The 576,716-nt window shown below is 41.8% G+C and overlaps 1 protein-coding gene across 4 annotated transcripts; it reads right to left on the reverse strand.

Moving 5' to 3' along the window:
• Window positions 1–114,284: 114,284 nt before the first annotated feature.
• Window positions 114,285–355,508, reverse strand: COBL (cordon-bleu WH2 repeat protein). Of its 4 annotated transcripts, XM_050937663.1 has the most exons (17): window positions 355,230–355,507; window positions 354,593–354,795; window positions 284,819–285,025; window positions 272,858–273,065; window positions 271,416–271,644; window positions 266,755–266,799; window positions 261,727–261,821; window positions 256,808–256,891; window positions 224,106–224,300; window positions 186,480–186,609; window positions 182,557–182,730; window positions 149,894–150,203; window positions 128,398–128,501; window positions 125,030–127,065; window positions 124,240–124,359; window positions 121,892–122,146; window positions 114,285–115,547 (listed from the first exon to the last, which is right to left on the reverse strand). In XM_050937663.1, exons 2-17 carry the CDS (start codon window positions 354,631–354,633, stop codon window positions 115,530–115,532), a joined length of 4,251 nt encoding a protein of 1,416 aa, XP_050793620.1. In that variant the 5' UTR covers window positions 354,634–354,795; window positions 355,230–355,507; the 3' UTR covers window positions 114,285–115,529. The 4 variants fall into 4 exon arrangements, with proteins under 4 accessions (XP_050793620.1, XP_050793621.1, XP_050793622.1 ...); XM_050937664.1 differs by lacking the exon at window positions 266,755–266,799 and having other exon boundaries at window positions 355,230–355,508; XM_050937665.1 differs by lacking the exons at window positions 256,808–256,891; window positions 266,755–266,799.
• Between the last annotated feature and the right edge of the window lie 221,208 nt (window positions 355,509–576,716).

The raw sequence follows: 576,716 nt of genomic DNA on the forward strand, positions 1-576,716 counted from the left end.
TCCTCCCAAATCCCACCCAGGCTACCTTGTCAGTTCTCTCCCTCCTTTTATAATCAGTTAATAAAGAATACATGGTTTTTAAATGATAGTGACTTTATTTCCTTAGAAAGCAAGCTGTGATCAAAGGAGGAGGGTGGGTTGCTTACAGGGAATGAGTCAATCAAGGGGGTGGGTTTTCATCAAGGAGAAACAAACACAACAGTTACACCGTAGCCTGGCCAGCCATGAAACTGGTTTTCAAAGCTTCTCTGATGCGCACTGCTTCCTGGTGTGCTCTTCTAATCGCCCTGGTGTCTGGCTGCACGTAATCAGCGGCCAGGTGATTTGCCTCAGCCTCCCATCCCGCCATAAATGTCTCCCTCTTACTCTCACAGAGATTGTGGAGCACACAGCAAGCAGCAATAACAATGGGTATATTGGTTTGGCTGAGGTCTGAACAAGTCAGTAATGTGCGCTAGCGTGCCTTTAAACGTCCAAATGCACATTCTACCACCATTCTTCACTTTCTCAGCCTGTAGTTGAACAGCTCCTCACTACTGTCCAGGCTGCCTGTGTATGGGCTTCATGAGCCATGGCATTAAGGGATAGGCTGGGTCCCCAAGGATAACTACAGGCATTTCAACATCCCCAACCGTTATTTTCTGGTCTGGGAAGTAATTCTCTTGCTGTGGCCGTTTAAACAGAGTGTTCCTGAAGACACGAGCATCATGAACCCTTCCTGGCCATCCCACGTTGATGTTGGTGAAATGTCCCTTGTGATCCACCAGTGCTTGCACCATCATTGAAAAGTACCCCTTGCGGTTTAGGTACTGGCTTCCCTGGTGCTCCGGTGCCAAGATAGGGATATGGGTTCTATCTATCGCCCCACCACAGTTAGGGAATCCCATTGCAGCAAAGTCCTCCACTATGACCTGCACATTTCCCAGAGTCACAACCTTTGGTAGCAGCAGCTTAGTGATTGCTTTGGCTACTTGCATCACAGCAGCCCCCACAGTAGATTTGCCCACTCCAAATTGATTCCTGACTGACTGATAGCTGTCTGGTATTGCAAGCTTCCACAGGGCTATCGCCACTCGCTTCTCAACTGTGAGGGCTGCTCTTATCTTGGTATTCTGGCGCTTCAAGGCAAGGGAAAGCAAGTCACAAAATTCCATGAAAGTGCCCTTATGCATGCGAAAGTTTTGCAGCCACTGGGAATCGTCCCATACCTGCAATACTATGCAGTCCCACCAGTCTGTACTTGTTTCCTGGGCCCAAAATTGGCATTCCATGCCCCATTAACAGCATGATCTCCAAAGCGCCGGGGCCCACGGTTTGAGATAAATCTGTGTCCATGTCCTCATCGCTCTCGTCGCTGTGCTGGCATAGCCGCCTCCTCCTCTCTTGGTGTTTCAGATCCTGGTTCAGCATAAACTGCATGAGAATGCGCGAGGTGTTTACAAGTTCATGGCTGCTGTCTTGAGCTGAGTGGGCTCCAGGCTTGCTGTGGTATGGCGTCTGCACAGTTTACTCAGGAAAAAAGGCGCGAAATCGTTGTCTGCCATTGCTTTCACAGAGGGAGGAGTGAGGTTGTACCCAGAACCACCTGCGACAGCGCTGGAACTATGGGATAGCTACCCACAGTGCAATGCTCTGGAAGTCGACACTAGCCTCGGTACATGGACGCACACCATCGAATTAATGTGCTTAGTGTGGCAGCGTGCACTCGACTTTATACAATCTGTTTCCAAAAATTGGTTTCTGTAAAATCAGAATAATCCCGTAGTGTAGACATACCCTAAGAGAGCAGCGTGCATTACAGATATTAATCCTTATCTAAAGAGGGGGAAACTAAAACACAAAGGGGTAAAATGATTTGTCCAACATCACAAAGCAAGTCAGAATTATATCTCATGAATTCCTGGTTTCCAAATTATTCTCTCTCTTCAGCCAGAGTATCACCAAATATTTCAGATTGACTATTAAAAATAAATAATAGTGTTAGAAATACACCAATGTTACATACAATACAAAAGGTATGTCAGGGGTCTTTCTTGAACCACCATTTCTGGAGTTTAACTGGATTTCTTCCAATAAGTGTGCTCTCACTATATAACCCTGCTGATCCATCAGTTTATCATGAATTAACTTTAATATTTTACAAGTGTGAGAACATGTCTATTTGCTATTACACATGATTTTTAAAGGATTAAAATGCATACACTGTGTGTCATTATGTTACATTTTACAGACAATAAAATAACTTGAATTGGAGCCAAATTTGTTGATAGAAGATTCCTTTACAAGTGCTTATGACAAAGAAAAAGAGTGTCTAGTTGAATGGTTATGAAATGGGTGTCTGAGCATAAATTTCCTTATATAAAAATAAACCATTTTACTAGAAGATTGTTGAAGTGTTCATCTATATAATATTTATTTGTCTCATCATGGCAGTAAAACAAAAAACCAAAAACACTAGTGTGTGAGGAATATTTCCTGTACATTCTGGCAAGTATAAATAGTAGACAAGACATGTTTAGTTTCCTGGACTACAGCTGTGTTGTTTGAAACTAAACTATACTGTCATAAAACAATTAAAATGGTTAACTATAGCTGTAGAACTAGATCCTTGTAGCTGAATGGAAGAGCAGATTTATGAGATAGTTAGCTTCTTTTCCCTGAACTAACAAATCTCGGAAAAAGTCACAGTATACTATATCATGGAAATAATGTAAAACAGCCTTCAAGATAACATACACCAACTGTAGAGTTCTTGTCACCTTCAGAAGCATCTAGTTCAAGATAACCCAATATTTTCCAGGAAAATAAATTGTACTCTACTTAAGGAAAACGTGCAAGAATTGGTGGTGACAATGCCATTTTGTCTGTGTATCCACTCAAAGACAGTCACAGAAGTAGGTGTAAATTACAGAGACTCAAGTTCTTAAAACTTTTCTGTGCAAATAAATTGATCAGGGGCATTACACCAGAGATGAATTTGTCCTAAGAATATCACGGTCTTCTCTTCCTCATAATAGTTAATATAAGTGATAGATAAGAGCCCACACTTAATTCTGGTATAACTTCATTGACTTCAGTGGAGTAAATTCTGATTTACTCTAGTGAAATGAGATCGGAATCGGGCTTCTCTGTACTTGAAATTTCTTGCCGGCAGAAGCATGGTTAGATTAGGGCATAGGCACTATCGGCCCATACCTAGGGCCCCAGTCTAATGGATAGGGCCCTACCAAATTCACAGTCCATTTTGGTCAATCTCATGGTCATAGGATTTTTTAAATCATAAATTTCATTATTTCATCTATTTAAAGCTGAAATGTCACAGTGTTGTAATTGTAGGAGTCTTGACCCAAAAAGGAGTTGGGGGGGAGTTTGCAAGGTTATTGTGTGTGGGGGGTGGTATTGCTACTCTTATTTCTGCGCTGCTACTGGTAGCAATGCTGCCTTCAGAGCTGGGCAGCTGGAGAGCAGCAGCTGCTGCTGGCCAGGATCCCAGTTCTGAAGGCAGAGCCGCCTCCAGCAGCAGCACAGAAGTAAGGATTCCATGGTATGATATTGCCACACTTACTTCTGAGCTGCTGCCTGCAGAGCTGGACCCTCAGTCAGCAGTTGCCACTCTCCAGCTGCCCAGCTCTGAAGGCAGCAGAGCAGAAGTAAGGGCGGCATGGTATGGTATTGCCACTCTTACTTCTGTGCTGCTGCTGGCAGGGTGCTACTTTCAAAGCTGGGTGCCTGGCCAACAGGCGTCACTCTCTGGCCGCCCAGCTCTGAAGGCAGCACAGAAGTAAAGGTGGCAATACCATGACTCCCCTAAAATAACCTTGTGACCCTGCTGCAACTCTCTTTTGGGTCAGGACCCCCAATTTGAGAAACACTGGTCTCCTCTGTGAAATCTGGGTATAGTATAGGGTAAAAGCACACAAAAAAACAGATTTCATGCAGAGGTGGACCAGATTTCATGATCCGTGGTGCGTTTTTCATGGCCACGAATTTGGTAGGGCCCTACTCATGGAGTCATGTGGTTACATTGGAGTCTTGTCTTTCATTTTAAAATAAAGTATGTTTCTAGGCCTTATGGATGCAAAAAATCCTGAAAATGTGAACTCAGTGTAACTGATGCAGTGATGTCTTCAGGCTGTCCTGTCTGCAGACTCCTGCAACAATAGCTCTGAGAAATGTGAATTACCCCATATATGGGGAGTTAATCTCAACACTCACTCCTCTTGGAGCCCCACCAACACCACCCCACCAGAGGACAATTAAGTACAGCAGGCCCAATCCACCCATCTAAACAGATACATCTTCCTTGCCTGTTGGTCTTAGTATTCAGGGATCCCTGGCTGTCACCCTAGCTGCTCCTGTGGGGAGAATGTCCCCTGCTGTCATTTCTGGGTAGAAACTATCCTGTCTTTCTGGGGATGGTAGGCCTTCCACAGCCATACAGAGTAAGGTTCAGAGCTATAGTGTGGACCCTGTCTTGCAGTGTGCCTAGGGCACTAGTTTGCCTTATGATTTATATTATCGTAGCACCTAGGACCCCAGGGAGAAGACTCCATTTACTTTGACAACTGTTGAAATTATTATGTCATGGTAGGATAAGCTTAAATATTGCGGGTCCCATTCTTATTCTAGAGAAGCTTTGATTCAATGGGAGGTTTGCTGAGTAAGCACTGCCGGACCGGGTCCTAAAAATATAAGTGAAATACAGATGTTCTGCACTTGCTTAGCATGGGAATAAAACCTTGATACTTAAATAGAAGAACACATGGTGTCAAATTCTCCCTCTGTGTAATGTCACTGGACTCTCAGTTTGCTCTGCACAGATGTTTAGCAACATTAAATGACTGTTCCTCATTCAGATCTTACCCTGTGACACATTTTATCCTTCAGCATTCAGTCATTTTTGAGTTGTGTACAAAAAAAGTCAATAGTACTTTCAAAGCAGAGAAAAATGAAAAAAAAAATGTTCCTCTCTCCTTTCACTCAAAAACAGATGAAGATGTTTTCCTTAAAATTCATCTTTATTCTGAGACCAAGGAGTAAAACAGGAGTAACTCCACTGAAGACAATGGAGTTACATCAGTGTACAGTCTGTGCAGGAGAGGTTGAAATCAAATCAGACAGTTCAGTCCCAAATGGCACATTCTTGAGAAAGTTATATGAAAGAGGATGCTGAATATCAACTTTATGACAAATGGTGTAATTAAAGATTTCAGCAGTTGAAAAACATCAACATAGTCATATTAGCCGATGAACGTACTATGGAAAAATTGGTGAGGAACCTTTAAAATGGGCTCTGCTTGGCACAAAGAAACTTTGGACGGACAAGAAGTCTAACACAGTGGTTCTCAAACTTATTTGATCACGCCCCCCTTCTTTGTGTCTGTAGTAGTTTATCTCCCCCCACCCCCAAGTACATATATCGAAAACATCAACATGCAACTCTCACTAAATATTAAAAACAGTAAGGCATTGATTCAAACAGAGCCAGTGATCCATTGTAATAAGAATAAAAGCAAAACTGCAATTGTGATGCATGCTTACAATTAAATGCGTACATTGCGTTGTAGCAAACGGATTAACGCAGCAACTTTGTATAATGCTCTGCAAGCTTAACAGAAATCTGTCAAAATGCACAGCATCATCTAGAGTTAAATGCATAGCGCCATCTAAGGACCTGATATATCTGGAGGAATCAGCATTGCTAGTTATTCATTGCTGCGGGTAATATGTGCACAGGACTTTTTTCCCCCTAAAGTTTCTCACACCCCCCCCAGAGTACATTCCAGGCCCCCCACTTACAGAACCTCTGTTCTAACAGATTATAATTTCCATGAATATTAATGTCATATCTGGAAAAAATATTCTTTTACTAGAATTGGTTGATGCATTTAGAATTTTTTTAATAATAAAAAATGGCCTTTCCTGAAGTGTTTTTGCTATTCATTTTTTTTACAATATTCAAAATGGAAAAAAAATAGCCTTTTTTTGTGTCCCCCACCTCCTTTCTCCTTTCTCCCCTTCTTTCCTTTCCTTCTTTACATGTTTTCCATTTTGCCACTAAATGCAATAGAACAAAGGCAGTCCCAGGTGGTTTTATTTTGTGTTATTTTGTTTTTTCACTTTTTCTTTTTGCTTTCTCTAGAACTTCTAGAAGCTTTCTCCACTTTACTGTACACTCAAGTTAGCAAAAGCAAAAATGAAAAAGAAAGAACAAAATTTATTCTATCCATTTAGTGGTGAAATGAGGTGGGAGATAAAAGGAAAAACTGGTTAATTTTGAAAATATTTTAAAAGTTCACATTTTTTTAACAGATAAATTCTGCTTCCATTTCAAAACTCACCTAACGAAAGTGACTGAATTTTTCCAAAACTTTTCACTAATTCTTTTTCATCATTCACCTAGCTCTACACTTTTTACCTTATCCTGCAGAATATTTTATCGACTACATTAAATAGTAAAGCTTAGATATTTCCGCTTCTGCCAAGTTGCACCAATGAAGTCCTTTTTTAAGATCAGATGAGCATTTGCAAGGATTTTTTTAAGTAGGTATTTGTTACTTTCTGTCACATAAATATATTTAAAATAGAATATATTCATTGCTGAGGGTATATCATAGATGTTTCATTGTAGACTGTAAAGATTCATTTTCTGTGGCTAGTTAATTTGCATCTCTCTTTTTACATTTCCTTAAAAGGCTGCACAGATTATAGTAGCTGGGGACACACTGTAATTGGAGATAGCATTATAAGCCCTAGCAGAAGATATTTGTTCCTTCCTGCTGGTATGAGGTAGAACAGTTATACAAGTCTGTAAAAAGGAGAATGGCATTCTTAAAGGGGGAAGGGGATTGTACAAAAAGAAAGCACATGAGAAAAACCTTTTGAATCCATTTGGCCCACAGCTGTATGAGAGCGCAACATCTAGTCCAAGTTTTATCCTTACAATTAACACTTCAATGAATTCAGTGTTAATTAGGACATTATTTCATCATCATCATCATTCAGAAACTGATAAAGGAGAAAATGGCATATTTTTGAGGATCCAAGAGGATTTAATGTATATTGACATAAAATATAAGGTTTTCACTATTTCCAAAGGCTGTGTCTATTGAGCCACAAAAAGGATTTCTGGAAGCACAAAAGCTGGAGCAAGGTGCCAGATAATGCTAGATGTAAGAAGGCAGTAAAAAAAAAAAAAAAAAGCACGTCCCTCCCTCCGTCTGCCATAAGCTTAGAGTCAGCTCAAGTTATACACTATTTCTCACATTCATCAATAGAAACTAGGATTTATCCATAAACATATAAGCCTTATTCATGGCCACATGTCCGGAATAAGGGGCAGCACAATGTAATATCCAGATGCAGCCCAGGAGGGAGACTGTGACTCTGAGAGTGAAATCCTGGCAGAATTAAAGTCAATGGCAATACGCCCTGTAGTGAGGCGGCCTGGCTCCCAGGCGCTCTGGAGAACGAAGAGCCCAGCTGGAAGCCGGACTGGAAGGAGCTACGGAGCCCTGAGGCCGCCCCGCAAAGGGTCAAGCGCCGATCCGTAAGTATAAAGGCAGGCCCTCTGAGCTCAGTAAGGCATCAGCCGTCAGAGGGGCCGGACGTCTGCGACCGAGCTCCTGCCGAGGAGGACTGGCCGAGACCGCCCCGCTCCAGCTACCCCGACGAGGAGCCGAGCCTACCTTTCGCCATCTACCCCAAGGACCCGCTGAGCCCGCCCGCGGACACTCACCCTGAGGAGCCAATGGTGGTTGACCCCTCTGCTGACACTGCGACTACTCAGGTACTCGATGAGGGGGAGCGTGGAAGTGGCCTGGGGGTAGCCGACCCCAGTCTGGCTGCGGCACTGCCAGAACCAATGTCAGTGTGTTGCGGCTTGGACCCCACTGACAGCGGAGACTCCACGCCGCTGCTAGGGCCCCGGGCTGGGACGCAGTGGAGTGGGAGGGCCTACGTCCCCCCTGCCACTCTTCCAAGGGTGGCAGCCTCCCCCTTTCCCTGGCCTGAGGAGGCCGAAATCAGACTATTGTTGCTCAGCTCTGCCTGAAGACCTGAGCCTACTAACTCTGTATTTGCTGCTCAGCCCTGCCTGAGGTCCTGAGCTTACTAACTCTGTATTTGTTGCCCCACCCTGACCTAGGGCTGGAATTCAGACTATTGCTGCTCAGCCTTGCTTAAAGGTCTGAGCCTCTTTGACTTTGCTGTGTTTGCTGCCCCGCCCTGACCCAAGGGCTGGGCCTAGAACTGGGATTGCTCAGCCCTGCTTAAAGGCCTGACCCCATTTGACTTTGCTGTGTTTGCTACTCCGCCCGAACCCAGGGCCTGGGTTTTCCAGGCTGAACTGCTTGCTCGGTGTAGTGAGGCGGCCTGGCTCCCAGGCGCCCAGAGAACGAAGAGCCCCCTCTCTCGACAGCAGACTCCCTTATACGCCCATTGACTTCAGTACAGTCAGAATTTCACCCTGAGTCTCTCTCCCAGTTCTCCTGCTTCTCCAGAAAGGGAACAAACAATGCTGTACCCAGTGCAGAGTAAATTTCTATGTTGGTCTGCATGTTGTGAAAGCAGAGCCAAGGCTACATCTGATCTCCACCTTCTTCCATCCCCTCCCACCCATGTGCACAAGGTGGGACAGGAGGTACGTTTACACTGCAGTCAGGAGTGTGACTTGCAGGAACACTGGTACACAGCTGGCAATCACTTGTGTGCCAAAAACGTCAATGGTGCAATAAGCTTGTCAGTAATGGACACAAGCTGAATGTACAGCCAGACCACCTTAAGGACCTAGCCAGAGATCTGTCTGGGTGGCACTTGACTTGCAAGCATGCCACATCCCTTTGGGATTTGCCATGATGGTGCTGAATGTACCTACACTTTCTTTCATCTAGCTGGCTTGCTAAAAATATCAGAGAAGATGTGGTGCCACATGCTTCAGCCCAGGCTGCACAAGCTAGTACATACCCAGGGGGGCAATGCAGGCTCGCAGAGCCTGCACTGCGATGTGCTCACTGATATTTTTAGTGAGCTAACTCAATTAATGCTAGCGTGGCTACATCTACACGAGCTGCAAATTGCATTCCTGGTTGCAGTACAGCTGTACCCACAGTGCAGAGGTTGCTTCTTCTCCCACACTACTGCCCTTGATGCAGGTAGCCAATGCAGAAGTGTAATGGATGCTTGTCGCCTTGCTAGCATGATAGCACAGTTTGGACCCAGCTGCTCCTCAGCATCTATCAGGGGTTGAAGAGACCCCCATCCTCTCCAACTGCAAGTTGGGGATAGGTCAGTTGTTCAGATATAACCCAAGTCTTAATCCAGTCTTATCTCCTCTGTTTCCCACAGCAGTGCATCACAAGAGAGTATTATGGTCCTGTGGGCCTAATAATTTCAGTACCTCACTCAGTGACACAGAGAAAGGGAACAGAGAGATAGTAGTACTGCTTAATGGGCTGACAGAGCTCATGGTCCCCACCTTTGAAAAGCTTCATAACTACTTGGTGTTGAACAGGTGTGTTCTTAAAAATGTGCCTTAAGCACTTGGCCAAGCTGAATAGGTCAGCCTGGTGTAGAACCAGCATATGTGGCCATGTGTGACTTGGAAAGCCACTCTCTTATCTACTCGGTAAGATTCTCTAGAACCTCTAACATTCTAGGCCCAGTCAACTCTTTCCTCATCCATTCTTCTCTCAAAATATTATAGTGGCAAGTTACTTTATATTATGGTAGTGGCTACAGGGATCCAACAGGACCAGGGCCCTGTTGTGCCAGGTACTTTTTTAAACAGAGGCTTGGGTTCGAGTTGAGCAACTGCCCTACCACACAGGCATGGCTTCTGCACCCAAAGAATTTACATTCTAAGGCAACAAGTGACATGTTCATTCTGGTCTTACCCTGAGTGGTTTTGAGGATTTTTGATTCCCTGGTTCTTGTCCTCTGGTTATTGTCTGTGAAGCATTTGAATTGACCTTTGTTTCACCTATGCTTCTGTGATGAGATCATTTAGAAAGTATCATATTAAAAAAAAAAAAAAGCACTTAAGTCTGTGAACCCGAATGGAGTGAAGATACAGCAAGGATATTTATGGCAAATCAATGTATCCATCTAATTGCTGTCTTCCAAATTTAAAGGATTTATTTTTACCGTAGAAGGAATACTATTGGTAGTTTGTTCCTCCTTGAGAGCTACAGTACTTGAAACCAATAGCTGGTTTTGTCATACAGTGAAAAAGTGAGAGAAGATTCACCACAAAGCCGCTGGAATCAAGCCAAAAGCAGATGGTAACTCAAAAAGCAATCCTCTTTCTTCTGTAGAAGTAATATTAATACTTTGCACTTCTGTAGTGGTACCCATCTAAGGATCTCAGTATGTTTTACACACATTAATGAACATAGCCTCACACCACTCTTGTAGCTAGGTGAGTATAATTATCTGAGGCATATACATGTTAATGAGAAAATTTTTCTCTCTCTCTCTCTCTCTCTCTCTCTCTCTCTCACCTGAACATTTTTCATTCTGGTAGGGGGATGGGGTCCATAAACTCAGTAGCAAAGAGTTCTTCAGTCCCCACACTGTAGTAGGCAGTCCCCACTAATGAGCCCTTCTAGAGTGTCACTTCCAAAGATAATAGCTATCATATCTGAATAAAACGCTTTGAACGTTAACAACAACAGGTAATACTGCCCAACACTAAGAAATAGTAACTGTCCAACCTGTGGAAAACAAACAAGGGCCATAGATTAAATGTAAAAACAGTTTTCTACTAGGTCTCCCTAAAAAAGGAAACAAACAATTCAACACTATTTAAAATTAACCTCCCATAAGCGGGAGATGAAAAGTACAGTACCCACTCCACCCCTACCAGAATGGAAAAAAATTATGAGAGACAAATTTTCTCATTCTCACTGTGGGGGATGGGTCCCTAAATTCCGTAGTGATTGAATTTTTGTAGCAGTACTCTCCCCTGCACCCTCACTATCAATTGTTGGGTGGGCTAAGAGAGAGCTATGGCTTGCAGAACCCTCCTCCTGAAGGCTGCTTCACCCGACGGAAGTCTATCAGTTTTATAGAATTTTGTGAACATATGCAGGGATGCCCAAGTTGGTACCTTGCAAATTTGTTCATATGATGCACTGGATCTGTCGCCTCATGAAGCTGCCATTCCCCTCATGGAATTGGATGGGAGAGTTTTCTCCTTGGCTTTATATGTCTCAGAAGTATATCTCACCTAGTGTATCTTGCTATGGAGGCCCTCTGTCCCCTAACCCTGTGGTGCATTAGCTCTCTTAATAAAGATCTTAATTGCCCTCCAGACATCTAAAGTGTGCCATACTCGTTCTTTTGGATGGGCTGGATTTAGGCAAAAGGAGATGGACAAAAATCTCCTGGGACTGGTGAAAGGAAGATAAAAGTTCTGCCCTGTCATTATGGAAAACACAATTTGAGGAAGTTGCATAGAGGACTCCCAACCCAGAGACTCTTCGGACAGATGTTATTGCCACTGTAAAGTGAATTTAGCTGTCTGGAAATTTGGAGACACTTTGGCCATCGGTTTGAAAGGTAGATCCAAGAGTGCATTCAGTACTAGGGAAAGATCCCACGGGGTTACTCTGTGACTGGGAGGATGTCTGATTAGGGAACGAGCTTTGTGGAATTTTTTGACATGGGGATAAGGAAGATCAATCCCTGGCTTCCAGAATAGAGTCTATAACAGATGCTTGAGTCTAAGTGTGTTGTACTGTAGCCTCATAGACAGACCTGCCTGAAAGAATTCTAGGAGCAATTTGACCAAACTGATTCTGCCATGCATCCTTTTGGCATGCACCAGGAATAAAATATTCTCCATATTCATGTTTACTAAGCATTGGTGGAAAACTTTCTGGACTTCAATAATGTTGAGATCCCCTTCTTGGAGTATCCTAGTTTATTTTAATGTGACTTCTCAATAACCAGCCAGTCAGGTTCAGAGATACCAGGTTGTGGTGGAACATAGGGCCTGAAATCGTACATCTAGAGTATATTGGAGAGGTAATAGAAGGTTCTCGAGGTAGCAAGGACTGAGAGTCCTCTTGTTAGGCCTCTGCCTGCAGCAACAGGGAGACTTACTGGTGTTTAACTGAGTGTCAGCTCTCTCATGACACCAGCCTGTTAGCCACCCAAACAATCTCCTCTGGGCTATGCCAGCCCTTAGTTTGTCTTGCAGGTTAACAATAGGTGTTATCACCCCTGAGCTCCTTTGAAACATTCCCCTGTAGTGTCTAGCTCCTTATCCACCAAACACTCACAGAAGTACCAGGTCTGTTGTCTCCAAAGGAACAGTATATGCACCAGCTTGAATGATTAAACTCAGCATCAGCTCCTTGTATAATACCACAGCACTGAAATATATTTATAGTGAAAAAAATGATACATTTATGATCAAAGATTTGAAATTCAAGAAAAAAAAATGAGCACAGTTAATTAAAACAAAAGGGTTAAATATAAAACAAAATCACAACACAATTTTTAGAGATGAAAAGTAACAGGCTAACCTTCTGTCTAAAGAAGTGTACCTCACCCCCAAGCCCTTTGCATCATGTTAACCAAGTCTGGCTGAGGTCCTGTTTTCATTAATACAAACGTGCTGCCAGTTTACTTGTTAGGTGCAGGACATCTACTTATATCCCCAAAGTTCATCCTCTGTCCTCAGGGACTGTAAAACCCCCTGTGGCTTGCTTTTCCTGGGTCCTGCTTTGTCCTCACTGAATTCTCTTCCCGCTGTTGATTTCATACGTAAATGGGACTTCCACTGTGTTGGCTTACAATGCTTAATTTATATGCTGACAAAGATAGGTGAATAAACATATTTTGTCTGGTAGAAAACCTGTTTGTCAGCTCTGCCTTAATACTAACTTTAGGAACATATTTTTGGCATACGTATGTAAGTCCTCACATAGTATCTATACACGCATTTCACAACCATGCATCTGAGGAAGTGGGTATTCACCCACAAAAGCTCATGCTCCAAAACGTCTGTTAGTCTATAAGGTGCCACAGGATTCTTTGCTGCTTTTACAACCAATATTGATGACCAGCATAACCCTGGCTTTCCTTTAAGACCTACATGATATTCTTTGGTGAACCAGAATGTACATCCTAGGATCAGGATATTCTTGTAAGCTCCTTGCCAATCAGCACTGAGGGGTTCTTGGGTCACATAGGGGTCTCAGACATCTCCATGAAGTTTGAAAATCAGGGACATTTGGGCCAGTGTGGTATAATCAGAGATGTTGTAGCCTATTGTCTCTGTATGTGTTGGATAGTGCATGTTATCACAGGAAAAGGAGGGAATGCATGTAGAAGAGCCCTTGCCCATACCTGGGTAATGATCTTTTTTCTTGGCCTAAAAGTTGTTCATTTTGGCATTGGAGCTGGATACAGAGATCCCATGTTGGTTTCTCAGACATCAGGACTATGTGGTCAACTCCTTCTGGTAAGACACCACTGCCTCTGTCTGCAATTTTGTGGCTTAGCAAATTTGCCATAGCAATCAGTTTTCTTTTGACAGGCATGGCGCAGACTGACAGAACACTTCTCTAGTCCGACCTGAAGAAGGTTGTGGCTTCTGTTTGTAACAAGCTCAAACAGGTGTCCCCCCATCCCCAGGTGTCTGTTTATGTATGCCATGGCAGTAGCGTTGTCTGTGAATACAAGTATGTGTCTGGAGTTACGGTAGGGAGGAGTGCTTGAAGAGCTAAGTGAATCACTCTCAGTTCCAAACGTCTTATGATGTAGTGAGATTCCATCTGTGACCAATGATTTTGTACCATGTGTTGAGTTGCATAAGTTCCCCATCCCTCCAAGCTGGCATCCATCATTATGATGTCTGTCTGCAGTTCTGCCAATTGGCTACTGTCCATGAATCTTGTCAAATTTAACCACCATCTGAGGGATCTTTTTTACTGTGAAGGGAAATCTTACAGTGTGAGTTGGAATTGCGAACGTGATTAGGGAAATTCAGCAGGTAGTACTGTAAACCCTTGAGATGAACCTTTGCCCAGATAAGTAGGTGTATGCAGGACATGAGCATGCCTATTAAACGTAGCAAGTCGTTCCTGTAGAAGTGTGGACTGTGAAGGATCTTGTAAGCTTGCTCCAGAAACTGTACTTGCATGTCGCTGGAGAGGAAGGCTGTCTGGACTGAAGTGTCCAGCCAAGCCCCCAGCTGTTCCATTGTATAGGGACTAGCTGGCTTTTCTCCAGACTGATTATAAACCCATGCCATTGAAGGGCGTGTACTGTCAGTTGCATGTCTCTGGCTGACTTCAGGGCATAGGGAGGGGATTCTTATCAGAATGTCATTGAGAAAAGGGTACACATGTATCCCTTTTGGATGTTAGGATGCCACTGTTAGCACCTGCCCCTTGTGAATACCAGGAAGACAATGGCAATGCAAAAAGGAAGTGCTCTGTACTGCATGTGTGGAGTGCTTTATACAAATTGTGAATGGAAAAGATGGGAATGTGAGATATGCCTCCTTCAGGTCCACAGAGCTTAGGAAATCCCCAAGTGATAGTGGACACAGTAGACATGGTCTCCATTTTGAACATGCAGGACCTGATCTCTCTTGTTGAGAGTCTTTAAATCCAGTACTGCCCTGTCCTCTCCATTTCTTTGGACAGATTCTATTGCCCTTCTTTGGCGAAGGTGTTCAATTTGCTGGAATATAGTCTCCCTTTTGGATAGGTTGAAGGAGAGGGGAGAAATCTGGAATGGTGGGATCCCTTTGAATTCTGTTCCTGGAGAAGGAGTCATCTCTGGGGTTATTGGACCTGGCGTTACCCCATCTATTCTTAAAGAATCTGTTGTCTCTCCTACCATATTTCTCTGAGGCTCCCTAAGCCCAAAAGGACAGTCTAGGGTGTAAAACTAACTTAAAAATCTCTCTTCTGAGCTTTATGATCATTAGCAGAGGAGAGATATTTTTTGGTTTTGTCCTGTGCTCCAGAAGAGGCTTTTTATAACTGGTTCCTCAAAAAGTTTCTCTCCTGAATATCAGTTTGCTACCAAACCCCTGATTTGCAGAAACACCCTACTTTTATGTTCATAGCATAGATGTCATCTAGCTACCACATTGGATTTGATCAATCTGGTAAAGAATCTGAAAGCATTGAGCAAACCATCTGGAACTAGCGCAGATGTTAGGAAATTTTTCTTTATAGAGGATCCAAATCCCTTGGCTTTTTGGGGGGATGTCACGTCAGAGAGCAGCGACTCAGTATAAGTGAGTCCTGCTCTGGTGAAAAAAATGGCTACTGCTGACAGTCTGAGGGCTCATTCCACCCTTTGATCAGAGATATCTTTGGGAAGGAAGTTCCCTTCAGCCAGGAGGACAGTGTCCTTGACAAGATTGCATCAATCTGTCCTTGGCAGAGTATGCCCTCATACATTCATGCCACTCCTACCCAGCTCCATCTCCTTAAGAAAAATAGCAGAGCTTTATTAACATTACTCCACTTTCCCCATACTTTCACTAACCCCCCTACTATATTCCATGTCCCTGAAGCCTCTAAATTCTTCATAATGAACCTATCTTTCCTGGGAACGCTCCCTACATTCCCATATCAGGTGATCAACTTGTTCTTTAACCTTACATGTGTTACATAACCCAGCTTTGTGTCTACTGACTAAATATAAATTGTTATTCAGACCACAGGGAGCAGTTAACAGACTAAACAGGAGTACTTCACTGATCCTTTCATGACATTGGAGTAGCAGGTTATCCTCTGTTTTGGGGCATACTTCATAGAATCTTCTTCCTCTTTATCCTTGGTTCATAATGTTTAAATTCCTGTTTACTCAAAGGAGTCTTTATATCAATTCCTCCATTTTTAAAGCATTTTTTGCTTCGTTATCTGTCTCTTCATTGCCAGATATCCCAGCATGTGCCGGAATCCATGCTAGTACTATGGTCATGCTGGAGCATACTAACTCTGTTGTCAAAAACAATATTTCATTGCACCCACACTATGTGTTTTTTTTTATATTTAGATCCAGCCATTTATATTCAAGAACAGTGACTCCATTTACCATATATAAACTCATAAACTTTATCTGTCATATAGGACAACTCTTTCCCTTTATTTTTTAATACAATTCTAAATCCTCATCCAAAGACACATTTTTTCAGGTATAATTGACTGTCCCATAACTATAGATTTAAATCTCTTCTAGTCCTTCCTTTTCACTTAACTCCTTCACCCACATTTTAACCCTAAAACCCTAAGGAAGTTCATTGTGTCGGGCTACAATTCATCCACTTAATTTCCAACATTCCTCATATATTTTTCCAGTATTGTTATCTGCACTATTTCCCTTGATTTTAGCCCAAAATGTCAGCTCTAACATTTTCTTTCTTAAATAGAGAGGCATTTCACCTGTAGCTACCTGCATGATATACAGTGGCATTGGAAGAAATGTAACACATGCAGTACATAGCCCTTGATCTTGAATTGATGCTAACTTTCTAAGCTCTGGTCCAGATGCAAAAGTGCAGGCTTGACACGCATACTCCATGACTGATTTTATTAACACTCTATCTAGCATCATCAGTACTTTCTTATCTGCTTCCCAATTAATCCCAGCAGTACTTTTAAACAGATTAATCCTGCCTTAACATTTATTTGTAATACTTCCAGTATGGCCCTGCCAAGTAAGTTAATTATCAAACAATACATCCACATATAAAACTGTTAACTATATGCACCTGCTTTCCATAAAGATATAAATTGCCCATATCTCTAATTTTTCTCCCACTGAAGATCATTTCCTCTGTTTTAGCAATTGAAAATTTAAATACCCAAGCAGGTCTAAGACCTCTCTGAGTGTTTCATTGATTCTCTCTCTCCAGCCAGACTTATTCTCCAGTGTTTAACCCACAGAGCACAATCATCCACAAATAGGGTAATACCTATTCCTGCCCTCAGACTTTCTGGGAAATCGTTTATCATAATGTTAAATAAAGAAGGGCTGACAACACCCCCTGGAGGAGTGCCATTGGCAATACTATAGATACCTGATAAGAATTTCCCTACTCTAACCTGTATGGTACTCGTACTCAAAAAAATCACTTATCCTTCAGAACATTCGTCCTTTCAATCCTACCATTGTCTATTTATACAACAAACAATCCCTCCCCTAGGGTATCATATGCTTTTTCAATATCCAAAAACCCAGTTATCATATACTCTTCATTACTCATACTATTTTGTATTTCTGTTTCTAATCTTACAATATGATCAGATGTGCCTCTCCCCTTCTTAAAACAGTTTTGCACATTTTGCACCCTACTGATTGGAGTTCCCTTCTTTTAACTCCTCCTCCTCCAGTCCTGGCACGATTTGCAGGGGTAGAGGGGCAAGGTTACTCAAGCCCATAGCAGCTCCTCAACCCCTTCCATGCTGTTGCATATTTGTATACCCCATCACACAGGGACTGAACCAGAGAGCTCATCACACAAGCCTCTACAACTTGAGCTAGAACATGTCTACACTAGGAGTGCTTTGTCGGTGTAGGTATACCAGAGCACTGTAATGGCAAAGTGCACTTTACTGCTGTAGCTTATACTATACCTTATACCACCATCATCCCAAGACAAACAATCCATACTGGCAAAACTGCCAGTATAACTGTGTCTACACTTGAGCTTTTGCCATCAAAGGTATGTTGGTCAGGGATCACACTTCTTCACACCCCTGACTGACATAGCTCTGCTGGCAGAAGTCTGTAGTTGGCAAACTGAGTTGAACTGGTCATGGAAGGGGATATTTAACATACACTGTTCTGGTGGTTATGCTGGTGCCATTTTTAAAATCTCCACTTTTTTGTGATCCCTTGATGGTTATGCTGTACAGAAAAATTTGATTTACAGAAGGAATGAGTCAGGATGGGAAGAGGCGGGGTTGGGGCAGGGAAGGGGCTCTGGGGTAGGGGTGGAGTGGGGGCTGGGCAGGGGCGGAGCAGGGGTGAGAAAAGGCGGGGCAGGGGATGGAGCAGCACGCAGCTGCATAGAGCACCAGGAAATGTGGTTCCCCAAATTTCCTGGTGCCCTACACAACTGCATACTTTGTGTATGGCTAGGGACAGCTCCAGTTCCTGCCCCATACAGCATACAATCTAAGTAGTTCAAGTATTGGATAAATGCAATTTTGTATCATGCCAGTATATCAAATCCCTCTGTCAAACTCCCCATTCACCAGTGAGTTTTGTGATGGTTACTTAGGGCTAGGTCCTTGGAGATCTACTGAACTCAATGGCATTATGCTGATCAGCAATGGTTCAGGATCTGGCCCTTCAACTATATCAATAACTTTTAGTTCTATTTCTCTCTGTTTCCATTTCTCTCTGTTTCCAACTATCTCACTTACTATTATGAGAATGTTATGGCCAAATACAGCAAAGAGCAACTATTGGCAGACTTATGTCTCCCTTACGCCCGCTAAAACTTTCCATGAATGCCAGTAGGAGTCTGAGGTATGGAAGTATAGCAGGATTGGGCCTGTACGAGGAGGTTGTCATTTATAAATATTGACTTGACTGTTTATTTCATGTAGTTGCTTGTAAAATTCTTTTAGGCTGAAGCAGAAGGCACAGTGCAGATGGCAAGGATATTTTTCACAGTTTTCATGGTGGATAACAATATACTTGACATTTTGCTCATTAAATGTGAGCTCTGGTATGTAAGTAAATATGCCAGGCATCTGTGCTCTAAAATTACCAATATGAAAACGAACAACTCAAATGTTTCAGTCAATGAATATACAGCACAGAATCAACATTCAGCAATTTTATGGCTGTTGTGTGCAAGGAAAGCCCTGATTATAATATTGCAGGGAAAGTTCCTATACTGGCAGACAGTTGGGCATATTGATCTAATACTCCCCTGCCCTCTATATTTTATATTGTATAGGCCTGATCCAAAGGTCACTGAAGTCAGTGGAAAGACTCCTATTGGCTTCAATGAGCAGTGCCTCACACCCAATGAATCTATGTTTTTAGTGGAAATAACACCTGCACTGCTGATCCTGGCAAGATAAAGCCATGGAGAAAAGAAAGGGAGATGACCAGGATAGGGGAGGAAAGAATGGGAGAAAGCCAACATAGGCAAAGATGGAGGAACAGATGAGCTAGACTGCAGAAGTTTGGGGAGGGAAAGAGAAGGGTCATTGGGGAGGAAATGGGATATGGGTAGGGTTGGACAAGAAGAAATAGCAAAATGTTTGAGCAGCAGTAGTAGTGGGTGAAAAAGGGCAGAGAAAAGAGAATGGATAGTGGAAAATGTGGGGAAGAATACATCAAAAAAAGAACAATGGGAAAGGAAAAAGTGCTCCAGTTTAGGAAAAAAGAAAAGTATGCTTTCACAAAGAAAGAAAAGATAGGGGAATATAATGCACATGGAAAGAAGAGGCAGAAAGAAAAGACACCTGGTAGTGAATGTTATTTATTCGTGTTCTAGATTTTCTAGAGATACTAGTTTGAGTTGGCTGCATTACTCAGCAGCAGTAAAATTAAAAAAGTAACTAGAGAAAAAGACAAATAAGGTGTTTTGCTTCAGGATTTCATTCCAACCTGATCAAATCCAAGCCCTTCTCCAAGTCAAGATTATGGAGGCACAGGTAGCAGCTCTATATTTAATGTTCGACTGACATTTGGACTTAAAGCCAGACTAAAATGCTTCTTGTTCCTGGTTAAATTAATTTATTTTGTTTCCATATATGGTACAATTTCTACTCAGAGAACAACTAATTTTTATTTATTATTTTCTTTTATTAAAAGAGTTCTGATAAAAGAGTGACATTTCATGTAAAATTAAAAAAAAAAAAAGATTTTTAAGCTGTTAGTATTCAATTCAAAATACCAGTTCCTGGGTTCAGCTTGTCATAACCTTGTAGTGACACATAAAAAGGAAAGATTTAACAGCCAAAAGGAAATGAAAACCCTGGTGCATTCCTAACCCTAGTGCTGATAGTGCTTCATGACACTAAAGGGCTTGACCCTATATGCCCATTGACCCCAGTGATAAAAGTCTCATAGATTTCAGTGGAAACAGGATTAGGTAACGATGCGAAGAGTGGAAAACAGATTGGCATTTACTCAAAGAGGCACATGTCAGAACTTCTTCCTGATATTGCTCCCTACAAGACCTTTTTATCCCTGGCCCTATTTACTTCTTTCTCAGAGAGCAGCTCAAACATATTTATGCCCTGTGTCCACCTGTTTCAAGTGGATTTGTACTCAGCATGGCTAAGCCATGCTTCCACTGCCTCTGCCTGTGTTATCGTGTCTACACTACTATTTATATCCATACTATCTCGATGAGAACTAGCACACATGTGTACATGAGTGGGGAATTACACCCCCAGCTCACAGTACAGTAGATTAATACAATAAAGATTGTAAGGCACTCAGACACTACACCAATGGGGGCCAAATACTAATAAATAAAATAAAACATAATAATAAATAATAAAAATACTTGGTTCTTATAAGAATACCTTAGGTAGATGGACCTGGTCTGTCTATAGTAGCCAGTGGTGTAGGTAGAATACCAGACTTGATGGACGAGTGGTCAGGATACCAGGGTGAGTCAACTGTATAGCTCTGCATATTGATCTGTGCAAGGTTCTAGAACCTGTCATCTTGTTCAATCATCTTATCAGAGGGGAAAACAGGAAAGGAGGTAGTTGCAAAAGTGAAGAAGTGCTGGGAAAGAAATAATAAACAATCTAGCAATAAATTTAACAGAAAACTGGTTTGATACCTTACATACTAAACCAAACAATAACTCAATCATACATTCATGAATATGACAAGGAAGCATTTCCTTACACAATACTGAAAACCAGAAAGATGCTAATTTTGTTGTACTTTTAAAAAACATAATAAAAATCGATACACCACATTGAACTTAATAGGAGTTTTTCCATTAACTTCAGGAGTTTTGGATCAGGTCCCATGAAAATTGGAGCACATACAAATCTTTATGATATCAAAGCAAGTATTGTGCTAATTCAGAGCTATTTTGGAGATTAGTATGGGCTCAGTTGTGCATTCCTTTGCACCTAAAACTCTTACTGAAGTTATTGAGAGCTTTGGGTGTGCAAGAAATGCAGGGCTGGGTTCTATATTTGTAAAGAATTTACTTTATGCCACTGCTGCTTCATTGAGTAATGTCTTGCTCCTCAAATAGCCCCAAGGGGCTCCAGATTTGATGGCCACCCCATTAGGACTACTTCAGGGGTAGGGGGACTATTCAGCATGAGGGAAGGTGGCAGAATCTAGCTGCCTGAAAGTTTGCAAACACTGTCCTTTTTCCCGCAAATGTCCATAACCAGTTTAGTATTATAAAGGTCTATTCCACCCATAGATACTCTCTCAGGCCATAAATCCTACTTAAAGTGAAGAATTGGAAGTCCACATGCTTAATATTAATATATTCTTTTGCTAACATCAGACTGTTCAGTGCATAAGATATTTACTCCAGACAGATAACAATGAGATATTTCCAATTATTTAGATATATATTTTATAATTTAGAAGAAGCTGTGAGTAGTAAGATGCTGCATCTGCTTTGCATTTGTTAAAAATAGAGAAATCCTAGATATTTTAAAAGAACTGCAAAGGTTTTGCTGTTACCAACTGGCTTGTAAGATTCCTAAAGAGGAAAGCTGTTTTAAAAATACAGTTAGCATTGAATTTAAAAAAAAAAATTGTAGCATTAATCACCTCCCTAAGATCTTGAGAAATCAGAGCCACAGACTTCCTGTTGTCCCTGATAGAGTATGTGACATTATGACTACCATAAACAGTGGATGGAAAGAGCAACTCCATTCTAACCCCATCAGCCAGCCACCATTTGATGCAGTTTAAGGCCCTTGACTTTGTATGGCCTTGACCTGGCTAAAGGATACTGCAGGACTGAATTTTATGTATCTGGTTCCAGGGAGATATTTGATGCAGCAGACAACAAGGGAGGATTGTTAAGAAAGGGGTGTAGCTTTGTTTACACGCAAAATAAAGACTAGATGTTTCCAAAATTAATCTGATAGTATCGTTACTTGTATGCAAGCTCTGTGTGCAGCCATACTAATTATTATAATAATAGAGCCTGTGTAACATGCTAGGTGCTTCAGATAAATTAACAATATTTAATACAAAACTCATAATCAATGTCATCCTTGTAGGACTGCGAGTGCTCTACAATAGAATGAGGCCAGCAGACAGGCCTCGGGATAAAAACTCCAGAGTAAACCCACTGTATTCCTAACCCACTTCCTCTCTGCATGACTGATAACAAATTTGCTAGCAGGGGAAAGGGCCCAAGGGTGTGAGTGAAAGCTTTACAAACACACCATTAATTACAATGTAATAAAGAGATGAATTACTCATTGGGGTGGAGTAAGAAAAAGCCGTGGGAACATAAAAGTTTCTGTGGGGGTGATAGTGTGGGAGGAGAGTAAGAAGCTGAGGTGGCCAGGTGTGGATGAAGCATGCCGAGGACAATAGCAAATCAGAGTCCACAGATCAATATATTGTCCGATTATAAGATTTATGGGTCAATAGCCATACATTGTCACTGGTTTTTTATTGGCTTCATAAAATTATATTTAATTATATGTTTATTTCTCAATTATGCAAATCCCTGCACTTGAGAAGCTGAAGGGTTCTGCTTTAGATAATGATTGAACTGTGGTTTCTCCAATAGGTGTACAGCATTCCAATCCCTGCGCTCTGCCTAGGGCATGCTAGTGTTTCACAAGGGCTGTGCTGCTATAGCATTATAGTAGTACCTGGAGACTCCAGCTAAGAACAGAGCTCTGGTGTTCTCGGTATACAGACACATAGTGAGAGACTGTCCCTGAACTAAAAGAGTGGGTGGGAGAACACTGGCACAGAGACGTGATGGCCCTGATCCTCACAGATATTGAAATCGATGGAAGTTAGGAGCCTAAATACCTGGCCACCTTAGTGTCTCACCCTGTTATCACAGATGGCCACTGCTCCTTTCAGTCTACTCCCACTCCCTCAATGATCCTGAGGAATCCAAGACACACAATGAGCCATTTCTTCCTACTTATTTTAAATGCTCCCATTCCTGCCTGTGTCTGAGCATCGGTAATAGTGGTGTTGGAGAAAAGGCCAACCTCACTCCTGCTCATTCAGATTTCAAACTGTTTTGCATGTCAAACATACTGTTTTTTGAGTTGAAGAGAGAGACAGTAGGGGGAGCTATAAAATAAACAGAGCTGGATTTTGGCTGGCCCCATTGTGGATGTGCACATGGATGAGAAGAGTGCAAGAAACCTCTGGACACTTTGTCGTCAGCACCACTGGCCACAATGCCAGTGCTGTGCTCTTCAAAATGGCACCCCAAAATGTGTGAGAAGAAGGCATGTCCATGGACCCACCTCCTCACTGCTGCATCAGTGGATATAGCCGGTCCGCTGCTAAGGAAGCTCTGTGAAACATTGTGCACGATTAGTAGTCAAGGACAAAAAATATTTATAAACTCCTACTGAAACAGTATAGAGTGGTTAAAAAATACTTTCTCACAGAGCCCCCTCAATGCCCTCCAGTTCCATGAGCTTCTCAGGGAGGGCCCTTAGAACAAGTCTTCTGTCCATACAGAAGAGACTGGTCCTCATACCTCAAGCCACAGAAGGTAATGATCAGTTCATGACATGGGAATAATATCTAACCCTCCAATCTCATCCTGACCCAAAACCAAATCTGGAGTATGGATTGAGCCTTCACTCACCTGAGATAACTCCATAAGGTGACCATGAAGTCTTGAGCCAATCCAAAAGTCTTATCACCTCTGTGGAAGCCAAATTCAATAAGCAAAATCATCCTCGGTGCCTCCCAGACCACAGCAGAGAGAAACTTCATCAACTCATGCAGGGACTTTGCACTACAACAAAGCAATCTATGCTAGCATTAACTGCATTTTAACATTATTATATTGTGTGGTCCAACGGATAAAGAACTTAATTGGGTGTTTAAGGGCCTGGTTTTAGTCCTGGCTCTATCTGCTAGGTGACTTTGGGCAAGTCACTTTGGCCTAGATCCTCAAAGACATTTAGGCTCCTAACTTCCATTGTTTTCAATACTGGTGAAGATTGGGGCCTTCACCTCTGTGTGCCTATGTTCCCCCCTAGGTGCTACTATACTACTTTATCCACACAGCCCTTCTGAAACAGTAGCAGGAAGAGTCCATGTGGGTAGCACTGTTACTCAGAAGCCTATTTAGCACTGGTTTTCAAACTGCTTGTCTATTACTCTTCTACAGCTTGGCCACGAGTAAAGGCTGGTGACACATATTCCAGGAATTATTCTAGATAGCCTGGATCCTTAAAGAGATTGGGCCCCACATGAGGGGAACACTTTTGTTATAGAGTCAGTTCTCCAGGCAGCGTAGAGATGCTACACTTCCAGTACACACCTCATGAAGACTTTGGTTCCCCAATGACACAATTCCTGCTTGGGAGCAGAGATAAAGCAGCCCAGGACAGGGCAATGACAGGCTGCAGCTACACAGAGCAACAGGATACACCTCTGCCTCATATAACACAACCCGATATAACACAAATTCGGATGTAACGTGGTAAAGCAGCACTCCGGGGGGGCGGGGGGGGGCGGGCGCGCGCGTGCCAAAGCAAATTTGATATAACGCAGTTTCAGCTATAACGTGGTAAGATTTTTTGGCCCCCTAGGACAGCGTTATATCGGGTAAAGGTGTATTTTGTTACCTCATTGCTATACACGGTCCCTGTTCAGAATAAAGGGTTTACCAGGACATTGTGAGATCTTGGCAGTGAGATACTGTATGGTACCAGGAGTGTAAGGCACAGCATGCCAGCAGACCCTGTGAGAGATCAGACCGAAATGGCTGATACAGAGCTTGTGCACCTCAGAGTAACTCCCCCACCAACTCTAAGAATCAGGGGAAGTGCTGAATGTGCCTGGAAACAGTCCGAACAGCAATCTGAGCTGTATATGAAAGCCACTGGGCAGGGCCGGTGCAACCCATTAGGTGACCTAGACGGTTGCCTAGAGCGCTAACATTTTGGGGGCAGCGACCACAGGGCCTGGATGTTTGACTGCCACTGTCATCTTCGGTATTTCGGGGGCGGGACCTTCCACCGCCTCCGTCGGAGGCGCCATTTTGGGGGCGGGAACTTCTGCCGCCTAGGGCGCCAAAAAGGCTGCTGGCGCTCCTGCCACTGGGGCAAACAAAGTGGAGTTTGAGCAAAAGATTTTTTTTGTGCTTAATACTAGCAGACACGTGTACAATGCAGTCTATAAAGATAGGGAAAAAGAAGAAAACGTTGCAGAAATAATGAAAATGTTTAAGGATCATTGTGTCTCTAGAAAAAAAAGTTACTTATGAAAGGTGTGTGTTCAGGATGAGAAGACAATTAAAGGGAAACAAAAGAGGAGTTTTCACATGCTTTAAACTAAAAGGTCAATCCTGTGAATATGGAACATTAAAGACTCTCTCATTAAAAAACAGATTGTCCTGGGATGTAACAATGAAAAAAAAGTCTGTGAACAGTAACTAAGGAAGATGGATCTGATACTAGAAAGGGCAATATATATATATATGCTAAGCAGCAGAACAAACAGAAACACAAATAAAAAGCCTAGGGAAAGGCTCTAGTATATGACTGAGAGTACCTTAGTTAAATCAGCAAGGGAAAATTTCACAGAAACTATATTGACCAAGTACAGAAACATGGAAAGCAGGAATAATGCCAGTGATGTGGCAACCAGCATAAATATAGGAAATGCTCAGTATTCGGGCAAGTATGTAGAATCTATAATACACCCCACTATTATGCTAAAATGTGAAGAGAAATCAAGAAAGTGCATGTAATAAGTGCAGACAGGAATTCCTTAAGTGAAGAGAGAGCTGATCTTAAACAGAATAATGGCAGAGGCTGAAAACTTAAAGATTGGCAAATTAAAATGTGCAGAAATGGCACATAGGTGACATATAAGATAGACACTGGGGCACAGGTACATGTGATGACAGAAACTGAAATAGAGAGATGTAAGGAGCACATAGAAATGGCAGAGTCAAAAAGAACCTGTGAAAGACTATAGTGGAGGAACAATTCCAGTGTTGGGAGACTGCACACTGACACTTAAATACAAAGGGAAAACAATAAAACAAGAGTTTGTGGTAGTACACAGAGGCAAGCAACCAGTCTTGGGTCTACACACGTATGAGGTGAGTGGTCTTGCTAAGAGGATGTCTGACATAGAGAGACAGAAAGACAACACAGAACCAGATATGAAAGTATAATAGCAACATTTCAAGATATATTCACAGGAAATGAGGGCCTCTTAGTAACATACATGATGTAGTTATGAGAAGATGCAGAACCTGTGGTACATGCTACATGAAAAGTTCCACTAGTCTTAGAGGGTAGAAGAAGAGTTGCAACACATGACAGCAAATGGTGTCATTTGGAGAATAGAAGAACCAACAGACTGGGTTTACTCCTTAGTAATTGAAAAGAGGTAAAGAGGGGGACTATGGTTGTGTATGGTCCCCAAGGAGTTGAACAAAAGCATAAAAAGAGAACACTACCACTTGCCAACAAGAAGTAAATTATCTGAGATGGCAGAAGCCAAATTCTTCAGCAAATTAGATGTACTGGCAGGATTTTGGCAGATCCCCTTGAACACTGAGAGCTCCACGATCTGTACTTTCAGCACAGCATTTGGCAGCTACTACTGCTTCTTCAGACTGTCTATTCAGAATACATTTGGCTCCAGAATTATGTCACTGTACAATGAGCCAAATGCTAGAGAGTCTAGCAGGTGTGAGAGTGTACATAATAAGACCAAATGTCAATTTCAAACAGAAATAACATACTGGGGAGAGAGACAGACCGCAAAGGGAATCTTGTCCGATGAATCAAAGTTTCAGGCAATACTGAACATGCCGAGATCTGAAGATAAAAAGGGAAGTCAAAGGCTGCTAAGTATGCTGATCAGCTCACACAACTCATCTAAGAAGACATCTTCTCCACAAGGTCACAGAATTGGCACTAATGCCAGAGCATGAAGAGAGTTCAATGATTCAAAGCACATTCTGACATCAGCTCTGGTGCTGCAATTTTTTGACCCACTATAAGAGATAATACTCTCCACAGATGCCTTCAAAGGAAGGCTGGGAGCAGGGCCGGCTCCAGGCACCAGTCCAGCAAGCAAGTGCTTGGGGAGGCCAATGGTGAGCGTCAGCATGTCCGGCTCTTTGGTGGCAATTCGCCGGCGGGTCCCTCACTCCATCTCGGAGTGAAGGACCAGCTGCTGAATTGCTGCCGAAGACAGAAGTGGCAGTGGTAGAGCTGCTGCTGAAGTCCCACAGATCATGACTGCAGCTTTTTTTTTTTTTTTTTCTGTTTGGGGCGGCAAAAGCCCTGGAGCCAGCCCTGGCTGGGAGCAGTACTATTCCAGTGTTATGGAACAGATGGGTTGTCACTCTTAAATGCATCTACACATAGGTGCCGACTTCCCCACTTTCCAGTGGGTGCTCGACCCTCACTCTGCCCCCAGCTCTGCCTCCACTCCACCCCTTCCATGAGGCCCTGTCCCTGCCCCCCCTTCCCACCCCTGCCCCACCTCATTCCAATCCCTTCCCTAAAGTCCCTGCCCCAACTACGCCCCCTCCCTGCCCCTATTATAACTCCTTCCCCAAATCCCCAGCTCCGCCTCTTCCCCCACGCCTCACCTGAGTGCGCCACGTTCCCGCTCCTCCCTCTCCTTCCCGGAGCATGCTAACGCCAGGGGAAGAGCTGGGAGGTAGGCAGAGGAGTGGAGACGCAGCACTCTCAGGGGAGGGGGAGGAGGTGGGGTGGGAGGTGAGGGGAGCTTGGCTGCCAATGAGTGCGGAGCACCCACTAATTTTTTCCCATGGGTGCTCCGGCCCCGGAGCACCCACGGAGCCAGCGCCTATGCATCTACATGCAGAGCAGATGTACGCACAAATTGAAAAAAAGACACTAGGTTTGGAGCATGAGATTTCAAGACTTTCTCTAGGGTTGTAGCTTCAAAGCAGAAACTGATCACAAACCACTGATTGCAATACACAGAAAAAGGACTTGGAGAAGTACCACCAAAGATACAGTAACTACTTTTGAAAATACAAAAAAAAAAAGTTCCAATCTGAACATCGCTTAGTAATTGCAGACAGACTCTCAAGAACATGTGCTCATTCTGACAGTACACAGCCCTATGATCTGGAACAAGCAGTAAACATATGTGAACATGATAAAAGCATCATGTGCAGTGTCTCCAGGTATAGGAGATGAACTGGAGACAGAAACAGCTAAATGTGAAGTGCTGCAAGCAGTGATACAAACTATAAGTAATGGTGGGGACGGGGGGGAAACCAACCCTTCCACCTGCCTATTTCCACTATAAAAATGAGCTTTCAGTGGTCTCAGCAATGCTCTCAAATGTAGATTGAGGTTCTCACAATAATGACAAGGAAAATATTGGAACAAATACACTCAGGATGCCTGGGAATGACCAAATCAAAAAGGAGAGCTAGAGAAGTTGTATGCTTGCCACAGATGAATAGTGACATTAAAGAAATGGTGAGCAGGTGTGGAAGTGCTCCAGGAAGTGCAGACTTCACTTCTTCATGCAGGCTTTGGTTTTCTGGGACACATTTCCTGCTGTGGGCAGAAATAAAGAGGCCTAGGACAGGGCAGTCTCAGGCTGCAGCTACACAGAGTCGTAGGAAGTTTTGGTACTTCATTTCTGTACGTAGTTCTGTTCATAATAATGTGTTTATCTGTACATCAGCGTGACATACAAAAACACTCATCTCCACCTGGTTTGTGGATCAACTTCAGGTTTAGGTAGGAGATAGGTGAGTGGGCACCTGCCTGAGACAGCAGTGCACATGCTCAAGGCATAAATTTAGGTGCCTAGGGTACTTTTACAGCAAAAATGTAGGTGCTGAGTGAATTTAGCTGCCTAACTGGTTAGGTGGCAGCCGAGCAGGTTTTGTGGATCTCAGTAGCACATAATCTGGGATTTAGGCACCTAAATTCCCTTTGTAGATCTGGGCTGATGTGTTTTAGAGAAGAGTCACACAGGGCCTCCCAGAGGGGGGGCAAGTGGGGCAATTTGCCCCACGCCCTGGGCCCCGCAGGGGTCCTTGGAGCAGGGTCCTTCACTTACTCTGGGGGTCCCAGAGAACTCTCGCAGGGCCTGGGCCCCCCGAGCTTCTTCCACTCTGGGTCTTCAGCGGCAATTCGGCGGCGGGGACCCCCACTGCCGAAGACCCCAGGCCCCCTGAATCCTCTGGGCGGCCCTGAAGTCACAAGACATATTTCTATATCCTTGACTGACATCATGCAGGGCTTATCACTCAGTGGAATATATTAAAAGGCTCTGTAACACTTTAAGCATCAACGTAACCAGTTTCCTTAGAGGTTTCCAGTCAGAATTCACTTTTATTATTTATTTTCCTCTGCATAGAAGGAAAATGTTTTCAGGGTGCAGCACTGTGAAATTTAGTACATGATAGACTTTAGCAAACTAATCTTCCATTTATTATTGTAGTATGTGACCGTGTTTGCCACTTGACTTGTTCTAGTTATCTATTTTCAGTGTCGTTGAACAGAGTAGTGCTGCAAAGTGACCTTCTAAAGACCTCTTGATGTACTATTGTATGTGGCACAATGATTAGGCACTTTAATAAATTATGGGTCCTATAAAATCAATTCTGATATATTTGTGTCATTCGGAGACACCCCCGACAGGTTTTTTTGGGTTTATCTGAATAACTGAGGGGGTCTACTTTACACTGCCCAGAACTAAATTAGTACACGGATGAGTTCTTCCTGTTCTCAGTATCTAGCTCTTAATTTCACATGCTGCGAGAAGACAGACCTTTCCAGTCAACCTCAGCGAGAAAGGGGATAAGGGGAAGGAAGATAGGAGATGAAGAGAATAAGAGTACCAGTTCTTGGAAGTCATGATATCATATACACAGGAGACAGGAATGGCTTGGAGCTCCATGTTTCCCTTTCTGTGAGAGGAGGATAGCCTGTACCTACACTAGGAGATCATTCTTCTTGAGTAGCATGCTCCTCCTTCCTTCTGAGGAAGCCCTACTGTTGGTTCCCAGGATTGTGACGTGAGGGGGTGAGGAGGCATCTGGGCCCTTCGCACAGGTTTGGCGTGGGGTCAGAACCTGGGACACAGTGTGACTTAATAAAGGTGTGTCAACTTGTGATATTGTCCCTCCATGTTGTTGAATGCACAGTAAGGGAGTTACATGGTAGCTAGTATAGAAGGAGCACTCTGAAGAATGTCTCCGGCAGGACCTATGCTATTCAGGGACTGGTGGGAGATGGCGGAGTGGGGCAGTAGAGCAGAGGCAAGGAGAACCCATATGGATATTTCCCCGGGCTCTCCATGTGTGAGTTAAAACGTGTTCGCTGACAGACGAATGTGTAGGAAACTCTATGAATTTTCTTTCTACTACATAGATTACCACCTCACAAGGCAGAATAAGGCCTTTAATTGGATTAGATTAAATCTCCTTGCCAATGCAAAATTTCTCCCCACAAATCCTCCAGTGACATATAAAGAGTATGAGCCCAATCTTTCTCCCATTACATTCAAAAGGAGAGTTATCTTTGACTTAAGTGGGAGTTACATCAGATACTAAATGCAGAAAATAGTGGGCCCAATCCTCAGCTGGTATAACCTGATATAGCTGCATTGACTTTATTATATTTTTAAACAATCTGTTATTCAAGAAAACAAATCATGGTTGTGTTTGTCTATTGTATAGGTCTTTTATTCAGTTCTCTTTTACTAGCCACCATAGATCACACAGAGGGCATTGTTAGTTACACTTTGCAAGAGAGAAGAAACCATTAAATTATGGTTAGGGAAAATAAAACTCTTACCCTGAGGCAGTATGAGGCACGCAATTCTTCAGTACTGCAACGCAGCATGCACAAGGATGCTTTTTAACTGGATTCTGGGCCATATAAATACTTGTGATTCTCTATCCTAAATTACGCCTGTGTCCAATATCTTGGATTTTCATATAATTTGAACATAAAACTGTCACAGTGTAGATTTCAGGTTTAAATTATGTAGAGCTGATATTTTATTGCATAGAATTTGTTTCACATCTCGGTGGAAACCTGACAGCTGCATGGCTATGTTGCATAAATCCAAAGGGGCATAGAAAATGTAAAGCAGAGGAAATGCTCCAGCAGAACCAGCTATATACACTTTGTTCTCTAATTATTTTTTAATCTTGAAAAAATTGCATGTGTCAGTCAAAGGTGACCTTAGGCACTTTTAAAATGTATGCAACATCAGCATGATAATAATAATTTCTAAGGGACAGATCTGGTTATGCTTTTGAAGAGAAAAGCAAGAGAGCAAAAGGAGCTTACTTATTCCCTTGTGTAAGCCACTTACACACAAGTAGCAGCACAGGTTGGGGAGATAGTAGTACCCAGTTGTGGCTGTTCTCTCTCTCATACACATGTTGACAGGGAATGGAGATGAGTGGACCGTTGACTCCATCTACCAGTGTAGCTGAGCCAGCATAGATTGGAAAAGAAGTGGTGTGAGGTAAAGAGCTGGTGCAGATTCCTTCTTTCATGGAGCAAGTGGGGAGAAGAGACTGAATTGTGACTCGGCAAGTTACAATGTGGACTGAGGTCTGCTCCTGGGGCAGCATAATTATGTGCTGCCCCTTACATATAGTGGATTGAAAGGTTACAGTCTAGCCCAGTGGTTTTCAACCTCTTTTCATTTGCAGACCCCTAAAAAAATTCAAATGGAGGTGCGGACCCTTTGGAAATCTTAGACATAGTCTGCGGGACCGCAGGACTCTGTGGACCACAGGTTGAAAACCACTGATCTAGCCCTTAAGATAAACTCTTCTCTTGAATAGTTATTGATGCAAACTTACTTTCTTTTAGTGGGATGTACTGTACTTTGTGTCTTCCACTTCCGGCTTTTGAGCTGGCAATATCATGGTCAACACAGAGTTCGACAGGGTATTACTTATGTGGTGTGAAGGGCTTTGCACTGGGGTAATTTTCACCTCTTTACATCTGTGTCCTTTGTAAAGTGAAGAGCAGCTGACAAAATTCTACAAGATTAGGCTAAATAGGGCTCTGCAAAAACGTTTTGCAGATCTTTATATAGAAAAATGGTCACATCAAAAAGACCCATCACACAGTTGTGTGCTTCTTTTGGAATTCTGAGGCTAATATTGGAGAACCACCTCTTTTCTAGACTCAAGTGTGGCGATTACCTCCTTGCTTCCTCGATAACTCTACTTCTATAGAGCATCTGTTAGACACCAATTTGCCCTCCAAAAGCTCACCAAGGGATTGAATGGCTCTACTGTTTTATGGGAGTGTGGTCTGAAGATAAGACTGTAAGCCAAACTCAGCCCAGCTCCAACTCCGCCTCCCTCTGTGGACTTTGAAAAATTACGTCAAAGATTTTTTTTTCAATTGGGTGCCAAAAGGAAAGCAACTAAATCCACATTTAAGAATCTACATTACATAAGTGGCTTGAATTTTAGAAGGGATGAGCACCTGCACGTCTCATTTATTTCAGTGAATGATTCAGGTGTTCACTGCCTCCATAAAGCTGGTGATTTATTTAGGGGTCTAAATATGAATTTTGGTGTCTAAATTTGGGCACTAAGGGCTAGATTCACAAAAGAACTTAGATGCCTAGATCCCAGAATCAGGCCCCTCTGGGGTTCACAAAGCCAACAATCAGCTGTCCCCCAGATCCTGTAGGCACAGTACAAGTTCCATAGGCATCTACGTTTCTGCTTCTGTGCATGCGTACTGCAGTCCTGCACCAGGTTGCTGGATGCCTGAGCCCCACAACAATGCATGAACTAGGGGAAGACAGTCATTCCTCTGCCTAGCTAATCTAAGGGGCCCAGTCCAGTAAGTGTGCTCAGAGCTTGCCTACCACATTTGGTACTTGAAAGATAGGTGTGGTGATGTGCAGCATCACCATGCTTCAGTTTCTTATCTAGCTCTTAACCAAAACAAAAATTGGCTTCAGTGTCTGCGCCTCCATTTCTCCATCTGTAAAATGGGGATATTAATATTTACCTAGACCACAGGGTCAGCATTTTAAATCAGCATTAACATAGTTAACATTGGTAAAGCATTTTGAAGCTATGAAATGTTGTATGCTGTAAAATGATAACAAACACTCCCTTAGTATCCAACCACTTCACAATCAACAGATTTTATCCTTGAAACACTCCTCTGAAGTAAGGAAATATTATCCCCATTTTACAGATTGGGAACTGAGGCCAGGGTAGATTAAATGACCTGTAAAAGGTCTCACAAGTTGACTGTAGCTGAGCTAGAAATTGAACTCATGCTTCTTGAGTCCCAGTCCAGTGCCCTGTCTATTACTTCTTATACCAAACCAGACTTCTACTGAAGTTGATCATTCTACTCACATGCTTAAGGTTAAGCAGATGCTTAAGTGCTCTGCCGGATTGGGGAGCTCAATACAAACCTGAGAACAGACTGCAGCACTTTGCAACATGTGATTTCCCTCTGAGTGAAGTACAAACCTTTTGGTTTTGGCTGATCTTGTTACTAGACTCATATTTTACTCAGAGACATGCTACAAGTAAACAGAATGCTGCAGCCCCCACTGCAAAACTGCTGCAGCACGTACTGGTCTAGTGTACAATATTGCCAGACTGTATGCCATTCTTGATTGCAACCTTACTAAACAGACTCATTGAAATGGAAGCAGATACTATGTACCTCTTATTGCGTTTCCTGCTCATACACATGTGGATGAGCTATTTGGACAGTGCACTTTAAGCCAAGATTGTTTATTTCTCCTACAATGCTTATCTCAGTCAGTTACTATTCTTGTACATGTTGTGTCTGGTAAAGAAAAAGCTAGGCAGCTTGCCCTGGGTAGCTGGGACAATGCACATGGAGGCAGTACTTAATTTGTAATGAAAGAGGTGCAGGGGCTCAAGCAATGATTAATTTTAAATTTTAAACTTGTTATTACTTTGAATGTGTGGCAGTATTATTGTCATTACCAATGTATTATATTATTAAGGAACATTGTTAATAGAAATCAACAAATTATATTTTTGAAATGGATGGAACATATGTAACCAAACTTAAAAATATATATATATATATATAAAATTTTTCATTACCCTAATCCTGCAGTGCTTGGGAGAGCTGGTACCGGATATAACCTTGTGCTTTACTTCTCCAGAAAAGTCCATAAAATAGCCATATTTGCCTGACTATCCTCCTGTTTTCTCTCCTTGCTTCTTGTGTCATCGGCTCCTTTGCATCCTCTGCATCATCCGGGCACTCGGCTCTGAAAGCTGCGCAGAAATAAGGGTAGCATGGTATGGTGCATTGCCACCCTTACTTCTGTGCTGCTGCTGGCGGCGGCGCTGCCTTCAGACCTGAGCACCTGGAGAGCAGTGGCTGCTGGCTGGGCACCCAGCTCTAAAGGCAGCACCACCACCAGCAGCACAGAAGTAAGGATGGCATGGTATGGTAACAAGACCCATGGAATCCCAGTCCTGCTGCAGAGCTCTACTACCCCTACTCCCTCCTCCATCTTTTCCATACCCCTCCCCCCTGGGTTTTGCGTGGTGGGTGGCTGCCTCACTTGCCACACCCTGATAATGGCCCTCCTGGATACAACTGTGTTGAGAATTTTAAGAAAAACACATTTCAGAGCAAAAATAGAGATTTTTAAAAACACTTTCATAACTGATGCAGCAAGCCTGGAGGTGCTGGAGCTATGAACTGCCAAGCCTAGAGGTACTCAGCCCTGGCACAAATTAAGCACAGCTTAATAATAATATTGAGAGTAGCTAGAAGTGAATGAACCCTCAGTTACACAAATAGGCTGTTAAAAGCTTTGTCAACATACCAAATCCTAAGAATTTGGGCTTCTATAGAAATATCCTCAGTTAATCCTTTCCACTCGCCCTAGGATACCCCCAACCATCTCTTAGTTGTCTTTTGAGGATCTATTGGCCTGACTCTTTCCTGCCCTTGCAAATACCCTGCTCTCCCACTCCTTCAGTTTCACTGGGCATTTGCTTTCCTCATTCTCTACTTACCCCTCTCCCATTTCAAAGTCCCACAAGCATTTTGAGGGGAAAGAAATCATCCTGACCCTCTACCAGCTTTTACTGCACCAAGGCAGCCCCTTGCACATTGTTACTGGAGAAGAAACACTAGCTTATCTCACTATAGTATCCCTAGTGCAAAGCTGCACCTAAGTGCTTCCCTGCTTCTGCATCCCTATACCTCCTCCTCTGCCTCTCCGCAGGGGCCTGCAACCTATCTGATTGTGGATATGGGTTTGCACATTGCACCTTCTTCAGGGAAGGTACAGAAGGCATGCTTCCCTGCACACTGGGGAACTGCAGAATGTTTGAACCTTTGTTCTGTGGATTTAAAAGTGGATCCCTGTGTCTTCATATATGAAATCCACATTCAGGCAGATAGAAAGCCACTCAAGCCTCATCTACAGCTACTGTAAATCAGCACAGCTCTGTTGACTTTACTGGAGATATACCAGTGCACACAAGCTGAGGATCTGGGCTCTTATGTTTTGAATGGCTTTTGGAAAGAGCACTATACACCCAGTGCACCTGTAGTTCTACCAGATATAAAGGGAAAACAAGTGTGTAAATAAAAACAAAAAAAGCCCCTCCTCACTTAGCTTTCATTTTATACAGTGCATATACTTACAGCAAAATGCCTTTGTGATACAGAAACCCTCACTAAAGAAACAGCTTTGGAAAGATTACCTTAGGGGTTTTTTTTATGCACCCTATTTTTAAACAAAATAGGGTGCATAGCTTAAAAATTCTCCAACCACTTTTACCTCTCTCTCTCTCTCTTTTTTTTGTTAGAGTGTATGTGCATTTCTTTTCAAAGTGAGCTAATAAACCTAAGAAAACTGATGATACTGGTGCTTGGACAGCCATCAGAGAAAAGGAATAAAGGTATTAGTGCAGGAAGAGAATTGAAACACTTCCAGAACTCCATTAACAGGATGAGAAAGTGGTTTCAGAGATGAGCTTCTATATTAGGAAAGCTTTACTTATTTCCTCTGAGATTCTGCCAGTCTCAAGAGGAGAGAGAGGTTGGGGAAGAGACAGCAAGATGGACATGAATAGGTGGATGATGTAGGGAAGAAAGGTTTTGATTCTTCATTATATGGAGAAAATTGTTGAAATTAGATAGTCTGTTCTTGAGGTAGATGGGGCTTAATCCTGTCCCACTGAGTTTTGCCTTTGACTTCAGGACTGGGACCATGAATCATCAGTAATGTACAGGGATTTAAACAAAAAGAGGAAATGGAACATAACTTAAACCTAATACACACACAGTAAGACAGAGGTGCAATTACATAAACAGAGCTGTGAAGCAGGAGTGAACATGCATGAGTCCTGCAACCAGTTTGAGGAATCAATAGAACAGTAAAAAGTCAGTGGGGCTATATTCCCTGAGTAACGGTGCCTCTATAGCAGGAACAAATAGAAATGAACATTAAAGGGACAGCACCAAATTAAAAGTATAGATTTCTGTTGGTAAAATATATTGTCACAAACATCTACATTTACTGAGATTGAAAAAGTTTAGGGGAAAATCTTTACTTTTTCCAGTTTACTATGTACATTGGACAGCTCTTTTGTGTCTTGCAACTTGTAAGAGAAAAGCATTTTGAAAGATAAGAAAATATGATTGCAAGGCCACAAAAAATATCAAGGAGACACAGGGGCTGGGTGGTACCTAAAACTACTTTAAATTCATTTAAAAAAAGATTATATTTCAACTTGGTGTCATTTGAGGATAGATAGATAGATAGATATTCAAGTGTCCTTACACAAAAGCAAGAAGCACGGGGAAGAAACAAGAACAAAGTGAATTAATACTGTAATAAGCCAGAGGGACTATGATTTTCTGGGTAATCAAAAGATGGCGATGTAATTAACTCCTAGGCAACATGAGAACCAATATTTGCAGTCAACCTGATTCTCAGCTGCCCTGGACCTTGAATGTTACCCTGAGTGTTAAGGAAGCAGGCCCAGAGAGAGACTATTCTGATTCAGTAGGATTCTACCCCCAATTTGCACTAGTCTAAATAACTGTGTGAAGTAAAAGGCAGCGAGAATCAGGCCTAATGTTTACATAAAAAGGAAAGGAGAGAAAAGAGAAAAAGTGTGGAAGGTGGTAGCTCTGTGTTTGTATGCATAATAAAATACCTAAGAAGGAAAAACAATCAAGAGTATATTGCAGGTGGTCTCTGATGCCATCCAACCATTAGGATGGAGAGATTCTCAGCAGGTAGCTCCTTTGTTGGTGTAGCTCCTATATCTGGTCCTAGATCTCTGGGAGTAGCAACCTCAGACAATCCTGATGAGGATCAATGGAGGAGGTGGATCTGTACCGACGGTGACCTCATCTGAGCGTTTCACATATAATACAATAAAAACATCTCTCTAAAATAAACAAACAAAAATTAAGACAAAGGGAGAAGGTAATAAATATGGGTCTGTGTTCATACTGAAAATAAGCCAGGAGAGATGGTATGACATGGATATTAAGGGCAGCTAGTTCTAGGGCCCAGCTCAGCAAAAGTGCAATTGTGCCACATCCCTTAAGGGAAGTTCTGCCCTAAACACAGTACAAGTTTACCAGTTCTGCTTCAGGGCAGATGTCTGAGGAATTCATTTGATATCGTCTAGAATAAAGAGTCCAGTAGCTTCTTCATGTACCATCTCAGTTATTCATCTCCTGGGGGGCTGGGGGCGCTATAAATATCTGGTACAATGTGAAATGAAATTGATGGAGATATCCTATCTCCTAGAACTGGAAGAGACCTTGAAAGGTTATTGAGTCCAGCCCCCTGCCTTCACTAGCAGGACCAAATACTGATTTTGCCCCAGATCCCTAAGTGGCCCCCTTAAGGATTGAACTCACAACCCTGGGTTTAGCAGGGCAATGCTCAAACCACTGAGCTATCACCACCTCCTATGTGGCTCTTCTCTTTTTTTTATTTTGAATCCTCACACAATAACTTCTTAGATCTAATTCAAACTGCTTTAATGTTTCCAGCCCTCAGCAAACTCACCTCAGAATCAAAGGTCTCATTCTCTCCCCCGCCCAACCGACAGCTTAGTTCCTAAACAACTGGAGAGCTAAGAGTTCCAACTTTCCCAGGACTATATATAGTTTATTATAAGCTTTCTGTGAAGAAACTATGTAGCACAACATAGAAGTGATACTCCCCATGGCATTGGGAACAGCTGTTGGACCCTAAACTTGACATTTTAGTCATTATCTTTTTTTTATAGTCCAGTTTGGTCCTCAAATTCCATCAGGAAGAGGCTATCAAGGTAGTGTGTCAGCTTTTAGATGCTTTTCCCAGAGTTTCCCCCTCCTATCTTCTTCAGGGGCCTATTTCATTTGTATCCATCAGGAAAGCCTTCCCCATCCTTTCTCTGCAATCATAACTCAGTCTTATGCTGACTGATCTTTGTTTTCAAGCATTATTCACAAGCATGTTCTTTCGATGTTCAATAAAAAATCATTTTCTCCTCACCCTTCCTCTAGCTAAAAGAGAGTGCAAATCACGGGCCTTTTGGACTGTGCAGCAGGAGAAAGATGCCTCCAAAAGCCTCTAGTTCCAAGAAGAGATAGAGATTGTCACAGATGGTTTCCTTCAACAGAGTTCTACTTACCTCTTTATTTTTCACCTTGTCTTGATTCATATCCAGTAGGAATTTATGTGCTTACAGAATGACTCAGCAGAAAAGAAAAACAGCCACAGAGAAGCAGTCTTTTCTTTCAGGGATAAGATATATAACAAGAAAGTAAATTACGCGAACATAAGAAGAAAAAGAACCGAAACTTCCCCTTATGGGAGGTTTAACACAGTCCTGTGACCACAGGTCTAGAAGCCTAGCATCCTGTAAGCATTCTCTCCCACAAACAGTCAACATATAGCTCTTTGGAGCACCTGGGAAAGAGGAAGAGGGAAAGTTAACCCATTATTCACTGGGAACCAGGTGGTGGTGCCCTTTCCTCACCCCAATCACATGATTTTACACAAATGGGTTGTCAAAAGAATCCTTTGTTTTATTAAAAAATGTATTGCTTCCTTGTATCTTTGTGCATTATGGACCCAAACCTGCTCTTATTAAAATGCATGAGACAGCGTATAGCAGCTTGGCTTTTATGTAGTTTACATAAACAAACCTAAAGGCTCCCTTATATCTAAGCAGTACAGTTTGAGCCAACTGCTGACTTCATTTCATCTAGACTGTCTTCTGCTGGATAGAGAGCAATATGAAAGATTCTCTTCATTAATTTATTGGAGTAGCTTAAAATGATACGGTGCAGAGAGCTCATGGAAAGTGAAAATGTAGTCGTCTTGTTGGTGAACTCTGTCTTACCATATAAGCAAGATGATGATGAACAACAGAAAGTTGAATCACATTTATAACCAAGCAGAACCTTCCTACTGTCCAATTTATTTCAAAGCCTCCATTTTTCAAGTCTGCATGTGTATTCTGCATTTAGGAGACGTAAAAATTGATTATCCTTTTTATTAGCTGTGCAAAGCTATGAAGACACTACTGACCAGATCATGGGCTGCAGCAGGCTGATGAGCGTGTGATATAAAGGTGGCTTTAAAGCCCATCCTCCCTCCTACACTAGTTCACTGCTACAAAGCTGCTTTAAACTGTGCTGGCTATCCCCAGCCCCAAAGGGATTGCTTTGCAGAGATTGCCAGGGCACAGGGACACTCTACTCATGTAAATACTAAATAAGGAAGTGTTATTTACTCCTTCTAAAAACACAAGAACTTGGGGTCACCAAATGAAATGAATAGGGAGCAGGTTTAAAACAAACAAAAGGAAGAATTTCTTCACACAACACACAGCCAACCTGTGGAACTCTTTGCCAGAGGACGTCGTGAAGGCCAAGACGATAACAGGGTTCAGAAAAGAACTAGATAAATTCATGGAGGCTAGGTCCATCAATGGCTATTAGCCAGGATGGGCAGAGATGGTGTCCCTAGCCTCCATTTGCCAGAAGCTGGGAATGGTCAACAGGGGATGGATCACTTGATTACCGGCTCTGTTCATTGTCTCTATGCACATGGCATTGGCCACTGTCAGAAGACAGGATACTGGGCTAGATGGACTTTTGGTCTGACCCAGTATGGCCATTCTTCCTGCATTATATGATGTATATATTGAAGCCAGTTCATCCCTGCTGTAATTGGCGGCCAGGTCAGTGTTACTATGTCAACTGATAAAACCAAGTTTTACAATACTTAGACCAGCAGTTTGATCTGGGTTGTATTCTTCGTTTCAAACTGTCAACAGAATTGACAGCTCACCGATTCCACAATTGCTGTTGTGTTTGAAATGGCTCAGTTTGTTTTCCAAAAGGAGGCTAAGCTGATAGTTCTGATTGTTACAAATCAAAACAGGAGTTTTCTAAACTTCTCAAGTTGAACACAGAAGTCACTAATTGAGAACTGAGAAGTCACTACCTCATTATCTCTAGCTTGCTTGCATATATATACCTGCCCCTGGATATTTCCACTACATGCATCTGATGAAATAGGTATTCACCTATGAAAGCTCATGCTCCAAAACCTCTGTTAGTCTATAAGGTGCCACAGGATTCTTTGCTGCTTTTACAGATCCAGACTAACACGGCTACCCCTCTGATACTTGACAGTCTTTCTAGTGTCATTTCTTCATCTTTTTGTTTGATTTTGAAAGATGAAAATATAAAAAGTTGCTGTTTGCAATAACTCACTTCAAATTATGAATTTCCAGTAATTTCTTCTCTTTGAAGATGTTGCATACAACAAACAGGTATACAACCCAATCCTGGAAGACTTTATGAAACTAAATGCAGCAGAGTATTTTCATTGTATTCAATAGGGTTAGTCATGGACTGTTCTTGTGTTCACACGCTTAAATGCTTTGAAGGATCAGTATTATAGCCATTGGGCTTGCATTCACTAGAAGATTGTGTTGTGTTTGAACACAACAATGAAAAGTAGCTGATGCTGACCATGTTTGGCTGGTGAGTGTAGACCAGGACAAAAAAAAAAAGAAAAAAAAATCACATGTAGTGTTGTGATAGCTGATTTGGAATAAATCTGGGTCTCACCATTGGTTGGGTAATTGGGAATAGATATTTTGAAGTTAAAAAGGAAACCACATAAAACACACTAATGAGAATCAGATGAACTTGAGTCTGATATCACAAACCCTTTCTTGAAAGCAGCCCTGAAGGTTCTGAAGGAGAGGTGTGATGCATAGGAAGAGGAAAGGCATTCCAGGCATAAAGGCAGCATAAAAAAAAAAAGCAGAAATGCATGAGTTGAAGAATGGGAGCAACAAGAAGAGTAAGGCAAGGGTAGAAAATATGGTGTAAAATGGGAAGCAGGGAGAAACAAAGGCAGAGATGTGCGTAGTGACAGAATTGTGCAGAACCTCAAAGTAAAGACAAGGAATTTGACCTGCATGGAGTGGGAGCCAGTGACAAGAGTCAAGTAGTGACATTCTGATTAGAACCTATTGAATAGATCAAAAAGAGGTGAGAATCATGGAACTGAAGAGGAGGAGATAACTTAGTCCAAAAAGGAGAAAAACCATGGCATGAAACTAAACTTTGGAGAGGATGCAAAGCTAGTGGCCAGACTCTTCCACACAAAAGAATGCATCAAATGCAAAGACCATCAGGTAGCTCTGTTGCAGCTCTGCAGCTTGGAAGGAGTACCTCAATACAAAGAACATTTTCTCAAGCTTGACACAGGATTTGGCCCTGTGTACTGACCTTCTGGAATCTCTTTGTTTTCTCTGTTTTCAGCCAGGCCTCTACCTCAGGCACTGCAAGAAAGGGATTATTGTGAAAAGTGATCAACATCACTGCCTGACATCACTGTGGATCCATCTTCTCCAAGGTATCCAAAGATAGCTTCTTAGCATCTTTATTAAAGGGGCCTAGGGGCCTAGAAATTGTATGGCAGGCCATGAATGCTCAGAAAATTGGGGTTGGGATGCAGGAGGAGATGAGAGCTCTGGTTGGGGGTGCGGGCTTGGGTGAGGCTGGGAATGAGGGGTTTGGGGTGCAGAAGGATGCTCCGAGCTGTGATCAAAGGGTTCAGAGGGCAAGAGGGAGATCAGGACTGGGGCAGGGGGCTGGGGCATGGCGAGAGACTCAGGGGTACAGGATCCGGCTGGCGCTTACCTCGAGTGGCTCCCAGAAGCAGTGTCCATGTCCCTACTCTGGCTCCTACATGGGAGCCGCGGCCAGGCAGCTCTGTGCACTGCCCCGTCTGCAGGAGCCACCCCGCAGCTCCCATTGGCCACAATTCCCAGCCAATGGGAGCTGCGGGGGCAGTGCTTGGGATGGAGGCAATGTACAGAATGGAGCCCCCTAGCTGCCCCTACACGTAGAAGCCAGAGCGGGGCCATGCCGCTGCTTCCTGAAGCAGCATGGAGAGGCCCCTGACCCTGTTCCCCAGCTGGAGCTGCAGAGTGGGGCCATGCCGCTGCTTCTGGGAGCCACAAGTGGCCCCCGACCCTGCTCCCTGGTTGGCGCGCAGGAGCAGAGCAAGCCCCAGCCCCTGCTCCCCAACGGGAGCTCATTGGCCGGCTTAAAATGGCTGGTGGGCAGGATCTGGCCCACAGGCCATAGTTTTCCCACCCCTGCATTAAAGGATATGTTCATCCTCCAGGCACCAACAGCAGTAAAGAATCATAGAATTATAGGACTGGAAGGGACTGTAGCAGGGTGCTGCTGCAAGGGCACCTAATTAGCCCCTGCTCAGCCAGCCCCAATCAGGGGAAATAGATTGGGGCTGGGGAGAAATCTGGTGCCTGGCCTCTGGAACTGGCTGCACCTGTGGGCCTGCAGGTTGAAGGGCCATAAAGGCTGGCTGACAGCCAGAGAAAGGGGGCAATGGCCAGAGAAAGGGCAGTTTCCAGGCTGGGGTAGACTCCCTGTAAAAGAGGAGACAGTAAGACCTGTACAGCTCTGTAAATAGTATCACTGGTGGTGGGAACTTTGTGTGAATAAAAGCCACGGGTGCTGCATCAAGAAGAGGCTTGCAGTGCTTTATTGGGACAGCAAAGAGCTTCAGCAAGGGGGTAGGGCGAGGATAGGACCTGGTTACAGGGACCTTAAGAGGTCATCTAGTCCAGTCCCCTCCACTCATGGTAGGAGGACTAAGTATTATTGTCAGGACTGATGTATTAAAGAATATTCACAATAAAAATAAAGAAAGAAAATGAGCTCCTTTAAAAAGGTCAAAACACCTACTTACATTTGATGAATTACTTGCAGGTGCAATTGTGAGGCGCTTCCAAGTCCTTTCAAAAGGAGAATGAAATACTCCACTGCCTTGCCTCTTGGGGAGCCATTACACAGGTACAAGAGATTCATGCCAAGGGAGTTTTGGGGAATCACTTCCCAAGCAATGGTCAGAACTTTTAGCTAATCTAACCCAACCTGCCATGAACTAGATGCACTATATCTACAAAGTGAAGGTCTGTTAACTAGGTATCTTTAGAGATACTAGGAAAACACACAGATTAATGTAATGAGCATGCATGGCCTATACTGCTCCTTACTAAGAAAAGGGATTTTGCTATCGACCTCCATGGAAGCAAAAGCAGGTCTACAATTAGGGCTGGAGCACTTATACATGCTATAGATATTCTGATCCTAACCAAATACTAACAAAAATGACTTGCAAAGTTATTGATCTCTAAATGCTTTCCCAGTTGTTAAAACTGAATGAGAGTATTCAGTATGTTGAGTCTAGTTCTTCACTCACACACACCAGGCTAAGCCAGGAGTAATTCCACTGAAGTGAATTACCATGTGCTGGTGTAAAACTCATGTTATCTGAGTGGAAAATCAAGCCCGCAATATTTTACTTCTGCATTGCTCTACTCTAAATGAGAAACTAAAGCAAAAATTTTAGCTATCCAAGAGAGGAGTTGTGAAACATCTACCATATTTTAATATGTAATCACACACTGTTGTCATAAATAGGATTTGAAATAATTATAAATACATCATTTTAACTATGACTCATCCTTAGGTTGTCTCCCTAAGTAGACTGCACATTTAATAATTAATGCCTTATATTTTAGCATCACTTATCACATTAGATATTATCCCATGTTCAGTCCATTCACTGGGAGCAAAATATATTGCTACTACACAGCAAAAACCAGACTACAGCCAGAATGGTATCCATATGAGAATATGACCATGAATTCCCTTGTCATACAATCCATGCAATGCCACCAAGTCATTTTTGCATCAAACACATAACTTCTTTTTGAGCAATAGCATATCTTATGGAAAGACATCCAGTCTCAATGTAAAGACTGCAAGTGATACAGAATCCACCACTTCCCTAAGTAAGTTGCTCCAATGCTTAGTTACCCTCATTGTTACTAATTTGTGCCTTATTTCTAGTCTGACTGTGTCCAGCTTCAGCTTCCTGCCAGGGATCATGTTATACCTTTTTTTTCCTCCTACTGGATTAAAGAGATGTTTACAGTTAGAAAGGTCTTCCCCAGGTATAGGCCATGATCAAATCACCTTTTAACCTTTTCTTGGATAAACTAAATAGATTGAATTCCTTCATTCTTTCACTAGAAGATGTTTTCCAAACTCTGAATCACTCTTGTTGCTCTTTTATGAACCATTTCCAATGTTGTTTTTGAAATGTGGACACCAGAATTGGATCCAGTATTCTAGTAATGATCTCACTAATACATTTTACAGAGGTAATGTCTCCTTCCCACTCTTACTTGGTATTCCCCTGCTTATGCATCCAACAATTGCTTTTGCTCTCTTAGTACCAAGTGTAATGCTGTAACTCACATTAAAGGTTTATCTACTGTACTATTATCCCATAGTCCTTTTCAGTGTCACTGAATTCCGAGATACTCCCAGCTTGTAAGTATGATCTATATTCTTTGTACCTAGATGTATGGTTGCATTTGCCTGTGTTAAAATGCATGCTACTCAAAAGAGCACACCTTACCAAATGAGGAGGCTGAGATAGCAGCCAGTGGCAGAAGCAGAGATAGTCTTGAATCTTTACACTGCATATCTGAAGCATGGGTAATAAGGCACTCCAGGAATGATAGACACTATATGCAATCTGTTTGCAGCATCCATGGCGTACTTCTGGGACAGTAATATACCCAGGTGAATTGAGGAAGAAATGCAAGGCAGAGGCAGGGAAGCAACGTACCGAGGTGAGCCAGCAAAGCTAAACTTTGTCAGGGCCTAAAGCCATAGTGGCAGGTCTGGACTTTATGGAGCCTTCATCTCTGTGTGCAGTCTAGACTCTCACAGAGGTGAAGATGCTGCCATCACTCAGCACAGCTAGGCTTTCTGCTGGATGACCTAACTGACAAATTACCACCAGCTGCACAGCACAGTTTGTAGACTCTTTGCTAACAATTTCTGATTTTGTGTCTTTCAGACATCAGAAAGGGCCTGCTGACTTCTGGATGGCACTAATACAGAGGGGAGTGAGTACAACACATTCGGCATACTTGAGAATCTGCCTGAAGCTAGCATGCCATACAGCACTGGAATCAGAACACAACATTCTCTGGGCAAGTACATTGCCAAGTATTGCCCATCTGAATTTCCAAAATATCCACAGATTTTTAGATGCAAAAATCAACATGTTCTGTGAACACTTCCACAGTGAACTTGTAATGAATGTATTCACCTTCCTGACTACAGGGAGTAAGAAAACAACGTAATGTGGGCCTGAATGGCTACAGTGAGACATATAGGACACATTTAAGTACTGTACAACATGGAATACACATGCTCTTCATAGGTAGCCTCTCCTCTCATCTCATTCACAGTCATTTCTTCTATCAGAAGAGAGTGAAAATCCCTGACTGACCAGAGATCATCTATTGAAATGGACTTGGAATACTCATACTGGAAATCTCTACCATGGTATTTTAAACATCCATCCATTTGGAAAAATGATTGAAAATCAAGAACAGTACATTCAGAGCATTCAAGTTGGCATTAGCATTACTATTTCCCTCAGCATACACTATGCTGTTCAGTCACAAATACTGGAGATTCCCAGGGCAACCAAGTTTTGTTTTCAGTACACCATGGTCATCTTTAAAAGCTTTTCATTTGCTTAATTATTCATTAATTATTATTATTATTATTGTGCCTTCAAGCCCCAGTCACAATCCAGGACGCCATTGTGCTAGGCACTGTACAAACACAACAAAAAGACAGTCCCTACCCCAAAGAGCTTAATACAAGACACCACAGATGGATACACACAGGTTGATGGAGGACTACAAAGAGACACTAATGGTTAGCATAATAGCCAGTGGTTTCAGCATTACTTCAATATTTGCGTTATTGCCTAGAAATTCCATATATTAAGTGTAGGGAAGACAGGGAGTATTACAAATACTGAAGTGACATTATCTAGTTATCTAAGACAAAACTAGAATGTATTTGAGGGAATCACTCTATGCTATGAATGAAAATCTATTTTTAATTACAGATTTTGAAATTCATTTTTAAGAACTAAAACATCAAAGCTAATATGAAAAAAAACATTTAGAAATAAATACCTATTAAAGTCACACTTTATACTGAGGATATGTTTACAAATAGTTTATATAGGGTTAATGGATGTTAAAAGCAAGTACAGACATGAGTAATGTGTGTTATAGATGGTTATAAGCACTTCATTAGAATTTACACCATGGATATAAGCAAGATATTGACTTGGACTCTAACAATTGATTAAACATTAAAAACATGCGTATATCATATATTAACCAGTCAGAAACTATAAATACACCCTTAATATAAATGTGATCCTTATTAAAATGAACAAAATATTACAGTTTTGCATGCCTTATAGATGTTCATAATTTAAAAATGAAGATAAGTATGACTATGAATATAAATATCTTTTAGATGAAAAAAATGCCTTTTACCTTTGGAATATTTACTTTTACACCTTTGTGCTGACTACAAGTTCTCTATGTACTTGTTCAAGCACCTGAACTCATCCACTGAAATCCAAGGTAGAATTACAAGGATATGTGAATACATATTTCCCTTTCCCCTCTTTGCCACAGTAACATATCTAAGCAAGAGTGGCACTATACCTACAAAATAAGAATAATACCAAATGGACACACACCCAGACTGTAGGGATAAGTCTATAGCTCATAAGTTTTCATATTTGATTTAGAGGACTATCCAGGGCTACTGCACTAGTCTAGTTCCAGTGGTCCTAGTCATTTGTATTATTCTCTAGCCCAAACTAAAATGATTATAATTCAGATTTTTATAATTTTCAACACAAATGTAAGCAATAAAACAAAACAAAAAACCTATCACCTTATATGCCCACCCCCCACACACAATTAATTCTGATGCTTCTCCCACTCAACCCTCCAACTGATTGCAGGACCCAACAGCTTTTAGGTGATTTGCCTGGCAGGTCATCCTGCTAACCTGCCAGGCCCAGCTCCTTTCTCTTCTCCCATAACCCTTCCAATGACCCTTCTACTAAATCATGGCGGGGGGGAGGATAGGGGGCAGATCTTCACCCTCCTAATTAGGAGATAATAGTTATCATAATCAATCATCATCAGAGGTTTTTTTTAACCACTACCACCTCCCCAAAACACCCCTGCCTGGGGAACAAGAAGAGTAGGGAGTTATTGCAGAGCCAGCAGAGAGCAGCTGCTCCCCAACAGGCTCTGAGGACAGGGGCTGAATGCTGCAGGCGCACACAAGCCCTGTGCTCACAGGAGTGAGGATGGGAGGAAGAGAAGAGGGTTGTTCCTGCCAGGTGGGTTGAGGGATCAGGTTGTCACTTGGCACACACAGCACCTCTGATTGGCTGCTGTTCCCCAGGAGAGAGGGAGATTGGGGAAAGGCAGTCAATTAGCTGGGGATTTCCCCACAGACTAGGTTTCCCCACAAACCTGCAGGAAGGTCTGAAATCCCTTTGTCTACAGGAAACCCAGTAGGGTTATTTTTGTTTACTTATATTTTATTTATTTATTTATTTCAAAATTAAAGGGCAAGCAGAAAGCAAAAGAGAGAGAAAGTATAAAAATCACAAAGATAGAGGGAGTTCAGTTCTGACAATTAAAGTACCAAAACCTCCATTGTCCACCTGTAGATAGGTGCCATCGCAGGGAACCCCTGGTGACCTAGGAGGCACTACCGGCACCCGGCCTCAGTTTTCCTTCAAGTTCTAAAAATAATTCACATGGACCTACTGTCTTTAAAACAATGTTCCCCCTCTCTTAGGGACTAGTTTGTTGTATATCACTCAGCTCCCCAAAAGACTCCTTTCTACTCACCCCTCAGGTTTAGGTTCAAAGTCCTTGTCAGGACTATGGATCGATGTCCTGGCCTCTCCAGCCCATAGCTCACTTCTCAAATTTAAGATCTCACAGTCCTCTTTCTTGGGGCTGTGTTTCCATCTGATCTCTCCTGCTAAGCACTTCCCCAGGCTGGGCTTGGAGTCTTTTTTATTTTTTTGATTTCCCTGCCTACTCATCTATTCCATCTCTTAATCTTCCCCAGGTGGGTCTAATAACTCCAAACAGCAGTCTGTGCTGGGTGGAGAGAGAGAGATAGAGAGAACATTGCCCAATGTACTCTACAAGGCTCATGGTCCCAGGATGGCCCCATACCTTCCCTCTCCCAGACATTGACTGCTCCCCTAGACCCTATTCCTCTCTACCATTGAGTGTTTCAGTTATTTTCTGGCCTTCATCTGCTTCCTTGGACACATGGAAGAGGGTAAATGGGCCTCTCACAGTACTCACTCTGGCCCCATTGCACCAATAATCAAGAATGTACATTATAAACATGTCTAGATACACAATACACCTCTACCTCGATATAATGCTGTCCTCGGGAGCCAAAAATCTTACCACATTATAGGTGAAACCGCGTTATATTGAACTTGCTTTGATCTGTTAATCTGCCAGAGCATGCAGCCTCGCCTCCCCAGAGCACTGCTTTATGGCGTTATATCCAAATTAGTGTTATATCGGGTCGTGTTATAGCGGGGTAGACGTGTATTTCAGTAATGATGATTCTGTGTGACAGATTCAGTAAATAGGTATAAGAAACTATATTACAGTCTTTCTTTCAGCATACTGTATAGATTCAATCCTCCTGCTTGCTGAACTAATCTCAGTTTTGTGTTGGTGCTATGTGCATACGTCAAATGTATTGGAAGGGAAACCCAGCAGGGTTGGCTAATCGGCTGTTTGTTAACCCAGCCCTACTCTAATGTGTTAGGGCAGAGGGCATCCACTGGTGGGAGGCATCCACCAAATGCTAAGATACACTACACTTTGCACAAGAAAAGCAGCTCAAAAAATAGTATCCTTATATAAACTCAGCTTGTTCTAGTTTTTCTAGTCTTTTTGAAATAGGTTTGCATTCCACATTTGAATTTGTCCTTCGATGTATAGAGAGGTCCCAGAACTGCAATGAATCTCCTCCACAGACCATGGACTGTCTAGAATGGTTGCTGCAGGCCCTCTATTCAACCTGTGTGAGGGCTTTGGGCCACTTAAGTATGCGTCCAGTACCTTCACCCCCAAACAGCTCAAAATCCAGCTTTGTTTGATCCTCTTCTAGATTTAGCAGTTGTGCAGGCTACGCTTTTGTCACAGCCAGTGCTTCTGCTAAACCCAAGCTAATGAAATATAAAGAAAAGGTTGGTCATTTCTCTCACCATGCACCATCCTTCCATTTGTTTGTTATTTTTCTGGATGGAATCCACATTCTTGTTCCGGCGACAGTCATTCATGGGTTACCTTGCTATAACTTAGCTCAGCTAACAGGGGCAACAGAAGTCTGTGACAGCTGCTTGGCTAGAGACCATGAAAACCAGAAATGTCCCTGTTTTCAAGGTCTGTATCAGTTTCTAAACTGTTCAAGATGTACTTTATTCAAAATTATAAGACAGATATTGCTACCTTTTCATTTACAAATTTTTTTAACTCCACTATTCCTTCCACCATTTCTCTTTGTCTCTCTCCCTCCCCTTGTACACAAAATCACTCCATCTTCATTAAATCATGCCTCAAAGGTGGCAGAATTTGACTGAGAATTTCTTATTATTTGTTTTTATATCTTTAGCTATTTAGTCTTCAGAACTCCTTCTCAGCTTTTCTGTGTACTTACACTTTTACGTACCATAATCTGTAACTCTTTCTGTTGCCTTTGACAAAGAGTTGTCCATCAACAGTATTCCTTAATAAGTTTACCTGTATTTTATGCCCCTCTTGTACCAAATTTTTACAAATCTATATATATTCTGCAATATGTTGACTATCTAAATATCTCAGAGAACTGAGTGTCTGTAGATCAGACAGAAGAAAATATGTGTGATTTTGTCTGAGTAAAGAAAGAGTTGTGGAGGCAAGTAGCAGTTCTGAGTGAAAATTTTATTAGCGTTAACTCTTAGGTTAAAATGTTAACATTGTTTAAATACATTTTAAAATAATCCATGACCTTTCAAATGATATTCCAGGCTCCAGTAAAAGAAACTCCAGCGCACGTGACAAGCAGTGACATGCCAAAACAGTTGCAAGAGAAAAATGTGTGTCTAGTGTACCATTCATTTGGTATGTTAGGATGAATGTATTTCCTGCCAGAAATGCCATCCATGCACACTGGTATCCAAAGTGTGGCAAACAAAATTCTCTAATACACATGTGAAAATGAAAGCAAAAGCATGTACAAGAAGAGCCCTTCAGATGCATACATTCACAGAGAGTGAGAGAGTGTATATAATAATTTTTGCTATAGACTGTGAGATTTACAGCTTTGCAACGCCTTCCAAACCCTCTTTGGAAAAAATTCACAATGTTTTTTCCATCAGACCAGTTCACCTTTGTTTCCAAGCCAAAAAAAACAACAACAAAAAACAGGTAGGGAAAAATGGTTGAACCACACTGTAAACTTGTAGGCAAGTGACGAGTTTGTCCAGGTACATATATGTTTGTGATGGTTTGTCGGTGTGCCAGAACCTAAAGCAGGGCTAGGGACTGTTCAGATGAGCCTGAGCCACAAAGTGGGTATGTGCAGAAGTTATAATACATAAAATCAGCCATTTCATATGAGTTCATATAAAAGTTAACATATCCTACCCAAGTCCAATACATACCACATGTGATTCTTATGTAGGGTCAGACTTTGCTTCTCTTGCTCATGCTGAGTAGTATCATACTCAGAATTCCCCACTGAAATCAGCAGGCTACACACAACATACATATTACATCACATAAATAAAAGTAGCAAAAATTGGCTCATTGCATTCACATAAAGGCTAACTTGTAACTTAGACTACAAACCCCTACAAGGGAGTAGAAATCACTGAAACCTCATCTGAGGGCTATCCGGACCTAGGATCTGGGAATGCAGGAGTATTTCATCCTGGGGCAGGTGGGCATGGAATAGGCAGACCCTTACCTCCACCTTTCTACATGCCAGCTGGTGCAGCTAAACCCAAATTGGGCGGGCATAATTTGCAGCTGGTCTAGGCCAACAGCAAATTACTTCCTACGCATGACAAGACAGTAGCAGGTGAGGAATTGGGATTCAGGCATTCTCTGGTTGCTCCTGCGTTAATGCAAGTTATGTTAGCTTCACTCCTCAGGGTTGGGCCTAAATACACAATCTAACGTATAAAACTATGGGGCCTATTTCCATCACCCTGTAATTCAGTAATACCTTCTTGCATGAGTGAGGTACTACTCCATGTAAGGGTGGCAAATCTGGGCCATACATTTATGTTTCATGTGGGAGCAGCTGAAGTACAAGGGTGTCCAGATCCAAAGTTTGGGTTAAGGTCCAGCACTAATGGTCATATTGGAAGGGGCGAGGACTATCAAGGAGGGAAGACAGAGTCCTTTGAGAGCCCAAAGCAGATAAATGTCAGCAGTGTGTGCTACTGACTCTTTCGTATCACTCCCTCTTTTACCTCAGAGCCAATGTAATATTTCTTGCTAATGCAGACCAAGAAAAAATAAATGGGGTAACTTAGTTTGAAAGGGAAGTCATTGTTTACTTCACTTCTGCAGCACTCTCAGTCTTCATACTGAGTGACAGCTTAAGACAGCGTTGGTTTCCGTATGATAATTATTTTTGAAAGATTACCTGCTCTTTTGGTTTGATTTCAGTAAGAATGGAGTAGCCATTTTATCTTGTTTATACATACACAAATACATGGACATTCTCCCATCCACCTGTAGAAAGATGACATTTATCCATTAAAAGAAGTGCTAACATAAAAATCATCCATAACAGAAAATATAGGCAGATATTGGGAACACAAATTGTAATAAGCTTTTAAGTTAATGTTGTACACAGATTAGTGCTCCATAAGAGTATTACGTGTGTGTAATATCTTCGTTTTCAAATGGATTTTTTTATGTATGTTTGGACTAGTCCACCTTTACAAGATTTTTTTTTTGCTAAAAGGAAAAAAAAGCAGCTGAAATCCTTATTTCTGCATTGATTGTGCTGAATGACTTTCTGGGAGTCCTTTAAAGTGGAATATTTTAAGAGATTAATAGGAGGAAGTGCCAAGCTCCTAAATCTGTCTCTTCTTCACCCTCCCCCACTCCTTTTTTTTAAGACACCATTTGATAGGCAATTATTTGTATTAGCTTCCTGTGTAACAGAACTGCATACTAAGCATTACCAACTGACCACCTCATTAATTATGCTAAAAAACACAGCTGGTTCTCACTAGCTGATGAAATAAAGCACAATAGCGTACTAGCCTATGACTCTGCTTGCTAGAGTCAAAGAAAGACAGAAAAAAAGTTTGACCTCTACTCTAGTTCAAAGTTTTACACACACACACACACACACACACACACACACACACACACACACACACTGCTGACATTGAATCAGGAGAGTTTTCCCTTGCAAAACTACAACATTAGTGTATGATACCATAAGGGAAAAATTATAGCTTGAGCAGTAGTGACAACTTTAATTAAGTTTGCTAAAGTCCTTTCAAAACACTTCTTTTCTGTTATTGATGGAATTCAGAGAACCTACTTTTATCTGTGATATGCGCTGCCTTTAAAAAGAACTTCACCGCATCTGACAATCAGTATTTATTCAATAACTAACAGCTATGCATTCAAACAAAACAAAAAAGGATATCTATAATGGCACCATCTGGTGGTACTCAATAATGTTACAACATTTTTAAAATTAGGGATAGATTCTGCCACTCCTACTTACTTTCAGTAGTACCTTACTCCTCAAGTAGTCCCTTCAATTTAAATGGGACTTCTTATAGAGTAAGATACTTCTCCACATTGGTAAGGACTATAATTAGTTATACATTACAACCCCATGGGAGGGAGGTCTTTATTATCCACATTTTACAGATGAGGAAACTGAGGCTCAGAGGCCTTATGAGTTACCTAAATTCACAGCAAATAGAAATAGAACTCAGGAGTTTTGCCTTTCAGTCTCTTGCCCTAATTACTGAACACCTTACCTCTGTAGAACTATTCTTCAAAAAGTGTTTTAACCTCCTGTGAAAAGTAGAAATGAGTTTCTCTCTCTTTTTAAACATCAGTGAAAGAAGAGGAGACCCTTGTTTCCCTCACTTTTGCATAGAAGTATCCTATCTCTCAGAGGCAAATCATTTGATATTTTAGGGCTTGATTTTTGTCAACCTCACTCATGCTGCTAGTACAGCCTTCCATGGGATTTCTTCCAGAGCAAGGTACTACTCAAACTAAGGAAAGATAGCACAACTGGGCTCTTACACATTATTAATGATCTTTTAAAGAATTCTAAAACACAGCAATATCCTGCTATCTAGAACATCCACATGAAGAAAACCATACATCAGAATAGAACATGTTAATATGAATGATACTAGAGTTCTTTAAGTGAAAGAAGAACATTTCTGGACCTGGCTTTTAAATGTCTCTAAGATTAAGAGGACAGTTTTCCTTTTTGGCCTTCTGCCATTCTGTTAGCAATGTCTCAGTGAGCAGTGTTTATATTTCACATTGTTAAGGATAATCCTGAAGACATATACAATATACCATGCCTGCAGCTGGATCACTGGGAAAATGGAGGAGAATGAAAGTGTCGAGGAGGCTGAGGTCCAGCACTTTTATTTCAAGCTTTTCTTTCCCCTTCAGCCAACTTAATCAGCAAAGTCATAAATTAAAGGTTTATTCCTAGACATCACATGACTTACTCAGAAATCATCATAATCACAAGTTTCTTATTTATTGGTTCCACTTGTATTGGAAAAAAATGCTCAAGGAATTGTTTGCTGTATCAGTACTTAGTCACCATTTGTGGACTTTCCAGATAAGTATTGTAATATGGTCTGCTTTCTTATCATCCATTATCTGAAGTTAGACACAACTGAACTAGATTATTGCTGCTATGTTTTATTTGTTTATATTTTTCAGCAAGAAAGCCACAGAGCAGATGCATAAAACTCAACTCCATATATTTCCTTCTTCCTTCCAAACCATACAAACCCCCATTGGGTCAAAGATTAAATAAGTTTATTTTGATATGTTTATTCAGGAATTTGGGCAGTAAATGTGACACTGAGCATTTGGAAAAAGACTATTTCTTCCTTTCATTCCCCATTGCAGTATAATACAACACTGGAAAGTGCTCTTGATTAATTTCCTAAATGACTTTGGTAAACTGAGACAGTGGTTCATTTTATTAATATAACTTTGTTATGGGAGAAAAAATGAAGTCCCTAGAGAGGCTTGTATGCTCTGGCAGATAGATACTTCATAGCTTTCCACTCTCTTTTAAGGTTAAGTTCAGCCATACATACACTCACAAACAGGGTCTATATAATTTTACCAGCTTAGCTGTCCTCAAAATGTGTTGTAAAATAATATTTTTGTACCAAAAATCAGATGAAGTTCTGCCCTTCTTTGGTTTGTGACTCATTCATGGACCCTTTCATGATTTCTGCAAATCCTTTCATTATTAGGAAGAATTTCCTAAAGAGCATGGGTGAATATTTTTCTGCCTATGTGTACTTGCAAGTTGTTACTGTGATTATTCACTATTTTTGGAGTGATTGGAGTGATATTTCTGATCCCTGATGAGAGGATTGAAATAGTGCAACATGAGAACAATGAATAACAGCAAATAGTATATGTTTATTAAAAACTGAGAAATTATGGATTTTCACAAGCATTTTTGTAAATACCCAACAGTCATCTGAATACACTGAAATGAATAACATTGACCCCAGAAATTACAGTGAATTACAGTCATTAATTCACAAATCAAGTCTTCATTATTCAGCCAACTCTTGTTATAGCCATCAACTGCCTTTAACTACCTCTCCTGCATTCTGCCCACTGATGCAACTTCTTATAACAGATCAAAGCTCTGACCAGCTTTGAACAGCTGCCATAGTTTAAAAATAAAATAAAACAAAACAAAACAAAAACACAAATGCTGCCCAGAAAATATTTCCTTCTTACCGCTGAATTGTGGAATCCCTGGTTTCCAACCAGTCATACTGGTCTGAGTCCCAGGACAAGCACCATTCAGTCATGGACCAGAGATAATTATGAGCTCCAATATAACATGATCCACTAGAGCCATAAATGAGAACTATATACTTTCAGAAAGCCAGGAATCTCTCTCCTAACAGCCTAGGGAATTTGTTTCTAGTCCTGATAAATTAAAGATAGCAGACTATGTATGGAAAAGCTACTTCAGGAAGTTTTAAAAATTTATTACATATAATTTTTCTCTTCCTCCAAAGTCTGTACAGTTGCATTCATGGCACTGAAGCAGCCTAACTTCATTACAAGTAGAGTGAACTGAAAAATAATACTAATACCAATAAAAAGCCCTGAAACATTACTAATATTGGTATTTTTCTTCTGTGAAATAGTTGCTTTGTAGAGAATACATGATGATGTGGAAAGATAGACAGGTTTTATTGACATTTGCTTGAGACAACCTGCATAACTCACTCATGGTTTTGCTAATGATGATAATGTGGCCATCTCAAAGTCATGCAAGTAAAACTTTTACAGCACAACAGCTTGTGTCATCTATGGGCCAAAACCTCATCCCACTGAAAAGAATCAATTTTTATCTAATGAGTTGAAAAGGATGATAATATGTCTTTTGCCCCACAGCTACTGGAAAGCATCGGGAACCCTGAAAATTGTTTTTCTGTGGCTTCTGGAGTTTCACACCCAGACCAGATAAGTTTTGATTTGGGGCCCGCTCACTTACACAAAGATGGCCCTAGGTATACACAGGGTTTTCATATATACAATTCTATATAAAGGCAGAGAGGCTTGACTAAAATAAGGATCAACCTGAATCTTAGCCCAAAACTCAAAGGGAAAAAAAAACATTTACTCATTTGTTTAAGATAAACACATTCGCTGCAGTTCTTCAGTTCAGCAAGGGCAGGAAGCAGAAGTACTGAAACACCCTGGGCAAAGGCTATTCTTGTAAATATCCTACTTTTGCTGAAACTGGGAAGGACTCAAAACCTCACAAGAAAGCCTGGACTCTTGAGACTTCCAGTCTGAGTTTGAAACTTCTGGAGACTTATCCACAATGAACGAAAACACCAAGGGCCAAATTCAGAGCCAGGCTGGGAAATCTACAAGAACAGCCTTTATCATGGTATTTCTACTGCTTCCTGTCCTGACTGAAATCAGGAAGTGTAGAGAATGTGTTTCTTTAAACAAGGTTTTCTCAACCACATAAAGGTTCTGGTTTTGTCTGCTTTGAGTCTAAAGGTCAAGAGCCAGGCAGCAAAGTTAATGGGATTGTGTGGGATGTAAGTTACTTATGGAATTTGACCCATTGTTCCTCTAATGTCTCTACTACTGTGATTTAGCCAAGAGGCCTCAAGTCCATTTCCATTTCTACTGCAGAATGAAGCAAGTTGCTTAAACTCTTTATTCCTCAATTTTTTCACATCTTAAAATGGAATAATAACCCTTTCCTATGTTACCGGGATATATTCAATTGATTGTTGACAAGTGCCTTGAGATCATCTGGCATAAAGCACCATAAAGGTGATGAGTATTATTCTAATACTCTGTCACTGAAGAATATCGTAACATGTTGTATTTCAGCTGTGCCAGAAGGAAGGACTGTACTGACAAAATCAAATTGCCATGTGATTTTCTTATAATGTTCAATTCGGCATACACTCGATCACTCTATTAACATCAAGCTGAACTGTAATAAGATATACCAGAACATTAGTATAATAAAACTATTATAGCTCATTTCTATGTCACTGACGTTAATATTTAATGGACAGTGAGACAGGTGCCCCATTTTATGAGGCAATAATATGTTTCCTGACTGGATAAACTATGAATGCTGAAGGGCTGAACAGTTTGTCCCTAGAAGGAAACCAGATTATTGCTGAGGGAAATGGGATGTCCAATGTTGTCCTGATTTAGAAAAAGGCAAAACCTCTTTTACTTCTCCCATGCTGCCTGCCACTGTTTATTGCTGTGTTTAGCTGTTGGCTTCCTTGCTATGTTGGCTCAGAAACCAACCAGGGAGACTTCAGTTCCTTAACAGTGGAGCAATGCATGGCTTACAGAACTGGAGGAGAAAGGGAAAAGTTTTTTATGGTAGTTCGCATTTCTTAAAATCAGACTTAAACCACAGACTGGGGGAGGGATGATAGAGTGAAGATAGTTTATTTTTGTTAATTAAAAAGAGATAGTTGGACTCTAAAGGGCAGATTCTCAGCTGGTCACCATGGCCTGACAATAAGGCTATGTCTATACTACACACCTTTTAGCGACATGGCTGTGTTGCTACAGCCGTGTTGCTAAAAGGCGCACAGTATAGCTGTTGTTTATTGGCTGTCCTGCTGACAAAAAACTTCCACCCCCAATGAGTGGCATTACCATTGTCAGCGGGAGAGCACTCCTGCCAACAAAGAGTTGTTCACACCAGCACTTGTCATCAGCAAAACTTTTGTCTTTCGGAGTGTGTGTGTGTTTTTAATACCTCTGAAAGACAAAAGTTTTGTCATTCAGTTACCAGTGTAGACATAACCTCAGTCAATAAAGCCCATACTCCAGTGCTGGGATGTGACTCTCAGAGGACAGCCTGGCCACATGAAGGAGACTCAAAGGCTGCCACAGCATGAACTGCAAAAACACCAAGATGACCCTGTGATGTAAAACCTGACCTGACTTCCATTAGCAGGGTCCCTTTTATCTTCTAGTCATGGAACTTACACCTTGCAGAGGAATTATCCTTCAGAATCTCAGCATTTATTTAAAAAAAAAAAAGGAGAGCCCCTACAGTTGCAGAGAATACTCTCTGGTCACTTTTTTGAGGTTACCTCTGCAGAATTGTGGGCATGAGTCTGCAGAGAGCCTGACACAATAGCTCTAACAGCTGTGAATTCCTGCTCCAAGTATCTCATGCACCCAATGATTCTGCAGCAGTGAAACCTGACATTTTTACGACATGCTACAGAAGTCAACATTTTGATGCAGCTAGGTGCTTCACATTTAGTTCTTGGGCTGTCACTTGCTCTCCAGCTTTCCCAACAAGGGAGAGCTGATTAGAATACAGTGCATGCTTCCTGGACTATTCCGGGAAGTAAGGGCTTAGGGAAGCTAGAGCCGGAGTCCTGCCTGTGGGCAGGGAGAGAGGTGAAGTATAAGCTAGGTAACCATGATGGAGGGGGATAGGAACGAAGGCTATTTACTTAGATTTTGATTTCTCTGAGGCAAAGGGTTGTTTTTTTGTTCTCTGTTTGTACAGTACCTAGCACAGTGGCATTCCTAGAAGTTACTGCAATACAAATAAGAAAATAATATTTCCTGGAAAACAATATACTAATGTCACCACAGAATTTAGATGCTCCCAACAGAGTTTAGAGGTTGTTGCCATGGAATTTGTTCCAATTTTGCCATGGGATACACAGGACCTTCTCCATGATGTAGGTAGCAGCCAAGAAGTGCTCTACCCTCTAGGAACACACCAGTAAGTGAAAGGAGAAGGGCAACCACTCCATCCTGTGGCCAGGCCCTCTCTTGCCCATTACATTCTGACACTGGAGCCTGGGCTCCATAGAATTACTGCCAGGCTGTGAGGACATATTTATCAATGCACCAATGTAAGCAGGTTGAGTTCTGGGTTCTCTAGCCTTTTCAGTGAGAACCCAGACCAGTAGCCAAACCCCAGCAGGTTTACCTGGCCCAACGTAAAATGGAGATTATGGAAAGAAAGGGACTAGCTAGGCAACCATGACTGAACGAGTCACATTACCGGGGAGTGATGTGGTTCAGCACAGATGGGTCCTTTTATTGAGAAATAATAATACCACAGCAGCTCTGCTGGAATTTTCATTCATAGCATAGTTACCTTATTATTTAAAGGGACATCTGTGGGTGGTCCCAGCAGGAAACAAGGCAACCGGGTCTAAGTGTCTCTGTGGGTGGCCCAAACAGGAGGCGGGATAGCCAGGTCTTCAGATTCAAGCTTCCATCTCTCGGGGAAGAAGGTTTTGTGGGTGAAGAAGGAAAGAGAAACATTGCTGAATGGTGGGGAAACAGGAGACATGGGGGAGAGGCAGGACAAACAGAAAGTAGATTGAGAAAATAAAAATAAGGATGAAGTCATAACTGTAGATCCTTCCCAAAGTTCAGGGGTGGTCGGACCCAGGATTTCTACATTATGCCTTTCATCCAAACAGTAATGAGTTATGCATAACTGAAATAAAGCATAACTTTTTAACGGTGAGTGTAATTATATTTTGGAGCAAATTAACAAGGGTTGTGGTGGATTCTCCATCACTGGCATTTTTTTTAAAAAAAAGATGTGCTCTAGTTCAAACAGGTATCAGTTCTGGGACGTTCTCAGCTGTGTTATACAGGAGGTCAGACTAGATGATCACAATGGTTCTTGTTGTGCAACCTTTCTGTGCCTCAGTTTACTCATTAGTAAATAGTGTAATTGTACCGGGCTACTGCACCTCAGGGAATTGTGATGCTTCTAGATTCAGAGATTTTAAAGCCAGTAAGTCGTTGGCAGCACCAGAAATAAAAGAAAAGGGTGCCCTGGTTTCCTAAAGGGTTACCATGACCTGGGATGGATCTGAAAGTGAGCTCCCGGTCTTTATCAAATATTCAATATGGCCAGTGTGACAAAGCCTCTAACAACCAAATTCATACCACTTGCATTCTTGTGGTACAAGTGGTCCAGACAAAAACGTTGGCATATGAAAGGCAAATGTCTGATACCTTAAAACCAAGCTGCTCTACTGGGGCCCTTTAGCCATGGGAGGCAACTTACCTGTGAAAAGAAAAAAACTCCAAATGAAACCCTCTCAACATGGGAGAAAATGGTTTAGAGCACTAAGCAGCAGCAGTAATTTTATGGAGCTCTGGAGAGACAAGTGGAAACTGCATATATACTTCTGAGAACCAGCTGGATGGCATGGTATCCCATGAAGGGGGGAAATGGCTGCCAGTCCACAGACTTGTCAGACCTTGCCAACTGGGGACCTAGATCATGGTGTAAGGTGACATGCTGGACCTTTGCTCTTTTTCAGCTTGCACTTAAAGGGTGGGAGTAGTTAGCAGTTTTAAGGAGTAGCTAGTGCAGCCTACGTATTGTCCTGCCAGGGACTCTTCCACATGGTCGGAGGGCTGTTTAACCCTAGACCAAGAGTTCACCTGCCTGAAGCCTTGGCCAATAGGATTCTCAGTATCCAGCATCTGGTTGTCTCCTCAGTCATGGAGAATAACCCAAAAGGTGAATCTCTAGCTGAAAATTCAGACTTGTGAAAGAAAGAACTAACAAAACTTTGCAAGTTGCTACTCTAGGTAAAAGTATAGAATAGGCCAAGGTGATGGTCCAAAGAAACATCAATATACTGTGCATGCAGGAGACCAGTTATTCAGGAACTGTAACCCAAGAGCTGGGTGTGGCCTGTAAGTGGCGTTACATAGGTTGTGGTGGAAGGAGAAATGGTGTAGGAGTGGTGGATTGTGAAAACTTTGTAAAACTATTTGGGAAATCATCAGGGTGAATGACAGTTTAATAGCCGTCCATATACAAATGAAGATATGTGAGTGTTTTGTGGTATAGGTATATGCCCCACAACAAGGCTGCTCTGAGGAAGAGATGAGGCAGAGCCTGCAGAACCTAGCAGATATGGTTGGATTTGACAAATTACTGCTAATTCAGGGAGATTTCAGTGCTCATACTGGCTCAAGTGGATCAGGCATTGAGCAGATACTGGGATGGTATCTATTGGGATCTCAGAACTTAAAGGGTGCTGCACTGCTTGACATGTATTTAAGCAATCAGTGGACGATTGCTAACACTTTAAGAAGAGAGTATCAGATGGGTAGCCGTGTTAGTCTGAATCTGTAAAAGCAGCAAAGAATCCTGTGGCACCTTATAGACTAACAGATGTTTTGGAGCATGAGCTTTCGTGGGTGAATACCCACTTCTTCAGATGCATGCATCTGATTGGTTGTCATGCATCTGATGAAGTGGGTATTCACCCACGAAAGCTCATGCTCCAAAACGTCTGTTAGTCTATAAGGTGCCACAGGATTCTTTGCTGCTTTTAAGAAGAGAGAAAGTCATCTTTACATATACTGAAGCAAGCATGCAAATAGATTTCTTGCTAATGCCGGTGAACCAGAGGGAATAGTTAATTATTATAAGGTTATCCCAAGCAAAATGGCCACACTCCAACACAAACCGTGGTTGTGACTAGCAAATGAACCCAGCATGAGATTTGTTCCAACAAGACACGCACCAGAATGGGGAGACTGCTCAGCACAACTACAAAGAAGTTTAAGGAGCTGGTCACAAGATTTGAGCCAAGCGAGAGACAAATTGTAACAGCAGAAAAGGAGTAGTGTTGCTTCAAAAATGTATTGACCCAAGAAGCTGAGATGCTCTGTGAACATGCTAAGCAGGGTAGAATGGTGTTGTAACACAGAGGTTCATTCATGTAGTTTGGAAAGAGAAGACAATCCCCAGAAAATAGAAAAAGTCTATACTGGTACTGATACACAAAACAAAAAGGTGACATAAACAACTGTTCAAAGTACTGAGGAATTAAGCTGCTATCTCACTGCATGAAACTGTTAGAAAGCCTCATAGATAGTTGTATTTGTTGAATAGTAGACTCCATTTTAGAAAAATAGCAGTTTGGTTTTAGAAAAGGAGAAGGGACACCAGATGGTATGTTCATCACTAGATGGTGAAAAAAAATGTTGGAGGGGAATGTTGAGCATGTTTGGGCTTTCCTTGAATTGGAAAAACATTCAACAGAGTGCCTAGGCAAGTGCTGGTGTCTCTGCTTCGATTCTGCAGGGTACCAGAGAACTTTGTCCAGGAGGTGATGGTCTTGTCTGAACAGTTCTATGATAAGAGTTTGGGCGGCTGTCAGTTTAATGGAGGCTTCTGAGTTGAAGGTTAGGCTCTACCACGGCATGTTGCTATTTATTATTGTGATGAACTTCATTAATAAGCAAATACAAATGGAAGGTGGTACAAAGTTGATCTATGCCGATAACATTACACTAATCGCTAATAGCAAGGCAGATTTGGTCTAGGCAATCAATGCCTGGAACAGAGAATTAACAAAAGTATGGCCTCGACTTGAGTAAAGAAAAGACTGAGGAAAATTACTATACAACGTACAGAGCAGTGGAGAATCAATGCCACAGCCTCTTCATGCATAAAAAAAGTTGGGAGCATATTCTCAAGTTACTTAAAATTCCTGTTTATAAATTGGCAATGAATTGAAGTGTGTCCCTTATGAGCATCAGTTCTATTTAATGGTATTTTATGTCACTTTGAAATGGAAAATGGATTTTAGCTTCTAGGGAAGTTTTTACTGGCTCCAGTTCTACTGCATTTTATGTGGTTAGATGATGAATAGTAACTATGGGATGTCAGGCAGCAGAACACACTTATGTCATGCTGAAGATAGGAGTGCCCTAGATCAGTGGTTCTCGAGCAGGGGTCTGTGGTCCCCTGGGGGACAATGAGCAGATTTCAGGGGGGCCACCAAGCAGAGCCAGAATTAGACTCATTGGGGCCCAGGGCAGAAAGCCAAAGCCGCACCGCATGGGGATGAAGCTTGGGGCCCTGAGCCCTGCCACCTGGGGTTGAAGTTGAAGCCTGAGCAACTTAGCTTTGCAGGGGGCTCCCATGGCATGGGGCCCCAGACAGTTGCCCTGCTTGCTGTCCCCTAATGCTAGTCCTGGCTTTTATATGCAGAAAACCAGTTGTTATGGCACAGGTGGGCCATGGAGTTTTTATAGCATTTTGGGAGAGGGGTCTCACAAAGAAAAAGGTTGAGAACTCTTGCCCTAGATCAGAATTTTTAGATTTCAGACAGTTTATAAACTCTCTAGTCATTCCTTTTATTTAAATCTTTATCAACGCAGTTCAAACACGTCCTTTTTGTGAGCAGCTGGTCACAGAATATGTCAGCAATTTATAACTCAGCCTCCCTCTCTCCCTCTTTCTCTCTTTGCTTTATATTGAGGTGTAACTTGCGGTAGCCTGGGTAATTCAATTCTCATCCAACAGAAGCTCCAAAAAGGTGAAGTCTGGTTCCAGTCCATTAAGTTTCAATGGGCTACCACCTTATTTACTTACTTACTTTTGGGCTGCTGTACAAAAGCGCCTCTTAAATTCCATGTCTTCATTTCATTTCCAGTTCTGTCTCGCTTTTGAAGAGTGCTATTTTCCACCCAAGTGCAGATTGAAAAAAAAAAGAAAGAAAAGAAAAGAAATAGAAAAGAAAAAGGAAACCCCCACAGAACTACAATACTAAAGAAAGGAGAATGCTCTCAGTGCAAAAGCAGTTAGTAATTAAATTGTTTCTCTTTGATAAAAGGTGTCTAAGCTGTTCTGGCAGGATACATTAGTTTTATATGCTGGATTATGGAGATGTTTGTGCAGATTTTCTTTACGTTGCAGAATTGATGAAAGAGTATTTAAATACAGCAACTGTTAGCAGACATTCCCCTTTTATTAGGTGCATCTGAAAGCCTTTCAGACCATGGCAGACTGCACTTTCCTACACTATTAGTTAGCACCAGCAGTGTAGTCAAATGCTTATTGTACATAACTTAAGGACCTGACTCCATAAGGCGCTGAGTGCCCTCAATTCCCAACAGAATCCCATGGGAGTGGATTACACTCAGCACCTTTCAGGATCAGGCCCTTAGGTAGGTTGAATATTTAACTATGAACAGCAGTAACTTTTTAATCTGAAATTCAAGTGACCTTTAAGATAGGAATCAGTTCTTATCACATGGAAAGTTTGCGCCTTGTCCCACTGAAATCAGTCTCCACAGGCCTCTGATTTTCCATAGCCACAAAGGCTAGTGGCAATCCTCAGCTCTGCATCCTTTTCTTCAGCAGCCATGGACACACCAATAAGCACTTCATATTGTCCAACTCTGCCCAGGTACAATAGGACTTTTAGAATGGTATCGGGATATGGCAAAAGGAGCATAAGCACCATGGTATTGTGGGAACTCAATGCTCAGTCAAATGCAGAATCTGAGTTCAGATCCTGAGCTTGGTTTCTAAGCCAATAAGTAGCCCCTGGAAGGGAGGGAAGCTGCTCATGTTGATCTTTAGGGACTCTCCCGGGCTGACATAAAGAGCGACATTAGTAGGTTCCAGAGGCTATCATATCCATCCTTCCTCTTTTAGAGAGAAGGTCACAATGACATGGAGCATTGGATGGGGAAGTAATGAACCTCCTGATGTGCCCTCACTCAACTAAAGGAGGTTCAAAGCCATCACCCTTCCTACTTGCCCCAGTTCCTGTTTTGCTCCTTTTCTGTGCTGCTTGCCTTAGGTCTGGTGTAGCATGGTTCATTCTCTGAAGCATCTGGAGCTGGTGCTTCAGAGATCAGGATGCTAAGGGCTTTTCACACTGCTGCTGCTGCCAGCATGAAAAAAGGGGAGCAGCTTCGCAAGGAAACAGTACAGGAACCCAGAGGTGGTGGGAGGAAAGGAGAGCCATCATGCAGTGTCTGTGGTGTAGAGGTACATACACATATATATGTGTGTGTTTATTTGGGATCGATTTTGTCAAGCTCACTGTAGCTACACAAGGGGAATGTGAAAGGAGCCTTCTCTCACTCTGAGGCCAGGCACAATCATAGTCCTCGTGTTTTCCCACTGATGGTAGCAGCAATTGTATTTGGCAGCCTGGTTGCATCTTACCAAACTTCAGCCTTACAATAAATCCTGGTGAAGATGGACTAGCGATCTGAGTGCAGGTGAGGTGAGCAACGGTGCATGATAAATTCAGTTTGTCACATGATTCTTCAGTTTAATTTACCAATCAGTATTTCAATACACACACACAAAATGGACCAGATCCTCAGATGATGTAACCCGGCATATGTAACTCTATTGAAGCCTCTAGCTGAGGATCTGGCTCCACGTTTTGGCAGTAACTCAGTATTATTTTTTTCAAGTCTGACTCAGTTCTATTGTCTCATCGATGTCAGAACAGCTCACAAGTTTTTAAAAATTCATGGCATTCTCTTCCCTTCTACGGCCTTTCTTAATATTCCAAGTGTTTTGAATTCTCCACAAATGGCCTTTAAGACAGTTGCAGCCAAGGGTGTAGAGCAGGGTATATAGGCTATGACTGTGTTTTATTTTTGGCAGCAGGACTATGCCCACATTTTAGCAGCTGTGAATGCTGGCATATGCTAGGGAAGAAAAGGTTTACATTGCATAGATTCCAATAGACGGCTTTAGAACAACTGATTTTGAAGCAGTTGGGCTGATAAACCACCATGATTGATCCCTGATGAGGGGTGATGTTTGAAGACAATTGTCAAATCTTCTGTTTTAGCTTCAGGGAAACTGATTCTTAAAACCCTCAAACTCTTATTCTTCTGGTCCTTCTCTGTCATGCTCCTAGTCACAGGCAAAGGACAATGCCACATTTTAGAGATACATTCTTATTGCTTATTTTTGGCAGAGTTATAGCAGCTTTTTATTAAAAGCTTGAGAACCTCTGCAGTGTGGCTAGTGCTGTCAAGCCCATTTTTAATGCAAGAGCTTGGATAATCAGAGAGGTACAGTATAACAGGATAGAGTGCTGATGGAGAGATGATTTGTGGTTTGTTTTCATTAAAGTCAATGTCCCTAGTCCACTGCTAGACAATGGATGATTAATTTCTGTCACTTTTTGGCTTGTCAATTGTCCTGTAAAACATTTTGCCAACATCAGTGACCCAACCAGAGATATGATGCAGTAATTAGTAATCAAATTAGTAATCAAAACCCTGATCATCTTATTTAATGACTGCAGTCGTGACAGCTACAGCAAGAGAGCTCACCCTTTGTAGGCATTAGTTTCTTAATGACGTAATACAAATCATACTTTAAAGCATTCCTGCATTTGTAATAAATTAAACACAATTCAATAAATTAAACATTGTTCAGAGTGACATGCTGCAAATGTGGAGGGACACTCAGCCTATGTCAGAAACAGGTTGGAAATCCTAAGGTTATATGTAAAGCTATGCTTTTGATTACTCTTGACTGTAGTGCTGTGTGAGAGTTATTGTAACACCTCCTGTCCTAATCTGACCTGCAAAGCATCATCTCAGGCCAATGTGGTTTGGATTCTCCACATTATTCAAGCTCTCTCCATTGTACGACTGGCAATAGATCACGTCCTGAAATCACAGCCCACAACAAATAGAGGTGGGACAGTACGTCTCCAAGAAATGCATATAAGTCAATTGCTGCAACACCATTATTGTAGAATACGGATGTAACCGGTAACTGGCAGCATTACAGTGTGCTGCATGTGACTCATTCTGTACATCAGAGAATTCCTCTTTTGAGACCGAAAAAGGGAATCTACGATTCACTATTTTTTTTTCTAATACAGATCCTGATTCTCTCTTCTACCATTGTCCCTTTATTCCATGCCCAGTGGTAAAAATGGGGCAGAATTGGCCCCCAGGGAATACACCTGTGATCAGTGGGTTCCCTGGCTAGGGTAAAGCTAACAGAACAGCTCCATGCTGGCCCCCACCTGGCCCCTGGTATAGAGGGGCATGTCAAAAGGAGTGTGGTTCATTGTCAGAGAGCTCCTGCAGTCCAGCTCTTCTCAGTTGGCAAATGGCTTTCTGAGAGTCAGTATAGCCAGAATGAACATTAGAGTAGCCTCAGCTCCTCCCTAATTTATGCTGAAGGCCCCAGCACAGCCAAGAATTTGAGAGGAGTAAAAGTAGGGTAATGCCACTTTCATCTCTGCACCCACACAGTTCCCTTGATGAGCACAGCAGTGAAGAAACAGGGAAATGGGGCCATAATGTAGTAGCATCTCAGCCTTCTTTACACATACTACTGGCTACAAGGAATGGTGTAGCGCTCGCCAGCCATTTCAGCCTGCTACAGAAAGTCAGACTCAAAGAGTCGGACAGACTCCAAGTGAATCCAGTTATCCTGCCTGACTGTTATGAAGGTGCTTGCCTGAGGAGATTAATCATACTTTGTTGCATGAAGGTTGCAACACTTGTGCTCAGCTGGATCTCTGAATGAAGCCACCTTCACCCCAAGTCCCTGTGAAGTATTTTCTGAGCTCCATCAATTGAAGCTTTCTTGTTCATTGCAGCTGCCACTCTGGGACCCAAGGAAGATGTCTCTGAGACAGACAGAGAATGGCATATTTGGGAATTTGAAAATGGACCCATAACTACATAAATAACTAATTGGGCCTTGTTAGCCTGCCCTGCTTTTCAAGTGGGCTACTGCATGTTGTATCAGTTGCAGTGAAACAACATGAGATTTTTCTGGTCAGCCCCAGATATGTTGCATAATAATAGTCAAGCTTGGAAGTGATGACAGTAGACAGTTTCCTGCTACCTATAGATGGAAGAAGGCTTTTTGAGTCACTTCCACTGTAGTGGAGTCTAAGAGCAGCAGCAGTGTTTGACAGTTGGGTGACAGCTACCATCACTTGACAATGCATTTATAGTTCATGCTACATTTTCAATGCACTTTTCTCTGCTAATCAGGATTACCACTATTTTGCTCAGATTGAGCCAAGTCAGTTGTTTTAAAGAGCTATGTCCCTGGGACCTCTGCCTTGCAGCAGGGTGGTGGGGTAGGGGCTTCTGCCCAGCAGGGAAGAGTGTCTTGGGGCTTCAGCTCTCTGAGGTGTGCCTGCAGCCCTGAGCCCTGATAGGTGCCTCCTCCGGGGCTGAAGTCCCAAGCCTCGGCAGGTGTGCCCTGGGTCTCGAAACTTCTGAAGATTGTTGTATGCAGCTCGGAGGGTCAGTAAGTTTGGCCACCCCTGTCATATAGACTTGAAAAGAAAGGAACAGACTCTACCAGTGAAGGCCTTCAAAGAGGATGAAGAGCACCCTTTGGAAAGACTGCAACCAGTTTAACAGAACTCCATCTACCCTCACCACGTGGGTAAATCAGCTCCCTTGGTTCACAGTGCCAATAGTCTAGCAGTATTTGTATGGGCATTTCACCTTTGTGAAAGCCAGAAGATTGTCTTTCAGTGCAACCAGACCAGTGCCCGGTCTGGACTCTGACTGAAAGGAATTCAGGAAGAAGTCAGATACTGTAGCAGATTCCAGTAACCTTCTACATGGAAGAGACCGTTGAGAAAAGATTTTCGTGGGTGAGTTCACTGATATTGAATGGGTGTTTTTTGTTTTGTTTTTGAGCACAGACTAGACCATAGCATGTTTAAAGGCTATTTGTAGCTTGTTCTATTCAAGTCACAAGGGCATAGCTCCTACAGCGTGGGTTTGTGTGTGATGTATTATATCACATCTATCTAGACTGTAAACTCTTTGAGGAAGAGCTGTCTTTATCTTTGTGTCTTGGGCAGCACTCAGCACATCGTCAGAAGCAAGCATATAAATAAATTATGCCTATGTTTATACTTACGAGTGTACAAATGTCTAATTCTAATATGGACTGAACATTGAATAACTGAAAAGGGGATGATGCCAAAATCCAAGCTAGAAGATAAGTAATGGATAAAACACTAAATAATTCAGCCACATTCATTATATCTTATGATTTTGTGCTAGTACTATAAAATACATTCATCTTTGTTACCCCTCTGAACATAAATTATATTACTTTTCTTCTTATAGTTTGGTTGATAACTTGCTATAATCATAACATGTTGTTTAAAAAAGGACTGTAGATGTTTTACCAAAAATAAATGGTACAAGTGCGACAGGAGTTGTGTATACCCTTATTCATAATTAAATGTTGTTATTCCCATAGTCTATAAATATAATTGGGCAGTTCAATGAATTCCAAAGAGAACAACTTTAAAATATATAAAATGACTGTGTTTGTTTCTAAAAATTAAAGTGAACTAATGTACACTGGAAAGGTTAAAGTCTGAACACTTTTTTCTCCATACTGTTGCGGATTAAGATAAGTAAACTTGCATTATGATCACATTGCCCTCTTTTTAAGACAAGTTTGCTGATACTGACAAAATGTTAATTTTTAAAATACAGATTACATCAATGAAAAAGGAGTCAAACAGTTGATAGACACCTTAGGCCAGATCCTTAGCTAGTGTAAATCTGTGTGAATCAATGGACCGACACTGGATTTACACAAATTGAGGATCAAGCCTATTAATCATGCTCTGTTCATCCTGCCTGAATTCTCTCCAGAACAGAAGCATGGATGAGGGATTTCTGATACTGGAGGAGATATGGAAGGAGAATATCTGCTTTTAGCTATTTATCTTCAAAGAGACATATAAAAAACTATATGGACAAAACCAAACATCAGCATATTTGCCAAAACGTGGCTGGATACTGTGGAAGAATACTCACCACCCTTTGTGATTGGCTATGGCATAGCAGGCTTTTGTCTTCTAGCACTGCTTCCCAATGGTTGCTCCAATCCTGCAGTGGTCTGTCTTTTCTTGTGACCTGGCCAGAGTTTCCTCATCTGAAGACCTCCCAGAGTTCTTTCCTTAGAAGTCCAATTCTCACATTACTATCAAGACTCACCAGTAGTGACTGCTCCATGTCTTTCCTGGGCTTCAGACAGACTTCTCTAATCCCAGGGCCAACTATGCCCCTGGGCCTCCTCCTTAATCTGCCTGGTCTCTCTATTCTTTAGTTCCAGAGAGTGATTGCAGCATTTCTCCTTGCAGCCCCTTTGTGCTCCAGACTTTTCTTTATAGTCATCACTTAGCTCTTTCCCCAGCTGGGCTCATGTACCCTATCACAATACCTATTTTGGCATAGCTCGTGGATATTTTAGGTACCTATGTCTACATGTAGAAGGCATTTAACCAAATAGAGTGGCAATTTCTGAGTCAGAGATAGCTAAATTTGGCCAAGGGAAAGTTTTGATTATTGGCTAGTGCACATGTAACTCACACATCTCCTGGGTGTTGTGTTCTGTCCCATTTAGTGGCAACAAGACCACTTAGAGAGAGTTAATGAGTCTGCTCTACAGCCTTAGCTCACACACTCAGGGCCAGCTCCAGGTTTTCTGCCACCCCAAGTGGCAGGGGAAAAAAAAAAGCTGATCGGCAGCACTTCAATCGCTCCGCTCCATTCTTCAGCAGCGGGTCCTTCACTCCCTCTCTTCTTCTTCTTTGGCAGCAGCTCAGAGAGACTGAGGGACCTGGCGCTGAACTTCTGCCGAAGACCCGGACGTGCCACCCCTTTGTATTGGCTGTCCCAAAAACCTGCTTCCTCAGCTGGTGCCTGGAACTGTCCCTGCATGCACTAAGCTCCTGAGGCCCCAGGTTCAATCCTGCCCATTGATGACTGGGGTCTGTCGGTGTTACACACATATTTAAAGTTATTGCAAAGCCTGACATTCTATTCAGTCCCTTAAGACTCAGTCTTGGTAAATAAATCTGGGGAAGTACCAGGCAAGGATGTCTCCTCTTCCTGATGATATATCAATTGATAATCAACCCAGCACAAGATATCATCAAAATGTGCTGATAAGTAAGATAAGTAACAAAGAACAAAAGGTCACATTTACAGTATATGCTGATGAATGACTAGATTGTACTACACAGCCTAAACAGGATATCCCTACATTAGTAGAAATCAGTGGTGTAATCAAAGGTAAATGCAAGTAAGTTTGCCCACTTCTCATTGAAGAATATAGAGTTTAGGTTAGGTTAGTTTACCTACTTTTCTTTTTTACCACCATGCCACCATTAGAATCATAGAATAATTTAACGCATGATTAAGACACAAACTCACATTTGAGGTTTTACTTTGCAGGAAAGCCACACACTACCCACCTGAATTAACTCTAAAAGAATTTAAATACTTTGGAATTAAGGTTCCCTAAAACTGGAAACAAATCCCAATATTAAACATCAATCCTCCAGTCCAGACACTTAGGGTTGATTTAGATATGTGGATAAACCAGCATGAGGGGTATAGTAACCAACAGGAAAGCTAACTATTTCTTCCTTGTTTATTGTGCCTACCTCAAGTGCATTCACTGTCCCCCTATTTGGCTCAGTCAAAAAAGACAATTATAAAAGTCTCAAAGATTTTTAAGTATAAGAGTTAAGAGGCCTCAAACTCCATCTATATAGAGGTATATTTTGGGGCCTTGCTAATGTAATATCTATCTGGTTGACTAATGTCACATATTGGCTGCCACTGGGTCCGGAGAGAACAGCATACATATGACACATTAAGGGTCCAATGTTGCAATGTCTACACTACGACTTTAGGTCGAATTTAGCAGCGTTACCTCGATTTAATCCTGCACCCATCCACACAACGAAGCCCTTTTTTTCGACTTCAAGGGCTCTTAACTTCTATTTCTTTACTCCACCCCCGACGAGAGGATTAGCACTGAAATGGGCCTTGCTGGGTCGAATTTGGGGTAGTGTGGACACAATTTGATGGTATTGGCTTCCAGGAGCTATCCCAGAGTGCTCCATTGTGACCGCTCTGGACAGCGCTCTCAACTCAGATGCAGTGGCCAGGTAGACAGAAAAAGGCCCGAGAACTTTTGAATCTCATTTCCTGTTTGGCCAGCATGGCAAGGTGCAGGTGAGTGCAGATCTGATCAGCAGAGGTGACCATGATGGAGTCCCAGAATCGCAAAAGAGCTCCAGCATAGAGGGGAAGTACAGGATCTGATCACTGTGTGGGGAGACAAATCGTGCTATCAGACCGCCGTTCCAGTAAATGAAATGCTAAAACATTTGAAAAAAATCTCCAAGGGCATGAAGGACAGAGGCTATACAGGGACTTTCAGCAGTGCCGTGTGAAACTTAAGGAGTCAGGCAAGCCTACCAAAAAAACAGAGAGGCAAACAGCCCCTCCAGGTCACAGCCCCAAACATGCCACTTCTATGATGAGCTGCATGCCATTCCAGGGGGTGCAGCCACCGATACCCCAACCCTGTGCTTTGACTCCATCAGTGGAGTAGGATGCAACACGGAAGCAGGTTTTAGAGATGAGGAAGATGATGAGAAGGAGGTTGAAGATAGCTCACAGCAAATAAGTGGAGAAACCGGTTTCCCTAACAGCCAGGATCTGTTTCTCACCCTGGACCTGGAGCCAGTAACCCCCGAACCCACCCAAGGCATGCTCACAAACCCTGAAAGCAGAGAAGGGAGCTCTGGTGAGTGTACCTTTGTAAATATTAGACATGGTTTAAAAGCAAGAGTGTTTAATGGTTAATTTGCCCTGGCATTCACGGCCAGCACAGCTACTGGAAAAGTCTGTTAACGTGTCTGGGGATGGAGCAGAAATCCTCCAGGGACATCTCCATAAAACTCTCCTGGATGAACTCCCAAAACCTTTGCAAAAGATTTCTGGGGAGGGCAGCCATATTCCATCCTCCATAATAGGGTTAGTTGGGTTTGTGCTGCACGTTAACCCGGAAACCACAGACCTTCCTTTTAAATTGCCAACCCATTTTAAATGGCCAACCCAACGGCCACTTGGTACAGAAATGTGGGCTCTGCTGTTTGAAACCATTCCCACATGTTATGAAGGTTAAAGAAGTCAAAAGACTGTGGCTTACCATGGCTGCCTGCAAGCCGAATTCTGTTGCCAAGCCCTGGGTGAGTGAGCTCTCACACCAAACTGGCAGGCCCTCAATAAGAGGCAAAATGCGACCTTGTAATGAAAGCACATGTGCTGTGCAATGTTAATAGCAAGATTTACCGTGAAAGAGTGTACCCACTCTTCTATAAAATGTGTCTTTTTAACTACCATTCTCCCTTTTTTCTCCTCCACCAGCTGTATATGTTTCTCCTTCCCAGAGGCTAGCAAAGATTAGAAGGTGAAAAAAAACACACTCAGGATGAAATGTTCTCTGAGTTCATGTTGTCCTACCACACTGACAGAGCACAGCAGAATGCATGGAGGCAGACAGTTTTAGAATGCAGGAAAGCACAATATGAATGCGAGGAGAGGTGATGGGCTGAAGATGATAGGTGGTATCAGCTTGCTGACAGAAGGCAGGAGTCAGTGCTCAAGCTGCTGGAGAATCAAACTCATATGCTCCAGCATATGGTTGAGCTGCAGGAAAAGCAGCAGGAGCACAGACTGCTGCTACAGCCCCTGTGTAACCAACCACCCTCCTCCCCAAATTCCATAGCTTCCTCACCCAGATGCCCAAGAACGCAGTGGGGGGGCCTCTGGCCACCCAGCCACTCCACCCCTGAGGATTGCCCAAGCAACAGAAGGCTGGCCTTCAATAAGTTTTAGAGTTTTTAAAGTTTTAAAGTGCAGTGTGGCCTTGTCCTTCCCTCCTCCCCCACCCCTCCTGGACTACCTTGGCAGTTATCCTCCTATTTGTATGATGAATTAATGAAGAATGCATGAATGTGAAGCAACAATGACTTTATTTCCTCTGTACATGGTGATTAAAGGGGGGAGGGGAGGGTGGTTGACTCACACAGAAGTAGAGTGAACCAAGGGGGGGGGGGTCATCAAGGAGAAACAAACAGAACTTTCATACTGTACCCTGGCCAGTCACAAAACTGTTTTTTAAAGCTTCTCTGTTGTGCACTGCACCCTCCTGTACTCTTCTAACCACCCTGGTGTCTGGCTGTGTGTAATCAGCAGCCAGGCAATTTGCCTCAACCTCCCACCCCGCCATAAACGTCTCCCCCATTACTCTCACAGATATTGTGGAGCACACAGCAAGCAGTAATAACAATGGGAATATTGGTTTCGCTGAGGTCTAGCTGAATCAGTAAACTGTGCCAGCATCCCTTTAAACGTCCAAATGCACATTCTACCACCATTCTGCACTTGCTCAGCTTATTGAACAGCTCCTGACTATTGTCCAGGCTGCCTATGTATGGCTTCATGAGCCATGGCATTAAGGGGTAGGCTGGGTCCCCAATGATAACTATAGGCATTTCAACATCCTCAATGGTTATTTTCTGGTCTGGGAAGAAAGTCCCTTCCTGCAGCTTTTGAAGCAGACCAGTGTTCCTGAAGATGCAAGCGTCACGTACCTTTCCCGGCCATTCCACGCTGATGTTGGTGAAATGTCCCTTGTGATCCACCAGTGCTTGCAGCATCATTGAAAAGTACTCCTTGCGCTTTATGTACTCACTGGCTTGGTGCTCCAGTGCCAAGATAGGGATATGGGTTCCGTCTATCACCTCACCACAGTTAGAGAATCCCACTGCAGCAAAGTCATCTACTATGGCCTACACATTTCCCACAGTCACTACCCTTGATATCAGCAGCTCTTTGATTGCGTTGGTTACTTATATCTCAGGAGCCCCCACAGTAGATTCGTCCACTTCAAATTGATGCCCTACTAACTGGTAGTTGTCTGGCGTTGCAAGCTTCCACAGGGCTATCGCCACTCGCTTCTCAATTGTAAGGGCTACTCTCATCTTGGTATTCTGGTGCTTCAGGGCAGGGGAAAGCAAGTCACAAAGTTCCGTGAAAGTGCCCTTATGCATGCGAAAGTTTCACAGCCACTAGGAATCGTCCCAGACCTGCAATGCTATACGGTCCCACCAGTCTGTGCTTGTTTCCCAGGCCCAGAATCGGTGTTCCACGGCATGAACCTGCCCAATTAACACCATGATGTGCACATTGCCGGGGCCCATACTTTGTGATAAGTCTATGTCCATGTCTATGTCCTCATTAGTCTCGTCAGAGCACTGCTATTGCCTCCTTGCCTGGTTTTGCTTTTGCAGGTTCTGGTTCTGCATATAACTGCAGGATAATGCGCGTGGTGTTTACAGTGCTCATAATTGCCTCGGTGATCTGAGTGGGTTCCATGTTTCCAGTGCTATGGTGTCTGCGCTGAAAAAAGGCACGAAACGATTGTCTGCCATTGCTCTGATGGAGGGAGGGGCAACTGATGACATGGCTTACAGGGAATTAAAATCAACAAAGGAGGTGGCTTTGCATCACAGAGAAACACAAACAACTGTCACACAGAATGACCCCCTCAAGGATTGAACTCAAAACCCTGGGTTTAGCAGGCTGTTGATTTCATGGAAGGAGGGGGGAGCAAATGAATACCAAAAAAAAATCTGATCTATTTCTTGTTTTGATCCACTCCATCTATCTTACACATATTAGGCTGGCAGCAGATGGTTCAGTACAACCGCTAGCCATCATCATCTCCTGGCTGCTCACTAGAAGATGGTGCAGTACCACTGCCGGCAGGACTGAGTCTCCAGGAGACGAAACTTAAAAAGGGAAGGACCTGGCTGAGTCACTCACATGTCTGCCCAGGTGCCCCTGACCGACCTCATTGAGGTTGGCTAAAAGAGCACCCAGGAGTATGACAATGATGGCTACCAGTCGTAATGCACCATCTGCTGCCAAAAGGCAATCAGCTGCTGCTGGGTAGCAATGCAGTCCCACATCTGCCAGCCCCCAGGAGACATACGGTGACGGTCAGCTGAGCAGGTTCCGTGCTTGCCGTGGTATGGCGTCTGCACAGGTAATCCAGGAAAAAGGTGCGAAATGATTGTCTGCCTTTGCTTTCATGGAGGGAGGGAGGGAGAGGGAGGCCTGATGACATGTATCCAGAACCACCCACGACACTGTTTTTGCCCCATCGGGCATTGGGATCTCAACTCAGAATTCCAATGGGCAGGGGAGACTGCGGGATAGCTACCCACAGCGCAACACTCTGGAAGTTGACGCTAGCCTCGGTACAGTGGACGCAGTCCGCCAACTTAATGCACTTAGAGTATTTTGTGTGAGGACACACACAATCGACTGTTTAAAAATGATTTCTAAAATACCCACTTTTATAAATTCGACCTAATTTCATAGTGTAGACATACCTCCTGCAAGGTACTGATCCTGTAGGAAGTATCAATGAGGAGGCACTTAGGGCTAGATCCTGCAAATGGATGCATTCAGACAGATCCCTGAAGCCTGGTCTACTTCAGTGCAGGATGTGTCCACATGCCATAAATGTCATTATTGGGGGCTTTAGGGAGTAAATCTACTATTTTCTAGCTTTGAACTGTTCCTTTCCAGAATAAGAACTGACCCCAGAGTGACTATAGCAACCTGTCTGTATCCCTCCATTTGGAGAAAACTCAGCCTTCCAGTATCGTATATATAGGGTAGGCATAAAGTACAAGCCTACAGAGGTTTAAAACTATTACTAATTTAAGTTTACTGAAAAGATTAAAAGCACAGTGACATCATAGCCTTTGCAGAACTTGAAATAATTTAAATTAACTCCCAAACCTGCAGGCCTTTTACTATGATAGGGCAATAGGAATTTGGGGATTAAAAAACACAAACTTTAGAAAAAAAACAGAGGAACAGGTCCCATAAAGTGACTACTGTCAGTGGGCCTTCTCTCTCGAGAAAGAGAGGTGTGTGTACACACTGTAACAAATCTGTGACCATCTAGGAACTTCATAGTTATCCTTCAGCAGAACAGCTTGGCCACTCAAATCTTTATGGTGACAGTGAGGGCCTAAAGATTCCTTTAACTCTTACTAGCAGAGGGTCTATGACCGAGATGAGCAATTTGATTCCACACAAGTAGAGGGCAGTGTTACACATACACACTAGCCCAGGGGTCAGCAACCTTTCAGAAGTGGGGTGCCGAGTCTTCATTTATTCACTCTAATTTAAGGTTTTGCGTGCTATTTTAACCTTTTTAGGTCTCTTTCTATAAGTCTATAATATATAACTAAACTAGTGTTGTATGTAAAGTAAATAAGGTTTCAGAATGTTTAAGTAGCTTAATTTAAAATTAAATTAAAACGCAGAGCCCCCTGGACTGGTGCCACTGAAAATCAGTGTGGGTGCTGCCTTCGGCACCCTTGCCGTAGGTTGCCTACCCCTGCACTAGCCTGTTCATTACAATATCTATCATTCTTCTATCTAACTTGCAAAACCTCAGCTTCCACTCCCGCCTCTCAAATTTGCGTCTGAAATTTCCCAGTGGGCAAACAGCATACAATCTCTATTGTCAGAGAAGTAATGGAACAATTCCTGAAAGTGTGAATTTATGTTATGTTGTGTTTAGCCCATTTTCATACTGTTTCCCATTCTTGGAACAGTCTCCCTTCTTCATGATCCAAACAACCCCCCTAGTTCCATTTAAATGGCTCCTTAAAACACATTTCTGTGAAGCCTCCAGCAATAGATGACTGGATATGACAAAAAACAGTGTTTGCAAACAACCATTTCAGTTCAGGACTGTCTTTTTGTTCACACAAATGTCTGTTCTTCATACCAGACAGGACATTTAACCAGGCATTAACGTGCAAACGAGAATTCGTTATTCACTTTTTATGAGTTGCTGTTCTTTATTCTTCTCTTAAAAGTTTTAGCCATCCAGTCTTTGCTACAAGGGAACAAAAACAAGATTGTGTCATTCGGCTGAGCAAATCACATGCCACAAATGAAGAATAGCAAATTGTCAAAGTGAAAAGCTTGCTAACAAGCTAGAGGATGAAATCAGGATCAATTTCCAGACAAACTAGGGATACATTTTGGATAATTGATTTGCAATGAATAATTCAACAAGCAACAGAATGTTTTGTTTAAATTGTGCCGATTTTGAGCCTGAATGGTCTCTGTATGATGTGTGGTATTATGTGACTTGTCTTCCTATGTTAGATTGTATGTTCCATTTGCCAAGGACTTCCTCTTTGCAGAGTATAGGTTGTCATCAGTGCTATACTAATAAATAATTACTATGTATCAACAATTAAAAAAGGGCAATGGAGAGAAAGGAACTGATCCGGAGAAACCTACAAAAGTCAGTTCTGTTGTTGGAGAGGAGAGCTTTCTGTACTCCATCCCCTCACAGCACACACCAGGCTCCACTTTGGTTACCCAAAATCTGCTAAAGAGAGAGGGAGTTGGGAACCTCTGTAAAGGAAACAGCTAGTAAAACCACAGCCCCAAGCTTTTATTCTCATCTTGAATGAATTTCTGGAATTCCTTCCACAGAAAAATAGCAGTGGATTTATGGACTTTATTTAGCAGGCCAAATTAAACAGTCTTGGGATGGATGCCCAGTTGTCTGTGTGAGAGCAGAGTTTCATTGTCAAGTGCCATAAATTCTATCTGTGATCCTCTGAAGTTGTGTAGATTTGATCCATTACATCATTTACCACCACAATCACATTGTACCTTTGGTCTCAAGGATCTATTTTTCTTCCGCTTTCTTGATATCTTGAGTCACCAAATGAAGGTTGGATCACGCTGACCTAACTATCCTGTCAAGGACTAAGTAGATGTGAGCAGCCATCACATCCTGAGAAGAATCCAGCTGAATAAAGTCATCAGAACTATTTGGCATCATTTGTGTTACAATAATCAAGAAAAGCTGATAAAGATGCATGTGGGGATTCAGAAATGTTATTTAAAAAAAAACAAAACAAAAATCTCTTGTTAAACATTCTAGTCATTAAAATCAAGTTTGTACTCAAATATGTACCTGACCAAATGTTTAAAAATAGACTTTTGCCTTATGCATACAAATTACGTCTGTGCATGAGCTAACTGCTGATAGGGTGTTGCATACACAAAAGAAAATGTTTGTGCCTGCATACTTCCCATGGAGAGCTTGGTTCAAGGTTTCAGCAGCAGGCACCTAATATACTACAGTGGAGGTTGTTCGTAACTCTGAAACGTTCATAACTCTGAATGAAACATTATGGTTGTTCTTCCAAAAGTTTGCAATTGAACATTGACTTAATACAGCCTTGAAACTTTACTATACAGAAGAAAAATGCTGCTTTTAACCATCTTAATTTAAATGAAACAAGCAGGGACAATTTCCTTACCTTGTCAATTTTTTTTTAAACTTTCCCTCCTCCCTCCCCCCGCCCAGTAATTTACATTTAGCACAGTACTGTACTGTAGCTACCTTTTTTTTTTTTTTGGTGGGGCAGGGGTGCAGAGAGGGGCAGTGTCTCTGCTGCTGCCTGATTGCATACTTCTGGTTCCAAATGAGGTGTGTGGTTGACTGGTCAGTTCATAACTCTGAGGTTCTCCTGTACAACGAAAGCACTGTGTTGCAACAGTTCTCAGCATGAATTGATGACCACCCTGTCCTTCCTATACTGCTAAATGGGAGGGTGTGGGGTGAGTCTCAACTAGATCAGGGTGCTGGTATGGAAAACAGGGTCATGGTATGGAAATGGCTGAGAACAACTGATGCATTGCCTCAGTGCAAAATTATGAGGCAAGTAATTTAGACAGGTATCAGTGACCTTTCAGTTCCTTTGCTTAAATGTAAGACGAAAACAAAAGAAGTCTTCACCTTATTTTTCTTTATGGAGAACAGGCTTTCTTTACACTATGAATATACTGTGTAACAGAGCATTGCTTTATTAACAAATCCTGCCAAATGCTAACTGATGAGGCATAACCCTTACCTAACAGATTAATAAACATTTCCTAAGATGACACACTCAGCATTCTAATGCATTTATTTCTAGGGAAGCAGCTGGTCCAAGCCAGTGTGGACAGTATTAGTGGTCTTATGTTCTTTAAAAGACACATTAAGACTGAATTCAATCTCTCTCTGGGGTAGGGGTGCTCAGCCTGTCCAGGATCTGTCAGATGCAGCCATAAATGGAAGAAAGAACATCTTTAGATAGTCAGTAATTTGATTGTTCCTTCAGGGAAAGATAAATGGTCTATACACAGAGAGGTGGCCATGTTAAGACTATTAAGAAGCGAGCAGTATGGCCTGACGTTGTTTCTAGCCTCCTTTGTCCACAGCATCTACACCCTTGTGCTGTGACACAAATATTGATCCTGCGGCCTGAAGAGGATTCAAATTCTAGAGCCAAATCCAGTAGCACACCCTCCATCCTTACCCAGATGGTATCCCAGGGACAAGTCAAGGCCGAGTCCAAAGAAAGTTAAATGAACCTCCCCAGAACCATGTGAATCCAATGTAATTTCAACAGGCATGCTCAGGAGCTGAATGGTAGAGCAGCTGCACAGTGGGAAAGACTTTCCTTCAGTGCCTGGCACTGGGCTTTCAGTGACAGGGGTAACAGGGCTGGGGAGTATAAAGGAGGGGCATATGAAGAAACATGTATTTGTCTTAACTTGGAAGCTAGGTTCAAGTGCATTGATGAGCTGGCTTCAGTCTTCCTGGGCTGGAAACTGCTCACTGCAAACACAGGGCCTGGTGGAAAGGAGAGCTTAAGGAACAAATGAACATTAGTGAGGAAGTAGAGGGTTGGGGATGGAGTGGGGTGGGGTGGGGTGGGGAGGGCGAGAGAAGACATAATTGTTGCTCAAGTAGAATCTTTTAGAAGAAAACATCATGAAGCCAATAATGAACTCTTTTAGAGAGAGCCCTCCTAACACTGGTGTATGGCTTTTTGCACCCTGTGTCTCTCTAGTGGCAAAAGGGGGGGAAAAAGTCAGATAAGTACTAACAAGTAGCAATGGGCCCAAGCTATGGAGTTTCAGATTCAAGTCTCCATTAAGCTATGCTTAGATTAAGTGTTTTGGTGCGGCCCATTATGTGGATACAAAGTTGCAGATCTGAATTTCTATTTGCATATTCCCAAAGGGAAAGATTAGTTGGACACAAAGTTGCAGTCTAGGCCTCTCTCTATTACTGAGTATGGATAAGGCTAAGCCTTAGCATTAGAAAACACAAAATGTCTTTGTAGAGCTCCCTCTGTGCCATAATGTTAGCTTGTGCTCTCCGAGGAAGCCTGCCAGAGAGGCAGAGAAGAACATTCTTTAGAGAGACTGTATCTGAAAGCCTTGATTCAATTTATATCCATCTTGACTCTAACATTGTCTCTAAGCATATGTCTACACTGCCATGAAAGTCTGAGCCCAAACCCCACTTCAGTCTACTCACAAATTTCTCAGAAGTGGGCTCAATCCTAGGACTCTGCAGGTCTGGAGGGTTCAAGCCGAAATGAAGCCAGGACCCAAGGTTCGAGCCCTATTGCTTTGCAGTGCAGACACAAAGCCCCCTGACTTGAATCCTGGAGGTCTGCCAAAAGTATCCCCAGGGCCGGCTCCAGGAATCAGCTCAGCAAGCAGGTGCTTGGGGTGGCCAAGTGGAAGGGGCAGCAGGTCAGGCTTTTTGGCAGCAATTCGGCAGCGGGGTCCCTTGGTCCCTCTCGGAGGGAAGGACCAGCTGCTGAATTGCCGCCGAAGAAGAAAGCGGCGCAGTGGAGCAGGCACCGATTGCAACTTTTTTTTTTTTGGCCGCTTAGGGTAGCAAAAATCCTGGAGCCGGCCCTGAGTATCCCACAATCCCATTCCCACAATCACATGGGCCATCTTCCTTTGTCCTCTCTATCCCAAGAATCTCCAGTTGACTCCAGGAAAATGGAAGCAATTTTGCTTGGCATACAGCAGCAACTCAGTGGTCAGCTGTACGCCATTATTAACCCTTCTATTGTTTTCTGAACACCAAGCTTCAAGCATCCAATTAGACAGCTTTCCGTGTTTGCAATGGAGACAGACCAGAGCAAGCTTTTTGCAAAGCACATGGCTTCATAGTCACAGGAGCACAGCTCAAATTTGGTGACTCTCTAGGGCAAGGCCAGCAAAACAGTGGACTTCATTAAAAAGTACCAGGAATGATCACACATAGCAGCAAATGGTGATGAAGTTGGCAGGACGGCAAATTTACCAGGCCAGTGAACAGTGCAGGGAGTGGATTAAGTGGCTCATGACTATGTACAGGAAAAGCTGGGACCAGATCCACATCTCAGGCAACTCACAAACATCATGCCTGTTTTATGAGGAGTTTGACCTGGTGCTGCATATGGAGCCAACTGTGGTGCTGGAGCCAAAATCCAGCATGGGGAGTGATGGGAGCCAGCAGCAGGTGCCAAGCAAGGATAGTAAATTGACTGTTGATGCAATTGACCCCAAAGGAGGCTTTATTGCAGGAACAGCAGCACCACCCCCACCTGGGCTCACACTTGTAGGATGTCTTCGTGAGGAGCAGCCTGCTGCAGAGCCTGAAGCAGATACAAAAAGGGACAGAAGCCACCGTGAGCCTGATACGTTTCTGGATCCATTGTAATGGATATTAATACAGGAAAGGGTAGAATTTCTGTTCTATGAACCAATGCAAAAGTTATTAGCAGCTCCGGCTAGTAGTGTGTATCCACTAATGGCAGATTGTACGCTGGCCCCTTGGTGTGTCCCCCCTCCGTGCTTCTTTCCACCGCCCAGCATTCAAAATGGCAACCAGGAAATGCAGACAGTGAAAACACCTTGACAGTGTATTTTTATTTGAGACAGTGATGATTTTTGTTAGGGCCACTCCTGTTTCTTGAACAGAACAACTCTACATTCCCATGCCTGTAAGTATGCTGCTATGTAACTACTTAACAGTGTAACAAACTGCCTAGAAGCAGGTTTCACAGGGGTAGCCATGTTAGTCTGTATCAGCAAAAGAACGAGGAGTCCTTGTGGCACCTTAGAGACTAACAAGTTTATTTGAGCATAAGCTTTCAAGGGCTAAAACCCACTTCATCGGATGCATGCAGTGGAAAATACAGTCAGAAAATTGTGTGTACATATATGGGGAAATAGGACAGCCTGGCCAGTGGTTCGCCGAGTTGCATTCCATCATGCCTTGGGAAGACTTACCTTCATCACACCATCCATCACTGCGCTGTGGGACACTTACCTTCAAGGATCCTAACATCTCCAGTGCTGTGCCTGTCCTGGGAGTGTGAGTATGCGAGTGTGAGTGTGACACCTCCACCTTTCTTTTGCACTTATCTATCAGTATAATAAATGTGCTGCTTTCTGCAAAACTCTGGTGGATCATTAGTCCTCCCTAAGCTTACTAGCTGGCCTAATTTTGGGTAACAATGTTAGCACAGGGGAGTCCACAAGCCATAAAGAAATAAAAGAAATAAACCTCACCCTGTCTTCCTAGACATTTCCTGATCTACATACATATCTGCAGTTTCAAATGAGTAGTTTCCAGGTATGATCTGACGATTTTTCGTACCTGGCTCAAAGCTTTTTACAGCGTAGGTCCAGCCCTGTCTTTTCTCTCCAGGAGACATCACAGACAGACAAAGGGGATGTTTTTTCTCCACTTTTTAAAAGTTCTAGCCCTTCCATTAGCTCTTTTGGTCATGTGCCCACTCTCTTCCTTTTACCTATGGACTTTTAAACTCTTTACAGATAAAGAAAGTAGAGAACAGCTACTAAAAGGGATTTTGTAGCTAACTGGATGGCTGGGTGTTCATAAAAGGGAGCTACTCCCCCCCCATTTTTCATTTATCACAGGATCTAACCAGCTTGAACTTAAAATTTCTTATGTGTCAAACAAAGCAACATATTTAACCAAGCTATAAAGCAATTGGTCAGACGGAGTGAACAAAATAGGTACAACACCAATACAATAATCTTAGTGCAGGGTTTGTTTTGAGAATATCAGCCTGATTTACTAAGAAAATCATCTCACATCCACCAGGCAATTTAACCATTATATAAATACTAAAATAACAATCCTGAACACTAGCGTTATAGCAGGGTTTTCAGCCACTACTATAGTGTTTTTAAGAGTGCTGTCCCTTGGATGACTATCACCAAACACTTTTGAATGACGGAAGATTATATACTGTACATAAGAAATGCCATACTGTATCAAACGAAAGGTCCATTGAAATCCAGTGCCCTGGCTCAAACAGTGACCAATACCAGATGCCTCAGAGCAAGGTGCAAGAAATTCCATAGAGGACGATTTGGAATCACCTGCCGAGAAAGTTGCTTCTGTACCCCTGGACCATTAGTAGTTAGTTATGACCCAAAGCATGAAGGTTTATATCCCTTATAAGTTTGTTATCCCATCCACTGCAACTAGGGATGTTCTTATTTTTCATGTCTTACTGCTTTTTGGAATCCTGTTAAATGCTTGGCCTCAATAATATATTGGAGCAGTGAATTCTACAGCTTAGATACAGGTTATTGTTATGGGCTTGTCATTTACTGAGCTCATGGGCAGAGATACTTCTGCAGAACTGTTCCTTTGCTCCCCCTCTTCAGGGCCCCTTAGGAACTCCCCATAGCGTTTCTCAAGATCACCACAAACCATTGCCTGGGGCTGGGTTAGCAGCTGAAAGCAGTGCAGAATAGTCCTTTATGTCACAAACATGAAAACCCATCATAGCTACACAATACTTCATACTCATCTGCCACTCTTCTACCACACACAGAGCTCTCATTCTGCTTCCGACTCTGCTTCACAAAGCCACCAGTTCTGTCCTTCCCAGCAGAAGCTCAGCACTCTGGCTTCCTTCTCCCTGTCAACAAGCTCCCTGTTCTGAGGGTGAAGGCAGCAACTATACTGCCCTCCTTGAGGAGAGCTCCCCACCTCAGTTGGTTCCCCTCCAATCCCTCCCCCATCCTACCCTACAGGGCTCCTGGTCCCAGGCCTTCAAAGAGACAGTATCCTGGTTATCATAGCCAGCTACTAAATCCCCAGGACTGCTTCCTCTCTTCCTCCACGGCCATTTCTGTGGCTTTGCTTTATTCCAACTTCCCTGGAACAGGGTCTTCCGTCCCTCTTTGGTCTTAAAGAGCTAGTATACCCCATTACAGTTATTTGTAAAGTATTTCCTTTGATTAGTTTTATGTATTTTGTCTTTTTAGTTTAATTGCGTGTCTCCTTGTTCCTATATTATGAAAAAGCTCCCAAACTGCCTCCTCTAAACTCATTATTTTCTCTCTCTCTCTCTGTCATGTCACCACTTATTTTTCTCCTCTCTGAAGAATTGCCTTATATTTCTCTCTCTCTCTCTCTCGCGTATATACATATACACACACGCACACACACACACGTATTCTCATTTGAACATTAGTACCAGAGGTATTTTATTCACTAGCTTTTGTCTGTCATTTATTAGTGACGACATCTATGTTATGAAAATGCCTCATCCAAGCAAGGAACATCGTTAGGGTGAATGCATGGTTTTGATAAACAACAATAAAAATTACAAAACAACAACTAAAGATCCCTAGATAGGAAGAGAATATATATGCAGCCAGCTCATGGCTATCTGCTCCAGCACTGTCTGCCAGAGCTGTCATGATGGGAAAATATATTGTTCCACCATGGATTATCCCTGACAGTACTTAACAAAAATAGTATTTGTCTTCAGATTCCTCTCCGTCCCACATGCTCTAGCAGGAGCTCAGTTTCCATCCCAGCTGCTGCTCCCTCCTTTTCTTCTTCTCCTAGCCCCACTCAGCCACAGAATGCCTCCTCCCCACCCTCAAGACCTGACTGCAGTGATAGCTGATGCCCAAGATGACTGGACACAAGCTGCCTCCTTCCGCCCCACTCTCCTACCCTCCCCTTCAGGTTGATCAGATTTTCAAATTGGAAGAATGAGAACACTCTCAGGGTATGGGTGTCACTGATGGGGAATTGTTTGGATGGATCATAGATGGGAAACTTGTGGGGTCAGAAGAAGAAAGCGGCATCCTCTTCCCCTTCCAGAAGGGAATATGGGAACATTTTGCAGTGAAGGGCAGGGGAAGAAGAGGGTATTTATCCCAGTGACCCCTTTACTTTCCTCTGCTAGGTCCAAGCTCTCCCCCTCCAGTCTAGCTCTTCTTATTCTCTTATAGTCCTCTAGGGACTCTTCCCTGCCCCTCCCCCAACCACTCTCTTCCATCCTCAAGCCCAGCTGACTCCATTTCCCCTAGACCTCAACTCTGCCAATCCAAACCATCCTCTCCAATTTCAGAGCTTCACCAAGCGTTCTCAGCTCTTCCCATACTAACACTTATGTGCACAGAAATCCCTGCCCCCCACACCTATCCCCTAAGCTTTTCCTACTTGATGTATGTAGAACTCAGAACCACTCCTCAGCTCTGACCCTTCTCCCACTGGACACCCCAAGCTCGCGCCTATACACACAACCCTCCAGCATCAGAAAATCCACCCTCAGCCTCTGTACTCTTCCCTTTTCTGGTTAACATTCACCATCACCAAGCTTAGCAGCTGCCCCACCTATGTCACAACATTACCCTTCTTGTGGCTGTGCTTGAAGAAGACAGAGCAGAGAAGGACTATGGTTACAGAGAGTCCTGTACTGTGAATTACACCTGTACTCCGTGCTCTGTCTCTCTTTCCCTCTGCTGCTTGCAGTCTATATGCATCAATTCCAGTCCACCAGGAGTACTCTAGTGGTAGCTAGGTGTATTGCTGCCTCTCTGAATTCAGCAATTCCAATCCAACCAAAGAGTCCTCTACAATATATCAGCTATGCTTAATATTAAGGTACAGCAAACATTCTTTAGCACTATAAAACTGCAACTGTTTAGGCACTTGCTACTAAATGGGCCAAATTTTGTCCTGATTTACAACCTGTGCAGTGCCATTAAGGTCAAGGGGAGTCAGTGTTGGCAGGTTGATAGCACCATTGGAAAAAAAAAATCACACCACTTTTTGATAGGTGTGGATCTAGGGGTCTCACCTTAGGCACTCAGGTTTGAAAAAGCTTGGCCCAAAGGGACTTGCCTGAAGTCAGAGTCATGTCAATGGAACAGGAGTTCCTAGCTCCCAGTTCTGTGATCATACCATCTCTTCGTTGGAAAGTATGGATATTACAGACAAAGTGGAGTGGGTGGAAACATCCCATCCTTCATTATTCCTTACGGCATTTGAGTACTATTAGATTTGCACTTTCAGAAGCACTATGATTCACTGAATAATTTAAAAACCTCTGTATTTGTTGATGTTGGTATGCAGTCACTTGAACGTAAAACACTATACTCCCTTGGTAACAGAAAACACCCAGGGATACTGGCTTAAAGATGTGCCTGGGATACTAAGTAGTCTGAGGTGATTGTTGTCTCATGATGCTATTCTGAGTCTCAATATTTGGTGTCTCTCTTAAAGATCCAGCTCCTGGAGTCAAGTGATGATGTTTGAATCTCAGTTTTCATTTCAGGAAAAGTAAATTTCTATCCCTCATGGCGATGGAGAAAAATCTGAAAATGTGAACTGAGTGCACCTTAATGACTTAAGCTAGAAGGCAAAAAAACAACAAAATATTTTTTAAAAACTGTCAACATTTTTAAGCCAAACTCAATTTTTAAATACCTTGGTCAGGCAATGTTGGGTATACCTTGACCTCTCACTTAGGGTATGTCTACATTGGATTAAAACAGCCATGGCTGGCTCAGGTCAGCTGACTCTAGCTCATGGGGCTTGGGTTGCAGGGCTATAGAACTGCAGTGCAGACATTCAGGCCCAGGCTAGAGACTGGGCTTTGAGACACTACAAAGGGGGAGAGTACCAGAATCCAGATTAAGCCTGAACATCTACACTGCAATCTTATAGCCCTGGAACCTAGGCCCAAGTCAGCTGACATGGGCCAGCCACAGGTATTTCATTGCAGTGTAAATATAGCCTGTGGGTAAATGTACACTGTAAATTAAAGTGTGATTGTAGTGCAGGTTGGCATATCAGCTCTAGCTTTATTCTAGCTAGCACAGGTAACAATAGCAGTGAGGACATGATGGCATAGGCCTTTGTGCAGGCTAGCCACTTGAGTACATACCCTCGGTCCCTGACACACTTGAACTGGGGAACTAGCTCATGCAGAAGCCCGTGCCACCACCTCTGCATTGCTATTTTTAGTCACGCTAGCTAGAGATCTACTACCGCTAAATATCACATCTTAATTTGCAGTGTCCCAAAACACTCCCCTGACCTACCTGAACCAAGCAAGGAAAAAAAAATAATGTGGAGTTTGAGCTTCTCCTAGCAAACTTGAATGAATACTGGAGACCTGTTCTGGAGAGGACTTTGTAGTAAAGGGTACTTATCTTTTTCTTTTTAAAAAAGAATAGCAGGAAACCAGCGAGGAGGGGAGTTGGGAAAGTTCTAAGCAGAAGCTTTAAAATAAAGAAGAAAGATAGAAAGGCTTTGGCCATAATACTATATGCCTTAGTCTGATAAAGTTTCTTGTTCAGTGTTAGAAGATAGTGGCTGTCATTGTGATTGTCACATGAGACTTTGGGTAAATTAAGCCTTTCTGAGCAATGTCAAATTCATCATGACAAGTAGTACAGGAAGGGGTTCAGGCCTGTAGTGTGGTCAGGCCAGGCTCAGGGAGGCTCTGTGTGGTGACAGAGGCCGTGTTTGTTCTGGAAGCTAGAGAGGAAGAACTACGGAGTCTGTCTCAGCTGAAGTCTCTAGAAACACATGACAGACGTTAGTCATGATGATTAGTGCACTACAGGAAGGAGTTCAGATAATACCATGATGAGCATGGTATAAGAATTGATATTAGGTACTATAAGGGTTACTGGAGGCCCATCTCTAGTTCTGAGACTATCCAGACAGCCAAAAGAGATGTTCTATGATGAGTGTAAGATCAATCTTTTTCTAGGTAGTAGCAACAAGTTAACAACAGCAAGAAAAGGAAAGGCTCCATGTCTGTGAAGAAAAGAAGTTCCTCAAAAACTCAGGCATTCTGTGTCTTAATATCCCCAGCCAACCTTCATATCACTTGGAACAATGTAGGGGTGTGTGTGTGTGAGAGAGACTTATTTAATTCCCCCAAGGAGGTCACAGAGTTTATCATGGCCAAAGGCTTACAGCCTGGTACTCATTCTACAGAAAATAGCAGGGACTGTTTTAGAAAATGATGTATCCTTTCTCCTTCTCTCAGGACTTTGCTTCTGCCTAATCAGATAAGAATGCTATCTAAAATCAGTATATTTAAAGGTGACCTACAAAAGAAAAAAATAGATTAGTGCCCAGTTTTGCTTCTTTAAGGTCTATAAATAAAGCATGAAAGAGGGTCACTACCTCCTCCCTGAACCTCTACCACCTTGTACTTGTTTTATCTTAGAAATTCAAGTCTTCTCTATTTTGTTTTTTGTTGAATGACTCTGACTTAGATTTTCAAGAGTGCTCAGTGCTGGCCTAATTCTGCTCCCACTGTATAGGCTACTGGGGAACCAGGACACTTAACATCACAGAAACCATCAGGCAAGTGAAACCTGATTAAACAGGGAGAGGAACAGTTTCTTATTCACATTTGTTTTGTTTATTCCTATTTGACTCAAATGGTTGGGAAAATAGCTTCTTAAGTCATCACCTGCTCCTTTGATAAAGGATTGAGAAAACTCCCACTCCACATCTCTGAATTATCCCAGAAATCCTCCACTAAAAGCAATGATAAAACATTCCCAATATTCCTAAACAAAAAATAAACACACACCAGTAGACAGCAACTCCTCCCCATCACACAGTTTTTAAAAAAAAAAAAGAATAAAACCATCTGTCAAGCCTTTTTCAAACATTTAAAAGCCAATCAAAAAGGGCACAAAGCTATGGTTTTTTTTTTAAATTTCAGCTTCAACTCTTGGCTGCAGACATCACAGCTTCTGAGACTGGACTAAATGTAATGCTATTTTTTTTTTATCAGATCCAGAAGGCCACCTAGAAACCACTGCTTATTCGGCATGGAACTGCTCACCAGCAGGATAGGGTAAATCAACAAGAGCATTTCACACCCATGCTCCACAATGGCTTCCTAGCCAGTTTCAGGCCCATTTCAGAATCCTGGATCTTGGCTTCATAGTTGAAAAGGGGCTAAGGCAGTGCTAGCCTTAGTGGTCCAGGAGCCAAATTAGTGATCATAATTACCCAACAGCCACAGTCATGTGGATTCATTGTTTCTAATTATACACATATTTTACACACACACCCCAAAATGACTGACAAGTATTTTATCAAGTACAATTGGTTAACATCATAAAAGCATCCTGATTTGTTAATAATTTAGATTGGTTAATAATTAAATCACAGAGAGTTTTAATACGTGCTGCAAAGAGCCGCAGGAGACGCATTAAAGAGCCATATGTGGCTTGTGAGCCTCAGTCTGAGTATCAGTGGGCTAAGGCATAGGGGTCAGTGATGCCACCTCTTGTTCAACACCCACTCCATCAGTTGGTTCTGATGGGGACATTGAGGCTAATGGTTCAAACTTTATGGGGACAGAGAGATCTTAATGGCAGGTCCTCAGCTGTAGAATTCACTGCAGCTGAGGAGAAAGTTCAGCCAGAGTCTTTCTACCTCTACAGCCTTATTGTTAATTTTCAGTAGCACCCACTATAGGTGAGGCTCTTCCCAAACTCTTAAATAGGGAGGTCTCTGCTCTGAGGAGCTCACAGTCTGATGCAGGGCTAGATTAATCTTTTGTGAGCCCTGGTACCTGGACCGTGGCCCCACCCCCATGCTGAGGCTCTGTGCACAGCTCAGCCCAGGAGAGCAAGTGGAGAGGAGCAAATAGAGGGGAGGTGGGGGGGAGTGAGTGAGTGAGGGGCATGACCTCAGGGCAAAAGGCTGAGCAGGGGTGGGGCCTCGGGGCAGAGTGCAGGCAGCTTGGGGCCACAACCTGGGCATTGACGGTGGGCCTGGTGCCCTAGTGCCATTGTAAACCCAGTACTGGTCTAATGCAAACAGGTAGACTGTGATCAGGGGACAGGGAAATCACAATAGCAATTTATGTAGAGTTTATTTACAGATAAAGCACAATGCAAGGTGCTTTTTGACAAGCCTTCTTCTAAGATCAGTGAGACAAATTGTGGATCCCACTACAACTGCTCTGCTGTCCAAAGTAACTATACTGATTGTTTAGTCAGCCAGGAGAAAGCGGGGGGATCCACCAGAGCTGGGGGAATCCCTGAGTTGATTAGTGCTCCCATGCTAATGCTGGGCTGTGTCCAGATGAAAGGAAATGTGACCTGGACATCGCTATTCTCCATTGGTTGTCAGATGCTAAAGTTACCTCATATGGCCATATGCAGTAGGGAGTAATTACTCTAAAGAATAGCCCAGTTCCTAGCTGGCCCCAAGACTGTGAGTGTGAATATGGCTTAAAGCCACCGCTGATCAACCCTCTTTCTGAGCTGTGCCAAAAACAGCTTCTTTTGAAGCCCAAGATTGGAGCCTGAGTTACCAAAGAGGCCCCAGACATGTGCTCTAGGGAATATATTACATGGGTCTGATTTCTCTGAATGGGAAACCCCACTTGGATGGTTTTAATTTGAGAGTCATCTTGGCTTATATCAAAACCAGTGATGGGGGGATTTTTCCAGAAAGGTAAAATTTGGTTGTTGCTTGGAGAGACTGCCATTAGCTGTGACAGGGGAAAATAAACCCACTCCTGAGTGTGTCATATCCTGCCCATACCCCAAGCAAGCCAACCCCATCCTCTCAGTATGAAATATTCTGTTGGCTTCCCCCTCCAGGATTCACTCAAGCATCAGGAAACATCTCCAGAAAGCCTGGGCCACACAGGCAGCTGGAAAACCTGGCCACTCTTAGGAGGAAGAAAGCCAGGACCAGTCATTTTGCAGGAGGGGCTGGGGAGCTAGTGCTGCCCTGGCAACTGACCTGATTGCTCGCCAAGAACAGCAGGGGAAAGTGGGAAGAAAGCTCCCAAGGAAAACCTAGCTTCTTAGCAGATTGTTAGCTCAAGAAGGGAGGGGCTAGACAAGAGTGCTGGAAAGCAGGGATGAGGTCAGGCTGGGAGGGTAATTGAGATTCAAGGTCTGGCTAACGGAGATATTTACCGATGCTTGAGTGACATTTGCAGGCGAGAGGGGGAGCTGTGGAATGTTATATGCTGGGAAGGGAAGCATGTGAGAGTGGACGCAGTTGCCAGCATTTTTTAAATGTTTCTAATGACAGCTCTCCATTAGCCTGGGTTCTGGGGACAGCAGGCTCCCAACCGACAAGGGGCTACATCTGCATTCTGGAGAATGACAGATTATCTTTGGCCATGACTCTTAATTACGCAGGCTTCTAAAGGCTGAGGGTTCAGGTAAGCATCCCAAAGTTAGAGCCTATAGAGCCCTTAGGTGAACCTGTGGAGGTCTCTTATTCTTCAGCCCCTAAACAACCCCTCCTTCCTCAACTGACTCCCATTACCTACAGCTGTATTTGTCTGGGAGGAGGCCTGGTGAGCTGCAGCTCACCACATCTTCAGAACAGGACATAAGGCATGTCCCTCATCTGGCATGTTCAGGGCAGGATGACAAGTCTTCCCCATCCACACAGGCACCACAACAAGTCTCTTCTCCCTTTTGACCTCTTCAGGGGGCATATCCCTTACTTCCTCATATCCATGGGAGGGATGTGTGTATGAGAGAGAACTTTCATGGTCTCTTCACTGTGGTTAATTTAGATACCAGACACAAAGTTTATTTATTTAAGTTTTTAGAATAAAACTGTGTGTCTCTATTCCATAAATTAATCACCACATAAACAAAGACTTGCCCATAAATAGAGGAAAAACAATGGGAACATGAAGAGAGAATGCAATATCTTGGCTCAATAGAGCTCTGTGCTTAACTTCTCCCTCTATGGAAATCTTTTTTGTTAGCCTGTGTGTTAACTTTATTCAAGTCCATAGACTCCAAGCTTGTGTTATTAAAGATTGTATTGTTTCTTTGTTACTTGCAGCAGTAACAATATATCTGAGGTGAGGGGGAGGAAGGGAAACCCTATTTCCATCATGAATTATCTTCTGGAGTAGTCTCTGTGGCCCTGAGGATTGCTATGGTCCAGCTACTGCTTGTGGTCTTAGGGGAGAAATCAAAATCTGAAATGCCCCCAGTTCGTCTCCAAGCAGTGGCTCCATGGCTGTTTCACAATCACTGGGCCCCACTCTTCAACTTACTACCACATGTGGTATTGGCACTGATAGAGTGATGCTGGGGATGAGGTGCATTGTGGGGAGGGGGCCCTTCAGCTGAATGACAGGAGAGGAAATGGTGAAGGGGTAAAGTGACCTGCAGAGACACTGGAGCCAGAGGATAGTTCCAAACTAAGCTGTTATTGAGGGACAATGAGCCTATCGGAGGTGGAGACATCTTCCCAGGGCAATTGGCAAGCAAAGGGCAAGGAGGGGAGGCACAGCCTACTGAGCTTCTCCCAAAGTGCCTCTGAACTCACAGAGGACACTTTTGTCCCCGTTCCTTCCCCCCGCCCCATCTCCAGTCTCTTCTTAGTCTCATAGAAGCTCGATGTAGCTGTCGTAGCCCTGATCTCCACAGAGGAGCGGGACAGAATCTAATGTTGGCAAATCTGGGAGATATGGAGCCAGTAGGTTAATTTCAGTGAGCCCTCCTCTAACTTCAGCAATTCTGCAGGTTCTGACCATGCAGCTCTGCATGCTCTGTGCCCATGTTGGCAGCAGACTAACCATCCTCAGAACTGGTGAGGCCATTGCAGAAGCACTCTGGAGTAAGGCAGAAATACATCCATTAATCCTGTTTAAGAGAGATACAGGATTTGGTCTGGTGTGTTGGCACATTTTTTTCTAGCACTGTCTTATGCCTGAATCATGTAGGCTTATTTGTGGATTTATAGGCAAACTTGTCTTTTGGCCAAAATGATAATACCAAGATGCCACTAGTGTGTATTGCATTTTGACTGCCAAATTTGTGAACATCCCTTTCAGAAACCACTCTCTGGTTAAGAGGCTCATCCTGCTCTAGCGAAAGTCAGAGTCTATCATTGAACTAGACAAGGGAAGCATCAGGTCCAAACATGTATACCTAAGTCAATGGTTTCTAAGATTTTCATGCAATAATACTTAGCGCTTTTCAAACATTACTAATTAACCCTCACAACCTCTTGATGATTAAGTAACTACTATTATCTAAGGCAGCGAGGTTCAGTGAGTTGCCCAAATGTTTTTTGTGTGTATTACAGTAGCATCTAGAAGCTTCAAAGCAGCATTAGGGCATTGCTGTGCTAAGTGCTGTCCAAAATTCAGTAGTATAGAAGCACTCTTTGCCTCAAACAGTTTACATTCCAAATATGTGGAAGGTGAAGGGTAAGAGAAAGGGGTACAATGTATAAGCAGAAGAATGGGAACTGAGGCACATAAAGTAACTTGCCTCACATCACACATTAAGTTTGTGGCAGTGCCAAGAATTTAACCCAGAACTCCGGAGTCCCAGGACAGCTTCTTAACCACAAGCTCAGAGGAAATCCACATCAGTAATTGCTTTGGGACTTTTTAGGTCCTAATCCCAAGCTCAGATCACATTCCTGTTTACCAGCCATTACCCTAACTCACGCTGGAACTTGGGGTGCTCCTCTTGAGTGAAGGGAGAAACTCCATTGTGGATTGCAATACAAAACAAACAGCAGACAGTAACTGTGCACTGGGGCTCAGCACACCAGGGAATCTTCTATTAGTCTTACTGTAGCCCTCTCGGAGACCAGTTGTGCACCAGGACCTCCTTCTGTGAGGCACTGTACAAACAAAACAAAAAGACAGTACCTGGCCCAAGGAGCTTACAATTTAAGTATAAGATAAGAGACAACACCTACAGACAGACTGACGGGAGTACAAGGAAATAATGGGATAATATTGGTCAGTGTGACATGGGGTCCACTCACCACAAGTGGAACCTCCTTCTGGTCAGTCTAGGGGAATCAGCTTTCACCAGGTAAAAGGCCTCCTTCTGCTTCTCACTGCAGCTGCCATTGCCATTCTTTCTCTGCGACTCCATTTTTGTGACTTGGCCCTCTGGCCAGGCCAGGGCATGGGTTTGCCCCTTTGGGAGTATCAAAGTCTTTCCTCTCTGTGTCTCAAGCAGTCTTCCCATTCACTGCCCGATAGTGCCACTCCCTCAGTAGTTGTCTGAGAAAGCCAGGACTCCAGGGTTAAGGACTCTCTAGTCAGCAGCCAACATCTGTTCCCCCCTGTCTGTCCCTGAGCCTTTTCCTTACCATCTCCCTGGGTTTGGCAGCTTCACAACACCCTCCTCCCAGGAAGTAACTATAGGCTACTTGCCTCTGTCGTCCCAAACACACCTCCCAGGGAATAACTACAGACTACCTCTGGAGAGCAAGGCTACTCTCAGCTACTGGGCTTTACACAGGTCCCTTGTGTTCTGTCCAGCTGAGGCTCATTTAATCAGTCCCTGCTCCTTGGTTCCTCCTCCAGGTGCAGTCTGGGGAGTTAATTGGCACCGTTAGCCACCTTAACCCTTCCAGGGTTTGTCTGAGGTGGACACTCCATCACACAGCATGACAGGCAGTATTCTCTGCACACTAGCAGCCTCACCATTGCCAAATTGAACATAGATAGGTGAGCCTAGAGTGCCAGTCACATACAGGGAAGTAGCAGCATAGGCACACATCCCTGTGGTTTGGAACTACTGCTTTAGCAGATCCCTGAACAACCTTGGGAAAGTTTGTAGTCCCTGTGACTAACCTGTCTCCCCTTTGACATGAATCGGTTACATTTGTTCAGCTGATATGAACCTCATAAATGCTTTTTTTCCCTTGCCACATTGCCCACCCATTAGCTTATAAAAATGAAATGAAATACCATGCTGGAATATAATGATTAAAATATGAGACTGCACTTTTTATCTTGAAATGAAATATGGAGGCAAAGCAGACAGAAGCACAGCCTTTTGTGTTTGGTTGGGTGCATGTATTATTTATGATGTGGAATGAGTGAATGATTGCCTTGAATTTTGATAGGTGAGAGAAATGCAGTGTTATTAGTACTTTTAATGCACTGCTACAGGAAAAAGATTTCCTTTAAGCCTCTGATCTGAGAAGAGCAGGATTATGGCACATTTCACATGTATAAATTATAACTGAATATGCAGAGCTTATTTAGCAACACTGAGCTATCTTTACCTATGTGTAAACTCCATTACATTTAGTAGGTTACATCAGGGATGAATCTGCCCCGTATTTGTCAATTAAAACTGCAAACAATGGCAAACTGGTTCTTGGCAGAGTGGTGACCTTCACCCCAGCAACTTAGTTTCAAGGGCCACAGAGCTTTGCGGCTGAATAATAGACTCGTGTCTGTAGAAGACTTGAGTCATAAAAATCAGGCTTCTGTTCTGACATTGTGATTTTCCCACAATAGCCATCAGGAGAGGAGATGAATTAATCCCTCTTCTGAGTGCCAAAATGACCTTTGAATTATTAAAGTTAAAGAGACAAAGCTATACATTCTTATACAACTGCAAGAGACTGGGTCAGGAGTCTGGATGCTGTTATCAATAACACTATATTCTTAAGGAGATGATTCATCATCAAAGACTAGCAAAAGATGATCGTGTCGGGGCATGTGTTTAAAAGCCATTTGGACCCTATTTTCAAAGCTTGTTACCCCTTTTAACTTGAAAACCAAGAACCTGATTCCATTTTCAGTGTAACTAAAGGTCAATAGACAATATCCTTCCTTTTCTTACCACATATGAGTCCTAACAGCAGTTGTGCGACTATTTTCCAACCACTGCTATGCACAAGACTCCCATTTTCCTGCTGCATCTATCCATTTAGTGAATTCTGTTTATTCTCCTCATTAACTTTATATACAGTACGTATAAAAAGCGACTGAATACCCATAAAGATACTCACACACACATACGTGCTATAGTGACATCAATTTAAATCTAATTAATGTTTGGAAAGCATTTTAAGATGAAAAGCTTTGTATACATACTGATTATCATGATTATTCAAATTCTATTTTTCCTTATCCTATCATAAATGTAAGAGACAATGTCAACAGACCAGAATGTTCTCACAAGGTAATGGTCCCCTGCTCCTATAGAAGTGCTAAGGCAAACTGGAGGCATTTATGGAAAAACACTGCTGAGGCAAAGGAAAGATGCTCATTTTCAAAGCAGAAGACATTGATTCAGTGACAATGTTTCATCACAGCAGCTTTATTCTTATTGTAAAAAATAGATGGATGTAGATTTAGTCATTTTATATCTCATAGCTGTAGATGTATGAAGGGTGGCACTTGCTCACTATAATATATTAGAGAATCTATTCCAATCTACTTAGTCTCTCTGTTGTATCTAGGTACTCATAAAACCTTTAGCCAGAGAACAATTTATATGTAACCCTTCTGCCAGGTGAAGCCAGCAGCAAACAGGGCCAGGTTCAGTATCTACGGGTTCCTTTTCAACAATACAACAGAGAACCAGCTAGAGCCCCTATCCAGTAACCTGGGAAAATTACACATCACCTCTGTGTGCCTCTGCAATACTTCTCCAATTGCAAGCACGGAGTCTTTTAATAAAAGGAGGGAAGTCACCCAACAATTAGGAAAAATGTCACAAGCAGAATTCATAATCATAAAACTCTGAGCAGGACACCCACCCCAGAGCGAGTGGGGAAGTGCCTTCTGCCTCATGTTCTTGAGTTCTACAACCAACAGTTCCTTTTTTGTGCCCCCACCCCACTCACAGTGGTTGTCCTTGGTTAGTGAGGACCCAGGGTTCAGAGGTGCATCTGTATGAGTTCACCTCCCACCTGGGGAAAAAGGCACCTTGCTTGCTCTGCCATCTGCACACTTGCTCTGGCTGGCGACCCTGCCAGCCATGGTTCCTCGTTGCTGGTCGCCTGGCCAGCCACAGTTCCTCTTTGCTTGCCACCTCGCCAGCCACTCATTCGTGGTTGACTGTCAGTCACCTTTTACTGCTACCTATATCTCTGCTGTGACCTCTGTGCATCAGTCTCTTAGTAATTTTCAGCTCTTTGCAGGCTAGGCAGAAACACTTCCCCACCACAAGTGATTTCAGCTCTCATTTGAGCACTTTAACAAAAAGCTCCTAATGAAGCCTATTTAACTCTATCTTTGAACAGTGGGGAGGAATGGGTTAAACCAGACCGGGAACCCTTGGGGAGAGTCCACAACTCCTGGCTAAAACACCAATCCCCACCCCTCTTACTTTCACAGGGCTCTGGCATTTGAGCCCCTAGCTTTGTGAGGGCCTTTCAGCTGAGGGTGATCCCTTAATTGGGACAAGCTCAGCACAGTTTTGCTCTGCTTTAGTCATACAATGAAGATAACTTTTCATACCCCTGCATTCAATATTTAAAAATTTCATTCAAGTTAATGTTAAAATTATATAATACACAGCTTGAGAAAAGAGTGTCTGTACATCTGGGTACAGTGCTTAGATTATCCACAAATACAAAGTTTGATTTTAAAAGTCATATGATACATATAGCACATAATCAGCAATAACCCAAATTTAGGTGAATAAATTTAACAATACAGTTTAGATATTAGCATCCAAGAATTTGGGTACATCACTCATAAAAAGGTATAAAGATATTTGGCTGTGGAAACCAAAATATATCAATGAGTAAAGATTGTCCCTCACTAATGGAGAATTTAGGGTAGGTTGTCCATTTAGAAAATATAATCCATCACGGAAGTATTTCAGTTACTTTCCTTACTGCACTTCTCATCAGCACTCCAGCTCATCCCTCCTGGTATTGCCGATGTCTGGTGATGTGTTCTAGATAGATGTCCCTTAACCACCTGATGGTGTCCAACACCATAAGTTGCTGCATCAGCCAAGTGTAGCACTGACAGATTCCAGATTCTCTCAATGCTTGCTTATTACTGGGGTCCCCTGCGTCCAGAGTTCGACAATCAGTGCATGTGTCTGAACCTGGTAATCCTTAGCTCTCAAAGTGTCGGCCAGAGGGGCATATTTCTCCACTTTTCAAGCTTAGGCATCACGGAAAACGAGGGTCTTATTCTTGAAGGGCACTGTAACATCCACCATCAAGATCTTCTTCCAGTCCTCATTGGTGATGATAATGTCTGGTCGTAGTTCACTGTCAGTTCTGGGGATGGCAGAGTTCACAGCCTCCTTCCCTACGGGTGGTGGGATGGCTCTGACTCGGCGATCTTGGGTGGCTTTGTGTTGCTGCTGCCAGGTTCTGAAATGGGGCTTGCAGCTACACAAGATATGGGGTAGAGCCTTGTTGGAATAGCCGCATTTCCTACATCACTTGTCCCATGGTGGATGACTCTGCTCAGTGAACCTCCAGTCTGCAAATTGGGTGAAGCTGCCTCTGGGAGGAAGTGGTTGCTGGCGTCCCACTTGCATATCACCTCAAATGCCTTGCCCTGGTCTGGCTTCTGCTTCAGGTTTTCCACATACTGGCAGCGGATAGCATCCTTCAGGGTCCTCTTCAGCATGCTTCTAGCTTTCAGAGTGATGATTGTGTGGCCCGTGTACTTCACCTGTGGCACCAGGACTCCCACCAGGACTCAAACCACATCCAGTAGCAGCCAAAAACACTTCTCCAGTCGTCACGTAGCATTGCGAGCACGAGTTCAGAGTGAAGCAAAGTCTCCCATGTTGGATGGGGTCCTGGTGATTTTCTTTCTGATGGCATCCTGTAGAGCACTCTCTGTGATGTTTCTCACCATGGCATCCAGGCATGTCAGAGGACATAAGGCATGAATGATCACAGCAACATTGCACAGATTACCCATTCGAGGGACGTTGGTGCCGCCCTGCCTGTGTGAGATGTACACAGGTTCATTGCTGGCTCTCTGGGGAAGAAACATGCACTTCTTCATGAGCTGCCTGATGGCGTTCTCTGCCTTGTTCAGAGGTACCTTTGCCACAGCCAGTCCCCTCAGGATGAATGAGATATGGGGGATCATGAAGGTGTTCAAGGTGTTGATCTTCTGCCACGGTGTCAGTAGGGAGGAGTCGATCCTGGCCCCATCTCGTGATCTCTGCGATGGTATCCTTAGGTGTCAGCTGGATGTGGAAACCCTTGGGCCTACTGAGATGTTGGTATGCTTGCCCATCCTCGAGGAAGATCATGGGCAACATAGACTAGTAGAGTTGAACTCTTCCAGTTTGAGATGTTCTTTGCACGTGATTCATTGAGACTTACATTTCTTCTGTGTCTCAAAAGGCAGGTCACAGAGGGCAAACCGGAAGGCTATCCACTTGCTATGGATTCTCTTGAGGTGTCTGCCGAGACTGTCAATGTACTGGAATCCTCAGACCAGATAGCAAAAGTATGTCCGAAGGGAGGGGATACTGGAGACAGATGCATTCATTCTCCTTTTCTTCTCCCTCTGTTGGATGGGCTTCAGTCATATCAGCTGATTCTCTAGATGCTTCTAGTTGATCTGGGAGAGTAGTATGGAGGTTTGGCTGTGCAGGCATCTAGTGAGGTGTTGAGGTCCCCCTGGGCGGTTTCTGAGGAGAGGCTGGTGTTTCCGGTTGGAGTACCCTCCAGAACAGCAGGACAATGACCAGCTTCAGGATCCTGGGCAGTAGACAAGACGGAAGAAGTTCTCCTTGTAGCTTCCTTATCCTGAAGAGTGGACAAGATGATGTTTCTCCTGGCAGTGATGTCCTGGAAGATCATTCTTGATGTGCAAGATCTCCCTGAAGCAGTGTCTCCAAGGGTTTTCTTCATAGAGGTGCTGCTTTTCCAATTGATATTGCTCATCTGTGTTGTTCTGGAAGCATTAAGGGTCTAATTAGAGGCTGTTCCCCCACAGGCATTCCATGGAGCAGCAGTTCGAGCAGCAGTTGAAGGTTTCTGTGGAATCGACAAGGGAGCGATCATCTTCTCGGTCTGTTCTGGAGTCTCCAAAGGAACATGAAGATTTTCTTTTGAAGCAGTAGCAGTAGAATCCATCTTCAAAACAGTAGTTTTCTTCAGGAAAGCAAGCTGAATGTTCTAGAAGGTGTATTTTGTGCCTTTGTAATTAAACTGATAAGAACAGAGACTACACTTGATCTTAGCTGAGAAGCCTATATGGGACTACTTGAGATGTAAAATACTATCCAATATGACTTAAACAACCAGGGTCTGAATGAACTAGCCCCTGACAGTTAGTTCAGGATGGGGAGAGACTTCAGAAGCAAACTGTGTTTACATTAACATATCTACTCTCCGTAGAGTCTAGCAGACAGAAGTCGTGTAGCTCCAAGCGATCAGCTTTGGCTGGTGTTGGGTTACAAAGACAAATGAACCCTAAGATAAGTCTCTGAAGAAGGGACCTTCTGGGGTAAGAGACAATAGTCTGTAACTGCATAAAAAAAGAGGAGTGGGGACAAGCTTTTATCCTTCACCTAGGAAACAAGCTGACAGCATGCTTGTCTCATGAAAAAGGGATCACAACCTGCCTGTCTGGAAGGTGCTGGTGAGCAATACTTTAGACATGAGAGTATCTTGTTAATTAAGTCTAGGTTCTAGAATGTGTGTTATGATTTTATGATATATGTAACCATTTGTCTCCAGTACTTTTACGGGCTATTAATCAAGTCTCCATATTTTGTTAAATAAACTTTCACTTGTTTAAACTATCAACCTATCTAAGTGCTGTGTGTTACGTGCAGCAGTGATCTGAGGTGTAACTGGTAAATTATGGGTGTAGCGAATCTGTGAACACTGCAAGTGTCCACTGGACCAGAGACTGGACACTCCAGGGCGACACTTGGAGCACTTGGGGGTTGGAGCATGCCTATTGCTATCCGGTAGAGAGAAAGCAGGGCCTGCATAGGCCTAGAAGGGAGTGCTTGTGTTGTTTGTGGCAGGTGGAGTTTGGGAGCTGGTCGCTGGCAGACGCAGACAAGACTCCCTCAAACTAAGGGGAGGTGATAGTGAGATCTGTCAGAATCTGGGGTACTCCCAGGAAGCCTCCTAATAGTGATACTGATGCTTATTTATAATGGTAAAGTTATTCCTGCCCAAGAAATGGAATAAGCTATTTGAGTATCAGGCACCTTTATACCAGTATAACTGTGTTCCCACTAGGGGATGTACAGGTATAACTATTTCGGTTAAAAAGTCCCACCCTTCACTGAAGTAGTTATCATGATATCTATGTGTAGAGACAGCCTGAGTATGGGTTGCAAATTCAGGCCCATTTTTCCGAAATACTGTTTTACAGTATTGTAATGAGAAAGCTGGTTTTTGACTGGCTGGAATTCTTTTCAACATGAATCAGTAAATAAGCGTCAAACATCCAGTAATTGAATTGGCTGGCAGAGGCTTCATTTTATATAAGAGAAATATTCTGAAGAAAAAAAAAGCTAATGTCTTTTCCACCTACTTTAGTGGGGCATGTTATGTTTTCCTACACATAAAGAGTGATCAGATGCCTTCAGTCTGAATGATAGAGTGAGAGAAAGCAATTAAACAAAAAAAGAATAAATGTAAAGTCTCCATGATAGTGCACAGTTTGGGTGCCTCCTTTGTAACACATGCTACATCAATGGTCTCAGAAAATGGCAGTGGCCTTTGGAGGCAGCAAAATCCCAAAAGTTTAGAAGTGCAGAATGCAGAAAACAAAATCATTACAGTTACTTAGCTACATACAACATGGGTTTTCTTGCTGGTACTCTTTTTTCTGTTTTCTTCCCCCTTGAAATGATTAAAATGGTTAGAGAACAGTGAAACATGCTGATAGATAGTGAAACACGCAAAGCTTAGAAAGCAATTTTGGAGTTCACATGTGCTCAGATTGATTATGCAGTAACCTGATGGTATCAAACTTTTCATTTTCCAAAGCTGGGGTAAAAAAAAACACTTTAATATAACTTCTGGCAGATTGTCCTTTTCCAGATGCAACCTTGTCTAAACAATAGAACAAATGTCACAAACTGGAGCACCATGTTTTTCCCCATTCCCTATACTGCACACACTGCTGCTTCTGTTAGCTAGCTGCATTAGCCATAATAACACTAATGTATTTGTGATCTTCATCTTAAAAGATTCCAAAGTGTTGTGCAATTTTTGAGCCCCATGCTTCCCTCCATTTCGCACCACAAAGGGGAATGGGGGAGGTGGGAGGGATTCAAGAAAGAATAAGAAGGCCTCAGAACTCATAGAGGAGTTCGATGGGAATACCCTATCCCTCCCCAGGGCCCAAAAACCTTCACTCTGCAGAGCTGGGACTCCATGGGGCTCAGAAGGGCCAGAGCTTTTGTTCTGCGCAACTATGTCCCCTTCAGCCATCAGAGTAAATCCCAGGGAGAATGCACATAGTAGCAAACTCTGGTTAAACCAGCATTAATTCCTCTCCATGAACAAAGTGTAGGTAAACCAGTTGCTCACGTGGGAGCCACAGTGCCAGAAGAAGGCCAGGAAGCTTTGTGTAGAGGGGCTGACCCGCTAATATAATCTCTCCCTTGGTTCCTATATGACCTCCTCCTTCTTGTAGCTGAATGCAATCCAAGTATTTAAAAACAGAAACAAAAATAACCTTTATCTGAAGCCTGGCTCAGTGTCAGCTGGGATGGAGCATAGTTTCTCCATGAAGGTTATAGCATTGTAGGATTTCCAAGCATTGGTCTGTGCACTTTGGTGCCGCACCCCCACAAAGAATCTCCAAGCCGTTTGAAGGGAGAAAGCCAAGAAATCACAGTGAGGTGATTCTCATGGAATTTCCTGCTTACTTTGCCCCTTCTGCGGTTCCCCCCACCCATACAAGAACAAGTAGAGTCACATATAGAGGAATCCTTCCTTCACCACTAAAGCACAGCCATGAGCATGGTAGAACACAGCAGATATTTAAAGGCCTGATCCAGTGCCCATTGGAGTCTTTTGAAAGCTCCCATTGACTTCAATGGGCATTTCCCACCCCCCCCATTAAAGCAATGAGAGCATGAGGGTAACAACTTTATTGTTATTTAACAATTACATAACTAACACAACAGAAACCAGTCTGCTACTGTCCAAAGCCTGCAACTCACTGTCTGTCCTTGCAGTTCAGGGCCCTGCTTTCCAAAATGGAGGGTACCCTCTTTGATCTCCACAGCTGTACCCAATATCTTTACAGAACAGCTGCTCCACACAGGCATTAGGTCAAGCCCTAAGTATGAACAACACCCCATTGCAAAAGTTTGAGACAGGAAATATCCCATTGCAATAAGGTGTTTTGAAACGATCCAGTTGTATAATACAATTTATTTGCCTCATCTATTTCATTTAAAAATCTGTTCTTCAACCCAAAGAGGTCCAGATACCAAGTTTTGAAATATATATATATATTTTAAATCCAGGTTTACTGATTTCCTTAGTTGTCTTGCTGGCAGGTTCTGCTGTTGGAGTTTCAGCTGGATTGCAGCTGTGGAAAAGAATGTGAGACAGCACTGGGAGATTCTCAGCTGAAAAGTCATCTCGCCCTTCTAGGAACTAGGGTTTCTTTGACTTACCTTTGATTATAAAGAATTTGTTGCCTGCCATACAATGTATGTGCGGGAATTATCTTATATAGTTTTGTCCCTTGAGATGCTTGTTCCAGGCTTCCCTTTGGTTAAAGAAAACCGAGTTCCTTCCAGGAAAACATACAGCAAAGGATCTGGTTTAAATTACTTTACAAGCCGTATTGAAAGCGGGCCCTGAGTAATGAAACATGAGATCAGCCTCCTGAGGAAAAACAAGAAATCCTCACACTTTGTTCCCAATTTGGGAACATACAGCACGTTGCTATCTTGGGTTTGAGTTTGTGAAATATATTTAGAGCCAGCACAAATCTTCTTACTACACAGAGCGAGGTTCTGCATCTTGCTGGAGACCACACAAACCTAAGAATGGTTCTGATTCAATGCAGAAAAGAAAGAAAGAAACAAAGAAAGTACAGGCTGTCCCCAAACCATTTCAGAGATTTTGCATTTGTTGTGTGCTCACCATGTTTTTACTTGTTATAGAATCAAGATTAAAATCCAGTCTCTACACTGTGAATTTTTTAAAATAGTTTTTAACCTTGTGTTGACAAATCTTTTCCATGAGAATAGGACTTGTATTGGGTCAGTTGACAGTAGCTTTGCTAGTCTGAAATAGTCCTCATCACACCCAAAGCAAAGTCTGTAACACAGGACCTGCTTTTTATAGAAAGAGCCTCAGTGATGTAGATCATTTAAACATTTGAATACTTAAAAAAACATCTGTGTCCTATCAAGAAAATAGCTTAGGAAAACCATGGAACTGAATACCTACTTTTTGTGAATGCGGCTCCCTCTCCTTCTTGCATTTTGTAACAAACCTGTGGATACCTATTTTGGGAACTTTATGGTTAATACTATACTACACATTATGGCCACAGCAACTGCAAGGAAAGAACAAGATTCTTTTTCTCCAAAACTTTAAAAGACAAATTCTTTTGACACTCTCCATTAGCTGCTAGTAGTACAGGGACCAGGACATACTGAGTACTTCTGCTTCCATCCTCTAAAGGATAAAAGAATACATAAATATTGGTCAGGTCAATACACCATAAACTCCTTGCTTCATCATTGTTTAAATCCATATCTCAAACATTCAGATTCTAATCATTCCCGGGGGGCCAATTTAGCTCCCAGCCATCTCATCCTAGCATCAACAAGAAGAGCAAAAGGAGAACTAGATAAATAAATGCAAATATTCAATAAGAAATCTATCCTATGCCATTTTTTCCCTCTGAGAATGTAAATGTCTTTTGAAGCATGACACTTGAAAACAAGCCATCCTGTCATGAAGAAGTAATGGGCCATATTCACCAATATGCTCTGGCTGCTTTCTGCAGGATCAGATCCACATAACTCCAGATCCAAGAGGTTTTTGAGTGACAGTCTAATCACATCTGATTACAAAAGGCTTGTTAATGGTGTTATTTTTTCCTAGAATTCCTTAAGTGTCTCAGGCCTTCTTCCTTTAGTAACTAGCTGTAATACTAGGACTGTTGTGATCATCTGAGGCATTCGATCTAATGGCCCTCTGATTCGGGGCAGGGGCAGCATCTGAGCAGCTCAGTGATGGGCCCTGGAATTCACTTCTCATCTTGAGTCACATGAGCCTGGACTAGATGATTTTCAGGACACAGTGTCAGACTTGCACTTTGGTCTTGTGATTAAAGCAGCGGACAGGGACTCAGGAGGGGTGGGTTCAGATCTTGGCTCTGCCACAGAGTTAACTCCAGGATCAATACCTTATATTGTACACTCTTAGGGCAGGGACTGCCTGTTACGATGTGCTTGTACAGCAGCAAGCTCAACAGATCTTTGATGGGCCATCAAGGGCATGTTTGCACAGTCTACTGCAGCAAACTTCCCGGCACAGATTTGGGTTTGCAAAGCTCATGCTAGCGCTCTAAAAGTAGTTGTGCAGCTCAGGTTCTGAACCCCGCCCTGACCTCCAAGGCTACAGAGCCCACACCTCAACTTTGAAGTGCTGTCTACACAGCTCTTTTTAGAGTGCTAGTCTTAGCCCTGCTAACCCCAGTCTGTCGATCCAAGCTGTGTGTGTGTTTTTTGGGGGGGGGGGACTCGCTGCTGTGGGCTGCGTAGACATACGCTTAGGTGCTACTGTAACAATAACCTTTTTGCCTAGGCTTTCTCTGAGGGAGAAGAATGAGTATGGCTTAGGGAGGCAGAGCTGGATGCCATAATGGTGATGTGTATTTATAATCAGGAAGGTGTTACTCTGTTGAAAGCCTGCTTTAAATTTAGTAGCTGTATTCGCATTTGTAAATTTTGGTGGTTCTGCTGGGAATGTGTCTAGTTTAAATACTTGATGCTGGAAATGCATTTAGCTAAAAAGATGAAAGGAATACATAGTATCTGTTTGGGAGGATTTAAAAACAGAGTTGGAAGCAGCAGTTTGGTACAGTTTAGCTTGAGAACTGCTGGCTAGCTGAACAGCTGCTTTTGCTGGAGTTCTGAAACAGATGCTACACCTGGGGATTGTCAGTTTTCCTGCTGCACTCTCTGTGTTCGATGTTCTCACGTGAATGATGTGCACGCTGGGAAGCAGCATGGTTCAGCACATAGGGGGTTAATTATAAATCAAGAGATCTGGCTTCCAGTTCTGTCTCTGCCACTGACTTATTGTGACACCTTGGGCAAGTCTCTGTGCTTCTGTTTCCTCCCATACCGATAGTCTATTTTGTTGTAAAAGTCTTTGGGGCAGGGATTGTCTATGTGTTTGTACTGCACCTCGCACAAGGAGGCCCTGATCTCAATTGGGTGCTATAGGCACAACTTACCATAAGACAAATTAATAATAATAATAATATACAGGAAAAGAAACAAGGAAAGAGAGCTCTTGCCTTTTTGTCAACTCAGCTCTCTCACCAAATAAAGAATTAACCCATTCCAGAAATCTAATCTCTTCTTGACTGCTTGGATGGCAGAGTAATATGAATAAAACATGCTATTCACTACTTTTAAAAGTATTTACATAAAATATATTGCTATATTTTACTGCTTTTTCATGTTATACAAGCCCACCTTTAGGGGGTAAGATTTACAGCAGGCTAAGATTTATTGACCTAGTTCAGCATGGAAATGGTTGCTAAGATTGACTTGTCAGCAGTTTTTCATTTAATTGCTCTTTGATCCTTCAGCCTTGAAGATATTTGCATTTTCAGCTTAGCATCTCTCGGCAACACTTGTAGAATACAGCAGCAGCAGCTGAGACCCAGAGCCCTACAACCTGTTAATTGCTCCATTTCTAGACGTTTCCTGATGTTGAATTACAATAAAGTTTCAACCTCTCTCTTCTCCTATAAGTATGCTTTCTGGTGGGAATAATATTCCTATTTGTTTTCATTCCCTAATATTTTAATCCTAGTTGGATCACAGAAAATATACAGTCTTAAAGGGACATTTTTCAACTGGAACCCAAAAATGGATACATCCGTGTGGCCAAACTGCCTTTCTTTGCTCAAGTAAGTGCACAGGAGAGATCTGCACAGTGGGGGAACAAAACCTACCACTGCTAAACATGGTTGTGGGACAATGGCTTGTCCCCTTAATATAAAATAGGTCTCTATTTAAGATGACTCATTTTAATGGTCTTTAGGTAGAGGATGAGGGAAAAAAAATAACACACCACATCCTTCTCTGTTTACAAAAGCAGCATTAATCAACAGGTGCTCCTCAGGGCAAAAGTGGCTACTTGAATAATAGGCAGGACCATTAAAGGAAAGCAGAGTGAGAAAAGAGAATCAACAGCTCCAGGAATAAGAGAACAGCCCTGGTTCATGAATGAAACCTTGAGTAATTCTATGAAATACCAGAGGTAGGAAGCTTTAACGTATAATCTGTGGCTTATTAAGAAATTTCACACAAACGCTGACCCGAGCAGCAGCAAAGCAGTACTCTTAAATGGGGTGGGATAACTGTTGCTAAAAGATGAATACAGAAATAAAAACAATACTTTCTACAGCACCTTCCATCTGAACACTGCCTTGGACAGTTTCCCACTTGAATTCTAGTCTGAAGGCTTGGGACAATAAGAGTGGGTCTGGTGCCAGGAGGAAAAGCGTGACTGTCCTTTGACAAAATGGACTGAATCCTCCGAACTGGCATGTGCAGAAACCCAGTACTGGCCAGTGTACAGGCACCATGCACTGCTGAGGTCAGGGGTATAAAGGACGCCACTCCATGAATCAGGCAGATCAAAAGGAAGAGGTGCTAACCAGGGAGATGCTTGGCATCTTTCTGGGGTCTCTGGATCTCTCTGAGGAATCCTTGGATCCAGATGTAGCAGCAGAGCTGGTAGCCAAACTGGTTAGGCAGGAGGGGGTCCTCTGCATAAGAACTTTGCAGTGTAACATGTACCAATGGAGGCTCATTTTACAGGCTTGTGTGCAGGGAGAAGAGTTTTCCCAGTTTCCTGGTTCATATGAATGTCAGCATCAGCATTTTTAAAAGGGTAGATATAGCCTCACGTGTGGACACAAACATCCTTCTCTCCCCCTGACATCTACCATTACCCCTCCCGCCACCTCCTAAGCAAAGTGCAGGCGGCTGAGCCCACTCCCCCAAACCACCTAGTTCACTTCCTCTGTCATACCCCAAAGTCAGAATCACCCTCAGTAACCCCACACCCTGCTTTGGCTATATGGGCCACTGTTCCCAGCCAGAGTGCACATGCCCGCTCTGCATGTACAATAGCTGTCTGAATCACACCATGTACATGGATTCAAAATGACTGACAAGTGAGAGGGAAAACAAGTGATACAACAAAATCGGTGGTAATGCCAAGAATAGAAGCCAACAGTCTTGACTTCCAATCCTGGCCTCTAAGCTCAGGAAAGCAGAGACCCAAACCTGCTCTATGGAAGACTCCTTTTTCTTTGAACTGGCACATTATGACCAATGTAAAACAAATCCCATTCATATTTGCACTGTGTCCACTGCATTCATATTACAGGAAGTGTGGGCGACAATGGTGCATATGGTGATTTCCCACAATCTTATTCTTTTGCTAGGATTTTCTGTCTCACAGCTCCTGGGTCATAAAGCATCTAGCAGTCGTTGGCACCTGAATAGTGTCTGTTTCCCCCCAATCACGTGCAACAGCACCAGCATCTCAGTTTGTCTAAACAGAAAATTTTCAGGACTGTGGGCATAACAGTACCAGTATCAGGAGCATAAAAAGGTCAGAAAAGAGATGTGGCATATGTAAGCTTTTAATTCAACCCATACAAATCAAACAGAGGCCAGGTGGAAAAATAGGAGAAAAAAGAAGCTGGAGTTTCAAGGCAACCTGCTGCCTTCAGATTTGGCTGAAGACTACAGTAATTTCTGGAGTTGGATTTGACTCTGCCTCTACCAGTGTTTGAGTAGTCGTTCTGAATACATATACCCTGATTTCTTACTGGTTCCTATTTTGCCAGGTTCAGAAGCTACAGTTAATTTTGCAGAAAGGTTTCCATGATAATCTCCCGTTCTTAGCTGTACATAATAACTTCATGAAAAGTTTTCTTTGGGGGATGTAACATCCTGTGATTTGTCCTCACCTGAAGGCTTTTCTTGAATTTCTTGAGTGAAAAATATACACTTTCACCTTTAAATATTTCTAATTGCTCTTTTTTGCTAAAAGAGTTAGACTTAGCAAAAGTTTCAAACTTGAAAATTTGCTTCTAAATAGTCCTTAAGGAGGGCTTTTGCTAGGTTTTGTAATAAGAGAAGTTTAACAACAAAACACAAGATAAAAGACAATATAAGCAATTGATGTTTTGCTGAACATGCTCAGTAAAAGCTTCTGGTAAGATTTCTTTTCTGACACCCATATTGCTCCCTGCCAGCCTGATAAGTCCAAGAGCTGCTGCAGTGACAATTTGCATGAGGTTCATGGTATAATTTTCCATTGCAGTACACACAGGAAAACCTTTCCAAACAACGAGTTCCTTAAAGTGACACCATCAACTTTAAACCTAGTCAATTAGGAGGGAAAAAAACAGTTCAGGTATTATGTCTGCTCATATGTTTAAAATAATAAGAAAATGTTGTGAACTACAAAAATTGGTAGATGGATACAGGGAGCAAAACTTCTGCTACATAAACAGCATCGAGTACCTTGTCAGTGCTTAAATAAATACCAAATAACAATATTCAGTTAATAATAAATAATACCTTTTTTCCCTCTTTAGGAAGGTAGTCATGCCAGTGGAAACCAATGCACTTTGCTAAGAAGTGAGACACACAGTAACCTTTTCCAGCCAAATGAAGACAGCAGGAGTGAAGGGTACTCACAATTCTATTAACTGCAATGAAGTGAGAACTTCTGAGCCTAGTGGTGATCATTCACATGCTGACCCTAACCACTCTCTTTTTCTTCAAAAGAAGATATTAAATACAAACATTGCTAAGGCAACAATAGTGTTATACAGTTTTTTTTTAAATCAAGAAATGCAAAAATTAAGGTTGCTATAGCAACATCAATTTAAGCACATTGTACATGTATATGTTATGGCCCACACTTAGCAACACATACATACACATATATAACAAAAATATATTAAACAAGAACAATAGGAATAAAAATAAATTGTATATTAAGTTGTTAAAAACCTTAAGTATCAGAGGCAAATCATCCTGGTGCAAATAATCACTTATTGAAAAATCAGTGGAAATTTTCGGTGAGTATTGTGAGCAAGTTTAGGTCCTTATTATATTAATAAATAACCTATACACATGCAATTTGTTCAAGTTAATGTTGTTGAATAAATCTATTCTTAAAGTTGCTGCAACAAAGGGGCAGACGCTGAGGTCTTACTCTTTATACAGTCATTCAGACAAACATCCACTGCAGGCAAAATTTTGTCCTGATTATTATTTATTAGTATTATTTTTTACATTCAGGTGATAAGCATGTGTTTAACTCTAAAGCAGCTAGTGGAGTGTTTCATTCTGTTCTAGAAAGATTACCACATGAATTGCCTGTGGTAGGTGCATCTATTTCCTAAGCTTGAAAATTCATCTGTGTTGCAGTGACAAGCTGATGCTGGCCACATTTTTGCCTTTGATCAATGTGGTGTAAAGTGTGCAAATCACATCTGTGGGGTGAAGAAGGTGAATTCTTCCCTGCTTGAAACCCAGGCGACTGATGTACACTTCAAAAGATATTTTTGTCCAGTGCTGTGTAGCCAATATTTGCAGCCTACTACTGAACATGGAAAAAAAAGAATCCCAGAAAAAACAAAGCTATATTACCTAAGTCAAATATTTTGTGCATATAACCAGAATTATTAAAAATTAAAAATGGAAAGACACCATTAAGAACTGTTTTCATGATCAAGTGATAATCTGAGCTGAGGATATAGTTATAAAGCAGTGTAAAAAGTGTAGCCTTGGGACCCGAATCGCTCCTACTTTACACCAGGTGTAGTCACTTACACCTATGCAAAGTGTAGACACTACCATATCTGAATTCTCCATTCCCTTATGCTCGGGTAGTGTTTTCACTCTCTCTTTGAACAGGTATAAATAATGATGATAGGGCAGGGGATGCAGGGAGTTGGAGGGGGGTAGTAATCAGGCCCCATGGAATTGCCTTGTAAAATTGATATGAGGTGAATACGTTTGTATACAATTCAACGAGATGTGGAAGAATCAGTCGATGAAAAACCTCCCTGATCACACACATTAAGTATGCATATTCAGAATAAATTCCATGCTAGCAATGACTATTTCCCATGTTCTTTTCTTCACCACTTGCCATGTGCTGCTCCTCTCCTCAGGCCAAATTCTGGTTAAGTGCATGCTAGAAAAATCTTGGCCAGCAGATGTATGATGGAGCAGTTGATGGTCTGTATTTTGGCCCTTCCAGGAGCGCACCCACTTTGCTGGCTTTCCACAACAGGAGCCATGTAGGGACACTAGAAGGACTAACCGAGAGGTAAGTGGGTATCTTCCGCAGGGTTATGCATGTATGCTCCCTTATCTGGTCATGGTCTCTAGGAAACAGTGTCCCACAGAGATGAATCCTACTTTTAGTGGGAAGAGATTGTATAAGGGGGCCATACACTTAGTATTGGCTTGAATATAGGAGCAAATTAACTCTCCCATTAGTTGGGTTCATTATGGCCTATTTTCAGGCAGCCACCAGAATTTGTCTCCTCATGTAAGTAGAAGCTGTAGTTGTAGTGAAGAGAGGAACAGGCATAGTGTACTCATTTTCCAGCAATGATGGTGCAAGAAGTTGGACTCCCCACTGGCCTCAAGGCAGCTTTTAACTTGCTCTGTGACCCCTGAAGTGGACTTTCGATCATCTTTTCTGTGTCACAGTGAATTTGTCATTTTGTACCACAGATGTTCTTACTCTTATAATTGTTTTATGCTTTGGATTTTGATAATTGGAGGTTTCTTCAAGGATAACTTTTAAAAAATTTAGCACTGTATCATTAGTGCCAGCCTCATGGCTGAGGATGGTTGTATGGCCTGAATCTTAAGGCATATAATTTACAGTATATCATTCTCTTGGGATCCAATTTTGCAGCCCTTGTTCCACTGAGTAGCATTTACTCATGCATGTAGTCTCATTGAATTCAATAGTAGTCACATAAGCACCAAGGGGTACAGAATCGGTGAGCACTAAGGAGATTCACTCTCATACCAAGAGAACAATATACTCCTGTGAGCCCAGTCTTGCAAGTCCTGCAACTCCTTATCTATAGGAGCTGCACTTGTCTTCAGTGGAATTATTCGTATGAGTAAGATTTACTACTTTGAGTAACAATTGTCAGGCTTAGTTCCAATGTATGTAAATTCATTTTTATGGTGGTACCTTTAGTTTTCTGCTGTAGGATAAATTGGTAAGATTCTACAAGACAACTACTATGTAACTAGGCCAGGGATCGGCAACCTTTCAGAAGTAGCGTGCCGAATCTTCATTTATTCACTCCAATTTAAGGTTTCACTTGCCAGTAATACATTTTAACGTTTTTATAAGGTCTCTTTCTATAAGTCTGTAATATATAACTAAACTATTGTTGTAAAGTAAAGTAAAGTAAATAAGGTTTTTAAAATGTTTAAGAAGCTTCATTTAAAATTAAATTAAAATGCAGAGCCCCCTAGACCAGCGGCCAGGACCTGGGCAGTGTGAATGCCACTGAAAATCAGCTTGCGTACCACCTTTGGCAGCCGTGCCATTAGGTTGTCTACCCTGAACTAGACCAACCAGCTCATACAAAAGGGTGATCTTAACTGATTATAGAACAACAAGTGGCTTTGTGACTATACATAATTCCATAATGAGGATATAATCTTTCTCCATAAGTGTTGCACTAGTATCAGGATGTATATTGATTTGGTTCCATTTGTCAGTTTTTAATAGCATTCCCATCAGATCAGACATGAGACTTTCTGGTTTGAAACAGTTTACGTGAAGACTCTGAGAACTGGAACACGACTTGCTGCTGTATTACCTTTTCATCCCTCTCAAGTTCCCAGTTTGTTCTGAAACTGTAAAGAGCAAGGCAAAGATTCTTGCAAATCTTGTACAATTTTTTTAATTGTGGCACTAACAGATGAATATTTTACAATATGTAACACACAGTCGTATTAAGAACAGATGGCTAAACAGTCCTGCTCTTTTTTAACATTAGCAACACTACACAGCTATGTTTTTAAATTCCAGCTCTGAAACCCTCCCCCCTAAATATATCCATTCTGGGCTGTGTACAGTGCTAAAATTATTATAAAAAAATTAAAATATACAAATTCTCACTTCCTCAGATTCACTACAATATAGTAAATATGAAAAATGTTGATTGATCTGTCCTTCTGAAGTTATCATTTCAATTTAACGAAATATTTTCAAACTATACGTTAACTACCAAAGTAGTTAATATTTGTAAAATAAGCTGCTATAAATAATGGGGAGACAACACTAGAGCCATCATGAATTAAAAACAAGGGGCCAGATTATGTGCAATTTACACCAGCTCAGGGTCTGACCCATAGACTTGGTCCTGCTCTTTCATATGTGAGTGGGCACACCTCCATTTCAGAGGGCAGGAATGAGTCCCAGATCCTGAAAGACTAAGCAGTGTTTTGAAACGTTACATTAGAGACTGTAAAGGTCTTTTTTATTTCACATCCAACAACACTTTCACAGTGTCATGAATGGGTTCAGTATATCTCATGTTCACTGTTAATTACCTGCTTGGTGAGAGTTCTAGAGATATAAAACTCACCTAATTATATAACATAACAGCATATGGCAATTTAGGCAATTCAGAATCTGCCATAACTGATTTCTTGTGATTAATATTGATGGATCTTTATTCTACTTGCTTTTTTTCTTATTGGTTCTAGCTATTTTGTGCAAATCAAAGAGTAAGAAACAAGTATATTGTTTGAAACATTTGCATATTTTAAACAACTTAAGACTGAATGAATGTTATTGTTCATACATATAGCAAAAATCTTTATTTCCCCCGTATACACCATTAAGTGTTAATGCAGGACTATACAGTGTTTATATTTTTATTAAATCCGCCAACAATAGTTTATTGGCAATCTTAAATATTTAGAGGCAAAACACACGTCCTTGGCACAGAAACTGAGCAGCAAAGCATCACATTTTCCCCTTAGAACCATTACGCAGGTACACTCAATTGCAACTTATTTTGGCCCGTAGACAGGAGAATAAACAAAACTTCTTGATGTTCTTTGCCACTTCAGTCCTTGAATGATGATTATGTGTGTGTGTGAAGTTAGATTTTCCAATTACCTATTCTTTAGACATGATTCAAACTAGGAGAGGGACCTATAATAAAAGAAAAGAACATGATCATTCAATATGTTGTTAAACCTCCAACTGCTGACTTTACTAGCCAAACATTCTCCTGTGGGGTTATTTTATTGTTATTTTTATATCACCATTCTTTACTACCAAATAATTTGCACTCAGTGAATTTAGTGTCTTTTCTTTCTTGCAGACTGTGGACAGACAGATCAAAATTTCTTTCTGTTATGTGATTGGTCACATAAATTACCTGGTGGTTTGTTTTTGTGTGTGTGTTCCCTGGTGAGAGGAAGGGGAAATGCATAGGCCTGGATTCAGGAAAGCACTTAAGCACATACTTAACTTCACCCCCATTCATGAAAACACCTAAGAATGTGCTTAATTTAAGCTTAACTTTACACACGTGCTTAAGTGCACATGCTTACGTGTCCTTCCAAAATAGGGATGCTTTCCTGAGTCAAGGCCAGAATGAGGAGAAGAACTTGAAAAGCCAGTGGGCTTTGACTCACTCAGGAGGAGAGAGGATTTTAGGATCACATAAAAGTAAAATAGATTAGCAAATTTTTGATAATTTTAAACCTTTTCCTTTCTTGGCCATAAAGGCGTTGGCAGAAACACAGTTCCTTGAAAAATTAGTCTGATTAGTCTGCATGATTTATTAGCTAGGAGAGGAGTTGAAATTTATTTTTGTCTTTTCACATTCACACAAAGTAACAGTGCGCAAGGGAATGCTTCTAATTGTGAAGGGAAATAGTCAGATCACTGTCTGGCTCATTAAGCCTGTGCGCCAGAGCTTGGCCAAACGCTTTTGAGGGAAATTTCTGCCCCACTTCCGTGCTAAGCACCCAGCACGCTATTTCAGAATTTAATTTGTCCCATTCGATCAAACTACACTCACCTAGACAGCAAGTGTGAAAAATTGGGACAGCTGGTGAGGGGTAATAGCAGCCTATATAAGAAAAAGACCCAAAAATCGGGACTGTCCCTATATAATCGGGACATCTGGTCACCCTACACTCTCCAGATATGCAACCCACCTCCTCCACCTGAATGCCAGCACTCCCCTCTCCCCCCCACTCTATCCAATATAAAATGCATGGATGTAACTCCCAACGAATGGGATTTGTATAGATGTGAGAACAAAATTTGCCCAGTGGTAGTTGCAACTGTGTAACTGAGAGGAGAATTGGGTCTATCCTATATTTCCATTTTATCAGGCAGACATTGGCTGCCATTGTGCTCGCAACTAAATGTATAATGGGTCATTCGCATACGGAATAACTGTGATTCCTTGTATAATGATAGTAAATCAATGTGCAAATTACACACATATACACATGCAGAGGTATACATAATTTCAGAAATCTGACCCATATATTCTCATACTATTTCTGAGATAAAAGGAAATGAAAGTAAACATAAATAAAAGGAAATAGTATAGCCAGACTTATATAAAAGCCACATGATACAATATTTTGAATACATAATATCACTATTGAAAATAAGGCCAAATGGATGCAGCTCCATTAGTAGAGTTTTGTCTCTTAATACCACCAGAGAATTTGGGCCTAGATAGGCAGTAAATCTTTTATTCTTCCCTATATCATCCCATTCATCCTCTTGCCTTAGTGCTTCTGTCTGATACTATCCAGTCACCACTGCTTTCAGAGAAAGCCAGGAATTAAATATCTTATGTGCTCTTGTCCAGTCTGTTAGTAGCTAAGAACCCGGGCCACTGAAACCCACAGCAGCCAAAGCAAAGGGAGATCAGATAAGGGCTTCTGTTGATGATTAACTGCCCTTAGGCTATGGTGACTCATAAAACCCCCTTACATACTCACATATACTATCTAACATAATGACCATGCACCGCTCACAGGTGGTCCCCAGCAACACACCTGCAACTGGATACACGATAGGCCTTATCTGTGGCTTGCCGTCAGACCTTGGAAGTGTGAACACCACACCATGTTCCTGGATAGGCCACTATTTCATTAATACTGAAACTAAAGACCTTCTCTTTATGTTCATGGTCCCCACCTCTTTCAAGTTCATGGTCCCCACCTCTCCCCATGAGCTTCCACTTCTCTCTGGGATGGGATCCTGTGATCCAACCACTCTTAAAATGTGTCTTTGGGTTACACCCTCCTGGCTGCCAACCATGATATAGAGCTGGCCCAACAATCCTGGCCCCTGAAAGTGTTTTTCATTGAGAGTCTCTGGACAGTAACAGTATGCAGTGATACAAATGCCACTTCAAAACAAAGTACGATTTATTTGCCAAGAGGTACAGAGCATTCAGATAAATGGATTAAAAACAACAACATAGTGTCTTGCCTACAATTGCCATTCCCCTCAAATGATCAGTGTCTTTTGATCTCTAGGAACTCAGCCCTGGCAAAACAGCTGTGTAACCCAGGTTGGAGCCAAGGAGTTTCCTATTCACAGCTATTAATTTGGCCATTGTTTGAGTGTTTGTTGGGCTGTTCCTTATCTAGGCCATTGTGTTGCCTTTCCTGCCTGGTTCCTGAGACAGCTTCATGTGGTCTAACACCATGGCAAGTAACCCATCACAAACGAAAATACAAATGCATGGATGTTATTCCTAAATAGAACAGTTTCTCCCAACTATGCACTAACTAAATTACTTCACCATCAGAAGCTCTTGGTTCCAGAAAACTTCAAGAGGACAATGGAAGAGAAATCCACACAACTGAAAGACCACTTGTTGACAATCTGTAACCAACATCTAATAGAAAACATTGACAAAGGAGTTTCAAAATGAGCCCTGCCCTTATGCCTCCCACACATGCCACTGTGGTTCTCTGATGAATGATGCAAAATGAAGCAAGACAGAAGTCTGCAGTGCCTGTGGCACAAAATTCCCTCACATCCGCTGTCCATGAACAACTCAAGGCTCACCAGCAAGGCTCATGCTGCAGCCATAAAGGAAGCAAAACATGACTCTCCCTCAAACATACAACCAGCCAAATAATGGCCAGCAGAACTATTCCATGCTATGAACCTGCTAATCAACCCACAGTGCCTATCTCCATGCAATGTAGAGATATATAAACACAAAAGCCTAAATCCTATCCACCCTGAATAGTTCTCATCTTGCTTTGCAATAAAATCAATCAAATCAGAGTGGGCCTCACTGAGACAGGGATACCACCTAGGAAACATCTCCCATCCTATCTGCCATAGGATGAACCATTCTCCCAAATAGAAACTCTGGAGGATTCAAAGAAGTTTCAGCCCACCGACTACATATCTGAACGCCTATCCAACTACTGACTACTTTTCAGCCCTCTCTTTTTCTGGAGGACATTGAAAGGGTGGTGGCATCCTGCCTTCAGCAGTACTCATCCTCAGTTTATATCCTGAGTGCCTCACCTTTTAGATCCAGAGGAGGGCACAACAAAAAAACAATCAGGCTAATGTTGGTGCATGACCTTCTGGCACTGGACAGGAAACAAACCTCTCTGCTAATAGTGTTAGAGCTCTCTCTGACCTCTGACACCATCATTCTTACAGTGCTAACAATTTGCATGCCAGAAACTGTAGGCGCAAATGCAGCAGCATTGAGCTGGATGCACTCATTCCTAGTAGACAAAACTCAGAGAGCTGTGATGCAGAGTCCTGCAAGGCTCAATACTCCTTTCTTCTCCACTTTAATTTGTACAGCGGACTGTCTGGAGAAATTATGAGGTGCCCCAGATTCATCTATCACCAGTATGCAGAAAACATGTATTCCCCTCCACCAATGCAGCCTCTGCCTAGGTGACCTAATGCCAGAAAGAAATGAGCATTTGGCTCTAGCTTAACCCAGGAAAGACAGGAGTAACATTTGTAGAAACTGGGGGAAACACTTTGAGGAATTTGTCAGTACTCTAACATTGCCAATGAGGGCATTGGGCGCCAGATTGTCAAAATGATGTGGAGCTCTAGGGCCACACAAGACTTATTATTCAATTGCTCCTTTTCATCTTGGCAAAAGCCATAGGTGAGGTCCTCTTTGGTCTCCTCCATGTTAGAACTACAGGAAACTCATCTACCCTCAGAATGTAACCACCAGGACAAAGATGAAATTGCCACAGTAGTTACCTGCATGCCTTCTAAACAACAAAGGCCAACGTAAATGTATCACATCTGCCTTCATGGACTCCTCTGGCTCTCCATTCACTACAGAATAGGTTTCAAAGTCCTGATCCTGATCTATAAAGCTTTAGAGGATGGGGGCCCTGACTAGTTCTGAGATCACCACCACCACCAGCCCTTGCACCCTGCAAGAAAGCTAACCTCCACAGGGATAATGTAACTGGAGGGATCTATGTTTAGACTATTAGACACATTGGGAAGACCTGGGACTCTGAAGCAGGACCATGGCTATTGAACTCCTTGCTGGAAGAGTTCAGACTGAACCCAATCTTGATCGCATCAATGTGTAAAACCCATTGTTGCTAGAAAGCATTTCTTCAGGAATAACATGGATAAATAAACAAACAATAATACATAAAATATATCAGAAGATCTAAATCAACATTTTTCTGTAACCGAGTGGAACAGAGAGAGAAAGCACCATTTGTTCTGAAGTCTTTTGCTTCTTCATAACGTTGTTAGATGTTTACACCGGGGTCGGCAACCTCTGGCACGCAGCTCGCCAAGACCCTGGCGGGCCGGGCCAGTTTGTTTACCTGTCGCATTGGCAACTTTGGCCGACCATGGCTCCCACTGGCCGCAGTTCGCTGTCCCAGGCCAATGGGGGTGGCGGGAAGACGTGGTCAGCACATCCCTCGGCCCACATTGCTTCCTGCCACCCCCATTGGCCTGGGGCAGCGAACTGCGGCCAGTGGGAGCCGCGATCTGCCAAACCTGCCGACCCAGCAGGTAAACAAGCTGGCCCGGCCCGCTAGGGTGCTTACCCTGGCGAGCCGTGTGCCAGAGGTTGCCGACCCCTGGTTTACATCAAAGTGATAGGTGCCTTATACATACCTAAGAGAGCATATTATGTGTAATTTTACACATACAAAAATAACTGCACAAATTGGTTTATTTTAACATGCTGAAATTGGACCCTTAGAGGTTCCCTGAAACACTACTTGTTCGTGTAATGAGTAATAACACTGTAAGAGTTGTACTTTATATGAAATTAGATCTTTTATAGCTATAGTATCAATTGGTTGTTAATATTGCTCAGTTTGTTTTATAAAGGGAAAATGGACAAGGCTAAATGATATTTATGTGTTTATGGTTTGCATCAGTGGAGTCCCAAGGTGGGAAAACTCCATCTGTGCTTGCAAATACCCAAAAGTCCATGGACTAAAGTCCATTCTCAGTTACTGAGTGAATTCTGGAATAAAGCCACTGAAGCCAATGGGCCTGAATCTGTTCTCATCATCATTTGTGTTAATTGGGAGTAACTCAGTTTGATAATAGAATCTGGCTCAAAGAGTTTAATACAGTGACTCCAAAATACATCACTGTAACTCAGAGCAGCAATATTTGGCCCCTTGGGAGTTGCATTTGTACAACTAAAACCAGAATGAAACCCACAGGGCCTGAAACTTATCTCATATGAACTTTGTACGGGTATAATTCTATTAACTTCAGAGGAGTTATTCCTGACTCACACCAGAGTATGAAAGTCTGGAAATCACCATGTGCGCTGTGTGCACATACTTGCATACTGGGTGGCTCAGTTTCATTTTCTTCACAAGGTTTATGTAGAACCATAATTTAGGAGAGATACGGAATTTATTAGTAAAAATCTGGCATATCATAAAAGGGACACTGTCAAGAATATTAGGCCTCACAATCTGATCTACAGTCAGCCTTGAGGGTGGCTGACTGGGTGAATGCACTGGGTCCCAAAATTGATGATATGCTATTGGAATTAAAGATGAATATTTATCCCTAAATTGCTTAGGTGCAAGTTTTTTGGAAAGGGCTAGAGGAAAGGTAGATGCGCCTAATTCTGGCTTATTCTAGGTCCTGTTTGTTCAGAGGTCAACTGGAATTATTATTTGTTTGTCAGAATATAATGGAAGAGGTCATCCAAATTCTATGATTTTTTAAAATTAATGTTCTTAATGTTCCTCTTCAAAAGAAAAATATGTATGCAAATTTTATTCTCACACGAAGAAAACCACACGTGAGGTGATGTGTTCCAATGTCCAAAGACTTGAGATGCAGCACTAATCTTTCCATTGCAGTTAAAGAAAACATGGTATGTATCTCTTTAAGTTGGCAAAAAGAAAAAAAAAACACCATAGCTAGCACAACTTGCAAACTGCTCCCAGGGCAGCACTGCAACCTCAGCTTGTTTCAGCGAAAAGGCTGAAATTATCGATGAGCATGTTTACCTTTCTTAACCTTGCTGCTCCAGCGCCAGAGCGAATAGCCTCCATTAGGGCCTCTCTTGCCTCCCCAGGGTTACTTGTAGCAGTGACAGGAAATTTAGGAGCTGTCATTGACTTGTGGCTGGGAGGAGGTGGTGGCGGTGGCAGGACAGGTGGAGGGGGGATCCAAAGTTGCTCTGCCTGACAGGCTTCTTTATTTTGCAAGGACAGTTCTGCATTTCTAAAGCTCTGCAGCTCTTCAGAGGCTGATGATGAGATCTACCAACGAGACAGTTGAACGTGAATAGTTAATATCTGGCATAACATTAAATTGTTATTATTTGACACGATGCACACTTTTATTTCACCACTCCCAACTTCAGTTTGCTCAACTGATATAAAACACATAGAACTTTTGTTTGCTCATTGGTTTAAACATCTGTTACTACTCTCTCACATCACTCAACTGGGCTGATTACCAGGACCAAGGACTTGGCATTGACTGTGTCTCAGAAACTCTATCTTTACTTACTGTGAACTCTAGCATCCTGTAACTCTTCTTTTAGTGTAAGGTAAAAGGCTGACAGCTGGACTTGGTGTGAGTTTGGGTTACTTTGGAATTCCTTAACCTAAAACTGCTACATGGATTATATGTGCAGAAACCTGCTCTAACATAAACAACCTGGTGGGGAGCTTGCTTGTGCTTTTTTCAACAGCCTTTTGTCTTAAACAATATGCCTAATACCTATTAATAACTATGATAATGTCATAAATGTCAAGAATTTATTTATCCTCCAAGTGTTTGGCAAACATTAACAAATTTATCCTCACAGGACAAATGTGGGCATACAAAGTAAATATTATTATCCCTATTTCATAGATGGGGAAATTGAGGCAGAGAATGGCATGTGAATTATCTAAGGCCAAAGAGGAAGCAAATAGCAGAACAGGAACTCAGGAGACCTTATACTCCATTCCTGGGTGGAGGGATAGCTCAGTGGTTTGCTCATTAGCCTACTAAACCTAAGGTTGTGAGCTCAATCCTTAAGGGGGACATTTAGGAAACTGGGGCCAAAATCTGTTTGGGGATTGGTCCTGCTCTGAGCAGAAGGCTGGACTAGATGACCTCCTGAGGTCCCTTCCAACCTGATATTCTGTACTCTGTTCACTACAATACATATGCATTGCATTAATTAGCACAGGCCACATTGTGTGAAAAAGTGATGGATGGTTCCTTAAAAATAATGCAAAAAGCCACTCTTCTTTACTGGAGAAAAGAATTTGAAAGTGTCTCTCTGATACAACAATTTATTTTCAGAACTTCCTTCACACGGATTCTCAGCTATGCCCAAGCAGTACACTGTGCAGTTCAGTAGCATGTGTGCGTGCAAGCATGGCCTTTGCCTTTGCCAGTCCTGAAATGGCTGTGTGCCAGGCTGCTCTTTCTCTGCCTCTGGTAACATACTGTGTTGTGGGATGTCAGTATCAGAGGAAGCTGTCTATTCTATCTGCCCCAAGAGTAATGAGGCATTCACAGTTGCTTTGAGGATAATGGAGTAACATAGGGAAGAACAGGGACATTATGTGGTTGGTAGACATCCAGTGATCCCCAGCTGTGTGGATAGTTGGTAATGGTTTGAGTCACTGCATCAGGGAGATGGGACACTTCTTGCCCAATACACTTCCTTGGCTGGGCTAGTGAACTGTGAAGGTTCATATTAGAGCAATTCAGACCCTGGCTATTAAAAATAAGAGATGTCTTAATGGTTAGATACATTCTTCCAACACAAGGCGTCATCTAGCTGTGGGGAAATAAGTCAATTTTTAGTTAGTTGCATACAGTTGCAGGTATACATTGCATGCATCTAACTAATAACCATAAACAGAGTGTGCATGTGGAAATCAAGTATTTGCACGCATATATGTCTAGTAGGTAGATTTGTGAGGTATGTTGACACATAAGTTAGGTGGGGTGCAAACTCCATATTCCTACCATGAACAGCTTATCCGTAATATCTAATCTTGTGCAAATGTCAAACTGAAGATTGTTGGGTTAAGTATCTGGAGCGTGCAGTCCCATATTAAACTAATTTGGGTTTACCTTGATTTAATGTTAGCCATCACATTAAAAACGTTTTGCTCTCAGCTACAAGTGTACAACTCTAGTGAACTCAATGAAGTTCTATAGCTGAGTGCAGAATTTGGCCCATCATGTAAACATTACAGTCCTGTCCTGTGTTGTCATAATTTTTTCTAAGGTCTTCTTGTTGCAATACAAATTATTTTGCATCACTCTAGGTCACCGTGCACCCAGCACATTCAGTAGGAACAACCAATGAGAAGAGCACTGATCCTATTTATCTATTTCTTACCTTTTTTAGTCCTGAGGTGCCACTGTGGCCTCTGATTGCTGCCAGCAGGGCTGAATGTTCATTCTCTGGCTCAGCATATGAGGATTTTTTCTGACTTCCATTTATCATGCTGTCTGAACTCTAGAGTATGAACAAAATAGACACCATCAAGTTGTTACTAGATATTTGCTTAAAGGTAGTTTGAAAACACTTTATTAAAATTGTTCGGAGCACACATCTGTATTTTAAGCTCTGTGGGTCAGGCAGCTTTGCTTCCTTTGGGCCTGATTCTGCAGCCCTTATTCATAATGCATACTACTTACTCAAGCAAGTGGTCCCACTGAGTTAAAAAGGAATGCAGAATCAAGCCCTCTGTGTACTGTGCAGAACACCAAGCACAGTATCAGCAGTTAACAAATAATAAATCTTGATGATATAAAGTAACTGTATATCTTTCATTGACATGTAGCTAAATGTTTCCTATATACTGCAGATTCCAATGTTTATATAACTTTCAGGAATACAGGTTAGGCTTTTAGGTTAACCTCAATTACTCCTCTCTTTATACTGTACAGCTGTATTCCTCTGGTTATTCTAACTAGTGCAAGTGGCTATGCTGTTTCATAACAATATACACTACGTGCGGAATAATCAGTGGCCTGGTTCTGAACTTTGCTACCATAAATTTTTTAAATACTACGTGTACTATGGCTCATCAACAAGAGTACCAATTATAAAATAGGCTGCTGTCTACTCCAGTGAATACAGGCTTTCTCCAGTTTCCATGGCCTAAATTAAGTCTCCACTTTACCTTTCGGAGTTTTTCCTTTCCTCCTGCAGTCTGAATGGCTTCCATTAAAGTGCTGTGCAGAGATGTATCTTTTGGAACTGGTTTCTGGACAATGGGTTTAAACTTCTTCTTTGGCCCAAAGATATTGGTCTGTACCGTGACATCAGATTTATTTATACTGTCAGGCTTCTCATCCCTTTGAGAAATGATGTGATTATTCACAGGCGTAATATTTCGTTCCGACAATGCTTCTGAAGAATTAGTTTGTATATTGTTAGCAGGATGCCATTTAGTGGGCCTCAACAATGAGCTGGAAGAGGATGTAGGTGCTGGGAGATCAGGTGATGTGAACAATGAGGAAGAATTAGTATGGTCCGTCTTCTCACATTTCTGATCAGAGAAAGGATGTGTGTTTTTATCAACTATACTATGTTTGCTGTTAAAACGGTGATCGCCTTCTGCAGTCCTGTTATCCTTTGAAGAAGGTTTAGCTGGTACACTGATACTTCGTTTATAGAAACCTACAGGGGTTGTCTGATTCAGTAACCTGATGTTCATTGCTTTGTTTTTCACAGCAGAATTATCACCAGACGTCAACCTGCTATTTGATGCTGTGTGACTGCAAGTAAAAATATTTGAATAAGAGTCTCTCATTTCTGCTGGTTTTATTTCCATAGGGCTGTTTTTGGCCACAATAATGCATCCTTTGGGGAAAGGTTCTGTTCCAGTTTTTATCAATTTTTCTTCATGATTATTCTCCTCTTTATCATGCTTCTCTATCAAATCAGTCTTAAACGTAAGTGGATCTAGGCGTTTTGCAATGGCAGAGGCAACATAATGGCTTGAAGTTCTTTTATAAGGCTTTAGAAATGGGAACTCTGTCTTATCCTTGGTAACTGTTCGGGACACTGATGTTTTTACCTGAGACTGTGTGGCTGGCACAGGTGGTTTGAGTCTTTCGAGATCCAAATGCCTTTCAGTCACATTTGAAGTAACTGGTTGTGATGGTATAGATTTTGGATCTGTTAGAGAGACAGGTTTGCTTTCAGATTTTGAATTAAAGGGTTTGGCGCTCACATTGACAATTGACTTTTTAGAATTATGTTCCATAGAACTGTCAGATTGTTTTCCTGAAGAGTTTGACCTCCAGAATTCCTTTACTCTCCCAATAAGAGGTTCCTCAGTTTCACTGGAAGAAATATCTGACATGTTCTTCTTATCAGCATTTGGAATCATCAGGTTGCCTAGGTCATCTATCTTAATGGCACCAGTGGAGAAGGAATTACCTCTATCGAAGTATTTTATTTCAGGTTTTGGAGGGACAACTTTAAAGGTTGTCAGACCTACTTTAGGTTCATAGCTTGTTACAGAACTAGGGGCACGATGACCCCACAGAGGTGGTGACAGGATATCTTCTTTCTCTTCAGTTGTTTTGGTTGATGAGGGCTTGAATTCCAATGCTGTTTTCATTTTGTTCAAGAATCTTTCCTGACTATTTTGTTCACTAAATGGATTTGTTTTCTCTCTTGCTATGTGGATTTGAGTCTTAGGCTTGAGGTGAGAAGAAATTAGCATGGGTTTGCATTCCTCAGAACTAACACCATTTTTATAGGTGTTTTCCAGTCCCAGGTTGTTTTCATTTCTCTTTTCAAATGAGGATGTAAGAGATTCAAACATCTCTTGCCTCTGTTCTACGGGCAGGGGTTTAGATATGTCATCAGAGGACTGTTGGTGAATTAAGTCCATGGATATACTCTGAGATCCACCATCTACATGTTTTTTATCAAAAGACCCTGTACTGTTATTATCTGTAAAGTTCCCTAAATTAATGGAATCAGCTGAGATATCTTCATCATCTGCATTAGGGAGTAATACATTCTCTTCATCTTCAATTGGACCTACTGCGTTAATATCCAGAATCTCATCTATAATTGTTACTGGAACAACAAAGGCAGCATCTTGAGCAGTGTCTGCATCGCTGAAATGCGGGCTGGATGTCCCATTTGTGTGGTTTGATACAGAGTCATTATCTGCTTCATAATGTATATCTTCCATTGCTGCAAACATATAAACAAAAACTTTCACAAATTGGTCAGATACGTGCAACATCACTGTCAATTACTCAAAGATGGTTTAGACAATCAACAAATCAGGATTTTGATCACACTTACATAACTTATGACATACCTGTTCACAAGTTTCCATACGTGTTCCTGTGGTAAGAAAAAGCAGTATCTGCATACATTTTACTGTCTGGTTGATGATTACCATCAGCCTATTGCGTGTACACACCTCTTGATGTGGCCAATGGAAATCTCAAATGTGTAGTTGAGGGTAGAATTTAGTCTATTGTTTATACCTTAACTTTCACTAGCGTCTCAGTGACAAATACTTCACCGCAATGTTCCAAAGGAGCATTTCAGAAAAATGGCAAACATCTCTCAGTTATGATTTTCAAACCGGGTTAATAAAAACAATCTGTCTGAGGGACTACCTCAAGCAAGCCAACAAAGAAACTGAACTTACATTTCTTTTTCTACCATCCCACCCTCCCATCATCATCCAGGAATGTAACAATTTCACTGTGAAAGGAGCTATTGGGGTTTATTTCTTCTTTCAATTACTTTGGTGTAAATCAAGAGTGACTACACTCAACTTAATGGCCTTGCAAAGGTATAAACTTCCCATAAATGAGATCATAATCAGGCCCACTGCATTCTAAGATGCTGCAAAATTATGAGGTTTAAAGAAGGGTTCACATCATTTTGCACCAAATAAATAATTGTGTGATATTTTGATTTATCACAGGTGGTTAGGAAGCAGGGTATTTCTTTGTGATGACATTTAGTCTCTTTTTATCTATTCTGGTCAGCATTTTAGAGTTCTAACTTTAAACTACATTTAGGAATGCAATTGAAACATCACACAGAAAACATTCCCCCTTCTCCATTTGATCCTGACGAAATATACGCAGTTTGCGTGGTGTAAAATGATAGGATCCGGCTACAAAGTTGCAAACTACATATGGTACATTGATCACGAACATAGTGCCAAATTCTCTACTTCCATAGAAGTCCGTGAAAATATGCCAGCAGAAAATGTGGCCCATAAAGTGCTACCTTTCTGGTAGCAGGCACTCATATACAGTGATGTCCATATAAATAACTGGATAAATAGATAATAGCAGTCTAAGGATACTGATTTGATCTAGCAGCAAAACAATATGGGTTGGAGTAGCAGAAATGTATAGTGTGGATCAAATTTTGCTCACAGATATATGTGTAGCTCCCAGTGACTTCCATGAGAATCTTGCACATGCACAGGGCAGAAACTGACTCTGTATATTTTTGCCATGCCTTGCAACTTCTGTAGCTGACACAGTTCCCTACCTTCTAAATCTTCATCCAGTTCAGCCAAAGTCTGTTGGAGTCGTGCAACAATGAATACATCCTCATTGTCATTCTTAGCTGCAGTCGTTTCTTCATCTCTGCTACTAATTGAAAGAGAAAAATGGTGGGGTTATTTTTGCATTGTCACTCTGAAATCCATTCTCATTTCAACCCCTTTGGTTTCATTGTAGATGTGCAGCACACACTCCCAAAGAACAAAATCCATGCAGAGCTACAGGCACACACCATACTGATACAACCATGTCTCTTATTAAAGTATCTTTGCACTATGGGATCTTTGTGGTTTCTCAGTGTGCTGGTGATCAAAAGATTAGGATTAATAAAGCTTTTCACAAAGAAATGGCTTGGTTTCACTGTGAAGTCTGTACAAAGGAGAGTGCCCAAATGGAAACTGTTTGCATATCTGTGTCATTTTAAAGCAGGCTGCTACATGTATTGTGCACACAATGTACATACATATGAATTGCAATTAAAAATAAATACAATTAAGGTCTGTTAAACATCCATTTTTCATTCTGAGGGGAGGAAAAAGGAGTAATTAATCTCTTTGGAGACAGTTCTAATTATATTTATTATAAGCCTGATTATTCTCTCAAATATAACAGTGTAATCAACAGTAACACCCCTGGTTTCAATGAAGTTATGCAATGGTTTAAAATCAGTGTGAAATTGGAATCAGTTCTCATATTTTCTTCAATTGTCTTTTTTTTTTTTTTTAAATATCAGTGATATTTGTGTGACAAGATCTTTGTTCCTTAGAGGTGGAATCCTGACCCCACTGAAGTCAATGGGAATGTTGCCACTGACATCAGTGGACCCAGGATTTCATCCTAGCACAGGTGTGTCCAACCTGTGGCCCTGGAGCCACATGTGGCTCTTCAGAAGTTAATATGCGGCTCCTTGTATAGGCACTGACTCCGGGGCTGGAGCTACAGGTGCCAACTTTCCAATGGGCCAGGGGGTGCTCACTGCTCAAAGTCTGGCTCTGCCACAGACCCCACACCCTCCCCTGAGCCTGCCATGCCCTCACTCCTCCCTCCACCTCCAGAGTCTCCTGCACGCCAGGAAACGGGTGATCAGGAGGGGCGGGGGGGAGGGGGAGGCACTGATTGGCAGGGCTGCCGGTGGGTGGGAGGCACTGGGAGTGGGAGTGGAGGGAGCTGATGGGGGGCTGCTGATGTATTACTGTGGCTTTTTGACAAGGTACATTGGTAAATTCTGGCTTGTTCTCAGGTTGGTCACCCCTGGCCTAGGAGTTTGTTTATTCCTTCTTATTCCTCACTTTAAGTCATAACTTGCTAGTCTGTGACATCCCAGTTAGGATTTGCCCTTGTGCTTAGCCTACCGACAAAATAATTTCCCGCTCCAGCCACTCTCAAATCTTTTCATGAGCTTCCGTTTGCCTGTCAAACTTCTTATCCTCTCCCAGGCACCGTACAACTAGCTCCTGTCCATATCTTCTCTGTTTCCATTTGCTCCCCCCACCCGCTACCTACGCTCCTCCAAAGCCTCTTTCCTGTATGTTCAATTTATACTATTCTCCTCTTCCATCCTTGTGCCATCTTCCAGGCTCCAGTCTTATTCTTGAAACTCTTTCCCTGTCCTTCTGTCCCTAATGCTGTGAACCTTCTCACTCAAATCCATCCTTGAACATGCTTCCTTCTGGGAGGCCTTCTTATATTAAAAATACAATAAAATATACTGCTTCAAGTAAAACTGTTCAGCAAATCATATAAGTCTGAATGTTACTATCTGTGTTTGAGTCAGACTGCAGGGGCCCAATCCTGCAGAGTACTGCTAAGTGCCAAGCAACCTCAACTGCAGTTATAATTAATAGGCACTCAGCACTTCCTCAAAACAGGCCTTCTAAGTTTCAGCGGGGTCTAAATTAGCTGTTATCACTCAAGAGAGAGATTTGGATGTCACCGTGGATAGTTCTCTGAAAAGTTCAGCTCAGTGTGCAGCTGTGGTCAAGAAGGACAACAGAACGTTAGGAACCATTCAGAAGTGGTAGAAAATAAGACGTAAAATATTATAATGCCACTATATAAATCCACACCTCTAATACTGTGCCCAGTTGTGGTCACTCCTTCTCAAAAAGAATACAGTGAAACGGAAAAGGGAGAAGGGCAACAAAGAAGATTAAGAGTATGGAACAGCTTCCATACAACAATAGACGAAAACAATTAGGACTCTTCAGCTTAGAAAAGAGAGGACTAAGGCGGGGATGTGATAGAGGTCTATAATATCATAAATGGTGCAGGAAAAGTTAATAGAGAAGTGTTATTTACCCTTTTACACAATACAAAAGCCAAGAGTCACCCAATGAAATTAACAGATAGCAGGTTTAATACAAACTAGTGTGAAAAAGTATTTCCTCAACTAACTTGTGGAACTCATTGCCAGGTGATGTTGTGAAGGCCAAAAGTATAACTGAGTTTTTAAAAAGAACTGCATAAGTTCATGGAGGGTAGATCCATCAATGGTCAGAGATGCAACATCATGTGACTACCAGAATTTGGGAGTGGAAGACAGGGGTTGATCACTCCATAATTGCCTTGTTCTGTATATATTCCATGAAGCTCTGATATGGGCCCAAACGAGACAGGATACTGGGCAAGATGGATCATGGTCTGACCCTAAGCTCTTATGTCCTTATGAGAATCTACCTGAAGCCATTTTGTTTTTGTTTTTTGAACTTGGGCTGCAAAAAGTCCTTTTGCTATTGCCCTTTGAAATAGACCTCTGAATTATTTTTTGGGGTTGTTCTCCTGTTTCTGTTGTTGACTTAATTAACTTATTACAACACATTTTACTTTCTATGCCATTTTGTTATATAAGTTTCCCCTACTGACTGCAGAATGAACTGAATAAAAATATCACATCCATAGAATCAATGTCTTTTAAAGTTCACCTCTACTTTCTCTCTTCACTGTGTCAGCATTCCTGCAGCTCTGTGCTGAAATGCACAGATGAATTCCTTGAGCCTGACTCTCCTCTCACTTACACCAGCATAAATCAGAAGTAACTCCCCTGAAGTTATATAAGTAAATTGGTATAAGTGAGATCAGAATCAAGCCCCCAGTCTATGCCAATACATAAATAAGCCCCAGAACATTTTTCAGATGTTTGCCATTGCCAGAGACACCAGCTCAGCAAAGCATTTGACCATGTGCTGAATAATAATCAAGTTAAAACGTAGCACTTTAACACCTGCTTAACTTTAAGCAAGCAGGAATGTAAGTCCATCTGAAAGCAATGTTTAAGTGCCGTGCTGAATTGGGATCAAATCCAATAATCAAAATCTATTGTTTAAATACAGACAGAAAGAATTGACAAACCAAATGTTACATAGGAAACAGATTGCAAACAGTATATATACATTGCTTGAATAACACAATGGGCCAGATCTTAGGAAGTGCTGATCATCCACCTAAGCCAGTGTGAGCCGAAGATGCTCAACACCACCTGGGATCAGGCCCTACATGTGTTACTCATCAGTCACATTGCAATGCTTATGTTAACTTGAGTTTTCTTGTCAACAGACCTACGGAAAGGCAAGGGAGCAAGAAAAGACAGGTTCATCCTCATCTGATCTACAGGCTGAAGAAGTGAAGGTTCCAGTGCAGAAGCCAGAGGATGCAAGGTCTCAATCTTACAAAAAACATGAAGTAAATGGAATTAATTATTGGAGAAAAGTTACCGAACTATCTAAGCTCTTTGCTGGACCAGGCCTAAGCAAGGAGCTGTCATCCACATGCAGTGCAGAGTTCTATTATGTGTGGGTTCTCATACTGTGCTCATCACCGTAGTATCTATGCAAATTCCAGCAGTGCACTAAACCTCATGCTTAATACCTGTCATGTGCTATTTGTTCTCTCATCCTCTTGACCCCAAAGTCGAAACTATTTCTTCCCGTTTTATGTATAATTCCTCCTCCGACTCCAAAAACCTCATTACTCCTGGGGGAATTCTAGGCCGCTGTGCAATGCAGAATTTTGCAGAAATTAATGTTGTGCAGACAGAATTTCCTTTCCCCCACAGAAATGGGCTGCAGTGCTGCTGGCAGCCTTTAGGGGCCACTGGACCCGGCAGAGCCCAGCTCACACCCCTAAGAGACACTGTAGAGGGGAGGGGGAGGGAGCAAAAGGGTTCCTGGCAGCTGCAGTTCCCAGCATGCCCTGAGGGAAAGAGAGGGCGGTACACAGGAAAGTCTGTGCAAGCCGGGGACCAAGCATCAGACTGTTTTTCCCTCTGGATCCCTGTGCTCGGGGGAGGGGGAAGAGAGAGGCTGGTGTCTGGGCTGTGGGGGCACAGCTGGGCTCTGAGGGGAAAGGGGTGCAGGTATCTGGGCAAGGGGGGAGCCCCATGGCTTGGCTTCGGGAGGATGCGGATATCTGGGCTGGGGGAGGGGGCTTAGATATATTGGCTGGGGGTAGGGACCACCGCTGGGCTCTGTGGGGGAGGGATTGTGGGTGTCTGGCCCACTGGCTAGGCTCAGGGGAGGGGGGAAGGGGACAGAGAAACAGGAACTGGTTTGTCATAGGGGGTTTCTTTAACTCTTTACTCCTGGTGGAATTTTTGTGTATGTCTGTATTGTTACAGACATACGTGCTTACAGGTATTTTGAAATAAATTACCAGAATAATTGAAACTGACGTGATTATGTAGTGGTATTTTGAAAAATAAAATCCGCAGAATTTTGCAGAATTTTAAAATATTGTACACAGATTTTTTTTTTCAGGGCACAGAATTTTTAATTTTTTGTTGCAGAGTGCCCCTGGGAGTAACTTATGTTTTATTCTCACAGTGTTCAGTCTCCTAAAATACATAGGAAAGTGGCATTACAGACAAAGTCTAGAGGATTGTGCTCAGGGGCTAGGAACCAGAAAGTCTTGAGGTACAATTCTAGCTATAGTATGGACTCACTGTGTGGTCTCAGGGATGTTGAGTAGAATCCAATCCATCTCTCACTGAAATCAGTAAGAGCCTTTCCAAGATGCTGGATTTGGCCCTTACAGCTACATTATTACTTCCCCTTAATAGGCACAGAATGGGCAGGGATTTCTTCCCAATTTCTCTGTGCACTTGTGCAGTGACAGAGTATTGTCTGCTTCCTAATCTCTGTGCCTCAATTTCCCTAGCTGTAAAACTGAGATAACAATACCTAGCTCATAGGAGTGTTACAAAGAAAATTAGTTGCTTGTACAGTGCTTTGGAAATGAAAATACTGTATTATTATTATTTTTCTCTTAAGTATAAGTCTTTAGGGAAGGTGCAATTTTTTGTGCATTTCTTAATTCTAACAAGATTAATTCTCCTCCCCACAAAAAACCTTCCAGTGTCCATATACAAATATTAGGGCTTTTCTTGAAATTATCATGGTTTCAAAATACAAGTGTGTGTGTCTTGTGTGAGGGGAAGATTTAGGGGTTTCCAGTAGCTCACGTGACATATACATATGCTTAAAACTACTTTTCACATGACAGTCTTTAGCAAAAGAAAACAAAAGAGCCTTTAATTTCTTTTTAAACCCTCCCTCCCTACCCTTTAGCTTTTTCTTTTGTTGACAGTTCTGTTTTGGCTAGAATCCAAGACAAACATAAGATTTATTCTGATATTGTGTTTTACATGCTGGATAAACATTAGCAATGGCATTTTCTCACACGCTATTTTTCATTCGGGAAAGAACATGATAAACTTTAGGTTGCTTTTCTCATACAATAAGAGGTGCTGAAAATTATAGCACTGCTGAGTTTTTAGCCAAGGTAGAAAGAGCAAATGTGCGCAGCTCCAGGACGCTGATCACTATATTCCTTATGTAGATTAGCAGAAATCCATGCAAGAGCAAAGGATGGGGTGCAGCAACTGCTCACCTACTGACTTTAATGTTCCACTGAGCTGAGGTCCCAACATATAATTATTCCTCTGCAGTCACTCAGCTGGAGACAAAATGAAAGTTACAGCAGCATTTTGTCAAATTAGCACCACAGAAAAAGGACTTTTATGAGAAAGTTTAATTCAAAGGGGGAAGAGAAAAAGCTCAGCAACATCTAGTCATAAATACTGCTTTTCTTTTTAAACAGTTAAAGGCACTATACTTGCAGTCAGAGATGCTGCCATTATAGTATATTTAGAGCGACTTCTTTGGGTTTTAGCACATGATCAAATTAACCCAATTCTGAATTAAGAGCATTTCCAAAGAGTTATGGAAAGCTTGATATATAGTATCAGATGTGGATGGCTGCAAAACAAGCATAGTGTAGCTGAAAAACACAATGGGTAACACAGGGCTATGTGAACTGCCTTAAGTAGACAGAACAGTCATGCTGATTTTCTGCCCCCATCCAGTAATATCAAAAGACCCAGGTTAGCGGTTCCCAGATGTCCATTCTTGGCACAGGGCTCATCTATGCTAAATAATCATGGGCCCTATCTTGAAAGGTGCTGAGCACTGACGACTTCCACTGAGGGGCCTACATGAATAGGTGTTGAGAGCACTTGGCACCTCACAAGAGGCAGTCAGTAGCTTGGAGGAACCAGCCTGACCTTTGGTGTAACAGGATGATCCAAGGATTAAAACAACGGACAGGGACTCAAGAGACATAGCTTCAATTCCCTTTTCTTCCACAGACTTCCTTGTGTGGTGTTTGGCAAAACACTTTCTTTCTCTGTGCCTCAATTGTTCATCTGTAAAATGGGACTAATGATCCTTCCCAATCTCACAGAAGTGACGTGAGAAGAAATGCTTGGAGTACTATGGGAATGGAGCTACGTAACAAGATAGATATTGAATGAGTTTAAGCTGCCCTGAGAACATGTTTTTGAAAGAACATCCTTGTGAATAAGGCTTTCTATTTAAATTAAATCAGAGTGGGGAGTGGGGACCCCAGACAACCTCCATGTATTGTATTGCCATTTGGACTGGACTTTGTAATTAATGTAGCTAAATATCAGAGGGGTAGCCGTGTTAGTCTGGATCTGTAAAAGCAGCAAAGAATCCTGTGGCACCTTATAGACTAACAGACGTTTTGGAGCATGAGCTTTCGTGGGTGAATACCCACTTCTTCAGATGCATGTGGTGGAAATTTCCAGGGGCAGTATATATATGCTAGCAAGCAAGCTAGAGATAACGAGGTCAGTTCAATCAGGGAGGATGAGGCCCTGTTCTAGCAGTTGAGGTGTGAAAACCAAGAGAGGAGAAACTGGTTCTGTAGTTGGCAAGCCATTCACAGTCTTTGTTCAATCCTGAGCTGATGGTGTCAAATTTGCAGATGAACTGAAGCTCAGCAGTTTCTCTTTGAAGTCTGGTCCTGAAGTTTTTTTGCTGCAGGATGGCCACCTTAAGGTCTGCAATAGCGTGGCCAGGGAGGTTGAAGTGCTCCCCTACAGGTTTTTGTATATTGCCATTCCTAATGTCTGATTTGTGTCCATTTATCCTTTTCCGTAGAGACTGTCCAGTTTGGCCAAGGTACATAGCAGAGGGGCATTGCTGGCATATGATGGCGTATATTACATTGGTGGATGTGCAGGTGAATGAACCAGTGATGGTGTGGCTGATCTGGTTAGGTCCTGTGATGGTGTCGCTGGTGTAGATATGTTGGCAGAGTTGGCATCGAGGTTTGTTGCATGGATTGGTTCCTGAGCTAGAGTTATTATGGTGCGGTGTGCAGTTACTGGTGAGAATATGTTTCACAGACAACCTGCCAACCTGAAACATATTCTCACCAGTAACTGCACACCGCACCATAATAACTCTAGCTCAGGAACCAATCCATGCAACAAACCTCGATGCCAACTCTGCCAACATATCTACACCAGCGACACCATCACAGGACCTAACCAGATCAGCCACACCATCACTGGTTCATTCACCTGCACATCCACCAATGTAATATACGCCATCATATGCCAGCAATGCCCCTCTGCTATGTACATTGGCCAAACTGGACAGTCTCTACGGAAAAGGATAAATGGACACAAATCAGACATTAGGAATGGCAATATACAAAAACCTGTAGGGGAGCACTTCAACCTCCCTGGCCACGCTATTGCAGACCTTAAGGTGGCCATCCTGCAGCAAAAAAACTTCAGGACCAGACTTCAAAGAGAAACTGCTGAGCTTCAGTTCATCTGCAAATTTGACACCATCAGCTCAGGATTGAACAAAGACTGTGAATGGCTTGCCAACTACAGAACCAGTTTCTCCTCTCTTGGTTTTCACACCTCAACTGCTAGAACAGGGCCTCATCCTCCCTGATTGAACTGACCTCGTTATCTCTAGCTTGCTTGCTAGCATATATATACTGCCCCTGGAAATTTCCACCACATGCATCTGAAGAAGTGGGTATTCACCCACGAAAGCTCATGCTCCAAAACGTCTGTTAGTCTATAAGGTGCCACAGGATTCTTTGCTGCTGTAGCTAAATGTTTTTCAATGGTGGGAGTAGCTGTTTTCCAAATTAGCCAACAGGCCTCCAAAACCTTTGAAAGCATTGTTTTCCTTTTCATCTTGTCAGAGGTGAAGGGGCTTTTTGATTTGCCATTTGAAAGAGAACGCAAAGGCTTAAAAACAGCACAGTTAGGCAACCACACTCCCAGAGGGCAGCCTACAGTTTGACACCTCCAATTCCAACCCCTTCCCTCCGCCAAAAAAAGTTAGAAAATGATCTCCTTTCCCCTCAAGTCTACTCCCTCCTTTCTGAGGTGCAAGTGAACTTCGGTGTGAAAACTTTTAATGTTCCAGCTTCATATGACCAAAACCTGCAAACAGTGCCAAATTGTATGCTGTTACTGTACTGGAAAGTACATTCCATTTGGGACCGGTTAGATAATAAACTCATCATTTGTCTTTATTGCAAGGTTTCTGAAAGTGACAGGCAAATAGAAGAAAAGAAAAAACAATAGGTCTGTATTCAGCCATTGTGTGAATGCCACATATCCCTGCCTTTTGTGTTGTTAAAGGAGAATAAAAGGCAAGCAGCACTCCCTTTTTGGACACTGGAGAGTTTGGTTATCAGGTTTATTGGAGTGTATTATATTTATAGGAGGGTAAAAGTGTGCACAAAGGTTGAATGCATCCATTTCCCATTCTCAAAGAGTAACTGGCTTGTCAAGACTAGGATATATGGGCCCAGTTCTGCCCTCAGATATACAAGCATTACCACCAATTGATTTTAATGGGAACTGCATGAATATGAGAGAAAAATTGGGTTGCTTCTTTGTAGCAAAAATAATGTGCATTTCTACTATAGGTCTCTTCATTGTTCACTGGCCAAAAAACACCACACTGAAATTAAAAATGTTGCTGTTTAATATATATTACTGCTTTGCATTTCTTAAGGCCTCCCATCTAATATTATCTGAGTGCTTTACATACAAACATTAATGAATTAACCCACAATATACCACTCTGGAATGTAGAAATATTACCCCTGTTTTAAAGATGGGGAAACTGAGGTACTGTCAGGTTATAGTACTTGTCTCAGGTTGAGCACCAAAAATCTGAGCCAGAATCTTGATCTCCTAACTCCCAGCACTGCAGCTTTATCAATACTACACTTCCTTACATGTAAAAGATTCTGCAATTCCACAAGCACAAGACACTTCGTTTATATATACATTTAATTAAAAGGCTGGCTTGGATTGTTACTCTAATGACTGTGAAGGTCTATTACTTTAGAATAATAGTTTCATCATCATCTTTCCTCTATGTGCATCAGCTAGCAAAGAAATGCATGAACATGTACAGATTTTTAAGATTTTTTTATGGGGGGGGGACAAAGGGAGGGGGAAGCCAGAGATAGAGAAGGAAAGGATGGAAATAACCATATTTGTAGAATCTGAGGGTTGTAAACCTCTCAAACATTTGCAGGGTTCATAAAAGTAATTTCCATTCCCCCAAATTCTCCCATTTTAACCTATTTCTTCCCTATAAACACAATTCAGATAATGTAAAATGTCCTTTTTACCTCGCTATAATAAAACCCATCCTATGTATTATGGACAGTACAGTCCAACATGACATTCTCATAAAAAAACTAGGGAAAATGAGAGCTAGATTAAATTAGTACAGTATAAGGTGGGTGAAAAACTGGCTAAAAGATCATTCTCAAAGAGTAATTATCAACGGATCACTATAAAATGGTGAGAGTGTGCAGAAACGTATCTAGTGAGGTTTCACGGGGTCAATCCCTGCATCCGGTACTATTCAATATTTTCATTAATGACTTAGATAATGGAGTGAAGAGCATGTTTATAAAATTTGAAGATGATACCAATCTGGGAGGAGTTGCTAGCACTTTGGAGGATAGGATTAGAATTCCAAAAAAAAATGACAAATTGGAGAAATGGCCTGAAATCAACAAGATGAAATTTAATAAAGACAAGTGCAAAGTACTATATTTAGGAATTTTAAAAAATCAGGCACACAGCTACAAAATGGGGAATAACTGTCTAGGCAGTACTACTGCTGAAAAGGATCTGAGAGTTATAGTGGATCACCAATTGAATATGAACAATATGATGCAGTTACAAAAACGGTTAATATCATTCTGGGATATATTAATAGGTTGTATTGAAGACACATGATGTAATTTTCCTGCCTTACTCAGCACTGTGGGTAGGAGCCTCGGCTGGAGTACTGTGTCCAGGTCTGTGTGCCACAATTTAAGAAAGATGTGGACAAATTGGACAGAATCTATAGGAAAGCAATTAAAATGATAAAAGCTTTAGAAAACCTGACCTATGAGAAAAGGTTAAAAAAAACTGGGCATGTTTCGTCTTGAGAAAAGAAGACTTAGGGACGACCTGATAACAGTCTTCAAATATCCGAGGGCTGTTTATAAAGACCAATGATCAGTTGGCCTCCATATCCACCAAAGATAGAACAAGAAGTAATGTGCTTAGTGTGCAGCAAAAAAGATATTATGAAACACTGTCTAAGTATAAAGATATTTAAACTCTGGAATAGGCTTCTAAGGGTGGCTGTGGAATCCACAACATAGATTTTTAAGAAGAGGCTGGAGAAACACCTGTCGGGGTGGTCTAGGTTTACTTGATCCTGCCCCAGGGCAGTTGGGCAGGACTAGATGATCTCTTCAGGCCCCTTCCAGCCCTATATTTTCATCAGTTTATAAAAACTCTCCCCTGTCCCAATGCTAGGCTGTCACAAGTGGCATAGATGTTCTATGTGGGATATTCATTTTTCATTAGAATTTCTCTGTTCCTCTCTGCTCTTCCTCCACTAGTTCCTCTATATTTGTTTTTCATTCTGACCACTTTCTGCTTGAATTTCATCATTACATTCCCTCCCTCTTCTCTCAGTTCCCATTTTCCCTAAGGAACACAAAGCTTGTATCATTCAAGTTTAAATGGGCTGAAAATTAGGCACAAGTTCATTCACCCCTACTCTTTTATCATCAGCCCATCAAAAAAACAAATAGCTCTGTAACAGAACAACAAGTTCTCAGGTTGGTAACAAAAAGATGCTTCTCCTGCTCACAATAGCCTCAGCTACTCAGATGAGAGTCAAGCATTACAAACTCTCCAAGAAAGAGGAAATAGGCTCCTTAATTAGAATCCAGGTCATTAATTGATCCCAATAGATTTTTTTCATGCCCTCAATCAGCTTCACCTGGAGGAATCTGCCTCCACTCATGTAGTAAACAGATGGTTAAGGGTTAATGTCTCTTTTACCTGTAAAGGGTTAAGAAGCTCAGTAAACTTGGCTGACACCTGACCAGAGGACCAATAGGGGAACAAGATACTTTCAAATCTTGGTTGAGGGAATTCTTTGTTTGTGCTATTTGTTTGGTTCATTGTTCGCTCTTGGGGCTAAGAGGGACCAGACATACACCCCGGCTTTCCCAATCTATCTGAATCAGTCTTTCATGTTTCAAAATAGTAAGTAATAGCCAGGCAAGGCGGATTAGTTTTATGTTTGTTTCCTCAACTTGTAAATGTGTGTTTTTGTGGGAAGGATTTTTACCTCTGTTTGCTGTAACTTTGAATCTCAGGCTGGGGGGAGGGGGTGTCCCTCTAGTCTATATGAATCTGAGTACTCTGTAAAGCATTTTCCATCCTGATTTTACAGAGATAATTTTTATCTTTTCTTTCTTTAATTAAAAGCTTTCTTTTTAAGAACCTGATTGATTTTTCCTTGTTTTAGAATCCAAGGGATTGAGTCTAAACTCACCAGGGATTGGTGGGGGGAAAAGAGGGGTGATAGTTAATTCCTCCTTGTTTTAAGATCCAAGGAGTTTGGATTGATGTGAAGCCTCTCAAGGCAACCCAGGGAGGGGAAAGTTTGGGGGGAAAAAGGAGGGGGATGGTTAATTTCTCCTTGTTATAAGACCCAAGGGGTTTGGATTTGTGTTCCCCAGGGAAGGTTTTGGGGGAACCGAAAGTGTGCCAGACACTATATTCTGGCTGGTGGCAGCATTACCAGATCTAAGCTAGGAATTAAGCTTAGAAGGGCCCGTGCAGGTCCCCCACATTTGTACTTTAAAGTTCAAAGTGGGGGAAAAAACCTTGACAACTCATTACTGCTGAAACTATCTCAGGCAAGGGAAAAATCCCCTTCCCATAGCCCATGGACAGATATTAACACATGGCTCAGCACTGTGTTGGGTTTACATGTCTGGTCACAGGCAAAGAATGCTGCATTTTTTGGCTTTGTAATCTGCACATTCCTCTACTTTATAATTTACAAATCTCTAGCTGGTTATTATTAATTATTATTATTTTTATAGGTGGGGCTGGTAGCACTGCCTGTTATTAAGGTTGCCTGACTTTTCCATTGTAAGACCCTGTTTTCAGTTGCATACATCTCTGTGAAACTTTAACTGTTTGGGTTGCAATTTTCAAGGCTGGGTGTTTGTCTTTGGCATTTTTGGGGAATTCAGCTGTTTCTGAAAATGAAGCAAGGGAAAAATATGCTGTTTTGCCATGCTAAAAAATCCTTGAGATCTCTTTGGAGCAAGGACTTGAAATTTCGAAGTGAGTGGCCTTTCTTAAGGGATGTGCCTTTTGCATTCCTGTGAAAATCCGCCCAAGTGATAAGTTTTTGAAAAATCACAGTTTGCATATGCTCAACAGCAGCTAAAATCTCTGAATTCTGCCCTCACCGAGCATGCTTGAGCCTCTCAGCTCCTAGTGATGATCTAGAGTATGCACCAAAGCCATTCCCACAGTGAGACTGAGTATGATCCAACCCAGGGTTACATGGGAGAACCCGGACCTTTCCTGTAATGGCTGCTCCCCCTGCCCCTCTGGACAAGAGTGGGGCCAGGCACTGGAAGTCAGACCAGGGAGCGTCTGTTCTGTGCTCTCAATGGCCACACTACTTGCGCCCAGGCACTGTGAGGGAGGAAGTAATCTGATTCAAATGCAGAGGGGATAAACGTGGGACACGGGGGAAAGAACAAAGAGTCTGGTGAGACTGGGGCTGGAGAAGGGAGAGAAACTGGGACAGGGAGTTGGAGTGGGGGATCCTGGGACTAATTTGGTGGGAAAGCTGGGACAGGAGCCACAGAGGAAGAGGCTAATTGGTTGGGAGCTGTGGGGAAAAGAATGGGACTGGAAACTGGTGAGAGACCAAGAAAGGGGACTGTAAGTCATTTGGCTGATGGAGGGGGAATCGAGTTTGGACACAGCTTGGAGGGAGGCTGCGACTAGGAACCAGTGAAGGGAGATGGAAGGGATGAGACAGATCTGACAAGGAGCTAGGGTGCAGAGGGAGAACTGGGACAAAGAGCTAGGGAGTGGGTGAGGGAGATTGGATGAGGAGCCTGGGGATGAAGACTGTGACTGGGAACTAGTGAGGTGAGGGAAAGAGTTTGGATGAGAAGCCAGGAAAGAGAAACCGGGACTGACTGGACAAGGAGACTGGGGACAAGGAGCTGGGCGTGAGGGTGAGGAACTGGGACTGGCTGGGTGAATAGAGTCAGGGGAGACCGAGTTGTGGAATAAATTGAGACTCAGACAGTGAGTCTGGAGAGAGATCGGGACTGGCTGGCCAAGGAGACTGAGACTAAGACAAGAAGCCAAGTGTGCAAAAGAGGCAAAGCAGGGACAGGTTGGAGAGGGTGGGGCAGAAGGGGTCAGGCTTACAGGAAATAGGCAGAACAGTCTGTCCTCACTAGACATACTGCCTTCCAGAGCCTGGAATGGAAGCCAAGATTCCCAAGTCTCCCCTTTTCTTTGCTGTCAGCAAATATGTGCAAAAGTGAAACCCACTGGGAAAGTGTGTCTCTCATCCCCTTCTAGTGTTTGTCTATATACAGGATGGCAACCTACTAGTGCTATCATTTACTTTGTTAGCTAAAGTCTGTGCGGTGGATCTTCAGGTTCTAACCCTCTAATCACCCATGTGGGTATCAATATGATGTCACATTTTCTTTTTTCATTTTGCTTTTTTAAAATCTAGGAAAATATACACACAAATCTATGTTAGAAGAAGTTTATTAAGGTTGCTAAGTCACTCACTCAAAAATTAGGAAATGTCAGAATTAAAGTTGCCCAGGCAACCTTAATTCAGCTCCCTTGTGCATATGAAGTAGATGCAGTCTTTAATTACATGATCACATACTATTTTTTCCTACAGTACCCCACCTCATTTAGTGCACAAGATGGTCCAGTTCTAGATCTGGAGCAGGGTTTTGTAATTAAGGAGGCTGTTATCTGTAGGACCCCTGCCTCATTTGTTGTTAAAGCTGGAAGATTGTAGTGAACAAGGCAGGAGCCTGCAGGAAGAGAAATAGGAGGTCTTATGCTAAATGCGGCCTTGGAGAACTCTGTTCTTGCCTGTGTCACAGGGTTCCTGAGAAATGCTAAACAAGTCACTTAAATCAAATTTGTCATTTTCTGGGTGCCCAATTTATGGTTCTGGGGCCTGATTTGCAGAAGTGCTGAACAGTGCAGGGCAAATAAATGATTTTTCAGTTTGGGGGCTCAACCAAAATATATGGAAAAAATGGGTTTGATTTGAACCCATATCAATTTTTTTTGAATTTTTTTGTCAAATTGAAAATTTGAAAAATATTTCTTTTGAATAGACCAAAAATATTTTGGTCAACCGAAACCAATTTTTTTTCCAAGCTTTTTGGTTCAATTTGGACATTTTTGGGTGGTTTTCACGTGTGTGTGTGTGTGTGTGTGTGTGTGTGTGTGTGTGTGTGTGTTTGTGTGTCCTAAAAAATTGGTCAGATTTCAAAATAGAATGCTGTTTCAAAATCAAAAAGCCAAAATGAAATTGTTCAAAACAGTCAAAGAAAAATGTTTGGACTTTTTTGATTTTTCCCCATAGTTCTTTGGCTGAAACTATTAGTCAAATTTGACCCAAATCTGCAAATTGTTTTGGAGCCCCCCAAAAGCATTTTTCAGCAAAAACGTTATTTGCTAAAAACATTTCACCCAGCTCTAGTGTTGAGCACTCAGAATTGCAACTTCAAGGTCAGCAGGAGCTATATTTGAACATATTAAATTCTATATACTGCTAAGTACCCTGAAAAATCAGGTCCTAGGAGTCTGAAATGGGAACCCAAAATTAGTGGACACTTTTGACCTTAATCTCTCTGTGTCTCATTTTCCCATGTATAAAATGATGGTAATGCCAACCCCACACCTCACAGTGGGAGGCTGTGAAAATAAATTAATTAGTGTTCAGGAAGTACTTGGATACAAGAATGATGAGCATCATAGGTAAGCTCATGAGGAAATTAATAATTCTGACTTCAGAGCAGAGTTTGAATAGTGTGCAGTAAAGCAGGCATGGGGCCCCAAACTGAGCAAAGAGGATAAAACAAAATATTGAATAGCTGCTCATTAAATGAGCACTATCCATCCTGTGCACAGAATAAGGCTGGAGTCCTGCAGAAAAAATAATATGTGATCAGGTGATTAAAGACTACGTCATAATACAAAAGCACAAGGGGGCCAAATGAAGGTTGCACTGGCAGAGCCTAACTTTTGACTGCTTGATTTTACAACCTGAATAATGCTCTTTTAACACAGCATTTTGTGTGTAATTATTTATACAGTTCCACACAGTAGGTGTGCATGATGCTTTGCAGATATATAAAACTGACCAATCCTTGCCCCAAGGAGCTGGCATGCTGACACCAAACAAAGAATGGGAAAAGAGAGGGTATGGGAGGACAGGAGTAACAACTGTGAGAGATCATAAGATGTGTTTATTGCTATGTATGCAACATTTTAACTTCTCTGCGGTTTACTTATTATTCATGTAATACTATATATTAAAATTTTGTGAGCAGGTATGTGATAAGATGCTAACCAAAATAAGTCAGTTGCAAAGAGGGATATTAAGGAAGAGAGTTAGGCTGAAAGAGTGTTCAGGGTCAATGCTTAATGATGCTTACAGTCATTTTTTCTATTATGCTAGACTCTGAGGCCCCCAACTGAAACCAGGAGAACGTTGTGCTAGGCACTGTGAAAACACTTAGGCATAGATGTACCCTCTAGCTCTGCTTGAGATGCTACCTAAAAATAGCAGTGAGGCCAGGGTAGTATGGTGGCAGCTTGGGCTAGCCAACTGCGTACAACTGCCCAGACCCCTGGGTCTAGCCTGAGCCGGCACTCGTGCTACACTGGCTGCACTCCTATTTTAAGTATACTAGCTCAAGCAGAGCTAGCACAGGTATGTCTACGTGAGCTGGGAATCACATCTCCCAGCTTCAGTGTAGCCATACCCATAGCAAGAAACAAGCTTTGCCCCTAAGAGCTTACAATTAAAAGAGACAAATCATGAGAAGGAAACCAGAGGGAAAAGAAAGGTGAAGTGACTTGCCCAAAGTCACACAGCAAGTTGATGCAGAGGCCAGAATAGACTGAATTCCCAGTCTAGTGCTCTACTTAACCCCAAAACAGACATGAAATTACATTTTTGAAAATTAGGGACCCGGCAAGCTGCTCATTGTGCATGGGCAAAGCCCTATGAAGGCAATAGGACTCCAGCATGGGCACCTGGCAGAGCTGGGTGAAATTTTTTGTCCAAAACCTTTTTCCTGCCAAAAATGCAGATTTGGTGACACTAAAACATTTCACAAATTTGTGTCAGTATCAGTGAGCTATTCCTTTTGAAAAAGAACAAAGCTGATAAAAAGAAAGAAACATTTTGTTCAGACATTTTTGAAAATAAAGGTTTGGTTCAAAACCACTTTTTATTTAGAAATGTCCTTTGAAAACATGTTAAAACGCTTGAAATCAAAACAAAATGTTTTGTTTGACCCCCTATCTTTTTTTTCCTATTCACCAGAAATTTCAAAAGACTTCATTTTTGGGTTGATCCAAAAATTTATCCTCCTCCCCCTTCCAATTTTTTGGAATTGCCAGGGAAACAAAAAATCTATTATTTGCACAGCTCTGGTCATCTGCTGGAGCAGCTCGCAGGATTTGGGGTCTTACTTTGAAATCTCTCTGCCCTGCATATTATGCGTAGTACCCTATAAGACCTTCTATTTGAGAAAACTTCGTTGGAGACACAATTGCTGTAGTCATTGTCAGTTCTGAAAGTGTGAAGATAGCTGTACATGTCATTTCATATCTGACAATAGATTTATGCTTGTAAACACATATGTCTACTGCATACTAAGAGCCAGATTTTGCCTTTGAATGCACACATGGTTTTTACTGACTTACATAGCATCTGATGGGCAGACTCGGATTGTAATTCTCTCCTGTGATTTTCAAAGGCTGGCATGCATTTCAGTTGCACTTTCTCAGAGTTTAGTCATACATCCCTTATGATAATAAATAAATAAACTTTTAATTTTTAAAGCCACCCATGCCTAAAGGCCCCTGGAAGCCTTAACGAAATGAATTAAAAAATATAATTTGCCAAAAGTAGGCAACATCGCAGAATACCCCCTGGAGCATGAGCTAAGCATTATGTGGGACTCATTAGCTTATGTAAACACTTTGGACCTGATTTTCACTTACTCATAGGCTCTCTACTGCACTGGCAGTGCAGACGGGCCTTAAAGTGAGTGAATTTAATTTACTCCCACTTCCAGAACAGTGTAAAGTGACTTCGGTGCAAATGAGACTCAGACCTTTTCTTTCTGTAATAGGTCTGTTTTCCTAGAAATTACTTATTTTGTAAGTAACTAAAGCCTAGCGTTTAGTCAACTTTATAATGATTAGTAAAAATAATACAAAATGTTTAGAATCTCCTGTAACAGCCTTTACAATCAGTTTTCAAATACTGGGCCAAACTAGTCCCTGGTGTAACTGTACTGGGCTCAATGGAGTTCAGAACCAGAGATGACTCTGTCCCATTCTTGCTAACTGGTGCACTTTCATATAACACGAAACTAATCGGCTCCTGGATTATTAAAGTGAATTAAAAAAAATGGCATTTTACACCACATATTACTTGTTCTTTATGGCAATTACACGCTTTCCAGTTTATTTTATTTTATTTTATTTTAAAGTTGAGCTAGATCCTAATATCTGGAACTGGTAGAAATGTAGCAAGAATTCATGAACTTCATGCATTGTTTTCTACTGGAGCTCCAATGCTCAAGGAACAGAAATATAAGAAAGTATAACTTACTGTAAATGTTCATACAAAACTCTACTTTGACTTCACCAGGAGTTCAGCTCCCAGATGGAGGAAAGGGGATTGTGTAGAAGGCTGATTTCTACAGTCCCTGTTCATCTAAGGAACTACATAAAATCCCAAAGTCTTCACCTGACTTTACTACATAGGCAGTGGATCTGCTATGACACAGAAGGCTTGAAAATGACATGCTGTAAATTTGCCTGCAGTGCTCAAAACTGACTCAAATTCAGATCACGAACCTAAGATTTTAATACAAACATGTATTTAAAAAATAAAACAAACTTATTTATTTTCTTTCCTAAGGAGTAGTTTTTTGAAGACTTAAGGAGTTGACCTCAAGGGCAGTAAAAATGGCATTGTTTTCAATACTAGTTTGTTTGCAAACAGGTTAAGAGCGGAGTTGGAATTCACATACTGTAGGAGAGAACACATCAGTTTAAAAGATTTTGCTATCGGCATCTCTGGTACCGCAGCATCAGCTGCTGTTGCCGTAGTACTAAAACCTATTACAGATTTTAGGCTCCCACAGGGCCCTAACGTTGATCTGAAGTGATTTCATACTCACAGGAAGTGAATTAAAAAAAATAAAAGGTAATATATGCAAAAAACACCCACAATGTGCTAATTCAACATGAGGACTGAGATTTTTACATGGACAAAAGTTAGCAAATTTTAAGTGATATTTCCCACATGATCCATAACTTACACCTCTTTCTTATGTATAACATTTCCTAAAATTTTCTATAATCATAACTTTATTGTCATCTTTATGTGGATCAGAGGCAAAGCTGAATCCAAAACGAGAGATGTTTTTGCCTTACAGTGAAGTGAAAATTAAGGCAGATGTTGACTTTCAAGCTGTGGTATGTGGTGTTTTAATGGCATGCGATAGGTCTTTCACTTTATTGGGAAGCATGAAACATGCCATCAAATGCTGCAAAATACTTTGCACTGATTAGGAATGCTATATTAGTGGGCTATGCTGTGGTGTATTTTGTGCTTCAAAGTCACAATTCTGATATGAAATTTGGGGATGAGTAAGGAGTGTTTGTGGTAGTGAAGACTGTAGTTACTTTAGGGCAGTGTATACAACAGCCTAGATATGCATATTTTATCTAATCAGTTTGATCCTTGCTGTTTCAAGTGAAGATGGCTTATGCCTCTCATGAGGCCTGATACAAAGCTTACTGAAATCAGTGGGACTCTTTCCACTGACTTCAATGGTGTTTGGATCAAGTGTTTAGTGCTAATCATACTTATTATGCTAGTCTATGTCATCCTCCATAAAGAAATTATTAGGGGATCTATAGTGGATTATACAGCAAGGAAAAGCCACATGGAAGACAGAGTTAAAAAGACATCTGTAGGGGTCTTGACATCAATCGGAACAGGATGAGGCCCAGAGTCAGATTTAGGGATTAAATATTGACTGCAGGTCAATTTATCCCCTACTTCAAGTTTTGCCTCAGAAATGTGTGGAAGGAGATAATTAGGGCAATGCTACATGCTCTTTTGAAGGTACAGTAGATTAGATACTAAACAGAGGGAGCACAGGCTTTGTGTCGAACAAGTAGTAACAGGTTTTTTCCCCCCTTGAATCTTGCAGTATCACACAGAGTAGGTGCCCTTCTGTGCGTCATTTTGGATCACCTCCTTGCTGGTGGCGTAGCTCCCTTTGATTTCCGGTTTACATCAGCAGAGCACAAAGAACTGATTTTTCTTTCATAGATTCATAGATTCTAGGGTCAGAAGGGACCAATGTGATCATCTAGTCCGACCTCCTGCACAAAGCAGGCCACAGAACCCTACCCATCTACTTCTATAACAAATCCCTAACCTATGCCTGAGTTATTGAAGTCTTCAAATTGTGGTCTGAAGACCTCAAGCTGCAGAGAATCCACCAGCAAGTGACCCATGCCCCACACTGCAGGGGAAGGCGAAAAACCTCCAGGGCCTCTGCCAATCTTCCCTGGAGGAAAATTCCTTCCCGACCCCAAATATGGCGATCAGCTAAACCCTGAGCATGTGGGCAAAACTCACCAGCCAGCACTCAGGAAAGAATTCTCTGCAGTAACTCAGATCCCATCGCATCCAACATCCCATCACCAACCACTGGGCATACTTATCTGGCGATAATCAAAGATCAATTGCCAAAATTAGGCTCTCCCATCATACCATCCCTTCCATAAACTTATCAAGCTTAATCTTAAAGCCAGATATGTCTTTTGCCCCCACTACTCCCCTTGGAAGGCTGTTCCAGAACTTCACTCCTCTAATGGTTAGAAACCTTCATTTAATTTCAAGTCTAAACTTCCTAGTGTCCAGTTTATACCCATTCTTTCCAGTTCCACCATTGGCTCACTATGTGACTTTTGGCAAATAAATAGAAAAGTCAGTTTCACTTGTGTCTGCAATCAGTTTCCAAGTTCTCATGTATGAGCTGAGTGCTGCGATATTTGGGCTGAAGAAACTGCAGGAAAATATTTATTTGTCTAAAAAACATTATTTCCTTGGTTGGCAGTGTTGCTGTAAATATGCTGATCTGCAATAAAATTACAGCCCTTCCCTCATACATTATCGCTGCTGCAGAATTAACCAGACTATGACACATAATTATTTCAGCCTTCACGGAGAAATCAGCCCTGAAGAGCAGCAGAATTTTGCAAGAAATTACAAATTAAAACAAAAAAGTTACTTCTGCCAGTTGTTACAAGCACATGATCTTAGGGCGTTTTGGCACTAAATATTTTCATTAGGATGAGCCCTTAGGTGTTTATTTGGCATTGGGTTATGAAATAGCAACAAAAAGTAGAAGCTGGCTTTGCTAAATGCTTTCCTATAAGAAAGGCAAATGAGGTTTTTTTAGACTATTTTACAAGTGGGACTTACCTCTGGTGAGCATTTCCAGAATCGTTGCTATCGCAGGAGGTATTCCTCACAGAGCACAACTCTGCTGCGTAAGTTCCATCCCTTTCAGTATTGTCCTCCTGACCATTCACTGGCTTGTCTTTCAGTTTCATATTGTCATTTTGTGAATCCAAAGATACGACATCAGATGGAGAACTCACAACACCTGAGTCTTCAGTGGTGTCTTCTGATGCAAAACAGCTGCTTACTGATGTTGTCTCCTCTACCTCTGATAGTTCCAAAACCATACCATCCACAACACAAATATTATCATCTACAAGCTGCAGGCTCTCTGAATGAAATACAGTAAAGATAGTTAGCTAAAAATCACTGCTCATGCTTAGATAACTGAAAGAACATAGAGTGAAATCCTGGATCCACTGAAGTTAATGGGAGTTTTGCCACTGACTTCAATGGGTCCTGGTTTTCACCCTTGACATAAATACTAGCTTGACTGGAAATGAATGGAAATGCCACCAGAAACACCAGACCAGAAACAGAAGACATTTGATAAAGATGACCTGCAAAAGGACAAAAAAATGGGGACTTTGCCTATCTTTGCTTCCTGAAAGGTGGTTCTCTTCCTGAATACCCCCTTCAACATTATTTTCCTTACCATTTTTCCTTTAGAAATGTCAGCAAACTCAAGTCTGTCTCTGTTTACTCTGAAGAACTTCTTGGAGAATTATAGGAGTGGAAGCTTTCTGCTCCTTCAAACAAAGGGGCAGAGCTATGTTAATCTTTAACAAAGAGAACTATATTATTATTAATTATTATTATTATTATTAAGAACAGAAAACCCCAACATTTCAGTTTTATAAAGAAGCAACAGGGAACACACACAATAGTTTTCCTTTTGCAAGTCAAACTTTAATCTTGTAAAACATGTAAATAATGAGACTTTTAACAGACACAGTATAACTGTTAACTCAGTACTTCAATTAATTTCCTGTGCTTTTTTCCCCTTCTTTAAGTGAAATATACAATTTTTGATTCCCCCAAAGATATATACAAATTTGGGCTCCATCCTGCAATTTATTCATGTAAGGGGAACTCCCACTGATGTCAACAGTTTTGATGATGGATTGGGGGCAGATTCGAGTCCCAAACAGATTTATTTCAACAAAAGGAATTATTATTATATTTATAGACATTAGATAAAAATGTCTGCTATGACTTGATCCTACAGACATTTATAATTGTGCTGAACTTTAATTATGTGAATACTCTCACTGGTGCCAATGGGTCTACAATGATGGATAAGATCAAGCACATGCTTAAGTGTTTCCAGGATCAGAGCCCAAGACTTACAAATAATATACGATCCGCAAATCAGTAAGAAGAATACAGACAAAAAATTATTGAATTTGTTTTGTTACATTTTGAGCTGCAGTATATTATTCCTGAGGGTTTTAAATATCTATTAGTCAACTGGGCACCACTTTGTGTAAGGAAAAAAAGATGTATCATCAAAATGGAGCTTTAAATAAAATATTTATTTTAAAAAGATTTATCTTAGCAATGAAGCTTCAAATAGCATTTAAATCAAATCAAACCAAAATTCTCCTTGGTTGAGTTACGCAATGTGATTAAATACTGAAATTGATCTCTGACAGCAGAAACAATAAAATCCATAGGGTTACAAGTCATGATTAAAGCTATAAGTGCTGTCAAAACGTATTTATGATTGAGGCTGCTGCAAAAACTCTACTGCAAGTTTGAGGGGGATGTTACTCAGTTTTGTTGACCTTATTTTCTATGATGCTAGCTCTCATTTTTCACATTTAATCAAAGATTTTATTCTATTTAAAAATCCTGTTAAAATAGTCTTAAAAATAAATAAGAAGCAGTACATTGATTATGGTATGGTCATGATATAGGAAAGTGTTTAGAAGAGCATCAACACATGCACAGATCTGAGAATAACCACAGTACATAATCACCAACACTGAGAAAGGATAACATGACCAGAAAACACACAATAAACAAACACCACCATACTGTTTGTGCTGCTTGGTTTTCAATTACTTTTAAAAATACAATTATTAAAGCTATAGTAAGAGAAGAACAGATCACAGTGGAATACATTATAGTGAAGTAAGAAAGCAATTTAAAGAATGAAGCAATGCACAATGCAATATACCTTGATGCATGAAGTTCTGTATGTTACAATAAAATGACTACATCTATTGCCACAAACATGCCATAAATAAGTCCAATATGCTGTTGCCAGAGCTGTGCATGCTCAGTTTGCTGCTCTAGCACAGCTGGCTGGAGTGATCCCTGCAATATGTGTCTGCCTGTGGAATTCTCCCCTTCCTCCTGTATCTCCCAGCACCCCTACCTTTCCTCCCCCCCCAGCAAATGTCTCCTGATGTGGAGAAATGGGTCTGAGATCTCCACTTGCCAATATCATCCAGCAAGTTGCCCAGTTACAGGAAATGTCTTGAGATCCCCAAAGCTCCTACGCCATACACTGAAAAACAAAATAAATACTCCTCCTCCAAACCGCTAAGCCCAAGTGAGAATTGAAACCAGTGTGTAAGCCTTTGACTCCTACAGGCACACGTTTCAATGTGAGGGCTTCCCCATGGTCATTAAACTGCAGTTCTGTTCTGAAAAGTGACAGTGTAAAATGGCACCTTCCTATTCAACAAGGAAGGAGTAAGGATATGATTGAAGTTGCTTCTAAAAGAAAAAAACCCAGATGCTTGTTCCTTTCTTCCTCTTATCACACCACTCCCAACAAAACAGCAAATATACGGCCACATCCTGACATCCTTACTCAGTGGAAACTGCCACTCAAGTCACAATTATAGACTGAGTAAGGACTTCAGGATTTGGTCCATAGATAATAATTACTACAGATAAATTAACGTTGCTGAAACACTGCTGCACTCTGGAAGGCTGTCTATACTAATAACTATACTACGGGGCCAAACTCCGCCCTCAGTGACATCCAGCTTCTCCACGAACTTCATTTGGATTGTACCAGTCTAACATAGTGTAGAGTTAGGCCTGCAGTTGATAAATAAGCACTAATATTTCATACTGTGTGCCATGTCTTCTCTACCTGCAGTTAGATGGTGCCCAGCAATACACAGTACAGTTTCTCACCTACCAGAATATGGACTCTGGAAAGCCCAAATGTGTCTTGCAACACAGATCTGCCCTGCCTAGCAATAAAATGCCCTGCCACTGCACAATTAGGTCAGTCATAAGTTACAAACTTTTTGTTTTGTTGTTGTTTTTTTGTTTTGTTTTTAAGAATGTTTCCTGTGATCATCTAGAGGCAAAGAGGAGAGTAGCTCATCAGTCAGGAATGTGAGCTCTTGCTTAACACAAAAGGAACCTTGTCACTCTAATCTCAATACCCTGTAAGTAATTAAGATAACACTAAACTCTGAGCTGAGGAGAATCAGATAGTATACATATAAATGAATGTATTTTGATATTGCATGTATATGTACATACACATCATACACACATACAATATATAAAATACATACAGTGTCAACATATGGTACAGACATCACTTTCAGTTCTATCCTGCCTGATTTACATTTGCCACAATTTCAAACTGATTATTACATTTAATATTTTATGAGGGACAGGGGACATAACCTATTCCTAGTTACATTGATGTAAGCCTAGAGTATCTCCACTGCATTCAAATGAGGTCAGAATCAGGCTCCAAGACTTTAAAACAAGCATACTCTAAGAGTATGAGCCTGCACTCACTGAAGCCAATCAAAAAACTCTCTCAATGGATTCAGGATAAGCTGCTTTATTTTCCAAATTACGTCTTCTGTTTTTATGACATTGCTGGTTTACTGCCATATTCAGCCATGATAGAAACAGCAAATCAAAATGCATTTTAAAAGAGGAAATTGTTGCTTTAACCCCTGTCTAGTGAATAATCAAGGGCTCTGTAATAGATTTACAAATGAAACGTTCCTTTAATTCTTCTCAGTATTTGCTCTCTGTGCTAACAGGGCAACCATTATTTTCAGATTTCTTTCAACTGCTTGTTTCACTGCCAAATTTTCTCTTTTCACAGGGTGAAATCATTTTGCTGTACTCCAAGTGGTTTATTACAGTATTTTTGTGAATAATAATAATAAAAAATTACCATATGTTAAACAACACTGAATTCTTACAATGGCCCAAATATTACAACATCCTTATTTTAGTGACAGTGCTCAAAACCTCTAGACAATTGCTCTAAGTATTAGCAATAGCTATAAAAAGCTGGACATGGGTCACACAAAGAAGCAATATTTGAAAAAAATTCAGTAGTATATCGTCAAGAAAGAAAAGGTACCTTTATAAGAGGCATGGCAGGTGACACAGCAAAAAAATAGTCTATAATTCATTTTTATAATGATTACAAGAGATTATGAAAATAGGTAATACAAGGATCACTGTAGCAATCTTCATACAAGATAGATATTTTCTAGAAAAATTATTTTGTTTTTAACAATGGACTAAAAACTTAATGCAAATATAATTGGGAAACCAATAGCTCTCACTAAGCAGAATTAGCAAAAAGGACAAAATGGATCAAATTCTCCCTTGAGTTATGCCAGTCCAGGCCCATTTACTTCAGACAGGTTGCCTAACGTAACTGAGGGGAGAATTCAGCCGATGGGTATCTCTACACTCTACACTTTGAGTGACGGATGTGATTCCCAGCTTGAGTCGTCATACCCAGAATAGCTCTGATTGCGGCAGTGTGAACTGCAGAAGGGGCTAGCTGCCCTGAATATGTACCTGTCTGAGATGCTAGGCACATACTGGGGGGGTGGGCAAACCCCTCCCACCACTCTTGCTGCCAGAGTTGTGCTCTATTTTTAACATGCTAACTCAGTCAGAGATAGCATTGGTATGTCTCCTCAAGCTGGGAATCAAGCCCTCAGCTTGAAGTGTAGATATACGTGTGTGTGTGTGTGTGTGTGTGTGTAACTGAAAGCCTTGCAGAACTCAATCAATTTGACAGCTCTTCTCAGTAACCACAATATATATTTATAGTCATTCATATGGGCATCAGCGGAAGGAACCTAGATTTAGCTCTGAGGCTTTAGCTCTCCTTGTGGTTCCTCTGCAAGGCCCGGGGGCCATGGGCCAGGAGAAGGTACAGATGGTTGCCCTTCGCTAGGGTGACCAGACAGCAAGTGTGAAAAATTGGGACATGTGGTGGTGGTAGGGGAGTCCCCAAAATCGGGACTGTCCCTATAAAATCAGAGCATCTGGGCACCCTACTCTTCGCAGTGCAGTCCCCCTTCCTACTCCAGAGCATCCTAGTGTAGTATAATGCTGGCCTACTCAAGATTAGTCTGCATGTTGTGCATGGTCATCTCCGCATGCTTTGAGAGCGGGGGCTAAGGGACACCAGCCAGAATCAGAGCCCCTGGGAGTGCAGCTTCTGCAGCTGCAATTATAATCTAGCGGCCTCCACATGAAAGGCTTTAACCTCTGCAGAGTGTCATTCTTCTGTACCAGAAATGGACTGGTTACAGAGTTTGCTTACATGCACCAGATGTGTTCATCAAGATCCTTTGATGCTATGCCAGGTATGACTGAGGTTCATTTAAATAAAGTATTTTACACATTGCAACCTAGTGGCTGAACAGTACAATACAGTTTAGCATTCCATTACATCTTCCTCTTTAAGTTCTACAATCCTATCATTTACAATATGTACATTATCACACGGTCTTTGAAGTTTAATCTGTTAAGCATATCTGAACTGTACTGGTTTTCTAATTACACAACCCCAACATGTAACAACTTGGTCATCTAGCTGTCCATTAGCTGCAACAGCTGGTTCTGGTCATCAGTTTGGAATCCTTGAGTCTTCTTGTTTTGCATCTGTCATCTGAACAGTTCGCTCTGTTGATTGTTCCTTCTGAGGAACAAACTATAGACGTTAAAGGTTTCCGTTGAAGGCTCAACCACATATTGCCTGGGCACTGGATTCTTTTTCTTTACGACAGCTGTAATATATTCCACTGTGATCTGTTCTTCTCTTACCATAGCTTTAATAATTGTATTTCTTTACGACAGCTTTACGACATCCTTCTCCACCCAATTTGACATGAACACAGTCACAGAGTTCTAGATCTGTTAGTTCTCTGAGTGATGTTGTAAAAGTGTTCATAAGCTTTAGTCTTTTTGTCCAATTCGGCTACTCTCTTCATGTCTGGCCAGTTTGGAGATAGATTCTTTTCCAAAGTTGGAACAGTAGTTCTGAATTGTCTTCCCATCAGCAGTTGTGCTGGACTATATGTAGTAACCGCTACTGGTATTGATCTGTAGCTTAGAAGAGCAAGGAATGGATCTTCATGCTATAGGATTTTCTTGGCTGTCTGTACAACTCTCTCAGCCTCTCCATTTGCCTGCGGCTAATGTGGGCTGCTAGTAATATGATCAAAATTATATTTTCTTCAGAAGAACTTAAATTCTGCTGCAGTGAATTGGGATCCATTGTCTGTCACTGGTTGTCCTGGAATACCAAAAATGAGGAAAACTGTCTTTCAAGTACATTATTTCTATATATATATGGGAAAATAGTCCACGATGACCAGGTAATGATGCCCACTGAATTCACATAAAACTGCAGCTAGTCTCTTCCAACATCTGTCTGGCAGAGACATTTTTATTAAAGGTTCTTTGTGTTGTGTTGGTCCGTTCGTTCTTCAATGTTCACATGCAGATACTTATTCATTATGTCCTTGCTGATGCCCAGCCACCACACTCACTGGTTGGGCCATTTACGATATCTAGTTAATCCTTGATATCTTTCATGGATGAGGTTTAAGATTTCTCCTCTCATTTCATTTGGAATTACAAGGTAATTGCTTTTAATAATGAGTCCTTTGACTTGCTTAATTGCCCACACACTGCAAAGCAATCTCTTGTCCCTTTCTTAGCCCTGGTCTTCGCTATGAGTTTAGGTCGAATTTAGCAGCGTTAGATTGATTTAACCCTGCACCTGTCCACACAATGAAGCCATTTTTGTCGACTTAAAGGGTTCTTAAAATTGAATTCTGTACTCTTCCCTGATGGGATTAGTGCTGAAATCGACCCTCCTGGTTCGAATTTGGGGTAGTGTTGACGCAATTTGATGGTATTGGCCTCTGGGAGCTATCCCAGAGTGCTCCATGGTGACCACTCTGGACAGCACTCTCAACTCAGATGCATTGGCCAGGTAGACAGGAAAAGCCCTGCAACCTTTTGAATTTCATTTCCTGTTTGGCCAGCGTAGCGAGCTGATCAGCACAGGAGGCCATGCAGAGCTCATCAGCACAGGTGACCATGAAGTCCCAGAATGGCAAAAAAGCTCCAGCATGGACCAAAAGGGAGGTACTGCACTGATCGCTGTATGGGGAGATGAATCCGTGCTATCTGAACTCCGTTCCAAAAGATGAAATGCCGGAATATTTGAAAGAATCTCCAAGGTCATGAAGGATAGAGGTTATAACAGGGACCCGCAGCAGTGCCGCGTGAAGCCTACCAAAGAACAAGAGAGGCAGATGGACGTTCCGGGTCAAAGCCCCAGACATGCCGCTTCTATGATGAGCTGCATGCCATTCTAGGGGGTGCCCATACAACTAAGCCACTTCTGTGATTCCCTCCTCCCCCACCCCTCCCGTTCTAACTTGGCAGTTATCCGCCCATTTGTGTGATGAATTAATAAAGAATGCATGAATTTGAAACAACAATGACTTTATTGCCTCTGCAAGCGGAGATCAAATGGGGGAGGGGAGGGCGGTTGGCTTACAGGGAAGTACAGTGAACCAAGGGGGTGGGTTTTCATCAAGGTGAAACAAACAGAAATTTCACACCGTAGCCCTGCCAGTCATGAAACTGGTTTTCAAAGCTTCTCTGATGCACAGCATTCACTGCTGTGCTCTTCTAACTGCCCTGGTGTCTGGCTGCGCGTAATCAGTGGCCAGGCAATTTGCCTCAACCTCCCACCCCGCCATAAACACCTCCCCCTCACTCTCACAGCTATTGTGGAGCACACAGCAAGCAGTAATAACGATGGGAATATTGGTTTTGCTGAGGTCTAACCAAGTCAGTAAACTGCACTAGCGAGCTTTGAAACAGCCAAAGGCACATTCTACCACCATCCTGCACTTGCTCAGCCTATAGCTGAACTGCTCCTTACTACTGTCCAGGCTTCATGAGCTATGGGAGCAAGGGGTAAGCTGGAGTAGGTGCAACTGCAGGGTGCTGCCGACTGGTAGAGCAGCCTGAGGCAGAAGCCTTCAGCTGGCATGATATTCCAGGCAGGACTGAATCTCCATTAGACAAAACGTAAAGAAGAGAATGACCTGGAGTCATTCCCATTTTAGTCCAGGTGCCCCCGACCAACCTAACCAAGGTCGACCAGGAGAACTCACGGGATAACGACGACAGCTAGCCCCATCTGCCGTCCGCAAGGCAAGGCAAGGCAAGGGGATGCTGCTGTGTAGCACTGCATCTGACAGCAGCACCGCAGCACTGCATCTGACCGCAGCACCCAGGAGACATATGGTGACAGTGAGCTGAGTGGGCTCCATGCTTACCATGGTATGTCGTCTGCACGGGTAACCCAGCAAAAAAGGCGAGAAACTATTTTTTGCTGTTGCTTTCACGGAGGGAGGAAGGGGGGGTGGGGGCTGATGAGATGTACCAGAACCACCCGCCACCATGTTTTTGCCCCATCAGGCATTGGGAGCTCAACCCAGAATTCCAATGGGCGGCGGAGACTGTCGGAACTGTGGGATAGCTATCACAGTGAAATGCTCCAAAAGTCGACGCTAGCCTCAATACTATGGACGCACACCGCTGACTTAATGGGGACACACACAACCGACTGTATGAAATTGATTTCTAAAAAATCAGCTTCTATTAAAATTGATCGAATTTCGTAGTGTAGACATACCCTTTAGATACTTGGGCCAGCCACCCCAATGTAACTTAGAACTTCCTGAAGTTGAGTGTCTGTGAGGTTGCTTTTTGAAGGTGGCGTGGTGTCTTTACTGACAATGCTCTGCATGCTTCCATATGATTCATAACACCTTTATGTCATCTTAGAGTTCACAAGTAACTGAGTGTGATGTTGGGCTCCATGTGAATGTCTGCTTCTATCAGATTTTTCCCAGGAACATATTTAACAATTGGGTTAAATGGAATTAACCATACCAATAGACGTTGGCATTTCAGTGGTGCTTGATCTAGTTTTCCATTGATGAGGGTTACAAGCAGTTTATGGTCTGTTATCAGTGAAAATTAATCCAGTCCACAGAGATATCTGCAAAAGTTCTCACAGGCCCATACTCTTATCAGGCACACCTTTTCAATCTGTGCATACTGTTTTTCTGCTACCATGAGTGTGCAAGAACAAAATGCAACTGGCTTCCACTCAGAGCCATGTTGTTGCAACAACACACCACTTACGCCATAGCTGCTTGCATCCGCACCGACCCTGGTGGATTTGTTCACATTATAGTACTTGAGAACTGCAGCTGTTGAGATCATTTCTTTTATCTTTTCGAAGGCAATTTCTTGATTTGGCCCTCATAATCGAGAAGTGCTGGAATTTAACAGTTCATTCAGTGGTTTTGTCACTGTAGAATTGTCTTGTAGGTATTGACCAAGGTAATTTACCATCCTCAGTATATGTCTCTATCTGGTACATTAGTTGGTGCATTCAATTCTCAAATTGCTTTTACATTCTCTGGGTTACGTTCCCATCTTTGTTTATTGTTTTTCTCAAAAACTCAATTTGGGGTAAGTGGAAAATGCATTTTTCCTTGATTAGCTTCAGTCCAGAAGGTCTGATCAGGACTAGGACTTCATTGACGGTCTTGAGTTTTCTTCCATCTAAGATCACACATGAAAACTACCACAGTATGCCAACATTTTTATGGCTGTCTTAGAACAACACTTCCTCAACTCTCATCCCCTAATGCCCCTACTCTACTTGCACTACACTGATGGCATCTTCATCATCTGGACCTATGGAAAAGAAGCCCTTGAGGAATTCCACCAGGATTTCAACAATTTCCATCCCACCATCAACCTCAGCCTAGACCAGTCCACACAAGAAATCCACTTCCTGGACACTACAGTGCTAATAAGCGACGGTCACATAAACACCACCCTATGCCGGAAACCTATTGACCGCTATACTTACCTACATGCCTCCAGTTTCATCCAGACCACATCACACGATCCATTGTCTACAGCCAACCTCTAAGATACAACCACATTTTCTCCAATCTCTCAGACAGAGACAAACACCTACAAGATCTCTATCGAGCATTCTTAAAACTACAATACCCACCTGCTGAAGTGAAGAAACAAACTGACAGAGCCAGAAGAGTACCTAGAATTCACTTACTACAGAACAGGCCCAACAAAGAAAGTAACAGAACGCCACTAGCTGTCACCTTCAGCCCTCAACTAAAACCTCTCCAGCGCATCATCAAGGATCTACAACCTATCCTGAAGGATGATCCCTCACTTTCATAGACTTTGGGAGACAGGCCAGTCCTCGCTTACAGACAGCCCCCCAATCTGAAGCAAATACTCACCAGCAACCACACACCAAAAACACTTACCCAGGAACCTATCCTTGCTAGAAAGCCCATTGCCAATTCTGTCCACATATCTATTCAAGGGACACCATCATAGGACCTAAACACATCAACCACAGTATCAGAGGCTCGTTCACCTGCACATCTACCAATGTGATATATGCCATCATGTGCCAGCAATGCCCCTCTGCCATGTACATTGGCCAAACCAGACAGACAGTCTCTACACAAAAGAATAAATGGACACAAATCAGACGTCAAGAATTATAACATTCAAAAACCAGTTGGAGAACACTTCAACCTCCCTGGACAATCAATTCCAGACCTAAAAGTCGCAATTCTTCAACAAAAAAACTTCACAAACAGACTTAAATGAGAAACTGAAGAACTGGAATTAATTTGCAAACCGGACACCATTAAATTGGGCTTGAATAAAGACCAGGAGTGGATGGGTCATTACACAAACTAAAAAAACTACTTCCCCATGCTAATTCCCCTCCTTACTGTTACTCAAATCTTTTTGTCAACTGTTTGAAATGAGCCATTCTGATTATCACTACAAAAGTTTTTTTTCCACCTGCTGATAATAGCCCACCTTAATTGATTTTTCTGGTTAGAGTTGGTATGGCAATCCCCATCTTTTCATATATATATCTTCCATGAAAACTTATGCCCCAATAAATTTGTTAGTCTCTCAGGTGTCACAAGTATTCCTCGTTCTTTTTGCTGATACAGACTAACAAAACTACCACTCTGAAACTCCGTTTGTGTTTGTTAACAGTTATGCTTTCTTTCGAAAATTTCAGGTGTATTGGTAATCCCAAAAAGTAATCTCTGAAAAAGATGTGATAAATTTAGTCAGTTGAGCACTGTCTTTGGCTAAAGGCATTTGCCAGAATCCACTCAAGGCATTCACTTTGGATAATATAATAGTGCCTTTCACTCTGGGGAGAAAATATTTTTCTCTCTCAACTGCTTCATTAAGTCTTTTAAGATCCACAAAGATTCATATTTTTCCATTTTTCTTGATAACTGTTACCACTGGGGCACACCATGCTGGTGGCTCAGAGATTTTCTCACTTATGCCAATCTGCTCCATTCTCTTTAACTCAGTTTCCACTTTATGAGGTATTGACATAGTAATCCTGCAAGGTGTGTGTACCTGTAAGATTCAGCATCGTCTCTTAAGATTATTTGTTCTGGATTGCCTTTCAAAAATCCAGTATTACCAAATAGTCACCATTGAGTTTTTCTACATTTCTCATTAGGCCCATCATGGCTGCCTCACTGAGGCTGAGAAGGCTGTTGGTCTGTGGCCATTTGATCACACACACTCTGAATGTATAGCTTTTTTCTTTGTAAGCTGATTCTGTGGTGAACGGGCCCATGCAGTTCAGAATACCTCCAGGGTTAGTCAGAGCTATGTCAGGTGACTTCAGCTCTGGGAGGGATTGAAGGTGATTGTGAGATGACTGTGACATCAGCTCCTGAGTCATTTTTAAAGTAAACAGTCTTGCCATGAATATTCAGTTTCATTCTCCAGTCAGGCTCTATCTCATCACAAGAAACAGATCCCAGAAACTATGGCTCTTGAAGATCTATAGTATGAGTGGAATCCCTGACTGCTTTGGTGCGCCAAACAGCTGAAAATTGTCCATATTTCATGCATTTATTATACTCTATGCCTCTGGTTGGACATGTATCATCTCTTGGGACATGACTTTTTCCACACAGTGTGCAAGTAGGCTGGAATTTGTCCCTGTTAGCCTGTAATTTCTTTCTGCTTGCCTCAGGGATTTTATGATAATGACTTTTAACACTCATGTGTCTCTTTACAGTTTACAGTTTCTAAGCTACTTTCAGGTTTTTCAAGTTTGTCAAGGTTTTGCTGCCTCATCAGCTCAGACTCCTTTGCTCTCTGTATAGCTGTGGCTAGGGTTAAATCTCTCTTCAGTTGTAGCTGTTGTGAAAGGTTTTTATTTGTTAATCCAATATCAAGCTTCAGTCTTATATTTTCATATTTTGCATTCCCAAAATCATAGTTTTCAGCCAATATATGGAGAACTCATAAAACATTCAGCATTTTCTCCTGGTTCTGGAATTCTCTGATGGAAACATACTCTTCCATAAACCATAATTCTCTGAGGTATACAGTATGCTTCAAACATAGCCAGAATCCTTTCATAGTCATCTTTGTGACTGTCTTCAATAAAGTCATACGATTTAAAGATTTTGTTCTTCTTGTTTTCCTAAAGCATACATTAAAGAAGATACCTGTATATCACAGTTTTCTTTGTGGAATTTGTTTGCAGTTTGAAATCTTGCAAAATACTACTTCCAGTCGTCCATTGTGAAGGTTTGTCAAAGGTGATGTTCTCTGGGGCATTCAAGAGCGGCACGTTGATGAGACCCTCCAACCTTTGTTGCTTTGTTCCTTCCGTTTGCAACCTTCGTTGGTGTCTTCCTTCTGTTTCTTAGTTTACTCCTGACATCATGTCATGTACTTCTGTGCCAGATATGGACTGGCTACAAAGCTTACTTATCATACCAAACGTGTTCATCATAAAATCCTTTAATGTTCTGCCTGGTACGACTGAGGTTAGATTAAATAAAGTAGTTTTCACACTATGCCACCTAGTGGCTGAACAGGATAATACAGTTTAACCTTCCATTACAGCTCTGCCCCAGGAAACAAGTGGGTTTATAGTGCTGAAGCCTCAGTTGGTTTCACGGGATGAAGAATGGGGGCTATCTTTGCCACAGATGTGGCACATGCAGGGAAAGTCCACAGGGTTAATCCTGGGTTGCAGCTACAGTTCTAGTGTAATGGAATCAGTTACACCATTCCAATTCAATGGTGGTGTGTGTCAGATAGCCACAAATGCAGATACACAGGTAATAGGAGAAAGACTCTCCAACCATAACAGAATTCCCACCCCTCCATTCTCTTGTGTCTACAGCAGCCCGGGAGATATAGTAGTCCCTGAACAGATCTGGTCACTGCTATTCAGGGAAACTGGAGAGCAGCACAAGATGAAGAAAGTCAGTTGGCTTTATGCAAAATAGACACAAGCAGTTTCTAACTAATGGGCAGAATAAATTGGCAGAGAAAAATGGCACTTAGGGAAAAAAAATCTCACTTCCATGGCACATACTACTGTGAAATTCCTCCAAATCTATGGTAGCACAAGACTTAGCATTTGCCTACAAAATGACCCTTTCCAAGTCCAAACATTATTGGCTGAATATTGGAGGAGCTCACCTTAATAAACAATAATCTGCTTCAGATTGTTTAGCCACTTTCCCCCGTTTCCTACATCTCCTGTCTGCACAAATCCTCAATGGTTTTTGGACACTACACACATTCACATTTCCTATGCAAATAGGTTCTATAAGGAAAATCTCTCCATATTGCACAAAAGTGAACCTACTACAGATCCACCATCTCTGTGCCAGGAAAGCATGAAAAAGGACAAGTCTCACCTGGACAGCAGCAGAAAGGCAGACACAGAGTATTAAGTCACTGGATGCTCTCCTTGTACACACTTTGCACTTGCGATTACAGCAGTCTCAAGGTTGCTTTAATTTGTGCCAGCCGCTTAGACCAACTGACCTCAAACAGGAGAATCAGTGCAGTATAGATTTATTTCACTAACAATGCCCACTTTGCAGGTTACACCTCAGCTTTCACAGCATAGCTGCAACTACAACCACTTCATACAGACCAAGCTGCCTACACAAAATACATTACAATGGAGAATCAAGTGTTGGGAACTTCAGAAGTTTTCCATCTCTTTTTCTGGATTTTCATGCACAGGGGACAATCAAGCCCTGTGTATCTACATTTTATTTTGCATGTAATTACATGTGGAAAATCGTGATCACATGATTAAAAAAAATTGTGATTAATCACAATCACACTGTTAAACAATAATGGAATACCATTTTAAAAAATATTTTGTATGCTTTCTACATTTTCAAATATATTGATTTCAGTTATGCAGAATACAGTGTACAGTGCTTATTTTATATTATTATTTTTTATTACAAATATTTGCACTGTGAAAAACAAAAATAGTAGTATTTGTCAATTCCCCAATACAAGTACTGTACTGCAATCTCTTTATCATGAAAGTTGAACTTAAAAAAGTAGAATTATATACAAAAATAACTGCGTTCAAAAATAAAACAATGTAAAACTCTAGAGCCTACAAGTCTCTCAGTCTTAATTGTTCAGCCAATTGCTCAAACTAGTTTGTTTACATTTTCAGGAGATAATGCTGCCTGCTTCTTATTTACAGTATCACCTGAAAGTGAGAACAGGCGTTCACATGGCACTGCTGTAGCCAGCATCACAAGATATTTATGTGCCAGATGCACTAAAGATTCACATGTCCCTTCATGCTTCAACCACCATTCCAGAGGACGTGTCCATGCTAATGATGGGTTCTGTTCTATAACCATCCAAAGCAGTGCAGCCCAAAGTAAGTTCATTTTCATTATCTGAGTCAGATGCCACCAGCAGAAGGTTGATTTTCTTTATTGGCTGTTCGGGTTTTGTAGTTTCCACATTGGAGCGTTGCTCTTTTAAGACTTCTGAAAAGCATGTTCTACACTCAATCCCTCTCAGATTTTGGAAGATACTTCAGATTCTTAAACCTGGGTCAAGTGATGTAGCTATCTTTAGAAATCTCACATTGGTACTTCTCTGTGTTTTGTCAAATGAAAGTGAAAGTGTTTTTAAAATGAACAACATGTTCTGGGTCATCATCCAAGACTGCGATAACATGAAATATATAGCAGAATGTGGGTAAACAAAGTAAGAGACATACAATTCTCTCCCAAGGAGTTCAGTCACAAATTCAATTAATGTATTTTTTTTAATGTGCATCATCAGCATGGAAGCATGTCCTCTGGAATGGTGGCCAAAGCATGAAGGGGCATACGAATGTTTAGCATAACTGGTACGTAAATATCTTGCAATGCCAGCTACAAAAGCGCCATGCAAATGCCTGTTCTCACTTTCAGGTGACATTGTAAATAAGAAGCACACAGCATTATCTCCCGTACATGTAAAGAAACATGTTTGTCTTAGCAACTGGCTAAACAAGAAGTAGGACTGAGTGGACTTGTAGGCTCTAAAGGTTTACATTGTTTTGTTTTCGAGTGCAGTCACGTAACAAAAAAAAAATCGACATTTGTAAGTTGTTCTTACACAATAAAGAAATTGCACTACAGTTCTTGTCTGAGGTGAACTGAAAAATACTGTTTCTTTTGTTTCTCATTTGTGCAGTGCAAATATTTGTAATGAAAAATAATATAAAGTGAACACTGTACACTTTGTATTCTGTGTTGTAATTGAAATCAATATATTTGAAAATGTAGAAAAACAACCAAAAAATTTAATTAATTTCAGTTGGTATTCTATTGTTCAACAGTGCAATTAAAACTGCGATGAATCATGATTAATTTTTTTGAGTTAATCATGTGAATTAACAGCAATTAATCAACAGTCCTAGCGGAAATTATTATTATATGGCTAAATTTCCACTATAAAATGGTACTCTAAAATGTATTTACCAGGTCTGTGAGCAGTCTTAGAGGAAACAATAGAAGTTCCAATTGAAAGTAGTTATTTTTCCTTCTCATTTCTTATATTTATTTTCACCACAAGCCATCAAAGAGAAAAAAGGCAGATTTAACAGGAAATGGAGAATTAATCAACATGAGCAAAATCACCTCTTTCTCTTGCTTTGATCCTCTCTCACCTCAACTATTGTAGCCTCTTTCTCTCTGGTCTCCCACCTTTCCACAGTTCAACTGATCTAAAGTGCCATTTTTTCCCATTCACTCACAACCCATACCTATGACTCTGAGTCCATTTGCTGGTTCCCTGACTTTTATTGCACCGAGATACAGTTCCTTGACTTCACCCTCAGTGCAGAGTAGCTCTGACTTGAGGGATCTCTCTATACGCAGAGACCCCATCCCTCCTCTCCTGCTCTGTAGACAGTAACAGGTGGGAGATGCCCTGGGGCTGAGAAGTACATGGAGTAGCTACTCACACTGGGTACCTTGCCTGCCTTACCTGGCCCTATGTAGGATGGGGTTTAAGCTATAATATTCAACAGATTATGAAAAGGAAGGAGACAACACAGATCAGGATAACATGGGAATACAGTCAAGAATATTTAGCAGATTTCTTCAGACTTCCACTTTATAAATCATCCCAAGTAGTTCTAGTAGTATGCAGATTGATAAAGGGATTCCAGCAAGTCTCAGTGAGACAGAAGGAAAACTAGATCTAAAAACAGAAACTGCCCTATATAATAAGGGTTGGTTGAGAAATATGCTGCTAGCCACATTTTGCTGGCAACTGTTAGACTTGAGTGGTAGTTTTTGGCAAACTGCATCCTTTACAGAGGTGGTCTGCTGCAATCCAAGCATGCTTCAGGATCTGAACAAATGGACTGTGAAGGTGATTTTCAGTAGCCACCTTGGAGAACAAAGACTTAAGCATGTATAAAATTGCATGAAAAACACATGCAGTATCGTGGTTAAAAGTAAAAACGATTAATGCACCTCTGCTACAAACCGACATTTTATTAGGTGATTTTAAAAACCACAGAAAAGAGCCCATTTTCTAAACCTTTTTCTTTTAAACTTCACCATGAGTTCCCCTGTGCATTCTGGTTTATTCAATTCATCCTTTTTCTTACTGATGTTTTCCATTGCTAAGAATTCCATAAAATCCCTATGACAGATTCATATTTCCAGGATAATCCAGAGAAAGAACATAAAACACATTTGTGCTGTACTTACGCCTTCCTTCCCAACGGACTAGCTGCCAGCAAAGTCAGCAAGAGGAGACAAATATTTTGTACAGTTGAAAAAAGCTGAGGAAATTCTCTTCTCATGGGCCTGATTCTCCTCACTATTACAATAGTGTAACTCCATTCACTTAAAAATAAAGTTACTACTGATTTGCACTGATCTAACTGTAAGAAACGGACTCACTTATGCTTAACTCTTATAGAAGTCAGTGGGAATTGCACTCAACTGTCTGAGGACAGGTTTTGGACATCAGTTTTGTATTTATGCAGTCAAATCCTGTTCGCCTCACCCATATAAATAGTACTCTTGCAGCAAATGGGACTGCTGCATGAATAAGGCAACTAATATTTAGCCCCCTGTCAGCAATATGAATTATTTTATGGGTAATAATAATCACAGGGAGTCCAGAAGTTGCCATCAGCCCATGGTAAGCCATCACTAACATTTTTCACCTGTGCTAATGGTTGAAAGTAAAACCCAGACTGGAGCTGTGCCTAACGGGAAGGAATTTTATCATTCTGTCCATTTTTTTGTGTCAAACTTTCTATTTATCTCATACAGACATAGCCCATTACAAATTGTGACATCATTCTCTAGCTCCACAGTCAGCTCTTTCATTGTTTCCCCTTCTTTATTTCTATACACACATAGAATAGTATTTATAACCATCCAAAGTCAACAGTTAGAACATCCAGAAAATTAAATGTTTCACACAGAACTCCCATGTCAAATTAGTCAGGTGACCCAAAAAAACTTCACTTCATTGGCCAGAAACATATACCTCAGCTAAAACCACCAATAACAAGTATGCTCATAGAAGAGTTTCAACAGCTAACTTCCAAATATAGCTCTATTTTATGCATTTTTTCAGACATTTCCATGGCCTAAAGACTCTGAGATCTACTCTGGTCTCTTTTGATTTATGTGAATTTACCTTCTTTTCCTCTTGTACCTTCTGAGTCATAGTACAGGCCTGCTTGTTTTCCTGTTCAGGTGCAGTTCGACTAGTGGTTTATTTTTGGCTATTATAAGAATATTTTAAATATAGGGAAGACAATTCTTTTTGTTAAGCATGTGTGTGATCCTTCTAGATCTTAATGCACAGTATACACTGTAAGGATCTGATCTTGCATTACTCATACTTCGACAGCTGGCTCTTTGGGGCAGGGTCTGTCTTTGTGTTGTGTTTGTACAGCACCTAGCACAATGGAGTCTGGTCCATGACTGGGGCTCCTAGGTTCTACTGTAAGTCAAATAATAAATAAAAATCACATATGTGCTACACAGTGTGGCACCCGATTTAGCGTTCATGAATGCTTTGCTGGATCAAGGCTATATCTGGAGTTTGAGGTTTTCGTGTACATGTTTCCCCATAAAAGACAGGCTGGCTCAAGGAAATGGTTTAGTGACATGAAGCTTTGCAATTGAGCTAGTGGTCTTAGACCAAGTTAGGGATGGCTGAGAAATATCATTTCCCTCATCCCAAGCCCTGGGGAATTTCAAAAAGATTTTGGTGAAAAATGTTTGACAAAGGAGGGCAAGGACAGAGGAACAAAAGAGGGAGAGAAAGGGGGAAAATACCAAAACCCCAACTCATTTGGTTGTGTGTTTTTTTAAACAAAAAGATTTCATTTTCAGTGTTTTTCCCCCATCCCTTTCTCTCCCAACACCCCTATTTCTCCCTTTCCCCTTCTCTTTTCAGATGCCATTTTTTGGTTCTGTTTTACTTTCAAACCTTTTTTTTTCCTGACAAAAAGCTATTTTCTTTCCATTTGGGTGGAAGGGAGAAAATAGAGATCCACTGATCCTGATAAAAATCACCTTCATGACTGGAAATCTTGCTTACAGTTTCAGCAAAGAGGCCATGCACTGAATAAGAGTGACCTCTTCAGAAGATTTAGGCATGCTGGTGAGATGGTAATTAGTTATCAGTGTCTGTGCTGTACTCAGAGTAAGAGCTTTAGTGTCCAGTGCAATCAGTATGGTAACTTTTCCACAAGTACTAAATTCACTCAGAAGGAAAACACATCATAGGCACGTGTACTGTATGCTATTGACATCATATTGTCAAAGCTGTGTATTACAAACAGATTTTTATTTCATGCACAATGAAAGTGAAGAGAAGTTACTTTATTTCTTTTTCTGGAGAATATTTTGAGAGTGTGGGAAAGTGAATGTGATTGGTGATTTCATCTGAGGAATATCTGAATCACATTTTTTAGCTTTGGTGTGCATAGCACAGGAAAGTTGCCAGGTACAGAAGAAGCTGGGCATGTCCACAAGGGAGTGGAGCAAACAAGCAAATTACAGCATATGAATTCTTTTTAACCAAATGTTTTCATCTGGAAAACTTGGGTACTTAAATGAAAGCTACCCCCAAGGTTCTTTTACGCACATGGCCAATGCTTAATCAGCAGATTGCTCTAGTTTTTCACAGACTCTCATCTTGAATAGTTTTCAATGGATTAAGTTTTTCTCCAAAAACACACTTGCAGCTTTTCTCTTTTGAGAGGCAAGTGGGACAGGTTTTTCCAGTACCCTGTCAAAAGGGAACTGTATGGCTCCAGATGGTTGATTTACATGGCTGTAGGACTGTTAGTGAACCAAAACCAGAGAGGTTTAAATATAAGCCTAACATACCTCGCTCAAAATAATCAATATATTCTTGCATTTTGTCACAAAGCTTCCAGTTCCTACCTTCGATAAGGCCTTGAAGTGACACAGGCTGGCCTTTTCAGAGGCTTCATTAAACCATGTTGGTGCAGAGAGCATCTGTGTTCCTGGAGCAATTCTACTAGCTTTTATATTCAGTAAAACTCCCAGAATTCTCTCTCTCAAAGGGGCCATACTCTTTATTTCATCCAGCATATACAAACTAAACTCAAATAAAGAAAATATTGGTTTTGGATTTAAAGTTATGTCAATAGATGACTGCCTGTTACATTTGCTACACTCAGGTCCTGATTGTGACATACATATCTCATAAGTAGAGTTGGCTGAATATTTTTTCCCCTCAACAAAATTTTTTTGGGGTTAAAAAAGCCTTTATAAGATATAAATATTTTTCCTCAAAAATTTCCATTTTTCTTATAATCCCAGAATGATTTTTCCCCTTTTCTCCCTTTCGTTTCTTTATCCTTTTTTGGTGGCAAAATAGAAGATGAGGAAAAAGGAATAAAAGGAAAGAAAGAAGGAAGAAATCTCAAAACCTAAACATTTTCAAACCAAACTCTTTCAATCAAATATTTGAAATAAAAATGATTGTTTTTAGAAATCCGTGGAATTTTTTTTTTTTAATTTTCAGTTTCTTAGTTTTCATACACACAATTTTTCTACCAGTTCTATTCTTAACGAACTATTCTGGCAACCATGAAAGGGAAAATGATTGTGCCAACCATAGCTCTCCTACTCCTCATGATCATCTTGTTATGTTATGTCCATCCACCCCTCATTTTAGGTTTTGTCCTCCACTACGTCCCACCTTTAGCTTATGGTACAATAGGTTGGGAAGTATGCCCTTAATACAAGCCAAGAACCAACTACTGCATTCCCAAAAGGAGCTGACACAACAATCTCTGCCTCTGACCTCAATCCCTTGCTCCCCAATACTCTAAACCCAGAAATGAATGTACATAGGCAGAATTCTCTAGTTTTTAGAATGGAAAATAAGAAAGAATACAGAAAGAGAGCATTTTAGCCAGTATTTACAGATAGAGAAGCTGTCTGTCCTATCACATAAGATAAGAAGTGAGCATCTGAGGAGGGGCAAGCGCTAGGCTATGGGAATTATGAGCGACCTGAGGCAGAGAATCAGAGAACTCCCAATCACTCACTACTGGGAGCCTTCACTCCCAAGATCCCTTTTAAAGCACGATGGGCCTGAGCTATACATTTCAGATTTGTATTTCAAACATCAACCTTTGAGATTTTGGTTTGGCCCATTATAGATGAAAGAGGCCCTGAAATTCAGATCCAGCTTGAGATTCCAAAAGAATACACACACACACAAACAACATGGGAGAGGTGCTCAGTGCAGTTCTGCTAGTGATAGAGTACAAGAGTATTTATATTTGGGTGTGTGAGAGAGCCTCCAAATTCAAATGGCAATTAGGCATGTTTTCAGTGCTTTCCAATCAGTAAGGGTTTGCTAAGGAGGCAGGTAAGAGTACATTTTCCTTATTTTGAGAAGGGAGGGGCAAGCCTTAAAAATATAGAGTTCAGTTCATAGGATAAGCACTCGTACAATTTTAGCTGCATTGTCCTAGTGTGTGGGACTTGGCTGAAAATCTCACAAGAACAGAGTTCCATGAAAGAGTCCTGGTACTTCCTGCTTCCAGTTAGTCTGGAAAGTCTGAAATGTACGTTTGTTCCACACTTCATAAATTAGTCACACAGCCAGAGTCAGAGAGTCAAATTCAGCTTTGGCAAAAGCATGCAAAATTTCATAGAGTACAATGGAATTGTGCCTTCCTATGCCAGGGCTGATTTTGACCCAGATCCTCCAGAGTCATATCTATTATCTTTAATGCCATAGTAGTGGAACAGATGTACAAATAATGAAATATACAGGCACCATTAGGAAGGGTGGCTATATTTTCCTAAGCCTGTTTCATTCTCTGCAGAATTTTCTTAAACTGTGGGAAAGTGAGAGGATTTGTGATTAAATTTTAGGAACTGCTGACTGGATTAGAGTGTTTAGAACAGGATAGGTTGCTATGTCATCGTTTACATTCAAGGTGCTATACGCGATTCATTAGTGTTTGTACATACTTGGGAGATGTAAAGTTCTGTATGGACTTAAGTATTGTTATGGGCCTGATGCTAAGCACTTTCAACACCCACTGACATTGCAGGATCATTCCCCTTATTATATCAGCAGAGTATACTGAAAGCAAGTGGTAAGCAATCTCTTCCTGGGTTGTGGATATACAGACAGAGGACAATATCTTCCAAACAGTGAGCAGGGGATGTGTACACTAACTCGTTTCTAGAGGAGTTACTGGAATAGGAAGGGTATTGTGCACATTTTCTTGTATAGTGTTTCTCCAATACCAAATTATGTCACTAGTAGTAATTTTCAATGGTGTATTTATGTAGCCACACAGGTGTTCTTGCGCTGCTACATGAGACATTTGCATAAGAAGTGTGTAAACTGTGGCAGTAGGTTTGACTCTCTGTCCTGGAGCGGGGAGTTCACAGCTTTGTGATAAGCTTAGAAAACAGTAGTAACAACATGGAATAAGTTATGTTCTATCTTTTAAAATAACATGTATTTTAGTATGGAAACTTAAATGGTACCTATTGCATGTACTAAATATACGTTGAGAGTCATGGAAGTGATCTGAAGCCAAGTCAGAAAGAAAGCACTGCTTTCTTATATACACAAACACAGGGACTGAACCTTATTTACAGTAAGGCCCTTTTATACTGCTCTGACAGTGTAAAAGGTCCTTAATGAGCTCTTCAATCTAGCAGAGAAAGGCATACCAGGATTCAATGGCTGGAAGCTGAAGCTAGACAAATTCAGACTGGAAATAAGGTGTAAATTTTTGACAGTGAGGGTAAATTAACCACTGGAACAATTTACCAAAGGTCATGGTGGATTCTTCACCACTGGTCATTTTTAAATCAAGACTGCCAGTTTTTCTAAAAGATCTGCTCTAGGAATTATTGTGGGGAAGTTCTATGGCCTGTGTTAATACAGGAGGTCAGGCTAAATGATTACAATGGTTCCTTCCGACCTTGGAATCTATGAAGAGCAGGTGTCAATGTAATTAATGGGCACATCAGAATCAGGCCCACAGATTTCATTTTACATTCTCACCGCCCTCCCCATATATGGGGAGGTGATAGGCATTTGATAAATGGCATGGGCATATGTTACATAAATAAATATATCATATGCCTGTGCAATTTATCACAAACTAGGCCGAGATATCACATACCCAGTAATCCAGCTCCTCTGGTACTTATTCTAACTTTCCAAACCCATGACCAGCTTCAAACAGTTGACAAAATAAATAAAATCAAGTATCAATCTACCAGAAAGAGGTTTCCTCCTCCTTCTTGCAAATATGAAACTGGAATTTTCTCCCCAAATTACACCTGCTTGAGGCCTGGGATGAGTAAGATTCAGTTCTGGACTGGCGATAGATTTTCTACACATAACAATACAATGAATGTAAGGATTGGTATCTTGTAGCCCTACCACTGAAAAGGGATAATTTCTAGCTTCTCAAAGGGAAACACAGCTATCATTTCAATCTTTACAAAGGTCTACGAGAATGGACCTTAAAACTATGACATTATGCATAAAATATATTTCAGTGGTTTATAAAACCTGTTATTTTTTTCTCTTCCTTTGATCCTTGAGCAAATGGACTGATGGTTCACAGATTCATAGAATATAAAGCCAGATGGGATCACTGTGATCATCCTATCTGACTTCCTGCATAACACAGGCCACAGAACTTCCCTGAATTAATTCCTCTTTGAACTAGAATCTATCTTTTAGACAAAAACAACCAATTTAATTTAAAAACTAAAAATTGACAATGACGGAGAATCCACCACAACCTTTGGTAACTTTTCCAGTGGTTAATTACCCTCTCTGGTAACAAAGACACCAGCTTTTACAAGTGGAAGGATACTACAATAATCTCTAAAGACATTTGAAAAGTTCTGTAAAACTCATGCTGATAAAAATCTTTCCACCACAGCACATCATCATGTATCACAACTCTCTTGAACACTAGGCTGAAAATGTGTCCTATTCCTGTGCAGTTGTGCTTGCAGATCACAGGGAAGCCCCTGCACCCTCTTCGATACTTAGAGTACAGGGCAATGCAGAATTTGGTTAGCTATCATATGTATAGTAACACATGTAGTTAACAAGGGCTGCCCAGAATGGGGGGCAAGTGGGGCAATTTGCCCCAGGCCCCTGGCCCCACAGGGGCCCCCATGAGAGTTTTTCAGGGCCCCTGGAGCGGTGTCCTTCTCTTGCTCTGAGGACCCCGAAAAACTCTCATGGGGCTCAGGCCCCCGGAGCTTCTTCCGCTCCAGGTCCTCGGTGGCAATTCGGCGGCGGGGAGTCCTTCTGCTCCGGGACCCACCGCCGAAGTGCTGGGTCTTCGGCGGCAATTCAGAGGCAGGGGCTCCCCGCCGCCGAAGACCCCAGGCGGCCCTGTAGGTAACACACATATACACACATTCTAACAATTTGGTGCTGTAACAAGTCCTCTGCCCGCCACTCTTCCTGGGGCCCACTGGTGGCCCCAATAAAACACAGAGAGGCCTCTAGTTCTTCAGCACCCATGCCTTTATTTACACCAGGTTCTCCCACCTCCAGCAATATACTATATACAGCTTGCAGGCCTTACAGTCTCCTCCTCCACACAGAGTCTGCCCTCAGCCTGGAGACTGACCTTCCCCTGGCCATTCCCCCCTCTTCGGGCTACCAGCCAGCCTTTATAGCCCTTCAACCCTCAGGTCTGCAGGTGCAGCCAGTTCTAAAGGCCAGGCACCAAACCTCTCCCCAGCCCCAATCTATTTCTCCTGATTGGGGCTAGCTGAGCAGGGGCTAATTAGGTGCCTTTGCACCAGCACCCTGCTACAGGTGCCCTGACATAATCATTACAGTAACATCACGTACAAAATATGTTTTTCATACTTTCTCTATAAGAATTTATAGAAGATGTCTAGAAAGAGTCTTTCCTTTACCTTTGAAAATGACCCCCCACCGAGTAAACTATTTCTCATTGTTATGGAATTTTGAAAACATGGACATTGTGGTATAACTTAATGTTTATTTTTTTAAATCAACTTTTTATCTTCTTCATTAGGTGCTCCCTCTGGTGGTTACAGTAACACCGGACAATTCCTATGGTGGTTCACCAAAGCCTAATCTGGAGTAGTAATGAATGCCTACAACTCTACTGAATGCAATACAGGTTGAATGGTACTTGGCATATCTCAAAACTGGATCCATCATGATTTAAGCATCTCCCTATGGTCATTTTGGCACTGACTTTTCATATGTATTGGAATTCAAATAATTGAGTTATCTTGTGATTTATAAACTATCCACATATTTCTCCCCTCCTTCCGTCAAATGAGTCATTACATTTTCAATCACAGTTCTTTTTACCATCCCAAATTATCTGGTGCTGAAGGAAAATATCTGGCCAACTCTATTTGGTGGAGAAACAAAATGCTGAGCAAATTAAATTCACATCATTTCCCACTCATTTTTCAGCTTAGTATGAGTTGACAAACACACTTTGTTGGAATTCAATAGTCCTTATAGTCAATTTGGTATTAGCTTTCCCATGTAATTCTCATTATGTTTCTACTGCCCTCATGGAATAATATGGGCAGTAAAACCAACCAATGTACACTTCCACCAATGCTAACCTGAGACACTACCCTAGTGAATAAAGGGCCTGCTCCTGCTCCCAGTGAAGTCAATTGGCAAGGTCCCATTAATGTCAATGGTTCAAGATAAAGGCCAAAGTAGCTGTCATATGTTTCAAAGACACTGGGCTAAATTCTTGTTTTTAGCCAAAACTTTTTTACTGTTGAAAACATTTTGGTTTTTGGAAGCTTGGCTGGAAACAGAAAAGCTTTTAGTCAAAAAACCAGAAGTCTTCCACTGGAGATTTTTGTTTTTCAGGGTTCCAATTCTCGAACCTGAAAAACCCCTGATTTTTTTTGAAGGATGCATACACTTTCCAGGAAAAATTTTCTTTAGTTTAAAACCTAATTTTCCATTGAACAAAAATGTTTTTGACCAATCCTACTTAAAACATACCAGGTGCAACTCACGACTGCATTACTCTGGTTTTATACCAGTGGAACTCCAGGGATTTTAATGTAGTTACAAGCAGTATAAAACTGCAATAATGGAGACTGATTAGCCCAACATTTTGTGAACATTTACAAAGTTTTAAAGAATGGAGAATTACAGTGAAACCTGCACAAAAGCCTCTTTTCTTAAGAGACTTCCCCAAAATACCTTACAATACATTGAGTAAAATTTTGCTCTATTTTTTTTTAAAGATGACTCTGCAGTATGTGTTGATTCCTTGAGTGGGTTCTTAAAACAAGTGTAACTGAACACATAATAGTCACTTTATCTTTAAGACCTGTCAAAACTCTTTCTCAACATATTCCACCCCCTTTGTAGGAATACTCTGCTTTCTTTCTCCTCTTTTTGCATACCTGGAAAGGATCCAAAAGGCATAAGATTTTGCTCAGGGTAGAATAAGAATTTTGTGTGATGTAAGTAAGAGTCACATTCTGCATCATACTCATTTAAATAACAAACATCTTAAATACCTGTTACCCATGAAGGCAGAATAGGGTTTTGGGTGCGTACGCTGTTTCAGCTCATAAAACCCATAGTTATGATCCAGAATGAGTGCAAAAATATGCTGCGGAGCCGTTTGCACGAACAAGCGTCCTCAATGCAAAGAGTTTTAGGTGGGTGTGATCCTACCAATAGTTCATATTTTAACTATAATCATCTGCATATTCCTTTTGTAAATGAAAAATGAAGACCTGCAGAATCAGATTTATCTCGAGCAAACAATGTTTTGAATCTTGTTACAGAAATATGACAAATACTTTAGTTTCCATAGTGTGTTTGTAGAATCAAGAAGAAATTAATCAAAGTAAGCATTAGTTTGAAAAGTAAAAGTAAAGGCTATAAATTAATGTACTTGGTACTTATCCTCAGTTTTCTGTTTAGGCCCATTATAGGTCCGACAGACCTTTAACGTTTCTATTTTTAACTCAGTAACTTGATCAGTGGCCAAGATATGAAAGAAATCTTGGACTTTAGGTCATGCTCACTTTCAGGTCTATCCAGATGGCACAAAGTAGCTGCAATAAGGGAAAACATAAAATGCTTGGGAAAATGCAGACTGCAAAAGGCCTAGCCTTATAGAAAAATAAGCAATTGTACTAGAACCTTTTCAATAAATTTGTAAAACAGATTGCATGTAAGGAAAAAAAATGTGAAACACCAAATCAAATTAAATATTGACCCAAAGCAACAAGAATAATTTGTAACGAAACAGACATATGAATTGGGAATCTTTTTGATGGTGATACGTATCTGTATAACGCAGGCTTCAGTTCTGGAGAATACACTTAACGAATGAGTGTGAAACAAAGCCAAACGTAATCAACATTAATTAAATGAAGGTGTGCAAGTTCAAAAGAAAGGAAGCCAAGGTTTCAGTCAGATAAAAGGAGCTCTTCTAGCAGGGAAGGAAGAAAGGCAATGGAAGAGTCAGGGTAGCAGAGGCAACGGGAGGCATCAGAGGTATGAAGGTCATAGAATGAAGCAAGTTCTGTCAGACGTGCTTGGTGTGTGAAGGGAATGATGCACAACAATAAACTGTTGGGAAAAAAGTAAATGATAAAACATATAAACATAAGTGAAGGCAAAAATGAAAGAATGGCTAGCATGCAAACTAAGGTTCAGGGTTAGTTTTTTAAAAGAGCCAAATCCCTCTGAAATTCAATGGCATTTGGGTATGTAACTCGCATAGCCTCCTTTGAAAATCCGAGCCTGGATTTGTGGGGCCAAATTCATCATTGAAAAAGCAGGCTCAATTCCTCTGTAGTCAATGTAATAACATGCATAGATGCTCAAGGTGCACGTGACCTCTGTTTTTCTGGAGTGAACTTTAATGCCAAAGAAGGTGCTAGGTTGACAGTCTGGGAGTTTGAAGTTCTTTATTTAGTCACAGGCCAGGCATGGCAGGAGGACTGGCCAGACAAGCTTCCTTACACTACCCTTTCAGTGCACCTTAACTACGTTCTAGGGACCATCTCTAAGTAGTAAGAGGGTACTTCACTCTCTAGGCTCACATAAATCTTAGCATCTTATGCTGAGAAAAAAACCTGGGACATTGATTATTTGCAACTGTTGTGATGTGTGTGTGATGTCAACACCTCCCTGACTGGTCAAACAGCCCACAGAGTAGCCCATTCATTTCAGAGCTAATTTACATGTACTCAAACCTTTTAATCGCTTCCCCACTATGAATGTCTCCTGTTATTTTTATTTAAAATTAATAAATTTCAGTCTTTAGAAACTGTCCTTAAAGGGCGGACAATACCAGATACCTCCACCTTAAGTTACTGAATGGAGGTGCTGAAGGTCTTTGTAGAACTGTTCACTCTCACATCTGTTGTCATTTATGGTTATATGAACTCTGCCACACAAGGTTTTCATTAAAAAAACAACACACGGGATGGGAGGAAAGAGGTACCTTATCAACTCCCTGTTCTCCTCAAACAGAATTGAATTACCAGTCAGCTACAAATATACATCTTGGTATATTATCCATCTAATAAAACTGGAAAATAGGCTTGCAACCCTTTCCCCCCAATTTTATGGTAATGGAGGATATTTGACCATTGTATGGTACTTTATTTTTGCATACAATGCAAATTTTGAGTCAAATTAGGATTTCAGTTTACGGGCTAGGTGCCTATAGTTAGTTACATTTTAGAAATTTAATACTGAACCTGGCCCTTGTTGCTGCTGGCTTCACTTGGCAGAAGGGTTACAACTACATCAATTAATCATCCTTACTCAGTAAAAACTCTTATTGACTTCACTGGTATGCCAGACTGCGTAAGAGGGAAGAATGGATTTCAGGATCTGACTCAATAAGAAGGTGAAATATTTATCCATTTTAAACTAACTTTTAGTTCTCTATTGTATTTTTATTTTGTGGTCCATAACATGACAAAATAAAAAGATACCATATAAAGGACACAGGAGTAAGGCTGCTATTCAAATGGCTTGCTTCAAACCATTTAAAGAAAACATACTGTAGCATCAGCTCTAAGTATAGCATCCTCTACATGGCATAATAGATAGCTTGTTAACAGTTCATTCATTAAGAACATACAAATTATGGGGCAAAATCAAACTCTATGCAACAGATGTAACAGAGTCTCCATTTGTGAACTACAGTCAAAACTCAACCAAACTCAGAATAACAGGTCACAAAACAGCCAGATTAATAAGTTAAGGGAGGAAAAAGGATCCCACAAATATAACATTTCAAGACATGCGTACAAAACATATATCTATGTCTAGTGGTGCAAATATTAAAAAGAAAGCTCAGTTAATGACAATAAGATTAAAGAGCAAAAATCGTGTAGAACAATTGTACTGTTGTTTGCGGAAAACACTCTTACCATTGAGGCAGAAAAGCTCAAATATCTCACGAAAGGCCCTATTCATGAATGACTTACGCTCCACATAAGTTTGGGAAACTGTGAAGAGTGATTTCCCCCCAACCCCCATAACGCCTACGAAATGGCTATTCTTCAATACAGGCTTCTTGGAGCACAATGTGACAATTGTCTGGTTGGCAGGGGGGAATAAAGAAAGGGATGTATTGCCTGATAAAGAGGTGGCAGAGAATAAGGGATAGGAATGTCACTTGCCACAAATGATCACAGAGTTTGAGCTCTGAAACAGCAATCATGAGAAGACAGATTGAGGTGGTAATTTGCCTGGTCAACAGTAGGATATGATCTTCACCAGCATGAATTCTTTTGTCATTTAAGAACAAACATACTTTCCATTAATATCAGACATCAATAATTTATTCTTCCCCCCACATTTTTAATGAGAAAACACTTTTATTGTCTAAATCTAAATCTATGCTCTTTGAATCATCTGTGTAGGTCCTATCTGCAGTGTACAAAGCATTCTCAGGCAACAGGACATCATTGCAAACTCATGTGTGGTTCTAACCCACCCAACCACCTAATCTTCTCATTTCCTGTCTTTAAGGCCAACTTTCTCAAGCTTAGGTGCTTAATTTTAGGCACTTAAATAAAAGTGTCCTGACCTTCAAAGGCTCTGAGCACCCACAACTTTCACTGAAGTGACACTGAGACGCCTACACTTGAAAATTTGGACCTAGGACTCTGGTACATATAGCAGTTTTTAGTGACCTTTTAAATGAGTATTTCCATTTTGGAAAAAGCTGATTTTCTTCATTTTTGCAACATGTGCAAAGCCCCCCTGGGCTGTAGTGTCTATTAACATGCCAGGGCAGCCACAGTAAAGGATGTCAAGAAAGCATGGGTGAAATCCTGGCTCCATTGAAGTCAATGGCAAAATTCCTATTCACCCCATTGCTTATGAATTCAGAAGTGGCAGTATCAGAAGACAAAGCAGGAACACAGAGCAGAAATGTACTTCCTCTCACTCAATGCTGTGAAAAGCTCTCTGCTCCACCAATGGAAAGGATAGTTTATTTGTTGAAATTTACAGAGTTATTTAATATCACCATCAGAAAAGGGGGATTTCCTCGTAAAATCGCTGAGATCTGTGTTTTTGTGAATGGCCTACAAGACATCACCATTTACTTCTATTCAGGTTCTTATTCTGCATCTCTCACTGTGGCATCTGAGCAACTTTTTAGTGCACACTAAACAATGTGGTGCCTTCTTTCTCCTTTTCTCCCCCCAAGAATAAAGTTGTGCGGGAACTGCAGAAATTGATCAAGAGCATATAAAGTATGTATATGTATATTTCTAGGGGAGTACAGAGTATAAATATTAAGGTGCCAGAGGTGCAGATTTGCCCAGGTCCAATATTGAATAAAAGTCCTTAAAAGAGGTACTAAGCTCTGCTTCCTTGATTTGGATGAGCTGAGGATACTAAAAGCTCATGTAATGTTTCCATGTAAAAGCTTAAATCAAAGACATTTAGCTGGGATATCACATTTGTTTAAGAACAAAATGATCCAGCGGATAAAAATCAGAGGAGAATTGATTAAAATGCATTTGATTACCAGAGTGGGCAGAGGAGGATTGCAAAATATCGTGAAGACAGGAAGTCTGTTAAAGCACAAATACTGGTTAAAACAAGTCCAGAACAGATCTTTAAAAAGAGAACCACTGTGTACAAGCTGATGGTATCAAACCAAAAATCGAATTACAACAAGAATTTTGTTCCTACTTTACTAGGAATAAAATAGGTTAATCCACATTAACAGTTGTGTTTTCTAGTAGCAGAAATCCTTGACATACTGCCTTTTTCCTCCTTCCCCCCCTGTATAAAACATGACATTCTACATCTCTTTACCTAAGATTTGAACAATAATGCATTGGGTTTAGCTAGTGGGCAACTACTCCCGCTCCACATTTATACATTAGGCGGAGATAGGGTTGCTAGCCCTCCAGGATTGGCCCTCCAGGAATTAATTAATCTTTAATTAAAGATTATGTCATGTAATTAAATCTCCAGGAATACGTCCAACCAAAATTGGCAACCTTAAGTGGAGAGCTACTTAGAGTATAATCTTTGCAATGAAAGCTTCCCAGAAAAGGCTCTCAGTAGGATTAGCAGAGATACATAACCCTTTATGTGGTTACCAAACAGGCTCTGATGCTGCAAGTTACTGCATCTGAGTGGACACTGCACCTGTGTAGAACCCTGCTGACTTTTGTGTGTGTGTGTGTGTGTGTGTGTGTGTGTGTGAGAAGGGGGGCTTACCTACGTGGAGTCATTTGCAGGATCTGAGTCTTAGATCATGTACCAAGATTTGAAAACAGTCAAGTCTATATGATAACTCCGAAAATACAACCACGTTTCACACAAATAAGGAAGAGTGGTACAACTATCACATTGCACTGTCTGATAAGATTTCCCAAGGGAGAGAGTGCACCCAGGGCTAGTCAGGAGGCATTGGAAGATGTAGATATTAAGGTGAGTAGGCCCTTAACAGTACATGGTGGGTGTGATTGATTTTCTTGAAAGGGGATTTCAGCTTGCAAAAGCTTGGGAAATACTAGTCTGATAGATTACAGTGGTTGCTCAATAGTTTATTGCACCTCTATGTTTTTGGATGGAGGGGGAGAATGCTCATGCAGAAACAAATCAAATACTAAACCACACATTTCTCCTTTGCAATGCATGAAAAGGCATGATGTGATAGTCATATTTACACATCTCCATGTAGGAGCTAAGCAGCTGTAGCAATATTATCTATAAGCAAATGTTTCATTCACCCCATATTAATTAATCATTTGGATATAATGCATTGAGCATTTCTAAAGAAGAGGCTGGAAAAGAAAACCATGTACTTCTGGAGAACAGAGAGGAAAGTCTGGAAAAGCTATCCTTGACAATAACCACTAAAAGAAATGAAAAACAAATACATAGATTTTTAAACATACGTTTAGGTACCAGGTTTGTTGGTGCTGCAACATCTGGTGCTTCACTGTAATAGTCAGTTGGATCCATAATGTCTGTATCAGGAGGAGGGTAAGGTGGGGGTGGGGGAATCACTAACTGGGGCGGACCACGTGTGTTGCCTCTAGGAGGCTTTTGTGGCACCTGTCGTCCATTACCTACAGGAGGATCAATTAGCTAGTTACTTTATTGTCAAGTCAATTATTTGTATGTTTCTTTTAAAACACACAGAAGTGTGTGTATTCACTTGCTCCCCCCAACCATCCACTCTGTCTGGGTCTGATTCTGCTCTCACTCACACCAATGTAAACCAGGAGAAAGTTGACTGATACATGCTGGTGTTAAATTTAGCTAAATGAGATAAGAATCAGTCCCAATATATACATGTAAGGCACAATCTATACACATTAATCAGCATAAATCTTAACTGCTGTTTTGGCAGATAGTAAAACACACTAATTTAAAAACACTATACTGAAAATATCTTCCTGAAGGTGGGTTTTTTTTTAAATGTGTTTCTCCCTTAGACACGTAGACTTTAAAGTCAGAAGGAACTATCATGATCATCTAGTCTGACCTCCTGCACACTGCAGGCCTCAGAACCTCACCCTCCCACTCGTGTAATAGACCCCTAACCTCTGGCTGAGTTACTGAACTCCTCAAATCATGATTTAAAGACTTCAAGTTACAGAGAATCCACCATTTACACTAGTTTAAACCAGCAAGTGACCCATGCCCCATGATGCAGAGGAACGTGAAAACCCTCAGGGTCTCTTGGTCCCTTGGTCTGACACAGCCCCACATCTGTTGACCTATAGGATACTATGCAAAACTATTTCCCTAACTCTTTGAGGAGGTAGGGGAATGGTGAACGTTGGTATTTCTGAATGGATGTGCTATTTGGGCTTTCCTTTTCTTTTTATAGTTTTTTCTTTTTGGCTTTGACAGTGGGCAGAAGCTGCTGGTTTTGTTGCTGTTTGTATGATGGAGTTTCCAAACTGTGTCCGAAATGCTTCGAACCTCACAACAGTACTTAATTCAGTATCATGCATACTAAATGGGATAAATGGGTGTCCTTTACATTATTAGACATATTAATAAATACCAGCAGTGTCACATCTTGCTTGCAAATGACTGTGGGTAAACTCTGGAGATGTTTGGTCTTGATAGAAGCCAGATCTCTCTCTCTTCTTTTGGAGTAAGACAAAGAGACGTGATAATTCATAGGTTTGAAGAACACGTTCTCCATTAGTGATAGTGCTGGAGTCATACTCGGCTACCACTAACATTCTCTTGAAATCCCGCAGGCCCCTGTGCCTTCTGACCGTATCTCAAACTTTCTTCTGTGTTTATGGGAAGGCTCCAGCTTAACCAAACCTTAAGTGGAATTAGTGAACGACTAGGAATAGCTCTGAGCTATCAATCAGCCAACTTCACCCAAGCCTCCCCAAAGGATTTAATTTTGGCACTGTGGGATGAATAAATCTTTAGATTTCTTCTTACAAAGCCTACAAAGTGTGGTTGTGCATGCATTAGTGCAGCAGTATAGTCGGAGGAAGAAGGTTGGAAAAGATTTGACTGAATAGGGTTTTCATAGGCTACATCCAGCTGATAAAGGTTCATGGAACAATTCAATGTCCATAAGTATGCTGAACTCCAGTGACATTTTTGACTGCTTTAAGAGAATTAGGCACAGCACTTTGGGGTCACTATAAGTGATTTGTAAAAGCAGCAAAGAATCTGTGGCACCTTATAGACTAACAGATGTTTTGGATGCATGTGCATCTGAAGAAGTGGGTATTCACCCACGAAAGCTCATGCTCCAAAACATCTGTTATTCTATAAGGTGCCACAGGATTCTTTGCTGCTTTTACAGATCCAGACTAACATGGCTACCGCGCTGATACTATAAGTGATTTGGTGTTAAATATTTGATCTGACCCGTTTGCCAGTTTAAGAGGTTTTTGTCCATGATTTTTACATTCCGATTAGTATGGTCAGGGTGGGAGGAGGTATTTTAATCTGTCCCATCATGCTGCTGTCTATTTCCTGTAGTAATTTTTCTCTATACAGTCTTGCTTTGTTCGCTCTTTTCTTTTTGCTTCCTGACACATCTGTGCTGTCTCATGGTTTCATAGTTAGTGCCCCAAAGAGAAGCTGTTTTACCAAGCTTCCCTCATTATAACATTGTGTGTCTATAATTATATTAATCTAAGACTGCAGCAGAAAATGAAAAATATAAAGGAGATTATTATGCAACATATCCTTAAATCAGCAAAGCTCCAGTAAAGTCAACTGAACTGTGCCGATTTACAACTAAGATTCTGGCCAAAAGACACCTGTCTATATAGCTGTGGATAGAAATGAGTGCGTCTGTTCTGTTTTATTTCATCTGTAACATTTCAAGCAGTGACATAAAATAAAGTTAACATTAACATAAAGTTAACATTAACATAAAGTTAAAACACCAAATGTTATCAGTAATGACTTGTGGTTTTCAAGGAGAGGCATTGGGAATGACAGACTGTGACATCCGCAATAGTTAACAGGCAGCCAATTTTCTGAAAACGCTTGTGTTATATTGCACAGCGATAGCATTCTCCTTTGAGAGTTTAAATAAGAGATGTCAATGGAGTCAAATATGTTACAGGATAATGGACTCCTGCTGCTCCATAAATGCTGACGCATTAAATGTGAGGCATTTACTGAAAATAAATGTTGAAACAAAGCTAAGAGGTTTCTTTCTAAACTGTGAAGCATTTGTAATGTTAGCAATTATACATGACAGGGTGTTCATTTATGGTATCATATATGCAGTCTTCAGTGCTATGTGAAAATGCTGAGGTCGAAGGTGCAATCTGGAGTGTACCAAGTGTACTGTAGCACATTTTAAATGATTCCCTTAATGTACTGGATAATGAGTTCCAACGCAAGAGGTTATTAACTCATATCTTTCAGAAATCAGTTTCTTATCTAAGGGAATAATCTTGCAGTCCTCACATAGACAAAACTCCCAGTGACCTGAAATATCTGGAGGGCTTTTTCTCAGTCTCTCTTTCTATCTGTGTATGAGTAAATGATTTATATTGCATAAAACTGAAAACTATAAATTTTCTTTATTTTCTTGAGGCATGTATGAAATTTATTGCAGAACCTATCCGTTCTTTTCTTGCACTGATTAGCTAAAGATTCTATTAATGCAGATTCATCTCAAACAGGACCGAAGACAAGAACAAAACTTTATGGAACATACTCCACTGACATAAAACCATCATGGGACAATGGAAAAAAAAGTGTATTCAATGGTAGCAAGGGTGATGGCTTTGAAAACAATGGGGCAGCCCTTCGGCTGGTGCAAATTATGATAGGTTCATTGAAGAGAATGGAGCTATAACAACTGAAGTGTAAGAACATAAGAATGGCAAAAAACAAAACAAAACAAAAAAAACCTGTGTGGTGCTATGTCAATTTACATTAGCTGAGAATCTCCCTCTCTCCACAGAAGTCACCCCTTGGGTCCAAACTCCATTCAACTGGGGCAGGGGAATGGGCCGGGAGGGCATCTTCAGAAGGGCATAGTGTTGGCCTAACTCTGTTTCCATTGAACTCAATGATGAAACTGACTTAAATGGGAGGAGAGGTTGAGCAAAATAAGAGCGGGATTTTCCAAAGCACGTTTAAGTGTCATGCAAAAACATTCTATTCACCCAAGCAGTATTATTCACCTTTCAAAACTCTGTGAACCTCAAACACTTAATTACCAGACTTTCATTCTTTAGGATAAATATTTTTCCAGATTACATAGTTTCCAATGCAAGGGGCCATTTTAGGGAATCTTCAAATAGCAAGCAGTGCCACATAAAGCACATGCATTCAATTCGAGGAAGAAGAGAAGAGAAGCGCTTACCCACTGTGCTCTTCCTCTTGTCTTCCTTTTCTTCTGTTCTGTTTGGCATGACAGGAACAGGAGGAGTCGGTGGTGGAGGGGCACGTCTCTTTTTTTTCTGTAAATCATTCTGTGTTGCCCCTTGTGGAACCTAACAAAAAACAAATGGAAAAAATCCACATGGTGAGGGATGTAATGTTAGGTTTCCTGCATTATCAGTAAAAGAAATGCACAGCAGATCACAGAATTTGTTTTTTACATAAATGTACTTCAGCTCAGAATACTGCCATGACGCTTTGTAATGAAAGTCAGTCCTAAACTGAAAGGACACTAAAAGGTAAGATTGGAAGAGAAGGGATGATATAGCGACTCAGTAGAAGGAGTTCCAGTCTGCAAAAGTGAAAGGCAGGTGTACAAGTATGTGTATTTGTTGATTTTGGGAATTAATGGGCCAAATATTCTGAGATGCATGCTCCTGAAAGGCGTGTGCATAAAATACCCAATCCAAAGTTCACTGATATCTTTCTATTGGCATCTATAGCCTTTGGATTATGGCTAACTACTCGACGTTGTTCATGTAGGGCCTGATTAGCTCTCATTTTCACTGATTTTCTTCTCAAACTAGTGTAAATCAGGAGCAATCCCAGTGAAGCCAATGGAGTTACACTGGTATAAGTCGGAAAAGAATCAGACCCACAAGTCCTATGTTATGTGGCCAAGCGCCTACGTTGGAATGTTGTACTTTTTAAGCGAGCTTTTGAAAATTTGGCTGTATGAGGTGCTGAGACTTCAAATAAAGGCAAAATGCTGAAGTTGGTCAGTCATGACTTAAAAGCTTATTAGATCCTTTTACAAAAAACAAATGAACAAACAAAACCAAGTGACTAGAGTGTTGTTGGATGGCACAAAGTTTTCTGCAGTTTATTGGAATACGGTTGTGTGTGTGCGCATGGCTTTATGTTATTGACGACCCTGAAAAATTTACTGGAAACAGGTTAGGCTGTTATATGTTCTCCATTTTGAATCTTTAAGTGATAGAGTGTTTGTGAGGTACTAATAGCATGAGGCTGAGACAAACTTAATATAGACAGCAGCTGTGGAAGCCTCCCATACATGCAGCTCTGCCTATGCACCTCCATCATCACTTGCAATACAGCTGCTATTCCTGTCCTGAAACTCTACTGAGCAGAAACTACCAAACATGCTGAGGCGGAAAAAAAAGGTTATGATTTTTCCAGAAGCATTAATGAACATGTATATTTATTGTGGAGGATGACAATATAGCAAACAATATCTTCACAACGCTAAAGGCTACTATCAAAGTTTCAGCTGAGCAAACGCATGTGAAAGCATCTTTCATAAGCATTCAGTGCATCATGACAATATCTGGGATACATGACTGAGTCCCTAACAAGGTCTATGAAAGAGTAGTACCCAATTTAAACCAATCTTCTTCCACAGTGCCAGCAAAATCCTTCCATGTCAGCGCAATCATTACTGTACTTTATGGTAAAGATCACGTGGTAAAAATATGAAATCTCGATGCACGTGGAACCAGACAAATAAATGCTAGTGAAAACATCTCCTAACACCACAAACTTTGGTGTCTGGAAAGACCAGTCCCAGGAATAGTGCATGGAAAATTAGTAGAAGGAAAAAAATTCTCTACATTAGTACTTTGTCTGGGGATCATTTTCCTGATCCTTCTAGCAATTTTATTGCAGTGGAACATTATACTATTAATTTTAAAGTTCAAGAAATTTTGCATTTCCCCCTTTGTCTACCATATTTAAATCTGGTTTCTAGATGCTAAGAAAAGTTTATATAAGCCAGGGAAGACTGGTAACAAATTGCATAGTTAAGAAGGATCTGCACAATAGCACATGCTGTTATGCAATGGGAATCTGAGTGTTTTTTTTTTCAAACTATATTTAAAAATCTGTGAGCCAAACCCTGCAGACCTTAGGGCTCAATTCAGCAAAGCGCCCAAGCTCATGTTTAAAGTTAAGCATGTAGTTAAGTGCTTTGTTGAACTGGGGCCTTAGTTCCTACTCTTTTTTTTTCGCGGGGGGGGGGGGAAGAGAGGGAGCGGAGAGCGAGGGGAAGACAACACATTAAAGTAAAAAGAAGTTTTTCCTGGAACACTCTTTGTGACTGGGGCTGTGGTGGAGGAGGTGCTGACAAAGCAAGTTCTACATCTGGGTGTAATGAAAGACATGCCAGGAGATGTTAAAAGGGCCATAGGGCAATGATGAAAAGGGCCCAGTTTTCCTAACTGCTGGTGCCTCAACTCAGCCTAAAATGTAAAAATGGTGCTGGACTCTGGCTGCTTGGAACATCAGCAAAAATGAAGATTCTTCAGTTAGAATTGAATTAGCAATGTTGATGATGATGTATGACTCAGAGCTTAGACACATCTATTGAATGAGGAGTGAGAGAGTTTTTATTTCGCTAGTGTTCTGAACATAACCCGCGTTTTTGGATGATTGCCATAAGCCCTGCTGAGAAATACACTGCTGGGGTTTTTGTTCACAATTTGATAGTATAGATAATTACATCAAGGAAATATTTGGAAGCCTTGCATTTATTAAATGCTACATTTTTATGAGAAAATTAGTAATAAATTGCCTACTAGGCAGCAGTTAAGTGATGAATCACACAAATAAATCCAAAACATTAAAATAACAAATAGATACCAGACATATAGCTATATTAGATACAAACTACATTGTTATATAAATTAGATATATTAGATATAAACTAGATTGACTGATTTACAAAAATTTTAAACTTGGAACTAACAAGAAGTTTGCAGTTCGCCTGTCAGCTCACTGATCACTTTGCACATGAGTTTTATCCCCATGTCCCACCTTCAATTTCTTTTAGTCTTTTTATATTGTGAACTATTTCAGAGAAGCACCATATTTTCCTGAGAGTTTGTACAGTTCCATCTGGAATGCTACCACTGCATAAAGAAATCACCACTACCAAAGAGCCTGAGCCAGAGAACTCCTGTCCTTGGTTCCAACCTAACTGAACGTGGGCAGTGAGAGACCACCTTATTCCATCGTTACTGCCAGCCAATGACTGGTTATCACAGAAGTAGTGAAGGCCTAGCTTATAAAGGGATCTGTCTACCAATACTACATTATTAATGACAGGTTTCAGAGTGGCAGCCGTGTTAGTCTGTATCCGCAAAAGGAACGAGAGTACTTGTGGCACCTTAGAGACTAACAAATTTATTTGGGCATTAGCTTTCGTGGGCTACAGCTCACTTCATCGGATGCATGTTCTTCGGAACATTCCATTCTATGCATCCGAAGAAGTGGGCTGTAGCCCACGAAAGCTTATGCTCAAATAAATTTGTTAGTTTCTAAGGTGCCACAAGTACTTCTATTCTTTTTATATTATTAATAAAACTGAGGCAAATATTTCTCTCCACCTGGGAAGTAAATGAATAATACTTTTAAAAGAATCAAGCATTGCAAATAAGCAAAAGGTATACATATGTTAGAGAAGAGTCTGTGCTCGACCAACTCAGCATTTGAATGTAAAACTGTTGCTGAAGCTTGAAACAGGTTCCAAATACAGGTTACTTGCCACCAAGGTAATTTGTTGAATGAAGACTTAGGTGCAGTAGGCTAGTTTTCCTCTGTATTTATAAGAAATTCATTCACAGTTGATGAAGCTATTTTGAGCTCTGAACATATACCTTTTAATTCTAAAGAAAATAAAAATGGAGTTAATAACTATTGCATTGTGTGGGTGTGAGAGCACATGACTGTGTGCAGTGGTCCTTTATTTGGAAAGTATTATACCCTGTATGCGCAGTGCGCCTGACTTGCATTCAGTTGACAAATAGCTATTTCATGACAAATAGAAACACACAGGATCTAGAAGAGTTGTAATGAGTGGCTGTGAGGCATCACAGTAAATGTATCCTAGCTTGGAAAATATAGGTTGGAATTTTGGTGGAATAAGAAGGCCCTAAACTAACTGGTGTTACTGCTAAAGTGGCTACTGTATCTTTTTCAACATCTGCTATTCTGCAGTCCTCAAATTCCAAGCGTCCAGCATGGCACCTCCCAGTACAAGGCAATTTCCATCATCAAAACAGAAAAGTGACAATTCATCAAGATAAAACAAAAAATAAAAAAAGTTAAAAATAAATTCTTGCACTTACAGTAGCAAATTTACCATCTCTTTGCACTAATGTCAACTGAGTTACAGCTGAGGTACATTTACCACATTAGCACTTTTCATCCAACAATCTCATTTTTATAAAGCAAATGTTCAGACTTCAAGTTACAGCTGTATCATCATAAGAAAGAGCATAACCATAAGAGAGAGTGGTAAATTTGAAACATATATTGCCTGGGACATATATTTACCAGTAACTCCATTATATTACATACAGTAAATATGTGCATATATACACTTCTATCTAAAGTTTAAGGTATGGTGAAGTTAGCTATAATTAGAGGCCAAGATTTTCAAAAGTGACTAGTCATTTTGAGGACTCAATTTTTGGGTGCCTAATGCTGGACATTTTAAAGTGGTCTGATTTATAGAGACACTCAGCACTTAGAGGTGTCGAATTGGGCAACCAAAAACAGAGGCAGCAAAATTCACTTGTCACTTTGGAAAATCAATGGAGTTATTCCAGATTTACACAAGGGTCACTGAGGTTAGAACCTGTCTCTAAAGAGCTCATTTCTAATGTTCTTCATCATGAACTGACTGCAATTGATAGAAATTCAATATAAGGCCAATATCAAAGAAAGTCCTTGTAAGCTGATATCTCTGATGGTTTTGAAGGGGCTAACGTACAGCAGACAGTCCAATCTTTAAAGGAATGTGGGAAACTCTGTGTCCACTCTAGTATGCTCAACATGCTTTTGTTTTGCTGAAGGAGGAGCTAGACTGAGGACCACTAATGTTACATTTTCTTGTCCATGTCTGTTGTGTTTGTAGAGGAATTAAGCAGCAATCAGGCATTTAGAAGGAAATAAGTTACTTTATTCGTGCATCCGACGAAGTGGGTATTCACCCACGAAAGCTCATGCTCCAATATGTCTGTTAGTCTATAAGGTGCCACAGGACTCTTTGCTGCTTTTACAGATCCAGACTAACACGGCTACCCCTCTGATACTTTATTCATTATGGCATTTTAGATCACTGCTAAGAGAAAATAAATGATCTCTGTAACTCCATCTTTCATGATACTATCTTACAAAAAAGGGTCAAAAATTAAAAGTGGGACTGAGACCTGAAATTCAAATCTGAATCTGAAAAGTCCCCAAATTCAGTAAGGTGTGGATCTGAGGATTCAACTTGGACAATATTAAGATATCCAGGAAGGCAGGATATGGATTTAAACTTTCTCAGCAGGGTGGCTGGATGCAGGGTTTCTGTTTGGGATCATTTTTAATTATCACCTATTCCACAAGATGTTCTACCGGCATGTAACAGCTTCCCTGTTCACTCTGCATTCCCGCAGGCAAAGCAGCCATTTCCACTGCTTTGGAGAAAACTGGACAGACTGGTGGAAGAGAGATAAAAGACTAGAAGCCTTGAGAACCAAAGAGGAGAGTAGCATAATAGAATTTTCCTCTGTAAATGATAAAGATCCTTTGGCACTTGGTGAAGAAGAACTCGCATGTGAAAGGCATTAGCTTGGTGCGACAAATTCCTCAAAGATGTATTACTTCCTACTCTTCGAAGAGGAAAGACTCCTCTGCAGATAGCAGCTTATTTTCAGCTTGCATACTTATTTACCAGTGATACTTGCTTTCAGGGCTGAGCTTAGACAGATGTGTAGAGACACAAACAACCTGAATATTACAGAAAAAGGAAAGAAAATATCAAATGCACCAATCACTTCAATAATGAAGGCTTAGTCAACTACATAAAAATATTGCTTCTCTTATCCTGTTGGCTAAGTGTGATGTACTCACAAACACATCATAAAGAAAATGAAAAGCTTGTTTAAAACTAGCAATGCTATACGTATATAAAAAGTGTCTAGTTCAAGACTGGGTCATAAAAATTGTTAAAAGTGGTTCTTTAATGTCAACTTTGGTAAATCTATCTAGGAAGCTAAACATAAATGGCAAAAAACACAAAGAACATTGTGTTTCTTTTTCGCAATCGTATATACCAAAACAATAGAACTTGAAATTAATTTGTTATGGCTGGCTGCTTCTTTTATAAAGAAATCAAGCCTTAACAATATTATCTGAAGTAATTTCCCATCCAAACTTTGTTATAAGAGCCCCTTACTGAGTGCAATAGATTATTTTGCTGTTCTCAGCACTTGTGTTTCGCTTTTGTGACATTTTTAAGAAAGCTTGATGAGATGATTAGGTGAGTTTCTGGTTATGCAACAAATAAATAAAGAGCAATGTTAACTTCAGGATATGTTTTTAAAATGTTCTTTGAGTACGGGCTACTGTAAAACTGAACTAAAATAGTCCTTTGTGACCTAAATCTGACAAATACTGTTCACTCCTTCTGCCTCCTTTATTGGTGAGACCACACAAGATGCAAAAGGCGATTTTCTATTAAATTCATGTCACTGGCTCATGTATTACTTTGGAAAATATTTACAGTATTACAGACAAAGCATCTGACGAACATGGTGAGGGCATTTTAATTTTGTGGGAGTTCAAAACTTGAATTACATTTTTGGCCCAGAGATGAGATTTTGGTAGATATTAAAAACTAAAAGTGTATTACAAACAACGCCAAGAAAAAATGATGTGTCAAAGTGGTTGGGAATGGAGTCCTATCTGGCTAAAATCTGAGAGTTTCATTCAATAGCATTCTAGTGAGCACATTATGGACATTAGCAATTGACAGGAACAGATTATGTAGATATGGTACAGAGTGACATATCCAGATAGAATATGACCCGAAAGGGATAGTGAACTTTTTCACATGAAATAAACAACAACATAAAGTTCAAATGTCAGAAGATCATCAAGTAAGCTTTCAACTCCAGCATTAGCTCTGTCCCTGCCTACAGGCCAGGCACTCCCATTATGCTTGTCAATTTTTCACCATCACTCTTTCCAATATATCCCCAATATTCCTGCCAACACTCATTATGCTGGTCTGGCGAATACCAGCCACTCCGTATTCACAGGCCAAAGACCTGACTCTTTCCAAACCTATCCTCAGTGAACCATTGAGCATGAGAAAGGTGTCAGTAAGATGGGTGCCCAGAACATTGAGTATTGATCAGAACAGAACACAACCTGACTTTTCCAGGGAACTTCTGAGGTGCTTTCAAGTAAACCCAAAAAATTCACCAGCAGGATTGTAACTCAGGATGAGACATGGGTTTCCCATCCAGCCTATTCACCAGATTTGGCTCCCTCAGTCTTCTACCTGCTCCCTAAGTTGAAGGAAAAACTATTGTGAGAAGAGTTTCAGTGATGATGAGATGATCGCAGCAGCCCGTGGGTTTCTAGACATACAGGACAAGGATGTCTACAAGATAGACATAGTCAAGCTGCAGCTGTACTGGACCAAGCACACTGATATCAAAGGGGACTTATTGAAAAATAAACAAACAACTGAATGCAAATTATGCTTTTTCCTTTGTCTAGAAACTTTCTGAATGCCACTTGTAGTCTGAACACACACATACAAGTTATCATCTTTAGGTCAATGTGTGACCAAGACCTTGCAGGCAAGCACTCGCTGGTGAGATGTTCTTGTCTTCCAGCTCTCACTCCCTCTCCTTTCCCCCTTTTCTGTAATGTTTCCTCCTTTTTTCTTTGTTCTTTTATTGACTGCTCTCACCTTTGCTATTTTTTCAGTTTTTAATTGTTTGTGTAGTGTACTACCCACCGTACTAGAGAAGGTCCAGCAGGTGTTTGATAGATAACTATTTTTTGTATTTTACAGATTCATGTACTTGGACAAAAAGAAGAATGCACCTTTACTAAATCATGTACTGACTATGGGCCACATTCTGCCACCCTTACTTATGCTGAGCCATACCTGACAGAGTTGCCATATTCTCTGATTTCAGCCAGCCAGACTTTGATACTCTTATTTGCATGTATTTCTATCAACCTACTTGGGACAGTGGGAGTGGCTTTTTAAGTGGAGTCAGGGGCCAGCCTACCTGTGACAGACTCCTGTAAGGGAGAATGAGCTAACTCAGCCCTACCTGGAGGCAACTCAATCCTTATGTAATTGATTGGCAGTTGTTTAGCTAATGACTTTAATAAAAGATTACTAGGACTCAGCCAGGCTCAGGGAGAGAGGTAGTGTCTGAAGAGAGCAGCTCCCAAGAGAACTCATTAGAGCAAGGAGCTGGGATGCTGTGCTCCCAGAGAGAACAGCTCCCTAGAGAGGACAGCAACAGAAGAAAAGTGGCTGCAGATGAGAGCTGCCATGGATTAAGGTAGAGACTGAACTGGAAAAGACAACTGCAAGCCCCAATGAGGAAGGCTGTGCACCTTTAGCCCTGCCAAGAGGGACTGTGACTAAGAAACTCAGGCCCCCAGGAGGAGGGGCATAGAATGTCAGGGTTGGAAGAGACCTCAGGAGGTCATCTAGTCCAACCCCCTGCTCAAAGCAGGATCAATCCCCTAACAGATTTTTGCTCCAGATCCCTAAATGGCTGCCTCAAGGACTGAACTCTCAACCTTGGGTTTAGGAGGCCAATGCTCAAACCACTGAGCTATTGCTCCCCCTCATGCAACTTCAAACTCAGGGGGAGACATTTTTTATATCTAATTTATTTACATTTAATAAAGCAAAACCCAAACAGGGGAATACACTTTTGGAATTCCTAGGAGACCCTGAGGCAGGGGAAACTGATGAACACAGTGCCTGTAGTGCTCCTGAACTACAAGGAGTAAGATCCTACAGAGTGTAGGAGGAGTGGCAGATCCTGGCCTGGTGAAAACCTTCATAGTTAATATTCTAACTAGGCAAACAATTATACCACCAGGGAATACATATCAGACCACCCTGTCTTTCTTCTCCCTCATAAGGAACACCAGCAGATCTTGAAATAGGAAGAATGAATTTACAGGAAGCCCTGCTCGACAACTTTACTGATACTTCTGTACCATTGTGTGAATTTTATATGGTAGAATGGTGGATTTTTTTTAATTTGTAAGGTTTTCACTGTGATTTTGTATGTCACTTACTGCAGATGAGAAGAAAATGTTTTGAACCAAGCAGAAGCCATTTTAAAGATATCAAAAGCACAGAGACAAATTTTTAAGCTGCAGAAAGGAGATATAAATCTGTCTGTTCAGCTTGGTGATATAAAAGCGGCTCCATGCATTTTCACAGAACAGCAGACCTTTCACCCTGCCTAAATCTAACAGCCAAAGGAAGTTCCAGTTTGACATTAATATGTCCTTTACACTATTTACTCACATGTCTAATACATCCAGGACAGGTCATGCGTTATTAGACTTTCCTTTGGCATACATTGACCGAGAAACCAGATTTTGGGAGCCTCTCAAAGAAATAGCACTGAGTAATTTTATGAGGGCTGATCACACTAAGTTAAACTGCATAGTGTTTCTGGCCAATGCTGAATTCCTTCCTTCGCACTCCATAGAATAATGTGACTAGAAATTGAATTTATGTGAGTGAATTCCATATGTACTATAAGCATAAAGTCAATATGGTCTGATGTTTCTTTGAGTAACTCCCAGAATATGATCAGTGTGTTACAGGAGATCATTTCAGTGGTGAGATATTTTAGTAGCGTTCTCTGATCCCTAATGTAACACAACAAAAATCATTACCTTGTGGGTCTATTGAGATATTCAGAAACATGGCACATGGAAAGAGTTTTAGGCTGACTTTTGAACAGGATATTCTATAAAGTAGTTGTAATTTACTATGGACAGTTATCCATAGATTTAATGCGGATTCTACTCTGATCGATGCCAGTACAGTCCCTTTGAATGGGCACTGGCCCTACACTACTGAACATTTTTATGAATGACCTGGAAGAAAACACCAAATTATCACCGATACAGTTTCCAGATGACCCAAAAACTGTGGGAGTGGTAAAATAACAAAAAGGACAGGTCACTGATATAGAGTGATCTGGATCTCTGGGTAAACCAGGTCCAAGCAACTGAGATGAGTTAATGGAAATGTATACATCTCAGAACAAAAAATATAGGCCTTATTTACAGAATGGGGGACTCGCACGTGGATGACATCTTGAACCAACATGTAAGAAAATCAAGCTTGCCTGCGAAGACTTCTCCAGCCATCCAAAGAAGACAGATACTTGAAAGAACATTCTAAGAACATCCTCTAAGTCTGGATAGGCTTCTGAAGTCAATGGGCAAGGATCCACTGGTGATGGGTCATATCAGCATTAATGATATTGTGCCATGGGATATCTTGCAGACAGTAGATGACTTTAGGGAATTTGAAAGTGTGCTGAGATCCTTCTTGTCCCAGGAGTGAAGGAAAAAAAAAGGAAGAATATTCTGGAAGTGAACCATTGGCTAAGTAAGTGGTGTGGGGTGGATGGCTTTGTTTTTTTGGAACATCGGTCCACCTTCTATGAGCAGAGGGGCATATATAGTTTATACAGCCTCCACCTCAGTAGATGGGGGACCAATATCCTCAGGGACAGGCTGGCTAAAGTAGTCAGGAGAGAGTTAAACTAATAGCACAATGGGAGGATAAAAAGAGGGAAGACTGAGCACTCAGCAAAAAATCAAGACATTTTGAGAACAAAATCAAGTAACCATAAGACATGAAGAGAAAAAATTATTTAATTGCCTATACACTAATGCTAGGAGCCTAGGTAACAAACAAGAAAAATTTGAATTGCTCATTTATGAGCATAAATTCAATCTAGTTGGTATTATTGAAACCTGGTGGGATGATTTGCACAACTGGATTGTTAAAATATCAATGGTTATAACGTATTTAAGAAGGACTGAGTAGGCAAAAGTGGAAAGGAAATAGAACTCTGTTTGAAAAATGGCATTATCTGGTTCTGAGTCACTGATAACTGGGAAGAAAATGGTCTTGAATGCTTATGGATCAATGTCCTAACAGATGAAGCACAAGATGAGATATTATCTGGTGTCTGCTACAGACCACAAAATCACAATGGAGAACAGAACAACTGCCTCCTTATTCACCTATCTATAATGTGTAGGGGGGAAAAAACCCTGTGTAATCACAAGGGACTTCAATGAGAGTGACATATGCTGAAAGTCTCATGCTGCCAGTACTAAAGCATCCTTGGAATTTCTAAACATCATAGATGACGATTTCCTAACTCAGAATGCATTGCAGCTGACATGAGGAAATTCTGTATTAGACCTTGTCCTAACAGATAAAGGAGGAATGGATCACATAACTAAACATTAATGGTAGCTTAGGTACATGTAATCATGACAGGATCACATTTATAATGTGCAAGGAGAATAAAGTCCAAACCAGATGGGGTGTGTGTATGTATGTGGTTTGGACTTTATTCTGCTTGCACATTATAAATGTGATCCTATCATGATTACATGTACCTATGCTACCATTAATTTTTAGTTATATATATAAAAATACATACACACACACTCTCTCTCTCTCGGTGCTTCAATAGGGCCAATTTCACAAAACTGACAATAATTATGAGCCAAATCTGAGTAATGGAAGAATATAATCAGAAAAATGTGAATGATAATTGGGAATCATTTAAGAACACCTACTAGATGCCCAAAATGCCACAACCCCACAACTGAAGGAGAACGCTATGCTAGTTAATAAACTGATTTGATTTATAGGGGAAGAGAAGGCAACTATAAAAAATAAAAACATAAGATATAATAAATGGAAGAAAAGGGACGTTGATAGTAATGAATATAAATCAGAAGTTAGGAATTGTAGAAAATTGATACAGGAAGCAAAAGGTACATAAGGAGAAGTCTATGCCCAGCAGAGATAAGGCGTTTTTAAAAACATATTTGGAATACAATAATCCTGTTAATAGTATGGAAATGATAGTATAATCAATACTAATGTAAAATAGGCAGAAGTGTTCAGTAACTATTTCCATTCTGTATTTGTGGAAAAAATTATATAGTCTCATTGTATGGTGATAACAGTCTTTTCATTCAATTAGTTACTTTGGAGGATATTAAATAGAAGCTACTAAAATCAGAAATTTTTAAACAGCAGGTCCAGATAACTTGCATCCAAGAGTTTTAAAAGAGCTGGCCAAGAAGCTGACTGGACTTTAATACTGATTTTCAATAACTCTTGGAACACTGGGGAGGTTCTAGAAGATTAGAAGAAAGCTCATGTTGTGCCAATTGTTTAAAAGGGTAAATGGGATGACCCATGCAGTTATATGACTGTCAGCCTGACATCAGTCCTGGGCAAGATGATGGAGCAGTTAATATGGGACTCAGTTAATAGAAAAAATAAAGGATGGTAATGTATTGGGATTCTGTCTTACTTGGCTTCCCAAGAACTCATTTGATCAAACTCAAGCGTAGGGAGTGGAAACCACACATCTACATTTACACAGCAAACTTTTTAATAGACATATTTAAACATTACATTACATTTACTATACGTAGCATTACATGTTCTGGGATTGGCTTGGTTACTTTATAGGAACCAACACCTTTACAGCATGCTTTGCCATGCACTGTCCACACACAAGTTACTTTTTAACCTCATCATATGTTTCAGGCTTATTTTGTCCGTTGTAAATAGTTCCTGGGGTGTTCCCTCTTATCTTAGCTAGCACAAACATTCTGGGCTTGGCTACACTTGAGAGTTACAGCGCTGGTGGTGGCTTTACAGCGCAGTAACTTACTCCTCGTCCACACTGGCAAAGCACATACAGCACTGTATTTCTCTGGCTACAGCACTGGCTGTACTCCACCTTGGCCTGGGGAATAACGCCTATAGCTCGCTCTTGCAGTGCTCGGGTGCCAGTGTAAATAGTGATTAATCTTACTACGCTGTAACTGACCTCTGGAACCTTCCCATAATGCTTTTTAAGTAAAGATAACACTCTTTGTTTTGTTGTGATGCCTCTCTTTGTTTTGTTGTGAACTCGGGGCTTCCGGAGCTGCTTATCTAAAAAACAAACACAGCTACTGTTTGCTCAAGCAGAGGCAGGCAGAGGGATCCTTTTGGAATGTTTGCTTGAGGAGAGAAGCAGCCCGGAGGGGGGCGGGGGGGGTCCATTTTGAGGCAGCTGCTTATCTGGTCTGAAGGCTATTTGTATTTAGTGAATGAGAGAGGGGTAGGGGAAGGGGTCGAAACTTTTAAAATGATTGAAGGTTGGTGCTGTGTATCTTCCAGTCCTTAGAACTTGCAAAGCAGGGAGCTGACACAGTGTCAGCTTCATAAATCCACGCTCTCTTCTGTATCCCACATGCTCCCTGTCACACTCCACCCTACCCCCTTCTTTTGAAAAGCACGTTGCAGCCACTTGAACGCTGGGATAGCTGCCCATAATGCATCACTCCCAACACTGCTGCAAATGCTGCAAATGTGGCCACACTGCAGCCCTGGTAGCTGTCAGTGTGGCCACACTGCAGCGCTTTCCCTACACAGCTGTACAAAGACAGCTTTAACTCCCAGCGCTGTACAGCTGCAAGTGTAGCCAAACCCTCTGTCTCTTAGCTTACTGACACATTTACCTATCTTAGTTAGCACAAACTTTGTTTCAAGCCTGCTGATTAATTTACCTTCCTAGTCCTGAATCCCCAAAATGGATCCTGCCTCACCCATGCCCAATTACTCATGTCAAGCCAGTCATACATAATGTAATTGATGCAAATCAACATCTGTTATGGAAAATAGATTCTGTCAAACTAAAATGATTTTTTTAATGAGATTACAAGTTTAGAAGATAAAGGTAATAGTGTTGATGAAACATGCATAGACTTCAATACGGCATTTGACTTGGTACTGCACATTTTCATTAAAAAAACTACAACAATGTAAAACTAACAGGGCAGACATTAAATAGAATAAAAACTGACTAAATGGTAGGTCACAAAATTTAAGGGTAAATGGAGCATTATAATGAACTGGATACGTTTCCAGTGGGGTCCCACAGGGATCAGTTCTTGGCCCTATGCTATTTAACATTTTTATCAATGACCTGGAAGAAAACAAAATGATCACTGATAAAATTTACAGATGACAAAATTTGGGGTAGTGGTAAATAATGAAGAGGTCAGTTCACTGATTCAGAGAGAGCTGGATTGCTCGGTAAACTGGGTGCAAGCAATCAATATGCTTTATGTTTTAATACGGCTAAATGTATACATTTAGGAATAAAGATTATAGGCCATACTTACAAAACAAAGGACACTATCCTGGGAAGCAGTGACTCGGAAGAGATTTGGAAGTTGTAGCGGATAATCAGCTGAAGATGAGCTCCCAGTGAGATGCTGGGGCCAAAAGAGTTAATGCAATTCTGGGATGCAAAGAATCATAGCCCTGGAGAGGTCATCGAATCCAGTCCCCTGCACTCAAGGCAGGACTAAGTATTATAGACCATCCCTGACAAGTGTTTGTCCAACTCGCTCTTAAAAATCCCCAATGATGGAGATTCCACCACATCCCTAGGCAATTTATTCCAGTGCTTAACCACTCTGATAGTTAGTAAGTTCTTCCTAATGTCCAACCTAAACTGCCCTTGCTGCAATTTAAGACCATTGCTTCTCATCCTATCCTCAGAGATTAAGAACAAATTTTCTCCCTCCTCCTTGTAACAACTTTTTATGTACTTGAAAACTGTTATAATATCCCCTCTCAGTCTTCTCTTCTCCAGACTAAACAAACCCATTTTTTTCAATCTTCCCTCATAGGTCATGTTTTCTAGACCTTTAATCATTTTTGTTGCTCTTTTCTGGACTTTCTCCAATTTGTCCACATCTTTCCTGAAATGTGGCACCCAGAACTGGACACAATACTCCAGTTGAGGCCTAATCAGCACGGAGTAGAGTAGAAGAATTACTTCTTGTGTCTTGCTTACCAGGGCTGGCTCCAGGCACCAGCTCAGCAAGCAGGTGCTTGGGGCGGCCAAGGAGAAGGAGCGGCACATTGGGCTCTTCGGCGGCAATTTGGCAGCGGGTCCCTCGGTCCCTCTTGGAGGGAAGGACCTGCTGCTGAATTGCCGCCGAAGAAGAAAGCGGCGCGGTGGAGCTGCCGCTGATCGCGGCTTCTTTTTTTCCTGCCACTTGGGGCAGCAAAAACTCTGGAGCCAGCCCTGTTCCTTACAATACTCCTGCGAATACATCTCAGAATGGTGTTTGCTTTTTTTGCAACAGCGTTACACTGTTGACTCGTATTTAGCTTGTGATCCACTATGACCCCCAGATCCCTTTCCACAGTGCTACTTCCTAGGCAGTCATTTCCCATTTTGTATGTGTGCAACTGATTGTTCCTTCCTAAGTCAAGTACTTTACATTTGTTCTTATTGAATTTCATTCTATTTACTTCAGACCATTTCTCCAGTTTGTCCAGATCATTTTGAATTTTAATCCTATCTTCCAAAGCACTTGCAACCCTTCCCAGCTTGGTATCATCCGCAAACTTTATAAGTGTACTCTTTATGTCATTATCTACATCATTGATGAAGATATTGAACAGAACTAGATGCAGAACCGATCCCTGCAGGACCTCACTCGTTATGCCCTTCCAGCATGACTGTGAACCACTGGTAACTACCGTATATACTTGTTCATAAGCTGAATATTTTTGGTAAAAATGTGACACATCAACGAGTGGGGACGGCTTATAAATGGGTGTACACCAAAATCTTATGATTTTAAACTCTATGGAATCATTGAATTGAATATCTAATACATTGTCATTTTGATTACCTGGAGCATCTGCAGGCATGGAGCCCCTCAGCTCCTGTAGCCTCAGTTTCCTGTTCCCAGCCAATGGGAGCTGTAGGAAGTGGTGCGCCGTTTCCCGCAGCTCCCACTGCTGGGAATGGCGAACTGCAGTCACAGGGAGCTGAGGGGCTCCATGCCTGCAGACGCTCTAGGTAAACAAAACGTCCCGCCAGTAGCTTACCCTGACAGGCTGGGAGCCAAAGTTTGCCGACCCATTTATTGATGTCAATACTGCAGCCTTTTAAAGTTGCAAAGGCTTTGTTAGGTGGACTAGATTGGCTTTAAATGGACCTCATAAGTCTCGAGCCAATATGAAAATATAACGTGAAGAATTAATAGAATCTCTAATAAAATTGAAATAGTCTGTTATCCCTACAGACATGCCAATCTACAGGGCTGCTTTGAAATAAACAAAGAACAATAATAATTTGACAGTGATAAAGCAGGTAACATTCCAATATAAAGTCCTACAAAATCTATAACTATAATAATAATAATAATCTATTTTGATCTTAGTATTTAAAATGAATGGTGAAATCAAAAGAAAAAGGTCTTCTGATCATGCAGCATTCAAACTTAAAGTTGTTGAATATAAAGCAGCAAACAATAATTGCCCTGCTGTTCGTGAATTCTGTGTCAATGAGAAGCAAGTAAGAGAATGGAGAAAAAAATAAAACATTAAAAGACATGCTAAGAAGCAAGAAAAAATGTCCAACGAAGTGCACTTCATTTCCTGAGCTAGAGAAAGATCTCAATAATTGGGCTGTTGAATGTCAACAAAATGGGTACATTGTCATTAGGACTGGAATTCGTCTGCATGCTCTGCAAATGTTGATAGACGAAAAATACAAGTCAGTAAAGCCATCAATGTTTGTTGCATCAGCAGGTTGGTGTACTCGCTTCATGAATCGTCATGGTCCTGTCTTCGTCAGCGAACAAAGCTGCCTAGAAATCTGGAAGAAAAAACTGAATCTTTCCAAAGGTTTATTATAAAATATCAAAAGGAATATGCATTTGAACTGTCACAAATAGGAAATATGGATGAAACACCAACATTCAATCTCCCGAGCAACAGAATAGTAACTGGTGTTGGATAAAAAAAAAAGAACAGTTTTAATTAAAATCACTGGCCATGAAAAAATCCATTTTACAGTGGTTTTATCATGTTTGGCAAATGGATCAACGCTCCCTCCTGTTGTTATTTTTAAAAGAAAAACCTTGCCTAAAAACATGAAATTTCCTGCTGGTGTCATCGTACGTGCACACGAAAAGGGATGCATGGATGGATGAAAGTGGAACTATTGAATGGCTGGAAAAAGTGTGGAATAAGAGACCAAGAGCACTTTTCAAGAAACCTACTATGCTCGTTTGGGTCATGTTCAGGGCACACAAGACGGATGAGGTGAAAAATGTGGCCAAAAATATGAAAATTACTTTGGCTGTGTCATAAACGGATAGTTAAGAGTTAATGGAACAGAAGTACTTCATATCTCTTTTGCCTGTAAAGGATTAACAAGATCAGTGAGCCTGGCTGTCACCTGACCAGAGGACCAATCAGGGGACAAGATACTTTCAAATCTTGAGGGAGGGAAGTTTGTGTGTGTGCTGTTAGTTTTTGGTTGTTGTTCTGTCTGGGTTCTGAGAGTGACCAGACGTGCAACCAGGTTTCTCTCCAATCTCTCCAATACAGTCTCTTATATGTCCAGAATAGTAAGTACTAGGTAGATAAAGCAAGTTAGGCTTACGTTTGTTCTCTTTGTTTGCAAATGTGTATTTGGCTGGAAGGAGTTCAAATTTGTATTTTGCTGAAAGGATTTTAATTTGTACTTGTATACTTAGGCTGGGAGGGTATTCCCAGTGTCTATAGCGGAAAGACCCTATAACATATTTCATCTTAAATTAACAAAGATAATTTTTACTGTTTTTTCTTTCTTTAATTAAAAGCTTTTCTTGTTTAAGAACCTGATTGTTTTTTTATTCTGGTGAGATCCCAGGGGACAAGGTCTGGATTCACCAGGGAACTGGTGAGGAGAAAGGAGGGAAGGAGGAGAGAAAGGTTAATTTCTCTCTGTATTAGGATTACTTTCTCTCTCAGGGAGAGTCTGGGATGGGGAGAGAGAAGGAGGGGGGAAGGTGGATTTTCCTCTCTGTTTTAAGACTCAAGAAGTTTGAATCACAGTGATCTTCCAGGGTAACCCAGGGAGGGGAAGCCTGGAAGAGGCAACGGTGAGGGAAAGGGTTTACTTTCCTTGTGTTAAGATCCAGAGGGACTGGGTCTTGGGGGACCCCAGGCAAGGTTTTGTGGGGACCAGAGTGTACCAGGCACTGGAATTCCTGGTTGGTGGCAGTGCTACAAGTACTAAGCTGGTATTTGAGCTTAGAGGAATTCATGCTGGTACCTCATCTTTTGGACGCTAAGGTTCAGAGTGGGGAATTATACCATGACAGGCTGTAATACCTGGAGGCTTAACTTCAGTCCTACAACTGCTTGATGTCTGCCTGAACAAACCCTTTAAAGACAAACTATGCAAAATGTGGTCTGAATGGATGTGCTCAGGCATGGAGAAGTTGACAAAATGCGGGAATCTTATGAAGCCTGAAATCAATCTGTCCACCCAGTGGATCAAGGACGCGTGGGTGTCCATTCCCTTAGAAATGGTAGAAAAATCATTCAGGAAATGCTGTATCAGCAATGCACTTGATGGGTCAGAAGATGATGCCATATTTGATGATGACACAACAGAGGCTGATGATGAGAAAGAATCTGACTCTGAAGATGACGCTGCTGACATCTATGATGACAATGCAGGTGCATCTGTGACTGAAGCCGAGTTTAATGTACTGTTTGGTGAATCAGAAACTGATTCAAACTTTGAAGGATTTTAAGACTTTTTAGTCTCATATTGTTCTAAGTTACTTGTTTTAAATATCCATGTATTGATTTTAAATATTGACTGTAATTTTGAAGGTGAATATATATTTGGTCAGTTATAATTATAACAGGTTTTTCATTAGATTACATTAAAATAATTCTAGCAAAACTTTTGAGTGTTTCTTGTGATGCCAGCTTTTAAAATATATCAGGGATTGGCAAACTTTGGCTGTGGCCAGAGGAGGCACTGGTAGCACAGCTCCACTGGAGCCAAGCTGCAGGGGGCAGAGCTGGGACACTAGAATTGGTGCACAGATCCAGACTAACTCCTTGCTACGGCACAGACTTTCTGATTGAGCTTGAGTATAGCAATTAGGTTCTATGTTCTTCATTTCCCCATATCTAAAATGGGGATAATTCTTGTCTCCCAGACAGAAGTGTCAGGAGTATAAATCCATTAAACATGGTTAGCTGTTCAGATGCTATGGACACGTAAGTAGTTAGGCTCAAATCTTATTAAAATTTAAAGTGATTAAAACACCTACTCCCATTACACTCTTTTTAAAATTTCACCCTTATTTAATATTATTTTAAATACAATTCACAAAATATTGTAGAATTTGGCTATTTTATTGAAAATCTAAACCACACACTCTCTCTCTCCTCTCACACTGAAATGCATCTTGCAAGTTACCTGAAATACCAAATATAAAGTGAAGCCAATACAGATGATGTTACATCAATCTCTCAATTAGCTACAGTAACAGAAGTGGAGCTTAGTATTATACAGACTGACTAAAGGGATAAAAAAATCATTATGCTACCTTGATAATTTGATAAAAATTGAGATGACAAAAGTCATAGATGGCCTTAGTTACTGAAATTAATAGAGACTCTAAACTAATAATTGTTTATCGCAACGACATAAGAAAGCCAACTGAGGGTGAAGGGGCAAGCTCATTTTTCCATTTGTTTTTAAGGAACTCACCCAATGTCATGGTCAGAGGCAGTTAAAATTAATATGTCTAATCATTTTCAAACATTAAGTTGTTCAGCTGAATGTGTCAGACAGGAAGCTATCCACAAACAATTTGAAATGTTAAATTACTAAAATAGCTGCAGTTTCCTCCCTCTGAAAAATCTCATTATTAGCTTTGGTATTATTATTTCCACTCAAGGAAGTCACTCTACAACACCAAATATTTTCACATGCACTGAAATGTATAGACTACACAAGTCCACGGATGTTTGTTTTGGCAAGAGAACTCAATTTCCTCTGTTTCTCTGAATACAATGTAATCCTCTTCGTTTCTGTCTTCATTTAGAAAGAGGAAGAAACCCCAAACGCTCACAGATCATCTCTTGAAAAAAGCAGTTTGATTTGCTACTAAGGTGCACTCTTCTTCCTATAATATTTTAGATCGGGTGTGGGGGAGGAGAGTGATTATTACAAAAAACCCTCAAAACAAATCGATAACATTTTTTAGTTGTGCATTTTACATTTGCAGTCATTTGATTAGTTTGTGTGGACAATAATTTGGAAAACAAAAAATGTTTTTAAACGAAACAACTTTGATTCTGTGATCAGACAAGTACATAATGTGGAGGACTGTGACATTTTTTCTTCTAATAAATTATGAATGAATTTAGTAGGGACTAATTGTATTGGCTTGATCTAGGCATATAATACTATTGGGCAGATGTGTAAGGTAAGAGTGGAAGCTATGGGCATAAGGGTTATATTGCCTTTTTAGTGTTAGATTTTGGATTATGATTTTTAAAAAAAAAAAAGAACAGGAGATTGTTGGGGGAAAGAAGTTAATTTGGCATATTCTATTCTCCCTGGGAAGGACTATCCCTACCCTTCCACAGAAGAACCCAAAAAAGGGGAAAGCCACCTGGAAAATCCAGGAGATTCATCTCATGTAGTTTTCTCTCTTGTTCATCCTCTGGGGAGGAACGTTTTCAATCTTGTGCTGGGGAAAAGGAGTATGGCCTGTAAATCCTAGGTTCTAGGGGGGAAACCAGACAGCAATCCTGTGAACCTTGGGGCAGTCGTGCAGGGAGCAGCCCCTTCCTGGTGCTCCTCAGTTCCTGCCCTTCGCAGTACACCCTGGTGCTACGCTATCCATGCCTCCTTCAGCCCCTCCTCTCCCACAGGGAAGGAAGACAAAATGAGTTACTATTGCTTGGAACAACACTATGACCCAGATGGGATTCTTCACAGAAGTCTGCCAGGTTTGAAGGAGAGCAAGCCTGGCCCCACACCAGCTATATCACACCCTTCCCCCGAAACTTCCCTTTCCAGTCCGGTGAGCAATGGCCACATAGAATGTTTATGAAGGATCTGGCTTGGAACCGAGAACAAGCCTGCAATGAAGCTAAACCACCTCCCTCCATTATTCCCTGACTCCTTCCATAACATAGCTTCCTTTCCCTAGTACAAAATGAAGGAGAGCAATAAGTCTCTAGTTACAAGGTCTTTGGAAAAGAAGAAAGGGGTAACAGACCACAATAAGATCCAATCAGAAAGTTGTGACTTATTACAAAATATGGTCCTATAAGTCTCTAGTGTACAGTGCATACCAGTAGTGTAAGGATAGATAGCCTTTTCTAAAATGACGTTTTCCCACATAGCTTTGCTAGTGTACCCTACTATTGCTATTCTGGTCCTGGGCATGTCTTAGACTTCCAACAGTGTACTCTTATGCATAATTCTACAGGGTTTCTTTGTCAAGCTGCAATGTCTTTGAATGGTAGGCACCAATTGCAACTAGGATGAGACCAGCTTATTTTCTCCTGTAACCTAAATGAAGCAATCTTTACAGAGGTGAAAGACTAATGCTGTAACCACCCAAAGAGCCTGAGGAAAAGAATGTGGATTCATTTAAATGAGAAACAATTCAGAGTTCTAACCAGCTTGAGAACTCTTGACTATTGGACTGCATTCATTTTGGTATGTTTTTCTAGCTTACTTACCAGTATTTAAAATACGAGCATGCCCCTATCTAGTTTAGTCTTCCAGAAAGCCACTCTTTGGAATATTTCTTTCCTTCTAAAAATCAAAATATTTCCATCAGTGGAGTTAAGGATGAAAATTAGAGAAAAAATGGGGTTTCTTATAGAAATAAGCTTATATTCTATAAAACAGAGCAAGGACATAATCATTTCCCCCCATTTACTGGTTGCCACTGCTTTAGAGCTTTCACTGCTTAAAATTATTTTATAGTTGTTCTGTCTAATGTCCACAAATACTTTGCCCAACAGAGATTAATAATTATTTGACACATTTTCTTTCTAATGAGAGTTTAAGCTGAACATGACATCAGCATATGCCATTTGTCTGTGTGACTGGTGAGCCAGATGAAGTTTACTTTATTTACTAAATGCTGCAACCTTGCCAAATTGCAGGCTTGCACAGAACAGTATGTTCGGGTGCTGACTGTCTTGCCAGCTTTCAAGGAAGTACTTGACCGAGACCACATGTGGAGGTCAAGTGATTCTATCATGATATCACCAGATGGTAAATTATGGTATTATTCCCAAGACAGGTAGCATAGTTTGTTTTGAAACAGTTGGTAGTTGCTCCATGAACTCTCAGCCAGAAGCAATTTCACAATTGCAAAAGACTAGGAATGCTGTCGATGTTGGGGGGAATGCTTTCCCGAAGAGACTTCGTACAAATAATATGAATTCTAAGCGTCCAATCTGTATGTTTTATAGTAAATAAATAAAAGTGCTGTTTTATTAACTCCTATTTCAAATCAGAGTCCTTCCTTTCCAAGCTCACTCTGAACAAATCCTGTATTCACATATGGTTTTTGAAGGCATGGGGTGAATTCTGCACTAGAAGCATGAAAATAATAAAATGACAGTAACTACATCTTATATAGCGCTTTTCATTGGTGCATCTCAAAGCACTTAACAAAAGAGGTCACTATTATTATCCCCATTTTACATAATGTGAAAACTGAGGCACAGGGAACTGAAATTACTTGCCCAAGGTCACCCAGTAGGCAAGCGGAACCAGATATCCTGAGCCTCAATCCAGTGCTCTATTAATTAGGACATAGTCTTTGTATGTAAATTAAAACTCCATGTGTTTCTGTGATATATTGCAATCCCTCAACTTCCACAGACTTCACTGGGAGTTGAGAGCTCCCATCACATTCCAGGACTGAGTGGATTGGTGTGCTAGAACTATGTGATTGACCGGGTAGCAGCGATACATAACCAAGCTTGCAGAAGCCAATAGGAAAGCTGCCGCCTGAGGGATCTTGCAGGGCCTTCAATGCTCATCAACTTAATGTGAGATGAGGGCAGGGCACACAGCACTTTGTACAATCTAGCCCTAATTTATACCTGCTGTGCAACCTAAGCCACCACTGAATTCAGCTGATGTTGCCCATGTTTTTCTCAAATAGGTAGGTTAATTTTTTTGTTTTGGGCATATTTGGCAAATTGCACTAAACTCTTAATTTCAAAAACAAACATTTATATAGTAAAATGCTGTAAAAACCACAGGGACGAAGGACTCTCTTTCTTCCAGTTTGTATCATAAATGTCCAATGACTTTTTTAAAATCTAAAGCTAAAAAGTGGAACACAGTTTAAATAACCAATCATTTTGAAGGGAGTGTTCAAAAGGTAAGTACCTGTGTTCATTTCCCAGTACACTCAGTGGGAGTTTGGATTGAGACAGGGCTGCAAGACTCATCCACACAGGGCCAGTGCAGAGGAAGTTTTGCTCCCTATTGCACGTCTATTCAGTGATGCAGCTTGGGCCATAATCTAGCCCTAAATCTTCACTTGAACTCTCTCAATAACATCCTCATTCACCCTTGCCAAATTTCAGAAGCAAATCAATGACCCTTAATCGCCTTGGGACTGAGGAAGTTGGGATTTTTTAATTGGCTCATCATATTGGGACATTTTAACCTATTTAAAACTATGGGACAAACGAGACCAAAAAAGGTGACACAAAAGTTACTAGGGAAGGAAGCTGCCTGAATAAAATGGAAAATATTATTAGAACACTTTCTGCAATTTTGCTTTTATAAATTGGACACTTGCTGCTAGTAAATTATTCTGCAACAACCCCAGGTTGAACAGCGGGAGATGAGGAAAGGATGGGTGGAAATTTGGATTCACACTGTGGAAACTCTTTAGATTTACAAAGAAGAGAATTATGTCATATGTTCTATTCAAGTGGAATATGTACTTAACTGACACTCTTAGAAGTTGTTAAAAAAATATATTCACAAGCACTAGAGAGATTTAATATAAATCATTATGCTAGTAGCCTTTGATACTTTTATTGTAAAGAGTTACACATTTTAGCTTATGATTGAATATGCATGTAAAGGCCCAGAATTCATTAAAGTTAAGGATAATTTTTTTCTTTTTTAAAAAATTGGGCCAAATCATTCCCTCTGCTAACAGTACTGTCAACCCTCTGTACATTTCCCAATCTAAATGTGGCCACTCTCAGAAGGGCATTACATGTCTTTAGCTGCCATGGCATTTTTCTCCCTTTTATTTTAATTTGGAGCTTGCATCATTAGCAGAATCACTGTGTAGTTGTCTAGTTAAATTATGCTTTATGAGTGTGTAGCAAATGTTAAGTACTATCAGTTGATTTCATATTTACCACATAAACATTAACTTCTCAGACATGAATAGAACAAGCTTGTATCTTTGGTTATGTCTTGTTCGGCTATCTGAATGGTACATTTAAAGCACTTTAAGGAGAGAGGAACAAATAAGTTTCAAATTAGAAATTAATTATTCTGTGTTCTAATTCCATAGCCATTACCTTAGGAGAATGCCCAAAAGACGTCATTGTAAGGACCTCAGTCCTTCTTTACTTCATGCTATTGTTTTCTACAAATGAGTTCTAGTACATTTTGATAATGGATTGTGTAATGGGGTCATTATAGTCCGGTACAAATCCAGCAGAAATATTAGGCAGATAAAACTTTCAGATTTATGATTGGTTACTGTTGCAAAATTTAGTTGATTTTTTTCTTCCCACAATTTATTGGCTAATAAGGAAAAGACTGGCTTTTATAGCATAAGATTACTAGTAGCAACATTTGAAAAACCCTAGATAGTTACAATTTTGAGTTTATATTACAATTTTCAGCTTCAGAGTCATTTATCATCTAGTCATTTAGATTTTCTAGAACAAACCACTGTCCAACACTCTCACAGAACTGGTTTAATTCAGTCTAAACTCATCTCTAGTATAACTCCATTGAAGCCAGTGGAGTTTCACCAGGGATGAATTTGCCCCAATGTATTCTGACAGGTTAGAAACATCATTCTTATTTGCTAAGCACCAGCAATTAGATCTGCACTGTACAAGTTCATCATGTCCTGAATAATGCAGGTCTAGTGCCAGGCAATTTACAGCTGCGCACCTATCAAGCAAGTTGCTTAAAATTGTTTGGTGTAAAAATTCACATTGTGGATACAGTTATTCCTTAAAGGACCATTTACACTTAACACAGAGCTTCAGAGTGCAAGTGTGCAGTTTTATGCTTTGAGCAGATGACAAAAACCAAAAAAATCCCCGATAAGCAGGACTAGGAATGCAAAGGTTCCTGATACTGCATTAATGAAAGTCTTGCTGCATGGCTGCCAAGCTGCTCTGGCTTGGTGAAACTAAGAACTAATGGGTCGCTCCAGTGAAGTTAGTGGGAATGGTGCCACTGAATAGTGCCAGTGGGTGTGGGTTCAGATCCTATGAAAGGAATGTGTGGATAAGTGCCTCTGTAGCATTCTCCAACAGCATTAGACCCTATTTGAATCCTAACTTGCAGTCAGAAAGGAGAATGGGGGGCTTGAAACTTACTACCACTGTGTGCTTCACTTTACTTGCTCCTAACAGCCCCAACTCAGACTTGTAGAGGAGTGCAACAGCCCTCCCCCATCTGCAACCTTGCTGCATGCCCCACAAGGACTTGTGACAAGAGACCAAACTCTCTCCCTGAGAAAACAAGAAGAAAAAGTAGTGCAAATGTCAAACTAGGAATGAGAAGTTGAATGTGGGGAATCTCCGTTATGAGCAATTCTAGAATATCTTGTGGGCCTGGGTGCAAGTAGCTACTCTGAGTCCCTGCTGGTGCTGCTGCATTCACATTGCTAATCTTAGTGCCAGCTCAAGCCAAGCTAGCACACGTCTGTCTACCTGGGCTGGGAGGCACACTCTCCCAGTTGCAGTGTAGACATACCCATGAGGCTAGTGCCCGGGAGCCTAGTGTCAGAAAGTAGATTGAGAACAGAATGGTGCATCCTGTAGCAGGATGGCTTGGCTGCATTCTTCCTGCCCACCGAGGAGCTCAAAAAGGTGATGTGTCCTTGGGCCCCAGGGATGGACCTTATAAGCATTCAACTCCTATTACCAAAAACCACTTTAAAGCAGGGTTATAACTAAGACCACTGGGGAGATTGCCAAGAAAATTCAAGGTGATACAGGTAATAGTGCTGGTGATTAGATGGCACTCAAAGAATAAGTATTAGAATAAATTCCTCAGCAAAGTTACAGTGTTGCCAAAAGTGTCATGTTTTGGTTGAACCCCAGTTCTCAGCCTGTCAATAAGAGTACAGTAGCACTTTTATTTATTTATTTTTCTAAGAGTAAGATTTTTTTCTATTAGATGTAAATGACAATTTCAGTGACTAATGAATATTTTGGAGAAAGTGTTTTTTTGTTAAAGTTTCAACAGCCCTGGACTTTTAATTAAAATATCGATTCTCTGAGAGCTCCAACAAGTCCTACAGTAAAATCAGGGAACACAAGAGGTTGACATTCCTGATATTCCTAAAGTAATAAACAAAGGCAAAAGAAATTTTAAAAAGAAAACAAACCCCCTTCTTTATACATCATAGAGAAGAAGAAAAAAAAGAAAAAGACAAGAACTAGATTTTTAACTTTCTTTGAAAGTCATCTTTAAGAAAAGAAACCATGTGCTCTTTTCTCCTTGGGAACCAGTTTTGTTTTGCTGTCCCTAGGGGATGTATTAAAGCGGGAATCTAATCTAGAAGATGCAGGGAAAGACGTATTCTGAAAAACAGCTTTTTCCTTTTGCAGAACCTGATTCACTGCATCCTGCCTCAGAAAATGAAATGCCTTCTGGATGCTCCACAGAAAAAACATTCACAACCAGCTGAAGGAAGAAAGGAAATGTGTCATGAGACAAAGGTTGAGAAGACCTGACCCACAAAACCTCCAAGTCAAAAGAAACCTCCCTTCCTCAAGGGAGATAAAAACATATGCCTGCATTTTGATAACTTGTGATGATGTTTTTGACTTAGGGGTAACCTACAAAAGGAAGATAATTGATTGGAATCCACCCATTCCTTTTGTTGAATTAAGGGCTCCTTGGTAACATGGGATATAACTGGAATCTGTTTCCAACACTGAACTATTCATGACCTTGATCCAAAGCAGAAAATTCCGCAGAAGTACAGAATAAGGTAGAAAATGAAGGAAAAAAACACTCAAGACATAAACCCTACACTCCCATAGCATAGCAAAACAAAGACTAAACAAATATCATCACTGCTGTCTTTTGAGGAAATGTAAAATTGGCTACCAGCTTGATCCTAAAGAGACTGGAAATTCCTTCATGCTAAATATGGTTCTAAAGATTGTCCAAGGGAAACTTATGACTTGGTGTGCTGGATATAGCAGAAAACAGACTGCGTTTAACCCTACACTCTTTCAGTGTCTACATTAGTGAACAGAATAGATGTTAATTGAACAGGTGGGATAGCACTGGTGTATAGCGAATGCCAACTATGCCACGTGTCTACACTAGCCATTCCCATTCAATTGCAGTTTTGCCCCATGTCCACACTTGTCCTGTTTTATGACACCACAGCTGCACTTCCCTTTGGGCATTTCCTATACATCTTTCTGAAGCAATGGCTTCTGGGAGCCCAAGAAAACTGTGGGGAAAGAGGTCAAATCCTCCAACCCAGCCCCCATCTCCAAAGAGAAACTAGGATCAATGCTCTGCTGTTGCTCAGCAAGCAAGGCTTTTGCTGAACCTTTTGAAAAACAGTTGTGAGGCCTCAGCGGAGGCTGGAGCAAGATAGCAGCTGGTGCTCTATGAATGCCTATGGGGAATAGCAGAAGGTGCTCTCATGGTATGTCTACACTTAGAGCTGGGGATGAAATTCCCAGCTCAATGACACATACCCATGCTAGAGCTCACTGAGCAAGCCCACTAAAACAGAGTGTAGCTGTGGCTAGCCATCCCAAGTATGTACCCATCTGAGATGCTAGGCACCTACGCAGGCAGCTAGTCTCTCCCGCCACTCATGCTGCCGGAGCTACACTCTATTTTTAGCACTCTAGCTGGATCAGAGCTAGTGCGGATAAGTCTCCTTGAGCTGGGAATCACAACCCCTCTCCAAGTGTAGATGTACCCTGAGAGTATTTGTGAGGAATGGAGAACAAGACAAGTAGTAGCTGGAGATTGTGGAAATGGTTTTCTCCTCATGAGTAGCTGGCTCTATGCCGTACAACAGGATGGTGTTTATCAGCTGGAACACTGCTCCCAGTGACCACAGACTAGTGGACACAAGTCATTCTGAAGACCGGGCATCGTCAGCAGTGGCTGCATAATTTCAGACTGAGGAACAGACTTGTCTGTACCTTTTTGTCAGCTAGCCATGACCTCATAGTGCCAGTCCAGCAGGATGAGGACTCAAAGTGGAAGAGTGGCAATTGATCTGTGGAAGCCAGTTATCAGACAGGTTACCTCTGTAGTGACTGGTGCACTGTGGGAGCACTAGTGGGAAGACTGTTTGCACTGATGAGGCTATTACACCTGAGTCCCATCTACACTAACACTGGCCAGTAGAGACTGACATAGAGAAGAATGATAGAACAGTTAAATGAAGCGGGCCTAATTTTTAGAGGTGTTGTGCAAGAGGCTTCAATGGGAGCAAAGAAACGTTTGTAAATGAAGCCTTTTAATAGTTGCCTAATTATGGACTGCAGAGCCTAATTTTAGGCACCTATTTTGAAAATCCTGGCCCATGTTTTTAACTATGTAACTAGTAATTCATAAGGCAGAGATAATGCGCCAATTTTTCAAGTGGCTCCTAAATTAGTGCATGCAAAAGCAACATTTGTGCATACAAGCCAATGTGCACAAATGCCCATTGGTATGGGAAATTTGGGGAATGCAAATTTAGAGTCCACTTCTGAAAATCTGGTTCAATGTATAAAACCCTAATGCTTCCAATGGTTCTTTCTTACACATGCTAGTTCTCATTGCTGGCATACCTTATTCGCACCCACATCTCTCTCATCCCATTTTTTTCCTGTTATTCTTTTAATAACATTAAAATATTTAAAACAAAACACTTAGATCTTAATTTGTTCTGTGGTTGACAAAATTGACTTTTCTGTGTGAATAGCTCACAGCTAGCTTGCTGAGCATGCACCCAACACTAGGATAACTGTTCCATATTCACTTGAGAGGGCAGTAACTTCCAAGTCCTAATTGTAGCCATTTAAGTGCACTATTATTCAACAAGACAGAATACAAACAAAGAAATAAACAAACACACAAACAATAAAAAACAAAAAAACACCCATTGGCCCAGAGCATCCTCTACCACAGTAATATTTGTTTAAGGTGGCCTAATGTGGGGGGGAAACATTTCCTTTTGCCCCTTCCCCTAAATTGTTTTGGTTCCACAAGCATTGGCACTTTCAGAATTCAGAGGATCCTATGGCACCATAAAAGACAAGGCTCATCCACCCATGACTGCAGAGGCCCTGTGCACCAACTCTAGTGTCCCACCTCTGCTGCCTCCAGCAGCTCGGCTCCAGTGGAGCTGTGCTACCAGTGCCTCCTCTGGCCACAGCTGCAGTTGGGATCCCCTGCAATGTAGAGAGCTATGGTAGAGGAAATGAAGCCTGGAGCTATGTTTCCTTAGCAATCTGTATGGATCAGCTGAGGGGGTTGATGTGACCTTCCAACTCAGGGCCCTCCTCTGTCCCTGCCGCTGTGCAGGTCCCGGATGCCAATCCAGCAGCTGTACTTCTTCAGGGTCATAGAATGGGATGAATTTGGCCTATAGTCTCCAGTACAGGAAGGGGATACCCAGAAGGAGTACCAATAGGGAACAGTCCCCACAAGTGTGGGGCTTGGGAGATTCCTTGGGCCAGCAGTGGTGGTATCTCATTTTGTACCATAGCTGTCCTAGATTTGTGTGCAGAATAGTCACTGGTGTCCTCAGAAAACCTTGGCCCTGTCCCTGGATTGTACATATAAAAATAAAGAACATGGGCTTATCCCTCGGGTCTCATCTATCTCCAATCAGACCAGGGCCCCAGGTTGGAAGAGGCAAATGGGACTTTATGTCCCCTAATCCAAGGCTGGCCATTTTCAATGTACATTAAAACATCCTCAGAGTAGCTCTAACTTGAACCCAACTTCATTGGCCCCCAAAGTACCATTTTGGCAGCAGACAATCACTTCTGCTTTTAGTCATACCCTCAAGGTTGTGCACTAGAGGGTGGCCAAAGATCTGGCCCCATGCACTGGTATTTATTTGTACTGATTTTTTAAAAACAGAAAATGGATGCATCTGTTGTGGATAAACTGACTTTTTACAAGTTAGGGAATCCCTGTAAATGGAGTGATAAGGCCACCAAGCACTGGCTGTTTAACCAGGCAGCTCACTATATCAGCAGCATTGATATCACACACTAGTGATGATGGAACAAGGACAAGTGCAGAGTCCTGCACTTAGGACGGAAGACTCCCATTCACTCTTACAGACTAGGGACCGAATGGCTAGGAAGCAGTTCTGCAGAAAAAGACCTAGGGGTTACAGTGGATGAGAAGCTGGATATGAGTCAACAGTGTGCCCTTGTTGCCAAGAAGGCTAATGACATTTTGGGTTGTATAAGTAGGGGCATTGCCAGTAGATTTAGGGATGTGATCATTCCCCTCTGTTTGACATTGGTGAGGCCTCATCTGGAGTACTGTGTCCAGTTTTGGGCCCCACACTACAAGGAGGATGTGGAAAAATTGGAAAGAGTCCAGCGGAGGGAAACAAAAAGGATTAGGTGGCTGGAGCACATGACTTATGAGAAGAGGCTGAGGGAACTGGGATTGTTTAGTCTGCAGAAGAGAAGAATGAGGGGGGATTTGATAGCTGCTTTCAACTACTTGGAAGGGGGTTCCAAAGAGGATGGATCTAGACTGTTCTCAGTGGTACCTGATGTCAGAGCAAGGAGTAATGGTCTCAAGTTGCACTAGGGGTGGTTTAGATTGGATATTAGGAAAAACTTTTTCACTAGGAGGGTGGTGAAGCACTGGAATGGGTTACGTACGGAGGTAGTGGACTCTCCTTCCTTAGAGGTTTTTAAGGTCAGGCTTGACAAAGCCCTGGCGGGGATGATTTAGTTGGGAATTGGTCCTGCTTTGAGCAGGGGGTTGGACTAGATGACTTTCTGAGGTCCTTTCCAACCCTGTGTGACAAAGTTCCTCCTCTACCTTGGTAGGTTCTGCGCTTATTAGCAGATTTGCTCACCTCAGTGATCTCCCCCACAGTCTGGATCAACTCCTCCTGTGTCTCATCAGGAGTTGGGAGGTTTGGGGGGAACCCAGGCCCGCCCTCTACTCCGGGTTCCAGTCCAGGGCCATATGGATTTGCAGCTGTCTATAGTGCCTCCTGTAACAGCTGTATGACAGCTACACCTCCCTGGGCTACTTTCCCAAGGCCTCTTCCAAACACTTTCTTTATCCTCACCACAGAACCTTCCTCCTGGTGTCTGATAACGCTTGTACTCCTTAGTCCTCCAGCAGCACACCCTCTCAGTCTCAGCTCCTTGTGTCTCTTGCTCCCAGCTCCTCACATGCACTTCCTCTGCTCTGGCTCCTCTCTATCTGACTGGAGTGAGCTCCTTTTTAAACCCAGGTGCCCTGATTAGCCTGCCTTGATTGGTGTTCTAATCAGCCTGATTACTCCAGTGCAGCCCCTGCTCTAGTCAATCAGGGAACAGAAAACTACTCAGACAGTGACTAGTATATTTTCCCTCTACTAGACTCCTGTACCACACTGGCCTGGGTCTGTCACACCTGATATTCTATGATTCTACGATTCTAACTTCTGATAGTAGAAAATGGGCTGGAAATACCATATACTTAAAAAGCTATCTGTCTCCACCAGCTTTAAAAAAAACCTCACAGAAGTCCATGTTAGGAACGTGCCAATTGGCTTAGACAACTAAATAGTGTTCCCTCAGTATTCTCAGTATCCTTTGCACTTCTACTTCCCATTATTTATTGAAAGGTGTATGGCAACTATTGAGGTACGCTTATCTAGGTTTCTAGGAGAAAACCGGCACCTTTTTTTTTTTTTTTTAAAAGGGCAGCCACTTTACTTCCTCGTGAAAAGATTTTTACAAAGGTCTGATTTACATTTGTTTACACAATACTAATATCTCAGGACTAACCTTTCCTTTAGGGCATAAAAACAGGGGGAAATAAAACTTTCCACCAACACTGTGAATAAGTTGGTTTGCTATGACCTGGATCCTTCAAACACTTACAAATATACAACTTTATTCCACTGTAGTCAACAGGAATATTCACGTGAGTAACGTTAAGCATGCACCTGAGGAATTGAGGCCTCATATTCTGCCCCTAAGAATCTGATCCTGCTCCCATATAATTAAGAGCCAAAACTCCCATTGACTTCAGTATTGCCTGATTAAGCCGTAAGTGAGATGCAGGCAAGGAACTGAAGTACTAACGCAAAACCCACATCAATTAATCTACATCAATTCACCTCTACCAGCAGCAATCTCAAGACATTCCTGGGAACATAGGTAAAAATGGCAAAATCTGTTTAAAGCAAGGGAACACTGTGGAATATGGAGTAGACAGTGCTATTCCAATATACACCCACTCAGGAGCTGACCCTAATTTAGAATAAAATTAAAGATGCTCTGAAATGAACACTGAAATGCCAATTGCTCTGTTATGTTGCCTCATCTGTCTGTCTCCTTAAGGGAGCCATAACTGGCTAATAACAAACCTCAGATACCAACCTACAACAGATTAAAAAACAAAACAAAACAAAACATTCTTTTAAACATCCACAGCAAGAGAATCAGCATGTGGCTCCTATAGCACATTCCACAGAAATTGCATTTGTGGCTTTTGGGGTCAACACTGGGTCTAACGTGTAGATGAGAGTGGCTGAAGAGTCCCTTTTTGTTTTTGATGTTGTTTCCTGAAACCTTAGGGTTTCATGTTGAATAAAACTATCTACATACTGTAAAAAGGCTCTTAGCCAAAGCCCTCAGTGCCTTGTTTACAGTCTTCTTCTACTCTCACCTCTGTATTTTTCCCATCCCCTCACACAGAAAGCTCCTCTTACCTTAGTTTGCCAGTTCACTATTCTCCCTGCCTTCAAGTCCCTCCTAAAGGCCCATTTCTTCTGCGATGCCCACATGATATGAACCACACCAAATATTTTTTAAAAAAACTGATCTTGTGATTAAGACACTAGACAGGGATGCAAGAGCTCTGGGTTCAATTCCCAGCTCTGCCAGACTTCCTTGGCAAGTCACTCAGGGTACGTCTAACACAGCAGCTGGGAGGTGTAATCCCCAGCACGAGCAGATGTACACATGCTAGTTCTGCTTGAGCTAGCACCTAAAACAACAATGCGGTCGGGCCAGAGGCTGAGGCTAACCACCCCAAGTACTTACCCCTGAGGGTCGGGTGGTACTGTACTTGAGTGGTTACCCTGCAGTGCATTGGTTCAAGCAAAGCTAGCACGTGTACCTCTACCCATGCTGGGAATTACATCTTCCAGCTGTTGTGTAGACATACCCTCAAGTCTCTCTGTGTCTGGGTTCCCCATCTATGCAGTGGGATAACAGTACTACCTTTCTCCCATCCTTTGTTTGTCTTGTCTATTTAGACTGTACAGTTTTTGGGGCATGGACTGTATTTGCAGAGTGCTTAGCATAAGGGAACCCCAGTCATAGCTGGCTCCTCTGAATTTCCCTGTGTGTCCAATTTTCCCCAATTCTCTTCTACCGTAAGCTCTCCAAGGCATGGAGATTTTTCATTCTGCATTTAGCTCAGCACTTCGAACATTTTTGGCTCTGAGTCAATAACAAATAAAATAATATTCCCTAATTGGTAGAGCTAGTCAAAACAAAAAGGCTTGAATATTTGTCACTGAAATTTCAAAAATTCCACCACTGAACATTTCCACCATCACTTTTAACGGGATCACTAAGGTCTCTGGAGGGTGTACAGGAATTGCTGGAAAAAGGAGTTCACCTTTTGCTGAGCCCTCACAGAATGCCTTTTGCATGAATTGGCAAACTAATTTCAATGGTCTGTGAACTCAATATCAGAACTGAAGACGGGGAAGGTTCCCCTGCTTCTGAGGCAGCCTCTCTCACCCTCTATATTCCCTGCCAGGACTGGTATTTTAACCCTGGTTCACGACGACGCTTACGAAGAATATTTTTTGTGGACTTTGCATTACAATAAATTGCATCAAATGGGAGATGTCAAAAAATGTCTTGAGGGAAGAGACAACTGGATTCCCTTCTTGGGCTTTTTCCTCCCTCCCTGCTGTAAATTACTGAGTGGAAACTCTGCACAGTCTGGAATACTGCTTAATTGTGCTCTGAATATAAATGAATTCTTTCTAGTAGTGGTTTTTAAATGGGAGAGGAGAAAATACTACCTGTGAGCAAGTCTTGGGAGGCAAATGTTTGGCAGGTCATTCCAGCAGTTTTTCCCTCATAAAGGTTAACTATCATTGTATGCCCCTCTGAGATGGCAATTGAGATATGATTAAATTACACAGCAAGCAGTTATCTGACTTTCGGGAAAAAATGATTGAAGAAAATCTAAACAATTAATGAGGTATATTCCAGTCTCATGGCATATGGCTGTTACAGATTGCAATCACTGGGCACAGACATGAGAAATGCATCACTTACGATTTATCTACACTGCTATAAAAATGGAATGTCCTAGACCTTAATAGTGGGTAAAAACAGTAGGAAAGGGGGTCAGGGTAAGTTTGCTGCACCTCCAGTGCTCACTTTTCTATACAGCTTTTAGGGAAACAGATTCACTTTAAAGGTAAAAATCCTTTTAAACTTCAGAACACTACTATTCTCATTTTCTAATAATCCGCTAGCCTCACTGAAAATAAACATGTTCTCCTTTGCAGGATCTTCCTGTTAGTAACAGTTGCATATAAATAAAGTTTTCTAAACAGACATCTTATCTTTATATGGAAGGAAGTCCAATAATAAGGAATTGACGTTCTTCCCTAAAAAAAAATACATTTGTTAATTCTTTCCCATAAACTATAGAAATAAACTAACACCCTGAGATTTTTTATTCTATTTTCACAGCAAATTGGATAGTCTGCACGTAGATAAGGTTAGTACTGTTTGCGTTTCTGTATAAACAATGCTCTTGTTGCTACCTTACCATGCAACATCAAATAACTAATCTTTTTTCTCAGGTTTCAACTGCTTCATGGAATTGTTGGTTCATTTCTGCTGGATTCCTTACAGTTACGTTGGATCATCTACAGTACAGGTTGTGAACAGCTTGCCAAATAAGGCACTTCAGAAGCACATTATCCATGTTTGTTGTCTTGAACTGCACAACTGTTTTCATAGAGATGTCCTTTCCCCATCAAAAATAGGACAAAGGAGCCCTCAGATGAACTCAAACAATTGATCTGATAAACTACAGTACTTCAACTTTACTGACTTCGTTAAGTAGGCAAGACATTTCTAGTGTCCCAAATTAACACTATTATATAGAAAATATACGATCCCTATTCAATCACGTTTTCCTTCTACAAAATGTTGTTCTTTTACAGAAAAAAATTATAACAAACTTGATGTATGTTATGTCACTTTCAACAAACAACAGACATCTTTGTTCCCAGACAATCCAGAAAGCAGTACTTTTAGCAATGTGAAAACAATACTGAAATTGGGAATGTTAGTATGTAATAAGGTTTCTGTGCTCCAAAATTAAAAATGTAAATGCCATGTTAAATGAAGATAAGCTCAAAAGTGCAGCCTTTATATTGTGATTATACTTGTGTAAATGTCTTATAAAATGCCATAACATTTGTTCAGAAATCTCCATGTTTCATAAACACAGTGAATGTTTAATTTTAGGGGCATCAATGTATTTATTAACATGGAAGCCAAAAGGAATTAAAAATATACACAGTGCACCACACAGTGCACCAAACATTGCAACACAAGGTATGTTGCTGATGCAAAATGCATGGGAAGGGATGTTAGTAAAAAGCACTTATCCAAGTTCTAGATGAAATCTTAATGTTATGTCATACATATCACATTTATACCAGAAGAGCTACAATAATGGGAAATCTGGGACTCATAGGTATGAATCGTGGAATGTCTGGGGCGTGAGGGTGTGAGTGAAAGAAAGAGAATATGGAAGGGGAAGAGAATCAAAGGAAAGTGATGTCTGTGTGTGCATGGGCTAATCTACCCGAACTAACTTGAATCCATCTAGCCTGGGTAACAACAGCAGTGAAGACAGTGCAGTGAGAGCTTTGCAGCAGGATAGGGAGTCAAGTACGTACCCACAGTCAGGGCTGGGCTTGTACTACTTGCAGTGAAGCCCACTGCAATGATTTCACTGCTGTTGTTACTGGCGCTAGCTAGATTTAAGCTAGCTCAGGCAGGCTAGCCTGTGCACAGCTTCTGTTGTGTAGACATGACCTTGGTATATCAACACTGTCTATACAGCCTTCTATCTGATAAGGCATTTAAAGTACAACATTGTTATTTTCTGATCACCAGACCAGGAAGAAGTTACTTCAGTGGAAGGCAGAAAAAAGGAAGCCATTGTAAAAGACATTTAACAAGACACACAGTCACTGGGTAAACTCCTGCAATAACTACTCACATCAGCTCATTCTAATCATTAAAATTAAACTAAGAAATAAAACAACTAACAATAACATCTACTGTTCAGTCTCATTGTTTTTATGTTGCAAGATTTCCTCCTCCTTTAGGTATTTATTGTCTATTCAGGGGTCAGTTGTGGCTTTGCTGCAAGCCTCACAAATAGGGCAACAGGCACCTGTGCTGTCCTGGAAGTAAACTGGGAAACAGACTGTTATTCAGACAGACAATCTGCCTCCCATTTTGTTGGGGACATAACCAGGGCTGGCTCCAGGCACCAGCTCAGCAAGCAGGTGCTTGGGGCAGCCAAGGGGAAGGGGTGGCACCGGCACGTTGGGCTCTTTGGCGGTGGGTCCCTCTCGGAAGGAAGGACCTGCCGCCAAAGTGCTGCCGAAGAAGCAAGCAGCGCAATGGAGCTGCTGCCGATCACGATCGCGGCTTTCTCCCCTTCCCCCCCGCTGCTTGGGGGTGGCAAAAACCCTGGAACCTGCTCTGGACATAACCTGGAACAGCATATGTCTTCTAGCACACCAGTGCTGGCCTGTGCACTGGAGGCAGAACCAAGGCTCTGGATAACATCAGTTCTGGGTAATTGTATTATGGGAGAGCAGCCCTTTGCTTTTTAGGATTCAGCCCAACAAAAAATAACTTAATTGGAAGGGTGCTGACAGAGTTAGGAATGGATGTTTAGGAATGGGAGGCAGTTCTAGCAATTGAGGTGAGTGATACATTCAAAGCTCCAACAACATTCAACAAGAGTCCTCACTGAAGTTATTGAAGAGTTTCACTGGTTGCAGGATTGACTGGCTGACGAAAGCATCCAAACAGAGGGATTTATTTCTAACTCCATTATGGGTTGGTTCTAGTCAGTGCATTTAGCAACTCTGCATTTCCTTATGTCATTCTTACCTGCATTGTTGTCTTTGCCACTCCACTTGTCTCCATAATTTGCAAATGGGGTGTTGCCACTGGCGGAGGAGGTGCTCTGCGTTTTTTAATTTCTGGGTTGGCGGTCATTCCCGAAATGTTGCCAAGAGATAGTGATGGACCCAGTGTAATGGAACGTGAATTCACTGAAGGTGAATTTGGAGCTGTTGCAAAGCCCTGTAAGTAGATGTACAACTTGATCACAATCACTTTTTAAAGGCTATGGGAAGAAACACAAGAAAAACAATTACACCCATTTACCCTTAAACTCAGACAATGTTCTGAGTGATTGTGTATGATCCTCTGTCAAACTTGCCACATTACACACTGTTCAATATCTGGACATTTTTCCAAGATCAACTGACATGTAGTAACCCCGTTCAGAAGGGGGTGAAAGTTGCAACTGATGAAACGTATATTAATATTTAGAAAGAAACAGTCAACCCCCGTACAACTTGTTAGAACCCTTGCTGGGTACTAGTAAGCAAAAATGCACAAAATTAAAAAAAATTTTTTGACCATCTCTTTTCCACCATGAACTATGTGCAGCGTGTTAACATGTCAATCCCTTATGATCGCACTCAGAGTATCAAAATATCACTTAAAACTCCAGAACGAGGATTATAGTCAGCAACTCTACTCCTCAGCACAATGGAAATTTCTACTGTAAGTATAAGATCATTTGTGCAGAGACAGAGCTTTCTTGGGGGCCGATTTGAGGTGATGGAACAAACACCAACAGAAACTAAGGACCATCACAAACCTCACCACCCTCTGCTCCAAGTTCAAGGTGCACTTCTTCAACGTTTCTCTCTCAAACTCAAACACATACATAGCATCACGGACACATTATGTTTTCTGAAAAAGTAAACTACCAAAGCACTGAACTGAACACACAGTTTCCTCCCTGGGGTAGAGATAAGAGAAAAAATGAACAACACATGACAGATATTAGTCACATTCTTTAACACAGTACTGGAAGGCTGCTTAGATACTACATTGATGAGGGTGGTAAAGAACCTACATAGAATAAAATAGAATCCATTTCCTACTAGACATATGTCCACATCACAAACACTATCACAAGCTGACAATCTAAGCAACAAGGTCAAGCACGCAGAGATAATGAACTATCGTCTCACAAAGAGATGGCCCCCTCCAGCTCAGGACTGATGCACATTAGCAACCCGGGGAAGCTTGCAATGCTGCTGCCCATGCTGTATCTATTCTGTAGATAGAGAACTACTCTTCTAGGAGGGTCATTCTGGCACCTTTCACCAGCACTACACTTACACTATTTTTAATTGCTTGGCTTGACAGCACATCTTCTTCCACAACAGTTGGGATGTCACAGAGAAGAGAGCACAAAAAAGGAAGACGAAATATACACAGCAGGTTCTGAGCAGAAATCACATCAAACAAAATACTGGCATGTAGTGGCAGCTGATCCGGAAAAGGTTTCCTCTCAGTTTTTTGGTTCCCTAATTAGGCTATCCATACTTCCAGCCAAGAGTCTGTGTGTAAACATCACTGGTCAGATTCATCACTGGTGAAAATAAGTGAAACTTGGTTGCCATGGCATTATCCATCTGTGTGGAAAGCAGAATTTCTCTTCAAGATGTTGGATGATTTAATTGGGGATTGGTCCTGCTTTGAGAGGGAGCTGGACTAGATGATCTCCTTCCAACCCTGATATTCTATGATTCTATGACATGGAAACTGCAACAGCCCAATGCTAGTTTGTGTAGTTTTAAGGAGACCACCACTGAAATGAAGAGCTGGATTAGACAGGGAAAAAAAAAAACAATACAAGAAGAAACATGGTGCACATGTTTTTGACTGATCAATAAAGTTCCATGTTCTGCAGGCACCATAATAAACTATGAAAGAGAACTCAGATGCTACTTTTACAGGATTAACTGATTTGAGTCTGATCCTGCATCTACTATTCACATGGACCTAGCATGGACTTAAGTAGGAATTCTGGATGGACTGGGTGCAGGTCACTTTATTTCTATGTAGATTGCTTACTATACAGTCGACCTTCAGGCTGGACAAATATAGCTGGCACAGGAAGTCCCTGGTACTAGTATACCAATAAGTGTTCTTTCATGGACTATAACCTGCATTTACAGGGGGGTTAGATCATCATCTAGTATATCTTTTCCATCTCTGGTTTCTCTGAATGAGAAATAGGGTTTATGGTTTAGGGTTTAATAGGATTTTTCAACCTTTGTACCTATTCAACAAAAACACAGCCTATAGTATGGGCTTCTAATAAATACGGTTTTGCTGCATCTTCTAGGATTTATCTACACTGGCAATTCAATGACAAAACTTTTGTCTTTCCGAGGTGTTAACCCCGTCCTCGAAAAACAAAAAGTTTTACTGCGACAAGTGCCAATGTGAACAGCGCGTTGTTCACAGGAGCGCTCTCCTGCCAATAACGCAAACGCCGCTCGTTGTGGGTAGAAGTTCTTTGTCGGCAGGAGAGCCGATACTGATACAGCTCTGTTGCTAAAAGCGGTGTAGTGTAGACATAGCCTTAGAGGCGAACATACTTTATCCTTGGCTGTATCTGCTAGGCAGCAGCAGATAGCCTGATCTCATCTGTAATCTGCAGGGTCTCTGTGTCCTCAGATACTGTGCCTGTTGTGTCTGGATCTATATAATAGAGTATGTTTACTCCTAAGTATATGCTACCCTACAGACAGTAGAATATAAAGAAGCTTCCTTTTTTGCACTCTTAGAGGAAGACTGAAGAAAACCAGTTTTAGCACTAATTTATGTTTTCTAAGTTTTTGCTGAATGTTTCAAAAGGTTGGGGAATCTTGTTAATAGGTTCACAGAAGTTAGAGATTAAAATGACAATTCAGATCTTCAAGTCTATCTTCCCTGCAAGTGCAGAATATTATCAGCAACAGAGGACTTATCCAGTATTAAACTGGCATTGCATTTGATCCAAGGTCATACTCTCGGCAAAGGGCCACCAGAATCTTTTTGTTGAACAGAGCACTCTGGGAAGAAAATACATGAAAAAATATTTTTTTGGCTAGATTTTGTTTTAAACTAGTTAATATTTCTGAAGAGAAGTTGGGGGGGGGGAGGCGGAAACACCGCAGCATTAACATGTGCCAACACACAAATAAGCTAAAACAAAAAACTGTAAGAAAAAAATAAGTAAGGATCTACCCCAATTCATTTCTGTGTGTTTCCAAGAGCCAAGTCTAAGAATAAATCCAACTGATGCTTGAGTGGGATTTTCAAAAGCATTCACTGCTGCCCTAACTCTGCTCAGATTGAAGTCAAACTTCCATTGTCTTCAAGGGGAGTAGAGTCTGGTAAACACTGGGAACTTTTGAAAATCCCACCCTTTTCAAAAGAACTTTACACAAGTCTGGATAGAAAGATAATCTAGGGACTGATCTTGTACACCTCTACTCACTCAAGTACTCCTCACACAGGCAAGTCATCATCAGGGGCGGCTCCAGGCCCCAGCATGACAAGCGTGTGCTTGGGGCGGCATGCCGTGGGGGGCGCTGATCCTGCGGCTCCAGTGGACCTCCTGCAGGCGTGCCTGCGGAGGATCCGCTGGTCCCGCAGCTTCGGTGGAGCCGAGAGACCAGCGGACCCTCCGCAGGCACGCCTGCGGGAGGTCCACCGGAGCCGCGGGACCGGCAATTGGCAGAGCGCCCCCCGCAGCATGCTGCCGTGCTTGGGGCGGCGAAATGTCTAGAGCCACCCCTGGTCATCATTTTCATTTGTTTCTGTAGAACATATACCCTTGTATGAGGACTAATCACACGAGTAGGACTGTGTCAGGAGAAGATCCTTACTCTGGATCTGATCTATTTCCCACTAAAGTTATCAGGAGTCTTTCCATTGATTTCAATGGGAATAGGATCAGGCCCTGTGTTAGATTCCTTTAGAAACAATAGATTGGGGGCTTGATTTTCAGACAGTGTAGGTATGCAGTTACTGAGAATGTGTACACACACACACACTTGTAAAATTAACTATGTTCAAATACAATTATTTTATTTGCACACACATTTTGCCCAAATCATCTCTCACTTACTATTATTTTATGCTATTGTCACTATATTGACTCCATATAAATTATTCTTGATTTTCACCAGTGTAAGTGAAAGCAGAATCAATCTTCATAATTGCAACTGTCTGCCTAAGTTCTCAGAAAAAAACAGGCCCTTTATCCTCTATTTTTATTCCATTTAATAATATATTATTGATTTTGTGAATATGATGTGAAAAGACAATTAAATTTAGTTCCTACAACCTTTGCATTTCCTGGCATTATAAAAGCCAGTACAGCTTCAGATATCAATGAAGTACATTAATAAAGACATGTTAAAATATCTTCCAACTTTGAAAGTCGCAGACGGTGCAAGTGTGGGGCATTTATAGAGCTTTTGCTCCTAGTTCAAAACAACAGTATATATTAAAAGAAAAGAAATCTTAAATTTGTATTAGCCCACATTGTACTTTTTTCTGAATACAGCCAGGGAACTCTTTCTGTTGGCACAAGCAGATTTAAGAATGTACTTACATCCATTCCTATTCAGCAAAACACTTAAGCACATGCTAAAAGTTAAACCACTGTCAGCTGCAATGCTTATTATTATTTTAAGTGTGTGCTGCCATAGGAACTTGTGATAAACACACACACTCTTCTGTGGACATTTAATTCAGTTTATTAACAACCAGAGAAGGTTTAGGTCAGTGTCCGTCACAAAACTTTCCCTTAGTTTTTCTATCACTCTCTGATGTACCTCACAGGTTTCTGCAGTCCTAGGCAGGTGATTTTTTGGCTCACCAACCAAACTCTCTAATTGTGGTCCACCTCCTCCATTTTTTGGAAGAAATGTCTGACCTTTGAAGGGTAGGGTTTAATCTTAGGGTCCATCCCTCTCCTCAGCATATCTTATGGGCTAGCTAGCTCAAGCAGCTCCCTTCTCAGCCTGTGGGCTTCTGTGAATCCCATTCTTTGGCTGCTGACTCTCTCCATGCATCATACAGGGAGCCTAGGTACTTACTTCAGCACAGTTTATTGCATTCGGCAGCAGGGCACCTAAATGTTACGCGTTGCAATGCTGAGTTTTAGTTCCCTTTGTGAATCTAGCCCTGTGTGCCTAACTTTGGTTGACATCAGTGGGGGTTAGGTGCTTAGAAGCTTCTGAATATCTCACTAGGGGTCTAAACACTTTTATAAATCTGGCCCTAAGACACTTTTGAAAATAGGAATTGGGTTCCTAAGTCATTTAGGTGCTTTAAAAAATATTACCCTAATATATTCATAAGATTTAAATCATATTAGTTATAGATATAGTTAGGCTATAAAGCTGAAAGTCAATGAGGTTCTTTTCCCCAAACAGCTTCCTTCACCACCGTCCTTTATTAGTTTCCTTGGCTTTCTCATGACACAAAGTGGTATTTAAAGGTCAGCAGGAGACTGAATGCTGCTTGCCTGCAATAGCAATTTGGCTTCCTGTTCTCTGTCCACACTGGTCAATAATTTTTTTTCAAAAGGTCAAGTTGTTTTTTTTTTTTCCCCTTGTGGGGGTGTTACAGCCAGGCCTTTCTTCTGCAGCTTTGTGCCAAACCTCACGGATTCCAGCTATCTGTTTTGTTATGCAATTTCCTTCTGATAGTTTGTATATCAAAAACCAATCAATTGAGTTGTTTTAAGGAGTTGGAACTACTAGATGTAACAGGAACAGCTTTAAAAAAGAAAAAACCAAAAAAAACCCCAAGCCAAGATACAAAAAAAATTAAAAACAAAAAAAAATATCTCTGTATGGGAGATGCACTTTTGTGTGATCGTACTGACAATGAGTGTGAACTGAAAGATCTGGAAGGGACAGACAAATCCATCAGCCCAGTGACAACGGGAGTATTTATCGTAGTGGGAAATGTAAACCCTATTAACACAAACTCACACTGATTGGCTGAATGCCACTACAGCTGATTACTAGTAACCGTTTAGAATGCCAGGCAGGTTAAGTCAGAGACTATGGTAAAATTTAAAGTTGGATGATGCTCTCCTGGAAATGATAATAAAACTCCACATATTAGCATTAAATGTGACAACAAAGAAATTGAATCAATTAAAACATATGCTTCATAACCAAAGCATAGTAGTGTGGTCTCCAGATCACCTGGACGGACACATATACAAAAACATTCTCACTGAGACCACTGATTTTTTTTAAAATGGGTCATCTTAAATATAGTTTGCTTTTTCTAATCCCTGAAATTCCCTGATGACTTTTAACTGCAATGCACACATCCTACTTGCAATCAGAGGCTTAAGAGAACAACTGCATTTCTTTTTCTTTTTTCTTGATTTTCATATTCTCTCATTCCATTCAACTTTGGAAAGAAAGAGTCTACCCACCTAGTACAAAATTAACAGTACAAAGGCAACTATATCGCTTCCATAATAGTGCCAGCTATGGGTTGTAACGCTGTTCATTTTACACAAACAATATCTTATTGAATACACTTTGACATCCATGTTTTCAAGGTTTTATTTCAAGGTTTTGAATTAATCCTTTGGAGACTATAAGCCAAATTCCCAGCCTCCTCTGTTGTCATTTAGGTGCTAAGCTGGCAATACAATAGCTATGTTCTAAGAATTTATTTGGTGAATACCAGAACTTGTACAACTAGAATTAGAAATGCTAGAACCGGATGCAGAGAACACACAGGGATAAGGAGGGCAGGCTCTCTTGCTAAGCTCTGCTAATTCTCCTTCACACTGACCTAGTACATTCCTCCTCTTTTAGTTCTGGTTTGCAGAGGAGCAGGAATCAGGCATCCTAAATTTTGGTGGTTTTCTGTAATGTGCACAAAGAGCCCTATGGACCAGGCTGACATCACATTTAACTGGTGACCTGTTTGAACAGTATTTCCCAGTGTAAGAGAATGGATGGACTCCTCTGCTGACCTATCATATCAGCAGGTATTAAAAGCACCAAAGAATCCTGTGGCACCTTATAGACTAACAGAGGTTTTGGAGCATGAGCTTTCGTAGGTGAATACGGTATTAAGACAATCTATCAAGCTGCTGAAGTCCTACAGGCTCTATGCGGCAGGTGCCACTCACTAACCCCTTCTGCATATATGAAAGGTAGGAACACCCCTCATGAGGAGGGGATTCTAGAACACAGGAGGTCCTGGAAGCAAAACCTGGGGACAGTCAATCTCAGAGAGACAGTTTAGGTTGAGGTTTGTATAGTACTATTGTCTTTGAGTCCCCAGGAAGGGAGTAAGTAGGATGACCAGACAGCAAGTGTGAAAAATCAGGAAGGGGGTGGGGGGGTAATAGGAGCCTATATAAGAAAAAGGCCCTATAAAATTGGGACATCTGGTCACCCTAGGAGTAAGTCTGGATTTAAACACAGGGTCTGTGTGATCTGTTAAGAGTGGGACCCTAGCCTATTCCCGAAAAATACAAAATGATGTAAATTTTTACATTTAAAAATTGTGTGTGTGTGTGTCTGTGAGAGAGAGTGGAGTGAGTGAGAAGCATTCATAAGTCAATCCTTTTAGTTGAAAATCTATTTGGTATTTTAATATATTTCTATATTCCACCCCTACTCCCATTTGGGTCCAGGACCGTACAGAAAAGACACCCCTCCCCTCCTTCCCAGTACACTCTGGGGGCAGTAGAATCCAGGTCCTGCCTCCCCTTCTCCTGCCATAGTACCTTGAATAAGAACTACAGAGCAGCGAGCCAGACTCCGACCCCACAGGAGCAAAAGCAGCCAAAGCAGGGACCTCTGGACATTCCAGTCAAAACTGTAGAAAGTTCTCTGGTTTTCTCTGTCCTGGGCTGACTGGCTGTTTGCCCCAAACCTCCTCCATCACAGTCTCTGTACCTCATATTCTTTGCACAGCTGTCCCTCCACCCTGTCCTCCTTAGCCCCCTTCCCTTTTCTTGCCATTTAGCACATCCTCTCTTAAGTAAACCCACCCACATAAACAAAAACAAATAAAAACAACCCAACGAACCAAAATCGTGACACGAGCATTCTGTTTGATGTCATGACGCTGTTTGCTCTGCTTGTGTATTATAATCCTTACCTCACCCTGTATCTGTGTTGTTTATTTAGACTATAATGTGTCACTGTTCATTTGTACTGCCCCACTGGTCTGTATCCATTTGCCTTATGCTTAGACTGTAATATTTTTGGGGCAGTCACTGTCTTTTTGTTCTGTGTTTGTACAATGCTTAGCACAATGAGATCCTGGTCCATGACTGGAGCTCCTAGGCATGACCATAATACAATATCGAACACCACAAATGAGTCTACAGATTATTCATGAAGTATCTAAAGGTTGCTAAATAATGTTAAAGCTGTTAAATATTTAAGCTTCATTAGCGGGTGAAAAAAAAAGTATTTCATGGAGAATACATGTTTTGACTTACAGATACAACATTTGTGAATTCATGAAAACTAAAAAAAATAAAAAATCAAATACTGTCACATCAACCGTAAGCCCCAATATCTAGTCATTATTCACAATTTTTTCCTTCCAATATTCAATCAACGCAGTCTATTATAAATTTGATCCTAAGTCTCAAAAGATGAATTAATTGTTGTAGCAGCTATAAATTATATCAGAATACAGATTTATCAATTTATGGAACTGATTTTGACACTCAGATACACATTCTTAATTATATGCATCCCCAGATAATTTATATATTTTCCAGAATTTCCTATACGCAAGACCCTGCGATTCTTCATGAGACAAGAACTAACTGAAAATAGAAATATATAAATGCAAAACACCAGCTACTTAGCCCTAAATTTTATCTGTATATCCAAGCCCGTGGCATGTTACAATTCAATACATTTGCTCCCAGCAATCAGTCCTGTTTTAAAGTCTCACTCCTCAGGTTGTTCTGAAGTGAAACAAATCAGGGCATTTTATAAAACTTTTTTTCTGTCACTACTACCTGACAACATGCCAGTGCAACAGCAATGAGATTTCATTTGCAAAAATCTCATCCCTATAGCAAGGAAATCTTCTCACTGGCAGAAGAGGAAAGCAATCAGGATATCAAGCAAAATCTTCTTCACTTACAGCAATACAGCAGAATAGAAGTTAAACTTGATTTACATTTTTCTGTGTTCATGTAATCTCCTGTTATTTAAGTGGCAACGTGTCACTAACACATTTTATAGTTTAAGCAAAAATTTCTATAGGAACAATTAGAACCCTGCTTTTCTTGACAGGAGGCATATATAAAACACTTGGATTTTCTGGTCCCAAACTGGACATTTCAGGTCATATGTGATAGCCAACAAATGTAGACCCTATTGAATCTTGTGAATCAGAGCTGGGTAGCTTGGTGAGATGGAAGGAAATAAACCTCCCTTAATTCAAAGGTGTTAGCATTGACAGAAAAGAAGAAAAAAGCCTTCTCAATTTAATGCAGTGAATATATAATCGCTGTTAATCCCTCTTATGCATAATCTGCTCAATTCCTGTCATTAAGTGTCACAGAAAGAGTGAACAAAAGGGTTTCTCTGAAATTGAAGGTGACTAGCCACAAAGACTAGAAACAAAAGTTGATGACGGTTCTTTACAAAACAATGATTCCCAAATCATGCAGGTAGGTTCTCCGAGAAACAAACAGCAATGTACTGTTTACTCTTTCAATGTCAAGCCAATTAAATTTGCAGCCAGTACTCCTGTATCTGTCTTCAAGTTTCTCAATTCCCAGTAATAATTGTTTAACAGTTCAAAATTTGTGAGTACAATTTTTAAAAGACAAATGTAACTACACACAGGAACCTGCTATCTAATGTCTCTAGATGGGAATGTACATGTATATATGTGTTATAAAAGCAATTGTGAATTGTGTGTGTGAATATATGAAAACACCATGTTTTCTAAAACTTCATACAGCTCCAAACAACAAAACATTGCACATTAAGATTGACGCTATGTCCTAAATCATAGAAATATCAATGGGCATGATGCTAGCATTGCAGAGCTCCAACGACTCCCACTAAAGCTAAGCACTTTGTACTATCATCCAGTACGACATCACATAAATACTGACATGCTTTTTTGGATTATGAAAATCTCTACCTGTAAATATTCTCAAATTTATTTGGAATATTCTTAACTAAACATGGACAAGACAATCACAAATGCAGCATAGAAAACTATCCTGCACTGAATATTTTCTATTCCACTCAATAGTTTAATGTAAATTTTATTGTCTGGTGTTCTGGCAGGCTGTAAATCAGTGTTTCTCAAACTGGAGTCGCCGCTTGTGTAGGGAAAGCCCCTGGCGGGCCGGGCCACTTTGTTTACCTGCCCCATTGGCAGGTCCGGCCGATCGCGGCTCCCACTGGCTGCGGATCGCTGCTCCAGGCCAATGGGAGCTGCTGGAAGTGGCGCAGGCCAAGGGATGTACTGGGGCTTTCCCTACACAAGCAATGACTCTAGTATGAGAAACACTGAATTAGTGGGTGACAGTTTGGAATGCTGACAACAAGCAGTTAGAATTACGTTTGTTTGCATTTCATACAACTGTGAAATGACTGATAGTATGCTGCAGAAGTGTGCAAAGACATTTCAGTGTCTCAGCTGCTAGAATGTAGTTTTTAATAGATTGAGCTTTCAAGAAATACTAGAATCAATCTGCATATATTGCATACTACTCTATGGTGGTGACCTAGCTACACAGTCCATCTAGACCGCTAAAAGCTTACATTTCAGAAATATCTTTTTTGCATAACATTGTCAAAATGCTTCATTCTATGGAAAGAGAAAACTGTTGGGAGGTTTTGTATTGTTTTGATGAATTTGAAACACATTTCTTAGATCAATAAAGGAATTGGGGGGAGGGGAGGAAAGGGATACAATCATCATTCTCATATACTAAAGAAAAAAATAAAGGAAAAAAATCCCAAACAACCCAGTGAACCACTTAAAGATTGATTTATACTCTGTGCATGACATATTTCTGCTCTATTTTAAATTATTTGAAGACATTCATATAACATCATTTACGTGCACTATAGTGTATAGTAGTGGGACTGTGCCAAAGTGATAAAAGGTCCCTGCCCTGTAAAAGAAAAAAAAACACCCCCCCAAAACAGAGCAGATCATATATAAAGAAGAGACTTGGCTGTCGAAGCTTGAATTCTTCACATAAGTGTTGGAAGGCAGGAAGCAATTTTACAAGTTTGGAATGGAAGAGGTTGAGCGAACCTGATGTATATTGAAAGGGAGGTTATTCCAATCACATGGGGCTTTACGGTAAAAAGTTCAGAATGGGGAGTGGTCAAAGGATATAATTAAGTTGGTGCCAACAGAAGCCGGGACAGTACAACAAGCAGAAGGGGATGTTGGATAAAAAGAGGGAAGAAATAAAAATAGGAATGATGGAGAATTAGGAGGTTTAAGTGTTCACTTGATATGGAAGAAGAGTGAGAGCCGCTGCAGAGATTCAAGGAGAGGAGAGGTTCTCCTGGAAGAAGAGTGATGAGAATGAGGTGAGACACTCGGGATAAGCCTGCAGTCTAAAATGAGAAATAAAAGCACAGGCTAGTATCTTGGAAAGGAAAAGATGGAGTTTGGAAATTCTGAAGAGACAGAAATGGCCATATTTCGGTAGGGTCTGGATGATAGGGGAAAGGCCAAGATGGCTCCAAGGTTGCTAGTCTGAGTGGCAGAAAGGATAGCACTTTCAATGGTGACAGAGATGAGAGATGTTGAACTTAAGGTGGTGAAAAGTCATCTGACAAATTGTAAGTGAGAGAGGCAAAGATTCTGGATTGAACGGAAGCTAAAAAGATTGGGGAGGGGTTCGTATTCATGATTCATTAATGTAGGAATAACAGCTGAGTATGCAGTAATGAATGAGTTCATCCAGAGACACAGAAGAGTTCAGCGGAAGAAGAGGAGAAGGCCGGTGATGGAGTTGTAAGTGATCCCAATCAAGAGAAGTCTAGGAGATACTGGCAGAGCCCAGTTGAGAGGGGGAGCCAATCATGGAGAGGTTGAAAGAGTAGTCAGAGAGCCAAAAGGAAAACTAGGAGAAGTTCCAAAGTCCAAGAAAAAGTTGATGTGGAAGAGGAGACAGTGAAATATTAACAGAGTTGAAGGCTGCAAAAAGGTCAAGAGAATGAAGATAGAGAAGAGGCCATTTAGACTTGGCCAAGAGAAAGTCTTACTAAATCTGGTGAGAGCAATCGTAGCAGACTGAAGACAGCAAAAGCCAGATTATGTGAGACTGCAGAGAATATGGGCCTGATTCTTCTTTCACTTACAGCAGTATAAATCAAGAATAACTCCACTGAATAGAGTTACACTGGAGTAAAACTAATGTGAGATCAGAATTTGGCTCTGTAAATGCACCTGCAGCAGGGAACATGACGTGATGAGAATGAAAGGAAAGAGACACTCACTTAATTTCTTCTATTATTAAGCACTTATCAATCATATTACCTCCTGGAAGCTGATCAGAGTTCTTTAACACACTGAATTTTTCATGGCATTGAGAGTTATTTTCTCTAGCCTTGCTAACTCACTTAAATCAATAAATCAGTTTGATAGGTCCATAGAAGATGTGCATTTCCATTTTTGTCAGACATCTGGTTTTGCAGTTAGAAGTGCTTTTAAAAACAAATTGGCCAGAACTCCCAGCAAGCGTACATAATTCTAGTTTACAGGAACATAAGAATTGCCATACTGGATCATCTTAGATGTCCTCAGTCAAGTTATGCCAGCTGACACCAGTTCACACTCTATCTCAATGTTGTTAACTTTAAAATAAACCTACTATAATACCCACAAAGCATAAGATCAATAAGAATAATTACCAAGAAATACTAGTATTAAAAATGTTAGCATTAACTATTTTTTCTTTTAAAGAGCAATACATTCATGTTTTTTGGAGGCAGATGGAAGGGACTTCCACTCCAACCTAATTAAAAAAGTAGATTTCCAATTTTACTAGGATTTTCCTTTACGAATGCCTGGGGGAGATTTTCAAAGGCACAAGGGCCAGTCAGGAAACCAGCTCCCATCAACCTTTGATAGGTGGGATCCTAACTGTCCTTTCTGCTTCTGAAAGTTTCCTACATATTCTCTTAGCAAAAAACTACAGATGGAGACCACTGGAGAAGACCACTAGAGAACATCTTACCTGGAATCCAGGGCCAGATCTTCAGCTAATACAAATCAGTACAGAGCAGTGTTTCTCAAACTTGGGACACCGCTTGTGTAGAGAAAGCCCCTGGTGGGCCGGGCTGGTTTGCTTACCTGTTCGTTTGCAGGTCCAACAGATCGCAGCTCCCGCTGGCCGCGGTTTGCCGCTGCAGGCCAATGGGAGCTGCTGGAAGCGGCGCAGGCCAAGGGACTTACTGGTCGCCACTTCCAGCAGCCTCCATTGGCCTGCAGCGGCGAACCATGGTCAGTGGGAGCCACGATCGGCCAGACCTGCGGATGAGGCAGGTAAACAAACCGGCCCGGCCCGCCAGGGGCTTTCCCTATACAAGTGGCGACCCCATTATGAGAAACACTTGTATAGCTCTTCTGGGCGTTACTCCATATTACAGAAGCTGAGGAAATGGCTCCCAGTTTCTAGTCTCATTCCCATACAAACGCTCTGTTAATTTAGAGCTAAGATTGTGTAACAGCATTTTGCTTTTAAGTCTGTGGTAACCGTGGGAGGTAAATAAAACCATGAGATTATCAGGGCAAAATTTTTAAAAAGGGACCATTTTAAAATAATGCCTTTGCAATTAGCTAATATTTTGCTAAAAATACTATGAAAAATTCACATGCCTTCTGAACAGATACAATGTGAAACTTGGATACTAAGTTCAGTTGTTGAACTGTGCAATAGAAGGATTTATATTCTGTTTGAAGTGCAGATCTCAAAAACAAACTTTAATTATGGAGTCACTAATGGCATCCTCTATAAGAAGAGGATTCTAATGTGGTGATTCAGATGAAAATAGCCTGAAACTTCACGACTTCAATTAGCGCTTTTAAACTTTTAAAAAGTAATTAATAAATATTGTACATTGAGTTTTAACCACCTAAGGCACTTACCGCAGCCCAAAGAATTATATTTGCACCTTTCCATGCTAAGCAAGCTACAGAAGGCTGTGGATAACAGCACTCAGCAGATCATTCTGTTCAGGTGAAAGGTCAGCCTGCTGTTGAAGAAAAAACCACCACACGGGCCAGATCCTCAGCTGGCGAAGTTACTGGAGCAATGGCCGTTTATAGCAACTAAGGGTTGGCTCCAATCCAACAACAGGCAGGAGATATGAAAGAGCTGGGTGGTAGGAGATCTCTTTGGAAGAATGGATGCAAAGGCAGCAGCATAATACCCCAGTCTGTATGACACTGCCATTTCTATACAACAATTATTTCATATCCCAAAGGGCTTCAAAATGACGTACGTACAACATCAGTGAGATGCAGCCAATCAGTCCACAGCTCGTTGGACAACATTTTGACCAGCCACACCACAACGCATGCAGTCTTTCAGAAAGTTCAACAGGACCTTTAACATTATATGACAAAAAAAAAAGACCTCAGTTTTTAAGGTCTTATTTCAAAGATACCTGCATAAAAAATCACAGGGTTCAGTTCATTTACCTCAAAAGAAAGAAGGGTTAGACTAGACACCATCAAGATTTGAATTTAGGATTCCAGGAAGTATAAAGATTTTATCCCTGATACTTCACCCACCAAGCCATCTTAACACTATTAGCTAGCAGCTGTGGAGTAGTCTTTCCAGGGAAGTAGAGGCACCAACAATGATTAACATAAGCACGTAAAAACAGCCATACTAGGTCAGACCAAAAGTCCATCTAGCCCAGTATCCTGTCTTTTGACAGTGGCCAACACCAGGTGCTTCAGAGGAATGAACAGAACAGGTAATCATCAAGTGATCTGTCCTGTCGCCCATTCCCAGCTTTTGCCAAACAGAGGCAAAGGATACCATTGCCGCCCATCCTGGCTAATAGCCATTGATGGACCTATATTCCAAGAATTTATCTAGTTCTTTTCTGAACCATGTTATAGTCTTGGCCTTCATAACATCCCGTGGCAAAGAGCTCCACATAAGAACATAAGAACGGCCGTACTGGGTCAGACCAAAGGTCCATCTAGCCCAGTATCTGTCTACCGACAGTGCCCAATGCCAGGTGCCCCAGAGGGAGTGAAGCTAACAGGTAATGATCAAGTGATCTCTCTCCTGCCATCCATCTCCATCCTCTGATGAACAGAGGCTAAGGACACCATTCTTTACCCATCCTGGCTAATAGCCATTTATGGACTTAGCCACCATGAATTTATCCAGTTCCCTTTTAAACATTGCTATAGTCCCAGCCTTCACAACCTCCTCCGGTAAGGAGTTCCACAAGTTGACTATGCGCTGTGTGAAGAAGAACATCTTTTTATTTGTTTTAAACCTGCTACCTATTAATTTCATTCGGTGACCCCTAGTTCTTGTATTATGGGAATAAGTAAATAACTTTTCCTTATCCACTTTCTCCACATCACTCATGATTATATATACCTGTATCATATCCCCCCTTAGTCTCCTCTTTTCCAAACTGAAGAGGCCTAGCCTCTTTAATCTTTCCTCATATGGGACCCTCTCCAAATCCCTAATCATTTTAGTTGCCCTTTTCTGAATCTTTTCTAGTGCTAGAATACCTTTTTTGAGGTGAGGAGACCACATCTGTACACAGTATTCGAGATGTGGGCATACCATGGGGCAATAATATATTCTCAGTCTTATTCTCTATCCCCTTTTTAATGATTCCTAACATCCTGTTTGCTTTTTTGACCGCCTCTGCGCACTGCGTGGACATCTTCAGGGAACTATCCATGATGATGCCAAGATCTTTTTCCTGACTCACTATAGCTAAATTAGCCCCCATCATATTGTATGTATAGTTGGGGTTATTTTTTTCAATGTGCATTACTTTACATTTATCCACATTAAATTTCATTTGCCATTTTGTTGCCCAATCACTTAGTTTTGTGAGATCTTTTTGAAGTTCTTCACAATCTGCTTTGGTCTTAACTATCTTGAGTAGTTTAGTATCATCTGCAAACTTTGCCACCTCACTGTTTACCCCTTTCTCCAGATCATTTATGAATAAGTTGAATAGGATTGGTCCTAGGACTGACCCTTCGGGAACACCACTAGTTACCCCTCTCCATTCTGAGAATTTACCATTAATTCCTACCCTTTGTTCCCTGTCTTTTAACCAGTTCTCAATCCATGAAAGGACTTTCCCTTTTATCCCATGACAGCTTAATTTACGTAAGAGCCTTTGGTGAGGGACCTTGTCAAAGGCTTTCTGGAAATCTAAGTACACTATGCCCACTGGATTCCCCTTGTCCACATGTTGTTGACCCCTTCAAAGAACTCTAATAGATTAGTAAGACACGATTTCTCTTTACAGAAACCATGTTGACTATTGACTGTGCGCTGTATGAAGAAATGTTTCCTTTTGTTTGTTTTAAACCTGCTGCCTATTAATTTAATTTGGTGACCCCTAGTTCTTATGTTATGAGGAGTAAATAATACTTCCTTATTTACTTTCTCCACAACAGTCATGATTTTATAGACCTCTGTCGTAGACCCCCTTAGTCATCTCTTTTCAAAGATGAACAGTCCCAGTCCTATTAATCTCTCCTCATATGGAAGCTGTTCCATATCCCTAATAATTTTTGTTGCCCTTTTCTGTACCTTTTCCAATTCCAATATATCTTTTTTATATTTGAAACTTTTAAACCAGATTACAGGCTCTTTGGCAAAGGGATTTTCTCTGAATTATTTACTAGTGTTGTGGCTGGTACAATGGGGCCCTGAACCCTGACTGAGTTTGTTAGGTGCTTCTACAATACAAATACATAATAAGAACATACACAATTCTAGCAATGTTCTGTAAGGAATAATACTTCACTGTTAGATGGACAAAATACATGATCTAATAGGTTTTTCCATCTCTCATTTTAAAATACTGTGATTCCTGGGGTCAGAAACCATGGCAGGTATTTCTCCTTTGTATGGAATTAAAAATTTGGATCGCAAATGTGTGTACTTAAATGCTTAAGAAATTGTGATAATGTTAATTTCAGGTATGATAATCTCACGAGAGCAAAGGAATTCAGAGTAGAGACTTCCACTCTGCCCTTATGTCATCCCATTTGCCAGACAAAATAATCAATATTCTGAAACTTGCTGGTAAAGACTAGCTGAGCTGTAACAACTGAGCATATCAGGGTGAGTTAAGGGTAAAAAAGCAGATTTCCCTCCAAATGTTCTTCCTCTGTTAAGATTAAACCCGATCCTTATTGTTATTTTAAAACAGCTTTCAATATTGGTTTTTTATTTAAATAGTGATATCACTTGTCATTTATTATTTGTATTCTGGTGGCATCTAGAGACCTTGCTCTGGGGTCAATTTCCCATTGGTCTAGCCATTGTACAAACAAAAGGACAGCCCCTGCCACAATATAGGACATTGCTGGGTGACAAAGTGCAGCTTTTCTGGAGCTCCACCTGCTTCAGTCCTCTCTCATTTCATACACATCACTGCACACCGGTCTCTCTTTCTGTATTTACTAATAGGCAGTATCTTACTGAAACCACAAAGGGTATTCCAGGTCTAAAGGTTATTATGGTCACTTTAGGACTGACAGTCCTAACCTGTAAAAGCAGCAAAGAATCCTGTGGCACCTTATAGACTAACAGACGTTTTGGAGCATGAGCTTTCGTGGGTGAATACTCACTTTGTCAGATGCAAGTCCTAACCTGTGAATGCTCCACACTCATGACTCTTTTGGGCCTTGATCCTCTGCTGCCTTGCACCTCGTCAGGTCAGTTACACCTATGTAAGGTAGGCATGCAATGCTTTCAAGTCACAGTTCTCCACTCCCCATCACAGATGGTGGCATTTTTCACCCACTTTTTTGAACTTGCAGTCAGAGTGCTGTGCCACATGTATTTTCAGTATCAGTCCTGGGTTTAACTGACACAAACCATGGAAGTCCATGGAACCTTGTCTATATCTGGGGACCCACTGGTGCTAGCACCACTGCATCTGAAGCAGTGGAAGCTCTGGTGGGAATTTTCTCCTGCAGTTCCCATGTGTACGCACAGCCCTAGATAATAAAAGAAAAACTTACTCTTGCATCAAGTTATTTTTCATCAAAGCCACTCCTTGTTTTGCCATTGTACATAACTCCGCAAGTCTCCACTTGTTTACTGTGTTCTTCCAATGGGAAAATCTTTGTAGGTGCTTTTTAAATGATGAGAATTAACCAATATGAGCTGCTCATCTGCGTCAATAGCACACCAACAAGAAATTAATCCCCGAGGTGCTAAGATAGCCAGAAACTGCCACGGCGTTCACTGCACTGAACTGAACAGGAGGGAGCATGGGGTGGTTTTCTAGAAATTCCTAATGTAGACAATTCCTGGAAGCTCAGAAAGGGCTTTAAAATCCAAAGCCCCTGAAGTTAATGGGAGCCTTTTCATCAACTTCAGTGAGCCTTGTGTCAGGCCTCCAATGGCCACTATAAATTGACTGTGACAACGATTCCACTGTAAGCCACCGTATATTGCCAATCCCAATACAAAATCCTAAAAGCCCACTAACTGGAAGACAAAAAGCTCTTATTCTTTTAATATACGTAATCACTTCAGGTTTTACTATTTAATTCCTACTGGGGAAAGTGAAACATCTTTTAAAAATGGTCAACCACATTGGCCTTGTTAGGCAACAGAGTTGTGTTGGGGGTAGTTTGGAACCACACCAATGGGGGAGCTCCAGAGTCTGCAGGAAGAGTGAGTGCGTTATGCTGGTCAATTCTCTGTCCACAGCCAGCTCCTCAGAGAGAGAAGTGTGTGTGCAATGGCCTGCCCTAGAGGTGGGTGCAGGAGGGATGAGTCTCTGACTGGAAGACTGGATCTTGGGGTGGCAGGGAGGAAAGGAGAAGCTCCTGAGCCCTTCCCCTCTTATGTACTCTTGCAAAGACCAATTATGCAAAATATGAGCAAGCGTGGGAGAGTGTGTGTGTTGTGCTGAGAGATTTTGTTCTGATTTTACAGGTGGTGAAGGAGGGGTGTGCATGAGGTGGTGTGAGGGGCTGTTTGTCTTTGGGGTTATTGTGCTTGCTGGTTGTGTTTTTGTGTTGGGAAATTAGTGATGAGTTGTGTGAGTGGTGTTGTGCTATAAGATTTTGTGTTTATTTGTGTGAGTGGTGGATGAAGGATGCGTGCTGCTGTGAAAGCCTAAGTGTGTTTGGGGTACTTTGAGTCAAATGGATGTGGTAGTTGGGCCAAACAATTCATCATCCGTGCAGTCAGCATACAACCAACAAAACTGTTTCATGCAAAGTAGCTGTATAGTAAGGGTGGTGGTTTGGTTGATACCACAGTGGTTCAGGACTCTTGGTATAGCAGAGATACCTGCCTTCCTGCAGCTGTACACAGGTGTATTTTGTAAAGTCAAATGGCTGAGAACATAAATACTGGATGGTAACAGACAGTGAATCCCAGTGATGACTGAACCTGATATTCTAAACAAAATGAGCTCTCAACCACACTTGCAGCTGTTTCCATCACTTAACACTGATTCAACTGACATTCTATGCTTCAGAGTGACACACAGGTGACAATCCTGGAGTCTTATTATATCAGTAACACTGTTATTTCTATTTTCATTGTTGAGTTCACAACAAAGGTTAAGCTTCTTCCTTTAACAAGAGAATGGGCATAGTCCTCTTTCCTTTTTTAAGTGTGATCGACCGCCTTCATTTTAATTCAACTTTGTTAAAGGAGGCCCAATTTGAGACTCTCATTGTGTCTTCATGACTGTTGAGGAAACATCTATGGTAGATTAAAAAGTGGACTCAGTTGCAAACCCACTTTTACACCGCCCCGCAGGGGAGTGATGAAGTATAAAGCACCCCATTATTCCCCCGCATGAGGGCATGCTACTCTCCCTCTCATGCAGAACCTTGCAGCCAACATGGAAAGGTAGTCAAGAACCAAATTATTACTTTGTTTCACAATTTTGTCCCTGATCTGCTCATGGGAAAGAGCAGCAATGTGCTGTCTTTTACTCAGGGCTTGTGGTGACTCCACGATCTAGAACCATATGATATAAGCCACAGTATGATCATGTATGGAGGGCAAAAAAGTAAGGCTTCCCTAAGGCTGACTGCATAACATGAGGTAAAAAGTCCTTCCCAGAAGAGGAAAGTGTGAAATTTTACTCACCGGAATGGCAATGAGGCAACAATCCCCATATAAGCTACAGAGAGAGATCTAGAACTAGGTTAAGCAGATACATCTACAAAAAGGCAGAATTTGGCCATAGGGACACATATTTTATAAATGGATCAAGTGATTTTGAGTATTAACACACACAAATATCTTGATCTGGATTTGACAGCTTGTAGACTGATTTGCAGCTCAATGCAGTTTGTAAAATGTGACCAAACTGCGAGGGAAAACATGACTGGATACACACATGCATAATCTCGTTCTGTAGTTGTTAGAAGAAAGCAGAGGATTATTTTAAACACTGGCAAAGCTGAAAAGACTGATAACTGGTATAACCAAAACCTTTGATTCTTAACTAGTGCGGTGCTCCAGTATGTTGCTATCTGTTCATTTAATATTCAACCTGATAAAATTAGAAATTGAACATGTCAAAACCGTTAACAATCACAAGCACAATTTTTAAGAAGTGCTGGGTTTTGTCATTAGTCTAATCTGGTTGCCCATAACGACTTTTACTAATTTTTCTCCATTTGGGTACTTCTGAAAAGAGAAGTAATTTAAATTAAATACTAGTTTAAAAGCCAAGTTAATTACCTGTGCTGACTTGTGTAATCGTCAGCAGTTTTAGGTTCAGGTAATATAGTCTTTCTGATCTATACCCCTTGTACCAGAACAAGGTACTTACCTACCATTAGTTAAATTTAGATGGCACCACTATCCACTATTATTCTCCGCCCACTACTGTTTTGCTAATCTCCCATGCCAGCTGCTCAAATGTTTACATTTGAAGGGCTTTCTCTGTTTGTACAGAAACAGTCTCTGCACAGTATCTCTCATCTGTACATTTACCAGACTGAAGGCAAGAAAAGTTTGCTGCTTGATTAATAGTTTGAAATGTTTCTTACTTTCCCCCCCTCTTCCCATTGTGTCAAATACATTGCCATTAGATTTTTACAAAGCAAGCCCTCTGTTGCAATTTGTGGCCTTGATTCTGATTTTATTTATTCAACTATAAATGAAAAGTGACTCCACTGAAGTCAGTGTAGTTACACCACGTTCACATGAGTGTAAGGGAGATCAGAATCAAATCCTGTATCTGAAAGTATGTAGTGCTGTACAAAACTAAGGAACAATTGCTATAATTGGAGAAAAATCCTTACATTTTACGTTGCAAGTGGGTATAGCAGGAGACTGGGAGTCAGGAACCCGAGTTCTATTTCTGGCTCATTATGATACTGAGGCAGCAAGGCACTTAAGCAGGTGCGTAACTTTAAGCATATGATTGCAAGCTCTTTGGGGCAGGGACCGTCTTTCTGTTCTGTGTACAGCACCTAGCATAATGGGGTTCTGGCTCATGACAAGGGCTCCTAGGCACTAACACAATAAATTAACAAATAATATTATATGTCAATGGGCCTACTCGGATGCTTAAAGTTAAGATGCTGTTTAAGTGCTTTCCTGGGCCAATGCCCATGTTACTTGCCTTGACCACACCACGTTTCTTATCTCCCCTCTAGCTTCCTCATTCATAAAATGGGAATGATGCTTCCTTCCCTCACATGATTACTGTGCAATCTGAAGTTTGTGAAATGCTTTGAGATCCTTTGCTGAAAGGCTATACAAGTAGGAATCGTTGTTACGTGTAAGAAAACACATTTCAAGAACAGAAGTGAGCCTGGGTGGATCAGAATATGCTATCAAAAGCATATAGGTTCCCCTCCAGGCAATATACTGTTTTCTATTTCTCCTCCTTCCTTTCACAAAATGTTGTATAGAATGTCTTCATTTAAATTAAGGATGCTAGGAACAGGAACAAAGTCCTGAATCATTTACAAAGCTTTAGTCATTGACTCTGCTCTGTGAGGGCAAGGCCAGTGTTAGGTTTACAGGTACAAGAACAACAAAATCTAGTTTGGTGATGGTCAAGAAACTAAGAAAAAAATGTCAAATGGCTACTTCGGCTGTGAGCTATCTTATCCTAGAAAGTCCAGTCTCACACCGAGGTACAAGGGAGGTATTCACATAATTCTCATTAACATCACACTGCCCTTGATCCATGTGAACAACTCCCACTGATGTCAAAGGCAGGATTGAAGACAGTATATGGCCCAGTCAGAGTTACGTAACTCCCCTGTGCATCAAAGAGAGAACACAGCTCTAAGGCTCAATTGGACAAACATTTCTTCCTCCCACAAAGTGAAATACATTGTGTCCTGTCAGCAAATCCTCTCTCCACTGCCATGTTTGCTGAAACACACAATTTCACACATTACCAAGTAGCTCAATGCTACCAATAAACAGTGTGAAATTTATGCTCAAATCATGAGATCATTTTATGTAAAATATATAAGTTACTGCTCTCTAATATTTTTAATGATAATTGAGTCTGTGCTATCCATGCAAGTATTTGGAAAACAACCAAATGGAATTTTTGTTCAAGCTTCATTATGCTATAGCTCTTTGGATGGAAAAGAATTCATATAATCAGCAAAGGCAAAAAACTGTATTTTATCTAAATTCTGTATACTCATAATTATATTTGGGGTGCTGGAACAGCTTGTATAGTGGGGCTGCTGAGATTCCATGAACCAAACTGTAAACCCCATCAAGACAGGATATGCAGGAGCACCCCCAGCACCCGCACCTATGATTATTTTACACTAAAATAAACATGTGACTATGACTCAGAGTCTTCTACTCCAAAGATATACGCCCTTAACACTTGAAGAAAAGGAGACTGTTCATTGCATGTTAGCAATACATGGCCTATGACACACAATGAAACAGTTCTCACTACATACAGTAAAGAGCAGTAACAGACAAGTTTGTTTATTACCAGTAGTAATATTTGAGAACTTTAAACCTTTGAAGGAAAAGTTTAGATAGCCAAATATAGACAGTATCCTACATACAGAAATATGAGAAATCTTTTTTTTATGAAACTATAGATTAAATAGTAGAAAATCAATCACAAACCTTGGCCCTAAGGTACACTTGTCTTTAAAGGTGTTATTTCCAACACCCCTATACTTTTGCCAATTGCACTGAGCACTGTGTGAATGTGAATTACAAGCCTATTTTGCCATTAAGGGGTTTCTGGCAATGTCATATACCAAAGAAGCAGCACTAGAATAGATTGAGATGGCACCAGAAACTATCAAATGGAATTAATCGCTTTGCCTTTCTGTTTTTTGGTTTTATTTTTAAATAAACTATATAATAGCCAGACACATACAAATTAAGCCAAAAAGCATGGGCCTGATTTGCTGTTGCTTTACTTCAGCTTTGCACTGACTCAACATCACTGATTTCAGTGAAAAGGTGGAACAACATAATAGTGAATCAGAAACTTAGTCTTTTCCATTCCCTTTCTCTCCTTTCTCTTCTTCACCTGAAAATGCCACTGCAGGGTCTTTTCTTTAAAATGACTTTAATTAAAAATCACTGCAGGAGCAGCTTTTGCTGAAATGCTTCTGGAACAGCAGCACCCAAATGGAAAGATATTAAACCTCCTAGTGTCCAGAGGCAATCTGGCATTCTATCCATAAATTACAAGTCAGGGAACAATGAACAGGTGGACTCTGAGAGTCTACTGTGTAGGAAAGCAATGCACAGCATTGCTAACTCTATGATTTTATCCTGAGCATTGCAGTATTTGATGTTTTACTTAAAGAGCCAGGTCCTGGAGGCAAATTATTATAAAGGAATCTCACCAGTCATTAAAAAAAAAAAAGCGTCAAGCTGCCATGATTGCAGAGAAAAGCTTGAAAATGTACCATAAATGCTCAAAAATCAGAAGGTAAAAGAAAAAGAACCTCTACATTATTGTTTTTAAATCTCATGTTTTTTTAGCCATTCTTCTGATTTCCGGGGCAGGGCAGACAAATTATTTTTGAAGGCTTGGGATTGGCAACACTGTGTTATAGACAAGGCTGATAGTACTGCCTGCTACTAAGTTTGCTGTACACTTCCCAAAATAAGACCCCGTTTTCAGTCACTTATAAACTGTGTGAAACAAATTGTTTGGGTTGAAGTTTGCCATGCTGGGTGTGTGTCAGGCGGAATTATTTTGGAAAATTTCAGCCAAAACAATTCAGCTGATTCTGAGAATGAGGCCAGGGAAAAGTATGTTGTTTTGCCCATGTTAAAAGAATTATTTGAAAAGCTCTAGCACTCCATGTTTTGAAGCAAGGACTTAAAGCAGCAGAGCGGTGGCCTTTTGCTGTCCCTGTGAAAATCCACCTAAATTTGGCCAAATTACAAACTTTTGAAAAACCACAGTTTGCACATGCTCAGCAGAGACATTTAGATTTCAGCACCAAAGTTCCCAGATGATTCCATGAGTACTGGGCATGCTCCGGTCTGGGGCTGGACAGCACCTTTCCTGTAACTGCAGCTGTTGTGGGCTGTGTATTGTGTGGGTGTCTGGGTACCTGAAATGACAGAAAGGAGACCGCCTCTTCTGCACTCTCAAGGACCCTCTTGTTGGGCCCAAGAAGCCTGGTGTAGAAAGCTGCACAATTCAGCTGTAGAGGGTACAACAGCAGGACTTGCAGGAGTTTAGGACACAAAACTGAGTGTTTGGGGGGGAAAAGACTGGGAGATGACAGCACAATTGGCTATCTGCCTTGCGTAAGATCCCATCTGAAATCTGAGTTAGATGATTGGCCAGCTAGCCCATTCTGTTGCTAACACTACAATGGCCACATTTCTATTTTTGGCACACTGCCTGAGCTAGAGCTGATATGTCTAACCAAGATGGAAATGATATCTCCAGCTCCAGTGTAAACATACTCTTAGTCCTGAAAAACCCAGAAACTAGGGTACATGTGCTTGAGCTCCACCTACTGGCACCTTATCTGTTAACTAACTAACTATATACAGACACTCATAACTTTAGCAAAAAGAACAGGAGTACCTGTAGCACTGTAGAGGCTAACAAATTTATTAAGCCTAACTTGATGGGCTTGAATAGAGACTGGGAATGGCTGAGCCATTATACATATTGAATCCATTTCCCCATGTTAAGTATTTTCACACCTCTTGTCAAACTGTCTGTAATGGGCCATCTTGATTATCACTACAGAAGTTTTTTCTCTTAATTAATTAGCCTCTTAGAGTTGGTTAGGCAATTCCCACCTTTTTCATGTTCTCTGTATGTGTATATATATCTCCTTACTATATGTTCCATTCTATGCATCCAGTGAAGTGGGCTGTAGCCCACGAAAGCTTATGCTCAAATAAATTTGTTAGTCTCTAAGGTGCCACAAGTACTCCTGTTCTTTTTGCAGATACAGACTAACACGGCTGCTATTCTGAAACCTGTCATAACATTAGGTAAATGGGGACAACTCCCATCTCCTGCAGCTTTTGGAGAACATTGTCTGGCTCTTATGCTACCGGTTAGACAAACTCTGTTAAAGAAAAATTGTGTGTGTGGGGAGGGTGAGAATTTAAAGTGAATGGGAGAGTGAGAAACTGCAAAAATAAAAACAAGAAGTGTAAACAGAAACAAACAATTATTTACAACATGGTCACCATGCATCTGAAGAAGTGGGTATTCACCCACGAAAGCTCATGCTCCAAAACGTCTGTTAGTCTATAAGGTGCCACAGGATTCTTTGCTGCTTTTATGGTCACCATTATTACTGCAAGAGCTTTGCTACTGGCTGAAACAGCCACATGTCCTAGTGAAGGACAACAGAACCCTTAATGGAGGTTACAGAAGTTGCAGCATATTAAGAGCAAAAAGTATTTTTAAAAGGTTGGCAGATGTTCTGGAATTTCTTGCTTATAGGAAAAACTTCCATCCCTTGAGTTTAAAAGGTGACCACTAATGGTTACAAATGTCCACAAACTGTGGCATTAGCTATTAAATACCAGTATTGGTTACTTTTCCAAACATCAGTGCAATAGTTTTCCACTACAAATCAACCCTACTTCATATTTTAGAGTTGTACTGTGCTGTAATGTATGAATATTGATATAAACTCATACAAATACACAACAACAGACTGGCACATATAAAACATGGTAATGCACATTAATAACACTGTGGGTTTGGTTTTCAGATTGGACTTAAGCTGACCTCACTTTTTGTGCTTGTGAGTTCATATTAGCGGATGCTGTTTGTCATTTTAGACACAGAATTATCAGACTGTGCACCATAACAAAATTAGTTGGCTCAAATTATTCACAGTGGCTAACTTCAGGAATACAAAGGGAGGCCAGATTATAAAAAGCTTACTCGGTATGTGCTGAAGGAAATCTCTGAACATTATTCTTCTGAAATCATCTTCCTAAACCACAGAAACCTTGTGTGATAAGATTTTGTGCTGAAGTTTCAAAACCTCTGACAAAATGCCTGGCTGTGTTTTTATTAAGTATTTTTTTCCAAACTGATTTATAACATAAACAAATTCCACATTAGAGATATATGTGATTCAGCACTTGGGATACGTTGCTTCCTTGTGATTTATTAAACTATTAGGACCTTCCAAAATAAACATAACTAATTTAGCTCTAGTTGGTAGGAGTATCAGGTTTCATTTAGATTAGCTGTTCTTTGGAGGATAGTGACACCATGTGGCAAAAATTACTCTATACTCCCATTTCTTGCAGGCTGTTCTAAATTCCAACTGAAAGACAATAATCCTTCTGAATAGAGCAGTGGCTCTCAACCTTTCCAGACTACTGTACCCCTTTCAGGAGTCTGACTTGTCTTGTGTACCTCCAAGTTTCACCTCACTTAAAAACTACTTGCTTACAAAATCAGACATAAAAACACAGACGTGTCACAGCACACTATTACTGAAAAATTGCTTTCTCATTTGTACCATATAATTATAAACTAAATCAACTGGAATATAAATATTGTATTTACATTTCAATGTATAGTATACAGGGCAGTATAAACAAATCATTGTCTGCATGAAATTTTAGTTTCTGCGGACTTTGCTAGTGCTTTTTATGTAGCCTGTTGTAAAAGTAGACAAATATCTAGATAAATTGATGTACTCCTTGGAAGATCAGGGCATGCATACCTCTGGTTGAGAACCACTGGAATAGAAAGAGAAGTATAACAAACTGTTCCAAATGTGTTCTGACTTCTAACTACCATATTGTTTGCGTGTAAATACATACTATACACACATACATACACACATATATATATACATACACACGCACACACACTTTTCAGTAATTTGTTCACTTTACAAAACATCATATTAGGCCTATGCATGTCTGTTTTTCAGTTCTGCACAGCACAGAGCTGACAGATCCAGTACCCAAAGAGGGAAATTAAGGAAGATATTTTTGTTTCATTTAGAATAATTACTTTATTCCTATACAATCTTTTACTTTTATAATGAAGCCTTATGTTTGATGGGTGCTACAGACCACTAAGCAGAACTCTCTTCTCTTATTTTGCATACATTCTGTATCTCTATAGGATTACACTTTCCTCCTACCTTTATCTCCCCTTATTTTTACTGATGCCAGCAATACATGTCCTTTCTCGTTTATTTTGTCTGATTCCCCCCATTGTTTTAAAAAAGAGAATTTTCCCTTATCCTGTAAATGACTAACTACATGGTGGTGGTAATAATGGCTCCAAACAAATTTGTATAAACATGGCACCGAATACTGTTTGACTGCTAATATGAATATACAACCATAGGTGTTGACTCCGTGGGTGCTCTGGGGCTGGAGCACCCATGGGAAAAAATTGGTGGGTGCTCTGCACCCACCAGAAGCTCCCTGCCCCACTCCCACCTCAGCTCATCTTCGCCTCCTTCTCTGAGCACGCCACGTGCCTGCTTTTTCCCCCAGCTCCCAGTGCTTGCACCGTGAAACAAGAGTTGGGGCAGGGATTTTGGGGAAGGGGTTGGACTGGGGGCAGGGCAGGGGTGGGGAAAGGGTGGAGTTGGGGCGGGGCCAAGGACGGGGGGGGCACGAGCACCCACCAGCGCTGGGGAAAATTGGCGCCTATGTATATAACCTTTGCTTGAATAAGCTCCCACTATCTCTCATTTTGTAGAGTTGCCTTCCATTTCTCCATATTGCCTGGCTCTCATACCCCAGAATGATCATTTATTCTACAGTTCAGGATAGTAAAGAGACTGGAGACCATTGATGCAGAGAGAGGATGGATGGTCCAGGACTTGTGAGAGCTGTCTTCAATTTCCTGCTCTACTTGAGACTTCCTGTTTGACCACAGCCAACTCACTCACTTTCTCGGTGCTTCAGTTCCTCATCTGTAAAATGGGGATAATTGTACTTCCCTACTTCACAGACACATTCTGAGGATCAGCCCATTAAAGAGTGTGAGGTGCTCAGATACTATAGTAATGGGGGCAATATGAGTATTGTAGATAGAGCTCTGCTGTTCAAAGGGCATTGACCAGGAGTTTCCAAAACCCTCTTTTTTACTCGCTCACCCCTCAAAGGCATGACATTGCTATGACCTTTTCTCTGGCAGCCAATGCTGAACAAAGCTCCCTCATGGGCCCAACATTGCTTTCCCTTGTGCCACCGAGAAGGGAATCTCTGAAGAGTCATGGAAGATATTCCCTCCTTACAGATCCAGAGCATATACCAGCTTGCCTTGCCTTTATTCTGGCACCTGCTCACCCTCGTGGCTCAGCACCAAATTTGAAAGCCATGCTCTGGGGCAATGCAAAATGCCTTGAGGATGACACAGAATTGCAAATAACTCTGAAGGAATTATAGTAGAGGAAACACTTAACAGAGGACATTTTAAGAAAAATTAATATCTTCCATTTATAACACTTCTCAGCCGATAGGATCCCAACATATCTTTCTAATTTAGGGCTGATCCTGATGTCCTCACTCATATGAATTAGTACTTTACTTCAATGGGACCATTAGTGGAGTAAGCTGTTATTCTATATGATAAGGGTTTCAGTGTTTGGCCCATAAGGAGCGATATATATATGATAAATTCACTGACTACTGAAATACATCCACCTCTGCAGTGTGTTAGAGCAGCTGTTCTACAAGGCAAGACTACATGAGAAACTGGGACTTGAAATGAAAAGCAACATCGTATCTAATTAAAAATGCAGAAATTTAGATAGGTAGGTAGGTAGGTAGGTAAACAGGTAGACTGTAATTGGCTGAGCTGGAATTTGGCTAGGACACCAGAATTAATATCCTTATTCTTAAACAAAAAGTGTGTAATGGAATCTTTAATGCAAGTGATCATGAGCTTGGTTTTATGTCACATCTGAATGATGATGGTTACTCAGTGCCATAGTGGGGTGGACACTGACTCACCGGGAAAAAGTGTCATGTATGGAGTCATTAACTCTATCTTCGTAAGCACCGAGCATTTACTCTGCCATGTACTGGTCTGGAGTGGCCCTTCTTACATCTGCAGGTAACAAATAATATGCTCAACTATTATTCTTTACAAATAGTAATTAAAATAATTACTAAGCATACAATAAAGGGCAAGCTATACTTAAGAGGATTTTCACAATGTTTAGTAACCAAATCTTACTTTTTCCTAAATGTGTGTATTATCAGAGCCCCTAGTCTCTTAGTTCTGCCAGCCTGTATCGTTCATAAATCATTCATTTGAAAGGAGAGTAAATAAAAAAAAGAGTAAAGAAACCAGAGTTTGTGGTCATATATACTTTAGCAAAGCTATATATGTCTACTTTCAACTATCCTAAGACTAGATTTAGTTTTCTATCGGATGTCTGGTGTTACGTACTATGCAATGATTGAGTTAGAAAGAAATGTATTATTGGAATCTAGAGTTTAAAAGCTACAATAAAACAGTTTTAATTATTAAATTATTATTATTATTATTAATACATATTCATTAAGTCCCATTCCCATCAAATATATATACCTGAAAAATGATGAGTGACTAGCAAGAACATAAAATAGAAAAAATATAACAAAAATGCAATGTGGTTCAATACATATCAGCTCTAGAGTCTAAACATGTTGATAGCTCATTCTGTCTCCTTTACATAAAAAAAATACCTACAGTTCACTGATATTGGATGTTCATAGATATTACGGCCAGGGGGATCATTTTGATCTCTAGTTTGACCTGCTTTGTAACACAGGCTGTACAGTTTTATCAAGTAGTTCCTGTGTCAAGCCCTGGCTGAGCTACAGCATATCTTTTAGAAAAATATCTAATCTCTATTTAAAGATATCAAATTATGGAGAATCCACCACAACCCCTAAATAACTTGCTCCAATGATTAATTACCTTTAGTGTAAAACATTTGCACTCTATTTCTAGGAAGAATTTTTCTCACCTCAGCCTCCAGCAATCAGATTTTGTTATGACTTAGTGCTAGATTAAAAAGCCCCTTACTATTAGAAATATTCTCTCCATGTAAGGCCATGTAGATCATGGTAAAGTCATTTCATACCCTTCTCTTTGTCAAGTTAAGTAGTTTGAGTTTCTTTAGACTATAATGCCAGGTCTTCAGCAGGTAAAAAGATGTGTTTTTTACTTTTGTTAGTTTTCAAGTGGTGACATCCTAAAGAAGACGATACAATTCGTAGTTTTCATACGTGAACAATTTGAGTTAAGGGGTATATCACAATCTGCTAACTCATGTTAAAACTACAAACTGCCTAGGATTTTACCTTGTTTTAGTTATCACCTTTTTTTATATAGTGAAGGCACACCATAAAAGGCATGTTTTCAGACCACAAGTTATTGCAGCTCTTTTCTAAAGTTTTTCCCACTGGTTTCAGATACATGCATTAGGATGGAGGTGCAATACTGCTGAGCAGACTACTTACACTTCTCATTATATGAATTTTCTGAGGAACAACTTTCATACTTATATTTTAAGCATATCCATACATTTTTTTAGGATGAGAACCACAGCAAGTAACATAGAAAGCTAGATGCAAAAGCGTGAAGCAGTGAACAATGCCCACATTGTACTTGAAGATTAATTGCTCTTTGGAGGAAAAAAATAAAGGATTAATCACTTGACCAAAATCGTTCCAGTTATTGAACATTGGCACATTACCTCTGATTATAAGATTTGTTTGTACCTAAAGTTATATTGTTGTGATTTTAAAATAAATAGTTAATGTTTGGGGTAATTTTTAAAACAGTTCTTTTCTTCCAGTGTCATAAAGTGTGATTTGATCAGTCAAAAAGAAATGTAAGGATGTAGGCCAAGGGATAGCACAAAGTGTAAATGAAGGAACTGTGGCTATGTCTTTATTGCAAAAAAGTGTGTTTTACAGTCAGATAGTTGTCTCAATGTAAACTCCTTGTGTAGACAGGGCACAGATAGGTGTTATCCAGATGTATCTAGTTGCAGTCAACTCTATACCCTTTACCGGGGTGTACTTTGACTAGTTATATCCACACAAAAACCATCTTTGCCTCCTCTAGGACTTTACATACCCTTTTTGATGTGAAAATATGGCCTATACCCCAGCTACCCTGTAACACCATCATTACCTTTACTGTACCTGCCCTTGTGATTGAGAAAATTCTCTCTGGACTTATTGAACTACAGTTTTCAAATCTAACATCCACTCACCCCTGCCATATGTGTTCCATCCATTTCTCCTCTCTTGGCCTCTTTTTCACAACTGTCCCCATTTTGGAATTGCTCTATTATTTGTTCTGCCTCAATGATCTGACATTTTCTTCCCACCCCTTCCTCTTAGCCAAAGAGCTGCAGTTTCAGCCTGAGCATCACTTCCCCAGACACTCCTTCTCGTCTCACTAAGGAACTGTGAGAGCTCAGGCTCATGTTTCAGTCATCTGAGATGTCACCAATATCCTCTCCTAAAGATTTTGAAAAGTCCTCCAACAAAAAGGTAATTATTGTGATTAATAATTAGTTCACAGATTATAAGGCCAAAAGAGACAACAGAGAGTATCTAGTCTGATATCTGGTATAATCAGTTAGTGTCTAGGTTCTCCAACTATCTTGCCACGGTCATCTATCAGAAAGAGGACCTGATATTTCTAATTTTAAAAACAAAAGCAAAAAATCATTTATAGAAGTATTTGGAGCCACACTGATGCACCAAAAAGGAGTGCACCAGGCCACAAATGAAACTTATTATTTGCACACAGTTCAGCATTAAAGTCCTTGGGTGAAATCCTGGCTACACTGAAGTCATTAAGAGTTTTATTTGAAGACTCCATTTTGCATTTTAGGTGGTCAGAAAAGCCTGAACTGTGTGTTAAAACATCCAAGTACTGGGGCAACCACACTATAAAGCGCACTACTGCTACTTTTTTTAGTCAAGCAGCTGGAATAGCATCTGCTGATCTGAACAGTCTAAGGAGGCAGAAGCAGCAAAAGTATCTAAAAGCCATGTTAGTACTTACATCCAAGCTCCTTTCACTAGCAGTTGCAGAACTAAAACCATCCTCATCCCCATAGTTACCGGCCATCCTCAAATGATCTTCTGTCTGCAATACAAACAAGCAGCCTATACCAATGTGGGAAAACAAACAAAACAATGCGTAATTGTGCCAAATCAAAGCACTAAATCTGGGCAAGGCCAGGGCATTCAACTAGCACGGCTGCCTTGGACTTCTTTTTTTAAAAAGAAATATTGACTAGTTTGCAAGATCTCCCTAGTATAGCCAAGGCCAGAGGAACAGATGAACAGAGAGACCTAGGAACAGCAGAAAAAACAACAAATGCATGTAATTATTCAGCATGACGAAAGAAAAGAAGAGCTAGTAGAAAATGGATACTGAAGAACAAGGATCACATTGCCACTGATTCTTCTGGGTGCACAGGGGTAGGGAAGCATGCAAGGGACAAGCACAACGTCTGTCTCTGTGAGTAGGTGCTACTCATCTTCGCTGATTCCAATGAGCAGACTGGCCAAGAGATGGGTAGGGAAACACTGAGCTGTGGGCTTGCAACCCCTTCACAACAGCCTGCGGGGTAGAGCAATAAGCAGCCCTGTGATCCCTGTAGGGCCGGTGCAGCTGCATTTGGCTCCCTTATGCAGGGCTTTGTGCAAAGCATACAATCTAGCCCTAAGTGTAAAGTGTGTGCAAATCAGAATGAATCTAAATACATGGGAAGCAGAAACTCAAGCAGTGAATCAAGTCTTGAATGAAATCTTGCAGATGGAAGACAAGAGAATTGTGACTTGAGAAAGACCATTGTAAAGGATAGAAATTGCTTATCTTCAGTGTTAGCAACAGGAAAAAGCTGTAAATTGCATTTTAAAATATATTTTTCATGCTTTATTTATAAAGTGTCTAGATTCTCAGACTGTAGCCAGTGAAGACTAGAATCAGGACTGGGATTCCTTTCAGATCCTTTGGAAATCACAGCCAAGAATGTGTTTTTCTTTTGTCCCTAGTTTATGAACATTAGAGAGAGAAAGGAGTTTGGAATCCTGCATAGCTCATGAGTAATCTCATCCCCATCCCCAGTGGATGTCATAAAACCAGGAATGTAATCATAGAAATGGTGCAAGTCAAATCTGAGGAGAACCAAGTAGAATACCAAGAGCGTACAATTCACAGCAGAGATTTTTTTTAAAGTAAAAATTATGTGCATAGTAATATATTATAAACAAGTCATCCAGAGGAAGGATGGTCCTGCAGTTAAGGCTTTGGACCTCCTTTTAAGAGACCTGGGTTCAGTTCCATGGTTTGCTATATACTTTCTGCCGGGCAAGTCGTCTTGGTGCCTTAGTTCTTTACCTGTAAAGTAGGGATCATTTTATCATAGAGGATAGCAACCCCTGCTTTACCTGCTTCCCATCCCTTAAAATAACCAGTTTGCAAGTGTCACCAATAAGAATTTTCAGATGGGTCCAGAAGCTCAACTCAGGACAGATTTTCAAAAGCACTCAGCACCTAGCAGTTCCCATTGTTCTCAATGGGTGCTACAGGGTGCTAAACTCTTACAAATATCTGACCCCAACTGTGGTTGCTGAAAACTTCTGACAGCCTAATTGAGCATTTTAGAAATTTTGATCCTAGGACACTGGCCAGGTTTAAGCTAAATACCAGTGAAGTACAAGCACATATTTCTTAGTAGTAGTTAATCAAATATATTTATCAACTTCTGAGTTTACTGCTCCTGCCTTAGGACCAACTGAGAGGTTGGGCTATAGAAACATGAAACTAAGTATTCCTTTTCTACCCTGGTATTGTACAGGGGTGAACTTTGTTGTACTTTATTATCCCATTCAATTGGGAGTGAACACTGTACCCAAGGTTGCCAAAAGTTTCAGTTATAACCTGGTGTTTTCACATATTCCCAACTTTCTGAAAAATTCACCTGCAAGTTTCCTGCATAGTCTCTGTGACCAATGCAGGAAATTGAGAAAAGTTTCTTCATCAGTGTTTGAGTTCTGCAAGGAAGGAAAAAAATATTCCCTACATTTTTCCCTTTCAGAAAGTTACTGCTACATTTTCCTCCTCGGTTATGTTAAAAACGCTTGAAATCTGACAATTGTCATAAAATGTTTGCCCCAGTGAAGTTAATGGCAAAACTGTCAGCAGGGTCAGGATTTCACCCTTAATGTGTTTAATGACCTCAGTTGAAAAACAGCGGTGCCAACTCTCACAGTGTTATTGTGAGTCTCACCAATATTTGACATTTTTCATAAAAGCTCCAGGATTCATGTGATTAGGTGAGAAACTCAGCTTTAATTTAAGAAAAAAGGTTCCAGCTCTCATAGTTGTAAAGAAAAGCTTTAAAAAATTGACCCAAGTGCACCCTAAGGCTCAGAAACAAGGTGGCAAAGAGAACGAGCCCACAAATTTATTATTTTTTATATATCTCATGATTTTTAAGCCAGTCTCATGATTTTGGAATGCTTGGGTTTGGCAACACTGCAGCCGGGCAGAAATTAATAAAGTTAAAAAAATATATAAAATTGGCTGCTATGTATGCACAATATAAACTTTCCAGTATAAGTTTGCACTTACAAAAAATGTGCTGTACATATGCAAATTCTTTCTTAAACACACTCTTATCAGTGTTGGTTATTAATGACTTATGTTCTTACACTACATCACCATCCTTACCCCGTCACAATGGAATGGTTTGTTAATAAGAACGCTACATGCTTATCTAGGGTCAGATTTTCAAAAGAACCCATTAACACTGGATGCCTCCATTTTAGGTTGCTCAGTGTGGGACCTCTGGATTCTGGTGTTTCAGAGGCTGAACAGACACAGCTCCTATTAACTTAACATGGAATTATGGTAGCTATTCACTACATGCAAGTGTACACATATAGGTGGACTTATGCCCACAAGGAGTCTCCCTAACTTTTATGAGATGCTGCAGGAGCATAAGAGTTTGCCCATGCATCTCTTTGAAGGAGTGGGGTCTTAGGTGCGCTATCCTTGTAGATTAGGAGTTAGATTTTCAATTACGTAGGTACTCATGTATTGATGTATGCATACCACACCTGATTCACACACATCCAGCCCCCATATGAACTTACAAACTGGGGTATGTATGGCTGCAGAGTCTACATGTGCCCAAGCTGGGCATAAGTCAAGTCCTCTTCTAAAGCTCCTCCTAAATCTATTGATATGTAGCAGGGGTAGCCAAACTTACTGGCCCTTCAAGCTGCATACAACAATCTTCAGAAATTTGAGAGCTGCAGAACACCTGCCGGGAGCCATAGCTTAGGGCTACAGCCTCACTCCTGCTGAAGCCCCAAAGACCTCCCTTCCCGCTGAACAGAAGCCCCTGTTCCACCACCTCACTGCAAGGCAGAAGAGGTCCTGAGTTCCACCGCCGCAAGTCTAGTAGGTGGAGAATGGGGCGGTGGGGCAGGGGGCTTGGGAACTGCACTTTCATGGTAGAAAAGCTGTATATGGCTTGCAACCCACAGTTTGGCAAAACCTGCTATACAGTACCCCTCATTCAAGAGTGGATTAAGGGAGTATCCTGGGATCCATGCTTGGTCTGAGGGAGTCAATAAGAAAAAGGGAGGCTATTGAAATGGAGGGGTCTTGGGAGAGAATTTATTATGTGGAAGGAACATCAAAGAGTCCTTGCAGAGGTTGTGAGGAGAGTCTCTGCTAGAGGGGATTTAACTAGACTCAAAATTCTTGGTGCATCCTATATCCAGTTAAGGCCTTGTTCCTCCACCCAAGGAACTGAAATCCCACTGACTTCAAGAGAAGCAGGACTGGGCCCTTCATTGTAAAAGGCAACTAGAAAAGAAAGCAAATAATGTGTTGCTTTTTTTCATTTCCTTATCATGTATGAAGAAAGATTGAAAGTTTATTGCTCTTCTTCCCTTTCTTTATGTTGCACTCAGAGAAATTTTGACCTTGTCCATTCTGGTTTTCCTTGAGGCATGGATAGATGTCTGCAGAACTGGCAGGTTCATGACATCACAGATTCAAAGGAAGAAAAGTCTGAAGGCTTATCTACACTTAAAATGCCACAGGGGCACAGCTGAGTTGCACCACTGCAATGCTTCAGCATAGACACTTCCTACACTGATGGGAGGGGTTTTTCTGTCAGCACAGGTAATCCAACTCTCTGGGAGACAGTCTACATCTGTTTACACAGGGACTTAGGTCATTTTAACAACATGGCTCGGAGTGTGGATTTTCCACACCCCAACTGACACAGTTAAACCAATTTTCTAGTGAAGAGCAGGCTTGAGTTACTGAGAGTGGAAGTGACTTATTTCAAACTGCTTGTCATTGTTAATGCCTATTGAACTCAACAGCTTAACATTTAGAAGAGAATGTGTTTTGTTTAATGCTTAACACACCCAACTACTTCAATTAAGGGCTGGATTTGAGACTTCTGATTTTTCTAAAGTAAAAATGCCTAGCAGGCAGGAAAACTGCCTTTTAAAAGTGAGAAACGCATCTTTCAGGCTTCAGCAATACCAAAATAAACTCATTTTTTAATTATTGTCCAGCTCACCTTTAACTCTATTCCCAGAAGCAAAACTTCTCCAGCCTGTCAGTGCATCACAGTTTGATATTACTATAATGCATGTGGGAATTGCATTTGATTTTTGAATATTGAGGTTTTACACCTGAGACTGTTTTTTTAATCTAAAACATGGTGTTCCACTTTTCAGACCCTCTTAAGAATGCCCATTAAATATTGCTCACTCCTGCCCATGGACTTGTTGATCAAAATGGCTGTGCTTGAATGTAGTTTATACATTTGTGGATAAACAAATCCTTGAAAGAAGAAATATAAAAGGCACCCTAAATAAAGGTAGAAAGAAAACAATTCTCTAACACGATATAATATAGGCAATGGTTTGCAGAACCCTTACCTTGTTGCTTCTTTTATTAACTTTGAAAAATCCCAGAAATCCCCTCTTTTCTTTTTCTGTTGAGTCGTTGTTTATTGAAGAATTTTGACTTGTTTCTGAAAAAATTATATTGGGTTATTTTTTATGCTCTCAAAAGCACAGTTACAAACCCAGAAGTTTTAAAAACAATGATTCCAAGTTAACCCTTTACTCCCTGAAATACAAGTTGTGTGTGCATAAGGGTGATCATGAGGTAAAATAATATAATTAAGTAACAGATTCTGGATCCTCACTTGGATCAGATCCTCTCTAATTTAGGGCCTGGTCCAATGCTCTGAAGCCAATGGGAGTCTTTCCACTGACTTCAACAGGTTTTGGATGAGATCCATTGTAATCCTGAGTCTCAGGATTACGCATTACACACAAGAGTAAGGAATTGTAAGATCAGTCCGGAAGTTGTCATTAAGACACTACAACAGTAATTTAGGGCTTGTGTCCTTCTAAAACACTACAGTGGCACAGATGTGCTATCACAGCTGCACCACTGTAGCACTTCAGTGTAGACACTACCTACCCTGACAAGAGGGGTTTTCCCATTGATTAGACAATCCACCTCCCTGAGAAGCAGTTGCTAGGTCAACAGAAGACTTAGTTCAGCTCAAAAAACACTGCTCAGAGGTGTGGATTTTTCACACCATGGACCAACTCAACCTAATATTCCTAGTGTAGAACAGGAATTAGTCTTTGAAAATGCTTTTAAAGTACATATTAGGAGTCAACCCTCCCTCCTCCCCCACTGCCAACAATGCTTTTTTAAAAAAACTGATTATAGATTTTTAACAACCCATGGGCATGCTTCAAACCCATCAGAAGCCAATGCAAAGACTCCCATTGACATTAGAGAGCTATGGATCAAGCCACGTAAAAGGAAAAGTAAACCTTCCTGTGGAAGCGGAAGCTCTTTAGAGACTGATCTTGCAACCTTTACTCATACTAGTAGTGCCATTTAATAACATCTTTCTTGGTATCTCTGTGGATGTTCTAGGGCAGTGTTTCCCAAACTTGGACGCTACTTGTGTAGGGAAAGCCCCTGGCAGGCAGGGCCAGTTTGTTTACCTGCCGCATCCACGGGTCCGGCCGATAGTGTCTCCCACTGGATGTGGTTCACTGCTCCAGGCCAATGGGAGCTGCTGGAAGGGGCGGCTAGTACGTCCCTTGGCCTGCGCCACTTCCAGCAGCTCCCATTGGCCTGGAACAGTGAACCACAGCCAATGGGAGCCGCGATCGGCTGGACCTGTGGACGCGGCAGGTAAACAAACCGGCCCAGCCTGCCAGGGGCTTTCCCTACACAAGCGGCGTCCCAAGTTTGGGAAACACTGTTTTCGGGGAAAGGTGATGTAGGTGTGGCCAAGGGGCCAAACGCAGCCCAGAGAGTCCATGTCTTCCAGACTGCCGTGTCTTAGATACAGAAATCAGCCTTGAGCTGACTAGGGGATTGCATATCCCAAAATTCACTGCTCTATACTCATCTGTTTCACTGGCAGCTGGTGGTATAATGAACAATATGATGCGACCCTGCATTACGTGCCAGCAGCCAACAGGAAAGGCCATTCTGCGCTCAAGAAGCTGAATTCAATACACCAGTTGAACAACTCTGAACACTCAGTTCTGATTAATGATAGTTCCCCACCCCTCAACCATTTGCTCTGCCACTTTAAAGGCCTGATCCAATGCTCATTGAAATCAATGCAGTTGTTCTCCCATTGACTTTAGTGGGCAATTGATCAGACCCTAAATGCACTCCTCTAGCTCCTGGCAAGTTGTAACAGTCTTGATGTCTGCAGAAGTTTCAACAAACTGAGAAAATTCACAAGTTAAAAATACTTGATTGTTTTGTAACATGAAAAATAAGCAAAATGACCTTAAATTATTTTTTAACCATAAAAAACTATCTCACAAAAGGAGACTTTTGTAAAACTTTTTGCATGTCATACAAAGCATCACATTTTCGTTAGAAGGTGTTAAGTGCATACAGCAGACCAAAACACAGTAAAAGAGTAAACATGATTAACAGATTAAAAACAGAACCAAGAAGAAAATGCCCCTCCAGCTCAACAAAAATACCAGCAATAAACTAACCAATATCTTCCTATATGGACTACTAAGCATTGCCTGCATTCATTGGTCTGAAATTGCTATCCCCGTGCCTAGTGCTAGACTGTGATTCATTGTGAATAAGGGCTTCACAAGCCACCCCTTAATATTAAAAGTAAAGACTGACGGCCAAGTGGAGTTAATGGGAGCTATATGCAAATGTATGGGAGCAATTGGTCCCAAAAGTTGAAAGGGAAATACATGTTTATTAAGGAACATCTGCACTAAACACACACTATGGCCCCAGTCCTGCAATTAGATGTGCACGGGCAGATCTCTGCATCCATGAGAAGTTCCCTTGACTTCAATGGAACTCCCGTGTGGGTGCACCCGGGTCGACCCACACGGATCAGCTTTCCAAAATATGTAATATCCATGGTGAATTTACAGACTGCCAACAGCTTTATTATAAATTCCTTAAAAATTTTACACAGAGATGGGATTTCAGAGATTGTATATATTATTTCACATCAACAAAGAATTCAGGGCAAAAATTTCTTCTTAAGTCCATATGGCAGATCATGATTGACACTACGCTCTCTGAATAGGAAGACAATGCAAGTAAGGACAGAGAATGCTGAAGTCAAGGGATGAAATCATGGCCCCATTGAAGTCAACACTTTTGCTACTATTTCAATGGGGCCAGGATTTCACACAAGGTTCTCTATGAATCAGAACACTGTGCTTATAATTTTTTTAATAAATTTGAAAATAACCCCCCACTTTTTGTTTCTGAATCACGTACAGTAAACACAAAAGAACACTGAGGACTGCTTTTCTAAAGTTGGACAATTTTCGATAGACTTGCAAAATGAGTTCCTGCACCTGTTGTGCCAATATTCACATTTGTGTAACTCAAACAGCCATATGCACATGTAACTGGGTAAATGTCCAAGTATGTACATGTTTGCACACATATTTTGCAGGCACAGTTTAGAAATCAATGGCTGAAAATGTTTTAGCTTCAAAACTTTTCCCCAGGTTGTTGTAAAAAAAAAAGTTGGCATTGGTTTCTAAAGCAAAAATGCGTAATGGAAAAGCTCACAATCACAATGATGTCTACAGGTATGTCTACACAAGCTATAATCATACCCAGTGATTGCAATATAGACATCTTGTGACACTGCACCCTTATTCTTCACAGTGATATTACGAGGGTATGATTATGACATAGTTATAATGTATTTTATGCAAGATAAGTCATGTGAAATGTCACTGAAAAGGTTATGATTTGCTGAATATGATTATCCTATTTGTATGCATGTATCATTTTTTTAATCTGAAGTTATGAATATTGACGATGTAGCTATATTCCAAATGTAGTTGCACCTGGCTAACACCCACTACACAAGATGCTTGTAGTCTAGATCGCTGTGTGAGGAAGGACCTATTCAAGACAATGGGCCATTAGGAAAAAACAACAGGCCTTAGGAGAAGCTTATCTCCCACCTGGTGAGCATTCCTGAGAACGCCATAGACAGCCTCTGAGTAACGGCTGCTATGACTCTACAAAGACGTGATGTGACCACGTCTCTAGACTCCATCTTGGGATATCAGTGTTTTTCCACAGACCAGTCTGGGAACAAAGCTTTGAAACAAAGGGTTCCCACCATAAGCAAAAGCTATATAAGGTGGGGAGCGACATCATCTGGTGTGCTTCACTCCTTACTCAAGGAGACTCCTGAAAACACCTGAGGAACAAAGATTGAACTGGGGAAAGTGCTAGACCCAGACTAAAGGGATGTTTAGCCTGTGAATGGTACACCTAGGGATTCCAACCTGTAAGCAAGTGCAGCTTGCTCCTTAAGAATCTGCAGCCTACTTGTATCATCTCTTAGGGTGAGAATCTGCTATTCATAACCAATCTAATTAGTATATTAATTTTAGTTCGTGTTTTTCGTTTATTTGCTAGGTAATCTGCTTTGATCTGCTTGCTATCCCTTATAATCACTTAAAATCTATCTTTTGTAGTTAATAAACTTGTTTTTGCTTTATCTAAACCAGGGTGTGAGAATCATAACTTGGGGCAAAAGGCTGTTGCCTATTCCTCTCCACATTAAGGGAAGGGGCAAATTTTATGAGCTTATGCTGTACAGTTCCCTATGCAAAGTAAAATGAAATGACTTTGGGTTTTTACTTCAGAGGGGGTACCTGCCTTAGTAGCTTTCCCATGTAGGGGCTGATCAGAGAGCCGGCTTCTAACCGCAGCTGGATGTGTCCCTGTATGTATGCTGGGGAAAGTGCAGGCTGGAAGAGTTTGTAGCTTGTCACAGCAGTATGGTGTGAGAGGGAGCCCACGCAGGACCCTTTGATGGGTCAGGGGCCTCAGTGGTACTCCAGTTCCAAGTGGCACCCTGGGGGGAACCCATCATACATCCCCTAATACAGTGGTCTCAATTAAAATGTCATTGTTTATCCACAATTACCACACACACAGGTATCTCAGTATGTTTTTTTCCAGTTCAAAAATAAAGTACAGGTAAACTCCAATTAGTTAAATACCTCCAGGGCAAACAAAACATTCTTATTTTGCTCGGAGACATATCAGAATTTAAGATAATCTGAATTCAGATATCACATTTTAGATTACAGGCATCTACCAGGATTCCATGAATCAGTATGTGATAAGGTTTTAAAATATTAACATTTTAATGGAAACCATTCTATGACGAATGTATTTTCCCTCCTCCCACATTGGCCAGAAATGCAGGCAAGTGAAGCAGTCCATCTGTACTGAAAACAATCAATGTCTATGATATAAAACAGATAATGCAAACAACTCTGTTCCCTGTACTATTTTATGCCATGACCTTGCAATTTTGTTATGCTACCAAAGCCATGCTAAAGACAACCTGAAGGGGAAACTGATTTCCCTCAAGCATTGTTGTACAGTACCTCTATAGCTTAGAGAAGGTTCAGACTGAGTTTTTGATGGAAGAACTGGAAAAGGCAGGCAATGAGAAGACAAAAGAAACCACATTAACTTTCTGACACGTCACCCGGTAAACCACAGATACTATCCCAGGGGTCGGCAGTCTTTTAGAAGTGGTGTGCCAAGTCTTCAATTATTCACTCTAATTTAAGATTTTGTGTGCCGGTAATACATTTTAATGTTTTTTAGAAGGTCTCTCTCTAAGTCTATATATTATATAAATAAACTAGTGTTGTATTGTAAAATAAACAAGGTTTTAAAAATGTTTAAGAAGCTTCATTTAAAATTAATTTAAAATGTTGATCTTACGCTGCCGGCCCGCTCAGCCCGCTGCTGGTCTGGGGTTCTGTTCACTTAAGCCAGCAGCAGGCTGAGCGAGGCCAGCAGCCGGAGACTCGAGACTGGCAGTGGGCTGAGCGGCTCAGCCCACTGCGGCTCAGGGTTCCATCCGCTGGCTCCTGCCACCCAGGATCCCGGCTGCCGGATCCGCTCAGCCCACTGCCAGTCTGGGGTCCTGGCCCTGCCCACATACAGTGGGTACCTACCTTCTCCCTGGTTCTGGCCCATTCTCTTCCTCTCTGCACTGAAGATGGGAGTGCACTGAGCACAGGGTTAGAGGTGAACGGTCTGGCCAGGAGCTAGAATGAGGGAGGGGGCTCAGAGTTGTGGCAGGAGGTTTGAGTGTGGGGCTCTTACCTGGGCAGCTCCTATTTGATGCGAGGGGTGCAGACGGGAATATGGGAGGGGGGTGCAGGAGCTCCCATTTGGCGCTCAGGGTGGGAATGTGGGGGGTGCATGGGGTGTGGGGGGGGGCTGGGGATGCAAGAGTCAGGGCAGAGGGCTGGGGGCATGTGAGGGGGTGCAGGTGTCAGGGCGGGGGGTGGGGGCTGGGTATGTGTGGGGATGCCAGAGTCAGGGCTGGGGTCATGGGCAGCGAGGGTGGGTGAAGGAGTCAAGCAGAGGGCTGGATATGTATGTATGAGGGAGGTACAGGGCTCAAGGCAGAGGGGTGTGTGTGTGTGTGGGGGGGGGGGTCAGGGCAGAGGGCTGGGTGACTGACACCCTTAGAACTCCCAACCCCCTGGCTCCTTGTCCCCTGACTACCTCCTCCTGGGACCCCTGCCCCAACTGACCCCCAGGACCCCACCGCTTACCTGTCCCCTGACTGCCCCGACCCTTATCCACACCCCCACCCCCAGACAGACCTCCGGGACTCTCATGCCTATCCAACCGCTGCCCGCCCCCTGACAGGACCCTCAGAACTCCTGACCCATCCAACCCTCCCCCCGCTCCCTGACTGCCCCAACCCCTTTCCACAACCCTGCCTCCTGACATGATCCCCAGAACTCCTGACTCATCCAACCCCCCTAGCTACTTGTCCCCTGACCATCCCCTCCAGAGACCCCCACCTTGACTGTCCCCCCAGGACCCTCCTTGCTCCCTGTCCCCTGAATTCCCTGGACCCCTATCCATCCCCCCGACAGACCCCGGGACTCCCATGCCCTATCCAACCCCCCTCCCCCCGCTCCCTGACTGCCTCCTCCAGAGACCCCCTCAACCACCCCCATCCAACCCACTCTTCTCCCTGTCCCCTGACTGCTCCCACCCCTTATCCAACCCCCCCAGTCCCGGACCCCTTACCATGAGGCTCCAAGCAGAGCCAGATATGCTGCCCCATGGGAGTGCTCAGCCCCACCCCTTAGAGCGCTGCGTGCACAGCGGCAGGGCTACAGTTGAGCGGGGAGCGTGTTTGCGTCCCCGCGGAGCTAAACACTGGCCTGTGGGAGTGCGCAGCCCCGACCCCCAGAGCGCTGCACGCACGGCGGCAGGGCTCCAGGGGAGGGGTGAAGGCGGGGATGGGACAGCATGCCTATGTTTCTGCTCCCTGCCCCCACAGGCAGAGTGGAGGGAAGAGGAGAGCAGGCCGGGCTGGCAGGGCCGGCTCCAGGGGTCTTGTCGCCCCAAGCAGCCAAACAAAAAAAACAAGCCGCGATCGCGATCTGCAGCAATTCAGCGGGAGGTCCTTCGCTCCGAGTGGGAGTGAGAGACCCTCCGCTGAATTGCAGCCGAATACCTAAAAGTGACGCCCTGCTCCGGAGTGGCCGCCCCAAGCACCTGCTTGATAAGCTGGTGCCTGGAGCCGGCCCTGCGGGTTGGACAGCATTTTTAATGGCATGCTGAAGTCTTAGCAGGCAGCAGCGTATCATTAAAAATCAGCTTGTGTGCCATTTTTGGCACGTGTGCCATAGGTTGCCGACCCCTGTACTATCCATTACCCTTAATATTTGGTCTTCAGAAACACTATAAAGAAAGGTGCTTTTTCCCCCCTGAAACTGGACATGCAAGGCTGCTGTTAGAAGCAACAGTGCACTTATCTAAGTAGAGAGGTTTGTTGTTCTAATTCTTAATCAGGGGTAGGCAACCTATGACACGCATGCCGAAGGCGGCATGCAAGCTGATTTTCAGTGGCACTCACACTGCCAGATCCTGGCAACCAGTCCGAGAGGCTCTGCATTTTAATGTAATTTTAAATGAAGCTTCTTAAACATTTTAAAAACCTTATTTACTTTACATACAACAATAGTTTAGTTATATGTTATAGACTTATAGAAAGAGACCGTCTAAAATGTTTAAATGTATTACCGGCACGCGAAACCTTAAATTGGAGTGAATAAATGAAGACTCGGCACAGCACTTCTGAAAGGTTGCCGATCCCTGTTTTCAATCTTTATTGAAACTGCTTCAACTTCTAAGACAAACAACATAAGCAGGTGGAAGCAGAGTTTCTCTTTTAACAAAAGACTTAATAGAACTTTAGAAGTGGAGTCACTCAACTAGAATTTTCTCTTACACACAGTCTGTGTTTTAAGCACATCCAGTACCATATTTAGGGTTACAGGTGGCTCCTGATAATGAGATAAGATGCTGGAACAATCCATTTTGTCGACTTGATAATTGAGATGGGGCCCTACTCTGCAGCCCAAATGAATGGGTTACTGCCACTGGGCAGGGGAAATGATACCAGCAAAACCTTGGAAGAAATATTGTGTTTGCAGGATCACCCTGGGGAAACTCCACTAAAATTATTTCTTTTTTATTACTCAGGACTGACACCCAGACAGGTAGATATGAAAAAACAACAGAAAAGAATGAATCCTGAAGAAATACAATTGGGCTCAGATGTAATATCATTCTAATGTAATGGTTAATTGAGAAACAAAATTTAATTTCTCACATCAATCACCTACGCAGTGGGTAACATTTATATTATTACAGTCTGCTCCTATAGTTCAAATCCTGCAATTGGATCTAGCACGGGCTTCAGTAGGGCTCTTCACGGATACAAAAACGTGACCCTGATTAGGGCCAATATTGTACACAATGCACTTTGCCACTTTTCTGGTCCAAACATTAAATTAAAAGAAAAATGTTTTAAGAAGGCCCAGACTCATTATTCTAGCGAGAGGTCTCTGAAATATGCCATGTTATAAGGATGAACACTCTGTATGCTTAACATGCTGCTCCAAAGTGGTTCACTGTAAATACGTCTAAATAGAAGAGAAGTAGCACTTGAGTTGTGGCACTTTAATTTGTGGGTGTCGTTTTTGAGCCTCTCGTCATTTCAAAGGTAAGGAGATACTTAGTTTACTTAAAAGCCTAAACTCATTGAAATGTAGATCATTTCAGGGTAAAACTGCTATTTAACGGATGGATTTGAAAGAAGAGACCAAACACCAATGTATAAATAAAAAATAAGACTGCCTAGCATCATATGCGGTGGCAACATTATCTAAACAATAAACAATGGCATCAACTCTGTTAGAAGAGCTACTCAGTGAGAGAAAAATGAAAGAAACAATTTTTAATGAAGATCACTTTTGCTGGTTAAAAAAATAGCACTTGGCAGTGTCAGCCGAAGAGGTTTAAAGCATATTTAATACCTATACTTTCTGATCAAAGTGCTGTCTGAACAAACTGAAGTCCAGGTAGGTGGCATTAGAATATTGTTTAGAGGAGGAGAGAAAATGCAAGAGAACATTATTTTAAATAAAAATACCTCATTGGTTCCTCTTCATTAACAGTAAATAGCTTTGCTCATAGGAGGAACTGCTTTGGAATGTAACAGCAATTATTTCTCATAAGCCCTGGTCTATTTCTGTTCCTCTCATTTCTATCAGCTGCCATGATGATGGCATGTTAGCTCTCCCTCGTTCTCTGTGTCACAGCACAGATGGATGAGCAGCTCTGTCTGGATACAGCACCAGTGCCCTGTGTGCCCCTGTTGACAGCAGCCCTCAGGGGCAACGAGGCTCCTCCTTTTGTGTTTAGACTGAGCCAATCATCTCTTTCACAGCTGTTAGCCTCTGCTGGCATGATGCCTGGGAACAAGTCACGCTATTTACATTCTGGGGACTCCTGGATGGCAGCTGAATGCACTGTTAGCCTTGCTGCTGCTACTGGCCTTGATTATAAAACACGAGTAGCTCTGTAAAACTGACATGAATGTCATCCTTCTATTTAAGTCTGATTTTAAAGCAACAAAGATGTAAATACTGATCATGTGGCATGTGTAACCGCTGGTATATCACTAAAGCCATAGCAGATGTGGTTCATCTAGACTCACCTCTTTTCCTGTCCCAGGCATACAGTTCCTTTATCCCTAACTCGTCCAAGGACTTTGTAAGTTCCAGCTCTTCCCCAGTGACATTGTCCCTCAGGAGGATGACATGCTCTGGACTGACCTCGCACTTTTCACAAATGGCTGGGATTATGCTATGCAGAGGCACCTCAGGACTAACTCGAACCACAGCCTTGTGTGTCTTCAGGTAATTCACTACCAACCTCATGGATTTCTGAGAAAGCAAAGGAAACAGACAGACACCTTCAGGCTTTATGTGGGTATCCCCACACCGACCTCTCCGTGCTTTACAATGACACAGAGCAGGTACTGAACACTTTTGTTTTGCCTTCATCCTTCTGGTGCAAACTTCGTGACTCAAATAGGGAAACTTGCTATTGGACAAGATCTTAAAAAATCTCCAAGCAGTGATTCACAAGGACAGTTTAATAAGAGAAAACTCAGAGGCAATCATGCATTAGGAATCCTACTGTAAATAAGCACCACTATATTTGAATGACATTCAAAGCACAGACAGTAAATACCTGGTGGAAGAGTGAAAAGTAAAGTTAATCAAATGGGAGGGGGAAAAAAATCTGTTCCAAAACCAGATACTGGCCAATCAAGCTTTTAATTCAAGGAGCAGAGGGGGAAGAAATTTTGGTCCATATTCTGGGTCACACGAAGGCCCCTTTGCACTGATACACCTGCTTAAAGGGGTCAGAAATCCAAGAGATCTTGCCAAGTAAGGATTCTCGGGGGGAGAACAGCAGCTCTTACACCATGCCCCTGCTCACAGTGCCTATACAGGATACATGGCCAGGGCAAAAGAGCTGTGGCCAGAGCGCTGCTTATTTAAAACAATATCATTTTTCAGTGTGCATAAGTAACTCCCTCAGTGATATTTTAATGTGATCAGATGCATTGATTCCCATTAATGTTTATATTTCAGAGAAGCAATAAGTCTTTGGAAGACAGTTAGCTTCATATCTCTCCCAGATGGTGAAACTTTCCATTTGGTTTAAGGTTTATTGTCTCCCCCCGCCCTTTAGTTTAAGGTTTGTCGTCTTCTGATAAAGAACTTTTACTTATACAATATACTGTATGTGCAAAGTCATTACATAAAGGAAACGGGTAAAACATCTTAAAATTCACTTTATGGATTATTTTCAGTTTAAAAAAACTTTATTTCATAAATGTCCTTTCAGATTCTGAGTCATAATGATTTAACCTTATTACTACAACAGAACACTAGAATCCAGAGTCAGTATTAGTAACTTTACCAGTTTAACAGATGACTGCATAAGTCAGTACACAAGCCTCTCCTATCCTGATTTAAAGATAAAAAACAAAAGCGGGTGGAATAGGGAGAATCAGCATCACTGCTTGAAGTCATACTAGTATAATGATGGTCCCATAGCATTGTTCTAGCAGCGGGCAGTACTGACCTCAGGGATCCTAGGTGGAGGTCGTTTTGTCTTCCCTTCAGGAACTTTCTCCTTCAGAAGTACTGTCTGTACATCCAGCGCCCCAACCAAAGTATTAGGCTTATAACTCAAAGTTTCCATCCCACAAGCCTTCAACTCAAGAGTATGGTGAGCTGGATTCAAGTGGTACCGGCTGCACAAATCCACCAACAGATCCATCACGGCTTTACTGCAAAGAAAAAAGACTCTGTAATCACAGTTGCAGGCATTTTACTGCAGGGTGATAGGGCCTGAAGAACTACAGCACATTCCCACATACACACATGTGCAGCAGTGAACATCCATAGTTATGATTGAGGTTGTATATCTGTCCATTGTAATATAGATATCAGTTTGCCTCTTTGTGTATAGACAGTGGTAAGTAGCTCTCTTTTCAAATAGAATTTGCATATGATGTTTTCTCTGCCTTATTGCTGCTGTTTCAGAGAACAGAACAATCTGGAAGAACTTAAATTCATAACACCACATAAGTTCTATACGCTACTAGACATTTTCATTTAAATAAGATTATGTGTTTCTGCAACACGTAGCATAGCAGTAATTCACACAAGTTTGGCTAACAAACAAAATGCCATCTTAAAAAATGCAAGCTATTTCATTCAAAAAAAAATTAGCATAGAGACTGAAAAACATACTGACCTTCATGCACTTAATTATTGCAGTTCCAGAACACAACTATAATACTCAAGCTGTGGTATCTCATTCAAAGTATGCATTGTGTTCATCAGCACTTTTCTAGCAGCAATCACATTTCCAACAAAGTAGTAGACTTCATACAGATGATATGAAAAAGGCAAATTATGGTCAATTATTTGAGATGAATTCAACTCCAGCAGAGAGAGAATAAAGCTGATTTCAAATTCTCCAGCTAACTGCTGAGTATAGAGGAGATGGGAACTACATACAGTAAGTATTTCAGATGAAATCTGCAATGCCCAATCCTGTTTCATCCTGCTTATAAATACTCAAAACCGCCATGGAAAACATCCCCAAGCTTCAACTGTACTATTTAGGAGCCCACAGATTAAAAGATAAAAACTGTTAGAACAACTTCAAAGAGCAATTTTATCAAAACGGAAACTTGAAACATTTCCCCAAAATGTCAGCAGAATAAAAACAGAACTAAAAGAAGTCTGTGGACTAAATGTAGAATGAATAGATTCCCTTGTAGATGACAGTTTCCAGAGAGATAAGAACTCAAACTAAATGAAGTGGAAGCCCTTTGTATTAAAATTATTTTTTTCTATAGAACTTCACCATAAGCAGAGTTCACTATCACTGGAAATGCACTTTGTACATTACAATGTACTTCAATATACAAGTATATTTGCTGCATTTGCTGTAAATAGGATCCACAATGAACACCTCACTCACCATCCACAGAGAGGGTTGGCACTATACTGTCTGTATGGATGTGAAAGTTCAAAACATTTTCTGATTGTTACTGGTAACTTGTGGACTGGTTCCTACCTCACTTCATTGTTGGCCTTCAGGCAGTTATCTTGATTTTGGAGAGATCTCTCTTTGGCTCATGTTGAAAATCAACTCTTCTATCTCTTTAATAACTGGAGATATACTTATCTCCTAGAACTGGAACGGACCTCAAAAGGTCAGCGGGTACAGCACCCTGCCGGCAGAATCAAGCACTGATTTTTGCCCCAGATCCCTAAATGGCCCCCTCAAGGATTGAACTAACAACCCTGGGTTTAGCAGGCCAATGCTCAAACTACTGAGCTATCCCTCCTCCCTGTTGCTGCTTCCTGCTGGAATTGTACATGCCATGGAAGCCATGAAGTGCACTCTGCTCACAGAATACTATGTCAGGGTTGCTGTCAGCCATTTAGACTTGCCACTCTCTTCTGGATCTCTCTCATTAGGGATGTAAGATGGGATATGTGTATCTTGCTTTTGGCTGGACAGTAAAGAGTTCAAGCTCCTCCTTTGGGTTTAAAGGAAGAGTCTCTCTCTCTCTCTCACAGACTGTCATTAGTGCCAGGCTTGTGGGGAGGAGCTGACAGCTGTGGCCTGTTAGGTAGTTTGGAGGGTGAAGCTGAAAGCTGGACTCATTAAGAGGAAACCAAGAGGTCAGGACAGAGAACTCTTGGAAAGCAGAAGTTCAACTTCCTTTCATGGTGAATAGAATGGATTATGTGCACTAGAGCCAGTGGTTTCTTATTCCCTGTTATAACCTGGGCTTGGACCATCCCGCTGGACTTTGTTGAAAGGGGAACTTTAGGGATATCTTTAGGCCACCCTGCTGAGAAAGGAACAGCTTGCACTGAATTTCCGTGATACAAGATTGAATTGGAATGTGCTCTTTTTGCCTGTCCCATTGGGACCCCTGAAGAAACATTTCCTTACCATGAAGAGAAAGGGATTCCCTTTATTTGTTCCCCACTGCTTTAAAGTGCTGGTGAATCCTTTCCAAGTAGTAGCATCCATGTGACAGGGTTCTTCCCTATTTCCTCTTTATTTATTCCCACCTGCCCAATGCCTTAAGACTCAGAAGTAGGCTGACCCTTCTTCCCCATCATCTGGACCTTGCTGCTTTTTCGGGAGCTTGTTACTGTCACTTCTAGAATGACCAAAAGGGGCTTCCTCCATCTCTGCCTCTTCACCTTGTCCCCTGGAAGCCTGGTGCTCCATTCTGATGACAATTGGGTGAAGCAGGTCACTGCTTTTAAAGTCCAGTTTCAGGACTGCTCCAGCTCCAGAGCTGAGACCTCCTTTCTTTGCCCCGTCCTGCACAGGTTAATCTCTTTTACACTGACTGTCTAGCTAGGATGTACATTCTTTATTTATTCAAGCCAGAACTTGGAGGTATTAGAGGGAAGAGTCAGAAAACTAACCAAGTATATTTCCAACACTCTTTAGAGAGCTGTAAACTCTATAGCACAAAAAGGGCCCAGGAACTGCAGGGAGAAACCATGTTAAAGTTCAAACATGATTGCCCAGACAGGTATTTTTAGCAAGGGACTGTAATTTGGCTCCATATCACTCTTGTATTATTAAACAGTATGATATTCAAAACCAAAGCTGGAAAGTAAAGAAGAGAGACTGCTGTATCAGCAATATTTATCAGGCTGACAGCCCACTTAGGTACAGTGTGTGGCTCACTTCTGCCACAGGGTTCCCCTGTAAAAATCAAGGAAGAGATTTACATTTTTGTATTACTTTGAAGACAGTAAACAACAGAGTTATTCTGGGAGTGGCCTCAATTTAGTCTCAACTAGAAGCATCAAAAGTAGTTAGTTTAAATATACACTAGTACATTTCAGGGGGTGGGAGAGAGATACTCTACTGACAATAAAAACAGGTCCCTGCCCTGTGAAACTTACAAACTAAACAGGTGAATGAGGTAATATCATTTACTGCCCCAACTTCTGTTGGTAAGAGAGACCAGCTTTCAAGCTTATACGGAGTTCTTCAGGTCTGGGAAATGTCCTGAGTGTCACAGCTAAATGCAAAGTGGAACAGATTGTTCAGCTGTGTTAGGAGTTAACACATTTTTGAAGGGACCTTTTAAGGTGAAGTGGCCCATTAACACCCATCCAGTCATGGGGGGAAAAGGAAGGTGGGCGTTGGGGTGGGAACAGCTGTGTGGGTGGTGTTGTTAATAGGTTATAGATTTTTGTAATAAGTCATAAATCCAGTGTGTCTATTTAGTCCATGATTTTTTAGTGTCTAGCATGATTATGAGTTTAAGCTGCCAGGATCATCTTTTGAAAGTGTTATTCAGGTTTTGTTTGAGGATGAGAACTGATAGGTCAGATATAGAGTGAAAAGTGTTCACTCATAGGTGATAGGAAGATGATAAAAGACAAAAGCACCCTATGTCAGTTCAGTCAAGATCACTGTGATTGTCTTGTTTTACTTATACAGTTGGTGGAGCATTTAATGCACTGGATGAGGCACACTACAGGTTGTGATAGGCATATGTAGAAGCCATGAATCTTGAGGTGTGACTGCTACAATGATCAACACCCCTCACAACACACCGGAGTACATTTCCCAGATCTGAAGAAGAGCTCTGCGTAAGCTTGTCTGTCTCACCAGCTGAAGTTGATCCAATAAAAGATATTACCGCACCCACCTTGTCTCTCTAATATCCTGGGACTGCACGGCTACAACACTGCATAAACTAAACAGAGAACATACAGCAAAAAGTGGAGTGGGGAGGAGGGGTGACAGATGCCAAAAAATGTCCTTTTGCTTTGTATTTCCTTATACTTGTCTATTTTGCCCATTTACCTTTCGACTGCCTATTGTGGCTTAGGACCAGTCTTGCTCCTCTAATTTTGACCCGCATCCTATTTGCTATTTTGTACTTCAATTCTTGTTATTCAGTTTTAATCCTATTGTGGTTTTAAGTTTCCTAATTATTTGTTTTTAAACCTCTTCTACATTTAGCCCTTTATTAGTTGTAACTATTTCCTTCTGTTAACCTGGACCTGGTACCACCACTATGTACACAAACACACCCCCAGTCCCTCTCTCTTTAGAACTGCTCCTCTTTAGAAACCATTCTGTGAGATGACTTGTAAACTGTAGCTGTTATCGTTTAGGTCTTGATCCTGCATTCAGAACAGGGAGAGCAGATCCCGCATATGCCTGTGCAGAGCCCCGCTGAACTCAGTAAGACTCCATATAGGCCCAGGGCTCTGCTCTGCAAGGCTCTGAGTGTGGGATTTGGGCTTTAACTTGTACATTTTTTAGGTCAAGCATCTGTCTTTTATGGATTATCTGTGAAGTGCTAGCTTACTGTAAATCACCATAATAGATATGACTGTGGAAGCTTAGCCATCATCCGAGCTAGCTCCCTAGATGATCAAAAAGATATTCTCTGCTTCTCCTGTCCCATTAATCACCTCCCACCCTCCCTCGTCCAGATCTGGAGGTAGTTTTCCAAAGTCAAGGATATTTCAAAATTCCCTGGCTATTCTTCTGCAACACATGGCAATATTATATGCAAAGTCCATCATAACCACTCCTAATGCTGCAGATATCAAACCCCAACAGTGACAAAAAGAGGGCCAGCACATTAGCTAAAAGGTATAGAAATTGTCTCTAGTGTATTTCATGAGTATAACAATGCTGTTGACAAGGCTGGAGAAGACAGAGAAACTGGGGAAGAAGAAAGCAACTGTACACTGTACTGTTAAACCAAGGGAACAGGATAATAGAAAACGACAGCCCTCAGAAACTTCTCCACCGGGGGCACTTACTGGGCCTTTTCATGGAGGTATCATCAGGTATTATAATCATAGAAACACAGGAAGGGACCTCCAGGGGTCTTCTATTCCATTCCCCTGCACTCATGGCAGGACTAAGTATTATCTAGACTATTCCTGACAGGTGTTTGTCTAACCTGCTCCTAAAAATCTCCAATGATGGAGATTCCAAAACCTCCATAGATAATTCATTCCAGTGCTTAAACCACCGGATAGGACATTTTTCCTAATGTCCAACCTAAATCTCCCTCGCTGCAATTGCTTCTAGTCCTATCCTCAGAGGTTAAGAAGAACAATTTGTCTCCCTCCTCCTTGTAACCAGCTTTTATATACTTGAAAACTGTTATCATGTCCCCTTTCAGCCTTCTCTTCTCCAGACTAAACAAACCCAATTTTTTCAATCTTGCCTCATAAGTCACGTTTTCTAGACCTTTAATCATTTTTGTTGCTCAATTTTTTTTGTTCTCAATAACGAGGACTATCCAGGCATAAGGACCTCATCTTTGCCACACACACACACACACACACAGAGTCCCTTGCAGGAAACTAAACCTGATGCAATTTAAATTGCAAATAATCTCTGTCAATAAACACAAGCTATTAAGAGGCCGGGGATTAAAACATTAGGAAGTACAAAAGGTCAGGACAACAGAGGTGTTTGTCTCACATGAAGAAAGCTTTGGCGATTTTGCATTAGAGCAAGTTTCATGCAAATCTGAAATTCTTGGAGATATTTTCCACAAATGATTCTTTAATGATAGGACTCAGTGCTCCACCATCCTAGAACTTGTGCAACAAATCAGCAGGAGAGCTTCCAGTCAAACCTTCCACAGTCTCAATGGGGATGTATTGTAGAACTGCAATGAAAGTGTAACCGGATTTTATAGTGTATGAATCAAGCCAGTGATCATTCTTGCGGTGGTTAGTCTCAGAAGTTCACATACAAAAATGCTAGCTGGAGCACTCAACACATACTGCGGACACATAAAATCGCAATTCAGCAGCACACAGAGGTGGGCAGAGGAGTGTCAGAACTCCCTGAAATATCCCCAGACCCTCTTTCTCTCCTGATTATGCACCAGGCTGAAGTTGCTCGGTTAGATGTAGTGGGCTTAATACTCCACCACCCTGCACCTTATCTAATCACTGACACCTATACACAGTGGGTGTAAAAGGATCAAATCAGAATGGTGGCATTTTACACCCACTGTGAGGTACAAAGCTATAAAGAGTCAGGCTCAATGGATCTCTCACAAATGCATGTTCTACACTAGCAACTCAAATGGCATCACTTCTCATTTACACTTTCCTGCAAGTGAAAGGGGAATCAGCCCCAGTCCCTCCTGTAATTCACTAATCAAGATGGCTCCAACTGAGCTGCTACATTGTACTGGTGCATCAGTTGGCCAGTCACAGAAAAGACAGAGACTATGGACAGGAGATAGGGTAAGACACTGTAAGATGGGACTGGAAAGCAAAGAGAGCATCAGATAATGGGTGGAGGCTGGAAGGGGAGGAGAGAGAGAGAGACAGGAGAAGGAGAAGGAAAGGAGAAAGGGAGAAAATGGAGAGAAAGAAGGAGAAATGAACGAACAATTTTGTTTACATAATTATAATGCCTGGAAAGTATTGCAGAAGCCACAGACATCTGCAGAAGGGCCTCAGCAGAGGAGCACGGAGAAAAGGCTGCTTGACTTCGTCCCACCTGCCTTCTTCTAAGGAAGGGAGGCTCTACATCTTCCTCCCACCCCACGAAAAATGTTTTTCAAGGAGCCTCTGTGCCTTCTACACCCTGTGCAGCATTCACCTGCAGGTGGCTTGACAGATCTTTCCAGTGGTGCTGCTAAGTGAGTGTTAGGCCTGCTGCTGGCTAAATTGTAATTAATGCACACTAGGCTTGTCCAGTTGGCAACATCCCAGGGTACACAGTGCAGCTGCGATGTTCTACGGCATCCCAGACACATTGTGCTTTCTAGGGCATACTAGAGAAGCCCCCGAAAGGAACTGCAGCAGTGTAAGATCCCAGCAGAAAAAGACCAGGGTGTTGGGAGGGAGAGTCAACCAAACCGGTTTTAAATCTTACAGATGGTTCAGATTTTGTTCAATTCCATAAATGGGGAAAGTTGAAACCAGTTTTCAATTCACTCATAGGAAATACTGGGAAAAGGCGTGAACAGCAAGGTGGACTTTCTTCAGATCAATCCAGTTAAAAGTTAAACTACGGGGATAGTGATTCCTTCCTTTGCTTTCACTGACTCGGAGTGTCTGCTTCAAGCAACAAAAAGAATATTAGATCTGCAATTGCTTTATGAGTGCTCACATTTATTTGCTTTCTTCATGTCTTGTCATCTTTCCTCTTTCAGACCTGCCAGAAGCTTGTGTTGATCTGATGCAATAAAATCACACATTTAGGTTATCATTTCAGGACATGATGCAGTGGTTACACAAGAGTATAAGCACTGATTAGTTGTTTAAAAAGAGATATTCCAAGACTATTTTGGTACAGGAAGTCTGATTTCCCAAGAGGCAAACACATATTATTCTGGAGTTCACAGGGATTATTCTAAAAGGACAAAAGGCTTTGTACAATACTATTATATCACAACACCATTCATCAACAGCTCCATTCTGCCCTCAAATCTGCAGAGTGGCTTTTCCAAATTCCGAAATAAATTGTGCATTTGAGGAGCCGCTACTAGCCACAACAATAAAGAGACACTGTCAACTTTAATTGTTTTTATACTTTAAAAAATCCAATTTCTGATAAAGTGTTCTTAATAAAAAAGAATTGAAGTCAGACTATACTGCTTAAACATCATTCAAATACTTTTTATAAGGACTTCTCTGCTTTCTTGCTGATGTCTAAAAAGGTCTTTTCTGCAAGGGAGAAATTGACTATACATAAATACAGTCAAATACACAAAGTGAACAAAAATAGAGAATGTTTTTTCCTCTCTAGCTACTTTCAGTTATAATAATCTAAGGTATTACTTATAACTATAGGAGGTCCAATATTTTGAGATAAACGTGATTCTCAAGTGGACATTTTCCTTTTAAATTGCTCTTCCTCAATTACTCAGCCATCTTTCATGATGCTGATTTCCAGAGCCACATTACTTACTTTGCTGCTGGCAGATCTCAAAAGAGGAAGTGGTTTTACAGCCCTAAAAAGATAGATTTATCACAATATATAAAGGCAAATTCTGCTTGCAGATTCACTGATATAAATTCTGAATGACTTCCATTGATGTTAGTGGAGTCACTGGTGCTTTACACTCGTGTAACAGAGCAGAATGCCACCCACCCAACTCAACTGGTGGAAAACTTGATAGGACTGGTGACAATTGAGATAGCCCCTGAAGAAAAAACCGGGAAGGGAAGAGACGCAAGTGCTTGCAGGAACATGGAGATGGCCCCTCTTCTTTCGACAGACACAACTGGTACCTGCTGATAGTGAGTGGGGCACAATTTAAAGGCTTCCCCACTCTCAACAGCTTGAGTCACACCTCCACCTCACTCTCAATGGCCCCTCCTTGCAGCTCCCAGGTGTTAGCTCCGCTGGGAGAGGCAGCAGTGAAAGTAGTGGCTCTCGCTGCATCTCCCACCTATTTGCTGCTGCCTCTCCCCAAGGCTGCAGCTTACAGCTTGCCAGCCCCAGGAACTGTCACACAGGGAAGCGGCCTGGCAAGCAAACCCTGGCAGAAGTCCGGGGGGAGGCACTTGACCCCACATGTCCCCCCAACAAACATCATCTCTGCTCTATCCCTGCACTGGTCAGGCAGAGCAGGAGGGAAACTGAAGTTTGATGCTGCTTAAAATCTATCCCTGTTTCTATCCTCATTGGCTGATGTGTACTGATCAACATGCAAAGTATTTTATGATATCATCTGAAATAGGCGTAACTGGGGTAGGCATGTATGAACTGAGCTGGCTTTATTAAAATAAGAACTGGTTCAGATGTTTGTCTCAAATTATAACTGAATCCCAAATTAAAAATTTTCATACAACTTCTTCCTCCATTACATTTTTACTTTTAAAAGTCTTTTCACTTTCTTGTTTCAAGCAGGCCTGGAAATGGAAGTGCAAAAACTGAAATTGTTATTGTGAGTCTTCCAACCCAATTTTGAAGCCTCGAGAAGTTAAGATAGTTCACATAAAATTCAGAAAGAAGCTGAACTTTTAGGCGTTTCTCTCAACTACCCCTCTACCTCGATATAATGTTGTCCTTGGGAGCCAAAAAATCTTACCGCATTCTAGGTGAAACTGCGTTATATTGAACTTGCTTTGATCCACTGGAATGCGCAGCCCCCCCGGAGCACTGCTTTAACACGTTATATCTGAATTTGTGTTATATTGGGTTGCGTTATATCGAGGTAAAGGTGTACTTTCAACATCCAAAGCTCTGAAAGTTTGACCAATCCTAACCTAGAGCCAATTGCCTCAGCTGTGTGCTGATACTTCCCTATATTCATAGTCACCAATAGGTGTTCTCCACATAGATTGATGGCAATGCATTACATGGTTCATTGAGCATAATTTATTTCACACCCTTGCTGGGATACACTTCAACTTCCATAAATACTTAGCCTATGGGGAACAGTCTATCTACAGATGATGGTACATTTTCAGCCAACTTTTAAAGGCTAAAGCCAGCACTAGCAACTTTTGGTGTATTTCCAACATCCCCTGACAACCTTGGGCCCACAAACCAAATGACTGGATTCCACTGATCAATATATACAATATTAGCACTAGCCATGTAGAGATAACAAACATCCATGAAAATCAAAGGCAGGTTATGGTATAAATTCCAATGCCCTGTTCAAGTGCAAATAGCTACTAAATGTATTTTCCTTTTTCATTCACTTCCCCCTCCACCAAAAAAAAAAAAAAAAAGATCACAATAAGACCCTTTGTAATTTTAGTGCTTTTGCAAATTTGTTTTTGGAAGGAAAATATTTTTTCTTGGTCACTAGGGCCGTGATGGCTAGTATCCTTTGCATGGCATTCAGAACTTGTTAAGGTTTGCCGATGAAATATCTGTACTTTTTGGCCAATGACAGCCAATAATTCTTCATTTCCTGAATCTGTTCTGTTTTCTAGGCCTCTTCTTTAATTTTGTAATTAGGTCCAAATAGCTCTTCTCTGCTCTTTTATCATACTTGTAACCTGATGTCAGAGATAACCATTACTTTCCTTTGACCTTTCAGTTCCTTGAGTCTACTGAGGCTTTGGGCCTGATCCTGTAAACTGATATGTGTTCTGCATTTTTTAGCTGACTGGGGGTTAGGAACTGGTATATCAGCCACGGCTTGCTGGCAGAGTGTGCATCTCCCAAGGACACCAAAGTATCCCCCCACCCCCTCATCCCTCTGCCAGAGAAGTGAGCATGCATCTAGACTTTTGTTGCTGATTACAGGATGCTGTGGCAGCTTGGGGCTCCTACCTGTTCACAGGGGTTTTGCCCAGTGCTTACCAGTAAGTACTAGAATATAAATTCATGCAGGATCAGACCCTCAATTATGCGTTTCTGCTCTAACTTTGTCACTGTTGAGAAGTTTAGCTACCCAAATATAGGTGCTGCTGTGTCAAGCACTAGGAATCCTGCTGTTTTGAGCCTTTCTTGTGTAAAGTATCTGAGAGTAAATTACTGGGTCTTGATGCCAAGGCACTGCCTGCTAGGAATTCAATGTTCCTTGTTTGGGTGATCCCATTAGGTCCAGTACTGGTGCCAGCTTTCCTTCCATAGTTTAACATATTAGTATTAATTGTTGATTCTACTGCAGGTTAGAGTTTATAATGTAGGGTATTAAACAACATATTTACATGAGTATTTATTCCTGTGTTGTTCTACAGCATCCCAGACACTCTGAAGAGGCTTGTGAAGTGCTTTTAAAGTATTATTAATGGGCCAGATCCCTCCTTCCTTCTATAGCAAATCCCATTAGTGGGGGTCCAGAGGAAGAAACTACCTCAGCTCTCTCCTCAGAAATATTTCTCCCCAATCTTCATTCATTGGTGACAGAATTCTTATTCTCCTGCCTCTATTCTCTGGCTACTCACACACACCAGGAGGCTGCATTCCCCGCTTCCCTGCAGAAACCCAGCAGATCTCTGAGATATGCATGGACTCATTTCTTGGGGTTTAGTGAAGACAGAGGCCATATACATCCACACCAGCTCTGCTTCCCAGTGGCACATGCTCCTTTGTGCCCTAGCCGACTGGTTCCAATACAGCCACACTGTCAGGTCTCTCACAGACAGTGTTTCTCACCAGGATTCCTGTAATGAGGAATCCTTTAGCAGGGGGCTACAGAAATGTGCTACAGCCTAAGACACTCTTATTTGTCTCCCATAGCTCCATAGAACTGTGGGAGGACTGCCCATGTCCTCTTTCCACAGATCCCCTGAGGGGTTCTGGGGACAGGGGGTTGGGTGGGGGAAATAGCTGCAGAGTTCCTCTTCCATTTGGGATGGAGGAAATCAGCATAGCTCCAGGGGGCATAAATCGGGCCCACTGATATAATAATTTTCTCTCTAACCTAGAATCCTACAGGGAAGTGTGAAAAAAAAAAAAGAGACAAACTCCACCAGTCCTGAGAGGGGTGAGTTTACCCACCAGCATCCTATTAAAAATGCAAGATGTGGGGGAAAGGAGGTTCCAGGATGACAGAGCTGACTGGTGCCTTACCTCCCATGTACGTTGTTCTTCTGTTCCAAACCACTTGGTAAAATGACTGTGAAGTCCACTGTCCTGTTTATCAGATTTTCTTTCATGGTCACCAGGCTCTGATCAGGGATTACTCCCAGCTCTGAGAGTGATTTCTGTTCACTCTGAATTTGACTTACAGCAAGAGGTTGAATTGGTGGAGGGGGAGCTCGAGCCTTCATTTTTCTCCTTAAGAAATAAAAAGAAGTAGAGAGTTAGTGATTTCAAATACAATCCCTTGATGGGAAGGGTAAGCATGTGTTAAACGGGAAATGCTTCCTTTCCTCCCCGATCTTAGGCCATTTATAACACCTCCTACACAGGGGTGAAAGTAACTTAAAAGGACTTACTAGTAGACCAGAGTCCTGAGCAGCAGCATGGCCTCAACCAGAAGAGGCATGGCCTCAACCAGAAGAGGCGGGGCCTTTCAAGATTAAAAGGCCCTGGAGCGCTGTCTGTGGCTGGGAGCCCCAGGGCCTTTAAATAACCCTGGAGCTACCAGCTGTAGAGGCATCTGGGAGCCCCAGGGCTCAGGGATGAATTAAAGGGCCTGGGGCTCCAGCCGCCGTGGAGCTCCGGGCCCTTTAAATCACCGCAGGATCCCTGCTGCCACCACCCTGGGGCAGCAGGGCTCTGGCGGTGATTTAAAGGGCCTGGGGCTCCGCCACTGAAGGGAGGCCCCGGGCCCTTTAAAGCACTGCCGGAGCCCTGCCAGAGCTGGGGCTCCAGCAGTCGGGCTCGGGTGGGGATTTAAAGGGCTCGGTGCTCCTGCCACTGTGGGGAGCCCAGGCCCTTTAAAGCACCACTGGAGCCCTGCCACCACTGGGGTAGCCAGCCTCCTTCAAGAAGATGTACAGTTTATTGATTCATAGAAATTTAAACAAGTAGAGAGAAACAGGATTAAAACAATAAAAACTTAGATGGACATTTCTTACCCAAACCGAGCCTTCCCCTGCCAGTTTAGACAGCTTCTGCTTAATCCAGGCACACACCATGCACTGAGGCTGGGTGAGACAGTTGTCCCCTCTAACTGCTGCCTCCCTAACATTCTGACCCACCACAGTGAGTCTCCCACCTCAGCTCGCAAGCAGACCTTGAAATCTTAAACAAAGGGTCTTTTGAATGGATAGAAGTTCCTTTGTCTGACTTGGAATCCTGCAGCTGGTGCAAACTGGTTTATGCATTTCTCCAGAAGGAGTTGGCTATGGTCTCCCAATAGTGGATACACAGTATTGTCTACTTGAATACTATGCAATTAAGTTTGTCTATACTTAACATTTCTTCTGGAACTCAAAAATTAAATAGGAATAATTTTAACTCTTAACAAGCAAACTAGTCCATCAAACCCACATATATTGTATATATAATGCAGATCATTCCCACATTCTTCACAGCTGGGAGCAGAGTTAGGCCTATACTTTCTCCCCTCCACACCTTGTGCACTTTAGCAGGGCAGAGCACAATAATGCCCCAAGATATGGGAAGTGTTAGTTCTAGAGAAGCTTACTTACTAAGGCCTCAAACCTGTGAGGTGCTGAACACCCTGAACTCCCATGGAAGTCAGTGAGAGCTAAGCGTGCTCAGGCCCCATCAGGATCAAGCCCTCAAGGACTCAGAAACGAGGAGATACTCCTTAACAATGTCTCTGTTTCAATTTCTCTAAACACTCCATTGTCCATTCATCATTTGTGTAGTAAATTGAGCCAAACAAGGACATTTCTAGTACAATTCATGCAATATAACAAATAAGACAACAATACCTATAACCTAGCCTTTAACAATGCAATGTAACAATGAATGATAAACAGTTGATCTTTCTCCCTAAATGAACAACATTACTTTGCCTCTCTTGTCATTCATAGATTTTTAAAGGCCAGAAGGAACCATCAGGATCATCTAGTCTGACCTCCAGCAGGCTGAAGAATTTGATCTATTAATTCCTGCATCATACATTCTCTCCTTTCTGCCTCTCTGTATATCTACAAAATTTAATAAAATAGAGCATTAAATGGAGTTAATTGTTTCCACTTGGGTGATAAAGGTGTGCATACAAAATGCAGATATGGTAAACAGGTAACATGAAACATATCAACCTGGAATCCTAATACAAAGGCATAAGTACTGAGGCAAGTCTGGAGGAAAAATCTCACTCATGGAAGTTATTTTGGACTATTTACATAATCCACGAACAGTAACATTACATGTTCTATTATTTTGTGTATGAAAGAGGTGGATCCAAAGCCCAGTGAAGCCAATAGGAAGACTCCTATTGACTTTGGCAAGCTTGGGATCAGGCCCTAATTCAACAGAAATAACAGTGATTGTTATAACAGCATTAGTTTGGGGGTTTAGGACCTGGTCCTACTTGCATGGACTTCAATGAGAGCATCATTTAGCTCTAAATGATCTTTGGGTAAACTAATGGTCAAATTCCACAATGACATCTCATGGAAACACATTCCTAACTGGTTTCAGAGTGGTAGCCGTGTTAGTCTCTATCAGCAAAAACAACGAGAAGTACTTGTGGCACCTTAGAGACTAACAGATTTATTTGGGTACAAGTTTTTGTGGGCTAAAACCCACTTTATCAGATGCATGGAGTCATTCTTGAGGACAGTGTCTTGTTACACAGGATAGTAGTGCATCTCTAAGCATGAGAAAGGGTGGTTATGAACTGTGAGACATGACACAGCCTCTCCTGAGTAAGAAGTCATTGCACTGAATACTGGCATACCTTGGAAAAATAAGTGATGGTTCATACAGTATCATGTGAATGGTGGCTCTTTACACCAGGACAGTATAGTTCTGTGGATACACCCTGACACCAATCCATCATTCTCCAGAAACAGTTACATGGTTTTTGAGATACAGATAGAGAAGGTGCATCAACTTGCATCAAACAACAAACATCCTTAATAACAGAGAAAGTTCCACATAAAGTCAACTTTTACTTTCTCATTTGTTTAGAGGTAGCCAGGCAGACATATGATAAGTACCATATAAGTGTTAATGCAATATGAGCAGCTGACTTCATACTGTGCATATATTTAAGACAATCGGTTCTGGTGACTAGTATCCTAATGACCTAGTCTCATTAGACTCATGCCCTGCTTATGTCAGATTTTAAGATAATATAGAAGGGAAAGCAGTGCAATGTTGATCACATTAATTTACAAAAAAAACCCCACCCAAAATCCAAAAAACAAACACCCCTCCACTGATCTAGATAAATGGATTTTTTTTTGGGGGGGGGGGGAGGTGACTGGGTTCCATTTTGGGCTACCTCTCTTGCTACATAATATAGATGGAGCAGAAACCCAGAAAAGGCCCAGGACACAGCAAAAAAGGCATATCAGAGGGGTGTGAGTTAGCTAGAAAAGGGGGCAGGGAGAGAAGAGAGAGATCAGACTCTGGGAAGCTGAGTAAGACCTGGACCTTTATCATCATGGCAAATCCCAAAGGCATATAGCCTCCTTGCAGATGAAGTGCCAGAAAAGGACCATTAGCCTCAGCCAGAAGATCAACTAAGGACATAACTGGATTCAGGATAATAAGATTTAAATTAAACCAGGTACATGACACAGGAGCCCCTACATCAGCTGTACACCATCTTGGCTCACTCTTATGCTGGAGTAATCCTTCTTTGGCCAAACATACAGCCTCGGAAGCAGAAGTATGTTGGTGGTACAGTGCAAAACAGCTACCTCACACCTAATGGTCTGGTCCCCAAAGCTAGCAAAAAATCTGACTGACACCATCTGCATCTATATTGACAATTTCCATGACAAGCTTCAGGCTGAGAAATCCAATATAAATGCCTGAAAATTGTACTTTATGATGAAAATGCCCACAGAATGAGATGGTCACCAGAATGCTATGATATTACCCATGATACAGCTATAGGACAGTGCTGCTGCTTCCGGGAGCTGCTTGAGGTAACCACTGCCTGGAGCCTGCACCCCTGACGCCTTCCTGTGCCTCAACCCCTTGCCCCAACCCCTTGCCCCAGCCCTGATCCCCCTCCCACCCTCTAAACCCCTCTGTCCCAACCTGGAGCACCCTTCTGCACTCCTGATCCCTCATCTCTAGCCCCACTCCGGAGCCCGCACCCCCCACCCCTGCACCCAACCCCCTGCCCCAGCCCGGAGCCCCCTCCTGTTCCCTGAACTCCTCATTTTTGGCTCTACCCCAGAGCCCACACCTCAAGCTGGATGCCTCACCCCCTCCCGCATCCCAACCCCAATTTCGTGAGCATTCATGGCCTGCCATACAATTTCCATACCCAGATGTGGCATTCGGGCCAAAAAGTTTGCCAGCCCTGTTCTAATAAGACAATTGCACAAACATTTATAGCTACACACTGGCTCAAATACAATGATTCACATAGACATGGCTGCTAAAAAAAATCAAACAAATCCTGATTTCTTCAACTGTTCTACTGTGTGAGGTCAGTCTCTCATTCTGTATTATTGACGCAGCAAGGAAACTGGAGTGGGGAAGGAGGAAAGAGCAAGGTGAGTTTTCTGGACTCCAGAGATGTTCGGACTTTTATTGTAACTTAACTGCAGTTGCAATTCTCTGAGGAATCAATGGGAGGGGAGAGAAGACAGTGAATAGAAAGCAATAGGAAGACTGAGAAAGCGGTGACACTGAAAATGTCAAAAATTTAAGAGGAAGAAGCAATTAGAACAGAAAGCTAAGTGAAGATGGTAATGGAACTGAGAGAGAGTAAGAAAGTTAAAGGGATATTTAGTTCTGAACTAAAGTTGCATGTTATTTTTTAAACACACAATAAGACAGGAACAGACACTGGAGCTGATGACCTACTGCCAGGTCCCTCATGTAATTTATACCTAGATTTGCATGGATTTGATTTTTATTGGTAAATGTTGATTTCACCATACACGTACAAGCTGCTGAAAAAATATTTCCATTGATAACAGTAACAATTTACAGACATGCAAAATAAGACTTTATGGACAAAATGCCATGACGTAGACTTTTGAAGTAGTAGATATTTGCTATGTATATTTTGACATTTTGAAATTTATATTTTAACGGCTGATAAAGCTAACTTTTTTGTACCTCAAAGTCTATAGTAAATGTCTACAATAAATAACTGTGACTTTTCCCACTGTCAGACCCTCCCCTGAGAATTTCCTGCAACTCTGAAAATTTAAATCTAAGAAAAAATCCCACTTAAAACCAGATATTATCTGTCAACATTATAGAAAACTACAAATCAAATTCTACCAAGCCTACTTATATCTGTGCACAATGGAATGCAAAGGGAGTGCAAAATGCTATAATTTTGATTTGATCATATTTTAACCCACTTTGCAGACCTTTTGCACTGTTGTTAATGACTACACAAAGAACATAGTAGTGGAAAATCAGGTCTAATGTCTGGAGAGTAGCTGGCAGTGGGTGCATACTCAGTGACCATTACTGAATGTGTATAAAACCTGCAGCATACACTTCCCCAAAGCAGTTCTGCAGTCACTTGACTTACTGATGCACACAAGGTCATGGTTGTGACTCAAACATGCCCAGATATGACCCCTCTGGGGCGATAACCTCTGCTGACAGTCCTACAGACTTCCATCCTCTCCAAAATCAAAACTTTGCTAGGAATTCTGTTGATGCAAGAGTATATGAGCCAGAGTGGGATCCAGCTCACTCTCTCATACCTATGATGTTTTAGCAGGATAAACTGGAGTGTACAGTCATAAGAGCTTAGTTTTGTTGCTCAGAAATTAAGGTGGTATAATTTTTACATAGTCACATTTCACACCATAACCATATTTTAATGCACTTAACTTTTAAAATTAATAACAACGTACCTTTCTTTGGCCACTGGCAATTCTCCAGACTAATTTTAACTCCACATCAAAAGAGTGTTTTCACAAGAAACACCAGAACAGTCATGAGATTCTTGATAATCCCTGCTGCCAGGCTGCTGATAAAATTACAGTCAAGAACGCTTCTAGCCTAGATGAGTCAACCCGTTTGTAAGCTTATATAAGAATGGTTCATTCTATGCCCCAATACAAGATAAAATAAAAATAAGCTGTTGCTATTATTACATACAGTGCTCCACTTCTCCGTAGACATATAGCACGGTTTACGAAGGGCTGAAATTCCTTATAACGATATATTCTAAACAGAAGAAAATGGATATGGCTGGGAGATAAAGTGGTGATATAAACAAATCATCTGGCAGCATTATCCTAAATCTCAGATTTGCCTCCTTGAGATTAGATTCCTAAAGGGGAAAACCAAAAACAGCTCCTCCATAGTACAGCAAGTGGTAGCAGCACTGCAGAAATGATGAATAGTCCCTTGTGTTTCTCCACACCACCAAGACATAGCAGTGCAATGAGAACAAGCCAAAAGCCCTTTGGACCTACACCTTTCTTGGTTATTTATTAATAAAAGTGCAATATGATGCAGCCTTGACATTCCAACTCCCATGACAAAAAACAAAACAAACTAAAACAATCTGCATACCTGAAATACCACTGGTGCTAGAACTTAGACAGACCTTAGACAGTGTGTGGTGACACTGTACTGCACAGGTTGCTTTCCTCAGTGCGTGGACTAGATATCCTGATAACTGCAATGACCCTGTGCATTTAAGCATCCTGAAGAGAGAATCCCAGAGTTCTGTCTTTTCTCTAGTGCAAAGGTCACGTTAACAAGCATGAGGGTAAAAGGGCTCACTTTTGCAAAGTGTTGAGAGCCATCTATCAGGCTCTTCACAGGTTGAGGACCCACCAACATCCACAGAAGTTAAGAGCACTCATCACCGCGCAGGAAGAGCTGAGAAGTTCACTATCCTGATTTTACTAAGAGCAGAATCTGTGCCTGTCCCCTTCCCGCATACGGTATATAAGCATGCTCCCAAATATTCATTAGGAAAATCCCAGTCTTTTAAGCGTAATGAGCAAAATGCACTTTTGGCACAGAAAGCTAGCTCAGTATCTTGATGGTGGGCCTCTCAAGGATATGTATGTGGTGACCAGGGCATACGCTGACAATTTTGGAAAGGATGTGTCATTAATTTTAGTGATTTTATTCATTGTTTAGGACAATCAGAGAGTATTGTCACTGGACCTTAGTCTGATATACATAGAATGCTTCATAATCCATCAGTGTCTTCAGCATAGATGGTTTATGGTTTTACCTAATAGCATATATGTACTACTCTTGCATTAAAATAATTTAACCATTTGAAATACTTATCACAGACCCACATTCATAGATTCCAAAGCCATAAGTTACCACTGTGATCAACTAGTCTCGCCTCCTGTACAACACAGGCCACAGAACTTCCCTAAGATAATTGCTAGAGTGCTTTAAGAAAAGCATTCATCTTGATTTAAAAATCATCATTCACCCCTTGATAAATTGTTCCAATGGCTAATTACACCTCAATTAACAGAATGGTTCCCATGGAGGGAGGGCCCAGGGAAGAGTGAAGTTTGTTTTAGTTACGGTACTTTAATTCTTCATTTCCACACTTGTAAACAATAATAATAATAACAACGACCCAGTACCATAACTATGAATAACGTGGCTTTTTGAGTTTTGCTTTGGCTATAAAATTACATTTTTTGAAGCTTTCTTTCTTTAAGTTACTGATATGCATTTTCACGCTTAGCTTTTAAATGCTGCTGCGTTTTTTACGGAGAGCCCCCAAAGGTATGGTGATAATGATTCCCTGAAGGGCATGAACAGGTCCTCCTGCACAGGTGGGAAAAATTAATTTGGTTCTGGCATAGCGATGATAATTATCAGCTTACTTGTTGATCTTCTATTCGATTCTACTGATGGAAAAAAAACCGTGCAGCTTTGTGTATTTTAAATATTAGTTTTAACGCAAGAATGATTTAAATTGGAAATATTTACGGATAAGCACATTGCGGGGGGAGGAGGGAAGGGAATATCACTGTCAAGGGTGAAAGCTTAAAACAAGGGCCATCTTGGTATATATGAAAAATCTACTCAGGATTTGAGCTGAGATGTAGCATATCTAGCAGAATGTCTGGAACTCCATAGTTCTAATCCTGACTCTTCCATAGAGTCACTGTAAGCAAATCATTTAACCTCCGTGTGCATCAATTTTCCAATCTCAAAACGAGGAAAATACTTATTTATTGCACAGGTGCCATTAAAATTAATTAATGGGTCTGATTCTGTCATGGGAAAGATACTCCAAATACTCCTAAGATATGGCAGGTTCAGGCCCAATGTTTGTAAAGCACTGCATAACTGCTAAATATTATTTTTCATTTGTCCAGGACTCAGACTTCTGCACCAACATGGCATCTACATTCTTGAGTGAATGGTAAGCAGTCATTCGACAGGTATGCCAAATGATTTGCCAGTCCTCAAGTGAAAGTCTATATACCTTACTTCTATCTGTAAGCAAGTATGTGTTAGTTTCTTTGTGGCAAACTCCATCTTTCTACATTCACAGGGCCTATTATCTGCTTTGTCTTTGGCAGGTGCTTTTTTCCTCCCCAAAAATCTATTGCCCACCTTCCCCTGAACAATATTTGTCTAGTGAAGGACATTTATTTCCTGCATGAGATAACACATAGTGCTTTGTTCATGAGACAATGTGGTATTTTGAATGGAACTAGATGGCAATACAAAATGGAGAGCTCATCTCTAAAACCCTTTTCACGGTTCAATGGCCAAGGTATTTTCTTTCCATTACCATTTCCTTTATCTTTTCAAAAGCTATCTTATCTTTGCAAGGTGCCTTTTTTGTTCTATTGCTGTCTTTATTCTGATGCTTTCACAGGAAAGACAAAGCTTGAAGGTTGATCACAAAGCACAGACTTAGGACCCAACAAAAGCTTATGAGGGAGATTTTCAAAAGACACAAATGGGACTCCCATTGAAAGTCAATGAGACTTGGGCACCTATCTGCCCTTTTTGTTTTTGAAAAGCTTCCATAAAATCCAGAGTAAAGTTTACAGATTCACAGATTTTAAGTCTTGAAGGGACTAGTCTGACTTCCTGTATAACACAGACCAGAGAATTTCATCCAGTTTCTCCTGTATTGAGCCCTCACTTGAAGGACAGCGAGGCTGAAGCTCTACCCATTTGCGAGCCTTGTACAGTCAGTAGATCCTAATACGAACTAAGGAAATAAGTTACACCATATAAGCGTCTTATACCAGGAGGATCCCATCTCCACTGGGAAGTTGTACGGCTTTAACTATGTCAATTTCCAAACTAATATAGTTAAAATGACAGAAATCTGTGTGTAGACAAGCTCTAGAAGACATCAAGGATAACTTTTTTTCAGAATACTTGGTGAGCCAAATCATGACTCAGCAAGCACTCTGAACAACCTCTGCCGGCATACACCCAACAGCTCTATGGCAGGACTGCAAGCTCCCGCTCACACAACCCGTATGTGGTGAAGATCGCACTTGATGCTGGTGTTCTGTGGAATTAGATTGGTTTTGCCATAGTACAGAGGTGCACGGCAGGTGAGTAGTGAATACTATTTAATTATTTACAACATATGCTTGAGTGCATGTTAAGAAAAGAAAACACAGCCTTATGTTTTGGGGTGAGGGAGTATGGGTAAATTAGTCATTTTTAACACAATACCCCAATATTTTACTTGCCTTCCAGACACTACATGTGGTATTTAGAGTTATAATATATCAAAGCTCCCAACACCAATATTTTATTTTGAAGCTGTACCTTTTTTCTGCTTGTCAGTTTTTTCTCTTGCATTATTTTGTTACTGAAGGGCATATGTAGGGTACACTCAAAAACAGACACTCTTGTCCCTAAAAGCAGTCATATTGTACATAGTGAAAAGTTATTTTCCTCTCACTGGTTTGTTTTGTTTTTAAATTTAGTACTCATGAAAGCTGATGAATTAATAGCCCTGCAGACCAATCTCTTCTGTTTAGCCAGACAACAGGTAAAGCACAAGCAATGCCAAGGCAAGATTTCACCTTACCGTCTGGCTATCATGCTTCAACCCTCACCGGCAATAACCAACTTTAGGGGTAAGATTCTATCCTGAATATTCAATAGACAGAGGCTGAAACTGCTAATAAAGGTGCCTATAAGCAACAGTTACAACAGGATGAGTTTTGTGATGTAGATGCCCAGCCAGTAAGGATATATACTGTAATTAGACACCAGTGGCTGGCCCATGTCAGCTGACCTGGACTCCCGGGGCTCCAGGGAAGAGAATATTTAATTGCAGTGCAGACATTCTGGCCTGAGCTCTGGGACCCTTCTGCCTCGCAGGGGCCTAGCACCTGAGCTACAACACAAGCCCAAATGCCTACTCTGCAATTAAACAGACTCTTAGCCCGAGTCCAAGTCAGCTGGCATGACACAGCCACAGGTTTTTAATTGCAGTTTAGACATACCTTAAGAGCTGAATTGAGGCTACCAACTTATTTCACATACACTAACATCAAGTAATTGTCATCTGACACCTATTAAAGTGAACTGCACTGAGCCACTGAACTAGCAGTGAAAGGCATAGTATCCCATTACCGGTCTCCCTGACACATCCAGTCCCATCCCCAAACTCCACCATTGGTTTTGACTCTTGACTCTTCAGTCATCCAGTCTGGCTTTCTGCTCACACGTTAATCCATCCATGATCAAGCACTGAGCCACTGGTACCGTTTGATTTCAGGCAAACAAAAGAAACTATAAACAAAGCACAACACTGAGGAAATGTCATTGTTTGTACACATATTATTATATAAGTTATCATAGTGCCTCTCAGCCTCAGTCAGACCAGGAACCCTTTATGCTAGATGTTGTGCAAATACACCCCAAAAAGACTGTCCCTGCCCCAAAGAGTTTACAGTCTAATGGAAGAGACAACAGATGGATATAGATAGACTGATGGTGGAATACAAGTGAAAGATTCAATCCTGCAGTACATCTGAAGCATTACCTGATGCCCCGCAGTAAAGGTCAAACTGTGGCTGTCTCTGCATGGATGTGCTCAAGTAGCTAACGTTACAAATGTACAAGGGTGCTGGACAGGGAAAAGAAGCCCACCCCCATCCATCCCAAACCCATGTGAAAGACATCCACAACATTGCCACCTGCATTGCATTAGAACACAGCTAGCACTGTTAGCAATGCCTGAAAGAGTGCCTCACTGTACGCAATTTTACTATGCATTTGGGAAGAATCAGTTTAGCTGACATAATGCTGGCCATGACTTTGCAGTCAATGTGGACCTGGAAAAGTCACAAGATTGAACCCTAAAAACCCAAGCGTTAAATCACAATTAGCTGGTAACGGACATGATTTTTCTACAACATACCGCGAAGTTGTGGCAGTCTCCTGTCAGCTAATTTGATTCTACACAACTATGCCCACTTGCAGCAAATTTCTGTAGTGCAGACAAACCCAAAGTGGTGTCTCTAAATAGGTTGCAGTCATGGCTGGAGTTGTGACAACCTGACCATTAACTAGTGCTGGACACAAGAGGAGAAGTCCACAGTGCAATGTTTTATCTCAAGTGCACAGTTGCCAACTTTCATGTGGTAAATAAGCACTCCGATTTTCACAATCGGCCAAAAATCAAGCTAATCCCATTTCAAAACAAGGCCAAACCAAGACAGTCCCTAAGAACCCAAACACTCTATGTCAGTGGTTCTCAAAGCCGGTCCGCCGCTTGTTCAGGGAAAGCCCCTGGCAGGCCGATTTGTTTACCAGCCGCGTCCACAAGTTCAGCCGATCGCAGCTCCCACAGGCATTGGTTCGCCACTCCAGGCCATTGGGGGCTGTGGGAAGCGGCACGGAGCAGCTTTGAGAACCACTGCTCTATGAGATTAGATCTCCCCGGCATGCAGTCTGGGACAGTTGTGAGCCCGCTGTGCGCCTCGACTCTCTCCCCTCCTTGTCCTCCCTTGCCAGGAGCCAATCAAAAAAAAGAAGCAACAAGCTACAACAAGCAACAAGCCAATCTATAAGCCAAAAACTAGTCAACAAGCAACTCACAAGCCAATTAAGCCAAAAACAAGCCCAATTTCGGTGAGGTTTTTTTTTTTTTGTAGGTTTTACTCATGTGCATTTTCCCTAGCACCACCAAAGTCCATATGCCCTCACACTACCACATGTACATTGCACTTTCTCACCTAGTTTATCAACCAGCATACCTCAGTAACACAATTTAGTCCTTGGTTGTGAAAAAACCTCAGCTCAGTAAACTATGAGAGAGAGATTCTAAAACTGTACATTTGGAAACACAGGTTAGTTATTAATATTATCAACTGCACACTTTGACAGGATTATCACAGAATGAGAACAGTAGGCACTTCTAGTTTTATTACTTGTCAATAACTATAAAGCAATGAAATAATTATAATTATAATTTATATAATTATAACTAATTATAATTAGTTTCTACAGGCGTCAATGGCTGAGGACTGGGATAGGTAAGACTGATGCATTCCCGGAAAGTTTCACACTATTATTTTAAACCAGCGTAAGTAATAATTATACAAGTTTTCACAGGGTTTTTCCTTTTACAGCTGCTCTTCTCAAGCAGTATGTAAATATAAGAAATACAGTGTAGTTAGGCAAAGTGCTGATTAATGAACTATGTTATGGCAACTGATCTTTATAACTAAGAGGTAACTTCAATGTGTATTTGCAATTCATATGTTACTGACTGTATTTTGGATTGTGCTCTATTTCTCTACGCCACCTAGTCCTTGATCCAACAAATTAAGCACGTGAGTAATCTCACTAAGTAGACTTCATTAAGGTTACTTCTGTGCTTAAAGTTTAACATGTGCTTAAGTGCTTTGCTGGATGGGGCTCTAGAGCAGTGTTTCTCAACCTTTGGATACCAGGGACCAGCTTGCTGCCTTCCTAAACTGTGTCAGGGAGATCTCCAGAATCAGTGCCAGTCCATGGACCGGTCATTGAGAAACACTGCTCTAGAACACTGGCTTAAAAAAATCTAAGGGCCAGATGTGAACCCTTTACTCACTGTGGTGAGCAGTTAGTCACATGACTATGCTACTGCAGTCACAGTGCTCGCATGAGCAACTGCTTGGGAAAGTGATCAAAGGGCTCACAATCTGGCCCTCTAAAAATAAATAATACAATTTGAGCTACTCAAGTCTTCTTACGTTCTTGTAACATCTGCATAAGTGTGCGCAATATGCAGCGCCAGAAACATAAGGTGGAACTGGCTCAGAAAAACGAATGCCTCAATTTATTTTTAAAATGTCAAAAAATAGTGACCTTATTTCATGAAAACGGTCTCTTTAGAGAAGAAGCTTGTTTGTCATCTTCTTTAGCTATGTCTTGCTCACAAGAAAAGCAGGTTAAACTGGGCATCATGAAGAAAGAAAAAACAACAATCACAGGACCTTTACTCCATCTACTGAATTCTGCTCTGATCCTTCATGATGGCATCATTAGCAGGTTTCATATCTCAGTTTTGCAAGTTACTGAGCACTGCAGTAAGGTGATGGGTGTCCTCAACTCCCTATGATGTCAGTGGGAGATGAGGATGCTTATCACACTGCAGGATCATGCTCTTACTGCTGCTGGATATGGCAAGTGTCACACTGCAGGCTCTGATGTGCAAATGTAAGAGAACTATGCTTAGAAAGATTCATTGCTAAACCAGGGTGGCAGCAGCAAATATTAACATAAGTTAGCAAGAGCCGACAGGTCTTCTGCACTGATCTGAATAATAATTTATTTAATAAGAACACTGTCAGTACAGTTTAGCTACACTTACTGAACCTGCCTTGAAATAGGTGCTGTAAGCACTTTGCCAAATGCATTCAGTGGGAATTGAGGGTGCTTGGCTCCTTTCAGGATGAGATCTATATTCTGTGATTCTACCCAGCTGACTGTCACAAGGAACAATCTGTCCCTCCTGCTCCAAGTCACACTTGCTCCAAGAATCCCAGACACCCCAAAGCAGCAAGGAAGCAAGTTATTTGCAAATGACTGAAGAATTCTAAAAGGTGTGGCAAAAAGCAATCAGGCTTCCTTGAAGCGGTCAGCTGTGGAAAGGAAAAGAGCAATGCAGCTGGAAGATGTACTCCTGCTGTAATCTAAAGGCAACACCCTGGCTGCATTTCCCTCCTGAGCTAAGAGGACTTTTTCCCAACATAATGGTTATTGGGTGGCTCCAGGAGCAACCTGCAGCAGGTAAGTGTAACTATAGAATTGCAGCTCAAAGACCAGGAGACATTTCTTTTATTCAGCCAGAGCTGGATTGTCTTGGAGGCGACCTGGCCCTGGATGAAGGAGCTAGATGAAAAGCCCTGAGAATCACAGAGCAGCGAAGTATGGCAGATGAATACTCATTTCAGTGATCTATCTTCCACCAAGTGATTTTGCAGTTTACTGGTATTGAGTTTTGTTAATGAGAAAAGGCTTCCACCCAGGGCTGGCTCCAGGGGTTTTGCCGCCCCAAGGAGTCAAAAAAAAAAAAAAAAAAAAAAAAAAAAAAAAAAAAAGCCGCGATCGCGATCTGCGGCAATTCAGCGGGAGGTCCTTCACTCTGAGCGGGAGTGAGGAACCCTCTGCCAAATTGCTGCCGAATACCTGGATTTGCCGCCTCTCTCCGGAGTGGCCGCCCCAAGCACCTGCTTGCTAAGCTGGTGCCTGGAGCCGGCCTTGCTTCCGCCTACCTTTCTCCAGAGTAGGCTTACATGGAGGCAGCACCAGTGGCCTTCCAGTGTCCGCAGAAACCCTCAGACTGGAGAAGGGCCTGAATCAAAACTCCATCTCTAAACAAACCTACATTTGTTTTTCTCTTAACTGCATAGCTTACCCATGTGTCTAAAATATGATGAAGGAAACCACTGGCCATGAAACAACCCTTCAGTTTGAGTCATCTGAATGCAAGTCTGAACTTTGTAGCTCAGGGGCTTCTTCATAGTTAGCTGGATTGGACTCTTAAAGAGCAGATATCTCACTGTGATTTTGCAGTATGTTCTATGTTCCCCAGCAACAAATGAAATCAGAGGTGCCAGGACATAAAGATGCCTCTCTTTACTATTTAATCATCCTTTTAATCAGCATTTATAATTAATTTGTAATTCATATTCAAACAGACATTAAAAATCACACAAACCAACTTATTTAAAAATGTTAATGAAGTTGTAATAAAAATGAGCAACCTTAATACAATACTGGTTTTGTGTCAGGATCCCTCAATAATTAAATGCCAGAGCCACTAGTAGGAAATTTCCTACTTCATCTGAATTTCTATGTATTTTCTTGGTGCTGATTTGCTTAATAAAGTTTGTATAAAAAAAGGCAGAGATATCTATATTTAGCTTTCACATGGTTATTCTTTACAACTATAAATGGCACAGTAATTAATTGTTTCTTCATTAGATATAGACAGTTGAAATAAGAACATTTTTACAGATAATAAACCATTAAAGTTCAGTGTAATCTAATAAATTAATGATCAGAGTGAAAAAAGATCAGGCCAGTAAATTACAGTTTGATGAAAAACAAAGAAAATGCTATATTGACATATAATCTCCTCCCTTACACAGACTTACTGTGGCCACAAAACAGCCGATTAAAGTCACAATGATCATAAAAGCCCTTCCCATCACCACATCCAATAAGAGCAGAAATGTTCACACTTTAAAAAAAAAAAAGTCAGTGCAAATCTTTTAGTTAATTATTGTGTTTTTAACTGTACAAAGCAGAAAGGGACACGCTGGCAACTTGAGGATTTAACAGCCCCCTGAAAAGCAAACTACATGATGCTATATGGAACACGTGACTAAACATACAGCGCCACCCAAAATGTCAACAAACTATCAGAACTAAAGGGGGAAGCAAGCTTCTGAGCCAGGGGCCATTCGCTGACAATATCCTACCTCCTAGGGCTGTTAGCTTGAACAAGTCATTTGATCTGAACCACTGGAAAATTATGTGAGGATAGAGGCAGTCTCTAAGCTGGCTAGGACCTGAACCCTGATAGGGCTTTATTTATTAAAAACCAACACCTTGAACTCAGAGGTGAAATGGGCCAGTACGGATACCGGTAAGAAGTGGCCACTGGTACCAGCCCCTTTTGCCCTGTACCCCGAGGGCTGCCGATGGAGAGGGGGAGGAAAGGGGCAGCTGCCCTGGGGCCCGAGCCCTTTAAATCACCGCCAGAGCTCCGGGCGGCGCAGGCTGGGCAGTGCGGAAGGACTGGCTGGGGGAGGCTGTATTTGAATAGCCATCAGATGTTGTTACCCCATACCAGTAAGTCTTTTATCTTACTTTCACCCCTGCTTGAACTACTATTAGCAGCAGACTGCAAACCTCTGCTGAGGTGTAACATGTTACAGGCGAGACACCACTCTGAGAATGGCAACTCCATATTACATGGAAGCATTGAGAGTGATATTCAGTTGCTGCCCCATCCAGAGCAGTGACAAAGATATGGAGATCTATGGTCATGCCTGCATCCAAGAGAAGAGGTTGTCAAGAAGAGATAAAAGAAAAGCTCAGTTGACCAGAACCTCCCTGTGGCTGCATGGCTGTGTATGCTGCTAGCAGGCGAAATGCAAAGCAGTGTGCCTGCTGTGTCAGGTAGCTGCCCTCCGGGGACACTAGATGGAGGGTGGCAAAGGAAAGCACTACAGGTTTCCTCCTTCCCCTGGCTGATAAACACAAGGGATGGAATCTTGGCCTCACTGAATTCAGTAGGAGTCTTATCATTTTCTTTGATGGAGCCAGGATTTCACTCAAGATGCAGAACTGAGTTCGCAATGTTTTGATGACACTGAAACCCAAACTACCTTAGCTATCTCCTCCAGCAGGCTCTAGAACAGGTTAGTCAAGAGTGATGACAAAACAGAATCCTGTGGCATTGCACTTGAGAGAACTGTTGAGACAGATGAGCAGTCACAACACACAGCCTTCCACATCCTATCAGTTCACCTCTGACACCCTCAAAACACAATTCCATCTTCTCTTACCAGGATCCACAATTTTATCAACATCTGATGGCTATCAAATGCAGCCAACAGATCTAAAAAACCCCAGCAAAGGTATCTGGTCTTCCATCCATTGGGAAAAGATACCACCAATCCTGCCATATACAAATCTAAAACCCCACTGAAAGGGCCCAAGAGAGCATGAGGAAACCAGATAAAGCCAAAGCTACCATGCCACACCCTTCACAGTAGGGTTCTCTGACACAGGAAGGTCAGAGACATGGTGATAATTAGTCAGATTATTGGCATCCAGAGATGACTCCTTGAGCAGGGGCCTAAAAGTTGCTCATTTGAGCAGTGAAGGCACCTTTCCTTCCCATATGGAGATGATGACACTATCCACCAATAACAGTTCTAACAGCATCAGAGGGTAGCCGTGTTAGTCTGGATCTGTAAAAGCAGCAAAGAATCCTGTGGCACCTTATAGACTAACAGAGGTTTTGGAGCATGAGCTTTCGTGGGTGAATACCCACTTCCTCAGATGCATGTAATGGAAATATCCAGGGGCAGGTATATATATGTGTGCTAGCAAGCAAGCTAGAGATAACGAGGTCAGTTCAATCAGGGAGGATGAGGCCCTGTTTGAACTGACCTCGTTATCTCTAGCTTGCTTGCTAGCACACATATATATACCTGCCCCTGGATATTTCCATTACATGCATCTGAGGAAGTGGGTATTCACCCACGAAAGCTCATGCTCCAAAACCTCTGTTAGTCTATAAGGTGCCACAGGATTCTTTGCTGCTTTTACAGTTCTAACAGCCTTCCTGAATTCAACAGGAGGATTTTACTAGCCAGATAGTACGCAGAACAAAATTCTTCAAAAACATTCTCTCTGGTGTAGCTTGCTGAACCCAAACACACAAAGCCCTGGGCTAGTTAAGGCAGGAGAACACAAAGTGAAACTGCCCAAGCAGTTTGTTTCTATTGCCCAAGCTCAGGGCTCATCAAAGAGTAAATAAAAAGAGGGTGTCATAAACATATAAGTAAGAGTTAATAGAACAGAAGTGCTTCATATCTCTTTTGCCTGGAAAGGGTTAAAAAGAACAGTGAGCCTGGCTGTCACCTGACCAGAGGACCAATCAGGGGACAGGATACTTCCAAATCTTGAGGGAAGGAAGTTTGTGTGTGTGCTGTTAGAATTTGGTTCTTGTTCACTCTGGGGGCTCAGAGGGACCCAGACGTGCAACCAGGTTTCTCTCCAATCTCTCCAATACGGGCTCTTTTAAGTTGAGAATAGTGAGTACTAGGTAGATAAAGCGAGTTAGGCTTATGGTTGTTTTCTTTATTGCAAATGTGTATTTGGTTGGAAGGAGTTCAAATTGGTATTTTGCTGAAAGGATTTTAATTTGTACTTGTATACTTAGGCTGGGAGGGTATTCCCAGTGACTATAGCTGAAAGACCCTGTACTTATTCTATTTTAAATTTACAAAGATAATTTTTACTGTTTTTCTCTCTTTAATTAAAAGCTTTTCTTGTTTAAGAACCTGATTGTTTTTTTTTATTCTGGTGAGACCCTAGGGGACTGGGTCTGGATCCACCAGGGTATTGGTGAGGGGGAAGGAGGAGAGAGAGTTTAATTTCTCTCTGTGTTAGGATCACTTTCTCTCTCAGGGAGAGTTTGGGAGGGGGAGAGAGAAGGAGGGGGGGAAGGTGGATTTTCCTCTCTGTTTTAAGATTCAAGGAGTTTGAATCACACAGTGATCTTCCAGGGTAACCCAGGGAGGGGAAGCCTGGGAGAGGCAATGGTGAGGGAAAGGGTTTACTTTCCTTGTGTTCAGATCCAGAGGGACTGGGTCTTGGGGGTCCCCGAGCCATGTTTTGGGGGGACCAGAGTGTACCACAATTCCTGGTTGGTGGCAGCGCTACAGGTTCTAAGCTGGTAATTAAGTATAGAGGAATTCATGCTGGTACCCCATCTTTTGGACACTAAGGTTCAGAGTGGGGATTATACCATGACAGAGGGACTTTGACTTCACACCTGCACAAGAACTAAAACCCTCTTCCCTTCCCATCTACACAGATTATCCAGATCTTGGATTCAGTCATGTGGGATTAAGCAGGGTCAATTATCTAGTTCATCCCATACTGGAAGAATGAGTAGAGCTTTGGTTCCAGAGTAGCTGTACCAGTGCAAACTAAGTGGGGCAGAGGGTAGTAATTAATGCTAGTACAGGCTAGCAGGAATTTACCTCTCCTTAAAAGGAAGCAGGAGGAAGAGGAGGAATTATGTCTGAGAGGTGCTCTGAATCAGCTCTCCCTGGGCTGCTTCTGGGGAGGTGCAGCTCATACCAGCCCCTTTTGCTCAGAGCTGTGCCTGAAGTCTAACTGTAGCCCTTAAGGACTATGATTCCATTCAAGTTACTACTGTGGCAACTTCTTACTGATATTTAACAGAGAAGAAACAATACAGCTAAATAGGCAAATGTAAGGGGACTGTTATCCCCTTACTAACATTCAGTGGGGGTGTTTGGTTGCTAACTCCGAGTACTAAAAGGGGAGGGATCGATGGCAAATCAGGACCCTGAGACTGACAGTCCCCAGGAACAATGGCGAGAGGCCAATGCTCCAGGTCAGCCTGACTGACAGGGCGGGCAGGCTAATCAAGGAGTCAGGAGGCCAGGGGGGTCCCATCCTCTGTGTGAGCTGAAATTGCCTGGTCAGACGGAGTGGGGGCCGAGCGAAGGAGAGAGCAGGGGCCCAAGCTAAGCTGCTGGGAGCAGAGCTGCAGCCCAAAAAGCCAGAGCACAGCCCAGAGAGAGCAGACCTCCCCTGGGAGCAGAGCTGCAGCAACCAGAGCCAGAGGGGCCAGACGAGCAGCCCAGGAAGCAGGTGAGAGCTGAGAGAGAATCACAGAAGCAGCCTGCAGAGCAGACCTGCAGCATCTGGAGCCAGGGAGGCCAGAGATGCAGCCCAGAGAGCTGAAGGCAGAGCAGCAGCAGCAGCCGTGCTGAGGCAATGTGGAGCTGGGGCTGGAGCAGTCCGGAGCTGGGTGTGGTGAGCAGCTGGGGAGAGTGAGGGGGACCCTGGGCAGTGGGCCCAGCACAGGGAGACGCCTCAGCCATGAGGCTCTGCAGGTCAGACTTGGAGGGGGATCGTAACCCTGGCAGAGCAGAGGTGACACTGGGGAGAAGGGTCCCTGCCACCCAGAGCCTGAGAGTGTGTGACTACTGCTAGAGCAAGTGTCTGACCTGCAGCGTCCCTGCAGCACAGCCAGGGCCTGAGGAGGAGGCCTGGGACCTACAAGGAAGAGACTGTGAACTGCCCTGACATTCCAGAGAGACTGTTTGTAATGTTCTCTGCCACAGAGCAGGGTGATGTGTTTTCCTTTAACCTTTCCCATTTTTCCTTATTCTTTTTTAAAATTAATTGTTAATTAAATAACTTGTATTTGCTTTAAATTGTATGATGTGATCAGTGGGTCAGGGAGGTGCGCAGTGCAGAGAGTACCCTGGAGTGGGGATGCCCTAGCCCCTGTCCTAGGTGACCACAGCAGGGTTGGAGGTTGAGCCCCCCCAGGAATCCTGGGCCCAGCCTTGTTGGGGTTACGAGGACTCTGCCAGACAGGAGAGTGGAAGGGGAGTCCTCAAGGGCAGGGAGGCCTCTGGGAAAAGGAAGTGGGAGTGAGGACTCAGATCCTTTCACCAGCCCACTTCACTGGGGTAGTGCAGAAGCCAGGAAAGTTCCCCCCAATAGCGGGACCATTCCCCTGCTTACACAAAATGTGGGAAAGGGCCCAGCATTTTGTGGCACGTGAGAGGCCTCTGAAGATTGGGCCCCTTTTTGGGGAGGGGAGCAGACAGGGAAAGAAAAAGTGAGAATTTCATTTCACAACTACTCCCAAATAAAAATGAAGTAAAAGTTTAATCTTGCCCTGAAATGCTGGCATGCCAATAGTATTGGCAAAGGAAAACCAAATTAAAACATATCTGAATGGTGTCCCATACCAAATCTAATCACTTATTTTTAAATTTGGAAGGGCTTGAACAACTGAAAATATCTGGGTTGGGCTTAGAAAGAAATTCCACACATCCTTCTCATGCATCACAAGGGCAAAGCTAACTATAATACATGGCACTGAAAAGAAAAGAAAGGGGAGAGGGATAGCTCAGTGGTTTGAGCATTGGCCTGCTACACCTATGACTGTGAGCTCAATCCTTGAGGGGGCCATTTAGAGATCTAGGGCAAAATCAGTACTTGGTCCTGCTAGTGAAGGCAGGGGGCTGGACTCAATGACCTTTCAGGATCCCTTCCAGTTCCATAAGATAGGTATAGTTCCATATTATAAGGGAAAAAAATGTAAAACAATAAAGAAAAATTGTAAACAGTTGCCTAACCCTTATGATGTAAATGAACAAATATGCACTTAGCATAGCCTGTTTTTAGTTTCTGCTGCAGGTCGGGTCAAGATACCATTATAAATGGGAATCAACTGTGTACATAATAGAAATATTTTTGTAATAAATAACTTTGGTGTGATAGCTAGATAAGGGAAACGTAAGTCTGACCCTGATCTCATTTCTCTCCTGTGTGAATTAGCAGTCACTACATTGAAGTCAATAGACTTACACTCACACAAGTCTATTTTAAGCTTATGTAAAATGGGTGTAAGTAAGGAGAAACAGGCTATGGATTTCAGTCATACATGTGAATGACAAGAAACTTCTACATCTCTATAATATATCTTTATTTCTCATGCTACAAAAGGGTGTACTGTCAGAAGTTATTTTGTTTGTGAATGTTTGATTTTGGTTTCATTTTGTGTTGTGATACAATAGATTATATACCCCAACTAAAGTTTAATTGATACACAGTTTCTACTTTGGTCAATCTGAAAAAAGCATTGCCATATAGCCACAATTTTCGTACTGAAATATTTCCAGAATAAATATAAAATATGACGTTCTTTGCAGTATATAAACAACATCTGGGGGGACTGCAGGGATCAAGAGAGTTAACAAGATAAAGGCTTTCATCTCTATATTGCCATTTCAAATTCAGTCCAGATCAGTCATGGACAAAAATTGTTACCATCTCATGGCTGTACTGGTCCCATGTGAAATGAGTCAATGGGCTCCAGTCCAATTTCCAATGGACAAGTACCCACATCACAAAAACAACCGCTCTTGCCACTAATTGAAACCATTCTCTGCAGTGGCTAAGGACTGACTGGGCAGAGACTGAACTACCCCCTCACAGAGGTCTCTCGAGGCATTGAATTGGGCTGGGGAGGAGCAATGGTCCAGTGGTTAGGGTGCTAACCTGGGCTACAAGAGATCGAGTTCAATTCACTGCTCAGCCAGACTTCCTGTCTGACCTGTACAAGTCACTTAGGCCAAATCCTCAAAAGGTATTTGAGGAGCTGGGCCTTAATCAACCTGTGCCTCACTTCTCCACCTGCAAAACAGGGATAAAAGAAACTTCCCTACCTCACAGGAGTGTTGTGAGCCTAAATATATTCAAGATGGTGAGGTGTTCAGATGCTATGGTGATGAAGGCCAGATTAGATAGAAAGGAATAGGTAGGGCACACTGGTGGGTCATTGTGGGAAAGTTAGCATATGCTGTAGCAGTGCAATCTCTATTGTTTATTTTTAACTGTGTTACCAAGGTGCCTCAACCAAGATCAGGGCACCATCGTGCTAGCACTGTACATACACATAGTTAATGGAGACAGTCCTTGTTTTTAAGATAAGAGCGACAAAAGGTAGGAGAGGAAATAGAAGCACAGACATACCTCTGCCCAAGGTTACATAGCCAACAATGGCCACAACTAGGAACATAAACCAGGTTTTCTGATTCCCTGTCCTGTGACCTTATCCACTAGATCATAGTCTCATGTATTGTCTTTCAGTACTTTTTACTAATATTGACCTGTCCATATGAAATCTAGTCAATTAAAAAAAGGAGTTAAATTTTAAATCCTCCATTTGTCCATTAATTTCTCTGCCAAACTGTGTTGTCCCTATTTTAAAAAATGCATTCCTTCCCTTGTTTTTACCTAAAAAGACCGACACAAATAACAAGTGGAACAGGCAAGATGACTATACAGAATGCCATCAAATTCACAGAGTGAGAACATTAGAAAGAATAAAGACTCCCCCCATCACCACCCCAGCTCAGTTATAGCAATCTGAAGTGCTATCGTAGCAATAGCTAGGACAATATTTTTAGACAAAATTTTGGCTTAAGTTGAAAGCATCCTTTACAAACAAACAAAAACAAACAATAAATCATCTACAGTGAACAGAATAAAAGAAATATAAAAACATCCCAACCCAACCGCCCCCAGCCACACACCAAATCTAACCAAGTCTATCTATCACTAAGCTAGTGTCACAAGCCAGCTCACAAAGGGCATAACTTCATCACACAATAAAACAAGACAAGACAACTGCTGCTTCCAACTACAAAAACACAATATAGGGATGCAGTACCAGGCCTCAGGGCAAATGGACAAGGTTATCTGGCCAACATTTAACCCACTCACCCACATTCCTATATATAAATTTTCCTTAATTTATCAAATAAAGTTGTAAGCCTCCAAAACAAACACTGTGTTAAAATGTTAAAATCCTCACAAGGATAACCATCAGCAATAATACTACAAAGAGACAGATTCTGATCCTCTTAATAAAAAATATTAAAAAAAAATTCTAAAAGTTTTTCTTCACCCAAAAAAAACGGGGTTAATTGTGAAACAAGGTACTTCTCAGCATGGGTAAAAGTATCAGAATCTGTCCCAATGCCAGAGCTCTTGTGCTCACATAGACACACACACCAGGCACTATCCCTACTTTCTTTCTAACAGATTTGATCTTGTGAGCCAGAAGAGGATTGTGATGGATCAGAATCCAGGTTGAGTCAGAGTGAGATTCTTGTCCATTTCAAATCGCTATACACTTCTTAGCATGGGCACACTTGAGATAATCTAATTCTATTTGTCTTTTTAAATGACTAATACTTATTAACCTCAGTGGCTTTTGAATATTTTTTTAGGACTTTAAGAATATTAGATTTCAACCTGTTGTTTTGGATGAAAAAATAAAAGACTATTCATTCATTCACTTATATCACACAGAGACAAAGCTCTGTTAGCAATAATAAGTATTTTTCATGAAAGCACAATCCAAAGAGATTTGCATCCATAGTCTTTTAAATGAATTTATATCAACACACTCTTTGGTAAAGCAAAACCGTGAACTTTAATATATATTTACCACCAGGGGGAGCTTCTACAGCCTCTGGAACAGTGGTTCTCAACCTTTCCATACTACTGTACCCCTTTCAGGAGTCTGATTTGTTTTGCATACCCCAAGTTTCACCTCACTTAAAAACTACTTGCTTACAAAATTAGATATAAAATACAAAAAAAAGTGTCACAGCACACTATTGCTGAGAAATTGCTGACTCTCATTTTTAACATATAATTATAAAACAAATTGATTGGAATATAAATATTGTACTTATATTTCAGTATGATACTTGAGCCTGTTTTTCACTTCTGAGCCTTATCTGAAGTGTAAGCCCCAAGTAGCAGGGCTGAAGCATATAACTGAGATTCTCAGGAGCCCCTATGGCATGGAACCTGAAGTAATTGCCCTGCTTGCCACACCCTAATGCCAGCCCTGCACTTGAGCTCCCCCCCAAAAAACCTGTCCCGTGACCCTCATTGGGGGCTGCAACCCCCAGGTTGAGAAACACTGATCTAGAATAGTTGAGTACCCCTTGGAAGGCCTGTGAATACCCCTAGGTGTACAAGGGTTCCCCTAGTTGAGAACCACTGCTCTAGAAAAGAACAGAAACGTAACCAAACACAAGTTTAGCTTAAGGGCTACAGAGTTGAAACCTTGTAGATTCCCTATTTCATCCTAAGCTTTGTGAGCAATCAAAACTTGCTTATATTTTGTTTCCCCTACCAAAGAGAGCTAGTGAAAGAGAGCAGTTAGACACAGCATGATTAAGGCTGATAAAAATTAAGTGATTAAAACTTAAAGGGGTCTCCTCTCACCTTGATATAGCAGTGTAACTTGCATAGATGCTAAGGGAAGTTACTTGCTTGGATCAAAGGGAGAGTGAGGGCACTTTAGTTATCTATCTCATACAGAGAAAAAAGCAGGCAATCAAAACAGACTACCCTACAGGATTTAAACTCAGAGACCCACATCCTCAGCATATAGTGATTTCAACAGAGCTACCTCAATTTACCCCATTGGAGGATTGGTCCCACATGCTTCTCACCAACACAGATAGACAATCCATCCAGTAGGCTACAAAGCCTGAGTTTAGAGTCAAAAATTTCCAAGTGTTAAATCGACCCTACGAGTGAGATCCTCTATTGTTCCATGAATTCAAGAAAAACACATTGAGAACCATGCATAAACATTAAGAGTATGTATAAGCTATAGTTTTTTAAAAGGAATTTCCTAGTTGATACCAGATACATAAAAATCACAAAAATACGATTAAGTTTTTACAGTGAGAGAAATGTGAAGAAACTGGAATTTGATACTTCTAAAGTTATCCAGGACCGTTCTCAATAATGAGCCCATTTAGTTTTATTATATTATTATTTAAGAGTGCTGGACACAAATGCAATGGTTTGGTTCTTGTGACATTGCTCTGGTTCCAGATCAGGGTCCTGGCTACCATGCAGATAGAAGTAACAGCAAAGCTTTTGTTCTCACTTAGCTAGACTCAGTATCCTGACTTCCTATGAAAAATCATATCCACTACTATTTACCTAATAGGCTATATTTTCTCCATGTATAATGTAAATACAAGAGTCTCAGGTATACAAGGGCCTATCTTTACCAATTTAAAATCAAACCAGTCTAACATAATATTGACTGGCTATCAACTGGCTAAACATTGCTGTCTGGAGTCTAATGTGGTACTGTTTCCAGAGTCTGACTAACACTACTTGCTCTACTAGCATTAGACACTCAAACTACTACAAGTATCCAATGTCAAAGCACTTGGAATCTTTCACAGTAGTAATGCACTGGAGCTGAGACAAGGAGGAGTAGATAGAGTGGAGGTGAGAGGTGAGTTACAAGGTAGAGTTGGACTAGGGAAAGGGGCAGAAGAGTGAAAAGAAGGTAAGAGATAACAGGGAAGGCGAGGAAAAAGCAAAACAGAAGAGACAAGAAAAAGAAGGGGCAGAGACATGTGACCTGCCATAAACCAAATCTCTTGTCGGTTACAGAAAAGAAATGTTGCATACAGAACAGACTTGTCAAGTACAGGGAAGCAGCAGGATTGATGGAGGGAAAATTCTGACCCGAGCTGTAGAAATATAGTCAGAGACATGAATCTTACTTTTAAAATGTTGAACCTCACCCCTATTCCTCCCACAATATATAAATATAGTAGGGGGGAATAGGGGTGAGGGTCAACATTTTAAAATTATATATATATATATATATATATATATATATATATGGGGGGGAACATTGTCTTACATCAGCACATTTCTAAAATGAACTATGGAAATAAAGAAAGGCAGGGCCCAAATACATACTACTACTTTGAGGAGTCACTTGTCAATAATGACAGCAAAGACCCCAGGGGAAGTGAGTAAATCAGCATTGCTCCCATTTTACAAATAGGGAAACTGAACCTCAGGGAGGAGGCAGTTATATGGCAAGGCCACACTGTAAATCTTTCACTGAGCTGGGATGAGAACAGTGATGTCCTTCTTCGCTCCCAACCTTTTTCACAAGCCATTAGATTTTGCTGCTTCCCTCTTGTAGCAGAACCAGCAGTGGGAACTTTCTGAACATTATCCAGCATGAGCAGTGTGCCACATTCACTGATGCTATACAGCTTGTCTCTCATATCTCAAAATGGTGCTTAATTGATTTTGAACCTTTTTTTTTTTAAACAGAAGTGACACTCTATCCAGACTTAACTGAATCACTGCTAAAATGCCGTGTTTTAAAGCTGAAAAGAATCCGCAGAGACCTGCAAGAGACCCACTGTATCTCCTTTTCTAGTAATTTCCTAAAAGCTAACCTTCAGTATCACAAGTAAGTCATTGTGTGCAAGAAAAGACCACTGTCTCTGCTACTGCTGCATACACAATAACTATTCTGCAGTATCCAATACTGGAGTGGAAACTCCTCACTACCAATGTAATGTGATTATGCATTATGGAGAATGCCCATTTAGTGCTACAGACCATAAAAAAATGACTAGTGAAAAAACAACACCCCACCATATTTAGAATACTGTGTAAATTTATTCTATATATAGATACAGTGGGAGATTGATTTATAGGTCACCATGCAAATTTAATGTATTTCAAAGACTGTTAAAAATCATACAACAGGGGATCTGCATAAATCCCAATGTCATGAAACAGAAGGCACATCTGCAGTGGAGTATATATATTTTGAGGCACAACTAGATATAGAATGTCTGTGTCACTCAGGGCCACCCAGAGGATTCAGGGGGCCTAGGGCAAAGCGGGGGAGTTGCGGCACTTGTACTCACCCGGTGGTGATCCAGGTCTTCGGCAGCATTTCGGCAGCGGGGGCCCTTCAGTCGCTCCACGTCTTCAGCAGCACTGAAGGGCCCTCCGCCGCCAAAATTCTGCCAAAGTCCCGGACTACCGCCGGGCCCGGGCTCATGGGGCCCCTGTGGGGCCTGGAGCAAATTGCCCCACTTGCCCCTCCCCCCCCGCCTCTGAGCAGGCCTGGTGTTACTGCACTGATCTTTCTTCAAGTTACTGGTCTTGGACAAGAGATGCTGTGAATAGATCTTCTTGAAGAGCTATCCCTAGGCTTCACCGTAATGACAGGTGGTCAGATGCCCTCAATGAAGGCTGGGGTAAGCATTCCAGAAAGTTTCCTGAAGTGTCTCTCTTCCTACCATCATTGCTTTTGTTGCTGTGGATTAAGTTTGAGCTAACTGTTCTATTTATTCTAGGCACTGGCATATCTCAGAGATGCCAGAGGCTGCATTGGTGAAGAAGATGGTTGACATTGAAATCCCATCGTGTTTCCTGATCTCTCCACTTGGAGTCATGTGTGTGTTAAAGAAGAGTGACAATATTGAACTCTGAAGACCTTCACATAGTAAGGCGGACACATGCTCATTGCGATTGCCTGTGTATGAGGTCAGACTGAACCCTGAATAGTGCTGTTCAACCCATTCCCCCAGCAGAAGCTTTGAGCTAAAATAATCAAAAAGGGGCTGAAATACGGAGCAGTAGAAGCATGGAGATTTGACCTCTGTCCATGGCAAGAAATAGGTTTTGAACAGATTGCTGCAGTGGTGTATATCAGTTCATTTGGTGTATTTTAATGTAGGATGTGTTTAGTTCAAGTCTTAGCCAAAATGTTATCTATGGCTGAGGTAATATTAGAAGATCCTTATCCAGGTACTACAGTATTTGCTTTAAGAGGAAATAAAAATGCAGTCTGCAACAATAACAGCCAGACCAAGTGGTTCTTTTTCAGGTGCCCAGACAGTGAACATAGGGGGCGGGGAATGCGCAGAGACCATTCCCGCTTTGCATATCCCATGCAACTGCACGGTAACTTGCACCAATACAATAATTTACAGAATCACGGCAAAACAGATTGACCTCCAAAATGCATCCCCATTAAAATGTTTCTGATTTCAGGTCATTGTGCATATACCCCAAAAGAGCCAATGACCCTTTCCTACAGGCATGATAACCTCAAGACTGTCAGGATGATCTATTCCCAAATGGGAGTTCCTCACTCCTTTCCATCAACAGACTGGCCTGAGACCAAATCCAGAGCTGGCAACCACTTCAGAATATGTTTATAGAGCCTTAACCTCCATTTAGCCATGATCTTCACCATAATGCACATCTTTTATCTTTTGCTGCCAAAATATGACATCAGGAGGGATGGAAGACAGTTCATTTCTCAGCAGCTACCACAAATATCCTAAATATATATATTTTCCTTTCTGACTCTCTGAGAGGGAGATGTCTGACCTAGAATATAATGAAAGGGCATTTGATTCAAATTTTATATCCAATGTTTTTTCTTACTTGGTTTGTTTATCTTCTTCCAAAAGAAAGTCAACATCAGCTAATCTGATTGGGCAAACTTACTATATTGCAGAGTCATCAGCATAGACTGGACAACAAATTGTCCCATCTAGTTTTGTGGCAAAGGTTGAAAAGTATCTAGTGGTAACTTTCTATATGGATCTTCCTCTTGTCAGTAAAAACCATGACAGATGTCAGACTCTTCAGAGTCCAATGCTTCAGTCACCCTGTCCATATGCTTACCCCATGTTTTTTAAATCAATTGAGGACCCTTCTGGATCTTCAAGGCATAGTTTACATAATGGGTCAAATTTTCCAAAAGGGCACCCTGCATTTGCAGACAAAGGGGCTTGCATTTTTGCATCTGCAGCAGAGCTGTGGGCACAAATTAGCATGCTTCTACTTCTACCCTTCTGCTTGCCATGCAAATTATATAGTTAAGGGTGCGAGTGTTCAGACTTCAGACCACAACTGAAATGCATCTGCAAAAGTATAAGCGCAAGTTGTGCCCACAAGAGAGCAGGCCAAGCCTCAGCCCTTCTGAAAATCTACCCCACAGCGTCATGCATTTATCATCAATAGGCTCTCATAAAAACTTAAGGGAAAAAATTCCCCCTCCCAGATGACTTCAGTAGGGTGAGAACACCTTTCACCTTAAAAACCTCATATACCCAAGCCTGAAACCTCTCTTCCCCTTCCTACACCAAGCTCAGAGCCCAGCAGGATCTGGAACCTCTAATCAACACCCCGCCTCCAGGCTCCAAATCCTTCCTTGCTCCAAGATAATTCCCCCAAGGCTTATAACTCATCCCCGTCCCCCAAACTCTAGGTTCAGAAATCCCTCCTCCAAGCCAGAACCCTTCTCCTGCCCATTTCAGTAAGTCCACAGCTCCCACCTTTGTCCCCCAGATTCTTGACATTAACTCCAGCTCAGAAACCCTGAAAGACCGTCTGCCCAACTCAACCTGCCAGCTCAGAAATCCTCTACCTGTTGCCAGGCCTGTAGAAGCAGGAGCAGAGGCAGCAGGGCTAGACTGTGGCTCCAGGCAGCAATTCCCTTCCTTTTGGGAAGCTAAATTGAATTAGTCCAATTGTATTGCAGGCAGTGGGCTGGAGAAGTTCTGCCCTCATCAGGAACCTCCTAGGGGCAGTTAGGTGGTACTGCGCATTGCAACTCGGCAGCCACACCATACACACTACACAGTGTCTAGTATAGGCTGATCGCTTAGCTACCCCACAAGACTCTAGTGACCAGCTGCCTCTGATGCAATACCCTTCGCTGTATCACAGAAAAGAAAAATGGAGAAAGCCTAGTAGATCCCATCTCCAGGCCAGTACAGAAATGTTCCTCCCAATGCTTTAGTACTTTTAAATATCACAAGCACAGGAACTTACCCCACTTCTCTTAGGACTGTCAATAAGTCAGTGGGATTTGAGGGTGTTTAGCAGCCCACAGAAACCAATCAGCAGCCCTCAGTCCTTCAGCCTCTCTCCAGAGCCTGGTACCAAGGATGTCAGTTATGGGCCTTTTTGCAACATGGAGATCTGTCCACCATGAAATGACCTGAGTCCATCAAATATATTTTATAGGCTATCAACCATCATACATGAACAATAAGATAACTACTGATCTAAGTTGGAGATACAGGTGTAACCTTTGATGTGAAAGTCTTCATATTTCCCTACAGATTCCCTGAACGATTCCATCCCACTGAAATACTCTCAGCAGAGCATATGGATGTGTTGAAAGCTTATTAGTCAAGTTGCCTGGAGCCTCATTTTGCCACCCTTTCTTGTGTTGAGTAGTAGGTAGTTATGTGAGCAGTCCCACTGAAGCTGATGTGACTGCTCAGATACATACTGCTCCATGTGAGTTATGGAGGCAGTACAAAGCCCTTAAATAGGATCTGTTGAGTGTTTTGAGAATGTCATAAACAGATAGTTAAGGGTTAATGTCTCTTTTACCTGTAAAGGGTTAAGAAGCTCAGTAAACCTGGCTGACACCTGACCAGAGGACCAATAGTGGGACAAGATACTTTCAAATCTTGGTGGAGGGAAGTCTTTGTTTGTGCTTTTTGTTTTGTTCGCTGTTCACTCTTGGGACTAAGAGGGACCAGACGTACATCCAGGCTCTCCAAATCTTTCTGAATCAGTCTTTCATGTTTCAAACTTGTAAGTAATTAGCCAGGCAAGGCATGTTAGTCTTATGTTTGTTTTCTCAACTTGTAAATGTTTCTTTTTGCTGGAAGGATTTTACCTCTGTTTGCTGTAACTTTGAACCTAAGGCTAGCACAGGGGGACCCTCTGGTCTATAGGAATCTGATTACCCTGTAAAGCATTTTCCATCCTGATTTTACAGAGATAATTTTTACTTTTTCTTTCTTTAATTAAAAGCTTTCTTTTTAAGAACCTGATTGATTTTTCCTTGTTTTAAGATCCAAGGGGATTGGATCTGGACTCACCAGGGAACTGGTAAAGTACCTCAAGGCAACCCATGGAGGGGACGAAGTTTTGGGGGGACAGAGAGTGCCCCAGACACTGGAAATCTGGGTGGTGGCAGTGTATACCAGATCTAAGCTAGTAATTAAGCTTAGAAGTGTCCATGCAGGTCCCCACATATGTACCCGTAAGTTCAGAGTGGGGAAAAAGCCTTGACAGAGAATCTGCTCCAACTGTGTCCAAGTATTAAGAGTAGGACTCAGTGTCTTGAGCATCAAGATTCTTTGGCCTAGGTTCAGGTCAAGTATTGTAGACTCTACACCTCCTTGGCCAAAGGAACTGGATGATATTTATTCTCTTCTTCAGTCCAGGGTGGCAGAACTAAAAACAGAAACATGTTTTATTATGAATGTATAGGTTTTGTGTTGTTACAATCAAGCTGTTTTTACAGTCCAAGTCTAATCATTCACGTTTGTCAACATAGTAGCAGTTTCAATACATAGATATTAAAACAAAAACAAAAAAGATTTTATAAAGAATTCCTGAAGTTATTTAAAACAACATAGTCATTCTGAAGCACCTCAAGGGTTAAATCAGTTTTCCTAACTGAAAACTCTACTAGAATAAACCAGCAGTGTTAAATGCTCAGACCCTCTATTCCTGAGCAACTAAGTTTAAATCCAGGTTACCACCACTCAAATAGGAGGTTTTAGGGAAAATAGGGGAGGGGAAGTCAGTTATGCAAAGAAGGCATTAAAAAAACCCACAACACCTCGCTCTGCAGCCAGTGGAGCACAGAAATCTATGCTGATCATAATATAGGAATGCACCAATGCCTTATCCTCACAACCTAATTGAAAACAGTATCCTGGAAACATTCCCTTTTCCAGTTTTTTCTTCAGAGATCCTCTACACACCAAGTGAAGCACTCGGCCCAATTTTGCTTAATCTTACTTTTAGCTGCTCCTCCTTGGATAGCCATGTGGCCTTGACAAAGTCAGTTCACCTCAGTTTTCCCACCTGTAAACTAAGATAGCAATACTCACCCTGCTTTGCAAAATGCTTTGAGATCTAGAGACAATTAAAAAAACCCAACATATTTGTCACATACTTGCCTGAGCCAGTGAGTGTCTTACAAAGCCAGATCACCTTAATTTTACAGCAGTAAATTGATATTCAACTCAGAGCTACCTGGAGTTTAGATTCCATAAAACAAAAGAGTCCTTTTCAAGTGCAACCAAAAAAATGGAGACAGGGATAGGTCCCAGGACCAGGTGAGATTTGTTGGATTATCACACAGGAGCTCTTTCCTCCCATCTCAGCTTCACCCAGACCTACATCCTGGAAGAAGCAGCCAGCATTTTTAATCTTGCCTTCTGGGTCCTGATTGGCTTCTGTCTGCTCCCAGCCCCTCTAGCCCCTGGAGAACCACTTCTTATGGGTTTCACTAGCATCTGATCCTGGGTGGCCTCTCTGAGCAGCACTTACAGATCTAAAACTTCACTGTTCTTTTTATCCAAAGGTCACCTTATTTGGGAGGGGTGCATCAAGGTAGTAGGGGCTCCAGCATGGGGGTAATAAATGCCTGGTACACCCTGTCATAGTTATTATTAATTGGCATTATATATTCATGCCACTCTTCTATATCATACTATATTTTAGGTTATATATGGTACACACAAGCATGTGCCATATGTCTAGAGAATCTGTCCTAAACCGCTCTGAATAGCGGCAGCTTAACTGAATGGCTGAAGCATAACCTAATGCCCCCTTATTTCATGCTGGTGAGGCAATGAAAGAAAACCTATTTCCTTAGCATGACTGGAGCTCTGCTTTGTTTTTCTTGATCCTAGATTTATATTCATAGTTGATCTTCAATGAATTTTTGGTTGCTAAACAACAGCTCCTCTGTCTGCAGTCAGTGAGGATGTGGAAGAGAAACTGCCAGAAGGAATCGTCTAACGGAGCTAAGGCTGAATTTACACAGTCTGCAGCATTCTCTGGTCAAATTCTCTTTTTTCTGGGCAGGTTCAATAGAATCCTGAAGTCAGAGCAATGTATACGATCCAAGGTAACCCGACAAGTGTGTGATTTCTTTTGATGTGTGTTCACACCCTCCTCTCTCTGAAGTTGACTTATGTATTGCAACACCTGTGTTGTCTTAGAAACACTTTGGCCAAGAATAACTCAACACACAGTAGCAGACTTTCTTTTACACCTGACTCTGGGGCACAGAGCGGCACGTCACATAGCTGACTCGTTTCGAGTCAGCACGAAAGGCCCGTTTTACAGAGATAAGAGTCAAAACAGAAACTTTAGGAGGGCATGACACAGTAACAGCCCAACTGAGCAAAAATTCTGGAAGGGGAGCCAGAGTAGTCTAAGGGACAGGGGAAAAACCTGACACACAAGGTGGGTCCTGAGGTTTCAAATCACCCTGTTACCTTTACTTTTCACATCCTCAGTCATTTAAACATAACATGGAGGAGAAAGGGGAGCTCTGTGAAAAAAGAAATGCAGCATCAGGCTGGAACCAGGCTCAAAAGTGTGTTGCAAACGACACCCATTTTGCAGAGAGGAGTAAATTGCTGCCGGTGCTGGCAGCAAAGGAACAGGCTCAGGTAGCAGGCTGATGGCTGCAGGAACTCCCACAAATATTTTCTCACCATGCCTCTTGATTGTTCAAGTGCTTCAGGCTCCTCATTTCAAGAACGACAGCAAGTGGCTCCTGTCAACCCATAACCCGTTTAAAGCCTCCCTTATGTTCTATCTGTTCTGGGGGTTTATTTTAATCCAGAGCTCTCTGCATTCGTGCAGATTTCATAAACATTACATTTTTGTCTTTTTAAAGCACTGCCTGCTTTCCAGTACTGGAATCCATTTACTGCAAAAATCTTTGCTCATTTGTTATATAAGTGCAATGTATGGTTGGGGCCTCTGGGCACTCAAATACACAAGAGTAAATAAATAACCAAATAAATATTTAATGTGCCAAATTCAACTTTGGTGTAAGCAAACACACTCCTATTAATGGGTGAAGGGTGTTGCTGCTTACTCCAGGAATAAACTTGGTCCATTACTGCCATGTCTTTGAATGTATCTCTTGGAAACAACGACCTGATACTGCACTGAGAACTATGTGGTCAAACCCCTGCATCCGTGTGGAGTCCCGTTGGTCAATGGGACTCAATTCAGGCACCAGGATCTGATTCTGCCATTCTCATTATGGGGTTGGCATCCAAATATACAAATTAACACCTATTGTAAACTACAATACCAACAAAAGTCACTTGCCTTTAAGATATGAAATGTGACTTCAATTCCCACCCCAGCCTCTATACACAACTCTGGTAGTGCATAGAGTCTGACAGGAATCACGAGGGGACTGAGGACAATTTCCTGAATGCAGGCACAGCAGAGGGCTGAAATAAGTAGCTGTATGTTGTATCCAGTAATGCCAATCTCAAGAGATCAAAAATCATGAATCAGACCCCCAAAATAATGATTGCCCCAAAAATCAATAAAGTACTTAAAAAGTATTATATTGTGGGGATTTGGTTTTTATGGTCTGTCTTTTGATTTTTGAACTCCCCCTGCGCCACACCCCCCTCACCCCAACCTCACCTCTGCTCCTCCAGGAATTCTTCACCTCCATCTCCCAGGTGGGGTTGGGGAGGCTGAAGCAGAGTCCCCTCTATCCCTTCAAGGCTTGGGGGGGCACAGCTTCATGGGCTCTTCATCACCCATCCCATCCTTTCCCAGGCTAAATTTTTTTTTTGGGGGGGGAGATGAGCTCTTTGCCAGGGGGCTGGAGTTTCTTCTCTCATTGTGAGATGAGCTCCAGCTCCCTCTGAAATCCCGTACTCACGAAAAAAATGGCAAGAGATGGCAATACTGCGTACCTCCTCACAGGCCCAAGTACAGGGCAGTGCTGAAGGCAGAGCTAGGTGCAAGAGAGGGAGTAGCCAGAGGGTATAGCTACACTACAATTAAAAACCTGTGGCTGGCCTGCGTCCGCTGACTTCGGCTCACAGGACTTGGTCTAAGGGGCTCTTTCATTGTGATAATCACATTCAGGCTAAGGGTAGGTGGTCCCAGAGCTCAGGCTGCAGCCTGAGCCTGAATGTCTATGGCACAGTTAAACAGCCCTGCAGCTTGAGCCCAGGGAGTCTGGGACAGCTTGCATGGGCCAGACGTGGGTTTTTAATTGCAGTGTAGACATACCTATCATACTCAGCATGATGGGGATTCTGGGCTGTGGGGAGATATAGCTCGCAGGTAGCCCAGGACAGGTTTCTATAAATTAGAGCTTTCTCTGGAACAGCTCTAATTTACACCCCGTGCCATTTCAGCTCCTGCAGCAGCCCAGAATCCGGAGAGCACAAAGGTGCTGTCAAGCCCCCTTTGCCTCCCATCTCTATAAACTATGCCTTCTGTGTTGTAGCATCTCTCAGGTGGCACAGCACAGAATCAATCCCACAGTTTTTAATTAAACACCTAATTAGAGCAAATGGCAACTTAAGACAGGGAGTTTGTTGTTGGAGGTGGCCCTTTTCTGCATATTATATAGTGTTAACGGCAGAAAACTGTGTCTGAAACATGAGATAATGCTGTGTAAGAAGACCATTATACTCTTCCTCACATACTAATGATTATATATGTGCACAAAGTAAAGCCTAGCAAAGATTTAGCCATGCTTGTCTGGATCAGGGGTTCTCAACTTTTTTCTTTCTGAAGCCCATCCCAACAGGCTATAAAAACTCCACGGCCCGCAACAACTGTTTTTCTGCATATAAAAGCCAGGGCTGACATTAGGGGTAGCAAACAGGGCTATTGTCCAGGCCCCATGCCACAGGGGGCTCCGCGAAGCTAAATTGCTCAGGCTTCTGCTTCAGCCCTGGGTGGCAGGCCTCAGGACCCCAGGCTTCAGTCCCATGCAGTCAGGCTACAGCTTTCTACCCTGGGCCCCAGCAAGTCTAACGCTGGCCCTGCTTGGCAGACCCCCTGAAACCTGCTCGTGACCCCCAGGGGGTCCCAGACCCCTGGTTGAGAACCACGGGTCTGGATGATATGGCAGCTATATATATACACATACATATATAGCAACTGGATTTCTGTTGCTTCCAATTTAGAAACTGAGATTAGGGAAGCAAATAGCAACACAGTAAAATGCCACCCTGCTGGCACACCCTTTCCATCAGTAATAAAAAAAAAGTGAAAATTTCTGCTCTGTTATTCAGTGAACTTGTATTCATACAAATGAATTTGGATCTAAACTTTTTAATCCTCCCATTTATATTTTTTCACTTACAAAATGATTAAATAATCAATCTATTGTGGATCTATTTTAGGAATTTATTTGTATACATTGAATTAAACTGCCTGACTTCAGGCACAAGCTGAATAAAAAGATCGTGTTGTGTTGAGAAATATAAACAGGAGGAGACTATCAGAAAAAAGTTAATCACAAATCCCACACATGACACTAAAGTTGCTAGGACATTTCCAGTAAACGTGCATAAGCCAGGTTTAATTGCTTATCATGGAATTTGAAGTGCCCATCAAATGTGTGTTTTAAAGGCCTAATTTTGAAAGCACCGAGCAACCTTAATTAGTATTGGGAGCTGAAGGCATTTGCCAGGCTGTACAATCGAGCTGTAAAGCATTCTCTTGCACCCCATAATCTCCAAAGCAGAGTTCTACTATGAGAAATGCATAACTCTTTCATTTATATTAATTACATAAATTTAAACAGCTATGTAAAATATATATAAAAGTTGGAAGATCACAATAAGGTTTGAATTAAAGATTCACATTACTGAACAACCTAATGACCATGTCACATACATTGGGGTAGTGCCATCAACTTTAATGGAAATAACTCTGGTTTACACTGGTGTAAATGAGAGAAGAATGAAACTTATGGTGTCTATATGCACACAACGGACAACATTCTGCCCTGCAAATTAATGGGGCTGATCCTGTGCTGCGATTGCACTTAATAGCTCATCCATCATGTTTTTCCCCCCATAGGCTGTGAAAACAGGAAGTTCTAAGAAATCATATGTCCTAATACAGACACATCTTGATCTGATTCTGAAGCTCTTTGAATTGCGCCATCTGAATAAAAATTTTTTATGAGAAGGTAGGTGTAACCATTAAAAGTGTGAAAGCAGTAACTGCATTGGAGGTTTTGAGGTGCTATTACCTGGAAACTGATTTGATCTAATGGAAATTCAGAACGTCAGGTCATAAGAATACACTGCATAGCACAGGCCAAGAGATCATGCCTCGTGTCTTTATATTTGACATTAAACATTCCAAGTAAAAATACAGACGTGTTCCTCCTAGAATCATCCAATACTTAAATAGCTACACCCACATCACTGGTGCAGGATCAGTCTCCAGTAGCTATAGCATTAATATTATATGCACACAATAATTATTAGAGGTATTGAAAGTGGAGGAAGAGGAGACTCCAACAGCACTGCAGAGGCAGATTTTGTTTTGCACAGTGCACAGAAATGTGTAAAAAAGACACAGTCAAAACAAGAATGTACATAGGAGTGACACTGAACTAATACAATAGTTAAACTGTAGAACAGTGTTCAGGAATACCCCCAAAATGCTAGAGCAATCAGGGTCACCCTAAGGTACCTGGTGCACAAGTGACAAGTGCTCAGGTTGAAATTATTGGAGGAGAGTCTTCACTTAACACCACAATGGCTAAAAACCCTGATATGTTTCACTTGTGAATCAAGGTAACTTGCTTAAATAAGCCTTTCACTTCCATTATTCGCTTCTCCACCTAACCTCCTTCAGAGCGTCTATGTGCAGCATGTTAGCCATGCTGCAGAAAACCGTCACTTCCCAGTCTGAATATTAGATCAAGGTATATTTCCCTGCTACTGTATTTTTCCATTTGAGGTGCATTAAAATCAGGCATAGGTGGAAAGAAAAAGAGACTCCACTCAGAGAAGCACCTCAATCATACTCCAGCCATGACTTTAAAACTCACTCTCACTAACTCAGGCCTTGTATATATTACAAAGTTTTGTCAACAAAAGCTGCCTTTTGCTGACAAAACAAAACCACCTCAACAAGAGGCATAAACCTTTTTTGCAGAAAGGTTAAAGCGACAAAGCATCTGTGCCGCCCCACCACCCCCTTTCAAAGCTTTGGGAAATATCTGACAGCTGAGCGCCATGCTCCCTTTGGGGAACAAAGAGCAAATCACTAACGTGGAATGCTCCTGTTCTGCCCTGCACTAGGAACACAGGGGCAGGCAGACTAGTGCTGCAGGAAGCAGGGGTCAGAAGGGTACTGCTGTGCTGCTTTGACGTTCTTCAGCACTGAGAGCTCACAGAGCTGCTCAGGATGCCACTCCCGGCAGCTGAGGAGACTGCGGGAGAACTCAGAGGGAATCGCAGAACCAGAGGCAGGAAGAGCGGGCTGCTTCGGGAGAGACTGCTGTGCCGAACAGAGCCAGGGGGTGATGTGGGAAGGTTTTCCCCTCCCCTGACCTCAGGATAGGTAATTCAGCCTGCTGAGCCTTCCCTGCCCCCCACACCAGACATGCCACTTTCCTCTCCCTCCCCCCGCTACTCCTGGGGGAATTCTGCACCACTGCACAATGCAGAAATTAACATTGTGCACACAGAATTTCCTTTCCCCCACAGAAAGAGACTGCAGCGCTGTTGGCTGCCGCTAGCAGCCTCTGGACCTGGCAGAGCCCAGCTCAGGCATAGAAGCGGGGAGGGAGAGGCAGCTAAAGGGTTCCTGGCAGCTGCAGTTCCCCACAGACCACGAGGGAAGAAGAGGGTGGTGCGCAGGAAACTCTGTGCAAGCCAGGGACTGAGCATCAGGCTGTTTCTCCCTATGGATCCCTGGGAGGGGAGGGGGTATGGGTATCTGGGCAAGGGGGGCACCGCGAGTGGGCTCTAGGGAAGAGATAGTGCAGTGTATTTGGGCCCCTGAGCTCTGGGGGCAGGGAGTGTGAGTATCTGGGCTAGCGGGGCCCCTGCGGTTGGGCTCTGGGTGGGGAGGGGTTGTGGGTGTCTGGCCCCCTGGCTAGGCTCTGAGGAGGAGAAGGGGGCAGAGAAACAGGAACTGGTTTGTCATAGGGGGTTTCTTTAACTCTCTACTCCTAGGGGAATTTTTGCGTGTGTCTATATTGTTACAGACATACTTGCTTACAGGTATTTTGAAATAAATTACCAAAATAATTGAAACTCACGTGATTATGTACTGTTATTTTGACAAATAACACTTGCAGAATTTTAAAAATATTGTGTGCAGAATGCCCCCAGGAGTACCCCTCTACACTTCAGTTGAAAAAGGGGCTGACAATCTACTAGGATCCCCCTGGAACAAAGGGAATGAGAAACCTACATCATGTGATGCTGTACCTACCCTATGGTGCCCGCCCTCAGTTACTTTGCAAACCCTTCCCAGAGCACCCTGCAGCCAATTGCACAGTGGGATAGCTACCACAGTGCACTGCTCTCTGTGTGGATACAAGAGCTGCTAGTGTGGATGCACTCTGCAGACACAAGGAGCTAGTGTGGACATGCAACAGTGGTTTGATTAAAGTGCTTTAATTAAAGCGGCATAACTTTTGCCGACAAAATTTCATAGTGTAGACAGTGTAACTCATCCCCATTTTACAAAGATTGGATTAGAACTAAGTAACATGTATATATGTAAGTAATCAGGTAGCATTTTGCACCTGTTCATGATGAATGGGATCTAAATTTACCCCATACATTTAATGTTAATTTAAATAACAAAGCAAAATATAAACCTCAACCAAAACTTTTCTCTGACTTGTTTTTTCCCTGTAGGATCCCTTTGCCTTTGACCTTAGTTTTCCTCTTAGGATGGAGGTAAGAGAATCTAGTCTGGCTGCCAGGGTGATCAGCAGAATTAATTTTCATCTCTGCAATGTCATAGGGTCTGACACACTATTACAAATATGCATTTCTGTACTGACTTTTTAGGTGTTCTAAATGCATACTATTATGTTGTATCATGAAGAGACTACGGAATAGTGATGATATACAATTACAGTAAAAAGTCAGCATTTATCCACTATTATCAGCTATGTTCATCTTAGGCCTCATGCAGCCGTGCTCCATTCTTATAAAATGGTTCAATGGATAAACCAAAACACTCAAATATAAACATCTCCTCACAACAACTGAGTGATGCTGAAACCCACTGTGCGCATCCTATTTAGTTTCAACATTAGAGGGATGAGATGACTTACATGTGAGTATATTTGAGCATTAATTGGCTTGAAAGTGTGGTTTCCATGCCAATTAAAGACTGCACAAATATTCCTTCTTGCCCTCATGTCAGAGTCTGTGAGTAATGCATTAAGACAGAGGATGCTTTTTAAGGGCTACAGTCTACTACTGTTGCTTGTGTTGAAGTGAACTGAAGACAGTGAGAGCTTTGTGCTAAAACAGAGGAGTAGAACGTGACCTAAATATCCTAGGGAACTTTGCTTTAGCCAATGAATAACATTTAGAAAGGGTGCAGGATTGGAACCTCGTTGAGGTATGATAGCCTACAGCATCTAAGCAAATGCTGTTATTTTGTTTGAACTTTAATGGCTAAATGCTGCCCTTATGTAAGTGCACATATAACTCCCATTGACTGCAGAATTTAATCCTTGTGTTACATTTTTAAAAAATGTGTTAATAGATACTTGCTATCTACCATCATCAAAACTCTTTTATTTTCCCAAACAAAACACAATATTGACTTCGAGTTAAGGTACCTGAAGCAATTACTCTCACCCTGATGCAAAATACATAACTGCAGTATTAGCATTTAAAACCCATGCATTAGAAAGACTGGAAGTGACAAGCCAATTCTGAAAATTGGCACTTTCTTATCAAACAGATCTAGTCCCCTCTGTGTTCAGAATTGCCTTTACTGACTCCAGTGACAAAAATAAATGTCACTTTACATTCCTGGTGCACAGACTTAAGTGGTGGACAGAGCTTGTTTTGGCCACCTGCACAGGGGTGAACTTCACCCAGGCTGTATGTGTTTCTAAAGGTCCAAAGTAGTGAAGCTTTCCTCCTGTACATCTCCTAAAATGCGCAGAAAAGACACTCTGGGTATGATCCAGGGAGATACTTAGGTGCCCACATCCTGTTTTTAGGCATCACTACAATCCACAAAACCCCCACTCTGCTGCCCGCGAACTCCATAGGCACCTAACCTCACTTGGTGCCTAATATTTTCCAGTAAAAGGTTCCCAGACATCTAAGTTTTTGCCTCTAGACATGCACAATGCCACCTCCCTCCAGGTGTCCAGACACTCATTTCATGGCTTAAGTCCCAGAGAAATTCACAACCCAAGGGAAGACAAGTGTTTGACTGCCTTAGCCACTACTGGGGGCCTGATCTGGTAGGCATGCTCAGGGGCTGTATACCAGATTGGACCCCTCTAGTGAGTTCTCACAAAGCAGCCAGGAGTGGGACCTCCCATACAGCCTTTAGCTCAGTGGTTCAGATAACTTACCCAGGATATTAGAGATCTCAGTTCAAGTCCCCTTCCTCCTCTGGTGGAGAAGGGATATGACCAGACATCTGCCACCTCTTATGAGTGCTCCTAACTAGTGGGCTATGGGATACTCTGTTGTGGGGCTCTCTCTGGTTGAAGTTGTTAAACTATAATTGAATTAAATATTAATTGGGTCAGAAAAAGCATTATATTGACTTTGCAGCCCAGGAGTTAAGGCACTTACCTGAGCGGTGGCAGGTCCCTGTTCAAATCCCTTCTCCCCCTCAGGATGGTGGGGGGGACTGGAGCTGGGGGTCTCCAACATCCCAGATGAATACCCTAGCCACTAGGTTAAAGGTTATAAAGGAGAGCCTCCTCTTTCCCCTCTCTAGCCATTTTGTTTCAAGCCCTGCATGCCACTTAGGCAGAGGAGCACCTATGTTCCCCCAGTCTGTGGCTTACAAGCAGTGATAGGCACCTATCTCTGAGAAGAGGTGAGGCTTAGAACACACTGCTGTTGTCAGCAGTGCCCACTGGCTAGCTTAGGTGACTCCCCACCTCGCACGCTGGCTGTGTGGAGAGCAGGCCAAGATGCTCACCTCTCCTCATTTATTGTTTAGGAGGCTACATGCCTAACTCAAGCTTTGAAGATTGCAATGTTGTTCCTCTTATATTCTTTTTTTTTTAGGCACCTAAAGGTTAGGTACTGTGACACTCAGTGTTATGAAGCCTAAGTCCCATCATAAATCCCACCCTCAGTTACTCCACATCTTAAAGAGATGCACAGAATCAGAATCCTTCCCACCAGGGACAGTAGATGGGAACCCCCAAACTGTGGACTTCCTACAATCAGCAGGAGAGGATCTTATTCCTCGGAATGGTGGGAGGGACAACAACCAGTGAAAACCCTGCCCTAGTGAGCTTCTAAATGGTGTGAGCTGGAGCCCTGTTTCTGCAAAGCTTTGAGGGCTGCCAGCCAGGCACTTTTTTTTTTAACCCCACTTAAATAGGGTTGCCAATTTTGGTTGGAAGTATTCTTGGAGGTTTCATCACATGACATAATCTTTAATTAAAGATTAACCTTTTATTCCTGGAGATGCCAGGATAATCCTGGAGGGTTGGCAATCCTACACATAAAAGAGCTGACAACTACAGTTTTAAATACTGGCATGTATTTGATGTGTTAAATTTTAAGATCATACCCGTTGACCATTTTTGTTAACTACCAATTTTTGTTGTATAAACAAAAAGATTAGTGAGTAATAAATGCATTAACTTTAATAACTTAATCTGACCTCTGCATGAGATTTTGGTAGTGCATCTACTGATATTTTCATTGTTTATAAAACAACAACAACAAAGCACTGGTAAGACAGAGAGGGTCAAGAAAACATTAAACACCAGGCCTGAACTTTCAGGAGGAAGTCCTGTTTTACTCCTTAGCTATTTACTGGGGATGTTTGCACTGACACAGGCACACTTACACAGTTGCACCATCCCCTCTGGTTAATCCTGGTCCAAGTCACTTTTTATACCAGTGCACAGCATCTACATCAGGAGGTTGCATTGCTGCAGCTTATACTTACACAAGTGCAAAAATCCCCAGTGTAGACAAGCCCTTACCTTTCAGAAAATTAATCCTGTACTCTAGGAATAAGTGGTGTAATATTTGTTAGGACAACAACGGTTTTCTACTGCATGGCTAATAAAGAGATTTGGGGCCTGATCTAGCTCCCATTGATTTCAGTGTCCAAATTCCCATTAACCTCACTGGTGGTGGACCGAACTTTATTTTAGTATAACATTTAAATACAATCCTAACTCTGGGGTTAGGAGCTATGCCTCTACAATAGCTATTTGATTTTCCTTTGATTTTTCATGGTGGATCAGTTTTTACATAATTTTATAACTAAAGAATTGCATATGTTCTTATTTCACACATATTCATTATATCAGCATCTTTACTTTCAAAAATTCATCAATTAATAAGATATACAGAGGAAAAAGTTCATGCACTAATAAAAATAGTCTATATTTTCAATGAAAGAGAATATACCAGATACAAATAACCCCTCCCCACCAACCAGTCCCATGGCTTTCCTTTGAGTCATCACTAAAGAGCAACTACATGCTAAAAATTCTCAATAACCTACACACCCACACAACATGCGTCCAAAGAAGATCATTTCCCAGCAAACATTTGTGGAGTTATTACTAACGATCCAGCTGCTAATTTAGCATCTGCTGTTCCTCTCAAGTTACCAACAAGTCCCCTCCCTATGTAGCAACCTGACTCTGAATGGGTAGTACTCACGCAAAGGTTTGCCTCTTTAAAATACACTGATATATTTAGAATGAGTACACCACTTTATATGCAAAACAGTAAGAATATTTCAGATTAATTGAAAGACTTCAGATAAATAAAGTCAGCCTAATGAAAAAAATAGACATGCCAAACAAATAACTCTTCTTGATCTGGTAACTTCAAGAAGGATTATGGAAAGGAGCAGGGGGACAGAGGGAGCTTTTTCCTATAAAAAGGAGCATTTTTAAAAGTACACTTTGCTGTAGGAAATTCAATTTCTCTTTTTAAAAGGTATGACTTACTATAGTATACTTAAACTGGAATTTCCTTTTTATAAAAAGAAAATATACAAGGTTTGCAATATAAAATATATTTTTATAAAGACAAAATATACAAGATTTTCACAAGTACATACTTTATTAAGACTGGACCAGCATATTAGAATATGCACTTCCTCAAACAAAACTGCCTCTGATAAATAAAAAGCCTGACCCTTCTCTTCCTAAAAACAATGACAGTTTTGCACGTGAACAGGTTTTCTGTTTTCTCTGTTCTGTGGTGTGGGTATTTTTGAGTGACTATGACTGAACTTCAGTCATGACTGATCTAACAGTGTGTAGCTAATTGACTTTCTTTAGTCAAACTTTATTTTACCTTGTCTCAAATTTAACAATTATCTAATGCACTGACTTCCTAAAATCGTATAGCTTAGTTCATTGGCATGTGTTTACAATGCATCATATTTTTAAAGGAAAAAATCATTTTTACTATAAAAAAAATCAGTCCTTTGATACATATTCAGATGTCTCAAGGAATTTAACCTGTACCATATAATATTCTACTGTTATATATACACATTTATATGCAACTGTAATAGCTATATATAAACATGACAATTTATGTTGTGTGAATTATATACTACAGACAGATATAAATATACAAACATTCCTAGACATAATGAATGAACTGGCGCCAATGCCAGCATAGCCCTCTTAGTGAAGATCAGAACTATAACTAACAAGAAGCCAAACCATAGTTTATAATTAGTTATAACAAATATATATAAGGCATACATCACTGGGTACATGTAAATGGCTTAGATTAAGAAGAACAGGGGTCAAATTGAGTGAAGAGAAATGTAGTGATGCACGTTCTATCCACAATCGCAAACTGCAGCCTTACAGTGTTCATATTAGCAGTTTTAATAGAAACATCCAGATACTATAGATTGTGAGACAAATCATTAGTATACTTAAGGCTTATCTACATGAAAATTTAGTGTGCAGCAAGTTGGGGTATGAATCTACTCTGCACTAGCCTGCCATGACTAACTATCCATGTGAACCCTGCTGACATGCATCAATATGTTAATGTGCTTTGATTTAGTCCTCTTTGAAATGGGATTATATCAAAGCATATTAATAAACTATTAATGGTCATCAGCAGGGTCCACACTGATAGTTAGTCCACGACATGGTAGATTTACTCCCAGTTAGCCAGAAATTAAATGTTCATGTAGACAAGCCCTGGGAAGAACAGAGTAATTTATTTGCTCGTGAGCACATATCTAATTCCCTTGATGCCATGCAAAACGCACGTAAAAAGGCTTTCTACAGAGAACCAAGGAGGGGTTGAGGGAAAAGTTATGCCCCATTGGCTCAGTAGGATGGCATGAAACAGCTGCATAGCTGCAACTAGGGATTCTGGGAGTTTAGGCTAGTGGATTTGCACAGCAGTGCACTTATAAGCCACCATTCTGCACTGCCCTTGCCAGACCTTGAACTCCCTCTCTGCACAGATTCCCTGGCAGAAAGGAATCACTGTGGTTCTACTGGGTTTAGGACTTTCCATGACCACGGCTGCAGTGGGACAGCATTGGGGCCTTCAAGCTAATATTGTAATGTATTTGCAGACCCAGCATTGCATTCAGTTGTGTCCAGAATGAGAGTTTTGCAAAGATAATGGTTAGAAATAAACTTTGAAAACTTAGGCCTGGTCTCGACTACAGAGTTAGGTCAGCATAAGGCAGCTTAGGTCAACCTAACTCTGTAAGTTTCTACATTACAACACTGCTCCTACTGATGTAAGTAGCCCACTGCATTGACTTAACTCCACCTCCATGAGAGGCATAGCACTTTGGTCAATGTAGTTAGGATGACACAGTGTCTGGGTAGACACTACGTTACTTACATCAGCATGTTGGCTGTCAGCCTCAGGGGTGGAGTAGAGGCTCCAACAGTGAGTCCTATGTGCATAGCTGAGGTTGTCAGCCCTAGGGCTGCTGAGCTCCAACTGTCACTGCCACACAATGCCCCACTTCAGTGGGTGGAAGCATTCCTGGTGAGGACGCGCACTGCTGACAGAAGAAGCAGAATGTGGACATGAACCACCGCTTTAATTATTGTGGTGGTTGTAGGTTGACTTAACTTAATTTTGTAGTGTAAACAAGCCTTTAAACTCTGCAAATAGTGATAGGACCAAAGGAGAAATGCTGGTACCGTCAACCACTTTAAACTGGTTCATATCCAACCCCTGAGAGCAGGAGCGGCGCCAGGGTTTTTGGCGCCCTAGGCGTGGGTCCTTCCGTGCTCCCGGTCTTCGAGGCACTTCGGCGGCAGGTACCGGAGCTAGTGAAGAACCAGCCGCAGAATTGCTGCTGAAGACCCGAAGCATGGAAGGACCCCCCGCCGCTGAATTGCCGCCGAGATCGGCAAAATGCCGCCCCTCCCGAAATCCTGGCGCCCTAGGCAACCGCCTAGGCTGCTTAAATAGAAGCGCCGGCCCTGCCTGAGAGGCAATAATTTTCCCCCTCCCTCCAAAGTAGAATGAGCAAATAAATACATTCTCCTTCTCCACTGCCAGGCCACAAATCTGAAACTTGTAAGAGTGAACAGAAACTGAACGAAGTATAACCTCTCCTGCCTAGGGTTAGTTATCTTTTATCCCAGTGATCTTTTCTTGAATGAATTATGTTTATACTTGGTGATGGGTAGTATATTTTCACATAGTTTTAATAAAAAGATAAATGCCTGAATTCTAGCATATAAGAGTTTGGCAGACACCACTGCCAAATCACAGCAACAAAAGCTATGTGCCATAAGCATTGTGCCAGAGAAGCCTACATAAGATTTCAGGTGATTGGGAGTCTGCACCAAATGCCTACATGGCTGCATTCTACCAGGCAGCAAGCAGTACCTGTAAATCTCCCCCTCACTCTATGTCCTCTGCATGTGTTCTGAGGAACAGATCAGCACTTGACAAATATTGCTAAACTTGCATTTAGATGCATACACTGCAAATATCACAATCAGCATTGTATAGCGTCTGTCAAATGATCCTCTCCATGTGTTCCTGTCCCACTCAGCCACTTGCTGGGAGATGTAACTGGAGCTCAGAAATACTTCTGGAAGGAGGGGCAGACTAGTATGTAGTATGACAGGATGGAAACTCTGGCTTCATAAGTAAGGTCCCCTAAGGTATCTGCATGTTTCTTTATATATATTTCATGACTTTTGTATGCGTAACTGTGTAACCTCAACCTTGCATTAGCAGCTTTATGCCTGGAATTTTAATACACACGTGTTCTTCCCCCCAGCACAGGTTGTGATTTTTCAAAGGCTCCAAAAGGAGTAGGGCACCCATCTCCCTTTGAATTTCAACAGGATTGGGGGACCTAAGTCCCTTTTCGTGCCTTTGAAAATCCCAACCATAAAATGCACAGGAACACTGAAGGCAGCTCCATGGCAGACCAGTGTCGGATGAAGCATAAAGAATCATAGAAGATTAGGTTTGGAAGAGACCTCAGGAGGTCATCAAGTCCAACCCCCAAGACAGCAAAGTGACAGACCACCATCATAATAAAACCACCTAGGTCTTATCTAGCACTTTTCATCAGGAGATCTCAAAGTGCTTCACAAAGGAAATCAGTATTATCATCATCCCTGTTTTACAGATGGGGAAACCAAGGTACAGAGAGGGCAAGCAACTTGCCCAAGGTCACCCAGCAGGACCATGGCAGTGCCAGAAAATAGATCCCAGCTCTCCCTAGCCATATACTAGTGTGTTGTCCACTAGGCCACATTGTCTCTCCAGGTTTGTTTCCGAAGTTTTGCTTTTGCACCAAGATCTAGGCACCAAATCTTGGTCCTGAGCACAGAACTCAAGAAGGCACAGGGATTATAGTGGGAATCAAGGGGAAAAAATCTTTCAGATCAAAATCAACAGATAGGCCTTTCTACAGCTAGTACTGTAGATTCTACACAAGGTGCAGGGTTTTGGCTGGCAGAGCTGCACAGTTCCAGACCTACTGCTCACATCTCCACTTTGCTTTCCAACCTCTCTTCCAACGTTGTGAAAAGACCTGCTGCAGAGCTGTAGAGCATGCAAGGAGTCCAGAGTCCAGCTCATGAACTGTCTGCATCCTGACCTCTTTAGAGAGGCATACACACATATTGTATTCTAAAGCATTGCCTCCTATCTTCTAACCATGAGAGGGAGGGCACAGAACACCAAGAAAGCCCATTAGCGAGACTCTATGCCCTTTATATATTACAGTGATGATTACAATAGAAAATGATTGAATGGATTAAGAGAGAGATCTTCAAAAGGCACAAATAGAACTTGGGCCCCTAACTCCCTTGTGTAAATCTCCTCCTAATACATATTTTGGAACATACACCTTTGGGTGTTTAAAAATAAGAATAATGTTAATTAATTTTTTTAAAGTGGATCTACCATTTACTGTTTTCTTTCTACGTATGTGTGTGGCAACCTTTTTTTTGGTGGTGGTGGGGGAAGAGCACAGAGAACAGAGAAAACATCCCTTCATAATTTAGCTTCATCCTTAAATAATTCTCAGAGAAAGAAATTTAATCCAGGAAAACCCCTGGTGCAGATTGAAATCACTTGGGTTTTTTGTCTTTAGATGTATAATACTTCTGAAAGATTTATAGCCACTCAGATATTGTAGTGCACATCTAGCCAGGTGCTAAACACAGCCTGAGGGGACTGTTTGCAAGCTGACCTTATGCAGTTTGTTTTTCAAAGTAACTCTGCCATACCCTGATTAAACCACTTTCTGACCTAGATGATGACAAAATTCAGTCTCCATGTTCATTACCATCTGTTCAGAGATGGAAAAGCGTTAGAGCAGTGGTGAGCAGCCTGCAACCCACAGGCCACATGCGACCCATCAGGATAATCTGATTGGAGGCCACGAGACATTTTGCTGACATTGACTGTCCGCAAGCATGCCCTCCTCTTCCCTCTACAGCTCCCAGTGACCGCGTTTCTCTGTTCCTGGCGAATTGGAGCTGCGGGTAGCGGCAGCCAGCATGTCCTTGCAGCCCGCTGCTTCCCATAGCTCCCATTGGCTGAGAACGGTGAACTGCGGCCACTGGGAGCTGCAGGGGGCAAGAACACCCCAAGAACTTTAGAAAAGCTCAGCTCCAGATCATGAACTTCATGACTCAGGTCTATCTCTAGCAAAGACAAACGTGAAAAGGTAAGAAACTTGAGAGAAATATATGGTCATATACACCTTTCTTATCTCCAGGTTGATCTGTTTACATGGGCCCACCCAGCAAATCCTATGCAATTAGGTCTTGATCTAACAGAACGCTTAAGCACATGATGAACTTTAAGCACATGTGCAGTCCCACTGATGTTAAAGAGACTAATTATGTGAGTGAAGGTTGCAGAATCAGGCCCCATATTATAGATGTTCCTAATGCTTTAACTTTCTGGAACAGAGATAACTCACAGACTACCATAAGATTTCATAAATGGTTGGGGGGAAAAAAAAAAACAGACAACAAATTTTAAAATCAGAAAATCCTCTTGTGTAGCAAGTTAGAATACAAATAATTGGCAATACTTTGTAAGCACCTTTTCATTCTAAGTTACTCTTTATGAAAAACAAACAACATGGGGAATTTACAATGCTTTTCATAGCAAGAAACCCAAGATATATGTGTAAACAAGTTTTGTACTCAAGGCAGTTTTATATTTGTAAACTACTTCCCAGTAGGCATGGCTCATATTTTCTCCTATTAAAAATATCTAACCACCAGTGTTCAAGGAGTAACATTTTATTCCAAAATAGCTATGGCTAAATTGAGAATTTTTTACCATAAACAGTGATAAAAACAGGCAGGGTTTTCAATTACAGGTGGCCTAAAGTCACAAAACAATTTGCACGCTTTTAAAAAATTTTATTGGTATCTGGTCATGATGCTAACAGCACTAAGAGAAGGAACAACCTACCCTTCTTCCTCAAAGACTATGTCTTTACTGCCAAAAATGGTGTGCTTTTACAGCAAGGCAACTAATCAACATTCACCTATCTCACTTGTAAATGCTAATGGAGGCAAGGCACTGAAGTTTTACCATGATGTAGCTACTTGAGGTCAACCACAGGTGGAGTTATAGTTCTGAGTCTGACATTGCAGTAAGAACCACCTGTGCCTTGTCTCCAATAGCATTTAACAGTGAGCCAACTGATGCATGCATGTTAGCTATCGCTCTGTAAAAAATAGGCTGTCGATTAATTTCAGTTGACTCATGATTAACTCAAAAAAAGTTATCATGATTACATAAGAATGGCCATATTGGGTCAGACCAAAGGTCTATCCAGCCCATTATCCTGTCTATCAACAATGACCAATGCCAGGTGTCCCAGAGGGAGTGAACCCAACAGGCAACGATCAAGTGATCTCTCTCCTGCCATCCATCTCCATCCTCTGACAAACAGAGGCTAGGGACACCATTCCTTACTCATTCTGGCTAATAGCCATTAATGGACTTAACCTCCATGAATTTATCTAGTTCTCTTTTAAACCCTGTTATAGTCCTAGCCTTCACAACCTCCTCAGGTAAGGAGTTCCACAGGTTGACTGTGCGCTGTGTGAAGAACTTCCTTTCATTTGTTTTAAACCTGCTGCCCATTAATTTCATTTGGTAGCCCTTAGTTCTTATATTATATGAACAAGCAAATAACTTTTCCTTATTCACTTTCTCCACACCACTCATGATTTTATATACACCTCTATCATATCCCCCCTTAGTCTCCTCTTTTCCAAGCTGAAAAGTCCTACCCTCTTTAATCTCTCCTCATATGGGACCCGTTCCAAACCCCTAATCATTTTAGTTGCCCTTCTCTGAACCTTTTCTAATGTCAGTATATCTTTTCTGAGATAAGACCACATCTGTATTGTGATACAGCATGGCCAGAGGGCAGCAGGAGAGGGTTAGAAGGAAGCCTTATTCCCTGTAAGGGGAGGAAAGTTTGCTATAGATTAACTAGAGCACCTGATGCCAATTAGAGCACCTGCAGTCAGTCACATGATAAAAACCCATGCTTCAGCCAGACAGTGTGGGAGTAGAGGTAGAAAGAATTGGTGTTGGAGCAGAGGACAGTTTGGAGAAGTGCTGCGGTGGGCTAAGAAGTCCTAGACCCTAGACAAGGGGCACCTGGCCTGTGTAGAGGGAGGGCAGGAAGCCCCCCACAAGCTGAAGGGCAAGAGAGGGAAGTAGCCCAGGGGAAGGAACTGTCAGTTCAAGTGGTTCACCACTATCCTTAGGGGCCCCTGGGTTGGGACCTGGAGTAGAGGGTGTGCCTAGGTCCCTCCCTCTCCACTCCCCTCCTCTAGGACACTAGTGAGGCAATTCATATTCCAATTCAGGGGCAAGAAATGGCACCCTGAACCCCTGCCAAAGAAGAAAAAGTGTGAAACCCATCATAATAGTGCTGGCAATATGTCACACTATGTAGTATTCAAATGTGGGCATACCATGGATTTATATAAGGGCAATAAGATATTCTCCATCTTATTCTCTATCCCTTTTTGAATGATTCCTAACATCCTGTTTGCTTTTTTTAACTGCTCCTGAACACACTGTTGATATCTTCAGAGAACTATCCACGATGACTCCAAGATCTCTTTCCTGATTAGTTGTAGCTAAATTAGCCCCCATCATATTGTATGTAGAGTTGGGGTTATTTTTTTCGAATGTGCATTACTTTACATTTATCCACATTATATTTCATTTGCCATTTTGTTGCCCAGTCACTTAGTTTTGTGAGATCTTTTTGAAGTTCTTCACAGTCTGCTTTGGTCTTAACTATCTTGAGCAGTTTAGTATCGTCTGCAAACTTTGCTACCTCACTGTTTAGCCCTTTCTCCAGATCATTTATGAATAAGTTGAATAGGATTGGTCCTAGGACTGACTCTTCGGGAACACCACTAGTTACCTCTCTCCATTCTGAAAATGTACGGTTTATTCCTACCCTTTGTTCCCTGTCTTTTAACCAGTTCTCAATCCATGAAAGGATTTTACCTCTTATCCCATGACAACTTAATTTAAGTAAGAGCCTTGGTGAGGGACCTTGTCAAGGCTTTCTGGAAATCTAAGTACATTATGTCCACTGGATCCCCCTTGTCCACATGTTTGTTGACCCCTTCAAAGAACTCTAATAGATTAGTAAGACATGATTTCCCTTTACAGAAACCATATTGACTTTTGCCCAACAATTTAAGATGTTCTATGTGTCTGACAATTTTATTCTTTACTATTGTTTCAACTAATTTGCCTGGTACTGACGTTAGACTTACTAGTCTGTAATTGCCAGGATCACCTCTAGAGCCCTTTTTAAATATTGGCATCACATTAGCTATCTTCCAGTCATTGGGTACAGAAGCCAATTTAAAAGACAGGGTACAAACCATAGTAAAAATAATTAATCGCGATTAATCACAATTTTAAATCACACTGTTAAATCATAGAATATCAGTTGAAATTTATTAAACATTTGGATGTTCTTCTACATTTTCATATATATTGTATTGTGTTGTGTTGTAATTGAAATCAAAATGTATATTTTTTATTACAAATATTTGCACTGTAAAAATTAAACAAAATAAATAGTATTTTTCAATTCACCTCATACAAGTACTGTAGTGAAATCTCTCTATGGTGAAAGTGCAACTTACATATTAAGGGGTTGTTTGTTACATAACTGCACTCAAAAACAAAACAATGTAAAACTTTGGCACCTACATGTCCACTCACTCCTACTGCCTGTTCAGCCAATGGCTGAGACAAACAAGTTTGTTTACATTTACAGGAGATAATGCTGCCTGCTTCTTATTTACAATGTCACCAGAAAGTTAGAACAAGCATTTGCATGGCAGTTGTGTAGCCGGCACTGCAAGGTATTTATGTGCTAGATATGCTAAACATTCACATGCCCATTCATGCTTCGGCCACCACTCCAGAGGATATGCTTCCATGCTGATGACGCTTGTTAAAAAAAAATACATTAATTAAAATGTGTGACTGAACTCCTTGGGGGAAAATTGTATGTCCCCTGCTCTGTTTTACCTGCATTCTGCCATATATTTCATGTTAGAGCAGTTTGGGATGATGACCCAGAACATATTGTTCATTTTAAGAACACTTTCACTGCAGATTTGACAAAATGCACAGAAGGTACCAATGTGAGATTTCTAAAGATAGCTACAGCACTTGACTCAAGGTTGAAGAATCTGAAGTGCCTTCCAAAATCTGAGAGGGATGACGTGTGGAGCATGCTTTCAGAAGTCTTAAAAAAACAACACTCCAATGCGGAAACTACAGAACCCAAACCACCAAAAAAGAAAATAAACCTTCCGCTGGTGGCATCTGACTCAAATAATGAAAATGAACATGTGTCGGTCCGCACTGCTTTGGATTGTTATCGAGCGGAACTTGTTATCAGCATGGACGCATGTCCCCTGGAATGGTAGTTGAAGCATGAAGGGACATATGAATCTTTAGCACATCTGGCACGTAAATATCTTGTGACGCTGGCTACAAAAGAGCCATGAGAACATCTGTTCTCACTTTCAGGTGACATTGTAAACAAGCACCAGGCAGCATTATCTCCTTAAAATGTAAACAAACTAGTTTGTTTGAGTGACGGGCTGAACAAGAAGTAGGATTGAGTGGACTTGCAGGCTCTAAATCTTTACACAGTTTTACTTTTGAGTGTAGGTTTTTTGTACATAATTCTACATTTGTAAATTCAACTTTCATGATAAAGAGATTGCAGTACAGTACTTGTGTTAGGTGAACTGAAAAATACTACACCTCTACCCTGATATACCGGAACTCGATATAAGGCGGGTTTGCATACAAGGCGGTAAAGCTCTGACATGCTGTTTTGAGCAGCCTGTAAGGGTGCCGGGCCAGGTCGGGGCTGAGGGGTTCAATAAGGGGCAGAGGGTCTCTGGGGCGGTCAGAGGCTCCCCCCCCCAGGGTCTGGGGGGCAGGAGCTGTTTGAGGGCACTTTTGGGGGCCCCGCAGTCCCAGAGTGGCCTGGGGGATTAGCAGGGGGCCACTTTTGGGGGCCCCGCTCTGCTTCCCTTGCCCCGTGTCACTTGGGGGAGGGGGCTTGGGGAAGGGATCCCCCCCGTACTCACCAGCAGTGGCGGAAGCGGAGCAGCCTGGCCCCAGCCCCCTCCACTCTGCCAGCTCTCAGCTGCAGCGCTCCACTTCCTGCTGCAGGTGAGTGTGGAGGGCATCCTTTCCCCAACCTCCCTGCACTCACCGGTAGCGGGAAGCGGAGCAGCCCAGCTGCAGCCAGCTCCACTCCGTCAGCTCCCAGCCGTGGCGCTCTACTTACTGCCGGTGAGTGCAGGACCTTTCCCCAGCCACTCCCCAGCAACATGGCTGGGACCAGGGCAAGGAAAGCAGAGCGGGCTGGGGCCACGTCGCTCTGCTTCCAGCCACAGGTGACTGTGGAGGGGCATCCTTTCCCCAACCTCCCCACACTCACCGGCAGCGGGAAGCGGAGTGCCGCGGCTGTGAGGTGGTGGAGTGGAGCAGGCTGAGGCCGGGCTACTCTGCTTCTGCTTCTACCAATGTATTATACAGTTCTAATATGGTGTTTAATTTTGCTATTCCAAATATTGTTGAGTATGATTTATCAGATGGTCTAGAAATGCTTGAAATTGGGTGCAGGGAGAGGGGTTATAATTCAGATCACTGGGATTACTATCAAATTTACTCCTAAAGTACATGATGGTTGAGTCTAAAATTCAAAGATTTCTGGATTTAAGAACCCCTTTTAAGATTGTCAGCATTTAACCATAGGAAAGGCAATGTATAGCTTTCATTTTATTTTTCTAATAAGTCTGGTCCTGCATTCTTTACTCAGGCATCTTTGTTATTGATTTCTAATTGGATATCTTTGAGTTAAAACTGACATATGAAGGCTGGGTTCAGTCTGAAGTTACTAACTTCGCATTCATGCATGTGCAGTAGGCATATTTTCTGGTTTTTAAAGACTAAAAACCAAAGTAAGTTAAAATGTGTGTTGTTTGGAAAAATCTGGCTCCTCCTCTGCAGACACAGTGGGCCCTTAGGTCACAGAACGTCTCTCAAGCCCTGCACAGCACAAACCAGTTTCATGGAGGCAAGGCAGCAGGGGTTGCACTTCACAGCAGGGGAGGTGGTCATCTTCCCAATGGGGGGCTGAGGTGAGCCTTAGCCCCCGTCACCACAGGGCCCCGCCCCCTGCTCCTCCTCTTCCCCCTGAGGATTCATCCTTGACCAGGCCAGAAGTCAGACCCTGGCCATGGTAAGTGTGGCACAGGGAGCCTGGGCTTCTGTGAGAAGCCCCAGACCCTCCACCTGCCCTGGATGGCGTGCTCCACGGGTGGGGACACAGGCTCCTCTCTTCTACACAGGTCCTGCAGCCCCCCCCCCAAATTGTTCAGGGTCCATGGGCATGGGGCCTGTGGGCTTGTGTGTTAATGCATCACTGCATGAAGGCTACCTGTACAGCTGAGCATGAGGAGGAAGGGATTTAGGGTGGATGCTCTTGCATCAAGAAAAAATCCATCTCTATGGGGTTTATGGGCCAGAAGAGAGGTAAGAAACATATTTTCTTCCTTCCAAGAAGCTAACAAGGAAGAACACACACAAGCATACAACCAGAGACACTTGTGCACTTACAGACAGAGAGCGGGAGAGAGAAAGAGAAGACTATATATGGCCAGAGGGTCACAAAATCATCCCCATGTGGTATCCTAGTATGATATTAGGGCAATACATTATGGCTTTCTGCAATGTCATTGGATAACCAAGGAGCTCTCATCAAGTCATCAAGTTCTAGCAGCATTGATAGCAAATAAAATAATCAGGAATTTCGGGAACAACTCCAAGAAAAATATAGCCTGAAAAAGAGTGTGCTTCAGGGCCACTACCTTCAACTAGCAGACTGCAGAGCAATAGAGAGAGAAATACAAAGAGATGGAGAAGGATAATTGGCAAAATCCTTTCCGTGAACTAAAACTCTGGTAGCGGGGTGAGAAGGTTTGATCTGTTTACAATATTTGTACAAAAAATCCTGATTAGAAGCATTCATCTTAAGTATTATAACTTACCAGTAGGAGTCATTTACCTAGGTTCTTGTGATGTTAGATCCTAAAGTTTGGTAGCCTTATCTAGCAGAAAGTCTTATTACATTTATCAGAACAGCACAGTGTGTTTTGAAGAAGCAATAGTAGCATTGAGAGAGCTATGATGATGTTGAAATAGGAGCTATGCTCCGAGGGACCAGGAATAACTTCTCCGGTACCCATAAATGCATAGGGTGGGTATCAAGTGCCAAAAGAAGTTACTCCAAAAAAAAAAAAAAGTGTCCGCAGTTGCACCAAGATATTTTTTTCTCGGCATTCAGAGCCTCTACCATTTCATGTACATGTAAAGCACACAAACAAGATGAAAGCAGATAAGAGGACAACATAGAAAAAAGTAAAATGATTTCTTCTTCATATTGGGCTGAAGTTACTTACTGACTTTGCAGACTAATTTCATCAAGCTGTGAGAGCCATCATGAAAGGGAAAGTATATGTCTGGTCCACAGTGAATACAGAATGTGCCATTCAATCATAAGCATAGTTGGAGAGGGCAGGTTGATGGGATGTTGCACCCCCCAGCTGTAAGCCAGGGGCATGAAATTTGCCCCCCCACGTGTGGCCCCATTGGCCTGACTGGATCTGTCCCCCCAAATACAGAAGTTAAACTACATCTATGCATTCAATCCTGGCTCCATTTAGTTAGTGTTTTTGCTGCATATGCGCAATAATCCCCGCAGTCAAAAATGTAGTCAGGAAAACCACTAAGTGCAGAAGTAAGAGCAAAAATTAAACAACTTTTGTGTGTGTGTGTGTTTCTCACTTCTCCCTGCATACTCAGGAGGGTAGAGAGGGACAGGAGAGGAGAATAAGAGCAAGTACTTACTATACCCCCAAACATAACTTCAACAAACTCTCAAGAGAGAGTTCAAAAACTTTTACATTTAAAACTTCACTAAAAGATAGTAAAAATGGTTTGAGATAATTTTTAAAGATCTTTGAATAGGATTTGCTTTCGTATTATCTGCCATGAACAGGTTGTATTGGCCTCAAGCTATGCTGAGAAGTTATGGCAAGCTCATGTCAAGGGATGTGTGCGTTGGGAAGAGGGGAACGCTTTTGAAGCAAAGGCCAGTGTAGATAGGTAGTTTAACTAGATGATCAATCTGCATTTTTTCAAATTCACACCAATGCTATGACTACTGCTGGTTCCAATATTTTGAGAATTTCATGTGTGGGCGCTCCATCCAGCTTCCCTGCTCCACTGAGGAAGCCAAATTCCTGCCTTTGGCCCTCCTTCCCCATGTCAGGTCACCCAAGAATTAAACAATCTCAGGGACTCAAAAAGTAAGGGTGACTCCAGACATGGAGAGGAAAGAGGTTTGGCAGACAAGTGGGAATCATAGAGGCCTATAGTGAAAATGGAGGTCCATGAATTATGAATGTATATTGACAGCAAGACCTCAAAAAAAAAAAAGAATTCTGTTGTATGCCGGTTGATGCCTGACCATTTGTCTCAAAGACTCTGTATGCTGATTTTTGAGATGCACTTACATTAAGCTATATAAATAGAAAATTAATTGCAGCACTCGGTAAATTTATTAAAGCCATGCTTGGTGATTGGGACAGGAAACCTCACCAGCAATCAATGAATATTGTGCAGACAAAATCCCCATGCACTGTGAAAACGTGCCCTGGTATTTACTTGTTCTTCCTAAGGCAAGATTTAACTGTAATTACTGCAAGAAAGTGTACCATGCATAGCAGTTCTACCTTTCTAATTCAGATTCAAAGCCATATTACAATAAGGGGTGATTTGATTAACAAGTATGTATATATTAATCAACAGATTACCAATTAACACACAACTGAAGAAATAAAAGTATGGAGAATGCAGCATTCTAAGTGGATTTTTAGCAGCCCTTTGCTTACAGATAAAGGCTCACTTATTTGGACTAATTAAGTATTATGTTGGTCACTACTGATGAACTTTACAGGTGATTATTGTTAGAAAATTGACTATGTGACAATGTCACCTTCTAATTTAACATGTGTGCCCCCTGTGTGACACTGAATCTTATCTATTTACTGAGAAAAACAAGTTCCTACTCTGATTAGCATAACAGAACTACAACAATTCAGAAAGACCAGGCTGGATTCTCTTCATCCTCATACATCATTAGTAAAATTATCATCTCAAGCCTGATTGTTGAATATTTGCTATGGCTGGTGATGCAACAGTTTCACCTTCTTATCCCAGGTTGAACAAAGATGGCTGACAGTTAGAATTGTTTTTTTTCTTTTATTGACATGTAAACAGAACAGTGTTAGTCCGGAAGTTATTGAGAGAAAGAGAGAGAATAAATAGGGAACTGTCATAGTGTCATTTTTTTGCAGTCATTTTCAAACTGCAAGTAATATGGTTCAAAAGTACACACAGAAACCCAAAGCACATTAAAGGGTGGAATAATGCAACATTAATCCATTGATAAGACAACCTTATTTCTGGTGCACAAGTACTAAATGTGGATATCAGATACTGAGGGTCACAGATGTCTCAGCACTCCCTTGACATGCAATCTTTCTGACTCATTTTTTGGCACATGCTAAATCTCTGGCTAAATTCTGCCACTGTAATGCTGAAACTATGACAATATACTGTTCACAGGATCACTTACTTAGTGATAAGCAGTCTGGCTCACTGGTCACCTACCTCACATCTCTGAAAACATTCTTTACGTTAAGAAAATTAATGTTATTCACTGAAAGATTAATGCACTATTCACGTTTATTTACTGTAGGAGCATGCATACTGAAAGACAGGAGAGGACATTTGATAATAGCTCGAATTTCTATTATCTGGAGATCAGACTACTTTGAAGAGCTCCTTAAAATCCTGAAATTGTCTAGAAAAATGTTGATTTAATATCGCTTTGTGATTCTCATCCGCCAGCTGGCTTGACCCACCAAGACAGAAAATAAGCTTCTGGAGCGTTCTGAATGTCCCAGCATAGGGGGTTAAAAATGTAAAAGCTGTCCATTTTCATAGAGATCTAGATGGCAGACCAATGGAGAAAACTGCACCACAGCATGGCATCAGATATGTCAAAAAATAAGTTTGTTGGAATCAACAAGAGTGTGTTAAAAATCTAGCTCAGTGGAAGCTTTGTTAGGGCACTGAAGTGGGAGTCAGGAAATCTGGGTTCCGTTCCTAGCTTAGACACAGACATCTTGTGCAACTTAGGGCAAGTCATTTAATTTGTTCAGTTTCCCATCTGTAGGTGGGGTGATCAGTTCCCTGCCTCACAGAAGTGCTCTGAGGAGGCAATCATTAATTTTTATGAGGTGCTCAGGCCTTTTAAATACCTAGATAAAGACCTTCCCGAAATGCCAGAAATGTTGGGAAGATTGTGTACAAGCATTCAGATAACTGCAACTCATGTGATGGCAATAACTCTGGCCATAACTACTAATGCACTGTGAACTTTGAAATTCCATGCCAGAAGAAGCACTATACATCTCTGTTAAGAAATGGAAAGCCATTAAGGGATGAGTCTGGGGATGCATTTGCCCACCAGCACCTCTCGTGGCTGTGGCTGGTGTCATAGAAAGTCTGCATCAGTATCCACACCTCTCCACCTACAGTTGTTTGACCAGGGCCGGCTCCAGCCTTTTTGCCGCCCCAAGCAGCGAAGAAAAAAATAAAAAAATAAAGCCACGATCAGCGGCACTTCGGCGGCAACTCTACCGTGCCGCTTCACTCTTCGGCAGCACTTCAGCGGCCAGTCCTTCCCTCCGAGAGGGACTCACCACCAAATTGCAGCCGAAGATCCAGACGTGCCTCCCCTTTCCATTGGCCGCCCCAAGCACCTGCTTCCTGCACTGATTCCTGAAGCCAGCCCTGTGTTTGACCCTGTGCCAGGTGGTTCTCCTCTTATAAGTCCAGCCCAGTGCTTAATTTGTGCTAGGGCTTAACAGGGCTGAGCCCCAGTACCTGTAGGCTTGGCAGTTCATAGCCCCAGCACTTCTGGGCTTGCCACATCAGTTATGAATGTAAAAAAAAAAAAAACTTTGCTTGAGCCCCGGCATTTTTTTCCATTAGAAATTAAACACTGCTGCAGCCCTCTGGCTGGGTTGTTTATAGTCTCTAACCTTCCATGACAATAAAGAGTCTGACAGACTAGGAGTCCAATGACTTGGGGGGAGGGATAGCTCAGGGGTTTGAGCATTTGGCCTACTAAACCCAGGGTTGTGAGTTCAATCCTTGAGGGGGCCATTAAGGGAACTGGGGTAAAAATCTGGGGATTGGTCCTGCTTGGAGCAGGGGGTTGGACTAGATGACCTCCTGAGGTCCCTTCCAACCCTAATATTCTATGACTCTAGCAATTGTCACTTATAACAACCTCCACAAAGTCCTGCCCCTTTTGCTCTGAGGGATTCTCATAATTTTTAGATTTCAAGGCCAGGAGGGACCACTGTGATCATCAGGTCTGACATCCTGTGTAGCACAGGCCGTAGAACTTTCCCCAACATTATTCCTTTTGAAGTAGAGCATATCTTTTAAAAAGACAACCAATCTTGATTTTAAAATTGCCATTGATGGGGAACCCACAACAAACCCTGGTAAAAACCATTGTGAACAGATAATTACTCTCACTGCTAAAAATGTACACCTAATTTCCAGTCTGAATTTGTCTAGCTTTAATTTCCAGCCATTGTGTTATATTTTTCTTTTCTAGGTCAAAGAGTTTGTTCCCTATTGCAGTAAGGTGGCTTGCCCCTTTACAGATAGGACTAGCCAATGCTGATTATTAAAAATTGGATTAGATCAGGTAATTCCCTATGAAAGGCAGCAGGTATCTGTAGGGAAAAGGGAAATTCAGAAAATGTCAGGACGTCAAAAAAGGCTTCTTCAAGGAAGACTTTGATACCAAGCTGTTTGGAAGCCAAAGCCAGAACCCTAAGGCTTCAGCCAGGTAGGAGCTGGGAGTGACCTGATAGGAGGGTAAAAACCCTGGACTCTCTTTTGGGACTTTGAAGTTTATTTTTGAGTTTTTCACATAAATGAAGCTCCGACCCCCAAGAAGGGATGGTGAGTGGACGAGAAAAGCCTGTGTGAAGTTTGTTTAAGAAGCCCTTTGAGGGAAAAACTGTTAGCATGAAACCCCTGGTCATAAAGGGTTACAAGGAAGACAGCAGACTCCATTACACCCATCTAGGTACTGCTAGACTGTGTTCATGTCTCTCCTTAACCTTCTCTTTGATAAGCTAAATAGATTGAGCTCCTTGAGCCTATCATCATAAGGCAGGTTTTTTAATTCTTTAATTGTTCTCCTTGCTCCTTTCTGAACCCTCTCCAATCTATCAGCATCCTTGTTGAACTGCTGACACCAGAACTGGACACAATGTTCCAGCAGCAGTTACAACAGAGCCAGATACAAATGCAAAAATAACCTCTCAGCTCCTGTTTGTGATTCCAAGGATCATATCAGCCATTTTTACTGCCTCCTTTGCTGGTGATGGCAGGGAAACCCAGGCTCACTCGCTCCTCTGATTACCAGCCTAGTAACCCTACTTCAGTAGCTGCGACCAGTTCCTCACAATCTCTTGCTGCTTCTTACCTTGCCTCTCTTGTAGGCCTCCTCCAGACTCAAGTACTGTGATTCTCCCTCTCTGGAAGTCCAAACTCTGGAGTATTCCAGCTAGTTTGAGCAGCTGAAGGAATCTTCTCTCTGTAGATCCTCAGTTTTTCTAGCAGTCACCTATCTCTTCTGATCTGCAGACTTCTTATCCCTCAGCTGTTTCTGGCCCAGTAATTAGCCACAGCTGGAGAGATAGCTAGCCTGCTTATAAACCCTAAGTGGCCATGGTAGTCTGGGCCTATACTCCCCATGACAGGATGTCAAGGAGTTGCTAGCCCCAAATCTGAATTTGCTGTCCTTCTAGTACAGTAATATAATGGATGCCATCTTCAAAATATGTCTTTTCATTGTGTCCCATGATGCATGCTATGTCAATTCATACCTCATAGACTATTTTAAATTACAAGTATTTTAAAATGTTATTTCCATGTTGTTGGACTATCCCACTGGTGCTGATTGCCTGGTGGGGGGAAAAACGTAAAACAGATCATAACACAATGCCAGCGTAACTAATCCCTGTGCAATCAAGTACTTTCCTAAAACTGAACTGGAGCAGCTCTGAAGATACAGGAACAAAATCCAGGAGAAACCAAACAGAAACTACATGGAAGGGATATGGAGGACAAACAAGGATGCAGACCACTCAAGAGATGGCAGGGCAGGGTAGGGTTAACTGGGACTAACAGGACCCCAGGAGGCAAAGCAGAATGGGAGGAAAGGGAATGCAAAATATACAGGGGAAAAGAGGATGATGAGGGGGAGAGAGAAAGATAAAGAATAAGGGAGAATGGAATGAGAGCATGAAAACAATGGAAGAGATGGTAAAATGGAATATGAGAGAAGGAATAGATCAGAAACGGAAGCTTTGGAAAATGGTTGAGAGAATAAGAAAAATAGCATATGTTCTACTGTATTTTTCTGACAATTTTGTTGTATAACCAATTTATTTTTAAATGAGTATATAATACATAGTTTATTTTTACAATGATCTTTAACAATGTTGATGCATCAGTCATAATGAACTGAACAATATTTTATTTTCATTTTATGTCAGTATTTATACAAAATGTTAACTGTAACAGGATTGTTTTTGTTGTAAGCAATGGGCTTGATTCTTTTCCCACTTGACACAGTTTTATGTTGATGTAACTCTGTCGACATCAATGGAATGACTTCTGATCTAGACCCCTGAATCAGGCTTTATGTCTGCAATGATGCTAGGACATATTTTATGGGGAATTTTCAGCTTTAAGATACATATACGCAACTCCCACTGAATTCCATGGGAGTTGTGTGTGTTTGAGGGTGGAATTTGGCTCTATGTGGTTATTACTATTTGTAATATGAGGGATGATGCCCAGAGTAGGCATGTTTGCATAAGAGTTGCCGGAGGCAGGGAATGTTTAAAATATTTACCATAATATTTGTTTGCATTTCTAATCATACTCTGTCCTCCTTGCACATCAATTATTCTACACATTAGACAAGAGTCTTATATAAGTACAATGAAGGTGCTGTGTAGGCAGCGTATCAAGCTTTCCAGTTCTACTTTTTGATTTAAAGATAAAAACACTTCAGGGCTTTTGTATACCTCAAATCTTTTGACACCTGAATATTATGATTCAATAAAGTGTCCAAGTGGAGGCAAAGATATAGTGCAGAGTAATGTCCTATACACAGCAGGTCTTCTCAGTCCTTTAAACACATGGCTTAGGGAGTTAAATAGTAAAGACAGATAAATACACAGTAAAACATTTTTTAGAAGTTAGCTGTGCAATTCCATGATGTATGTCATTTAACATTAATTACACAGACAAAGAGCCTAAGTAGAATTATACTGAAAGTCAAAACAAGACTTAAAAACTTGGTCTATTTTTTACTCAGAGACTTGTTTTCCTGAGGCCTGAATGTAACTGCTAGTAATGATATATGATCTTTATCTGTCTAGGTACTTATAGGTTCCCTTCAGTGTAGTGTTTAAGTAACTCCCAAATGTATATTTGTATTTACCTTCACAAAGCCCCTGTGAGGTAGGGAAATATTATCCTGTTTTACACAGGGGAAACTGAGGCACAGAGCTTAAGGCCCTGATTCAAGAAAGCACTTAAGTGCCCTGCTGAATAAGCAGACTTCCTGAATTAGGGCTGAAGGGTCTTGTCCAAGGTCACACAGGAAGTCAGTAGGGGCTTGACCTGGCAAGACACTGAACACTTGCAACTCCCAATGGCTATAGTCGGAAGTGAGGATGCTTAGCACCTTGCAAGACTGAGCCCATAAAACGTAGGAATTGAGCCCAGATCTCATAAGCCCTCAGTTCAGTGCTTTAACTATATGACCATCCTTTCACCTAGGACTCAATGCTGAATTCCTTGAGCACCCAGAACTCCCTCTGAAATGCAAGAGCAGAGACCTGCCCCTACTCCCATTGAAACCACGAGGAAGAGCAGCAGGCCCCACGCTGCTAGTGAACAATGTTTTAAACTGATGTATTTCTTGATTCAAACATCTGCTATGAACTAAGTTCTGCTCCTGGTTGTTTATGTTCATCTCCCACTTATGTCAAGAGAAATGGATCTGTGCAACCAATGGCAGAATTTAGCCCACAATGAAGAGTTTAAGTTATGTTTGCTGTATTTATTATTACATTATCTAAGAATTTAACATACAATCAGATTCTTGTCCTTTCAAATGCACACATTCAAGGTAAGGTGCAATTAAAACTTTTAAGACTTGGTCCTACACAGGGACCATGGACAAATTAAGTCCCAACAAGATCCTCCCATCAGGGCTTCAGTGGGACATAAGTAAAGCATACGCTTTGTGCTGGCCCTCTGCAGAGAAGTGAATTTCACTCATGTTGGCATTACTACATAGTATAAAAATCAGCTTCCTCATCTGAAAATGTATATTTAAATATAACATTACTAATTGTTATATAGAACATCCATCTATTAACTGGTAATTATAATATTTCTTAGCTAGTTAATTCTAAAAATATTATCCAGAACTGACAAATACTTGGAGGTGGAGGGGACTGCAAGACTTTCATCAGATTGTTGTTTATCTCACTTTTAAAAACAACACAACACTAGCACACTCCTAAGTGAGTAATTCTCCCAGAAACTGTGTCATGTATTACTTTTAGTTAGGGCCCTACCAAATTCACAGTCCATTTTGGTCAATTTCATGGTTATAGGATTTTAAAAATCATAAATTCCATGATTTTAGCTATTTAAATCTGAAATTTCATGGTCTTGTAATTGTAGGGGTCCTGACCCAAAGAGAAGCATGGGGGGTTGAAAGGTTATTGTAGGGGGGTGGCAGTACTGCTATCCATACTTCTGTGCTGCTGCTGGTAACGGTGCAACCTTCAGAGTTGGGCAGCCAGAGAGTGGCAGCTGCTGGCTGAGCCTAGCTCCGAAGGCAGAGCCACTGCCAGCAGCAGCACAGAAGGATGGCATGGTATGGTATTGGCACTCTTACTTCTGTGCTGCTGCCTTCAGAGCTGGGCCCTCAGTCAGCAGCTGCCACTCTCTGGCCACCCAGCTTTGAAGGCAGCAGTACAGAAGGGTGGCATGCTATGGTACTGCCACCCTTATTTCTGTGCTGCTGCAGCCTTTAGAGATGGGTGCCTAGCCAACACCTCTGGCTGCCCAGCTCTGAAGACAGTGCAGAAGAAAGGGTGGCAATACATGACCACTCCTAAAATAACCTTGTGACCCCTCCCCAAACCGCTCTAGGGTCAGGATCCCTAGTTTGAGAAACGCTGGTCTCACCAATAAAATTTGTATAGTATAGGGTAAAAGCACACAAAAGAACAGATTTCACAGAGGGAGACCAGAGTTCACTGTCCTTGATGTGTTTTTAATGGCCATTAATTTGGTAGGGCCATACTTATAGTAAATTTATCTGGAGGAAATGCATAGTAAAACTGTTCTACTGTGGACCACATGATGCGTTAATTTTGCTCACCAGTTTAACAAAGGAAGCTAGTAATAGTGCTATTAATGATTTAACCAGAGACAAAAGACACTGCTGCTTAAATTTTGTTAAAAATTGCAAAGTAAAGGTCATTTTAACCTCTTGCTGTTATTTAACTATGTCAATTACTAGTGAAATCAGAAACATTTCTAGAGGGATTTTTTTTCTCAGACAGGTAACTTATTTATTTTATAGTCCTTTCATGAGAAAAACAGTACTTCCACAGACCCATGTATATATTTCCATATCCACCTGAAAGTTTCAAATGCTAATTTATTTACTTGATACCGGCAAGCCAACAAAGGCAGTCTAAACAAGCCTCTTCCCCTATTTTCACATTTAATGGAAGGAAAAATTTAATAAAGAACCAAATTAAGATATTAATCAGTATCAGATACTAAAGTTAGAAATTCAATAGTGTACTAATCTACATCTGCAGTGGATGGCATATGCATGCATCAGGTTGTGTAAAATTCCAAATCAAGATGATGGTATACAACTGCTGAGCTGAATGCTGATGAAATAGACTACCTGGCCCCACTAAAGTTTATGGGACTTTTGTTATCAACTTCACCAGGAGAAGGATGAGACCTAAATTCTGTACAATAAGACATTCCAAGCACATCTCACCTTTGAAACAAATTCTACTGTCATGTTAGTGTAAATCTGGAATAATTCCACTGCAGTTTATGGAGATACTCTAAGATTTATACTCATATACATGAGATCAGACTCTGGTCCATATACTCCAGTGGGATTACTCCAGTTTTACTATACTCAGCTAAAACTGGATGGAGAACTTGGGGTTTATTTGGAAGTATCCATAATAACTTAATATATGTGCAGGCATTCTATCAGTTACGATCTTGGAGATAGGCACATAATATGCACTCCCAAAACAAGGTTGTGAAACTGCTTAAAGTATCCATTACAGAGACAAGGTGGGTGAGGCAATACCTTTTATTCTGTTGGTGAGAGAGAGACAAACATACAGAGCAATCCACCTGTAGACTTTTCATTATAGTCACAATTCAGACACAAACCTATTCTTCAAAACATATATTCAAATTCACACCTCAGTTCCCATTCCTCAGCACTTTTAAAACTAATTTATGTTAATGTCTCAAATCCTTAAAAATACAGGAGAGAGATGTCAGATTTACTAGTTTCTTAAAATAAATTATAATTTTAAAAGATACTATTCAGATACAGTCAGATACTCAAAGAGGTTACTGTTAAAAAGAAAACTATCTTTAACATGAATTAAACCTCAAATCAACAACTACCACCAAGCTGACATTTCATCCTACAGGCCAAAGAAATACTGTACCTACACTATTTTTATTAGTACAGCACAAAGGAATACCTTTGGAGGCAATTTTCCTGCATCCACCACTCCCTGCATAGATCTGAAAACCAATCATAACACTACAAGAACTAGCAAATGTAAACAAGTGGACAAGTTAGGAAAATGAAACATTCTATTAACAAAAGCACTGTTACACTTCAATCCTCTGCTTTATTCCAACTAAAAAGGAGAGAAATCAGAGACTTGTTTTCTTAGTTTAATTTAAGGTATAAATACCAGAATTACTGATTTTTCATTTCAATATTATTTATGCTGAACTAAAATTAAATGGATTTTGAAAGAATCACGTTCTTTACCAAGTCTTGGAAAATGGTGTGAAGTAGAGCTATAAATTATGAGAGAAAAGAGAGTGACTTTTAAATGCTTGGTAAGTTTTTACTCCAATAAATAATGTCCCACATCTTCATGTTATTGGTTTTATTAATTACCAACTGGACTAATAGTCACCACTTTGACATCCAGCATTAACTTATTCTTTAAGGTTCCCAATTATATGGGTTACGTTGGGGTTGGTTACTTTGGGACAAAGTAGAAATAAGTTTCTTTCACAAAAGAGCCACCTGAAAGCCTGGGAACTGCAGCAGCAGTGGGTGGTAGCAGCAGGGAAGAGCATTACTGTCTCAGGAGCCTCCTAATGCCAGCCTAGAATGGAAGTTGAAATGCAGTAGGCCTTTTCCCCACAACAGCTAGAGTCATGGCACCTTCCTTCTCTGCTCTAATTTCAGAACACCAGCACTTGCTCCTCTTCACTTGTGATTCTAGAACCTCATCACATTATCCCAGTCTGTTCTCATTCTAGAATGTCAACACCTTCTCCCCTTGGCAACTACATGCCAACTCCAGAACCCCAGCACCTCCTGCATTGTGCCTGCAACTATCTTCCCCATTGCCGTGACATATGGGGAAAGGACAGATGAAACGGAGGTAACAGGGACAAGGCAAAACGTAACTACACATGCTGTATTTGTGCCTGTGGGCACACCCAAGGGAATGCTGGACACAGTTATCAAAACTGTAAACATTTTGCTAGGAATGGTTTTCAACCAAGTGCTGGGGCTTTGTGCCATTACCTCCTCAGTTGCAGGAGGGTTATATACATGTCCTACTCAATTTTAAGCTACTTTCTTTCTAAGGACAGAAGAACTGAAAAATAGTCTGAAATTCCTCAATAATCATTCTCCTTCTCCCTATGATGTCTCCTGTCTCTCCTCTGTTACTACCCTTTACCCTCTTCTATCCTTACATCCTTCCCATAGTTCCTTCCCTTTTTCCCTTTTGCACAACTTTTCTCTCCCTTCCAGGTTAACTTCCTCTTTTATCCTGTCAGTTCAAAGCAGTTTCCCCTTCTTTTCCCCCACCCCCATCTTCACGACTCTCTCCTCGGGGTTGCCTTCCTGCTCTCCGTGTTGGTGCCTGTCCCTCAGGGATTGGCCTCTGCCCCTCGGGGCTCCTCTCTTGGCAGCAGCTCAGCACCATGACATGCCACCTTCCCCTGCTCCACTCTCCACCCCTCTCCCTGCCAGCTACCCTTTATTCTCCCACCCTTCTCCTTCTGAGCAGCAGGCACCACCTCCTCCCGCTGCTGTGAACAGCTGACGGGGGGGGAGGAGGGCTGAAAAGGGGTAGACGGTCTTGGCCAGATCAGGACTGTTGACAGCTATGAGCTTAGGCTCCCTAGCTCAGATCAAGCCAGTTACCTGGGAAACCTCCCCAGCAGCAGCAGCAGCAGGAGGAGAGAGAGAGAGAAACCACATGCCCAGAGCAACTCAAGCTCTGCTTCCCCTGGCTGCTGCCATCCCCAGAGGGCTGCGGGAATGCTGCAAACAGAGGAAGAGGGTCACCCCTGGTTTGTGGGAGGCGGGGGCCTGGGGTGAGGTAAATGATTATTATGAGAATAGCACCCAGGGTCCCCAGGCTAGGAGGGGGCCCCGTTGTGCTGGGCGCTGTACAAACGCATTGTAGGAAACCTTCCTGGAGCTTACCAAAATAAAATCAATCAATACATCACCCCAGGCTAGTCATTAAAGCCACAAAGCACCCCCCCCCCCAGTGGGTTGCAGGTCTCTTACCCGCTGGGAGGTTTATTGGTCCCAGACGCGAGAGTCTCCATGGATGGCTCACTCCTTTCCACTGAATCAAAGACTTGATACAATTCCAGTTTGGGAGTGGGAGGTGAGGTGGGAGGGGGAAATGATGGGCTGATGCCTTTCTCCTCCTCCTCCTTTCATTCACACTGTCCTCCCTTCTGGCTGAGCCATCCTCCCCTGGCTATCTGGGAGAGGAGAGAGTAAAGTTACTGTTCCCTGCCTGGCATCCGCAGAGCAAATAAGGCAGCGGGCAGGGATGACTCCTCTCAGCCAGGCACCACGGCCGAGCTGGGGGCACAGGCAAGGAAGGAAAAGGAAACAGCCGCCGCCGCCGCCGCCCGGGGGCCCCCGGCACCTACCGCTGCCAGCCCCGCCCGCCCACAGCCTTCAAGGTGGCGGGCGCCCCGCAGGGTGCAGAGCGGGGATGCACCGGGAGACGGGCGATGCTCCACCCGCCGTCCCTGGGACAGTACGTGCCCCGCGCGCGGCCAGCCAAGCAGGCACAAAACACCCGCACATTGCAAACACCCCGCACCCCGCGCTGCACACAGAAACGACGCGCTGCGAAACCTCCTCCCCACCTTACTCCGCTGGGCAGTGCCAGCTCCGAGCCACTCACCTGAAGGCTGGGAGGGCCGAGCCTAGTCCCGGCTCCGCGCTGTCACACGGGCATGGCCGCTGCGCTACAGGGGCAGCCCCCTTGCCTGGCGAAACGGACCCGTTTTGAAGCGCGGCTCCAGCTCCTGGCTCATCGATCCGAGCCGGTGCTGAAGTTTAGGCGAGGGGAGGCGGAGGCGCGCTGCGAACCCGTTTCCATGTGACTGCTCGGGACAAATACAAACACAGCGACGGAGCCTTTTCTGGGGCAGGGAGAGTGACACTGCCATGCACGCCGCTCTGCTCGCACAGCCCGCCCGCCCCATAGATCACCCTGAAAGGGCAACGCCAATCCAACTCCTCTTACACAACCCAGCCCCGCACCAGGCCAGCAGCCCGCCAGAGGGAGGAGGGGGCAGGAGACAGGGCAAGCAAAGCGCCTTGTACAATGAGCCACAGCGGCGTATTCCAGATCGTATCACAGCACAGACCGCAGGCACCGAGGGGACAATGGCGCTGTCCGTCTCAAGGGTAAAAACACCTGTGGCCAGGAGCCGGGGCTTTCAAGGGGGTTGTCCAGGACTGTGGCATTTGCTCCATGGGGAACTAAAAAGAGCCATGAACCTCACACCATGTATTGGTCCAAATGCAAAACTCCCTTCTTCGTCTCCCATATGGCAATGGAAAGTATATGGGGTGGGGGAAAGGTTGTTTTTTTTTTTTTACTGAAAATTAACAAACAAAACCATAAATGTTCCTTGTGGGGGTGGGAATGGAATTTGCCAGCCTAATTGAAGGTAGAGGGGAATACAGAAAGATTAGATTACATTACTTTAGATTAGATTAGACAGAGAGCCTTTAAGGTGTCAGCTGTACTGAAGAAAATATTTCCAAGGTATAGCACAGAACTCTCCTGGAACAGTTTAGTCAAGCAGTATAGTCAAGACAGATTATAGTGGACCCCCAGGTCTCCTATAGTTAAAAAGATTAGGACCAACTTTCTGTTTACAGCTCAAATCTTCTATGTCTTTTAAATCCTCACAGGTACTTAGATTGCTTTGAAACTTGGTGTGCCTCATGGGAGTGCTGGCTAGGGTTAGTGATCCAAATTTGACCACGAGATTCCTGAGATAGCCATGATCACAAGTCATGCTACAGCTGTGGACTTTCCAGCGCTGCAGGGCAGTTTGGGAACTGTTTAGAATGGCTCTGTCCCTTCCAGATTGCGAGGGTGAACTAGGTTTTCACTGGGTTCCCAATCAGTGTTTTCTGCAGTGTAGATGACACCTTAAGATAGTACTCAACTAAAAATAGTTCCCCTCATTCAAATTGCCCCAGACTAACAGCTTAGGCAAGCAAGAGTTGTGCTTGCCTCTGTTATGAGGCCAACGTTATGTTGCCACTGTGTGTGCGTCACTGTGCTTTTAGGTGTTATTGGACTATCGGACGAGAATATCTGCTCCCTTCCACCCACTCCATTTGCTCCATTTTCTTCCTTCAATGACTGGTGATGGTAGGAAAGCGGCAGGGGGAGTATTGATGGACAGTTCAGCCCGCCAGGTTGGGCAGAGACCAGAGAATAGGAACATGCAGGTTCACTCGCTTTAAAGCAAGAAATTTAACCAAGTCAATCTGATAAGTGGGACAAGGGAAATGAGGCTCTCCCTGGCCCTGCTTTTTCACTCAGCAGCACCTCTGACAGCTCCAGAGGCGTCTCTTTCTGGAGCCCTGGGAAGAAGCCACTAAAATTCACTCCATATTGAGCTCTCCTCTCATATACACCTACCTATCAGAGTGTATCTGGCTCAGGTTAGCATCCAGCATGGAATTATTCACCAGACACTGCTGCTAGCACAAAATAATGAGGCAGTTCCTCCGCGCGCGCGCACACACACACACACACACACACACTGAGAGAGACCTGGCAGCTCCTAGTCAGCAGCAACACAGAAAAGATATCGTTGTTTGCAAGAAAGCTACCATCCTTTCCCCAGGCATAGGATAAACTCTGGCAAACATTTCAAACATGGATTAATTTGCTAATGACAGCGAAGGTAGAGGTGTGCACCTCCTCTGTTCTGTGCTACAAGTGCCTTTCACTGAATTTCCCTGCACCATACTGTACTTCATTAGTACCAAGAATTTGCGGAAAGGATCATAATGCTCACCTACAATGTAAACAAAATGCAATTAATATAAACAAAATTCAAATAACTTAATATAGTATAATACACCTGTATAATCATTCATGATTTCATCTCCTCTTTCCTTACATATCTGCAGTTCACTCCACTTAGCTCCCAGTGCTCCAAACTGCAGAAGCTAAAGAATGCAGCTTGTGCTTGCTCACACATACACGGTGTGATTACATCTCCACCATTCACAATCCACCTTACTGGCTCCTACATTCATTTCATGATCCTGTTCAAAATTGCCTTCTTTTGTCCAGATTCTGCTTAGAGTTACACAAGTGCAACTTCTGTTCCAATTCATGGGATTTGCATCTGTGTAACGTGAGAGTAGAATTTAGATACCCTGCTTTAAAACTCTCCATGGCTTGTAGTAGTCTGCTCCACACACCTTCTCTCTTTCGCTACTCCACCTGCTTGTTAAGCACCTGCCTTCTCTGTCCCCTCGCATAATCAGCCCACTGCTGAGAGAGCCTCTCCCCTGTAGCTTCTGTTCCATGAAACAGCCTTCCTATGTTTCTACCTTACATTGTACGTCTTACAACATACCTTAATTGATACCTTAAATTTCTCTCCTATTATTGGCCTTATCCTTTTATGTTCTAATTTATTCACCACCTAATGTTGTCACATAAGAGTTTTCTGTGATTTATACCTCATTCTTATTCTCAGTATTTTAATATAGAATTATTTAAAAACTTTTGTGATGTAATTGGTAAGAAAGATGTTACACACAATAGTATTGTTCTATACACACACAATATTGGTCTATTGTCATAGTAATTGAGTTTAAGGCCAGAAGGAACAACCATATCATCTAATGAGACCTCCTGTATATCATAGGCCATCAACACCACTCAGCATTCGGATACTAAACCCTACAAACAAAATTAGACCACAGTATTACAGCCCACAGGAGAGTGAACTATTATGTGCCACAGGCAGAGAATAGGAGGAACTGAGGCGGGGTTGGCAACCTTTGGCATGCAGCCCACCCATCAGGGTAATCTGCTGGTGGGCTGTGAGACATTTTGTTTACGTTGACTGTGCAAAGGCACATCCCCCCACACTCTCCGCAGCTCCCAGTAGCCGCAGTTTGCCGTTCCCGGCCAATGGGAGCTGCGGGAAGCGGCAGGCCTCAGGGATGTGCAAGCCGCCACTTCCCACAGCTTCACTTGGCTGTGACCGGCAAACCATGGCCACTGAGAGATGCAGGGGGCTGTGCCTGCAGACGGTCAACATAAACAGATAATCATCAGCCCATCAGCAGATTACCCTGATAGGCCGTGTGCAGAAGGTTGCTGCTCCTGGACTGAGGTTTACCACAGCAGAATGGAAGTCTGTATAACATTAGAATTATTATTATTCTAACGTATCTTCAAACATGCTCGAAGCAATAACAGAGTAATCTATTACTGTATATGTGACCAAAGAATCTGGGTTATGGCTGGATGAGGGTCTGATCCTGAAATGTGCTGAGCGCCTTCCACTCCCATTGGCTCCAAAAGAGCATTTAGCACTTTGCAAGATCCTCTGAAATAGACCCAGTGCTCTGAAAGGGCAAAGGGGGCAGCATTTTCAGTGGGCATTGTAATTCCCACAGTACAAATGGCAGTGTGTTAATCAAGGCCGCTTTTAGGCACTGGGCTGTCATTCTCAGAAGGACTGACTGAGCAGCTGCAAATCCTGTACAATTATTTGAGTTTAGGAATGCTTCACTGCTCCCAAGACGGGGTTTTTAATCTCTCCCTAGCTGTATAGTCTCCAGTGCCATGCAATTCAACTGAAAGGATCCTTCATAAAAATCCTTAGAAAAAAATATTAAAAGTGTTTGGGCAATGGCTTCTTTTCAGTCAAAGGTCTTAGGTCTTTTAAAAAAAAGTGAAAAAATAAGCAACCATTACTATGGACTGGTTGTTGGTGCCAGTGCCGGCGCAACCCATTAGGCAATCTAGGCAGTCATCTAGGGCTCTAAAATTTGGGGGGCGGTGACCGCGGCGGCCAGATCTTCGGCCACCTCGGTTTCGGTGGTATTTTGGGGGCGGGACCTTCCACCACCTCTGTCGGGGGCGACATTTCGGGGGCAGGAACTTCCACTGCCTCTGTCGAGGGCGGTATTTCGGGGGCAGGACCTTCCCCTGCCTAGGGTGCCAAAAAAGTTGGCGGCGCTTCTGGTTGGTGCAATATCTTTTTAAAGTGAGTTGATGCTCTGTTACACACATTTTTAAAAATCCTTAAATTGCTATATTTTTATCTTGTTTCATACTAAATAAAATACTACTGAATCAATCTTTTGAAACTATTTAATAATACATTCTGCTCAGAAGAAAACTGGTCCACCATGTTTTAGGGTTTAGCAAATTTTAGTAGCTCGAAGTTATACACACCTAATATATGAAATGTATAGTGCAAAATTAGCTGAACATGTGAGGAATCTAGTCAGACAGGTCAGAAGTTAAGATAGTTTTCAGCAACTAAATTGGTTTCTCTAGATCAGGAGGAGAGGTCAAGATTAGGTCAGGATTATCTAACCTTTGTTAGCTAACCATGTGCTTTTCCCTAGTGTAGACACAGGTTAACAAACCGTTTACCTAGATTTAGCTGGCTGAGGTCCACCCTTGAACCTTAACCCAGGGTGGACCTTGACAAGTTAAATCAAGGTAAAAGATGTTAACCTGCATCTACAATAGGGAAAGATTGCACATAGATCAGGGTTAGTTAATATGTTACTAACTTGGTGGCTGCTCAGTCAGAATTTTTGTCTACCACCTTAAATATCTCTGCTTGAATTTTGTCAACCCTAGGAACTTTCCTCCATTTGAAACCTTTGGTGGCTGCTTTAATTTCATCAGGTGTTATTAGTCCCTCTTCTTTTTCTAATTTAGCATTTGCATTTCTCTTGAACCTGCATGATTGTTGGCTCTGGACAGTTTTAATGCAGAATGGAAATGTCTCTTCCATTGTCTGGCTTGTTCATGCATTTTCAAAATCTGTCCATGAGAGTCCCCTATGGGCATCACCTGTGATGGCCTGGTTCTTCCTGAGAGACCTTTCAGTATTCTATAGAGCTGCCTTAAGTCTCTCCTCCCTGCTGCTGCTTCTACCTCTGCAGCCTTGTCCTGAACCCAGATATTTCTATCTTGCCTGAATCTCTAATTTATGTCTTTGTCCTTTTCTCTGTATTTTACATCTGATTCTAAAAGTTCTGCGTCTTTCTCGCACTCTTCCATTTTTGGCTTCAGAGCTTTCCACTCATCAGTTGCTGCCCATGTTCCAGATGTAATCCATACATCTTTCTTCCACTCTCTTCGGTGGCCAACTACTTCCTCTGCTATTGTCTTCTTCTGGTTTGACCATTTGTCTTTCATACTTTCATTAGCCTGGTCTGGTTAAAAACTGGAATCCGGTCTGTGTTTCTTTGTTTGTGATGAAATGGGTGAAAAAACAAGTGCCACAAGACTGGAAAGATGGCCTCATCGTGGCGTTGCCGATAAAAGGGTGATCTTATTCAGCATATAAATTGGAGAGGTATTGTACTGCTATCAATCACAGGCAAATAATTGACTAAATAGAATGAAGAAAGCAGGGGATGAAATATTACAAGAACAGACTTGGCTCCATCCAGGTAGACAAGGTTGTGAACAGATATTCACTCTTCAAAAGGATCATAGAAAAGCTACTGCTTGACAAAACCCTGTCTTATTCAGCATTATTGACTTTAAGAAAATGTTCAATGGTGTCCTCAGAGAGATCTTGTGGAATGTTACTAGGAGCTATGAAATGCCAGACAAGCTATCAACATAATAAGGAGATTATATGATGGAAGTAGAAGTACAGTAAGATAGGATACAGGCCTGGGTCCGTGGTTCGGTATTGTGTCTGGAGTTAGACAAGGCTGTGTGTTATCACCTCCTCTTTGCATTAGCAACAAAAGGTATTGTGGACAGAGTAAAATGGATTAAGCAAGATGAGCTACACAACCTTGACTTTGCAAAAGACATTGCTTTACAAGTAGGACGTGGAGTGGAATGATTGTCTTTATATCAGAGGTAGAACAGGAAACAGAACAGTTGGATAGAAAGTAAATGCAGAGAAAATCAAGATTATGAAGGTAAGAAACCAGACAACAGATACAAAGCTGTATGCGGATGGAAAATAAATCAAATAGGTAGAAGTGTTCTGCTATCTAGGGTGTGTGATGACATCTGAATGTGGCTTTCATAAAGATTTCATATGAGATTAGGAAAAGCAAACATCGCTTTTGAAGGTGGAATGGCATCTGGTTAATCTCTGAGGGAGGCCATGCCTCCTCATTGACACGCACCTGTGAGGGTGATATAAAAAGGGGAATTAGCTGCTCCCAGTGTTCAGGTCCTCAGGACAGGCAGAGCAGTAAAGCTGTCTATGAGCCTTGGCCCGCAGTCAGGGCAAGGTAGCTAATAGAGTAGGGCAGGGGTTGGCAACCTCTGGTATGTGGCTCGCCAGGGTAAGCACTATGGCAGGCTGGGCCATTCTGTTTACCTGCCACATCAGCAGGTTTGGCCGACTATGGCTCCCACTGGCCGTGGTTCACCATCCCATGCCAATGGGGGTGACGGGAAGCGGTGCGGGCGATGGATGTGCTGGCCACGGCTTCCCACCACCCCATTGGCCTGGGACAGCAAACTGCGGCCAGTGGGAGCTGTGATCTGCCAAACCTGCCAACCCAGCAGGTAAACAAACTGGCCCAGCCTGCCAGGGTGCTTACCCTGGCTAGCCACATGCCAGAGGTTGCAACCCCTGGTGTAGGGAGCTCTGGCCTGCTGGCAAGGCAGAGCAACAAAGTCTGGAAGCCCCAGGCCCTCACGGCAGGGCAGCAAATAGTCTAGGGGATTGTGGCAGGAGTGAGCACCAACAAAGTCTAGGGGGTTCTGTCAGTCTCAGAGGGAGGCCACACCTCCATGTTACATGAGGTCTCTGTGCCAAACTGATCCGATTATACCACGTAACTGTACTGAGCATACTACTATATGGAGCAGAGACCTGGCCAATAAAATGAGATTGGAGGCTTCTCATCACAGATGGCTGAGAAGATACTCCACATTTCATGGAAAGACAAAACAACAAATCCGAGAATAAAGAAGCTGACAGAGCAGACACATTAGAAAATATCATCAAAGAACGGTGGTATAGAAGATGGGAAATAGGCTATGCAAGCATTGAATTGCATACCTGAGGGAGGAAGAAGAAAGTGAGGATGGCCAAAAAAGAACTGGCAGAAGATAGTGACAGAGGATATAGAATGCATTGGCATCACCTGGAAAGAAGTATAACAAATACTGAGCAACTATAATCATTGGAGGCACTGGACAACCCACTGTGTCAGTGGCACAGAAGAGATTAAGACAGGGGTAGGCAACCTATGGCACACGTGCTGAAGGCGGCACGCGAGCTGATTTTCAGTGGCACTCACACTGCCCGGGTCCTGGCCACCAGTCCGAGGGGCTCTGCATTTTAATTTAATTTTAACTTAAGCTTCTTAAACATTTTAAAAACCTCATTTACTTTACATACAACAATAGTTTAGTTATATATTATAGACTTATGGAAAGAGACCTTCTAAAAACATTAAAATGTATTACCGGCACGCGAAACCTTAAATTAGAGTGAATACATGAAGACTCGGCACACCACTTCTGAAAGGTTGCCGACTCCTGGATTAAGAACTACCTCACTAATCTTATCTAACCTCTTTTTCTACTCTAGGCAAATCCAATGTACACAATCTTGAATGTTATTCCATAACATAGATGAGATCCTGATCTCAGTTCACAACTGCAGCTTTCTTGGCTCTATAACTCTGTGTCAATGGGAGTTTTGATTGAATAATGAATGTAGGCTCAAGTCCATAAAAAGCAAAGATTTTTTTAAATGAATAGGACTGAAAAATCCACAGGGATCATAACACTTTCAGTAGTTTTACTGAAACCATCTCCTTCAGCCCCAGACTCACTTTGCTGTAAATTTTCAGCCAGAGGTATGGGAGTTTAACTCCACGATTCTTATTGATTTTAATGGGAGCCTATAATAACCACAAAGGAATAATATACATTTTAGGGAAGACCTATCAAAATAGCAAACAAAACTGAGAATGAGGCAAAGTTGTATTTTTGGAAAATATCAAGCCAGAGTTAATTATGTCCCATTAGTCTCAAATATCAACTGTAAGAAAGCAGTAAAGAGAATGAATTTACTTTAGAGAGGCAGTGTGGTCTAGTAGATAAGACACAACTAGGTGTTTGGACACCTGAGTTCTATTCCTGGCTCTGCCAATAACCTGCCATGTGATTTTGGGCAAATTTACCTTCCACTGTTTGTTTTATTATTATTTGTATTGTGGTAGCATCCAGGACTTCCGGTCATGAAGCAGGACCCCATTGTACTAGGTGCTGTACAAACAGAGAACAAAGAGACTGCTTCTGCCCCCAAGGAGTTTGCAATCTAAATTCTATTTAGATCCCAATCTCTTTGTGATAGGGACTTTCTGTTATTATCTGTTTTAACAGTGTTTAGTATAATGAGGCTCTGATCTCAGTTGGGATCTCTAGGAGCAGCTGTAATACAAATAAATACTAATTCTAAAATATGCCAACTAGCCTTGTCAATGAGCACAATGATATGGCTACATTTACAGCAAGGCATTATATGGTTACAACATGGCCTAATCTGTACTAGCAATGATTTGTCAATGACTATTACTGTACTGTTCAACCAAATAGGTTTGCTTATTAGTACACAATGGCAAATTCTACCTGAATCTATGCTGGTGTGAAAGGTAGGAGAGGACCAGGGGGCTTCTTCTTTCTCCTGTCCCACTGTAACCCATGCAGATGTCTACAAGGATGTTGACCTAGTGTTTGGGCTAGGTGGTGGTCCATGCCTCCAAGACAGCTGGAAGTAGAAGCTGGGGAAAGTGTACATTATTCCTTTCTGCACCAGCAGCTAGAGGTTGCTGTTAAGCATGCTGCCCCCAGATCCATGGACTTTTTCTGCCTTTGAAAGGAAGAACAGTTCAAGGAATCTCCACTTGGCCACTACACATTGGCTCCGCACCTCAACATAGACCAGGGAGACAATGCCACAGTTTAGAACATGCAGTCCATGGTGAGTAGAAGTCATGTGACTCAGAGTTTGCACAACAGACAGACATTTTATGAGACTGCAGGCTTGATCCACCAGAGATTTTGATGGGAGTTTTGCCTGAGTAAGGACTTCAGGATTGGACTCTGCCTGCAGTGCAGGAAGTCTTATGTTGATGCACTCTAAAGGGAAAACTTAAAAAATAGGCTGTTGTCATAACATTTTTTCCCAGATCTGGACTTTAGCGTCCAAAATATGGGTGTTAGCATGAAAACCTCCAAGCTTAGGTACCAGCTTGACCTGATAACGCTGCCACCAGCCAGGGATTTATACAGTGCCTAGCTCACTGTGGTCTCCCCAAAACCTTCCCTGGGGGACCCCAGACTCAGATTCCTTGAGTCTTACAACAAAGGGGAATAAACCATTTCCCTTCCCCCTCCTCCCCTCCAGGTGTTCCCTCCCTGGGTTCCTGGAGAGATATACAGAAGCAAGCTCTGTGAATCTAAACAGAGGGACTCCACCCTCCCTGTTTCCAGTCCTGGAAACACAAGTACAGAGAGAGCTAATCTCTCTTCCCCCCTCACCCAGAGGGTTTGCAAAGTCAGGCTTAGTAAATCTAACACAAAGAGATTTTTCCCCTGACTTCTTCCTCCCACCAATTCCCTGGTGAGCTGCAGACTCAATTCCCTGGAGTCCCCACTAAAGAAAAACTCCAACAGGTCTTAAAAAGAAAGTTTTATATAAAAAGAGTGAAAAAGGACATAATATATAGTCTCTGTATCAAGGTGGCAATATACAGGGTCAATTGCTTAAAGGGAAAAAATGAATAAACAGCCTTATCCAAAAAGAATACAATTCAAAACACTCCAGCAACTACACACATGTAAATACAAAAGAAAACAATATAAACCTATTGTCTTACTATCTTTGTACTTACAACTTGGAAACAGAAGATTAGAAAGGCAGGAGATAGAAAAATCACTCTCAGAGCCGAGAGGGCACAGACACAAGACAAAGAACAAAAGACTCAGACCCCAAAACTTCCCTCCACCCAGATTTGAAAAAGTCTTGTTTCCTGATTGGTCCTCTGGTCAGGTGTTTCAGGTTACTCCTTTCCAGGTGAAAGAGACATTAACCCTTAGCTATCTGTTTATGACAGCTGTAAATAGAATAAAAAAGAATTTCTGTAAACTCAGCTGTCTGTAGATTAAAAACAGTGTATTTTAAAAGGGGTTATAAGTAGACAGTGAAGACACTGAGTAGCTCAGGCTGAAGCCGATATTTCTCTATAATGTATGGACACAGTCCTATGATCATAAGAATTGCAGGCTCCTCAGGACTTTTAAAAATATATATGTTAATTAATGTTTACAGGGATTATTTTTGTTTGTTTTACCTCCAATTTATGGATTGGTAGGGTAGTTAACATCAAACCACACATTTTGGATTGGAACCTTCCATACCCAATCATATTGTTCCCTCTGGCCTATTGATTTTGTGCTCAGCTGTGTCTTATGTGCATTAGCCCATGCTGGAGAGCCACGCTGCCCTAGAGAAACTTAAGAAGAGACCCCAGCGAGGCATAGTGAATGTGTGCTTGGGCGGTTGGGAGTCTTCCCTCCCACACTATACAGGAGCAGTAGAACTACTTTGTGACTACTGCTACAATCCTGGAATAGATGCAGTAGTCCCTGTGGCTGCTGTGCTCTTAAACTATGCAGGTACCGACCAGTGGACCCACACAGCCACAGATCTGTCAGCACCACCCCCAAATTACTGCTTTGTGCTGGGACATAGCCCCCACAGAGCACAGCTCCATGCCTTATGTGGAACATGCACTGTTGTGTTAATTTAAATGGAATAAATGGGCCGAAAGTGTTGTTATAACCCAGTCACTGTCCAACACTGAAGAGTTTTAAACAAGGTCTGGGGTTTAGTATACAGAAACATCAACCTGCTTAGTACCATGGCAAACACCACTAAAAATCATTATAACCTTTCATTAAAGGTAAAGAAAAGAAGGGGAAAACAGTTAAAGCATTTGAAATGTATAGCACTGAATACTGCTTTCGTTTTAACATCATCTCTTGTTCCCTTTCCTTTAGCTGGAAAGAGTTTTTAGAAGGCAAAAAGCCCTTGTTTCACTATCTCTTAGATGGTCTCAAACGTGGAAATAATTGGCTTTTTGGAGAAAAGAGAAGTAGTAGTTCAGATGGCCTGGAGCTGTTGTTGTTAAAGTCCATTCCCGTTTCATCCCAGGTGGTGCTGGAGCCAACAGCTGGGGCCAGTAGATGTGGAGATGTCATCTGGGTCCCTCTCCCTGGTCTGGTCAGGACATCTCTCAGGATCAGGATGATAAAGGGCTCAGGGTCCCAGGAGATAGTGGGTTTGGCAGCCATGATAATGAAACTCACTCCACTCACCACTTTTTCTCCCAAAATCTCTTTCTTTTAAGGACCCAGAAAGGGAATAGTGGGTGGGATAGCCCATCCCCTCATTATTTTGTCTACCAATTAGGCCTAGGTTTCTACATACCAATTTTGGTTCACTGATTTCTGGTTCCATACTTTTCTTGTTTACCTGGCACAATCTTAACACAATCCTTAAGTTATATTAGTAGGCTATTTTGTTTGGACTAATTCAGTCAGTCATTCTGTCTTGCTTTTACACTTTTTCCCATCAACATTTTTTATTATATGTTACTGCAACTCTTATGAACTTTCACATACTTTTCACAGTTGAGCTCACAATTAGGGTAAATTTGGAGGCCCAGTTATCACAACAGTTTTTTCTCTCTCTGAAGCATGAGCTCTTTGTGTGGTCTCCCTTGAATTCTCCTTCTTCCCTTACATACCACCCCCCACCCCTGCACACACACATTTCTGCAGCTAAACCACAGCTGTTGCCAGGATACCAGACTAGGTGAACTACTGGCCGGATCCAATATGCCCGTTCCTATGTTTCCTGGTTCTGCGGTGTTAAGGTCCTTTTGTGCCTGTAAAAGTGACGGTGTTGGGGGTAAGATTCTCCCCACAATGAGCAGCTGAGAGATGTACAACTCATGCCCACCCGCTCTGTTATGCATTTATTTATGGCATGGGCAGTACAAGAGAATGCAGTAAAAGGTGTAAGTTATCTCCCTTTCTTTGGATGCTGTGCATTGGTACTACAGGACTGAAAAATCCCTAAGTGTATGCCATGCTTTTCCAGCCTGAGCTCCCCCACCCCGCTTTAAGCTAAGCTATGTACAATAATCCCCACTGCCCCCTTCAAGAACGGATATCTCTTACAATGCTAAGCATAGAGACTTACCCACAACCACGCCTCATGGCAGTGTTGTTTGCTCCTTACTCACATCATTGTCAGATTTTTCCCGTCACTAAGCAGCATTTCAGACATGAGCAGCTGCTGTTCCGAAATACATATTCCCTAAGAACTTGTAGAAACACTGCCTGATCACTGTGCAGTGTTTGCTTAGGATTCCCTTCCGTGTCCTGTAACTTCCAGAACATTCAACCAGGCAGGCATCTGACTGCAAGGGACACAGTGAACTTTATCCTAAATGTGCCATCTGTATAGCTGGCTCTCCATTGTTTCAGGAAGTCAACCTGTCCTGGAGCAGGGATAAAGGTTTAATGAAATGTTGCTCAGTGAGCCATGCCGCACTTTCCCAATTGCTCAACTTGAGGCAAGTCTGTGTTTTCAGATCTAAGCCTAGAACCAAGTGCAGAAAGAACATTCCAGTTACTGCTTGGGAAAGCCATGAACATTGCTAAACGAACTATCTACATATAACACACACCAAATTTTCTTTATGCAAATCATGACTATGTATGTGCATGCATGTGGCTTTGCCATGTGACCTGCCTTCTTCTCTACTCCATCTCTGTGTTGTAATCTATAAGTAATGTACTGGATTGTAAGTAGGTTGTGGGAGGCCTGACCTTGATCGAGAACTGCTCACGTTGCAGATAATTATGACCAGGAGGAAACACATGCTTTTAATCAGTACTGTATTATTCACCAGCATAATTCCTCATAGTACAGGGTTCCGCCCTCAAGCCTTTGCTTATATTTACTTTTTGTAATGGATCCATTTGGTCTCTTTGGATTCGTATAGAGATGGGCTCAAACTAAGCCTCTCAATCCTAGTTATCATGAACTTCAGGGAAGATGAGATCCAAAATTACCAACTTCTCCCTAAATCTATAAAAGGCTACACAAGCCTCCTCTTTCCCTGCATGTTAAGAGCAGTTCATCTCAGAGGGCAGCTCAGAACTTTGCAACTTGGGCCCATATCTAATTGTATGGTGTCACAATCTGCTCTTGCTAATACAGAGTCCTAAATAAAACAAAGCCTCTGTCTATATAGAATATCAGCATAAAGTCAGCAGCCAGAGCATGAATAATGACTGAGTTCCTATGCTAATTTCTCATTTGACTTTAAAATGAAGTGTCTATGTTGGACACTTAGGGTATGTCTATGCTGAAGTGTATTCCCCAGGTTAGAAGAACTTGAGGTAGCTGCCCCTCAGTTTGTTAACCTAGGACTTGGGCACCTAGATTCATATATAACCCCACATTAGGAACTGTTGAACCCAGAGTCCCAATCTGGGGCTCCAGCATCTATACTGCATTATGCAGGCCTAAGTCCAACAACCTGCATCCCAGAATTCCTGGTGCTATTCCAAAATGTGGCCACTCTAGCCTTTTGTCCATAGTGCAGTGTGGGAAAAAGCTTGACTGTCCATAGAACACTAAACTGGAAGAAGTGGTAGATACGCTGGAGGGTAGGGATAAGATGCAGAGGACAAATTAGAGGATTGGGCCAAAAGAAACCTGATGATGTTCAACAAGGACAAGTGCAGAGTCCTGAAAGTAGGACGGAAGAATCCCATGCACTGCTACAGAGTATGGACCGAATGGCTAGGCAGTAGTTCTGCAGAAAAGGACCTAGGGGTTGCAATGGACAAGAAGCTGGATATGAGTCGACAGTGTGCCCTTGTTGCCAAGAAGTCTAATGGCATTTTGGGCTGTATAAGTAGGGGCATTGCCAGCAGATTGAGGGACGTGATCATTCCCCTCTATTCAACATTGGTGAGGCCTCATCTGGAGTACTGTGTCCAGTTTTGGGCCCCACAATACAAGAAGGATGTGGAAAAATTGGAAAGAGTCCAGCGGAGGGCAACAAAAATGATTAGGTGGCTGGAGCACATGACTTATGAGGAGAGGCTGAGGGAACTGGGCTTATTTAGTCTGCAGAAAAGAAGAATGAGGGGGGATTTGATAGCTGCTTTCAGGTACCTGAAAGAGGACTTGAAAGGTTCCAAAGAGGATGGATCTAGACTGTTCTCAGTGGTAGCAGATGACAGAACAAGGAGTAATGGTCTCAAGTTGCAGTGGGGAGGTCTAGGTTGGATATTAGGAAAAACTTTTTCACTAGGAGGACGGTGAAGTACTGGAATGGGTTACCTAGAGAGGTGGTGGAATCTCTTTCCTTAGAGGTTTTTAAGGTTAGGCTTGACAAAGCCCTGGCTGGGATGATTTAGTTGGGGATTGGTCCTGCTTTGAGTAGGGGGTTGGACTAGATGACCTCCTGAGGTCCCTTCCAACCCCAATCTTCTATGATTCTATGAAAGAAAGTCAGCCTGTGGGATTTTGGTGGACTCTCAGAGCAGAAGTCCAGTGAGGTTGTGTCTATACAGCAAACCAATAGAGCTTGAACCCTGGGTCCTAACTTGACGCAGGCTTGGACCCTCCATGCCTGCGGGGTCCTAGGAACCTGGGTTCAAGACCTAAATTAGCATAGTTTGTGTGTATACAGGAGGGGGGTTAGGCCTGAGCCTGAGTTCAAACCCTGGACTCGTATTGCAGTCTAGACATACTCTTAGTAATAGAGTTTCCATTTAAAAGGGACTTTATCTGTAGTCGTGTGTGTATATATAGCTAGACTATATTATTAAGATTGTATTCACAGACAGTCCGTTAGTTAAAAAAACAAACAAAAAGGCTGTTTCTGAGACAAGGCACAATGTTATTACAAGGTCTCAACAGCTTTGTAGCTCCCCGTGCTGATTGCAAAATGAGAAAACATTGCATTAAGATAGTCGCTATTTAAAAATCTAAATTTCAATAACATTTTTCATCAAAATTCAGAAAGTTTCAACCTCCTCTAGTTTCTAATATCGTAAGGTGCCATTTTGAAACTTTAAGATGGATAAAGAATTGCAATACTAATCTTCATAGCTATAATTTATGGGCCCAATTCTGATTTCACAGTGGTATTACCTAGATGTAGCTACCTAAACTTCAGTGTAGTTAATCATGATTTACATAAAAGTAAATGGAAACAGAATCAGGTCCCCAATCTTATCAAAACTGTTATGCTACTGATACATACATATTTAGGCAAATATAGCTGAACCAATACTTCAACTGAATCACTTCAACTGCATTCTTCTATCGTTATGGCCTTATGATAAACAGCACTAATGAGCATACACAGATCTAAATGAATGCAAAAATTCATTAAAATTAGATTTAACGTACTCTGTGTATCTTGCTTCTTCAATAAAAAAAAACAAAAAAGAAAAGGAAGATTCTTTGTCATGCTATCTATAGCTTACTCCATAAACTGAGCACCCATTAAAATATATTTGATGTTAAAATGATTAAATCTGTGCAAACCCACAAAGGGTCTGATTCTGTAGGGGTAAATCTGTTGAAATCAATAGAGTTATTCTGGTATGAGAGAAGAATCAGGCCTCAAAAGAAAAGAGATTCAATGGTTGCTATTGACAGGGCAATACCCAGAGAAAGCTTATGATGTCTGAAAGTTGGCAGATAAAATTAAGACAAAGTTCTGTTCCCAGAGCCAGGTTACAGCAATGAGTAAGGTCACACTGTCTCCGTATTTTTCTGCTTTTCCTCCCCTGAGGAGCCTCCACTGGCAATACCCCAGATTCCTCATCAAGTACAGATAGTGTGGTACTACCCGCTTTTGAGGTTGGCTCTACTCATCACTTTGACCTGGCATGTTCACATTTTCAAGGGGGTTTTTCTTCTTCAAAGTCCTGAGCCAGATCATTCAGAGCTCGTAGCCAGGCAAGCTATTGTAGTCTTAATTGCACCCACACTAATTTGACAGCCAGTCGGCTGGAATTCAAAATCAAGGCACATAATCATCCTATCTGGTTTTATTTCTAGGCATAATGAAATGTCTTGCCTCTCAAAAAGCTCTACATCTATTTAAAAGGGCTTTAGAGCTTAACATTAAATATGTGAGAAAGCAACAATAGGCTAGGCTAACGCAGCTAAACATTGATAATCTCTTCTTTTCTAAAAGATGCATCATTCATGAATACATTTTATTCTAGGGGGCTGTAGGGGGAGGTAAGGGAAATGGAAGTCTTCCAAAAATGTCACAGTCTGGAACCAATCAGGGTGACCTTAGGTAGACACTAAGAAGGTGGTTGCCTAGAGATCTTCATTCCAGAGTGCACCACCACCACACCACTTGGACATGTGCACTCAAGACTTCTTTCTTCAAGGATTCTGCTCATTTGTTGCACCTCTGTTAATTGTACACAATTGGGCAAAAACAGAGACATTTTCGAGGAAAATAATATTCAGATAAGGGATTGGTAACTTGGTGAGCTGGGGAGAGGGGCGGAAACAAGGCATGGTAGGAGAAGAGCTTCATGGGCCCAATCCAAAGGCCATTGTAATGAATGGAAGGGTTTGCATGGGACCCTGTCTTTGGCTAGGATACCACAACGCCTTCCAGTCCAGGCCACACGGGCCATGGTTTTTACACAAATACATCTTGATTCCATAGGCTTTTTCTGTAGAGTTGAAGGGCTTTTGAAATTATTCATGTATTACGGTCATTATGCCTTTATCGTTCATGCTGGCATGTTCCACAGTATCACAAAACTGCATTTATCTTACCAGGAACATACAAAAACCCTACCATTTACAACCCACCGAAAGACATCCCAGATCAAGAAGCAAATGCCTAAAAGAGAGAAATCCAAAATCCTTTTAATATCCCTACTTTCTGCTAGGTGGATGAGCTGTTTGAACTTTGGAATCCATTTTCCGTTGTCTCAGGCTTTTGCTCCATCAGCAGTTTTATTACCCCTTTAACAGAATACAGTCCTCACACTATACTTCCACGTTATGTGATAGGGGTGGGGTAACAAATTATGACACAGTTAATCAGAAACAGGGGATTTTAATTTCATATGGAATCATCTGCATTTATTCAAAGAATGTACAGAATGAAAAACAGCACACATTCAGCATATTCATTAATAGCCCAAAGCAACTGTTTAGAGTTAATTTGAAAAACAAAATATTGTACATCTCTAATTTATAAATAAAGGAAATTAAGTTCCAGCTGACATGCTTAGTAGGATAACCTGACTGGGGGGAGAGAGAGGTCAAATTGTGACTCTGCTCCAAGCCCTGGGAATGGGACAGTGCATTTTTGCACTGTCCTGGGAGCACACCAGGAAGCAGATTGTGATACAGAGTCACAATTTGCCTACCAGTTCCTCCTCTACTCTAGGATCAGAGACATACCATGCACCAGCTCTATACCTGGCACAATGTTCACCCCCCAGCATATTGGCACAGTTGTGCTGGCCAGAGTTTTAGGGTGGAAGCAAGCCAAGGCTCCACTCATTGTCCTCCTGCTCACCTGCATAGGATCGCAAGGGGAAATACAGCAGCTCTGCAGAGATTGCTCCACCCCCCAATCAACTACTGACAGTATAGGTAGCTGGCACAGGAGAGGAAAGGAGTTCCTTCCATCCCCTCTATCCACGTGTACAAGTGCACAGCATAGGCCACAATCTGGCACTTTGATAAACTGATGTTTACGCACCGAGATGAAGAATAATTCCAGGTTATGAGTAAGTAAATAACTAACACCAATTACGAATCCATCATGGAGTAGACCATAATCACTCAGCTTCAATTGATTTATTCTTTTTATAGCATAAAACAGAAAATCCAATCTTCAAATATATTCAAAATGAATGCCTAACATGAATAGGAGTGTTTTCAGTATTTCTCAGTGTTTTAACTGAAAAACTCCCATTGATTTTCATAGTAAACATTGAACAAAAATCCTGTGTATATCTTTGAAAATCAACCCCAATAATTAATTCAATGCCTCCCTTCCAAATGAGATATTAATAGTAAAACTGGACTGCCACCCATTCCTCTTTAAAAAAAGAGCCCAAGTTTTCAAAAGTGCATGCACATTTTGCATATTCCATACATGTCCATGCCCAAAGCTCATGCAGACATTGAGGATTTGCATGCACAGACGTATGCATGTGCTGATCTGCTGTACAGATAAGCAACCCCTTTGTGGCCCAAGCCAGATTGTGGATGAAGGTTACTTGCCTAACAGTTTGATCAGCATTGTGATCGCTTTCTGAGGGCATGTGACTGGGTTACCTGTGGGGTAGTGAATGTATGTATACAGACCGTGCACTGGTGGAGACATTGCTATGCTCTCTCTCCACATGCATTTGCAGTGACTTTGAAGTAAACTGCTGTCAGAGGTGTCTGCTGATTTGAATTCTGCTATGAGAGAACTATAGTTCATATGGATCAGATGCTCTTGCCCTCACACAGGGGTGTGCAAGGCCACTATCTGCAAACATCTTTGGCTTTGCTGTCGTGGCCTGACCATGCAATTGCCTCCTTGTGCTTGCAGATGGTTGTTCTGCTCTTGAGGTAGAGTATCATAAGGGACCTACCCATGCTGGAGGCTCTTGCTGCATGTGGAATGCAGAGTAACAACTTCTTCTGATGCTCACACCCTGTTCTCACTCACTCTCCACCCCTTTTCCAACTTGTACAGCCTATAGCAGACTCTCCAGGTATACGTGCTGTTGTCTGGGATATGGAGGCTGCTTACTCACCCGCTTAACCGGTTCATCCTCCCTTATACAGTTCCCAAAATGTGTGATATGCTTATTCACCAGAAGCTGCCTTACTGTTACATGCCCTTTTTCTCCCATATATCCCAGCATGTAATAAGAACTTTAAATGAAAGATTTTCCAAACTGAAACCTTAATAACCCCTCAAACAGGAAGCCCAGCTCATTAGAGCTGAACCCACTCTGTGTACTGCATAGGGAAACCTTACAAAAGTCCTTGTCAAGCTCAGCTAGTACCCAATACAATAAGGAAGGTGTGTGGATCTCAATCCTCCTACTACAGAATGATAGATATCCTGTGAGCATAATCCTTCTCTTCTTTCTGCTAAGACTTAGTAAAAGAGGTTAAAGTCACAGCATAGAAGGGCAATTGGACACACCATCTTCCATTCTTTTACACAAGAATGTGACTCTTAAGAGAAGAATGTAATCCCCAGTATTCTGTCTTAACTCTGAATCATCTGTTTTACTGTGTTTGAAGTCAGATCCTGGCTCAGGATATTATAAAGGAGGTTAATAATTTGTACAATAGTTTCCATTCCCTCAGTGTTGTTTATAACAGTGGATCTTGACAATGACATTTGTTACCTTGCCTCTTTCTGCCTTCATACTATTAATTAAGATAAAATGTGTATCACAGATATTTTTCAGACAGATATAATACAAGTAACATTTTTAGATACTTTACTCATAGAATTTTTTATCTAGGGATCTCAAGGCATGTTTACTTCACTGGGAGTTGCAGGTGCTCATCACCTCTGAAAATCAAGTCACTTATGTGAGTGTTTAAATTGAGGCACCCAGGTTTGAACATTTGAGCCTACGTGAGTTACTAAGGGTCACAAAGGAAGTACAAGGTAGAACCAGAACTAGAACCCCAGAGTCCTGATTCTGAGTCCCCTGCTATACACACAAAATAGGAGTTCAAATACTGGCTCAACAAACTTGGTAAGCCACCCTTTATTTCAGATATACCACAGTAGCTCATAGCTGTACACAAAAGCACTGCAGTAATATTGGTGTGAGATGCAGAGTTTGGAGATGTAGAATACACAGAATCAAAAGGCCTTCAAAATAATGAACATGATTTCCAGAACTGTACCATTACACTAGTGATGCTGTTGAACCAGAAAGCCAACACAAAAGCTCAGCAACATTTCAAATATCGGGGTGGGGAAGGAATCATCGATTGCCAAAGTGATAAGGAGAAAAATCAGTAAAGACAGAAGTGTTATTGCGAAAGCAAGCTTTAAAACATCTGTATGTAGAAAATCTGTGATGCTCCACTAGAACACAATTCTGGCAGCTCTCCCTGAGGCTGAATTTAGAGGGCAGAGCCAAGAAGAACTGATTCCCCAAATCTGATTCCAGAACTTTTCACACCCTCCCTTCCTGAAGGGGTGGGCATGCAGCAGCATTGCCCTGTTGAAACACAGGATAAGGGAGGGATTCCCAAGATCTGATCTCAATGTGTTTAACCCTCAGAAGGCTCCATTGTGCTCCAGCTGAAGTCAACTGGCCTTTTGTTTTTTACTTCAATGGGAGCAGGTCCCAGAGGATGAATCAGATGATGCTGGTCCGAGAAGGAACCTTGTGGGAAGTAAGCAATGAAAAATCCTACTAATACCTCCACATAGGTAAAGGACTAACAGAAAACATAAAGAACACTGTGGTGAATTCTGTTAAATGAAGATTTCATTTCTGGTGTGAGAGAGAGGTGCAATGATGAAGTAATGAAGGGATTTTGAATTACACAGGTAGTTTTACAACATAAAGAGTTTGGGTGAAATTCTGGCTCCATTGACGTTAATGGGAATTTTGCCTTTGACTTCAATTGGATCAGGATTTCTCTCTCTCTCTCTCTCTCTCTCCACTCCCTGCTCCCCATGGAACAGGGGCATTAAAGTTGCAATGTGGAGCACTCAAAAGTTAGGTGGCCTGTGCAAACTTAATTCAGCCCTTCATGCATATACATCATGATACAGCCAATGATTACATGATCACATACTAGTTTCCAACACTGCTGCCTCATTCAGTGCACAGGATGGAGGAGTTCTGGAGATGAACCAGGTTTGCATAGTGAAGGAGACTCTTGTGTGTAGGACCCCTGGCTCATTTGTTGCAGAAGTTAGAAAGTGAGTAGTGAATGAGGCAGTGGAATGCAGGAAGAGGAAGGATGGGCTCATGGTTGAGGCAGTTGAATGCTGCACTAGATAATTGGATTCTATCCCTTCCTCTGTTACAGAGTTCCTGTGTGATGCTAGGCAAGTCATGTAGGATGTGTCTAAACTGCAATACAACATCTGTGAGTGGCCTGTGTCAGCAGATTCGGGCTCTTGAGGCTTGGGCTGCAGGGCTATACAACTGCAATGTAGACATTAGGGCCTGGGCTAGAGCCCGGGACCCTTTGAGGTGGGGGAAGGTCCTAGCGCCAGTCTCTAGCCTGAGCCAGAACATCTACACTGCAATTTATAGTTCTGCAGCCAAACCCCATGAGTCTGAGTGAGCTTATACAGGCCAGTGACCGGTGTTTTATTGCAGTGATGACATTTCCTTAAACAAAACTTTTCACAGGTGCTGACTGACTATGTGCACCTGATATCCTGGGTGCCCAATTCGCCAGCCTGGGGTCTGCTTTGCAGAAGTGCTGAACACTCACTGCTGCAACTGACGTTTGCTGCAACTGGAACTGTGCTTTAAAAATACAAAGCTCTATATCATGCTAAGTACTCCAAAAATCAGGTTCTAGGCATCTCAATTTGGGTGCCCAATATAGGAGGACACTTTTGGCCTTAATCTCTCTATGCCTCAACGCCCCATTTGTAAAATAGGGATAATATCACCCCTTTACCTCATAGAGTGTTACATATACATTAACAAATACATTAATGAATGTTTGTGAAGCACACTGATATTATAGTGATGAGTATCATGGAAAAAGCCACAAGAAAATTAATAAATTTATGTTCACAGCAAGGCTTCAATAGTGTGCAGTAAATAAGGCATAGGGCCACCCACTGAGCAATGAGGATAAAATAGAGTATTGAATACTGATTCGCTATGTGTCCGCCATCCATTCTATGCACTGAATGAGGCTGCGGTTCTCTGGAAAAAATAGTATGTGATCGTGTAACTGATGATTGAATCATAATGCATATGCATAAGGGGGCAGAATTAAAATTGCACCTTAATTCTGGCATTTCCTAACTTTTGAGTGCTTGACTGTGTGTGTACACACACACACACACTATATATGTATGTGTGTATATATATAGTGAGAGAGAGAGAGAGAGAGAGAATATATATGCAGATAGCAAAAGACACTTTCTGCTGCTTCATTTCCACTTGTGAATGGTTTAGAAATCAAATCTCCTCATTTAATTAAGGGAAACAGTTATCACTCTATCTCATGCCCTTGCCAAAGGTTTGGCCTCTGCAATTATGTGGCTCATCTCATCAACATCTGCAGGAGATGTTAGCTTGCTTGTGCCAACTGTATATAAATGAGCAACAAAAGTGCCTTTGTACTAGACGTTTGTCTGGTTTTGTAGCACTACAGCTGCCAGAAAATGCTAGATTTTTAATATAAACAATATGAGCCTGTTTCTTCCTTCACACACACTTAGGAATATCACAATGTATCTGGAAACTTGTACAGTGGGTGCAGTAAAAACATTATTGTTAAACCTTTTCCCCAGTAGCTGCTGCCAGTGTGAGTGTGGAATTCCCATTGCACGGTCAGAGAACAGCTTCTCAAACCAAGCAGGGAGGGGAGACTCAGGGTATGTCTACACTACGGGATTATTCCTATTTTATATAAACCGGTTTTGTAAAACAGATTGTATAAAGTTGAGTGCACACGGCCACACTAATCATATTAATTCGGCGGGGTGCATCCATGTACTGAGGCTAGCGTCGATTTCCGGAGCATTGCACTGTGGGTAGCTATCCCATAGTTCCCGCAGTCTCCTCCGCCCATTGGAATTCTGGGTTGAGATCCCAATGCATGATGGTGCAAAAACAGTGTCTCACGTGATTCTGGGTAAATGTCATCACTCATTCCTTCCTCCATGAAAGCAATGGCAGACAATCATTTCGCGCCCTTTTTCCCTGGATTGCCTTGGCAGACGCCATAGCATGGCAACCATGGAGCCCGTTTTGCCTTTTGTCACTGTCACCGTATGTGTACTGGATGCCGCTGACAGAGACGGTACTGCAGTGCTACACAGCAGCATTCATTTGCCATTGCAAGGTGGCAGAGATGGTTACCAGTCGTTCTGTACCGTCTGCTGCTTTCATGGGTGCTCCTGGCTGGCCTTAGCTAAGGTTGGCCGGGGGCACAAAGACAAAAATGAGAATGAATCCCTGAGTCAATCCCTCCTTTATGGTTTATCTAAAAATAGAGTCAGTCCTGCCTAGAATATGGGGCAAATGTACTAGAGAACCAGTGTATCAGAAAACCAGAGAGCACAGCCGCTCCATGTCAGATCCCGCAGAAATGATGAGCTGCATGCCATTCACGGGGGATGCCCCTGCAACAACCCCACCCGTTGATTCCCTTCTCCCCCAACCTTTCTGGGCTACCATAGCAGTGTCCCCCATTTGTGTGATGAAGTAATAAAGAATGCAGGAATAAGAAACACTGACTTTTTAGTGAGATAAAATGAGGGGGAGGCAGCCTCCAGCAGCTATGATAGTCCAAGCAGTACAGAATCTTTTTTTTAGACATGAAAGCGGGAGGGCTGATGGAACATAGCCCCCAGTTGCTATGATGAGGACAGTTACCAGCCGTTCTGTACCATCTACCAGGAATGACCGGGAGTCATTCCTATTTTTACCTAGGCGCCCCCGGTCGACCTCACCTGAGGCCAGCCAGGAGCACTCACGGGCTGCTGCTGCTGATGATGGATAACAGTCATATTGTACCATCTGCCATAGGGGAGGGGAGGGCAGAGGAGAGGATGCTGCTATTCATTGCTGCAGCACCGTGTCTACCAGCAGCATGCAGTAGACATAGGGTGACATATAAAAAAAGTCAAGAAAAGATTTTTTTCCCTTTTCTTTCACGGCGGGGAAGGGGGGTTAAATTGACGACATATATCCTGAAACACCCCGGACAATGTGTTTGACCCTACAGGCATTGGGAGCTCAGCCAAGAATGCAAATGATTTTCGGAGACTGCGGGGACTGTGGGATAGCTGGAGTCCTCAGTACCCCCTCCCTCCCTCCATGAGCATCCATTTGATTCTTTGGCTTTCCATTACGCCTGTCACACAGCACTGTGCTGTGGCCTCTGTCTATCATAGCCTGGAGATTTTTTCAAATGCTTTCTCATTTCGTCTTCTGTAACGGAGCTGTGATAGAACAGATTTGTCTCCCCATACAGTGATCAGATCCAGTATCTCCCATATGGCCCATGCTGGAGCTCTTTTTGGATTTGGGACTGCATCGCCACCTGTGCTGATCAGAGCTCCACGCTGGGCAAACAGGAAATGAAATTCAAAAGTTTGCGGGGCTTTTCCTGTTTACCTGGTCAGTGCATCCGAGTTCAGATTGCTGTCCAGAGCAGTGCACTGTGGTATACCGCCCGGAGGCCAATACCGTCGATTTGCGGCCACACTAACCCTAATCCGATATGGTAAAACCGATTTCAGCGCTACTCTTCTTGTCGGGGAGGAGTACAGAAACCAGTTTAAAGAGCCCTTTATATCAATATAAAGGGCCTCGTTGTGTGGATGGGTGCAGCGTTAAATCAGCTTAACGCTGCTAAAATCGGTTTAAAAGCATAGTGGAGATCAGACCTCAGACAATACCAGCAAAGAGTCCTGAAGTTTTGGAGCACATAATACCGATTCAATCCCTCTACGCACCTCAGGCAAGGCTGTGCAATATATAGACTTGGGACCACGATATGAAAGAACAAAATGGGAGACACCAAATGCAATGGGAACCCAGAGATGAATAATTGTGTAACCAAGTTGATAAAGGAGAGATGGAAAACTGGAGCCATTTTCTTCTCTCTTGCTTAAGACAGGAGGGAACTGTGCAAGTGGTTTCCTCACACTATATGCTAGAAAAAGCCTTTCCATCATAAAATGAGGGAGTAAAATCCTGCCTAACCCTGGGAGAAAGGAAGGAGACAGGAAGGAGAGCTGCTCAGTGTCATCTTGTCAGCATAAAGCCCAGCCCTGTGATGTAGCTGATGAGGTCAGTGCTTTACCTGAGTGGAGGATGAACACTAGGCTGACTTTCCAGAGGGGACTCCGCAGTTTGGTAGGAAGGGAGAAGTGTGGATGTGTGTCCCATTTCATAGCCATTGGGACACATATGGGGAACTCAGAAAGAGATAGACAGGGAATGTGGACAAGGGGGATCCTGTGGACATAGTGTATTTAGATTTTCAGAAAGCCTTTGACAAGGTTCCTCACCAAAGGCTCTTAAGTAAAGTAAGCAGTCATCGGATGAGAGAGAAAGTTCTGTCATGGACTGGAAACTGGTTAAAAGATAGGAACCAAAGGGTAGGAATAAATGGTCAGTTTTCAGAATGGAGAGAGGCAAATAGTAATGTCCCCTATGAATCTGTACTGGACCTCGTCCTATTTAACATATTCATAAATGATCTGGAAAAAGTGGTAAACAGTGAAGTGATACAAGCTACTCAAGATAGTTAAGTCCCAGGCAGACTGCGAAGAGCTACAAAAGGATCTCTCAAAACTGGGTGGCTGGGCAACAAAATGGCAGATGAAATTCAATGTTGATAAATGCAAAGTAATGCACATTGGAAAACAAAATCTCAATTATACATATAAAATGATGGGGTATAAAATAGCTGTTACCACTCAAGAAAGATCTTGGAGTCATCATGGATAGTTCTTTGAAAACATCCACCCAATGTGCAGCAGCTATCAAAAAAGCAAACGATGTTGGGAATAATTAAGAAAGGGAAAGATAATAAGACAGAAAATGTCATACTGCCTCTATATAAATCCATGGTACGCTCACATCTTGAATGTTGCATGCAGATATGGTTGCCCCATCCCAAAAGAGATATATTGGAATTGAAAAAGGTTCAGAAAAGGGCAAAAAAAAAGGATGAGGGGTATGGAATGGCTTCCGTCTGAAGAGAGATTAATAAGACTGGGAAGTTCCAGCTTGGAAAAGAGACGACTAAGGGGGGAGAAAGAGATGAAACAAGTCTATAAAATCATGACTGGTGTGGAGAAAATAAATAAGGAAGTGTTATTTACTCCTCAAAACACAAGAATTAGGGGTCACCAAATGAAATTAATAAGCAGCAGGTTTAAAACATACATAAGGAAGTATTTTTTCCACACAATGCGCAATCAACCTGTGGAACTCCTTGCCAGAGAACGTTGTGAAGGCTAAGACTATAACAGGGTTCAAAAAAGAACTAGATAAGTTCATGGAGGATAGGCCCATCAATGGCTACTAGCCAGGATGGATAGGGATGATGTTCCTAGCCTGTTTTCCATCGGGTTAGCTGAGGCCAAGTACCTTGGGTATATAGTGGGGAGAGGCATGGTGAAGCCCCAGCTCAACAAGTTAGAAGCTATACAGAAGTGGACCCCACCACTCTGGAAAAACAAGTCAGAGCATTCCTGGGACTAGTGGGTACTATAGGTGGTTCATTCCCCACTTCGCCACCAAGGCATGCCCATTAACAGACCTAACCAAGGCTCAGGGCCCAGACATACTAAAATGGTCTGCTGCAGTCAAAGCCGCTTTTGAGGATCTGAGGACGGCCCTCTGCACAGACCCCTTACTAGTAGCCCCAGACTGGGGGAAGGAGTTTATCCTACAAACAGAAGCCTCTGAAGTAGGACTGGGGGCGGTGCTTTCACAAATGGTCAGAGATGACGAACACCCCGTCCTCTTCCTCAGTAGGAAGCTCCTACCTAGGGAACAGAAATATGCCATAGTGGAGAAGGAATGCCTGGCAGTAAAATGGGCCGTAGAAAGCCTCTGCTACTATCTACTTGGACAGAGGTTTACCCTTGTCACAGACCATGCCCCTTTGCAGTGGATGCACCAAAACAAGGACAAAAACGTGAGAGTAACAAGATGGTTTCTGTCACTTCAACCCTTCCACTTCACAGTACGACATAGGTCTGGAACCTAACATGGCAATGCGGATGGCCTGTCAAGGGTGCACTGTTTTCCAACCTAAGTAGCCCAACCCTGTAGTGCTGAGCAGGGGCAGGGGATATATGGCAAACCCAGGACAAATGGCTACAAAGGGAGGGGTAGTAATTAGTCCCAGGAGGTTAAAAGGCCTCTTCCTATCCACTGAGGAGAGAGAGCCATGGGGAAATAAAGTTCAGCTGGAAAAGGAGTTACCAGGGAACTAATTAGGTTCAGCTGACCCTAACTGCTGGAGACCTTTTTAAACCCTCCCTGGCGTGGAAGTAGGGGGGGAGAGTGAGAGAAGCAGCCAGCAAGTTAGGTGCAGCAAGGCAGGCTGCATTCTGTCCCCAGAAGGGGAGAAAATCAGCACAAGGGACTGACTGAGGGAAGGATCAGCCAGACTATGTGCTACCTGGAAGGATTTGCTTTGCCCAAGCTGGTGTCTCCAAGGCTAAAAAGGAGTGAGCCTGCTGAGGAGAAACAGGTACTTTGCCACAATATGCATTACACCTATAATTTAAACACCTAAAACAAATTAAAAATAATGGAGGGTTAAACAAAATTAACACACTATATTAGTACTTGAAGTAATTTTTAAGATCAGATGGCATTTACACTGAGCCTCCTTCACCTTGCTCTGTAAAGGGGCAGTAAAGTGGGTAAATGTGCCAAAGCAGCATAACTGGGCCACAGTGTAAATGAGAATGTTTTATATTTTATTGCTCACACCTCTTGAGCACTAGCCCATACACACTCAATGAAGAATTCATGGGAGTTTATTCAGTATTGGCACATTACTGTTAAACATTAAGTCACAGGAATGTGGAGATTATTCAACCTTTTCATGTGCTGTTTGATCTGGTTATTAATTTATAGGGATACTTCAGTACTGATCTATCTGACAGTCTAATGTGAGTAAACAAACTGTAATAACAGAAGTGTTTTAATGACTGAGTGAAAGCAGTTTTTGTTTTGTCACAAATAAGGCCCTACCAAATTCACAGTCCATTTTGGTCAATTTCACAGTCATAGGATTTTAAAAGTAGTAAATTTCATGATTTCAGCTATTTAAATTGTTCTAATTATAAGGGTTCTGACCCATAAAGGAGTTGTGTTTGGGGTCGCAAGGTTATCGTATGAGGGGGTGGGGGTTGCAGTACTGTTACCCTTACTTCTGTGCTGCTTCTGGCGGCGGTGCTGCCTTCAGAGCTGGGCACCTGGAGAGCGATGGCTGCAGGCTGGGATCCCAGCTCTGAAGGCAGAGCCACTGCCAGCAGCAGCGCAGAAGTAAGGATGCTATGGTATGATATTGTCACCCTTACATCTATGTAGCTGCCTGCAGAGCTGGGTCCCCAGTCAGCAGCTGCCACTCTCTGGTTGCCCAGCTCTGAAGACAGCAGTGCAGAAGTAAGGGTGGCATGGTATGGTATTGCCACCTTTATTTCTGTGCTGCTGCTAGCGGGGCTCTGCCTTCAGAGCTGGGTGCCCGGCTGACAGCCGCCACTCTCCAGCCACCCAGATTGAAGGAAGCGCAGAAGTAAGGCTGGCAATACTGTGACCCACCTAAAATAACCTGCAACTCCTCTGCGGGTCAGGACCCCCAATTTGAGAAATGCTGGTCTCCTATGAAATCTGTATAGTATAGAGTAAAAGCACACATAAAAACCAGATTTCATGGGGGGAGACCAGATTTCACTGTCTGTGATGTATTTTTCATGGCTGTGAATAAAGTCCCCTAGTCATAAAGGTCCCTAAAGTCTTTGTCACTCAAACATTGCAGGATGGTGCTAGTGTATAAGAGCCAAAAAGCGAAAGTGATTAAAAAAGCAAATTTGACTTGAAGATGAAATTGACTAGTACATTTTAATTGCCCAAGATAAAGGAAAAAGCAAAAAAAAGAGTAGCATAAATGAGGAAAAGTTAGTTCATTATACATGAAATAATCTGAAAATATCTAGGATACAACTAGTAATTCAAAGGACATTTGCTATTTTAAAATGTAAACCTTCTGGCCAGAAGGTCCAGAGAACAAAAAAAACAACAACACACTCTCTCTATTTCTTCTATTGGCGACGAGAAAATGCCGCCAGAGAGAGCTTCATTTGTGTAGGCCACCATTCCTCTAGTGACATTTGGGAAGTCTACATGTTCTGTGTAATCTAAAGCAGTGGTTCTCAACCTGGGGTATGCATAGGTCTTCCAGGGGTACATCAAGTCATCTAGATATTTGCTTAGCTTTACAACAGGCTACATAAAAAGCTGAAAAGACTTTCCAATGCAGATAAGACCCAAGAGTGTCCACACAGGGTCACACTAATAAAACTTACCCATGTACACAAGTCCCTAATGTAAATCAGGCCCAAATGCTGCTTTTCTTATTCTGATAGAATTCCTTGTTCAGTGTTAGAAGAAAATACCTCTTTGTGCAATTCTTTACTATTGTCACATGACATGTGAGACATTAATCTTTTTTTATTGTATCAAGATTATAAAAAGAGAAAAAGAATATGCTACAATTCAGCGCTCCAAAAGACTCAGTTTCGCAAATGAAACCTAAAAAGGAGGCATAATTTGGTTAGAATAAACAAAGTAAAACTCACACACACCCCTCAGAAATATTTAACCTGGTCAGTGAATCTCAGTGTATTGTTTCTAAACTATCTTTTATACCTCTCCCCATGCTCCCTGCAAGAGCCATATCTAACAATGAATGATTATAGATGTGTCTCAAAGACTCAATAAATTGAATTCTCCAACGAGGGTGCACTAAGGCAGGTTTGAAGCTCAGAAGAGGTGAAGATTCATAGACATGTATTAGAATGAAGAACACACAGATTAGATCCAAAGAAAAAGAAAAAAGCAGCTCCATAAAATCTCAGGAAGTATAACAAAGGTTCAACTGCACAACTAAATACACTTTTTCTAGAAAGGATAAAATCTCTCTAAATCTGTAGGATTTGTTTGAAAAAAAATTCAATAGTACAGTAATTAACTACATAGAGTAAATCCTCTCTTCAACCCACAGGGCAGATTTCAGATAATCAGCTCAAATGAAGGATTATCTTGCCTACTATGCGGAAATATTGATCAGCTTGATATTTCTGTCATCTGAACAACAATTCACGTTAGCTGCTCACCCTTGTCCCAGTGAGGCAAATACCTCTCCAAAAAGAGGACAGTTGCGGCCAAAAGAGGGTTTGGGTTTTTTTAGTCCAGCCTATGACTAATTCACATTCTTCAGTCCTCACACAGAGATGGGATTCGAATATAATCAAACTGCAGCGGCCTCAGGAAATGTGGGCTCACTAGACAGATGGATGGAACATACCTCATATCTGCTAATGTAATGTTCCTAATGCAAACATAAGCACTTAAGAACAGAACATGGATTTGAGACACTCTGGAAGATTTTTAGCTCTGTAAATATGTTGGCATCTTGTGACAGATATCAACCTCCAGGCATATGTTTCATGTCATTTAAAAAGAAATGCTATCCATTTTTCTTCTGACCAAGAAGCTGAAGTGTCAAGAGATAAGAACCACCTCTCTTCAGGGATAAACTCAAATGTATATGAAAATTCAATGAGATTTTTTTTTAAATTTCAGACTTCTAGGATGAACTAAATGGACAGTGTTGTGTTTCATTGATTGCCGTTGAGAAGCAAAGCTGGGAAAGTAACAGAAATACTTCTCCGATAGGTTGTCCCTCAGTAAATACAACCCATCTTAAATTCTCAATTACTGAGGGACAATCTACACTCATTGCTTTCCACAACTAATATTACTATAACCTTTTATGAATAATGTACAGTACCTGAATATCTGAATGCTAATGCTTTAACTGTATCACTGAATTTATTAACCTTAATTTGGGATATTGAAGATTATGTATTATATGTATTTTATGACTTTAAACCAAATTTTGTATTTTTGGCTAATTTAAGCATTATGCTCAGATGTACAGACACTCATTTTTTAACCTGTGTATTAGATAATTTTAACATTAGCTTTAATAATTTTTTTAATCTGTTCTTTTTTAAGTGCCTCACACAATGATTGGTCCTTAGTCATTATTGTAATAAACATGAATAATTACATTCATTAACAAATAAGAAATTTCTACTCCAATACAACAGAATACTACAGCATTCTGTGGCACCTTGCATATGTCAGTGGAGCAAAAGGTATCTATGCACCTGCTTTTTGGCATATGTAATTTCAGTCAGAAAGGAGGCTTGTTATCTGCTTGTTACTCATTGATATCCCTGGGAGATGCCACAGAATGCTTCAGTGCTTTTTATGCCATCTTTTGGACCACACTTCTTGGTGACAGTAAAATAGATTTGATAGATGGTCCAGCACAGGGATTACAAACATGATCAACAGCCTTTGTGTGATATGAACCATGCCCATTGTCTGGGATAATTCATTGTGGAATGATCTTCTAGACTTCCTTTTGAAAATCTGTCCCCCCTCAACAAACATAAATGTGTTTCTGGTTATGTTGATCTCATTTAGGATGATAATCTGTGTACCTTCAAGTTGGAGAACAACTAAGGCTCTTGTTTGATGCCTGACAGCCAGATCACGGTTCTCTGCACAAACAATAGTTGCTTCTAGTTGTGGTTAGAACAGTGACTGTAAAATATGGAACCTTCTTACACACAAGGATCAGATTTGTTGAGTATTATAACTCCAATCTTCTCTGACATTATGAATAATAATTATTATATTGTGGTAGCACTTAGAAGGCAACCAGGTCAAGGCCCATTGTGCAAGGGGCTGCAAAAACATATAGCAAATGCCAGTCCCCCTCCAAAGAGTTTACAGGTAATGAAGTTAATCTTCTACAGCTTTTTCCTCTCATCAGTAATGCAGAGGCAGCACAATTATGAGAATGTGAACTGGATGCGGTGTCATCCCAGGTATCATCATGAGAATTCTTAACTTAGTTCTAGTTCCAGGAACTGGTGTAAGCACATGAAAGATTTTGCTCACAGACTCTATATTGCTGAATTAGGAGGAAAAAGACAAGCTTCACTTTCAGAATCTAGGGTGAGTTTGCTGGGATGGTATTTTACAAGCAAAAAAAGATCTGGAAGCTATCAAGACAGTAAGACACGTGACTATGCCATTATCACACTCACTTTTCAGAGCACAGCCACACTTTCAGTCTAGATTTAGATTTTATATTCACTGAATATGGACTACATATGGACAGTCCATCCATGCCCGTATCTGCAGAGAGAACTCTGTGTTGAGGCAAATTATTTTTGATTGATTTCCATTTCCCTGCTTGTACAAAGAGATAGGCATATCTATGGGCAAGTCTCCTCCCTGCCAGCTATAATATAACCCATATGGAGGAATGAAAAAACCATGACTGATATATCAAGTCTCAAGTGCCCACAGGAAGAATTTATCCTAGAGATCCAGTCTTTAATGTCTAATGAGACCAAGCTTCCCACAGTTGTCAGCTGGGGAAATTTTGCATATCCTTGTAACAGACCTATATTAATTTCTTCCTTCAGTAATACATACAGCCCAGAAATGCTGAACGTGAAGAAACAACTCTCTTACTCTGGCTGTAGTCTAGACTGGAAAGGTAAGCTTTCCTACACCCTTAAAGAGATGAAAATGGGAAACATTGTCGATATTGGCATCTCTTAAGTGATCAGTGGGCTTCCTGCCCTACCTCCTGTATTATCTAATTCTCTGGGGAAGAAAATAAATAGGTATTCCCCTCCTGGGACAGAAACCATAAAATATCATAACTGCAGGAGAAAAAGGGTGCAACAAAACCAATATTGGGTATTTTTAATGGAGCGGTTTCCCTGAAATTTTGAAGTTGTGGACTCTGAGAATTCATTTTAGGGCTAACTGTGTGTATTGTAAGTACCTGCAAGGGAGCTCCAGCTTAAGTACCTCAGCTGTGGTAGTATGGCAAAGAGGGAGAGGCGTATGTAGGCAAGTCCCAAACCATTTAAGGCCTTATAGATCAGAGCCAACATCTTAAACATCAGCTAGAAATCAATAGCCAGACAGTGTAGATCACAAAGCATTAGCATCATGTACTCACAGTAAGAGGCTCAGCAGAACAAGATGTCTAGTGCAACAAGTTCTGCACCAGCTTCAGAGCTGACAGAAGTGTACGTCTTATGAATTACAACAAAACAGTGTAATCTGAAATGACAAAGGCATGGATTGTGGTAATGAGGCCCATATCAGAAAGAAACAGTCAATCTCCTAAAACCTTTTTCTCTTTTAGTCACTGCTGCTACATAATCATCTAACAGCATCTGAGAATCGAGCTAGACCCTCATGAGACAAATGGTGAACACCTGCCCTCAATCAGGAGCACCAATAAAATCCTCTGTTAGCCTCCTCCAACCTAGCAACCTCAGCATTCATGTTGCACTCCCCATCAGTACCTGGCCCAAGCCAGGAAAGCTAATGATCCAATTGGTGGTAAATCATGGTCACTTGCCACCTAAGCCACAGTGTGCACATGCTAAGAAGAAGATCTCAGTCTTCCCTGGACTGAGACCCTGCCAGTTCCCTAGCAGTTATTACTATATCCTGAGAAAGACATTCTCGAGTAGCCAGACTTCTGAGCTGGACAAAAATGGGGAGAGAGAGCTGAATGTCATCCACATATTGAAAACATTTCAACTGTATTCCTTACTATCTTTCCAATGGCAACATAGATACATGAATATGGAGGGGTAATAAGCTGGAACTTTGTGGAAACTCATATGGGAGGAGTGGTTTGGGCAAATTTCTCAAATACTACCCCAACTCTCTCCACGATCGAAGAACAGAGACACCTCAAAACAGTCCTGTCCACTCCTGCTGTAGGGCAATGCTGACATTCCACAGTCAAATGATGGGGCCACCTGTGCCCTTCTAGCAACAGGAACTGTACCAGGGTATCAGAGGGCAGAACTGGGCCAGATGCACTTCTTTAGTTGATAAATGTTGCTTTTTCCCCACAGATATAATACTATCAAACAAGGTTCACAACAGTCAAATAAGAGGGTTGCGAAATAGTCATACAATGGAGTTAGCATTGCCCTACTTTCATTACCTTGATAGACTGGGTCACTCTTATCGTAGCAGCATTAGCCGTGTTTCCACCTGTTTCATTCCCCTTGCAGCTTTCTTAAGTCTGTACATGTGGAACTTCAAGACAGAAACACCCCAAATAGATTGAACACAACTACAGATTGTAGCCGTATTAAAACTCATTCAGGCCATGTCTACACCATACCATAGTGTGGACCATGGGAGCATGAATTGCAGAGTGCACCAAAGTGTTGCACTGTAACTGCCCTGTACGGACACTGCTGCCGTGAACTAAAAGTTGCCTAGTGTGTATTAATGTAGTCTTGTCTGAAAAGGATTACGTTAGCGCACTGCAGCGCAATGCAAACAAGCCCTCAGAGAATATGATTTCCTGGCTGCAGGATTAGAGTCCTGGTGATAACTTATAGTCCATCACTCTGCATACAGAGCGAGCGTGGGAAGGGAGCAGGAATTTAATGAATGTGATATCAATTAGCTAGGAGTAGGAGGGCAAGGTCCACCGTGGTCTTATCCTATAACAATGCCTGTGACCTGGCAACAGCTATAAGTTCATGGCTGACTCTGTTGATCTTGCCAAAAAGAAAATGGTCACATACACTTCGCCTTTGTCAAGTAACTGGGACCTGCCACTGAATGAAAGCAATTCCTAGGGAATGTCAATACTATGTAAGTAAAAGCATGTCTGCTGTATGATTGGCCTGTGTGGTTGACAACACTGTTCAAGGGATTGATCCTGAGAGGAGCTGAATGGCATTTGAGACTGGTACTGAGTGCCCTCAGCTCCTGCTGAAATTAATGGGAATCTCACTCAGCACTAGTTAATAAGTGATCAACTCCTTGTGGAACACTACAGTATCAGACCATAAAGCAGCTAATTCCCAAACTGGACAGAAAATAAATGATTATCTTTGAGAAAGAGAGAGGGACAAAAAATGCCCCATTGGCAAGAAGTCACTTATATCATAGAATCATAGAACTGGAAGGGACCTCGAGAGATCATCTAGTTCAGTCCCCTGCACTCAAGGCAGGACTAAGTACTATCTAGACCAGTGGTTTTCAACCTTTTTTCATTTGTGGACCCCTAAAAAATTTCAGATGGTGGTGTGGACCCATTTGGAAATCTTAGACATAGTCTGTGGATCAAAGGTTGAAAACCACTGTTCTATGGGAACAATAATGTTTTGAGGACCCTTTAGACATAGTCTGTGGAGCCTCAGGGCTCTGCAGATCACAGGTTGAAAATCATTGATCTAGACCATCCCTCACAGGTGTTTGTCCAATCTGCTCTTAAAAATCCCCAGTGATGGAGATTCCACAACCTCCCTAGGCAATTAAGCACTCTGACAGGTAGGAAGTTTTTGCTAATGTCCAACCTAAACCACCCTTGCTGCAATTTAAGCCCATTGCTTCTTGTCCTTTCCTCAGAGGTTAAGAAGAACATTTTTTCTCCCTCCTCCTTGTAACAACCTTTTATGTACTTGAAAATTGTTATCATGTCCCCTCTCTGTCTTCTCTTCTCCAGACTAAACAAATCCAATTTTTTCAATCTTCCCTCATAGGTCATGTTTTCTAGACCTTTAATCATTTTTGTTGCTCTTCTCCGGACTTTCTCCAATTTGTCCACATCTTCCTTGAAATGTGGTGGCCAGAACTGGACACAATACTCCAGTTGAGGCCTAATCAGCGTGAAGTAGCGCGGAAGAATTACTTCTCGTGTCTTGCTTACAATACTTCTGCTAATACATCCCAGAATGATGTTTGCTTTTTTTGCAGCAGCGTTATATCAATACTGAACAAAACATGCTCCTCCCTACCTTCCCAAACAATCCTCTCAGACCTTTAGAACTCCAATGATGTGAGACTGTTGAGGAAAGATACTTCAGACAGGGCCTGGAGTAAACTTCTAGGCCAAAGATACTTTAATGGACTTGGAAGAGGGAAGAAAGTTCCTGTGAATCCACAACACACATTCTACACTACCTCTTAAGTCAATTAAACATACTTCTCTCAGGAGTGTGAAAAAGACACCCCGCCCTGAGTGACGCAAGTTAGTGACCTACGTGCTGTCCACACCCGCGCTATGTTTGCCGGAGATGCTTTCCCACCAGCATAGCTTCTGCCTCTCACAGAGGTGACATAATTATGCCAACGGGAGAGTGCTCTTGTTGGCATACAGCATTTTCACCAGACACGTTGCAGCTGTGCTGATGCAGTGCTTCTAGTATAGACTTACCCATAGCAACACTGGGCCTTGTTAAGATGTGCAGGGGATACCTCCCAGGGACATGTACAATTAAACCCTGTCTTCTGTGGCTACAGAAATATCAATGGCTTAGTGGAGGTGGCTTTCCAGTAAATGTAGAACAGAATTGTTCTGGGTCCATCTTTTAGGCCAGAGAATAGCTAATAAGAGTGGTCTTTTGAGAGGTGTTACAGGAAGCGGTGTTGGACTTGGCATTCTTTTTTCTGAATGAGAGCCAAGTCTTAGATTGTATAAAACTGTACTTCTGAGTCTGAATAGCACTCAGGAAAATAGAGCTGTGCTTCTGAATAGGACTCCTTGGGAGTTTACTAGAAAATAATTAATAATGATTGAGAGTTCTTTGAGGCAGGGACCATCTGTATGTGCTTGTGCTGTGCCTAGCATATTGAGGCTGGGCCTCTAGGAATTAAGGTAATAAAATAATAAAAGTCATAATTTTCCCTGTCATGATGTTAAGTGGATCTGCATTTTTGTGCTGTCTTTCAGATAAACCCTAAAATTTATCCTCACCCCCTCTTGTAATTAAAGCACCCAGGACACTGGAGTGAAGTCAACCTTGGTATCATAGCAAAATTCCAGTGCACGTAATTATTACACTCCATCTAATTAAATTTCCCGAACAGTTTCAGAGTCTTTGGTCACTGTTTTAATACACTGCATAGTGTTGCTTTGCATTATAATACAGTTGCCAGGTTCCACAGCAGAGGCTGCTGTATTTCAGTAGTGGGTGAAGTGATTGCTATGCATGGCTGTATTTGTAAAGCACTTTGGTAAGAAAAGTGCTATGTAAACAAAACATTTCCAACTATAAACCATAATCCACCTTACTAGTAGTTCTATGAAATTGAGTCCACATTGTATGCAAAACTGTACAACATGGATATGTTTTCATTGCTTCAAAAGCATTATTTGTTTAGGTATAATATTCCCTTACAACTTGGCATTTATAATTTACTTATTACAAAACAGCATCTTTCACACAACTTTCAAAAAAGTGAGAGCTGCTTGGATTATGCATGACTTAGTCTGTACAAACAAATATAAAACAAACAAAGTGTCAAGGAGGAATTTATATCTGCCCTAGGCAGTTACTCCTTATTAGAATTTCTTCAGTTTGGTATCTTACTCTTTGTAATATATTTAATTGTTGGAATCCATTCTAGTTTTTCCAAATAAAAGGGCCTATTTACTCAGCCCTTACTCATATTGAGTACAGTACCTTACTATGCAAGTAGCCACACTGTAGTCAATGGGGCAGATTTTAATACCTTTACTCCCACTGGCTTCAAAGGGATTACTTGTACAGTAAGGTGTTACTTATTGTCAGTAAATGTATCAAAATCTCAGTGGGACTAGATATCATGATCACAAAGGTAGTTTTCCCAGGTTGAGTCTCATCCATTGCACTCTGGGTGTGCTGACCTCTGTGATTTCCCCAAATGAGGGAAATCAATTGCATGAAAGAAAGGGGCAGATTCAGGCCCAAAGTAATGATAAAAGGGCTTGATTGGATGATCCTACTCACATTGAATAGCACCTTACTGCACGAGTAGTCCTACTGACATCCAGCGCATAGGCCACCAACACTCACTGACAACCCCACCGATCAGCTACTCCTCCTACCCCCAGCGCCTGCCACCCACCAGTGATCAGCAGTTCAGCAGCATGAGGGAGGTGCTGGAGGAAGGGGTAGGAGCAGGGGCAGAAAGAGGCGGAGCGAGGGTGGAGTAGGGGAAGAGGCTGAACAGAGTGGGAAGAGGGGGTGCAGGGGTCGGAAGAGGCAGGGTGGGTGTGGGGCCTTGAGGGAAGAGGTAGAGAGGAGGCAGGGCCTGGGGGTCAAGCATCCCCAGGGAAACCAGAAAGTCAGTGTCTCTGATCAGGGAACTACTCACAGAGCAATACAGAGAGTTTGTTTGCCTCTTCAGGAAAGAACACTGATATTAAGTCTTAGACACTCACAATTTAAACTAGAAATTAGTTTGAACCAAAACCCCAAACCCTTTGAACTTTGAGAGAGATGGGAGACTTGGATCCACATTTAGATCTGGATTTCAGTCAACCTCTCTCTTTAGTATGGGCTGAACAAAAACCCTGAACCCAAACACTCATGATGAAGGCTGAGGGGTTCAACATCCAGAAATGGATCCTAACTCTGAGGCTCAAGCCCATCCCTAATACAGACATGTCACTGTAAAACACATTCAGGCTTTACTGTTTTCATGCCACACAATCCTTTGTCTCCAAAACAAGTTGGTTATAATCCACAGGAAGTATTTTCTTCATTCCCTTTGGTTTCATCATTCAAGGTTTGAAAAGCAGGAGAGGGACTGGAATATTATGTACATTATAATATTAGCCCTCTTACTCCAACATGAACACATGTTTAGGGCCCCCATCACCACAGCTTCCAAGTACCTCACAAGAATGATGAACTTGTCCTCACATCACCTCTGAAGTCGGAAAGCATTATTGTCTCCATTGTACAGATGAATACACTGAGGCAGAGGAAGGCCTTGTTTATACTGTGGATTTTTTTGCACTGGTAAGACTCCTAGAGTAAGTCACACTAGTGCAAGCCCCATTTATATATTGGGATAGCATGTCTGTATTAGGGGTTTGCACAGTGTAACTGCAGTGGAGCAAATTTCCCTAATGTAGACAAACCTCATGTGATTTGCCCAAGGTTTCACAGGAAGTCTGTGGCAGAACCAGGAATGAATTCAGATCTCCTGAGTCCCAGATCAGGGTCTTAACCTCAATATGTCCCTTCCTCTCTCTCTTGGCATAATGGCAACACATTGCATTTCACTACGCAAAAGGTCATTTAAATTGTCATTTGCTGTGCTTTTACTTTCTCCCATTGTGGCAAGACTTTTGAAAACTGTAAGATCGATTTTTAAACCTCATTAAAATACACATGGCAAAGAACAACACCCATCCGTGCTATTGTTAGGTTGCAATTTCCAGTACATGAACCACATTTGAAAGTTATAAATTCTTGATAACCACTATCCAGTACCTGGAGACTTCAAAGAAGAAAGGGCTTGATAACACAGCACAGTTAAAATCAAACAGGGCAAAAAAACAGCTGGACAGGTACTGCATTGACCTTGATGTAACAACAGTTTTTGTTCAGGGTGTTATCATCTTGGCCTCAGGCTAAGCCATGGAAGTAACCTCTTGAACTTAGAGCCCTTTTGGCTAGAGAGCTCATCGGATAAAAGTTTAATTGTCTGCCTGTCAGCGTGTTGAGTCTTTCTTTATCACTTCTGCACTGTCAGTGTTTAATGTTACATATATCCAAGGAAAGGGTCTATTAAATGTTACTGAGAACTCTAATTTAAAGAGTAGCCTCTGGTTAACTAAAGGGTAAAACAGAGAGAACCTGCTTAGGTTTTACTTCTTTTAGGGGCTGACCCTTGCTGTCTGTTTATACCTAACATTCCTCGGCTTTTCTTTGGCCAATCATGTCTTGCAACAAGGATTGGATAACTGCAGCAGATGGATCTGAACTTACTGAGGCAATGCATGGTTCTTCAGGATGCAACACAGTGTAAGCCATGAAAAGACATTTGCTAATGCTCATGGGACAATCACTTAAGACACTACCATCCCTCAGTCTATTTAGGATGGGAGCTATCTCAGACACCACTGTGCAGTAACTGCTGATAAAATGATTGTTTTGATAGGAACCACTCTACAGCATAACTAAAGAAATCTCAGTTGGAAAAGGTTAAGACAACTACACACTTGTTTGTGTCACTCTGGAAGTAAGACAAATCTGGTGGTAACACTGCTGTATTAATATGTTATTCAGTTCAGATCTCATGTTGCTGTAATTTCCCCTCTTTGACTCTCACACAGGCTACCTTTATTAGGATTTACCAATTCTTCCTTTCTCATGTCTCTATAACTTAGGTTGAGTTAGTGTTCCCTTATGGCAACAATCTCCTGTCAGTACAGGTTACATAAGGTGTCCCTTAAAATGTGCAAGCAAAGATGTTTTGTGATTTACTGCACAAATATTTCAGACAAGGCTTCACTTTGTTCTTCCTTCTATAAAAAATATTTGTGCACAAATGCATACACACAGTGACAGGCCACAAAGAAGAGAACAAATAGGCAGTGTGGTTAATTGCCAGTCATGTGGGCTGGTGTTATATGTAAATATTTTCCCAGATCTTTGCTTCACTAGTCAAATCAGCTGCATACGTTTCCTCCTATGCTCTTCTGTTGGACACCAAAGTTTGATCAGCTATTGGTGCTGGGTCAGATGCTAGGAAACGGGGGCTATGACACACACTGCTATATTTCCACCAAGAGGAAGAGAAGGGAGGTACTGTCAAATTTCAAATGACCAGATGGAAAAGAGAAACATTTTGATTATCATTATTAGCTGCTGCCATGGACTGTCAAATTCAGTGAGACTATAACTGTTTCCCAATATGGGACACTTGCCTTCACCCCTAGAGTGAAAAGGCAATTTGCTCAGAATAGTTTAGTCACTGAAATGTTAATCAGTAGAACTCCTCACTCTTTCTCATTTATTTTCAGTCAGCTCCTGAGCTGCATGTTGTGGGGCAAGGAACGGAAACAGAACATACAATGCAGCTGCATGCTATACCACACAGGCTGCCAGCCAGCTCACAAAAGCCTTTTTGTCTACAGGAGCTATCTGAAGATGTCAGATGCTCATGTCCCAATAGACTACTGTAATAATGCAGCTTGCACTCCGGAATGATAGTGTGGGTTATAAACAAGCCAGCAGAAACTTCCTAACAAAGATGGGGTAAACCATCAGATTTTTGGGCCAGATCCTCAGCTGATGTAAATAGGTGTAGCTTTATTGATGTCCATAAAGCTTTGCTGATTTACACCAGATGAAGATTTGGCCTATTTATGGTGATTAATTCATTATTGATTTTTCATACAGAAAGATACAAAAAGTACAGAAAGGTAAATGACTTACAGTTTGTATGTTTCTAAATACCACAGGCGTCAGGGGGATCTCTAACAAAACCCTGCAATTACACAATTTTTCAAAGCTACAAGACCAGACAATACAAACTCTTTCAGTATTACAGAGCCATAACATATTAGAGTCAGGGTAACAGCAATAAAATAGGAGAAGATATATGAATATGGAGTGGAGGGAAGGATTTTTTTTAACTGTATGGAATGTGTGTCTGTGTGTGCGTGCGCGATGTTGATTGTGACTGGGATGCTAGTTTGCGTGTTTAAGGAGTTGCTTATGAATCACTGGACAAACATTAGAAAATGTTCTATTTAGATACATTTTCTGGTTTCCTGTTAGTTCTTTTGTATGACATAGTGGGTTAGATCCTCCTCCCCCATGACACAAAGGAGCTTGTATGCCGCTGTAACAAGCTATCAGTGAATCCTCTTTCATCTAAGGGGAATCCCCACGTGGCAAAGTGTCAGTGCAATGGCTCTTCTCCACCTTTCTCTTGATCCCCGGAATAGGGCATGTATCAAGAACTTGGCTGTGGAAAGGGAACATGGCTGAAGTCCTGCTACACTCTGGCAGTCCCCACCTGCTGTGATGGCTTCTTGCTGCAGCCAGATGTAACTCTGAGCAGCCCTGAGGCTACTGTAAGTTGTGCTGAGACCCAAACTGACTGTTGGTCAGCCACAGAATTGGAAGGATATATAAAGTTGCTATCAAGCTATGTTTGTCTCCCTGCCCCCAGCCACAGGCGCTCTGGACGCAGCACTGGGGTGGCCAGGGATTGCCCGTGGTGTGGTGGTGGTGTTTTTTTTTTTAAAGAGAGCTCATTTGTTCTTTCTGCTTAATTCTCACTTGACATGATCATCATGTTATCTTTGTAACATCATAATCATATCTGCTGCAGATGACAGAGATTGCTCCAAAAAGGCTTGATGATGTCACATGGGAATTAGGCAGAAGGAATAGATTATTCCTTAGACAGGCACCCTTTCCCCCTGCAAATGTCCTCAATAGTAAAGAACAAAGGAAGGAAATTACACAAAATATGATATATAGAAGAAGTATGATTTCCCAAGATAAGATTCTTCAAAGTCTTCTATGAGGTGTGAGTGGGCATTATGTTTTGATCTTGGAGCTCTAGCACAACAAAACTCCCACTGATGTAAGATTGGGTCATAAGGCATTAATGAATGCACTGCTGTACAGTATGCAAGGAATTAGAACAGCAAAGACCATGGCTGTGCTGCAGCTGCTCTATCTTTGGGATGAAACTTATGCTTTTTATATATGGGATTTCCTCAGTATTTTTTATGTAAAAAATAATTGCAGTGCTTTAAAAGGACAGCATTTCAGCTACAAATGAAACCCTTAAAGCTATTTCAGGTTAAAATAAGCAACATTAAAGCAGAGCACCTACTACCGCTGAAGATTCCATAAAGTTTTTATGTGATGCATGAGGATACTAAGCAAGAAGAGTGAATATTTCAAACAAATATGGTGACTTTTAAGTGCAAGAGAAAGCAAAACACTGCAGAAGGCAATGGAAGAAGGAACTTAAAGGGTCTATGTTAAAATTCTATGTCCTCAGTCTTTTGCAAGATCATCAGCATAGATGAAGTTTCAGACCAAAACTTGGATCTTGGACAGAAGCTGCTTACCTCTTCCACGGATCCAAAGAATAACTTTTCAGTAAGAAGCTAGAGGAAAGAAACACACCTGACCCTTATCTAACATATGCAAATGTTATATTTCGAAGGCAAAGGTCTAATCTTCACAGTCTTATAGGTAGTTATCTTCATGTGCAAATTCCAGGAACAATTACCAGTTTAGTTAGCTGCTGTAATATCAGCCTAGAAAGATTTAAAGAGCTATTGACACCTAATGAAAGATATTCTACAGTGAAAAAAATCTGTGGTTTTATAGAAAACGCTTTCTGAATTTCTCTAATTCTTTAGTACTGCTCTACAGACAAATGCATAGCAACAGGATCTTTGTTTAAGTTTTCATCTCATTTAATTTGCTCCCTTTCTTAATAAAGAGTAATAAGCCCTCTTCAAAAGGTTGTATAAACAATTAGTATTATTAATACTTAGCTCTTATATAGCACTTTTCACCAGTAGAACTCAAAGTGCTTTACAAAGGTTAGCATCAGTAACAAATTAAGCATTACAAAATGCCTGTGGGATATACAGGGGTGGCTCCAGGCCCTAGCACGCCAAGCGCGTGCTTGGGGCAGCAAGCTGCGGGGGGCGCTCTGCCGGTCACCGCTAGGGCAGCAGCCAGGCTGCCTTCAGCGACTTGCCTGCGGGAGGTCTGCCGAAGCCGCAGGACCAGCAGACCCTCCGCAGGCAAGCCGCTGAAGGCAGCCTGCCTGCTGTGCTTGGGGCAGCAAAATGCCTAGAGCCGACCCTGGGGATATAGTAGGTAGGTAATTTTATGCCCATTTTATAGACAGGGAAAGTGAGACAGAGAAAATTAAGTGACTTGCCCAAGGCCACCAAGTGTCAATAGCTGACACAGGATTAAAGCTCAGGAGTTCCTGGCTCTTTCTGCCTTTCATACATGATATCAGAGTCACACAGTTATGACATTTCAGTTATGACACATTGCTGTGATATGAAGTCACGAAGGTTGTGACTTTAGCTGGTTCAACTTTCTATATGTAAAAGAAGCAAAAAGGTTACCACTTCTACATCATGTTCCAGCCAAAGATCTCATGACTCTATCCTGCAGAGTGATGAGCAGTCCTAGGTGGTATTTTGAACCCTCAGCTTCAACTAAGGTAAATGGGAGATAAGGGCTTGTTGCACTGCTCAGGAGGCTCTGAGCACCTTGAGCCCTCAGAGAACATCACAAACAGGAATGAAATCAAGCCATACCTGTGAGGTGGGGAGAGCCTGTGTTATTTCCATTAGTATATAGAGAAATGGAGTCACAGAATGATTGAGACCAAAATGCTTCTGTGGTGACTGAAGTTAGGTACCTTTATTCATATTAGGCACCAGTGGCCTGAGGCTCAGCCGCAGTGAGCACCAGCAACTCTCATTATAATTAATGGATTTATATCAGGGAATTAATTTAATCTACTGTCTAAAGTCATTGGGAGGTTAACAAGCTACTTAAGACATTATCTGAAAAGGTTTATACCTGCCAGGATCTGATTTCAGGGCTCTATGTTTTTCCTTTAAGGGCTGAAGAGGTCACAGATACCTGAAACTGAGCAAGAATCTGCGTTCTTTTCGGTGTTCGTTGTGATGCCATTGACTCACCAGCTGTTAGAGGAGAAATAGAATGCAGAACTCAGGTACTCCAGGGAATAAGAAAAAATGGATGTTCAATTATTTTGTGTTAAAATGCATTTATCTATACAGTTTAACCCTTATGAGATGCTGCACACCTTTCATTTTCAATGAAGATCATGGAAATTGAAGGGGCTCAGCATTTTGTGGGAATGAGCTCTAGCAACATTACCAGTTGATTGATTCAGCATGGAATTTTCAAAAGTGTGTGGCATAGGGCTACCTCTGTGCCATGGAATTCAGTTGTAAAAGCCCCCATTGCCTTCAATGGGAACAGGGAAGCCAACACGGAATGCTCTTGATGAAAAAAAATATGCAGTTCAAGTTGGGTTAATTTAAAAACAAAAGCTTTTATGTTCATCTCTAAATAACCATGACTAAAAGAAAGTGAATCATGAGCCCTCCAAGCCTTAGATCATCTTAGGAAACATCACTTGAGAAAGAGATTCTTTTATTGTTAGCAAATAGTCACTGTGTGTAGAGCTAAAACTCTTGCCTCCTCAGTGCCCTGTTGTAGAATTTGGGGCTAAAACCTCAAATCAAGCAGCTAGCTAGTTTTGCTTGAGCAAGACATCTCAATGATAACATCCATTTCCAATGATCAAAGCTATCATTTTTCTTTATATTTCAAGATCATAATCACAATGGAGAAAGAAGGCAAATCTAGGATAGCAGCATATAATATTGGTGGGGAGGATGTTTAATATGAATAGGGTTACCAGATAGCAACTGAAAAAATGGGATGGAGGTGGGGGAGTAATGGGTGCCTATATAAGAAAAAAATCCCAAAAAACAGAACTGTCCCTTTAAAAATTGGAGATGTGGTCACCCTAAATATGAAGGGTCTTATTTAAGAATTAAATATTCTAATATAGAATTTTACCACAACCTTTGTGATGTGTAAAGTTTATGGACAACTTTTCTTATTGCATCTTTATTTGCAGACTGTTCTGTTATGCACTGCCAGAGTACAATTAAAAGAGTGAATTATTAACTAAGCTTACACTTCACATACATAGTGTCACGGTAGCATCAGTTACCTTCACATTGGGTTTGCGCCTTAATTAAGATAGAGAAGAGAAACGGGCTCTCTGTGTTGCTGAGACACTCTGCCTCACAACAGTAAAGAATTGGTGATAGAGGAGAGGTTTAGAAAGACATCCAAAGGTGCCAAAACTGTTGTGCTTTGTGCAATGGCTACAGAGTATATAAAATTGGCTTCTTTCCTCCCTAGGTTTTACCATAGTCAAATTCAAAAAGAGCAAGCAATTGCTTTGATGAGATGTGAATTTATGCAGACAGCAGGAAAATCCTCACTGACGCAACAATAATTTTTGTGGGGAAGAGCACATTTTATCCTTCCTCATCCACACATAATTTGTCTGCCATCTTCATGTAGCTTTTCCATAATAAGAGGACTCTCTTGGGAATAGGTCACAAGGCACAGAAAGCAAAGGTCCAGAGTGTTGACCTCATAGTGTACATGCAGGACAGATTTCAACTCTTTCCCCACCAACATGTGGAAAGGGCACAATATTGGATCTCCAGCAGGAGATTATCACCTATATACTCCCTCTGTGAGTACTGGGCTTTGAAAGGATGCTCCAAGTCAAGGTAAATATACAATCCTGGACAAGGCTGGAGGGCTCTAATTGCAGGTTCACTCTGGAACCCTTCACCCCCTTATTGCTTTAATAAGCTCTCCTATATTTCCCTTTCTGTGTCAACTTCCCCTCAGGAGACAGCTGGAGCTGGGACTCTGGGCACACACACATCTAGCAGTAACCACATATAATAAGAATGAAAGATACACATCCAGTGTTTTACTACTAAGCCGTGCGAATATGCCCCAAAGTCCTGTTTGGGTTACTATTATTGAGAAGATGTGACCTGAGAAGTATACAAACCATAGCACATTCAGGAATCTGAACCCAACCAAAAGAATTCCTTCTACCTCAAAAATAATATTCATAGAGGTCTTGATAAAAGTAGAATCTGCAATAATTAAAAGAGAAGAGTAATCGATCAAGGTAATCTAAAAATTTCCTCTGTTGTAATGCTTCAGTTTTGGGGTGCCAAACTTGAGATACTTAAAAAAAGGGGACTGTTCACAGGGCATGTGATAAGCACTTTGTGGTAACTGGGCCTCTTTAAGATGTCTTGAGTTGGGGCCCCGAGAATTAAGGCACCACAAAGTCACTTTCAGAGTTCTGCAGCCAATGTCAGACTCATTCCATAGATGGAAGCTAATCATATCTGCATAATAAACTATTTCATATGATACTTATTTCAAAGGAGCTCCTGAGAAAATCGTTTGAACAGATTATCTTATCTCTCAGGCTTTCCCCACCAGTTGATGGAATTCATGTTTTATTATTTTTAATAAGACACAGTTCATTCAAGTATTATAAATGCATGAGATTAATATACAGACTGACAAATGACAGAAATTTAGAGGGCATATGAATTAAAAAACCTTTCACTTCTAGGATGCTGGTTTGAAATAAGCTTGGGTCAGCAGTGACTGGACAGTTTCACCATTAAACTCTCAGGTCAGTTCCCAGTGGACATATTTCCCACCACAACATCGCTGAGAATGGTTTACCCATATCACTTGTTTGTGCACAGAGGGGAGAGCAAGTGTTGTGAGGCCCGTGCTTCCCCACATCCTCAGACAGGTGATCAAGGGTGAGGAATAGGTGGATTTGGGGTTAGGGGAGGAAGCAGGGACTGAATGGTGACTCATTCACAATGTGGTCCCTGATACAACTATGCGCTGCCCCTTATGCAAGGCTCATGGCAACTCAGGATCTAGCACTACAGATTTTCTATTTATTTAGGTCTGTTCTTTATATGGCTCTAATTTTCTACCACAAAACACACACAGAAATATGATACAACAGTCTCCAAAGTAGTAACTAAAAAGTTTGCTCACTATCAGGGTTTGTACTGATTAGTATAGGTTAGGGTTATAATTTTTTCAAGAGGAGAGGCTCCTTTCTGTCCATGTCACAGGTCTGAATACCTGCCCATATTTTCTCTACTTTTAACCCCCGTTATTTCAAGGCCATTCCTGACAGCCAACATCCTTCATCACTGTCATTCCAAACATATCTTGGATTCCCTATGAAGCTACCAACTGGGCCTCCATCTGCAAGGCCTAAGATTTAGAATGTGGATCTCTCCACCATCTCAACATTCCTCAGGTAACTCTGCCATGCTAGATAGAGCAGAGTTCATATATAGGTTCATATCTGCTTATGGCAGGAAATTGACAAGAAAGCCTGAGATTTTTATCATGGCTTCATTCATCACTCTCATCCATAAGAGTTTTCTTTACCATAAGACCAAAACAATAGCATAAAAGAAATGAGTTTATTAAAATTAGGAGAATTCTCTGATTTTAGGTGTCTCTGTACAACAGTAGATCTCAAGATCTGTCTTTTTGTAGCCTGCCTGAAAAGAATCTAGCCCTTCCTCTTCCATTCTATTCAGTGCTTCTTCTAAAACACCTTCAATTTTACAGGCAGACCAGAAAAATCCCACAGAAGCTTGAGTCTTGGCCAAAAACTCTAAAGTTAGACAGGTATGGGAAGGGTTTAGATTTATAAGGCAAGAGCTAGTAGATAATGGGTTCAAAGCTGGTGTCTGCAATATTTTTTCCCAAGAAGGAACCAAGTTATCTCCACAGCTATCAGTTAACTTGTTTTTCGCACCAGTTGACAGTGGAATAGTAGTGATATGCAACCCATTTCAACCTGGTGAAATGGATTCCCCAGTGACCCACAGGCCCCATGTGGCTACAAGTTTGGCAGAATTGCCTGATCTGGCCCTGTGTTTTGAAGAGACCTCGTCTGGCCTTTTTCAGCTCAGAGCCCACCCAACACATCATCTTAACCGAAGGGAAGGAGTCAACATTCTGAGACACAGCGTGATACTTCCTCTCAGTGCCAGAACATCTTGTCCCCGTGGTTAAGAGCTCCATGTAAAGATGTGCACAACAGAAGCTATTTACAGTGGCTCTAGAAAAACCTGTGGTCAATACTGGATCTTCTTGAGCACATTATCTACTGGCACATTATCTATTACAGGGGTCAGCAAACTCTAGCATGTGGCTCGCCAGGGTAAGCACCCTGGTGAGCTGGGCCAGTTTTGTTTCCCTGCTGCGTTGGCAGGTTCGGCAGACTGCAGCTCCCACTGGCCGTGGTTCGCCGTCCCAGGCCAATGGGGCGGCGGGAAGCGCCGCGGGCCAAGGGATGTGCTTGCCGTGGCTTCCTGCCTCCCGCATTAGATAACTTATTTTGAGAGCATGAAGACTGACAGCTGCTGTATAAACTTGAGGTATGAATAAGAATAAAGATTTGTCCAAGGCAAAATTTCCATCCCCATGTGCTTCAGCTGAAAGGCTGCATCTCCTGGGAAGCCTTTTAGTTTGTGTAGGGGCAGCGCCAGTATTGCCAACCACAGGAGTTCAAAAATCATGAGTCAGGCTTAAAAATTAGGCAGATGCCAAAGTTTAGGCCTTTTAATTTGCCTTCTTTTAGGGGTTTATATATTTGAGCTTCTCTGCAACCAGGAGGGCTAGAAACTTTAAGTTTTCATGTAAAAAACAAGTAGTTCTCAGGTAATTACTTGAGTCCAGAAGCTGTGACTTTATTGAAAATGTCAAATATCATAAGTGTTAGTAACAGTGCAATTCTGACTTTTTTTTTCAATAAGAAGCTTGCTTGGGTTACTAACATCCCCCAACCATTCATCTGGAAATGCCAGCAAATGCTTTGAGGCTGCATAGGGGCTTAGCAGTTCCTTGTCCTCAGGGCCCACCACCACTGAATTCTTCTGGAGAAGAGCTGAACCTGTGAAGCCTATTGGGCCTTCTGAATGTGGGTACCTTCCAGGGGAGTTCAGGGGGCAGGGAGGGGGTGACCTAGTCTGGGGAGCAGTCGCTGGACGCAGCTGGCCCCTGGGTTCTATAAAGGCTCATTGGGATTTGCTCCTCAATGAACCAATGTGCGGGAGGAAGAGGGACGCAAGGTGGAAGTTTCGCCTAGGGCGCCAAATATCCTTGCACCGGCCCTGCCTCAGGGGGTGCATGCACCCCAGGTTAAGAACCACTGCACAAAACTGATAAGATCTGCATTTTAATTTAATTTTAAATGAAGCTTCTTAAACATTTTAAAAAACTTGTTTACTTTACATACAACAATAGTTTATAGACTTATAGAGAGAGACCTTCTAAAAAAGTTAAAATGTAGTACCGGCACACAAAACCTTAAATTAAAGTGAATAAATGAAGCCTCAGCACACCACTTCTGAAAGGTTGCAGACCCCTGGAGTATACAAACATTATATGGAGAGTGAAAAAAATCCTATCCTTCCTTTTTATTTCAGTTCTTATTTGGTTTAATTTCTGGACTCAATACAAAGAGGGGCATGTTACTTGTTTAAACAAAATATTTGGAACCCCTGAATCTCTTCATGTAGATCTGGGTGGATGATACTTGACTGAAAATAGGATGCACAGCCCCAGATAGCCTAATCAGCTGTAAGCAAAGTCAGGATGAGCTCTACCCTGACATCTGGTGGTGAATTATGGTGAGTGTGGAAAAGAATTTCAGGGGCTGATTGTGTTTACATAGGCACACCCACCCTGCCTGGCATAGCCCACGGCAGCTTGGGATGGTTGCTTTGGCAGCTGTAGGATCCCCAGTTTCTTTGTTGTTGGGGCAAGAGGAGTGGAGTGTTGTCACCCTAATTGTATGGATGAGGAACTGTGAAACTGCTTTGTGACAGGGAGTCTCACCATCAACTGAGTGGCACTTGCTAGACAAGGGAGTGGGCTCCTTGTGTAAGCCAGAAGCATCAATTGCACCTCCTCTTCTCTCTGCTGTTGAATACCAGAGCTGATCTTTTATTCCCTTAAGAATCTAAAGTACAGGTTCCTGAACTGAACTCATTAAAAGCTGAAATCACTAAGAGCTGTGCTAACTAGTGGGGGAGCCTGAAGCTATATTGCGGAGTAGAGCAGCTGGTGGAGCAGAGCAGTTTGTGGGACAGTTGGAGTGCCCACAGAGCGAGCGGAGCCGAGCAGTTTGTGTGGATGGCTGGAGCGGATCACAGGATGGCTGGTGGAGCAGAGCAGCTGGCAGAGCGGAGCAGTTTGTGGGATGGTTGGAGCAGCCCACGGAGCGAGCGGAGCCAAGCAGTTTGTGGGGACAGCTGGAGCGGATCACAGGACGGCTGGTGGAGCAGAGCAGCGGGCGGAGCGGAGCCGAGCAGTTCTTTGGGAAGGCGGAAGCAGAATCCCACGGAGAGGCAGGGCAGGAAAGGTACCCCTTTCTACCCACGCTGGCAGCGGGGGGGGAAACCCCTGCAGATGGACTCTTGAACTCTGGGGCTGTGCTGACCTGGGACAGAGACTTCTGGGTTGCGGGACTTTTGGGACTGTGAGTGATCTTTGGGTTGCTGGACTCTAGGGACATTTGGGGTATTGGACTTTGGAGTCTTGGGGTGATTTTGGGGTTGCTGGACTCAAGATCCCAGGGAAGAGGACACGGCCCAATTTCCTGGGGTGGGTCTTTGCTCATGGTTTGGTCTATGAACTCTAGTTGAGGTGTTTTCCCAATTTAATGCTATGTTGTTTATCTCATGTTATTAAACATTTTCTGCTACACCGAGACTCTGTGCTTGCGAGAGGGGAAGTATTGCCTCTTCGAGGCACCCAGGGGTGTGTGTAAGATTTTCCCAGGTCACTGGGTGGGGGTTCGAGCTGGTTTTGCATTACGTTGTAGGGAAGGGACCCCTATGTATTGAACTCAGCCCTTGCTGCTATCAATTCGGCCTGGTAGAAGGGTTACACAGCTAATAATATATCTTTTCAGAAAATGAAAGAAAGCACATCAGAACAGCTATAGTGAGTGTAGTTGATGGACAATCTGTCATAAGCAAAACAAGAGGTCACTTCTAAATGTTTTTTTGTGGTTGTCAAGAGAACTCTTGCAAACAGAGCACTTGTAAAATGAGATAACAGTGCTGTATAGGAAAGAAAAAAATTATCACAGTGGTTTACAGAGATACCCAAAGGACCACTTGCAGAAATAGCACACCCAAATGCTGTTTGGGGATTGGACAGTCTTTTTGTTCTGTTTTGCACAAAGGCTAAGACAGTGGGGTCTTGATCTATGACAGTTCTCCTAGGCAATCCAAAAATACATGGGGTGGGATTACTGCCAAAAATAAAGACACACATAAAACATATAATACAGTCAAAATCTAACTACAATTTTAGTGACATTCCCTCAAGTGGACACTGTTTAAGAATCATCTCTAATTTTGACTTATCTGCTCCTGCTCTAGCTAGTTTGGATCATGTCATCCGGCCTTCCCATCAACACAGATCATCACAAATGTATCATGGTGCTCCAGACACTACACTGGCTCTTCACTGAATACCAGATCAAGTTCAAAATCCTGATCTTTAAACATTTAGTTGCTGAGGCCTCAGTTACCAGTAGATGGTATATCTCCTCTTATTCTGAGAAAGGGTTACAACAACTGTGCTCATCAGACAGCAGAACTACAACAATAAGGGTTAGACTAATGAGAACAGGGGCAGAGCTTGCTCAGTGGCTGGTACCCAGATACTGATCTCTCTTCCACAGAGCTGAGAATGACCACTTTCAACATAAGAAGTAGAACCTAACATTTTGCCATAGCATTCTCATGGTAAGTGAAGCAAATAAACAGATGAAAAACTATTGAAAGAGCTAGTGAAAAAGGAGAGACCTAAGGATTTACTTGATATAATTTCTGCAAGGTACTTGAATATGACAATGAGGTCAGAATACTTAGATTCACCATGTACATAGGCAAGGAAACAACTGGGCCATTATTTATTTATTTATTTAATAAAAATCAAACCTGAGCAATTTATTTGGCTTCAATTTTTGGGTGTTCAACTGGAACATAAAACATAAAAGTAGCCTGATTTTCATACTGGGTGCTCAACACTTTCTGAAAATTATACTCTCTTAAAGGCATCTCATACTGGGCAACCCAAAATGGAGACACTCAATATCACGTACCATTGGCTTGGGTATCTGAACCAAATGTTCACATGGCTGTCACCTCAAACATTTTCCTTGCAGGTTGTTTTTTCTGTTCCACTTTGCCTTCTCTCTGAACCATAAAACAATCCCTCTCCCCTGTATTTCTCCTGCAGATAGTGTCTTGCAAGTTACTAGGTTAAGCGCTCTTCTTTTGTAAGTGCTTCGTACTTTAAGCCTGAACCATGTGGGTAAGATTCAGCCTCAGAAAAAGTGTTGCAAATATTTACCCTTTAACTTCTATTCTGTGCTATAAAGTACACTTTCCCTTCCCACATTAAACACAAAGTAGTTTTTATACCATTTTTTTTCCATATGACAGGGTGATGGTGAGGAATCAATACTGCACCATCATTTTGCAAAGCTGTGGAAAATAGGAGTTCACCTATTTCATTTTATAAAATAAACTAATTTTCAAAGCCTTTCATTGTTAAATACCATTGGGCGTGAACATCTCATGAGTCAATGAATCAAATAAACCTCATAATGGTGGCAAAATTTTAGTCCCTATCTTCAAGTACAAGTTTCTCTGTTCAGAAACAGAACAATCCAACATAAATTACACAGACAGACCAGGCCCTTTCCCTGATCCAGTGTCTCCTGACACTGCTGCTCCTTGCAGGTTCCTCTCTGAGTGTCTTGTTGGTTTTTTATCTAAAGGCCAGATGACCTATATGCTATCACCTGATCCCCAACCTGAAACCGATCACCCAGGAGGGAGCTAAATATTCTGAGGTGGGACTGAGCCCAACTCCCCTTCAAAGGCCAACCCATCTTGTGACAATCTCAATCTCTTATATTGTTTTTAAAAATACATTGAACACTTCATTTGATTTTCAAGACAAACTGATGCTTCACAGAAATCTTTGGAAATTCTGCTCAGAAACAAATATGCATATACGGTAAATCCTGCTTTTCGTGTTGCTCTTCTCTCATCTCTTTTCTACAACCCTCTGTTTTTAGATTCATATTTAGGAGCTATGAAAAGGTTGCTGCTATAAACACAGGTGGCCAAGTTCACTGCAGTGTAATACTTCTGAAACCAGTGTGGAATGATGCCAGGGATTAATTTTGGCCATTGCTCCAACTTCAAAGGTGGCCATTGTTTACAAAACCAAGTCATCTGAAAGCCTGGAAATAGGTAAGCTTCCCAAATCACCCTTAAGTCTATCTCTGTTATCTCTGCTCATCCTCCAGTTCCTGTGAGAGAATGTCAGCAGTTGTGCCATGAATGAAACATAGGAGAGAGCCCTTGATTTGGGGTGTGAAAGCTCATCCTGTGATAGAAATACAGCTCAGATCTAAAACTGAAAAAATGGATAACTGATATTTTCAGTAAAAAAATATGAACAAATTTAAAAGAAGATTTTAATTATGTTCCTGAAATTGGTTGTCTTGACGATATACATCACTTTTGTTTAAACTTGGAGGTAACCCTACTCAAGAAATTCCATTTGCATTGTGAGACTGGACACAGCTTAAATAAAATCATTGTATTGTAATTAAAAAATTATGAAGTCGGTGCACCAATTGAGAGGGAACATCTAATGGAAGTAGTAAAAACACCCAACAAGTCTATGAAAATATTCCTATGTCCAGAGGAACTTAGAACTACCAAGAGGAGCACTTTCACCTCCTAGCTGTGGAAGAAATCCATAGCAGACTGGCTGGAATTGATTGTGTCAAATACACCTGGCTGAGGATAGTTGTGCAATTGGAATATTTGCCATACCATATTTGCCAATTTTCTGCTCTTATCTTTATGAACAAAATGGTATTAGAGTCAAAATCAGAGGGAATACTGTTACTGTATATTGGAGATGTCATGGTCTGGGGTAATCCTAGAAAGGAATTTGATTAAGGGGGTAAAGGGTGTCTGTCATTGAAATGGGATTTAAAATTAAATAAACGAAAAGCCTGGAAAATATTTAGCCAAAAAACTGTAAATAAGGTAAGATTAACTAAGAGGCTATCATGAAAATGCCACTACCTCTTAATAGACAGAAATTAAAGAATAAGAAATACCTGTATACTATTCTAAAGTAATATCACATATATGCAGAGAACTTACGGAGTGGCATAGTATACTATAGAAAGATTGGAAAGTATAGTTGTGCCACAACAATGGAGAAAGCAAAGGGATATGTTTTCAAAATATTATGGCACAATTTTAAAGGCCTTAAAGCAGTGACTGAAGGGTGAGAAATACACTTGCAAATAGTTTCACTGTCATTTTGGTGAGCTCATTAGCACTTATAGGCTTATTCCCCCCCACACTTCCAATCGCACAGTGATAATAGCTACTTGTTGAGAAAGCATGAGAGCAAAAATTGTAGCCACAAGTGGGGGAGATGACCAATAATCATTTCCCCTCTGTCATTTTGCAAGTTATGTCATCAGTTAGGATTAGGGTGACTAGATAGCAAGTGTGGAAAATCAGGACAGGGGGTGTGGGTTAATAGGAACCTATATTGAAAAAAGACCTAAAAATTGGGACTGTCCCTATAAATTTGGGACATCTGGTCACCCTAGGTAGGATCCACTTAGATTGTGCCCCAAAGAGCCTACTGACTTTTTCTGTGTGTACAGCATCTTGCAGAACAAATTCATGATCCATGACTGGATCTCCTAGGTGCTACTGCAAATACATATAATAATAAATGATTATTAATTGAAAATTCCTAACGTTGGCACTGCAGTAAAATAATAGACAGTATCTTGGTTATGTGTAGCTGTTTAAAGCCGTCAGAAATCTTAATGCTCCCTGTTGAACAGATGTGGTATGATTTTGCCCAATAACTTTAAATCCCTTGAAAAAGACAATCGTATGGTCTTTATTGCAAGGCTTTTTTTTTTTTAAATGGAGCAATCACTTGTTACAGTGCTACATGTAATTGTTCCTTAACCATATTTTAATATTCCATGTCAGTACTGGAGCCCATCATTAACTGTGGTTGCTGTCACAAAGTGTCATTGAATCCAGGATGGCTTTTCTAGTGCCATTTAAAGATAACCACCCTTTGGAGATCAGCGGTGATCACAGTCATTTGCAGATACAAAAATAATTCTTAGCAACCCTTCTGGCCTTTTACAAACAAAACTGGTCTGTCTCTACAGCTGATCAGTCACATACTATTCATGTTAGTGATACAGCTTTCTAAAATGAACAAACCCTCCATAAATAGATTTTGGAAACATCCTTCTCTCATTTTCTTTTATCTGGAAAGAAGCAAGGGGAGGTGACTTGGGAAAAAGGATGTAGAGACCCAAGCTGCCCCACTGAGTTCAGTAAGAGTTGAAGGAATTCAAGACCCTCCCAGGAGGCACTGAGACCTTTGCATCCTTAAATGATGTAACCAAAAACTGTTGGTGAAATTCACTTCTGTGCAGAAAGGACAGTACAAGCCTATTCTACTTGAGCCATATTTTGAGAAATCCATCTTTAAGAGATATATGAAGAAACAGATTGGTCCAGAGGAGTGAACGCAGGTGCTTCGAGATAGGAATACTTGAGTTATAGTTGTAGTATAACCCACTAGTGTGCTATAGGCCCAGCTGTAGAGTCTTGGCTTGTCAGTTCAAACTGTTCCAACTCACTTTTAGATCTGGAGGCACCAGTTCAATCCCTGGTATGTCAGCCAAAATGGCAGCCATCACCTAAGTTCTGACATTGGAAAGTCATGTGCAGTCTTAAGCAAATCACTTATTTCTGAGCCTCGTTCCCCCCCGCCCCCCTGAAAAAATATATAATAAATACTGACCTACTTACCTCTTGTGGAGTTGTGGGAATTGGTTAGTTAATGCTACTACATTTTGAACTACTCACTAGAACAAGGGTTGCATGACAGGAACCTAGGAGTCCCTGATAATACTGACCTCACTTGTAAAGCACTTTCAAATCTACTGATGAAAATCATTAGATAAAAATATTATTTCTGAAGCCAATATGTTGCTAAACATGCAAGAATATGAAGTAAAAGGGAGGGAGTCGAGTCAAAAAGATATAGTTCCAATGAATAAATTTCAAGCACAGTTGTCCTAAAACATCAAAAGCTTATCTAAGAACAGTCTTGGCCCATAAATCAAAGAAATTCTTCCATAATATCCACTCCAGAATATCATTTAATTCCTTCTCTCAGATCTCTTACAAACTTTAAACACCAGCCGTAACCAAACCCAGATAATATTTTTTGATGATGTCACAATATAATTTTTGGAAGCCTTCTTGATCCATCACTTACTTCATGCACTCAGCAGCCAACATCCCAGCTATCTGCATACACCATTTATCCATCTCCTGGCTGGTCTTTCTCTACTATGACAACCCACAACCATGCCTTCCATGATAACTTTCTCAAGGTTATTTCCATCTCAACACCTGATGGGACCAAAGTGTGTAAGTGTGGATTTCTGACAGCAGGGTCTGCTTCTCTTCAGTAACAACAACAAAAAACCAAGCCCTCCTACAAATCCAATCAGCTTCCTCCCCCTATCAGCTCCTATGAGCAGGAAAACTCTGTGTAGGCAAGTGGCTCCTGGAGTTTGCTCTGAACCTTGCCAAACCTGGGCTCGGACAAATCAAGCCAGGAAATGAGTTCCAAAGCCCAGAGGCCTTCACCAAAAGCACCCTGCTACCAACCCCTCCCTGATACAAAAAGAAAGACAGTCTCTCAGGTACTCAAGACCTAAACCTGGAAATCAATGTGGTACACACACTTTTTGTTCAATTATTGGAAGGGAGCTGCAAAAAAAAAAACAAAAAAGGGACATGTTTGGAGTCTAAAAGCCCTTCGACTATTAGCTAGTTAACAGCCTTTTAGCCATTTTCCCAACAGCCAGAGAGTGCATGAGAACCCTGGTGGGACCCATCATTTATATGACTCCCGTCAGACCTCTTCTTGACACAGAAAGTGTGTCCCTCAGCCTGATGCTATATTAGCACACTTCTCTGAGGCAAATCTGGAGTTTCTTGCTGCCAGCCTTTCAGTCAACATTAGACTGAGGAAAGCTGATGATCTAACTCAGTACAAACAAAGTTACTGTTAAGTGCTGAAAACAAACTTCTGGAGACATAGTGTCTACTCTGACTCAAGGTCACCACTTAGTCAACCTTGGCTGATTACTGTATGGTGTGCAGTACTGAGTAATCACGGCAATGTGATATTAACTTGGGATTCGTAGAAAAATAAAATGAATATGGTGGGGGTTTTTTTGGTTTTTTTTTTGTTTGTTGTTATTTTTTAAAGGAAAAGCTAGAAACAACAGCTGGAATTGTCAGTGTTATTACCAGATTTGCCCGTTATTTTGGGGTATGCTCATTTATTAGGGTTACTTTTCTGGGGGGAAGGGGGAGGAGTTCTGTAATTCTATCAGTGTACTGCTTGTGTCACTTGTGATCTCCTATGGAGCTCTACTTTTCCTCGCTGCATGTTCTCTCCTAATGGAGCTATCCTGCAGGACCTAGGTTCTTCAGGGCTGGGTTCTTCCAGCCCCAGAATCAGATGAACACACACACATTAACAGAGCACGTCTGAGAGGACCGGGTTAATCAGCACTCCCAAGCTGACCTCTTATATGTCCCTGGACTCAGTAGGCTGGGTCGAACAGCATCTCCAAGCTGTCACTCTCATATGCCATGGGCACCGCACCAGAATAGAGTACACCTGAGCAGGCTGGGTCGAGCAGCACTTCCAAGATGCCACCCTCACATGTCCCAGGTTCAGCACGTCTCTATCCCCACTTTCATGTTGCAATTGTTCTGGTAGTAACCTACTTGATGACCAAACCCCAGAGGGTTTTTGGATGCTGCAGGGATCTTTAGCTTAGGTACGAGGAGCATTGCTGCAGAATGAATTAGGAAGCCAAAGAAACACCCGCAAGGGGGAAGAGAGAGCGAAGCAACCAGCTTAACAATGAAAGTTATTTATTGCCAGGTAATTGCCATAGGGGAGCCAAACAAAACAGTCATAATATTAAATCTAACTTAAATTTGATTATAAAAGTCAGGTTTAGAAAACTATATCTGATCACACAAGTCAAGGTCAGAAGACTATACCGAGAGAGAGAGAGAGAGATGGGTTCTCACCAGTCCATGAAGCTTGAAACAAATCAGGGCTCCCAGGTGGTGGTGGTAGCTGAGGGTCCGGAGTGCTGGAGACAGGCAGAGTCCCTAGCACGATCAGTCAGGAGAAGATGAAGTGCCAATGGAGCTGATGCAGATTTTGGATCCAGGCATCAGAACACCTACTTGAGCGTAGGTAGGGGGTTTTGCAGAGAAACAACAGTGGCTCAAGAGAGAACGCTAGATTTGTTTATGGGTAAACTGATGGCTCAAGGGAGTATAGCAAAGTTGTTTTGTTCAGGCTAGACAATAGGAACTCACCATTCCTGGCTGTGGGCAGTGTTCCTTGGAAGGAGCTTAAAGTGCAATTAGGGATCACTATTTTGGATACCAATAAAGGGTTTATTACTGAAATTGGTCCAATAACTATTGAGATGGGTGTGTGCAGGTGTGGGTTCATTAACATCTGGAGCAGAGATCCCCCGTCATGCAGTGCTTCCCTGCCTTTCTGGTTCCAGAGTTCCATGCGGTTCTTGTCTTGGAATCTCTGTTCTCCATTCTGTATGCTAATAAAGATGCCTCCCTGTCCCATCTTCGATGCAAATGAGGCTAGGGGAGTTTCCTTAATCCTGTCACCCTTGTCCCAGGGGGTTAGGTGTGTCTTCCACTGCCTTTTCATTGCTTTTTATAAGTCTTTCTTCTGACTGGTTTTGGTTCAAGCAGAAGCTGGGGTGCGGGGAAGGTCTTTTGTGAATCAGACAGGCTGGGTTCTACACCCTATAGGGTGACTAGATATCCTGATTTTATAGGCACAGCAGGGTTTTGGGGTCTCTTTCTTATATAGGCTCCTATTATTCCCCACCCCCATCCTGATTTTTAACATTTGCTGTCTGGTCACCCTAGCGCCCTGGTTCCCCAAGAACACAGAGCTGATGAGTAATAGTGTCTACATAACGTATATAGCAAGTCCCCAATGTGCTTGTTCTTGAGCTTCATCAAGAATGAACTATTGCTCAGAAAACCTGAACTTCAAGGTCCAGTGATTGGATCTCGCAAGGGAACAACATTTTACTAGTTTCTTTATGGCTGGTAGAACTGGGGCAGAAGGGTAGCAGAGTGGTGTCTTAATGCAGGTACAAGAATGCTATAATCTTTAGCATGAAATAAAGATGCATTAGTGAAAAAATCAAGTATGGCCCTTCACAAGATGGAGCCTGCCGCTCTTTGAGCCGCCTATCAAGCGGACAGTGACCAGGAAGAGAACTGTGTGAAAGCTGACTAAAGGATATTGATTCTAAAGGGTTAAAATGAAACAGTGGCTAACAAATTTAATACTAGATGTAAGTCACAAGAAGGTACGGATGGTCTGACTATAACCTATTGACCACTTTGCAAAATGGAATTATTTCTGGGTAGATTCTGGGAAGTGAAATAGCCACGTGCCTCCTGGGGACTGATATTGACAAATGCTCCTTGAAAGAGCTAGCATTATCTTACAGGAATTCCATTATTTTGGCTACACATCATGTTCATGCTGCATCCATCACACCAGATCCTCGCAACCTGGGTGGATATGGGCTGTTTGTGGTAGCCCATAACCTTTCCAAAAAGGTCTGGAGGCATTCCCTTTCATGAGAGTGCAGCAAATCTGAAGTGACCAAATACATCCTGTAGATCAGGTCTTCTGTCCACATATTTTTCAGCTGTTGTTGTACCTGGGTCCCAGCGGTCAGTTTAGGGAAAAGAGAGTTGGCTATTTTCTGTTGCACAGTACCATACCTATCATTCCTATTCTATTGTAGTATACCCATGCCAGTGGAATAAAGATCTCTGTGCTCCTGTTCCCACTGAAATTCTGTCTGATTTCCTGTTGGACCCTGTGAGCATCACATATATCTATAGTGTCCTCAAACTGTGACGAATGAACTCAGTGACCTTGGTGATGAATTCTTCCACACCCAAACCAAATCACGTGCCTCATAGCTGTGAATTATAAGCTTTATTTTGTGCCAGATGTGTGGTTCACAATCATGCTTATTTGTCTCCCGGTCCATGACTGTATAGTGATTTGGTTGTTTCCTGAGTACAATTTAGTGCTCTCTCTTTAAAGAAGATGTAACTGATATGCCTAATCCTGCAAGATGCTGAGCTCCTATGAGATGCCAAGTATCTTCAATTTCTCACTGAAGTCAATAGGAATAGAGGGCATTTGGCACCTGACTGAATCTGGCCTAAAAACCTATTCTTTATTCAATACTCAATGAAGAAATCCAAGATTCAGAGTTTAAGGCCAGAAGAAACCATTAGGTCACCTAGTCTGACCTTCTGTATATCATAGGCCACTAAACAACACCCAGAGACCCCCACACCAAGCCAACAACTGGAATTAGTCCGACACATCACAGCCTTCAGGAGACTACACTGTTGAATGCCACAGGCAGTAAACAGCAGGGATCGAGATGTGTCAATGCCTAAGGCCCCTGCAATGGCAGGGAATTGATTGAATGAGATATTATCAAATGGAATGATCTTAAACAACTGCTTAGTTATAATTAATTCATAGCAGCCCCCTTTTTCCTCACCTTATGCATCTGTGTCTAAGAAGACTTAGTCACTATCTGTACCAAGTAGCTAGTGAGTGACACTTTCATAATGTCAATAGGAGTTGAGGGCCTATCACAATGGAGGCCCTATCTCAGCTGAGGAGTCCAGGCACTATTATAATAGTGCTAACAATAATAATAAAGTCGGTTCACAAGAGCAAGTAATTCCCTTACATTCAATGTTATTCCATGGCCTTTCCATCACAATGTCATATTTCTATCTAGTCTACCTAGAGATTTTCATTTATCACCCCATAAATATTTAATCTGCTTTGTGGCACTTAATTTGCTATCCCACTTTCACTCTTTATTATATAGGTACAGTTGATTTAACATTAAGTACTAATACTTTCTTATAAATAATTAACTGTGTGTAGATATTTAAAAGCTGTAGTGTACAATTACAGTACACATGACCATTGTGTTGTCTGACTTTTGGCAAACACCACTGGTATGTGCTGGTCAGATCTGTACAAAGTAAATTCTTTAAACAGGGAATCAGACAAGACTGGAACCAGTTTTTGAAATTCTGCTCTCTCCAAATTGTAATTGTTTGGATAAAATGGAACCTGGCTCAGAGCCCCCAGTGGCTTTGCTTTTTTAAACACTGACAAGTTTTCAGAAAAAGCCAAAACTCAACTGATCAGCTTTCATAAAACCGGAGCATGGCATCTGCAGCTCATCTTAATTTTAAACTAAAGGATTCTCCTTGAAATCAATGGGAATTAGGCACCTAAATACCTTTGAGGATCTGGACCCATTTCCCTACCTTTTGTTTCTCTCTCCTACTGTTTACAGCAGTATCAAATAAAATAAAATAAAATGAATAAATAGGTGTCTGGAAGACTTGCAACCACAGTGTATAAATTGTATTATACTGGGCTTGTGGTAGATTTTATACACACTACCTTCCTGGAAGAGTTATATGAAACAAAACACAAATCTACAGTACCCTCTAGTGTTCAATATCTACTTACAAGTTCATTAATATCCTAAGCCACCTGTAGCAGGAGACATGAAAACTTGTGGTCAGAATTACATCTCACATCAGTGTAAATCTGGAATAATTGGAACCAGTGGAGTTATACTGGTTTTAAATCAGTGTAAGTGAGAGAATCAGACCCATAGACTCATAGAAGCTAGAGACGAAAGAGATTTGAAAGGGCATCGACTTCATCTACCTGCAAATGAAAATTGTTCAGCACAGTATTTTTCTCGAGTTCCAATTTCATTTCAAATGTGCCAAGCAATGGGGCTTAAACCACTTTTCTTGGGAGACTATTTATCAGACAGATTTTTCTTACAGAGTAACATATCACTCCTCCTCTTCCCCTCAAATATTTATACACAAATAGTCACCTCTAAGTCATTGTTTACTCAACCAACATATTTAACTTTTAAAATCTTTCCTGCTAAAACAAGCCTTGCAGCCCCCAAAATAATTTCTGATGTTCCTCTGAACAACTTCTGTTTGTAAACAGCTTTGATAGGGAGAGGCCCAGGAGTGAAGCCAACAAAAATCGTTCTTCCTTGACCTACATCCTGCACAACCTCACTAAGGCTGTGGCTACACTAGAGAGCTTACAGCAGTGCAGGTGCACTGCTGTAAACTCTGTAGTGTACCTGCTCTAAGCTGATGGGAGAGAGCTCTCCTTTTGGCTTAATTAATCCGTTCGCAATGAACGGCGGTAGCTATGTTGGTGGGAGAAGCTCTCCCGCCGATATAGCACTGTCCATACTTAGATCGGCATAACTTATGTCACTCAGTACGGAGGCTTATTCACACTCCTGAGCAACATAAGTTATATTGACATAAATGGTAGTGTAGACATAGCCCAAGGTTGCATGAGGTTTAAGTGAAGGCAGAATTCGGCCTGGTCTGAGAATATGTGGATTTTTGTTAGCCTCAGCTTTTTGTCCCAGAGTAGGAATACCCCAATAGACAATGGAGAAAATGTGGCAACATAAAGATAGCACTTCTGTTTCCTAGGGGTGGTATCTGGTGAACTGGGGAGATGCAAACTTAAATTGTCTGACTATGAACTGGACTTGATTATGATACGGAGGATTATATTTGGTTCATGCTTTATATACCATTTATGAATGCAACCTTAATGTAAAAGCTTAATTAGTGATTAATAGCTGTTCAGGGATGTTCTGATACAAATAATGTTCTGATTCAAATATAGATTTATTCCTGAAAGGTGTTATAGATGATTGTCAGCCATTGTTATATGAAATCTATTGACTTGCCGGATTTACAGTTGATCCGCCATGTATTAAAACATATATTGGTTCACTGATTACTCTTCTATAAATTATTTATAAATAGAACTTTATAATAAAGTGTGACTGATATCATGCATCTTCTTGCTTTGTGTTCATTTAAAAAAAACTGATTAGCAGTTTTCTTTCTTCTGCCCTCCCTTCCTCTTTGGAAGGGTTGTTAGAACTTTTTAAAGATCTTACGTTAGGCTGAGGCCTTCGTCAATTGGGATTCAAACAGGTTACTGCTGAAGACAGAAAACTGCACTATTTATCTGCTGTAATGGCCTTTTAAAAAACGATTTGCTACAACAGTTAGCACAGCAAAGAGGAGAGGAAGAGCCAGAAGTGACAGTGATGGGTTTTCAGAGGTTTACTTGTTCTTCCATTTAGTATTCATATCTCCAATGGGACAATATTGGTGCTATTGCCCGTCATTTTCCACACCACAGACAAATTGGCTCCAGTAGTGTTACTACCTGCCTCTGCATTATCTGAGCCCAATTGCACCTGTGCAACTCCATGATTTCATCATGCACTCGGAACACAGTAAACAAGTACATCAATTAATGCACAAAGAGAAATGGATGTCAGCTCATTCCCTTAGAACTGTGCTGCTCCAGCCCGGAGTAAGTGTAAAAAGTAGTAAATAATGGTTACCAACATCAGTAATTTGGGACAGATTTTTAAAGGACTTTAGGTGCCTAAAGATGCAGTTAGGCACCTAGTGTGATATTCAAAAGCCCCTCAGTGCCTAACTCTCCTTTGTTTCAATGGGAGTTCAGTGTCCAGATGCTTTTGAAAATAGCAGTAGGCCCCTATCTGCATCTTCAGGAACCTAAAGGTCTTTGAAAAACTGGTCCTTAGTTTGCATATATTTTCATCCATAGCTCTCAAGGCACTTTACAAGAAGCAGGTAAATATCACACTCCCATTTTGAAGCTGGAGAAATTGGGTCCCAGAGAGATGAAGTGGTTGCCCAAGGTCACACAGCAGGGCAGTAGCAGAGCTGGGAACAGAACGCAGGTCTGCTGATTCATAGTGCACTGGGCCACACTGCTCTGAAGAAAGCTTCAGTGAGATTTTACAATACACTACATTAAATGAAGTATATTCACATGGTTACAACAGACTACTTCGATAATTAAAGGCAACTTTCAGGACAAGCTGAAGCATCCATACAAGGGGGAACGCATTAATAAGCTACTTCTCAGAAAGCCTCTCCCTGCACCACCATAACTTTCAGTTATGGTGAGAAACTGTTCAATATTGTATCCCCCCTCACTGAGGATTGTGCAGAATGTTCCTCACTGGTTCCTTTGAATGCGATTTCAAACTGTATTTAAACCACCTTAATTAAATATACTGTAGGTTGTATGATGTTCTTGCTGCTAGGATTGATGGCTTTGTTTTGATGCTTTGTTGCAATCCTTACATAACCTTCTGTCCTTTTGGAGACTAAGCTTTTGCTCTATGTTTGTGCAGGAATGCTAGTATCACAAAAGAGGTGAAGAAAATTAACTAGTTAACGATGAACATTATAGGAACACCAACAGAAACTGAAGAGAACATCAGACAGAATATTCTTAGTACTAAACGTTCATCCTTGCATTATGGGAAATTTTGCTTTCCTGTGTCTTGCAATGCTATCACTATTTGAACAATAAATGCGGAGCCATGCAATAAAACTCCCTTTATCCCGCATCTGAGTGCTAATACTACGCAGTTTTTATCCTATATCACTCCTTTGCTGTAGTGAAATAAACATACTCATACATTACTATAAATCAATGAGATGGCCTGTGACAGATTAGCAGTACTTTAGCATTTGATTTGTAGTTTGGACTGCTGCTCTCTCTGTTCCTCAGCAGTACTATACTTGTTCCACATCCAAATAGGATGTCATTCTCCCCAGCTTTACTGCGGTTCTTTGACTTTCTGACCTTCTATTTTAAATGCAAGGACATTGGCAGGGTGTCTCAATAACTGTGCTCCCTGCAGAGCTCTTAGGGATTAGTTGCAGTCAAGAGAGCTTAAGACCTGTGTTTCAGAGCAGTGCAATGGTGCTCAGAGTTTAATCTCTTTTTAATGAAAAGCTGATTTGCTTATCCCACTGCTCTAAAAATATAGATCTGTTTCTATAAATTGAGTTGCAATATTTTATCCTACATGATTTCTATATAGAAGTTAATATAGGGGTGAGAACACGAGGAGAAACATTTGTACTTAACCACTGATGGGCACTGAGGTTTATTCAGTGTGCAGGTAAAATAACCTAATGAAGGAACGAGAATTTAATTCTCCCAAAGTCAGAAAGATAGAACAAAACAGAGAGGAGATCGGTAGTAAAGAAAAAACTAGCACATCAGAAATAAATGGTTCTTTTACAATAGAAGCAGCAAACGAAGCTGTGATTGGTCTCAATATACACATTATAGGTATACCGCAAAGTGGTAGGCATACAAAGCTTAATACTGATGGGGTTAGATACTGATTAAACAAAAGCAGATCTCTAAAACAAGTATGTGATATAGAGGTCTTCAGCAGGGATCGCAACAACATTAAATACTTTTATATAGTGTTTTACAATCAAGATTTTCAAGGGTGATTAGTGATTTTGAATGCCACAGTTTTCATTTGTTAAATAGGAGATGAATTAAAGGAGCCTGACATATAAAAGAGTGGGGGCTCAGCCTTTTCTGTAATCAGGCCCCTTTAAGATGCCCCAATTTGGGCACAGAGACTCATTCAAAACTTTGGAAAAATCTTGGTCTACATCTTCAGAAAGCACTACAAAATAACTAATACTTATAACACCCTACTAGAGAGCAGTAGACTAGGTATATAAGAATTATTGTTCCAATTGTACAGGTGGGGAAACTGAGGTGCAGAGAGATTAAGTGATTTAATCAAGGTCTCACAATCCATCACTAGCAGCGCTGAGATTACAAACCAGGAAGACCTGGTTTACAAGCATCAAGCACAGTCTGTTAGACTACAATACCTATCTCTCTAGATAAGATTAAGATTGGGTGCTTATAATCAAGCACTGCTGCTTTGTCCAAATTTTTTCCATGAAAAAGCAAAAGCAACCTACAGGTCAGATTCTTAGTGTAGGGGTCTGATCTTGGCTCTGGGTACTGGAGGTTGTGGTTCTGTTTCTGAAAAGAGTTTTGACAGATTGTAAAACAAAGTTGTCTCTCACACTTTGCCATGCTGTCTTGTGTATGATTTATAAATACCTTTGCCCAACACACAAACAAAAGCATGTGTTGGATGAGCAGTGTGCATCTGACTGGGGTGTAAATTCAGTCTGTCTCAATTCATGACTAACGTGAAGATTTAATCATGGGAATTTTTAGTAAAAGTCGTGGACAGCTCATGGGCAGTAAACAAAAATTCATGGCCCATGACCTGTCCATGACTTCTACTATATACCCCTGACTAAATCTTGGGTCCTCTGGAAGGAGGGTTCCAGGGTTGCTGCTGGTGCTCTAGGACAGGGAGTGGCCCAGGAGTGCCACTGGGGCTCGGAGTGGGGGAAGTGGCACAGTCCAGGACCACAACTAGTGCTCGGGTGGTGGTGGTGGCCCGAGACCACCCCTGCTGCTCAGGGTGGAAGAGGGGGTGGTGCATGGGAGCCTGACACCACCGCTGGCTTCGGGGCCACCTGAGCTGCTCAGACCATCTTGGGGTCAGTCACATGGACTGCTGCAGAAGTCACAGAGGTCCTGGAAAGTCACGGAATCCGTGACCGCCATGAGAGACTCGCAGCCGTATTCATGATGAGTAGTTGAGAAAACAAAGGTGTCAATCAATCTTTGAGATAATACTTTGTGTACCATCAACAAATTCATGTTAAGGCTAAGGCTATGTTAAGGAACTAAAGATCCATTGATGAGCTGCCTTTTCTCCCCAGTCATGTGTTATGCTGAGCAGACCCTACACATGAGAAAAGCATCCAAGAGATTCTAGGGAATGAGTGGCTGAATGGATGAACAGTTTTTCTACCTATTTTTTCTAGCTCTATATCTTTCATCTCCAATGTTTCCATCTAGAAGATCTTTTCAGAGAATATTATTCTATACATTTCAACATCCCTATCCTTACAGGCCTATTTTTAATCAAACATATTTAAGATGTTTGCACACTTGGCCTAAGACCTCACTATGAAACTCAAGTTAATTAAAAACTGTTTCCACTTCTCAAAGTCTTGTAAACTAAAGAGAGACAGATTTTTTTTATATAGAACAAAGTCAAATGTGTGTGTAAATGACCCTGTTTTGTAAAGTGCCTTGTGATCTACAGATGAGAAGTGCTATGTAAGAGCTAGTTAGTATTACACCACAGTATTTTACATGTTAGTGGAAGTAGAAAACACTGATTTGTAAATTTAAAAAAGCATCACAGCACAGCATTTAGCAGACTCTCTCTAAATAATAAAATAAAAATTAATAAGGCCTTGGACAACTTTAGCTGGGATATTGCATTCAGGTCTGAGCACCTAATTTCCAAACATATATTGAACTGGTGGCAGTTCAAATAACAATAAAAATGATTAGATATTGGAGGATCTAATTCTGAGGAAAGATTAGAAGAGCTACATATTGTATATGTAGCCCAATTAACTAATGACTTAGGTATGGGGATAACCATCTAGAAATATCTGAGTGGCATGAGTGCCAAGAAAAGAGAGGAATTATCCAGGGCAAAATGAAAGAGCACAACTAAGAGCAATGCAATGAAATCAAAAGCAGAAAAATTGAGCAGCCACGATTCTGGCTTGAGAAAGGATCAGGAAGAACTGTTCAAAATTACAGCCAAACCTTTTATTTTATTTCCTGGGCTCAGGTGCCAGCATTTCCATAATATAGTGAAACAGGTATCCTCCTGCATACATTAGCCCAGACCTTACTTGGTGTAAACTGATGTAAATTCATTGAAGTGACTGAAGCTACACTGATTTATACCTCTTGCAGATTCTATCCATAATCTTTTTTTCCCTGCCTTTTTATCTCACACTGCAGAGAATCATCTGCTCTTAAATAATGAATTAAATGTTTTTATTAAGTAACATCCCTAGCACATAAAAGGTCAAGCTAAAATGCTGTTAAAATATATACTAGTTGTAATAAATATGATAGACAATGGTAATGAAACCATTTTGTACCTGTAGAAGTACTATAAGAAACATAAACCTGGCCTAAATAGTTCTTAATAACTGATTTTATTAATCTATAATTTCAAAATAATTGCTGCTGTTATATAAACTCTGATTACACTGGAGGAACAACTTAATGGTTCAGAAGTAATGTCAGAAACATACATAGAGTATTTTGAAGTTAATGGGAGTTTAGCCTGAGTAAGCACTACAGGATTTGGTACTTACTTGCCACACAAATACCTAAATTTTGCCTTTGAATAAAATTGATGTAATTTGCAGAAAAGCCAATTGGAGTAGCACATTCTCTGAGGACAGAATTTGGATAAGAGAGATTAAAGGTCTGATTTTCATCCTGCAACTAACAGTGCATGTAATGAATGGTGGGGCATAAATATTAGGAGTTATACACCCAACTACCTGATTTGTACGTATAGCCATCATTACAGGCCCAATCTTCAGAAGTGCTGAGAACCCTGAGCTCTCAAAGTGACTGGGAATTGTGGTTATTAAAGGACTCTGAAAATCTGATCCTTAGCATCTAATTTCTAATATTTATGTCCACAGTGAAGAGCAGTCACAAAAATAGAAGTGCAATTTTACAGCTGTAAATTTCCACTTGTAAAAAGAGGCATGGCCAGTCTTTGATTTTAGTTACACTGGTCCATCATGCAGATGATATTCAGGCAGACTAACCCAGCTGTTCCATACGGAGTCTCCAATAGGAAAGTATCAGAGGGATAGCCGTGTTAGTCTGAATCTGTAAAAAGCGACAGAGTCCTGTGGCATTTTATAGACTAACAGACGTAATAGGAAAGTGAATCCCCTTCCACATATAACCTTAAGTTTTTAAATTTTAATTTCCCAAATCTCATTTTTGTGATATGTTCTGCTGATTTCATCACAGAAACTAATAACTCGTTTAAGAATATTTTGTTAAAAAAATTCTCCCCGTACTTCAGGGAGAATGGAACAGGTCCCCCAGAGGAGACTGTTCTCTGCTTTTAATATCTTCTCTGCCAAGTCAAAATAGAAGAGAAAAAAAAAGTTGTGAAGTTGGTTACTCTTTTAAATAATGTTTTACCTTTTTAAAACTTAGAAATAGAGTCTAAGAGTTTCAAACGTCAGAGCCTAAAGTTAGGTTATTATAGCCAAATAACGAGCTGGTTTTGAAAAGTGCTGAGTACCCAGCAGCCCCTACTGACATGAAGGCTGAATAATTATTTGCATATAATTTGTTTTTGTTATTTGACCCAGCTCTGTTGATGGATGAATAATATTCCTTGTAAATGTTGGTATTTGTTCAAATGATTTGCAAATCAATTTTTGGACGTAGGGAGTCCAGGGGTTGGGTTGGGTTTCTTTTTTGACAAGTCCCAGCATATACACACAGATTATTTAATGTGCTTCTGAGAAAAATAAATAATAAAATGCAAATAGCCAAGCTGTTGAGGGTTAAAGGACCTACTGTTAATTATTAAATGCCTATACTTTTCTATATTTTTCCCATCTACTTACACACACTATGTATGCTGTACACTTCTCTGATGTTGTTTTTCAAGTCTTCTTTGTATACACTGGTAAAGTAGAGTATCATGTAAAGAAGGTAATGTTGACATATCTGCAGTCCCCAGCAAGGTATAAATAGAGGCTGTATTCAGGGCTGGTGCAACCATTTAGGCGACCTCGGAGGTCGCCTCGGGTGCTAGGATTTGGGAGGTGGCATTTTCTTCGGCAGTGACCATGATGGCCGGATCTTTGGCCACCCCAGTCGCCTCCGGCATTTAGGCAGAGGGAGCTGGGGCAGGGGAGCATGAGGAGGGCCGCCTGCAGCAAGTAAGTGGGGGAGTGGCACACAGGTGAACTCCCTGCCCCAGCTCACTCTGGATCCGCCTCCTCTCTGAGCATGCCATGGCTGCTTCACTTCTCCCACCTCCCGGGCTTGTGGGACCTAAGCTGATTGGCGCCGCAAGCCTGGGAGGCGGAAGAAGTGAAGCAGCGATGGCGTGCTTGGGGTGGAGGTGGAGCAGGGGTGAGCTGGGCCGGGAGGAGGGTGCCTCGGTAGAGGGTGGGGAGCTGCTGCAGGGGGGATGCCTCTGGGCGGAGCTACCATAGGGCGGGGTGCCTCACGGCGGGGGCTCGGGGAGGGCGCAAGGTGGAAGTTTCACCTACGGCGCGAAACATCCTTGCACCAGCCCTGGCTGCATTCCTTTATGTTTGAAAGATCCCAAAGGATTGTTTTGGGCGACTTGTCATCTACACCGAGAACTCTGTGTAGCTGGTGACCACAGGGCTCTATCCTGTTACTCCTCTTGTTTAACATGTATGTATAAATATTTACAGGAATTAGTGAGGGACTACAAATCACAGAGCTTTCATCAGGCTGACTGCACCGAAATGTCTTTCCATTTTGTGTGACCCAGCCAGCACAGTGAAGTGACTTACCAAATGCACTCACTAAATTAGGGATTTGATAAGAACCAGTTAGCAGGGGACTGACCCAATAAAGACTAAGGCAAGGTTGGCATACAGCTAAAAAAACGGAGAGAGATGGCAGTGTTCATATCTGGGAATGAGCCTGCCTTTTGTTACCTGGGTTCTTACTTAGGTGTAGTGAGAAATTATTGGCTGATTTCTGCATCTGGGATGGAAAGTATGACACTGGTTTGTAGGTGCATGTGTCCTTACACTTGTCCATATGCTGTATTCTAAAGGGGAGTGCACATTTGAAACATGAATTGGTGCAAAATATAACAGTTTACTTATTAAGTGGTTCTTCAAGCAAAGGACACAAAATTTACCTCATTGCTTAGGAAACTGCACTACTTCTAGTAGGGGTCCAGGTGGAGTTCAGATATTGATTTTAACTGAGGTGGCCATTTACCCTCCAACAGTAATGTCCCTTTGAGAGAAAATGTTAGGCACTTTTAAGCATAAGTCTACTGGAAACTTCTATTAAATCACTTGCTCCAACACTAATAGAATAGTTGCAAAGTTCCAAGGTCATTTTGCTTCAAATGGTATCCACATACTAATCAGGAGGTCCTTGCTCACAGCAGTTGGAAAAGAATTAAGAGCATCCCTAAGGCTCAGCTAACTGCGTCAGCATGGAGCCTCTTCCTCCAAGCTCTCAGGAAAACCTGCTTTCCCTCAACAAACCCTCTCTATCCTGAGGTGTACCCTATAGAGTAGTGACTCTCAACCTTTCCAGACTACTGTACCGCTTTCAGGAGTCTGTTTTGTATTTTGTACCCTAAGTTTCACCTCACTTAAAATACTTGCTCACAAAATCAGACATGAAAATACAGAAGTGTCACAGCACACTGTTACTTTCTCATTGTTATCATATAAATCAGTTGAAACATAAATATTGTACTTACATTTCAGGGTAGAGTAGAATTATAGAATCATAGAATATTAGGGTTGGAAGAGACCTCAGGAGATCATCTAGTCCAATCCCCTGCTCAGAGCAGGACCAACACCAGCTAAATCATCCAAGCCAAGGCTTTGTCAAGCCGGGCATTAAAAACCTCTAAGGATGTAGATTCCACCACCTCCCTAGGTAACCCAGTCCAGTGCTTCACCACCCTCCTATGAAATAGTGTTTCCTAATATCCAACCTAGATCACCCCCACTGCAACTTGAGACCATTGCTTCTTGTTCTGTCATCTGCCACCACTGAGAACAGCCGAGCTCCATCCTCTTTGGAACCCCCCTTCAGGTAGTTGAAGGCTGCTATCAAATTCCCCCTCATTCTTCTGTTCTGCAGACTAAATAAGCCTAGTTCCCTCAGCTTGTCCTCATAAGTTATGCGCCTCAGCCCCATAATAATTTTTGTTGCTCTGCTGGACTCTCTCCAACTTGTCCACATCCCTTCTGTAATGGGGGGTCCAAACCTGGATGCAATACTCCAGGTGTGGCCTCACCAATGCCGAAGAGAGCGGAATAATCACTTCCCTCGATCTGCTGGCAATGCTCCTACTAATACAGCCCAATATGCCATTGGCCTTCTTGGCAACAAGGGCACACTGCTAACTCATATCCAGATTCTCATCCACTGTAATCCCCAGGTCCTTTTCTGCAGAACTGTTGCTTAGCCGGTCAGTCCCCAGCCTGTAGCAGTGCATGGGATACTTCCGTCCTAAGTGCAGAACTCTGCATTTATCCTTGTTGAACCTCATCAGATTTTTTTTGGCCCAATCTTCCAATTTGTGTACGTCACTCTGGACCCTATCCCTACCTTCCAGCATATCTACCTCTCCCCCCAGTTTAGTGTCATCTGTGAAATTGCTGAGGGTGCAATTCATCACATCATCCAGATCACTGCTAAAGATGTTGAACAAAACTGGCCCCAAGACTGACCCTTGGGGCACTCTGCTAGATACTGGCTGCCAACTAGACATCACTACCCCTTGAGCCCGACATTCTAGCCAGCTTTCTATCCACCTTATAGTCCAATCATCCAATCCATACTTCTTTAACTTGCTGGAAAGAATACTGTGGGAGACCATATCAAAAGCTTAGCTAAAATCAAGATATATCACATTCAACACTTTCCCCATATCCACAGAGCCAGTTATCTCATCAAAGAAGGGAATCAGGTTGGTCAGGCATGATTACTCCTTGGTGAATCCATGCTGAATATTCCTGATCACCTTCCTCTCCACCAAGTGCTTCAAAATGGATTCCTTGATGATCTGCTCCATGATTTTGCCATGTATAGAGCAATATAAATGAATCAGCATCTGTATGAAATTTTAGCTTGTACTGGCTTTGCTAGTGCTTTTTAACGTAGCCTGTTGTAAAACTAGACAAATATCTAAATGAGCTGATATACCCTCTGGAAGACCTCTGCGTACCCTCAAAGGTGCCGCTGGTTGAGAACCACTGCTTTAGAGGACCTGTAATCAGCTGCAGCTGAAATACACCCTGCTTCCCTGTGCATATATTGTACCCTTCTTTCCTTCCATCCATCCAGAATTTGGGGATGTATAAATGCCATTCACTGACTAGAGACTTCAGCTGTGTTAAATCAAACACCACTTGCCAGGGAAGTTGGATGAGCACATTTTTCAGGTCTTGGGAAAAGGAGGGCTGCTACTCCAAGCTAAAAAAGAGTCACTTTTTAGCCAGTTCCTTCTTCAAATCAGCATTTGGAGCAAATGACGAATGCCTGCAAAATGGCTAAGTCACTATGACCAAACCTAAAATCAGCAGCTGATAGGATGGCATGGTATCATAAGATCTGGAAATCTCCCTGTTGTCCTTATCTCTAACCCTTAAGCTAGTTTCAGAAGATACATTTCTAAATAGCCATCTACCAAATCCTTTCCAACTGATATCTGAAAATATTTGGCCAATTTAATATATGTTATTCAGCAAAATAATTGTTCGATTTTCCCATCCCTGCCTTTATCTCCCAAACCATAGGCCTTTGCTTACTTAACTAAAATAATAGGTAGCTAAGCATCAGAACTACCCACTCTGTGTGTGTGTGTGTGTGTTTATATTTTAGGGCTGTCAAGCAATTAAAAAATTAATCACGATTAATTGTGTGATTAAAAATTAATCTTGATTAATCGCACTAATAATTGTGATGTTAAACAATAATAGAATACCCATTTATTTAAATATTTTGGATGTTTTCTAAGTTTTAAAATATATTGATTTCAATTCAAATACGTGTACAGTGCTCACTTTATATTTATTTTTATTATAAATATTTGCGCTGTAAAAACAAAACAAATAATATTTTTAAATTCACATAGTACAAGTACTGTAGTGCAATCTCTATCATGCAAGTTGAACTAACAAATGTAGAATTATGTACAAAAAAAAACTTCATTAAAAAATAAAACAATGTAAAACTTTATAGCCTTCAAGTCCACTCAGTCCTACTTCTGCCAATTGCTCAGACATACAAGTTTCGTTACAATTTTCAGGAGATAATGTTGCCCAGTTCTTGTTTATAGTGTCACCTGAAAGTGAGAACAGGCATTTGCATGGCACTATTGTAGCTGCTATCGCAAGATATTTACGTGCCAGATATGCTAAAGATTCATATGTCCCTTCACACTTCAACCACCATACCAGAAGACATGGGTCCATGCTCAATAATGATCCAAAGCAGCACGGACCGACACATATTCATTTTTGTCATCTGAGTCAGATGCCACTAGCAAAAGGTAGATTTTCTTTTTTGTGTTTTGGGTTCTGTAGTTTCCACATCAGAGAGTTGTTCTTTTAAGACTTCTGAAAGCATGCTTCACACCTGGTTCCTCTCAGATTTTGGATGGCACTTCAGTTTCTTAAATCTTGGGTTGAGTCCTGTAGCTATCTTTAGAAATCTCACATTGATACCTTCTTTTCATTTTGTCAAATCTGCTGTGAAAGTGTTCTTAAAATGAACATGTTCTGGGTCATCATCAGAGACTGCTCTAACATGAAATATATGACAGAATGCACGTAAAAGAACAGGAGACATACAATTCTCCCCCAAGGAGTTCAGTCACAAATTTAATTAACGCTGGCTAAAAAAGTGCCATGCGAAAGCCTGTTTTCACTTTCAGGTGACATTGTATATAAGAAGCAGAAGCATTATCCCCCATAAGTGTAAACAAACTTGTTTGTCTTAGCGGTTGGCTGCACAAGTAGTAGGACTGAGTGGACTTATAGGCACTAAAGTTTTACATTGTTTTGTTTTTGACTGTAGTTATGTAACAAAAAAAATTTGAAATTGTAAGTTACACTTTCATGATTAAGAGATTGCACTACGTACTTATGTGAGGTGAATTGAAAAATACAATTTCCTTTGTTTCCCATTTTAAGTGGAAATATTTGTAATAAAAATAATATAAAGTTAGCATTGTACACTTTGTATTCTGTGTTGTAATATAAATCAATATGTTTGAAAATGTAGAAAAAAATCCAAAAATATTTAACAAATTTCAATTGATATTCTATTGTTTAACAGTGCAATTAATCACAATTAATTTTTTAATCACAATTAGTTTGAGTTAATCGTGTGCGTTAACTGCGGTTAATCAACACTCCTAACATTATATATATATATGAATTATTTGCACAGGCCTATAGGTTCTGTTTATTAGAGCACAGTGGTACATATGCATACTGTAGTATAATTGTCAGATTTAAATGAAATAACATAAGGCTCAAAGATTCAGCTGAAAGACGCCTGTAGGCCCAAACTATAATTTATAATTGCATCGCAGGTTTAATATCTTACATTTATGCCCACTTTAAGATTTCTTTACACTGTCAGAGTGGTGTAAAAGAGCCTTAGTATAAATGAGGATCAGGCTCCTTGAAGCCATATTCAGATTTAGTATAAATGGGTATTATTCATTGCAGCACTTCATTTATACAAGTTGGCAGCAATCCATTGACCATTTATCACATCTATTCTGTTTTTTCCTCAGGTTTTCACTGTATACCATATTAAAAACAAGTGTTACAAGATATACAAAACAATGCTTAGTGAATATATTTTAATGACTTTTCAATGTCATGAATTGAAAGACAGCTTTCTTGTCAAACACCTTGGAAGAGGAAAGATTGCCTGTTACTGATCTGGTATGTGAACTGAAAGTGTATGTAGAACTACACTGTTAGAAGGGCAAATATGTTATGATAAATATTTTTTAAAAGTCCTACACATGTATGGTTTAGATAGCACTGCAGATCTTTGACACTGAGTGATGCTATTTGAAAGCACATTAGATGCAATACAAACCTCGGCTGGACAGACGGATTAAAAACTAAACTCAGTGATATACTGGTTTCTTGCCACTCTTTTGGGATGTCTGACAAAAATGCAGTGCGTCGTAGGTGAGAGTGGGAAACCAATTAATCTTATATGAGCCATACTATGCTTAATTAAGCACTTTAATATGGAACAAGGGAGAAGATAGATTGACACTCAGACTGGTGGTTGATTATATACTATTTAGTAAATGAATATAAAAATCTTGTGCATGCAACATACTATAAGGGAGTAAAGAGACAAGGCAAAATGAAATGGCTGACATTTTATTTCTGATCACCTTTTGGCAGAACTCTCCATCCTATTTCTCATCCCCTCTCTGTTTCTTCTCCCTGAAAATAGCCTGAATTATGCCCTCCCTGAGAAAAATATCCCCTTCGATCTCTTTCTGTGGCCTGTAAGTTACTTATCTGATCCCATATTGTCTCACTTTCCCTCAGAACCCTTTCATTAAGTGAGGAAAACTAACTGCATAAAGAGAAATATGGAGACAATGATAATTTCTAGATGAAATACTTCATTGATCTGGAGTTACGGTTGGGAGTACATATCACTAAACATTATGTAAAATATATTTTACATAAATACCTAAAAGGAACTATTAGAAACCCAGAAAATTTGATATGAAGGTTAAACATAAATGACTCACAGTTAAGAAACAGACCATTAATTTACATTAATTTGGAGAACATGCTACAGCCCTAACTTAGGTAAGCACATGCTTAAAGTAAAGCATGTACTCAAGTAGCCTTCCTGAGTAAAGATGCTTGCCTGAATTGGGCCCTGCATTTGTGCAGCTTGTTGATGGAATACAGAGAATGTGCACTACACAGCACTGATTTTCTAACTGATTTCATATATCTCTGTCTCCGGTACTAAATGCACTGCTTTGTCACCATTATAACCTGTGCTCTTTTCATGTAAATGCTATCATTTAATGGCCAGGGCTTGGGAAGTTAGCAAGTACAGACATTCTACTTCTGTGTCTAATGACACGCACCTAACTCTTGGGGCATGGATCCTTCTGTCTGTTACAGCTATCCCCCTATTCCATTTTGTTTCTTACAGCTGTCCCCATACTCCATTTTGTTTTTGTTCTCCTCCTGTGGCTGCCCTTCCCTGGCTGTTAAGTTGTTCACCAGGGCCACTGCCCTTCTCAAAGGGAAGGCCCCTTAAGTTGTTTAACAAGAGCCATTGCCCTTCTCAAAGGGATGGCCACTTGTGCTGCGTGCTAAACGGGACCACTGCCCTGTTCAAAGGGTTAGTCCTGTTATCACCTCGTTGAACCTGGGCTTGGTGTAGGGCAGGCAATGTCCAGAGCTGCAAGACCTATTGTGTTTTTAAGATCCTGGGCATGAGTCATAGGCCTCATGTGCTTTTGAGTCACCTATTGCACAGGACTCTGCCCAGACATGTTTCTGTGCTTAACCTGCAGTTTTTCCCTGTGCCTCCTCCCCTGTGACAGAGGGAGCCTATCAGGATTACTGGCAGGAAACTGCCTGAGTTTGCCTTTAAAAACAGACATTTTTGAAACAAACATCAGAAAGGTTCCTGCATTGCTGCCTGGTCTGATCAGCCAGGGGTTTTGGGGGGTCCTTTCTCCACTCTCGTTTTATTTTTGAGTATACCCCTGGTTTTTTAACCCCTCCCACCACGAAGAACGAATTGCTACCTGAGAGATCTCCTGATTATTGAGACTGTACCGAGCTCTCCTTGCTTCTTCTGATGTTGCTGCTGCTTCTGCCTTTGCTGCTGCCTTGGGGACTGGTAAGAATCCCTCTGTGAAACTTTCCCTACTTTTATTTTATTATTTTAGCTGCTGGCTCTGTTTCCCCAGCACACAGACTCAAGCTAAACCTTGGTCTGTGTCTTAAAACCTCTCTTAAACTCTGCGGCGCTTTGCTGCTAAAAATAAGTTTGTGCCCCTGCTAAGCTCTGCTCCCGTGGGCTTTGCCTTGGGGCTCCCTGCTTTCAGCTGTATCCATTGCTGTAGCCACCATCTCTTGGCTTCCTTGGGAGCTGGATCCTGGGCACATACCACTCTGCCCTCTGTGACTTCCCCATAGCGTAAGGTGCACCATAGGTTTTGTTTTTTTTAGTTTAATAAGCTATAGTTTGTTAAGATTGTAGAGCTTGTAAGTTCACCAGCCTTGTTATAGTTTACTGTTTTGTTGCTCCATATAGTTGCTTGTTATAGTTTTGCTTAGAATTGTGATATTTGTTGTTTTGCCTAGTCGTTGGTTAAGATAGATAAGGTTTTTGCTGCTTAAATTTGTCTTCCCGCGGTCCCGATCTCTCCCTGAACTTTCCCATGTCTGTTTTTCCCCCGCTCCAATCTCCTCCTCTGCGTGCTTCTCTGTGTCTCCCTGTTATAACCCTTTGCTGCTTTTTCCCCCGCATCTGCCTCTCTCCAAACTTCCTGACTCCTTGCTGCTCCCCCCCCGCATCTGCATCACCCTCCAAACTTCCCAAACCCCTTGCTGCTTCTCCCCCTGTATAACTTCCCAAACCCTTTGCTGCTTTGTCCCCCGCATCTGCACTCTCTCTGAACTTCCCAACTCCTTGCTGCTCCTCCCCCCCCGCGTCTGCATCACCCTCCGAACTTCCCAAACCCCTTGCTGCTTCTCCCCCTGTGAAACTTCCCAAACCCTTTGCCACTTTTTTTCCTTTGTTTTTGGTGTCTGCTTGTTGCTTAAACCTCTCTCTAGCCCTTCTTTACACCTCTCCGCTGCCCCTCCCCTACCGAAGATCACCATCACGCTGCTCCATTGTCCTTACCCTGCAGGGCTTCAGAGTCTCTCGCTGCTTTCAGCTGCACGCTCCTCTCATCAGTTGCCACTAATCATTCACTCCCCGCCCACTTCCTGTTCCTTGACCCAGCCTTTAGGTACACTCTTGCAGATTATCTGCTATCCTAGCCTCACAAATTAAGTCATTAATTTTCTTTTATACCGTTACATTGCATAATTTCACTTATCACCTATATTGTATCATTGCACTGTGATTCACATTTTACTTGTAATTATAACACCCCATTGGTTGCTTCTACTTTTCTGATATACTTTGTATTTGCATTGATACCATTGTGTTACATTGTGTATAAGGCCACTAACCACTTAATGCATTCTATCTAAGATTGTTGACCATTTTATATAGAAGCTACCATTTTATTTTGCATTTCTTTTGATACGCTTATTGACTGTACTGTATCCCATTGTGCTGAACCCCACTTACTGTACCCCACTGTTAGAACTCCCTACACTGTTCAATAAGAACTCCCCATCATTGTCTATTGTAAACACCATATACACCCTATCCCATCGTATTTCATTGTTAAATTCCCACCACTTCCTTTTTCCTTTAATAAAGAAATTTATTGGCACCCCACCTGTGTGGAAATTGCTCCCCAAGATCCCATATACCTGCAGGCAGGGACACCTTCCTGGGGAACAATTTTTTTCAGTACGTGTTTTATCTAATCAGGCATTTGAACAAAGGCTGGAGTCAGCACAACTGCCATTAAGAGCAGTGCCAGACACGTTACCAGCCTCGTGTGAGAGTAAGTGTTTACAGGATCAGACTGCCAGACTGGAAAGTGTATTTTCAGTGTCTCCTCCAAGGAAGAAGGAGGAGATTTGGGTTTAATATTGTAAATTACCCCAGTTTTAAATTATGAAGTCAATTACTATGGGCTGAATCGTCACAGCCCAACTAAACTACAGAAGGGGAGTAAGGCCACCTCTTATACCCTGGCTCAGATTAGGACTCCAACAATGGGCATGAGAGCCCTGTCACCATCCACTGACTCAATGAGAGACAGAGAGTCAGAGGAGTCTTGGTTTGAATCCTCCAACCCCGCCCCACTCACTGGTTGGAGTTTCTCACAAGGAGTGACTAGCTGGGGTGCAAAGGAGGGGATAAGATGCCCCACAAGAAGGCTGAAATAATTTACTCTCTCCTCACAGCCAGGAGAGTCAGAGTTCATCCTCTGTTCTGCTCCTAGGGCAGTACAGCTAGGTATCTGCCCAGGGATATTATAAGGGTATTTTGTAGCCCTAGATGAGCTTTTATGTGATTGAACTTGTGTTGATGTGTATAACTATAAATGTTGTTGCTGGTCAGAGCCATCCTTTCCTTTTTAACATGCAGTCCACTCTACCAGTTTTGCATCTGTAGGTCAGCAAGAGGCCTGACGCAAAAGCAATGCCGCTGCTGTCTGCCAAATGGCTCAATTTAGCAGCCAGAAAGAGAAGATGTTGGCACAGGTAGAGTTTTTTATTTCTAATCAGCATTATTGCTCAGAAAAGGAACATCAGCTTAGTGAGGTTTACAGGCATGAAGGAATAATTCTGGGAACTTGAAATCTAAATGTTAACACAGATTAACAAAGAGAGGTAAAATTTTTTCTTTTAAGCAGTGGGTTTATCTTGTAATAACTACATGTTTCAAGTCTTCTCACGTGTACTCTTCAGCTGAGGGAAGCTTGATTCACCAAGATCAATAATTCAGAGTGAGTATCCATAAAGCTCTGCAGATCCTGGGGTTAGCTGAAGAAGTGTGGTTTTATTATACCATCAAATATAAAGGTAAGGTTTTTGCAAAATGCCCATACTTTGGCTTAATATAATTTTTAAACAGTTGGTCTCTATAGCAGCATCATTCCCCATGTCTTCTCAGAATATGTGCTGAGATCAGATAGAAAAAAACAAATGGTTTTGCTACCTCAACTGACACATTATACAGTTTATCCTCAATATTAATTCTCTATCTTGAAACCTAACAAATATCACAGTAATGATGCATAGTAGGTCATCACCTACAGTTCTGTATGAGTGCCCTAGGAGCACGGTGTAGTTTGACAATCACCGGTACTATCCTCATTATTCATGTCTACAGCCTTCTGTTCCTTGGTAGGCGACAGTTTTAGTCTCTCTGTCTGTTGATTCTTCATGAGTGTCCTCTGTATTTGATTCATGTCTTCTGTGGGTGGGGACAAATCTCTTTTGCATGGACCAGAGATGAATGGTTCTGTCAGTACCAAGAAGAATCCAGGGAACAAAGCATGCTTTTCCCATTCTTGATAGGGAATATTCCTGTATGCCTGTCTAGCAGTCCTTCTGATAGCAAGAATTTATGGAAAGTTTCGAAGAAAGTAACCATCCAGTATTCTAATATACCTATTCTCGCCTGGTTCTTGGCTGAGGACAGCCAAGAAACTAAGATTTGGATTTTCAAATTTACTCAGTACCAGGGCACCTTATTCCATCTGAATCCCAGCATAAATCTATGTGCGCTGGGGGATATTGATGTACATCTGTCTAATCTGTGAAAGGATATTCTTTAGTTTTTGGAAATGGGTGAAGTCAGATTTCCCACTGTAGATTGATATTCTGATGATGGTGTTTTCCCTCCAGATGGTTACTGAGCTTTACGCTTCAGTTGCTGGTTCACCTTGCTGAAACAAGGTAGATTTTTGATTCTTGCTTTCTTCTAAAAGTGGTGGTAGAATCACTAACAGTGTTGCCTGATGTCAGGGCCTTTTATATACACCCCTGCACTTCAGACTCTTCTCTTGGGGGCATTCAAAGGGTGAAGCATGCTTCTTTCTGATCCCCACACTATTTTGGGATCTGACACACCAGGGGATATTATGAGGGAGCAATCATTGTGCAAATGAGTGTTCAGGCACTGTAATTGTATCCAACCTCTGTGTAAAGGGCATAAGAATGGGGAGGCTTTCTGTGCTCTTAATTTAATTTTATGCACACCTGGAGTAGACAGGCATAATCCAATTATTTGTCAGCTCCACTAAATTGCTACCGCACTAAGATGCCCCAGCATGCATTGGACTGCTGTCATCAGTAACACGTATGATCACCCATAGAGGAGGGAGAGAACTCCAACTTCATTCAGTCTTGTGAAGGATATGTATGCTTTCATTTTCTACCTCATATAGGATAGACAATAGGATAGTTAAGAAGAGAACTTGTCCATGCTGGGTTGTATCAATATGATACAGCCTTGTGGACAGGGAGGAAGCAGTAGATGAGATATCTCTCATCTTTTGATACTGGCTCGCATGACTTCTCATAAACAAGCTAGAGAAATAAAGCGAACAATATAAACCACAGCCTACTATAAGGTGGGTGCACAACTGGTTGGAAAACCCTACTTAGAGAGTAGTTATTAGTGGTTCACAGTCAAGCTACAAGGGCATATCTAGTGGGGTCCCATAGGGATCTGTTCTGAGTCTGTTTTTATTCAATGTCTATGATTTCGGTAATGGCACAGATAATACACTTATAAAGTTTGTGGATGATACCAAGTTGGGAGGGGTTGCAAGTGCTTTGGAGGAGAGGATTAGGATTCAAAATGATCTAGACAAAGTGAAGAAATGAACTAAAATAAATAGGATGAAATGCAATGAAGACAAATGCAAAAGTACACCACTTAGGAAGGAACCATCAACTGCAGACATACAAAATGGGGAATGACTTCCTAGGAAGGAGTATTGTGGAAAAGGATCTGGGGATTATAGTGGATCACAAAATAAAAATGAGTAAATGTAATACTGTTGCCAAAAAAAATAAATAAAAAACCCAAAAATCTCATTCTGGGATGTATTATCAAGAAAGTTGTAAGCAAGACGTGAGAAGTGATTCTTCCACTCTACTCAGCACTGATAAGGTGTCAGCTAGAGTACTATGTCCAGTTTTGGGTACCATACTTCAGGAAAGATGTGAATAGATTGGAGAAAGTCCAGATAAGAGCAATGAAAATGATTAAAGGTCTTGAAAACATGACCCATGAAGAAAGGTTGAAAAAATTGGGTTTGTTTAGTCTGGAAAAGAAGGGTGAAAGGGGACGTTGTAACGAATTTCAAGTATGCAAAAGACTGTTGTAAGTAGGAGAGTAATAAAGCATTCTTCTTAACCACGGAGAACATGACAAGAAGCAATGAGCTTAAATTGCAGCAAGGGAGATTTAGGTTAAACATTAGGAAAAACTTCCCAGTTAAAAACGGTAGTTAAAAACTGCAACAAATTACCAAGGGAGGTTGTAGAATATCTGATACCGGAAGTTTAAGAACAGGTTAGTCAAGCATCTGTCAGTCTAGATAGTACTTAGTCCTACCTCAGTGCAGGAGACTGGACTAGCTGACCTCTCAAGGTCCCTTCCAACCCTGCATTTCTACGATTGTCTGAGTCACAAGTCACTGATCATGTGGCAACAAACTCTTGGATCCAATTTACATTTAAAAAAGCAATCTAACAATTTGCTAACATGCCAGCCAATGGTACCTGAGTTGAATATTCTATTCACTGTGTTAAAACTATTCCACTGAAAAAAAAATCATGTTTGTTTATCTCTAAGGCACAGCAATTAAAAAAATTATATTTACTCCCACATTTTTGGCAGATAATTTATATCAAGGTATGCCTCTGTGGAAATTATGATTCAGTCAGGTTTAATATACAACTCGTATTGGCAGAATTTCTGTGTTTAGTTTTCAGTAGAAGACCCAGGTGACTTCTAAATGTCAGGCTGTCATCCTAAACTTCTGTATTAGCACATTTATTTCTTGACATTTATTTTCACCTATATTATAAAGGAACAATATTTTGCACTGATATAGTGCTCTTCACTTAGACTCTCAAAGGACTTTGCAAAGGTGATTAAGTATTCTTTCCATTGGACAGGGAAAGTACTTGAAGCAGAGAGAGATTAAGGCCCTGATTCTGTAAAGACTCATTGATGTGCTTAACATTATACCCTGAGCTTCAGCCCCATGTGGTGGGGCTTTGGCTTTCTGCCCTGGGCCCCAGCAAGTCTAATGCTGGCCCTATTTGGCAGCTCCCCTTAAATCTGCTTGTGGCCCCCCCCCAGGGACCCCCAGATCTCTGGTTGAGAACCACTGCTCTAACCACAACATAGCCTCCCTTAAAAGGAGATGATTTACCATTTTGACTTGTCTACATTTTGAGACCAGGACAACCTGTTCTTTTGACCAACTAATTTTAATTACTGCTAGATTGTGGAAGGCATAATCATCAATTACTTAAAACATGTTCAGAGAGGTACAAGCGAAAGAACCCTTGTGTATTGAGGGGAAGCAGTAGATGTGATATATCTTGACTTTAGTAAGACTTTTGAGTAAGGCTCAAAAACAAACAAGGGAAATAAAACCCAGATGGAGCTACTATTCAGTGGGTGCTTAACTGGTTGGAAAACCATTCCCAGAGAGTAATAAGTGGTTCACAGTCAAGCTGGAAGGACATATCAAGTGGGGTCTCACAGAGATCAGTTCTGGGTCCAGTTCTGTTCAATATCTTCATGAATGATTTAGATAATAGAGAGTACATTTATAAAGTTTGTGGATGATATCAAGCTGGGAGGGGTTGCAGGTGCTTTGGAGGAGAGGATTAAAATTCAAAATGAACTGGAGAAATGGTCTGAAGTAAACAGGATAAATTCAATAAGAACTAGTGCAAAGTACTCCACTTAAGAAGGAACAATCAGTTGCACGCATACGAAATGGGAAATGACTGCCTATGAAAGGCTGCAGAAAGGGATCTGGAGGTTATAATGGATCACAAGCTAAATATGAGTCAACCGTGTAATACTGCGGCAAAAAAGCCACCACATTATTCTGGGCTGTATTAGCAGGAGAGCTGTAAGCAAGACATGAGAAGTAATTCTTCCGCTCTACTCCGTGTTGATTAGGCCCCAGCTGGAGTATTGTTTCCAGTTCTGGGCACCACATTTCAAGAAAGCTGTGGACAAATCGGAGAAAGTCAAGAGGAGAGCAATAAAATGATTAAAGGTCAAGAAAACATGACCTATACGGTTGAAAAAGTTGGGTTTGTTTAATATGGAGAAGAGAAGACTGAGAGGGGACATAACAGTTTTCAACAGGGGGAGTGGGCTGAGAGAAAGGAGCAAGGGACGGGGTCTTTGGGGGGCAAGAGGTGGGGTGGGGGTAGGGGCTTGGGGAAAAGGGTTGAAATGAGAGTGGGGCCTTGGAGATGGAGTGGCATGGGAGGGCAGTGCCATAGTTCCAGCACCAGTGGCAACCTCACTTTTATGGAGCTTCTGTCACTCCTGCATCACATGATATAGTTTTTAATGAAATATTAATCTTTAATTCCTGGAAACTCCAGGACAATCCTGGTGGGTAGGCAACCCTACTGTCAGGGTAGTTAAGCACTGGAATAAATTGCCTAAAATGGAATGGATGTTGTGGAGATTTTTAAGAGCAGGACAGACAAACAGTCTCAGGGATGGTCTAGATCAGTGGTGGGCAACTTGCGGCCTATCAGGGTAATCCGCTGGCAGGCCACAAGACAGTCTGTTAACACTGACTGTCTGCAGGCACAGCAGCCCGCAGCCCCCAGTGGCCATGGTTCCAGCCGGTGGGGGCTGTGGGAAGCAGTGCAATCTGCAGGGATGTGCTGGCTGCCGGTTCCCTCAGCTCCCATTGGCAAGGAACAGCAAACTGCGGCTCCTGGGAGCTGCGGGTGCCCATGCCTACGGATGGTCAATGTAAACAAACTGTCTCACGGCCCACTAGTGGATTACCCTGACGGGCCACATGTGGCTCACGGGACGCAGGTTGCCCACCACAGGTCTAGATAACACTTAGTCCTACCTTGAGTGCAGGAGACTGGACTAGATGACCTCTCGAGGTCCCTTCCAGTTCTATGATTCATATTAGGCACAGGATGAAAGAAACAAGCCTGATTTACAGCACAATTAAAACACTGTCAGAGCACCCAGGTACAGCATAGCTCCAGTTTGGTAATGCAGATGGCTTTTCAGTTGTTCCCTAACCAAGATACAGCCTTGAATACTGGAAAGTGAAACTAGGTCATAAACAGGTTTCCTCACTTTTTTGGAACATTAATCTAGATGAGTTCCGAAGCAATGCCAGAAGGGTTTAAAATATTTTCTGTTAATTACTCTGTACAACACATAGTGATAATTGGGAAATAGAATGTTCGGTTAAAGTAACAAAGAAATGTAACGAATAAAAAAGGGGCTGGATAATGATGAGATTTCTGCATGATGGAATTTGAAGAAGAACCTGAGCCACTGGGTGTCACTGCCTTACCACTTTTATATATGGTACATGGTGGTCTGCAAGAACAAAAAATAATCTAAGTTCTCAAAAATGTTTCACCTGGCAATACTCGATGGCTTATTCAACAAAAAAGGTTTATTATCAGTACAACAAGTATTGAAAGGCTTTTCTACAAGAACTGATTGCAAGGAGGTACCTCATTCATCTAGACTGACTTAATTTGCTGGCAGCTTTTAAAAATGCACAATGCTATCCTGTGATGATAAGCAATCAGAAATGCTTTGAAAAAGCGGTTACGTTGTTAGTGGTGTGTATGTGGCGGGGGCGGGGGGGGAAGCTGTTTATGTTAATTGAAACTATTTGCACTTCCTTGTAGTTAGGATCAAGTCCTTAAGTAATCAGCCAATCTGACTAGGGCATAGGGGATTTGAAAGATTGAATAATGAAACAAATATAAAAATAAAAAAGGATAATTATAACTTACAGTTGCAGATTCCAGATACAATTAGAGTCTATCATTTTTAAGGGAACATATTTAAGGTAGCACAATTCAAAGGTAGACAGAGTAAATCAAATACACAGGGCCTGATCCTGCTGTCTGTGGGCAAATAAAACACCCTTTTGAAGTATGTGAGAGTTTTGGCCAAGTCAGGATTGTAGGATCAGGTCCACAATTTTACCAGGACAGTTTACATAGCTTTACATAAGCAGGCAGGAGACTGGAGTCAACATGCCTTAAATACAATACAGAAGGGACACTCCAAAAAAAGGCTAACCAATTAATTTATAACTAGATTCAGTGTTCGCCTATGTAATGTGTAGGTATATAAAATGCAGTGGTGGGCAACCTGCAGCCCATCAGGGTAATCTGATTGTGGACAGTCAACTGCAGTCACTGGGAGCTGCGGGGGAGAGCGTGCCTGCGGACGATCAATGTCAGCAAAATGTTGGAGGCAGAGGAGAGTGTTTCAGCACATGGCTTCACAGTCACAAGACCTTGTAGGCAGCGGTGTTGTGGCCGTGTTGGTCCCAATATATTAGAGAGAGAGAACGTGGGAAACATCCTCAGAGTGTCACAGCTAAATACAAGGTGGAACAGATTGTTTAGCATTAGTAGGTAACACATTTCAAGGGAACATTCAAGGTGAAGTGGCCCATTAATACCCCTCCAGTCATGGTGGGGAAAGGAAGGGAAAAGGAGAAAGGCAGCAGGTGGAGGCAGGGGAGGCTGTTAGTGGGTTACAGACCTTTGCACTAAACCATAAATCCAGTGTCTGTTTTCAGTCTATGATTTTTAGTGTCTAGAAGAGTAATAAATTCAAGCTCCTAAGCTCATCTTTTGAAAGTGTTGTGCAGGTGTCCATCATACATATCCTGGAGAAGATGGAGAAAGCCTCCCAGCCCACCTTTCCATTGCAAAGGCCACAAAACTAATTCTCTTGTTACAGGAACTCCAAGGCCACAGAGACCATGCTGAGTCACTGTCTCTTTTCTCTGAATTTCTGCATAAGGATTTGTAGAGCAAATATTTCATCCACTATGGCATGAGCATACAATCACGTTATTACAGACAGTCACGGGATCTGAGCAGCTGCTAAAAAGGTAGGACTCTTATTCTTTCAGAGGGAAAGGAAATGATAAGTGAGAAGCCTGCAATAGAGAAATATGAAACATATTGCCCACCCGGAGGGAGAAAAATTGTGTACACAGTAATAAAATGAGATTATAGAGCAATGTTTGACAGATGAGAGACTGAAAATCCACTTCTTCATATCTGGCTTCCCTATGTGAATCCTCTGCCAAACACTGAATATTGGTGTGACTTTATCACAACAATAAATTAAAAGAAAATCTGTTAAGAGATACTGATCAAACACATGAAAATACAGTCTGGTGGCACAGAAGTATCGATAAAGTACGCAGAAACAGAGAGAAAGGTAAGTTCTTCTGAATGTGAATGTGTGGCTGATCATATGACTTTGACTCAGTGTTTCACTGAGATACGGTTTTAAAAACTACATTCAAAGTCTTTAGAATACACAGTTTCTAAAAGGAAACTGCAATTTAAAAAAATGTCCAAGCTTATTTGTAAGATTGATTTAAAGATTTGTAAGATTGATTTAAAAAGTAGAGCCATGCAGGAACCAGAATTTATATTTTGCAAGAAATTTTGTAATTTTGAATTTGTTTTCGTTCCAAAAGTATTTTGTAATTTCCAGTGAACTTGAATTGTTTCAGGTCAGTTGAAACACTTCGTTTGGGCAGTCAAAATGTTTTATTTCAATATTTATTTTTATATTAACAATTCAAAACAAAGTTGTTTTGAAACAAAAAAATAAAAAAAATCAAACGCTTCTTTCTGAAAGTGTCAGAACAGAAAGTTTTCACCTTACTGATGCTTTGTGTCCTCTTCTCCCCCACTCCTCCCCATTAAATTTTGTTGAAATTGAGATTTTCTTATGGGACATTTTGGTTTTGACGAAATGGCATTATCTGATTGAAAAAAAAAACTTCTGTTAAGGAAGGGTGGTGGGGTGGGAGTTACCAACTCTATAAAAAAGGAACAACTTTTCCTAAGTTGTTTTGCAAAGATACAGAAAGAGAGGATTGTAAGGGAAAAAAGGTAGTGTGCGTGTGTGTGTGCGTGCGCGCGCGAGAGAGAGAACCATGAACTCAAGACATTTTATTGCTTTCACAGGCAAAGAAAAAAAGGGGGGAGTGTGACTGTAAAAAAAAAAAAAGAAAATGAAAATTCAAATGAATATTTGTTTCCAAATTTCTCATTGATTTTTTTCAATCATAGCTGATAATTTTCTCACAAAAAATTTGCTTCCAGCAAAATCCAATAGTTCAGCCGGAACACTTTTGGGTTGAGAAATTTCTACCACCTCTGTGCAAGAAGAACTGTGCATCACGCAGAAACAATACCTTCTAGAACAGTGGTTCTCAAAGTGGGTCTGCCACTTGTTCAGGGAAAGCCCCTGGCAGGCCGGGCTGGTTGTTTACCTGCCGCGTCCGCAGGTTTGGCTGTTTGCAGCTCCCACTGGCCATGGTTCGCTGCTCCAGGCCAATGGGGGCTTCAGGAAGCAGCACAGGCTGAGGAATGTGCTGACCGCCACTTCCCGCCACCACTATTGGCCTGGAGTGGTGAACCGCAGCCAGTGGGAGCCGCGATCGGCTGAACCAGTGGATGTGGCAGGTAAACAAACCGGTCTAGCCCGTCAGGGCCTTTCCCTGAACAAGCAGCAGACTGGTTTTGAGAACCACTGTTCTAGAAAATGAAGGGAGAAGGGATGCTGAGAAATCCTTGAAAAGGGTATATTGTGCACTTGCACTCATGCCTCACATATTGGACCAACTCTGCTGGCCTGTGTGGAGGTGAGGTAGGACTATGACCCTTCCCTCTCCTTGTCTCCTCAGAGAGTCTATTATATGTGAATTTGAGCAATCATTAAACTCATGAAAGCTCAAAGACTATAGTTGTGCCCACTGCTTGTGCAAGGCACTATAGGAGACTTTCTGGTGCCCAGTCCCCCTGGACTTGTGCATTTATGCAGGGACTGGATGCTATCAAATCTAATGTGTTCAAAGTTCTTTGAAGAAGTAAATTGCTAGGGATTATTACATTCCCTCCACCGATTTTCTGCCAGCTCTACATCATTCTGTAATCCTTAATAGCTAGACTATTATCAAAGAACCAGGCTGAACACAGAGACAAAGCGAGTTGTAACCGTAGCAACAGGAACTATATGCAAGCTCCCAGAAAAGCCCCCTTCCTTGGCTCAACTCTTCTTCTTCGCAATTGTTCTCACACAGGTTTGCATAACACATTACAACACCGAGGGGCAAACTTTCAAAGCTGTGCACAAGGCTCCTCTGCTGTGCTGTGGTTCCCCCCTTAAATGGGTCTTCACTTGTGTGTATGGCCTCAGTCACCACCGTATCTGATGTTCACTGCATTTTTGGGACAGCTTGGAAGCCTGAGTCCAACACATGCATACACATTCCCTGCATCTTGGGGATGTGGGGCAAGGATAACAGAAATGATATTTTGCATCTTTGTGCAAATTTGTGAGCATCCCCATACACAGCCCCTTGGGCAAACTATTTTTAAGGCTAGGAATAACCAGTGAACAAAAAGGCCATTACAGGTTCAGAAGGAAACATGCACAAACATGCAGACCACGTCCCTGAGCCCTCCACTATGCCCAATGATAAATCTGTATGTCTCCTGTTAAGGAACCATAGCCACACAGCATTTGAAAGGAGACCAATATCAGGTAGCCACTGCCTCTTTCTCCTGGCCACAGGCCCGATGCTGCTATCAGTTCGTATTTGTCTCCAGTGTCCTATGCAACTGGTTAGTCTGATGATTTGCTACCGTATATGTCCTTGTATATCCCATCATGCAAACATGAACAGCAGTATTTCTGTCTGAATTCAGAACTATTCTGTTTACTAGCTCCAGGTCTTAAATCTTTATTACCATGTTTCCTATTTTAAACCCAAATTCAGCAAGTTGCTTAAACATGTACCTAACTTTAAGCATGAGTAGTTCCACTGTTGCCAATGAGAATATAGCTCTGCTGAAAGTCGGGCACGTATGTAAGTACTTTGCTGAACTGGGTCTTCAACAGTTATATCAAAGAGTTAGATATTTTATTTCTTTTACATTTCATTAACCTGAGATGAAAGTATATGTCTCAAAGCTATAGTGCCGGCTATACCATTTGTTATACCAATTATTGACCATCCTCCGTGTTCTTCTGGGATGGCAGTTCCAAATAATATCAGATCAGGGCCTGTAATTTATAGTTTCATTTTTCTGATTTGTGAAAGCCACAATCTCTTGCATTCAGACAGAATTTGATAAAAGCTACACTGCAGTGGGTTTTTAGTATTTATGGGGCAATATATCCTGAAGGGTTACAGTTGCCATCATGTTGCCTAATGCATTTTTCCTTTAGACTTTGAAGGATACCATACCAATTGCTACAGATGGAATGAGTTGGCTTGGAGGAGATACCTATATAGTGACTACATGTAGATATTTATAAAAATAACTTTAAAGTGAAATGTGCTGCTTATGAAAGATGCAGACTTGACATCCCTGGAAATTGAAACTCTGCCCTAATCTCCAGGAGCGTTATCAAGCAGCAGTGTAAACTTCTCCATGCTACTTTTCCAATATTCCTCAAACCTTCCCTAGACAGACTCCTCCTACAGGTTGAAGGTTAATTCAGATTCTATGCCAATTGACTTCTTGACATCTTTGTTGAGACTGACAAGTTGCAAGGATGGTTTTTGTGGAAGCTGTCCACTAAGAAACAGACTTAGACTAGCAACACATTTCACATACATACAGTAGACCACAAACAGACCTTCAGTTACTAATGGTCTACAGACAGATTTTTAACTCTAGAGAAGCTAGACAGCTTTTGGATAGTTTTTTCATTATTCCATCTTATTTGAGGGAATTTTTAGGAACCCATTTTTTTGAATGCATAACATAGATTATGAATGCCCATCATTGAATACTTTACTCCAGCTTTTGTACAGAGCTCACAGAGTCTATGTTAAAGATTCCTGCCTGTTAGCAGGGTGTTGTTTTTTTTTAAACCATGCCTCTCATTAGTACCTTTGATTAATGAAGTACATGCTTATTTAAATCCAATGTTTGGTTTATCAGATTGCACTTGTGCTATGGCTCATCCTCATTAGCTCTGGTAATTTCAATAGGACAAACTACTGTAAGAGTGTCACAATATGTGTGTGTGTGTTTTAACTGGCCTGCATATTTAGTTTACTAAAGAGAAGGACAGAGCCAAAGCCAGGCTACCTTTTGCCCTCTGGGTCATGGAGGGCCCTAAGTGCAGGGTAGTGCATGTGACATGCTGGAAAGAAAGTCCATTGTTCTGGAAAGTCTACATCTCCTGTGCCCAGCAGATCAGTTAGCTGTCTGGGCACTGGCTATGGCAATGTGAGGTGGGTTGGGACCACTGGATCTGTGATTATATGGAAACAATTGTCAAATCTCCTATGTGGGATATGACTAATAACAGCTTTGGAGCAGGTGCACTGGTGCTGTACACTCTGGTAGGGAAACTGTCTCCTTGACACCCAGGCACCCCCAAGGAAATCTTTAAGCAGGGCCTGTCCACCGACATAGGGCTTTCCACAGAGATTCAAAACACGGCCTTCATACAATGAGTGGTGTGGTAAGTTACTCTAATTAAAATATTCTTGGTGGCTCTACACCCACTTCCATAGATCTTTGTAGTAATCAATACCATATCTGTAATGCTGCTTTGCACTTAGACTGTAGTACTTTTCACTGGCAGCTAAGAAAGCACTTTATTAACATTCATGATTTAATTCTCACAACACTTCTATGGCATAACTACTGTATATTTACAAGGAAGTTGTTTATACCGTGTGTGTGTGTGTGTGTGTGTGTGTGTGTGTGTGTGTGTGTGTATATATATATATATATCCTCAAAATATCATTTAAGGATTCTCATTCATCACACAAGTTTACTTATGAAGATCAGTTTTCAGTCTTATAGATTTAGTAGCATTTGTTTTTATCTAATATTCCTTCAATTTCAGTGCTCCAATTTTTTTCACTTTCTTAACTTGGTATGAAAAGAGGATTTTTTAAATACTGTTTATGGTGAAAAAGTCTAAATTAATTTTATTTACTCATGTTAATGAAGACTTTTTTCCAATGTGTTGCTGGATCAGCCTCTGTGTTTTCTTTTAACCAGTGTTCAAATGATATCCCCCTGTATACTGCAGGAACTGTGAAGCCTCAGATTTTGCTTCTGAGAAGTGGTAGTTTGAATTTGAATCATATATACTACCTGCTGTGCTTAGCACATCTCCAAAGTTAATGACTGCTATTTTTGCCCAATTGCTTTCTGCTTGTGGATTGTGTGGAAAGAGTTGCAAAGTGATTTTAAATATTTAAAGATACAGGAAGACAGCGTGTTACACTCAACAAAATTATTGTGTATCTGCAAGAACAGCTGCATTTTCATTACACCTGAAGGCTTGCAAATATTGGCAAATTCTTTGTTTTTTTAAAAAGAAATAGTAGCAGAAACCCTTACATTTACAATACAATTAATGACTTAAGACTATTGCAAGGTTACAAGCAAAGCATTAGCAGTAAGATGCTCTGAGCTGTGGGAAAAATTTAAGAGGTTAGTTAAAAAGAAGAGAAATCATTAAAAGACAATTTGTGGGAAGCAAGGAAATGAGAGAGAATGGGGAATAAGATGTCTAAACTGGGGAGTGGTTGGGTAATGAAAGGATTAGCTTTCATCAGACAGAAGAGATCAGAAGGTAAAAGAAAATTAGCAGATCAAAGAATAAGATGCCAAGTCCATGAACAGAAAGTGCAAACGCTAGACAGCTAAATAGGGAGATGGATGAAAAAAGCTACAGCAGGCAGCTGATAATGGAGAATGGGAACTGTAAAGCAAAGTTACAAAGGGAATAACAAAACCAGGAGAGGCTGGCTCAGGGAATTAGTATTGTATATTCAACACACAGCCAACCTGTGAAACTCTTTGCCAGAGGATGTTGTGAAGGCCAAGACTATAACAGGGTTCAAAAAAGAACTAGATAAGTTCATGGAGAATGACAACCAGGATGGGCAGGGATGTAAAACTATGCAAACCCATGCTCTTTTCTGGAGGCAAAAATTGGGACCAATTGCAAATCCACTGGTGGTGCTATGGTGGAAGCTGTTGTAGTAGAAAGGTATTACTTGTTATTACCACCTTATCAAATAAAACTAATTTGTACCATTCAATCACATTTCTCCTGCCTAAGGTTTATTACTTCGCCAAATTTCAATTTTCTAGAACCTAGATGTGTTAGCTCAAGATTTTTTCTCTCCATCTAATTGGTTTTTATTCCCCTCATATTCAAAAACAGTAGAACATTTCCTTCCCCCTCAGATTTGAACACCAAAATTCACCTTCTAGCAGAGACCAAGCCTGGGAAATTTCAGCCTCAAGTACTTAGTACTTGGCTATTGCTAGTGCTATATCTATTATAATATTGAGAGTAGTTCAGACTTGGAATCAGTGGCCCCATATGATGCCAAAGGAAGTCACAAATGAATCACTGAGGGCAACCGAGTGCTGAGAATTTTCACAATATGGTGCAGCTCTTTTGCACTGATCCACAGTGTGTGATCTAAAATATATTCAATAGGCTCAAAAATGGAGCGAGGTGAAAATTTTCCATCGAAATTTTGCAGTGAAAAATGCAGATTTGGCAACACCGAAAAATGTGTCACACATTTATGTTGGTTTTGCTAAGTTGTTGTAGTAAAAATAAATTCTGAAAAAAATTGAAACATTTTATTTTGACTTTTAAAAAAAGTTTAAAATTTTTAGTTTGAAATGATTTTTTTTTTTTACAAAATTTAATGTAATTTAGTTTTATTTGAAAATGTTCAAAATTGGTCAAAGATAAAACATCTTGATTTTGGCAAAATGAAATGTTTCATTGAGCCTGAAACATTTTTTTCCCCTTCACTCTCTGTCCAACTTTTTGAGTCACAAAAAATTTCCAAAAAAATCATTTTTTAAAAATTGCCAACTGTTTGGAAAATCTGTTATTTGCAAGCGTTACTCAGAAGTCCTCATTTCTGTGGTAGGCTGTTGTACAGACCAGTTGGGGAGGTGGTAGAGGGAAACAGCTGGAAATCCTCTGACAAGTTTTTAATATACAATGCCAAAAAGACTTGCCAATGTAGCCCATTTCTTCAGCTCTATGTTTATAACCAGGGTTAGCAACTAGCAGACAAGCAAAAGACAACTGAAATGGGCAATGAGATTTTCATTATTTGTAAGGAAATCCTTACTAATCTGTTTTTGAGATAAAAAGTCACCATAATTCATTTCCACTGCTAGAGCAGGAAAAGTGGATTATGTTACAGATCCTCAACTGCATTTCAGGTGCTTGTTAGCATTTGGAGAACATAAGTAGTCTGATGCCTCTCCTTCCCCAGTTTTGAATATTTTAATCCTTGGTTTTGTTAACACCAGTTTAGAATAGGTTAATGCGTGGATTTACAAACGTCAAGATTCTTCTGTTGAGAGTCTGCAGTTCTGCATCTTTCTCTGAAAACAACTGCCTGGAATCTCACAGATATGAAAAGTCAAGCCCAAGATGAACTATGCCTCTTCATAAAACTTTAACCTGAGTGCCACTGAAATTCCAGTTTGGTTACAAAATTGTACTAAGAACTTACTCAAACCTATCTTGGACTGCCTGCCATTTATGCCTCAAAATGTTTATTTATTATTAATTATTATTATTTTTACTTCATATTTATGATGGTTGCAGCCAGAGACCCCCAATCAGGATTAGGGTCCTATTGTGCTAGATGATATAGAAACACATACAAAGAGCAGGTCCTTGCTCTTATGCTCATAGCTATGCCTTTCTTTCGGAGGCAGCATGCCCTGCCATGGAGTATTAACTTCATCAGAAGAAAGAGGACCAAATTCTTCTGTTACCTAGGTGTCAACCTGGAGTGATTCTACTGAAGACAGAGTACACTGGTGTGAGAGGAGAATCAAACTCATGTCCATGCATCAAGGAGGTTACAATCGTAAGAGACTATAGTCTTTGGGATGGGCATTTTGAAGCTGTTAGCCTTGTTGACAAAAAATATTAATATATTATTTACTATGATAGCAGTCCTGAAAATTTATAGGAAAGATGCTACAACTATATATTCCTCCATCATTCATATTATATGTCTGAAAGACTCCATCTCCATGAACACAGTTACTTGCTAACAGAAATCTGATTAATACTGATTTAAAGTTCTTTTTACCAGTAGCTTTAGGAATACTGAAGAGGATTACCATCTTTGTTTACAAGAACACAAAATGCAAGTGCCAATGATTGATCTAGAAGTGGCACATATAGGATGGACGGATCCACTCTTCATAAGGATTGTTCTTCTGCAAGGCGTTGTCAGCAGCAACAAGGGCCAGGGTCAGCCTCTTAAAACTGACAGCCATTGATTGGCTCAAGTGCCCACCCTGCATTTCTGAGATCACTAAATATCTTCTCTGGGTACCCTTAATAAGCAGCACTTCCCCACTCAGAGGCATTGAGTCTGTGTATGAAACAAGGAGAACTTTATAAGAGGCCAAGGGAACATATCAGCAACTTGGGAAAGCACAATAGTACATCTATATGAATGATTAATGAAACACTTCCCTAGGGTAACTTAGGCAGTAGTCTATTAACTCCGTTTCCCACGCACTGGTGTGAATGTCCAACAAGCAAATAGTCCTTTACCATGTATATTTCCCTCCCTCCATCTGCCAAACCCCACTCACAGTTTGGTGTCAGTGGAGTATAATCCAAGAATTATGAGGTGCACCTAGACAGGCCGGTTTCTAATTCCTTGGGAAGTGCTGCTGGGTCCTGGGGCTCCACCATTTAATCCAGCTGCAGCCATCTCAGCAATACATAATAGCTGGGTAAGAAGGGCCTCACCGGAGTTCTGCTGCCATCTTCTGTAGCTTCAACAAAAAAACCTTTCAGTTCAACCTCCCAAAAGAGCAAGCTCTGTGTTATTTCCTGTCATAAAGTCCTCTTAACAGCCAAGATCCACAATGAAAGATATCTAGTAGCATACAGAGCTCTCAAACACCATATTTATAAAAGAGCAACAGCCATTTTTCTTTTTATCTTCACTGTTTAGTTCCACTACCCAGCCAATTCTGAGTTTGTGTACATTTAGGGTGTCTCCCAGCATGTCACTGGAGGAATTCTGGGTAGCAAACGTATGCAAACAAAGCTCTTTTTATAGTCATAATTCCCTTGTTTACCAATAGATGGGGGAAAAATTCTCCTTTCCCTCTGGAACTTCTGAACCATCTGGAGTTCTGGGTAAGTAGCTTTAAGCAGATAAACGGCTTTGTTGTCATTCTTCTCCACGTTCACCAACAAATGGGAGCAAAGAGCTCCTTACTCTCTAGAGATTCAGGCCATATGGCTTACATAACTAAGAAATGTGATTCATTTAATAGATCCAGGTCACTTAGAGCAGTGAGACACTATAGCTGTACCCCGTGGGTGGCCATTCTTCTTCCTCATCTCCCTTTTCTCTTTAGCTGCCCCTTTGAACTTGTTAAGCTTTAATTAATTGAGAGTCCTCTCATTATATGGATTTCTTGAGGCTTGGAGCACTCAATGTAAATAACAGGTTTTCATTTCTGCTTTACTTGACAATAAACACATTTTAAAAGCCTCCTGGATATAAGTTCTTTATTATTGTTATATCCAGCACACTTCCATTTTAACAAACATTTTAATATACAACTGTAGTGAGGTGGCTTGGCTCCCAGCTGCCCCAGAGAGGGATAAGCCCTTATGGACGCCAAAGTGGGCAGAGTCACTGGAGCCTGCGCCTGCCCCTCAGAGGTCACGGCGCCAGGAGCGGCGCCAGGGTTTTTGGCGCCCTAGGCGCAGGGCCGACTCTAGCCATTTCGCCGCCCCAAGCACGGTGGCACGCCACGGCGGGCGCTCTGCCGCTCGCCAGTCCCGCGGCTCCGGTGGACCTCCCACAGGCATTCCTGCGGAGGGTCCGCTGGTCTCGCGGCTCCGGTGGATCTGCTGCAGGCGTGCCTGCGGATGCTCCACCGGAGCCGCGGGACCAGTGGACCCTCCGCATGCACGTCTGCGGGAGGTCCACTGGAGCAGCCTGCCACCCCCCCCCAAAACTTGGTGCCCTAGGCGACCGCCTAGGTCACCTAAATGGAAGCGCTGGCCCTGCATGGTGCAGGGCAGGAAGTATAAAAGCCCAGCCCCAGGGCTCAGAAGCTGCCTGGTTGCTGGAGAGGCCAGATGCTGATGCCCTAGCTCTTGCTGGGGATACTCCTGCTGCCTGTGACCGACCTGAGGACTGGCCATACCTGCAGAAACTGGACGCCGACCAGCCGCTGGAAGAGCCCCTAAGCCGACTGGTACAAAGGGACCCTGAGGAGCAGCCCAGTTTACCTCTCGCTCAGTATCCCGAGGAGCCCATGATGTGGGATGCTGTGGAAGATGCTGCTGAGACAGAGGTACTGATAGAGCGAGAGGTTGGAAGTAGCCTGGGGGCAGCTGACCCTAGTCTGGCTGCAGCACACCCAGAGCCAATGTCAGTGTGTTGCGGCCAGGATCCCCACTGACACAGCAGCAGGCTGCCTGCTGCTGTTAGGGCCCCGGGCTAGGATGCAGTGAAGTGGGTGGGCTTGTGTCCCCCCTGCCACCCTACTCATGGGTGGCAGTCTCCCCCTTGCCCTGACGCTCAGGCCCAGGAGCCTGGGCTTCTTAACTTACTGAACTGTTTGCTACCCCGCCCTGACCTAGGGCCTGGGCTTACTGAACTATTTGCTCCGCCCCTGCCTGAGGGTCTGAGCCCTGTACTATTGTTTGTTGCCCTGCCCTGATTTAGGGCCTGGGCTTACTGAACTGTTTGCTCAGCCCCTGCCTGAGGGTCTGAGCCCTAAACTACTGTTTGCGGCCCCGCCCTGAACTAGGGCCTGGGCTTAGCTTACTGAACTGTTTGCTCAGGCCCTGCCTGAGGGTCTGAGTCCTGAACTATTGTTTGTTGCCCTACCCTGACCTAGAGCCTGGGCCTCCAAGATGAGACTATTGACTCAGCCCCTGCCTGAGGGCCTGAGCTCCTGGCCATTTCCTGACCACTAGGCTAATTCACCAGTGCACTGGACTCATGTAGTGAGGTGGCCTGGCTCCCAGCCACCCCAGAGAGGAGCGAACCCCAACAGCAGACGTTTACAACAACCTAATAATCTTTTGGTTTCTGCCTGGCTAAGGATGAATGAAATTTTGTCCCCAGTGAAATCAATAGCAAAACTCGCATTGATTAAAATGGGGCCAGGTTTTCACCCCTTGATGCACTCAGGTATAGCAAGTAGCAGAATCATTAGCTTAAAAATAACTTAGTGGAAGAGTCCCATTTTCAAGCCATATAGAATTATTAAAATCAAACAAACTTTTTTTAGGTATTTGTGGCCATCTGTTTTTGATAAGAACAAATTCTCTTGCAACCACCTTCTAACGGTGTTTTATAGCTTGCTTTCTTATACCCGAAAGACTGCACACATGCTTTTTAGTTCTTTATCTCTGTGTTCTTATTTAATATACAAAACATAGCACATTGACTTACAAACAAAAATATCTCTGAGAAAGATCCTGAGATTGAGAGTTCTGTTTTGATTCATATCTAGGAGAAAATGCAGATTTTACACAAACTGGCTGTAGCTGCTTTTGCTCTCAGAAGCTCCCTGTAACAGGGCAGGTGCAAGGATGTTTCGTGCCCTAGGCGAAACTTCCACCTTGCGCCCCCCCCCAGAGCCCTGTGGCAGCCCTCTGCCCTAAGGCATGTCCCCCGCAGCAACTCCCCCCCCTCCGCCCTGAGGTCTCCCCCCCCCCCACGGCAGCTCCCCTTGGCCCAGGGAGCCGTGTGGCAGCTCCCTGCTCCAGCTCACCTCTGCTCCGCCTCCTCCCCGAGCATGCCGTCACTGCTCCACTTCTCCCGCCTCCCAGGCTTGTGGCGCCAATCAGCTGTTTGGCGCCGGCAGCCTGGAAGGAAGAGAAGCAGAGCAGGGTGGCGTGCTCAGGGGAGGAGGCGGGGCAGAGGTGAGCTGGGGCGGGGAGCAGTTCCCCTGCGTGTTGCACCCCCCCTTACTTGCTGCAGGCAGCCCTACCCGTGCCCCCCTGCCCCAGGTCCCTCCGCCTAAATGCTGATGATGACTGGGGCAGCTGAAGATCTAGCCGCTGCAGTCATCGCCGAAGGACCCGAAACGACGCCCTCCAAATGCTAGTGTTCTAGGTGACCACCTAGGTCACCTAATGGGTTGCGCCGGCTCTGTGCCTGTTCGATTTGTTCTTCATTTTTAGCCAATGAGTCTTTTCATAAACACAAACCTTACAGCCAGTCTGGGTGCTATCTACTGGCAGATTCTAGCTATGTTTTAAAAACATCAATAAAAGAGTTCACATAATGCTACCTTTTTAATTAAGAATGATATTAATTTGCTGTGGTACAGCTGAACAACACTTTTCCTACTAAATATATATGTCCATGAGACAGCCTAAAGCCAAAGAAAATGTAGTTTAGGGCTGAGATTTTCAAACACTGCAAGGATCTAGATGTCCAATTCCCATTAACTTTAGTGGTATGTAAATCCATTAGGCATATTTGAAATTCTCAGCCTCGAGTCAGTGAATGCCATTAATAACTTCACAATTACTGGTTTCAGAGTGGTATTTGTTAATCTCTAAAGTGCCACAAGTACTTCTCATTCTCTTCATAATTACTGTAATATTTGTGGCAACATTACTAAGATATTCATGAGAGACAAGGTAGGTGAGATAATCTTTTATTGGACCAGTTCTATTGGTGAAAGACACAAGTCTGGAACTACACAGAGGTCCTCAGGTCTGGGAAAGGTTATCAGAGGGGCACAGCTAAATACAACATGCAAAAGATTGTTAAGGATAAGGCAAGTGGTTCCCAAACTGTGGGTCTCATCAACAGATAGGGTCACAGCAATCTGTAGAGGATGCCATTTTGCTCCATACAGCATGACCTCACATAAAAGCTGGGTGCAAGGTCATGATGCATGGAGGACACCATTTTCCTCTACAAATGGTATCCTTGGCACAGCATGACCTCACATATACCAAACATATGAGATCATGCTGTACTCTCAATGCCATTTTGCTCTACAAAATGGTGTCCTCCATATGGTGTAAGATCCCGGGAGGAAATAATTAAAACAAGATTGTGCCAGCAAAAAGTTTGGGAACAGCTGCCATATGCAGTTAACACATATTACGTGTTAATTTCCCACTCCATCTTAAATGGTCACATCAGCAGTCATAGGACAAAAGCAGTTTAGTGAGTTAGATTGTGGTAATGGGCCAAAACCAGTGTCTCTATTGAGTCCATGATTTTTAGTGTCTAGCAAAGTTATGATCCCAGGCTCATCTTCTGATGGTATTGTGCAGGTTTCTTTTGAGGAGGAGGACTGAGAGGTCAGCTATGGAATGATCATTTTGTGAAAAGTTTTTGCCCCTGGGCAGTAAGGTGTTCTTATTTTTTACCATTTTTCTGTGTGAGTTCATTCAAAAATACAGTGATATTCATGGTAGGCTACAGTCTAAACACAATTTAGATATAGGGCTACAGTTGTGTGAATAATGGATTTTTTATTTCACCAGCAACTCTGAAAAAAAATGTTTTAGGTTGACTTGAAAATTAAAAAAATTAATGTGCTTAGTGAATTGAAAAGAATTAAACAAAATGTTTTGCTTCACCTTTAAGCTTTTTCACCCAGCTCTAATCCACCAGCTGTGAAATTCCATACTAAAGTTAATTTGGTCTGCAAATGTTGTCATATTTTAAATGGTAATCTGTGTATGCACAAAGGAAACATCTTATTTGTTTTTGCAGACATAACACTATGGTACTTGCATAACATGACATCACTCTTTTTCTGGGAAAAAGAGGAAGGCAAACTCTAAGAATGACAGTAGGAAAGAGAAAATGTCTGTGTGATGCTGTCTGATTGGAACATGACCATTTATATCATTAATATTGCCTATTCAACTATTGCAACAAATCTCATACAAAGTATGTCATGTAAGGTGTCAATGGAAAAGTTATGATTTGCTAAATAAGATTATCCTGTTTGTACGCATGCTTCATCTTTGTATATAAAGTAATGAATATTAACTCTGTTCAAAATAGTTTGCTTCTGTAGTAACATCCACAAGGTAATTTGCATCCAGTCTGCCCAGCACTTTGTGAATGAACTATTCAAGCTGATGGCCCATTAAGGAACATTAACTCTTAGAATGAACCATAGAAGCAGCTCATCCCCTTCCTGTGGAGACTTTAGCTAAAATATGGGTAATGGCTCCTGCTGTGAGTTATCAAAGCATGTAAGGCTATGTGATTTGCTCATGTGACACTGGATTCCATCTTGTATCTGTACTTTTCCACAAACTGTGCTGGAGGGTTTGTTTGGGACAATGAACTTCCCTTCACATGGGAGAAGAAATAAAAAATCCTGTAAGAATCTCCATTTTGTCTCTTTCCTGCTCTGATCTCTGGACTTGCACTAAAAGGAGCATTCCAATCAATGGACTGAGGACCTTCCAATCTTTTGGAAGTTACCAGAGACTTTACCAGCCAGCAGTTTATTCTGTCACTGTTACAAACCTGATACAAGAACTCTGAAATGATTGCATGTATGTGATGTTGACCATTTTAACTCTTCTCTTTCTTTTCTCTTATAAATTAACGTTTAGATATTAGTTACTAAAGAATTGACAATAGTGTGATTATTGGATAAGATCTGAGTTATATATTGACCTGGCTGTGTGGCTGATCTCTTCAGAGCAGAAGACCCCTTTGTTTGATTAAATTGGTTTTAAATAACCACTTATCATAACGTCTAGTTTCTGGGTGATGAAACAAGGGCTGGGATGCCTAAGGAGACTGCAGTTTTGACTTTGTGTTAACCAGTGTGGTGAGACAGAAGTTTACTTTTGTTTCTGGCTTGATATATCTTATAATAAAATAACCATCAGTTTGGGGTGAATCTGCCCTATTTCTCCTGAATCTGATATCCTCAGCTGTGACCCACTGAGGCACAGTGACAGTCTGATAATAGACAATGAGGAAGCAATCTATAGCCATTTTCACTGCTGGATTGCTGCAACTAATACTTTGTTGAAAGATGATGAAAATTGCAAAGAAAATAATGGAATTCTCTTAAATATAATAACTGAAAACTTACCATTTCCCTAATGTAGGAGATCTTGAGCCACATGTTCTCTTTAAAAAGTTGTTAAAATGTTCAAGGGCAGCAGTACACAAATGCTTTCACAATGTGGATCACATCTTAATACAGATATTTTATTGTGAATGCATTGCCTCCTTTTTTGCAGATGCACTGGGCATCTCCCCTTCTGTCTGTGATCTCATAGCATCCCTGTGGCAAGTAGAGCCATTATTTACATAGAAAAAATGATACTGGGAAAGCATTCAGAGCAGGAATTCTGCACAAATGCTTAGTTGCTTGTCTTGTGGTCCTCTAGATCACCTGCTGTGCTCCAGTGTTCCAGTGATATTCTGTTGAAATGACAGGAACGTCAGTGTATTTGTAGTGTATTTGTAGTGCATTTGGCAATAAGGCAAAGGAGACAGAGAAGGGTAACAGCTGGGAGGGAGCAGGGATATTTTTGAAATAACAGACTAGAACCTCTGCTCAGCTATTCTAATTTACATCATCTGAAATTCTGTTGCATTTGGATATTTAATCCATCAATCTTTACTTCTTCAACTTTTGTCACTGAAAGCATATAAAAACACAATATGCATTCATAATGAAGAGACTTCATGTAAGTAAAACTAGGAAGACAGCCAGCGTGTTGTTCATGGACTATAGATAATCCAACATTCCAACTCAGTACTAAAGCTACCTTATATGTCTCACTTTGTGCTCAAGGTTCTAAAACCAACCCAATGGCATCATTACCATTTTGACAAAAGATGGTGACGATTGATGACAGTTTTAAAGGTATTTTAAAGTCATTGCAGAAACATGTTCTGATCAGTCATTTATCTGGGGGCTGTTTTCTCCCTCAAATGGCTATTTAGTGAAGATGAATGTTTGGTTATGGGAGCTCTTTCTCTCAAGTTTCTTATTAATGGAAAGGCCACAATCCTCTGAGAGAGCTCTAATCCTATGAGAATAGTTATGCCACAAAAAGAGAATGACATTTATAAGTAGGGTTACCATATTTCAGGTTTCCAAAAAGAGGATGGGGGGAGCTAAAAGGGGGGGCAGAGGGAGATGAAAGGGGGTACAGTTGGGGTGCTGAAGCAGTTATGACTGCAATGTGGGGTGCAACCTGGAACTAGAACCACTGAGCCTTCTGTTTCACCAGCCTAGGCTCCCTCTCACACTGTGTTGCTGTGACAAGCTGCAGACTGCTCCCTATCCTGCATTTACACAAACCTTTACACAGGCAGGGACATACCCAGCTTCAGTTACATGAATGCTTCCCCTCAGCCACTCATGAACTAACAACAGAGAGGCTCCAACAAGACACTCCCCAGCATAGAACCCTGGAGTTGTAATCTGGCCCTGGTCAAAAGCCTGACTAGTCTAGGAGTTATTACCCAATCTACCCCTCCCTCAAAGTACAGAGGACAATGCATAAGCCTTTGTTTACTGATCTGAGATTTTTCCCTAGGTACTTCACTCAAATCACACAGGTTTTAGGTAAAATATAAAATAGAATTAATAACAATAGAAAGATAGATTTTAATTGATTATAAGTAATAGCAAACAGATCAAAGTATATTACCATAAATGAAACAAAAACACAATCTAAGTTCTCTAAACTGGATATGATTTGAATCAAGCAGTGTCTCAACCTGTTAGATAGTACACACAGTCCTCCAAGCTTCCATACACAGGCAAGCTTCCTTCTTTCCTGCCAGGGACTAGCACTTCTCCCAGTTAAGTCTTTGCCCCTCCGGTGTTTCCAGGCATGCTCTTGTGTGGGGAGTGAGGCCCACTGGTGATGTCATTTCCCCCTTTTATAGCTTCTCCTCTGTGGCGGGAACTTTTATTTCTTTCAAGCAAAGCCCATAGCATAGTTTGTGGAAAAATACAGGTATCAAAATGGAGTCCAGTATCACATGACCTAGTCACATGCCCTTGCATGATTTGATATGTCATGGCAGCTATTATCCATATGTAAGGCTATGATTTTGTCATGGATACTTTTAGTAAAAATCATGGACAGGTCACGGGCAATAAACAAAAAATCATGGAATCTTGTGACCTGCCCTGACTTTTACTAAAAATATCCCTGACAAAATGGGGAGGGAGGAGGGTCCAGCACCCTGCACACCTCTCTGCAGTAGCTGGGAGTTGCAGGGACCCCATTGTCCAGTGGATGAGAGGGGTCCCCCTGCTACCCTGTGGGGCTGGGAGCTGTGGGTGGGAGGTCCACTGCCACCACAGTGGCAGGGGAGCTGCAGGGGGCCCCTTGCCAGCAGTGAGCAGCTCTGCTGCACCGGGTGAAATCTCCCCGAGCCTGTGGTCCCTGAGACGCTCCAAGGTCCTTCTGCCACCGCCGGCAGTGGGGGTTGAAGGGGTGGGGCTGTGCTGCTGCAAAGTCCCCTGCTGCCAGCTGCAGCTGGTCAGCTGCCGGGTCCCCACTGTCATGGAGGTTGCCAGATGTCATGGATTCCATGACTTCTGTGACCTCTGTGATGTAATCTTAGCCTTATCCATTTGCTGACTGAAGTGTATCCAGGTAAGGATAAGCCTTTCCCATGGCTCACTGTCTTTGTTGATGGGCCATTCGACTTGAATACACCATTTACGATGTGCTGACTAAACTGGATCTAAAGCTTTTTGGGTGTTACCCAGGAGCAAACACATCTGAAATACAGATACACAGTCAATATTTATAACTCCAGATACAAAAATGATACATGCATACAAATAGGATAATCATATTCAGCAAATCATGACTTTTCCATTTATGCTTCACATGACATATTTTGTACAAGATGCATCATAATTATGTCATAATCATATCATAATCATGCCACTATGATGAATATGGGGTGCAGTGTCATAGTGGAATCTGTGGCAGGGGTATTCTCCGGAGGTCGGAGACAATGTTGCTTCCTGTTATGATGGTGGGTTGTCTGGTGCAAGCCCAGGATGCAGCAACAGCCATCAGCCAGTGCCTCCCTGCAGGCCCCCTATCCCAGGGCTGGGAGCTAGGGTCTGGATGAGTGGGATCCAGCTGCTTAGGTTGCAAGGGAATGGACCAATCAGCTGTGGATGCAGAGGAGGGACCAGTTAGGAACTGGACCAATCGCGGTTCTTTCTGAGCTGCAATTCTGCTCTACAAAAATCCTGGACATTTCCTGTTTGAAAAATCCGCTCAGAGGATGCAGCCTCAAAACAGAGGCATTATCCAGGAAAACACACATGGCTGGTAAACCTAGTTGTAGGAAGCTCAGGTTAAAGGGAAGAGGAAAATTCCTTATGATACACAAGTATGTGAAAGAGCAGAGAAGCACAAAAGCACAGACATCAGCCCATTGTAACAAGGCTATTGTATTGAGTGTAGAGATTGCTACAAGTAATTCATGCTTAAGCAGCAAGAAGTTGCTTGTGCTACTCATGAGAATTATAAACTGCAAATGTTTTGCTAGCTTGTCTAACTCCAAAGAAGTGTTGGATGTAGAAAATAAATAAATAAAGCTATTTTCCCCCTTACTGCTTAATTTGATTACTTAAAATAAGACACCTGATTCTCCTCTCCAAATTGTGAACATCAGGAATAATCCCACAGAAAGGAATGGGGTTACAATGGTGTTAAAGTTAAAATTAATATAAATGAGAAGAGAATCAGGCCCAAGATGTTAGTAATGTGCCTCTGCTCCCCTCTCCCCCCACAATCAGCTCTGATTTGATTGAGTGTGTAAACTTTAAAATTAGTATATGTAAAGCAATTAAGAAGATGAGAAGTTGAAAGTAAGGAAATAAAACTATTTTAATATATTCTAAATATCTAGTATACAAGAGTTAACATGGATTAGTGGATAGGGCACTTGATTGGAAGGAGATATGCATGCTGGGCTGGCTTTCCAACTTCTGGCCAATTAGTAGGGGGGGTGGAAGATAGGGCTCCTCCCACTCAAACCTTCTCTTTTTCCTTTTGCTCACAGCAGGGAATATTAGGTGATATGTCCCTGCTCTCTTCTCTGTGAATGGATTTACTCTCTGAGCAGGGACAAAATACTCCCCAGTACTTTCTGGTATGGCCAAGGAAGGGCTGTGACCATCTACACTTGCTTTCACTGAGTCCCATGGGACTGCACACCTTGTATCAGAGGGCAGATTTTGGCCTTTTGTGGTTGCCTGATTATTTTTTTTTTTTAAATAAATACCTTGGAGTACTTTCTTGCCTGAAAGTACTTCTCTGGGAAACCCAGGGTCATGAGGACTACTGTATTTCATGACAGTACAGCCTTGCCTACATGAGCACACACTGCTCTGGGCAGGTATTCTTGACATCATGATGAATGTATTTTAGCCATGTCTATTCTAACATTTAAAACATCACCAGTGAATCTGCACCTAATGTTGAGAACAGAGGCAGGATGTGCTAATATAGACAAATCTTTGTTGTGTTCAATTTTAGGCTGCAGCTGTAGCCTTACTTTTAAGCTATCTGTAAATGTATTAGCTATAGCAGTGGTTGTGCACCCCTTCTTTGTTGTAGTTTACATGCCCCTACCGGGGCACCCTGACAGCAGCGGCTGCTTTCCGGGTGCCCACCTCTGAAGCTAGAGCGAAGAGCAGTGGCAACTGGCCTGCCACCCAATCTGAAGGCAGCATCGCCACCACCAGCAGCAGAGAAGTAAGGGTGGCAATGGATCATACCATGCCACCCTTGCTTCTGCATCATTGCTGTGAGCGGCGCTGCATTCAGAGCTGAACGCCTGACCAGCTCTCCGACCGCCCAGCTCTGAATGTGTGCAGTAAGTTTTGTTTTTTCCTAAATCTTCTCATGCCCCCCAGAATACAGTTCATGCATCTCTCCAATTTGAGAACCTCTGAGCTACAGTATGCATGTATATGAGTTTTGCCAGCCTAAGGAGTTCAGCTTTAGGCACATAGTGAATTATCAATGTGCACATCTTCATCATTCCCCAAAATCACCATTCTAGGATGATTTTCTATAACTGTAAGGAGATGTGAAACTAAAAGCCTTTTTTCTATACTAGCTACTTGGAAGCAGGGAATTTCCTTTTCTATGGTTTAGGTGAGCCACAGAATGAAATATTATCAAGCAGATGTAGAGAGGACTAAAGTGTCCATTTATAAGTGCATACAATACCAGAAGCTATTCAGCTTATTACACAGGAATTCACTGAAACTGATTGCAAACAGTCTGGTTTACAATATATCTCTGTAGAGAACGTTTTTGACTGGCTACCAAACAACTATTCAACATATTTCCTTTACATCACTATAACATATTTTGCCATTTGGGAGATTTCTTTTAACTTTGATTTAGATCATATTGTGTTATACACAATTTTTTAAACCATATAGTGCTTGATCCTTCAAATTCTCCATGTGTGGGCTTGCTATCGACTTCAGCAGGAGTTCCGTGGGGAATGGCTTTCAAACGGGATATATGCAGACCTCGTAACTAATCTAGAAATCTTTTTAGTTTTCTCCCACTGTGAGTGAAAATACAAATAATAATATAATGATATTATTAATGAATTATGAAATCATTAAGTATTATCTATGTATAAAATTGTTGAGTCGAGAAACAGAGATCAATGTTACAGCTGGTATAAAAAGAAAAATACCAGGATAAGAGAAAATTTAAGCCAAAGCAGAGAGAGAAAATAAAAAAATATCATTTGCATCAGGCCTAATAAAGAGTATTTAATTGTATGTAGGTAAACTGTTACAGTGTACCCTTTTGTCATTCAGTATTAGGATAACAATGATGAATAAGGCAAAATACATAATTTGTCAAATAACTTTACAAATATTTTCCTGGTAATTTGGTTGTTAAGACAATCTTTCAAAATCTTGTGTGATCACTGAAACCTGATCCATTGACTTTACTGGCTACTGGATTGAGCCAAAGACTACTGAAATATTATAGGTGGAGTCAATAGTCAAAAGCTGTGCCAATGGGACCTCCATATCAGCAGTCTGAATCCAGCCCAGAGGAGTAGCAGCTGAAAGGTACTAATGCCAGATTGTGGGATTATGTGCTGTGGCAAAGTACCTTCTTCTCCTCAGCAGGCTTAGTCCTTTTTAGCCTTGGATATTCCTGAGCGCTTTGCCCGGGATAGTTGGTCCTGCCTGACCAGCTTCCCTGAGACCAAAGTGATTGCACTTCCCGAGTCTACTAATGTGGTGGTCTCTACACCATTCATCTTAACGGGCCTGTCTATGAGGGACCATCGCAACCCCGACTAGACTTATTAGATCACATGGTCCTCCTATATCTCCGAGTTCGCATTGCATGGGCAATTCTAGATTCAGGCATTGGGCAGAGCTATGTCCCAGTTTGCCACAGGCATGACATCGGTACCCCGCTCGGGGCAGCCCCCTATTTTTTGAGCTGCTGGGCTCTCCCCCACGTCTTTCTCCCCCAGTCCTCAAGTCTCTCCAGGACCGCAGGCTGCTCTTCCACCTCCTTCCTCCCCTCCATAGTCTGGCCTGGCGCTAGGGCAAACTGGAGCCTCAGCGCAGAGACTTGTCTCCGATTCTGTTGCCTTCCTTCCCCATTGGTCTGAGAAAGTTCTTGGGCTGCTAAGTGTCTCTCTATGAGGGCAACTAGTTCATCATAGGAGGACGGATCATATTGGCGGACTCACCCTTATGTCTGGTGGCAACCCCCTCATGTACCTGTCCAGCACTAGGATTTCCACTATCTTCTCCAGCCCATAGGTCTCGGGGCAGAGCTACTTCCAGGTGAGGTGAATTAAGTCAAATAGCTGAGACCTCGGCACTTTGTTATCCTGGTATTTCCACTTGTGGAAGCGCTGGGCCCTTATGACTGGCGTCACACCTGACCTTGCCAGGATTTCCACCTTCAGCAGGGGGTAATCTGTAGCTGTTTCCGTGTTCATGTGGAAATAAGCCTTCTGGGCCTCCCTGCACAGAAATGGAGCCAGGATACATGCCCACTGGTCTTGAGGCCAGGCCTCCCACAGTGCCATCCTCTCGAACGTGAGGAGATATGCATCTATATCGTCGTCCATTGTCATCTTCTGTAAATAGTTGCTCGCCTGCAGCAGCCGGGTCCCCGTGCGCCAGCGTGGTCAGGGCTTTTAACTGGTTCACTACTTCATTCAGGGTGGGACAATCTTGGGCCGCCTGGTTCATCAGTAATTGGTTTGCCTCCTGTTGGACGCGTACTGACTCTTGTTGGGCAGCCATCTGGTAGCCTCTTGTTGGGCCTCAGTGGCCTGTATCAATGCCTTCACTACGTCCCCCCCCCCTTTTTTTGTGATTTACCCTGCCCTGAGATGGCTTGCCACAGAGCCTCACTCGCTCACCACATCCTACCCCTGACACTAAGTGTGGCAAAGAACCTTCTTCTCCTCAGCAGGCTCAGTCCTTTTCAGCCTTGGAGACACAGGCTTGGGCAAGGCAAATCCTTACAGGTAGCACAAGGTCCGGCTATTCCTCTCCTCAGTCAATCCTTTTTGCTTCTTTTCCTTCCCTTCTGGGGAGGGAGTGCAGCCTTTCTTTGGTGTCTTGCTGCACCCAGCCTACTGGCAAGTTCCCTACTTCTCTCACCCCACCCTTCCTTCCATGCAGTTTAAAAAGGTCCCAAGCAGTTGGAGCCAGCTGAACCTAATCAGTTGCCTAGTACTCCTTTTTCCAGCTGAACCTTATTTCGCCGTGGTTATTTCTCCTCAGTGGATAGGAAGAGACCTTTTAACCCCCTGGGACTAATTACTACCCCTCTCCCTCCTTGTAGCTGTTTGTCCTGGGTTTACCACAGTGCATTATTATAAATCAGTACAGCTCCATTGACTTCAAGTAGGGGGTTAGGGGGCCACTGCCTGAGCCCTGCTGCCCTGGGTGGGGAGAGAGGGGTCTGCAGCCTGAGCCCTGCTGCCTTGGGTGTGGGGTGGAGCTCTGGGTTCAGCTTCAGCCCCAGGTCCCAGCAAGTCTAATGCTGGCCTTGGCATCCTAATTAAAAGGGGTCACAACCCACAGTTTGAGAACTGCTGCACTATCAGTAGTGGCTCCAGGCACCAGCATGCCAAGTGCGTGCCTGGGGTAGCATGCCATGGGGGGCGCTCTGCCGGTCGCCATGAGGGCAGCAGGCAGGTTGCCTTCGGTGGCATGCCTTCAGAGGGGCCGCTGGTCCCGCGGCTTCGGCGGACCTCCCGCAGGCATGCCGCCGAATCCGCAGGACTGGGGACCTCCCGCAGGCAAGCCGCCAAAGGCAGCCTGCCTGCAGTGCTTGAGGCGGCAAAATACCTAGAGCTGCCCCTGTGCACTATGCAATTCGTTGAAAATAGCTTGATTTGTATTCAAACTTTGACTAATGAGTCATACATCTAAAAGAGCTGCCGTTCCTGCAAACATTCAGTTTTTGATCCGATATTCTGATTACAACATTTTGTACATTCACCTATCTATGCAGTCTTTACACTGGGTAGGGTGGTTCATCTGATCAGACACAATTCTTAAAGTCTTCTTTCATCTACCCTGACTCCATTCCCTAAGTGCTATTTTTAATGGTTTAGCAATGTAGAAGGACCAGATCTCTGAGATTTGTTTTCTAGAGTCTACCATTATTGTTTTTTTGTTTATTTCTATTACCATAGACCAGGGCCCCATTGTGCTAGGTGCTGTACAAATGCAGAACAAACTACAAGGCTGTTTATTCCCATATGACATCTAGGCAATTTAGCCATATAAATGCTAAATTATTTGAAAAGAGGTTAGCTCTTCAAAAGAATGAAAAACAATATTTGTTTCACTTTATAGAGTACCTGATTTTCATTTCTAATCTATAGGTATGATATACAGTACAAGATAAATCTCATTTTGCAAACTTTTTCAGGGGGCGGGTGAACTTTGATATTCTTCTTCAAAATTACTATAAAAATGAAAAAAAGGATGAGATAAAATCCCACAAAAGGCTTAGGAATTAAAAAGTACACCTGCAAATGAACCAGACTTTCTCACTGTAATCTAATTTTCAATTTGGGAGACTTGATGTTGAACAGGATTTGCTACAGTGCTGCTACACAGAATATTTGGACTGACTCATCAGATAACTACAGCAGCAGATTATTAACCATGATGACTGAATTTTGGTTTTTGCCTTGATTTGGCATTATGTAAATGTGTTTTGCAATTTTAGCGAAAGACTTCCAAGAAGTCTAATGATAATTTGGAATTTCTCTGATGCAGAATATAGACCATTCTACCTTATTACGTTGTCTTCAGAATCAAAGGTACTCTCCACCCTGGCTTTTTGATAGTTCCGAGAACCATGATAATTATGTGTGTATGCATGTATATACACAAACCCACACAGACTAAAGGGGTGGACTCACACTTGGTGCCTCCTTGTGGCCAGGCCTGGGGTAGCTCTTTCCCCACTGGGTACCTGTTGCTGACAGCTACTTCACCTCTGCAATGACCTGCCTCTTCCTGTGACTTGGCCCTTCAGCCAGATCACTTAAAAATCTCTCCCTTTCTGGGTAGTCCATTAACAAAAAACAAGAGAAATTAGTGCAAATAAACTGTGTTCATAGGCAACAGAGGGGAATGGTTCCCCCTCAGGATGTGTCAGACTCTGGCCCTCCCTTCCCTCAGGGAGGGGCCTTTAGGCAGTGGTCACTGGGGAAACTGTTGCCTTTTCCTCACGGGCTGAAGGTCTCCTCTCTTCTCTGGGCTGCCAACAAGTGAGCTGCTCTGCTTCCTTTTTAAACTTCTCCCCAACCTGTGTATATCTTGCAGGTGTTGTGAGGTGGAGCTTCCTGAGACCAGAGTAACTCCTTAACCCCTTGTTATCCAATTGAGATTGCACAGGGAATTTATATGGTCAGAATATAATTATGCAAAGTTGCATTTGACCAGAACACCTGCCTTAGACACCAGTAGTCTTTAAAACAGAAATTTTAATAATGGTCAGGACCTTGGTTTTACAATACACTCTTGATATCATACAGTTTTTCATGGCTTCAGCAAGCCATCATTGGCTTTAAAAATTAGTATTCAGTAACGTTTTGTAGTAAAATATTCATCTTCAGAAAAGCACTATTTCAGAAGACAGAGAATCACTAGACAATCACCCCTTTCACTTACTTTATAGAAACATGAGAAGAATATAGTGAAAATATGTCATAATGAGTACAGATATAGTCAAGAGAATCATATAATAGCTTAGTTCTACTAGAAAAACAACAGAAAAGATAAATGTTCTCTCCTCAGCTGGATGGGACATTTCTAGGTAACAATATTATGGAGTTCTTTAATTTAAAAATTAAATTTTGAGTGACTAATATTGTCAAAAAGATAAATAATCTGTCTCAATAAAAATATAGATTAGAAAATTATACTTAAGGGTTTCACCCAGTAGTTGTACATCATTGTCAAATATGGAAGGAGTACAACAATTCTGCTCCGGAGCAATGCAGTAGTGATTAAACTAGTGCCAAGTTACAGATATGAGGGTAAGGCCTTCTCTCTCCTCTTCCACCTGACCCCAAGAATATATGGTAAATGGGCTTGTTAAGGTTTTTTCCCCACTTTGAACTTTAGCGTCCAAAAAGTGGGGACCTGCATGATTACTTTTAAGCTTAACTACCAGCTTAAATTTGGTACGCTGCCACCAGCCAAAAATATAGTGTTTGGCACACTTCTTGTTCCCCCAAAACCTTCCCTGGGGAACCCAAGACCCAAACCCCTTGGATCTGAACACAAGAATAAATTAGCCTTCCCCTCCTCTTTTCCCCCCAGGCTTTTCCCTCCCTGGGGCACCCTGAGAGGCTACACTGATCCAAACTCCTTGGCTCTTAAAACAAGAGGAATTAACCTTCCCCACCCTCCTTTTCCCCCCACCAATCCCTGGTGAGTTCAGACCCAATCCCCTTGGGTCTCAAAATAAGGAAAAAAATCAATCAGGTTCTTAAAAAAGAAAGCTTTTAATTAAAGAAAGAAAAGGTAAAAATTATCTCTGTAAAATCAGGATGGAAAATGTTTTACAGGGTATTCAGATTCATATAGCCTAGAGGGACCTCCCCCCCTGCCCCTTAGCCTGAGATTCAAAGTTACAGCAAACAGAGGTAAAAATCCTTCCAGCAAAAGACACATTTACAAGTTAAGAACACAAACATAAGACTAATCCGCCTTTCCTGGCTATTACTTACTATTTTGAAACATGAGAGACTGATTCAGAAAGATTGGGAAAGCCTAGGTGTACATCTGGTCCCTTTTAGCCCCAAGAGCGAACAACGAACAAAAAAACCAGCACAAACAAAGTCTTCCCTCCACCAAGATTTGAAAGTATCTTGTCCCCCCATTGGTCCTCTGATCAGGTGTCAGCCAGGTTCACTGAGCTTCTTAACCCTTTACAGGTAAAAGAGACATTAACCCTTAACCATCTGTTTATGACAGGGCTATTATCTACTCTGTTGGAGTAATTTGAGACACTGGTATGATGTTGATCTGTGTGGATTCCTATCCTCTATATTCTGGGTCATTTCTTTTTCCCTCCATATACGCTCCTTTTTTTTCTTCACAGGGCAGAAGAATACACTTCACATCCTCCACCTTGTGGTCAGCACTGAATGCCTGCAAAGCACTTGAACACATGCTTAAGTGTTTTACTGAATAGTGATGGATTAAGCACATATATGACTAACACCACCACCTCCATCTAACAGTATATCTATCCTTATGGCAGGCTGTAAAGTACAGACACTGCTTGCCCAGGTATCACGGGTATAAATAGCAGTGTTGATGGTGAGGCACAGCTTAGGTAAGGAGAATGCCATACATGTCTGACCCCTAAGATAGATACTTTACATAGTTCTCCACACACTCAAGCATTGCCTCCCACATCTACATACTGCTGTAAGTGTAGAGGTGAACTTAAGTACCACTACCACAGTATCTGAACACCTCCCAATATTTAATGTATTTATTACATTACCACTGTGAGATGAGGAAGTGAGACTAACTCCAATTGAAATCAATGACAGGCACTTAAATACTGTTGATGACCTGTAACCTTATGTAAGGTCACACAGAAAACCTGTGGAGAGCAGGGCCTTGAACCATTATCCCCTAAGGTCTAAACCACTGACCTTACCACTAGGCCATCCTTCCTTTTGAGTCAACTTTGCTCTTTTGGCCCCTTTCTCTTGTTGTGTTTGCTCATCGTAGCCTGAAGGTAACAACTAACTGCCCATGCCCCTTGACCAAGACTAGGAAGTTGCTGTAGGAGCCAGAAACTCATCTTTCAGCATCTCTCCTTAGAGGTTCTGTATTCTCTTTTCTTTGGAGACATCAGTGTGAAATTACTCACACAACAGTAATCGTAACAGGAACAAGTTTAATACAAGCAGAGAGAAACTGGAATTAAAATTAAATCAATGATCGGCTTAACTTCCCAGATTTACACTTTTCCTAAGACAACCTACACAAGGCATTCTCAGCTTATTTACAGAGAAAAAAAAATGAGAAGAGCGAATAGCTTATAACTCATGAAAGCAATCTGCTCTCTGACCCCCTTCTTGCAATCTGCTCTCTGACCCCCTTCTTGCCAGAATGTCGGTAAGACTGGCGTTCCCATAAGCAAGATTTTTCTTTTGGCACGGACTATAAATTATGGACAGAAGCTCAAACCTTCCAACACAACATTCTTAAGTACATTGCTGACTTGGGGTTTGTAACACTATTAAAAAAGTGAGTCTGGAGAGGCCACTGTGCACAGACGAGGCTGCATCATCCCCTGGGACAAAAGAGAACCACATTCTGTGCTGATCTGCTCCCTAACATCATTAACCTTGGTATGACTGGATAGAGTGAGAGTCAATAGAAGCTGGCTCCAAAAGCGTTGCTCTCACAACCACCTTGAGTACATAGCAATTTTTGAACCTGTGTCTGTGGCACAGAGTATTTGAGTCACAATCCGCTTCCCTGTCTGCTCCTGGGACAGTGCAACAAAGATAAATGGTTTATATCAAGGTAGGGCTATAGTGCCTGTAGTTGGATGCATTTCAGAAAGATACCCATCTTTTTCCTTATTGGAGCCACATTTAAAATTTTTCATAATATGAATCCAAGCAGAAACTAATGGCATTTTGAACTTATTTTAATGTTTAATTTCAAGTGACCTGGCTGCTGGTGAGTTAGCAACAGAGGGAGGTCTGAAAAAAACAAACCTGTTTTTATGAATACAGTTCTAGGTATTAGGTTATGTGTGAATTTCTAATGAGAATATGTTCCAGTTAAAGTGACATAGTGTGAGTTTCTTTTGGAATCTGCTGCTGCAGATTTCCGCAACAAATGGCATTCTAGCATCTGTGGGTTCTGAAGAGATTGGCTGTCTGGCTGTTGATTCGAACAGTGAGATTTCCATCCCTGCAGTCTGTCTCTGGTTTGTACCTTTTGAAACATCCAGCTTCACTCTCCCACTTATATCTGAACACAATTAGTACAATATGACCACTGCTGCTGCAGGCATTAGAGCACTTCTGTGCTTGTGAAGCCTGGGGTGTGCAGTATTCATATTCTGGTAGAAGGAAATTAATTTAAAACAGATAAAGAAAATACCAGGAAAGGTTCATTAAAACTATATCCCTACTATAAATTTTTAACATAGTGCCTTAGATCATGCTTCATAACGGTAGGATATTAATACAGATTAATAATTTAACATTTTCTACAGAAAATCAGATTATTTACCAGTCAGGTTTTCAGGCTGCTTATTTAGTTAGTTTTGATTGGCAAACTCCTTTTCCTACCCTCATTCTAACAGAGAATAAACCAATAAAGTTTTGTTGTTTCCCTCCTTGTCCTGGCCAGGAATTCAGTAATGTCACCTATCAAGCTACTGTTCTACAGATAGGTGGGCACACGTTCCCCTCCCAGTGACTAACCAGCAGGAAGGTAAAATATGCTCTGCAAAACTCAGCTGGTTTGAACTTCCATTGGATAAATTACACTTGCTTCTCAAGAGGGAGGAACCATGGTACACATGGTGATAGGAGTGTGATCTGTGAGGGGGACAACACACACATTGTGAATATTTGGCCAACCCTACAGATCAGCTTCCCCTGTCTGGTTTTCCTCCCCTCACAAATGGGGCAGAAGACACAGGAGGAAAATAGGGTGTGTAGCAGCATGGTAACTTTTGGACACACATCCGATTGGAAATCCACCTGCTATGGGGGTCTGAGGAGGAAGCATATTACCCAGGGGTGGCTGCTTACTGGTTCTGTCTCATGCCAATCTCACGTGCTGCCCAAAGCCATGCAGCCCTGACCACATAGCTGTCATGTGAAATGTCTCCTGTTGCTCCTGTGCCAAGAAAGGTCATGATATGGAGGCTCTGCTCCCCCTTCCCTGATGTTTCCAGGATATTTTCCCACAGTTTGCTGTCTACCACACTGTCTGGCATTGAGGCCCACATGGCCCTGAGTCTGCAATATATGCTGTCCAGGCAGGCTGCCTCTGAATTTACAGTGACTATTAACTCTGGGCAGTCCTGTATTTATAGTGGCAGTGATATTGATGGATTTTCTATCTGGGGGATATTCTCCACCAATTTATCAGACTTTAAGGTGCAGTAGGTGAAGTGTTGAACATACATTTCTTCGTGTGGTCTACGCAATGAAAAACAAAACATTTTCTATGAGCAATCACCCATTCCAGGGACCTATTGTCACAGTCAAGTCGGGTCAGCCAGACCTAGCATTTAGAGCCAGATTCTACAATCACGAGACAGGAGTCAAGAGTCAGCTGGTTCAGGATACTAGTTGGTCAGAAGCCAGAGGCAAATTGGAGGCCAGGTACCACATGTCAGATACCAGGAGTCAAGGTGAGTCAGGAGGCCAGAAAATCAAGCTATGGGAGCAGGAAGCACACAGTCTAGAGTAAGGTGGAAACCAGATGTTCAGCTTCCTGTTCTGGCTGAAGTAGGGCCTGTAGGTCAGTCACCTGCTCTGGGACTCCTCCAATTAGGCATCAGGGTGGAGCCAGGCACTGGGGCTAGGCTTCATCGGTTGGAGGTAAGCTATTGTCAGCAGGCTGCTGGATGGAGGGATGGTGTACAACTACCTCCAGGAACATTGTGGGACGGGTTCGTGACTCATGGGTGATGACACCTATGGTCATAATGAGACAGATACTCTTCTCTATTACTATTAGCACCTAGCTCACAGCTTTGTGCCTCACAATACACCTGAGGTGTTGCACAGTGCACACCCCATCATGCATTATTCATGCCATATAAAAACTAAGCTCAGAATTTCCATGGAAAAAGGCTTTATGAATAAAAAATGATTTCAGGCTCCATTATAGCTTGTGCATTATTAATAATGTTAGAAAATGCTGTTGAGCAAGTCTGAACTGTATCGAGTACAAAAGAAAAAAGCATGGGTAAGTAGAGTTTTCAGAAAAAAGCCTAAACACCTGATTTAACAGACACTTAGTTGGATGTAAAAGCTGGACTTAACAGACATATATTTTCCCCCTAGATAGGCCTCATTGTTCTAAAGCATATGAGCACTGAGGAAATGTTATTCAATGTCCAATTTCAACATAGTGTTGAAAACGTGGGTGTGATGGACTGACAGCGGTTGGGAGGAGGGGAAGGGGAGGTTATGTGGAAATCAGAAACCCTGACAAAAGCCTTGAGTTCCATTGCGAACCACTGCAGTCAAGAAAGGGCAAGAAGCCTGCCATGAAGCCATGGGGGGTTTTTTACCACAAAGAAAATGTTATCACAGGTCATTCTTCAGTTAAATGGAATTAAAGGCCAATGGACAGGCAGTGGGAAATGAAAATGCATTAATACAATGCAGAAGGAAGGCAGAAAATGTGTTGCATGAAGAAGCTGTTGTGAATACAGTACCTTTAACGCAGACCTAGGCAACAGCTCTCTGAAATGCCTTCAGAATCTAGGTTTTCTTCTTTAAAATTTAATGGATAGCCTATTAATAGACAGGCAAAGAATGTTTTAAAGTACAGCCCCATAGTGCAAATTCTTTCACAGTTTCTGTCAAGTCACATAGACTTCTGCTAACTTGTTCTTCCAGTGCATTTGGAAACATATAGGGCCACAGTCCCCTCTTGCTCACACTCATCTAGCCCCACGGATGTCAGCAGAGCCACTCTTGAGCATTTGAGAATAGGATTTGGTGCGTGGACTATTGATCCTTTGAATCTTTGCCTGGTAAACTTATACAAAAAGCACCTTTCATGTGAGAGGAGTTCATCATGGCTTTTGCTGATGTATCTGGGAAAGCACCTTTTTAGTTTACCTTCCATAGCTAATTCCTAGAGACCAAGAGGGTTCTGAGCCTCAGCTGTGAAAATGGGCAAGATGCACATAGAAGATGCCATAATTTCAAAATTAGGTTGTACAATTGCACACATACATTTGTGGGCACCTAACATATATTTACAGGGAGAGGTAGGCCCCAGGGGCCGATGTATGGGTCAGCACAAGGTCAGCAAACATGCAGCATGGGGTCGAATGGTCACATCGCCTTAGGCTTTTTTAAACATAAAAAGTGTAAAAAACCCCACGCCATACAACAAAAATCACAGGCCTAAACAAACATGGAGTCTCACCCAAATTGCGTTGGCTTGCATATTTCCTATTATTGGAACCTCGCACCATGGTTACACTTTTCCTTGGCAAACTGTTCTGTGAAGCTCTCCAGCTCCAACCTTGCTATCTCGTCTTTCCCAACTGCAAGCAGACCAAGGTCACCCAGCCACGGCTGTGATTATGTTGAACACATATAGTCTTAATGTGCTCATTCAGTGTTCACCACTAGCCACTCCAAATGGTATGGTGAGAAAGAGTTGACACAACATTTCCATTTCTGGTAAAACTTCATCAAGAGAACTTGATACTATGAAGTTGAAATAGCTCTGGACATCAGATGACAAACCTCTGTGTCTTTTGTAAAATAATACATCTTGATAGACAATCCTGTGGACCAAGTCTAAAGAAATATATGAGTATTTTCCCATATTAACAAAGCAAAGGAAAATGGCCATTTGCTCAACAAGGCTAATATCCATGGTTACATCTGCAATGACAGTAAAAGCTTAGCTTCTTTGCAGCTATTAAATATGTAGCTCCAGGTGTCTATTTAGAAAATATATATAAATTAATCAGTAATTGTCTTGCTTAAGTATTGGATTCTCCTCGTGTCACTGATATGTTGGGCAAAAGTTGTATTGTGTCTGAGCATTATGTAATGATGCTCAACTAAATATATTAGTTGCTGGTCTCCAACACTTCACAGGTGTTTGTGGAAAGGGAGACCTAAACTAGCTAAAGTTTTGACTATGTCTAAAAAGTTTACTTCTTGATGTTTCTGAGTATTTTCAGATGCTTGTTTATCAAAACATGCATTGATGCTATGACCGTTAGTGAACTGTAGTGCTTTCACATTGACTGCAAGTGTTGTTTGCTCCTCCCATGAACGGGCACCGACTTTAGCTTACCCTTCCAATCATTGAAACCTGTTACCTAATTTGATTTTCGGGATTCTGTATCTGCAAACAACATGCAAATGTGACACAATGAATAATATGAAAGATATGAATATGCTAGCCACTTGACATGCAAATCGTCAGTGCATTTTTCATTCTTTAAAATGAAGATGAAAAATAGCGGTTTACAGGAACAAAAAAAGGAACTGTCCATTTGGCATATAACTCTCAATGGGCTCGCAAGGACCAATCTGTACAAGCATACACAGTGGGTCAGGTGATAAAACTGAATCTTTAAAGTGACTTTTATCAGATGGGAATATCAAACTTATTTCAGCAGAAAGACTGCTTTGACCAGCTTTATTGTTGACCTGCCCATCTACATAGCCTTAGTTTTGTTCCTTTCAAGCTCATCTACAGTGTATTTGTTTTTTTTGGTTTCAAGCAATTTTTTTACTTTCATAATTGATGTGGCAAGCCCAGAGGTGCCAGGACTCAGGGCTCAGCCCTGGTAAGTCCTGGGACAAATTAAGCAGGGGATCTTTGGCTTTGTTGGTTAACATAAGAGCGACCCTACTGGGTCAGACCAGTGATCCACCTAGCTCAGTATCCAGTCTTTCGACAGTGGCCAATGCCAGGTGCTTCAGAGAGAATGAATAGAACAGATAATCATCAAGTAATCCATTCCCTGTCTCTACTGAGCTGAAGAACCCTGTAGATGAGCTACCCTGTTGCTAGCTCATCTTACAAGATCTACAGTTGTACTTGTTTCAAGCAAAATGTCTGTGGAAATATCAGCTACAACTTCAGTGGTACTGCATAAATTGTTTTCCAAACTTAAATTTTGGCACAATGACAGATTCATGCTTGTTGAATTGAGAAGCAGTACTTGACTTTCTGCTTCAGACTGCAGGGATTGATCAGGAAGTTTACAAAATGATAATTTCTGACACAGGATCTTTGAAGGCAGTTTATAATAATCTCTTTTTCTTTTCCTTTTCTAAAACTTGTAATTGTATTTATGGTTTTCATTTTCAGATATGTTCTGGTATGAAAATAACTATACTCGGGGGGAGGGATAGTTCAGTGGTTTGAGCATTGGCCTGCTAAACCCAGGGTTGTGCATTCAATCCTTGAGGGGGCCACTTAGGGATCTGGGGCAAAATCAGTACATGGTCCTGCTAGTGAAGGCAGGGGGCTGGACTCAATGACCTTTCAGGGTTCCTTCCAGTTCTAGGAGATAGTTAAATAAAATTATAAATTAATGGAGATATACCCAAGTTGGAAGTACAGGCCTAAATAAAGTATATTTTTGTGCTGCTTAATTTATCTTCAGTTGTGAGATAAAATAAAATGTCAATTTTCTGTGCAGAATCTACCAAATTCTACTAGCAGAACTAGAGTGGGGCTGGGGAGAGGCCAGAGCAGGCAGCCATATTCCTTTCAGTGTCCCACAGACAAAGGAGGATATGGAGGCTATAGAAACAACCTACATTTCCTAACCTCAGCCCTGGCAGTACTGGAGCATGCCAAGTGGCTGCAACCCCTGCAGGATAGGGTAGGAAATTCCTATTGCTACCCGTCACTGCTGGGAATGATCAAATGCAGTGGGATTTTGCCAGAGCCTTGTAGGACAGGTGGATGTGGGTCTCCTAGTACCCTTTAAAATGGGGGCTGATGGCCAGGGCGGTGAGATACATGCAATCCATGCAATTGCATCAACCCTGAGGCAGCAAGGGGGACCCTTGCTATGGTGACTGACTCAGTTACTTGAGAGGGTGAGGCCCCAGATTCAAGTGCGGAGAGATGCCAGTGGCAAAGATTAGCTGGTGCAGCTGCTCAGGAGCCCATGCACTTGAAGGGACCCTTCAGGCTCAAGTCTGCTTGGCCGCACAACATATGCCCAGAACAGGCTGCTGCCATTGTCTGCAGCCTGCTGGAACCACTAGGAAGAGCAAAGTGCTGGTCCCCACTGCCCACATTTGAATTTGCCTGGGGATGGGGCCTCCAACGTGGTGACTCTGCCATCAATTCTGATTAACAGGACTGCCAATGGCAGAGCCTCCATTATGATCAGAGGCTCATTCTCCCATCCCACTGCCTAGGCAAATTCCAATAAGGGCAGCAGGAACTGTTATGCTGCTCTTCCTAGAATCTCTTGCTCCTACAAGAACAGTTCTGGCTTTGGCAGGAGCAGCAGAACAGCAGCACTGGTGCAGGGCCCAGGCTAGAGGGAGCAATAGCAGGCATGGAGCTGGATGGCGGGTGGTGAGCAGAGCAGGGGTGCAGAGGCAGGTACAAGTGTGGAAGTGGGCAAAGTGAAAGTTTATTTAAATGTTGGCCATGCGATGGCATGTGGGAGCCCACAATGAAACCCTTTTTGTTACTCTGCCACTGGCAGATGGGAGAGGGAGACAGGGGAGTCCAGACCACGTGGGGCCTCGTCAGTATATGTTGACCTTGCTGACTGTTAAATCTGCCATGAGTGGGCCCCTAAGTGTCTGCAAACACTTGATTTGTGCATGCACATTATGTGCATGAAATATAAATGTACAGTTGCACCCATCTATTTTTGAAAATCTGGCTCATGCAATATAGCCAAATAATAATGATGGTTTGTACTACAATATCACATGCAGCCCCCAGCAGAGATCAGGACCTGTACTAATATGCAATAAAATATGGTCCCTGCCCTAAAGAGTTCACACTATAAATAGCGGGAGGGGAAGCCACTACAAGTGGTACCAAGGGACACCCCCTTGATATGCCCATTCAATGTTTATCTCCACTCCCACATGCCAAGATGAGACTTCCTTGGCCCCATCCAGTCCCTTTCACCCATTATGAGGTTCCTACATCAGTGCCGATTCTCCAAGTTTATGCTGAACTTGCTTTTCAAGTAAAATGCAGTTCGTCCTTAGGCACTTGCGAACTTTGGTCTGCCCTGTCACTCCTTTGATTTTCCCTAGCTCTGCATCTGGCCCCCAGAATCCTCACATTTCTATGACTCTACCAGCATGCATCTCCCACATGCTGGCACCAGCTCCACTGTTGCAGTGCTTAATGGTCAGCAAGCTCCCAAAGAGGAAGAACATCGTTTGTCCAAGGAGGGTGTGGTGAAGTGGCTGCATGTACCTGTCTATGCAGTGTAATACTCAGCACTCCTGTGTGGGCCACGAGGCCTTGTGGATGTGCCTGCATCTTGTTGCAGTCTACACATCCCTAAATGCCCTTTCCCCTGCAGCTAAGGCTGGGGGGCTGCTTTCCTCCACTCAGAATGACTACTGCAGGCAGAGAAATTATCTTGTCTTGATATTTATGAAGCTGATGTAAAAACAGATGGATAATCACTATAGCAACTTAATAACATGCCAGGAGAGAGTCATTCAAAAACATTCCATGAGCAAGACCCTGACCCTTACCGTCTTCACTTTTAATCGTCTCAGTGATTTTTTTCTTCTGGTGCAATTAGGCAAATTCGTTGTGGGCCTATAAAGTCAAGTGGACTGTCCCAAGCCACTAAGAACTGTCTGCATTTGTGCATGTGAGAATTTAAGAAAGATCGTGTATCCTGATTTACTGTATTTTGCTAAATTCTTCCTACAGCATCACATACATCCTGTCTTGCATTTCAAGTTTAATTTATTCAGATAGTTACAGGTATTGATGTCAGATTTTCCCAATTAACATGTTCATCTGTGTTTGTTTGGTGAATTGCACCATGCATGTAGTATACTAGCCTTCTGTACTGTCAACATTATCTTGTTCTGCAGCTCCCTATATGATATTGATCATTACAATAACTATTGGAAGATGGGAATAAAAAGAATTTGAAATTTTTAAAAAATATAACAACTGTGAAGAACTTTTGAATGAGGAAAAATATCTAGAATAAAGCCTGCTCTAGTGTCAGAGGCTGTGGCCATCCCTCCCTATCAGACTCAGAGGGAGGCCATACCCCCTCGCTCTTGGGCCCCTTCAAGGTAATGATTGCTGTGGGGGAGAGGTCTCTCTAGCAGTCTCTCAGGCCCTGGCTTTCTAGGCAGAGCCAAGCAGTCTGTAGTCTAGAGCCCTGACCCCAGGCAGGGCGGAGCACCAAATGGCATAAGGGCTCAGGCCCCCCAGACAGCCTAGCCTGGCATTCTGACTCAGGAAGATGACAGACAAATGCAGGCCTCTTAGCCTAAGGTGTGGAGGCTACCACCCCAGGGGGAGGGTTGGTGACAGGATGACCCAGGTCCACCCTACTCCACTGGGTCCCAGCCCAGGGCCCTAACAGTGGCCACTGGGTTAGCGGGGATCTGGCCAAAACCCACTGACCGTGATTCGGACCACACAACCGGAGTATAGTCTGGTCTCACTACTTCCTATGACCCCCTTGCCCTGTACCTGTGTCCCATGGGTATCTTCTGGGTCCCCAGGGTACACTGCTAGCAGCAGTCCCAGAAGCCCCTTGGCATTCTTGTCGACTGGCATCTCCAGCAGTCCTTCTGGGTCCTCAGTGCTGTAGAGGTCCCCTTTGGTTTCAAGCCCCAGGAACAGGCTGGAGGCACGTCTTGTTCAGCAGCTCCAGACCAAGTGAGCTGCAGGGTCTACTTTTTATACTTCCTGTCATGCCCCTCTGTTTCCTGTGGGGTGGGGGTGGCTGTCCCAGCTCTGCCCACCAGGGGGTGAGTGGTGGTTCCTCTCTATCAGTCACCAAGGGAGGCCACACCCCCACGCTATACCTAGCTAGAGAGAAAATATAAGGTTTCCTGTTTTCTAGAGCATAAGACAGCAAAAGACTGCTTTAAGCCTATAGCAATAGTGCAGTGCTCCTAAAGATTTAGGGCTTTAGTTTAAAATCAAGATAGTATGAGAAAATAGGGTCACTGGATCCTCCTTCCAATCCTCATCTGTGTGTTTCTCCTACCCTACCACAGGAGATGTTGTGTTCCCCTCCTCAGGGACAGATAATAAAGTCATTTGGGGCCATAACAGCTCCGTTGATCCTGTCTGAAGCAACAGACTAATGCCCTGAACAAGTCTATAATACTGCATTACTGTGAACAATAAGAAAATCTTTTTCAAGGTCTAGTGATGTAGTTAGGATGCTTATATTCAAGTCATTTGAATATGTAGTTTCCAAAACATTTGCCCTGGAAATCTTGAGGGATCATATTCTCTCATGATTTTCAGCATTTCCTGAGATTTGGCTGGGCTGGAAATAGTTCAGGAACAGGCTATAGGATATTTCAAATAATAACTAGTGAAGGTCCTTAACACTTACGTAGTGTTTCCACCTGCAGGCCTCACACACTTTACAAAGGAGGATAAGCATTTAAATTGCAGAGTGAGAAACTAAGGCACTGAATGCTCCAGGGACTTACCTGCAGTAAAAAGCAAGTTGTTGGCAGAGCAAGGAATGGAATGATGGACTCCCAGTCAGATGATCAGATCATTGAACGTTACTGTCTCCCTTCTCATCCCACTTTTGATCTTGGCTGAAATTAAAAATCTCTGGGGATGGAGGGGAGAGAAGGGGGGCGGGTGCATAAAAACAAAATTAAAAATTAACCAAAGGACTCCTGATTTTAAAATCTCCATATTCATGAGTGCAGTTTGGACTAGGGCTCTGCACTCACAAATCAGGCTAACAATGAATGCCAAGATGAGTCCCTTGCAACAAAGAGCAAACTTCCCCACTCAGCTGCTGTCTGAATGAAAGGAGAAATTCTAACGTGTTATTTTAGTGACTGGCAGAGGAGTACAAAATCCTTTCAGGTTGGCTCTGAACAATACCATAGCTTTAATATTCCTAGGCAAGAGGCTAGGGTGCAAGGATCCTCCCCCACCCCCCGAGGAAGGAATGGGTACAATCTTGTTCCTTTTTGCTGTCTTTCCCCATTGAAGCTAGCTAAAGTGAGATGGGCCATGACAGAGCTTGGTGGGAACACACACTGCCTTCCTTGGAATGCTGCCATAACGTGGCCCTGCAGTGTATACTCAGTGGAAGCCTCCAGGAGCAATTCTGGTTGAGGAAGCCACAATATTTCCTGCGGATACCTGCTACAGTGAGGCCCTCTCATGCCTTCTCATACCTGGGCTGTAGCATAAAAGCTATAATCTGGCCCTATATGCTTAAGACAAAATGGAATGAATAAGAGTGAAAAAAGATGAATGTTTGCCATTTCCTCTCCTCCCCACCTATTTGTGTGTGTGTGGGGGGGGGGAATTAGATTTTTTTTTTTAGCTGCTCAGGGCCAAAACCAGGCTCCATCCCTGCAGAGTTTCACTTCACTAGAGATGCTACACTACAGCCAGGGTTGCTCTGTACCTGTGAAAATGCAGTGGCCATACTCATAAAGCAGCAACAAGTGAACAGTTTCTTGGTTCCTCTGTCTTTTGATCTAAATAAGGGAAATGCACATAGTTCAATGGCTTGAAGCCATTGTATGCTGCAGCTGTGCAGACCATATTGGTACATCCTCCAAAACATTCATTTAGTTGAGAGTCTGGAAAATGTCTGCAACTTCTTGCTCAATTATCTAAAACCATGTGCAATCAAGTAATGCACATGTGCCTCTCAACAATGCCTCTCAACCTGACCTCCCCTCATTTTAGACACAAACCTGGGAATCTTCCATGGTTGTTGATGTAAACTGTGCACATCAGAAATGTTGAACTGTGAAACAGAAAGTAGATTAAATGTGACATTAAATAAATTAATTCCACATCCTTTCACACTCAAAAACTACTTTTTCTTATTCATTCCTTTTGGCCCTCACCAGGTCAGGAGCTATATGAATGGTTAGGTTTTGCAATGTGTTTACAGCCGCCCAAAATGATAAACTATTTATATTTAGGACACTAGTTCTCAGTTTGTGGGTCACGCTCTGGGTCCCCCAGTTTTTTAGAACTGGAATTTAGATTTGTTCTCCATTTCTCATATTGTTGGATGTCACTGATCAGGGCTCAGCTCACTTTGTCTGCACTTAGAGTGAGTTAATCACCAAACCACCAGAGTATTCTGCCTGATAACAACAAAATGAGTTACCAATAATTCCATTTGTTGCAGCCTACTCTTTCCCCATCCTGTGTCAGGAGAGTCAGCATTATGATGCCACGTGCAAGGAAACAAGGAATGAAAAGAAAGGGACATTCTTGGAAAAGAAGGATGCATGGATACATTGCTGAGTACCAAATGTAATTGATGCCGATATTGCTAGTCTGAAAAAATAGTACACAATGCTAAAGCCCATCTCATGGACTGTGGTAATTTTGCGACTCAAAGCTCCATTACGGTTAGGGAATGTGAAAAATACCAAACCAAGCTCTGTGTTAGATTTCACACAGAGATTCAGTAACCACTTGTGGCTTAAAGACTGAGCCTTTAGATGCAGCCTTTTTGTTTGTGAAATGGGATTTGTAACTGTAACTACAGCTGACTTATCAGGGGAATTTCCCAGTTGTTCCCATCATGATCATTTCATTTTAAATACTTAGGTTACATCCCTGCCTTGTCTTGCACAGAGATGCTAGAGAAGTGGAGGGCACAGGGCAGCAGAAACTGATTTCATTGTAGTAACCCTTGGAATATGCTGGAGGTGCCCCCTTTTAAAAAGTGCATTAAGATGTGTTACAGCATGGCCCCAACCCCTTTTGAGCATGTGCATTGACAGCATGGCTCAGGGCCCTTCAGCTCAACTGGTCCCACTTTCCCCTAGCACATGTATAGTTAGGGACAGGATTATCCAACCACAAATCAATGGCGCTTTCAACTCTTATTGCAATGAGGGAGTATGAAAATATTGACAGAAATTAAGGCTCTAACGATGAAAATCCTACCTCTAAGTAGCTATATCAATATACCCTGCTCTGCTATAGCACCATTGTAACAGGTACTCTAAGGTTTTTACTGTGGATTAATTTAATTCCCTGATACCACTCTGAAGTAGGTCATGGTTTTACTCCTATTTCACAGTTTGATAAATAATACTATCGAGAGGTTCATTGACTTTTTCAATGGCTCATATTAAGTCATTTGCAGAGTTGGGAAATGGAACCTGTAGTGTGGGTTCCCAACACGCTGATCACCTCTAATGTTTATTACATATGCTTGTTTAAATCTGTAGTAATTTTGATTGTTTAGCTCTGCCAGGAAAAGAAAAGGGAAAACCCCCACAAAAACTATTTGCACCTTCCATCTATTCTGGATTGTCATATATTTGGTTTGCTGGCGCCTCTATGGCTACATCTACAGTTGTGCACTTCCCTAAGTACTGGTCTGTGTACTCATGTACTCATGTGCCCAGGACTGATAGTGTGTGTGTGTGAGGGGGGGAGAGGGAGGGCGGAGGCAGAGTGAGGGTAGCAGCTGCAGCCGATATTACAGAGCATGCTTAGTCCATGGAAGTATGCTCAGTAGAAGCCAAGCAGGAACTTGGGGCAGGGGGGCTCATGTTGCCTTTGGCTGCAGACCTGTGCCAAGTGTCTGGGTATACACTATGCAGTCATATACCCACCCACACTACCCCTTTTTAGTATGTAGTGGTAGTGCTACTATTTCAAGGGCAGAAGAAGGGACTTTATTCCCCCCAAATGACATGATTATGTATGGTGTTTCTGTACCAACATTTATAAGGGGGAACCCGCATACATGCTCCTACAGTGACTCATGAAGCTGTACCCCAACATTGCTAATCCAAGATAAAGGGAATTCAGTGACAGACTGAGTATATGCAGAATGGTGCTGGAGTATCCTTTGGGAGTCTGAAAGCGCAATGGTGATGCCTGTAGATTCATTTGGGTGCCACTGTAGCCAATGCAGGTCAGATTATCATGGTGTGCTGTTCTTTGCACAACAGAGGTGAGGCTAAAGGGGAACACTTCCACAGTGAGTGGGCATAGGACACATGTTTTTCAAAACCTGTGGAGGCAGCCAGATCCAACCCATGTGCATACAGCTCTTGGCTCCCAGCAGACCAGGGAAATTTGTGATGCTGCATGTTTGTATGTCATGGACCAGCAGGGAGCCAGAAGATGACTCAAGACTGTGTTGAGACACATTATCATGACATTATGATGCTGCTGGAAAAGCCCAATGAACCATTCCCAGAGCTGTTGCAAGTAGGGTGACCAGAGACCAAGTGTGAAAAATCAGGATGGGAAGGGGGAGGAAGGAATAGGTGCCTATAGAAGACAAAGCCCCACATATCAGGACTGTCCCTATAAAATCGGGACATCTGCTCACCCTAGTTGCAAGATACCTTGATGGGTTTTGATTCCCTGCAGATGATGTTAATGTACTAAAGGAAAGCAAACAGTTGGGGAAGGTAAAAACCTTTAGTAATGATTTTGTGCTGAGGGGAGTTTTAAGGTAGTTTAAGGGCACTGTTGAACAGCATTTTTGTTAAATGTTAACTGCTGTTTTCAGTGTGCTTTATGGGGAGCATTTAAGCATTGTTAAAGTACTTTAAAAAGCTCTGTAAGGTTTCAGGAGGGGGAAAGGTTATGATCTGCTGAAAGTCATTTCTCTATCCATATATGTGCATCATTAACGCATATGAAGTTATGAGATTTGTGTTGTATGGTGGTCACTAAAACATGCTGTAAGTTGGGGAATCAGCCAGATATTAGCTCCACAGAGGCAACAGCAAGGAAAGTAACCAACGCCTGGGTGGGGTGTTAAACAAGTCATCAACAGCCATTGTCCAGCAAGGGAGCTACAATGCAATGACTCACCTGCATGAGGAATTGTTCAACCTTGCCTGGAGAGACTCAACAATGCCCCGCAGACGTGCCTGGACTTGTGCTCCCCAAGCACATAGAACTAAGGGTATAAAACAGATAGAGTGGACACATACTGAGCCCTTTTCCTGCCCCCACCCCCACCTTTGCTGCAAACAACTAACACACTCAGAAGAAGACAAGACTCCAACAGAGAAGATTGGCCTAAGTTTAAGGAACAAACCTGTACATTAGTGACTGCAATATCCAGTGTGGTGAGAAAAACTGCTTAATCTAGATGTTGCCCAGTCTAATAGGGTTGAGAGTGTAGACTGCATGCTTATATTTTCTTTTCTTTCGGTAACCATTCTGACTTTTTGCCTATCACTTATAATCACTTAAAATCTCTTTGTAGTCCATAAATCTGTTTGTTTATTCTACCTGAAGTAGTCATTTGGTTTGAAACCTATCAGAGACTCCTCTTGGGATAACACACCTGGTATATATCAATTTCTTTTGTTAAATTGATGAACTCATATAAACTTGCAGTGTCCAGCAGGCATAACTGAACACTGCAAGACAGAAGTTCCTAAGGTTGTGTCTGGGACTGGCGCTACTGGCTAGTGTAATTCGGTTGCACAATCCAAGGAGCAGTTTACATGCCAGAGACTGTGCGTGAACAGCCCGGGAATGGGGGTTCTCACAGCAGAGCAGGATAAGGCTGCCTTTCAGAGTCAAGGATTGGAGTGACCTAGCAGATCACTGGTCCAGATAATACCAGGGGAACATCACAATCACTGTTAATTTAATTTGTTAATTTAAATTTTGTTTCCTTTGTCTGCATTGTCAATGACATAGTTAACAAAGCCCTAAGGCATTTAATTTAACTTATCTTCTGTTTTTCATTCTGGTGCTTTGCACAGCACCAATTATGTCACAACTTAGTTCACTGTAATGAACCTTTTTCCTGTTTTAACATTAAGAAATTGGTGGGGAGGTGAAGGGCTGTGAGAGGGACAGAATTCATGACATTTCTTTGGCACCACACATTACAAAAATCATAGTCTTGTGCTGTGAATCCTACTCACCCATCCATAATGTGTTGAAAATACCATGTTGATAATACCTGGAAAGCAAGGTGCACACACAAGTGTAGTGAACACTAACTTTCATTTACATACATACATTGAATATAGAGCTAAAATAGTTTGTACCAGAAACAAATTAACACCCCCTCCGCAAAAAAAAAAAAGTTAAATTACCTCAGAAGTGGGCAAACATTAATGCTCTTTAACAGGTCTCCTCACCCTTCCTCTCCTCCTCAGCCTGAAAAGGCAGAAATGGGAATGTTGTACAGAGGGACAAATGGGGGCATCTCCTGCATGAGGTTTGGAGGCTGAACACAGGCCGGGCTACAGGGACATTCCCCTCCTGGATGCTTTGGAGGATTCCATTGTGTCACCCAGTGGGCCATTTTACCTCTATTATATTCACTGCTCTGCATTATAATCTGCTTTATTATATTCAGCGGTAATGCAAGGATCCTACAGACTTGTATCCTGTAAGAGACTGGCTTCAGCACTTAGCATGAGTCTTGAGGCCTATGAACGCTGGCATAGATAAACTTAGGTAATTCATATGTTTTGGGGAACTGGAAGTAGAATGTAGAGGGGAATTTGGTACATAATGACATCAGCCAACCACAGAACATGAACTGACACCAGCTTCTGGAAGGTTTCAGATGGAACATCCAACCGCAAGAGTGCCATGGCAACGAATTGACATACATGATAATGGGGTGAAATCATAAATACACTAACCTGTAGAAGGACACCTTAACATTGGTAAGGGGAGGAAATACAACTAAGGAAGAGAGGAGTGTTATATCCTTGGGGGCAACAGTTTTAGGAAGAAATCACTTGAGACACAGAGAGCTGTAAACCTTAAAAGCAGCCATTTATTGCCACAAACTGAACTAACCAAAAACCAGCCAAAACTGGCTGAGCTATCCCCTAATAATCTAACTCAGTTGCCATAGCAACAATGGGATTCTATGACTATGACAATCAAATACAGAACAGGGAGAAACCCCTACTGAATATGCATTAGACATGGTAACGTCAGCGTAATATATTATAAAAGTGGCATTCCGGACTGGGGGGCAGTAGGAGAGAGATGAGGAGGGTGACAGAGATGAGGAAAATAATGGTTAACATTTCAGGGATGGTATGAGTATGGATTTTCAGATGTACTTTCTGTATTATCTTTATCTACCTTACCGAGTTAGAGTTTGTGTGACTTTGCTAAATGTATTAATACATTATTTATTTGTAAATATAAATGAGTTCCTATAGTGTGAGTGTTGCACCTGTGCACATTGGGGTTCCCAACCGTACAATAATTTTATTAATACTGGGCTTGATCTTGGGATGAGAACCTGTCAACCCTCAAAGGGATAACTCGGAATATTTATTCATAATCTATAGATCAGGCTACAATTGCCAAGGATTTTGGGTGCCTCCAGAGGATGTTGTGCTGGGCATCCAGCATGCTCTCATTACAGTTTTCCAGGTCCCAGAATGGAAAAGAGAAGTGGCTTTCCAATCCTGTGGCGGACATCTGGCCACTTATGCCAGAGAGATGTTTCTCCTAATGATCACCCCTCTCTGTAGTGCTGACTGGAGCTGTGTGATGGTCTATGAATGTGGACCAAGCACATTTGCCCTGGTGTTCCACCTGAAGAACCAGCTTGAATTTCTGCTACACCAAAAGTTTGCTAAATTATGCTTATAGGACTAGGTGGCAACCCTAGAGAAAATTTACTGTATTCTATGCTAGCAGATTGAGTTCTCTTGGAAGAAGAAGAGATAAACACAGAAAATGTCCAACCTTCCACCCCAATCTCCCTGCATCAGTGGTCCAGCCCCTGTGTCCAGAGAACTACATTGAAAGAGATGGAGAAACAGAGTGACTCCAGAAGTGTATTTTCTTCCCTGATCTTTTGGATTAACACTGAAAACCAGTTACCTCTCCACTGCTCAGTGCCATGTCCCTTTGTTCGTGGAAGTGCTGGAGTGGATGCTTCACCCACCCCTCTTCTGCAGAGTGACTCAGCACTGGGAGAGGCCACACACAAGGCACTGGAAATGGTAATAAGCATTTCTAAGGGTCACGGGGAACAAACCACTCTGACTTTCCTTGGACAAACTTTCATCAGTTCCCTTTCCTTTCCTAGCCATAACAGGACTGAAGAAAAATTCACCAACCACTGCTACCCCTCTTGTGTGTGGCTCTTGTTCATAAAGGGAAGTAAAGACAGGAGTGTGAGAGGGGTGGCATTGGGTCTTTGCACAAAGTGCCTTCACCCAGGCCCTATTAAAATTCACTCCTTTCCTTCCTCCTTTCCTCCCTCCATTTCCTCCCTATTTTGCACTGCCCAAGGGCTATTGCTTTCAGTGCTGGCTGAGAACTGAACAGATACAGGCAAGGGGACTGCCCATTAATAATCTGTTACAGGCTCTGCTAAATACGTTACAGTAGTTCATGGGATTTCAATAAAAATAATTGATCACAGCCGTGTGCTGCTCCTGGACCATGTTGCAGTGGAGTGGTGGGGGAGGGCGTGGTGGTGTGGGGGAGGCTCTGGCATATAACAGTGTAGCAAGAGAGGATATTGGTGGGGTTGGTGGGGGTCCATTGGGGAAAAAAAAAAAAAAAACTTACCAGCCTTGAGTTCTGGTTCTTGCAGTAATTTTGGGTCCTCAGGCTCCTGGGGCAGGACTTCTGTCAAGGGTTTTCTCCCACTTTGAACTTTAGCGTCCAAAAAGTAGGGACCTGCATGATCACTTTTAAGCTTAATTACTAGCTTAAATTTGGTACGCTGCCACCAGCCAAAATATAGTGTTTGGCACACTTCCTGTTCCCCCAAAACCTTCCGTGGGGAACCCAAGACCCAAACCCCTTGGATCTGAACACAAGGAGAAATTAGCCTTCCCCCTCTTTTTCCCCCAGACTTTCCCCTCCCTGGGTTAACCTGAGAGGCTACACTGATCCAAACTCCTTGGATCTTAAAACAAAGAGGAATTAACCTTCCCTCCCTCCTTTCCCCCCACCAATCCCTGGTGAGTTCAGACCCAATCCCCTTGGGTCTTAAAACAAGGGAAAAAAAATCAATCAGGTTCTTAAAAAGAAAGCTTTTAATAAAAGAAAGAAAAGGTAAAAATTATCTCTATAATATCAGGATGGAAAATGTTTTACAGGGTATTCAGATTCCTATAGCCTAGAGGGACTTCCCCCCTAGCCTGAGATTCAAAGTTACAGCAAACAGAGGTAAAAATCCTTCCAGCAAAAGGAAAACATTCAGAAGTTGAAAGAAAACAAACATAAGACTAATCCGCCTTTCCTGGCTATTACTTACTATTTTGAAACGTGAGAGACTGATTCAGAAAGATTGGAGAAAACCTGGGTGTATGTCTGGTCCCTCTTAGCCCCAAGAACGAACAACGAACAAAACAAACAGCACAAACAAAGACTTCCCTCCACCAAGGTTTGAAAGTATCTTGTCCCCTCATTGGTCCTCTGGTCAGATGTCAGCCAGGTTCACTGAGCTTCTTAACCCTTTACAGGTAAAAGAGACATTAACCCTTAGCCATCTGTTTATGACAACTTCCTTAACTGGGTTCACCAGGTAGAGGTGCAGAATCATACGCTCTTCTCCCAATGGTGCCTCATTGTCCTTTCTCTCATCAATGTTCTATCATACAATGAGGCCAGCAGGAAGAATTCAAGAGTGACTTCGGACTGTGTATATGCAGTTCTAGAGAGCATCTGGTGTCAGCAACCTGGACGTACGTGGTCTGGCCTAGCAGTCACAACAGGGCTGAAGCATGCACACCAGATAGTCACTGAGGAGCAGTTGGAGGAATTGCAAGAGCCAGGTCCCATAAGCAAGAGTCAAGATCAGAGTCAGGCCAAGGTGGAGACCAGAGGTCAGAGGCAGTACCTGGGTAGAATTGAGAGGCAGGAATCAGGGTCAGAATCAGCCTGGAGTTGGAGGCTGGAGATCAGGACAAGCACTGGGGTTAAATAGAGAGCTTGGCCTATCAGATGGCCACATGATACCATCATTCTGCATCTTTTAGGCAGTACTTCCTGTAGTGCCTACTCTCCACAATGCTCCCTGGCTGTATTTCTGCCTGGCTTCTTGGTGATACTGCAGGAACATCAGCTGTCCCGACTCTGCAGACCCAGTTTCTAGTTTCCAGATCCTTACACCCTGTCCAGCTCAAAGCATGGGCATGTGCTAAGTCCCCTTCCAGAACAATTGTTGGAGTCCTTTGTCCTTTGGTACAGGAGTCACAGGACCTTCATGTTCTCCAAGCACTGGGACAGAGTCTGGTGAATGCCACCTTCTCCAGCCTCTGTGAAATCTCCTGCTACAGGTGTATGGTCCTGTTGGTCCAAGCTAACTCCTGGAGGATGCTTTACTCTGACCACACGTTGCTCAGGACTGCAGAATGTGCTCCAGAGACTAGGTGCCTGCTCTCAGACCATGATCATCTGTACTGATCAGTAGATTTCAGCAGAAAACTGTTCTGAAGTGCTCAGCACAGGTTGCTACTACTGATAGCAATGGGCTGGTCAGAGACCTTTATGCCTTTTGCTAAGGGTCAGGCAGCAAAGGGATCAATTCATTGTGGGAATGGCCCCGGAGGACTCTCAATAGCCGTGACCTGGTACATGCCCCTTACTCCTGTCCACCATAGAATGGGTACAGGGCCATGCCATAGCAGAGACATATACACACCAACACTGCTCAGGCATGCTAGCTTTCCCACACTAAACTGCCTTTCAGCAATGTGCTTCTGATGTGGACGATAGGGGAGTTATAGCACAACAATGTAACTGATCACAATTACATATGCAAGTTCAGATACACCCTATGTAACTGAAAATCCTAACTTTCAACTGCAGATGGCAGCAGTTTCTCACTCTTCCAGTCATCTTGCTTAGGTTCACATCTGAGAATTCAGGGAAAGTGCTAAAACGTTTGTTTAAAAAGATCCTGTGTGTCTTTAAAATGCTTGGGCTTCTTCTCTGACTCTGTGGCAAGGAAGGTTTTGATCATCCAGGGAAGGTTGGTTTGCTAAACTAAATCAGATATCCATCTAAATTTGGGATGGAAATACTGTGTGAACAAAGATGCATGGCAGATGGTGCAGGAAGAATACTGTTCAGAGAGCACCCTAGGATTGAATGGTTTGATATTGATGATGATGATGATAATCATGATTTAGGAGGCAAGGATGATGGTGAAGAAAAGAGATGCTAGTCACCTTTGACCTTTTACAAGAGAATAACAATGGAATCAAAAATAGAATTGGATGAGTAAAATGACATGTGTTATTATTGAGGTAATAAAACTCAGTTAAATATTTTCCAATAAATAATCTGATCAATTCCCTGTAGTGGGGCAGACTGCCCCACTCCTTGTGAGAGTGGGCTGTGGCAGGCCAGGGCACCTACGCAGATGGGGAGCCAATCAGGGCCCAGTTTGGAGACAGCCAGTCAGGGCCAGGCTCAGATGTATATAAAGGCTGCCCAGAGCAGGAGCAGTCAGTCTGTCTCAGGGCTTTAACAGGGGAAGGTCAGTCTCCAAGGGGGAGACTAGCACAGTGCTGGGCAGGCTCAGGGAGGCTAGAAGGCTCTAGCCCATAGCCGCCAGGCTGCAGGCCCTGAAAGGAAGGGCCTAGCGGGTGCAAGGGGCCGTAGGGGAAGCGGCTCAAGAAAGCAGACAGACAAAGGGAGAGAAGGAGGACAGTGAGGCTGCTGCCAGAGGGTCCCTGGGCTGGGACCCAGAGAAGAGGGCAGGCCTGGGTCCCCCGCTTCACTCCTTGCAGTACCCCCAGCCATTGGCTGTAGGGAGCGGCCATTAGACTACGCCAGATCCCTGACAAGAGGGATTGGACTCAGAGGATGGTTGGACACGGTGGCTGGAGTGTAGAACTGCTGATCACTGATTCCCGGAAGGGGGTCCAGATGGACTAAGGAACACTGCTGGAGGGAAGTGGCCTCGAAGAGGATGCTGCCGAGCAGGGAGCAGTGCGGGTCCAGAGACAGCAATGGAGGGCAGAACAACAGATGGGACACCACCAGGAGGGGGCGCTCCACTGGACAGAGCTAATTCCCAAAGTTACCAGCAGGGGGCGCCAGCTGGTGAGTCCCAACCTGTTTACACTCCCATGTATAATAACTTAATTTGGTACATTAAGAATGTATGTCATTTGTTTCTTTATTGAGTATTTTCTATTGTCACTCATGGCTTCTTCCATCTTATCATACATTTGATGACTAACAGTGGCTCATGACCATGCAAACAAATTATTTTGCACTGAAATGATTGTTTTCTTCATCTGTTAGCTACAGTCACGAGGCAGGTATTTGTTGTGTACAAGAACTCTGCTAAAAACATTAGCAAACATTATTAAGCACAAAAAGAAAAATGATAGCTAAATGAGCTCTAAGCCATGGGCTAATCGAATGATGCATTGTAACACGCTAGGACAAGGAGAAATGACAAGAGGAATTCAGCAGTTGCAAGCGGACCGAGCTTTGTAAAATCCCCCCAAAATAATTCAGCGAGATAAGGAGTGATTATGCACTTTCTATGAGTTCTGCTTCCTCTATGTGAGCAAGTAGCTATGAAACCCCTGGTGAAATGTATGCCATAGCTTCATGTCCTACTGGGAAATAAAGAATTTCTCTCTCTCATACACATTGTTAAAGTGCTGGAAATGAGTTCTTTACTCAAACTGCATATTTCATCTCATTCATTTAGTTACTGGAAGGCTTAATTTATCCATGGATTGTTTAGAACTCCACTCAAGAATTCTGGAAATGCAGCAAGATGGGATCAATTTCCTGGCATGTGTGGACAGTTAATGGTGTCATGTTTTGGTTACTTACTGTAGGCAACAGTCCTGAGCCAGATTCATCATTGAGTCACTCCAGATTTACACTAGTGTAACTCCATTGATTTTTAATTGGAAGGCAGTAAGTCTCCGGGGATAGGGCACTTTACTGGGACTCAGGACACCAGTATTCTATTCCTGGCTCTGCTCCTGACCTCCAGTATGACCTTGGATAAGTCATTTCACTGCTCTGCGCCTTTGTTTCTCCATCCATAAATTGGTGATAATGATATTTTCCTCCACTGTAAAGTGCTTTGAGATCAATGGAGGAAAATTGCTATATGAGAGCTAAGTAACAATGGAACTACAATGGTATGAAACTGGAATAACCCATAGGCGAATTGTGCCATCTATGTCTATTTTTAAATTTCTCTGGCACTTAGAAGTGATACAGGTTGGATATATTTGTGTAGAGAGGATAAATGGGCATGGAAAAGCCTTTGATAATACTTCAAAGGCCTTGACATGGGGCCTTTAGAGAACACATCTTCCAGTCTTTGGAGCAAATTGCACCTTCACATGGAAGATACTTGCAAAAGGGGATGGAGAGAACAGAAAAATTGGAGCTCACCAAATTCTCTTCTAATCTTCCATTTGGAAGGCAGAGGTGCAGCCTCCTAATGCAAGAGATGCAGGGGAATCCACTGAAAAAGGCAACTCTTAGCTTCTTCCGTGTGAATTCTCTGGCTCCTCATGCATCTGCACTATCAGGTGGGATGTGCTACCACTGGCCTGGTACAATAACTATCTCTTTTCTGAGTTAGCATACAAGTATGGAGCACTGGATAATACAGCCGCACCTGCCTGTACACCACTTTAGGATAGGAGAATGATGCTGATCTTTGCTCTCCATCCCCAACTTCCCAAATATTGTAGAACATGATCTTCAAGTCCGTGGGCAGCAGCGAGGCCCGGGGAAGGTCATGATAATGCAGACGAGTCAGTACTTTCCCACCCGACACCCCATCTCTAGCCAAGATTACCACCACAGTATTCTTATGTAGGTGATTAGACCACTTAATTCAGTCAAAACTCTCAATGAAATCAATGGAAGTTTCATCTGAGAAAAGACAGCAGGACTTGTCTGTATGGCATTAGCTTTGAAGTATAGTTGCCGTGATCAATCGGGCCATCAGCCCTCACAGAGGAAGCCCAATCACAACATGCCATTCATGTTGTTCTAGTCAGTCCTTCAGCCACCTGCTGGCAGTGGCACCAGATATCTGCTCGGCAAAGTGCATCGCAGCCCAGAACCTCTGAGCTGAAGTGATCTGCCAGCCTGAGCCTCCCAAGTGGCTGGGATTACAGGCGTGCGCCACCGTGTCCAACTTGACGTATTGCAACCTTTTTAAATACGTGTATTGACCCTTTTTTCTAGACGCAGGAGCACATTTGCACATTCTTCTTAATTATGGTCTCATCACATCTCAGAAAAATTTATTCTTCCTCTGGGAAACTACCTGTAACTGGATGCCAGCTGAGGCTGCAGGAGGCATTGGCCTAAAAAGGTGAGATCAAGCGAAACAGGTATTTAATCACTAAAGTCACCCTAAAGCCCATTTAATTCTATCAGATCTGCCATGCAGATTTGTGAAATTTGGTACTATTGAGCCATTTTAGATTCTGACAGCAGCCTTCACAATCCATTATAGCTCTTTGGGTATAATACTGCAGCTATCCTGCAAAAGGTAGGCAGGGATTTGCAGCTCTACAGTTTGTTTGTAATACTTTTCTTAGCTAGAATAACTTCTTAGCATATTTGAAGTCACTAGGGAGCTGTCTGGTTATAGGTAAACTTTCCTCTTTACTGGAGGTTTATTATTAGTGGTATTACAGTAGAACCTAGAGACTCCAGCTGAGATCAGGACCCCACTGTATATTGTGCTGTGCAAATGCATAGCCAGACACTGACCTAAAAAGCATACACTCTAAACAGGGAAGACAAACAAAAGGTGGAAGAGGATACAGAAGCACATAGAAGAGATGTCACTTGCAAGGGTCACAAAGCAGGTCAGTGGCAGAGCAGGAATGGAATCCAGGTATTTTGACTCTCAGTCCCGTATCTTTTTCACTAGACTATTTTGCCCTTTGGCCATATAAAATATATGTATAGACACAAAATATAGTGTACAGAAATATCACTTAGGTTTGTGATACTTATTGACTAATATATCCTGACTAGCACATAAATATATCTGTGAATAATGTGTGTTATTGGTGCCATTTTTATATATATTAGTATGCATCAAGCACCAATAATATTAAACATATATATTGGAACAGGGATATAGCCTATACTGGCTTATCCCACAATCCTGTTCACTTCTGCTAAGTATCACATACCATCTTGCATTTGCTGAAGTAAGCATTTGACACAAGCAGATTGGAAATGTCAAACTCAAGATACATTTGTTCTATGTCTAAGTACAAGCTGGGGAAGTACCTTCACAGATCGGTACCTGGAATGATAGTATCCAAAACAAAAACAAAGGAATCAACAGAAGAGGTGGCTACTCACTCTGTCCAGTAACTATGGTGCTTCAAGATATGTTCCCTAATGAGAACTCCACCTAGGTATGCTTGTGCACCCTGCACCTCGATCGGCAATGTCTCATAGCAGTGTCTGCTTGGCCCATGCATGTATGCTACTCAGTCTTGTGCCTGTGTGGTTGTTATATAGTATTGTGCAGGCAAACAGCCCTCTGTTTGCTCTCTATCATGAAGCCCTATAACAGAGACTTCTAAGCACAGGGAAGGAGGTCGGGGAGCATCCATGTGGACATACATTTCAAAGAATTATAAATACTGCACTGGAGGATAACCATTTCTTCTTCTTCGAGTAGTGCTCCCAGGGGTGCTCCATTCTAGGTGACTACTGAGCAGTTCCCTCTAATCCAGAGATGGCTTTGGAGTTGAGTCCAGTATGGAAGAAAGTACTGCCGAGCCAAACATAGCATTGGAAGTTGAGTCGTGAGTTATGGCATTGTGTCCAGCAAACCTATGTACAGAAGCCCAAGTTGTGCCTTTACATATTTCATTGATAGGAATGTTTTTGAGAGAGGCTGCAGAGGTGGAAATGGACCTCGTAGAATGAGTTCATGTGGTTGAGGGTGCTTGTCTATTACAAGATTCATAGCAAGAACTAATGCGGTTGGAAAGGCTTTGTTTAGAGATTGAAGATCCATTCGTTCCATCTGCAAGTGAGACAAACAATCTAGGAGTCTTTCTGAAGGCTTTAGTCCTATCAGATAGAAAGCCAGGTCTCTTCTGATATCAAGGGTGTGTAACAGTCCCTCTTATTGTATGGCTACACTTGAAATTTCAAAGTGCTGCCGCGGCAGCGCTGCAGCTCTTTGAAGTGTGAGTGTGGTCAGAGCGCCAGCGCTGGGAGAGAGCTGTCCCAGCGCTGCACGTAAACTACATCCCTTACGGGTGTAGCTTGCAGCGCTGGGAGCCGCGCTCCCAGCGCTGCGGCACTGATTACACTGAGGCTTTACAGCGCTGTATCTTGCAGCGCTCAGGGGTTGTTTTTTTTTTCACACCCCAGTTGCAGCGCTGTAAAGTCCCAGTGTAGCCAAGCCCAAAAGTGGCAGATGGATGGGTTGGTTAACATGGAACTTGGAGGAAATTTTTGGAAAAAAGTTGTGGTGTGGTCATAATGTGACTTAAAGTATTGTGAAAGGGGGATATACTATAATGTTCCCTATTTCCCAAAGCCATCATATTGACATGATGGTTATCAGGAAAACTGTTTTCATTGATAAATGGAGGAGTGAAAAGGTAGCTATCAGTTCAAATGGTGGTCTTATAAGGCATCTAAGGACCAGACTGAGGTCTGTGTAGGATGCTTGATTGCCAGAAAAAGATTTCCTAGCCCCCTACGGAACCTCATTGTCAACTGGTGAGCAAAAATAGAAAAATCCTTTGTTGGAGAATAGAGAGCTGTGATAGTGGCTAGGTGGACTCTAATGGAGGTCAGTGACAGCCCACAGCTTTTTAGTGATAGCCCAGTATATCTGACAGTAATGGAGCTGTTGGTAGAATATTTTTGAGAGTACATGAAGTGAATAGATTGTTTTCTGCTGTGTAATAGTACTCTTTTTACCTCCTCTGAACAAATTGTTTCTAATCCTGTAAACCATTGACCAGCCATGCTTTGAGATGAAGAACTCAGAATTTGAGATGAAGGGATCTTATTGTCTTCCTGGAAGAGGAGACAAGGAGCAGCCTGGAGAGTGACTGGTGAGTAAACAGCCAGCTGTATCAGGTAAGGAAACCACATTGGTCTGAGCCAAGTCAGAACTATTAGAAAGACTCTAGCTTTGTCCTTTTTTATTTTGAGTAGAACTTTGGATATTAGATGAGTCGGTGGGAATGCATAGAGTAGACCCGAACTGCAACTTTTGCACAGTGGTCAAAGTGGATTTTTGAATGTTTAATTGTAAGCCCATTTTGAGGAAGTGACCAGTGAAGGTGAAAGGTATCCCCAAGGGATTGGTGACCCAGCCTGCCTCTGAAGCAGAGCTCGGCATATTTCTTGTTCACTGCTGTGGTGAACAGGTCTATTTGGCAAGTACCCCATTGATGGCATATGTGGAGGAGTATAATAGACTCTGTCTCCCACTTGTGGTCTTGGAAGATGTGCCTGCTGACTGAGTACGCTGTCATATTCTGAACTCCTGGAAGATAGGCTGCCCTGATAACAATGTCATTGCATATGCACCAATATGATTGCCATATTTTGGGGTCGAGAAGGAATTTTCCTCCAGGGAAGATGGGCAGAGATCCTGAAAGTTTTTTTGCCTTCCTCTGCGGCGTGGGGCATGGGTCACTTGCTGGAGGATTTTCTGCACCTTGAGGTCTTTAAACTATGATTTGAGGACTTCAATAACTCAGACATAGGTTAGGGATTTGTTACAGGAGTGGGTGGGTGAGATTCTGTGGCCTGTGCAGGAAGTCAGACTAGATGATCATAATGGTTCCTTCTGACCTTAAGTCTATGAATTACAAAGCTTGACAGCCTTGGCACAGATGGTCGTGGACCTTGTCCGTCCTTATCAACTGATTAGAACATGCATGACAGGTTGTTCATTATAACCTTTAGGTGTTTGCTCTGATTAGTGGTAGAAACTGGAACAGATGCATCTGACTGCCCTGAGTTCCAGGAGATTGATACACAGTGTGCTCTGGGTTGTGTGAGTGTCCAGATGGGCTCCCCACCTTAGCATGGATGCATCTGTCATTATGACAATCATTGGGAAAGGATGTGCAAAAGAAAGTCCTGCACAAGCATTGCAATCGTCTTTCCACTAATTGAGGGATTCTTTTATGAAGGTGATTTTGGAAAGTAGTGTGGTCCCAAGACCACAAGTGGGAGACAGAGTCTATTATACTCCTCCACATATGCCATCAATGGGGTACTCGTCAAATAGACCTGTTCACCACAGCAGTGAACAGTATTTAAACTGTGTCTATTTGGTGAATAAAAAAGTCCTGAGCCACCCCTGAAGGCAGTGCATTTGGAGTCTATACTGTAGTCTATTATGAAAGTACCTGCTGCCATGTGCTCCAACAATTGGAGACAGTTCTTGACCAGGGCTTGTGCGCTGAACTGCATTGTATTGGTTAAGTTAGAAAGGGCCATGAACATGTGCAATGGGAGGTAGACTCTTGCTGCTACTGAACTGAGCTGAGATCCTATGAATTGCAACTTTTGCACAGTGGTCAAAGTGGATTTTTGAATGTTTAATTGTAAGCCCATTTTGAGGAAGAGAGCTATGGCTATGAAAGTTTTCCATGAAGTTAGTTCTAGGGAGCAACCTTTCAGCAGCCAATCGTCCAGGTAAGGGAACCTCAAAATTATTTTCCTGTGGATTTGCATGGCTACTACTGACATGATCTTTGAAAAGACCGGTGGGGCAGATAACAGGCCAAAGGGGAGCACCCTGTAGTGAAAGTGGTCCTGGCTCAAAGTAAAACAGGAATTATTTGTAAGATGGATTGATTGCAATGTGAAAATATGCATCCTGAAGGTTTGCGGGCTGAATATCAATCCCCTGGATCTAGTGACAGAATTTTCACTGCAAGTGTTACCATTTTGAATGTCTGTGGCCTTCACATATGTGTTGAGTAGCCTCAAATCTAGGATGTGTCTCCAATCACCTTTCTTTTTTGGCACCAGGAAGTACCTAGAATAAAACCCTTTTCCTCTGTGCTGCATAGGAACTGGTTCTTTAGCACCCACTTGAAGGACAGAGTCTATTTCTTGATGAGGGGTTCTTGAAAAGGGATGGAGAAGGGGAGTTGGTTAGTGGGAAAGAAGTAAAATGGATGGAGTACTTTCTGGATACAATCTCAAACCCATGTATTAGTAATCAACTCCCAGGCCTGCCTGAAGTGGTAAAGGTGGCCACTGAAGGGAGAAAGTTGAATTAGTGCAACTGGTAAGGATGAGGAGGGTAACTCAGATCCTCAATCACCTCATCAAAGTTGGTGCTTGGAGGTGGAAGGCTTTGCGGTCAAAGGCTGAGAGGTTAGGGGTTTCCATCTCCAGAACGTCTGTCTTTTGTGTTTTGGTTCATACGATCTCTGGGTGGTTGGGAATTGGGTAGGACAGGATCTCTGAGCCATCTGGGATTTGCTAAACCTTCACTTATGGGCAGATGTATAGATCCCAAAAGAACAAAAAGTAGCCCTGGTGTCTTTTAATGTGCACAAAGATTTGGTTGTACCATCAGCAAACAATTTAGAACCATCAAAGTGGAGGTCCCTCAACAATATTTTGTACCTCCTTAGGAAAACCCAAAAACTGGAGCGAGGACATTCTTCTCATAACTACTGCTGTAGAGATTGACTGGGCTGCAACAACAGCAGTGTTGAGGGAGGCTTGCAGCAATATTCCGGTGAGCAGCTGGCCTTCCATAATTGCCTAGAACTGCTGTCTGTGCTCAGCCGATAATTGCTCCACAAAATAATTCAGTTTGGTGTAATTTTTATGATTTTTCACCATTAACACTGGTAGTTAGTGATTCTGTATTGCAAAGTTGGTGACAAAAAAGATTTTCTGCCAGTTAGGTCTAGACATTTATGATCTTTGTCATGGGGCATAGATTTAGCAGGATGCTGCCTTTCATGTTCATTAACTGCATGGACCACCAAAGAACTAGGATAGGGATGAGAAAATAGAAACTGAGTCTTTCACTGGAACATAATATTTCTTATCTGCTCTCTTGTATGTAGGTAGAATTGTAGCCGGGGTTGCAGGGCCTCATTGACAGGCAAGGCTGTGTGGGCAGATGAAGCTGTAGGCAAGATGTCAAGCAATTTATGATGTGATTCTTAAATTTCAAGAGCGATCTGCAAGGAGTCAGCAATTATCTTGACCAGAGCTGGAGCCTGTTTAAAATCATCCACTGAGGAGTGGGGATAACTGCTTCATCTGGAGATGAAGAGATGTTGACCAGCAGAGAGACCTCTTCATCAACTCTAGGTTCTTGCTCCTCAAAGGTTTCATCCTGTGGATTGGGCCTCCTAGAGAGAGGGAGTGATGAAGGCTGTCTATCTCTGAGATGAGTGGTGCTTGAAGCCCTGGAGAATTGCTGGTGATAGGCTGCCCAAGGGTTTTAGAATGGCCAAGGAGGTGGTGCATAAAGCATAGGAGGGGGCACTATAGGTGCTCATACAAGTGAGTTGCTGACTGAGACCGTGTGTCATGAGTGGTAATAGCTTCTTCAGACACTTCTGGAAAGGGGCCTTTATAGGAATGAGGAGAAGAACCCTGTACTGATATTTGGGAGACCAAGGCAAAGTCTTCATCTAAATTCTCTTCCTTTAAATCACTGTGAAACAGTAGAGCACCAAGAGAAATCTAAGGTGAAACCATTAGTAAAGGGTGAATTTCCAGAGATCTCAAATGTCCTCGGTACCAAAAATATGTTGCAGATGAACAGTGGTGAGTCAGGCATCTCAGATACAGCTAGATCTTGGGGGGGAAAAAAACTCCTGTAGTACCAAGCATGCTGTTGTACTAAATCCATGGCCTGCATGAAAGTGATAGTGGCTGAGGGAGCAGATGGTACCATGAGTCTTGGATGGTCCAAGGAAAGTGCGTCTGGAGCCCCAAGCAGGCTTCTTCAGTATTGAGTGAGCACGGAAAGAGCTCTTCTTGCCTCCTTGGTCCTCTGATGGTACTGATGATCTCTCCAGGCCAGAGACTTTGCAGTCTTTTGGTTTAGCAGTGCTCTCAGTACCAGAGGAACCAGCAGCCTCATGAGTACCAGTTTGGAGAGCAGATGGTGCCTAAGTCACTGAAGTAATCAGACTGCAATTTCTTTGAGGTAGATTCTCTGCCTGGAAAACTTGTGTGGCAATTGTTGGAAGTCTTCCTTTTAGATGTCCTCAAGGAATGTGGCTCAAACAGTGGAGGCAGCAGATTTACTTGGAGACCAGTGTGTATGTGTGGGGGTCTCCTGGCCTGGGTCAGAAGCTGGGAGCAGCAAGCTCTTCATCATGAGGAGATGAAGTTTGATTTCCCTGCTTTTTCTGGCTCTAGATTTCAATGCCAGACAATGTAACACTTCTGAGCAATGTCAGATTCCTTGTGGCAATGAATGTACCAGGAGTGTCCATCATTTACCAGGATTGCCTCCCAGCATGACAGACAATGTTTGAAATTGGAAGTGAAAGAACTATTTTATCTAAGAATCTAACTAAATATCTATCTATATATTTTTTGTTTAAATTAGGAAGCTAAAGACTACTACTGACAGTAACACACAGGCACAGACTGAATGGACACTCTTATGTGAAATTTCTGATCAAAGATGCAGGGGTGCAAGCACACCTAGAGTAGAGCACCCATGGGGATATTACTCGTAGAGCAACAAGTTAGGGAACTGAAACAAGCAGATTGGATTTTAGTGATGTGTAAAGAAAGATGTAACTTATAAAATCATATAAATAATACCAGCTGAAATGTGTAATTTGGGGAGCATACCATCTGCATAAGATGAACGTAACATCGCTACACTGTACTGCTCTTTGGTGATTGGTATCATATAGAACCTTTTTTCTTTATGATATTAATAAACCTGACTCACATTAGTTATTTGGCCTCTTGAGTATATTTCATAAAAAAAAAGACCCTAAGTGTAGTCAAGAAATTGACTATACAATTTATCAACAAATTCCAAGGCAGCCTTTGGGTGCATAAAGCAGTGAATACATTGTAAGGAGACGCAAATGCACTGAGGTAGTTTCTCCATGACTGAGATAGGGCCCAATCCTTCTCCCTTTGTTGTCAGTTGCTCCAATATTATTCATGCACATATATATCAAGTAAAATAGTTCCTGTTACAGCAGTAGTTTAAAATTTCAGTTTCACCTCTGAGCATGAATAAACTGAGAAACATGGTTTAATATAAAAAAGCACTTAAATCTAGCCCCAGATACAGGGCTAGCTGTTGGATGCACATTGACCATGTGGTGCTGACATGTAGATTTGCAAAAGGCCCATTCTTACAGCTACAACCAGAAAGCAGGATCTGGAATTAGGAAAGTGACTAATTTTATAGAAGTTTGGAAGCCCTTGAGGCTTCCAGAAGTCTGCTGAAATATTTGGCTTGGCCCTTTACCCCAACAAACCACTGTTTACTTCTGGGTTTAGGTACAGCTCTGCAGCACCCTGATGAATTTCAGAATGCTTCACTTTAGGTGCTTTGTGCGTTTCAAAGGATAATGATCTAGGGATGTTGCCCTCCACCAGGTCCATGCACAGAACTGATCCTCTGTGTGTTAATTTCCCCACTTTCCCAAGCAAAAGGAAAGGGCTCGGCTGCATTATTTTCCTTTCCAAGGCCCAATGTAGGACTTGCTGCTGGTCTCTAAGGAGGTCATATGGGGCCAGAGACTGAATTGAGTGGTCATGGGGCAGACGTAGGTGGGCTAAGAGACACAGCCAAGGTGACATATTGTTGGCCCTCCACCCTCACATAGATTCCTAAGAAAATATAACACAGCTAGTGACTGAATTATGTTTTCCATTACATGCCTTCTGCAATAGATATCTTCCTTTTAAGGGAAGCTCTCAAGAGTCAAGGATAATACCTGCTGAGCTACAAGGCTATAGTGATTATGATTATTGCCTCTTTTGTTTCATATTTAATGTGGTTTTAGATCCAACTCTTATTAGTTACATTGTGTTTACACTGTAAATAGGCTCAGTCGTGAGGTTAATCTTACAGAGTCTTATAATACCACACATCCTACAAAGGGTTTTTAGCACTAAGTTCATGGCCAGTTAGAAGCTTCAGATAATTGATATAGGTTTGTTTTACCTAGGTTAACTCAAAGCCATTGGGCCTAATTTTGCACTCAGTGGCAGTGTTATAACTGAGAGAAGAATTTTCCCTCTTTGTTTAGCTGAGCAGAAATTTGCATGCTGCCTTTACTGATCTTCACAGTCTGCTGCTTGCATCAGTGATTGAGTCCCAAGTCCTTCTTTCTTATTTCTCTTGAATACTTTGCATTTATTCCACTCAGTCAAAGTTTGCTGAAGTAAGCAGGACTTGCATATTTTGGATCTGTATGACATCAGTACTGCCAGACTCAGAGTATTTTCTCCTAAACCTGCCTTGTTTCACAGAAATTCATCTGAAGTCCACGATATCACATTCAACTGGTAGCTTTTGGAACAGTACTTGAAATGTACTGATAATACAGGACCAACTATATACCATCTATACACAGCAATGTGACTTACACATACCTGTAAGCACATGTATTAACGCTCATTAGTCATCAAATTTGCTGACCTGATTTTTGTATCCGCCACTTTTTACGCTGACAAGATCAGATTGCCTGCTCACACCAATTAGCAGAAAGAGGTGAAGCAAATTAAAACCAGAGAATACCCAGGCTCTTTTGGTGTGAAGGCAGAGCGGAGATCCAGCAAAGACTGAAGAACTAGGGCAAACATTTCATTTAAAAGTGAAAAATGTTTTTAAAAAATTAAAACAGCATGAAAGGAAAGCTTGACTAAACCCAGCTAATTGTGGTACTGGTCATTCTCACTCCCTTTCTTACAGATGTACATTTTTTAAAAATTTGTGGTGGTTAATTCCTTTCAGAAGACCTGATATCATCACACTGGCTTCTGTAATAATTTTTAAGAGCACAGTACAGAGAGACTCAATGAGAGAGGAGAATGATCATAGCTAATTTTCTAGGGACTGATTTGGCTCCCTTCTGAACCCTGATTGGTTGATTTTGACCTCTGGAGTGGGAAGATCATGAAGAAAGAATTCTGATTCCTTGCTTTATCTGATTTTGTGGAAATGGCTCCAAAGTTGTGCCTTAGGGACTGGGCTTTGTGGTTCAGGAGAGGGCAGAGAGCTGGGAAAGCAGCTGTTGTCTGTGAAAGAATCTGACCTTCCACACTTTGAGGAATCGTTTCTTAAGACTGTATTAAGCCCTTCATTTTGGGGTGTGGGTGCTAGGGAGGATGCACTGTTCTGAAAGGAGCACTGAGAGGCCTTCTGCTTTGGGGGATGCCATACTCCTGCTACTATATCACTTTGTGAGGTACAATTTACTTCCTGCCGCAGTGCCAGTATACTGACACCAGGGTCAGGTATAATTGAACATCCAGAGTGAATAGGTCAGGAGTGGCTAGAGCTGCTGATAATATTCTTTTGAGGAACTCTACCAATACCATTTTACCTTCTATGTTAACTAAATGGTTTGTTCAACCAGTATGGATTAAGATTGATCTCTCTCTCTCTCTCTCTCTCTCTCTGTGTATTGCCATCCTTGGAGGAACCTTGTCTTGATTAGCATTTGTTAATCATAGCAAATGTGAGATATACATAAATGAATATAAAGGTGAAAATGAGCCCTACACAGATGCACACAAGATCCTGTGCACCACTTAAAACTGAGGCTAAACACTTAGGATCCTGATTCAGTAAAGCACATAACATTAAGCAGGTGAATAATGTCATCCATATCCAGCTTAGCACTGAAGCACTTAACTTCAGGCATGCATATGCTTCAAGTTAAGTACATGCTGAATCTGGACTTTAGCGCCCGCTCCTGCAAATGTTGTCACAGGTGTGTCACTTTCCTCACAACTGTAAGTAGCCCCGTTGAATAAATGTGGACAAGTGTTTTCAGGGTTGGAGTTTAAATTGTTGCATAACAGCCTTTATGGTCCTGAGTTTAATTTCATTTCTAGAGCTAAGTGGAGCATACCATCTTGTCCTCCGCTTTGGGATGAAGTTCTCCCAAACACATCCCTCCTCCCCCACAAACAGATGTTCTTTATACCTGTATTTACATTTGTGGGTGTTGTACAGATTCCTAAAATTCTACCTATTTTCCATTAATGTTTCTTCTGCTAGTCTGGTGTTTTCTATACTTTCTGGTATACCTGTTTAAAAATACAGTCTTAGGAATAAAATAGCTGCTTTGTTCAGAGACTTGTGAAAACAGCATTTTGCCGGCCGTTGCTATTTCACAGACAAAAATTGTCCTTTGTTCTTTTGTGCCTGCCTAAGCTACTCCAAAAAGAAGTTCTGTACAGAGCAACAACCACCACCAATATTCAACTCAAAGATTTGGACATTGTGTTATAATTACACTTCTCAGACAGGCACAATACAGTTCATTGCACTTTGCATGCTCCAAGTGAGCACAAGAATTCACAGAAGGCTGAGAGGGACATACATCATATCCTGTTAAACATCTTGAGGTTCCTGATTTTAATTATTACTGGATCTCATCCTGTTTCCACTGAAGGCAATGGCAAACAAACTTGACCACAAGAGGAGTAGGAGCAGATTCATTATTATCATGACTATTTATTTTTACAGGCTATTTGATAGAGAGATGCAGAGATGCTAAAGTAGGCTGCAAGGCACTGTATGTCTGGAAGAATTTCATTGCCAAACGGGGACAATCGGAAATTATTTAGGTTTGCTTCAGGATATGTCTCTTGAACTCAGTATGTCCAGCTTCATTTCAATTGTCTTAACCAATCTTCTCCCAGCTATCATACATTTTTTTAATTGTTTTAATTAGCTTTTACTAAAAACCTATGCAAAATTTGCTTTCTTGATTTTAAATATCAGTGGCATGGGCAGTGAAGGCCACGGGTGGCTAAGCCCCACCCATGTTCTGCCCCAAGGCCCTGCCATCGGTCTTCCTCTTCCCTGAAGCTGGCTTGGGACTCAGGCCAGCAGCCAGTGGCTGGGGCTTGGACCTACTCAGGGGTTGGGACAGCAGCTCAGGCCAGCCCTGGGATCGAGCCAGCGGCCCAGTGCTTGGGCTGTTGCAGCTGGAGTGGGCCGGCCAGTGCGGCTGGGTTGGGCTGGTTGGTGCTCCTCTGGCCGTGGAGTGTACAGGGAGCTCGGGGCTCTGGCAGGCAGGGGGTGGGGTCTTGGTAGAAGAGGTCGCATGCACTAGCCTCCCTGAAGGGGGAGTTCACCCACCACCCATGATCAGTGGTTGGGAAAAATAAGGCTCTGAGGCTCATTAATTACAGCATGTAGAGCTATACAGAATCTGGAAAATGAGTAAAAATATTTATTTGGGTCTGATCCACAGCCTACTGAACCCAATTGGAGTCTTTGGATCAAACCTGTGAGGACTGTTATGAATATTTCCCAATCCCCAAGATGTTAGGGCAAACTTAAATCACAAATTGACCATTGAGTTTATGTACTCTGAAACTATGTAAAATATCAAAAAGAGCTAAAAATATCACGTTTGTTCTTCACATTATCCAAGGAGTTAGCAGCCTCAAAACCGTGAGTCATTTCAGCATCTGATCTCAAATAGAAGCGGCGCCAGTTGAAAGGAAAAAGTTGACATATCCATAAGCAAACTTGGCATGCACCGTCAAGTGATAAAATGCCTCGGAAGTACTGACACTAAAGGCAACCGGAGCTCTCAGCTGAGGATTAGTTTATTCCATACTCTGACATCCTTAGCCTTACCAGTCTATAACCCAGCTGTCTCATACAACTGACAACACTAACTCTGCCAAATGATAGCTTTCCCATTTATGAACATTGTAGGCTCCAAAATATTCTGCCTCTGGTATCAACAGCTGTGTGTCAACAATCATAAGGAATTTTGAGCCTCCAAGCTCAGTACCCAGTGATTTAGTAAATGAAATGCAACACAATTTTTCACTGTACTTTTTCTTTAATGTGCCACATACAGCTCTGCATTGCATTGGCACATGCATGTTAATATAAGCACTCATCCAGGGAGATACTTAAGCATACTTTAAAATACATATGTACTCTCCTTGAAATCCATTTACAGTGGCCCATGGGTCTAAGTACCTTCCTGTATGAGGGCCATGATGTGTGATTTTTCTATTTGACCTTTTCTGTATTGGGCTAAGCTTTAATTCTTCTAGCCTTTGAAGTATATTTCTGGACATTCACACAGGTAGCACCAAAGCAATAATGTGGAGTCACCTTGGTATGCATTTTAGAATTAATAATGCAACTTAGTTTGCAAGTACTTTTCCACAGTTTCAGCTTCTATGCTCTGAGGTATATTTAACATACCCCTCTTGCTCTAAAGGTGCATACACATTATTGCTCTGAAGATGGAGCTAAAGATTTCTGAAAAGATAGCAGATGTTAGCCACAAATAAACAGACCAGATAAAAAGCATTTTTTTTCTTGTAAAGAACTGATAAATAAGCCACGTTTTCCTGACTGCAGCTTATAGAGTTGGACATCTGTAGCTCATTAGTTGTCTACAACTGTCATTCAAATCAATTAATTGAAAGAATTAGGTGTCTTCTAAAAGAGGGGCAGAACAAAAATAAATTATTTTAAATGTCTCCCTGGCATTATGTTCTAAGGACAGCTACACAGAATAACTTATTCTTTCATTTCTTTTATCTTTGCCTCTTCTTCCTGTTCTGTTTCCTATGTATGAACTAGAATTTTGTTAGTACCTCAGAAGTATCGAGCAGTTTCATGCATACCTCGTGGTGGTCTCTTTTGCAATGGGCATGTATTACATAATACGATAGATAAAAGGATGGTTTCATAATTTGCGGCATAATACCATGGCTCGTTATCCTAGTGTTGTAAGAGCAATCCATCACACAGCTGTTCTAGATTTGATCATAAGTGCATAAATCATTTCTTAACTCTTTTCTATGGATAGCCATTAATAAGTGAAATAATATGCTAAAGATTATGAATTTCATGGAATTTATTATAGGCAAAATTCATAGCCACTTAATATTTAGGACTCCTAAAATTTGCATTATGAAGGATTCTTGCAAACTTTTTATGAGAAGAGAAGGGAAATGGTGACTCTCAACAGTTTATAACAGGGCTTGGCAATCTTTGGCACACAGCTAGCCAGAGTAAGCCCCCTGGTGGGCCAGGCCAGTTTGTTTACCTGCTGCATCTGCAGGTTCAGCTGATCGCAGCTCCCACTGGCCACGGTTCGCTGCTCCAGTCCAACGGGGGCTGCGAGAAGCAGCACGATCTGAGGGATGTGCTGGCCGCCGCTTCCCGCCGCCCCCATTGGCCTGGAGAGGTGAACCGTGGCCAGTGAGAGCCATGATCAGCCGAACCTGCAGATGCCGCAAGTAAACAAACCTTTCCGGTCCGCCAAGGGGCTTACTCTGGAGACCTGTGTGCCAAAGGTTGCTGAGCCCTGTTGTAAACTGTTGAGAGTCACCATTTCCCTTCTCTTGCTCAAGCAGCTCAGGAAAATGTTGGCAGTGTAGCAAACAATAATTGTACAGGAACAGTCTAAAGAGTTGGGCCCACACCACTTCCAAACCAGCTGACCACATTGCACAGGGAGGGTCTAAATAGCTGCAGAAGTGAGGGAGAAGGGGAGAGAGAACTAGGCTGGGCAGAATTAAGGATGCACTGGGAAATATAAATCTAACATTTCCCAGCTTTTGAGTGCTTGACCTAAACAATATTCTTCTAATATATTTTGTGTGTGTGATTATTATTCATACTGCAGTAGTGCCCAACTGAGATACTAGCTCTTCTGTTCTAAGTGCTGTGTGTTCATGTAGTAAGAGACAATCTCTTCCCTGAAGACCTTAGCCGAAGGGCTTGTCTACATGGCAAGTTATTGTGCAGCAAGCCAGGGTGTGAATTTACAGTGCACCAGCTTGCCATGCAGTAACGTCCTCTATGGACCCTGCTACAGTGCACTGAAAGTTCCAAACTGCATACTGTAGCAGGATCCACATGGGACATTACTGCAAGGCAAGCTGGTACGCTATAGATCCATCCCTGGCTTACTGCGCAGTAACTTGCTGTCCAGGTAAGATGGACAAAGGAAGTTATAGCTCTGTAATACAGATAGCGAACCGAAGCACAAAAGGATCAAGTGATTTGATCAAGAATTCATAGGAAGTCAATAACAAAGCTGGGAACTGAACCCTCTTGAGTCCCAGTCCAATAACTTAGTCACAGGGCCATCAGATAAACAAGAGGAAATGCCTATACAATAACACTGGGACTCCTGTGATAAGGTCCAATCCTATGAAGTATTGAGTGCCTTCAACTCTCATTAAGGTCCTTGGGAATCAAAATTGTTGCATGCTCATTAGCTCAGCACTCTTAAGGATCAGGCTCAGATTGAAGTGACATGGAAGTACCAGATTGCTCCACTGATTTTTCATTCTGCTTGTAGGCCCAAATCCAGCTCCCACTGAAGTCAATGGATTTTTTTCTATTAACTTAAATAGGTCCACTGGCATGGGGAGATTTCGTTTATAGACAGGTTCCAATCTTCATTAGGATGAAATCATGCTAAAAAGATTATAGATGATAATGTGTGGGAAAACAATTCTGTCAACAAAAGTTATATTTTTAAGCTATCTTGTTAGTATCTTTTGTACAAACAATTCTACTCTGTGAAAGAATACAAGACAATGGACAGAATACATGAGAGAAGTGGTGCAAGGATATGGTGAAGAAACTAAAGTAGTCAGAAATAAGGCCACCAACAGAAGGAGAGGGAAATTAAAAGACACAAAGAGGAAAAACAATTGACTCTTAAAAGATATTTCTATGTGACTTCTGAAATCTTCCCTCCCCCCCCAATTTCCATTGCTTTCACTCTCCTCCTCCGCGCCCCCCCCATCCTTTCTCACTCCTGACAGTTAATTAACAGTGTCCCTGCTACAGTCTGCTAGTCTAGTGACAAATTTCAGTAATTTGATGGTTCTGGCTGTGCAGAAATCCACTCCAAAAGCCTTCTCTGAATTCATTCTCTCTGTTGGATTTATCCCATGAATTAGATCTTTAGTTGCACTATGATCTATGCCAGAGTAGGATTTTATTTCTTAATTCTTACATTTGATACAGAAAAACTACAAAAATCCATGAACATAGTGTGAGTTCTTACCTTTTATATTTAGCTCCTTGCTTGTGCCTTTACCTCCAGCAGGTTATATCAAAGCAGCATGACAAAAGAGGTTGCAAAAGTGGCTCAAGAAATTATGGATCTAACAACAAGAGAAAAAAGTAGATTAGATCTCTGCAGCCCTAGGAAGGAGCAGGATGGGAAGGTGAAGAGAGAATGTAGCTTAGTTGTTAAGCTACAGGTGTAGAAGATGAGGATTCTTGGTTCTGTCTGTAAATTCTCTGGGGCAGAGATTAAATTTTATGTGTAGTTTACAGTCTTTAGCACAGTGGGGCCCAATCCCTTATTGGGGCCACTAGGCCTGTCATCAGTGGATAGCCTTGTCTACACTACAAAAGGTAACTTCTCTGTCCCTCAATTTCCCCATCTTTAAAATGCCAATAATCCTGTCTGAGAGACAAAGTGGGTGAGGTAAGTTTGAGTTTACAGAGAGCTCTTCCTTGGGATCTGAAGAAGGTCTCCAGACCTGAAGAGGAGCTTTGTGTAAGCTCAGAAGCTTGACTCTCTCACCAATAGAAATTGGTTCTGTAAAAGATATTTCCTTACCCGCCTGTTCTCTAATACCCTGGGACCACCATGACAACAATACTGCATACAATAATCCTACCTAGTTCACAGGGGTGATGATGTTTTAAAGACAATTAATTTTGTAAAATCTTCAAGATCCTCATAGGAAAGACACTAGTCAAATGCAGAATACTATTATTACTAAAAATTGATAGCAATGCCCAACAGGAACACAGAAGTGACAATTATTAGGGTCCTTTCTACAACTAGCATTTATGCCTCTGAATATAAAAACATTACTTCAGGTCTTCTCCATCTCTGATACTTAGCTTTTACTGTAAAGCATATACACATTATACATTCCTGGATATTTCCTTACAGTTAAAGTTAAGCACATGCTTAAGTGCTTAGCTGGATCAAGTCAGCATGCTCAGAACCTTGAAAGATTGATCCCATAGTTCCCAGATTTTCTGGGTTAGTTTTAGAACTGAGGGGGAAAGAGAGAAAGCATTATTTAGGATCTTATACATGTTTGAAGCTGGGTACTCAAAACTGCAGGCATTTCTGAAAATTTGGCCCTAGGTAATTTGATTAACATCACAAAGGGAATCAGTATTAGAGCTGAGATTAGCTTCAAGAGTCCCTTGGTCTCAGTCCTATGTTAATTCACTAAACCATGGTGCATCTTGTTGTTAAGTTGCTCTTCCATATGGCAGAAATCATTGTTATCATTTGCTGAGCAGTCAACTGACCTCAGCCACAAACTCTGACCTGTGGCCTTGGATTTGATGTACCCAAAAATCGCAGCCTTGAGAGGCTGTTGGATGACTGTGGTCATTAGGTGATCATTAGGTAAAAGCTAGGATATGCTTTTGAATCCTACTGATCAGTTTACACTTTCAAGGCAATTTCCACAATGAAAAGGACTAGAAAGTGTTAAAATGAAAGCTGAGCTCAACCTCATAATTTTGGTCCTCCACGGGCCTTGTCACAACTGCCAGAAATTGTATTGGCTCTGGGAGATTAGTAACATTTCTAGTTTTCTTAAACTCTCTGCTTGTTATTAGGAATGGCATTTGAACTATGTTGTGATTATGGATCTTAAAAACAAGACTCCTTCCTGAACTTGTAAACTGAGTGAAGCATTTCTCCAATGCAATATGTCCTTCCATCAGTGGCACATGGGAATGCTGCCAAGAACACACTTGCTGCAGGCTGCCTGCTTTCACTTACAGATATTATATTGCAAATGGATTACAGTTCCATCACTTTCTTTGCAAAATAAATGGATGAGTCTAGTGCTTACATTTTGTGTATACAAAATTCATTATAAGTAAACAAGAGCATTCTGAGTTAAAAGTGATATGAACCAGAAATGTGGTTCTCTTCCTGCAATATTGTTTAAATCACTTTGGCCTTGTTTTTAACAGTACTGTACCAAGCAACCGTCAAATATGGGTTGGTGGATTCAGCCATAACTTAATAATGGTTTAACATTGTGAAGACACTTTATAGGCACATACAGCCTGATCCAAAGCCCACTGAAATAAACGGGAACATTTTGATTTATTGGATTTAGGATTAAGCCTTTATTGGCTGATCAGAGTAGTAAAGGATTCTGAGTACCTAGATGGAGTTTAAACACCTTGGTAATGAGCTTTATTGTAAAAGTGTACAAATAAATGTGAAGAATTTCTGACCTTTAATGGACCAAATACAAATAATATAAGGCTACCCTCAAGTAAAGTAGAAGTTTTCATAGATTCTGCGGCCAGAAAGGATGATTATAAACATCTAACCTGACCTCCTGCGTAACACAGACCAAAGATACTTACCCAGTCATTCCTTTATCTAGTTCAACAACTAGTGGTTGAACTATAATATATCTTTTAGAAAGACATGCAGTCTTGATTTAAAGATTCCAAGTGATGAAGTATTTACCACAGTCCTTGGAAATTTATTACAGCAGTTAATTAATCTCACTGTTAAAAATGGTGTCTTATTCCAACTTTTAAGTTTCCTGACTTCACTTTCCAGGCACTGGAACTTGCCATGCTTTTGCCTATCAGACTGGAGAAGCTTATAGAATGAGGACTTGCTGGCTTTAGGCCCACCTAGCACAAAGGTCTAAAGTGTAGGCTCACTTCACCCACACTTTAAAGAGGCAGATTACCCACCCTCCTAGCTCTCCTCTGAGCTCCCTTTCAAGAGAAATGTCCTTCCTGACTGTCACTACCTGACTCAGTCCCATATATGAACTTTATCATCCAAAAAGTCGGGACCTGCATGATCACTTTTAAGCTTAATTACTAGCTTAAATTTGGTACGCTGCCACCAGCCAAAAATATAGTGTTTGGCACACTTCCTGTTCCCCCAAAACCTTCCCTGGGAAACCCAAGACCCAAACCCCTTGGGTCTTAAAACAAGGAGAAATTAACCATCCCCCCTCCTTAACCCCCCCCAGACTTTCCCCTCCCTGGGTTGCCTTGGGAAGCTACACAGATCCAAACTCCTTGGATCTTAAAACAAAGAGGAGTTAACCATTCCCTTCCTTTTCCCCCCACCAATCCCTGGTGAGTTTAGACTCAATCCCTTGGATTCCAAAACAAGGAAAAATCAATCAGGTTCATAAAAAGAGAGCTTTTAATTAAAGAAAGAAAAGGTAAAAATTATCTCTGTAAAATCAGGATGGAAAATGCTTACAGGGTACTCAGATTCATACAGCCTAGAGGGACTCCCCCCACACCCAGCCTGAGATTCAAAGTTACTGCAAACAGAGGTAAAAATCCTTCCAGCAAAAGACACATTTACAAGTTAAGAAAACAAACATAAGACTAATCCGCCTTGCCTGGCTATACTTACAATTTTGGAACATGAAAGACTGATTCAGAAAGATTGGGAACACCTGGGTGTACATCTGGTCCCTCTTAGCCCCAAGAGCGAACAACGAACAAAACAAACAGCACAAACAAAGACTTCCCTCCACCAAGATTTGAAAGTATCTTGTCCCCCATTTGGTCCTCTGGTCAGGTGTCAGCCAGGTTCACTGAGCTTCTTAACCCTTTACAGGTAAGAGACATTAACCCTTAACCATCTGTTTATGATGCCCCCCAAATCTCAGACAGTGTGGAACCACATTGGCGGTGATTTCTTCCTAGAACTTTAGAATAAACAGATTAATAAAACACATGCACCTTTACATATACTACTAATTATGTAAAACTACCAGACTTTTTACATTTCAAGGACAATTTTTAACCAGTTGATTTTGGGAAACTTTCACGGGAGAGTGCATCACCTACTTTGTTAGAAGCTCCTGACATGTGTTGAATTTCAAAACCAAAATCTTGGAGAGCTAAACTCCATCTAAGCAGTTTTTTGTTGTTTCCCTTGGCAGTATGAAGCCACTTTAGCGAAGCATGGTCGGTTTGTAGCTTGAAACGCCATCCCCAAATGTATGGGCGTAGCTTTTCCAGGGCATACACAATGGCGTAGCATTCTTTTTCACTGATTGACCAGTGGCTTTCCCTCTCAGACAGTTTGTTGCTGAGAAACACAACAGGATGGAAGTTTTGATCCGGTCCTTCCTGCATTAAAACTGCTCCTACACCATGGTCAGATGCATCTGTGGTTACTAGGAATGGTTTGTCAAAGTCTGGGGCCCTTAGCACAGGGTCAGACATGAGTGTTGCCTTAAGCTGGGTGAAGGCCTTCTGACACTCATTAGTCCACTTAACTGCATTCAGTTGGGTCTTTTTGGCCAGGTCGGTTAGTGGGGCAGCGATTTGGCTGTAGTGTGGTACAAATCGCCTGTAATACCCGGCCAAGCCTAAGAAGGATTGGACCTGTTTCTTTGACTTGGGGACAGGCCACTTTTGGATAGCATCCACCTTCGTCTGTAGGGGGTTTATTGTTCCTTGACCCACTTGTGGTCCAAGGTAAGTCACTCTGTTTTGGCCGATTTGACACTTTTTAGCCTTAACAGTTAGTCCTGCCTGCCTGATGCGCTCAAAGACTTTTTCCAGGTGTTCTAGGTGTTCTGCCCATGAATCAGAAAAAATGGCCACATCATCAAGGTAGGCAACTGCATATTCTCCCAGTTCTGCTAGGAGACTATCTACAAGTCTTTGGAAGGTGGCGGGTGCATTTGTAGCCTGAAAGGAAGCACATTAAATTCATACACCCCTGCATGGGTGATGAAGGCTGACCTTTCCTTGGCAGGTTCATCTAGCGGTACTTGCCAGTACCCCTTGGTTAACTCTATTGTAGAGATGAACTGGGCACGTCCCAATTTCTCCAACAGCTCATCGGTGCGTGGCATTGGATAGTTGTCGGGACGAGTTACAGCATTTAGCTTACGGTAGTCCTTGCAAAAGCATATTTCCCCATCTGGTTTGGGTACCAGAACCACTGGAGATGCCCATGCACTGGTAGAGGGGCGGATTATAGCCAGCTTTAGCATGGGGGGAGGGATAGCTCAGTGGTTTGAGCATTGGCTTGCTAAAGCCAGGGTTGTGAGTTCAATCCTTGAGGGGGCCATTTAAGGATCTGGGGCAAAAATTGGTCCTGCTAGTGAAGGCAAGGGGCTGGACTTGATCTTTCAAGCTCCCTTCCAGTTCTAGGAGATTGGTATATCTCCAGTTACTTACAGGAAGAGGGATAGCTCAGTGGTTTGAGCATTGGCCTGCTGAACCCAGGGTTGTGAGCTCAATCCTTGAAGGGGTCATTTGGGGATTGGTCCTGCTTTGAGCACGGGGTTGGACTAGATGATCTCCTGAGGTCCCTTCCAACCCTAATATTCTATGATTTCCTCTATGTTTTGGATCTCCCATTCTATAGCAGCTTGGGCATGAGGAGACACCCAGTAGGGTGGGGTTCTAATTGGGTGAGTATTACCTGTGTCGATGGAGTGGTATGCCCGTTCAGTCTATCCTGGGGTGGCTGAGAACAATGGGGCAAAGCTAGTGCACAGCTTCTTGATCTGTTGTCGCTGCAGACATTACAAGGTTGTGGAGAGGGTCACCTCTTCCACGCCACCGTCACTCTTTCCTTCGTAGTAGAAACCTTCAGGCCACTCAGCATCATCTTCTCCCTGGGCTGTAAACTGACAAACCTTTAAGTCTCTGGAATAAAAGGGCTTGAGAGAATTAACATGGTACACTTTAGGCTTTAGGGTGGAGATGGGGAATGCTATGAGATAGTTAACAGCTCCTAGGTGCTCTTGGACCGTGAATGGCCCTTCCCATGTATCATACCTTTAGTCCCAGATTTGGACCTTAGCGTCCAAAATATGGGGGTTAGCATGAAAACCTCCAAGCTTAGCTACCAGCTTGGACCTGGTACTTGCTGCCACCACCCAAAAAATTAGAGTGTTTTGGGGCACTCTGGTCCCCCTGGAAAACCTTCCCTGGGGACCCTAAGACCCAAATCCCTTGAGTCTCACAACAAAGGGAAATAATCCTTTTTCCCTTCCCCCCTCCAGGTGCTCCTGGAGAGATACACAGGTACAAGCTCTGGGAATCCAAACAGAGTGACTCCCCCTCTCCGTTCCCAATCCTGGAAACAAAAGCACTTTCCTCTTCACCCAGAGCGAATGTAAAATCAGGCTAGCAAATCCAACACACACAGATCTCCCCCTGAAGTAAAGAAAAACTCCAACAGGTCTTAAAAGAAAGCTTTATATAAAAAAGAAAGAAAAAATACATACAAATGGTCTCTCTGTATTAAGGTGACAAAATACAGGGTTAATTGCTTAAAAGAAATATGAATAAACAGCCTTATTCAAAAAGAATACAAATCAAAGCACTCCAGCACTTATATTCATGCAAATACCAAAGAAAAGAAACCATATAACTTACTATCTGATCTCTTTGTCCTTACACTTAGAAACAGAAGATTAGAAAGCAGAAACTACTTCTCCAAAGCTCAGAGAAAGCAGGCAGACCTCAGACACAAAATTCCCTCCACTCCAAGTTGAAAAAATCCGGTTTCCTGATTGGTCCTCTGGTCAGGTGCTTCAGGTGAAAGAGACATTAACCCTTAGCTATCTGTTTATGACACGCCCCCCAAATTGCAGACAGTGGGGAAGCTCACTGGCGGCGATTTCCTTCTAGAACTTTAAAATAAACAGATTACTACAACACATGCACCTTTACATATACTACTAAGTATATAACTAACAGACTTTTACATTTTAAGAACACTTTTTAACTACTGAATTCTGGGAAACTCTCACGGGAGAGTGCATCAGCTACTTTGTTAGAAGCTCCTGTGATGTGCTGAATTTTAAAATTAAAATCTTGGAGAGCTAAACTCCAACGAAGAAGTTTCTTGTTGTTCCCCTTGGCAGTATGAAGCCACTTTAGTGCAGCATGGTCAGTTTGTAGTTGGAACCGCCATCCCCAAACATATGGGCGTAGCTTTTCCAGGGCGTACACATTGGCATAGCATTCCTTTTCACTGACTGACCAGTGACTTTCCCTCTCAGACAGTTTCTTGCTGAGAAACACGACAGGATGGAAGTTGTGATCTGTTGCTTCCTGCATGAGCACTGCTCCTATACCACGCTCAGATGCATCCGTGGTTACTAGGAATGGTTTGTCAAAATCCGGGGCCCTGAGCACAGGGTCAGACATGAGCGTTGCCTTAAGTTGGGTAAAGGCCTTTTGACACTCATCAGTCCACTTAACTGCATTTGGCTGGGTCTTTTTGGTCAGGTCGGTCAGTGGGGCAGCGATTTGGCTGTAGTGTGGTACAAATCGCCTGTAGTATCCGGCCAAGCCTAAGAAGGATTGGACCTGTTTCTTTGACCTTGGGACAGGCCACTTTTGGATAGCATCCACCTTGGCCTGTAGGGGGTTTATGGTTCCTCGACCCACCTGGTGCCCCAGGTAAGTCACTCTGTTTTGGCCTATTTGACACTTTTTGGCCTTAACAGTTAGTCCGGCCTGCCTGATGCGCTCAAAGACCTTTTCCAGGTGTAGTAGGTGTTCGGGCCAGGAGTCTGAAAAAATGGCCACATCATCGAGGTAGGCAACTGCAAATTCTCCTATTCCAGCTAGTAGACCATCTACCAGCCTCTGGAAGGTGGCGGGTGCATTTCGAAGGCCGAAAGGAAGGACACTGAATTCATACACCCCCGCATGGGTGACGAATGCTGACCTCTCCTTGGCAGGTTCATCTAGCGGTACTTGCCAGTACCCCTTGGTTAAGTCTATTGTAGAGATGAACTGGGCACGTCCCAACTTCTCCAATAGCTCATCGGTGCGTGGCATTGGATAGTTGTCTGGATGAGTTACCGTATTTAGCTTACGGTAGTCCACGCAAAAGCGTATTTCCCCATCTGGTTTGGGTACCAGAACCACTGGAGATGCCCATGCACTGGTAGATGAGCGGATTATACCCATCTGTAGCATGTTCTGGATCTCCCGTTCTATAGCAGCTTGGGCATGAGGAGACACCCGGTAGGGTGGGGTTCTGATTGGGTGAGCATTACCTGTATCAATGGAGTGGTATGCCCGTTCAGTCCGTCCTGGGGTGGCTGAGAACAATGGGGCGAAGCTAGTGCACAGCTCCTTGATTTGTTGCCGCTGCAGACGTTCCAGGGTGGTTGAGAGGTTCACCTCTTCCACGCCACCGTCTTTTTTCCCGTCGTAGTAGACACCGTCAGGCCACTCATCCTCATCTCCCTGGACTGTAAACTGACAAACCTGTAAGTCTCTGGAATAGAAAGGCTTGAGAGAATTAACATGGTACACTTTAGGCTTTAGTGAGGAATTGGGAAATGCTATGAGGTAGTTTACAGTTCCCAGGCGCTCTTGGACCGTGAATGGCCCTTCCCATGATGCTTCCATCTTATGGGCCTGTTGCGCCTTCAAGACCATAACCTGGTCTCCTACCTTGAAGGAACGTTCTCTGGCATGTCTGTCATACCAGGCCTTTTGCTCTTCTTGAGCATCCTTTAGGTTCTCTCTAGCAAGGGCTAAAGAGTGTCGGAGGGTGCTTTGTAGGTTGCTTACAAAGTCCAGAATGTTAGTTCCTGGAGAAGGCGTAAACCCCTCCCATTGCTGCTTCACCAACTGTAATGGTCCCTTAACCTTGTGACCATACACAAGTTCAAATGGTGAAAACCCTAAACTGCGATGTGATACAGCCCTGTAGGCAAACAGCAACTGGTGCAACACTAGGTCCCAATTATTGGAGAATTCGTTGATGAATTTTCGTATCATGGCCCCCAAAGTTCCATTGAACCTTTCCACCAGGCCATTGGTTTGATGGTGGTATGGGGTGGCAACCAAGTGATTCATCCCATGAGTTTCCCACAGTTTTTCCATGGTCCCTGCCAGGAAATTAGACCCTGAATCTGTAAGGATGATGGAGGGCCAACCTACCCTGGCAAAGATGTCTGTTAGGGCCAGGCACACAGTGTTAGCCCTGGTGTTGCCTAGAGCTACTGCTTCCGGCCATCGGGTAGCAAAGTCCACGAAAGTCAGTACGTACTGCTTTCCTCTGGGTGTCTTTTTTGGGAAAGGGCCCAGAATATCCACAGCTACTCGCTGAAATGGGACCTCAATTATGGGGAGTGGCTGGAGAGGGGCCTTGACCTGGTCTTGAGGCTTTCCCACTCTTTGGCATACCTCACAAGACCGGACATACTTGGCAACATCCTTGCCTATCCCCTCCCAGTGGAAGGACTTCCCCAACCTGTCTTTGGTTCTGTTAACCCCAGCATGGCCACTGGGATGATCATGGGCTAAGCTTAAGAGCTTCCCCCGGTACTTAGTTGGAACCATCAACTGTTTTTGCGGCTGCCATTCTTCCCGGTGTCCACCAGAAAGAATTTCCTTGTATAAAAGTCCTTGGTCTATAACAAACCGGGATCGATTAGAAGAGCTGAGAGGCGGTGGGGTGCTCCGTGCCGCCGCCCAAGCTTTCTGAAGGCTGTCATCTGCTTCCTGCTCAGTCTGGAACTGTTCCCTTGAGGCTGGGGTCACCAGTTCTTCCTCAGACTGTGGACTTGGGCTTGGTCCCTCTGGAAGCGATGTAGGTGATGGGGTTGTTTCCAATTCTGGTGTACCGCTCTCCGCTGGTGCACCTGAGGTTATTTCAGGCTCTGGCTGAGCCTTTTGGGTATGGCTGTCTGTTGCTTCTGCCAGTTTTGGCTCGCTGGCGCCCTCTGGCGTTGAGTTTGAAGATGGGGTTTCAATTGTTGGTGCTGGTTGCTGTTCCAGTTCCGGGCCTGGGACTGGAGATGCTGTGGCTGTTTCAGTGGTTGGCATGGAATCTGGATCCACTACCTCTGTCTGGGTCTCTGGTAACACAGATGGGGCCTCTGTGGACGGCTCAGGAACAGGAATAGGTCTGGAAGCTTGCCTGGTTTGGCTACGTGTAACCATTCCCACTCGCTTGGCCCGCTTCACCTGGTTGGCCAAGTCTTCTCCCAGTAGCATGGGGATAGGATAATTGTCATAGACTGCAAAAGTCCACATTCCTGACCAGCCTTTGTACTGGACAGGCAGTTGAGCTGTAGGCAAGTCTACAGCTTGTGACATGAAGGGGTAAATTGTAACTTTGGCCTTTGGGTTGATGAATTTGGGGTCAACGAAGGATTGCTGGATAGCTGACACTTGTGCCCCCGTGTCTCTCCACGCAGTAACCTTCTTTCCGCCCACTCTCAAATTTTCCCTTCGCTCCAAGGGTATTTGAGAGGCATCTGGGCCTGGGGATCTTTGGTGTGATGGTGGTGTAATGAATTGCACTCGCATGGTGTTCTTTGGACAGTTGGCCTTGATATGTCCCAGTTCATTACACTTAAAGCATCTTCCATCTGATGGGTCACTGGGCCGAGGTGAGTTACTAGAGACTGGTGAGGTGGAAGAGTAGGGTGTCTGTGGCTTTACTTGGGTGGTATGTGGGGTCTTTGGCTGTCCTTGGTTGTAGGGTTTATGGTCTGTGTGCCCCCTGGGGTAATCGTTCCCCTTGACAGTAGCTTTCTTGCTTTCTGCCACTTCCATCCATTTGGCTCCAATCTCCCCCGCCTCAGCGAGATCTTTGGGTTTTCCATCTTGTATGTACCGTGTGATGTCTTCAGGAACACCATCCAAGAACTGCTCCATTTGTATGAGGAGGTGCAGTTCTTCCAAGGTTTTAACATTGTGTCCTGATATCCAGGCCTCATAATTTTTTGCAACGTAGTAGGCGTGTTTGGGAAATGACACATCTGGTTTCCACTTTTGGGTTCTGAAGCGCCGACGGGCATGATCTGAGGTTATCCCCATTCTGTATCTGGCCTTGGTTTGAAAAAGTTTATAGTCATTCATTTGCTGCTTAGGCATTTCAGCTGCCACCTCTGCTAAAGGTCCACTGAGCTGTGACCTCAATTCTACCATGTACTGGTCTTCGGGGATGCTGTACCCAAGACAGGCTCTTTCAAAATTTTCCAAGAAGGCCTCGGTGTCATCACCTGCCTTGTAGGTGGGAAATTTCCTGTGCTGTGGAGCAATAATTGGCGCCGGGTTGTTAGGGTTGGCTGGCACATGCAGCCCAGCTTTTGCCAAGTCCAGTTCATGTTTTCTCTGTTTTTCCTTCTCTTCATTTTCTTTTTGTTGTTTTTCCATTTCTTTTTGTTGTTTTTCCATGTCTCGGCGGTGGGCTGCCTCTTCTTCTTCTTGCTTCCTTCTGTGGGCCAACTCTTCTTCTGCTTGTTTCCTTCGGTGGGCCACCTCTTCTTCTTCTAGTTTTCTTTTGTGTGCTGCCTCTTTGGCTGCCTGTTCTCTTTGGTAGGCTGCCAGTTTGATGCTTTCTTCCTTTTCTTTCAGCTCCAGTTGTCGCCTGTGTTCAGCTTCTTTGAATTGCTCTTCGGCCTCAATTTTTGCCTTAGAAGTCATGATTCCTGTTTTCTTGTGTTGGGGTGCCCTCCGGTGTTTCTCTTCTGAACTGCAGGCTCTGTTGCCTCCTGGGGTCTGCCTAGCAACAATGCTTTTAACTAATCTTCAATGTTAAGTAAACCTGAAAAACCCCTTTATTTGCATGTATATAGTGCTGGTAATGACTCTCAGTGGGAGAGCTATTGTCACAAAAGATTCTTTGTCACAGCTTAATGGTCTCTTGCTTATTATGCAAGCCACAAACTGCCAGAGAGAGCAGAAAAAAAAATTCTCTTTTAAACCCAAACTGTTTCTCTCTGCTAAAAAGTCCTTAGCAGAGAAGAGAAAAAAATAATATTCCTACTGGCTTCTGGATTTTGTCTATCCCGTAACCACTGCCACTCATATCATACCTTTAGTCCCAGATTTGGACCTTAGCGTCCAAAATATGGGGGTTAGCATGAAAACCTCCAAGCTTAGCTACCAGCTTGGACCTGGTACTTGCTGCCACCACCCAAAAAATTAGAGTGTTTTGGGGCACTCTGGTCCCCCTGGAAAACCTTCCCTGGGGACCCCAAGACCCAAATCCCTTGAGTCTCACAACAAAGGGAAATAATCCTTTTTCCCTTCCCCCCTCCAGGTGCTCCTGGAGAGATACACAGATACAAGCTCTGGGAATCCAAACAGAGTGACTCCCCCTCTCCGTTCCCAATCCTGGAAACAAAAGCACTTTCCTCTTCACCCAGAGCGAATGTAAAATCAGGCTAGCAAATCCAACACACACAGATCTCCCCCTGAAGTAAAGAAAAACTCCAACAGGTCTTAAAAGAAAGCTTTATATAAAAAAGAAAGAAAAATACATACAAATGGTCTCTCTGTATTAAGGTGACAAAATACAGGGTTAATTGCTTAAAAGAAATATGAATAAACAGCCTTATTCAAAAAGAATACAAATCAAAGCACTCCAGCACTTATATTCATGCAAATACCAAAGAAAAGAAACCATATAACTTACTATCTGATCTCTTTGTCCTTACACTTAGAAACAGAAGATTAGAAAGCAGAAACTACTTCTCCAAAGCTCAGAGAAAGCAGGCAGACAGAAAACAAAGACCTCAGACACAAAATTCCCTCCACTCAAAGTTGAAAAAATCCGGTTTCCTGATTGGTCCTCTGGTCAGGTGCTTCAGGTGAAAGAGACATTAACCCTTAGCTATCTGTTTATGACACCATGACACTTCTATCTTATGGGCCTGTTGCGCCTTCAAGACCATAACCTGGTCCCCTACTTTGAAGGAACGCTCTCTGGTATATTTATCATACCAGGCCTTTTGCTCTTCCTGAGCATCCTTTAGGTTTTCTTTAGCAAGGGCTAAAGAGTGTCAGAGGGTGCTTTGTAGGTTGCTGACAAAGTCTAGAATGTTAGTTCCTGGAGAAGGCGTAAACCCCTCCCATTGCTGCTTCACCAACTGTAATGGCCCCTTAACCTCATGCCATACACCAGTTCGAATGGTGAAAACCCCAAACTGGGATGTGGTACAGCCCTGTAGGCAAAACGCAACTGCTGCAACACTAGGTCCCAATCATTGGAGTGTTCATTTACGAATTTACGTATCATGGCCCTCAAAGTTCCATTAAACCTCTTCACCAGGCCATTGGTTTGATGGTGGTGAAGGGTGGCAACCAAGTGATTCACCCCATGAGTTTCCCACAGATCTTTCATGATCTCTGCCAGGAAATTAGTTCCTGAATCTGTAAGGATGTCAGAGGGCCAACCTACCCTTGCAAAAATGTTTATTAAGGTCTGGCGCACAGTTTTAGCCCTGGTGTTGCTTAGAGCTACTGCTTCTGGCCATCGGGTAGCAAAGTCCACGAAAGTCAGTATGTACTGCTTTCCTCTGGGGGTCTTTTTTGGGAAAGGACCCAGAATATCCACAGCTACTCACTGAAATGGGACCTCAATTATGGGGAGTGGCTGGAGAGGGGCTTTGACCTGGTCTTGGGGCTTTCCCACTCTTTGGTACACCTCACAAGACCAGACATAATTAGCAACGTCCTTGCCCATCCCCACCCGGTTGAAGGACTTCCACAACCTGTCTTTGGTTCTGTTCACCTCAAAATGGCCACTGGGATGATCATGGGCTAAGCTTAAGAGCTTTCCCTGGTACTTAGTTGGAATTACTAACTGTTTTTGAGGATGCCAGTCTTCTTGTATAAAAGTCCTTGTTTTACAACAAACTGGGATCGGTTAGAAGAGCTGAGAGGCAGTGGTGTGCTCCGTGCTGCCGCCCAAGCTTTCTGAAGGCTGTCATCTGCTTCCTGCTCAGTCTGGACCTGTTCCCTTGAGGCTGGAGACACCAGTTCCTCCTTAGACTGTGGACTTGGGCTTGGTCCCTCTGGAAGCAATGTAGGTGATGAGGTTGTTTCGTTGAGAGTGAACCACTTTCCGCTGGTGCACTAGGTGATATTTCAGGCTCTGGCTGAGCCTCTTGGGTAGGGTTGTCTGCTGCTTCTGCCAGTTCAGGCCCACTGGCGTCAGTGCTGGCAACAGTTCTGGTGCTGGTTGCTTTTCCAGTTCCGGTTCTGGGACTGGATGCACTGTGGCTGTTGCAGTCGTTGGCAGGGTATCTGGGTCCACCACCTCTTCCTGGGTCTCTGGTAACACAGACGGGGCCCTTGTGGACGGCTCAGGAACAGGGATGGGTCTGGAGGCTTGCCTGGCTTGGCTGCATGTAACCATTCCCACCCTCTTGGCCCGCTTCACCTGGTTGGCCAAGTCTACCCCCAGTAGCATGGGGATGGGATAATTGACATAGACTGCAAAAGTCCACATTCCTGACCAGCCTTTGTACTGGACAGGCAGTTCAACTGTAGGCAAGTTTACAGATTTTGACATGAATGGGTAAATTGTCACTTGGGCCTCTGGGTTGATGAATTTGGGGTCCACTAAGGATTGGTGGATAGCTGACACTTGTGCCTCTGTGTCTCTCCACGTGATAACCTTCTTTCCGCCCACTCTCAAAGCTTCTCTTCGCTCTGAGGGTATTTGAGAGGCATCTGGGCCTGGGGATCTTTGGTGTGAGGGTGGTGTAATGAACTGCACTCGGCTGGGGTTCTTGGGGCAGTTGGCCTTTATATGTCCCAGTTCATTACATTTAAAGCACAGCCCAGCTGACTGGTCACTGGGCCGAGGTGGGTTGCTGGAGACTGGTGAGGTGGGAAAAGAGAGTGTCTAGGGCTTTCCTTGGGTTGTTGGTGGGGTCTTGGGTTGCCCCCAGTGATAGGGTTTATTTTCTGTTTGCCCCCTGTGATATTCGCTCCCCTTGCTAGTAGCTTTTTTCTTTTCTGCCACTTCTACCCATCTGTCTCCAACCTCCCCCACCTCAGTTACAGTTTTGGGCTTCCCATCTAGGATGTACCTTTCTATTTCCTCAGGAACACCCTCTAAGAACTGTTCCATTTGCATTAGGAGGGACAGCTCGTCCAGAGATTTAACATTTGCTCCTGATATCCAGGCATTCCAATTCTTTCCAATGTGGTAGGTGTGTCGGGTGAATGACACATCTGGTTTCCACCTTAGGGCTCTGAACCGCCGATGGATATGCTCAGGTGTTAGCCCCATTCTGATTCTGGTCTTGGTCTGAAAAAGTTCATAATCATTCATGTGTTCCTTAGGAATTTCAGCCGCCACCTCTGCTAAGGGTCCACTGAGCTGTGGCCTCAGCTCTATCATGTACTGGTCTGTAGAGATGTTGTACCCATGGCAGGTCCTTTCAAAAATTTTCTAAGAAGGCCTCAGTGTCATCACCTGCCTTGTAGGGAATTTCCTGGGATGGGGAACAGTACCTGGAGAAGGGTTGTTAGGGTTGGCTGGAACATCTGGCTTAGCCTTTGCTAATTCCAGGGCCTGCTGGTGGGCCTCCCTTTGGATCTCCAGCTATTTTTCTTTCATCTCTATAGCTCTTCTGTGGGCAGCTTCTTTGGCTTTTTCTTCTGCATCCAGCCTAGCCATTTGCTGTTTAATTGCTTTCCTGGCACTCATTTTTCTGCTTTCTTGTGCTGCCCGCACCCCTTTGCGGCTCAGGCTGCTTGCTTAACAGAAATTTTCTAACTAGCTATACCCGAGAGCTAGAAAGAAAGAAAGAAAACAATTCACTTGTAAATCCTTTTTGCTGGCTGTCTGCTGGCTCACAGCTTGAAGCCTCCTTTTAACAAAGACCCTTGTTAAAAAACTTAACACCTCTGCCCTCAGGCTGCTTTCCAAGCAGCTAGAAAGGAGAGAAAAAAAATCCTACTGGCTTTTGGGTCCTAGAAATCACAACCTGCCACCATGTCAAGGGTTTTTCCCCCACTTTGAACTTTAGCATCCAAAAAGTGGGGACCTGCATGATCACTTTTAAGCTTAATTACTAGCTTAAATTTGGTACACTGCCACCAGCCAAAAATATAGTGTTTGGCACACTTCCTGTTCCCCCAAAACCTTCCATAGGGAACCCAAGACCCAAACCCCTTGGGTCTTAAAACAAGGAGAAATTAACCATCCCCCCTCCTTAACCCTCCCCCCCAGACTTTCCCGTCCCTGGGTTGCCTTGGGAAGCTACACAGATCCAAACTCCTTGGATCTTAAAACAAAGAGGAATTAACCATTCCCTTCCTTTTCCCCCCACCAATCCCTGGTGAGTTTAGACTCAATCTCTTGGATTCCAAAACAAGGAAAAATCAATCAGGTTCTTAAAAAGAAAGCTTTTAATTAAAGAAAGAAAAGGTAAAAATTATCTCTGTAAAATCAGGATGGAAAATGCTTACAGAGTACTCAGATTCATATAGCCTAGAGGGACTCCCTCCCCCCTCGAGCCTAAGATTCAAAGTTATAGCAAACAGAGGTAAAAATCCTTCAGCAAAAGACACATTTACAAATTAAGAAAACAAACATAAGACTAATCCGCCTTGCCTGGCTACACTTACAATTTTGAAACATGAAAGATTGATTCAGAAAGATTGGGAACACCTGGGTGTACGTCTGGTCCCTCTTAGCCCCAAGAGCGAACAACGAACAACACAAACAACACAAACAAAGACTTCCCTTCACCGAGATTTGAAAGTATCTTGTCCCATAATTGGTCCTCTGGTCAGGTGTCAGCCAGGTTCACTGAGCTTCTTAACCCTTTACAGGTAAGAGGGACATTAACCCTTAACCATCTGTTTATGACAGAGGTCTTGCTGGCTTTAGCCTCACCTAGCACAAAGGTCTAAAGTGTGGGCTTGCTTCACCCACACTTTAAAGAGGCAGATTACCCACCCTCTTAGCTCTCCTCTGAGCTCTCCTTTCAATAGAAATGTCCTTCCTGACTGTCACTGCCTGACTCAGTCCCATATCCCAAAGACACATGCTTCATAAAGTGTGCTGGTCTTTCAAATTCATACACCACAGCTGGTCTAGCCTCGCTGTACCTGCAAATCTTTGCACTGAAGGCAGGCAGCTGAGAGCCAGCGGGAGAGGCTTAGCCCTTTCTCCGCCAGCCTTTGCATGCCCAATCATAGGAAAAGATTCATTCCAAAAGCCAGATACAAGCCTGGCTCTTAGGTTCAGGAAGTCAGCAATGCAGTTTTAGGATGCATCAGGCGAGGTATTTCCAGCAAAGATAAGGAGGTGTTAGTACCATTATATAAGGCACTGGTGAGACCGCATCTGGAATACTGTGTGCAGTTCTGGTCTCCTATGTTTAAGAAGGATGAATTCAAACTGGAACAGGTTCAGAGACGGGCTACTAGGATGATCCGAGGAATGGAAAACCTGTCTTATGAAAGGAGACTCAAAGAGCTTGGCTCGTTTAGTCTAGCCAAAAGAAGGCTGAGGGGGGATATGCTAGCTCTTTATAAATATATCAGAGGGATTAACATTAGGGAGCGAGAGGAATTATTTAAGCTTAGTACCAATGTAGACACAAGAAGAAATGGGTATAAACTGGACACTAGGAAGTTTAGACTTGAAATTAGACGAAGGTTTCTAACCATGAGAGGAGTGAAGTTCTGGAACAGCCTTCCAAGGGGAGTAGTGGGGGCAAAAGACACATCTGGCTTTAAGACTAAGCTTGATAAGTTTATGGAAGGGATGGTATGATGGGATAGCTTAATTTTGGCAATTGATCTTTGATTATCAGCAGGTAAGTATGCCCAGTGGTCTGTGATGGGATGTCGGATGGGATGGGATCTGAGTTACTGCAGAGAATTCTTTCCTGATTGCTGGTTGGTGAGTCTTGCCCACATGCTCAGGGTTTAGCTGATCGCCATATTTGGGGTCGGGAAGGAATTTTCCTCTGGGGCAGATTGGCAGAGGCCCTGGAGGTTTTTCACCTTCCTCTGCAGCGTGGGGCATGGGTCACTTGCTGGTGGATTCTCTGCAGCTTGAGGTCTTCAAACCACAATTTGAAGACTTCAATAACTCAGACATAGGTTAGGAGTTTGTTATAGAAGTGGATGGGTAGGATTCTGTGGCCTGCTTTGTGCAGGAGGTCAGACTAGATGATCATATTGGTCCCTTCTGACCCTAAAGTCTCTGAGTCTGTCACTTACAAATGGTTTTTCAGGTTGTGCATGGCCTGAGCTTTCGTAGTGCAGAAGCTGAATTGAAACCATATGGAAATTCACCTTTACTGTGGACTAAGGCCTGTTGCTACTTTTTTAAAAGTAACATTCTTTTTATAATGACCAGTTTGTTTGTTCCAATTAAATGATGCTGGTGATGTATTGTGATAAGAACTCAGTGCAGGTTCTTCATACAGTGTGCTAAGAAAATAAGATGTCAAATGTAAGTTATTGTATACAGTCATGGGCTCTAGTGGTGCCCATTTAGACTATATAACACTGATTGTTCTCTTGCAACCCTTTTAGTAGGAATACATCCCCACTACTAGGCTGTCAAGACAGTCTCTATGGGTATGTCTACAAGGTAGTTAGACACCCATGGTTGGCCTGTGCCAGCTGACTCAGGCTTGCAGGGCTTGGGCTAAGGGGCTGTGTACTGAGGTATAGACATTTGGGCTTGAGCTGCAGCCCAAGCTCTGGGACCCTCCAACCTTGCAGACTGAGCATTTACACCACAATTATATAGCATCTTATCACAAGCCCCATGAGCCCGAGTCAGCTGGCACAGGCCAGTTGCGGTTTTTTATTTGCATTGTAGACATACCGTACAAGTCTCAAAGCTAGCTTCCTTTCCCAGAACATTTTCCTTTCTCCTCAAACAATGAATCTTCATAAATTCAACAACACTTGTACCTCAACATTGAGTGGTCTCTTCCTGTAACAACAAAGTTCTTATTTTAAACCAATGTGTAAAGTTGTCAACTGAAGGTCTGATTCTGCTGGCTTAGGGTTTACAGCCTGATCCAAAGACCACTGAATCCACTGTGAATCTTTCCACTGACTTCAATGGGCTTTGGATCAGGCTCCAAATTAGTCAGTGACAAGTACAGTATATATAAACTATTCTGAAAATTAATGGATATTAGAAATGTTCTGTATTGTTCTACATACTCCTATACACAAATATTTATTTAGCTATCAAAGTTGTTAAAATTGATCGTTGCAGTTTGCCATTACCTTTGCACATGGATGAAAATAAATAACCAAACTTTACATTTTTGTGTAATTAATTATCATTACCCCTTCATAATAATGAATGAGAATTAAATAAGGCAATAATTATTACTCCTTCATTTTGGTTTAAACCTTTTAAAATGCTACTGTTTTCAATATATTCTCTTGTCAAGGTTCCTTCCCCAATCTGAACTTTAGGGTACAGAGGTGGGGACCTGCATGGACACTTCTAAGCTTAATTACCAGCTTAGATCTGATATCGCTGCCACCACCCCAAGCACTACTTTTCTTCCCTGGGTAGCCTTGAGAGACTTCACCAATTTCCTGGTGAACACAGATCCAAACCCCTTGGATCTTCAAACAAGGAGAAACAACCATCCCCCCTCCCTTCTCCTACCAACTCCTGGTCGATCCAGATCCAACCCTCTTGGATCTAAAAACAAGGAAAAATCAATCAGGTATTAAGAAAAAGGCTTTTAATTAAAGAAAAGAAAGGTAAAAGAAAACCCTCTGAGAGAGATTAACATACCAGCTACTTTCACAGACAACAGATTCCAAACACAGAGGATGTTCCCCTGGGCAAAAACTTAGTTACACAAAAAATACCCAAATACCCAATTTTGATAATTCCCTTAATGGTACCAAGACAAGTTACAAAGAAAATAAACATAAACCTATTTATCCCTTTCTGAAACTTACTACTCTGATAAGAGGTTGGTTCCTTGATCTTTTTCATTCCAGCTGAAACTGAAACTCTAAACAAAGGAAAACTTCTCTCCTTTCTTTTAAACATCTTGTTCTTCCATTGGTTCCTCTGGTCAGGTGTCAGCTAGACTAGGTGAACTTCTTAACTCTTTACAGGTAAAAGAGGCATTAACCCTTAACTATCTGTTTATGACCTTTTAAAATGCTACTGTTTTCAATATATGCCCTTGAGTGGAGTAATAATATTGAGGTGGTTGCGGACATGTTAGAAAATGAACAACTGTTTAGGAAGAGAGATCACTTCAAACTGCCCAAGCAGCAGAGCTGCAACTCTGAACCCTAGAGATCAGCTCAGCTTTTCAGAATGCCATCCAAACCACACAGACAGCAATCCAGCCTAGTAGACATTACAGCAAGCATGGAAAACACTATAACAAAACTATCAGTCACTGACTGTTTAGTAATCTGATTCCTGAGCAACTTCCCAGACATTTTACAAATTAGGGCATGAAGAAATGATTGGGGTTTTTTTTCCCTTCAAAGAAATGGTGGGAATTTTCCATTGCCCCCTTCCCCTGTTCATTTTGCATGATTCTCTACCCTTCTCCATAGGAGGATTTGTTCAGGGAAAGGACATGTTTAGGGCACATAGGGGATATATTGTTTCTGCAGTTTCCATGCTGGACTCAGCAGCACTCAGTGGTGCAGCTATGTGATCATTGGGTCTGAATCTGGCCCCATATTTTTATATAACATAATGGATTTCCTTTAAGTGAAAAATAAAAACTAATTTTCTGACTGCTACTTTAGATGAGCTTCAGGTCCCAGGCACATGTGCGTTCCTTACAATCACCAAGTCGTCCCAATAGAAGTTTCAACATAGCCACCACATCTGCAGTGCAATGATACTACTATAAGGAAATTAAAAGTTAAGAAGAAAAAGGTTAAGTTGGGAGAGATTGTAGTAACATGTCAATGTGGTGCTGTCACAATAATCTCATCCTCTTCAGATTTTTTTAGTGGAATAAAAAAAGGAAAGCGAAGCAAGTCAAAATTTGAGTGAGACTGCTTTGCTTCAGGGGAAACAAATAAACAAATAAATACATAGCAAATGGAATAGCATTGTGTGTCATTTAAGAAAAAAGATGATTTTAGTTTGTCATTTGGGGCCGCATGTAAAGAAATATCTGTATATAAATCTCAAATTCTGGCAGGTTCAGGTGAAAATGGCAGCACATCAGTATCCTTGGGTGGGAGCCGGGGGAAGCCACAATGGACACGCAAAGTCAAATTATAGTGCTTGTTTCAACAAATGTTTAACTCTATCGTGGCAGAGCTGATATCTTCCATATAGTAGCCCAAAATTATGTTTATGAGGTGAAGAGAATGGACGCTGTGTCATAGAATCTTTTATACCAGCTATCATTTGTGAAAGTATAGACTCTTTGGAGTTATGTTCGAATGGCCTGGCTGGTCTTGTTATGATAGATTAAACTTCCTAATTCATTACAGGATGAAAGGAAAAACTTTTTGGGTCCATTCCTGTTCACATTCCTAATATATTGGTCCAATTGGCTTCAATGGAATTACTTGCTTGAATGAAAAAAGCAAGACTTGGCCTTCTGTGGAAAGGTTATTTTAGCTGAGGAAGAAAAAGCACTATACATGCATAGTAGATGTGTGTCTGGAGCAAAACCATGTGATGGAACACTCCCAAACTTTGTGGTATGATTTCTGTACCTTGTGTCTGTTTCAATTTGTTTCCCCATGGACTATATCTTTAAGCGCTAAAAAAACTCATCTCTGCTGCAAAGCCATTCCATGTTCAGATGTAGCCAGTACAACGGACAGACAGACAATCAGCTGTCACACGAAGACCTGTTCTCTTTTGGTTTGTCTCTCTTCATCTAAAATAAACGTCATTCTCATCAAAAGTATATCATTGCCCCATGTGAATGGGAAAAATGTAATATGGGGAATTTCAGATCCAGATCAGATTCAGACTTTACAGCTGAGGCCCATCTCTACACACAGGTATCTCTTAGCCTCCCACAAATATAATAAATCACAGACTCAAGAGTTAACTCGCTAAGACTTAAGTAATTAATTTGGTGGTGTACTAGGCTATGAAGATATCACTTAATTTTGGATACTTACTTAAATATACTTCTCATTGAAATAAGTGCCATAAAATTGGGCCCTGAACTGGCAAAACATTTAAACATGTGCTTAAATTCATTGCTGAAGAAGGAGCTCTGTCTGGAATTGCTGCCAATCTATACAATGTTTGAGTAGGAAGTGCACTAGTTTATAAGATGGTCTGACTAGGATGTTTGATTTTTTTCCTATTATATATATATTGTCACCATCTTGTCTAAGTATTTTCACACTCTGTAATAATGCAAAGAGCTGTCATAGAAACACTACAGGAAACTGGGAATCGATCAGCATTTGATTAATTAACATTCTTGAAGAACAAACACTTTCCTGCTCAAGTGAAGTTGGTAGGTTCCATTTGATCAGACCTGAAGCTGAATTGTTTTGTTCTGAACATGAATGTTTGCATTCTCATGGTTAATCAACATACTCATGAAAATGATTATGCAATGTACAATAACATAATATTATATATACAGAAATACATTTTGGGCCTGAACCTGTGCCCATTGAAGTCATTGGAAAAAGGGATCAGGAATCTCAAATGTGTGAATAGCCAGGAATTAGGAAAACTGTATAAACACAGAATTGAGGTGAACACATTATGTTGGTGGTGGAAGCATGTTGTAAGGGAATTTGGCTGTGATATGTGCCATCTTTTGGAAGATCTGAAGAAACCTAATGAGCACAACTGGTAAGTCCCTCAAAGATCTCACGGAATTTCTTGGAAAAATAGGAACATCAGCCCAGCTATCTTGGCCAAATCCCAACTGCAGTACTTGCATCATTCCAATTTAGGGCCCCAATCCTGCAAATATTTATGCACATGCTCAAATTTACAAACAAGGTTGAGGCTTAAATTCCTTTGTCTCTTCAACTCCCTAAAGTATTTTTTCCTTGCTGCCTGTTCTAAAATATGTTGGGCAGCATTACAGTGCCATCATAACAATTGCCACATCATTCCTCAGAAAACTGATGCATTTTGGTGGTGGCTGAAACAGGCCCAGTGTTCTCTGGGCCTCACCCACCCCTACATTACACAAGTGTTATGTTGGTATAACTCAACTGAAATAAATAAAAATCCATTGGATTTCAACAGACAAAAAGTTGCTGTAATGCAGCGGTGCATCTGGCCCCCAAACTCTATATAGTATTTCATTCCTGTATGCAAAATACATAAATAAAAAAATAAAGAATTTAAAAACAAAATAATGATTTTGAGTTGTTCTGTCAGACCATCTGGAGAATTAGCTTGTATTAAAAACCTTAGAAACACAAGTAGAAATGAGGTATTATTTTATTTACCTTTTTATTTCATAACCTACAACAAACATTGCATAATGAACATAAGCAAGATTTTCAGTTGATAAATATACAGAAAGAGAGCTAGTTACAAAGAATTTACTCATTAAGGACCTGTTCCAAAGTACATTCAAGTCAATGGAAATCTTTCCATTTACTGCATTGGCTTTGCATCAGGCTCTGAACATCCAAGCCCACAGAAGACTATGTAAGGATAAGAATAAAGATGGTCCTTGTCCTAGTAGCGTTCTTTGTTCAGTATCAGAAGAAGGAGACACATGCTCGGCACATGCTGATTCTCTATCGTTACATTATAAATACAGTTTTGCTAGTGAATTCTATTTGCCTTCCACAGGAACAAAAATTAATTGTTCCATTCTTCCAAGCTCAGCTTTGATTTTATTTACTAGTGGATCTGTAGTTAGTTTGATTTCTTTTAACATAATTAAATCTTGTTCCAGGATCCATTTTCAATTCCAATCTTCAAATTAGCGTCTGCTATATGGATTAGTGTCCTAATAGATAAAGCACAGGATGGGGTACTAGCTGGTGTCTGTTAAAGACCACCAAATCACACTAGGGAACAGGACAACTGCCGCATTATGCACTCATCTATAATGTGTTGGTAAAAAACCTGTTTGTGATCATGGGGTTCTTCAATCTGAGAGACGTGCTGAAGGTCTCATGCTGTCAGTACTAAAACATCCTTGGAATTTCTAAACATTATAGATGATTTCCTAACTCAAAAACTGTTGCAGCCAACACACGGGAGTTCTATATGAAACCTTGTCTTTTCAGATAAAGAGGAACTGATCACAGAACTAAAAGTTTGAGAAATGGGAGGCATGAAGCCCAGAGGCCCATGTTCTCATTGGGCAGAAGCCCGTAGCCCCACCATCCCGCCACAGGGCATAGGTCCCAAACCCCATTTCCAGTCTGGTATGTGGAGAACTGGGGTGGGGTGGGGGGCTCTGTGAGCTGCACTTTAACTGTAAAAGAACCACATGCAGCTGGGGAGTCATGGTTTGGCCACCCCTGTGATATAGCCTCCTCATATAATAACACTCTCTCCATTCCACTAGTATCTCTGGGGAATGTTTAACAGAAGTTACTGAAGTTAGATATTTTAAATCAGTAGGTCCAGATAACTTAACAGATCCAGATAATTTGAATCCAAGAATTTTAAAGAGCTGTCTGAGGAGTTCACTGGACCATCAATGTTGATTTTCAATAAGTCTTGGAGCACTGAAGAAGTTCCAGGGCACTGGAAGAAAGCCAATTTGTGCCAATTTTTAAAAAGGATAAATACCATAACCCAGGTAACCATAGGTCTGTCAGCCTGGCATTGATCTCTGGCAAGATAATGGAGCAGCTGATATGAGACTCGATTAATAAAGAACTAAAGGAGGTTAATGTAATTAATGTAAATCAGCATGGGTTTATGGAAAATAGATCCTGTCAAACTAGCTTGATATCTTTTCTTGATGAGATTACCAGTTTGGTTGATAAAGGTAATCGTGTTGCCGTATTTAGACTTCTGTAAGGCATTTGACTTGGTACTGAATGATATTTTGTTTAAAAAAAACTAGACCCATATAAGATTTATGTGGCACATTTAATGGATTAAAAACTGGCTAACTGATAAGTCTCAAAATGTAACTCTAAATGGGCTATCATCGAGTGAGTCCTTTTCCAGTGTGGTCTCACACAGATTGGGTTCTTGGCCCTCCACTATTTAACATCTTTATTACTGCTCTGGAGGATAAAATAAAATCATCAGTGATAAAGACTGCAGATGACAAAAATTTGGGACATAGTAAATAATAAAGAAGAAGGTCACTGATTACCAAGTGATCCAGATCACTAGGAAACTGGGCACAAGCAAACATTTCAATATGGTTAAATGTAAATATATACATTTGGGAACAACAAATGCAGGATGGGGTCCTCTATCCTGGGCACCAGTGACTCTGAAAAAGATTCAGGGGCCATGGTGCATAAGCAGCTTAACATGAGTTCCCAATGCAACACTGTGGACAAAAGAGCTAATATGATCCTGGGATGTTTAAACTCAACTAGGAGTAGAGAGGTTATTTTACCTCTATATGTGGCATTGGTGCAACCGCTGCTGTGATACCATGTCAGGTTCTGTTGTCTGCAGTTCAAGGAGGAGGTTGATAAATTGGAGAGGTTTCAGAAAAGAGCCATGAGAATGATTAAAGGATTAGAAAACATGCCTTACAGTGATAGACTCAAGAAACTCAGTCTATGTAGCTGAGCAGAGAAAAGGGTAAGGAGGGACTTGATTATGGTCCCCTACACGGGGAACAAATTTTTGAAAATGGGCTCTTCAATCAACCAGAGAAATCCACAATGCAATGGCTGGAAGTTGAAGCTAGACAGATTCAGACTGGAAATAAAGCATAATTTTTTAACGGTGAGAGTAATTAACCACTGGAACAATTTATAAAGGCTTCTGGTAGATTCTCCATCACTGAACGTTTTAAAATCAGGATTGGATGCTTTTATAAAATCTATATTCTAGGAATTATTTTGGGGAAGTTTTATGGTCTGTGCTATACAGGAGGTCAGACTAGATGATCACAGTGGTCCCTTCTGGCTTTAGAATTTCTATATTGGGAGAATTTCAGATTTGTTACCTTTATTTTACAAAATGGATAATACTCCAGATTTAGCAATTAGTTTCAGATGATTTTCAATGGTTTCTCCCATATTAGGGAACATAAGATGCTGCCAGCATACGTTGGAACCGGATTCTCCTGGGTCCTTTACCTTGTTTAGTTACTTACACCTGTGCAAAGTGGTTATAAAATGCCACCAAATAACCACTGAAAAAGTCACACGGTAATACATCACTTTAATTCTACACTCTTCATTCATTATTTCAATATAACATCTTGGGCCAGGCTGTAGAATGCTTACTCCCATTTGGTAATGCCTTATTCAGTAAAAACCACACAATGAGACTTCTTACAGAGTTAAGTGCTACTCTCTGTGAACAAAAGAGTGGGAATCTGGCCCATTATGACTATTCATATGAAACTGTGAATCATGTGTAAGTTTTAATAATATTCTTGCCCATTTGGGCCCAAGTGATTAATCCCTATTCAGGGCATTGCAGTGTTATTTATGTTAGAAATTGATTATATGAGTCAGGTACATTCTTTGGTGTAATCGTGCTTATTTACGAAAAGTACACAGTACTGTTTTCCCAGAGAAAATAGAAACAAACAGGAGGACTTTCCCTTGCTCAGAGATCTCCAAGCCTGTCATTCCAGTAAGTTCTGTGCCGAAGAAGCTTTGTTTCTCTGCTTCTTCCTAGGAACACCCTCACAACTGCAAGTCCATGTTTTCATCTCTAAGACCCACAGGCTGCAAAAATCAATATCCTAGTCCCTGTGTTTACAGTCAGGGAAACCCCTTGGTCCACATGCCCTACCTTTGACCTGCTTAATTGCTTTTTGCACTGAGTCTGAAAGAGTGCTTGGCACACCCACTGACTTCAACATAACATACTATACATGGCTTTGTTTAATAGTGTGCGTTGTATTCTTGATATGATCTCTCTTGAAAGTCATAATGTAAGTATGTGGAATTTTGGTTTTTTTCATGCTCAACGTTATTCCTTTTATCAATCAACTGTGCATTTTCCTTCTGAGTGTCTGAAGATGCCAAGATTGTAATTTTAAAGTGACAATTGTCAAATTATTAGATAATGCAGCATTGGAGAACTGAAGGTAGAGTGTTGCTAGGTAGATTTCAGTTCTTTGATGTGTGCACTGACAGTCAGTTTCAAAAGTGTGCAAGAGTATTAGTGAAGTAGCATGGCTGGATCTTTCAAAGTCAGTGGAGTGTTCTGGTGTGCAATCAACATTAGAGTACCCACTTGTCTCAGAGTATGATGTTGCAGAGAACTACATCTGTAGCACCACCTGCAGGTCACCTTTCTCTGTGAGCAATTCAGTCCTCTGGCTGAGGGCAACAAAAGCTCAAACTTATGATCAGTTTCTCTCAAGAGATCTATCTCTCTCTGGGCTCCATTTTCAATTTCCTTCTTAAGTTACACTGGAGTCCTCTTCCCTCCTTCGGCACTGAGCACTGGACCCTCAGAATGAATCTCTCTGAAGTCTCTGCTTGCTTGCAGACTCCAGCACAGGCCCCTTCAGACAAATCCCTTACAGTGATTCCTCCCCTCAGACTGACCCATCTCATGTTTCATGGGGCTCAGGTGTCCATTAAGTTATCACTGATGTTTCCCAGGCCCGCTCCTTTGGATGAGAAACAACTAATTGGGTACATCGGTTGAACCTGTGCCATAATTAATTGACCATTAGCCTGTTGATAGTGGCTGACATTTTTCAAAAGCATTCAGCATTGGCCTAGTTCTGTTCCTTTTGTAATCAATAGTAATAGGAGCAGTTTTATGCAATTGTGGAACACTTGTGAAGATCCCACCCACCATGGGGAGCATGAAGGGTGTCACCACTTGTGTTTGACTTGTTTTTTAATGTTTGTGTTGTGAGGAAATGCACATGAGCAAACTTTGACCTAAATTAATGCAGTCTTCAGTGTGGCAATATCGTATTTTAAAAAAATGCAAATGTGGAGGCTGATGGCTGTGCCTGAGTGAGAGGGGCTAGTTCAGGGCTGCCGAGAGTGTGTTCGGGCCCTGGTGAAAAAATTTTTTCGGGCCCCCCAGCAAGAGAGGACCTGCTAAACAGGGCCAACAAAGCCGGGGAAGCTGGGCCCCATGCCCCGTTTTGGACCGCCGGGCCCCGGTAATTTGTACTGGCTCTCCTCCACTCCCCTCGTTGGCCCTGGGAAGTAGACAAGACAGGTGAGAAGTAGACAGAAGGCCTGACACTAAGAAAATGGCCAAACCAAAATTTTCAAAAGAAACTAATGTTGTAGGTGTCTCAATTTTGGGGTGTTACACTTAAGATGCCTTACAGGGGCCTAATTTTTAGAAGATGAGTGTGCAACACTCTGCACAGTCAGGCTTTTTTAATATGTCTCAAGATAGCAATTTTCTGGGACTCAAATATGAGAACATCAAAAAAGTAATAGTAGTGCTATTTACCGTCATCTTTCACAGTATCCAAATGTGGATTCCTCATTTTTTCTGACAAAACCTGTAATGGGAAGAGGAAATTGTACAAGTGCAACTCATCCTTGTTATAATTTTAAAATGCCATAGATCAGAAAGTATTTAATTTAAATTGTCAGAGCTCGTCAGAAAAAAAACTGACTCTGCGAACACTTTTAAGATTTCTTGTAAGAAAATAAATGTCACACACACGCTGAATTATTACAAATCTAAGCCTAAATGTTTTTGCCAAAAATGACACAACAAAGAATGCCTGGATGATGATTCTTTTCTCAAATGCAAGAGAGAGGCTGGAATATAGAACCCTTCACCTGAAACATGGGTTATGCTCTAGTCTATCTGCATCTCCTTTAAACCTGACAAATAATGATGCTGGCTCACATAGGCCACGTCCAGACTACCCGCCGTATCGGCGGGTTAAAATCGATTGCTCACGGATCGATATATCGCGTCTAATCTAGACGCGATATATCGATCCCCGAGCGCGCTTATATTGATTCCGGAACTCCATCAACCCCAACGGAGTTCCGGAATCGACAGGGAGAGCCGCGAACATCGATCCCGTGCGGTGTGGACGGGTGAGTAATCCGATCTTAGATATTCGACTTCAGCTACGTTATTCACATAGCTGAAGTTGCGTATCTAAGATCAATTTCCACCCCCCAGTGTGGACCAGCCCATATAGATCTAGCTTGCTCTCATGGTTCATCTGCCCTGTATTTGCCAGCCTTCAGGGCACAGTGCAAGGTGGATTTTTCTAATAAAGCATTTGATTTCTTTTTTACCTTTTATTTATTGCTCATGAGAGATGCTGGATTGGAGACTAAAGTCCTCTGTTAATCCACAGGAACATAGGAATTACCATACCATATTAGACCTGTGGCCCATCTAATCCAGTATCGTGCCATTCAGCAGTGGCCAGCATCAGATGCTTCTAAGGTGTAAGAAATCCCACAGTAGGGAGATGTGACATAATCTACACTTCATGACAGTCTCATCCTAATTCCTAGAAGTTATTAGAGATTTGTTTAAAATCTGAAACATGAGGCTTTATGTCCCTTCTAATACGTTTTTTAAGTAATAGCTATTACTACTAGGGATATTCTTGATGTCCATGCAAACAACCATTCCCTCTTTGAATCTGGTGGAGTTATTGGCTTCAACAACACCCTGTGGCAATTATCAGAGGGGTAGCCGTGTTAGTCTGGATCTGTAAAAGCAGCAAAGAATCCTGTGGCACCTTATAGACTAACAGACGTTTTGGAGCATGAGCTCTCATGGGTGAATACCCACTTCGTCAGATGCATGTCAATGAATTTAACAATCTAGTCATGCTTTGAGTGGAAACAGTATTTCTTTGTATCTTTGAATTTCCACCTTTTGAGTTCTTGTGCTGTGAGACTGGGAGAATAGAAACTCCTGATCTAGCTCTTGTATACAATTCATTATTTTACATATTTTAACATCTACTTTTATTCAGCTCCTTGATGAACAATCCCATTTTTTTTCAAACTCTCTTAATTATGAGAGTTTTTTCCATGCCCTTAATCATTGTCACAGCTCTTCTCTGAACCCATCCAGTTTTGCAATATTTTTTTAGACGGGGTGACCAGTACTACAGACAGTATTCCAGATAAGGCTGCCCCATTGATTTATCTAATGTTATTATGATTTCTTTTGCATATTATTTTTAATCCCATTCCTTATGCAACTTAACATTTGGTTTGCTTTTATGACCTGCAGCTGCACACTGAGAAGAGGTCTTCTCAGCATGGCCTACAATGACACTTAGGTCCCTTTCTTAAGTTGAAATAGTTTATTTCAAATACTGTATGGTGTAGTTACAATTTTTTCTTTGCATTTAACAACATTGTACTTAATCTGCCATTGTTTTGCCCAACCACCTGCCTCTGAAGTTCCTCACAGGTTTTTCTGGACGTGACTAACCTAAATAACTTTGTTTCAGGTGCAGATTTTGCGATGTTGCTTCTCAACCCAGTGTCCAAATAGCTAATAACTATATTAAACAACATGGCACCTAATGCAGAACTTTAAGGCACCCTGCTGTTGACCTTTTGACATAATGAAAACTGTCCATTTATTCCTACTCTTTGTTGTCTGTCTCCTAGCCAGTTTTTGATCCATGACAATATTTTGTCTCTCACCCCATGACTAAGCGTAATAGAGGAAGCAATAGTACAAAGTGCCTCAGATTGTTGTGCCTGTATGCTACAACAATGCAGAAGGATGTGTTATAGAAATGATTTTATACCATTATAACTATGAATTCAGAAATGATTTAGAACACTGAATATTCCTTTGTTTTTATGTTCTTTGTATATTTGATAGAAGAGGTATTTATTGTGTAAGGATAGAGTTGTCCCTTCAAAATGGGGCAGGTCAGTGGATTGAACTATTCTGTGAGTTTGAGGGAGACCAGCCTACAGCTACAGAGCACAAAGTTTTTGGAGATAAGTTAGATGAGTCACAAGGATGCAGATGAGAGGGAACAAGCAGCACTGCCTGAACTGACTTTGAACCAAATCTGGGTGGTATTTCAGTGGAAACGTTGCCTTCTTGGATACAAAGATGATTTTCCACTGCGGATGCATTGCATGGACCAAGAAAACCATCAAAGTCTCTTTAGAGTCTCTAGCTGACTTAGTTAAGTTTTGGTTGAACTCTGGGGCATTGTTTTCAAAACAACATATTTGAAGGATTTGCCTTAGTTTTGACAATGTTACCCTATGCCATGGAGCCAAGGAGGCCACCTGAGCCAGAGCCTGACCACTTTCCAGCAGTGCTCACAGAGTGATCCAGAGCATCGCTTGGGCACTTGAAATGCAGGAAGGGGGACGCTCTGGCACTTCAGAATTTCCCTCTCCCCTGTGTCCCTCTCCAATTGGCTCCCACGATGCTCTTCCCCAAAGGTTCTATTGCTCAGTTGCCCTGGGAGACACTGTGGATGGGAAGGGTTTGAGAGGCATACATGAGTAGCTAGGGCTCAAGAGGCTCAGCTTGGTTTTGAGTCTCCTGGCTGCCCAGCAGCAGGATGGGCAGGGGGAGTCCCCAGAGCCCCGTTACAAAGGTACATAGAATCATAGAATATTAGGTTAGGAGGGGACTTCAGGAGATCATCTAGTCCAACCCCCTGCTCAAAGCAGGACCAATCCCCAGCCAGGGCTTTGTCAAGCCTGACCTTAAAAACTTCTAAGGATGGAGATTCCACCACCTCCCTAGGAAATCCATTCCAGTGCTTCACCACCCTCCTAGTCAAATAGTGTTTCCTAATGTCCAGCCTAGACCTCCCCCACTGCAATTTGAGACCATTACTCTTTGTTCTGTCATCTGCCACCACTGAGAACAGGCTAGTTCCATCCTCTTTGGAACCCCCATTCAGGTAGTTGAAAGCAGCTATCAAATCCCCCCTCATTCTTCTCTTCTGCAGATTAAACAATCCCAGTTCCCTCAGCCTCTCCGTCAGCCTCTCCTCATAAGTTATGCGCCCCAGCTCCCTAATCATTTTCATTGCTCTCTGCTGGACTCTCTCCAATTTGTACACATCACTTCTGTAGTGGGGAGACCAAAACTGGATGTACTACTCCAGATGTGGCCTCATCAGTGCCAAATAGAGGGGAATAATCACTTCCCCCAATTTGCTGGCAATGCTCCTACTAATACAACCCAATATGCCGTTGACCTTTTTAGCACAGGGGCACACTGCTTACTCATATCCAGCTTCTCATCTACTGTAATCCCCAGGCCCTTTTCTGCAGAACTGCTGCTTAGCCAGTCGGTCCCCAGCCTGTAGCAGTGCATGGGATTCTTCCTTCCTAAGTGCAGGACTCTGCACTTGTCCTTGTTGAACCTCATCAGGCTTCTTTCGGCCCACTCCTCCAATTTGTGTAGGTCACTCTGTACCCTATCCCTAACCTCCAGCATAACTACCATTCCCCCCAGCTTAGTGTTATCTGTGAACTTGCTGAGGATGCAATCCATCCCATCATCCAGATCATTAATAAAGATTTTGAACAAAACTGGCCACAGGACTGACCCCGCTTGATACTGGCTACCAGCTAGACATCGAGCCATTGATCACTACCCCTTGAGCCTGACAATCTAGCCAGCTTTCTATCTACTTTATAGTCCATTCATCCAATCCATACTTCTTTAATTTGCTGACAAGAATACTGTGGGAGACGTATCAAAAGCTTTGATAAAGTCAAGATATCACATCCACCACTTTTCCCCATATCCACAGGGCCAGTTATCTCATCATAGAAGGCAACCAGGTTGGTCAGCCATGACTTTCCCGTGGTGAATCCGTGTTAACTGTTCCTGATCACTTTCCTCTCCTCCAAGTGCTTCAAATGGATTTCTTGAGGACCTGCTCCATGATTTTGCCAGAGACTGAAGTGAGGCTGACTGGTCTGTAGTTCCCTGGGTTCTCTTTCTTCCCTTTTTAAAATATGGGCACTATATTTACCTTTTTCCAATCATCCGGGACCCCTCCTGATCTCCACGAATTTTCAGAGATAATGGTCAATGGCTCTGCCATCACATCAGCCAACTCCCTCAGCACCCTTGGATGCATTAGATCTGGACCCAGGGACTTATGCATGTCCAGCTTTTCTAAACAGTCTTTAACCTGTGTTTTTCACCACTGAGGGCTGCTCTTCTCCTCCCCATACTGTGTTGCCCAGTGCAGCAGTCTGGGAGCTGACCTTGTCTGTGAAGACCGAGGCAAAAGAAGCATTGAGTACTTCAGCTTTTTCCACATCATGTGTCACTATTTTGCCTTCCCCATTCAGTAAGGGTCCCACACTTTTCCTGATCATCATCTTGTTGCTAACATACCTGTAGAAACCCTTCTTGTTACCCCTCACATCCCTTGCTACTCCAACTCCAATTGTGCGTTGGCTTTCCTGATTACACCCTGCATGCTTGAGCAATATTTTTATACTCCTACCTAGTCATCTGTCCAAATCTCCACTTCTTGTAAGCTTCCTTTTTTGAGTTTAAGCTGAATTCTGCTTAGAGAATTAAAATGTTGTTGTTTGTTCAAGTCATTGAAACAGTGTGGCCTGGAAGACTGAGCACCAGACTAGGAGCCAGGAACTCTCAAGTCCTTATCCTGGCTCTTGCACTGAATCTTTTGATAAAGTCATGAAAATCATGAGACTTTGGTACACTCTGGATCTCAGTTTCTGCATCTGTAAAATGGGGATGATGATATGATTGGTTTTTGGTGGATTATTAGTACAGTGCTTTGAAGAGGGAACATGTGATGCTCCCAGCTGCAATTGTAGTTGACTAAAATTTCAAGGGGAAAATGCCTTCATGAAGATGTGGGATTTCGTATTCAAGTTTTTTTCTGTCTGCTTCTATTTGTTATTATGTATTTCATTGTACTAGTGTGCATGTTTTTCTGCATTAAACCATACTTAACAATAAGTGCTGCATGCGGGAGAGAAGTACATGGTAATCTGTATGCAGCCAGCCAAGAGCTCCCAAATCTAAGACCACCTTAGTCAAGGACTCAGTCTATGGGCAAGTCACATATACCTTTGTGCCTCAGCTTGTACATGTGTAAGCTTAGGATATTAATATTTACCTTTTGTACTTCATGGCATGTTTCAAAGATGAAATGGTGTTTACAAAAAGCTTTAAAGATGTACAGTGCTGCCTTTAAGTGCTAGATATTATAGTTAGATTTCAACTCAGATATTTTTATCTGTTATATACTGGAAATGTGTGTAAAGAACCAAAAACCTACAATTGATTGGTTGCATCTAAGTGGTGGAGAAACAGAAATGCGGAAACTGTGTCCATCCTGCGGCACTAGTAAAAATTTTCTTGCTTTGCTTCGGATCACTCTCTTTTCATCTTGGTAGGATGATCTCTGCTTTATTAAATCATGATTTCATCCTCCTTTTCAAATTCCTCAGCTGTGAATGGAAGAGGGTATATTTAAACTAAATTGAATGTCTTTTCAGAGGCTGGAACAAAATTGAGGAATACATAGCCACTGGGTAATTCTCATTACCTGCCATCTACAGCTGACATTTATTAGAATCCTCATGCCACTTGTGCAGAATTCTACCATGGCTTGTCTGTGTATGCTTAGGGCCGGCTTTCAATCACTCCAATAGGCTTTTATCCCTGAAGTGAATCAATACAGAGAAAATTATTTTGCAAAGGCCCAAGTCTATTTGTGTTTAGAATGTTATTTCAGCTTCTCTCCCACAGAACAAATATCACCAGCAGCAAAACCATATCTTTTCATATCTACATAGAGAAAAGGACAGTTCAGCACTCAGTAAATATATAAAGATTTTGCTGGTTAAACTATTTGAAGATTTTATATATATATATTCTCTAAGAAAATACAAAGCAAAAAATAAAGGATCAGAGCTCCTCAAACTTATACAAGCATCAGCCTTTTCTGGATTTCCCATACTCTGACTCCACAGATTAATACAAGATACTTAAAGATAATATAAGAAACTCCTTGTGTTTAAAGTTTAGTTATGTTGCTTAAAAACCTGCATTATCTCTATACAAATTCTGGATGAAGTTTATAGACACCAGGCAATGCAGGACACTACCTACTGCCTACCACTCTATCAGAGAACTATGTACATGTATATCTGCTAAAGATGAATGAATAGGCTAAAAGGTTTGACATGAATGTTAGTTCAAGTTCTAAAACAAATTTTAATTCAACCATAGTTGCAACTCTTTTCTGCTCACTTTTTGTGAATATTCATATGCTTGACCTTTATTAGTGTAAATACTTTGGGATAGTGAATTTTAAGACTAGACAAATGTCTAAATAGTAAAAGCAAATTTTAATTCTAAAAGCCACATCCTCATCTTAATAGAGATACAATGATTTACATCAGCTGAAGTCTGGCCCTACTATAACAGTGTTTTTAAAAAACCTTAATATATTGATTTTATCATTTCCAGTTCAAAATTTGTTCTGCATCAGTTAGTTATTATATAAGTAATCAGTTCATTGAACAAAAATACTACATAAACACAAATGATCAATACAGCATGAATTTCAGATGTACAAATCAAAATTTACCTTGTTTAATTATATAAATCACATGGTATTGTTACTTGCTTGGATGACATATGAAATTTGCCATCACAGCATTCATCTTGATTTGTATATTTGACTTAATAGGGCTACTCATCTTTGTAAAGATAAGAATGTGACCGCAGGGTTAGGACCTATATGAAAGATTAGTGAGGCTATAATGTACCAAGAAGGGACGAGTGAGGAAGGAAATTATAGATACATAATTATCTTGTTACTTGGTTTAGACAGACATCTGTCTTAACGGTTCCCACTGATCATCAATGGGAGTTTGAGTAAGGACTACAGGGTTTAGCTCTGCTTAATAGTTTTGGATACATTTGTCCCCCAGCCACACCAGTGTAAATTCAGACTCTTTGATTTGCCTTGTTAAACTGTCTTAATTCCGAGTTACATCAGTGCAAATCCAGAGTAACCAAGAATTGAATTTGGCCATGGTTTTAAAGTCTATAGGGGCAAATCCTGATGAGCTTACTTCCATTAATTGTGAGTTTACCTGAGTAAAAACTGTGACAGAATGAAAATTATGTAAAAAGGGAAAAAGGACCTCAGGATTTGGCCCATATATATCTCAATTAATGTTTATAAAGCTCTTTTTAGTAGTTTCCATTGTATGTAGCTCAGTGAAGGTATTGTTCATTAACAACACATTGCCATTCTGTGACAATTTGCCTTCATTTGGACAATGTTACCCATAGGCCATGGATCAAAGGAAGCCACCCAGGCCAATTTTTCAGCAGGTGGTTAGTGCTGACAAAGTGACCTGGAGCATCAGTTGGACACCTTCTGTTTGAGGATCTCAAAGTACTTCAAATATTAAGCCTCAACATCCTCTTTGTGGTAGGGAAGTTTATTATTATTATCATCATAATGGTATCACGGACGGGGGAGGAAAAGCACAGCAAGGTTAATAACTTGCCCAGGGTCATATGGCAAGGGTGACAAAGCTGGGAATACAGCCCAAATTTTGAGATTGTTGGTCCTGCACTTTTAACAAATTATAATCCTTTCTATACAAACACTAACTCTGTTTTAGTTTTTGATACACAGACCAACTTTTCAATTTTTTTCACCCTATTTAATTTTGGTACACTGAACATTCCAGTAGTGATGCATGTGGGATTTCCATGCATTGAAATAAAGATATACTTCCTATTGTGCATTAGAGAGACAAGGCAGTGAGGTAGTATCTTTTATTAGATCAGCTTTTCTGTGTAAACTTGGAAGCTTGTCTCTCACCAGCAGAAGTTGGTCCAAGAAAAGATATCATCTCACTCATCTTGTCTCTCTAATATCCTGGGACCAGCAGGGTTACAACACTGCATCCTACTGTATATAACATTTACAGCACTGTAGGTTTTCATTTGGACAGCATATTCTTAAAAAAAAGGAGGAAAAATAAGAGAAACTGTGTAAAACTGCATGAGACTGCCACTGTAGTGGCTTTTAAATCTTCTATGTAAGGAATAGCAATAGCAGGATCTTTGAAGGAGGAATCGCTAGTAAGCCTGTGCTGATGCTTTATTCAATTGGGTCTCCTAGTTTTACAAGAAAAGTATTTGGAAACAATCGAAGGAGGAACTAACTTTACCTTTATAACTGGATGAAGAAAACAAATATATTAATGTGGCTTCCAAACTGCTGTTTCTAATTTTACATGCTAATTCTTCCAAACTGCTGTTTCTAATTTTACATGCTAATTCTTGCAACTATTATTTTATTATGTACTTATTCATTACAGTTAATAAAAAGAAAAGCCCAGGTAAATGTTTGTAAGAATCAAACATGCCACTGAAGTTTTTATAGAATGTAGGCTGCTCTAAACCATATGGCTTATGCTGTTTAATTAGACCTTTAAGTCATGTAATTTTTTTGGACACAATTATTCTTTCAAATGGAGTGTATGGCTTTCTTGAACTTGTAGCGCAATCACACTCCTTAACCAGTGCAGCATTGCCAAAATCCAAGTAAAAAGGCAGCACCCAGCAAAGCAAAGTAATAGAAATCCAGCTGTCCCATTTCCTGTATCAGCTATACATCAATTATTTGTCAGGCAGCAAGTGTAATGTCACTGCAGGTTGTTGAATCCGTGGAAGATTGCCGTGAAGATTGCTGATGACATTTATGGAGCACAATGGTATTCTAGGAGCTTCTTGGTGTTCTTTTATCAAAGGTGACACACTGAATAACCTGCAGGTTAGAGTCAGGAAGGCCAGACCTCACACTAGGGACAAATGAGGTATATTGATGAATGGTCTGACAAAGCAGGCCTGCCTGCAGAGATTAAGTCCTGGGAGGTGAACATGAACTAAGTCACAGAAATCCAGAAAGAGAAGTGGATGAATTCTAAAAAAAAAAAAAAAAAAAGAGGCATGATGTCTCTGCACTTAGCTCAGTAAAGTGTATTATCTTAATGGCAAGCTTAGAATTGAGGACATGAAAGAGTCTGAGTCTGCTGGAGACTCTGATGACTTATGTTTAACTTGACAGTGGGTATTCTGCACTGCCTCTGGTCCAGCATGTAGTTTCAGTCTAAACTCAACCTTTAGTTGACAGGGCAAAACAATCAATGCTGACTTATTGCACTGGAGTTGCATGAGGTGTAAGCAAGCCCAGAATTTGGCTCTGCGGGTTTAATTTGATAAGGGGCTTTGACAGTTAATCCATCAGTCTTCTGAGAACAAAGCTTATCTAATACACAGAACTATCAGATCAGGCTTTGTTCTGTGGTCTATGACTCAGTGTGTGAACTGGACTTTTGTTGCATTGGTTTTTTGAGGATTTTACATAATTAAGGAGCAGCAGTGGAAAAGTCCCAGTTCAAAGTTAAATTGGTATTTTTTTCCCCCCTCACTTACCCTGTGCAAACAAGGATTGGCTCCACTGAGGTCAGTAAAGTTACTTCAGTATAATTGAGAGCTGAATTTAACAACCTTGCAACAGAAAACTAAAGGGCACTTAATATATAAAAGGAGGCAATACTTCAGTCTTCCTCTTACTTTCTTCTGAGTCTAACCAACTGCCTGGCTTCACATTCCTTTATTCACACAGGGAGAGTGGTTTAAGAGGAAGATTAGCCAGTGAAGAGCATAACACCACCAATTAAAGAGGAAGGTGTCCACAAAAGTTAAAATTTAGTACGGAATCACATTTTTCTTTAACTTAACCAAGATAACATTTAGAATATTTGTGATTCAGGATAATCTAAATTGTGTCCAAATGAGAGTTGCATTGGGAAATTGCCAGAGGGCCACACACAGTTTTAATAAACCATAGCCGCCCTTGAACTTAACTTAGAAGTCTGGCCCAGCTAAAATTGTTCTTCGTGATCCAAGTATTCAGTTACAGGATCAGGACAGATGTGACTTAGGTTTCCTAAAGCCTGTCCACCATTACCGAAGGGTAGGGCAGGAACAGGCTACACTGTTCAACCTTGTGGGTCAGAACTTTGACTAGTACAGGCTTACTCAGTGTATTTATAATGGCAGCCCTGATCCTGCACTTGGATCTGCTCAGGCAGTTCATCTGCCCATATAGTGTTGTACAGAACTCAGTGGGGCTCCATATAGGCAGAAGGATCCATCCAAGGATGTATCCATCCTTCCATATCCAACTGAGTTTCAGAGGAAGGAGATATAATATGATCCCATGGCTTTGTGCAGAGGTAAAACTGAAGGAAGTGAACTAAACTTTGGATTTATTTCTTTCTGATGAAGGGAAAGTATCTAACAGAGATATATTGTCCTGCCAGGCTAAAATATATATGCCACATAAGAGCAGAAACTGAAGAAGAAATTTCTCTCTCAGCAACGTACCCAGCCACTTGATGGTGTCATCATCCGCCAGATGGAGAATCAGTAATCCACCATCAAAATAAGCCAGCGGGCACTCATGAAGGATATGAGACAAGTTGAGTGTAGCTACATCATGGGTCATTAGAAGAATCCCATTTGAAGAGATTAGCTATACAATTGCCCTGAGCAATTCAAAACTAGTTCAAAGTTGATCACAGGTGCCTTGGCAGGTCAAACCCTGGTGGACAGATGTTTGGTGTGACAGGTTGTGTCTTCGTGGAGTTACCAACTCCTTGGAGTTGCCAACTGATGTGCCAAGACTACTTCTGTTCTTGCTTTTCTTTCCTGGCAGCTTGGGACTTCAGTGCCCTGCCTGGTTTGAGCCAGACCCACTAGCCTGCTGCAAACCCAGACCCAGGTCTGAACTACATCCCCTAACAGCTGCAGACTTAAATGAAAGCAGCTTAAGAAGTGTTCCTGTCTTTAACACTCAGATGCCCAATTCCCAATAGGGTCCAAACCCCAAATAAATCTGTTTTACCCTGTACAAAGTTTATACAGGGTAAACTCAAATTATTCGCTCTGTATAACACTGATAGAAAGATATGCACAGCTGTTTGCCTCCCCCCCAGGTATTAATACATACTCTGGGTTAATTAATAAGTAAAAGTGATTTTATTTAAATACAGAAAGTAGGATTTAAGTGGTTCCAAGTAATAGCAGACAGAACAAAGTGAATTACCAAGGGAAATAAAATAGAACACACAAGTCTATGTCTAATACATTAAGAAAACTGAATATAGACAAAACCTCACCCTAAGAGGTGTTACAGTAAACTTCCTTTTACAGACTAGTCTCCTTCTAGTCTGAGTCCAGCAATCACTCAGACCCCCTGTAATTACTGTCCTTTTTTCCCCAGTTTCTTTCAGGTATCCTTGGGAATGGAGAGGCTCTCTTGAGCCAGCTGAAGACCAAATGGCGGGGTCTCCCACGGGCTTAAATAGACTTTTTCCTGTGGGTGGAGACCCCTTCCTCTCTCCTATGCAAAGTCCAGCTCCAAGATGGAGTTTTGGAGTCACATGGGCAAGTCATATGTCCATGCATGACTCAGTTTTTACAGGCAGCAGCCATTGCCCACATGCTATCTTGAATGTCTCCAGGAAGACTTCTTATGTGGATTGGAGCCTTCCACGATCCATTGTTTGTTAAGTGTTTCTTGATTGGGCACTTAACTTTGTACATTCCTTTCTCAAGAAGCTGACAAAATGCTTTACTAAGGCTACTTAAAAATCAAGCAAATACACAGACAATATTCATAACTTTGAATACAAAAGTAATACATGCATACAAATAGGATGAATAGATTCAGTAGATCATAACCTTTACAGAGATATGTTGCATGGCATACATTGCATAAGACATATTCCAGCTATGTCATATATACATTCATAAGCATAGTTCCATAAAGGCTTATGGAGTGCACCGTCACAGTTGGGTAGATGACAAGAGAGTGATTAATGACTATCATCTCTGACCACTCATTATGCTAAGCAGACCCCACTGTCACGTCCCATGGTGGCATAAATGACCATACAGGACATCTAGAAGACAGGCAAGCTGATGAGTGGTTGAAGAGATCTGTATACAAAAGCAGGTTACTGTTCTCATGGATCTTGGCCAGCAGTGTGATGGAAACCTTCTCCTGGTGAATATGAGGCGGTGCTATGTTACGAAAGTATTGGCAGCCATGGCAACGGAGTTGCACATAAAGTCCTGGTAACAATACACATAGCTTTGTTAAGCAATACATCAACGAGCCTCGTATGAGAGTCTCTGAGTGCCTATGGAGTCAGTGCCTGCATCTCCAACAGAGATTGCTAGATGGTCAAGTGTTGGGAGGGCCTACTGGTCACAGTGCACAGCGAGAGGCTTATATACGCTGGCAATCCTGAATCCACCAACCTGGATCACTTCATAAAAACTGGAGAAGGGAGTGGAGTAACATCAGATGTATTGGAATGCACGCATGTTGCATGGCCGTGTTTAGCATCAGTGGTGTGTGAAACGAGATCAAAGCTATAAATGTTGTAACATCCTGCTACATTACAACATGTGTTTCTTGAAAAAAGATTGCGTCAATATTGGGATAAGAAACCAAGGCACTAATGATGCTGTGTTTAGCTGCTGACAGGCCGTTGACATTAAGCTGAAGAATTTGATCTGCTGATCTAATGGCCTGAAAGTCAAAGGGTGGTGATACATTGGGGTCGCAGTCAGAAATAACACAGGGCAATATCACAACATTGATTATTAAACAGAAATTCCCATTGGAATTAGAGGTGTTCTGCTTAATAATCCATGGCATGATAGGACTCATACAACAGAGCAAAAAAAAAAACTAACTAACCAAATAAAATGGCTACAAATTGCATTTTTGGAATATCATGGCACAAGAACCTCTGGCCTACCACTGGTTCATGCTACAAGTAAACCAACTCAAATACTGCAGAGCTGTGTAGAGTCTCCACAGAGGTGGAGTGGGTGGTGCTCTCCTTGCTGCCCTCCACCACGCACTTTCCATTTGAGTAGGGCAGTTGTAGGAGATCAATAGGGGACAGTCAGTTTGAGGGGATGGATTATCACTCCAGAACAAAGACAAGCAATGCACGACAGCTCTATATGGTTTCTATTGGAAGGAAGGAATGTCATTCTAGCAGTCAGATAAAGGGAAAGAGAATTGGCTGTGGATAACCTGGTTGGCTCTGAGTCAATCATCTGCCACAAGGGCGCAGGTTGCATGGAACATGGTAGTGGGAAGTTTTGTTGTAGGCTGGGAGAAAAAGACAGCAGAAAAGGGGGCAGTTAAAAGCTGTTGTGGAGAGATCAGATTTAGTGGCAGCAAGAGCCAGTTGGGAAGTCCAAGGAACAAGAATCAGCATCCCAATTGTAAAACACATTCCAATATGCATGACTTCAGTATAAAGTTGTTTGGGACCCAGCATGGGACAGAAGGCTGGGTTGGGCTGCTTGGATTCAATCAGTTTAGAGAGCATTAATCTATACATTTAGATGTTGGAGGACTGGGTATATTTTACTTCTGCTGGGGACATGTATGTGTAATCCCTATAAGAGTCTCCTCCTGGAACTGCCCCTGTTATTGACTAAGGGCTTGCCTGTCTTAGATAAGGATTGCTTTAGTGTTGAGAAGAGCCTCTGGTCTCAGGATTAACTCCTGCCTCTCTGAGGGGATAGGGGGTTGGGGCTCAGCTAGGGACAAAGGAGGTAATCCCAGGTGCAGTCTCAGCCACCCCTGGGATAACCCCACCTGACAAATGCCCAGCATCATTTCTTTACATATTCATGAAGTTTTATTTTGTAAAACTGACAACACACTTTCAATTAGCTTGGCAGAGCAGTATAAATGCATGAGCTGATCTCCCCCATTAGAACGTGAAACTGCAAATTTATTTAAGTAGGTGGTGAGAAGAGTATTTTTTATATTCCCAATGACATATGTTTCAATATAATATGTTACATAAAATTAAGGGGGAAAGAAGGAAAAAATACCAACCCCCAAAGAAGCACAGAATAATACAGAAAATCACATCTGGTTCCCCAAACAGCAATGAAGTTGTAAAGGATATGTATCTGTGGTGTCTCTTCCTGGAATGACAGGGGGAGATGGTGATAATGGCTGTGAGAGTTTGTGTGGTATATTATTAGGCTGAAGTTGTGGAGTGATAGAAAGATAAAGCTTTGAACTGCAGCAGTCCAGAGTTCTGCTTTATCTACAGATTAGTTCCAATGTTTTGTTCTGCCTGTATAGCTTATGACCGTGGTCATCCATTCTCCATCTGAACACTTTTAGATTGGAGCCAAAGGAATAAGCAAAGTGGCAGAAAAAAACAAAACAACTAAAGTGAGCTGCATGCCAGGCTTACATAATCAGATGATGCTGTAGCTGGATAAGGCCAAGATAATTATAGGCATAGTCTGTGCTCACAGGACCAAGGAAGTTCAGATCATGCATATTTACATCTCCACTGTATCCTTATTAGTAAGGAGAGCTGGCCAAAAAAATTGAAACATTTTATTTGCAAATAATTATTTGAGAAAAATGCCAACATTTGCAGTGGTATGATTAGAGAACAATATTAATTACATTAATCATCAGTGACTAGCTCTGAAAGATTGGGATCGAGCGTAGCTCCTTACATGGCCCACATCACTGTAGTATCTATAAACGCAACCCTATGTGGTAGAGAAATGCTGTGATGAGGCATGAAGATTAAGTATTTGATCGAGCAGTTATAAACCTCAGTAAGTGTCATTCCACATGTAACCCACACACCTTCTGGGTGTGGTGTTCTGTCCCATTCAGTGGCACTTAGACCACTGAACGAGAGAAAAAATGAGTCTGCTCTACAGCCTTAGCTAGCAGGAAGTTGGCTTTTTAGCTCATGCTGTAGAGGCTTATGCACTAAGCTCCAGGAGTCCTAGGTTCAATCCGGCCTGCTGATGACCAGACTCTGTCAGTGTTACACATGGGCTTCAGTTGACATTGGCTCAAGCCCATAGTGACTTGCTTCAGGTCAGACCATAATTCAGTGGCAGAGCTAGGAAATAAGTAATTTACATTTAACAGTACTGTAGTCACTTTTTTTTTTTTGTTTTGTTTCTGATGCTGCCTGATTGCATACTTCTGGTTCCAAATGAGGTGTGTGGTTGACTGGTCAGTTCATAACGTTGAGCTTCTACTGTAATTTATATAGAGAACAAACCCTCTTACTGACCCATCAAGTGGGAATAGGGAGATGTCCCCATTTTTTTAAAAATATATTTAGATGATCTAAATCTGTTACACAACTAGTGGGGGAAAAGGGCAGAAGGCTGTGAAAAAAAATCCCCAATTTTTGTGGGGGGGGGAAATATTTCTATAGGTGGTAAAAAAGTGAAATCTTGGCCCCATTGAAGTCAATGGCTCCTATAGCCTTATCTATATTTATGGATTACTTTAACCAATTACCCACCTCAGGGTGGGGGTGTCATAACATTTTTCCCAGATCTGGACCTTAGCGTCCAAAATATGGGTGTTAGCATGAAAACCTCCAAGCTTAGTTACCAGCTTGGACCTGGTAAAGCTGCCACCAGCCAGGAATTATACAGTGCCTAGCTCACTGTGGTCTCCCCAAAACCTTCCCTGGGGGTTCCCCAGACTCAGATGCCTTGAGTCTTACAACAAAGGGAAATAACCCCCTCCCCTTGTTTCCTTGGTACTTCCTCCCAGGCTCCCCTCCCTGGACGACCCTAGGAGATTCCCTGCTTCCAGTCCTGGAAACACAAGTACTGAGAGATCTAATCTCTCCCCCTCACCCAGAGGGGGAGAGATTAGATCTCTCGGTCCCCATGCAAAGTCAGGCTTAGTAACTCTAACACAAAGAGATTTTCCCCCTGACTTCTTCCTCCCACCAATTCCCTGGTGAGCTGCAGACTCAATTCCCTGGAGTCCCCACTAAAGAAAAACTCCAACAGGTCTTAAAAAGAAAGCTTTATATAAAAAAAGAAAGAAAAAGACATTAAAAATAGGCTCTGTATAACGGTGAAAATATACAGGGTCAATTGCTTAAAAGAAAAATGAATAAACAGCCTTATCCAAAAAGAATACAATTCAAAACACTCCAGCAACTACACACATGTAAATACAAAAGAAAACAATATAAACCTATTGTCTTACTATCTTTGTACTTACAACTTGGAAACAGAAGATTAGAAAGCCAGGAGATAGAAAGATCACTCTCAGAGCCGAGAGGGTCAGACACAAGACAAAGAACAAAGAACTCACACCCAAAACTTCCCTCCACCCAGATTTGAAAAAGTCTTGTTTCTTGATTGGTCCTCTGGTCAGGTATTTCAGGTTCCCTGTGTAAACCCTTTACAAGTAAAAGAACATTAATCCTTAGCTATCTGTTTATGACAGAGGGGTTACATGTACTTTAATCTATATGAGTTCAGCCCCCAGGATCCACTACAGAGGTTGTCAGTGGAAGGAGAACTCCACGGTGCACAACATAGTTCTTTTTCTATAATATTTACTTTTATTATCCACCGAACAACTATACACACACTGAATTCTGGTAAAGAAGTGAGAGACCAATATGGTACACATAGTATTTGCACTACTCATACCATGCTTTGAAGAAAACCCAAAGTGTTAGCCAGGGTGATGAGGAAGATGATGACTGTCTCCCCAACAAGGCACCTAGGCCAGGATACAGCTTTTACAATGAGTTACACTAATACCCACTGATCTCTTGTAGACATTACTATCTAAACTCAGTAGTTATTTTCAAAACATCAGTATATCACAAACAGACATGCTTAGCACATTTATAATATAACTAACATTCTAAGACCTAATTTGATTAACATAAATATATTTCAGGCCTAAGGCCCTTAGTTAATGTTGTAACACAGGGACTAACTTTTATTTCACCTCTATATCCTAATTATACTTGATAGCTTTTATTCTTGGCCACATTCCCACTGACTTTAACAGGAGCAGGATTTCATCAGTGAACATTTTAAACCCTTTCTACTGTGACAATGCTTGCCCTCTCCTTAACAGACAACCCCACCCAAAAAAGCCTGCCTCTCACCTTCTTCCAGATACAAAGTTTCCACAAAAATTTATTTCCTGCAAACTTTCAAAAATGTGGTTTTATTTTCTCCCAGAGCTGGTCAAACAATCCCTATCATTACTCATGATGTCTTATCAGCTGCTCCATAGAGCCAGTGCTTACTGGTATGGTCTTTTTTCCTTTATCCAGAGTAAGGGGCAAAGCTTGACTATGTATCCATTCATTTGCACAAACATTGCTTGTTCCCAGCTCATGGACTACATTTTTATGCTCAAGATATATCTAAACTAGAATCCTGGATGTGAATTTCAGAGTCAGCTCCCACCTCCAAATGGGAAAAACAAACCACAGCCCCAAATATCTGAGAACTTTGGGCAATTTTAAATCTAGAGATACCAATTTTATGGTTCAGTCCTGTCTCCCAGTATTCTGAAAAAGGCTGCCTTACAAAGCATGTTGTCAGGCAGGCTTCAGTGTGATGGACACAATGAATGCGGACCTGCTACCTGTGCATCCTCATGTGCCTCTTTTCATCACGCTTTCCACCATTTTTTTTGTCATGGAATTAATAAGCAGAGTTCTCATGAAATGCAGCTCAGTGAACCATGATGCTTTTACTGCTCTGTTAGCTCCAGGCACTATCCAGTATAAATATAGAAATGATAGATGTCTGGAAGTCCAAAACTGAGAAGAGTTTTCCTTTGGCTGTTTGTTAGGTATATAATTACATAACAAAACAAAACCAAAACAAACCTATGTTAAGAATCAAGATTGCAAAGTCAAACACTAAAAAGTTAGGAAATGGCAGACTTAAGGTTGTCTGTACAATATTAATTTGACACGTGTGTGTGTGTGTGTGTGTATATAAATATAAAAATTACATGACCACACTTTTCTTATAGGATCCCTGCCTCATTCAGTTTATATTGCATGGGAAGATAGTCAATATTTCTTTTTTGTCCTCATCATTCAATGGGTAGTCCCATGCATCATTTACTGCATACCATCCAAACCTTGCACTGAATGAAGAATTGTAAAATTTCCTAATGGGCTTTTCTATGGTGCTCTCATTGTAGTGACTTAGCGCTTTACAAAGATTAATTATTCTTCATAACGTTCCTGTAAAAAGATAGGTGGTATCTCCATTTTACACTTGGAAGACTGAGGCACAGAAATTAAAGGCAAAATTATCAACAAATTTTGGGTGTCCAGTTTGAGAAGCTGGGGCCTGATTTTGCAGAATACTTGGCATTTTATATCCCTTATGTTCAAAGCTCCCATTGACTTCAGTTGCAGCTGTGAGTGCTCAGCACTCCTACAAATCAGACCCTAGACTTTCAAGCTGGGCACCCAGAATACGAGGAACTCACAGTAGCCACCTATGAAAATTTGGTTTAAATTACTTGCCTATCATACATAGGAATTCTGTGGCAGAGACAAGGATAGAATCCAATTCTCTAGAGAAGCATTCACGTGCCTTACCCATGACACTATCCTTCTGCTTCATTCATCACACACCATCCTAACTTCTGCAAATGAAGCAGGGGTCCTACAGACAACAGCCTCCTTCAGTACACAGCCCTTATTTATTCGTACAACACAGTCCATCCTGTGCACTTAATGACGCAGACACCTCATAGAAAAATAGTATGTGATTATGTAAATAAATGCAGATGCATAATAGGACTGAATTAAGCCTGAGGCAGAGACCCAGCATGGAAAATTTCAGATCAAATATTTTACGTTTGGCAAATTCATAAGCAACTGAAAACAAAGAGTTCTATAATGAGAAATGTTGGTCAGCCTTAACTTAGACATCACTACCTGTGCCACCTATGATAATAGCCATGTGCAATGGATTTTGTAAACAAATATTCATTCCATTCATATCTGTATGGGGAATATAGTATACTTTGTCTTCGGCAGATGCACTGGCCAAAGGAACTACAGGAGCAAGATGCACTTTGATGTGTGAGACAAAACAATGCAAGGTCCTCCTATTTAATGAATTAGTAAATTAAAACAAAAAATCCCTAACTATTTAATTAAATCTTTACTCTGGGTGTGAGGCTGTGCAGCCACTAAGTCACTAGTGAATTTCAAGTGTAGGAGGGAGGGATGGAAAATCTCCCCCAACAAAGTGCTTTATTTTCCCCCTATAATTTTTAACTTCAGCCTCTGACAGCAGAGTGTATAGCTAGAAATTTTTCTCCCAAATGCTTTAGGGTCTTTTAAACAGAAATTTGCTTCAACCTTGTATAGCCTCTTCCCCATTTTATCGGCTTTTTGTGAACAATTATGTGAACAAAGTTTTCTTCATACATGCATATTTGTGGAAACTTAATTTTGGGTAACAGTTTCATTTAACAAATATGAACCAAAATTCATCTGGTGATGAAATTAAAGTTTGTTTTGGGCAAAAGTGGAAGTAATTTATAAAGGATAGTTCACCCAGAGAGGGAACAGGATTAATGTCATGTTACTTCAGTAACCAATCACACAGGTCATGTGAGGTATGTATGATTCCATATACTTGAAGGAATGCTCACAGGAGAGATTCTGAGCAATCCTTAAGTTGAAGTTTGCACAAAACATTAGCTAAATAACTTTGAATAATGAAAAATCATAAAATTGTAGTCTGTTCACAATCAATTCACAAAAAAGGGACTAAACTGCAAATACATTTCCAGTGCACAACTGTTCCCTCTGCTCTGTCTACAAGGCCTGCCTGGACTTGGTCTATCAGTTTTGTTCGGCTGGCTTGAACCGCTCTATCAAATTCTGGATTGATGTCCATTCACATTTTGAACAGTCCCTGAAAAATACACAGGTTTAGTTTTGTGAGTCCTATTCACCTTGACATGCTGCTGAAATGGTGCATTCTTTTTGGTTTATATTAACTGCCTGCAATTTATAATAGTTCAGGGCAGGTGTTTTCTAGCAAACAGTTATTTAGGGCAAGTCATTCTCCTGGGAGCTGACTGAAATCTGCATCAGTGGCAGAGCTAATGGGCCCAGGAGAGATGACAGCCTCCACATTGGCCTTTAGGTGTATGTATGGCATCTTTTCAAGCCAACAGGTATAATTGAAGGTGGCACTACCAATGACCCATTGTCCTCTTCATGGCTCTGGCATGGCTTAAAACCTGGATTTGCTACTGCACTACCATGAAATATCACTATGTTAAGGTCATAAAGAACTGCTTGAATACAAGATGTAGTACATGTACCTTGAAAGGAAGAGTGGATCCCATGCTATCATTCCCAATAGATATTAAACACGGGGTAGAACGAGAACAGGTTCTCATGCAGCTAATAGAGCATGGCCTCATGCAGTGAACTTACATACAAGGGGCAGATCTGCTCTGCTTAGTAAGAAGGAATCCTTTCTGAATAGACATTTTTTGAGTGTAAAAAAGACAATCTTTCACATGGAAGAACAGTAACTGGACATAGACTTAAAAAAACCCCCAAACACTCTCTCCCAGGTGGTAATTACTTTGAGTTTCTATTAGCAAAGCAATCCTAGGAATTGGCAACCATCCATGCTCACAAACAAAAAAGAAATGGGGTAGTAAGAGTAGGAAGCATATCTTTCAGCCCATTAAAGACCAAAGGTGGGACACAAAAAATAAATAAAATAAATAAGAAGTTATCTAAAGGTTTCTGCACTAAATATAAACAATATCTTTAACTTCAGTTTCTTGCATTACACTGTAGGAGATATCCTGGCTCATCTTCCATGGTAAATTCTCATGCACACTCAAAAACAATGGTTGTTTCCTTGCTGAGGTCGCCAATGGCACCAAATCATTTTGAATCACAGCTTAGGAGCAGCAAATAGCACTGGTCACTGTTGCAAACTATTTCAGAACAGAAAATGAAAACTGTATGTGACAAACTAAATTTAGTTGTTAAGGCTTCTGGAGTTTTCATATCAGTCATCTGGTGTGGACAAAAACATTGGAATCAGTTTTACTAGGTGGAAAACAGAGACGGGAAGAAACATGAAATGTGGAAGTGCAAGGTTACATTCAGAAAGGGGAACATAGGAAAATATAGGTCTACAGCTTTCTGAAGAATTGTTTTCCTTTTCATGCTGATGATGATAAATTTTTCCAACCACTTTTGAAATGTTATAACAGACAAAGAAATGCATACCATAAATGCATTTCCTATAATCGTATGCATTTACAATACGTATTAAAATTACTAGATATAGTTCTTACATACTGTATCTCTGACTCACATACTGTCATAATTGTCCTACTCAGATCTGAACCTTAGAGTTCAGAACATGAGAAGCTAGCATGAAACCTCCAAACTTAATTACCAGCTTGGATCTGATATCGCTGCCACCAGCCAGAAGATTCCAGTGTCTGGCTCACTGTGGTCTCCCCAAATCCTTCCCTGGGGGACCCCAAGACTCAGATTCCTTGAGTCTCACAACAAAGGGGAATAAGCCATTTCCCCTTCCCCCTCCTCCAAGATTTCCCCACCCTGGGTTCCGTAGGAGATTCCCTGCTTCAAGTCCTTGAAACACAAGTACCGAGAGATCAAATCTCTCTCTCCCCTCACCCAGAGGGTATGCAAAGTCAGGCTTTGTAAATCTAACACAAAGAGATGTTCCCCATCCCTTCGTATCTTAGCCTTAACCAGTGAAAAAACACTTAAACAGGTCTTAAAAAGAAAGTTTTATATAAAAAGAAAGAAAAAAGGACATAAAATTGGTCTCTGTATCAAGGTGACAATATACAGGGTCAACTGCTTAAAGGAAAAAATGAATAAACAGCCTTATCCAAAAAGAATACAATTTAACACATTCCAGAAACTACACACATGTAAATACAAAAAAACACTATAAACCTATTGTCTTACTATCCTTGTACTTACAACTTGGAAACAAAAGATTAGAAAGCCTGGAGATTCCTGTGGTCACTCTCAGAGCCCAGAAAGAGAACAGACCAAGAAGAAAGGACTCAAACCCAAAACTTCCCTCCACCCAGATTTGAAAAAGTCTTGTTTCCTGATTGGTCCTCTGGTCAGGTGTTTTTTGTTAGCCCTTTCCAGGTGAAAGAGACATTAACCCTTAGCTATCCATTTATGACACATACCATTTGGTATCATTAGAGAAATATCTCTGACAAATGTTATTGGGAATAAATGTCCATGGCACATTCAGCTTTGGAGGCAATTACTGGTGAAGCTTAGAGAAGTTCTGGTCAGACTCCTTAGAATAAGGGCCAGCAACAATGATCATGGATATTTGCCCTGCACTTAGCTCAGAATGACTTTTGTGGTGGTGGTGGGGATCAGTTACATAGATTTCTATGGAAATCAACGTATATAAATTTTTGGCTTCCATATCATATGTCAGAGCTCATATATAGAAATGCATGTAGGAGAATTGTCTGAGAATATATATTTAAATTGAAAACTAGTTTTTAATTTGACTGTATTACCCTTCCACATTCATTTCCCTCAAATATTCAATTTTTGAATCAAACTTTAATACTCAAACATTTGTCAAAAATCAAATTTTGGATTATGCATTTGATAAAATTCACAACAGGTGCTCTGTTGGCTATTTTCATAAGCCATCCACTCAGACATGATCATCACAGAGATCATTAAGAGAGTCAAATATGCAACATGAACTGGGCTAGTTAGTCACGTAATTCATGTGATTTTTTTATGATGTCCTTATAAGATTATCTGGGCAATTGACCAATACAATCTGAATTTCCAACTGTATATTACAAATATATTTGAATAATTTTCAGTGTGCCTATGTAAATAAAAATATAGAAAAGTTGTCATTTTTCTATTCAGTTCTGTAGAACTCTCCCATGCTGAAGGACCAGGTGAAGCAGATGCCTGAAACTGCAATAAAAGAAAAGGTACAAAGCATTGGGATTCACCTGGTCCATCCATTCATCCCTAGAAGTGATAACATTCAGATGTACTTTACTAGTAATGGGAATCAGATGATGGTAGCAGTCTGGTTGACTAGATCCTCAGTTAGCTCCAAAAAGGGTTTATTAATCTGATGAAATGCACTACAACTCTTAGACAAGAGATGGCTGAAGCTATAAAGTTTGAACTGGTATTCCTCTTTCCCTAGATTTGTTTGGGTATGCAGGGTTTTGATTCAAACTTTAAATTTCAGGTGAGCAATTTTTCAGAATCAAAACACCAAGGCCCTTTTGTGGCGATTTTTTTAGAGTTGTGAATTAGTAATGCAAAAACCAAAAGAATATAACTAAAAAACAGTGATGGAGTTGGTGACTCAACAGCAACATGTACATATTTCTCACAGTGGAGAATTTTTTCCCCCTTGTAACTTGACATCCTGAATGAGTTTTATCGTGAAGCACTGAACAAAGTACCATGAACATTGCCTCCTCTCAGCCTGATGGTCATCTATCAGACCTCCCACCCCTTCTGGAATGACTTTGTAGGCCAACAGTGGGGGAAATGCTGCTTTCAAATTCACCAGTCCATTGGACTGACTATGTTTTGAGATAGCTTCCTCAAAGTTTTGTTCTCTCTCTCTGTCCAAATCCATATCCATATCTCTCTCTTAATGCAGACACTGGATTAATGAATGTTGATAAAACATTCAGGGTGGAGCTATAGTCACCCCAATGATCCATCCTCAGTCTTTAAAGATACCTTTTGGATCTGTATCATATCCCCAGAAAGCACCTTGATTCTGGAAGAAAAAACAGGTTTTCTTTTACCTCTCTAGTCATTTCTGCAGCCTTTTCAGAACATTTGTTTCACCTCTCACATGTTACATAACATCTCTCCAAGTTATCAGTGTCATAATTGAATATCCTGGTGCACCTGATTCATTATCCTCGGAAACATTTGGGCCTTGCTCATCTGGGAACATTAATGAAAATTATGGATTTCATGGATATACTGGAAGGGCAAAGACTGGCCATGTTTCCCCTTGCAAATTCCAAAGCACCAATTTCGGTGCTAAAGAGGTTGATGGCCACTTATCACATAGCTATTCAGAAATAAACCTTCTGCCTTTTCGGTCTAATTTCAGATATTAGAAGAATATTTCTGTACACTGAATATTACAAAATGATAAACAGCTCAATGTGCTTTCATCAAAAAGTATTATTTTCAATGCCTTGCCTTCACAAAGCATAGGCAGCTGTGTCCCATTATTTTATGGAGCTGTGATACAGTGTCTAGCCATTATGCCATCCCAATCTGCTAAATTACAATGACATCATAAAGCATTAGCAAATTACATAAAAACCCTCCCGAATCCCTCTACTCTCAACTGCTCCCCCAAAAACAAACAAAACCCCACAAATACCTAACCTTTAATTTCAGAGGAAGCAGCAGATGTTGAACTAGGATTCGTGTTATTTTAATTTCGTTTAAACCTTTATTTCCTGAATCCAATTTACCAATGCAGCTTTCTAATGAGAGAGAGAGAGAGAAACCACTTCTCTCTTTTGAGTGTAATTTTCCCCCCCTAAGCACTTACAGATTTGCTATTGGAAGAAGTTACCCTGTACAGGAGCACAGGTGAGTCAGGCTAATCTAAAGGTCATTAGATAGCTTTGGGCCTGAATGTCCCTGCATGAGAGGGCAGAGGGAAGGGCTGCAAGGAAGCTTTACCCACCTTGTACAAGACCAGGGACTAATGAGTTTCTGCACTAATGGAAGCAGATATACATCCATTCAGGGAGGGAGAAATTTGAATTCCATGTTGAAAAAAATATGGACTATCTATGCCTATACTCTGGGACAATTCAAATGGTAAAAAGGGCTGCATGGTGGAGGAAAAAAAGTCTCCTCAGTTAGAGACTGCCTACATAATTTCTGCTTTGGAATTGTCAAATATTTGGTTATACAGTGTGCTGACAGTCTTACTTTTTACTTGCATAAAGGTAGTAATATCATAAGGTTATGTTGTGTACCTATCTTGTTTTTGGCCTACAAGAGTCATTTGTTGTGACTGCTGTTGCTAACAGGCTATTAGGGGATTTGTTTTTGGAAAGACAGCTGCACTAAAAAAAAGAGACAGTCTAACTTTGAAACAGAAATGCTGTGAGGCATGAATAAACTTTGATAAGAAAATATATTCCAACAGGGAGGGGAATCTAGATTCTCCCTACAGTAGAAGGTAGAGGGGAAATATAATCAAAAGTCTAGATTACACTGAGACATTGATGATCTGAACGTGTGAAGAAGAGCTGACTTCATTCAAGCTACTTTAACCCTGTTCTTCCCTTCTTTCCCCCTCCAACACCATTTGCATTTGGGTAAGATTGTGATGACTTCACTCATATAGGGCTAGACTTGGCCACTGAGGTTCCGGCCATTGAGTACTACCTTAGTCCATTCCATATAAAGTCCCACAGAAGTCAATGGATCATATCCTTGGCTGGTGGAAATTGGCATAGAGCCTTTGACATCCATAGAAACATACCATTTTCCACCAGTTAAGGTTCTGGCCCAATGAGACTATTTGAAGAGTAGCATGCTACCAATATGATCACAGTCTAACCCTTACTCCACTTAGGGTCCAATCTTGTATTTCTTTCCCACACAAAACAGTGAAGTAAAAATGCCAGGAAAACAAATTTTGACACTAAAGAAATCATCCAACTGCTGTCAACTTAATATTGGAAGAATCCAAAGTGACAGGAGTGATAAACCCAGCTGTGAGTGACAGAGAATCCAATTTTCTTGTTATTGCAACAACACTGAAAAGCAAGCACTGGGTTTTCTAATTTGTTTGGGTCGTTCTTTAAATAAAAGTTAAGTTTACCACAAAAAGAGCATTTTAATAAATGTAAATCAAGATTGATCAAGCTGATCAAGGTGAAATCAGTAAACACGAAGCAGACACAATGTGTTACCTCTCAGTTAATAACAAGAATATTTTTAAAGAAGACTACAATTAGTTTTAATTATAAAATCAGTCAAAATTTTGCATTCCAAAAAGTTATTAGAAACACCATCTAACAGTTAATCTGTATTATTCAGCAAGAGGAAACAATTCCATGTCAAACAACTTAGTTCTTGCTTAATTCAAATATGAAGTCATCGGGTAAAAAAGAAGCAAGTAGCTAACCTGTCCCAGAAGTAGAACTGCCAGCCCTTGTCAAAAGAAGTGGAAATGATTCTGATACTTCCTCTACAGATCAAATACTGACAGCTGAATCAGATACTGAATCAGAATGTTAAGGGAACAGAGTGTTTTATTGGTGCAAGGCATTAGTGAACATGAAGAAACTAATGAATAAAATGTAACAGCAATTAACTTTAGAGGGAGAGCTTCAGGCTGATTTTAGAGAATGAACAAAAAATAGTATCATTAATCAAAACCCATAGGTAACTATAGATAAACCTAATAGAATAAAAGATATTGATTTGTGAAAATTTTTCTTTACGATTTCTGGCCTGATATCTTGTACCATGTTAGGATTAAGTTGAATGAAATACATATTAATTGTATTAGAGGACTTAAATGAACATACAGAAAATCATGATGAAATGGTAGACCTGACCCTGCATGCCTTTCTTAAGTGAGTAATCCCTTTGAAGTCAGAGGTATTATTCATGTGAGGAAAGCAAACAAGATTTGACCCTATTCACACCACCTAAATATGCCATACAGAGTGTGTACACATAGAAAATAGACAAGAGCCTCTACTAAATTCAGTGGAGTCATTCCAGTTTACATCAGCTGACGATCTGGTCTAACATTTCTATTCCTTCATTCACTGGTGCAGTTTCTATGGAAGCCGTTGGTGATAAGCTACTTGAATCAGTTTTGCTTCAATATTTACTACAAGAAGTTATTTGACTGAGCTCAAGTTGAAGCTTCACACAGAAAGGAAGATTCTTTATAGCCCACAGCCTTCAAAGGGGGCAGTATATAGGGTTAATGTTGTAAGAATGTGAGGGGAGAGTTATGACTGGTGGGAATGGCGAACTCCCTTTGAAAATGAAATATAGCTAACCAATCACAGTAAGTTCATTGGCTGCCAGCATCTACCAACACTCCTCTTCTAGCTAGAGAAGCATGGTTACAGACCTAATGGCAAAACAAGGTGAATACCAAGTATACAGTTGTCCTATAGAGGCTCTGAACCCCTTCACTGAAGCAATAGCCCTTAAAGTGACTACACTATTGGACCTCTGGTGTGGGGTGCTCTGTGAATAGGCCCTTTCAGGAAGAAGGTTTCTACTATGGGTAGGCATTGCTGTTCCTTCACTTCTGAGGTTGGATTTGCTTATTGACCTTCAATGAGGACAAGCTGCACAGACCATTTTAAGGTTCAGTATCTTGGATGTTGGTCTGGAAAAGCCACAAAACCTGTAGGTTGCTTTTTGCACCCTGCATACATGCTGGGAGTAGGCCAGCTAAGAATCATAATTACTCTTGTTTGTATCAAAAATCATGCCTGAAAAAATAGGTATTTTGGAGTCCTTTTGAAGAGGCAGAGGTACTTTATCTACTTATCTCAGTACTGAAATGAACCCCCTTAAAGAGGATGATATCACAGCATGTATACAAGAGATAAAATACTACAGGTCAGATTCTGCAGCTCTCACTCATACTGAATGGAAGATAGTCATGCAAGTAGTCCTACTGTAGTTTGAGTAAACACTACATTTTATGAATAAGGGTTACAAACTCTGCCCTTATATGAATAGACTATCTTCAATTTTAATCTTGGAGTATGTGTATGTATTTATATATATAATATAATTCCCCTACTGTCAGGGTTCCCTCCCCACTCTGAACTCTGGGGTACAGATGTGGGGACCCACATGAAAGACCCACTAAGCTGACCCCCTGAAGGGGATGTGCAGGAATCTTCACACAAGCCCCAGCATCAGGCTGTTTCTTCCTTTGGATCCCTGGGGGTTAGAGTGCCTGGGCTGGGAGTGGCCCTAGCTGGGGTCTGGAGAGGAGAGAGTGAGAGTGTCTGGACTGGGAAGGCCTGCAACTGGGCTCTGGTGAGGAGGAGGTGCATTGAGTGTCTGGGCTGTGGGGCACTTCGTAGCTGGGCTCTGGGTTGAGGCAGAGAAACAGGAACTGGGTTGTAATAGGAGTTTCCGTAACTATCTACTCCTGGAGGATTGTGTGTGTGTCTGTACTGTTACATAGTTGCTGATAAGTATTTTGAAATAAATTACCAAAATAATTGAAACTGGCGTGATTATATAATGTTATTTTGACAAATAAAATATCCAGAATTTTAAATTATATGCAGATTTTTTCTCTCAGAATTTCCCCAGGAGTAATGTATCCCAGGATTCACTGGTACAGTTATGGTTCATGGTTGTTACTTAAAATAAGTAAAAGTAATAAAGAGATGTTTAAACTGTGACCCCAGTTCAGCAAAGCACTTAAGCACATGCTTAGCCTGAGGAGGTACTGCAGTCCATCCCTGTTCATCAAAGCACTTGGACAAGCTTAAAGTTAAGATCAGGGTTAAGTACTCTGCTGGATTGGGCCTATATGCATATTTATTGTCTGTAGCGCACCTAGCAAATAATAAAAATGCAGGATAACCTATTTACAGTTTCTGTTTACTGGTGCCTGATTCATAGAGTTTAAAGCTAGAAGGGACCATTATGTTATCTAGTCTGACTTCCTGTAAATCATAGGCCCTTAAATTTCACCCTGTTACCCCTGCATTGAAACCATTAACTTGTGTTTGGCTAAAGCATATTCTCCAGAAAGGCATCCAGTCTTGATCTGAAGACAGCAAAGGTTTGAGAATCCACCCTCAGTAGATTAACAACTGGAATAATCTCCTTGTGATAGGGAACATGCATCTCTCATCAGTGACTCCTGTTGGATGGGTCTGGTGCTACAATTTCTTCTGCTCCAGGAACCCCCTATAGGCTGTTGACCTTACTAGGTAGGTCTTCAGTTCCTCAGCCCTCTGGCCTAGTCACCTATTCTAAAATGGATGAACAATCCCTCCTGGAGTATTCAAGTCCAAACCAGTTTTCCAATCCCTGGCTCAAGATGAACTCAGCCCTCCGTCTTGAGGAGACCTTCTCTTCAGCCCCTCTTGGGCTCTATTAAATCCAGCCATTTGCTCAGGCTTCTAAAGGAAACATATCCCCTTCTCAGAGCTTACTATAGACTCCTACCAGAATGGTCGGTGCACTCTCATCAGGCTTCAGCCCTGTCTCTGGGCCCTTTTAAATCTTATCCCTTTTCTTGGTTTCAAACTAGCTGTGTCCCATTTTCAGGGCTTAAGCCACTCCAGCACCGACTGTTGGGGAGACCCAGGCCCACCCACTACTCTGGCTTCCAGCCCAGGGGTCTATGAACAGAAGTCACATACTGCTCCCTTTAACTCCTTCAATTGGCTACTACTGTTTTCCCTGAGCTTCTTCCCACAAGGTCCCTTTCCTTCTACCTGTTACCTTAAGGTTACAGTTTTTATGTCCACTGTCTCCTTGCAGAAAGCAAGATGCAGCCAGACCTCCACTTGTAGTTATCTCTCAGGCTCCTGTGGCCAGAGCAGAGCACCCTTCTGTATCACTCAGATCCCAGCCAGGAACTGACCGGTTAAGCCCCACCAGCTCCTTTTATCTCAGCCTACTGGAATCTGATTGGCTGCTGTTTTCCTGGTGGGGGGTGTGGTAGGGCCATGAGGCCTCCAGCAGGGGTCTGCAGAGGGTCAGGTACTCCCTGTCACACTCCCTTATTGTTAAAATTTGGGCCTGACTGTAGTTGTATTGGTTTTAGGATATACATAACTTCCCAAGAGCAACTATCAAACTTATGGTTGATAGACTAAATCTCCAGAAATGAAGGTAATGTCACTATCTTGCTGTACCACTAATCCTTCCCATCCTTTTTTCTAATCCTAATGTGGTGTAGTCTTTCAGAGCAGGATTCCAATTTGAGATAGCAGAATGTTTTTCTGAAGTTAAAATTCGTACTAAACTAAAAAGACAAGTTAATTCCAACCTTTATTCCAATCTCTCACGGCTAAAAATGCTTAAACAGAGCATCACTTTCTGAACAGACATTTCCTATAGTAGTTATACTTGGAACTTTGGCTTGGATCTAATAATATACTTTTACTGAGATAGATTACTTGAGATCGAGTGCATTGCTTTGCTGTTTAAAAAAAAAAACAGGTGAAATATGAGGTGCATCGCTAATGAGAATAGTTTATCTGCCAACACTGCATTATTCCTCTGCTAATGTAGATAGCATGTTTCTTTCAGTGTAAGTTCAAAGAATGATAATATTTGAGTAAAACTAATTGTTAGAACACAAGAGAAGACTCCACCCAACAAATGATTTAGCCCATTGGGGCCCGGAAATGAAAAAGCCTGAGTCTCCCCTCCATTCTCTTATCAATGATATGAGCTAGCTTTGCCATCATGTTCAAGCTCAAACTGAAGAGGATAGAGCTAGTGAAGGAGCTGTAGTATCATAACAGTAAATGCTAAATATTTTTTCAATTATTAATCCATTTTTTTTCAGGGAAGGAGGAGTTGGGCAAATGCGATTGTTAAAGCAACACAATTCCATAAATAAAATACTTGATCTACCCCAATGATGGACAAGCCTTAAAGGGGTCACAACATAAACACAGGTCCAGATGGTCATCTAAACCTTGTGTAAAATTTTCCAGAGTACCAAAATCACTTCAGCACCTACATCCCATTTTCAAAAGCCGTTTAGGAGCCTGAGCTCTGGTCTACAGTATAAACTTACATCAGTATAACTACGTTGCTCAGGGGTAAGGAAAACCCATACCCCTGAGCGACACAGTTATATCTAAATAAAGTAAAAAATGGAGCTATACCTATCTCATAGAGCTGGAAGAGACCCTGAAAGGTCATTGAGTCCATCCCCCTGCCTTCACTAGCAGGACCAAGTACTGATTTTGCCCCACATCCCTACGTGGCCCCTTCAAGGAGTAAACTCACTATGCTGGGTTTAGCAGGCCAATGCTCAAACCACTGAGCTATCCCTCCCCTTAAGCTATGATGTAGACAGAACTTATGTTGACAGGACGGCATTTCCTGTCAACATAGCTACCACCTCTTGGGGCAGTGGAGTACCTATACCATTTTCACTAAGCGCTCCAGCGGCACAGCTGCACTGGTGAGATTCTGAAATGCACTGCACTGAAGGGATTCTGAAACATGCACTAAAACCTAAGAATACTAGGCTCCTGGGCTTATTTCCCCATCCCATCTAAAATCAGGTTTATCAATTCCCTATCTTAATACCGAACAATCATGTCCCCCTGACATATCTAACCTTACACGTGATATGCAGTGGAACAGGCTTAATTACTTATCTAAATAGGAGCAGCCTGCAGCTCTGGGTGGTGCATACTGCATACAAATTCACAAGTTAAGAGATTTGGAGATGAAGTCTAGTTAGCAGAGCATTATTATTTGCATAGCATCAAGGGAACACTAGGTGTTCTGAGAACATCCCCATGAATATGTAGACTGCTAGGCCACTCTGTTATATATTAAGGAGAGACACAGTGCCTTCTCTCTTGCATGGGGGAGAGAAAGACTCTTTGTGTCCTGTTCTCCCTGTAGTGAACCAGCACACTATAAGGCAGGATCTAGTCTGTTTTACTGATTTCAATACTCCTGCATATCTCAAACACTATTCTAAGAGTGTCCATAACCAGCACTATGTGCAGTGATGTGACCATACAGAAAGCTATTCAAGGACCAACTCTTGAAGTTTGCCTCTGTGCAGAAAGTTCACATTAATTTCACCAAATGTAGCCATGTGATGTACAAATTACAAAAACTCACTTTGTGTCTTTGCCTGAGCCATTTTCTGCACTTTTGAAAATGAAAGGTGGCTAATCACTAACATGAAAGTCAACTCCTGCTCACAAAACATGGCTTTTCACCTAATATATCATCTTTTATCCAAGGCTCTCAAAGTAATTTACAATTGTTAAATTAATCCATGAAGCACCCTTTGTGAGGCACAATGGTAATCAACCTAATTCGTGATAGACTAGCTCAAGTGATATTTATTGTTAACATGAGTAAAACAAGACAGAATCTATAAGATTAAAGCTATATTGTTATGGGTAACCGCTTCTTGTCATGTCTGAGTGTGGCCATTGCTTTAGGTATAATGGCCATATTGCACAAGGATGAACTCAGACACAGAAGTTTATACTTGTCCATGGTCCCCCCTGAGAAGGTGGCATATCCAGAAATGCAACCAAGTGGTACTGTTTCCTACCCCCCTAGGCATTAGTAACCATCTGGCCAATAGAAGAAAATATTGAAGTGAATGTATTATATCTCCCCGGCACTCCCACCCCCATCCTAGTGAAAACATGAATAAATATATGTTTTTTTCCTATAACAGAAACTTCTTCCTGCAACTCTACATTACATAAAGGTGGTGTATTAAATATCTGCTTGTTTCCCTTTTTCTTCTGGAAAGCAATTTACTCTTACACCACTGCTTCTGATTCCATTTGTTTTTGAACAGTGTCCAATTCTACAATTGGAAGACAACCTCTTACTGCTTTCCTTATGCAAGGCACACTAGCTGTCTCCCACTGCTGAAAAGTGAGAGGAAGAGTCAGATAATAGACAGTATAAATGTTTTCATATACCTGGAAAACACTGAGTTTTTCCCATATAAACAAAGCAGCATACTAAAGCAGACTAAGGGGATTTCCACAATAGAAATCTCTATGCACAAGGCATAGAGGCTATTTTTTCACACCATAGTGAAAGCGACACTGACCAGTGTTAAAATTTCAACCATTTCTGTTTGGTATCTTTCAAACTACATCTATGTTTCCTCACAAGCAGGGCTCACACATCCATTTCAACTAATTATTGTGGGTATATCTCCTACACGTTTTCAGGTTCTTTTCTGAGGACAGACATAACATGTTACCTTGACAGCAAAGGCTTACAAAGCAGGTGTGTTTATTGAAACAATTTGTTTTTGTTTAAGAAGAAACTCCATGAGAGTGAGAGATTTTTAGAAAAGGTTGGAGAAAAAAGTGGCAGAATATTTTGCTTCCTTTAATGTTGCTATTTGCTTCAATCTGATTTGATTAAAGATGTGACTACAGGTTGTAGCAAGAGGAACAAACACACAGTCATAGGTTTCCTGAATCTCTGGATATCAGTATCTTTTTGAGTGTATGGGGGAGAATTTCCACTGAGTATATTTTATGGACCAGTTTCTCCCCTCTTCCCCCCACCCCCCATTTAGTTTTGCATTTTCCCAAGCTTAGGAAATAATGCAGAATGTGGGCTTTTCTGGCATACATAAATCATGGTGAAGTTCCTTGTTCCAGTTGTCATTTGTATATACTTAAAATAATTTGTTTTCCAAAAGATAAAACACAAACCAAGTTGTTCCATAATGCGTGTAACCAAGTACCAGGTCAGCCATTTGTCAGGATAAAAGCATTCACTTGTCTCGCTCTGTACTTATGGAAAAGTCCTACAGAAATTGAGAGAGATTAGTGAAGAATCGCCATGCTATAGAATACTTAAAGCAATCAATTAGATTCTGAATCAGGGATAAAAATCTATGCAATTTAATAGTGAATTGTAAGGTAATATACTCAAACGATATCCTTTAATAGATCATATGGGTTTTTAATAATGGTCTTGGGAAATTACTGTAACGTCTGAAGAACACTATAGGTTTCTGGTGTTTTGCTTTACGACCTACCTTTGAACTCATATGATGACAGGAGAGTCTGAGTTTACATTTAAAAAGACAAGTAGGTTTTTAGCCTTGTGGCTGTGAGAAAAAGATACCTGAAAACATGACTCCACTGCACCCAAAAGGTTCAAAACAAAGGCAGCAAATAAAAACCACTCAATATATATAACTTTTTAAGAAGATCATTGTTTCTATGCCAATATCAAGATTCTGGGGGACTTACCCAGTACTTTTGAATACTTGGGTATGGCAATAATGAATCAGAGACCCGATGCTAGAAAACACCCTCTCCCTATTACATGGGTTCTGCTGCTGTAGCTCCGATTTCTCATTCTTCTACCCTGTCTGAAATCCACTCTCCACCCTCTGTCATCTATAAGGCAAGGAGAACCAGCAGGGAGATCTCTTGTTCACCCCTCCATATGAGAGGTCTCTTTCTCTGTTTAAGTCCTTCTTGTCAACCCAGGGAAAAGGAGAAGAGTACAGCTAAGAGGTGGGCTTTTTGTAAAGCCCCACTTCCTTGTCATCATAGATAGCCTTTTCTTCAGCCTCTCCTGTTCTGTGGGAGAGAAGGGCAGGAGGAGACCTCTCCAATCCCTCTCCTTTCTATATAAAGAGAGAAACCATCAATGGTGGCTTTTCTTACACCTATACGCACAGCTGGAGAGAGAGACATGTATAACCTGAAGAGTATCTTATGGTGTTCTTTGTCAGAGAGCCCATTGCCTTGCCAGCCTTTGGCACTAACTCATGCAGCAGGGGAAGAGGGCTTGTTTCAGTGTAGGTGAAAGGCTTAATAATGTTACCTATATCAGGTGCAGAGCTGGTCCAGGGCAGTTCACATATTCTGCATACCATTAGGACCACATCTGAGCACAAACTGAGCTGACCCCTCAGGTTCAGCCTCTTCAGTAAGGAAGGGAGGGAGGATGCTGCATGGTCTTTCAGAGCATAATTGTAGGGCTCTAGTAACGTGATGTGAAACTGATGACAGAAGCCCTGGTCATCTTAGTACAGTTTTCTTGTTTTTCCAAGACAATTCACCATAAATCCTCTCCCAACTGCCTCATATCATGAGGGATAGACCACTAAACACAGCCACCTCTCATAACATACACTGGAAGAAGCATGACCTAGTAGACTGAACACAGAACTCTCCCTGAAGTTGACCTCCTGGCTCAGTTTCTTCTTCTGTAGTCTTTGGTATAAGCATATTGACATATAGTTACTGTAGCTCACAGGGATGTTTTAAGAATTCAGCATTTAATTACAGTGCACCATTTTGAATGTACACTGCTATGCAAATACTATATTTTATTATCATACATCTCCTTTCCTTACTTTGGTTACAACCCTCAATATTGCTTCATTTGGACCCGAAACTGGCCTCCAAATAGAAAGAGGGTCAATTACTTCTTGCTATGCAACACTGAGGCCACTGGATAATGAGTTAATAGCACAATGCCTCGATCTCACATTTCTTGAACTCTTTCCTTTTAATAGATCCATCATTCTACAACAGGAATTACTGAGATCACACTTAACCAGGGATGGCTAACCTGAGCCTGAGAAAGAGCCAGAATTTACCAATGTACATTGCCAAAGAGCCACAGTAATAAGTCAGAAACCCCTGCCACCCCATCAGCTCTCCCCTCCCCCCACTCACCGGCAGCCCCGCCTATCAGTGCCTCCCCCTCCCTCCCCGCACCTCCCAATCAGCTGTTTCGTGGTGTGCAGGAGGCTCTGGGGGGAAGGAGAGAGGAGTGAGGGCACGGCAGGTTAGGAGAGAGGGCAGGAAGGGGTTAGTGGGGACAGGGCCCGTGAAAGAGCCAGGGGCTGAGCAGTGAGCACCCCCCAAAGAGTTGGTGCCTGTAGCTCCAGCCATGGATTTGGTGCCTATACAAGGAACCACATATTAACTTCTGAAGAGCCACATGTGGCTCTGGAGCCACAGATTGGCCACCCCTGCTCTTAACAGTTACTTCTTTTACACTACATTTATTATAATACACAATATATGGGATAGGAAGACTAACTGATAGAAATATTACTCTTGGATATTTATAATATATGTTCAAGAGCGATGCTAGAGATTTCATGTCATTGTCAGTTCATTTCTCCGCATCCTTAAACACACAATTAGGTAGAGGAAACAGAGCTCTAAAAATGTTGCTGATTTCCAGCAACACTCATTTTAGTCCCAAAGTTTTCTACATTCCACCCTTCCCTTGTGTACAAAAATATAAATATAAATATCAGAAACAGAGGTATAATGAAAGTAAGGTTATATAGAGAGATAAAATGATGAGGGATTCATTCCTCTGTGTTAAAGTTTCCTGTGTGAATTTTTTTGTCCCACATAATAATTAATAATATCCAGCTCTTATCTAGCACTGTAGATCTCAAAGCACTTTAGAGAGGAGGTCAGAGTCATTATCCCCATTTTA

Source organism: Gopherus flavomarginatus, chromosome 2 (assembly GCF_025201925.1).
Source record: "Gopherus flavomarginatus isolate rGopFla2 chromosome 2, rGopFla2.mat.asm, whole genome shotgun sequence".
In the NCBI taxonomy this organism is placed as follows: domain Eukaryota; kingdom Metazoa; phylum Chordata; order Testudines; family Testudinidae; genus Gopherus; species Gopherus flavomarginatus.

Coding starts and splice junctions, on each gene's coding strand:
- COBL (XM_050937663.1), bottom strand. CDS start 354,633: ATGGAGACTCTCGCGTCTGGGACCAATAAACCTCCCAGCGG. Junction 273,066..284,818: donor AAGAACAACGTACATGGGAG/GTAAGGCACCAG, acceptor TTTTCTTTGCAG/TAAAGCCGTGATGGATCTGT. Junction 122,147..124,239: donor GCACCTCAGGACTAAAAAAG/GTAAGAAATAGA, acceptor TCTCGTTGGTAG/ATCTCATCATCAGCCTCTGA.